Here is a 576,716-nt window from a genome sequence, read left to right on the forward strand (position 1 = left end):
ATGAGGTTTCCAGTACAGGGTCTGGGAAGAGTGGGTGCTTTGAAGGAGGCTTCAAAGAGTCTACAAGTTAGATATGGAGCCGCATGACTTAGTCATAAGAAATACTGAGCCTCTCTGGAGGGTGCCTCACCATCAGCCTGCGCTAGTGGAAAGGAGCATCATCTACCTGGCACAGACTCAGTGTCATGCTGGGGGGGCTGTAAGTGTCATCCCCTCTCTGACCTCTCACCAGGGCCTCCCACCACAGCAGACACGGCTCTGCTGTCTGCTTCCTTCGCTGCGGCTGCATCTGGCATGGCCTCTCCCTTGAGAGCTGTTCCCAGAGACAGAAAAATAACTAATGGAGAGAGAAAGCATCCCCTGAACTGGAAAACCTGACTAGAACAGTCAAAGCTGTCTCCTTTGTTGGGCCCGGAGGTGGGGGTAATGTGCTGTGGGTATATAACATGGTTGGTAAAGAACCAGTGCAAACACCAAGGACCTTGAATTTATAGGCTTTGGGAGGACAGCTGGGGTTTTCTCAGGCTTCCTCGGTGGGTGCTGGTGCTTGGAAAGCAGCTGGTTACAGGAGCGCTGGCACCCAGACTGGACGTGGTGCCCACACAGCTGCGAAAATGCGGGACATCAAAGGCGGTGCATGTAGGGTTGGGTACTTGTCCACCCCTTGGAGAAGGACAGGCAGCCGAGTTAGCCTGGTCCCGGGCGGGTTAAAGAATGGATCAGCTCCTTACAGGAGCATTAGGAAAACTTCTGGAAGAGAAAAGCAATAAACCTCATTGAAGCAGGCTGACTTGGAGGCCTTTTAAAGAGTGACTCAGCCAGCATCTAGCGATTCTGGGTAAGACTCCATGCTATAAAGAGCTCCTAAGTGGAGGTGCTGAGTGATTGCTTTATTGTTTCTTACAGACCTTGCTGTGAAATCCCTGTAAATATGTTTATGAGCTTGTTGGGGCGGCTTCCCCACTGCTGACTGTACTGTAAATAAACATGCGTGCCTTTGATTCACGGAAGTTCGTCTTCTGGACTCCATTATGGTCCCTGGCTCTGCTTCCAGTTCAGATGTGGGGCCCCTCCTGCCCCGGTTCACAAGGAATACGACATTTCTGCTCTCCAGCGAGTAACTAGAGGAATCAGTGCACATGTTTGAGATTATACATCCCCATATGGCAGCCTTGCTTGCCTCCCCCACCCTTCTACTTTCCCCCAGAAAAGCTCTGTGAACGTCCCCAGGTCTGAAAAAGCAGCCTGTGAAAAGGCCACCAGGTCTGGAGACAGCTTGCATGCACTGTCCTCCTTCCTCCTACACAGCGAGGAGATTTGGACATGACCCTCTGAGCTTGGGTGGGCAATGCAAGATTTGGGGTATGGATGTTGCCTGCAGCCAAGGTAGATGTTTGCAAGCATGTGGTGCATCTACATTTGAGGGCAACCTCAAAAAACTTCATGTATTTTGGCTTCCACCCTGCAGTTTGCTTGGAGCAACCTATGCCAAAGCAGTGTGACCGAGGCCAGCTGATGAGGCCAGCTGACAAGTCTGCCGTCTCATGCCATCTTGCACAGTTAAGTCGCCTCTGTAACATCACAGCCTTGTGCTCAAAGCAAGCTGAATTTGCTGCTGTTTTACCCTAAAAGCCAGGATTTTGTGATGCCGGGGATGTTCAGGCACTGCCGGGTGAGCAGCAAAGAGCTCTGTTCAAAGGGGGTTCAACACAGGGAGGGACAAAGCCATCCCACTGCAAGCTGTCCAGCTCTCAGGGAAGGATTCTCCAAATCTCAACACAACACTGAAGACGGGTAGTTTTTACACATACTTGTGAGTTTCCTGCCATTCTGATGCGTCCGTACAAAGGAATGGTCCCAGCACACTGGACATACCCATGAACTTCAGTGAAACCTCCAGTGAAACAGGCATCCTCCTGTCTCTAACCAAACCAGCCCCCAGCCAGGTCCTCTTCAATATGAGATGGTGTGGCACTAAACGTGGATTCCTAACCACAATATAAAAAAAAAAAACCTTAAGCTGAAGAAAACATCTCAGAAATGCAACAGCAGCAAAGGGAGATTTTATCAGTTTCTCTGTTTCCACCCACTCTCCTATTATGGAGTTAAAATATGGGGTTGATCCAGGAAACAATATACATCAAAATAAAAGAACCAGGATATTTGCCCATCAGTATGAACCAAATGAGAGACACACCAAACGTCACAAAGAATCCTGAAAGCAAGGAAACATCTCGTGCACTCAGCGAGCAAAAAGCTCCTATTTTATGTAATGTCTTGCAGCCCAACTGTGATCTGAAATGTTTGAAGCATAACTTAATAAATTGTCATAGGCACAAACAGGAGACCAGGGAGATACTTCTTAGCTGGCTTTTGAAATTAAACAGAATCAGTGCTGCAGGACAGCAGCTCCAAAGGACGAAACACTGAACAGAAGTTTCTCACAGGGAAAAAAAAGGACCTGCTTGTAAGCGAGGACCTTGAGGAGGTTTAGTATTGTAAGGGGCTGAAGCCAAGTAGAGGTGAAAGGTTTAAGCGATATGCACCTGCGTATCAGCATGCCTGTGTCTGAGCGTCTGTGGCATCGAGTTTGTGTACACAGAGAAGTGGGTCTTAACCAAACAGCAGACAGTGACCCTGTAATTAGGGCACTGGGCCAGGACTCTGTAGTCTAGCTCAGGTCAGGGCATATTTCGGCACATTATTTTCTATAACACCTAGGCACCGAATTTCCACACATGCCAGTGGGTAATCAGGTGTTGGTTTCCAAGTGGGAATGTGGGTCTCCAGCTTTCTGAGTCCTCCCAGTCATTTGGATGCTTTGTATTCATCTTGTGGGTCTCCCTTCCCTGTCTATAAGACAGGAATAACAGTCTCCCAGTTTTGCCTGCCTTGGCTACTTAGGTTGCTGCTGTCACTGGGTGGAGATTGTCTCCTACTACAGGTTCCTATTCAAACCACACAGTAGTAGGATAAACTGAGGACCCAGGAGTATTGTGCCAGACACCCCCATAGCTGCCAGACCCCTTCTTGGCCCAGGCAGGGAGAAAACTAATCAGGATACCACTCTGGTACCAATAGCAGCTGGATCTCATTTGGACCACCTACACATTGCAAGGATAAGGAAACTGTCTCCAATTATTTTCCAAAAAAAAATCAGAAGAAACCTATCAACAGATCTCCCTAATTTCTGTCTCTGCAAAAATGTCTATTTTCTGCCTCTTTTTTTTTTTCAATCTCTATTTTTCATTTGTGGTTTTCAACTAAACATCAAGCATAATCAAGTAAGATGAGTGATGAAGAGGAAAGGTCTGGTGCTCGATGATTTAGTTTAATGGTTTGACCGTGGTGTCTCAGACTGATATCTACAACACAAAAAGTTCCCTTTTATTCCCAGCTGTCTGTGAAGACCTCCAGGGAGGAACAGAGTAGGAGGGGAACTCCCAAGGAAAATGAAAATCTGATGGGGCATTTCTGAGATATGTTTGCAGGGACATCCAGGGAAACCAGCAGGATTTGTCCAGTCTGGCACTTTGCAGTGCCAATGAACGTTTTCCCAAAGCAGGCACCCAGAATATTTTTCCTGATATGTTCACAACTTACATGTCTGGCTCAGCCTGCCTCCAAACACTCACATTTTTTGGAGGAACTCAGATCCTACTCTGAACTGTCTGGTGTAGTCCCATCTTCAATTTTAACTTCTAGTTATCTGGACTATGCAACTTTAGTGAAAGGGGAATTAAGAGGATTTCCCTCTCCCAGCATGTGGTGGTCAATTGATCCCAGAAACAATTCAAATTTACTGCTCCCATTTGATGGCTCATGGGAAAGGAATTGGCTCCATAGCAGTAAGTCAAAGATGGAAGAGACAGTTGCCTGAGCAATGTGACTGATGGCCACAGACAGAAATACTTTCCTCACTGTTTTGCAGGTCAATTGCTGCACCTTAGACCTTAGACAAACATATGGTGACTGACCTTAGGATGCTGATCTGGAGCCTCGCCTTTCATCCCTCTCCACCGTTCAAGTTTTCCTCTCTCTATTCTCATCCAAGCCACTGCAAATATTCCTCTTTTCTTTTTCTCCTCCCTTTGCTTTGGCTCAGCCAGGGCCAGAAGACTCAAGACAGAAATCATTCAGGGTAATTCTACACCCTGTGCTGTGCAGATAGTCAAGTGAATGATCTAGTGGTCCCTTCTGGCTTGAAAATCTCTTCAGGTTAACTCCGTAACGGTAATGCTAATGTAGACATTTTGCAGATGCTTATTTCAGGACACGCATTTTTGCAATTCGCTTTGTTCGGTATCTAGGAATAATTCAGTTCCCAAACCAGCACCGGCAGCCATGTTTGTTAATTTATTGGCAATCACTTCATTCAGTTTAAAACAAACTTAGAAATTCTTGTCCATTTTATTTTAATATGTATTATTTATTCATGCAGGCCCTAGAAACAGGACCTTCGGACAAGCACATTGCATTACTTAGAATATCTGAACATCAGCTTTGAAATAAGTTGGTTAAAGCATATTAGCTAGTGAGGAAATTTTTAGTCCTTCTCCCCTAGTCTACAGGACTTGAGTGTCAAAAGAAGACAGACCACTACTTCTAACCAATACGAAATGTACCTCAAAAAAACTATAAATCAGATAGCTCTTCCAACTAGGCAAGACATTTTGTCATGATGTTAAGTTCTTGCAAATGTTATTTGTTCCAGAAGATGGTCATCCAGAATCAGATCTAAAATAGTCTAATTTTGAGTGCCCTTTCTCAGCTCAACAGGATTACGTGCCTTGAAGGATTTGCTCTGATTGTAAAAATGAAGCTTGAAGTAGGTTATGAATTTACGTGATTCACAGCTCCTTTAAGTGGAGGTGATTCGTCCCCCATCTGCCAAAAACATCTCCAAAGGACTGGAGCCAGGCCATCCTCATAACTGGACACAAAATCAACCCCCAAAAAAGAGGGAGCGTGGAAGGAGAGATAAATGTCCAGTTAATCCAAACACTGCTTTATCCCTCAATCCAGATGCTTAAAAGATTTAACAAGGGGAGAGCTGCCATGTAGCCTGCACATATGTGCTAGAGAATGGTTAATGTGCCCTAAAGTTTGATAATCAGAATAAAAATGGATTTGAGAAATTGATTTGGATTAACGTGATCTGCTTTTTAGTGAAAAGATTTGGAATCCTAAACAAGCAGCTTAGCCATGGTTAACTCATTTAAACACTTTCACAGCTAAATGTATTCCCAATGCACCAAGCTGTAGGAGCTTTACCCTTTGGAGATTAAGCTGAACTTCATCTGGGGGTTCTCCTGCCCTTCTCCTCCATGTCTGCTCACTCTGCAGATGGCTTCTCATCACATCACCTCTTTCCTTCATTTCACTGTAAGGGGTTGGAGAAATCGAGACGTGGGAATTTCTCCCCATCCATTCCCATCCGGTTGCGATTTCCTCCGCTTTGTCTGGTGGTAAAAAAGATGATCCAAGTCACACTCGATTTGCCAGGTCACTGAAGAAGCCCAACGATGGAGAGTCAGCCATGCGGCTGCTGCCTTAGACTGACATGCAAGTCCTTCGAGGGGAAGGGGGGCCCGGGTCCACCTCTCTGCTTAGAGACTACCCAGTAATAAAAATTAGTCCTTGAATTATATATGAACACCCAGAGCAGTTCTGCTGCTTTCTCCTTGCCTCTGGACCTGTCAGGACTCATTGTCTATGCCTACACTGGTAAACTAAGTGAAATGAGGACGTGGGCCCAAAAAGCGTCACTCAGCCATCCACACTGTTCCATTATTTGCATTCCCCTTGGCTCTGGCCAGACCTAGGCCAACTTGCAGTGCACAGGCACGACTCGCAGGTTAGCACAGGGCCATCCTGGTTTGGGGATTAGAGGGATTAATACAAACATAAATTGCACAAATTGGCCTCAGAGCCAAAGGCAGCTCCTCGCCCATTTTATTTGCTAGTATAGATGGAGCTGCTAACGGCAAGCTAAGGATACAACAGGCCAGTTCAGGAGTTTCTCAAGGCAACAGAGATGCTGAGGAGGGGACAGCGGTGTGGCTGGGGGGCAGTCAGCACTGCTGGGAAGACGGGGCAAGGTGATTCACCTCCCTGTTCGCCACAAAGAAAGGATCTGCCTGCAAAAAGCTCCTTTTACACCATAGGATGCAGTGCATGCTGCTTGTTTTGGGATAAGGAGCAAGGCTACTTGCTCACAGGTAACTCAGGAGAAGCTAACACTGAGAGCCAAGAAGTCCTCCAAAGGTGAAATATTTTCTGTCCATTAGATAAAATGAGCTATGTTCAGTACCAGAGCTCATCAGAAATAGTCACTTTTTCCCATAACTTTTTTTTTTTTTTTTAATAAAAGACTGCGATTTTTTTAATCTCCACAGGAATGTTCTGGGGTTTTGTTTTGTCTTGTTTTGTTTCTTTCCCAAAGGAGGAGGAAGATCTGTTTTCAGGACTAAAAGCACCTGGAAATAAAATGCATGATTTATACTAGACCTTAAAAAATTTATGCTTTGGCTCTTCACATTTCTTGAGGCTTACTGGTGAAAACTGGCATTTTGTGTCCAGACGCAACCTATTACAAGGCAGATGTCTAACCTTAAACTGCTTCTCAGTGCAGACACAAAAGCTGTGCTTTCTCATCCAGACACTTTTGCTTTAATTCTTTTTTGGCTTTACTGCTTTTTTTACAGCTTTGTTTCATTTTTTTAAATTAAAAAAAAAAAAACACCAAAAACATTTTTTAAAATCAAAAACATAAAAGATGAACCAAAACAAAGTTTTATGAAGAGAGCATAGTCTGAGCCTCTCTGGCAGGATTAAGCTGCCTTTAGCACTAAATGGCAGTCTTGCTCCAAAAGCCCAGGCAAGAGGAGGTACAGAGAAAACCAAATGTAATTAGAAATGTAGCTTCATTTAGTCAAAATGAATTATGTCACTTAAGTAGAAACTCCACGTTGCTACACCAGCCTGGTGATTCAGTGCAAAAACTATGAAGCTTTTTCTCTCTTTCATTTGCTAAAATATTAATGTAAATGCAACATTTGCCAAAGGCATTGGATTCACTGTCCTCTGCGGTAACGTTACAAAATGTGATGTAAAGGGGGTCTAAGGCTACAGAGACAAGTAGGTTCCTACCCTGAACATTTAACTCTGCTGCAGTCCTCAGGATCCACCAAGGCTCTCTCCAAATCACCTCCATCCGAAGTTCTGCAGAGCCTGAAATTTCTCTCACCAGCCCTAAGCAAAACCACTGAGACATCACATCACCTTCCAGGACTTGGATCAGGGGCAAACCAGACCTTGAAGTCTCTGAAGCCCATAGGTCCAAAAGAGACATTCCCTTACTCATTCTTGGTGCCACCATGGAGCACACATAGGAAACACATTGCTCCAGACCCCACAGGCCAGAGGGATAAAGTCTCAGATTATAAAGATGGGAAAAGGCACGAGTGTCGCCTGATAGCTGGTACTATCCTTGTCCTTGTGTCAGCTACACTGTGCCACTGTTTATGAGCAAAGATGTGTAAGAAGAGCAGAATATTACACCCCACTAGTTTAGGATATGGACCTTGGATGTAGGGGTGGAGGGGTGTCTGATTATCAAAGCTACGAGAGAATAAGCATGGATATATGGGCAGAAGACCTTACATGAGAAGACCTCGAGACACTTGCCTTAGAGCACCCTACAGTACCCAGGATCTCCCTTCTGTGTGAACAGACTCACAACCAGGCCAAGGGAGAACTGGAAAAATGTTCCTATATCAAGGATGAATACTTTAACTACCAATGTCTTCTTGGACAGACTTGAGCCAAAGCTGCACATGTTCTGTCACAGAGTCTGGCTACAAGATCAGCCCTGATGGCCAATAGCCTTATTGCTGCAGGCCTCGGGATGTAGTCATGGGCAGCATCAACGTTTAGGTAACTTGCCTCCTATATCCCTCTATGACAACCCAGCAAAGGATCTTGATGGTGCCCAGAAAAGCCCTCAGAGAACAACTAATCTGTTCTGCCTTAGGTACTTATCTCAGGATGATTTGAATCACCTTCCAGAGGTTCTGACTTCTATATGTTGAAGGAGCCAGCAAAGACTAACTCACACTTAAATGTCTTATTCTTGGCCTAACTTAGGGCAGATGGGTTCCACCCATAGGTGTGCCATGTCTAATAGTTAGACATTTTCTTCACAACACTCTGCTGATCTTCAGTTACACTTGGATGATATATCCAAAGACCACAGTGCCTATTGTTCTCCCAAAATACACACATACGACCGCCTTTGTCCCAACATCTCCAAGATGCCCGGAGCCCCACCTCTTGCCTGAAACCCAACAACAGCTTTAACCTTGCATTTCCTTATTTTATCAGTGGAACCTGAGTCAGAGTATTTTCTGAGCTTACCTACCACATTGGGCCTCCTATAAAAACCAGCCCAAGGCAGTAGCTAATTTTGCCTGGTACCTGCATACCTATCCACAAGATGGGGGGGTCTGTTTTCAAAGCCTCATTCTGCTTGCTTGGGAGTGGTATCTCAGTTGTCCACATCTCTTAGGCCACCTCATACAGTGGTCTCACGACAGCTAGTTGTGTCTAGTAGCGCCTTGTAATTGTTCTTATGTGGTTGGCACACATATAAACAGCATGGTGCAAGAGGGAAAGGACCACAGCAGCTAACTTCTTTTGAGGCCTTGCTGGATGGTGCCACAGTCTGCCCCACACCAAACGTTAAGCAGGCAATCAGCCAGTCCTCAGAGTATATAAATATTGTTTTGAACATGGAGTCCTAGAGCAAGTAAGAGATGAGGAGGCAATGCCACAGATGGGTATTTTATCAGAGACCTAGACTTCTACTCAAGGCTGTGAATTTGCCTAGGTTATATGTTAGCTGAGAGTTAGGCATTGCAATGCCTAAAACACGTTACGGGCGCATCTTCTAGACCCTTCACAAGAGGGGAGTGGGAAAAACAATGAAAACTTTCCAACACACTGCTCCAAGCCAAAGCTTAATCCTGACGTACTCTGACTGACTAGCTAGAGTAAGAGTAACTCTGTGGTAAATTATTTTCCCTGCACCAGCTCAATTTCAAGGTTATTATTCAGAGCACTTCACTTCTTTCAGCCTAAACAAAAGCACTGATCTCTTTACTAGTGCCCATGATTCCTTAGTTCTGTTTCTACGCTTCTGCTTTTAAAAGATTTTTTTTTTGCCCCAGAGCTCAAGATGAACATTACAAATTGCTTGCTGCACGAAAGGAAATGCGTACCAAGTTGTGTACATGGCTTTGCCTTTGGAAAAGCGGAACAGATTTTATGAGAAAACTCTCAGGAAACCAGCCTACTTAATGATGGCTGTGCCATGTTTTTCTGGTTATGATTAACACCGGAGAGCTGACATTGCTTAGCTCAAATGGTGTTTTCAGCGCAGATCTGGGAAGGTTCCAAAGCTTCTTTTTGTTAATTTGTCAGAGTGGATTAATTTTTCAGCAGCCCATTACTGGAATGCAGCCTGCCCAGCTTCAAGCTCCATTGTGAGAAGCCAGTGATACTGAGCTGACAGCAGTTGTGGGCAGACAGAGCCCAGATGTGGTACAGAGCTGCAGGAACGTACCGATGACATCTGGAGATCAGCTTGCTGCTTATGAGTAAGACTTGGAGGATGTATTTCAGCCGGAGCCTTTCTACAACCAAACAATCAGTTTCCGAACAAATCGGTCCCAGAATCACAACTGCTGTTTCTTGGAAATTATCTCTCCTTGCCTTGCAGCTCCGATGAGACACCAGGAAAGGCAATACACAGCACAATTGTTATTTCAAGCACTTCATACCAACCCTGAAATATCCCACTAAACAGTCTCCTGTTTAGCACTGGTGCTCTCACTTAACACTAGGAAGAAGTGCTAATGAGGATCCAGTCCCAGGAACTACAGGTGACCAAGGAGAAGTTTGGTCTGAATCTAAACTTTGCACCACTGAGATAGTGAAGGACAGAGGTATCAAAATAAATGGTTGTTATGAGCAGGTCTAAGACTTTTACAAGCAGACACATGCTCTCTCACCCCATGTTCTGAATTAGCCAGCTCTGTCCCACAACGCAGAACTGTAGCACAAAAGCATCAAATCGCTGTCTCTGCATGACTTTTTAGCTCAAGGACAGCACAGGAGAAATGGTCTCAATTCCCAGCCAAAAGGTATGGGAAGCATGTGTTTGCCTGTCAAACACTCTGCAAACGTATCTCCAGCTGCACAAGGGGTGCTATAGTCACAGACCATCGTCCTCCAGTTGTACACATTGGTGATGTCCCCATTTATTGGCTACCTTGTCTCTTGTACGACCTAAATCAGCATAACTCTACTGAAGCCAGTGTTATTTCATCTTATAATGGACCAAAGTAGAATCTTCTCTATAGTTCATTTGTTTTTAATTAACGAATCAATTGCAAGGACCGTCTTCACCTCTTATGTATACATTCACAAAACAGATGAAACATCAACCACTAAAAATAATCTGAAGTAAAAAAAGCAGCATGAAGTGAAAATCAGTCCCTTTGCCATCTGTTCTCCTAGTTGTTCTTTATTCAAAAGAAAGATCTACTGCATACACATCTGCTTTACCTGAATGAAAAATCGTTTGCATACATCAGCATGCATGTTGGGAGGGTTATGCCCGAAATTCATGAGCAAATGACAATGGCAATTGAATGAACAATGACAAAAGAGTCATTGGGAAGACTGCAATGTTAAATATGGGGGCAGACGGCTCACAGAGACGAGCAGTCAAGCCCTGATTTGGATATACCTTTTATTTCTATAAATGCAGGGTCACATTATCAAAAGCTGCAGCTTTATGTGGCCAAAAACTGCTCCTTACAAACCTCAAGCCTGTGAGAGAAGAGAGTTGTTTGCTGATGCCCCAAAGGGTGCTGAGGCATACAGTCCTGCTCCACCAGAATTCCCCTTCCCAAAATAACTGTTGCTCTCGAGTTCTGGTGCTGAACTCTTCCTTGCTAAACTTTGCAGCTTTCCAGCCCTGAATACAAAATCTTTAAGCACAATTTATATAGAAATGGAAAAAAGCTCACAAATTCTTTGAGGTGGATCCCCATAAAGTAAAATTAAGATATTATTGTTGTTGAATGCACAGTGCCCATTTTCCAAAGGAGTGCCTAATCATCAGGATATAGGTCTGAGTGTGTTCATTTGCGTGTGTTTGTGTGTACATATGTATACACATACATGCATCTTAATGTGCTTCCAGTTTTGCAGCTAAGGTTTTCCTTTCTGCATGGATAACAAAGTACTCTCTGGGCCAGAAACCAGGAGTGACCTTGAAAATGTTTCTTAGTTCTGTGAATGAAAGGCTCAAGCAGTTTTAGCAAGAGCTGGGTTGTGCTCTTCAGACCCCTACAACTTCAATAATAATAAATCACCTCATCTCTCACTCAGAAAAGGAAAAGCAACCACCAGACTGTTGGCACTAGCAAAGGCTGGCCTGCATTTGAGATACTGAACACCAGTGCTAGAAAGATTCGTATGCAAAAAGACAGGAGTAACTTCTATAGAGGCGATCAAGGTGAGGACTTTGGAGATGAAAGGCACTGAAAAACTTTCTTAATTCTCAGGGAGATCTTTCTAACATAAGTCACAAAATAATTTGTAGGCTGCAAAATCATGGACACTCATTAGGACACCATTTCAAGGCATGGTGCGCCGTTGCACTGTGTACTGCGTCATGTTTATAAAGGATCTTTGCCACAGGCCCAATGATTGTTCAAAACACACACACCACCATTAAGCTATTTTGCCTCTGCAGTTATAAGGCAACGAGGGACAATGTGCCCTTTGAAACAGAATGAATACATTGATAGAAGGTCAGCAAGGAAATTATTTTTATTGCTACAGCCATGTTATGAACAAAACCAAAGATAAAATACAACACTAGAACCACATGGCATAGAATTGAGGCTGAAAGATGAAAAAATTCACAACCAAGGCAACCTTGCCTTCAGAAATTTGCAATTATAAATAATATTGCAAAGGTTTCTCTCTCAGAAGAGGTAGTTGGTTCTGAGACAAATGACTTTAAAGCAATATTTAGTATCCTGCATTGAGCTCATCAATGCAAGTCTCTTCCCAGACCTTGAGTTCATCAAAAGATCATACATGAAAAATGGAAGTTCTACCAGCTTTTTAAACTGTTTTGCCCTAAGTCATTTTATTTTACACAAGAGTGCACCTTTGCTTCTGTTTTTCCCATAGGGTCAGCAACAGATTCAGATCTCTGCTTAGAAATCAAAACCATCATCCATCCACATCATCAATACATTCAGGAAAGAGCTCACACCCATCATAAGGGGAATTTGGTTAGAGTCTTCTTGAAATCTGCAGATTTCTTCCTATCTGAGCAGTAGACAATGCTTTTCCACACAAGCAAAATTAGGAAAAACATCTCCATGATGAAACATATAAAGACCATGTTTAGATGGCCTAAAAGGGACCTATCTTAAGCCTCATGGTTGCTCCAGTCCACTGACTTTAATCTAAGTATCTCACTACCCTCTTGTATTTAGACACTTTTGTAGCTTGGACATCTAAAGGAGTGTTGTGATACCACAGAGATCTGAATTTGGTCCTTTGCTGCTATCAGTGGTTAACTAGACTAAGAGCAGAGCTAAAACAACCCATATCTGCTTTCTCCAAGTCAAATGTCCCAACCATTGTATTATTTTGAATGAGCACAACATCTTCATTGTATTGGCTATGCAGTGAGTATACTTAGTACAGCAGATCTCATAGGGCATTTAGATGCAGAGAATTTCTGCAGAGTTATTCACAGAGTCTAATCTTAAATATCTTATATTGGCTATAGTTATATGCTCAAAAGAGATTTAAGCACCTCTGAAGGAATATTCAGAACACATAAATAGGAAATCCAAGTCCTACTGACCCACCTCCCACCTACATGCTAAAGCTGGCTGTCATTTGTTATCCCCCTGCACACCTGAATTGCTTTTGTGTATGTTTCTATATTTGTCTTGTCTGCTGAACTAGGCAGATATCCAAAGATGGTCAACCTCTTTGGATGGTGGTCAAGCACTAAACACAATACCATTGCATGATGCATGACCAAAGGTAAAGACATATTTTTTTTACCTTTTTTTCCCCTGCTTTTTACCTCCAGCTCTGAAATGGTCATGCTCATTAAAACATCACGCTTTTGTCCTCACAGGCACGTTGTGAAGGTACTCTTTGCAAAGCACCCCAACACTCCCATGACTCTGCAAAGAGGGAGGAGGAGTCATTGCAAGCCATGATAGAGTTTTATAGGTGGTTGGCACACGGCTCCGGGAAATGAAGCCTGAGAGAGCAGTATCTGCAAAGAAATACCTCATTATTACCCATTGCAGTCATGAAACCAGAGCATGTAACCATGTAATTAATGATATCGTTCACTGAGATACTTGAAGGTGGCTGTCAACCTTCATTCCGGCTTTTGTTTCTGAGTGCCTCATCCCAACAGCCCAGAGGGCTTTCGCGGATGTTGGAGGAGAGGGGACACGGCCTCACTAACAACCTACCTCTGCCACACCATGAGTCTTCATGGGAGAAGAATGGCTGGAGAGTCCTTAACCTCTGAGTGGTGGCAGAGAAAGCACCCCCCACACACCAGCTTCTCCCTCCTTCCTCTCTCTCAGCCCCAAGATGTGCTTTGAATACAAAACGTCATTTTTCCTCTCCGTGCTATGTAAATGCTGTCTGTAAACACTGGCAAGCGCTTGCCAGACTGATGGGACCCAGGGCCCATCAGGGGCCCCCAGTGGGCACATCAGCATGATGCCAAGAAAGTGAACCCAGGACTTTCAGCTCCTCAACCACTGAAATAAAAGGAAAATCTCCAGTGACTACTTCTATAACAAGCCAGTTTCCCTTCATTGGGCCAGCTACTGCTCAGGGACAAAAGTCTCACCCCATGGGCAGGATCACCAGCTAGAAGAGGGTGTTGAATAGCTTTATGCCATTGCTGGGTTGCTCTACTACCAGTATGTGGGCCATAGCAGACCCCTGCATTTTGCTGAAGTCAGTGTATTGCCTGTGGGAGAGGGTCTCAGAGCCATACATTATATGGTTGGCAGGAGCTGTTCAAACCATCTAATACCACTTCCGTATCACATATGTCAACGCCTTCTCTGAATTTCCATCTGATCCAGAAGGAAGTATGTCATTCAGTAATCCCCTACTCTGATCAAAAAATTCCCATCACATAGAAACCATCACATGCTAATTTCTTCCAATCCTAAATTATTGCTGTTACTTTAAAAGTCTGCTTTATGTCCAGCCTGACTTTAGCTTCGGCTTCATTGGCTCTTGGTTAGTAGAATTAGCTGAAAGGTTTTCAGCAAAACATTTCTTTGTTTAAAAAAAAAAAAAGACAGATTTGTGGAAAAGGGTTAGTTCGGGTTTCTCAACTCATCCCTGTTAGGCAATTTTTAATTGAAACATTCCAGATTACCAGTCAAAACCTATGGTTTTTTCTGGCACTTTAATAACTCGATATGAACTAGAAATGGTCCAAATCAAAATGACACATTCAGAAATTATTTACTCCTTCATTCTTTCACTGGAAGAGGTCTGTGTGGGTGTATGAGACATAAACATTGACTGCTGTCACTGCTGGTTTTGCTTTTGAATGGCAATTTACAATAAGGAAGTAAATATAATTAGTTCACATTCATATGGCACTTTTCCATCCTGGAAAACTGAGTATATTTTATAGCCAGTGTATAAATATGCCTGTGGTAAATCACATCCCACCAGTGAACTGAATTGGCCACACAGCACCAGCCACGCCAAGCTGTTTACAAGAAGAAATGAGGTATTTCTTTTGTGGAAGATAGAGAGGATTTATTCCGCACCAGAAAAAGTTTTCACCGCTGAAAGCGGGTCATGTTCTGTAAATAAAACTTTTAAGGCTTGGGCTTTCATCCAAAAGGACCACGTAGCCTACTGGAGACTGTCCTCCAGGCAAACCAGCCCCCAGAAGGACTACAGCTGGGATGGATTTTGGAAGGCCATGATGTTGGGGAGAGGGACCCGGGAAGTGGGGTGCTGAGAGTCAAGGGACTCTCTGTTTCCCAAACCTCTTGTTCCTGATGCCTTCTCCTCTCCTCTCCTCAGGAGCCCCAGATGACGACCACATCTACATCCCCCCAGCCTTCCCACGCTGCTGCCTGTCTCCTGGCTGCCCTTTTCGTCCCTCCGCGGCCCCCCCGTGCAGGGAAAGTCGTGATCCTGCCGCCAGGGAGGAGGCAGGGCTGGAGGTGGGAAGGCAATCTCAGAGGGAGCAGGAGGTTTGCTCTCCTGGCTGCCCCACATGTGTGGGGCACAGAGGGGCATAGGGTGCGTAGACAAATGTGTTTGGAGCAGAAGGGGGTCACCGAGGAGCAGTAGCCCATTCCCTGGTGGATCCCAGCCTTCAGCAAGCAGCCTGGGAAGAGGCTCATCTCCACCAGCCTCATCCCTTCTTGTGCTAGTGGTGTTAGTCCTCCCCTGGTCCACAAAGCAATCTGCTCAGGGATCCAGCATCACTGGTACCATAAACCCTGACATAGATCCAGAGAGGGAAGCCTGCTGAGATGCTGCTATAGCACAGGAAGAATATCCGAGGAGTCTCAAGAGTACACCGAGATTGTGGGTGGCAGCTTTCAGGGTCTTGTCAGACAGCATTCGATCTTCCCTCCCAGGAAAAGCATCCTCTGGAAGTGCGGTCTGGTGAGCTCCTTAGTCTTCAGGCTGTATCATTAGCAATCACTTTTTCTTGTTTTTCAGTCAGTTCTCAGAAGCAAACTTGTCATTGCCAGATCACTTCCAGTTCCAGGAGAAAAATCCTGCGTTGGTTTTGGATGCGAAGTCACCATTTCTGACTCACATTGGTTTCTCGAGCCCTCTCGAACTTTTTCTCTTAAATTGTCTTTTTTAAAGATGCCAGAAATACACAGATGCTTTACTGGTACTGTAATCACATTGGGAACTTGGACACCTAGGACAGCTATGGGCTGAAAGAGCAACGCTCACAGATATGGCTGGGTCTGTTACTTTGGAGCAGCACAGTGCTATTTCGAGAAAGGAAAGCAATTCATGCAAAGAACAGTTTAGAAAAAGCATTGGATGTCTCTGAGCTCTGCTGTTCCTGGGTGGTCTAGAGGCTCCAAAAACACAGGAGCTGGAGGAAGGAGAACTACTTCTGTCCCTTCAAAACAATTCATCCATTTAAACAAAAGTCCCCTTACACCAAGAATGAGGCAAGGATCATTCCACATAAAAGGGGCCTTTAAAGACCTTTGCAAGAAATGTAATGTACAAATTACTGCCTTTTTGAAAGCCAAAGGATGTTTTTCCAGCATGGCACCACATCCCCAGCAAAGTGCTGCGGGGAGCTTATGTTTCACTCACGGTACAGAGTAACATCAGACTCCAAACACAACCAGAAAATAAACAAGCCAAGTCAATACTCTGCCAGAAACTGTAAAGAAAGATACCTTTGCACTTAGATGTCCCATTTCAGGGTTTTTAAACGCCACTTTCCATCACATCATTATAGCTTATATTTCTTCATGAAGTCATAATGGAAAGGGAAAGGTGTTTTCTCATAGCTCAAAGAAAGAAATTAGACTTTGTTCCTATCTGCTGTCACTATTTGTCCTCAGAAAGTGTTTGCTCCAAAAACATAAGCTTATTATGCAGGAGAAATGATTGAAGTTCTCAGGAGGTGCCAAAGTGGCAATGTTTGTATTTGGCAAAGGATGCAAAGCCTTGGCAGAAATAGGTCCCCCTCAAGACTGCATTTGCCCTATTCAAGCTCAACCTCAACAAGAGGATTTGCTTTCCTTTGCAGTCACCCAGCTTTGCTCAGAACAATGTCCTTCAACAGAAAAAAAAAAAAAATCCAAAACCAGGTTTTGGTTTTTCCCTTCCACCCCCCAAACCACATGTTGTTCAACAGAAAAATGGCAGATGAACCAATGAAAGCCAAGATCCATTCCAGTGCCATGAAAAAAAGGGTTTCCTTAGCAGTTAAGTGGAAAAGAGGTAGCAGAGATCCACAACCAGCTAGGAGAAACAGAGAAGGAGGAGAGATCAACCACAGGAATGTGGTCTGCCGCAATTTACAGTCCTAGCCATAGTTGGGCAATCTAGGAGTGAAAGGGGAGGAGGGCTTTAAAAGGTTACTCAGCAAAGGAGTAACGTAGGAGGAGTTGGGACATCTCAGAGAAAAATGCTTCCAAAGAATGATGGATTGGGCATTAGCACAATGTCATACTCCCCTCCATTCATTAGAAGTTCCTCTAGAAGGATAGCTGATAAGAAAATGGGACATACTCTTTGGAGAACTTACTTTTTAATTTAATTTCTTTAAGACAAAACAAAACAAAATCCCCAACTGAGTATTTTTGCAAAGCACTTTAGACTCCTTTATTGTAGAATGAAAAAATAAAACCTGCTTGGATTTGCTTAAGTCTTGGGAGGGGGTGCTGCAGCTTTAGTTTTACCAATTAATTTTGTCATTGGGATGGAAGGGAAAAAGAGAAAGCAGGTGGAACAAAGCATAAAATCAGGCGGTCATTTTCTTGAATTAAAAATTACATCCATATTTTTAAATGTTTCTGGATGATTCTGACGGTACGGAGTGGTTTGGAAAGCAACCATGTATTTGCAAGCACACAAGTGCACTGTGAAGCCATCACTGACGCATGTAGATGGGTAACTTACTTACCACCAGTCTACTCCCACACCCCAAATCAGTGACTTCTCTGGCACTGAAAAATGAGACTGTCCCTCAGGTCCCTCAGGAACTGGTCCCAGAAGAGCAGGCCAGCAAATTGTGCCATTTTTGACAGGTTGTATTAATAGCGATGGAGATCACGGATGCCTGGCCATGCTCATGGTCTTGACCACAGTGCCCTAGGACTACGTCAACAGCCTTTTGCCAGAAGAGGGTGGCTCCATTCCCTTGGTTCTTATTGAAGATGCAGCACTAGGAAACCTTGTTTGGTGATTAGAGGCCTGGCAGCAAGAGTCCCTTGTCACCCGTTCCCAACCTGCTAAAGGCTCTGATCAGAGATTTGTTGTGGAGCACATTGGTCCAGCACCTCGTCTCCTTCTGGGGACCTTCCTGAGCTGCCCACTGGTGATCAGAGAGAGGGAAAAGAGAATCAGTGTCGACATCATCAAACCTGCCTCTGGAGTTGTTCTGGCTGTATTTCGAGGCATTCAACCAAGGAATGTATCTCATACCTCCTCTCAGCAAGCAGACACCTCCCAGGGGAAATCATGGGCCAGTTGCACTCTTCTAGCTTTGAGGACAAAGCCAAGTCCACCTATCCTTCTGGAGAGTCCCACATGGGAACTGGTAGGCTTTCACGATATGAGCAAGTGTCCGCCAGAATGCACTTCCCAGAGCATCCATCGCACACACACCTCTGAGCAGCCTTCAGGTGGTCATGGTTCAGCCAACACATAACTTCCAGTGACATTGCACCAGTGACCCAGGGCTCCCTGATGCTATACTCCAAATGGTGACAATTACATCAGCGTTGCTGGAATAGGTCCATTCAGTGGTGGGTAACTGAAAATCCCCGAATCAACTCATTTGCTTAAATACTACTAAATCACCGCATCCACTCAAAGTGAGCACCTTCAGACCAGGGGTGTAGCAAATGCACACATACTGCTACATAATGGTGAGCTGCAGTGTAATGAACCAAAACCATTACTGCATTTTTTGTGAATTATGCTTAACTGACAGGCCATGAGACAACCACAAAAACAGACTAACAGACAAAGGGAAAAGTGAGGAAATTACATGAAGGGGCAAGCTGCACCCATTCTAATGAGTGGACAAGGCAAGGCAAGCAACACTGAGAATTTTTTTGGGGGGTATCTAAGGACACTAGAAGCTCAGATCCGATTATTAAAACTTCACTATGACGGAGACCTCAGTAATGATTGTGAGCAGAAGGATTTCTGGGCCAGTCTAAGATGATTAATTGCTTGTGATGCCTCCAGAAACTCAAGAGAGTGCATGCAGCACAAGAGGAAATTCAGATTCCCCACAGCACTACGAGCATATGCTTTACATCCCAGCAGTACAACGACCAAATGAGCTCGCTTTATTTGTGTAGCCCCTGGGGTGCTGGGAAAGATGGCAGGCAAGGGGTTAAGTAGTGGTACTGCGGTTTCTGGAAGGGAAAGGCACGCCTCATTAACTGGCTGGAATTCATCGAGGATATGAACACCAGGGTGGACATGGGAAAGGCAGCAAACACCATATTACCAAGATTTTCAGGGTACATTGAACACAGGTCCGCAAAAGAGGTCAGTGCCGATGGACCGGATGATAGCAGGAGGTGAAAACAGCCCTGAGAAGTCAAGGGCGATGGGGAGCGAATGGGAGAGCATAGTGGGTATCTAACTGGAACAGCCTACCTCTCTGCAGTCTCTCCACACACAACTGTGACTTCTTCTGTAACCGGCCCCAGCTATCCCACCAGACAGGAGGATGACGAATGTGCGGTTGACTCTTCGAAAGTCTGAGCCATCATTTCCACGTGTTCGGCCTCTCCCAGGAGTATGACCCTTAACTTTCCAACCCATCACATTCATTTACAAAGCTAATTTGGTACGAGTTATCGAACTGTAATTAAAAGACTCTGTGGTTACTAATCCAAGTATCCTGTAATTTGTAGAAGCGTGAAAGTGTCAGGGTACGTAGCACAGGCACTTCACTTCCCGAGGCTCACCTGCCATAAGCCTGCAGCCCAGCAGACAGTACATGGCAACTGCCATGCTATCTCCTTTAAATACAGTATCATGTGCTTCTCCCTATTACCAACTGGCCAAGCAACTCAGAGTCCAGGATTGCTCTGTTAGCCTCTGTTATAAAATTATAAAGGCAAACTGAGGCATAAAGAATAGATTCACATGGAAAATGGCCTCAGCATCTTTTTATCCAAAAGGTCACTTATTAGGAAATTCATTCATGAAACACGAAAAGTTGATTTCAACTCCTTTATCTGTCTTGGGGAATTTGAACAGTGTTATTCTGGAAACAATATTTCACTTTAATGTAAAAAATTAAATAAACATGGAAGTAAGAGAGCAGAGCTATGCATAACCTCCTACAAGAGGGATGCACATTAGGCTGGTGGAAAAGCATTTATCCTCTCTTCCCGGGCTCTACGAGTGTTTAAATGTTTCGTATGACATGGTGAGTACAACACAAAAGATTGAAACCAGACAAGTCCAAAGCTCTGTGTGCGTAAGATACTCTTCTGTGGGGTGAGAAATATGGATTTGGCGCCCTCCCACAGTGAATCCAGCTCTTCTATACTCCAGGTGAGTGGTTTTGCTCCGTTAGTTGATAAAGGAAAACCACCAACTCCTGCCCCACGAATCTTGATTGTGTTTTTTTCCTCCAGACAAACTATTCAGCACTTGGGGGAGAAATCCAGAAATAGTTACAGAATGACTTGAAGTCTTTTACTTACGGTAGCTCAAAGGATTGTATTTTTTCTTTTTCTTTAGTCAAAGCCTTTTTAGAAATGCATGGTCCTGAGACAAAAGGAGCTAGAAGGTATGTAAAAGTATTGCATGTGCTGTGAAGACAGTGAGTCTACTTTTGTTACATCTTCTTACCTAGGGCAAGGCTGAGCTGGGCTTGTCTGTTCAACTCTGAAAAGCAACGTGTGCAACCTGCTCCTTTGTATTGCAAGCTTCGGCTGGAAGATTTACAACAGTACTAGCAATGCTAAGGGAGCATTGTTCATCCATTTGTAACTTGGGTTCAGTTGTGATTTACATTTGAAGCAGATATTTTAATCCCTCAGTTGCATATGAGACACACTCAGACTTACTGCACTTGCTCTTTCCTCTGGTCAAAAAAATTCATTTGGGAAAATCGTATACATAAATCCATTCATTTATAGCATTTTTAAAATCAGTTTTGCAAGCTATGTCCCAGGACACAACGTTCTAAATCTGAAAATTTGCTGTCCCTTAATCACCAGGGTTGAGGGACTGTATCTTGTTATAGGGGAAAACACATGGCCAACAAAACTGATCCCGCTGACCTCATTCTGTCATTTCCCTCCTCAACACCCTCAGCAGAGCGCATTCGACATTCCAGCTAAAGCAGAGCACCTGGCGATGCATCCAGGGTTTGGGACCTGCCTCCTGCTTTATTTCTAAGTATCAGCTGCAAAATTACATCCAAGGTCAATACTGAGTCTTTCCAGTTAAACCTTCATGGGACCGGGACTGGGACCAGGACTCACCCTGCAGTACTAGCATTGCCTTCGCAGGCGAAGCCACCTCTCTTCAGCCAGCCTTACCTCTGACGTTGCCAGTACCACCAGTTGCAGTTACTCAACTTTGCTCTCACCCTGCAAAAGCCAAGTTGTCGGCACTTCAGATGCCGCTTTCGTCACCCAGAGAAGGAGCCCCACCGTGACTACAAAGAGTGCCAAGAAGGCCCTTGGTGTCGGGGTCTGTCCCACCATGCAGCTGTTTGGCACAGCACATGAACCCTTGCAATCCCACTCTAACATCCTCAGTCATCTTGTGGGCAGGTCCACCCATCTTCATCTCTCTGAGGCTAGGGAAAAGCTCTGGGCATTCAGAGCTTTTGGTCATTATCTGCTTTGCTGGCATTTTGTGAACTCTTAAGTCACAAGCACGCCTAAGAGGAGCACATCCCAAAGCCCTGCAGGCTGCAGCAGCGTCATACAGACTTGAAAAACACCAAGTTTTATGACTGAAGTGATGTGAACTGGTGCCTGGGAGTGAGTAGGTGGTGATATCCCATTGAACCCTCCATGGGACAACTGAAGGAGCACTAAAATATACTTCAACTTTTTTCCATGTATTTTTTCATTCATTTAACATTTGCTTCTGGCCCAGGTACGACTTGGGTCTGGGGGACAGACTCAAAGCATCACGAAATCACTGGGACTCCTTCCCTTGGTGCAGGTAGGCTTTGGGCTGGCCCCCTGAGAACCAACACATTGCTCTGCTGCTCCTGCCCATGTGCAACACAGAAGTAGACCGATGGGCTGCAGCCTAAGGACAAAGTGCCTCCAGCTTCCTGCAGGCAGAAGTTGCCAACCTTGATTGCTTGCAGAGGTGTGCTAGTCTTCCAAAGCATCTCCCTCGAGCAACACCTATGCCAAAAGTAAGGATGCAAATTCAAATGTATTGAAGCAAGCCAGAGTTTATTTAGCATTCATTACCCATTCTGTTGTCATATGTGGCTTCTTCTGTCTCCATTTTCCTCTGGTAAACATATACCTTTTATTTTTTTTATTTTTTTAATAAAATATATAAAACATTGTGCATTGCTATCCATAGGAAAACTGTAGTTTAACAACAACAAAAAAAGAATAAGGCACATTCCTGTGCAGCATCTTCAAATATATATATATATATATATTTAAAACAAAACAAAAAGAAAACCCTTTTCAACCTCTTTGAGGTTGTTAACTTCTCACCAGTCACTGACACATCTCTTATATTACCATAATTTCACTGTTGGAGGTGGGTTGGGTTGTGTTTGGCAGGGGCCAGCAGGGAGAGCAGACTCAAAAAAATAATAGGATTTTATCCCTGAGGTGTCAGTAAAAAAAAAAAATAAATGTTCCCATTGAAAAGGAAGATGAAAAGACAGCCATAAATAACTGAATACACTATGGCAAACATCCAAGCACCGAGATGATTTCACGATGGAAGAATCCCCCTCCCCCCCATCCCCCAGTTCTTAACAAGTCATATTTGCCGTTGGGTTTTAATTAGGTTAATCTCGTGGCTTCTGAAGTCACAAGACAATCGGTCAGGATGCACCTCCCCCTCCCTTCCCAAATCATCTTTCCAGATTTGTCGTTTTGTTCACGATTCTCCCACAGTCCTCAGGAAAGGGAAACCAAAAAACCTTAAATGAACACCAAAACCTAGACGACTTCTTTCTCCAGCCAAGAGAGGAGCACTCGTACCGCAGCACGCCAAACTCCACGTCGCACGTGGGAGGACTGTTATTGTCACCTTCCCGCCTGCTACTAAGAAATGAAGTTGGCAACCGCCGCTGTTGAAACCAGAAAGTGTCCGTGAAGAGGGGCGATAGCAATATGTCAGGGAGAAGGAGACGGGGAAAGCTTTATTGCTGTCCATCCACACTGCTCCAGGTAGCACGCCTGGAAGGAAAAGGGGAGACACCCACGTAATATTCCTTCCCACCCTCTCCTCTATCACGTGTGGAGAAGCCCCGGGGTGCAGGGCAGGACGGTTGGACTCCCCATCGCTTAGTAGTAGCAGTTGAGGCTCCTGGTCCCTGGGATGTCCGGCTGGCCGTTCATCCAGATCTCCCGGATGATGCGCTCCCGCTCCTCCAGCCGCTGAGCCCGCTCCAGCTCCTCCGCCGAAGTGAAGACGTTCATGTTCAAAGTCCTCTCGAACCTGCGGTGCCTGCGGGCCGACAGGTCCGAAGTGGTGTCCGAATCGTCATCGCTGTCGCTGCTGTCGCTATCGCTCTCCCGCTCCCGAGGAGGTTTTTTGGCGGAGGAGTGTTTGCAGTCAGTTCGGCAGGACACCCTTAGCACCAGGGCCAGCAGGGTCAAGACGAGTCCAATGCACACTCCGGAGACAAAATACAGAGCAGCCCGCTCGGGGTTTTCTGAAACGGGAAAGAAAATTACTGTCAAGAACAACCCTTAAAAGAGCAAAACACACGCAGCTCCTCTGTGCACATACCAACCACGGTCTCTGGAGGGGCACAGTTTCTAATGGTTGCTTTACTTCCATGCACTCCTTCGCCTCCTCCCCCCAGGGAAATCAGGAAGGGGAATTTAAGCGGTGCGTTTGCTGCCAAGGCATTTGCTCACATGCAGAACGTGGGTTCACTGCAGCCGTGTCTTGGAGCTGTCTGGAAGGAGGAGGAGCAGCCTGCAGAATTAAATGCTAATTCCTGTGGCTGCACGAGCGGGGTTGACACCGGGGTGCTGCACACCCAGCAGCAGCTAAGTGCATCTTGCTGTCGCATCCATTATCATCGCACCAGGAATAAAGATGGTTACAAAGCTTTATATGCTCTCTGTGCTGTGGCCCAGCTGAAATGGGAAGCCTCGCAGTATGGAAAATGCATACTATTTATTCATAGGTTTCATTTGCTTATCTAAGGCAAGTGTGCTGGCTTTCCGCCCAGACCACCAAACTGTATACTTGTGCTACGCAAGCATAGCTGGAGTCAGTGCACTAACAGGATGAATCTTGCATAGCCACATTTCAGAGGTGATACAACAAGACTCCAAAGTATCCACAATGCCTTTTAAACTAGGTCATCTTGTTTATTTACTACCTTTTATTTTTTTTTTTTTTTTGGTTCATGGGACTACTTAGAAGCATAATTATGATAAATGTTGTTACTGCAATTCCCCCAGGCTGAATCATCTCCGTTTATAGGTACGCTGAATGGGTGAAGGTGAACCAAGCAGAAGTGTCAAGGCCAGCTCTACTCTGCTGTGTCTGTTGGGAGTCCTGAGTTCAAGGACGGAGTCACTTCCTCAGATGAGTCTTATTCCCTTGAATTCAGTGATGGAGCTGTAACAGTTCCCACCAGCTGAGAGCCTGACATTCGGCCCCAAAAGATCTCTGTAACTAAAAGGCTCTGCTCTACCTTCACTTCCCCCCACTGTGCTTTTAGAAACTGCCCTCTCCAGCTGATTTCCTTAAAACAAAGTCTGCAGAAGATGAATGGGAAACCATTTGGAGATATTCAAAACCCAACAGGACAAGACCTTGCTCTAACTTCAAAGCTGAATCTAAATTTGAAGTAGGGGGTTGGAGCAAGTGACCCCTGGAGACCCCTTCCAGCCTAATTTATTCCCCGATTCTGTGGTGAGAGCCCAAACACTGACGTGTGCACAGTTCAAGGCAATGCATAGTTCAATGCCTGGAGGTGCTCATGGAACAGTTATAGGGACAAAACACTTTTATGCTCTTCACTTCTCTCCTACCAAACAAATCTCAAAGATGACTGACAAGCCAAGGTAGAGGAAGATGTCATGGTAGCCTGAAACCCGGCTAATAAAACAGGAGGCTGTTGCTAGAGTGGTTGGTGTGGATGGCACAGGGGAAAAAAACAGGCTGAAGAGCGACTACAAAAACAGAGAAGAAAACTGCAGCAGATGCATTCAACAAGTCCAAAACAAGAAAGAGGAGAGAAATGCAGCGGTAGCTGGAAAGTCAAGTGAGACCAAAGCCAGAGGTTTTAAGCTAAGACATTTTGACAAAAGTGAGACAGCAAAAATCCAAAGGTAAAAGAGAAGATACCAGGGCAGACATGAAGGATGTGCCAATGGCTCTTGTAGCAGTCTGGCTGAGTGAAGGCCTGGCTCCGATGAAGTTAGTGGCAATTCTGAACTCAAGTGACAGAACTCAAATTAAAACTGCAGTCCTGCTCGTGCAGTAGCAAAGCTGCTGCCCACCTGGTACTGTGTGAACGGTAAAGAAGTGGCCTAAATTCCAGAGATTTGAAAACCCCGGGAAAAGTGGAATCACAGCCCGACATGGCTTCTCCATGTGCAGTACAACTCAGGACAGTAACTGCAAAGCTTTCTTTGCAAGTAGCCCTAAGGAGGACACACAGGGTGTGGGAAGAACGAACGAGCAGGACTGATCTGTTCGTCCTGGAAGACGCTTGGTGCAGTCTGCCTCCGCTCTGCCTGGCTGACACGGTGCCAGGCACACTTTCCTGAGCACCACGCTCCTGCACACACATGGGCTTGATTTGGTTGCATTAGTTCCACTGTTTGCTCTTTTAAAGCAACTCATTAAAAAAACCATAGATTGGAGCCTGAGACGCAGACACATGTGGTTTCTCTTCCCCCGCTTTTGTCCGTGTCCTGCTTTTTCTTTCTCCTCCACACTCCTTTTTCCATGCTACTGTATCAGCTCATGAGCAAGCTGCACCTCAATTGCTACCTAAGCAACCATTTTTCATCCCCTGCTTGTGCTTGTATGTATAGCCCTTCATGCAGTGCAATGGCTGTAATTGAATCTTTGGGCTCCAGTGGCATTTATGAGCTCCTACAGCTACTCTGTCAACATCTGAGACACTGTCTGGACTTCCTCACTGAGCTGTAACCCTACGTTCAACTGCAGTCTTGACATTTATCATATGTACAATCCACTCGCACAGCAACATCTCTTTTTTTCACAGCAGAAAGAGCAACTTAAGCTAAAAAACATGGGCTCTGCTTTTTCTCAGTTGAAGTAGCCAAATCAGCAATAGCCTAGATTTGGGGGTTTGACAGTTGATTTTGAGAGCCTCCCCCATTGCGTGTTCTATTTGCAAAGACTAAAAAGGGGCATTCTCTTCAGCAAATGGATGCTCAGCATCTTCCAAAAACTTGACAGTGGTTCAGATTCATCATGCCAACACTGAAGCTCCTCAAAACACTCATTATATTTGAAAAAAACTCTTTAAAAGTGTATGGACATCAGTAGCAGGAGTTAACATAATTTTGATACGCATTTGTGTGTGTGTGTACACCTGCTAAGACATGGATTTTGACCGGTGCAGCTTTTTCTTCCACTGCTGTGGATGACAGCTCAGAGCTATGTTTTTCTCCTAAACTCCTAGCAAGACCCAGTTGCTGTCAATCTCTGTAGCTGGGGTTACCTTTCCCCTTCCTGGTATTTCTCTTTGTGGACTGAAAGCATTGATGAAAATGTCACTGATTCAAGCCTGAATTTAATCCATGCAGACAAAAGATATATGCTCTTTATTACCCTCTATACAAAAGCCACCATTTTCTAGGCGCTCAAACTGCCCAAAAATTAGAAACACATTTTATTGTGTTTTTCCAACCAAACCAGCAGCAATTACGGAGCCTGTTTCCTGAGGGCTAACAATCTGCTGGGAGCATCAGCCCAGACTGCCATTAATTCCCCAGGAAATGCCCCAGGCCAAGGTTGTTATTGCTATTATAATAAATTGTTTCAATAAATAAAAACCAATCTAGGCATTAACGCTGCTGGCTTCCTGTGATAGCTTCATGCATTCAGAAACCTCAGTGGGGAGGAAAATTTCAGAGGCCCCCAGTAAAAGCTTCAGCATTAAGCATGGCCAGACAAACAGTAGGAGCAATATCTTCTAGGGAATTTACAGTTAGCCCCACAGGCTGCCGAAATCCCCTGGTAGAACAGAGGAAGCTCTCCAGGAGCCCCTTATTAATAAGGCTCAGGCCAAGCAGTCTAAAAGTTGGAATGATCTCCCCTGGGTTGTTTTTTGGAAGCCCCTTGTTAATAACTTGGCAGCAAAGCTTTGCTTGTGAAAGAAGAATAAAACACAGCCTGAATGCAACGACAAAACTGGAATAAGTCCCTTGTCCAAAGGGAAGCATTGGAAGTGCTCTGATACAATTTGAACGTGTAATATTTATATAACCATGAGGGACAGTTCTGGTCTTGCTGGTAGACTGTGACTGCAAAGACAGTTCCAGCTGTCACAGAGACTGGTGAAGTCTTTCCAAACACTCAGACAGGTCTTGGAACAGGTCCTTCACAAATAACAGGTCTGAGGTTTGCGGGCAAAGATTGCATATAATTAAAAACCTAATTCTATAAAGAAAATTAGCTTTTGAATTAAGGGCATCCCTAAGTCTTTTGCAGGACCATGACTTACTTGCTTGATCAGCTGATAAATCCACTCCTCATTGACATTGTTCACTCTTTCTCCTTGCTTCTGAAGAAATGTTGGTTTTAAGGTTCTGGAAGCTGGGATAAGGCTAACACCTAACTGGCTTTGATACTCATAACCATGATGATAGCTGCAAACAGATTTGATGGTGAAAACCAACAATCCTGCAAGGAGGTTTGCTTCCTGCTGTGCTGTGATTTTTCATTGCCTGGTTGTCAATAGGAACATTCCCAACTTTTATATGGGAACATCAGTCAAAAAGGTCATGGAAGTGAGCACAGAGGCTTTCGCTGATATTGGCACTTCTCCCCTCTGTGCACAGCAAGACTGTGCATGTGTGAGTGACCGAGGCTGCAGACTTCACCTGCAGCCGCCCACCCAAACCTGCCATTTTGTGCCGAAAATATGAACGCCATCGAGCTCAGAGGGGACCCCACTGATTTGTGGGTGCTCTCCTCAGGCTAAGAGACACCCCACTGCCAGGAGGCAGGAAAAGTAGTAGAATGGATCGTCCTCTCGAGCACGCACTTTACCCATAAAATACCAAGTGCCTGTAGCTTCTTTTTCCTAGAGTGGGTCTGAGGATATACACTACCCTCTGCCCCAAGAGAAAAAACATCTTTATACGTTGCCCCTGCCTATTTACAATTTTCTCCTGCAAAGTCCTGTTTTGAGCTGACTCATCAGCACAGGGAAGCCCTGAATACAGCACTTTCAGTCTGCAGAGCTTACCTGAGGGACGTTTTTAGTGTTATGAAACAGAACAGTTCTTGCACTAATGTTTTCCTTTGGCACGGAGGCTGCGGTCAGGAGCAGTGGGAAGATGTGTAAACCATCACCAGCCCTCCCCGGCCACCCGATACCCTGCCTTTACCGAGCCGCTATAATGGCTCCTCTATGGACATCAGCAGCTGCTGTGGCTTAAGCCGCCTTCAAGGCCCCAAACTCAGGCGAGCACAAAAATTTCCAAATGTTCTACTGCTCAAAATCTGCAATATGAAGGGGTGTGGCTTTGCAGTGCTCTAGTTTTATGCAGATGATATTTGTGCCCTGTGACACAGCTTGTCTTTGAACTCATAATCTAAAACCTCTCCGTATTCACATATAACAAAATAATCATGCCAAATCCATCTTCTCTGCTAAAAGCAGAGGCCTAAATTACATGCAGCAGATAAAGATGGTTTAGGGCATCTGCTGTTTCAATCCATGGGGCAGCCATCAATTATTTTTGTAATAAATAACAAACTGGACATATATATCATTGAGACTAAAACTCGTCTAACAGCCATGGTTAGGTGCACTGAAAAACATGAGCAACAAACTCCTGAACTCATCACTGGAAACCAAAGTCATAAGGTCTGTTTTACCTATTTGACATCCAGTGGATGTGAACACATCACAAGGAGACCACATCACGAGAGGGCAAGCAAACCCCACAGTAACAAGACAGTTAAAGCCGTCCTTATTTATTATTTGTACTACAGTAAAATCTAGAGGCTCCTGCCAAGACTGACACCTTGTGAAGGGGATGAATTGAGGCCTTGTGCCCTACAAAACCAATGCAGGGTCAAAGAGTTCCACTGTGGTAAATGGAAGCAAAGTCCATGGGGCATCAGCAGCAGCCCTGAATCCTAGTCCCAACTGTCCCCAACTATAAATCCTACAACCTTCTGCTGCTCATTACTGTTCAGATGGGGAAAATAATGTTAACAGCATTTTATTTTACAGTAAGGTTGGGAATGCAGGCACTTTCACGTTAAAAAATGGGCAGCTGTAGGTAAGAGGGGGGAGAAGTGTGACAGACAGGAGATTCACTTAAAGTTTGCTTGTTCTAAGCTTTTGTTAGAGAAGCCCACGCAAGAAAAAACATATCCTACTCGGCTATCTTTTGTGAAGAACACTACTAATTCCACTTAGGCTGACTGCTTCTTAAAGGTGTCACAGAAATACGGATCCTGATTCCACTATTGGATGTGTAGAATGGCAGAACTTTGGGCTCACCATTCATGGTCCTTTTAGAAGGACCCTCCGCTAAATGTGCAGAAACACTCTTACTAATCTACTTAGTGATTCCAAAATGCAAAGCCCAAGTTAGCTGTTTCACACATCAAAAGAAGCATGGCTAGCATGTTGAGGGAGGTGATTCTCCTCCTCTACTCTGTTCACCTGAGACCCCACCTGGAGTACTGCATCCAGCTTTGGGGTCCCCAGCAAAAGACAGACATGGACCTGTTGGAGCGGGTCCAGAGGAGGGCTGTGAAAATGGTCAGAGGGCTGGAACACCTCTGCTATGAAGACAGGCTGAGAGAGTTGGGGTTGTTCAACCTGGAGAAGAGAAGGCTCCAGAGAAACCTTATTGCGGCCTTTCAGTACTTAAAGGGGGCTTATAAGAAAGAGGGGGACAAACTTTTTAGCAGGGCCTATTGCAATAGGACAAGGGGTAATGGTTTTAAACTGAAAGGGGGTAGATTTAGACTAGATATAAGGAAGACATTTTTTACAATGAGAGTGGTGAAACACTGGCACAGGTTGCCCAGAGAGGTGGTCGATGCCCCATCCCTGCAAACATTCAAGGCCAGGTTGGATGGGGCTCTGAGCAACCTGATCTAGTCAAAGACGTCCCTGCCCATGGCAGGGGGGGTTTGACTAGATGACCTTTAAATGTCCTTTCCAACCCAAACTATTCTATGATTCTATGAAATCCAAATACTTGTCTATAGCAGCATGGTGGTATCTCAGCAAGGGCAAGAGCACATGCGTTGTTAGTGTTTAATGAATTAGCAAGACTGAATGGCTCACAGACATGAAAAACTAGCACACAAATATTGGAGTTTTAGTTATATAGACCTCAATGCTCCAGAATAGCATAATTGCATTACAGTGGTGCTAGCAGACTGGCTGCAGTACACAGAATTATTAACTGCATATAGTAAAAGAGCAACACATTAATATTACTAGCAAGGTAATATTGCTTGGCAATAAGCATTGCAAGGTAATAAGCATACAAACCTTTCATTAAACAGAAGGAGAACACCCATACAAAAAAAGTGACCACAAACAGTATGTCCTGCCTCGGGAGGCTAGTTACACAGAAACCAAAGCCCTCCTTCTGGGGAAAACAGCAGATATTGGCCTAAAATATGCTGAATTAGTGCATCCGATGCTATTCAGCCAGTGCTCCTCCTGTTTTGGGGTTAGGTCCTCCAACTCTGTAGGCAACCCCTACTGATGACAAGGTACCTCATGCAGTTGTGGGATGGGAAATATTTGCACTATACCACCGGCCTCTGCTGTACTTTTTGCTATCAATGGTATTGACCCCAAGCACTCAGTAGGGTACACAATCTTCATTTCAACTTTTAAAGTGAATCTTATTAGAAGACCGCTCCTCTGCTACTTGAAAGATGCATGTGGGTGAAAGATAAACTGTGATCCAGGGAAACCTTACTCTAAACTAGATTTAAATACACAATTAAGCAGACTCTCAAGTTACTTCATCTTCACACTTCTACTGAAGATAAGCCAAATTCTCTTAAGCAGGGTAATGATCTGAGTGCTGCTTATTTTCCAAATTACAGGACAACAAGCTTGCCTCCCTAATGAGCCAGGCTTTGATCTTCAGGAAAATGGAGCATTAGAAATAATACCACATGTAAGATTACATTGTATTTAACTTCAGATGAGAGCAAATCCAGAGGAAAGCAGAGCACAATAAACCCTGTTATATACTGTCTGCTAGAGCTGCCCTCGTCAGGTCTTTCAAGGGAGAAGTTGCTGAGAGACGAATGAAAAATATAAACGGTTCAAAGAGGCAGATTTAGCCCTAGGTGACTGTGAAATGTAGGCTCAATTGAGGGTCCACAAAGAGCTTGTGAGAGCCCAGAGAAATGGCAGCCGCAAAACCTACCTGTGATAAAGGCATACGCTGCTAGGATGTTGCTGAGCAGTGCCATCTCTGTGCTAACGCCCACGGGCTCCATGCTGCTGTTGAGCGCCGGCGGTTGTGTCTCATCCACGGGAAGCAAGAAGGGGGTGTTGTCTAGAGGGTAGAACGTGGCCGATCTCCCTTTCTTCTTCTCTGCTTTGAAACAGAAAGGGAATGAGGAACGAGGCACGTGCCCCAGCCCGACCCTGCCCTATCCCCACCAGGTCGGCATCTGCGTTCAGAAATCTGGAGCCGCTCGACAGCAAGCCACCCAAATTTGCCCCTTTTTGGGGGGCAACTAAACCTTCTCAGGTAGCTTCAGCTGAGCACATACCCTGTCTGCATCCAGGCAGCATCTTCTCTCCCCGTCTCCTGCTCTTTCATGTCACCACTTAGACACACCCACCTACGCTACAGCAAATATATAATCAGGTTTCTTTTCTCTTATGTAAATCAAAGGAGCCTTTATCAACAGTGGGTTCAGCTAAGCTTGTAATAAGGACTGGAAAACACAGACAGAGCCGGCAAAACTCTGCTGGTGTTGCGCCGTAGTGATCCATCCACACCTGGCAAACAGACGTGCTTTCTCTCCAGCCTTTGCGGGGAAGGGCAGACCTGAGTTTACAACTTCCTTCAGAAGCCCACTCGTATTGTGTTTCACCCAGACACCATTTCCCCTTTGGAGAGGTGAGTGAACATGGGTTAATGATTTGATTTTATTTGTTGAAGACCGGAGCTAAGGAGGCAGCTAATTCCAGGAGGCTCAAAGAGACCCTTTCAGAGCTTATCAGCTCGCTGCTGAGTGCTCCCTGCACCTTGATCTGCAGACAGACACCCCCACTAGTCACAAAACACTAATTGTTTTAAACGCACGAAAAAGTCAGTGCACAAGATCCAGCTCCATCATCCGTGTGATTGTGATTGTTTAACTGTAGCTATTACAATTTTTCAGGCTCCCTTCCCTGGGTGTCTAGTTCTGGCCAAAAGCAAGCATCACACTGCAAAATCAGACTTGCACCTGGCTTCCACTTATCTGCAGGTATTAAATTCAGGAAACTGTCAGCTCCGTCTCCGATAATGCCATCAGTGCCACGCAAGCAAAGGCACTCTGACAGCAGCCGCGACACGAGATGGTCTGTGTTCACTAGCTGCCTGATCCGTCTCCTTTCCCTGCAAACCCGGCAGCGTGAGATGTCACGTTCCCCTTCCCACTGTGCGTGCCAAGAAGCGGCTCAGCCCAGAGAAGCAGTAACAGAAACTGAGGGGTGTCAAAGAGAACAGGTAATACTGGATGGAGAGGGACTGAGTGCGTGAACGTGCATGCAGTGATGCCAACTCCTAATCTGCCTCGGAGGAGAAGCAGCGGGGATGGATGTCCAGGCGTTGCTGTAAGGGATCAGCCCCAAGGAATGCGGGCGCAGTTGTATCTCTGCCACTGAATAGCTGCATGGCCTTGGGAAAGCCACATGTTACAAGCTACCAAGGTGTTAATGACTGGCCCTGAAGCAAAGGTTTTAAACTTGGGTGCCTGGGTGGCAGATCCAAAAGGGAAAAATATCCCAAGAACCTCTTGCTCTAGGAGAATAGAGATCACCAAAGATCAGCTGTACAAATGGAGGCACTGGGGCACACAGGGTCAACGGCACATTCAGCAGGAAACCATTAGCAAAGTTGCGGAAAATCCTTTAATTCGGATGTAGGCACCAACATGCACTTTAATCTTTCCTTTATTCTCCCTGTTTGGTAAATCTATGTCTGTATAAGTGGTTGGATTTTTCTCTACCACTGTTCCTGCAAAGAAATCCATAGAAGCAGGGTAAATTTTTCATTTCTAAAAACTGAACCCTTCAGAGCATCTCAAGTAGCACTACGCATCTAAACTGAGGCAACTGAATCCTGCTACTCGTTGACAGATCCTAGGGAGTCATTCAGATCTCCCCGTAGCAGACACTTCAAGCTTGATGTACTTACTCATACACAGATGTCTAAGACACCCAGGGTCAGGAGGACATCCACGCAGAGATGGCAGGTATGAGAAGGGATGTAGGGGAAACTCTCAGCCTTCTAGGGCAGCATCTAGAAGCCAGGTGAACACCCCAGGTCATCTCAAATGAGAGGTCTGACTCTGAACTAGTTAATCTAAAAATCCCTTTACAATCAATGAAAATGAAGGGCATCGCCAGGCTATAATCTCATATGTATTTCATAACCATCTATCTCATCATAAAGAGGATTGCTGAGTTAGGTGGCTCCAGGTTCCTGCTAGGTCTCTGAGAGTTTTCTGCAACTCTGCGTTAAAGTCCAGTTAACGTGGCTGTACTGCAGGTGCACAGAGCTGGTAGGATGTGAACCTGAGACCTCAGTGCCATGCTCTCTCACACGTCCCGTTCTGGGTTAGTGACAACCCACCTGCCCCTCACTGTTGATACATTCACGGGATCTCACTAGGACTAAGGTTTAAATTATACTTGCAGGGAGGGCTTCTGTGTGCACGTGCTAGATCTGCCAGGAAAGGCTCAGATGGACACCGCTTCTGTTGGGTATGGGGCATCCCTTGTAAACCACGTTGTGCAATAATGGTATATTTAGGAGAGAGAGTAAGGCATAACTCCTCTCATGTGAGATGTAAGAAGAATCTTTTTTTTTTTTTTTTTTTACTTCTGACTTGTGCAAAGAACAGATGCAATCAAACAAGTTTTTAAATGAATACTCGTCTGCATACACTATACTCCAGCAAAGAGCACCACAAAACCACAGAACTGGTTTTGTCATCTGCAGGATTGTACAAGCACAGACAGGGAAGATAGCAAATGACTGGAGTTGTGCAGGAGGGAAAAAACAAACAAACACAATTTCACAAGGCCATGTGTTGCTACGTTATGTGGTTCCCTGGTCCGCCATTCATTCCAGAATCATACTAAAAGACATCCCCTTTCCTCCTTGCTAGCTTTGAAGACCTTGTCTATGCCTAATCAGCTCACCTACTACTGGTTTTCTCTTCACCACCCTTTCTTAGCTGTTCCCAGTCACTCGAACTGTTTCCCTGTGACTTTACACCAAAGCCAAGCAAAATTATTTCAGCTAGCAGTAAATTTGCCCAACACCACAGTATAAGCATAGGAGAGGTTATTCATATCAGGCTGACTTTAGCAAATAGTTTTAATAAAAGAAATAAAACAGGAAGAGAGATTACAGAAATGTCCAAATATTTCCTTTTGCTATTTTTGAAACATTCTTTTAGCTTTTCATTTCAAAATGACATCTTTGTTTGAAAAGTGGTGCATATTTTAAAAATTAATGAATAAACAATGTGAAAACTAAACAAAAGGTGCCATTTGTAGAAGTGAAATGTTTAGATAAATGAAAATGAGCTCGGGAGGGGGTGGTTCTTGCTTAAAAGAATCAGCAGGATCACAAAATTTATTTTGGGCTAACTCAAAATTCTTTTCCTTGACAATTTTTCAGTAAGGCCTCCAAACTGGCAAATCTGTTATTGCTGACTCTTAATTATCTGTGGATTGTATCCAAGCTATGGATTAACTCTGCCAGGATTGTAGACAGAGACAAGGTATTTCTGCCCATACACACCCTAGAGCTGAATCTCTGGGAGTACAGCCTGGGAATTTCAGAAGTAATGTCATATACCATCTTCTGCGTGTTGGGAAATACAACGCAAAACGACCGACTAGCCCAATACGTGCTCACATGTACTTTTCCTTTATTCATACACCATCCCTTCCTCCTACTCACCTATCCCTATAGATAGCTAAGATTTTATTTCATTCATATCTCTTGGCTTTGCATTTTATGAAAATAGCATCATATTTTAAAGCTCAGTTGAAAACTTCTCTGTCCCCTGCGAGCCAGACCTACTGTCTTTGCCCTGTTGTTTTTTCTTTGCCACTGTATTAGACAGGTCTGCAAAGTATTTCTGTGATGAGTTTTGACATGCATGGCCATGACTGCTATTTCAAGAAACCTGGTGTGAGTTTCACCGTTCACTTTAGTCTGTCGCTGGTTGCGCCTTGAAGTTTCTCTTTCTGACTGTGACGTGGATGGGGTTTTGGGAACAATACAGAAACCCAGAGACGAGGAGATAGAAGGGAACAGTTACCACAACACAGTTAGGTTTGGCCCAACATCGCAATAGTCATAGCTACCTGGGAGAGCTCGCCCTATGTTGGAAGGAGAGACATCAGAAAGGAACACGCCGTCCCCTATAACATTGGGATCAAACACTCTTGGCCACAGTGGAAAATGTGGCTTCTGAAATCCTTGGTAATTGGTTGGTCTTGGCTGGGTTTCATGCAGAAGCTTCTTGGGAACTGAAAGAGAGGAGTACGAAGAGCACAGTTGTTAGAGCAAGTTATTTCAGCTGGTCAGAACGAGAATTATCACATTATGCTATGGGCTCAGCTTATACTTAATTATACCATGTGCAGACCAAACAGACACTCATTTACCACTACGATGAATGCTCTCCAAATGCCAGCACAGGGACATTCAATGAGAGAACGCTGGAAACTATAAAGTGATTAAGATATTGTTTATTTACAATTAAGCTTTGAGACTAGACTAAGGATCAGATTCGGACTTCTTATTTAGACACCCATCTTAGAAACTAAAATGCCTAGTAAGCCAGGCTTTGGCCTCAGCCCTAAGCTTCAGAGTACTCCAGCTAGACGCCTCTGTTCCTACCACGATCGCGGGCTGGGCAGGATGCCCCACAACAGTGGGGACTATAGGGTACGCCTGAATCGCTGCCTCTTCCAGCCATCAAGTTGCTCAAGACTGCACATCAGAATTTTCTGTCCACTCTGGATTCACAAAGCCAGCCTTTGGAGGGTGCTGTTCACATCGAATCACAATGTTTAAATGATCCACCACGGCAGTAAGAAACCCCACCTGCAAGAAACCCTCCCTACCCTGTGAGATCCAAAATACACTGTTCCCCATTTGGCTTTAGGCTTTCAGTAAGCTGGGAAAGGCTTATTCTCCATTCCCACCATCCTGAGAAGGAGGGTGAAGACTCAGCTAATCCCTACTGCTCTCCATGTTTCATCAGCCACAGTGTTAGCAATATGCAGGTGACGTAGGTTAATATGTGACAGTTTGTCAGGAGATCTATGGTCTCTTTCTTCTGTGGACCAAAGCATGCCTTAGTAAGAAGAGTACTTTCTCCTCCTTGTGAGGCCAGCTCTTCAGCTGTACATCCAGGTGAAGAAATCAAAGTCGGTGTAGCTACTTCAGTGTACACCCACTGAAGGTGAATCCACTAGGTAAATTCACTAATTTGCCCTGTAAGGACAAAGCAGCATGTCATTTACAGAGCTGAACCAGTTCTCTGCCTCAGCCATGGACAACACCTGAGGCTATTTCAGAGCAAAGTGCTTTTCCATACAAAGAGAAGACAACATATACAGGCTGTTCTGCTCAGAAATTAGAGGAAGAGTGATGAAAGACAAAAATAAAGAAATTAAAATTTCCAGAGGAGAAAGATGTATTTTCCCCGTCAGTGACTGTATACTAACATATACATAAAAGCACCATTTTGTCCCTGCAGACAACCAAGACTTTAGTGTGTTAAAGACACAGACTGGTGAGAACTAGGCACAAGTTCACTAGACCCACAGAAACCCTAAAAGAAGATTTCTGGGATGCTCAGCTCTCCTTTCTCCAAGTCTAACGGCAACAGCCTCTCTCGTCCCAAGCAGGCTGCCACCTCCTAGTGCCTCAGTTTCCCCACTGCTCCGCTGCCGATCGTGCTATCTCCCATCTCCACTCTTCACAGGGGTGTGAAGAAGCGTAATTAAAAATGCAAAACACTTTGAGATCCTTGGCACAAGCATGAAGGAGGACTTGGAAGGAGTGCAACCCTGGAACAGAAAGGAAATTCCTGCCTGCCCCCTGCAGCTAATCAGCTGCCAAGCTGGAGCATGAGATTCAATCACGCCCATTAAATTTGCCTGCATAACTACAAATATTACTGGTGGGGGAAGTGATCCAACCACCTTGTTTACATTGTGTTCAACTTACTGTCTTTGCTGAGGCAAAGAAAATTGTAACTATATTTACTGACTGACCTCCTACATTAGTCTGCCAAGATATCAGCACTGAAGTTCTTGAATTATTAGTAGAGTCATGCTAGGTCAGGAAACAGACATAAAACCCAACAGCTTCTGAATATCAAAGAGCTGGCACAGCAGTTTCTAGTGAAACCTGAATTGGCAACTATCCTCTGATGGGAAGGCAGCAAAAGAAACACATCCCCTGTTAGGAACTAGACAGAAGCAAGGGGGATACCTGTGCCAGAGAAATATCAGAAAGTCTGGGGAGGAGGTGTGTAGAACAGAGATTATCCTGCAAACCACACAGTCAGGGAGAATTGCAATTCTGGGCGCCTAATCTGAGGCACCCAAAGGGACCCGATATTCAGAGGGCATAGGGCTCAGCACCCTCCAAAAATAAAGATCCCTTTTGCTCTATCTCAGGCTGAGGACCTGAAAGGCCTTTAAAAGACACAAGTCAGTTTTCCTTTACGCACTTTTCATTCAAACTGCATCCCAGTAACCTGTTGATATGCATCCAATGAAGAAAACAAAGCAAAAGGAACACAGAGACAATTTCTTAGCAGATTATGACTGGTCTTTCATGTTTCAGACTGACTCTTCTTCATAAGCATCTCCTTTCACCTCCCAGTATTCATAGCCATCTCTGGGGCACAACACAGGCTGGGTGGACCTGCACCTTTCTCCAAAAAGGTGACACCACCAGACATTTAAGCATTTGAGCCAAGTGGGGGAAAGAAACACCATCTTTTCCTACACACACCCAGGGAATTGAGCTATGGCTTTTCCACCTTGGCATCTGTGCCACCACCACCACAAATGCTACCTATGGGACTGGGAGAGGAGTCAGGATAAAGCAAAACATTGCTAAATCAGTCAGCAACTGGTCGACAGCATCCCAAGGAAAAGTAGGGATGGAGAAGTACTCAGAGGGAAGCATTCATACAGACTGTTTATTGTCACAGCACCTTAATGGGGTAGGGTTGTGCTGTTATCCCTTTGGGATGGCTGAGGAAGTAAGATGACTACCAAGTAGGCATTTGGTGCCTAGAAACACAGGTGGCTATGAAGAGAGATTCCCAAAAGCAGACGTGCGCTTAACGTCCATGATTAACATGCACTTTGGTACTTCCAAAAATCCCAAGCGGTGCTTGTCTTCCCTTCAGCAACTAAAACGCTTTAAAATTCTGGAAGCAACTTAGTGCAACACAGGATGTCTACAGCACATGAACCTAGGACTTTTCCATTTCAAGGGACCATTTTTTTCTGTGGACTCCATAAGCTTCTTGAGGACATTTTGCCAGGAAAGGCCTATCTTGGCAAAGAGTAAATAGAGTGACAGCAAGGAGCAAGTCTGTTCTTTTTCTAGTTTATATGATGCTAAACCAATACACAGCTTAGATAGCTTGCTTTAGAAAGACAGTAAAATGGAAAGGCTTTCTCAAGTGCAAAACACCTCACAATTTCCAGTTAGCTTCTGTGTGGCAGCCAACTCCACAAGAAAGATTAAACATCTGGTTCCTTGGAAATACCCTCCTTAAATTCTCCAGAGAGGAGTGCATATCACACAAAGCATGGCATGAACTGCAGCAAGGTGTCAAGAAAATTTATTTATGATTAAAACCACCAGAAAAGAGTACCTGGGATTTTAGTCTTATCTCAGCATTAAGCACAGAAATCCTGGCAGGGAAGGCTTGGCACTTGGCCTGCTCCATTCAATCAAGCAAAGAAGTTAATGCAACTCAGTCAGCAGAACAAGTGATGTGTGTGGACAAGAGGGGAAGAAACAGGGCCTTCAATCAAAGCGTTAACACGCCTGATAGTCAGGAACACCTGCACCTTAAAATGCACATGAGAAATGAGCTGGGATCATCTGGAAGAGTTGTTCTGGGGACCTTTAGTCTGTTGGGGATAGCAGTCAGCATTGAAACGTGGTGTTTATCCAAATGATAAAATTCTCTGGTAACTTGGGCTGGGCAGCTGAGCAGCGCAGGCAGAGGTGTAACTTTCTGGATGGCGAGTCGTGTTCTGCCACCCACCCCAGGGTCCAACTCGGGCATCACCGCGTGGACTCCGCATCAGCCAGGCAGCACTCGATCTGGAGAGCAAAGTGTCACCATCGCTGTGACACTCCGTGAAGGCACTTGCAGAAGGTGGTTCTAGGTTATAAACCTGCAAGGGAGCTTTTGGATCAGCAGGTTCATTCCTCGGCCATTACAGGCTTGCAAGTCTTTATATAATCTCCCTGTGTCTGTTTTAAAAGCAGTCCTAGCTACCAGCTCCCACGGCTCACCTGTCTGAATCAACATCATGCTAGCAATAATTTATACCAGTTCCCAACCCAAGACCTGCGTTACCCATTTGCAATGAATTAATGGTATCAATCCCACAACAAAACCTCACCGCCACTGCTTGGCAGCTTCTCCCCTGCAGCAACAGGGGCAAAGGAAAATCCAAGCTGGAGTGTGCTCTCACTGGCAGAGCAGACCCATCAGATTCGGGTACAAGCAACTGACAGGACAGTGTGAAAAGGCACATGCTGGTGCTGCTGACAGTATCCTTATTTGTACTTGGTGGAGACTCCTTCTGCTGGGATTTTCACACAAGCACTCTCTTGTGTGGCCAGAAAACTGAGGGCTGATGAAAAGAAAAAGTTACTGTGCCTACAAGCAGCAAAATTCTGAATTACAGTGCTAAGAGATGGAAAAGGCCAGCCGATACCTCACCTCTGTTCATCAAGATAATTTGCTGTGTTTTCTACTATTTTGATCTATCTAGTTTTAAGCACTCCAGTCCTGGGGGTTCGGCCAATTGCCATAAGAGATTATTTTGCAGCAGAATATTGCTCTTTCTGAGGAATTCTTTTCCAATATGCTGCTGAGTGTTTCAATTTAAGCACATATATTACTCCCCCTAATCAAAACATTTAACTGCTACAGCCCCCAAATTTTACAGATGGGGAATTGGCTTAGGGACAGAGTCTTGAAAGTGTTCAAATATCAAAATTTGTCCAATCTCGCAGAGGGAGCCTGTGCCAAAGAAAGGAAACAAGCTCAGGCTCCCTATATTTCAGCCTTGCACTCAAACCATCCCCTCTCTTTGCTAATTTGATCATTTGGTGTTTCCTGATGCTTGCTCAGTCCAAAACATGCTTAAAGACTTCCACTCCCAGGAAGCAATTATCCCCTGACCTCCATCTTCACTGTATATACAGATCAGTCAACTGGATGGGAGATCAATGAAAGCTCAGTCTTAAAAACATACAGACAGGGAGTTTGTCATTCTCCAGTCCTCTGCTATATATTTGCTTGTGCATTTCCAGACCATAAGGTTTACTCTGAAAGCTCAGTATGATTAAAGCAGATCAGGACCTTCAGCAAATCCTCCTGTGAATGCTTGAAGCAGAGTGCAATTTGAACAAAACATGACTCCCTCACCAATGAAAATTACAACCAAGCCTTTTATCTGGGCAGGTTGGGGCCAGAAATTGTTGATGCTCAACATATTTTTAAAATAATTAAAAAAAATCCTACTGTGAGTAAACACCCACTATAAACTACTGCAGGTTTTTGGAGGTAGCAGCTCTGAAGGATTTTTGTTTGAGACAAAATGCACAGCATCCAACCAGAAATGGGATCATTCATGTTTCTGAACTATTACAAGAAAGCAATTTCTTAGCATATATGTAAGGTATATGGCGCTCTCAGATTGCAGAATTAAAAGTGTTTTATGTGCTGCAAAACCTAAACTCACTAAGCAGTCAGTCAACAATATCTATTAAAATAATGGATTTTGGCTGTGTCAGACCACAAAATATCACAATATAATCACAGAGCAAGACTGAAAAATCCCATATGTAAGAAGACTCTGCACCTGGTGACAACAGTAACGCCACTGTATGCCTGGAAACATGGGGGTGGAAGATGATAATTTGATCAACAAAAGTAAATTGAGGCACAGCCTACCCCCTTGGCTTTTTCCCAAGGGTCTCAGACATGGCCGAGGAGCAAGTTGAAACCTTTTCCAGCTGCCTGTGCCCCATCTACCTCAGTGCTGGATGTGCCCCTTTCAAGTGAATAAAACCCCATTTGCATCACATGGCAAGAGGTTTTACCTCTTCTTGTGGGCACATGTGTCATATCAGACATCCAAAGCCTACCTTCAATTCCTGCCCTGCCACCAGGCATTCCCCCTTCATCTGACAAGGGAGTTTTTTGGTCAGATATTGGTGTAACCACGTGACAGGAGACCATCCGATCCTACAGCTCTCAATGTCTCCATGAGCAGCTAGATGGCCTGGGCATCCCCATGTAAAAGGCTAAGTGCACTGGACATCAACTCCATGCCTTGGCTGCAAAGCCATATCGTACCTCTGGGCAGCCTATAGCATATTTAGAGTAAAAGTATAGGACAGTTTACACAGAAAGTGTAAAGTCTCCTAGGAGACAGTAGGAGACGTGAAGGGACTTTGCGCAACAGAACATGTCTGAAAGCTGGGATTTGATCTGGCTGCCATGTAAAATCTTCACTCTCACAAAAAAAAACCCCAAAAAAAAAAAAAAAAAAAAACAAAAAAACAACAGAGCAGAGGCTTAATGAACACAAGTGGTCCAGACTTTCCATCTCCTTCAGTCATTTTTGAAAGGGAATTTTTTCACCCAGCATTGATATAGTCTACAATCCTGAAACTGAATGCAAAACCCAAGAGAAAAAGGGAGTTACTCAGCCTGCTGCAGGCGTGTTTTCCGTGCGCAGTAGTTCCAAACCACCGATAACAAGGAAGTGACTCATGCCAATTACAGTAAGTCCACTTCCAAGCACCACGCGGAAATCAAGTGAGACCGTCTGGGAAAATAGCCCTGTCATAACCCAAGCCACCTACACCTCCCCGAGCCCACAGCCTGCGCCAGGGCCCTCCTCCTCTGCCCCTCCCTTCAGACGCTGCCCGAAGCAGAAATCCGTCTCTTCTGCTCGTGATTTTGGGGCTGGTGGGAAGCGGTACGAGCTGGAATGCCTGACACAACTCATACAAATACTCTGCCAAGACTACTCCTGAGGAAGCCCAAATGCTTCACCCTTTACTGCATCTTCTGACAGCAGCTAACTACAGAAAGATTGCGCAATAAGAATATAAATATAACACAGACAACCTTTTATCTTGTTTGCCTTCCACAGAAAAGGAGATGTTCATTCTTTTCTCACGCAGCTGCACTCAGAGAAGTGACTTCAGAAGTGGAAGCGATTCCAGTCCAGAAACAAAGCCCATCTAACACAAATTATCTCTGTCTCACCGTTCCTCCCAGTGAAATCTCTCGCAGGTATATGGCCCTGTGATGGGAGAGGCTTTAGGAGATGAAGGAGATTAAGGAAATGGTGCACCTCCAACCGAGACTCCATGGGCCAGAGACGGACACAAGCACTGCTCCCTGCCAGCCTCTCCCCTTCTTGCACAGGGCTGCAGAACACCTTCCCCTGATTCCTCCTATTTCTGCCTGTCCAGAAGTGCAATAACCTTATTGTAAAACCCAGTTCACCTAATCTGGGAATTCAATCCATGCATGCCCTGTACGTGCCTAATAAAGAAGTCCTCCTTAAATAAGGTATGTTCCTAAGCTCCCTGTATCGTCAACAGTGAAAGGTGGGCGCCTTTGAAAGCCTTCGGGGGAGATTCTGTCTTCTTAAATTTAGGAGCCTAATTAAGGATAGTTAATGAATCATAATGTTACCTTTGGATTTATTCTCCTGAGTGTATCTGAGTTAAAATCTTATGAACTGCTTCACATCTTTTACTCAGATATTTTTCTTCTATCTTGAACTTTTCAAATCAGGATTTGAAGCTACAAACACCTTAATTTCTATCCAATGATGCATGTGCTTGATCTATCCACAGGCAGTTTTCCTCCTGCTTTCATAGCCATGAAAGTCAGTTGTTCTTCTTTCATCATCTTAAATGTAATAACAGAATATGAAGCATCTATTGCCAGCAACTCATAAATCTCCTGCTTGATGTGGCTTTTGGTCTCCAAAGGGCACAGTGGAAAGCATCACATGCACCAGTCTGTTCCCTACATGTTCTATTTGGAAAGAAAAATGGATCAAAAGAAAGCAAGCCTTGTAAGAGATACCTGCAGATACGAAGAGTTACTTTCATCTGGTAGATTTCTGCCTGCTCCCAAAGTCAGGAGAGTTCTGCATTTTCAGAAGATAATGCATCTTTAGGAGGATGAGACGCGAGCTGAGGCTTGTCCAAATTCCAGCACGCTCAGCTACACCCCCCCAAACCCAGCATGGGTCCTTCTGCCCACCATAGCTGTAGGACCTCTCTGGCAGTCCAGCTGCATCCGATCTCCACCAGGCCCAGAGACTACGACAGTAACTTTATACACCCGAGCAGCAGTAGTGTATTTTAGGGAATTGAGATGGGGCTAGATCAAACCATTAATGTCACCTCCAGGTGCCACCGCTAGAAGCATGGGTAACTACTATCAGCAAAGTCGCTGCAGGAACAGAAATCTGACTTGGCACTCACATATGGGGTGAGTTCAACTCTGCCGAGTTAAGCAACTTTCCGTTCATTTACATGTTGAGCACGGTCAGAACCTGACCTTCCAATTACGTAGCCTCAATTCCAGAAGTAGCAGCAGGCAGGGGAGAAAACACCTCTAATATTTACGAGGGTGCTAAGCGAGGACCGACAGCACCTGGGAGAAGCTGCCAGTCTCCCAGACTAGGAAGGGTACAGCAGGAGAGTCCGAGAGTCAGTTTTGGGTTTCCTTTTTCTGCAGCACACAAGGATGTCTGAATCAGGTGCCTGGGCCCTTTATCAGTGAAGAGGAAGACACAATACAGAGGATGGCACAAAAAGGAGAATAAGATTAACAAGGAAATCAGACTCGTTCTTCCAGTCTTCCCTGTTGCCCCTATTTGGACTGCATCTATCACATACTTGCATTGGTACTTTGCAAACCAGCCCGCTCATGTATGGATTACATAAGCATTATACAGAATACCAGTTTGTTGGTCTCTTCGGAGGAGACTTTTATTACAGACTTTTATTTTATGCAATGCTCTAAGTATATCCACTCCACTTTGGACCAAAGCAGAGCAATGCTAAATTTCAGATTTTGACACAATTCCTATTTTTTCTCATCATGTTCAGTCATTTTAATCAAACATTTAACACTGCAAGACTTTACTATTTTAAATTACTTTTATAGTACGGAACTGTTGCCCTTGACTTATTTAGGCTATAGAGCTTGGCAGAAAGTCTTTTGTGCAGCTCATCTATTTTTCAGGAAAATATGTGACACAATATGTGGCTCCCAGGAGGATGCTGACGGAGCAGTAAGCATTGTGTGTTCAAGTGTGGCTGATCCAGAGCCAGGGCATTGCTCATGCAGAGAATTGCTCGCCAGCAAGGGAGGAGAGTCTCTGTGCTCAGGATGCCAACACACACCCAAGTGGTTGCAGCCCTGCAAGTTACCAGGAATCAGCTGAGTCACAGCAACTGATTCTGTAAAACTCAGGGCAAAAGAGACTCCCTTAAATTTCAGTGAAAGGTATATAAGCCCTGCCAGTGAAAGAGGACCTTAGAGGTCTTCGCTATTACATACCTGAAGGCAGTGGCTGGGTGAGTACTAGGTATCACTGTGAGACACGTAAATGATAGCCAGGGCAAGGATATCCAAAATAAAGTAAGGAGAAAGGGATGGAATAAAGGGCCAGAGGCTCTGAAACACTCTGGAGCTGATGGAAGCCATGCCAACCTCCACCAGGGACGGGAGAGGGATGGCAGAGAAGCAGGAGCCCAGGCAGGAAAGGAAGGTACCAGGGAAAGAAAGCAAGAACATCCACAGCTACACTGCACTGCTCAAATATTTGAATAAAGAGTTAGAAGCCTGATGCTTCAGCATCTGAGCCAACAACTAGCCCAATACGATTCAACCATTATACTCCAAGAGTTAGGAATATAATTTCTCCTCCGAGACTACTGACCGAGATGGGAATTTAGGGGATTTGCTGTGCCCATCTCCGAAGCAATGTCACACATCCTGTAGTCCACAGACAACTGGTGACCTCTAAGGCATCAGAAAAGTGGTCCAGAAAAAAACTAATTCAAAGAAAAACCAAAACCAGCATATCCCTGGGTGTTCCCCCATGGTTTGTCTCAGTGTCTGCTGGCAGGCACAGCCAGGAGATGCTTCCCGTCTGCTCTCCTTGCCTAATAAAAATGTTTGTGACTACAGCAGTAAAACTATGCTCTGTAAAAAAATGTTTTCTTTTTATCTAAGTGCTACTTATCCAACAGTGCATGCTAGTTCTTTATCAGTCCATCAGCTTTTCCCCTCAGTAACCGAACAGCAGAGAACTAGGCAAGGGGCTAGAATTTTTTTCCAAAAAGATAGCGGTGCCTTGATAACAGGAGCTGAGGAATGTCATCAGAAAGCAGCCAGCAACCTCTGCCATTAAATGAAGTGACTTTGTCTGGTCACGTGGTTGAGTTAGTGTGGCAATTCGCAGGATCCCATGAGATGCCCAAACTGGAAACCCTGCACAAGGAAAGGTTATCAATAGCATTGGAATAAAGACTAGGAGTGAACAAAACCATATAAGGTAGCTACAATGCTAAATGCCTTTCTGTTACATACAGACAAATGCAGATTAATATTTAGTGAACAAAAATACAATTTAGTTCAAGATCCAGAACTTGATGCGGAGATCGTTGGCTCCTGTTGTTCAGGACTTGGCTTATATGAGAAGCCAAGCTACACTAACAAACTTGCAAGCCAAGGGTATATGAACAAAGTGGCAAAACTGTTTTCAATATAAATCCTTCTATTCACATGGTCATAACCTGTGAGACATCCTCCTTTGGGGCTGAGACTTCCTGAGCACAGTGGAAAGTTTGAGGGAAAATCCTGTAGATGTTTTTGAATTATGAGAATATTAAACCTCCCCTGTTTTTTTAAAGAAGTACATTTAACTGGCAGAACCTCTCTAACACACAGCATCAGCCTTAAATTATCTGGCTTGTAGACTGTGAAAAGTTCTTTGCATGGTTTATGTATTTTTTTTTTCTAGCAGAAAAACACGTAGCATGCATCATCTTGCTTCCATGCATATCCTGAGGGAGCAGTAAGGACTGCGAGCTCAAGTGTTACTACAATTGCTACTGCGAGTAGCTGCCAGTTTTGGGGAACAGCAAATTATAGTCACTTTCCTGACGCCACATAAAAGCAGATACACACCATGGAAAACAATGCCAGGGTTTTGTTTTAGCCCAGCCAGGATGTTACTGAGCACCTACCCTACGCTCTTATGCAACTTGCCCTGCAGCTACTTCCACCAGCGCAGTCTGGGAGCACGGGAAAAAACTGTGGGAATACTCGGTGCTGGATGCTTGTGGCAGCTTTCCAGTACTTAATAACGACTTCTTTTTAAGAGAACACAAGGTTTTTAAAGCTAAATGTTTGTTTCTATTAGGCTTCATGAAATGTTCAGCAAGGACAATATTTCAGGCACGCTAGCCTGCACTTTTCCACTCTTCACATATGTAATTAAGATTCATTTATATGAATATCCCTATCTCAAATGATGCCTGGATTCACACCACCTAATTGAAGGCACTTTACTGGGACAGGAGGTGGCTAATTCATCCCTCCATTAATTTTACAGATAGGCTGACTAATCTCTTGGTTTAACCACTTCAGTTAAATACCTGCATTAGTGCAAGTAAGGCTTTGCAAGACTGAGCTGCAAGTATGCAAGTTATATATACAGGGATGTAGGATATTGCTGGGAAAAAGGCTTATCTCATTTATTCCAAAGTTAATGGAGCTAAGTGATCCTGAATCAAATCCTACCCACCAATTAGTGCAGAAATTATTCTAGGACTACTTGGGACTCCCTTGAGACCTCTCTAACAGACCAGCAGGTCTCTGACACATCCTAGCCACTCTTGATTCATCAGGTTGCCACCCAAGCCAAGCCCCGGTGTGGTCATTCTGGGAAGGTCTGCAACGCTCCCTTTCTAGTGGCCATTGCCAAGCATGGTCCATTTTCTGCCTGTTGGGGTAGCAAGGCCTGTCAACTGCCATCTCTCCTACCTCACCTTTCAAAATGACTGAATTCAATCAGTTAAAAAGTGTGAATAGAGACACATCTTAATCTGCCATGTGTTTAAAATTGTTTCTTATTACATATTCCCTAGGAAATGCAGGTTGCTATCTCTATTTTTAGGCTTCCTTTTTGGGACTCTTAAGAAAAAAAAAATCAAGACCTTAATGCATACCTTTGCTGCTAGTAACTTGAATCCAGTGCAGATCCTTTACCTGGCATGCACTCAATTTAAGTTGCCACTTCTTTCAAGTGGAATATAATGCTCTGTATTGCAGTATTTGTTCCCTCTATTGGATATCTTGAGCCCACCAACCCTGATATCTTATCATCAGATGAAAGGATTAATCCAAGACAAAGAGGCTGTGAACGTCTTTTGAACAAGTAAACCTTTAACAAAAAAATTTCCAGCAGGCTGTATAGACAGGGATGGTTTACGAGACCCTGAAAACAGCAAGGAAACTCATAAATACAGTCCTTCAAAGTATTTCTGTCCCATGCTGGGATGAGCCCTGTCCATACCAATGGAGAAACTGCCCATCTCTGTAAAGACATGTGCTGCAGAATTTGCTCGACTCACAAATAAGAGTGGCCGGTCCCCTAAAGGAAAATGAATCCTTATCAATGCAACTGCACAGGATAAAATCTACCTCACAACCTGCTTGTGTTATAGTGACAAGGTGTTATTAATTGCAGTTCCAATAACCATCCACGTTACTTAAAATCTGAAGTAATCCACCTTAATTACCTTAACTCTAATAACTGCATGGGATCATAACAGTTAGAGGAGAAAAATAGTTGTTAACTTGTTGACTGCCAGATGCAGACTGCTGATAGGAGATATATCAGATACTAAAGTATTAAAACTGACCTCAGCCTGGCGGGAGAGGGCTGTGATTCATGCCCATGACTCCTAGGCACAGTGGGAGTACAAACAAATAATTGAAAAAAGATCAAAGTATTAGCTGTTCCAGTGGAATAAGGCAGGAGATTAATCTCTCAATTACTCTCAGGTAAACCTCCTTCCTAACTTTCTCCCAGTTCAGCAGGAACTTCAGCAAGTCCAGTGTAGAAATCTGTTACATCGCCACCTTGTTTATACCTCTACCATCCCGTTAAAATTATTGTTATGGTGGAGGGTGAGAACTGGCCCACTATTCTGCTTAGTCAGAGCTTTCCATCTTTGAGTTGATTCGGACTTTTCTCTGTGAAAAATAAAGAACCTATCTGAAAAATCTGTGTTTTAAAAAAAACTTGCATGAAAACTACTTTCTTCACCCTTGAGCAAATAATTCACTTCCAATTATGTCCCAGGTAATGGAAAGTCTAAGACAAATAGAGTTCAAAGTAAGGCACATTGTGAAAGAGGCACACTCTAATTAAAAACGCAGTATGTAGAAGAAATGTCATCTTTATGCTTGTACAACAGTCGGTGCAAAGAACTGCCTGCCCAATTTCCCAAGAGCAATAAAAGTTTTGGAGGCACCGAAGTACAGATTTGCAGCCAAGTTTCACAGAGCTGGAAATTGAAACCTATCATCAGTCTAGTCTCCATATAGCTGGCTGGTAAAAGCAGTGAAATGGCTATGACATTATTCAAACTCAGGCATCTAATGAAACATATGAGCACTGACTCTGATATATTACCCGTAAACAGCTTCCCAGACCCTTTCAAGGGGAATCACAGCAGTTTCCAAAGCAGGGTCTTGCACCGGTCCTCACGCAGCTTGTACCACCCTGTAAATCTACTGTCACGGGACTGAAAGGACAGAGGTGAGACGAATGGTCAGACTGGACCTTCCTGGCGCTGGACTCTGAGCCCCAGACTGCCTGCTTCCCTGCGGGCCAACCAGGCAATGAAGTGGTTGGTGCCACTTGCTGTGCATGAAGACGATGTCTACCCTCAGATTTTGTATTTCCACTGATCATCTTCAGAGGCAGAAAGGATTCGTCTTCCTCAGCGGGGGCCTGATGTCATCTGAGGATGTTTTGTTTTGTTTACCTTCTTCTGAAAGGTTGGAGACTAAATATACGGTATCCACAGCTATCTGCAGGCAACGAGCACCTAGCCGTAGAGGAGGAGGGAGGCTGTGATCTGGAAACAAACCCAGGCGTAGGAGGGATGACCCTAGCCTCGTCAGCAGACCCTGACCTTCACTCAAAGGGTGCCTGAAGTGATGAGGAAACCTGGGAAGGGAAATGCGTGTGGTCCTTCCAGTGTTCTGTTTAGACCCATGAAGATTTTGTGATAGATAAAGATCATCTGATCTTTGGAACCGTTACAAAGACACAAGGAGCATCAGCCTCCACTATTACACGTCCTGGAAGAAGTAAACTGTGGTTGGTGTGATGCAAGGAAATTAAACACACCATTCACCTGGTACAGTATGACAACCTTCATGCCATTAAACTCTCTTAGCATTCAAAACAGCGTGGCTCCATCAGAAATGCCTGCTGGGAGTAGTGTGTGGCCCATGCTAACTTCTAAGCCACGTCAGGACCATGCAACACCAAATATCATTTCTGCAACTTAGCAGGACGGTCCATTGAGTTCCAGTGTCAGGAGCTCCTGGGCTTTGGCACTATTTTGTTCATCAGTACAGACATACTCAGTTAAGTCCAGAGGTCAAACGCCGAAGACTGAGCAGCTGCCCTAGCTTGGGAGGTCAGCACTGCTCCTCAGGGCTCAAAGCATCTGGGACGTGAAATCACAGGTCTGTAGCAGCACAACAGACGTGGGACCCAATGACTTGGAGACGTGTCAGGCCAAGAAAAGAGCTGGATCTGCTGCCTGTCTGCAGCAAAGGAAGCTGGGATAGCCCTGTGGGACAGCACCCAGACACAGGGCTGTGACACATATTCAGCTCAGAGATGTTATCAGCTCTGTGTTATACGAATGGACAGCCCTTTAGAAACACTGAATGCTGAAATGCTCCACGGGGAAAGACGACGACTGAAAAAATTTGCCTGGCCTCTCCTGAACTGTCCCTGCACACATGTCCCAGCCATGCCTGTAACAAAAAAACTGATTTATACGGAGGTACCTGCCTCCAACGGACCATCTGTGATGCACCATCTGCCCCGTGGAGCACTACACGTCCCCTTGACTTGTCAGAGCTGCACGGAGAGCAGCGCTCAGCCTCCACCGAGAATGGAAAGAGACTGAACTCAGCCAGCCCGAGCTGAACACTCTTATCAAACTGCTTTATTAGCACAGCGTAGAGCTGCTACTGCCCAGAAACAGGAAGGAAACATGTTACCATATCTTTCCGTAGTGCTCCTCCTTTCCCTTTAAACACAAAGAACAAAAAGGTTGTGTTAGAGAGTCCAGCAGGCTCATGTGATTGTAAAAGGATATTATACTGGGCACCTCATCCATCAAAGAGACCAGCAGGGTTTAAGGGAGAGATGGTGGGATCACATAGTCTCCTGGGCCAAATTCAAGCCATAAATGTTTCTCCTTTTTATGTTTAAGGGAAGTCTTTGACTTTTAATCTTTCCATATTTCAATTAAATGATGCAAATAACAGAGAGCTAAAATAGATGATAGATGCACAGCTAACCTCCCCCATGTTCTTCGGTTCTAAGATTTCTCTCTTAAATACCATTACAACCACTCTGTAAAATTACAGTGGAACTTATTCTTAAGCCATGCTCGTATCAATCATTTGATTTAACGAGCTATCCAAAGACTGTTTCCTATCGGTGCTAGAACCAACTGCAGAGATAAAAGATAACTTCCTATGTGGAAACTCTCATCCCTTATCCACTCCCATCTAGGCAAGGCTTTAGAGCCACACTTGTACACAATTAATCATTATTAAACTTTTGCAAAAATGTAATGCTATCATCTGATATTAAAACTCCTTTTCCCTTTCAATTTGATTGACTAAAAACAAAAGTCCATTTTCTGATGGAGCTCCCTCAGACCAATACCACCAGCTGTTTAGAGAAGAACATCTCTTACAGACATGTTTTGCATTTATTTATTTTCTTGTTCTTCTATTGGTATTTATCAGGGGTTTTCCAGCAAGGAAGACCCTGATTGCACTATCAGAAAAACCAACAGGATAAACAGTCCTAGAGAAATAAGTCTAGATGAGCACTGAGCATGTGGAGCCAGAGACACAGCTCTGGCAAGCCGATCACCCACGAGCGGGTTGAACTGCATCTCCCCACTTCCACAACAGCCACAGATTTACAAGCACTCCAGCTCTCGAGACAGAAAACTTCCACCCAGCCTAAATACAAGTATTTCCCTTCCCTGGGTGACAAGCTTACCAGGGCTGTGCTCCCAGGTCCAGCTCCAACTCTGGAGAGCACAAACTCCTCCTAGACATAATTATTAATGGAAGTCTTGCCCTGAGACACCTTGACATAGACCTCAATAGGAGGTCTTACACTGGCTTCTGCTGGTGCTGGCACATGCACACAGATGGACACAAGCCACCATGAAAGATAAACTGTCAGGAGAGGGATTAAAAGCTGGCTGTGCAACTAGTCCTGAACCCAGCCGCCTTCTACCTCCTTTGTTCCGTGCTCCAGCTTTAACACTAATTGCAGCAAAGAGCTGCAAAAACGCTGCCGATAAATGTGGGGCTTAATCAAACAAAGTATTCATAATTATTTGATTAAGAATCATTTTCTTTTTACAAATAAAGAGAAAATTCAAACCAGTTGTGCCCTTCTGCATTCATAGTGTGGAAGGAGCTACTGTGGAATTTGAACAGAGTTAGCTGAGGTTTCTGACTGCCAGGCCAGTGTGAGCCAGACCATGTCCTGGCCTCTTGGGAGGAATGTCTGGACAGAGGAATTGCTCTTTTCCCTGGGTGAACACAACCAATCAGCTGGCCATACAACAGGCATCAACAGATTGGGATTCAAGCACTGCACAGATGTCAGTCAAAAATTATGCAGACAAGGCAAAAGATGATGTCTGAGTGATGAATTATGTGAAATGAATGTGCTACCCTTGTTCCAGTAGTCAGTAGGAAAAGTCATAATTACAAACAACGCTAATGGGAAGACTTGTTGGCTGTCATAGTTTACATGCCAAAGACATAACGAATGATACCTCTACCCTGGGACAGCATGACTCCCATATCCAGAGGTGGTCCTTCCAAAACGAGCTCGTGACAGGCAGGTGATGCGTGCAGGAAGCTTACATGGCTGAGCCTGCATCATTTCTGCAGATAACCAGAGCACATCCACCCCAGGCTACAGAGCTGCCAGCTTCACCACCCTCATCAGTCCCCACTTGTAAGCCAAATGCTGAAGGCAATAAACTGTTTAGAGACCGGTCCTATGTGTCTGCCTGCAACAGAACTGAAGAGTATAGCAGAGGATATAACCCAGTGACCATAAAAACCAAAGTAAATTTGATTTGCATATTAGATTCAAATATTCCAGTGCCATACAAGTATAACCATCAAACCTGATTGAATGAAAGCAATCTTTTGTCAAGAAGAAAACATTTCTTTTTAAAGTCTTCAAACAGCCTTGGTCCGTAGCTGACAATTACCATCTGTTTCTCCTCAAAAATGAACCCAACCGAAACGTTTCCCAAGCAGCACAGTACATTAAGTACATGGGCACGTTCAGCCCAGCCACCAGGCCTGAGGGCTGCACTGGGCTCACACCACAAGCACTGCCAGCTCTCAGAGCAAACACGACTCAAGGGGAGATGGGGTTAGAGCTGGCACCCAGCCTGTCTGGGTGCTCCAAACCGAGTGGCTGGATATCTGGTCAAAGCCCCGGGAGCACTGCAGGGAGATTTTGTCAGGAGTTTAGAAGAAGGTTTGAACATCAGATTTCTAGTGTGAGTCACTAATTGCTGCATCAGTACAGGCTTCACCTGGGTGACAGTGCTGTCACCCCAGGATGGAACTCCAGAGCATCCTACAGAGCTCAGCTGCATGGTCCTCCCAGCACTGAGCTCCCTGGTCTGCTGGCCCTGCTGCTGTAGGTCCATGAGCTACACTTCTTGCAGACTAAGGAGGCCCAGGGCATTGGTCCAAGCACTAGCAAATGATCATTTGAACTCTTTAAATGTTCACATAGTCCTCAACAGAAACTTGGCCCATGCCAACTAGCGCTCTCCACAGTCGTAGCTGGCCATAGCCTGGATCATTGCCCTCAGGCAGTTGGGATACGTGTGACTGCCCTGTTTTGAAGGCATAACATCTGGCTAGATGGAAGTCCTGCTGTGCCACTCGCCCCCAAGACCAGAAAGGCTTTGGCATATTTTATTTCCCAGCACAGGTGCAGCCCCTGTGCTCTGAACAGTGCCCTTTCATCACCATTCATTAACACCTAACTCAAGAAGTTTTGGTAAGGAGTAAGACCCCCAGCACACATGCTTATACCTTCCCATTTGCACAAGAGAAAGCAAGCCAGAGTCTGAGCTGATTTAAATTGTCCTGAGAAATCTGGCTGGGAGTCCTGTGCTGTAGAGTGAAGCCAGCTGGAAAGTAAGGCTTTCCACTCCACGCTCTGTGTACACAGCCAAAAATCACATGTGGGTAGCGTCGCCAAAAACCAAACACCTTCTCCTGTCCTGCCTCAAGTTCTGTGTGAAAACAAATGACTGCCTTCATGGCTGGAAAACTCATATTTCAAGGTAGAGTTTTGTGCTTCAGGAAAAAATATCCCAAAGTGAAAGAGCAGCGCTAGCTTCTGGCACTGCCAAAGAGAAGCCCAAGGAGAGATCTACTGGCAAATAGTCAGAGGAGAAGCACAGCAAATCCTGGCCCTATGAACAACACACTACGTGGTTTTAGTCAAGTCACTAGATCAATCTGAGGCAACTGCAAAATGAAGTTGAGTGTCACAGAGTAATAGGGCTGAAAAAGACTTTGCAGGGTCATCTAGTCTACCCCTCTGGTCCCATAGCAGGATCCAATCCAGCTTGCTTTTAAAGACCCCAGATGACGTAGACCCCACGATTACCATGCAGATTCTTCCAGAACTTCCTTCTTTTCACCACTATAATATTTTTTTAATATAGAACTCAAATTTCCTTTGTTACAATTTATGTTCTTATCCTCTCCAGCAAGGCAGTTAAGAATAGGCAGAACTCCCCATCTCTGCCACAGCCTTTTATGTATCTGAAAACTAACAAGCTACTCTCTTTCCAGTCTTTTCTTTTTAGGCTAAACGACTTCAAATTACGATTCATATTACAGTTGTACCCAAAGGCAAAAACAAGGCTGAGGTCCTCCCTGGAACCACACAAATGTAGTTTAATAGTGTCCCTGCTCCAAATGCTTATAATCATCACAGAAAGGAAAGGGAAAATGAAAGTAAAATGATCAAAGAGATTATTCCGATTTTAAAGGTAGGAACTTGGTACAGATAGACACATTTAGTCTTTTCAAGAACTCCCATAGCTGCAAAGGAGTTTACAGAAGGCTTAGTACCTAACAAAATTATTACGTTTGAAAATGTGGTTATTTGTGCTTCTACTGAGCTGCTAGATAAACTATTTTTAAATACAACCTGAAGATGTATGAATGTTTGTGACAGAGCTCGGAAACACAAACCAGATCCTCCAAGTCCCCCTCCAAAGCCCTAATCTCAAAACCATTCTTCCTTGTAGGGGAAGCAGTGATGATTAATGTTATTTTTCAAAGCTCTCCGAAGATCATATTTTTTCTGCAGGAGCTTGAGACAAAATGATCATTACTTGCTTGAAACAATCACATGCACCCTCCCTTGCAGGGCAAACCATCACAATGAATACAAGTTTAAAGGATTCTGCACATCAAATTTACTGTACATGCAAATTTCCTTCAGACAGAACCATTATTAATTGTCTGAATGGTCAAATTTAGGATTTTATAAAAATGCCTTCTGAGTTTGTATGTGCATTCCTTATCATCCATATGCTTCACTGAGCAATCACTCACCATTTTAATTCATTTCTTTTGACATTAGCGCACACATAAATTCCCTGCTTGTTGCGATTTTATGCTTTAGCAACATTTTGCATGCCCTGCACTGCCATAGTTTCAAATTTAAAATAACTCACACAGTAGAGGCGAGCATAGTTCCAGCATATCCACAGAATATCAGACAGTTAATGCCAATCTGGAGGACTACAATATTAGAAAATTAGCAGACACTGAATATATTGTAATAAACACAAAGTTAATGCTAATGAACTAAAAAAAAAAAAAACCAGGGAAAAGAATGCCTCTAAATAGATGTAAACACTACATAGTTTGATTTTGTGTCAGGGTAGGAAGTTGCATGTGAGGATGGAGTTAGACAAACAATTTGATGAAAAAATCTGGTCCTAAAAGAACCTCGGGGGAAGCAATAAATCTTGAATTGTTCAGATATAAAACATATCTTCCAACTGGAAAATCTGTTTGAGGGCAGTTAGCCACAGAGCGTGCTTGGGTTGGTGACCTCAGACTGTTCATGCCCAAATAACTATGGCAGCAAACCATCACTCAGCACAGGAGCAGGACAGAAGTCAAGTCAAATTGTACTTAACGGATGGAGGAGCTGTAGTATATTGGGAACAGCACCACTGGAAAAACACACAAAGGTCACAGTGGATAAAGAATACACAGTGCAATGCTCTGACTGTGGCACGTTACTTGAAGACATAAAAGGGAGGAGTATTTTAGGGACAGGACGTGTTACCTCTGCTACGTGGCATGGGTGAGACTGAAACTGGAACATCATGTATAATTCAGGCAGTCCATTTGTTTTAACTTGAAAAAAAGATGAAAGAAGAAGCAGAATGAGGCTGTGGTGTGATTTAAGACCTGAAAAAATGCTTTATGCTGGAAAATGGAAAGAGCATGATGTTTAGTGTATCAACATGGAGCCTGTGAAAGATGACTTGACTTGATGTATTAAGAGAAGGAAACTACCGGCTTCCAGTGAACACTTCAGTCTAGCAGAGGGAGTCGTAACAAGAACCACTAGCTGGACACATCCCAGATTAGAGACACAGTGCAAGTCTTGAACAGTCAGGATCACTGATCTTTACTGTCACTGCCACGGGTGACTTGTCCTTCTTATGGGTTCTCCAAATCAGGCCCGAACCCCAAGATGGGATGTGTTTATTGTACTGAGCTTAGTATAAAAGCAACTGGATAAGATGTAATAACACGTATTAGATCATGTTGCATGATCCCATGGTGCCTTCTGGCTTTTAAATGCTATGAATGAATCTATGACCTTTACAAAACACTGGCTGCACTGGAGAAGATATTTAAATGTATGCGTAATGAGTTTTCCGTTATGCTAAAACATGCATCTTCAACTCTGTTTCTAAGAACACTTAACCTCATGTTTTTCCAAACATGGCCTATACTCCTGTACTATCAACTCCTGCATTACTATTACTATTTATTTGCACACTAAGGTAGTATTTCCTGTGATCTCAGCACCACCAGACTCTTCTGCCAAAATTGTTTGGTCCCCTCCCAGCTCTTCCCCACGTACTTGTGCAGCCAAAACTCTTCCTTATCCTGTTTCCCTTAACTGGTGGTGTCCCTCTTGCTGTCCCACCCTGCTGCCTCTAAGGAACCCCCCAAATTAGACATCACTTCTTAAATACTCTGTCTTGCTTTGGGCCAGTCCTCCAGGAGCCAGCTTTCTCCCAGCACACAGACACATGCCCCTTCCCTTTGTCCTGTTTTCCAACATTCTATATGCTACCTCCTGTAAAACCCCAGGCAACCCAATCTGCCCTCATAGCTGATCCAGCTTTGAGCAGGAGGTAGGACTAGAGCCCTTCAGAGCTCCCTCCCAACCTGAATTATCCTATGCCCTACAGTCTTATGATCCTATTTCATTGCCTATCTGTGATGGCGTTCTACCTGGGGCTCCCTGCAAGAATCATGGTTTATTTTACCTGGTTTGGCTCTGGGTATGGTACTGCTCTTAACACTGTAGATCACACACTTGGGGGGGGGGGGGGGGGGGGGGGAAAAAAAAAAAAAGTAAATGAGAAAAAAAGGCAGGCAGGTCTACCTGACCATAAATAGTATATTAAGGAGGCAATGGAGTCTTTCACGCATAATCCTCTCTCTAAGACTAGCTAATAAGACCCTTTAACCTAAATAAAGGCATTTTGCATGTGTTTATTTCATGCTGATGCTCTTTTCTCATGTCCTGACTCCTGAAGCCTACATACAACCTTTCTGCACTTCCATTTGTCCCGTGGAGACAACATGTAAGTTAGCGCGTCTTACCCCACCGCCTTTGAAAATCAGCACGCAGCCCCACAGACGCCGAGCCCCTCTTTGTTTACTGCCTTGTTATTTTCATTCACTCTCGCTTGCACTTGCAAAGCGAATTGTTAATGGCAATCACATGTGCATAGGGCGTCACACCCCAACACATGCCTGTCTGTGATTTATCACCCTCCACTTCCTGGCACACGAGGCAGCCCAGCATCTGGTCGTGACTAGTGCCCCGTTTTGGTTTGAGGTTCCTTTTCTCCCAGGGTGTCTGAAAGCACTGAGAACCAAAAATGATACAGGGAGCAAACCAGCCCACCCTGCACTGGAGTAGGGCTTGAGTCTCGCCATAAGAGCAAGTGGGCAGCAACCCTCAGCAATGTGCATCTACAAAACACAGTATGTTTAATTCCTGTTTACAGTGTTATATGACCACACACACCCCTATGTCCTGCTGACACTCGAGATGTGGTTTGCAAACTACTCAGAAGTGGCTTGTTAAAGAAAACTCATTTTTATCCCCTTCACCTTTAACAATTTGAGGAGCTTCCCAGTTTGCTTTCATAGCATGCAGATGGCTTGAAAAACAGTAACTTACGTGATGGAGTGTTAGATCACATTGCTCACTCTCACTGTCCAACTCAGGCATCCTAATTATCATGAAATCTAAATTCAAGATGATGATGAGCAATTCAGAGAACTGCCAAAGGCTCAGAGCTTGGCTTATAACACCATCAACAAAGAAATATAATCATTGATTCTATGCTGCAAACTTGTAACAGTCAGACCCCATAACTGCCAATCAATCAGAAGTGTGAAAAAAATCAACCCTTAATAAACATCCCGGAGCTGGTAAATCTTGAGGGTAGACCAATTCCTGCTGGAGCTATTAAGGACATTGCAGAAGATTTGTCTATAGGCAATGATCAAAGTGGGGACTTGAGAGACCTGTCTGAACTTTTAGAAGTATCCTGTGGAAAAAAAACAAATATCGCAGTACACTTCTATTTTGTTCCATTATGTAATTACCATGGGAGTTTATATGCCTCGTTAAAGGTGCTGGTATGACATAGCAGGTCCTGGTACATAGGGCCATTTCAGGACTGTTATGTACACAATGTCAGAAGAAAAGCAGTATCACCACTAGTCTGGAGACCTGAAATGGCCTCCCAAGGCAAGAACTGACAGACAACCCCGAAAGCTCAGGTACAATAAGTGATAGCCTGGGAACAGCAGGCCAGTGGCTAAGGTTACCATTAATGTACCTGAACTCCAAACAGAAACCACCCTTCTGATGAAATGTTTCCCACTGAGGAATCCTTTATAGCTCAGGGTGGGTTATTCTTTATTTCACATTTTGGCTTTGCATGTTTTCCCAGACCGTCTTCCTGACCTAAGAGAGACACTTAAGAACAACAAGCCTTAAATCGACAAAAGAGAATTGCAAAGAGATGTAGAGTACAAAATAAACTGAAAACCAGCCTTGAGACATGTTAACAGGAGTCCAAATCATAGAATCATAGAATGGTTTGGGTTGGGCGGGACGTTAAAGATCATCTAGTTCCAACCCCCCTGCCATGGGCAGGGACATCTTCAACTAGACCAGGTCGCTCAAAGCCCCATCCAGCCTGGCCTTGAGCACTTCCAGGGAAGGGGCAGACACAATGTCCAATTTTCATCCACCAGTATCCCCAAGCCCTTCTCCACAGGGCTGCTCTCAATCCATTCACCCTCCATTCCATATTGAAACTGGGGATTGCCCAGGTGCAGGACTTTGCACTTGGCCTTGTTAAACTTCATGAGGTACACACGGGCCCTCTCCTCAAGGCTGTCAAGGTCCCTCTGGATGGCATCCCTTCTCTCAAGCTAATCAATTGCATCACTCATCTTGGTGTCATCTGCAACGTTGCTGACACGAATGAGGCACAACATCAAACACGGCTGGCGTGGAAGTATGTGGTGACCAATGGATTTTAGCATCAAGAAACACTTCTGCTAATCACTTTTTATATCATTCAAGATACCAAATATTAGTTCCACTAACAGAAGGAAGAGAAACTTTGATTGAGACTAAGCATACAGGAATGTCTCACTTCATCTTTATCTTGACTTTTTAATGTTGAAGCGTCAGTCCTGCTCACATGTTGATAATGTTACATGTACTGGTCCAACATCATGCTTCACCTAACATCAGGCCTAGTCTAAAATTTAAGAGATTAGTTTAAACTAGATGATGAAATTCCCTGTGTCACTAACAGGTGGAGACAATCACCTTCCCAAGGCAATTCAGCCCATCGTAAAATAGGTGTCCTGGATTCTTGGACTGACCTGTTCTTTGAAGTCATCCACCTCTCTCCATCAGCTCAAAAAGCAAGATTTCAGCAAACAGCTAGGCCAAATTAAGAGTCTATGGCTGCCAAGAAGGGGAGGTTTTAGGTTCCCTCCCTTCTTCCCTGTTTTTCTCTCCTTCTGACCCTGATTCCCCTTCTTTCTCTACTTTTAGCTATCCCCATACCCACACCCTGCAACTTGATCTCTCCCCCCTTGCCCAGTCAAAAGTAAGCCGATTTTACTTACAAATCCAAACAGTCACTTTTTTGCTTTTTTATTTTTCTGCCATTTCAGTAAATTGAATGAACCGATTTATCAAACAATCGGTGGGAGCAAGCAGCCAGGTTTGCCCTGCTTTGGTGTTAAAGAGCTTATAATTCAGCTCAAGTCATGTCATGAACCATATGTGTAAGTATCCTTGCACCCAGAGTTACTCATCTGCTCACAGAATAAAGCTAATGAGTCAAAAATCTAAACAACAAACTTTCCTTTCTCCTCCTCCACACCATAAATTAGGTATTAATAACACTCAGGAAAAAAACTATTTTGAAGACAAACCCACAGCTCATGAACTGCTAAGCCTCAAGCACAAAAGAACCTTTGTCCAAACAAATTCAGACACATGTGAATGGCAATAAAACTCACCTATGTGAAAGTATTAACATCTGGACTTAAAAAGAACCCTGGTGGATGCACAAAGGGAAGGAGACCTTTCAAATAATTGAAAACGTATATCTAAGTATTTTGTACCTTTTCTTACAATTGCAAGGGTGCTGCAGTCGCTATGTCTATGTTTCTAAATAAGACAGGTCAAGGCTCGTTCTCTGACCCTCGGGACAATACGCACAGCACAGCTTGTGTCCATATGGCTAAACTTTCTCCCTCGCACTCTCCCACACAGCATGGCTTCATTCAGACTACTCACTGGGCAGAGCCACTGGCCCATGCTAGCTCCCAAACCATGCCCGGACGAGGGCTAGTTGGCAGGCAGCAAAGCCAGGGCAGAGAGCACGGGAACAATTACCCAGTTTGGATGATGCAGGGCAGTGCCTGAGCCCACACCTTGGACCTGTGCCGTTTGCTAGTATGGATGCAGCCGGTGAGAGTCGTCAGAGACGCAGGCAAAAAGTAATGTGTCCGTATAGTAATGTGTCCGCATATTTAATATAAACAGAGTTTGATCAGAGGTAAGCTAAAATCATAATCTGTGATGCAAACACCGTAGAAAGAAAATTAATTTTGCCTTCCGCCCAGGTAATGCAGTTGCACTATCCTAACAGCATATTCCTACTTAGCACCTATTTATATGCAGTATCATATATTCTTCTTGGCAGGATCTCACTTATTATTGTTGATAAGTAATCTGACTCCTATGTTTGAATCTACAAAAATGTCATCACAAACTAGGACTTACCAATTCCGCAAATAAAATCTATTTTCCAGGCAAGGCTGGCTTCCTACTGTGCAGCTATTCAGAAAGGTGTGGGAACACCAACACTCATTCTACACAGTATTCTCCTGTCCTGGGAAAGGTGTTTTGGAGAGGGAAGTCTTCATGTGCCTCTAGTACGAAAGTCAAAATTAAATATTCTGAAAGATGCCCTGTTTGCCCTGCAGCATTAGAGTCAAATGCTGTGTGGTCTTGAGAAACAGAGCTGTGCTGCTTCTCAGAAAATGAAGAAAGAAAAATGAGCAGTAGCCTCCAGTGTGACCACTGTGTGTTCTAGCATTTCATTTATGGTTTGCCTTCACCAGAGAATTAATTTGCTGTTAATCTGAACCCTCCCTATTCAGAGACTCCACATCAGCAGTGTCTTGGAAACAACAGTGTCTCTCAGGACCATCTCATAATCAAACTACAGAAACATGGTGTGCTATTAGGGTAGGAACTAAACTAGCTGGAAAAGTGTTTAGAGTGTAGTTATCAATGATTCATTTTTCACAGTGAAAGGATACATCAAGTGGGGTTTTGCAGAGGTCAGTCCTAGATCCGGTTCTAATGAAAATATTTTCATTTTCCTGAACACAGAGTACCTGGATGATGACCAGGATGCTGGAATATAGATAATGTTTATTACATTTGCAGATGATACCAAGCTAGGAAGGACTGCAATAAAGGGAGAGAATTCAACATGATCTTGAGAGGCTGGAGATACAGACAAGTCCAAGATACCAAAGTCAGCCAGGAACAATCCACTAGGCAAATACAGGATGAAAATCAGCTTTCCACATAGCAGTCCTGCAGATCACAAGGGTGAACATCAATCAGTGATGTCAAGTGGCTGATGGACCTCAGACCAGATCTAAACCCTTTCCTTTTGCTCAACAGTAGTAAGATCTCAGCTGGAGTACTGTGCCTGGTCTGGGGCTCTTGGTTACAAGTGAAACGTGGACCTCCAGGAGAGAGTGCAGAGGAAAGAAAAAGAACAATCACTAATTTAGGCAATACTGATACTGTCACCATAAACAGCATAAGACTAAGGAACCTGGGAGATGTGAAAACAGGCTTCAAAAATAGAAGTGTTGCTAGACAGCAGAAAGAAATAATCTGTTTCCTATGCTCATTTGGACACATGAGAAGTAATGGGCTAAAGAAATTGCATCAGGAAAATTTTGGTTAGTCACTAGGAAAACACTCCTAATGGAAAGGAAAGCATGAAAGTGCATTGCCAGAAGAGTCTCGCCTGACCGAATATCTGTCAGGAGTGGTCAGTGTCCATCCTGCTTGGTGACTAATGAGCTCTTGAAAGGAGCTTACAGTTGCATGACTCAAGAGTGAAGCAGTTACCTCTCCTGTGTAAAAGAAGTTCCTGACAAAGCCAACCTGCGTTAGCAACTTTAAATTGCCTGCTAGCCATAGACACAGTACTATTACAAATCATTCTTGGTTTCCCAATTGCTTTCCCCAAACCTCCAAAGAAGGCTCTTTCCAGACTTAATCCAGACTCATCGAGTCCCAGTTGTTTGCTCAGTCATCAAATCCCCTTACCTGGATACGACAACTGAGCTTTGCTTCATCTCTGTCCTCCAAGGTGGCAGTGATAAGGTCTATATTAAGTCACCGAGGCATTATGTTGCCAGCTGACCAGGAGCTCTCACCAAAATACTTGATAACTTTATAAGGATGGCAGAAAAGCATGTAAGTTAGGGAAGCAGATAGAAAACCCAAAGCTGTCCAGCAGGAGCTAAATAAAAGGTGAACCTTTAGATCATCTATGCAGGTTGGCTACACAAGCCAGAGATCCAGTGAGCAAAGGACTGGGTTTTTTAAGTCCTTACAGACATGACAAACTGTGTACTAGAAATTTAGTCCAAATGGATTTCCTTCACCCTCCCCCATCCAGCCAACCATTACCAGCAAAGAGATGTTTCAAATCTACAGCATGACAGAAAAACAAGCAAGAAAGACCAGAAGCACTCTCCAAGTATTACTGGGGATTTTGGGGGTGCGCATGTGGAGAGGATTGTAGGAAATGCCTTCCCGTGCCCCAAAACACACCTCAGCAGGATCAGACCTCCCAGCCCCTGAACATGAAGAAGGCAAAGCATCCAAGAGTCACCTCTGCATTATTACAAGTCCGGTCCCCTCTCTTCCATAAATTATCTAGGACTGTGATCAGAAAACTTCTCATTAGCATCTCTTACTTGTGAGACAGTTAAGTGTTTGATTACTATTTTCAAGCAGTATAAAAGCCACCAGTCAGCGGGCTGACAGATTTCATCCTCAAAGGAAGAAGGTATTTCTATTTACTGTTTGCACTTCTGCCTTGGAAAAACGAACTGTAATTTCTTCATAACAGGATTAAATGACCCCACCACCTGTCTCCACACCCTCACTCTGTGTCTTTGGAGCTGCTCAAACTGTATTTCCTTTCCTTTCTTGCTTTTTGTTTCAGAGAAGCACATCTGTGCATTTATTGAAGGATGTATCCTGCCTTGTCTCACGCTTGCCCAAACCCATCCAATGCATTTTATAAAGCAGAGCATGATTTGAATGGGAGCTTCCACAATGCGATGTTTGTAAATCATCACCTAAGTGTTGCAGAGTGCCAAAGCCTGAAATAACCAAGCATTCGGTGAGTGACCAGCAGTGACCTGATTCTGGCAGTTGGCGGTGTTGTTCTAGCAGTGGATGTTGCTTGACACCTAACCCAAACAAATGCATCATCCTGGCAAAGCAAAGCAAAAAAGAAAAGACGCAGACAAGGTAGCCTTTCTCTGCAGTCACTACAACAGATAGAGGAGAGCGCCAGAGCTGTGACCACTGGCATGAAGGATTTTGCTGGTGTTACCACAACAGCCACAGCAAAGAAAAAGCCGTAAGGTTGGTCCCAGCTGTACAGGAGAAGGAAAACCTTGGAGCAGAAGCTTGGGCTCTGCCTGCTTTTTCCTTGCACTCATTTTATTTCTCACTCTGGGCATACCGCTTAATGTAGGATTCATGACACAGCAATCAGGCACACGAATTTCACTTCAGGTAAGTGCTTAACACTAACAAAATGAGTCACAAAAAAAATATACTGATTTCCTGCCCAAGCACCTCACTAAATTTCTTCACACCTAGACTTACTTTGACATCTAAGGTTGGCATCTGCTGCGCATGCCCTGGAACGGCACCGGCTCGGCTAAGCACCCCTGAAGGACCCATCTCCTCCAGCGGTCTCTTGTCTCGCTGACAGCACCGGCTTCGACACAAAGCCCAGCAGTCACAGCCACTCTCCATCAAAAAAGCGCACACAACGGCCACCTTCCGCAACCTTCTCGGTGGAGCTCAGGAAACAAGAGATGCACTTCCAAACCCCAGCGCAGCCTCGGGAGGGCTTAACGATTTCCACATCCTGACGGGACCAGAGAGCCCCGCTGAAGGAGTTGCCTTCTCCTCCTGGGGAAGCTCAGCAGCGGCACAGCCCTGAGCCCAAAAGCCACAGGGCAGAGCCTTGCTGTGAACTCTCACCACCACACCGGCGGATTTGAGTTTGGCAACCCGGGTGAGGAAGGGCTGTGTCCCCTACAGCAGCCCTGGTGGTCCATACTGCTGCTCTTCTGTCCGCAGCAACCGTAACAAAAGCCTGGCCAGCCCAGCTGTCCAGGTAAAGACGACCACAAACGTTCCCTTGCTTCGGTCATCAGCCACCCAAGGCAAATACCTACTGGGTGCCTCGAGTGGGCCCCGGTCACAGAGGCAGAAAAATTGCTGGCAGCATGGCGTTTGGCTCCTGCAGCCTTCAAGCCGGGACTGGGAGAACTGGTGTCTGGTCCCGATTCCTGCCTGATGCACACAAGCAGCTAAGTGCTCGTGCGGATCATGGTGTACATCCCTCCTGGCCTCGGCTCTCCATACGGCATCTCCCAGCACCCTGCGGGGTACGGAAGGCTGACACCAAGCTTTTGGGTGACAGTGAGTGGGACCTGCAAGTCGCTCTCATAGGCAGGTACAGCCTTTTCCATTGCAGGCACTACAAGAGGAAATGAGTAAAAACACATCCACATTCCCTCGGACTTCAAAAAGAACCAAATCTCAATCCAACCTCTTTAGCGAAGGTTACAAGCTGGAGGACTCTTCATAGCAAGAGTCAAAAAGCGTCCTAAGAAAAGAGGAACTACAGCTCCTACCGCCCTGTCACGCTCTCAGGACTGTGTCATTCTTTCACTGGCCCCCAGTACAGTGTTTTTATGGTTTTCTTGCTTTCCTTTCTGCTCTCTTTCGTGGTCACCCAGCGTTTCAATCAAAGTTGCATTTCCCTGCTTCTCGTTCTCCCCAGCCCCTTGCATTCCTGGAAGGAAAACAAGGACAGACGGAGCTGGCTGCCCATAAAAAGCTGTTCTCGCAACGAAAGCAGCGCTTTCCAATAAAACTTAAGCAGTCTGGCTGCACTGCCTGTGCCTTGCTTCCCTGCTTTAGGGCACATCTGCAGAGATACAGCAGCCTCAGATGGGTGACATAAATAATAAAGAATCATTCTTAATAATCAAGCAACTTCAGCCTTGCCAAAAAAGTAGCCGATACACCCATTCCAGCTACTGCGCACTTATAAATATGTAGATCTCTGGAGGCCCCCTCCCCCCAGAGCTGGTGACTGAACCAATCACAGGTTTGATTTTTCTCTTAGTTGACTTGTTTATTGCCAAATTAAAAAAAAAAAAAAAAAAAAAAAAAAGGCACTTTTCAAATGTGATTTATGAAGTGCCTCTAAGTAAGTGCATGCACGCACACATAAAAACACACAGGGCTGTGGTTCCAGCTGCATGGGAAAAGCAGCAACAGGAACTCTCACTGCATAATAAACACTACCTGAGCAAGCCCTTTTCTTTGTCTGCGGAGGCTTGGGGCCAGATCTTTGGGGGGGAAGCATAACTGCATCACTTCATTAGCTTCCTTTGGGTTGTGAAATGATGGGGGTTTTGTTTCATTTTGAAAAACTTCTCTTAAACACAGACACACACACACGAAAGGCAACTATCAGCCCTTGGTCAGTTCAAACTAGGCCATCCCCGCGTGTCCAAATAGTTTAACAGCCCTAGCTTTAAGCCTTTACAAGCATCTCTTCCTGTCATCAAAGAGGAAGGCTGCTTAATTTTCATTTTAAAGGGCAGAAGAAAAGCATATTCATCTTCAACCCATCTTTGGTTAACGAGAGTGCTGTGTACTCTGTCCCAAAGCAGCAGTCATCACCCAAGATGCTCTCACAGCTATTTGCAGAGCAGAGGCTCTTGCATCACTCTTGTAAACTCAATATGTAAGTCGCTGAGTAGTAAAACAGGGTTTTCAGCAAGAACAGAGGTCATTTGCTGTAACTTGCATGCTCTGAGTGGCTAAATGTGAGCAAAGCATTCTGAGCCCCAAGACATGCTCCGCAGTAAAGCCTGGTCCAACAAAGGTGGTATGTGCAGGGTGACGGGGACCTGCAGCCCCTGCTCAGTTCTGCAAAGGAGCTCAAAATTGCACCTCTGGAGGTCCATGCTCTGAGCTTTACCCTGACTCCTGCTCTCCTCTCCAGGCCTGTGGAAGTTCAGATATTTTTAGCTGTTTGCCATGAGTGAAGGAATGTCTTTTCCTAAGTTACCTCATTCATAAGGGCAGCTCTGCCAAGACAAACAGGTCCTAAGTGTGATTACACCAACTCCAGCCAAGGGAGAGAGCTCACACCACATTAACGTGCATGCTCAAATCATAAGTACCTGGAATTATTAGTATTTATGGTGCATGAAATTACGTTCCTGACTTCCTCACCTGGCCACACAGATAGGAGCGGGAGGGAATTTCAGATCCTTCCTGCCCTTATGTAGCTGAGCACCTCTGAAAGTGAGTGAGCAGTCCTGAAAGCACCAAGATGAACGTGGGGTCATCATGGGGTGCTCCTTGAACTGGGGTCTTTTCAGGAATACATGCCAAAAGAAAAGCCAGCGGCCAACAGTGGCTCAATTTCTTGCCTGGGGAAATCTGTTCTACCCCAGGCTTGCTTTGTTAATCACACACTCACCTCCATATGCCTTTACTCTCATCAGAGCCATCCCATAACCAGAGAGCAATTAACACCCTCCTGAGCAAAGAGACCAAGGACTTGATGAATAATCCCTATATAAAACTATTGTGCCTCAAACGCCAACTAATTAACTCTCAAAAACACCACCTATGTTGTAAAACCAGCATAGCATTTACCTTTCACAAGCGAGAAAGCTAAACCATGGACGTTAATTGACTTGCCCAAGGCCACCAAGGCAAGTCAGTGTCAGAGTAAACTAAAGACTAAAGCTGCTTCCTTGCTCTGCCCCACAACTGCCTATGTGATCCCAGGCTCTGCTTCACAGGGCTTTCAACAAACCCATTCAAGGTGTTCAGACACAATTTTACCTGCGGATACCACATAAGCACTGATGGTAACTACTTGGAGGTCTGGGCTTAGGCACTTCAGCCGTGCCGGGGAGGGATGTAGATACTAAAAACTCTATCTAACTAACACTTTATCTATCTATCTATCTAAAAAAAATTAGCAGACCCCCAGAGCCATAAGAAAAGCTAGTTCACTGCACAGACAGAACTTTTCTCATGTTATCCACCACTAGCAAATATATATTGAATGGAGGTGCCTGATCCATAGGGAATTAGTATACAAACAGGCTTAAGGTAGGAAAACACTGATATGCAGCCCCTCAAAGTCCTGCTTTATCCATTTTGGACACTGCCTCAGAACTACCAAGCAGCCCTCTGCCACAACCTCAGAGCTGCTCTGCACTGCACAGGTTGTTGCACTATGAGCACTTGCTGGCTTTTCATTAACTTAAATTGTAATATACGTGATGAGAGGCAAAGAGACAATTACATCCATCCTCTCAAAGGGGCGTGCATTTGTCGTGGTGTGTCTTGTGCATAGCATTTATCATCCTCTCAGCAGCAACAAACTTGGGACCAACAAAAACAACAACAACAAAAAGGCTTAATCCCTTTCCAGGGAGTTCTTGTCTGAAAAATCCTCCTTATGAAAGACAGATGTGAACCTGCCAGTCCAGTCAGATGCAGAAAGCCCTGGTAAATGCAGGAATGAACGTTCTCGCACACAGAATTGCCAAGAAATAACGGGGAGATTCAAACAATGAAAGAAGTAAATCATTTCAATATGACAGGCTGGATTTGAGAACGATTTCAGGCCATGGACATAGAAATCAAAGACCATCATCTCCAGCAATCCCAAAGGAAAACAAACCTTTCCTTTCCCCAGAAAGTAAAGTTATAAGCCAAGGTGAAGCGAATTGAGGCTGAGGAAGGGAATGATCCCTATTCAGTGAGGCACATTGCAATAATCAGAGCACACACGTTACCGGAGACATAATTTAAAGCAGAGATCAAATTCTACAAAGCAAGACAAAAAAGAAAAGTAATAGTGAAGGAATGCTATGAGCAACAGGAAACCCCAGCACTGACAGGGCCTTGCTGAACACTACACAAACCATACAGCACAAGCCACACCTGAGAGGACCTTTCATATTGCACAAATATTCAATCCCCCTGCCAGACTGCGTGCATGATTTTTCTTTGCTTTTTATTAGCCAAGATCAAAATCCAGCATCTAATGAAAGCTCTAAGTCTCTCTAACCAGCAGGAATAAGAAAGATGCCAGCCTAATTTCCTGGATTAAGACGAAACAACAGGAAAGTCTGGGAGGTCTGAGTCTTACCTTGGACTCCCGGCAGCAAAGTGTGGCAGCACCACATCTGCTTCCCCCATCAAAGAAAATGCCGAAGCTCACGTTTAGGGTGATGTCAACAGCAGCTTCCCGAATTAAAAAAATCACCATTGTTCAGAAATCCAGAATACCTGGCTAAAATCAGCAAGGTGACAGATGGCAGCTCAGCAAAGCTCAGCACACTGCTGGATGCCACGGATGTCACATAGATGCACTGACCCCCCAGATCGCTCACTGATGGACGGGAAACTTCCCACTCTCAAAAATGCATGTGCAGGTGGTGACAAGCCTGAAAAATGAAGCAGGATGAAGAACTCCAAGCCCAAAGCCATGCTGTCTTCATCTGCCAAATGTCACATCCCTGCTCACCAGCTCTGCAAAGATAGGAGATGCTGGCTCTATTAATTCTCAGCTTTCATGTCTTATCTCTTTTTTTTTTAATCAATTTGAAATCATATCTCAATTATCCCCTCATTACTTCAATTACTTTCTTGTAAGCTTCTTTCATTTCATGTTAAAATGTTCCCAAACTTTCTTTCTAATCAAGATAATAGCAATTAATTCAGAAAGCTTGATTCGTAGGTGAGTTAGGTCCATTTACCCCTCTCCGGCCTGCAAACCAACCACCTTTAACTCTTACAACCCCTTGGGAAATCAGGATGACATTTTAGGGAGGGATACTGCGATTAAGAAAATACAGAAAATATATCGCATTGTTTGCTATTCATTCACCACCTCAAAGCCATTTCAGGGTAATGTGGCAGTTCTACACTTGCCTCCTTTGTGTCAACTTTCACCGCTGAGGGCGTATAATTTCTTCTGTCTTCCAGTTGCTTTTCTCCCCAGAAAGATGCCAAACCTTTTTTGCAAGCTACGGGGATGATCTCACAAGTTTCTAATCACAAATGTTTCTGCTGTGGGTGACTGCAAGTGATGATTCAAACTATGCGAGTCCTGTTCCAATACAAGAGCGTAAATATGCAGCCGCTGCTGCTTGGAACGTGGCCACTGCTTAGCAGAGCAGAAACACACCGCATGTTCCTGGGAAAAGCAAGAGGGAGTCATTTGTGTAGCATGTGAAAGGTTAGGTAAAGCTGGGGGATTTGTACAGACATAGGAGACATGGCAATTCCAGCACCATCGGTTTGGGCATCAGTGCAATACTGACTCATGCAATGACCCCCTGCAGCCCTTCCCTAATACCCTCTGCCTCCTTTAACCCCTACGCATCCCACTGTTGAGGCAAAAAATCCAGGAGGTGACTTGCTGCAACACTAGAGGCTCTAAGTATAGTGTAAAGTTGCCTTTTTCCAGCCAAGACCATACATAAAAACAATACCTGTCCTCCCTCTTCAATCCAGGGGAGTCCCATACACGCCTGCAGGTTGCCACTAGCTAAGGAGAAAAACACGGGGAGTTTCACATAGCTCCTCTCCTTCCGTAGTTCTTGTTCATCTGCTATCAGTCTCCCATATTTATCACTGTGAAATCAAGTTATGTATTTGAAAATATATATCAACTGTCTGACATTTGAAAATCTATTTACAGCGCTTGTCTTCTCATTACCCTGTTTACTTTACAACCTTGATTTTATTGAAATGCCATTTTAGAATATTGATTTCACTCGAATTGCAAAAAAAAAGGGCTTTCTTGAAGAAAATGAAATATATATTTCATAGTCAACGGAGAGGAAAATCTCTCTGAGTCACTCTTGCATAGAGAAATAATTGGCCCATTTAAGAGGGATATGTAATGTTGCATAATTCAGACGACCGAGGGCTAAGTGCTGGTGTGCTGGGGAGATTGGGGGGTTCAAAACCTGCTCACAGTCCAGCATCATCAGACCCTTTATTCAGACTGTGTTTCTACTTTCCCCGGTTGTGACAATGAAAACCTCTGCAGCTAAACTTGGCATTTAACTCTTTATGTTCTCTACTGCATCTATCACCATGCCACCAGCTCTGCGGGTCTCTCCACTAAGCTTTTGGTAAAAGGTGGGTGAGTGGGACTGGACCTTCTCCAGCAGATGGAGAAGGTAAGCAACATTGGCTCATTTTGTATATAAACATTTTGCCAGTAATGCTTTGTCAATGACATGTGTGAAAAATCACACACTTGACATGGCTATGCAAACAGTACCTCATGCTGGGGCCAGGAACTCTATTTGCTGCTTAGTTTCTCCTTCCAAGCAATAGAGTTAAACTACATGAGAGAAAAAACTTTTTGGCAGAGACTAGCTATGTCTTTACTAGGAAATTTATTAATAGAGTTTGGCTGACAGAGTTGTAAATCCAGGTAAGTAAAGCAACCCCTTATTTGAGGAGGAAGAAAAAAGGCATCATTACAAAGGATATAGACTGTGTTCATTGCAGGGCTGTGAACAGTCACGGGAGATGGATCCACCTTTCTACCAGAGAGAAGCCCTAAAATCCTCTGTGTGACATGGTCCAAGTGCCTTCCCAGCCCATCACTTATCCTGAGTACTAAACCCTGCGTATCACTCATTGCCTTACCACAGGGGGAAGTGTCAATGCGTTCAAAGAAAAGACCTTTGCAAGCCCTTATGGGGCTCCATATATGGAGACTCCAGCTGTGAATCTTCATACCAACTAAAAGGACTGGAGGCATGTTGAACCAAGATACACAACCAAAAATATTTCAAGTGAAACAAAGATCTAGTGAGGTGGGAACTCCCCTGCAAAGCTTCTCCCTGAAGGAGATAATTATCAGCCGCTGAGCTGCCTCTGATAAGGGCTGTTTCTGCAGCGTTAGCAGCCGCTCATTGCTCGCTGGTTATTACTGTTGGCCAGTAAAACTGACAGATTGGGGTTTCTCATGGGGAGAATTACTAATTATTCAGTTATAGTAGACAGAACATGGAGTGGGAATGTACCGACCCACAGACCACTGGAAATATCTGCAGGTGGATGCAGAAAGACTGTTCCTCTACCGTGGATGACAAGATCCTTCTACCACACTGCCTTAATTAAGCAAAGCAACCAGATTGCTTTACAGACCGTTAATCCTGCAAACACACCTCTCGTACATTCTGACCAACCATCTTCAGTTCAGTTGCAAAACAGGAGTGCCACAAGACTATGCAGCACTTTAGGCTGAGGAGGCAAGCATGGGTGCAAGCCCTAATCCACTGCCCATGCATGTTGGTAATCACCTAACCCGGAGAGGAGCATCCTCCTAGACCTTCTGCAATGAGCCAGTGAGGACAAATCTTAGTCTGAAGCCACCTGTAACATAACTAGACCTGCATGCTTCTTCCCAGGAGCCAAGGAGATAAGTCTCCCTTCATCCAAGCATCACAGCTCAGTCTATCCCAGCACATGCTTCCCAGCACCATTCGGGAGAAGACGACCTCCTCGGGCAGGCGTCATCCTCAGCCATGTCGCAGAGCTGTTACCTGCCTCCTCCTAGCCAGAGTGCATGCCCAGACAGAGTCACGGCAGAATGTCTGCACAGAGACAGAAGGCACTCTTGGCCAAAGCTCAGGCCTCAACAGTAACGCACAAGATAAGCAGAGCAAGGGTGGCTGCGTCAGCTGCTTCTCCTCCGTGTCTTGGCTCCCGGCAAGAGAGACTTCTCACAGATGTGCAAGAATTTTCTCTTTGGAGTCTCTGCTGAAACTAGCATGAGACGCCGTTTAATGCGAGTTGTGAGGATGTACTTAAAGCAGCTGCCATCTACTGCAGTGCCCAAACAACTCGCCAGCTCCAAAACACTACTCTTCATAACCTCGTGCTGAAGCAGGACACTGCTCTGAGTCTCATTTCACAAAACCCCATCAGAGATGCTCACCCACATTGCCAGTCTATGGCAGTCCAGAGACCTCGACATGTATCACCAACAGGGCAGACACCACCAAGGAGGTACAATTGGAAAGAGCATTCCCATGCAGACTTTTGCTTAGGGAAAAAAAAAAAAATCCATCAGAACTGTTGCAGAAAGAAACAACGTTGGAAACCTTAAGGCCAGAGTTTCAGACTCAGGGGAGTCTTCTATGTCTGAGAAAATGGGACAACTGGAAATATGGAAGCAACCCAAACTTGCCACAAAGTGGTCTCTGCAACTTGCTGCAAAGCTGACAGACGTCTGTATTTCTTTATGCTACTCCTGTGATTAACAATAAAAATAAATAAATAGCTTTAGTTAGCTGTGTCCTGAAAGAACAGCCACATCACATGGCAAGTCCCCCAAGGTGTCAGGACTGAAATGGGGCCCTGGAGAGCCCGAAAGGGCACAACTTCACCACTTGGGCTGAAGAACAAGCAGTCCCTTTCGGTCCCACAAGCAGAGCTTCTCCGTGGGGCACAGGGCTGCAGTGACAAAACGGCTTTAGCAGAGCCAACGTGTGCGCAGTCAGCCCAGCACGGCTAAACTCACAGCTGCAGGGTCAATTCCCAGGGGATGAGATGGCATGTGCTAAGATAGTATAGCCCTGTTAGACCTTATGGAATTACATCTGGCCCCTACAGCAAGTGGACTGGAGCTAACGACTCCAGCCAGATCTCCAGCTCAATGTCTTATTAAAGTAAATCCCTACAAAACACTACTGACTCGTTATGGCAGATGCCATTTGCTGCTTACAAGAGAGGCAAATGAAGCTTCTGGGTAGGAGGGACCTCCAGATGCACAACTTGGTGGTAAGGAGTGATGTCCCACTGTTTCGAGAGCACACACGTTACTCAATGGGCCAAACACCAAGAGGAGAATTCTGAACTTTTTGAAGCAGTTCTTAATGTCACCATTGAACTTACCAACAGCTACTAGAAAGACATTTAAGACAAATTCCCTCTTAAATTTACTCTAAGAAACAACACCTATTAGCCAAAGCTGCCTTTCCAGTGACAGCTAGGGTATATACATGAATCTCGATCTATACAACAGGGGGATCAGGAAACAGGTAGCCTGTACTGTAGATACTTGCCTTAAAAATGCTGTCATTGCAATGTTCACATTTGCTCCTAATTCATCTGCAGGAAACCTCCAAATACAAAAAGTTATTAAATCCAGAAACAATAAATTATCTACAAGGAAAAGGGAGAAGAGGCAGCTCCTTTAATCTCCCAATAAAGAAGCAAAGGAAATTGCATCATACCCAGATGGGAGACCGATGTGGCTGGCCAGACAGACAGAGGGATCGGTGCGTTGGCATTAATGGCATTGCTTCCAGAGATCCAGACAGACAGACACTAGCTATAGAGAAGAGGGCCAAAATGAGTGTCTAGATCCAACTCTCTCTTGGCCGTCCAAGAGTCTTGACGCAATTTTTGTATCTGGTTACTATTTCTCATATAAGGCGCGTCAAACCCCTGGCCCTAATGCATGGAGGGGAGTGAACTTTGCCACTCACACACCTTTCTGATGCAGTTCTCCAACAACGTGGGAAAGGAAACTTAGAATTCTCTTTCGCCAAGTGTAAAACCCACCAACTCTACAAAGTGAGGCTGAGCTGAAAAACTACACTTGTCTTAATTTTCAGGGCAATGTAAGAAGAAATGAGAAACAGCTTTTTGATTGAGTTTTCTGGGGTTTTTTAGCACTGCAACCTTTTGGTTTTTTCTGATCCATTATCTTGTCAGTAGCAACACAGTTTATCTTCTGGCCTCCTTCCACAAGCTCTCTCAGTCAGATAGTGGTATTTGTTTTAATGTAACAAATATGGTCGTTAACCAAAAAGAGGCAGATGTCTATCCCCAGAATGTTCCCTGCCCGATCCCAACCCCCCTTTCACCAAGATTACTTCTGAATTAAGTGCATTTAAAAACCTGTCTGAAGTAACTACTCCAGAGACCAACAAATAACTGTTACTTAGCGGAGAATGATATTCTCTGGCTTTTGTTCCCTCTGACCGTGCCCCTTACCATTTACACCTCCCCAAAGCAAAGTACTGCCAAATCAGAGGAGGCCAATTTCAGACTTGCTCTCACCCTCTTATTGCTGGGTAAGGGGTTTTTCTATGCATCAGCACCCCTGAAGACTTAATGTACGGAGCCCCAGTACACCGTTAGCCTTGACCCAGCTGGAGTGACTCTCCAAAAAAAGGAAAGGCAGAGCAGAAATCAACAGGAAGCCACTTTCACAGCCAACTAAATGAAGGCAGATGATCTGCCACTGCCTGAGACCAAGCTGACAGCCAGTTACTACAGAGCCACCGAGAAGCAGTAACTGTGGTTCATCTCTGAGCCCTGCAAAGCCCTGATACACCATTTGCTTTCGCTCCATCGTACATCCTAACTGCAGTTTCGTGCTCGCCGGGGAGCATCCTACAGCACAGGCAGCCGAGGCGATGCTGCTCACTCTGTTGATACAAGATCCAGTTTAAGGGAGCAGTTCCTCACTTTGCCTAAATTGGCCATTCCTAAGGATCTGCTGGAAAGCTGGGTGCGAGGTCCCAGCCAAATGTAGATCTAACCCTGGAGAAGCAGAACAGGCAATAAGAGCAGTGACAGGGGGCTCCAAATTTCTGCAGGGCCCTCAACACCTACCTATCAGCCTGAATGACTTGGCATGGCAGAGGTTAACTCAAAGGGCCACAGAAGGGGGAAAAACATTTTAAATTAGAGGCAGGAATACTTATCGGCTAAAAGAAAAACCTCCCTTTCCATTGGGATCTGCCTTGGTAAACACAGAAGACACAAATCAACCTGATGGCCCAGCCAACCCCTCACCCCACATGCAGCCAGGGTGCAGAGCCGGTCCCCTTTGCTCTCGCCGGCAGGACACTCCGCAGCTTTCCTTCTCTGAAGTTTGCTTACATTACTGGCTGCCTTTGCTGACATTGGCAGCTTGCTCAAGCCTTTGTAAAACTATTTTTTCTTGGATATACTTAATCTATCTTATTTTTATCCCATCTGTGAGAAAAAACAGCCACAGCGCAAACTGATGTGCTTAGCAATGCTGCCAGCTACGCGGATCCCATGACCTCCTAGTTAGGTTGCTGCAATGTTTTCTGTTTATCTGGTGCTGCTCTTGTGCGCTCACCCGTGTCCTATCCCTAAGGCAGCATGCATTTGCAAGTTCTCTTAAAGGCCTCTTTCAAGGTGAATTAACTGAGTCTCATGCATACTATATTGCTGAGTGTGGACTTTCAGACCTTTCTTTTTCCATATAAAGTTTTAAATAGGTTTAGATTGAAAATCGTCCTGAGGGATCTGACATGTTTTTCATACACAGGTCCTGCAAATGAAGTTGGACGCACTCCCTGAGAGAATCTGCTGCAGCTCAGGGTGTCCAAAACAAGGACATATGGACCACTAATGTCACATACGCTGCTTCAGAGGGATCCAGGACCAAAGAGACAGCAACGGCTGTACCCATATACGTCAGCTGCCGCAGTGGTGGAATTACCACTGCCAAGGATGGTACCACTTGAAAAAGAAAGATGGAATGCCTGCTGTAATTGCCATGGAAGTCAATTCAAGGGAAGTGTATGGCTGCTGCTATCCAGGAAGATGGACTGAATGGTCTCACCAGTCCTTTTTCACCTTTTATTTAGGTACCTATGAAAACAGCTGGGTTGGCCTGCTTTGTGAGGTGGTGGCCAGAAGAATGCGAGACAGTGGCCAGCGACGACTGCTCCACGCAGGCCCATGCTGGCTTGCCAAGTGCTGGAAAAGTCTCCAGGACACAGGGAAGGTAAGAGTGTTTCTCTCCTTCTGCCATTCCAGGTAGCACTGCGTTGGTATTAAGCCTATGGTTTGGAGACACGAATATGTCATTATCCCAAGGAGATCTGCAAAACCACTTCAAGCAACTGTTTGTAAATCCATGTGTGTTTGTAAGTCGAAACATTTGTAAATCCATCCCCACCAACTAGAAATACATGAGTCAGTGACTATGACAGGCATATATCCACCGTTTTTACAGGAAGGCAGAAAGACATAATCCTTTTTTTAGATCAATATTTTTAACCAAAATTTCCTGAAGTAAATGAGTAAAGCAAAGATTTTTTTAAAGGTACCTTCTTAAGTACTTAACTGTGCCTTTCACTCTCCCCACTTCCGAATGAAGGAGCAGGACACAAGATGGTCCTTCTATTAGCAAGGACTGACAGGTCAAGCTCTACTCTTATATCACTTCACCTTCTTATAAAAAAACATCCATGGCCCAGCTTGCAACAGTAGAAAAATTATTTTCATTTATACATAATTTAAAAATTGGCTAAACTTTGAATATTTACCTCTTACGTTTATTTTCCCCATTTTCTTTGCTGGCTCACTGGCCAGCATGGAAATGTACAGGTATGGGTCTTCTTCATTTGTTTGCAGACTGCCTCAGACTTATAGTTGAAGGAGTGCTGCTCCAGACGATGCTACTGGGGAGTGCCCTCCTTGGCATGTCAAGGAGGTGCGAGTCTTCTCAAGATACCAAGAACCTTGTGCTTCCTCCATCTCTGGAGACACTGTAACTCCACAGTGCGCAGTAGCACAGCACAGTCCTTAATGCTGAATTAATTCAAAAGAACAGGAGTACATGGAGTTCTTAGGGAGAGGGATGTAATTACTGCATTTTCAGTTCTCCTGGAAAAATGTAAAAGTGGCATTTTTCTGGAGTTAATGTCTTTTCCTGCTGCTCATTCTGGCAGGAGGCATCCTCCTGTTTTTCCTGACTAGCATTCATCTGTTCCTTTCTGAAACAGAGGAGATAAAGGAGATGCCTCCTGTGAGATTGGGTGGGGAAGGAGTCGTGGTCCACAGGTGAAGCAGGGAAACACGGAAGATCTGGAATGCTCATTTTCCTAAGGATTTCACTTAATCAAATTATCACCAAACTGCAAGCCACTTCTAACCACTAATCACCCACTGCCTGGAAACTATTTTGAACAAATGTAAATGTACAAAATCTCGTTGATGAAAGCCTTGAAATGTAGATCCCGGGAAGTTTGTGAACTCTAACAACTGTGGAGAAACAAACCACAGTTTCTTTTCATAACTTTGATCCTATTCTAGGGGCAATACACAGGCATATGTAACAGATCTTTCCTTCCTCTCTATTTTCTTGCCAAGGATGCCATTTAAATTCTTTGGAAACAGCACTATAGCTACTCCATGCTGTCTATCCTCCAGAATATATCAGATGTTATTTAAATAAATGCACGCTAGAATTTTTCTACAATGCCTCCTGGTAAATAGCAGCCATAATGAGCCTACGTTCAGACTAAAAGAGCAAAAAAAGCTGAACTGAAGTCAAACGGAACAATTTGGTATCGTCCTACAGTACCAGACTCTGCATAGTGATATAACGGATTAAATACTTAGAAGAAGGAACGAGGGATCACAGATGTTCCCCCACAAAAACTGCAACCTGCCCTAGCACTGACTTCTTCTCTTTGTCCTTTGAACCTTACAGGAAAGACTTGTCACTGTATGTTGCACCACGGCAGCGCAACAGCTGAATCAACTACCCAGCCATGGACAAGGGGGAAACAACCCCACAGATACCCTCAAGCAGTCCATGTTTCCTCCTGAGGACTTCTGAGCAGGTTGACTTCATACTTCTCTAAGTCTCATAGTTCAATGGCAATAACAAGGTAGAACTAATTCTCTTAAAATCCATGGAGATTTTATGTTAAGTTTTCCTCTACTATGAGTTTTTAATCTGTAGCTCCTTATGGCCCAAAGTTATTTGGCAGATTGAAATATCAGGTTGTTTTCTGCAGACCAAAGTTCAAACCCTGATGGAGGTTCACATTTTCCCTGTAGTAATCTAGTCCCTACAGTCCCCATCACAAAATTTGTGCTCAAAAGCAAGACCCCAAGCTCAGAAATTCAGTGAAAAAGAGGATGGAAGAGATGACGTGGCTCTTCAGCTGCCTACCTTGCAGCCAGCTCTTGAAACTATAATTGCCCAGAAATAAAATGCATGCAAATTCAGAAGATAAACAGAACAAAACCACAACACAGGCAAGCCGCATCCATTCATCAATAAAGCAAGAGCAAATATTGATGAAACAGGAGATTTTTTTTCTGAGACCCTGTTTGGAATCTGCTTTTTCTTCCAGGGTCAATAAAACCTCCGGTTTCAAACTTTTGCATATGCACTTTGAGAATTAGCATGCTGTGAGGTCCCGCCACGGACAGCATGTCTTTTCTTAAGCAACATGTACAACAGAAAGTCATGGGGATTTTTCCCAACCTTCCCTCCTTAATAACACAAAGCAGGCACATAGAGCTTTCCGTTTTTCCAGCATGTTGCAAGCACGAATGAATGAAACCTCTCACAAGATGGCTTTGAGGTAGCACTCCCATTTTGCAATTGGATAAGATGATCTTCCTACTGTCATGAATGTTGGACTGGTGGAGGACACAGGCTTCTTACATCTTCCAGTTGCACTTAGTCTCTGCCTCAGATCCATAGCAGTCCTACGGGGCACATTAGGTCCCAAAGAGCCACTGCAATAGGGCTATAATTTAGGGCGCCTGCTTCAAGCTGTGCTTTTGTGAAATAACTCTAGGCTGTCCAGGAGACATGGAAAGGCAAGTTAGAAGTTTTATGTCCACCCCTCAAGGTTGCTTCTCTCAAGCGGGTGGTTTTCTTCATATCTTTGCCTGCATTCCTGTATTTCCCAGAAAACACCTTTATTCCTTCCTCCCTAGTTCAGGTTGTCTTTTGCTCTTTGCTATATGCTTTCACTTTACCTCTGACCTGATTCAAAATATGTGACCTCTGCCATGAAATGAAAGAATCAAAGGTCAAGAAAGCTCTTACGCTATTTCTATAGTGGTGAATTCTACGGTAGTGAATTTCTATAGTAGTGAACAGTTCAGGACACAAGCATTGGTGCTGAAACTTGACTGTGTATGCTATTACACAGCTATCTCACATGCTTTTAGTCCAACCCAACTGGTATCCACCCAGATAAGGCTCAGGAACCTGCATGCACCAAGTGCACGGGAAAGATGAACCACTGGAGCACGCGGTGTCCGCAGACACAGGTGCCTCAACCTTCTTAAAATTTCCCTCCAACATCCATTGTGGCCATCAGACAACAGCACTTTGTCCTAAGCATCTGTCTCAGAGGGATAGGTGACAACTCACAGTTTGGTATCCACCTCCCCACAAATGTTTGCAAAACTTACTCACTTCGGAGCAGGGAACCTATTTTTCTGATTCTGGAATCCACTTGTACTACTTTGATGACACCATTTACATTTGCTTTAAGGGTATTTTATATACTCAGGAGGGGGAAAAAGCAGCTTAGTGTACCTGAGAATTGGTCCCACCAAATCTCCACCTTTCCTTTAACTGCTATTATTACACATAATAGGAACGGCAAGCGTTTCAGAGCAGAAACCCTACCGGTTCAGGGCAAATGGGTGCAGAGGCTTTATCATTGTTGCAATGCCAGGGAAATGAACAAATTTGCCCCCTGGGTTGAAGCTAAAGGAACAAAATTCTTGAGCCCTGCCTAAAATCACATGGGTCCACTTGGCTCGGCTGTTGTTGTTCCATGGTGATTCACAAGCACTTCTCTGCCTTGCTTTCTGCTCTGCTGTGTGATGCTTGGCAGTGAGCTGCACAGTTAAAGCTGTGCAGAGAGCAAACTAGGGCCCTGGATGGATACATTTTTTTTAATTTTTTTTTTTGCAAGCAAGCTCCTGCCTCAGAGGCAGCTCTAGAAAATTACAGAACAGGCAAGGTCTGGACAGAATCAGCGAGTATTTAGTGTTGTTGGAAAATAAAGTCAGATTGCATGGTGTGATAGCCATGTGATCCTCTTCCTAACATGCATAATTTCTCTTAGCAACAACAACAGGCGGTGCCTTGCATACCGCTTTGCAAATACTGATTTAAGGCCAACAATACTTCTCCAGATTGTAGCCTGTCCTTTGCACCTGCAAAAGCCGAGCTATGGAAAGTTGACTTCGGGCCACGTTTAATAAAAGCCTTACCTTGGTGTCACAATAACAATCCCGTAGACATCCCGCCCAGCAGCGTGACCCAGAGCACCTATCTTAAGTGTTCAGGCATTCAACACAGGCAAAAGGAGAGCACTGAATTTCTGAGGAGTGACTCAGAACCTGTAAGCCTACACGTAGGGTCCAGGCAGACAGGGTGTCTGTGCAGGGCAATTAGGTGTTCCTGTGTGCCAAGTGAGAAACTGCTGAGAGCCAGCCAGCTGGAAACACCAAGCACAGGGCTAATACCTGAATAGGCACCTACCTCCTGGCTTGGTCCTCTCAGAAGCTGGTTGACATGGCAGAGAAGCCTTTCCTAAATACCAGCTGGATGTTCTCAATAGCCGTGCATGAGATGTTCACCACCTGACGCAGTATCCACCTGGAGGAGAGGTGATGCAGACCCATGCAGGAAGGCACAAGCAGAAGTTGGAGGTTGACTTGACTACTGCCACGGTGCCCGTGGTGTACTCCTTCCTCTCCGGGAAGGGTTTCTGCTGCCACTGTTGCTCTCACTACATGCAACCCATTTTAAAGCAGTTTGTCAGGAAGAGTTAGCATGCCTGGCAGGTTTCCCTAGCCCAGGGTTCTTCAAGTAAGCAAACAAACAGGAGGGAATTCCCAATTTTGCATTTGTTTGGCTTTCAAACAATAAGACTCAATACCGAGAGCTATTTAGACTCTGGCTGACCAAATCTCATACCCAGATCTTCCATACATGCCAACGGTTGCAAGTGTGGGACTGAGAAGAGAGGTGACAATTTTTTGGACACAAAACTCAGGAGGAGAGGGTAACCCTCCTTGCAGGCTTGATGCTGTTCAAGCCTCCTTAGCTGGCTGAAGAGCACCCTTCTCACTTCTAAATTGCAGCAGAGAACAGAAAACACTTAAAGACGACTTCAAGAAAAAAAAAGGAAGCAAGGACTGTCACCAGCAGTTGATCGCTCCCTTCTTCCAACTCCTGCTTGTGGAAGAGAGATAAGGGAGCTTCCCTGTACTTTGGGCAGATCTCTACTCCTTCATTCCTGTGCACACCTGGTACCTGGCAGCACACACTGCTGTGTCATTCGTGGCATCATTGCTCTCAGCAGAGCTTTTTGGACTTGTTCTGTAATCAGCTCTAAATCTGCTAAATATATTAATCTGATTGTAACCATTGAATCAAGTGGAGGAAAAGAAATAAGAAATTTAAGCTCACAATCTGCCAACTATTCCAAAAAACAGAGCATTGTGGATAGTAAATAGAGAGAAAAAACAAAACAAGGGTCAGAGGAATTTGAGTCTTTCATGGTCACTGATGTAGTAAATCAGCACTGCAGTTTAACACAGCCAAATGTAGTGTAAAGTAATATGTCTGAGGGAAAGGACTGAGCTTGAAAGCACATATTTAAATGTGACATTCATGCACTACACTAGCCAGGAAAAGGAGGCTGATTTCATTAAAGAAAAATAAATCTCTGAAGACTATACAGTCCATGTATGCATTAATAAAGAAGAAGAAAAAAAAAGAAATACAAGCATAATTTCGGCTATGTCGGGGGGGAATCACAGTCACCAGTAAAATAAAAGGAGCACAAGATGTATATTATTAAGCTAGTGAAATTAAGTCCATCTGGGAAACTCCACAAGAGTATCTTGCAGGTAGTGTGCCAGGTGCCAATGAGAATGAGATACCAGCTTCAGCTGTTGTTATCTCTATCCTTAGTACAGTGACTGATGACCAAGAAGCAAACTCAGATTTAATTAGCAAGCTCTCTCTATATATTTAAGTTAAGGTAGCACCTGCATATTTGAATTATGGCAGCTTCAGATGTTCTCAGCTTTCCACTGCGCCGGTCCCTGTAGAAACAACCCCCACTTGAAAGACAGTCAAAGAGGAGAGAGCAGGGAGTGGTGGTCTTTCCATTGCCAATGGTCAGTGGAGGAGGAGAACTTTGAAATGTCATGGTCACAGAGGAAATCAGAGGGACAGATCTGTATTTTCTTTCATAACCACGGAAAGCCTCTGAGAACACTCTCCAAACTGCAGGTAGAAAGATGTGTTTGCTCCAGTGAAAACCAGCTGCCGCTGGTGTGGAAGGGGACAGGCTGCTCTGTGCTCCTCAGGGTAAGAGCAAACTAACTCTGGCCAAGGACACTGGAGGAAAACCCCTTGTTTTTAGCAATGCTGTGGTCCTGCAATGGTGCAAATGGCCTGGGGTGCATTCAGAGAGACTCATCCCAGGATACTGCTGGGAACTTGCATCAGGAAGATGAGGTCTGAGCAGCTCGAGCTGGAATTCCCACCAGTGGCTCTGCGGAAATCAGGTATCTCAGGGTGAACATCCCAACGCTGACCTTCCTCAGAGGCCAAGTTTATTCTCAGCGGGGAAAGAAAACCTTTCACAGTTACCAGATTAAGCTGATCAAGAACTAACAAGAACTGGAGAAGCAACAGGAGTGGCCTCCTCCACTCTGCCTCCAGAGAAAAATCTGGCTTTTATTACAAAATTCCAGCCTCAAGCTTCCTCCCACAGGATAGACCAAGGAGGCCCAGACTTGTACGAATTAACCAAAAATAACACTTCCAGGGAGGGAGAGGATGACTGAGGGGATTGCTGATGGGAGACAAAGGCCTCTCACCTCCTTCTCACCAGTTCAACTCCAGAAGTCGTCAGGAGTAAGGAGGAAAAGCCTCTGGCTTTGAGCTGTTTGGTGCCCTTCGCTGATTTACTGGGAAGCAAGCGACTCTGCCACAACCACCAACACGTCTGGCAGCCCCAAGCCAGTGGACAGAAGAACAAAAACTGTCCTTCCAGCCTCAGCATTAATCCATTTTAAACAGCTGTGAGTCGCATGGTGGCAAGGCTCAGACTGATAGCAAGCTTCAGTCTCCAGCAGCAAATATGTTTAAAAATAGCCAAAGCAAACAGGATACTGTTTGGAGAGGGAAGGAGGCATGCACCTTTTCGGCTATATTTGGCCAGCAGCGGGGATATCATCTGGTTGATCCTGACCATCTCCGCTACACATCCTTACTGCTACGGCAATGTCCTCTAAACAGAGCAGGGATCAACAGCTCCCTGGAGCAAGGAGGCAAGGACTATCCCCAGGTAGTGGCATTGCATTAGAAGAAGGAAAACAAGAGATTTGTGCAGGCGAGCTGAAGACTCACTAGAGCATGTAAATGTTACCTTAATTTGTGCATCAGCACTCAAATACCGCAAGAGCTGGAGCTAAACAAGAGCAAAGTGGATGAACACGGTGTGTCTGATTCAGCCTGGGGAGACAGCCAGGACAGAGCCAGGAAGCACCCACAAGTGTTAACGGGCCAAAGCTACCCCAAACGCTGCTGCTCTTCCCCGGGTGAACCCCGTCAGAACCTGAAGCAGATGGCTGGGCAGCAGCAGAGCATCCTTGGAGCAACCTCAGGCAGGACAGGGAGCACCACAGCAAGCTCAAGCACTGAAGCAGGGAAAAGCAGCTCAGAGGAAAGGACCACTAGAGCCGTAAGAAGCCACCAGCGATGAGAGATCTCTCCTGGAGATCTCGGTGGCCACCGTGGGCTTGTGGAGCAGCAAAGGGTCTGGCTCAGGGACTAGAAGTAGCACAGACCCGCTGTTACAAAATAAGACTTGTTCACCCTGCCCTTGTGCAAGACGGAGAAAGGGGGAAGGGAACCACGTGCTCACTCCACCTTCTTGCAGAGTCTTCACAACCTGCGGCCTCTTACAATACTGGTTCCCCCGCTGCAGTGAAGTGGCCATGAAGAGAGACTTTACTCAAGGTAGTACTTTGGTGAGGTAATTTAAGACAACAGGATTAAACTGAAACAGACAATTTATGTTGTGCAACAGGAAATATTTCAAGACAGTAAAGTCTGTTGAGCTCCAGAGCGCTTTCCCAAGGTAAGCAGCAGAACTGGAATCTCCATCCCTTGACTCATCTGTCAAGGCTACATGAGCGCTGAAAGTGTGGTGTGGAGAACACGCGCGCACAAGGAGAGAGGCGGGACAGGGACCCTGGTCTTTGCTTTTACAGCAGTTCTGTGTAGAACAAGGTTCCATTAACAGAACAAAACCCTAAGATTTTGGGCAAGCAGGAAAGCCAAAAAAGCCAGAAAGGTCTTGGTGGTAATCAAGACCCTTCAGTTCCCATCATGATCTCACCCTGAGTGGGTTTCTCTTGTTTTGCTTTCTCCTTTGCAAGTTGCAGAAAAAAGCAGACATGAAGGGACTGATTCTTATCTGTCCCCAACTGCTGTAAATCGGGAATAACTTCACTGAAATCAGTGGAGCGATGTCAGCTTAAAATGAAGTGGGTTCAGATTTAGAGCTGAAATAATTAAGGATTAAATTATGTTCATCTCCCACTATAGCACCCATAGGTAAAGTTTTAGCATAGTTTAGAAACAGACTCCCAAAACCTGCATTTTAGACAGAGGCTCATGTCTCAACACCTATATATATGGATGGATTTCTAAAGGGCTTCAGGTCCTATCCACCCTTCAAGTACCCAAAAGCAGCACCTGAAGCGCGGTTAGCCCCCCCAGTCACCTTGCATAGGCGATGATTCAATTCACCTCAGAGGTGAGCTGCCTGTTGGACCCCTGAAAAATGTCAGTCTGTCACTCCATTTCCTTTCATATCAAGAAACAGAGAGCACAGTTCCAGGTAAATACTGTTTCTTCAGCTCCTTAGAGGTGCTGGGAGTGACTGCTGCTACAGCTTTCCTCCTCCCGCTGTTACATGAGCTCATTAGCCTCTTGGCTACGTCTCTGCTAGTAAACTAAACCGTGCCAGAGCCCTTTCTTCAGCCCTGAAGCCAACTGGCACAGCCTAACGCCTACATATTATTAAACTCTGTTACGCTCTGAAACAAGGTGACCGCATCCAAACTGCCTTTCTGCCATCCTAACTCCCAGCAACACCCGGGAGTTGTCCCAGAACAGCCCATGTGTATCACCGGTGTGGTAGCACAGACCGTCGAGACCAGCTCACTAACACAGGTGTAAGCTAGCTGTGGGGAATGCTGAAAGTGAAGAATACTTTTTGAAAAATCAGTAAGGAGTAGCACAGTACTGAGAAAGAGTTCAGGAGATGGGAAGACCCAAAAAAGCGTTTCCTACTCAGCACGATTTTTTTAAAAGCGCGCCTTTCGTATAGGAGCTGTGAAGCAAACTTTGAGCTTTTACCTAGAAACCGACTCCAGGCAAAGCTATCAGCAACGTCTCCTGGGTCCCCCATTGCTAATGGCAGCAAGACAAGGGATGCCAAGGCTGGGCAGGGAGCTTGAACTTTCCCCGGCCATGGGAGGTGACGTGCCTCGGCTGGAGTCCAGTGCGAAGGAGTGACGTGCTCAGGGTGCGCCCCGAGCCCCCTTCCCACGTTCCCCATCCTGTACCTTCCTCCGCTGCATTCCCGTCCTGGGGATGGGGGGCCAGGGAGGACTCTACTGCAAAGCTAACGTAAAACGAGGAGAGAGCTGAGGGAGCAACAGGAATCAAGCAATGACTTGGAGGTAAACACACTGCACACAAAGCCTTAGGATCATTTTTCCCAGGGCTTACTCGAAGGCTTTTTTCCCCCACTTCTAATTAGCTGGTAAATACTGTACATATAATTGACCTTTCTAAATGCTGCTGAATAGCTGGAGGTGTGAGGAGCTAATCCTGCCTGTGAAGACCCTGGGGTTGTGCAGCACTGACTCTATCTGCTGGTGTATAATGCTCTGCAACTGCTTTTTTCCCCTCACTTACTGACACATTGAAATTTACTGCCCTGTGTCAGTGAGTTCAAGAAAGCCTTTTAACTCTGAAAGCTCCGGGAACCGGCTCCAGCACATGCCTCAGGATTTCTCTGTCAGTTTGTTACGCCTTGTTTGTCCAAGAAACAGTCAAGACTGAACGAGTCGGGAATGACAGAAATAGTACATGAAGTCACAGTCGCTCCACTTTAAAGCACAAACATTTGTGTCATTTTCCTACCAAATAAATAAATATATGTGCGTTTAGCGAGCAAATAAGGAAATGTCAGAGGAAAGGCATTACAGGCAGGTTTTTACAGATGCCAGCTGATTTGTGCCCGCTCCTCCAAGCGAGTGTAATACAGACTCCTGCAAGTATCGGTCCTTTCTGGTCCGAAAAGCAATCACCGGGACCATACACCCCCACAAACCCCTTGAACACTACCGCAAGCAAGCCCTAGGAAAAACCCGTGAGCCCTAGACTGAAGCTTAAAGACAACCACGTACGTGAAAATGCTGAGCACCCCCTGCTCTCTCCCTCACCTCCCTTCCCTGCTTTCCTGGCTTCTGTACAGCCCCACGCTCGTTTCTCCCTCCCGTAAATAGCTCTTTTTTTTCCCATCAGTCACATCAAGCCACCAGCGTCCGCAAAACAGCATCAATGCCAGCCCTCGCAGATGCTGACCTCTCTCCTACGGAGCGAGACCCACGCCGGGCTCCCGACCGACCGGCAGGACCACACCGCAGCCCCTCGCCCACCCACCACCCAAACACGCGGCACCGGCATCCCGCAGCCACCTCGCTCCCCACCACCCGCGTGGACGGGACCACGACCACCGGCGGCGAAGTTTGCCAGGGACTAGGACGTTTTTTGCTCCCGCTGCCTTAGGTTCGCGGCAGCCTGGGAAGAACAGCTGAGCCGCTTGGAGAGAAGAAAGTTGTTTTACCGTTCGGTTCTTCGGCGTTGCCGGCAGCGGGCTGGGAGCGGAGGCCGTGGGGAAGGCGAGAGCAGGAATGCGGCGTGACAGGCGAGAGCGTGAGGTATGCCCCTGCCCTCTCACGTCCTCCCCAAAATCCGCCAGTTGGGAGGGCGGACGCCTTGTGCGTCTGCGGGAGGAGAGGAGAGGGGAGCGGAGCGCGGGAGCGAGTGTCGAGGAGGGCAGCAACAGGAAATGACACAGAAACTTCACCGGGCTCCAATCCAAACTTGGCCCCCGGCATGAAAGAAAGGGGAGGCAATTGGGGTGGGGGGGGGGCGGCAGGGGGGGAGATGAGAAATTTTTCCCCCTCATTAACCAGCCTAAAAATCTGCTGACTGGAGAAAAAAAAAAAAAAACAACAACACTGTGACAAGTTTTATTAAAGCAAGGAATGAATGGGCAGGGGCGGGGGGGTGGGGGGGATTCCCGTCAGAGTTTATTTATTTGAGCAGGAGTGGTGTGATGATGTTAGACACTCAGAGCAAAATGCCGTTTTCAGCAGCTTTCTGGCTTTTCTAAACTCCTCGAATGCTCCGGCTTGTGCCCGAGGGCAGCAGGCAAAGCGACGTCCCCCCTTGCACCCCGTGGGTGAGCTGCTGCCTGCGAAAGGCCGGCTAATTCTGCCCGGGGTTGCAGGCAGTCACTCTGAAACGCAGCGCTGCCCGCAGCTCCCGGTGCTTGGGGACGGCGGAGGAGACGGTCCAGGGCTGCTGGGGCTGTGTGCCCGGCCCGGAGAGGAGCACACGGCTCCACGCGCCGCAGGGACAAGGCAGGCGGCAGCCCAGGCGCCGGCGAGGCACGGCAACGGCATGACCCACAGAAGCAGAAGATCGCACTGGGAGAGTGGTCAAACCTCTGCCTTGGTGGATGCAAGATACTGCCTTAACTGAACAAAGTTGGATGGATGTCTTCCAGCAAGGCAAATCCTCTGAACGTCTCTCTACACGCTGGGTGCAAGGGGACGACGACTACTGAAGTGGGTGGCAGTTTTTAAAGCATCCTTTAGACCTAACGTCGGGTACGCACGTGTCCTTGCAGGCAGCCCAGACCTAGCTTGACTTTAGGCTCTCTGCAAACCCCACCTGCCTTTGCAGTAGGCAGTGCCATAAACCCTTTGGTAGTAGCCCATGGGACCTTCTAAGGGGTTCCTCTCGTCTTCCCAATTTGGGACCCACACCACCACTGTAGGGTGGATGAGATGTCCACACAACAGGTCACTATAGACTGAGGAGCAGGTCAAATGGAAACTTTTCACTTGGAAGGAGGTGAATCGCCCCTTATCCTGCTTAAAGATGTCCCACCAGATACAGTAAGCTCTAGGGACAGTTGAAACCCAGGTCTAAGCTCAGATTCAACTCTTTCCTGGAAAGAAAATATAAACATAGTCATTCTGGCCACAAATTTGAAAGTGGTGGGAGATATTTTTTTTCTTTAAAATTGAGTTTTCTCAGGCTAAAGATGGCCTCACTGAGACCCCCCCACTCCCCAATCAGTTTAATAGGAATGTGATATTCCTATTAAAATAAGAATTTTTAAATATTCGTATTTAATAGAGATGGCTTAAGGCTAGGTGAGATCACTCATTTGATCATTTCAATCACCTGCTCTGATTGCCTGCATAGCTGAAGCCACAGAGTGGTGTCCCAAACCAGCACCAGAACCACCACCAATTATGGCACATCTTTCAAGGAGACATCCCACCCTGAATCAGAGACTTCCAGTGAAGGACAATCTACCCCAGATAAGTTATTTCAGTGGCTATCACCCTGTCAAGAAGAAGGGCTGCCTGTTTTAATCTGTATTTGTCTGGCCTCACTCTCCACCCTCAACCCTGGCCATCACTCATCAATCCACTCCAGGAAGCTACAGATCAGGCACGGACAGAGAAGGGCTGCAGCCCACCAAGGTACAGCTCAACCTCAGTTTACCCTCAGCACAGCAGGAATATTTCAAGCCCAGGCATAGCTGGGATTCCTCCAGTATTTGGGTTGAAAGCACCCAGGCCATGCAGCTCCGAGTGGAAACTGGAGCCTGCTGTTCCCTCACCACATAGGCTCGACCTTACAAAACCACAGACAAGTTATCTCGTAACCTTGTCCTGAATAAATAAAATTAGCTGAGCTTTTTTAATCTCTCACGGTAAGGTAGACTTTATGGACAGACCACAAATCGTGCCTGTCACTCTTTCGAGATCCATTTCCATTGCATTAAAGTCCTTTTTGAAATGTGCCTACCAGAACTGGATGTGGTATTACAGTAATGATCTCACCTGTGCTGTAAATTTTTAACACACTTAGACTGGTATCCAGTTGCTCCATCAGAAGCATCATTCTCTTTGCTGTGCCTTTGTGAATGTGGTAGCGTGTTAACAAGCCGAATTAGGGATTTATTGTTATAGTATCGTTTTACTCCAAACTTCAACCTTAAATACAAAACACTTTAAGATTTGGCATTTATACAGTGTTTAACATATGCTTTGATCCAAACAAGGGCTTTGACCTGCCTAACCTCTGGTGTATTTTTTTCGCTCTTGTGAATGACCTGAGCACGATCTTAAGGTATCGGTTGTCACTCCCTTAACAAGAGGTTATTTTCAATTAATCAAAGAAATATAAACAGAGGCTTGTATTGAGTTCAAATAAGCCCAGAACAGTTATGCCCTTAAAACAGATGTCTAAGGCTGTGTCTCCTTTCAGATCAGAGCTGGTGTACTGTCAAGAAGAGGTCTTGCAGAACTGTTTGCCCAACCAGCTCAAAAAACTACTATCAGCTCCAAACCCTGACGTACTCCAGTGTGGCCCATTGAAGTCAGCAAATGGGGCAGCCCATGATGCAGATTAGTGTATCCAGGCCAAAATCAGATTTGCAAGGTCTTTATAGATTAGAGAGAACAGCAGAAGGGAATTAGATAGCACCATATTATTTCAAAGTAAGGATAGCCCTGTATCAAGCCCAGCATACTATACCTGTTTCCCCATGGTTCTGATCCTGACAAGGTAAAATAATAAAAACAGAAGATGAAGAGACTGTAAGAGACTGTTGGTGCACCTTGTAGTGAACTAAACAGTGTCGGGGCTGCTCTTTGGCCCTGGGGCCAGCAGGAACAGTCCAGCCACACACACGCTGGAGGCTAAATGCCCTTAACCTCCAAAAAAGAATGGCCCTATCCAGACCACTTGTTGGGAGCAAGTTCTGGCCAATGCTGATGTTCAAGCCATGCCAGAGAGCTGCCGCTGGACTGGGATAAACAAGGACCATGATATAATTCAACACCAGCGATAAAAGTTTTCCAATGCCAGGGCCCTGGCGCTATTTAATTAACTTAACCAATTAACTAAAATATAGCTAGTCTCAGAATGACAAGTTATCCTAAAGCCCCACAAGATTTTTCTTCATCCCAAAGCCTTGGATAAATGCAAGCTTGCCCCTGTGAGTCTCCGACTTTTCTACACAGCTTTAACATCCTTATTTCTTGCACTTCAGACACTGTGATTTTTGTCCATAAGCTGTCCAAGGCAAGGAGCGCATCTACCCCTAGAGTTTTGCCCTTGCAGTTCAAAGCACAAGTATGGCTCCCTAAATCCGTGGGGTGGGAGGTATCTCCACGCAGCTTAGCCATTTCAAAGGTAGATCTGAACTAAATACCTGTGCTGTCTCTCTGTAGTTAATAAAGAGAGACTGACACTTGTGGAGGATAAGTTGTCTTATCCAAACATAGTTTAAAACAGGTGAGATGAATCACTTCTGGAGCCTAGCTAATTCTTTCAAACTCTGCACCTAATTTTTCGGTGTCTAACATGGGGGACAAAAGCAAGACATGTGTTTGCCTGGCATAACAGAGCACAGATTATTTCATATCTATAAAATAAATATGATGATAGCGTCATCATGCCTTTTGATGCCAGAAACAAGTAGTCTTGTATAGCCTCTGAATGAGGTAGACTCTGATTAGGCCATTAGGTTTCATGCAGTTACTGCTGGAGCTCGATAAACTGTGTGGCACTAAAGTGTATCTTCTCAGAAGGGCATCCACTCTGGATTACAAGGCGTCAAGAGAGGGGAGAAGCCACCGTATCTTTCATTAGCTCATTATCATGAGAGTAATACATGAGTTTTCAATGTGAATTAATCTGATGTAGCTTCCTGTACTTGGTTTCGTTGTACATTTATGTATATAATTAAATATCTCTTTGCTAGGTGCCATTTTCTCTGTCTAAGAACACTTAGTATAATCAGTCAGCTTTTTTGAAAGTTTGTTCTGATAAACTAAGCTCACTCACAAATAGCACCTGCAGCAATACCTGGAAAAGGTATGGGCAACACATTTGAGAGTAGTCACTTTGCAATTAGCTTCCCTGACAATGAACATCACATTTCCATTTTTACCTAAAAATAAGACTAGTGACAGGGAAAAGGTGTGTTTCAAAAGGACAGGTTTTGCCTGTTTATTTGTGAGGATGTGCAACATGCGATCCCTTTCTGATAGTCATTCACCTGTGAGATGTTCAGGTCTACAAGGTTTAGCTGTCCTATCCAGACAAGCAACTAATGAGATTCTAGAGAGAAGTAACAGACTTTTGCATTTGGGTGTTATATAAAGGGAATGAACAACAGCTTTGTTTTACTTGTTTGGGGGGTTTTGTCTTGCTTTGTTTTTCCTTTTTTTTTTTTTTTTTTTAAATGAGAACTGTCCAGAGCTTAGTTTGAAATCCAGTGGCATCTTGGTCCACGATGGAAGGCAGTGGGACCTGTAGATGAACAACCCACACTACCCTGGATAGGACTAGAAGAGGGGAACCAATCTTTTTTATCCTATTGGTAAATCTGTAACTAAAACCACAATGCTAACCATGTGCCAGAACATTGTTTTTATTAGCTATACTCTCACCTTGTTTTATCATTCAGGGGAAACTACATCTATTTGAAAGACTATCTTAAACCACTTACAGCAGGAGGATTAAGGTCTGGTGAATTCAAAGAGAAGGAAGAGTCTTACATACAATTTCTTTGTTCAAAACCTTTCATTTCATGCTAGAACGTCTGAATCCTACAAGCAAAACTATAATGCCACAGAGATGAAGCCTTTTCTGGCTTTTGCGGTTTCATAGAGATCACTGCAGTTTTCATACATTAACATCAGATTACCTGCTATTTTATTAAAAATATTCCTATACCTTTCCAGGCATGCCTGCTCCTTCCCATATTATTTTTGGTATTTATGAAGCCAGCTACACAGACTTCACAGGCAAATGACCTTTAAAACTTAATGAAGATCTGTAACATTTACATCCTATGTATTTTACAGCAGAGAAAAGCTGGTTTCAGCTTCTCCCCTCTCCCTCTTCCTCCTCCCCCCCCCCCAACAAATAAGAATTGTTTCTCTCAAGTCCGTCCCTCTCCAGAAAAATCTGACCTACAAATGGCTTTCTCATAACTCAGCAGACTAGTTTAGTCCTCAGATGGATTTATCATTAACCACATAAGCACATGTTGTCCATTCTGTCCAGCCTAATGAATGTGCTATAAATAAAATATCTCTAAAAGCAGGTTTCACCATACTTACCCAAGCTGTTGCTCCAAGTCCTTGTAACTCCCAAACCCACTTATGTTAGAAACATTAATCACTTGATTATAATTCAAAGCATCAGCTCTCTACAGCTGAAACTCCCTAGCACTTGACTTTGGCTAGACCTCTAACCTCAACTTATCACTTTCAGGCGTACTCCACATTTTCTTCTCCAATCTGTCACTAATGTAGAAAAGACGTGGGAAGTCACTTTTGAAAGGTATTTTTAACCTAGGAGTGTCTCATTAAAAGGAGAACTTAGTATGGAAACTCTAAAATAAAACCTTTCCCACTTTACTTGGTGTAGCAATCTGAAAATATCAGAGGTGTATTTCACCACAACTCATGTCATTGAAAACCAAAGCAATGTAAAGAAAAAGGAAATTCTTTTAGAAAAGACACCGTGAGTGTAATTCCTACCTAGCCCACAAACATTTTATATGATCATAGGATTATCTGTAGAGCTTTGTATTGTCCAACTTGAATGAAGGAAGTTGAATCAAGCCATCTATTAATTTTGACTTGCCTGGTCATTCATTAAGAGTGTACATGGACAGTTTGGGTTGTTTTCTACTTATTTCAGCTGACAATATACAGATCATATTCCATCTTGAGCAAAGTTTTTAAAAGCCCAGAGAAACAAAAGATTAATTGTAGGAAATTATTTTTAAACATCATATGGTTTAGTCTGGAAATAGAAAGACAAAGATAAAACTCCCAGAAGGACAGCCACAGCTAATGAGAGCCTGAGAGGAAATGATCACACATTCTCAGTTCTTCTGATGGATGTTCTTCTAGCCTTATTAATCAGAAGTTTGTGATGTCAATAAATCACCAAAGTATGATAACAGATGAAGGTGAGTTTGGACGTAAAATGATCCATGGTGAAGGATTACAATAAAGGAGGAAAAGGAGGGGGAGCCAAATACAGTTTTATAAACTGCATCCTCAGCTTGTGAGGACTTGTAGATAATAAATGTCATTCCTTTTCCACATTATCTAGGAGATTAAGAATGTTTCTCAATGTATAACTGCTGGGAAGCCTCTGTAGCACCTTCTCCAGTTACTCCAGGAGGTTTACATTACATCAATTGCTTTATTTTTCCATCAATTATGATTTCATTTACAAAGAGGAACTTAAAAGTACCTTTCTTCTTTTAACCTCTTTTGGAGGAAGTAGGCTCCAGCCGCAGAAAAGGAAAATCCAGGCAAAACACCAAAGTTTTTGACCTTCCAAGGTTTTTCAAAGATTCTGCAAGTTTTTTTAGTATGACCTTATCCTGCCTGAATGATCCTATGTCACAGAGGTGTCAGCAAGGTCTCTATGCTTCCAATTAGTCTATATACAGAGCTGTTGGTTTCTATATTCAGCGAAACCACCCAGCTATCAATCTACATGTATCGCAGTTTGCGGTTTTCAAGGAAAGCATTTCCCAGAGCACTTCAGAAGTAAATAAATGCATTTGAGATGCTATTGCTGATGAATCAGTTCCATTCTCTGCCTTCTACTAGTGGTTTTTATGCTGCAGAATACAGCCCTGGTCATCTGAAGCAAACCAAAGCCATGCTTATATACTGCAAATTCAAAATGGAAGGTTATTAAAACGAGGCATTTTACCAATAAGGCAAAATTTGCCTTGAGCAATGAAAGCCAGAGGCATACCAGACACCTAGGAGAGAAAGGACAGAAGTGCAATGGATGCTTTTGGGGATGCTTTCAACTGAAATACAGATTTGGATGCTTCCCATGTAGGTTTCAATCAGTTTTGCCACAACACAAAGAGATCTCCAAGCTGACAATGTTACCTTACGCTGCAGGACAGCACTTGGTAGGTAAATGCATCAGCTTGGTGCAGATGCAGTGAAACTATGCAAGGGACATTGCTTCTTGAACTGATAAGCCCTACCAACAGAGCACATTAGCTTGCATGCAGTGTGGTTATTGTCTTATTCTGTGTGGAGCCAGCCCAAACACCTCCATACTGTACTGTATTCTGGAGTAATATAAATTAGGGATTATAGTTGTGTTTCACTATAGTCCTCGGAGCTTCCCTTGCTGGGACTACAGCTGAGATATCTCTGGCACCATCTACCCAAACGCTTCGAATTCTAGGTTGCAGCAGCTAACAAGGGGATAGATCAGCTGGGCAGTCAAAGGGACAGCCTTTGAACTGATGAGATATTCTTGTAGAAAATAAGGACAATTTATCCCTGAAATGACCGCTTTGTACTCCATGGAATAGTGGGGACAGCATTTCTGTTATTTCTGTTCTTGCCAAGGTTTCTCTGTGTAGCTATATTTAAAGGGAAGTACTGAAAATACACATGAATGGACATTAAATTACAGAATTTTCCTCCAGGCTTTCTAAGCCATCATGAGCAAGAACAGGAGACAAGTACATGTTAACATAAATTCTAAGCTGAGATGTGTAATTTTACCTATATAGAAACTGAAAGAGTGGAGAAAAGGGAAAATTAAGAGAAAAAGACAATGAGAAAAAAAAGAGGGGAAGGTAAAAAAAAAAGCAAGCCCTCTAAACAAGCTCTAGCATCTGAGAAAAAGAAAGCAGAATACCTGGTGTCCAGTGTTGCAATTTGAGGTCTGCTGTGAATGGATGCATGAATCTGTGGCATGGAAATGAGTCAGAATTACTGTCCCAGGGAACACACTCCACTGGAGAAGTCTAACTCATCTCAGGGGGATACGTAAGACTTACAGATCTGATTCTTGCCATATGATTCTTCCCAGATGTCTGGCTATAGACAACTGATCACTAGCAGACCATCTTAAGATAGTCTTCAGCTGAGGCACACCACTTCCACCCCAAGAGCACTTAATTCTTAAAATGCAAAGATTTGAGTGCGTGCAATCAGCACATATAAGAATAACCTTAAATTACACCTTCATGCTACAAAGCCTCTGCACTTGAAATATGGAGGCAGCTCAAAGAAATAAAGGGGTATCCAGGCCCTCTTTCCATTGCTCTTGAATGAAGTATGGTATAGATTTCTAGCTCTGGATTCAGGCCTGGAAGCACATCTGGAAGTGTCTATCCTTGCATACATTAGACTTGTGCTACAGTAAAGAAATCTTGACTTCCACAAATATCATAGATGATGAAGAAAATTCCTGGCCTTATTATTGTTTATTAAGTTACATTGAGACTGACTCCTTAAAAGATGCTGATACTAAAGCCATGAAGTGTCAGCTGCAGAGCCTCGGACTGCCATAGCAATGTTCCTGTGAAGTCAACTGTTTGAAAATCCACCCCTGAGCTAAGACATCAAAATCTTCCCAAACCTCATGGTTGGTCTGCATTTGGCACAAGCACAAAAAAATTACACGTATCAACCAGGAGTCACCTCACTGCAATACTCAACCAGTATCCCTTAGCTGCAGAAGGGAAGGAATTGCAACCCAAGAAAAGGAGGAGTCTTTAGCAACACACTCTGAGACAAAAGAACAAACACAGCCCTTCTCAGCAAGCTCACCTGGCACAGTAGGCGTGGGTAAAACACTACTGGCTTCCAGCGCCAGTGTTGTGATGATCATGAAGAAACCTTCTCCTTCATGGCATGGCATTTATTGAATTGAATAGCTAGAAAGACTTTTAAAATTGGAGGTGGAGCTATCCCTGGTCACAGGAACAGCCACGTCTCCAGCAGCAGCACTGCTGCTAGGAAGCATTACATAAATGAGTTCATGTCAGGTCACAGTCAGAAGATGGTCAGAGGCAGAAACACTCCAGTGGGCATTATTTTTCCACAGCACAGCCAAAAGCAGGCAATTTTTTAAAAACAGTAAACACCACTGTGGTTGCAGACACCATTTATTAATAGCAGGATGGCTTTGCAATAAGATTGCACCACTGACACCAACACCATCTTTGCTGTGCTAAGTTGGTGAAAGTGACATAAATTTTCAGTGAACAGTTATTTAAATTAAGGTGCACAACTCACTGGGAGACCTTCTGTGGAAACCTCCATGTCCTTGAGGCCAAATATCTGTTCCCAAATCCAAATCCACTCAGTAGCTACTTATCGATAAGCATGTCCCATGTGCTCGAGAAGAAAACGTGAGATCAAGGATCCTGTTCTTAAAAATTAAAAAGGTAATAATACACAGAGGAACGATGAAAACCTTCATCCCACTTGCGTAGCACTGCTGATGCTTTCTCATTTCTAACAGAGATTACAGAGGAGACAGAAACAGAGAGTCCCATGAAAGTACAGACTTCGTGACTCAAGGGGCTCAGCAAGGAGAGTGTTTGCTCTGTTGTGAACCCACAGGGCAGGAGCAGGGGTTCCCAAACTAGGCTGCATCCCAAGCCCAGAACTGGAAATGCTCATGGTCCTGGAAGTACACAGGAAAACTGTACCATGGCACCAAAAAGGGCTTCACAAACAGGGAAGTTTGTGGGAACACTTTGGGAACTGCTGCTCTTAAGGGTTTTAGTTAGATGCTTCTAGTCATGTCTTGCTAAGGGTTAATTGTATTCAATATCTCCGACTTGCATTTCTGCCCTTAGGAAGGTGATGAGGTTTACCATATAAGCAAGCTGTCAGAAAAAACAGGACAAATAAAACCTATCTATCTGACCTCCCTGAAGCTTATAAACTCTGCCCAACTTGTCATCAGGTGGCAAACCCTTCTCAGTAACTACAGCATGCAGCGAAACTGGTCATTGCAAAAAAGCATGGTCATGGTCTGTGAGAAATAACATGTATCTCTCTATTTATAACACAGCTCTTTTTGGTTTTTAGCCACTAACCGTTGGCCCATTTGTATATCCAGAATTCAGCTTTGCCAACATGTTCTGGACTCTGAGCTAAGATTCCTGAGTCAAACATCCCTTCTTCCTCACTTGTGCCATGGTAACATTTCAACCTGAAATCCCCAGTGCCTCAGAGAAGGAATCTTTCTTTCCAATATGCAGTAGTACAGCTGACTATGAATGCCGATTCTAAGCTCCCATATACTGCTATTTTTGAGTAATGCCTTTCAGGTTGGGCTGGCTAGATGAATACAACTATGGGACAGATATGGGCATGGAGATACCATGATACAAGACACTCAGCCAGCTGAGAACATCACTGCAGGTCAAATTTCTCCTCCACCATCTAGTCCAGCTTCCTGAAGAACTTTGAAATTACTTCTGTGCTCTGATCCTCATCTTTGTCGTCTAGAGCCAGAACATCTCCAAGACATACTAAAGGTCCAGAAGAAGAAAATGCTAAACAACTATAATCCTCTGGCTCAATGGAAAGAGGAAAAAAGGTCTCATCAAAACGGTGGAATTAATTCCTTTAGGAACTGCACACTACTTCAAATCTCATCCCTTTTCACTAAAAGTACATGGTGCATGTAGTTTAGCATCTCCTATGTGAAATAAAAGTGTGGCTACTGCTGTAAAGACAATAAAAAATGTTTCTATAAATACATTAGCAACAAAAGGAGGGCTAAGGAGAATCTCAGTCCTTTATTGGATGTGGGGGGGAAACACAGTGACAAAGGCTGAGGAAAAGGCTGAGGTACTTAATGCCTACTTTGCCTCAGTCTTTAATAGTAAGACCAGTTGTTCTCAGGGTACCCAGCCCCTGAGCGGGAAGACAGGGATGGGGAGCAGACCGAAGCCCCCATAATCCAAGGGGAAACGGTTAGCAACCTGCTACACCACTGAGATACACACAGGTCTATGGGGCTGGATGGGATCCACCCAGGGGTACTGAGGGAGCTGGTGGAAGTGCTCACCAAGCCACTTTCCATCATTTATCAGCAGTCCTCCCTAATCAGGCAGGTCCCATTTGACCGGAGGTTAGCAAATGTGATGCCCATCTACAAGAAGGGCCGGGAGGAGGATTCGGGGAACTAAAGGCCTCTCACCCTGACCTCGGTGCTGGGGAAGGTCATGGAGCAGATCACCTTGAGTGCCATCCCACGGCACGTACAGGACAACCAGGTGATCAGGCCCAGCCAGCATTGGTTTATGAAAGGCAGGTCCTCTTGACTAACCTGATCTCCTTCTATCTCCTGATCTCCTTCTATGACAAGGTGACCCGCTTAGTGGATGAGGGAAAGGCTGTGGATGTCGTCTACCTAGACCTTAGTAAAGCCTTTGACACCATTTCCCACAGCATTCTCCTGGAGAAACTGGCTGCTCATGGCTTGGATGGGCGTACTCTTTGCTGGGGAAAAAACTGTCTGGATGGCTGGGCCCAAAGAGTTGTGGTGAATGGAGTGAAATCCAGTCGGTGACCGGTCACAAGTGGTGTTCCCCAGGGCTCGGTGTTGGGGCCAGTTCTGCTTAATATCTTTTATCAATGATCTGGATGAGGGGATTGAGTGCACCCTCAGTAAGTTCACAGCGGACACCAAGTTGGGCGGGAGTGTTGATCTGCTGGAGGGTAGGGAGGTTCTGCAGAGGGATCTGGACAGGCTGGATCGATGGGCTGAGGCCAATTGTATGAGGTTCAACAAGGCCAAGTGCTGGGTCCTGCACCTGGGTCACAACAACCCCATGTAACGCTACAGGCTTGGGGAAGAGCGGCTGGAAAGCTGCCCGGCAGAAAAGGACCTGGGGGTGCTGGTGGACAGCCGGTGGAATATGAGCCAGCAGTGTGTTCAGGTGGCCAAGAAGGCCAACAGCATCCTGGCCTGTATCAGAAATAGTGTGGCCAGCAGGAGCAGGGAGGCGATCGTCCCCCTGTACTCGGCACTGGTGAGGCCGCACCTCGAGTGCTGTGTTCGGTTTTGGGCCCCTCACTCCAGGAAAGACATGGAGGTGCTGGAGCGTGTCCAGAGAAGGGCAACGAAGCTGGTGAAGGGTCCAGAGCACAAGTCTGTGAGGAGCGGCTGAGGGAACTGGGGATGTTCAGTCTGGAGAAGAGGAGGCTGAGGGGAGACCTGATCACTCTCTACAACTACCTGAAAGGAGGTTGTAGCCAGGTGGGGGTCGGTCCCTTCTCCCAAGTTAACAAGGGATAGGACAAGAGGAAATGGCCCCAAGTTGCACCAGGGGAGGTTTAGTTTGGATATTAGGAAAAATTTCTTCAGCGAAAGGGTTGTCAAGCATTGGAAAAGGCTGCCCAGGGAAGTGGTTGAGTCACCATCCCTGGAGGCGTTTAAAACTTGTAGATGTGGCACATGGTTTAGGGACATGGTTTAGTGGTGGCATTGACAGTGCTAGGTTAACGGTTGGACTCGATGATCTTAAAGGTCTTTTCTAACCTAAATGATTCTATGATTCTAAAATACATAAGAGGGTACACATTTCACAAAAATCAAACTGCCTTAAAATCCTATTGAAATAATATGCTGCACTTCAAACACTCCTCCCCAGAGGGGAGGTTGTGAAAACAATAGTTGAAAGATGTATAATCATTTTGCTTAATGCACTACTGGAAGATGTTCAAATGCTTGTCTGATGAGTGCAGGAATAGAACAGAAAATAAAATAATTCAGTTCAGGCCAGGTTAGGTGATCTTCCCAAAGATTCTTCCTGCCCGTTTTCTGAAGAAGCACATACCTGAGAGATTCTGTATGCAAACTGCTACTCAGAAGGGAGTAAGATACAATAATACAAACCAACAGACACATCTAGAATAATATTAAAAATTAAAAGCCCTTAGCAAAATGCAGTAGCTGCTTGTATGTATGCCCCCAGCTCACTGCAACACAACACTTTTCTGTAACATCTGGAAGTTCATTTTAGAAGGTGGTAACTAAGTTGATGCTCTCCATACACCACATACATTAAAAAGGGGTAAATAGGCCTATCATCATTGGCTTGTCTGCTGCACATCAATCCCAGGCAAAAACACAGAATAGCTGTGATACAAATAAATAATTACTGTCCATCACCAATGTGCAATTGAAAAGGAATCTTGTTAAATTAATCCAGTCTCACATTTTGATGAGCCTACAAATGAGGTCGATAAAAGTAATAGGGTTGATGTAATAGGCTTCTGAAAAGCACCAGACTTGAATTATTGAGTAATAATCTTGACTGGTTTAAAATCAACATAGTACAGTGCAGATGAATTGGAGACCAGCTAACTGATACCTTTCCAAATTAAATAGTAAATGGCAAATGTTCACTCAGCAAGTGAACTTTTGGTCCCATATAGATCCTGGCTTACCAGTTGCCATTTAATATTTTTATTGCTGACATGGAAGAAAAAGTTAAATCATTACTTAGTAAGTTTGTGAAATTTTGGGAAGTGGTATGGAATAAAGAGGACAATAAAGCAAAGCAATCCAGAAAGCAATCCAGTAAACTGCACACAAGCGAACAGTATGAATTTCAGTACAGACATATGCAAAGCCTTGAATGTGAAATTAAACACTGGAGATCTTGCTTCTCAGACAGGAGAAAGGAGGCCAGAAGCAAACTGGAAAAACCCTAGCAAGTTATAGAATCTAATTGGTTTAATATGGACTACCAGTCTGACATCTTCAGCAGGGTAATGCATGTATTAGAGATGTCACATCTAGTAGAAGAAGCAAAAAAATTATATATCATCCCAATCTGGCATTGGTTCAACTGCTGCTGATATTCAGAGCCTATTTCAGAGACTGCAGATACTAGGAAATGGGAAAATCACAGACTATAAGTATTTAAAGAGAGAATAAGAATTAGCTAACGAGGTTTCTTTAGCCTTAAGAGTAAAAGATCTAGCAATGGCCAATAGCTAGAAGTTAAATCTAGACATTCAGAACAGAAACAAATCCAGTTTCTCTGACAATTTTGCAAGGGTTGTTGGATACTTACAGTCACTGGGAATCTTCAAACCAACAATTTTAAAGTTTCACTCCAGTTCAAACAGCAATTAATTGAGGGAGGTCTTATGGCCTCCAGGTCTCAGTAACCTATCAGTTAAGTGACAGGGCTTCAAATGCTTCTGTGGGAGGCTATTTTACAACCTAATAAATGTCATCTTTAGGAAAAGCTTCATGGGATTCTGCTTTTTTCTTTAACACACTACTAATGGACCACTAATGAGTAACTAATTCCCTTGTTTTCTGTTCTTATCAAAGGACAATTAAAATAATGATCTTTCAGCAGTAATAGATAATAACACCTTTTCTAATACTTGTAAAGAATGATCAGAGAATGAATCAAGCAATTAATTCTTACTTCTTAGTCATTCCTCCTACTCAAGTCCCAAACCAATGTTCAATTAGGCATAAGAGTAGGTGATGAATGTTCCCTCCTGGAGAAGGAGAAGAAGGAAATTTGGCATTTGTGACCCTCAGACTGCCATATTTTATGGAATCTCTACCCAAACCAGAAGACTCCACAGAGAAAACCGAGATTCTTGCAGGGGCTGAAATAAATGTGCTCCTGTTGGTTAACCTTGCTCTCTCTCTCCATCCTCACCTGCTTTTTGGCTGTATCTTGTCCCTTTTGTCACTCACGCTTTAATTTGCCTCCTAACCTTAGTCCTGCTATTCAGTGTCTAAGCACTGTGCATGTTTCCTTAACACCACAAAGAAGCAACCCCATTGTGTAAACGAAACCCATTAAGACATTCTCTGTGCCAGGGAGTTTGCAACACAGAATGTAAACCAGCCTTGACAAACTGGTGGCCTGCAAACTGAATCCAGCACTGACAATCCCACCGTATTTCTTCCTGAGCCTTGAAGGACACACTCAGGGTGATGTAGCACCCCTGGGGCAGCGCGGCAATACCTAATGGGTGAATAACTTCTACTGAGCCTTACAACTAGTGACGGACAGTGCCAACAAACCCATTGCGAAATGATAGCAAAATCGCTCTGCATTTCGCTCTCTCCCTGCCCCTCTTTCCAGATATGGGATGGGGTTACCCGTCCAGCTTCTTTTGCCCAGATGTGTGCAGCAAGGCAAGCTGCGTTGCCCCATCCCTTTTCCCAGCCAGCACCGTGCCCTTTTCTCCTCAGCAGGACTGCTGAACACCCACAAGCAAAGTCAAGAGGTGACAGATGACCCAGGGGACTGAATCTCCATTCTCAAATCAATGATGATAGTCCCCAAAGGACAGTCTTGAAGTGCAACTTTCACTGAGTAAACCCCTGGCCTCTGGAAACACGCTGGGGAACAGTAAATTCAGTAAGGAAACAGACACCCTACAACTTCCTATTGCTTCACCAGCCCTCTGTCTGAAATGTTTAATAGTATCAAGATACTTGCTAGAATCACAATAGATGTTCAAATACCAGTACAATGAAACAGCTTGTTTATGGGGTCAGCCAGGAGGCTCTGGTATGGAGACTCCAGTGTGAACAAAGTTGGACAAACATTAGATAAATAAGTGGGAGAGGCTGAATCGTAGTGGAAACCAAGAGAACTTCGGTTTGCTCTAAACGGTCGACCTCATGGACCTGGGTTTCAAAGTGAAGCATCTACAGACAGGTGCATTCACTAGGACTCCAGGTAGGGGCCCCAGACTGAACTTCTTGGCACTGTTTTCTGTGATTCTGATTTATCCAGAATTTCCCAGATCAAAAGTTGTTAGTATTAGTGCTTTGAAGAGCATGATCTCTCCCAAGATGAGCACCATCCCAGCACTGAGCTTACATCATAGCCAACCCTCCTTCCAAATCATTAATAAGGATCTTAAGCAAAAACAGTTTAACATTGTTCCCTACTGCTCCCCTGAGGTATCTCCCACCAAGTGTTGGCATTTATTCATCACTATGTGTTTCTGGTCCCTCCAGCCTGTTTTCAGTCTGTTTTATAATCTTCATCTCCAGTCAATCTAAATTAATTTTTCAGCTCAGTCTTCATGAAACAATACATTAATTGCCTCAGTACATGAACAGACATCTTATTTACACAGATTAAATGACCACATTCTTTTCATCTACTTGGTCTGCAGTTGGATCAAACTAAGTGATTAAGTTACGTCTGGATTTGCTTCTTAAAAATCTATGCGTGTGTCACTCATGTTCCTTTTCAATGGTAAAGTTAACTTGTGTAGAGGGTCTGCATTACTTCCTACGTGCCACTAAAGGAATTGAATTAATAACTAAAGTGTGCTCTGAGTCACACAGAAAACTCAATAAACTCTTCTTTACCAGAGATGAGGTTTGCTTTAACTGCTTACAGATTTACTTTGTTTAGTATTTTCTCCATTATTCAGTTATGACAAAATTTACCCCTTTCTTTTTCCATCATTTACATTCTGTTTTGGCAACTGTCCTAAGGGTTAGCTAACATACACATGGCTCCATGTGAATGCATGGCACAGCAAATTCTGCTTCTTTCCTTATTTAGACCATTTTACTAGAGATGGAAGACAAAGTTATTGGATAGTTACTAGCTCTTTTAATTGCTGCTTATTCGTAAAGATCAATACAACATATTTTCCTCTGTCCTCTGGTTCTTGTTTGATTCTTCTGTTTTTCAGAGACAACTATGTAAGCCAGCTCCTTGACTAATTGCAATAAAAACATAGCAGGCAGATCTGGTTTCCCAAGTTTCATTTCTAAGATTTTCCTGTTTCCCATATCCCTGAAACTCATCTCACAGAGGTTGTATTCTGTCCCATTCCCAATGTATTCAGTTAATGTTAGTGTCAAGAGATAGCACAGAGATGCGGTAAATCCAGCAGTACTGACTTCAAGTTCTCATTCTGTGGGGCTTCCTAATGCTGTTAGACAGCTTGAGGTCTAAAATGGGATGAAAGGAGACAAGGCGAGGTAAATATGTCACTTCCACTCACAGCCCTGTTTATGGATGTTTCCCAACTTGGTGAAAGTCAGCTAACCCACAGGAACAGCAGTAAGGTATATTGGCACGTGAAAAAGTTAGTGCCTAGAGCAACTCTTTGCAGAGATCAGACCTCTTTTTTCCACCACATATAATGGGGGTCACCCCAGTAATACAGGATTCTGGATCAGTTTAATATCTGAACCATCAACTTTTTGTGATTAAAGGGGAGGATCAAGGTCGTAAAGAAAGAGCTCTTGGTTTCTTTATGTCATTCCACTAAACATAAATGTGAATTTCCATCAGCAGAAATGAAATAGCTGTTTCAACAGAGTTCCTGAGGTTTAGAGACACACACACACCCCAAAAAAGCCAAACATCTGAGCAGGAAAATGACATAAATTGAAGAAAATTAAGCGTCCTCTACAAGGGGCCCTACCCTTTAAAGCAGACAGACTTCTCCAAAGACTGATGAAGAGAACAGCTTGTTCCAGCTGCCCTGTGACTCAAACTGGCATAAATGTAATAACTGGCCAGGGCAGTTCTGGGACAGCAAAGTAGGGAGAAAAATAAAGGCCAAACACTGCCTTGGTTCAGAAGATGTGAAACTTTCAAGTAACTGAACACCAAGCTATTGAACATCTCTGGCTCCCTACTATGTCCCACCGGTCAACATATCTACTGTACACATATGCAAGTGAAGCTCAAGCACAGAGAGGATGGTAGACAAGTAGCAGACTAATGGTCACAACCATATCTAAAATACTTATATCTGAAAACCTCATCACTTACTTGGGTTCTGAAAAGAGAACTGAACACATCTGAAGATATGGTGAAGATATTCAAAATGACCAGTCCTTTAGGGAGCTTCAGGCTTGGGCTGTGGATCCTAAGAGAGGATCTCAGAGAGACCCAATTATGGAGTCCAGCAGTGATTGATGAGACAAGAAAAGCAAGACAAAAAAGATCAATATGGACCAGGTAAGTCTCTTGATATCAGCATCTGTGACTCTTTTGCTATCAGCATTGTGACACTGAATTATTTGCCTCTGTTGTCTTGACTAAGGCCTATTGAAATGAGAAACAGCACATCTCAAGCAATTTGTTAAAATCACTTCCAGTCTGAGTGATGTTAATCACCACCGACTGAGGGTGGAGTGCAGCAAGGTGAGTGGCATGATGAATGGCAGATGACAAACATCCACCTTTCTAATGAACTTCCAGCTGTACACTTCCATGGAGTCTCAATACACCTCATCACGTCCTACTCTTTCTTTACTTACCTTCATTACTCTCCTGGGAAGTATCCTCATATTTGTTTTTTTAAATACAGAGCTGAAGCAGAGAGTGAATAAATCTAAGGTCACTCAGGTCTGCCCAGGTATCCAGCAGTGGTGCAGGCAGAGACCTCCATCACTTGCCCTTCTGGAGCTGCAGACAAATCTTACCGCTGGTTGGTCCTTAAGGAGGTGCTCAGAGCTCTGCTGCTCCCTCCCCTCATCACAGCCTCTACATCACCAGACACTGCAAAGCCTGTCACGAGGAGGCAGAACAGTTAAGGGCGTAAGTACCAACGTCAGACCTTGTGAAGGTGCTTCAGGTTTGGTGTATGTGCTCTAGGAGCTGCCAAATTTAAAGACACTCAAGAAGATTTCCGCAGAAGTATTCACAGAGACAGCCTGTCTCCACATGTCTATCAATAATGCTCAAGTGTCAACACTTCCAGGCTAGGATCTTAAGATGCCCTCACCTGCTGTATGGTTGCTAATGGCCATTATACCTGCTTCATAAATGGGGAAAGTCAGGCACACAACAATAAAAGAATTCTTTTGCAGTAACTCACAGATCAGAACTGGAATAATAATAATAATAAAAAAAAAAAAAAATTGAAATCCTGGTTCCGGTATCCTGTATTACATACAAAGTGATCAAATCACTCCTCTCAGAGTGTTCTCTTCCATTCCCTCTCCGTCAGCCCCACCTCCCTCCGATTGCCAATCATTTCTTTCTTTGTTATTGTCATTTCCCTTCCTACAGCCTTTCCCGCTGTCCCTCTCCCAGCAATGATCCCTTCCTCCCAGTTCTGCAGCTTTGCCTCAGGTCTTTCCCTAAATTTCATTGCATCAGGCCATCTCCCTCGGACCAGACCTGCCTCTCAGGAGGGGAACATGCAGCTGTTGGTGGCTGGAAAGTAGCCAGCAGACTCCCCATTGCCCCAGGCTGTGCTGCAGGAGGATGCTGAGTGGCAGTGTCAGCAGAGAGAGCAGTAAGAGGCCTTGGCTGCCTGTTCTATGCCCTGGAAGCAGCCCCTAGTCACTGGAAAAGGGAGCTGAAGGAGAAAGGTTGCTCCCTCTGGCCTCACCCAAATGATATTTCATCCGGCATGGAGGAGATGTTGACAGAAGGGCCTGTGTGTCACCACAGATGAGAGATTCTTGGCTGGTAGGGATGTGCCTCCACCAGCCACCTCCACTCCAGCGAGGGCAGACAACTGTGCGAGGCTCCCGCTCGCCCACAGCCAGAGGTTGAACTCACAGTATTTCAGTCTGCTCACAAAAAGGGCTGTCAGGCAGAGCAGAGGGACGGCACAGGCAGGACAGTGAGCTCCCTTGCGTTATGTGGAAGGAACAAGGCTGAGGAGCGGATTTATTTCTGGCACTGCTGCTCTGATTTGAGCACACAGGGGTTTGAAAGTGTACAGTTTTCATGTTAATTTATTTTTAAACTCAGGAGGAAGGGTTGGACTTACTACTTGTAAGCATATTGCTGACCTGCTCCTTGGGTCTATTAATCTATGACATCTTCCTCCAGTGCATCTCTCTCAGGATATACTTCATTAGCTAAACCTAACTACGCACAATTTGCTCTCAGGATGCACAATGGTCAAATAATGGGACTAGTATGGTATGCAACCACAGGGAAATGTGTTTGAGCAGAGCACAGGTACTCTCCAAGCCTGCCTTCCCAAGCAGTGTGTCTCCAATTGATGAAATGCCATGCTATCAAATATCATGACAGAAAGCACGAATAAATAAAACATGAGGGTGCCTCTTAAAAATAAATGTTTCTCCGTGATCTTTTTCCCAGGAGAATGAAGTTTCCAGTGTGCTAGCTCTCTCTGCGTGTGGTATCACATACTGCATGGTCTGTTCCCTATAAGCTCTCAACATATGCTACGAATCTGCCTCTGCAGTACAAGTATTCTAAATCAGATGCTTATGCCTTCTTCTGATCTTTTGCAGTCACACGTACATACATCGGATTTTGCCACAGGCTATTCAACATTTCTCCCTTTCCAGCATCTGAAACGCATGACCTACAATTTGGTTTTATGTATGTTTTACTGCAGTTTCCACATAATCACACAGGAAACTTTAATTCTCACCTTATGAGGCCAAGCACAAACACCTAACACTGGACACAGGCTGCAGTTCTAATCCTTGTCTTTCAGAAGTGTCATGACTGTATCTCTGATCGCCGACAGGCTGTATTTCTCACAACTGATGGAAAAATATCTGAATTAAATTCCATTGCAAGCAAAGCCTTACCCTTCATGATCAGTTGTTTACCTGCATCATTTTCCACCTCCTACCCCAAAGTAACACTTAAAGTCATTAGGCAATTGCTGCCCTCTGCCTCTGAGCTCTCCTCGTTTCAGCTGTGGATGAAGCACAGTGGTGGTGCACGAGGTGGGCCTTTTCCATCACTGTAGCGCAGACAGCTCTGCAAAGGCTTGCAGCACCCTGTAATGACCCACGGCACGCTGCGAGCTTGTCTTGCACCGGGCCAGGGTTGGGGATGAATCAACAGATTCTCCGCATACAATATTTTAGGCAAAAAGACCAACCTCTAACACAGGTCAGAATACAGTGATGAAATAGGTGCAGAATTCCCGCGGGCATCAAGGGGAAGCAGCCCCGTCCGCTGCTGACCCATCGTGTCTCAAGGCTGTGACTTGCCCCTCTCGTTCCTCCCTCTCATCCCCTTCTACTCAGTCACCAGGAATTCACCATGCCTGGCCCCTTCCCCACGCCAACCAGCGAGCAGCAGACACAGCTGGTCGGCATCATCCACCTTCCAGCTGCCTCTGTTTAAGGCCACAAAAAGGAAAAGAGGCTGTGGGTCACCCCAGCCCCTGGCTTACTGCAACCACCTACCAGCTGTACAAACCCTCCTGCCTCAAGGACTGATGTAATTTGGCACAGCGCTCACCAGAACGGTGCTCTCTGTACACACGCATGTTTAATACCTCACCAAGTGATCCTGACTCAAGTAGGGCTCACCCACCACCATCTGACATCGTGTTACATGTGCCTCATCCTCTCCGATGGCACATTTCTGTTTACGGTCAGGGAACATGATTCTTCCAGGAGGGCATATCCCAGGCACGGGGAGATTTCTAGTGGGGATATGCCCTCACTGGTTGGATGCAAGAAGGTGGGGAATTTTTTAGCTCTCTGGAAGGGGACTAGCTGGGAAGTGGTGACAGGGAAATGGTCTTAAGAAATAACTGCCCTGTGCATAGAGCGGATGGCACAGAGGCATCAGAGAAGCCCTGTAAACAACCAGCTGAGCTTTAGCCACAAGCTGTTTCATCTGCTTTGAATATAGGCTCTATCACCTTCCAGCTGGGGCTGGAAAACATCAGGTCTGCTCTGCCTGCAGGGCTCTGTGAATTTGTATGTTCTGAACTATTGCCAGGAGTAACTTTGGTGCTGGAGGGATCAATGCTGGGCCCTGCGCAGCGCATCAGTAAGGCAGTGACTTATCCTTAGAGGAGGGAAGCTGGGGAAATTCCCTCCCACTCTAAACTATTTCTTGGCTCTTTACATTAGTTATCAGCCCTTGGGAATGTATTTTCCTCTCTCCATACTTTTCTGTGGTCTGCATTATCATTTGCTAAATATTAGCGCGTGCTATTTATCATGAGGTCCGCAACCCTCGTCCACTCCAGGGAGTTTGCAACTAAGTCACAGCAATAAATTTTCTGATATTCTATGGGCTTTATAGCACTAAGAGGCACACAGCTGAAATTATTATCTCGGAGCCTTCAACCCCTAATCTCACAGTGAAATGTTAGTCACCAAAGGCAGGCAGGATGCACACGAACACAGGTTGTTTATACTCACACCAGATTCAGACTCAGGCTCCAAGTCTGCTTACTAATAATGATGATTATTTTGGCTCCACTGGTTTTATAACATGTTTGAAATGCTCAGGGGAACCACATTATCTGCAACTCCCTTTCAACAGCATGTTTGGTTCATAAGAGCTGCTAAGCAAGCAAAGGAAACAGGGTGTGTTTGCGGACTGGGAATCAGTTATAATACCATCATAGTGATCAAAATGAACACCATGGTCTACAATTACTGCTGTTCCTCTATGTTTATTGCAGAACAGAATCATCTGAGACCTCACTCAAAACCTGTTGACTCCACTGATTTTGCAGCAGGTCCTAGGACCCTCTCAGACCAGACATCATCTCTTACTGACCTGCTCTGCCCAGCGTGTTCGAGGAGTTTGGACTTTCTCCCTGCAATAGCTGTTGTCTAAGAAGGGATTCAAACCTTGAGTAGAAAGGTTACTCCAACGCCTCCACATTTCTGAGCCCCAAAGCCCCTTTCAGACTCATTCTTGGTTAATGACTAGAAATGCTCCAGCTTCTCCTGGCTACAGGATATGATCCCAAGCACCTTCAAAGCATATCAGAGTTCAGACTGAACTGGCAACATTTAATAAAGAGTATTAGGGTGTTTTTATATTAAAGACATAAATTAAATGCTACTTGAATGTACATGTCCAAAAGAAACACTGGTCTGAGAAGTCTGTACTTTTCAAAGTTATCAAATTAGCCCAGCTTGGTTTCCTACTGCCAATCTAAATAATGATGGATGTTGTCCAACAACTACTTTTTCCTTCCAGACAGGCTGGGAAACCATGGGCAAAGCCATTAGTATCAGAGAGGAGACATCCTCCTGCCCTGAATGTACCAGATAATGGTACATGGTGCAGCTCCTGCTCTCTGAGAAAGGGAGCCTAGGAAAAGGAGGAAACTTGATGAGCAGCTGAGTGGCCATGTCCCGTGTGCGGAGGGAACAACCGGCATTAGCAGGTTTTGCTCTGCAACGTTATGGCAACAAAAACAAGAGAAAGAACTGAACAAAAATGTTTGAGAACAGCCTAAGAGCAAAAGATGGGGTGGCTTCCCCTGCAGTGGCAGGGCACAGCCCTCTCCTCTATCCCTCTCTTGCTCTCCCGCTATGACGGGAGCCAAGGCAGAAAACGTTCCCGAGTTCAGGGTTTGCTGGCCATTCCCTGGCCAATGCAAGACTCGGTCTCCAGCACACAAGGACCAGACTGTCTCAACATTTCCCCTGTAAGAGATTGCTCTGCACTGCCATAGCCCTTTCTGGCAGGAAATCTGTCCTGATCTGGAGCGGGGAAGTTTCTAAGTATGCCAAGCTGTTGAATGCAGTAGCCTGTTATCCCAGAAAGGCTGAAGAATAAACAAAGAGGGTCTGGAAGAATAATGATCAATAAACTTCCTTGATCTGAAGGTCAAATCCAGGGCATATCTATATTAATAAACTAAAGGGCTTGAGCACTGGCTTGCAATTGTACACATGTTGTAACTAACAAAATTTCCAGATATTTTGGCCTGCGTCCACTCAAACAGCACCCTGGCATGGTCCAGGGGAAAGCGCAGCCAGGGGACTTTTTACTGCACACAGTTTGGTTATAAAGAGTTCCTCTCTTCAAAGGTGAGCCATGCCATGCCACTTGCCCTTAGGGCCAGAGAACATTTTTACTGCACGAGTGTAGCCCACAGGGACTCTCTCCTAAACACAATTAAATGTCCAAACTGGCACAGAGCAGTGGCTGCCATGGTGTGTAGGGGATGCCTGGCAGGTTGTAGCTGCCTCCCTCATGTATTCAAACTCATCCCCTGCCCGCTCTGCTGCCTGGGAGACACAAAGGGAGCCAAAGATGCTGGGGGCTGCAGGTTGGGGGGATTCCCCCTGGCACGGGGATTTCCTACTGGTGGGCATTGAACCAACACCAGTAGCTCCCAGGACGCCTCCATGGTGCAGGGACAGTGAAGTCGCCAAGCCGTGGCACGCTGCAACATGTCCGCTGGCAGATGGTGCCTACAGGCTCAGAGCCAGCTGGAAGGGGCTCTAACTAGGCTGTGTTGGCTTCTGCCAAGATCAGGGCTGGGTAGTCCCTGGAGAGCCTCCCAGGCTGTGGGGTCTAGCTGGAAGCTGCATGTGCTAAATGCTCTGCTTCGCTGGAGAGAAGAGATCTTCCCTGTGTTACTGGGAGCGTTCACTCCACCGGAGGGGCCCTGGTCCTTTCTCTGGGTGACACAGGTTGTCAAAGCAAGCAGCTCCTTGTCCAGCCAGAACACGTCCTCCAAATCAGGCAGGACGACCCATGCTTGAATCAGGCTGTCGGGGCAACACACCTCCAGGCACGTGAGGCCACGCTGTGGTCAGCTGCACCCCGGCAGCACAGGGTGCAGACAGGACAGCCCGGCAGGCAGAAGGCAGGAGGCTTACGGAGGTGCTCACAGCTCTGCTGGCGTTACCCCAGCTGCTTTCACGTGGACAAACATCCCACAGAGCCGGTGCGCAAAATGTGGACCTGCCAGAGCACCCTGCATTACTACAGAGTGTAAGAGTCACCAGGAGCTTTTGACTGCGGAGTGTTGTTGTTCTTGGGTTGGTACAAAGCATTTCTGGTTGCAATTTATCACGTTTTCCATGCTATAGACTCTAGCCCAACTCCTTGCTTCTGAGCTGGGTAAGTTTCCACTGAAATAAAAAGAATGGGAAAGTTTTTCTTTTATTGCTAACTGGGAAAAGGAAATGTCCTTTGGAAGGACATGGATTCCTTTGATGTCTCAAAATAGAGAAGAGGCTCTTTGCTCTTCTGTGCCATAAGAAGGATAACACTGCCATGTCCATTTTGGGATGTGTTGTTTTCAAAGATGCCTAAAACCAAGAAATAAATAGCAACACTAGCCTTCTCTCTCTTGCATTCTTGCTGAACTCCAGAGGGACAGCTGCCAGAGCAATGAAACTATATTAGGACCACTGCATCCCTTAGAAAAAGATAAACCATTCCCAGGGTTTCAACTTTGCTCAGTGGCAAGAAGTAGAGGAGTCCGCACTGGATTCAGACACCTATATTTCAGTGTCTGCAATGTAAATGTCCACATGGGTATTAGGTGTGTAAGTTCCCTTTATTATCAGCACTGATCTGGTCGATCTGGTCTTCACAGTCTGAGAATAATTCAGCTGGTCAAATACCCATGATCCAGTTAAACATGAGTGTCCAGTGGTTTTGAAAGGCCGTAGGCTGAAATATCAAAGACAGAGCGTGCAAATATTAGGCAGGACCTATAAATAAAACAAATTGTCTACAATATCATTACGTGTGTATATACGGGTAACTCAGCTCTAGGTTATCTAGTCAGTACAAAACCAAGTTTCCTTGGCTCACTGGCTACAGTAGGAGCTTTGATATCTCATTTACCTCTAGACAGCTACGTTCACTATCAGAATCAAAACCTGAATCCCATCCTGCAAAACTGGATACAAACCCACTGAAGAATAAGAACCCTTCAGAAGAGACATTATTTCCCCAAAGCAGATATTATTGAACTATATATCTAATTTTTGTCTTTTCTGGTAATAAGATATGAAACTGTCAAAGACTAGTAAGTTTAAAAAGAAGAAGATTTGAAGCAACTTAGTAAACTTATGATCAACAAGGTGCTAGAACTTCATTTAAACATCATGAGGTTTGAAGACTCAGGGAAGTAATGACAAATAGTTGTTGAAAATATGTAATTTTGTAGAAAACACATTCAAGGTGAGAATTATCTGACTTAACTTCAGATGTCAACAATGCAGATATTCACACTTGGTCTAGTCACCATAGGTTCCTTTAAAAACAGAAGAGAGAAATAAGCACTTGTAAGGTACCTGAGATATCTACTTGAAAATGAGATGAACTGCAACCTAGAAATGCCTATTTCTTTTCATAAACTGACTACAAAGGGAGGCCAGCATATCTAGTCCATATGTAGCTGATTATACTGTAGACGGCTACATCTGGTCAGCATTAGAGTGCGTTTAATAACATACCTATTTGCAACTGCATTCCTATTCAGATCAATATGTCTATGCACTCAGTACTCCATCCCTCTACTTACACTCAAGATTGCATCCACTGCTAGTCCAAACCTTTAGTCTTGAACTTCAAAAGCATCTGTAGGCTGGACCCGGCTACACTGAGATCTATGACTCACTGAGTAAGGTCCCTCTGGAAAACACAACTCACCAAGCCAGGACAAGACACCTGAGACGCAGCTAGAGACACGGCATTCCCTCCAAGACGGCTGCAGAGAAGCACTTACAGAGAAACGGAGAGGAATCATTACAAGTCCCTTCACTTAGGAACATATTTTCACCCTAACCAAAATGTCAGTGCTAATGATTAAATACATTTCCTTGAATAAAACCTATCTGCTCAAGACTTCAGGAAACACATTTATGAAGAGCCAGCATGCCAAAAAGTAAAGCAGTTCATATGATCCCGAATTCAAGAGCAAGCCAGCCTCGCAGATGTAAAGAGCTGGTGAACCTTTTTGCAGTCTGTGGCAGGTAAATCATTTCTTACACCAGTCTAGCTTGAAAGTCAAAAAGCCTGGCTCAGCCATGAGTGTGTCGGCATCCCAGGGTATGGGGCGCAGTTTCTTGGCCAGCTGCAAAAGGAAGGTAAGTTAGTCATCCAGATCTATAAAGCAGCAACTTGCACTGTTATTAGAAGCCTGCCTCACCATCTGGAAATTAAATGCAAACATATGCATATGCCTAAGTGTTGCTTAAGAGAAAATCACTACCCTGACAACGCTGCACGGGAACAGGAAGGAAAGAAAAACAAAAAATACAAACCAATATCTGTGCCTTCCCCATTTAATTTTCTTTACTGTCAGAGGCACTCTCATATTTAATTAACTACAACGTAGGGGAAAAAGAATGATGAGGTGAGGAAGGAAAGAAAATCCATTTGTTTGTTGATACTGTAAAAGGCTAAGAAATATCTGACAGAAAATTTACATTACACACGTTCCAACTCCAATTTACTAGGTGGCTCAATCCTCTCAAAAGAGAGCCACAACACAGCACCAACATCCTATACTTCATTCTTCACCGGTATCCAAGGCATCTGCAGAAGGTTTTGATAATCTCTAATAGCACAGAGGAGAAAATTTGCCTTTCTTACTTGTGGGAATCAGGTACAGCTTTCACACAGCAGAAGTCAGACCCTTTGATCAATATACAGCACGTTAAAAAATGTGTGTTAGTATGTAATCCTGGGATAAATCCTGGATGGTTTGGTTTTTTCACTGAAAAAACATAGGGGAGAAGAGAATTTAATATTAGTTATTTTTCATAATAATAAGAATTATAACAATACTTAAGAAGAAACAAAAAAAAAAAAAGAGACATGTGAGACAGTCATTGAATTCATGACTGAGTGAATTATCGTGACAACAACGGATATGTCAGGCAGGAGCTTAACACCTGATCTTTCCAAAGCTTCATGTCAATAATATTCAACAGCAACTGTAGGCACTGAAATCAGAGACTCATCACATCTGTGTGATCATGTCTGCACTAGATGCATAAACTGAAACCCCAAGGGAGGTGGTGAGGCTGCTGTTCTCCCGTGCCAGATGTTGAGCAAACAGCCCTAGGACATACAGCCTAACCACAAAAGGCAGGAGGAAGCCAAGTGACTGCCCAGTACCAAAAAGCTGGTGACAAATCAGGGTTAAGAAGAAAGCCTCTTGGCCTCAGGCCAGTGCCCATCCACTGGGCCATGCTAACTACCATGCCTGTCCAAAAATAAAGAGGCAGCACTTGTTGATAAGGAGGAGGGGGGAGAAATGTGGTAGGGTTTTGCCCTTTTATGAGCTGATCAATTTTCTTTCTAATTTTTCATGTACCCTTGTAAAAAAAAAGCATTTCTTGTCTATTCCAAGAGCTGTTTTTGTCTTCTAATACTACAAGAATTTCATCAAAGTTTGAAGCAAGTAAATATGATCTAGGGACTAGATAGTGCAAGTCCCATCTACAGACTGGTCCTTGATATATACTCCCTGCGTCACTGCGAGCTATAAGCACCAGGCTGAGGCAACTTTTGACCAGCTAGGGAACCAGTCTGTTGGACTCCAGATGGAGCTGCGTACCAGGTATTTTCATCTCCCTGAGGCTTTGGCTCAGACTGAAATGGAGTGACACCCATTCAAAAAAGAGACCTCCAAGTCTCTGCCCTCCCTCCTTTACTCCTTCCCCTGAAGGCACGGACACCAAGGGTCCATCTGCTTGGATTAACCAGCCTGCAGAGTCTTTGCAGGCAGCTGTGAGATGCCTTTCAAAGATAAGAGGTGGCCCAGGGTGGCCTCATGGGTTAGGAATTTAGTTAAATATCTTCTAAAGGGATTTAGTAGGATTTGCTTCATTGTTTATATTATCCACTATCAGTCATCCTTAAGGCCCCAGGCCTTCGTATTAGCAAGGCTGGGAACACAACCAGCCACCAAGGGTTGCTGATACTGTCCCCCATGATCCTGTTTTCCCCATGCAGAAATGCCTCCCTACTCTGACATTCAGCAATTGCTACTTTCTTTGGCTCAGTTCACCTAAATGAGGGAAAATAAGTGAAATACTGAGCAGCAGGATACTTGGGACTGAAACTCCAGAGAGAGAGTCAGCTTTTCTTCCCAGGTAGTGGTGCTGGTACTGCCCAATGCTGAAACAACAGCCATTGCTAATATATGGCAAAGAAATTGTAAGTCTCTGTTGGCCCCCCGGGGAAAAATAATCATAAACCTGCTCAGTGTTTGTTAAAAGATATAGGTAATTGTGGAAAAGAGCAACAAAAAGACAATTGAGTGACTGGACAGGTTGATTTATGAGGAAAGATTAAAGGAGCTGAACATGAATGACTTAGCTAAACAATGACTAAAACAGGACATGAAAAGTAGCCACTGTCAACAGTATTTGAAGTGTCTGTCTGAAGGGGCATTAACCATTTGGGTGCGTCCACTTTGAATAAATGGAGCTCATGAAATGGAGGTAGGAAAAGTAGATGCCAGATTAATGTTTAGGAACGTTTCTTGAAGAACAGGACTGCTGGGGTGTAGCTCCCATGGCAATCTCCTCCCCACTGTAAGGTGGGGTGCCCCCCAAAAGGTCATCTGCACTGAGCAGACATTACCTAAGGAACTTTTGGGAGGTCTCTACTCTTAAATGCCTCACTGGCATCCCCATCTCTATCTAAGCACCAGTGCAGAGATGACCAGACACCAAGACTGTAAAAGCCCATTCCAAAACCTGCATACAATCATAAGTTAAAATATCCGTGCCTTGGGCCTCAGAGATAAAGCAGGAATGCAAGAAAATGTCCAAAGTAGGGGAAAAGAGTGGTTCTCTGGAAAAGAGTGGTTCTCTGGAATTCTCTTACACCACTGAAGGATGAAATGGGGCTGGGCATGTTCCCGGGTAGTGGGAAGACATAGAAATGTCAGCCTTTATGCCCTACCATCACTTTGCCTCTCCCAGCTGAGAACTTGAACTGGAACAACAGAAAGGCTCTTTAGTGACACGTGGCTAAAGAGACCCAGGTTGGCCATCATTCAGCCATTATAAATCACATCAGTCCTATAAGGCACAGCATCCTCCTCCCTGCCTAGTCCATGTAGGGCAGGGGATGTTAACAGCTGCCTGCTATGGAGCTCCCTCCCTAGTTGGTTTGCCCATGGAGAGCCACAGCTCAGGTTCAAAACAGGAAAAAAACAGAAATTATCTTGCCACATCCTGCTGCTTTCTTTTCATCTCATGTAAGAAAGGACTAGGCAGGAAATACTGCACGGTGAAAAGTCCATCTGGAGAACAAAGCATGGATATACTCATCTAACAAAGTCACCACAGAATACACATCAGTAAGCTATTAGGTAGGGAGAAGGCATGCACAGGTAAGGCATTGTGTTGATAGATCTTAGGTTCAGCTCCTATGACACAAACCCTTGTGTAAATATTGTCTTCATGTGTAAAATGAGACTAATACTTTCTCCCAAAGTCTGCCTGGCCTTGCCTATGTAACCACTAAATTAGTCATGGCAGGGACTGCTTCTTAATAAGTGAGTGCATTGCACAACAGGACAGTCCTTGCTGAGGCCTGTAGGCATGGCAACATTGTGTAAATCGTTAGCGCACTTCCCAGGGATTAAATACACATTTGATGCCCATGTACCTTTCATCAATGGGCTATAGACACCCCTGAGGGGCTGTTACTGTTACTCTATTTCAGCAGCAGCTCACAAACCCCAATTGTACCAAGAGACCGCATCACGGAGGTCGCATATATTTGCATCTTCGGTGGCTTTCACAAAATTGCTATTTATTTCCCCTCTCCGTCCCACTCTTCCAGTTCTCTTTTCATGGTCAGGAACAAGGATTTTCCAAATCCCAGAGAATTTCCTGTTTGCTTCGCATTAGAGTGGAGAAAGAGAAGAGAGGGCAGCTAGAAAACAGCAGGGCAGTGGTACGTGCACAGCAGAGAAATGTGCACGTGCTCGCAGAAAGACACCAGCTGTGAATCCTTCTATAAATGGTGCAAGGAAATGGCATTGTCTTGATATATTTTCAAAAAGGGAAGGCAAATATATATGTGATCCATGCAGATATATCTTAACTGGTCATGGTGTCAAATGCTCCCCTTAAATTTAATCTAATGAGTGTTTCACTGAGCTGTCAGCAGTCTCCAGTAGCCTCCAGGCACTAATGAGTTACATCAAGGTGTCAATGCTTTTGGCATTAACCTCAATTAGGAGGAGTTAGGGTGATCACTGAATGAAGGGTCAGCCATTCATTGCTGAGACATTCCTCTGGCTACAGCCTGCAGTCTCCTGCATGAGAGGGGCTGGCAGACTGGCTGCCTACCGCCTTCTCAGTAAAGAAGGCTCATATGTGGCAACATTACTGATAATTACTATATTTGAAACCTGGGCAGGTCTTGACAAGCATGGAGAATCAACAGTAACCCTATTTAATGAGGCTATTCAATGGCATTCCCAGGTAAAAAAAGTAGCCTGTGACAATAAACTGGTAAATAGCTACCACTTATTCATGGTCAGAATTTTTAAAAGAATACCGTTAAGGCAGTCAGTATGTCAAAGAATAGAAAGTCTGTACAGCTGGGTTATGCTTACAGAAAAAAAAATCACCTCATAGATAACCCACGTAACTGGTTCTGCTCCACCTATATCTCTCCAGACTTCCCAAAAGATTTCCTTTAGATATATTACATTCAGATGTCATCTTGCACAATCAGTCTCAGGTAGATTTGCTTTTCTGGGGTGAAATCATGGATGGATCACAATTGCTTTCAAGGTGTGCCCTCCTTATTCAAGCACGGAGGTCTCCGGGACAGCCAGGCAGACCACCCGGATCCACGCCCAGCCTGAAGTCAGTTCTCTAGTTGGCAGATTGCTCTTCAGCCCCAAGGCCATGTGCGTATTTATGCCAGAGGAGATCATTCAATGAGCAAATCTGCTTAGAAACCTGAAAGGTTTGTCAGCTACCATAAAGTCTTGGTTATGTTACAGTTTAGCATTACAGTTATTACAATAGAAACTCTGGGTCCATTCTAAAACATTTCTTAAATTTCTAAATTTCTAAAATATATGGATAATACGAGAATGAAAAAATGTCCCACCTGCCTCCTTCCCATCCTTGCCATCACCCACTCCACCACGGCAGTCCGACCGCCCTTCCCTGCAGCCAGCCGTGACTGCGACTCCTGCATCCCCTAGCCAGAAGCAGCATGGACTCCGCGGAAAATGACCTGCAGCAGCCCCTTACGCTCAACAGGAACCACGCAGTGAGCCCCTGATGCACTCCCCTGTGACTTTTAGACCACGGTCCTTATCAACTAAAACCAAACCCCAAAAAATAGAGATAAAATGAATAGAGGCCTCAGGTGCACACACCTTGTGAACAGTGCAGGTCAGGGGTTGCAGAGTACTTTAGCTAACTCTTTATGGGAGTCTCCTTTTTTCCCCGTAGTAGAAGGTCTCTGTGTTTCCTAGTAATGGCAGAGATGGAGGACCACAGCAGCAGGCTTGCAAAGCTTGCCTAATTGTAAGGCGGCACTTGTCTTACAGCTCATTCTGCTTAGGATCATTGTAAAAATTGTCCTTTGAACTCCCTCTCTGCTTCCTCCAGCCCCATCTTCCTTCCTCCTCATCCCCAAGGCAATGATTTTTATCTCCATCTCTCCATCTCTTCTCTGCAAGAATCAAAGGGCTTTCAAGCCTTTCCCTTGAGGTGACAGCATTACCTGCTCCTCCTCCACCTGAGATGCAGAGCTCTGCTTCCTCAGAATATTTATTTACCCTAACCTATGTCAGACCAGGGCTCGTTCTGCCCTGGTAATGAAGAGTTGCTGTGTCTGGGCCAGCCACGCCAGACATGTTTGGACTCTTCTGGATGTGTGATTCAGATCAAGCTACAGTGAGCTGTACAGTAAGCAAAGACAAACAGGAGCAGCATAAAGACAGCTTCTGATTACCTAATTTACCAAGATTCATCTTAAAACTAATCAGGCTGTCTGTGCCATGTCACTCACGTTTCACTTTCTTGTGCAATCACTAACATTAAACCTATACAGTTCTTTGCCTCTATAGCCTATTCCTCCCTGATGTAGGATGGCAGAGCTACTATAGTCTGTTATTAGCAGGTACCTCCAAGACCATTAGTAAAGCACGTGTCCCACTCATTTTAGCACTGGTCAGCAAAAGAGATAGCATCTTGCCTTTGCCCTCAGGTAATCCATGATCTCCAACAGATCTGTGCCATGAATCCAAATACAAGAGCCTTGCTAACTAAGGAGTTTCCTTCTTTGCCTCTCTCTAAGACCCAGGAAACCGCATCCACAAAAATTATTAAGACAACATCACCAAAGATGACAAAGTCACAGCCTCAGAAGTTGGAAAACATCAGCCTTGAGCTTTGTGCTCACCCGTCATGGTGCAGTCTTTAGTTACACTGCCACGTGCTTTTTTAACAGTTTCTGTGAAGTATAAGTATTTCTGAAAGTGAGGTCTAAGTTTCTGAAAGGAGAAACAAGATCCTTGCCTATCGTTCCCCTGGATGGAAATGTGTAAAAGGCTGGAAGGAGGTTCAACAAGTCTATTCACTTGCAGGAACAGGCAAGAGATGTAACATCACCTACTAAAACCTACTCTGCCCCCTCTCCCACACCACCAGCCACAGTCCCTGACAGTCTACAACAAATCTGACCTTGGGAACAAAAGACCAAAAGAATAAAAACCTGAAAGCCAGTCAAAGAAGACAGCAAAGTTATCGACCCCATCCTAGCTGCTAGAAACATCAAGGGAATTTATGAAGGTCAAATGTACAAAGTGGACCTCAATCCTATACAAATCCAGTTAAGAAGAAAATCCTTCTCCAAACCCAATATGGAGACTGATATAACCTTGAACTGAGGTGCAAGACATCAAGCCGTTATTTGAGAACTTTTTCGGCACTAGCATTCCTGTCTGGCTACAGGTAATTTCTCAAGGTTCAGAGGAAGAAATCCCCCTTAAGAGCTTAAATAAGCATCACATTTGTCTCTTCCTTGGATAAATCTATGATAATTGGAGATCCAGTCAAACAGTGGGAGTGGAAGCCAATAAATGTAAGGAGAAAACACTGACATTATCATTATCATTATCATTATGTGGCAATGATAATTTTGACCAAAAGGAGCATTTGCGTAAGAACACAGTGGTTGAAAGCCATCTAACCAGATGTAGATATCTGCATTGTAGAGGTCCTACATGTAGATAACAATATATCAGCTAAGCACCAGAAGCTCCCTTTATAGTCAGTACAGGAGAACTGTCACTTCAAAAATGCAGTTCATCTCTTTCAGGCACCTACTTTAGGATGAGATGATTTGTGCCTCAAAAGCAGCTGTTTCTCTCCATTACCTGTAAAAGGAATTTTTCTCAGAAGGGAATGTCTACACTATAAATCTCTATGGCTTATGTGTCTACACTTGGTCAGATGAATCCCACTTCATGAATTTTTCATTATTTGCAGTCATTATATGAGGACTGGATAGCTTTTTAAAAAATACACTATAGCTTGAAGAGAAGCATGGGCTTGATACAAAAATAACTGGAGAAACTTCTATTATCTTAGGAAAATAAGACAGAGGATTTGAACAGATGTCCTAAACCATCTCTGAACCCAGTGTCTTGACATTGAAAGTAGCCACATAATGGAATTACATCATTATTCTGTTCTTTATTTATTTGTTAGGTCAAACTACATGGGCGTGAATTTAAAATCTACATGTCTGTGAGTTCTGCTTTACAGTATGATGCAAGAATCCCAGTTAAACAGACATTATCAGACATTATACATTCAGTGTAACATCCCTAGAGCTGGGTTGCCTAAAATGTTTACTTGTTTGTAAACATCAATTTTATCTCAACTTTTGAAGAAAGGGTGCATTATACATCCTGTGTCTATCTTTCTCTAGCAAGACCCTGTCTGCATTGCCCTGTTTCAAAAGGGTGTAAAAGGCTTTTGCTTTTTCTTGGAAGTCTGGAATTGCTCCTTTTCTATTTTTTGCAGATCTTGGACATTGCTTTTTATAGCAACAGAAAGTGGTTTTGCAGTGATAAAAATACATTTTCTACATTCATGAATTCATTAATTTTAAGAGCAAAAGGGACCATTACATTCATCCAGTCTGAGGCATTGATAGATTTACTGCACAGGAGCTAATGGACTAGAGCACAGTCCCTTTGAGATGACAGGAGAGAATTTGTGCAGCTCTTTAGCCTCCCTCCTCATCACCATCACGAAAACGACCACCTCAGAGCTCTGTTGTCTAACACAGACCCTGCCTCCAGTCCAACTTGATAGAATATTTATGTAAACACAACATTCTGGCGAATGCCAGACTACTTTCCCAGGTACCCAGAGAAAGCAAACGTCAGCACACCCCCATCGCCCAGAGCATCTCCACCACCTCTCATTGACCCCGTTCGGTCTCCCAGCGGCACCAGACACTGCAAAACAACAGTAGCTGCTGTCCCTGCGCTCACGCTTTATCCTTTACCTGCCCGGTTCTCTCATCGGGATGTGAAGCGCTTGGCCTCTGGGACTCAGCTTATTGCCTCATAAAGCAGGATGGCAGGATTATTAATGTGGCAGAACTGCAGGATTTTCCAAGCAATTTATGAGTTACCATGGCAGTTCATTAGCTCTCAGCCCAATGACCCCTTTCTATCGAGCATGAATCAAGCAGGAGGCACACACACATCTAAATGCACAATGGATATTCACATCAAAAATACATCCAAGGCCACATTTCCTCCATTTTGTCTAACATATGTCTAACAAAGGCACTAAAAAGTCACCAGTTATCAGAACCGGTAGCCAACCCACTGAAACACGCCTAGACACAAAGAAATTCACAATCCTCACCTTTTTTTTTTTTTTTTTTTTCCTCATCAGGTCATTTCTGACCGATACCTGTATTTAAAGAATAGCAGGTACTTAGCAGAGGGTTTACATTTACAGCCTCCATTGGCTGCACAGGGAGACAGGTCTGGTGGTCAGGACAGTAGGCGCTCTGGATTGCTCCCTTGACTTTCAGTGCTAAGAATAAGGTTTCTCTTTACACACAGACAAGCCCCTCATCCCCACTCAGGGAAGCATTTGAGAAAATATTTAACTTTCATGTTATTTATTCATAGGCCTTAAGAAAAAGCACACACTCAAACACTTCCTTCAATCTAAGTGGCATTATGGGCATGAAAAAATTCAACATGATTTAATACATTGCTGAGTTAGGACTTCAGCAGAGGCCAAAAAAACAGGTCTAGCATACTAGAGAGGAGAGAGATCTAGAAATTAAAGGGAGTCTTTGAAGGTAATAAGTGGACAGTTAAGAAAAAGGAAAAGGTGAGGAGCACTTTTATCAGTAAGTACAAAACCACTAGCAAGCTACCCACAGATATTACAAATACAATGCTTTATACCAAAGAAAGACAGAAAAAAGACAGAGAGACAGGGAGATGGGGAGGTGTGGGGCGGAAGAGAAAGAAAGAGAGAAAGACTTCTATTAAGCCTTTATTGCACTATTTTTCTCAGTTGCATTAATACTCCTTTATTTGCTGTTACTCTCTAAGACTTTTAGGGTATTTTAAAGAAAAGGCAGATCTAAAATTTTTATATCTCCCTCTAGTTACAGCTGCCACACTCAGAAAGCAACCTCACCATGTGTTATATGCTTTCCCAGAATTAACTTGCCTTTTCCTTTTAAAAAAATAATTAATGTATTTATTAATTCAGTAATGGGACTCACATACTGGAAAATCCCACCTTCCACACCATCCCATTAATTAAATCTGGCTTTGGGCCAAAATTTAGTATTTCAGCTTCTGCCAAGGTTCAGGTTTGGAATGTTTTCACATTGGAGGATTTTCCATCTGTTTCCTTGGCTGGGCTAACGGGACCCTAATGCACACGAGAGATCGCTATCGTGCTGGGCTGCCACTTACTTGCTTGTTTCAATCATCTTGTACATACACGTTAACTTGTAGCATTTCCCTCTCAGCTAAGTGATGGCAATATGTGTTTAATACAACAGTCAAAGGGATATAATATGATACGGAGAACCGCTGACTTGAGACTCCCACTGGCCAGGGTAATGACAACGATTCAAAAAAATACAGCTGGGCAAAAAGTTAGATGACACCTTTACTTAAAACCAGATTCACCAACACAATTGTGTATGTCTGGCAGGAATTCTCATGTCCAATAAAACATGGAGGCTGAAGGAATGGACCTCCAAGAAATTTGGACGTGGCTTAAAGAAAGCAAAGCTGTTGCCTCATCCATTTACCTCTTGGAAATCCAGGATAGGGTTCAGCTCCTGCTGTCAAGCCAGAGAAGAACAGTCTGTAAGTTCTGACCTGAGAGATGCTTGCAGATGTTCTCCTGCCAGCACTGGGAGATAAGTCACCTCACTAGCTCTTCACTACTCATTGGTCTACGCAGCCAACACCAGCATTAATGTTTGTCACAAAGTCTACCTCAGCAAAAGTGCCATGATTTCTGCTAACAGCACATGAGCTTTCAGTTAAGACTACCTTTTGTCACCTCATACGTTACTCCCTCAACAGATTTTTTTTTTCACTAATTGCTATCAGAAGATGACATATCTTTCTCTTTCCAACCCTCCCCATGCTTTAGCACCAAGGGCAGTGTTCAGCTGCCCTGTCCCCGTAATTACTGAAATTTCTCCCACGTAAAATGTCTTCACGAAGGCCCTCCCACCCACACTGCCACATCCATCAGTATGTTTGCTCTCACCATCTCTTCCAAAGCAGCACAGTGGGTCGGTAACAGTGGCCAAGGACACATTGCAGTTTTTCTCCCAGGTAAGACCAGTGACATAGCCCAAACCTCTCAACCATGGCAGGACATTTCTGCCATAACCTGGCAGCCGGGGAGTGACAGAGAAGAGCAGACTGACTGCACTGCTTGATCTCAGAGAGTTCGCCTACTTGAAGCAGCAACAAGAAAGGCTGAAGTGATGCTCAGAGAAACCCATTTTGTACACCCATCACGTTTCCCAAGCTATGCCAGGGTCCCCCTGCATCTTTCACTGCTCTCCAGTGAACAGCAGCAAAGCCGCATGCTGCGCGCCAGGGATCAAGGGTTTCCAACTGCAAGAGGTGGCAAACAGGGATATGTATCTAGATACGGGTCACGGGAAAGTGCAGTCACTTTTGTCAATGAAAGCCTGTCCCCCTTCACTCCCACAGGATTTGTGAAAGTAGGACAACACCACACCAGGAGCAATAATGCATGCAGCTTTATGGAAACCTGGAAAGAAATATCCAACAGGAGGTTTTCTACACTGCAATTGTTCTCTACATCATAAGAATATCAAATTGCTTGGTTTTATCATTTCTTTTAAAAGAATGCCAGGATTTACTTCTGTTCAGCACAAGTATATGGGATTGGAATTTGATTTCTTGTTTATTTGGTTTTCACATTTTGAAGGATTTTGCCATTTGAGGGGAGAAATATGTGTCTGATGATCACAAAATCCAGCTCAGAGACATGTCTGAGATCATGGTTTTGAAAAAGAGCCACAGCCACGTTCAAAGGATGAGGCAGATTTCACCCACTAAAAAGCAAAACATGCCATTTTGTGCTCTCAAGCGTGACTCATTTCCCGATGCAGTTAGGCTATGACTAGGAAAGTTAAGGTCAGATTAAGAGATCATTCATGCCTTTTGTAGTGGACTTTGAGACCAGGACCACAATGCCAGAATAAGGCTGTGGAGGCCTGTGAAGGAGATATCCTCTTGGAAATACATCATGGAGCTCTGTTTGGTTTGTCCCTGGATTTTTGAGTTATGGAGCTCCTGTTTTGCTGCATTGCCTTCATTTCTGTCAAATCCCCATGAGGATAAACTTCTCTCCAGTCTCTTTACGAGAAAACTGATATAAAAACATCACCTTCCTGGCTAGAAAATTCACAGGGCTTTGCATAGATAGCCTTGCTACTTCTTGCTACACCACTGCAAACAAAAACCAGGAAGCCAAGAGAAAAAAAATAATTCAACCTTCCTGCCACTCCTGCCAAATGAAACAACAGCCAGACAGGAGCTCAGAGCCTGATGCTCCTGCATCAATCTCTATGCTCTTCAAGGTGCTGTACATCCACCATGCTATAGCAACTATACAAAACGCTATAGTGACTCCATCTCAAATACTATCTATCAGGTTCAGCATGCTGCAGTTACACACAGAGATTGGCCCACAGACCCACTGTTGTCTGAGGACACAGCCAGCACCTCCTCTACTACATGCTCCACCATCTGCTCAGCAGATTCAAAATAGCACCAGAATTTCCTCTTCCAGGTGGATGTAGAAAGGCACAGAGAGAGAGACTGAGCTGGTCCTAGCAACAACTACATAAGCAAAACCCTGAAGCAAATATTTTCAAATATATCAGCTACAAATGACCAAAATGTCATCACTGGAATAAGACAGACCTGATGTTGCTTTCATACCACAGAGCTCAGACTGGAGCAATTTTTTCTCTGTTACAAAATAAGATGACTAGTCAAGTAGTAGTGTCTGCTCAACACTATGACTTCAGCTCCCAACTGAGAGCTCCAGCTGTTTTTTTTTTTTCAAGTAACAGTATTTTGTTAGGAAAATGTTGCAATGTTCACCTGAAGATTTTGCGAGTGATTTTTCTACTAATGCCGTGGATGAGCATGGATTGGTGACTGTCTCATTCTACTCTACAAAATGGAATACAGAACAAAGTAATAAGGATCCTACTGATAACCACAACTTTGCTGCAGTCAAATGAAACAGCAGGAGGCTAACATTCAGGATGTAAACATCCACTGGGTGGATTGATTCCACTGCCAGATTTTCCTGCCTTCCAGAGGCAGTGTTGAATGGGTTAACAAAATATCACTTCCATGTTTTCTGCTTTTTCTGTCAAGCCATTGAGTAGAAAAAGAGACAGAATTAAACCACTCAAGTGATCCACAGAGCTTTCCCTTGTTGACCAAGTAAGAATCATCATAAAGAATCACCATAAACCAACTGGAAGTTCAACAACTTTTTATGTACTATTACGAGTCTTGTCGTTCTTCACACATCACTGTTCATCAAACACATACCCCAATGAGAGTTAAAGTAAGAGAATTTCATGGCTCACCACAGGTGTAGATGACATTGAGATGCTTTCGGATGCCTGGGTAACAAGGATCTCCAAATTCATAGGTGCTAGCATATATGCTGCAGCTTCTTTTCCCATGACAGCGCTTGATCATGAGTTGGAGAGCAGTAGCTGACTGACACTCTAAAAGGGAAAAAGGATACCTATTTGTGAATATTTGTCCATTCACATCAGAAATTGCCTAAAAAAAATTACGAGATGCAGACTGTGAGAGCACATATATATGAGCTTTCCATGAATATTTAAAAATCTTTTTGTTTACATGGGAAGGTGTATCTGACGCTCAAACACCTCTAATAAATTGTAAATTGATGAAAGGAAATTACCAAAAAGAACAGTGATGAATCAGAAACACCTATACATCTGTAGAAAGAAGGTTCCAAATAAAAGATGGCTTGTTTTTAAAGGGAAAAGGCTATCCGTAATAAAAATAATTCCTTCTCACCTGGCATTTATTCTACAAGGGTCTGAAAGGACTCTAAGACAGGTATCAGTATCTTCATTTTAAGAGATGGAGAAACAGAGTCATAGAAAATTAAAAAGACTAACAACAGCAAATCAGTGCAGAGCATAGAAAAAGACTCAGACCTTTGGAGTCTCACTCCAATGTATTTCTCCAGAAACACTACAAACTTCCCTATAAACTAAGAGACTGTCATAGGAACAGAAAATACATTAATACAACAGTTATAATATTAATATGGAATTCCTGTGGATTTATTTAGCTGTCTGATAATGCAACTGATAACAGTAACATGCAATGTTATTAGCAAATTCCCACCTCACAGGTGTAAGGGAGATGAACATTGTGATCTTTTTGAGGGAAGGGTAAAACTGATTTGATTTGGGTGTGTTGATTTTTTCCAGGTTTTGCTTGTGTGGTGGGTTGACTGTGGCTGGATGCCAGGTGCCCACCAAAGCCGCTCTATCACTCACCTCCTCAGCTGGACAGGGGAGAGAAAATATAACGAAAGGCTCGTGGGTTGAGATAAAGGCGGGGAGAGATCACTCACCAATTACCGTCACAGGTAAAACAGACTCAACTTGGGGAAAAAAATTAATTTAATTTATTACCAATCAAATCAGAGTAGGATAATGAGAAGTAAAACCAAATCTTAAAACACCTTCCTCCCCACCCCTCCCTTCTTCCCAGGCTTAACTTTACTCCCAGTTTTCTCTACCTCCTCCCCACCAGCAGCACAGTGGGACGGGGAATGGGGGTTGGGGTCAGTTCATCACACGCTGTCTCTGCCGCTCCTTCCTCCTCAGCGGGAGGACTCCTCACTCGTCCCCTGCTCCAGCGTGGGGTCCCTCCCACGGGAGACAGTCCTCCATGAACTCCTCCGGTGTGAGTCCTTCCCACAGGCTGCAGTTCTTCATGAACTGCTCCAGCGTGGGTCCCTTCCACGGGCTGCAGTCCCTCAGGCACAGACTGCTCCAGCGTGGGTCCCCCGCGGGGTCACAAGTCCTGCCAGAAAACCTGCTCCAGCGTGGGCTCCTCTCTCCGTGGGGCCACAGGTCCTGCCAGGAGCCTGCTCCAGTGTGGACCTCCCTGGGCTGCAGGGGGACAGCCTGCCTCACCATGGTCTTCATCACCGGCTGCGGGGGAATCTCTGCTCCGGCGCCTGGAGCATCTCCTCCCCTCCTTCTGCACTGACCTGGGCTCTGCAGGGCTGGGGCTCTCACATGTTCTCACTCCTCTCTCTGACTGCAGCTTGTTGTGCATGGTTTTTTCCCCTTCTTAAATACATTATCCCAGAGGCACTACCACTGTCACTGATGGCTCAGCCTTGGCCAGCAGCGGGTCCGACTTGTAGCCGGCCGGCATCAGCTCTGTCGGACATGGGGGAAGCTTCTAGCAGCTTCTCACAGAAGCCACCCCTGCAGCTCCCTGCTACCAAAACCTTGCCACAGAAACCCAATACAGCTTGTTTCGTTTTGAGGGGAAGAGATAGGGAGATTGGGTTGGCTTTTGGAGCCTTTGTTATGTCCAAGAGAGTTGTCTCAAGTCACCATCTCTGGCCCCCTTCTGCAGACAGAGGTGATCAGTGTCCCTGTCTGCTCCTAGAAGACCTCTATTTCTAAGTCTAATGAGGTTACTATGAGGTCAAAAAGTTGTAACGTTACCATGTACCATCTAAGTAGAAATGTTCTGTTAAGCATGTTTATTCCATGCAAGCAGAAATGTTTGTCATATCAGGAATTTAGTGTATGGAAAGCTCCAAAAGTAAATATTTTCCCAAGTATTATTTTCTATCACATGATTTGTGCCTGTTTTCTCAGCTACGGCGAAAATTATTTCTACAGATGATCTCTCAGACTTTTAGGTGCTAGACTGGTAGTTTGCTTTCACTGTCCAGCCAGGGCCAAGCACAAGGGGAAGCTGGCAAGAAGATATTTCTTCAACATTAAGCTGTTGCTAAAAGCAACAGGAAAGCTACAGAGAAAAGAATACAAACCCCTTTTGGTCACTAATCAGAAGGCAGGGAAAGGGAAAATGGACCCCAAAAGGTATTGAATGCTAGAACCAGCACAACAACAAAAGCCACGAGAGACAGGGGAAAGCCACAGAAAACTAAGCTTAGAGGGCAACATCTCTTTTTTCTCAAATCAAAGGCAGCATTTTATTTCACATGCTGTAAATGACAAAAGAACAGGGCCCCATGTGAGCATTTTCATACTGAACCACCCAAACTTCCTTAGGGGATTTTTGATCCAACGAGTGTCAGAGGTTCCAGTGGAAACATGTGGCATGCAGCAATCCTGCTTTATTGTCTTTTTGTCAAATGTCCAGTTAGAGAAACTCATCAAATCTAAGCACTGCACAGGATTTCATGGAGGGCAACTATTCTTTTAATTTGTTATTGTTCTCATGCAAAACAGACAGCATCCCACAGCTGTCTGCACAAAGGCCTCACCCCCCGGCACAGGAGCACACTACCTCCGTGGGAGGGTGGGGAATTACCCATTACTGGTCCTGTGAGAGGCACGACAAATCTTTTGCATAGGTTGCCATCAGAGATGGTCAGCCTTTGGGATGCTCCTCTTGTAGGAATGAGCTGTAACAAACAAGACTCCGCTCTCCACCTTAACAAACTGGACTGACTCTTCAGGTGCCAGATCTGTAGATTCAGTACATCGAAAACACTTCTAGGAGTTTTATCTGTCAGGTACCCTCACAGTAACATCACCAGCTTTTCTAGCCACCACCAGTCATGTCTTGGTATTGATGACCTCCTTCCTCCCATGCAGCTGTGAGCAGGCTATAGTCTCCATCTGTACTGACCTCAGCAGCAGCATCTGCACTAGGAAACCAAAGAGGGCTCAAATCCGGACACGCCATTATCCCCCTTGTTTAAGTGCTACCCTGTTCCTTAGAATGATTTTGCCAACTAGCATTACCCCAAACAGGTAATATAGTCTGAGATATAACAGGGCTCATCCCAGCTGTCAATTTGCAGAAGCCCCCCCAGATATTTTGGATGGAAAGCAGAGAAGCAGAAGTACGCGGTAGTGGGTTTAGTGGCATGGACACGAGGTCAGCCAGCCACAGGGCCAGGCAGCAGGCTCTTTCTCACTGTATTCGGTACAGAGTAGCTGATGTGTACGTAGCAGGTGAGCACAAACCCGATGCTACCTTTATCAGGTAGTAGCTGCATTTTTTTTCCCCAGGAGAGGACAGCCTTGCCCATGCTACCCACTGAAAACAACACGCAATATGGCCCACAGGCATCTGTGGGACCCCGCTCTAGCCCCTTCACCAGCCCCACTACAAATGCAGATGTAGCTTGAGTTATAAGAGCCTCTTCTATGTAGTTCCATCTGCCACAGCAGGTCCTAACACTGCAATCTCTACTTGTATTTTAACGGTGCCCAGGTCCAGCCTACGCTGGCTACACGTTCCTGGTAAATGAAAACTTACCCTGGCCCATTCCCTGGCCTGGAGGCCAACTGTGGTGGAACAATCCACATCCATGCTGCTAAACACTCTTACCCTCCAAAACAGAGTGGTGATACCCAGTACCTGTCCTATAACCAACCCCAAACCATCTTCTGGACTGCCTAGGAGAGTGTTAGCTGGGCCCAGGCGACAAACCATGCCATGGGCCATGTTACAGTTTCACAGTACAGAAGATCTATTTCCAGTATCTCTGCCCAGGCCCTGGTACTGCTAGTTTACCAGCATACACGTAGCCCTAGATACTCAGGTTCTTTGGGCACAGACCAGGCCTCCATATTCACAAATAGCAGTAGTGAAATCCTCAACTCTCCAATTGCCAGGCTGCTCCAGCTCAACTTGCACGAGCCAAAACGAGCAGAAAAGCAGAAGAGACTCAATACGCTTCAATTACAGATGGCGATGAAATTCCCTAGCATAGAAATTAAGGCACCGATATTTTTAAAGCCTCTTTTACATGGACTTTTTGCAAACCTTAATATTGAAAAAATATCCAGGAAAAAAGTCATCTATTGGGACTACAGCACATAAACCATACAATAATTTAGTTGAAAGCAATATCTGGAGCCTATCCAGTCCAACCTCCCGCTCAAGGCACAGCCAGCTTTGATGTTGCATCAGGTTGCTCAGGAATTTGCCCAGGCAAGTTTTGAAAAATCTCCTCAGATAAATATTCCCCAAACTCCTGGGCACCTGTTCCAGGGCTAAACCACTCTCCAGGTGAAGAATGTTTTCCTTGTATCTAATCAAATTTCCATTGCTGCAACTTGTGTTCATTGCTTCTGGTGTTTGCTTGTTTTTTTTCCTGTGTGTTTCCAAGAACAGTCTTCTGTAGAGCCACCTATTAGGTAGTAGAAAACAGCGATAAGATCCCACCCTGAGCTTTCTCTTCTGGAGACTGAACAAACCCGGGTTCCTCAGCATTTCCCTACACGCTGTGTGCTCCAGCCCCTCCGGTTCACTGGACTTGCTCCAATTTTTCAACATATCTCTTTATCTGGGGAGCCCCAAACTGGACACTCCAGTACTCCAGTTAAGTGGAATGCCAAATAGAGTGAATTAACCCTCTCCTGGATGTGCTTACTATATTCTTACTAATAAAGTCCAGTATCCACTTAGTCACTATTGCCACAAGAGCACACCACTGACTCACGTTCAACTTCTTGTCCCCCAAGACCCATTGGTCCTTTTTCTGCAGAGCTGCTTTCTAGCCAGCTGGTCCCTAGCCTGTGCTGTTGCAGAGGGTTATTCAGGTGCAGAACTTTGCACTTGCCTTTGTTGAACTTTAGAAGGTTTCATGAGATTTCTCCAGCTCACTGAGGTTCCTCAAGGTCCCTACCTCCTGCTGTAACAACTGTCCTGTCCGTTTGGTACCACCTACAAACTCCATCCCATTATCCAGGTCATTACTAAAGATGTTAAGCAATATTGATTTCTGACTGCTTTTAAGTGGCTGCCAGTTTGACTTCAACATAGTGTTGTGGAGGTTTCTTGTAGCACTCCATTTCCTTGGCTCTTGTAGCAAACAAACAGCCACAATTTAGGCAAGTCTTTACTGTTGCCACTGACCTCCAAACTCTACTGAGCACCAAAATCTGTTGAATGCAGGAGTGGCAGAAAGTCATCTGAGGTACCCATGTTACAAGACCCAGTGAAACTCTACTGACAACACCAGGCTCCCACATGGTAAATCCAAATACTCTTCTCATTTTCCCCATGGCCTGAGACATTCTCTTGGAATCAGTCATATTGTTCCAGCCCTGAAAAAAAGAAATGGACTCTATGGACAAAATTTGACAAAGTATTCACTTCAAAGACTTCCCTTTGGTCACAACAGGGAATTTTCCCCGTTTTTCCCTCCACACAATTTCTAAGCACAAATGCCTTGTGCATTCCCATAAATGCCAGGGCAAACAGCCAGCAGTACTTTGAGGGAGGACTACACTGATACTGAAATTAGCTTCATCTCCCCTCTTTTTGGGGAGATCTTTTTTTGATCTGTCAATGTGTTCATCCTCCCCATAAGACACTGAACTGAAAAATGTAAAAGCAGTGATCAAAACCTCCAAATGGGACCATCTCCCTTATACATTTCAAAGGATTTGTGGTAAGGAGGTCGTTTAGCTGGATGCCAAAATGTCATATTCAAGCATCTTTATTCCCTCACTAACTAGCACTGAAGATGTCAATAATATATCTGAGAGATGGCCGAGTGACAGATGAGGCTACAGCACACTCATAAATCACAGTCACCACCATGTCATTCAGAGCTCTAGAAGTGACAACATGGTATTTTCTTACACCCCCATGTCTCAGGAGTATAAAAACACTCAACATCACTCCTGTTGGCTGTTATGAAGTGCATGTAGGTAATTTAACTTCCAAATGTAAACAAGTCCTTAGGGAGCTGGATTGAAGCGAGATCTCCAAGTATATTAGTACCTCTTCAGGAGGTGATTCCAGGCTAGAAGTCTTCAATTCCAGGTGCCCATTCCCAGAGCTCAGAGAGGCAAGGAAACAGAGGCTCCCTTATCCATAAATCATGTGGTTAGCCTCTCAAAAAGATGCAGGGAAGCCAAGTCCAGCAATGTGGTAGAGCAGAGTTGGGCTATGATCCCCTTCAGCTGGCCAAATTCACATTTTCCAGGTCTTCAGAAGTGGGAGACTAGATGTGACACCCCTATTGCACCAGATGGCATGCTCATTCGGGCAACATCTCCTTTTTTGTGCTGCTTGTCTGCTTGCTAAATGCAAGCTGCGGATGTTATATGAAATACTATCCTGACATCAGTGACAAACACGTGATCCCATGTGTCAGGGATATAGAAAGGACACTCACAAATGCCAACACCATATCGGTAAGTCTGAGGTAAGTACTACTAAGCAGAGCCAGGCCCCTGCGAAGAACCTTTTAAAGCCCACAAAGCTCAAATCCCCCAGCAGAGCAATAAAAACTGCTTTAAGACCTCATAGATGACAAGAGAGCCCACTTACACAGGTTGGGCCAGAGTTACCCTCAGCTTTCATTAGTCTTGGATTGCTTCAGTACACTGCCGAAGAGCAAATACAAACCCTGCCTACGGTGAAACTTCCACATGTGAAAGTGATTAAAGATATCAGCTGTGCTTTTGGAATACAGTATTTTAAACTACAGTTTGGGTTTAGGGGAGAGTGGGATCAGTTCACTTTATCCTCTTTACTCCTGGCCCCGCTTTCTAGCATTTGCACGTCCCTCCAGTGTTGCTTCTGGTACAAGGCGAATTCCCTTTCGCAGGATCACTCCACAAATGCAGACTGCTGGCCACTTTCATTTCACAACTCTTACCCTAAGCCCTCAGTAGGTAATTCATCGTACCAGTTGCGTTTAGTATGATAATACTCCCTGATGTACTATCTTTACCAGCCCAACCTCTGACAGGGTAAAAACCCAAATCAGATGGCAACAAAGCCACGCTGGAAGATTTTACCAGCTGCAGCTTGCAGCCAGCATTGGCTTTAAAACTGGAATCAGTCTCAGTGATGTAATGTCCATATCATCAAGCTCACCACAGTGAATGGGTTTTAGTCAGTTTAAGGCTGCTTCCCAGCATGACTATTTCTTTATTACCTCTTCCTGGTGAAAAAAAGAAATTGGGGCCAATGCCTGTTAATCACATCCGTTACTTTGGTTACTCACTGTTACTTGTTTTTCTCCAATAAGGGTGACACATCCAAGTCTGAAATCCAAGCCATACGTTGCTGCTTTTGATTGCAAAACCTATCTGGGTTTGAAAGAATGTTTCCAAACAGTTTAATTTTTGCATTACAGTAACTGTTAGATGCTCTGGTGGAGACTGGAGCCTCTTCCAAGGCAGCAGTCATCACAGATGGATCCAGAAACAGATTTAGACACCTAGTTTTGAGATGGGTGACTAATCCCACAGTGAAGCTGGGCATATGTCAGATGCTCAAGAACATCCGTGTATCTGTTAACTGCATGATCAGACTCACCTGCCACATTGTATTGGTTTTGCTGGCAAGGTTTTGGTAGCTGGGGGGGTTACAGGGGTGGCTTCTGTGAGAAGCTGCTCGAAGCTTCCCCTGTGTTCGAGAGAGAGCCAATACCAGCCGGCTTAAGATGGACCCGCCGCCGGCCAAGGCCGAGCCAATCAGCGATAGCGGTAACGCCTCTGTGATAACATTTTTAAGAAGGAAAAAAAGTTGGGATAGGCAGATTCGGCAGCCGGAGAGAGGAGTGAGAACATGTAAGAGAAACAACTCTGCGGACACCAAGGTCAGTGAAGAAGGAGGGGAGGAGGTGCTCCAGGCGCCGGAGCAGAGATTCCCCTGCGGCCCGTGGTGAAGACCATGGTGAGGCAGGCTGTCCCCCTGCAGCCCAGGGAGGTCCACGGGGGAGCAGATATCTACCTGTAGCCCGTGGAGGACCCCACGCCGGAGCAGGTGGGTTTCCCGAAGGAGGCTGTGACCCCGTGGGAACCCTGCGCTGGAGCAGGTTCCTGGCAGGACCTGCGGATCTGTGGAGAGAGGAGCCCACGGAGCAGGTTTTCTGGCAGGACTTGTGACCCCGTGGGGGACCCACGCTGGAGCAGTGTGCTCCTGAAGGACTGCACACCGTGGAAGGGACCCATGCTGGAGCAGTTCGTGAAGAACTGCAGCCCATGGGAAGGGCCCACGTTGGAGAAGTTCGTGGAGGACTGTCTCCCGTGGGTGGGACCCCACGTTGGAGCAGGGAAGAGTGTGATGAGTCCTCCCCCTGAGGAGGATGAAGCGGCAGAAAACAACGTGTGATGAACTGACCATAAACCCCATCCCCGTCCCCCTGTGCCGCTGTGGGGGGTTGGTAGAGAAGCCGGGAGTGAAGTTGTGCCCGGGAAGAAGGGAGGGGTGGAGGGAAGGTGTTCTGAGATTCGGTTTTATTTCTCATTACCCTACTCTGGTTGATTTGTAATAAAGTGAGTTAATTTCCCCAAGTTGAGTCTGTTTTGCCCGTGACGGTAAGTGATGAGTGATATCTCTCCTGTCCTTATCTCAACCCACAAGCTCTTTGTTATATTTTCTCTCCCCTGTCCAGCTGAGGAGGGGGAGTGATAGAACGGCTTTGGTGGGCACCTGGCAACCAGCCAGGGTCAACCCATCACACACATCCATGTTGAGCCTGCAAAGGCAGGTTCCTGTACAGATGAGGCAGGCTGTCCAGACCAAGCAGGACCAGGTACACCTGAACTTGTGAATACATTAGCATGCTGTAAGGCTGTCAGGTAGTGGTTTTCCACAGGCTGTCCGTGGATCTGGAAAGGCAGCAGGGCATGGAGCACACCCCAATATCAACATATGTGCACTTAAAAAAAAAGAAAAATAGAACCCGAGAAGAAAATTCCACCCACTCGTCAGAGGATGCACTTTGAGTCCATGAATTTAGCAAAAAAAATTGGAGCACTCATTCTATTTTTTCAACCAACAAAGTATAAGACCTTGAAGTATCAAAAGGACCAAATGATTGGCTGTAATTAAAGGCTTCAGAAAGAGAATCACTGCCTAAAATACCATTTCCAGCAGTGCATGTGAGGTAAGTGATGAGGAACAGGAACAGGACTGGTGGTACCTGATCAAGAGATTAATTCTATGGCACACTTTGGCTCAGTGTAAAGGCATGAGGAGCAGACCTACTTCTCAAATTAAAACAGTCAGCAGAACCCTAGCTTTCCTTGCTATCTTTTGAGGAGCAGGTGAAAGGAACAACCTAAGGTAAATATTCCCTTGAGGGAAGTAATTTACAAACAATTGACAGCTCTAGGAGGAAACTTCTCCCAAGCAGAGGACAAGATTTTTCTCCAAAACATGCAGCACAATTTCTTGCTAGAGAATAAAACAGGAAACGTTACTTGCTGAGAGCTATGAAGCAGGGAGGACAGAATGAAAGATGAAAGACGCAGGAATCAATTAACTAACAGGAGAGAAATTTTGTTCCTGTAAAGAAAGCTGACAGATGCCTGAATCAGCGCTGTGGTTATCTACACGTCTGCCAAAAGAGAAAGCAAACTTTGATGGAATGGCAAAAAGGACGTAAGCAGGAAGAAAGTAACTCCAACCTTGCAGGTGAGGCAGCTGCCTAAATTCCTTCACATTTTACCTAGGAGTGACTCAGAACTGCCTCATTCTGCAAGAGATTCTCTGTCATAAACAGGAGGGAAGGAAGTTCTTGTGCTCTTGGACAGTTTCTCATTTATTTTAAAGATGCTCCATTAGCTGTGGTTGATACAAAGGTCAGCTCCTTCATAAAGTGATAGCAGCTGGAGGTGTCTAAGCCTCTGCTTCAGCTGCTAGATTAGCCAAAATTAGCCATCCTAGCAGCCTGGGAAGGATGTCTTCATAGAGTATTGATGAGCCAGTCTGCATCACGTGCAGTATATCAAATCCCAGGCATTTTCAGCTTAGCCCACATGCATTAAGTTCCATAGTCTTTTTAAAAGCCAGTGCAGAAGACAGACAGTTAAAAACGATGGGCTTTCTCCATTTTCTCTCTACAGTAAGCACCCTGAGGAGTTAATTTCTTCATCAGCGTAGCACCGTCACATGGTTTCAGATGGGAGCAACAGAAATACTGGATTTCTCTTCCTTGCCATGGCACACAAGCCTCTATAGAGGACACGAGAAGTAAGTTGGGGTTAGAACCACAGGGAGTGTGGAAGACAAAAGGGAGAAAACCAAACTACAGATACTCAGCCCTTAAGACCAACCAATGTGAAGACCGACCAACAAAAACAAAAGACCACCCTTAAACAAGAAAAGATGCAGAAGTAGATGTGTAAAGAGGACAGCTCAGGAGCAGAGACCCAAAACAATTAAAAGGCTGATGATTTGGAAGTCAGAACAGAACGGGCTTCAGAAAACCTGCACAGTCCATCTGTTCCAAGCACAAGAAAACCCTCTTCAAGTAGGGAAATAAAAGAAATTAATTCATTAGAAGAGACTGTTAAAGCACTTCGGAGCTGTAAGCATGGGCTTAGGAGATTTTTTGCTTGACAAGCCACTGGGCTGTGGAAAAGGGTTTGCAGTCAGGACTGGTGGGGAAGTATCACTGTGGCTTTAGCCCACACATTAGCTCTGGTTTCCCAGGTCCCTGCTCCCCGGCTGTGGTAAGAGCACTATCTGATGCTGTGCAGAACAGAGTCAGAGAGATGTTCCAACATCTCACGGGTCAATGTTGAGGCCAAGAAGCATCTACCTCCCCCACAACAGCATCAGTCCCAGCATGCTGTTTCTTATTCTGTGAGGTTTTATGTTTGAGGGACTTTCTATTTGGTTTTTGCTTTGGCAGTGTCGGGTACTTTGGTATCATGTCGAGCTCGGTTTCTGATATAAATTGCTACCATCATTATTACAAATAGCAGCGGGGAACTTTGCGTTGGTGCAGCTGGACATAGCATCTATGTCTTGCACAATGTCACTGAAAACAGCTGGTTAAAAAAGAGATCTACATCCAAACATTAGAAGGATGTGCAAAGGCGGCCAGCATTACATTAAAAACTACATTTTAATGAAAGAGAGTGAAAAATTACTCACCACACACTTCATAAAACTTCGGAAACTTCAGCAGTAGGCCAGAAAAGAGAAAATTATCTTAAAAGAAACTTATCACATCTAGAGACTGCAACTGAAGGATCAATTGCAGGTTTAATTACAAATGCTATTGTTACATGTAGAAACACTTGGTTTATTAATGTGAACTCAAATCATCTTATCACCTCTGTATCTGGAACCAGAACTCATATAAAACATATGAGGCTCCAGTTTTGCAGAGACTGATTCAGAGTGTGTAAAGTTGAGTAAATTAATAACATTTTGCAGGTTTGGGGACTAAAGTGAGAATCTGAGGACAACTTCAAACTTGGCTCCAAGAAGTGTCAGAGAACAGAGCAGTTTTGGTCTGGCAATGACAGTAAAATTTGTATTTAATTTGCAGCAGAGTTGATTGTAGGCTGTAAGGCATTCAAGATAAAAAGCAAAGCAGCTAACAGCTTTAGCTTCACTCACTAGAAGATAGGGATGGTGCATTCAGTGTATCTACTGCTTTGTGAAGTCCCTGAGTGCATGTGTCCTTCCTATTCATTACAGCCCAGCAAAAGAATTTTCCTGAACATGGGTATAGCTCAACAAGTGCCTACACCTAGGCTGAAGCAAGGTCTGAACTTTGGAAGCTGTGGGACTGGCCCACTTTTTTTAGGAGGCCACTCAGCTGACACAATCTGCAAGTCACTTCTTGCCCTTGGTTCTTAAAATAAAGCACGGCGTGCTTGCAACCTCACAGGTTTCACATTACCTTTGTTTCTTGGGCTCAGCATTCACCACTGTGGTAATTTTGTACTTTTCTTGAGTGACATCCAAATTATTTTAAGAGGAACTTTATCAGTTCTGAACAAGTTACACTGGTTTTCATTCACAGTAACTCCATGGAAATAAGTTGAGATGCTATAGATTTAAATCTCTTAAATTCTGCCCTTTTATTATTAGGATTATATTTTGGATTTGCTTTCAACTAATAGTGGGGCAATAGGCATTTTTATAAGATCAGCTACTAAAGAAGTTGATACTACTAATACAAATACCCCCTTTACTTCCTCAAATATCATACCAATATCATCACAGAGCCTGCTAGTGCTATTTAAATTACTACTTTCAGAATTTTTATTTACAACCACTGCATGGGGTCATACTCCACTGTAAACAACTTTTTTAAAACCAAGTTGAACCTTGGCTTTGAGAAAGATCTTGCCCAGAAGCAAATTTGAATGGATTTTTTCAGTTTTTTAAAAAATAGCAATTGTGTGCATATAAAAATGACTTCATATAAATCATTTTTTATGACTCTATGGAATCCAACAATAGTTTGAGTTTTCTAGAAACAGCTGTAAAGTGATTTTAATTACCTCCTGGTGTTTTGAGACAAAAAGTGAAACACGCAAAGTATCTAAAATTGAAAAACAACTTTCTGAAAGCAGGCTTTGTCCCACTAACGTAGTGTTCTAATTGGGAATTTCTTTTCAATTTAAATTTAATAAGGTATTATATGTGAATTAAACAGCAACCGATATTTATTTAGCCTTCAAACTTGGATATTTGTGGGGTTTATTACATACAAAGAGATTGGCCTCTAAAAACATGTTCTTAATCATGAGCTATTCACATAATAAAGTAGTTTCTGCACTGAACGTAAATGAAACGTACACAGAGTCACACCTATGGGCAGGGGTGCTCTGGAAGCCTGGTGTGCACAGTAGAGAGGAAAGACGCGCTCTGACTCCCTCCCAGGTCTGCTGCTCATCCCACCAACCCAGCCTGACAGCTACTTTAAAGGCCGTCATCTCCCATACGGTGAAATCAGGACACAGCACGAGAGCATTTCAGCCACAAGCACTCGGATCTCCTAAAGGACGGCCGTGCTACGTGGCATTATCTGATCAGCACAGATTTCAGTAGAGACCCCGTCTCCTCCTGCCACCCTGGTCCCCCACGGCTTCCCCCATCAGTGCCAGACGTTACTACCCCTCACCGCTCCAGCTCCACGCTTTGGAGGCCTTTTATTTTTAAGTATTTCATTTAAGACCAAGATTAGAGCACAGCCATAAACTTGTACTGATGGAAACATAGGATGCAAAATTGTCACGGATAGTGAAGCAGAAGAGAGCCAGAAACGCACAGCTGGAGGGACAGCAGTCTCTTAAAACCAGCTCTTGTGTTGGCAGGAACAGTAACATGTACCACGGAATTTTTTTTCTGCATGTATTTCATACTTATTCACATGCTAGATCTGATCACAGATAAACAAACTAGAAGGGTCCATTATTTATAAGGTGTAATAAATATTTATATGAGGGACTGTGAAGGCTCTGGTTCGAGTCATACATACATCTGCATTAAGAGGAGGAAATCAAAACAAAGTGGGTTGGATCACCTTCTGCCACTGCATTGAAATGAAAAACGCCAGGGAATGAGCACCTAAAGCACAGGCTCCTTTGCTGAACTCATTTCTCTGCTCTTTCGTTATCAGATCCAATGAGTTAGAGAGTGCCACTGACCATCTGCGTTTCCTCAGGGCTTTGTAAACACATCTATTTTCCCCTTACAGAGGCACAGGAGAGAACTTGTACGTTAAGTGACAAGGACATTTTACTTCTCAGCAGACTACTCAGCTTAACCCACACACCACAACCCAAAGCTAGGCTTTGGAGCCAGAGTTCCCACAGTCTTGTGCCGACTCCAAAACCAAGACCAGATTCCTTCTACCCAGGCTGAGGAGTTAAATTGCTGTGGACTGGTTGTATAGGTGGTGGAGAGAGGCAGGGTCCTTGAGAAGGAGACCTGGATCCTGGTGTCAGAGGTCAGTTGAACATGTCCACCTCACTCTCTGTGGTTCAGGGCAGTAGCTACCATAAAAAAGTATATGTGAACGTGTCAGGTGCCCTGAATATGATCAAGGATATTGCTCCACTAAATGATGAAAAGGGTAATTGTTTTACATCCAAGTTCTTCCTCCTTAGTCTCCTAACTAGATCATTATCTTGCTCTCAGATACAAGTAGGAAAAGGCCATTTTTTTAAATTGGCTTCTCTTGGTATAAGCAAGTCACTCAGAGATGCAGGCAGAGACAGCTGTAAACAGCACGATAAAGGGGCAAAGGGCTCACTGGGTTGAAGGGTATTAATGGCTTGTTGCTTGCGAATAACCCTTTCCCCAGAGACCTCCCTGTGCTCTGCGTATTCTCTCTGCACACACTAGCAGCAAAGTAGAGACTTTATTAAGAGAGTTACAAATAAGGTCAAATTCCTTTAGGAGCTTTTCAGAGTTCCCAAGGCATTCAAGGAGGGGTCTAGCTATTTGCAGGGGTTTCCCATTACGGTCAGAGACACAAGTTTCAGCATGTTTCCAGTTAAAAGAGGATCCTGGCAGGTTTCCTCTTTAACATGACAGGGATAGGATGGAGTTCTTCACAATAACTTTCCCTTCACAGATGCTAAGCACATTCGTATAGACATCAGGCAGAGAGAAAGCATGCATCTGGTATGGCATGGTGTGTGAAGTCTGACTTGGGGATCTTACATCACCCAGGAGCAGCACAACGATGGCTGGATTATGTAGGTGTTAAAGGGCTGCAATGTCATGATACCTCAGATCCCTCCACCTGAGCACCTAATGTACCTCATGTCTCTGCGGAATCCAAGAAACTCGCCATTAGTGGACTTTATCTCCTCAACACTCCTGCAGGAGTACAAGGTCTTGTTTTTCAAGGCAGAAACAACACAAATTAAACTATTTGTTCCCTTACCTTATGGCAGAGTCAGAAATATATAGAATATGCTATTAGGCCACCCTCCTCCTCATCTTAGACTTCAGTTCTTTAAAAGCCTCATCTGTATAAGCTGTAGATTTCTAAATTCAACCCAAATGTGCATTTTGTTCACAGAAAAAAATGGAATAAAATTTTCTGAACTGTTTTTCATTAGGAGAGGAAGAAAAGATACCCATCCCCAGCTTTGGGGCAAGTACGAGTTTTTCACTCATCAAGTAACTCATGCTGCCTGGATAAAAATAATCACTGCAAACTTGTCCAGGACCTACTTCCCGGGAAAAAGCCCTTTGCCAATGCTCAGACTTGACACAAATCATCAGTCCTGTGAAATTCAAACAGAATAAATCTTCCATGTGCAGAACATAGCTGGGTTCTGCCTTACGGGAACTGGATGCTGCTGCGAAGTCTGAGTCATACGGTCATATTTGTAAGATCAGCTCGTTGCGAATGTCTGGGATCAAAGGCTGTCACAGAGCAGCCCTCCCCGTATTGCAGGGCTGTGGAAACGTGCAGGGAAATGTTCTCTAGCTAGAGAAAGCTTTGATTTATAAGCCGTGATGTTTTCACCTGCTCCTGAAGGAACAGAGTTGCCTGCTGGGCTAGGCAGGCCCGTGGCAGGAGTACAGCTCCTGGAGCAGGTTGGGGGACTCTGCGAGCTGCTCCCACCATTGCTAGTGGCAGCTGGGAGCACAACCCCCTCGCTTCAGTGCTGTAAATGTAAGCAGGACTATTATTTCTTGCAGCATGCTGTGGGGAAGCATGGTGCGAATATGCTTTTCGCTGATTTGGGTTGTAGATGGATCCTACACCGGTTTCTCCTGTGAGGCCAAGAGAGGAGTGATAACCACAGCCAACTCACCTTCCCTTTCCCGCATCACTAGAGGTCTGTCCTGTTCGTTCCGCTGGCACAAACAGATGAAGGGAAGGTCACGATAAGCAGAGACTACCCGTAGCATTGGCAGCATCACGCTGAGGGGATCAGCCAGCTGTTGCTGAACACGCTAGCAGACCTGGACAAACACTCTCAAATATAGCTGGGATGTGAGGGATGGAGCGTGGTGAGTTGAAAGACCACCTGCTCGCTCACATTTTTTTTAGTTAAGCTCACACACACACACCCCCTCCACTGCAGGGGAACATCAGCATCAACAGCTATACATACTGTTTGTCTTCAAGCCTACACACACAGTGCCCAAATGCCTGGGAAAACCTGGGGAAGGCATTGCTCCTTGGTGAGTGCCTCACCTCTCATCCCCAGCACTGCAGGGCATGCAGCCAGCCCCTGTCCCGGAGACACTTCCCTTTGCTGTTAGGCAGGCAAGACATACCTTCCCCCTCAGCACCCCAGCAGCACCAGGCTGACTTTAACAGATACTTGAGACCCCAGCAACTCCAAATATGCAGATATTTACTCCTGTCCAACAACTCAGTCATTTTTAACATCAGTTCACGGCTTAAAACCTTGCACTGGATTTCAGTGTAAAGCTACCTCAGCTTTCCCACTACTAGCTTGGCATTACATTGTCTTGTACTGAGTCTGCTCTCATAACTGGTTTCATCTAAGAGCTGACACCGGAGGAAAGCCCTGCCTCATCCCAGCAGCAGACTGCATGCTACACTCTAGGATCCGATACTTTATTTCCTTGGGCAAACATCCCAATTTGTAGAGAACACAAGGCCAGTTTGAAAATAACAGGGCATACAAGCGCTATAGAGGGTATGGCACATGCAGCCCTGTTGTCACACCTCACTGCTTGCTCTCTTTGCTACAGCTTTGCTCTCCTAGCTCCACTGCGTCCCGTCCCATTTTCTAGCACCACATACCCTGCTCTCAGCCAGTACAAGTTTCGGAACTTTGCATCTGGGCAAAGAGCAAAACTTTACCTTTTCTGGATTCACATAGAGTTTTGCTTCACACTGACATTCAAGAGCAGGTCCCGGTGCTAGTACCTTGTTACCAGTACGTGTCTGTTTCTGCTCTCTCAGCAAGGACAAAGGAGCGGTGTGCTCAGGTGCACGCTAGAAACCCATTGAGTTTCGATGACTCGGCAAGTTATCACCCAGAAGCTGAACCACCGCAGCAACCAGCGTAAATACTCTTAGCCCATCCCAAACACCACATGAAAGAGGTCTAGGCTAACCTGTTACGCTATCTGTTTTGGCTTCTGCACCCTGGCAGCTGGGGGACAGCAGGAGCACATCCAGGGACATAGGATACCTCAGGAGACAGGAGGTAACTTGTTAAAGGACGGTGACTCTCCTGCCATGCATCTGAACCATGGGACTGGGCAGGAGACCCTGAACTACTCAGCTGTGGGGCAAGTGCTCAGATTTTCACAGCTACACAACTAAGGCACTCACCACATTGCACAAATAACCTGACTGGCCTGATTCCACCTCGTTTCCTACTGACACCCATCATCTGCGTATCATATTTCCAAGCAGTCACTTCACATGCTTCCATTTGAATAGCATTTAACTCCTTAAGGGCACTGGATCAGCAGCTGTGAAGCCAAAGATCCCCAGACACAGCTGAACAGATACCAGCATAGGCAACAGCAGCAGCTCAAGCTTCCCTGTACAGCCTCTTCTGAAGCCTTCCCTCCTCTGGAGGCAATTTCTTTGGGAAACCAGTTAATTCTCTCTCACCTCTGCAGAGAAGGATGATGAGGAATGCTGCCCACAGGATTTTGCACTGCAGGTAGTTTTTCTCTCTGCCACAGCCTAAAATATTCAACATCATTTCACACTGGCTCAAGAACAGACACTTCTAGTGAATGTTTTTGAATTTATTGATCTTTAACACATGAATGTAAGAGACTATGTGATAGCCTGAGAGTAAAGAAGGTACTTGAAGGTACTGTAAGTCAACCGTAACATGATGCAACTTAACAACTTGCTTTTTGAATTTTCACCCCTTGCTTTAACTTCAGTATAAGTTTAAATGCAATGTGAAGGCTTGACTTGGCCACAGTCCATGGTCCATGACATCCACAAGTAATATGCTCCTCCATGTTATAGATAGACATTCAGTGTATAAACCACCAGGAGGACAGAAAATTGAAGAAGAAATTCAAGGACTACCTTCAAGCATATAAGCTGACGAATCTGCTAAAGGTCTGCGGCTTGGTAACTTGGCTAGGGCATCTAGCTGAACCTCAGTTTGGCGCTCATGATGAAGCTCACCACTGGTTAACAAGGTACCACACATCAGGAGCACCACCGTGGCAGGTTGCATGTCCCAGTCCTGCTTTTCCTAATCAGGATCTGTGCCAGCTCTACCATGACGACAGTAAATGAAATCACCCTGCCCAGATCAGTGTTCTCTGTCAAGCCGTTCCGCTGCTTACCAATCATGGGCATCCCTAGGTTTTGGTATGGGCACTCCAGGCTGCCTCCTTGTGTCCTTCCAAAGACAGCAGAGTAAATGGCTATCACCATGCTCTTCTTACAGCTCAGCCTCAGCTTGTCATCTTCACAGGCTACTTTACTCTTGTATTCATCTGGAAGGAAACAAACACTTAATTACTCGGCTGATCCAGAGACGGGCACTCAGCATGGAGGGAGCCCTCTCACCTCCCCATGGTGTGAGCTTGTCAGAGGCAGCAGCGATTCTGGGCATATGCCCAGAGGTGCACATCAGCTGCCAGCACAATCCCAGCCTTACAACTGCATTTGCTAGAGTAGCACTGATCATTTGCATTGTGCATGCTCTCTCTGGCATTATCAGCTCATTTAATGAACACATTTTAACCTAGCACATGTCAGTTCCGGTAAATAGCCAATAATTTCATTTTGCAGACAAATAAGTGAGGCACGGCAATTGAGTGATTTCCACATGGTGATACTAGAAGCCTGTGGCAGGGGAAGGTAAAAGCCCATCTTTAGGCACCTTTCTCATCCACAGATCAGCCCTTTATGTGCCAAGCATTTATTCTACATCACAGCAGCTCAAATGCAAACATAATTATGCTCAATAGCTTTTTTTCACAGCAGCTCTCCCTTTGCAAATTCGATAGGAGCTATACTAAATTTGTTAATGTTGGAAGCTGCTCTTGCCTGTTGCAAATACAGATATGCAAAGCTGCTCCCCAAATCCTTCTTGAAATGGTCAGTCCAAGAATGCAAAATACACTCCTGCTTTTGTAAGGCTGGTGCATACAGAACAGTCACTAAGTTTACATCTGTCAAGGAGACTGGGCAATTATTTCATAAGAAATCACATGTCATTCCCTTCTCTTTACTGTTATTATTTGTATTATGGGAACCTCTAGAGGTCCCAACCTAGAACAGGCCCTCCCCATGTATGTCTGGCAACACACCACAGAAGACAAACACTATTTTGAAGAGCTGGGTCTTTACAGCTAGACATCTACAAGTGTGAAAGAAAGAGACTAAGAAAACTGAAGTGGCATGTCTACAGTCACCCCAGCCAACCCAGGGCACAGCCAGGAATACAACCTCAACCTCCCCAGCCTCTGTAGAGTGACCTTCCACTTGATTATGTTATTTACTGTTAGAAATGTAGCCACAACAGCATCCAAATTGCTTAATGGGAAGGGTCCCTGACCCACGGTAACCTCCCAAGCATGATCAGTCGTTTCTTCTGAAATGCTCCTCGTTGTACCAGGTCAAAATTGTGCCATAGAGCACGCTAACAACCAAACAGTGTAGATGATAAACATCAGCCAGTGCCTGGGGCTGCCCCTGGCCCTGTATTATTTACTAGCATAGACATGACCTTCATCTCTCCCTGTCACTGGTTCTCTATGCCTAATATCACACACACACACACGCACACACACAAGAACTTATGAGAAGTCCATATGCATCAAACTACTCAGTAACTGAGAACACTACTAATAATTACTTCATAGTTTAATACTTAAGTCCTTACACCATGGCAGCTAGCACTTAATGTGACATTTTTGACTGTATTGTAACTATAGCTTCAAGAATCATTTTTCTTTATTCAAGATGGAGAGGAATTTTCCACCAAAGTCGAATTATAGAAGAATTTAGGTTGGAAGACTCCTCAGGAGGTCATCTGGTTGAACCCATGCTCAGAGCAGGGCTAATTTCTACATTAGATTAGATTTTTTTCAGAAGAAACTCCATGGACAAAACACGTATTATACCAAAACAGGCACATGCTGATTTAAAAGAAACATCTGAGAACAAACGACTCCTCATGCTCAACAAGGAAAATAGCCTATTACTCTGTGATCAGAGCATCCTCACAGCCCAGGTGACAATCTTAACCCTAGACACTATTCCAGTACATAATCTTCCTTCTCACTCTGCAGCCTTTTTACAAAAATTTCTGAAAGATCCTAGGTTTTATCCCACTGCAGGGAAACTTTCAAACCTCTAAAATATTTTTTGAATGGGAAAATACTTTCTCATCCATCCCTGTAGATGAAGACAGAATTAAGACCTAACTCATTCATGGGAGAATCTGTGTGAAGAACACGCATCCTTCTTCAGCAATACCTATAGGGACAAACCCACGACCAGCTGAGTGTGTAGAATAGTGTCAGGAATCAGGAATACCAGCTTTTTTCAACATCAGAGTATGCAGGGAGAGAGGAACCTCATACAGCTGTGAAGAATCAATCATTATTTTATCTATGTAGGTATTTCATCCACAATCACCATGAAGGCATCTGAATAATACACTGAACATAAAAAGTGTTATCATCTTCACCTATAATTGTCTCCTATAGGATTTTTGTTTCTTCTGTGAGGGAAATGGGATCAAAGCTTTAACCTGGCTATAGGGTGTAAAGCCTAACAGAGTATAATAGAACTTTATTGACTTAACAGACTTCTTTTCCTTAGGAAAAAAAAACAAACACGTGGATTCAAGCTAAAAGTACAATGGCACAAAACTCTGTAATAGGACAAGCTATACACAGTTACTGTTAAACCAATATCATGGAAAGGGAGAGTACTTGTGACTAGCTGACGTGGTTGAAATATGAAATAATTGATTAACTTTAGAAAAAGATAAATTTTGAAGTCTCTAACGAGTGAGTGCCAGGGTCCTCTGCGAAGGTCTTATTTCTTACAAGGCACTAACCCAATTTCCTCTTCTGATTTGGTTATTATTAGCTACATCTCCCAATTAACAAGTATAACTGATTGCTTAACCACATGTCCTGTGGACCCATTTAAGGTCCTTAGAATATTTATTAAATTCTGTTGACCATTCAAAGTGAGAGCTTGTAATTTGGAAACTTGACTGGGATTTAAACACAGCGAGTGTTGCATTTAGCCTGGAAGACACTGGGATGCACAGGCATTCACATCTCTTCTGAAAGTCAGTCCAGCAGTCATGAGACAGCCAACAACAAAACTCTGCTCTCACATTTGAAGTTCTTACCCTTGTAGCCGCTCTGGGAAGTCGTGTTCAGGGCTTATGGGGGAAGCTGCCTGAGGGACGGCTTGAGATATTAGACCGGGGAGGTGAACCTGAGTGTACACTCCTTGGGAACCAGTGCAGCTTATGGGTGAGGTGCTCCTGGCACACTGCAGTGCGGAGTAAGAGGGCTGTGCCACCTGAAACAGATGCCACCTCACGGTCACTAAATCCTGCCCTAGGAAACACCTATTGGAGCTGCCAGTTCCCAAGGGTCTGGCTGAGTCCAAACTGGTTAGGGCTGCAGTCCCCTGGGCTGGCACAGATAGAAGACACTTCTTTCTTAAAAGGAAGAAAAAAAGAAGAAAAAGAAAAGGATGAAATACGCAGTAGTAGTTCAGACTCCCAAAAGGTTCCCTTAAGCTTGATCACTGGAGAACAGATATTCTTAGTGTTTCTGGGCAACCTGATAGAAATCTGGATAAATAGATAGAAAGTGATGTTACAGGGGACACAAGTCCCTGGAAGTATTTTCTGTTTCATAGCATTGCCACCTTCATCTTAGCCAGGATGAACCAAAGCCAGCTGTCTTTCATCCAGACACTGATGGCTCCCAGGCATTGGATGATGGTAAGGACTGTGACTGATATTAAAAAAAATAGAGCTAAGCATCATCCGTATATTTACTGGTACTTCAACCCATAATAGCCTTATATAAATATTGAAAAGAACTGAGGCAGTGTGAAATAAGAGAGCTGGGACCGGGAACGAATCTGCATTTTTCTCTCTCACTCTCCCAAGAAGAACTGGCCTCCTACAGATCAGTCACAATCTGGTCCTAAGCCTGCTATAACTGTTACAGTCTGGATATAATTCAGTCCAAATGCAAACATTTGTATTAGTGGGTTTCACGTTTCACCCTGAAAAATTAAACATACTTAAATGGCCTAGGAAAGGTGGCAGTGATATTCAGCAAATGGCTTACTCAACTCTAATCCCCCATGCAGTCATTTGTAGGGCAACAGAGATTTACCGTGATTAAGATATTTGCTAAGGATAATATCCCTTTTATTACTGCCTGTTTTCAGAGACACTGGCTTAAATATAACTCAGTAGAGAGAAACCAAGGAAGGAACAGCTGCAGGCTTTTCTAGACACGTTTTTAAAGGTCATTATATGACATGATTATAACATAGCCAGAACAATTAAGGGAAAACAATTATAAATGTTTCTAATGGAAAAATTGGCTCTCTCAAACAGTAAAGCGAACAAGAAGACCCTTTATAATTACAGGATGTGTACAAGAATATTAAAGTGTTTACCTGTAGTAAATACATTTACCCAGTGTCTTAATAACATTTTGTCCTATGGTCCGTGACAATTTTCTGAATGATCTTGATTGGGAAGCTCAAAACTAAATGTCAGTTGGCTCAATCTCTGCAAGACCTTAGAGACAGAAGCTCCTAAAAAGATTTTGTGTCTAACAAAAGTGATGGAATGCATTAATGCCAGAGGTCTACCTTGCCTAAAACTACATTTTTCAACAGAACTTGTGGAAAAATTTATGAAATTTTGCTAATTAAAATATGCATGCTTCACATAATCAGTGCATAATAGTTGAACCTATTTCCCAGATCAAAGAGCTGGAAATACATGTAAAGATAAATCTGTCTTCCTCACAAAATCCTAAAGGATTTAAATCTTAGAATCAGGGATCTGAGCAAAGAAAGATATCTTGTAGGAAACAGATGGGTTGGCCCACTTCCTTATCAGGTCAGGATTGTTTCCAATAGAAGACTATCTTACCTAGTTTCTAACTCCTAAATTAATGAGACTGCACCCAAGATGCCACTTCAGAACTGAACTGCACTCTATGTTAGCCAGTAACTTCTCTTTAGCCCAATTTTTGCCTTGCTCACCTTCATCTCAGCTTTGTTAGCATTTCCACTGCATACCACCCAAAACAAAGAACATTTCTTGCCTTGAAATTCTTAACTTTTCCTTACATCCAGCCATTCCACCTCACCTATTTTCCTTTAACTGATAAATGAATGTGTTTAACTATTGGGTGGTGGTTAGTGTTGGTCTGTGAAAAAGGGCATTGGGACAACTCCCTTTCTCACTCAGCCGCTTTCTCCAGAAGAACTGTGTTAATGGTAGATACATCTCCAATGCTCCGTGTCACTCTCCCTACCTACATCTCCTACTGCATCTATCAGATAGGGATTGGTTGCAATATTGAACAGCTGAGATGCACACTGGGCCAGATGGCACAAGTGGAATATGCAACCTTTTTGTCACAAGTTAAAATTCAACAAACTTTTATGGACACTGGAAGTCATCACATGTGGTGAGATTTTGCTCATTTCAGCACACGTCTAGGCAGAATACTTACATTGCAAAAGTCACCACTTAGCAATTTTTTGTGTCAGCCTAAAGACAAGAGTCAAAATAGGGGTTAATGGATATTTTAACTCTTTACTGTGATTGTAGTCACTTCAGACCATCATTCACAGAGTCACAGAGGACAGAAGACACCTCTGGAGACTGTCTAGGCTCCATGTTCATACCAGAGTCAACTAGACCAGCAGGTTGCTGAGGGCCGTGTTCATTCAAGTTTTTAACACCTCCAAGGATTGAGACTCCACGGCTTGCTTGGGCAACCTGTTCCAGTGATCCTGTTAATCATGCGAGAGATGAGTATAGTGAGTACCTGTTACTATCTCTTCTGGGGGAACTAGGAAGATGAGTCTCCAAGACAGGAAAACTATTAAACACTAGGACAGACACCTCTAAGCAGCATCCTTGAACAACAGTGCCTGTGCAACAGGACTGCCCATGAACAGCTCATCTTGGAGATACCCATCCAGTACCCTTCCTTGTAACCTGTGACCCTCATTTTTACATACCTTTATTTTCCCCCATAATCAGCTAATTCCCAGTACATTCTGTAAGATATAGAGAATTTTTTGGAGTGCATGTAGATCTAAGTACATCTCAAAGCAGACAGATTAAAGGTGCCTTGAACAGCTTTCACTGACTCCTACAGTCTTCTGTGAAGAAGGTAATTGGACTAAAAGGATATTTTCCAGCCGGTGCTCCGCTTCAAACCTTTTCCCCACACTCCTATTTCTATGTTCATGTATTTACTTACTTTTCATTTCAAGCAAGCATTTCTTATCTGAGTTTTGCATCCTCTTTTACACTTTGGAAGATATAAGCAGATTCTGGCCTCCAAGTCCCTCAATGCAAATAAGTCAACATAGATCAGAAATTCCCCACAGTGGCAAATGCCTACTCTTTAGACCAGTGCCCTTGCTATGGCTCCTTGCCTTTTGTTTTCTTCCAATTTCCTTTCACTTATGACATGCACCTCATATCCTGAGTTCCAGAGCTTCCTCCTCATCCGCGTGAACCTGCTACTAAAGAGAACTTTCCGTTCATCTCAGGATTTGAATAAATCCATATCAATCAAGTCAGCATTCCCTTAGGCAGGATTGGGTGGAGGAAACCTTTCCAGGACAGCAAAGGTCTCCAGAGTCCTCAAGTACAGCTTATCCTCTGACTCCCCCACAAGCACTTAAGCTGTGGGCTACCTGGTCATGCCCTCATTTCAACAGCCAGGATTGTCTCCTTTAATTTGGAGCATTAAAAAGTGAGAATGTCACAAATTCATACATTTGCACAGAAATATCTTTCAACATTATTTCAGTTCCATTTTCCCTTGAGAAACTTTCTGTGAAGATGCTGTGATTTAACTTTTAAAAATTGAAGTTTGCTACCCTCGATGGCATGGAGCACACTGCTTACTTCTGCAGAAGCTAATCCGAAACTCTGAAAGATACAGCTCTGATGACAGTCCAGAGCTATATCAAAGAGGCAGTTTGCCAACTTCAGAAGTACCCTGAAAACTCAAGAGTGCCAACTTTTGGAGGACTGAAACAATTTCAACAAGTAAGAAGATTGTTCTTTGCAAACGACCTTGTCAGATTCCTTTAAAATTACGCTCCTGATGCACCCATACAATTTGCAATGTTTAAAAGGCGCCTTTCCCCACTGTCACTTTCATTAGTCTGAAGTAGTTGTCTTTTTCTATTCTGCTGTGAAAAGGCTGGCAGTGCTGCAAATTAACTGCTACATTTCATTTCCAAAGTAGAGTTCAGATGCACCTAGCTGCACTTTCCTGTTGGGCAAACAGGTATATGGTTATCTAAAGAGGAAAAAGGGAACAATATTGAAGTATCTATGTTAGACTGTGAGATGAGAGTTAAACAAAACACTTGGGAGCCCTGGATAAATTTAATTCTCATCTTACTTCTTCCATTAATGAATTTGGGCTGATCTTCTGAAGCAGCTGTTATTTACTGGTGTTCTGCTGCCGGAGCCTCTGCCTCACCATTTATTAGTCCTCCTTCCAAGGACCTGAGAACCTGCTGGCTAAATTTCAGTGAAATTTGTCAGAAATGTTGAGATGACAAATGTAGTTAAGTCCCTATACATTTTTTAAGAACTGGTAGCCAATTACAGAAGAAAGCCAAATCAGTGCCAAAGCTGGTTGTAATTGTTGCACTGTCCCACCGACCAACCAGCACGGATGTAATATCTGGCCGATTAGCATGGATATAAATATGGACTAGCTACACCATAGGAGGCAACATAGGAAGCATGGTGAAAACCTTTGTTACTGCAATAAAATGATGGGAGGGATGCACTAAGGAAAAAATTACTTGAATATGTAAGGAAAAAGACTTCATTAGTACCACTGCTCATGGCACTTTTTTTCTTCTCTTCCAGTGATGGTGTAAATCTGGAGTAATGCTACTTAAAGTTATTATTAAAATAGCTGAAAAAGAGAATTTAGTCTTATATCATTAAAACGGTCCTCTTCAAATGTTAAAATAATGGCAATGATAATTCTGACACAGGAACATTAAAAGGATACCTGATTGATATTTTTACATATAATCCATGGGGCTGCCTAGAGCATAAAATATGGGAAAATGAGGCCTACTAGATTAAAAGCTCGTTCACTACTGTCCTAAATAATTAAACACACAGTATTCCCTCAATGGCTTTGCCTGAGAAGAAAAAATGTAGCTCGGAGAAATATAGTTACGAAATCTCCCAAATTCATCACAGATGCTTTGGAAGTCACAGTTCCCAGAGACGTGATTAGGTGACAACTTCCAGTGCCTTTTAAGTAGTCAGAAAAATAAGTGTGTAACCGAGAAGATCTTGATGCACCATTAGTATGATGAAAAGCTGAAAATACCAGGAGATACCTGTTTTAAAAATGTACAATTAATTTGAAAACCAAATGTTGGAGTGATATTGAAAAAATATGGAAGAAATCCACAGTATTGGAAAGAGTTCATTACCATACCTCTACCCCAGAGAAGATTTACTCTTCGCTGGTTTTTTTCCAAGAGACATTTATTGAGGAGAGCAATTGATCTATATTTTCTGTCTTGAATACATCCATATACAGGACCTCCTGCAGAAGTACTGTATAAATTTACTTCCCTGTTCTGTGATGCCTACACGCATGGTTTAAACTGTGGATTCAATATAACAGATCCAAACTTTCACAAAAGTAAACCTTTGCAGCATCTCAATTTGGTTTACAAGCATATTGTTTCTGCGACATGCTTTTCCTCTCATGGTTCTTCACCAGTATGCCAGAAAACCTTGAAATCTATCATTCAGAGCTTGCAAACCTCTACCACAGTAGGACTGTGCTGAGATTTAGATTTATGGGTTTCATTTTTAAAAACTTGTTTTCCTTGTGTTTATTCTGGTTAACTGCCCCAGGGATACCCCCTTGCTCTTCTGGGGAGAAGGCTCCCGGATCACTTTGTCTCTGGCAGCAGCCAAAGCCGTTCACGACACCTGAAGCACCATCCACAACGCAGCCTTCAGCAGCAGCACAGAAAGGTACCACAGCTGCCCACAATGCCTGAGGATGGGCTGGATCTCCTGAAGTATGTGAGGGCAAAGGCTCCCAGTTCCTTCTGGCAATGCTATTGACTCCCCTGTCCCAGCACAGAAAGACTGCGGTGTATCCTTTCCTTGTCCTTCGCTAAAAATTCGTGGCTTAAACTGGTTTTTTTTACCCTTGGTTTTTTCCTAGGACCCCACAGAAAACTTAAATGCCAATGGACAAAGGGGATCTATAAAAGCCACAGCTCTATGATTTATACAATTTAGGCAGATTTGAGAATTTGTCTTTTTTAATAGTTCACATCTGGATACTGGAGACCTGATCCAGGAAAGGGAATCTTTCCACCTACATCAATAGGAAGCACCCTGGTCTTCCCTGGCTCCTTATTATGCCAGTCAGGGCTGACTGACGAGGTTTGAAAGAAAACCGGGATTTTTTTTTTTTTTTATTATTACTTTTTTTTAAACTCTCCCGGGTCAGCAGCAGTTTCTTTCTCCATGGGGGCAGGGGCTGACAATAATCTCTGCATTCGCTGACAATGAAATCACGCGTTCCTCTTAATCCTGCTCCTGACAGTCAAGTGATTAGTGTGCTACAGAGATAGGGCTATTTGACAGCACCTGAAAATCTCTGTGCATCAACGGCTTAAAACAATATTAATTGTTAGCATTAAAGCTTCTCTGACCCCGATTGTAGGCTGATGGATCTGTCCTCTGTTATTTATAACGTTCCTTTATTTACACCTTTTCATCACCACAGCATTTGCTGCCTGTGGTTTTATTGCCCTTATAAATTTCCACTCCCTGAATCACCTTAACAGTTTTGAAATAATACAGATAAGCAAGAGCAAGCTGATGAATGCAGGAGGTAGAAGGTTTATTCTGTTGCCTCGGTGGCTGGGCCAGAAGGATGTGCCCATTAAACAGCCCTCACTCCATCGCGCTGCTTTGGAAAGCCTGGCCCACCAAAAAGCAATGTGGTGAACAATACAGTGAACTTCTCCTGCCACCAATAAACCTGTCTTACAAAGGAGATTAATGCTTTTCTGAAAGGGTTGATAACTACTGAATTACCAATCTATCCCAGCACTAAAATCAATCATCAGTGTTAAAGGGACCAGGAATACATTTAGGTCCCTCTTTGCTCTCATCTGAAATTTCTACAAAAACTCTGTTCTCTCCATAGCCCTCCACTCTTGCTCACAGCATTTTGCAAATTCTGCCTAGGGAGTGAAAGCCTTGAGGATGTGTGATGAGACCAGGCTTTTCAGGCTACATTCACTGAATTTAACAGAAAAGGTGTAATCCTCAGCCCAGCAAATTCAATGGCAAAGCCCATACTAGATTCAACATTGAAGGAATTGATTGTAAGGAAATTAAAAGGTGAACAAGATGCATTCACTGCAAGCCTAAGCAGTCCTTCCAAAATGTCCTTTCCATAATTTTCAGCCAACCCAACTGAAATCTGGTGAGCAGATCTGTCCAACTCCCCAAGAGACATAAGACAGCTTCACATTCACCAGCAGCTGGGAACCGCCAACACAGAGGATGACTCCGCGGTTCTTTGATAGCTGGGAAAGCTCTGCCACAAGTAATGGTATTCTGCTGGTTTTACAGGTTTTGAAGTACCACTGGCAAAAAAAAAAATCACACATCCTCACCAAAAGGCAGACACTCCTGGGACACAGCATGGCAGCTCCATCACTAATCTGACAGAAAGTGCAAATTTTAAGATGCCTTTTTTATCAGAAGATGATCTAATTGGAATTAATTCTTAATTAATTTTAAATTCAGTTGCTCTCTAATTAAAATTACCTAGGGCTGTTAAGAAAAATAAAGTTACCTGAGTAAGATTTTGGCAGGGACATCAGGACGGGCATTCCCATGTTTGAAAAAAAGTCTTTGACATTTCACAAGAATTAACTGGGCCTCTTAGATTAGAATTAAATCTATGGTGGAGAGAATGACTGCCTGCTCTCTTCAAAACATGTATCCGGGTTGATTCTCAGCACAAAGTTTTCCCGTAAATCAAAGCTACAGGTTCTGAACTAGAACAAAGTGACGTCCCCCACCCTCCTTCCCCCTTCTACTCCCACACAAACTTTTGGCACTTCACCCTTTGCCAACAAATGCAAGTTTCCTTCCCAGATGCATTTCTCGGAGTCTTGATCTGCCTTTCACAAATAAGTTTTTGTATTGTTACAGAGGGATTTGAGCTGCAATTGGAGCCCAGGTCACAATCCAGGCTTTCTGAAACTTCAAAGGTTTTAGGCTTACGTTTGTGAATAGAAGGGAGAGCAGCAAAGTTTGGATTTACACTTTGTTACATCGCTGCAATGATTAATACAGGGAGACTTCACACCTGCCAGCCTCCAATTATCACATCCAACTGTTCCACCCCATGTTTTAAAATTACATAAAAATAATAATAATTAAAAAAAAAAAAAAAACACTGTATGGAGATTCTCTCTCCCAGAATCCTTGAAGTCCTAAGCTAAATTAGCAACTGCCTGACAGGAAAGAGGGAAAATATCACTATAGCATTACAGGAGGCTGCAGCTCAGGGTATTCAGAGCTGAGAAGGGGACAGTGCATCCAGAACAGCATGGCAATGGCAGAGGAGGAGACAAGAGAAAGGCACTACATGGGGGACTCGTGGATGAAGCCACATAATCAAGGTAGGAACCCTCTCCTTTCTCGGCAACACTGCCAGTGAATGCCCACTCAGGAAACACATCTCATCCTAAGTAATCCCTTCGCAGAGACAGGCAAGCAGTTACGTCCCCATTTTGTTCAGGAGCATTGGCACTTTTGAAATAACAAAGCCAAACAAATAACCAAACAACCAAAAAGTCGCCATGGGTGAACAGGCGCTGGTATTGCTGGGGTGCAGAGGTGAAGTTATTTCTTCAGCATGATTTGGGCAGCCCCACAGATCCTGTTCCCAGCCAGGATTAGACTTTGCAGCCCCTCAGGAAAGTCTGGCACACAGAGCAAATATTTCCTAGCTTACAATAACACACGATCTTACACGGTTCTCTGTCTCTGAAGTAAGGGGGATGAACAAACACTGAATTGTTTGAATAACATTGGTGAATCCATATTTCAGTTAGAGGGAATTCATGTTAGACCAATTAAATAGTATGTCAATTCCCTCTAATTATATGTTCCTGCAGCCTACCCAGTAATTATACTTAATAGGTCTAAATCAAATCAGCATGTTACCAGAGAAATAATTGGATTTGTGTGCAATTTTTTAATGTTCCTGAAAGGTACCCCAGAGATTGAAGTTCTCTGTGTGTTCAGGGCTTGATCCTAGGGTTCAGTGTGCTTTGAGTGTGGATCTCAGGCTACACTGGCCCTGATAAATTAAATGTGCCAGTTCTCTGGTGCTGAGGCCAACTAGCAAGGGACAGCCCACAGCCATTCTCATCAACTTTTTTAGCCTCTAAGACGGGGTGGCCATATCCAGACTTCCCACTGGAAACCATCCCCAGCCAGTACTAAATGCCAGTCTACATCTACACTAGCAGAGAACAACTTCAGGTTTCAGTCCCAACCTTGATGTGCAACAACCTTGTGGGGACTCTCTACTCAGACTGCAAATAGCAGCATGATTTACTGAGGCACCTCCAAGTTTAGGAGCACAAGTCATAGCTGTGCTCTGCTGAGACCTGTACTGTGCTTTTGAACATCTGCCCAAAGGTTGGTGCATATTAGAAACTAAGACCCACATGCTATGGGCAAATAAAATAAAAGTTAAACCTCTATACACTTTGATGAACCTTGGCCCTCAAATCACATAGCAGCAATAATAAGTCTCACTTGCCCCAAACTGAGACAGAATAGAGCATTTTATTGATTATTTCTGATCTCCTTAAACACCCTGTACCTTAAAATTAGATGTACACACATACATAATGTATTTATTTACAGGCACAGAGAATATTCAGGACTGCCAAACATCTGACATTTAAAAGCAGTCCCATGAACATATCTGAGCCCTGTACATGCAAGATGAGTGTCCACTAGACCCCAGATCCATCCATTGGATCAGAGGGGACCATGATTAGCACAAGACAAAAAACACACAAGCCATTGAATTTCTCACTGCTTCTAGTTAAGCACGCACTTCTCTGAACTATTTCTTTGAATTTCTAGAGGAGGTGAACCACAACACCTCTGCACGAGTCTTCCCTGCTTCCAGCGAAAGCAGCCTCAGAGCAATTGGTGCAGTAGAGATCCTCCCCATTACCCTGCTCCCCCAAGCCCCACCATTTGGAAAATCTGGGCCTTTCAGTTTCAACATGATTTACTGTCCTCCATCTCCTTGAAATTCTGCCCACGAGAAACCAAAATAGCACCTTGCCTTGTGAGTGAACCCCATACAGCCAGCGAGCATCGAAACCACTAGATTTCAAATGCAACATAATGTCAGAGAGGCATAACTGCAGTGACAGTGGCTGGAGGGGATGACTGCACCATCTAGTTATTCTTCAGCAAAGGTACAAGTAAATGCCACTAACTTCAGTTTTGCTTTCTTTCAAGGAAGTCTTTCTTTTTAGATAACTACCTCTAGTTAGGGGCCTTTTGAGGCTCCAGCATGACTCTGAGAGTGGGAAGGCTTGGCCATCCTTATTTTATGTTAAAGATGTCCTGTCCAAACTCTGCAGGCCGCTTCCCAAAGCGCCTCTCATACCCATATACAGGAAAACTGACATTCATTCTACCTAGGCAGGCACTTAACCAAGGCACCTACTTCAGTAGCATGGTCACATCGGGCTCCCTCAATAAGCAAAGGAAAGAAATAGATGTCTCTAGAGGACAATTCAGACCTTAAATAGCTTCTTATTAAAGTAATTCTGTCATGTCTACTGTTAAGAAGGACAAATTCAGGAACAGAACCCAAAATTTGCATTTGTCTTTTGATAAAGTTATGGATCAAACCATGTGCCAGGCAGTGAGCTCTCGACAAGGACTCTCTGGTGCTCTTCAGTTACAATTATGTGTGCTCAGACTTTCTGGAGCAGGTCAACACTTCATAGGACCACAGCTTTTGGAATTAGCTCTTAAACATATATTCATTTACAGCTCATAAGCAATACTCAAATACTCAATAACCCAAAAAGCCCACCAAAATTTATCATGGTCCTGCATTTTGCATTCTATGGATCCATCTTTCTTCAGTCCCCCCATTAAACTTCTCCCTACAGAAAGGTGGAAAGGCTTATCAAACTCACACAAGCACGAGATTCTGTTTGTGAAACTCAAAATTAACATTTTGAATCATCAAGGAGAGGTTGACCATGTCCCGGTATCTCTGTTCAGAGCTAATCCTCACGTATTTCAAATCTTGCTATTAATCCAGTGGGTTCTTATTAAAAGTTTGCCCAGTGACTAAGAAACAATAATTTGTGTCAGGTTACCCTGTTTCACCCTGCAAAATTGGAGCTGCCTGAAAAATGTCTTGGGGAAATGTTTTCAAGCAGCTTCCCCTGCTCTCTTTCAGGAAAATCACCTACCCAGCACACATGCAAACTTCTTCTTTTCTAGCATATCTGTAATTAGCAAAGAATGCCAAGCCATAAATATTTATGCACAGATGGGATCCTGAAGTACCTTCAGAAGTTCAGCACGGGCCTCAATAGTTAGATTTTTCAAGCAAGCTTTGATGCAAAACCTGCAGGTTCAGAAGGATCTGTCAGAACACCCGGCTAATCACCCCTCGGAGATGCATTTCTCACCCAACAAGGGAAGTTACAACCACTCGCGAAAACCCCACAACAGATGCAGGTGCTTCATTACCTCCTTTTCACTTGAATTCCTCACAGATCTTGCCAGATCCCTTCACTTCATTAGCACAGGTCTCTGTGTGCTGGGGCAAAAAGTCGTCTTCTGTGCTGCTGACAGAGTCTGAACATTTCTGCTTCTGTTGCAAAACTTTTCTGAAATCAGATATGTTTTTCTTCCCTGTGCAAACTTTTTTTTTAATTCTTCCCCCAAAATTTTGCTGATGTGATGCTGGAACCATGTCAGTTATGTCATCTAAAGAGCTTGGGATTAGGATGGTCTGATATGCCATGTCCAGACTATTAATTCAAATAAGAGTCAGGTCCTGTTCTCAGGCTGAAATCAGTTAGCACAGTTTGGCCACCATCAAACCCTATCCATCTCCAAACTAGTGTCTGTTTCCAAAGCACTGATGGAGAACAGTGCGAGGCTGTGCTAACTACCCCAGTGGGGCCAGGAATTGGCCAAGAGGGTGTTGGTTGTCCCGGGCCAAAGCCGCACCAGGCTCACTCCTCTGCAGCATGCATGATTGCACTCCCCAGTATCCAGGCGCCAGCCCCATTTAATTTAAACACAGCTAATGAGATCACGCAAAACACAGGTTAACATTTCCCAGCCTGATCTGGAAGCCATTAAAAACTGGCTTATGGCACGGCGTGGGCAGGTGAGCTTCCCGTTGCACCACCGTCTTCAGTGCCTGCCTTAGGCACCCAGGTCTGAAGTCTTTGCCCACGCAAAGAGCTCCCGCTCCCTCTGGAGGGGCAGGCAGAGCGGGGACAAGTCCCACTAGCCCCCCGGGACAGGAGGGCAGCTGCAGATGGGAGCAGAAGCAGCCCACCCACCGCCGACAGCGTGAGCTCAGCATTGGCAAAGGCTTTCGCTGGCACCTGCAAAAACAATCTGCAACTTGGGCTGCCGGCGAGGAGGAAGGAGATGGAGCGGTAGCATCCCAGCAAGGCAGCAAGCGAGGGGGAGAGGGGAAATGCTCCACACCCAGGGGGTTATGTAACGCCGAAAATAAAGGTAGAAGGGGACAAAGAGTCCTAGGAGGCCTCTCTGATGAGCACTAAGGACGAAAACGCTTTGGTCTCGCCAGAGCAAACAGATTCGATAGCGAGATACTTACTTGGCCTGCACTTGTACCATACAATGAGGTACTTGCCGGTTCCAGGGCATGGATCTGCACCAAACAGCCGGTTATTGACGAGAAACTGGCAGCTCCGCCTGTCCTGGCACTCGTCCAGCATCTTCTGCAGCCAGGAATGCACACAAGAAACAGAGAGACAAAAGCACTTCAGTATCTCCACCAAGGGGATCGTCAAACAGAGACAAGCTGGAGAACAGCAAAGGCCATCGTTGCCTCCTCAACTGGCGCTGGCACGAGGCAGGCAATGGGGCTCAATGCAGTGGGTACCGCAGGAGCCGTGGACTAGGAGAGGACTAAACCTTGCACTGTTTTAAGGAGCATGTCTTTCTCTTTCATGCATGCAAAAGGAGGGATTTGCACTGGGACGGTCACGGAGATTTTGAAACGTTTGCATGCAATTTAATCGTACTATAAGGCAGTACTGTCCCAGGAAAAGCAGCTTTGAGGACATGGATCAGCCTTGACAGTTAAAACCAGAGACCCAAACTCTGCCACCGCCATTCTGCTTTAGATTTCTCTCAAGATGCACAATTTCAGTCACAGTTTTCAAGAGAGCTTGTCTCAGTTATATAAAAGCTTTGGCAATTACTGGTATTCCAATAATTAGTAGTTGTGGTGGGAATGCTGTTACACAGCCAACTTAGTCTGTTTTTAATAGGGCTCACTCCTCTTCCCCCATGACTATTGCATTCCTTTTAGCTAAACTCAGCAAGGGCCTGCGAGTCGGGGGGTCCTCCCACTGCCGGCATTTTGGGTCCTATGCCCTTTTCTGCACTGCTTTTCCTCTAGCGCTTGCTCCTCACTTCCCCATTCATAACACTCATAAAAACTCCATCTCAGAATCCACAGGGGCAAGACATTCTGTCTCCTGCTAGAAAATAGCTTCATTAAGGAAGATTAATGATTTCTTTTAACCCTATGATCCTCTAAAGCAGTAGTGGGGGGAGAATATTATTAAGTGGGGCAGTAATTAAGTTTTAAATTCAGCTGGATGGCTTAGGTGGTATTTATGTACTCCTGTAGAGCCCTTAAAGCACTAAAATTACCATAATGTTTGCCTGACACACATGAACCTGTCAGAGCATTTTGAGACCACAGAGCGAAGTAATCCACCAGCCTTGCTAAGTCCCTGCGATACAGAGCTGCGAATTCCAGTCCCAAAACAATTAATTTTCACTTGCAAGGAGGCGCTGGAAAATCCTTTCTCAGAAATTCTCCTAGACTCCCCTGGTCTCTTTTGTCTTCTCCCTGTTCCCTTTTCTTACACCCACCACGACATCTGGGCTTTCCCACAATCTTATCCCCGTGCCATTAACATAAAGGCTGTTCCTTTTCTACCACGTACCATCCAAACCAATTTTCTCTCTGCCTCAGTGACTACTCTCTATTTTTGAGTTCTCCCTGAACATAATATATATAATCTTTAGCATTAAAACTCTGAATGTCACCCTCTGAACACCAGGAACAACAGCTGTTCCAGTTTCAAGTGCAATCTGAAACTGCTTCATTTGCGGTTGCTCATAACTTCCTAAAGCTTTCACCTTTTGGGCTGACACATGCAAGAATTCGTGCCTGCCTCAAGTCTGACCTTTATTTTAAAGTTCAAACCAAGACAATTCAGGCCTTTTCTAGTGAGCAGAGAACATATGCTGTTGTTTTCCACTTACAAAGGTAATAAAATGCAGTCATCTCATTTCAAAATACAGAGCTTAGGATGGAAAGGCTGAAAGGTGAACACTGAAGGAGGTGCCTGGGAGCATTAGCCCCAGTTTGACCGTCACATTAAAATGCATAGAAACAGCATATTCTTTCCTTTAGGCTCATAAGGGTTGACTGCTCACTCAGCATGTGAAATTTAATTTAATGCAAAATCCAATGAGTTGCAAAGGAATTTAAGTGAGGCCTCTACACAGACACCTCTTTTGATCTCAAAAGGCAAAGAACAACTGGCACAACTCTTGAGTGCTTCACATACGGAGAGAAACCCTCTCCAAATCACTGCAGACCTGAAAGGATTTGCTGGTACTGGACAGCCACGGCTGTGTTTACACCCAAGCAGTGCTAAGAATATGGAGCAGAGAAAGAAGCAGCACCCCACATGTTTTCTTTCCCACAAGGGAAGCTTTCTCCCCTCAGAGGCAGCAGACTTGGGTTGTTGGTCAACAAACCTGTTCATAGCAGATGGGTGGGATTTTCAAAAGCCTTCAGCACTGCATAATAGGTGCTATTAAAACCAGTGGGAAAACCACCCTGGGTTTCAGCAGAGACTGGGTTAGGCCAACATGAAGCCTCTTCGAAAACCTCAGCTTGCATGCCTAAGCAGCACTTGTTCACCTGTCCTTAGGCTCAGCACCAGGAGCGAAGGCAATTACCAGCCTCAGAGAACCACGAACACGGGCAGCCGTAACATATTGCCACTTTGTCTTGCTCTGCTCTAACTCTTGGCAGCTCTTGCTTACTCCCTGTATTCCACATAAGTAAAACCTCCTGAGTTTACTTCCTGCAGTATGCAAAGTAACACAGAGCCCTAGGGAGAAGTCTGTACCTAAATTAAGGAGCAAAAGTCATCTATGCCATTGTGAGACTGCAGAAAAAGGGAAGAGTTCTTGAGGCTGAATGTGCCTTTTACTAATTGGTTTTAGTGTTTAGCTACAGTTTCAAATTAATTTGATAATAGCCATGACTCTGAGAAGTTATTTCATGGGGGAAGAGAAATCAATATTTACTTTTCATTCACGTAATTCTAATGTGCCTCCCCCTGAAGGGCAACGATTTTCCTGAAAATATAAAAAAACATTAAGATTTCTGATTTCCTGCAGACTGCTTGAGTAAAGTCTTAGGCGTAATGAAATACATCCATAAAGAGTAAAATAAAAAAAATATGTTCAATGCTCAGCGAAATACATGAGGAAAAATGCAAAGAAAATTAGCAATGGTTGACTGTGTCATGTTCTTGATTAAAAATAATGAACAAAGATGCTGAACCAGCCCTAATGTTAACTTAAAAACTTGCACATACAGTTTTTACCTATCCTTGCCACAGAAACCTCCTTCCCCACTGCTTACATCAGTATGTGCTATATACCAGCATCTTCTTAAGCACTGTGCAACACAGCGACTCTACAGAACATGTATGACAAGATGACCCACTACAGGTACACTTCCCCTGCACGTCCAGTACATCTGGCATTTACAGGGGCCCTTACAAACCAAGACTTTGGCTTTCTGGTCTTACTCTCAAAAATCATACTTCTAGGCAGTATCAGAGCTCTGGCAGACGTTAAGTGTCATTTCTGAACTCTTTGCAGATGATCCGCTAGATTGACACCAGGAAGGCTGTGAGTTTACTTGGTAGTGAGGGAACGTCCTGAGCTCACATGGCTTTTGCTTAATGGCTGGAAAAAACTAGGCAATTCATTCTACGCTTGCCTTGTTTTTCTGGCTGTCAATATCAGCTGTAAAGGTGGGAAGACACAAACACAAAACCAAACAAAAAGAGGCCCACAAACAACCTGAACTTGCACAGAAATAGTAGTAGACATGCAGAACCATCCCTAACCGAGATATACAATCAGCTGTTTATGTCATTGCCATCTGGTAGACCACTGACTAATGCAAAATAAAGTCGCATTGGATTAGATTATATTATAAAAATCACTCCAACTGAAGAAGTTGGAGGAGGAATTCCTGTCTGGCATGAAAGGGGAGGGAAGACACATTAATTGCGTTGTGCCATTTTATAATTGCGTTCCAGTGGTAAATCAAGCCTGAGGGCTGACAGCCAGTGCTCAGGAGGGAAGTTGTGGCTGTTTAAACCCATTCCATTCTCTGGTTCATGATTGAGCTAAGAAGCTGCAAGATTTAGAGGAGATAAGAGAGCAAGAAATGTGAATTCAAGTAAAACAAAATCTAACCCCTGTGATTTATGTGCTGGATTAATCTCACTGTGGTGACCCGAGTCTTAAAGCAAGGGCAGCCTCAAGCTCAAAACCATGTCTTTCTAGTAAGCATTGCAGATGAAACACATTTCTCGTGCTCATTTTGTTGTGCTCATTAGCTAAGTAATTGCTTGTGCTCATTAGATAACAAACTTTTAAATCTGGAACTGGATACGAGCTCTGCAAGAAGGCTGTCCTCAGCCATTCCCAAGGGTGCATTCATTTTTATTCTGTCTCTTCAAATCACTCTTCAAGAAGAGCTTCCCCTGCACGCTTAAAATAAACCACAACTGAGCTTAACACCCAAGGCAATTAAACTTATCTATCTCAGTTCTTAGTCCCTTGTAGTTCATCAATTCAACACACTTACGGTGAAACTTTGGACCCATAGAAGCCAATGGTGAAACTCAAAGGGAACTAGGATTTTGCCACAGGGCTGCTCTCTGTACAGCCTCCATCATCAAAGGAACATAAGGATGACTGCAGGGCACGTCAGTCAGGCATGAAATTACACAGAGGAACCCCACTAAATAATTTCCCAAATTGTATGTTGCTGAGGAGAATAACTCAGAGAGCAAACGGCATGAATGGATCAGAGCTGTGTGCAGTCAAATGAAGATGGGTAGAGATTTGTACTAAGAATTTTACACAAGAAGATACCAGTAATTTAAAAAAATACGATCAAGCATTTTTAGGTCAAATTCAGTCCAGGTACAGTCATTGTGGTGGATTTACACCAACACTTATATTGGTGCACCTCCATGAGTTTTGCAATGGGAAGAAGTAAATACAACAAACAAGGCAGCATGAATTCTCCCTACAAAGCCACACAGCACAATGCATTTATAATGGCTTCATGTCACATTTCGTTTGACTTTTGATATTCTTTTATATACCCTTGAATGTTGGTACTAGTTTAAAACGCACTGTAAACTTAGTACTTTCAAGTTGCAAACTTATTTACAGGTCCTTTTTCCAATTATGTGAAGATTGCGTGTTTATCTCTATTCTTTCACGCAAATTACCAAAGACCATGGAGCAAGATTTTCCAAGAATCAGCAACAGGGAAGGACAGATGACATGAGAAAGTGAAATTCATGTTCATGAGATACAGGCCACCTGCCTATGGCTTCATCAAGCAACTTTCCCAGGCTGCTCCACTAGAAAGTAATGCAGCTTTGCCCAAATTGCCGCATTCAATCTCTGCATTGCATGAACAAGAGATCAAAGGCCCTGAATCCTAACCACTGATCTATGGCAGGTTTTAGTACTCTACTAGCTACCTCTTATCACTCTCCCATGGACCTTGCAATGCTCACAGCGGAGTCAGCAGGAGGGAACTATGCCCATATGTTTGGTGACTCACATTAACACGCCAGACTTTGAAATATAGAGCTGAAAACCGGGCACACAGTCCCTTTCATCAGCTCTGCTATGGGAGTAATAACCACCAGTAGGGCAGGCAGCAGTGGGCTGGAATGTTAAAACACAACAGCAAGATTCACCAGAGCTCCCTCTGGCAGAGCCTTGTGTCCTGAATTTGGCTGGGATAGAGTTAATTTTCTTCCTAGTAGCTGGTATAGTGTTATGTTTTGGATTTAGTATGAGAAGAATGTTGATAACACACTGATGTTTTCAGTTGTTGCTAAGTAATGTTTATACTAAGTCAAGGATTTTTCACCTTCTTATGCCCACCCAGCAAGAAGGCTGGAGGGGCACAAGAAGTTGGGAGGGGACACAGCCAGGGCAGCTGACCCAAACTGGCCAAAAGGGATATTCCATACCATATGATGTCATGCCCAGTATATAAACTGGGGGGGAGTTGGCTGGGGAAGGCAGATCGCTGCTCGGGAACTAACTGGGCATAGGTCAGCGAGTGGTGAGCAATTGTGTTGTGCATCACTTGTTTTGTAAATTCCAGTTATTTTATTATTATTATTGTCATATTATTATTATCATTATCATTATTCATTTCTTCCTTCCTGTCCTATTAAACTGTCTTCATCTAAACCCACGAGTTTTACTTTTTTTCCAATTCTCTCCCCCATCCCACTAGGTGGGGGGCAAGTGAGCGAGCGGCTGTGTGGTGCTTAGTTGCTGGCTGGGGTTAAACCACGACACCTTGAAAGAGCCCAGAGACAGCGATTCACAAAAGCAGGAACATGCTCAGCAAATAGAAGGACCCGATAAAAGCTGCATTACAAATATCACCTAATTAACCATTACCTACATTTCCTAACAGTAGGAAACTTAATCTGTATGCGGGGTCAACTTCAAAGGGAGAGGAGGTCTAGGCTGAAGAAATACAAAAGGATGCATAACCAAAAGCCATGGGATTAAAGAAAGGGAAAGGTTAAAACACAAAGTGGAAAAAAAATCATTGAGAGCAAACCATTACACTGTCAAGCGGGGTCTTAGTGGCAATGATGGAAGCCCCATGACTTGGAAAGTTTAAATTTAGAGTAAACAAAGCATTAGGAGGCTTACACCCCAGGGAGCAGTCTTGCCTCATCAGGGAGACAGCCTGCACCAGCCACCTCTGCCTCTAGTGTCTCCTCTTCTTCAGTACATAATCACACTGCTCTGATGAGCTATTTCAGTCAAGCCAAATATTTCAAAGATACAGCAATTTAGAGATTATCTATGACCTCTGCATCAAGCAGTTCTTCTACTTGCAAATAATTAGCTGGGGAAACTGCTTGCCAGAGAGTTATATTTCAGCCTGGGCAAGATCCATGAATGAAGCTGCACTGGTTCTGTGATTTTTAAGAGCAAATTTGGCACGGCAGTAACCTCTTCTGGACCCTGAGGTCACTGCTCACCATGCTCTGCAAAGTAATTAATGTAGTCTGACAAAGAGTTGCCAGAACTGCTCTTTAATTCACTGACATTCTGAGACTGAAACTTTCCTTGTTCAAACTGTCTGTAAACCGTGGGGATCTTCTAATACGCTATATGACAAATGGTGGGTTCTCCTCCCAGTGGTACTGATGACCCATATTCTTCCTTTCTATCATTTTCCTCCCTCTTTACCCTTGACCATCATAATCTTATAGATGTTCAGAGTCATGAGAAAGGGCCCTTTCTCATTCCTGTTGAGGCCACTTAATGCTGTTACATCAGTGGGACCATGCAATATCCTGCGACTAGGCATGGCAGTAGCCACTCTCCCTGGCCTACCAAGAAAGCTAAAGCAGTTGGATCATTTTCTTCTACTTTGTATTTTACTCTACCACAGTGTTAATCCAGAATACTTGGGGAAAATAAAACCCTCTTCAGAAACAGTAACACACAGACCCACCTTCCAGCCCCATCATTTTGTGATCAACAGCTGGCCCATGCTTTGAGAGTCATGCAGCTACTAGAAAGTTTATCTCATCTTTCACCAAAGAGGTCAGCTCCCCTTTGCTTTCTATCACAGAAACCTTCCTGGTAGGTGCAAATAAGAAGTGGGGAAGAAAGGCTCAGGCAATCCTGTTGTTAGCATGCAAGGAATCAGCTCCCTTCTGTACCGATGCTGGAGCGACAGCGGGAGAGGTGGCAGCAAAGGTGTCCTATATCTCACTTAAAGGACAAAAGGAAATACCACATCAGCAGCACTAGTGATTCTCGTCACCAAGGCCTGGTTGTCCCGGAGAGTGCTGAAAGAGACCCAGGCCACAGGCCATGCCTACTCTCCCTCCCCAAACTAGTTAATCTTTCTGAGGAGAGGCATGACTGGGGTCCAGAGCACCTTCTAAGCACAGCTCCTTTTGGGGAAAACAAGTCACACGGTAAAACATTGCCCTCTGAAGTGGTTTCATGCTGATTTCAGTACGTGCATATATGAAGACAGAAGTTAGCCTACAATGTCTTTTATAAATATCTGGGAGCAGAAACACAATGGATAAGTGCCTCTCCAGGGCTTTCTATTTTCATTCTAAACAAGCTTTGCTTCAGGGCTCTCTGTTTTCCTTCCAAATAAGCTGTGGTTTTACTTCTCTGTCAATTTACCAAAATGAGAATATTGCAGGTAATCTGCTGTGAAGTATAATCTAGTTTTCTGGTACTAAGTAATAATTTTAGGCCAACCATTAAACATTCTTCCATAGAGACCTTGAGTAGTTTATTGCTGAAAACTAGTGACATCAGGAATACTGATCCAGGAATGAGCAGCTGCGGAAAGCTTTATAAACAAGCTACTCCAAACCTCTTCCTCTTCAGCTCAGCAGCTTCCTTCAAATATAAATGTGCCTCCATGTATTTTTGCAGGCACAAGTTGGGCATTGTGAGCTTGGCTAGGATTGACTAGGTTTCTTACTAAACTTAAAGGGATTCACTTATCAGGAGGCACTTATCATTAGGCAATGCAGAACACTTAACACTCCTATTTCTCCTTTGTCCTCTGTGCCAGCATTTATTTGTTCATCTGAATAAACATACAATGCTGCTGTATCTGTTTATCAGCTTCCTTATTTCCCCAGAGGCAAGTTCTCATGAGATGTCCCCATGGCAGGGAAATGCAAATGTATGCAGTAGTGTGACAGGTGAGAGAACCACAGCTAAAGCAGATGAGGATGGTCCCCAGCAGATCTCCTTGGAATAAAAGGTTTCTCCAGATGTTCCCGTGTCACCCCCTGCTGTGCAGAAATGTAATTTAGCTTCTTCTCCATACACTTACACTACAAAAATCAGACATTGGGCGGATTAAAAATAGGCTTGACCAACCCTATCTGGGTGACATGGGACAGAGCAAGAGAAAAACGCCACTGTGAAAGCACAACGCACAGACCTAACAAAAATCTTCAAGCTCTCAAAATTGTTAGGTTGCATGCTCAGACCAACTGCACCTGCACAATTGCTCCAAAGGGGTAAAGGTAAGTGGGAGTTACAGGTCATCACAAAGACACCAACACGCACAGGACCATGCTAACACAGCTCTGCTCTTCAGGACCCAAACTAACCTCTTTGCATGACCTTGCCTTGACAATACAGACTTTCTAGTGGGCATACAACTCAGCACTCTGCATAAATTATGCAGTGTGGGTAAACACCCTCTTACCTACTGAAAATTACATGATTTCAATATGCTTTAATCACCCTTAGTATTCAAGGATTTACTTTTCTGGGTGAAAGATGAATAGATTTTGGTCCTGGAAGCTGCTTTTCCTGACCTACAAGCAAGAAAAAGGATGGTTCAGGCACCACAAAGCTCCTCCTCACAGACCTCCTCTGCCACGGCAGGACAGTTTGCACTGCATGGGTCCCTTTTACCAGAGCCATCAAGGCTCCACGTGTTCCTCTTCTCTGTCCCCCATCCATACCTCCTGGCTGGGACAAGGACATTGCTCTCATTACTTCGCAGTCAGGAATACCCTCTGCAGGACACCACAAGGAAAGTACAGAAGAGATAATACCAGACCAGACTGTTAATTAACAGCACTAGTCCCCCAAATTAGCTTCTATTATTAAAGGATGAGTGGGAATTTTCTACATTTTCATCTTCAAAATATCTCAGAGACGCTTCATGAATACAGCACAAATCTCTCTTTCCTTCCTGCCATATATCTCATGTGACTTGTGCTAACTCTGGGCTCCCCTGTTAAACTGAGTGAAGTGGGGAGAGCTGGGGGGGGCTATTTAAAAAGCAAACGTCTGGCTTTCAACACAACTTTATTCTGTTGTTCTGATCTCTCCATATTCATGTGACTTGATCTAAAATTTAACAAGAGACCAACCACATCAAAACTGAAATCCCAGTCTAAATGTCCAAGTTCTTTGTGCGTTTGGTAATCTCCCACTGAATCCGACATTACGGTGTTAGAACAACAGAAACGTGTAGTTTGGGGTCACTGCCTTAATGTCTTGGACACGCTCTCCCAAGTGGTCTGCATTTCATTTCAAGCAAAAACAAGTGAGTAAAGCAAGGGATCCTGGCAGCCAACCACATAAGGCTGGATTAGGGTGGTTGTCTCAGTGTAATAACCCTTTCTTTTCCCTTTTTAACATAGAAACAATGTCTGAACTGGACATTTGCAAGGGAGAGAGCTTCTAAATGGGAATTAACTGTTATTCACAGGTAGCGTTTGCAACGAACAGTATTAATAAGTGCCCCTCACACTCCCTCCAGGCCACTCTCCGAAGAAGCAGCAAGTTTATACAGTCATGGGTTTGATTAGACACAGTGATTTTATATACTTAATTTTGCAGGGTTTGGTTTGGCTGACTTTTTAAATTACTGACAATCAGAATATACACACAATTGGTTCTGCCTGTAGCAGCCATATAGCTAAGTTTCAAAACCACAAAAATACACACAATTTCCTTGTCTACAGCTTTCCAATTTTCCTATATACATGCATTTCCTACCAGCAAGCTGCAGGCAGCTTGCCATTCAGCTCGTGGAGTTTCTGGCTTACCCTTCAGGGAGGCCTCACCCCCTCCAGGACTGAGAAAGAAGACAAGATTCATCTCTGGCATTCGGACTCAACCTACCCTGGCCAAGCACAGCACATTGAGGTATCAAAGGCACATTCTGGGGCACCAAAGAGGCACTGCAGATCTCCTCCAAAAAGACTCAGGAACTTGCCCAAGGTCCCTCAAGAAATTTGTGGCAGAACAGAGAATGTCAGCTACTTCCCTAGGACATCTGCATCCCCAAAAATGGGTGGAGTGTTCTGTTCTCAGTCATGTAACAAATGTACTGTACAAGAGATCTGCTGCAAGACTACCTACAGAGAACATAATTCTCGCTCTGATAAATAGGGGAGCTGTAATTACAAGCAGGGTAAGTGTTGGAGGCAAAGCTAATGGGTAACAGCTCTGAGGACATAAGGAGCTAAGTCAGGCAGGTAAGGATTTCTTTTAAATCCCTCCTGCACATAAAACCATGGCATGGAAAGCCAAAGGCTACATATTCCCTATTCTCAAGTTCTTCCAGATGCCTTAAGTGGGCCACTCACCCACAAGGGATGAGGCTACGCACATAGCTATCAATCCCACTGGTAAATGAAGTGTTTCAAGTAAATTTTGCAGTAAATCAATAAAAGGAAGAAGGGAAGGCTAGCCTCTGCCAAAGTCTTCAGTCCATGTTCTCCCACCCTAAACAACACAACTGCCTCTTGTCTGTTGTATTACGAACTTTCGTTATCGTATCTGGGAAAACCTTCCACTGATAAGGACCATGTCCTCCCATACTACAACTCAGTCATTTGTTGTGCAGTGGAAGTGTTATGAGGGCAACTGCAAATCTCTCAGCTTAAGGGTTACACTACAGGTAAACATCAAACCTGTGCAATTTCTTGAAAATTTACCACTCACATTTGGAAGCCAAAGCACTCATATAATAAAAAAAAAAAAAATGCTATAAATTCCTCTTAAAAACCCTGGATGCAAGAGTGAGAAGTGATGTGGGAAACTCTGGCCTTTAGCCAAATTATAAAAGAAATTATTCACTAGCCCTGTAGGTTCATTAATCCAGTTCTGCTATAAATTTTTATTACAAGTTATTATTGATTCATAGCCATAAACACAGTGGATGCTTGAGATCTTTGCCCAAAAGTTTTCACAGTTGCAAATCCTGCACTTGGAAAGACTTGTGCTTACTTCAATATCCAGGAGCAGACCCCATTCATCTCAACATCAGCCAACTCATGTTTGTAATTTTAGTTGTTCCTACTGACAGTTGAGTAACACTGGCACCTTCCAAATAATCCTTTGATTTGCTGACATCGCATGTGCTCTTGGGAGGATACGTATAGTCAACATCCCCTATACAAATGGACAGAGCTGATTGATTAACTACTGATGCTTGGGACATTACAAGCTCAAGTGATGTATGATCACGTTCAGTGGCCTAAGAGCCAAATGGGTCAGAAGAAGTAAAGCGAAGGATTCTCTCTGGGTTTCAAGTTACCAAAGTAAAAGCCTTTTGAAACAGGATCAGTTCTGAAGTAAAAAGAATGCCACAGCAACTTCTGAATGTGTTGAAAAAGCTAACCATTGGGAAGGAAAACTATAAAAAAAAAAAAAGATCTTTGAGTGCAGTCAAACATAATGTGGTCTTGCAGTATAATTCTGTTTCAACTACATTCCTGAACTGTTACTGACTAGAGTTGCAGCAAAATTAAGAAATTCATCAGCAAAATCTAACTCAGTTCTGTCTAAACTACAAAGATGAATTACCCACTAAGCTGTGTGAGATGTCAGTGCTCCCATGCTGGGTAGCACTGCTTAATACAGGTCTATGCAGCACCAGCACAGAAAGCTGCTGCCTGGCCAAGGAAAGATGAAGTCCAAAATTAACAGATCCGGTTTAACACGCAATACCTGAAGGGAAGTGCCAACTGAACAGGCAACATCTTCTTTAATTAAAGTTGCATAGGAGTGGGGATAGCGAGAAGGACACATCTGATGACTTGGTACAATTCGGCCATAAAAAGAAGACTGGATGCTGATGGTGGTTCTGTGAGGACACCTCAGGGAGACATATTCTCCATCGCAGGCATGATCAGTGTAATTCTTTAGTACTTGTGATATGTAACCTGCAAAAACCATGACAAAAACCATCATTAGTGAAAGGTAGTTAATATTTAGGTGATTTACAGCAGTGCAGTCTAACAAATACACAACTAACAAGCAATGAGGGATGCAGATTTTATTAGTCATCTCACACATGTGCAAAGGAGAGAGACTGTGACATGGCGGGGGGGGGCTTGGTGATTTGGCCTCCAGCCGTGTTATGTATCCTCAGTGGAAGCAATATTCAGATGCTCCAAACTCTTAGTCCAATCATACCCCTTATTTACATTGGTGTATCTGTCAAGTTTACAGGAGATGCAGCTGAGCCAGACTCAACATTTAGACCACACCTAGATACTGCATCCAATTTTTAGCCCACTAATACAAGACAAACTTCAATAAACTGGAGTGAGTTCAACAGAAGGCCAGGGAGATGGTTGAGAGCTGGAGCACTTGCCCTGTAAGAAATGGCTTGTTCAGCCTGGAGAAGAGACAGCTTTGCGGGAAACTAATAGCAGCCTGCCAGTATCTACAGGGAGGTTATCACGGAGATGGAGCCAGGCTCTTCACAATGGTGCATGGTAGGAGAATGAGAGATAACAGGCACAAGATGGAACAACAGAGTTTCAGACCAGGTATGTGGAGCAACTTTTTCACTGTGAGGGCAGTCAAGCAGTGGAGCAGGTTGCCCAGAGAAGTTGTGCAGTCTACATCCTTGGAGGTTTTCAAGACCTTGCTGGATAAAGCCCTGAGCAACCTGGCCTGACCTTCTAGTTGACCCTGTTTTGAGCAGGAGGTTCAACTAGAGAACTGAAGTCCCTTCCAACCTCACTTTTCCTGTGAACTTACGATCACGGGCAAGAAAGGCCCAGACACAGAGCCACTAAGGGGAAAGTTGGGGTTACAGTTGGTTGTATGAGGTCCTATTCCATCATGACACACCACTCACATCTTTGATCTCCCTTCACAATACACCATTTTAATTCTTCTGGTTGCCCCTTCTGTTCTAGGCCTTTGACACAAAAGCTTTGCTTTCTCTCCAATTCTGCAAAGTTTCAATCTTTTTAGAAGGAAAACAGTATGCAGAACCAAATCTCTCCTTGTTTGTTAGAGGATGACATTATCCACAATAATAAAGTTGTTAACAAGAATAAAGCCTGGGATCAAAACCTCATAAAAGTTACACCAAGTTAAAAGGGCTGATTACAGTCAGGTTGCCATGGCAACTGCCAAACAAATCCTGACTTTGCCACACTCACGCATGAGGAGACACCACTGTGGTGCTGATATAGAGGCATCTGTGCAAGGAACTCTATAGCATGACCCATGTCAGCATCAGCCATGGTCCCATTCCACCCTACAAACTTCCTCTCTGTAATGAGTTTGGAAGTCACCTTCCCACTACTGGTCACCCACACAAGTCTATCAGCAGCAAACCCACAATGCCCTGTCCCTGTCTACCTCTTAAGAAAAGGTAGACTCGTTTCTTAAGAGGTAGAGTAGAGAGAAAAGACAAAACCGTTAAGAGAAACAAGTAATTCCTGGACAAATTCCTAAAAGGGCACCTGATGTATATCTTGGACTTGTTTTTAAAAAATGGCTAAAATGTGATTATTCTCTTGCTGGCCCATAATCATAGAACAATTTAGGCTGGTACCTCTGCAAGTCATCTAGTCCAACCTTCTGCTCAAAGAAGGGCCAGCTTAGACCAGGTTTCCCAGGGCCTTGCCCACTTCTGAATATCTCCAAGGATGGGGCCTCCATAACCTCCCTGGGCAACCTGTGCCAATGCTTAACAACTTTCTCAGTGAAAAATTTTTTCATTACTTGCAATTGGAATTTCTCATGCTATGACTTTTTTTTGCTCCCTCTGGTTCTTTTATCGTACATTTCAGAGAAAAGACTGGTTCCATTTCCTCTATACCTTTAGGTAGTGTAAAACAGTAATTATACCCCACTCTCCTTATTCTTTACTTCTGCTAGAGGAACAGAGCAGCTCCCTCAGTCTGTTATTATTTATCATATGTTCCAGTACCCTTGCCTTCTTGGCAGCCAAAGGGACTCTCACCAGATCCTCAACATCTTTGCTGTACTGAGGGGCCAGCTTGGTATGCAGTTAGCTTTCATTACTGCAAGGTGCACTGCTTCCTCATGTTCATCATCCTGTCCTCCAAGACATGACAATACACACAGGGAAGCACAACTCATGTGATTTGAGAGAATTCATGTGGCTTGCTCAGAATAATTCAACATCAGCTCTAGCTATCCTTGTAGACACATCTGTAGGGTATATTTACTCCACTAAGTTAAACACTCCTAGGACCACTTCTCTATCCCTAAGGCCATACCCAGCAACTTCCTCTTACTCTCCAAAATAGTACGGCCTACATCCAGAGCTTTTACTGGGAATAGTTCTTCTTCCATACCAACACTGAAACCTAGCTCAGGAGCTGTGTGAAAGAATACTGGTCTGAACAAATTTTGAGGTGCCTAAAACAACTATAATCATTGTTCTTAGAGATAACCAACCCACGGTAATTTAGCTTCAGCATTCAAGCTGCCACTATGAGGGCTCTATTCTCCGATTTCTCTAAATTTTAGCCCGTAGCTCTTATTTAGCAGTTCTGTTGCTACAGTGCCTCAAGGTGTGTGCCAAATAGATATTTACTCAAATCAACATATTAATTGCCAAGTCCCCAGGGCAGCATTTGCTTATAAGAGAAAGGCTGAGACACAGCCCCAATAATTAGAGTAAGTGACAGGGCTGCATCAGATCAGGGAACAGCAGTGTTTAATTTAGTGCCTTTATCTCACTTGTTCAAGGAAGCGCTCTGGGGATAAAATGAACTACTGGAGTGCATCTCCTTTCCCAGTAAGTAGAATACATGCTTTGTGTGATGCTGTACACCTAGTCCTGGAGTCAGATCAGCTCTTCTCCCTCAAAAGTGAGGCAACCATACAAGATGGGCATCAGGAAAAGCAAACTACAAACAAAACCAGAACATAACACAAAACATTAAACCCCACTTTCCACACTGTTACTCCAGTGCATTAGGACTTTTCCCTGAGGCTGACCTATTAGGAAGCCAGAGAAATACAACCAAAGTGCAGTCAAGACTCTACTGGCTCCTCTGAATATTCAATTATTCTGTCAGAACAGCCACCTTAGAGCATGCCTTTCATATTACTAATTCAGGATCAGGGAAGGTTTCAACCCCTGCAATTAGTGCAGATCACTTGTTGAAACAACTCCTCCCTCTCGTCTTCCATCAGCAATCTCAAAATAGCTTGAGTTCGTTCAAGCTCAAGATATTGAAGGGATTGAATGCTTTGATGGTGACTGGCTAATAATAAATAAAGCACAATGTCTAAAACATCTGGCACTGACCACTGTCAGAGAGAAGATATTGGATTAGGCAGGGGCATGATCAGGGATAACATGATGTTCTTCAAAGAGCAAAAGTGGCTGTAGAGAATTAGTTCCCTTTTTTTTTTTTTTCCTCTTTAAGTGTGCCAAATTTGCACTATGTTCATTGGTAGTCCTTTTGAAAGCGTTGGCATTTTGTTACCCATTGATTCATGGTCCAGTAACCCAAAATCAGAATTGTTTTCGGCATCCTTGCTGAATTTTCAGTAGCAAGTCTCCAATGACCTTTTTTAGCACTACATGTGGTACCAGGGAGGGAACTACTGGGATGCTCTTTATCAAATGAAATGCACAAACATGTAGGCAATGGCAGGTGTTTGAGGACTTCGATGGCACTTGTATACCAAGGTAAGAACCACTTCATAAGTGTACAAGGAATAGCTTACAGAACTCTCTGACTCTTTCCTGCCAAGCATGAAACAATCTCTTTTGGATGGCTGCAAGAAACTATTTTAGTTTAGTACAATGATACAGCAGATCACCAATCAGCTATTCATAGACCACAGAATATGTCAGTCAAGAAACTGAGATGATAAACATTATCAAATTATTTTATCACTCCCCATTGAGTATATTTCTCTGCATTATTATCTGGGATACAAGCTACAGCCTTACAAGTGTCCACTCCAAACAAAGATAAGGCAGGCTGTTATTAAAGATGGCCAAAGACATTTGCCACTCCTTTTTTCACCCTCAAATTCTGGGATGTGAAATCACCATTGTCAGATCCAGGAACTGAAGGCAAGCAATTATTTGAGGAAAACATCCTAGCTGTACTGCCCCAGTCAAATCTACTCTATTTTGTCATGGTTCATCTTGGAGTGGAAGTGACATAAATTCTCATGATTTTATCAGGAAATTTTTTGGTGGTTCACTTATTAGCCTGTCTAGGGAAGACAATGTTAGAGTAGGTGGTAATTTGACCTTTTCTTTAAAAATATATATTTCATTTGAAAGTATGGTAAAAGCATAAAAGAAATCTAAAGCATTAAGCCCTCCAAAACTTTTCTAAATGCTACATATTTTGAAAATCTGGGATAAAAAAAACCCAATCTTAGAATCCTTTGGGTTTAGTGCTTCTCTTTTTTTGAGGATTGTGTTGAGGACATGGAATCTTTGCTGGTGGGCATTCATACTCCCAAATTAAATCAATGTATAGAAGTGAAGTGCGAAACATCAACTTAATTCAAAAGACCAATGTCACTACCAAAGCAGGGATTTACACTCTGAAGACAGAATAAACAACCAAAAGTAGTGCATCACAAAAACGATAGATCATTTTTTCCCTCTAACAAGAAGGAAGTGTTCCTTTCAAACACCACTTGCCATTTATTTTTCCAAAGTCCAGAGTTTGACGCCTATCAGTCATCAGCAATTACTCTCCACTACTTACCAAACACAGCGCTTAATGCTGACCGTAACTCTATCCCACTGTCGTGGTTTAACCCCAGCCAGCAACTAAGCCCCACACAGCCGCTCGCTCACTCCCCCCCGGTGGGATGAGGGAGAGAATCAGAAGAGTAAAAATGAGAAAACTCGTGGGTTGAGATAAAGACAGTTTAATAGGTAAAGCAAAAGCTGCACACGCAAGCAAAGCAAAACAAGGAATTCATTCCCCACTTCCCATGGGCAGGCAGGTGTTCAGCCATCTCCAGGAAAGCAGGGCTCCATCACACCTAATGGTGACTTGGGAAGACAAACGCCATCACTCCAAACATCCCCCCCCTTCCTTCTTCTTCTCCCCCCAGCTTTCTATGCTGAGCATGACACCATATGGTCTGGGATATGCCTTTGGTCAGTTGGGGTCAGCTGTCCCAGCTGTGTCCCCTCCCAGCTCCTTGTGTCCCCCCAGCCTGCTCGCTGGTGGGGCAGTAAGGAGCAGAAAAGGCCTCGGCTCTGTGTGAGCACTGCTCAGCAGTAACGGAAACATCTCTGCGTTATCAACACTGTTTTCAGTACAAATCCAAAACATAGCCCCATACTAGCTACTGTGAAGAAAATTAACTCTATCCCAGCCCAAACCAGCACACCCACCTAGCAACAACAGTTCCCAAGAACCGTTTTCACCATTGCCTCTGCAGGGAACTGTTGCTCAGTTCTCATCCAACAGCCAGTTCTAACCCTCAACACACATGTGGACTAGAGAAAAATAACAGTTTCATACAGAATATTATAATTTTACAGGTACTGTAAATCTAAACATCATCCTTTACTTACTCTCATAGAGCTACAACCCTGCCTTTTTGAAACTAAAGCAACTGATGGAGTGGTTCACAAAAGCACAGATGATGCAAGAGCTTCCATCCCATCCAGATGTAGGATAATAGTAGAGTATACAAACACTCATTCATATATCCTATTTAACCATTGTTATCTAAAAGCAGTAAGCCCTCTTCTCCTACTTCCACTAAATACAGTTCTAGTTTTGCTTGACAAGGCACATAGCAACACACCAGCTCGCCAGTCATCAGAAGCCAAATTTCATCTTTCACCAGGAAACATCTCTGTGGGTGTGTGCTGGAGGAACAGAGACAATCACAATAAAACTCTTTGTACAGTTTGGATATGATCTGAAACTTCTAATAAATTACAAGGAAACTCAAAAGTATTTTAACAGTTAATGAACTACTACACATAATTCAAGCCAGAGCTTCATTAATATCTGCATTGAACTCTATCAAAGCTATAGTAATGTCTTCTTAAAATATCCCATTTTGAGCTTTTGTTGTTACAAATATAGAAGTGTATACATATTATAGAGAAAAATCAACATAATGAGAAAAGAACATTATACTTAGAAATAAGCCATTTCCCATTATCTGAAACTCATGAAGTCAGTGCAATTAACTGTGTTAGTGAACAAAACATTGCCTTGTTCCTGGTTGACACAGATTCTTTTATTTTTAATCCTCTTATTTTCCAAACCTGTATTGTTTTTTCAGTATTTACTGTTATTCTTTTCTAGTTTCCTCAGCTTCCTTGCAGATGTTTTTGAAACTCTGAATGTGAAACAGAACATTCTTCCAGGAGAGACCTTAATCAGATACTTTCTGAAGCTCAGACTACCCCTATACCACACTATTTTTCAGATAGGCTATGGACTTCAGAATTTCAGCTTATTCTTTATACGCAGAACACCAATACTCATAACATCTCACAGAAACAGTGCTAAGCCTGTGGAATAGAATAACACGCTACGAGAACAGGCAAACAGGGCTGAAATGTGACCCCAGGCAAGGCTTGAAGCCAGAGCAAGTAACTCAATGAATGCATTTCATACCAGGCATTACTGATAATCCTGTGGTTGCAGTAGTAAAAGCAGCTCTCTCAAATCACAGAGCAGCCTAGTACAGACAAGTAGCGTTTGTTATGCTTTGTTACTAATGCTGGAGATTAAAACTTGCTATTACAAACCTCCTACAGAAAGATTTACTTTCACTTCAGCTACTCCCCAACCCTTTCACCCTTCAGATACCATACAGCACTGGAAAAACTTGAACATCTTGTAAGCATACTTAGGAAAATATTTTTATTTTAAGTCAACAGTTCCTTGCCCACTATCTGATCTTCTGTACCACAGTTGAGGCTCCAAACAGTATCCAGTGTTAACTTAGAAAAACGTCTTTGAAACAAGAGTGAATTTAGAACTGCAGCTGAGTGCCAGCATTTCAAGGCTAAACAAGGTAACGTTTTCTAAATTCTGAACAGTATTTCATAGGTCTCCTGGGTTTGTGTAAGAATGAGAAGGTAGTGGAAATTGAACTGCTGAAGGCTAGGGGTGACAGGAATAAAAACATGGTGGTTTTCAACTCTGCAGGCTTGAATCTAACTCAGATACTACTGAGGATTATGGCTAATTATTCCCTTAAATTTCCTAACTGTAAACTCCTCTAGAATTTAATAAAACACTACAGCCCTAGCACAGAGTGTTGGAATAACTCTGGAGAATTTAATAAGCAACTCCAACTGCAAGGACTTTGGGTCTAGAACTTTAAAGAATTGCTCTAAAAATTCAATACAAAAAATCTTGTTTGCTATTTGAACATCATTTTCATCATTTTCTTTGTATGTCCCATAAGTCTATGGTTTCTTGAGAACTTACTTTTTTCTAAGATAAGTTTTTAAAGCGCTTATGGCTATGGAGCTTATTTTTTTCCTGATCTTTTGCATTTTGAAAGGGCAAATGAACAGAGTTTAAAAATTACCTTTTTTTTTTTTAAGTTTATCTTTCTAGAATCAGGGAAATTTAGCCTGGAAGGGCCTCCTGGAGTTCATCTAGTCCAAACTAGATGCTGCTCAGAGTTGGGCCAATATCAAAGTGAGATCAAGCTGCTGAGCACCTTGTTCAGCCCTTGCTCAGGACTGCCAAGGACAGGGATTCCCCAGCCTCTGAAGTACCCATGCCAGTGCTTCACCACCCTTCTGATTAAAATTTTGTTCAAATAAGTGCTCAGAATCTCCCCTGTCACAACTCATGTCTGTTGCCTCTTGCCTTTTTATTTTGCACCTGTGAGAGGAGCCTAGCTTTGGTTTATTTATAACTATTTTTAGGAAGTAGAAGGAAGCATCTGGATATCCCCTCAGCCTTCTCTTCTCTAGCCTCCCCTCCTACGCCATGTGCTCCAGCCCCAAACTACCATACTGGCCCTCCACTGGACTCCCTCCAGTTTGCCAGGGTTTCTGTTAGAATCTTACACCAGTATCATGACCTGTAATTCAAGGGGTTGACCATCCAGTTCCTCTGGATTTAAGGAATTTTTTTAAAACTTGTTTCCCTAGCTGTACGGTTGCAGACAGCCACGATGGTGAAGGAAACTTGACAGTACAGAGAATTTGGCTCGAAGAAGCCACACCAAGACTTCACCAACCTGCAGCCCTCTCTCCAGCTGTTTATTCCTGCTCCCCTATTTCAGATCAAAGCCTCTTCCATTGATCTGTGTGCATGTGTGTGTATGGGGGTCTCAGTGACAGCAACCAGAGTGGGACCACAGGTCAGAGGGTCCATGTGTGTGTCCTGCCAGCAACCGGAGCAAGTGAGGGTGTGCATATTGTGTGGGTTATGTATGTCCATCTGTGATCACCGGTGACTATCAAGCTGGACTAGCTGGCATGTAGAATAAGAGCTTTGGGATCCAGGTATGAAAGCGTCCTCAAGTGTAGGTCAGATACTGGAGAGACCAGACAGCCTCTGAGTCGGCTACAGGAGAGACCAGGAGGTCCAGGCCACCCATGGGAAGACCAGAGGTCAGGGAGTCAACTGAGAGACCCATCTGCATGCACACGTCTGTGTGTGAGCTCACTGGAGATGAGAGCACCCATGAGCCAGCTATTGCATGGACTGCCCAAGGCCAGTTACTGAGGGATCCACACTGCATGTATTCATGCATGTTTTCTACTCACAGGCTTTCATCCTGATCAACGAGAGAAGGGAACAGGATGAGGCCACTGGTGCTGTTTGTGTTTGTGTGAATGCTGAGTGTTTCTCCCTGTGTTGATCTGAGCAGCCTTAGGCAGCTCAGCATCACTGCTGCCTGCACCTGGGAACACAGGGCTGCTGCTGACTTGCCTCTATCAGGCTACCAGATTTGGCAACTCTGAACACTTCCCACTAAAAATTCTGTGTGTGGGTGTGTACATATGTGTATATATATAATGTATTTATATGCAGACATGCACACACACACAGAGACACGTGTTAAAAAAACAAAACCCAACCAACTTTGCAGAATATTTTACCTAGTTTAAGTTGCAGGAGAAGCCTGAACCCCACTATAACTGTGGTGTTCATTTTTTGCAGTGCTAAATTTCTTAGAACACTTTGTTACAATAGTGTTATAGCATTATAAACATTAATACATTATATAATTAATGTTAGTGTTACAGCATTATAAACATTAATGTCTTACTCTAATCATAAAAAGTGTAACTTAGCATGCATTAGTATGTATTATGTGTCAGTTATATGAAGTATATTGCACATAGCACAATCATATTTATAAAATATATCTTATAGCATAACCTAAAGACAATTACCAGGTCACCTTGGGAAGCCTTACAGGGTTTGTTCAGTACTCAGAGAATGAGAGCTGTAATTTTGACAGAGATTTAGTGTATACTTCTCACAGCCCACAAAGGTCAATTCCACGCACTATAGACAAGCCAGGCGCTATTTCATTCTAGAGATACAGCTGCAGTTAGTGTTAAGGTCATCACTTTATAGCTGAAGGAACCACATAAGTGACACTTCCTGAGCTCTTTCTCCTTGGCTCTCAACCAAGTCCTTGCCAAAACACAGTCATCACACAAATAAATCACAGCACTACTCACTGTGGCCTTGCTATTACATTCTAAGTAGTGATCAAGAGCTCACACCACTGGGGGTCACGTAGCTCTTATACATTGAGTTATAACAGGTTATTTTATCGAGAGGACAGTTTTTCTCTAGATGGCTTACACACCAGAGATTTTTCACAGCAAAACTACAGTGATATAGTTAGGCTGCCATAATGATACCCATATAATTTTCCGTAGTAAACGTAGTCACATGGGGACACACTTGCATAACTACCAATGCACCTTTGCTGGTAAACTTCCTCATGGAGACAAGTTTTAGCGGTGTTCATTTTGACTTTCAGTTCCACAAAAAAGTCCTTTTGATCCCACCCCTTCCTGTGACAATTCTTACGGAAAACAAATTTGACCGTGGAAATCAACATCATTACAAATCTAGCATCCAGATGGAAAGACCCTAGCTAAGAAAAAACAATCCCAAAGCTTGATGTCTCCCTGCAGCCATAGGCAGCACTGCCTGCCACAAATTTTAAGAGCTCAAACAGGATCTGTCCCCACATTCAGCCTGCTCCCAGGGCATGCTGATGCTCAACCTTTCCTACAAGCATCACCGGGTCTTATGCCAAGAGACTGACAGCCCTTCTGCACCTTCTGGTCCAGTCACTAAAATGGCTGAAATCAAATTTGTGCCATTTCTTAAGGGCCAGGGACCAACTTATTCATGTGTCGCTAAAGCGATTTTAATCTTATGTAACAGGGAAAGGAGTCAGGAGCTGGATTCATGCACCTCCCTCAGGACATGCTCTGAGCTTACTGAACGTCTCACTACGTATTCAAGAGGCCAAGAACATTTTATGGTGATGAACATCTTTGTCCACCTCCACCTAACCCATGATATAGAATAGCATAGCATAGCATTTGCACTTCCATGGCTTGTGTGGTCAATCTGCAAACAATCACTGTCACACTTTCTCCACTCCCAAAAGAGAAGCACCCTATAAGCCTCTGCAAGGCACCTCTTTATCTCCATCAAATCCCTTCTTGGGCCCTCCTTAGCCATATCACCCACAGAGAAGTCAATGCTGGTGAGCACAGTGCCCAACAGCAGTCTTCTGGTGCACCCTGATGCCCAAATAATGCACCTTTTGGGTTTTCCTCCAGTATTTTGAAAGCACGGGTTTACCACATACCAAAGAAAATTCAGTCCCAAATCTTCTCTGCAAATAGGAAATATTTGGCATCTGTCATGAAAGCACCTGCTGTATATCAGGTCTTTGGTAAGGTCTGTGACAGCTCCTTCGTGTCCCTATGCAGCACGACAGTGAGAGATAGAGCACCAACCTGGGAAGGTTGGGGACTGTCCAATTTGACCAAAACATACTTTCACTATTGCAAACACATGGGGAAGGGTTTGTTTTTGTATTAGAAGCATGCAGCAAGGGAAATATACATCAGCCTTGCTATAACCATGCACCTCTGCAGAGCTACAGCAGAAGTGCCTAAAAGCAGCCTGGCCTTTGCCCACAGCTTTACTGGGAGTGACAGGGAAGTATCCTGTTACCACCCAAATTAAAAGAAAGCTTTTGCACAGCATATCACACTGGGACAAAGAAAACAGTTATTTGACCACACAAGTGACAGACAAGATTTTATGTGCACTGACCAACTCTTTAAGCAAATCAAGAACTAAGCCATGACAATCTGACAAGGGCTAAAAAACACCAGCACTAAATAAACAGGTTTCTGCCTATTCGGGAGAACTTATTCTGACAAGATTATGAGTACAGAGAGATGGCAGCTTTGTTTAGACTAGGCAAACGGCAGGAGTGAAGGCAAAGTGCATAACCCTGCAGGGGCTGCTGCTAAAGCCATCACAAGCAGATGCAAGTGCTTCACACACAGTGCCAGAAGCCAGCTCTGGGGCGCTCAGAGTGACCTACACATCCCTGAAAAAAGTAGATTTCAAGTGGCAGGTCAAAATGTTGAACAACTCCTGTGATACCAGGGAGCAGATCTGAAATCCTGTTACCCTGCATGAAATAATACAGCGTGACTTACATGTGCAAATATCATCTTGGCAGGGAAAAGTTCTCCTACAGAAAAATATTTCCAATCAGGTTGTAGTCTCTCTCACTGATTTTAACAGGCACTTCAATGCTCCAATGGTCATTTTTATTAGAAACTTTTTTGTATTGCAAACTGTGAAACTGAAGACCTCCCTCATTTGATGTTGTGTAATAAGCATAGGGGATGATAGGCAATTTTCATGCCCAAGTAGGTCAAATCACTCTGGATTGCTTTGCTACCTAGCAATTTTTTCCACTGAAGAAGCAGGAAACTTTGGGGGACAGCGAAAAATTGCTGTCTGTGGTGGGAATGGCAGCTACTGCTTACAGACATACAGTGTGAGCTCTGCGGAGACACTGCAGAGAATCCACACTTGCGGTTCCCCTCCGGACTAGAGACCTTGTGCTTAATTCTCCCAGAATTCACCTCCCAAGAAAATTCAAAAATTAGGCAAAAGCTTGTTTCCAACACTGGGATTTTAACATCTCCCTTTTCCTTCTGCTTTAAATTCCATATTTTATTTATTTATTCTTATTCAGCGTAGATTTGACAAATTTAATGAAAGCAACAGCTCCAGAATGAACCTGCATCCTTTTCCCCAGGACCTGCAATAAGAACTATGATGCTGCCCTCTGCATAACCTTTGCCTGTGAAATGCATATTTCTCTTTGCTTTGGCCAGACCTTGGCAGCTTTATGAATCCCAAGAGAGGAAAGAAAATGAGGAGAGACTGAGACAAGATAGAAAAGGCTAAACAGTGAAAGGAAGAAGCAGAGTAGGGGGAAAAGAAGGAAATGAAAAAGGGAAAACAAAAGGAGGCACAGGGTAGAGTAGGCATGTAAAAAGAAATTCTCTTTCTCATTTGCCAGTTAGAAGTGTGGTCCCAGGAACTTATCCTGCCAGCAAGAATCAGCTGGAAGCATCGTGGAGGCTGGGTCACTTGAAACTGGAGAAACAGAGAGCAGCCTTATAATACTAAAAAGGAGAAAAAAGAAAGATTTTGAGCAAGAATATCCATTTGTAAGTGACCTCTCTTTATGTTCCTAAGTGGTCAAGCTCAAAATCATATCTGCTTGCAGAAAGGACTGTGTTACCCAGAGATAAAAGTTATCCAGGAGAAAAGGGAGCTCAGACTGGCTGTAAAAAGAGAAAAAATAAGAAGATAAAAAAGTAAGTTTGCATGAGTCTCCTCTAATTTCTGATATGCCCTATCTCTGATTACTTGGTTACAAACCTCAAATATTGCCTTAACAGAACGTGCAGTGTGTTGCATATGCAACAACCAGGCAAAACTGCCAGATGAGCATCTTCTGTTTAAGCCATTGACTTCAGCCAAGAGGTATTTTATTATTCACCAGTAACTGGACAACTTAAAGCAATGATAAATGTTGTCAGGGTAGCAGGAATGATGATTTCACAGGTAAATTGGGTTTTTTTATTGTTTGATATAAACAATACTAACAAGAGACAGGCATCCTGAGCATCACTGGTTCGAGCTGTCAGGCTGCCCAAGCAGCCTGAAGCTAGCTAACCTCAACTTCCCACACGCTCCTCCTGGAAAAGACATCGCAGGAATGAGCAGGAAATTAGCGCTTGGGAGTAAAGGCAAGATGGTCTCTGTACCTTGGGCTGAAGATCAAGCTTTAATGCAGAAGCTTCCTTTCTGCCTGTTAAACAACCTATACCTTCCCGGTGCTCAAGTGAAAGCCTTGCCTCTCTCAAAATATCTCACCAATTTAACTGTAGTTTTATTTTTCCTGAAGAATCACATCACTCGATCACAGAACTTGTAGTATTCTGTTGGGGCTTTAAAAATTACTGGCTAAATTAGCTTATCCTAGTTTAGGCTTCATTATCTAGACCTATTAGACCCCTGTCCTCAGATTTTTTCTTTTTTTGCATTGGTGGGAAGGTAGCTTTGTTTCCTAGCTAAGCAAAGCCATAGCGTGGAGGAGAACTTTGGCTTAGAAGACTGCCCCTTCCAGCCCACCACTCATGGTGTTCAGCTACCATTTGAGCTCTCTGCATAGAGTCAGTAGAAAGAAGAAAGCACTGTCAGGCGTGAAACATTTTATTCTAAAGTAGATGTCTAACTGAGAAAAGGAGTAGAGGTCAGACAAGCCATGTCTGAAACTGGTTTACACCTCTCTGCTGACTGTAAAGGGAGCCCCACATAACTAGCTCAAACATAATTTCATTATAGGCATCAAAAGAAAGATGAGCTGAACTGCTCATTGTGTATCATAGTATTGAGCAATGGCTTCACGACCTTCTTCTGATAAGGGTTTCTCAAGGTGAAGCTCACTTTGGGTAAGGAAGGTCAGTACTGCGGCAGCTCACTGCCCTGACCCCTCTGGGATCCCACACATGAATGAGGGTTTATGGTACAGCAACACAGTGGTTGCTGGTGCTAGAACACAGTCTTTGGAGAGGCTCTGGTGTTCTTCAGCCTCTGCTATTCCTGCTGCCACCATAACTTTTGTCTTTAGTACCTTAAATCACATTAAAGCAATTCCTATGTAAAACAAAAGAAAAACTGCATTTATATAAATAAATAAAACAAGCCCAGGCTCAATCCATAGCCCTGAGGGAGAAGGATGAAACACCACTAGCATGACTGATAAGCTAAAATGACTACATTCTTCTCCTTGCCCCCAAAACAAGGTGAAGTTTTCTGTTTGGACAGCCTGCGCTCTCCCCTGAGCCATGCCCTGACAATGACTGGGAAACTGCTAGTTAGTGAAGGTCCAAATAGTGACCTTAAGCGTGCAAAAACTTGAACAGGACAATTGTGTGGCAGCTGTTAGCACTTCCCTCTGATGCTTTTTAGTTTACTAGTATAAAGATTTAACCATACTAGTTTAGCTTCTCAGGACCAAAAGGCCATTCACAGGCAGCTTCTACCTCCTCCCTGATGCCATCAAGAACGCCCAGCTCTGGCTGCCAGCCGCAGGGCCAGAGAAGAGTTCCCAGCACACTTCATCTGTGATCAGTTTCATCTGCACCTCAGTTTCCCAAATACCAGCTGAAGATGACCCCATTTCTGCATCTATGGGCAGGCTAGGAAAAAATAAGGACCTGTGAATGGGAAGTAACAGGGGCCACAGAAATACTGGGGATAAAGAGATATAAATGCATACTGATTTTTAATCAGGAACACTCACTAGCACTTCAGGACATGACAAAGGGAATGAAAGGATACACAAAGAGAGGGAACTGCTTAATCTGGAATATAAGTTAATAATAATAATAATGAAGACAACTGACTAACAGAGAAAAGACAGAACAGCCCCATTCTACCACATCACCCCAATCATCTCTTTAAAGGCATTAAGAGAAAACACAAAAGGTATTTTTCCACAGACTCCCTTTTCTCCCTCACCTCTCACTGAGGCCATTCCCCATATTTGCAGCTTCTTTCAAGGACAGAAATAATATTTGGCTTCCTTGGCAACGAAGAACAAAGAGACAATAGAAATCCAACAGTGGAATTTATTAAGCCGCATACTACACTAACCCCTTGTATAGGGACAGCAATCAGGCAGAGCAGAATGGCCCCAGTGTAACAGCAGTTAGAAAAGCTTTTTGGCTAAAAGCTATTTGCGCTGCTTTGACACAGAGCAGTTGTTTTGACTAATAGGCTAGAGAAGGGGATTTCTTTTGCAGAGTAACACTTTGAAGGGCTCTGCCTCACAGCTGTAACAGCAACGACATCCACAACACACGTTTTCCTCCTACCTATTGTATTACATACCAAAACACATCACAGGCCAAAACAGTTTCAGGGTCGGCTGCTGCTATACTTGGTGAGAACTGTGCTCATATATGGGCAGCATTACAGCTAAAGGCTGTGATTAAACTACAAGACCTGGGAGCATTTCCCAGTCTTTGGATCTGAGTGCACATCCCAGCTGTATCCCAACCCCATACTGGAAGCAGACACATCATCCCTCCCCAGAAAAGGCGATATTTTTTTTTTTAATTTTTTTTATCTTCAAACAGCTTAGATTGATGAATATCCCCTCCTACATTATTTTGGTTTGGGACAGGACAGGGAACTGCACCTAGTTATTCTGCTGGTGAGTCTAATGTTATGCTTTTCTGTTACACTAAGGAACACTTCTGAAGCTGTGTATGTCATCTGCGTATTTTGCAGATGATACAGAACTGGAAGAAGCAGTTGATAGACCAGGTTCCATCATTCAGAGGGACCTAACAATCTGCAGAAATGAGCAAACAGGAATCTCATGAATTTTAACTAAGGGAAAACGCCAAGTCCTGCTCATGGGGAAGAGTATCCCCATGCCCCATGCTGGGGACCAACAGGCTGGAAAGCAGCTTTGTACAAAAGGATTAGGGCGTCCTGGTGGGTGCCAAGTTGACCACGAGCCAGTAATGTGCCCTCACAGCAAAGGCAGCCATTGGTAGGAGTATCACCAGCAGGTCAAGAGAGGTAAGCCCACCCCTCAGCACTGGTGAGACCCATCTGGAGTGTGGTGTCCAATTCTGGATTCCCCAGTACGAGAGAGACATGAGCATACTGGTGCAAGTCCAGCAAAGGGCCACAAAGCAGATCAAGGGACTGGAATATCTGTCATAGGAGGAGAAGCTGGGACTGCTTAGACTGGAGATGAGAAGGTTCAGGGGGATCTTGTCAATGTGTATAAATAACTGACATGGGGGCGAGTAAAGAAGACAGAGCCAGGATCTTCTCAGTGGTATCTAGTGAATGAACAAGAGGCAATGGGCACAAACTGAAATACAGGAAATTCCATTTAAACATATATGTATAACTGTGAGGGTGGTCAAACACTGTAATGGGTTGCCCAGAGAAGTTGTGGAGTATCCCACCTGCCAGATATTCAAAATCCAATTAGACATGGCCCCGAACAACCTGCTGTAGGTGACCCTGCTCTAAGCAGATAGGTTGGACTAGACAATCTCAAGAGTACCTTCCAACCTCAGCCATTCTGTGATATCACATCACTTCTCAGCATGCATTGACAACCCCCAGTCTCCTTTAAAACACCCTGGAAGAAAAACTTTATTCAAAGTTGGAGTTCTGTTTGTCATGACCCCAGGTGGCATTTCAGCATCATTTCAGCTTTGTTCACATAGAGACGCTTATTAGTTAGACTCAGACTGTCCTGCAACAAAGTTCAGGAAAGTAAGAAATGGCTTTCCCAGGTACATCTCCTGGACAAGCAGCACCACTGACCTTTATAAATGACATTATCGTTCAAGCAAACTGCTGCTCCAGACAATGGAAATGGCACTTGGGACTCTGCTGAGTAAGCACTGTAACAAGATTACCTTTCAGGATTTGTTTAGTCTTGTCTATGAATTAGACTTACTCTGATGCAACCATGGAGAGTGCTACAGGAACACAGTTTTAGATAATGAAATTTGAATAATTTGTTATTAATTTTACGTAATGACTTAGCGCCCAGATTTTACACAACCCATAGCATTCCCTTGTTGCCTGCTTGATTACTCCTTCTGAAGTTTGTTCTCCAAATCTCAACAAATGCCTTCCCAAATCATCACAAGCAATCTCTCAGCAAAGAGGAGAAAATCACCTGGCAGGTGAAGAGATGATGAGACATAGTCTCTGGAAACCAGGTGCTGCTCCCACCAGAAACACCAACCTCCACAGAGAGAGATGCTTTCCCTGTCCAAGAGAAAAGGCCATGCCAGGGGTGCTACAGAAAATGTACCAGCAGATGCCTGCCACTTTGACCTCTGTTTTTCCGCAGGACTTGCGAGCACGTGCTGTGCTGGCAGCAAACTCAGCGCTTTGAGGTCTATCTTCATGCATTGTCTGGCAAAAGGGCTCCACAGGTGAGTGACACGTTCAACCTGCCCTTAGTGAAGGGAAGCAGGCATTTCTGTAACGTTTTATGCTAAAGCATACATCCAACCCAGGTCTGAAGTGTCACACACTGAAAGTACTGCAGAGTGTACTGCAGGGTGAACAGCAGAAAGATCGCCTGACACTGAGAAGTGTGGTGATAAGTCACAGATAAAAGTCAAGGTAAATAAATGCAAAGTAACACATGATAGAGGTTTTGGAGTAGTAACAGTTCTGTGAAAATATAAAAATCAATATTCAGTAATAACCAGGAAAAAAAAATACTAGGAATTGTTAGGAAGCAAAAGAAAGCAATCCAGAAACAACCATGGCATCACTGTATAACCATTCAAGGACTCATATTCAGAAGACTATCTGCATTCCTGGGTCCTCCCCGCCCACCTCCGTCCCCGCTCAGAAATCATGCAGTGGACTTAGAGACGGTTAAGAGAAAGGTGTTAAGTTGCAAGTAGCCCTCTTCTACCTGAGGACAGACAACCGAGAGGTGCAACAGACCACACAGAAACTGGAAGAGAGGTAAGGGGACTGAAAGTTTTGTTAATTTCAATGAAAAAAAAAAGGTTGGTGTAGGGGGTAATGAGGTAAATGAGGTAAACAAAAGGAGGTATTTCCTTACCTTCTGCAAAGCTGAGCTGTTGCACTTACTGCCACTGCCCTTCTGCAGGTCTCAAACATTTACATGGAGTAAAAACACCACAACATCAATGAATGGAAGAAAAATCCACCAAGAACCAGTGAACTCACACAGAACTCTTAAATAAGAGCTGTGAGGGTGATCAGACACTAGAAGAGGTTGTCCAGAGTGGTTACGGGTGGCCCCTTGGTTCAACCTGGTATAGCTGCTCTTCCATGATGTTTAAAGTGCCTGTACAGGGAGCCAAGGATGAGTATCTCAGATACAGAAATCTGCACGGTAGACTCAGAAGAAGTTAGGACAGAGTAATCCCAGCTCTACTTTGCACTGGGTTTTGCTCTCAAGCTACCCAATCTATCAGAAGGTAAAAGAGCGATGATAATAATAATAATAATAATAATAATTCAACTGTTATTATTATTACCTGGAAATAAGCTGTAGCATATTAGGTAACATGTCAGTACAGCAGAAAAGTCAGTAGGCTGCTCTTATTAGCAGATAAAGAAATAGTGGAAGGGAACATGTCTGTCAAAGTCACATGAAGATTGGCTTTTGCAGAGAGCATAGCCTTCAGCACTGGGTGGCATGTTTATTAACTGAGTCTATCAATCTGCTTACAGTATCTGTCCCTGTTTCCATAGCCTGGAGCTGTGGTACTGAGGTGGATTGTTTTAAGCAGAGTTAAAGACAAAGGAGGGAGAAAAGTGAAACAGGAGAATGCTGGAGAGCATGGAGATGAAAGACACACAGGAAGGCATTGGATTAATGGACAAGCATTTATGCTGTGATCAGCTAATGCACAGAGATTAGCATGCAAGGTATTTTCTGGAAAAAAAAAAAAAAAAAAGTCCTGTCAGCCACAAAGTGATGTACAAAAGATGAAACAGCCAAATGTCTAGGAAGCTGTAACTCCATCTTCCCTTCACTGTCTCTCACCCTCGGGGTGGGAGGGGGGTAAGCCACGAGAAAGGTCAGGGGATAAAAACAACAGTGGGGGAATTGGCAGAATGCCTCGGGTTCTGCAGAGCAGAACTGTACCTCCCAGAGGATAAACCAAGGGCACAAGTCTTGGGTTTCCACAACCTGCACCTTACCAAGGAGAGAAACTTCTTGGATACAATTTCAGCGTAGACTTCCTCTGCATTGAGAAACAACAGAACTGTTATATCTTGGCTAAGCAGTGGGAAACAGCATCAAAACCCTCCTACATATTGTTTTAAAAGTCATATGGGTCAAGCAGAATTATTCTCCAAAGAAAAACAGAGCATTTAGGTGGGATGGAAACCTTCATTAGGACTGGAAAGAGTAGGACAGCAAGGAATAATTAAAAAACAAACTAACTATTCCAAAGCAGCTTTCAGAGCTTAGTGCCTCTAAGATCTCATGAGACTGAAATAATTCCTTCCAGCACTTCTTGTTCCCCACAGGAAAAGGCAAAAATAGGAGGCTTCTGGGTTCCTTAACTCAGCAGATCCATCCGGGACCAACAGCTAAAAGAGACTGATCTGCTACTTAGACTCCCACATACAGCTCATTGATCCAGGGATTTCCAAAATCAACAGTAATTTGAAGAGCCTTTCAACAACCTGTCCAACCCCAGGCAGAAGGGCTGGTTGGAAGAATTTTTACATCTGTTTCTTTCTGTCAAGCCACTAGACCTAACAACAGTGCAATGGAATTATACTTTGTGCTTGACTCAGCCTGGGTATCAAGATGTTTTTCAGGTGGGACAGGATCATTAACATTTGGGTACAAGTAGCCCTCAGCAGTCTCAGCATAGCTCACGCACAGACAGGACACATGGCTGTCATCAGGTTCTCATAGTCATCCCAATCCCTTACCTAGTTCTCAACCAAAATCACAAGGGAAGATTGAAGGGCACATTCTTCCCAAAGAGTGCTGGAGGTAGGTGATCCACAGCAACCCTTGCAAAGGTAGAAGGAAGGCTTGTGCTGGCTGGAACTCTTTGAAGTGCTTAACTAATACACTCATGGCTGAAAAGAGTAACATTGACTCTTTTTCCACCAGAACCAATGAGAACAAAGGGAAAGAGAGATGGATCAGGCATTAAGAAAATCCCCATTCTTAACATAGAGTGGGCTTGATTGTATTGATATTTCAGATCCCTGAGCTCCTGATGTGAGTTGGGGGAAATCTCATTGAAACACCTGGCTTCAGAGGGACAAAAGCAACAGCACGATATAGTAGTGGTTTTCATCCCAAAAACCACCATATGGCAAAACCAGCAAAAAAATTCCTTTTTCAACATCTGCTGTGTTCAAGGAAGAACATTTAACCTCTATGATTAAAATGGCACCAAAAGAGAGCTGTCTCCCTGAGGAGTGTCTCTTCTAACAAAATCAGTGGCCCAAAACTTTGACCAACCAGTCTGCTCAAAACAGTGTAGCTGTCTTTTTGCTCTCTTTACCCTAAATTCAACACAGAAGCTGGAAGAGTTTTATAACTCAAACCCAGTTTGGTGTTTCCAGGTGACCCTGAGCTTTAAAAAACACAAAAATCCCCCTATACCAGCACCATGTCACACTCCTTAAAATCCCCTCTGAAAAAGTTTCAGTCAGCTGGCAAAACATCCATACATCTGAAAACTGGTGTTCTCCAGAGTAAATACAGGAAATGGGAATTTACCCAGTTCTAATGTGGGTGATAAACAGTTTACCCAGCTCTCCCTTCCCTACCTTGAATACTAAACAAATTTACCACTATAGTACCCATACAACATCCTCATTCAAACCCAAACTCCCACACCACTGAGCAGCTGAGAGCATAACTGCTCTATCCCGTTCACACCTGACTGGCCACCCACCCCTACAGAAGCAGATCTAAGCTGATACAGACTATTTGTGTAAGGATGTATCAGGTAGGCATCCACCTGATATTAGGGCATTTAAATTAACATCAAAATCTGAGCTACCGACACTTGCATCTCTTTAAAGTCAATAGTGAGAAACAAGCACCTCCCAGGACAATTTGTGGGCTGCCCCAGATCCTTTGAAGATGACATTGTGTAATCTCTGTTCTTGGCGATACTCAAAACTCAGCTGAACAAGACCCTGAGGAGCAACTTCAAAACTGTTATGGTCATAACTTTGTTCCAGCTCCAGGAAAGCACTCAGAGATACTTTAAGCATGCACTGAAATCCTCCTCACTTCAGCAGCCAAGAGACTGATGACTCCTCTCTACCCAGTAATCATGAAGATTCCAGTAAAACAGAGACATTGAGAAACTGGAAGGAGTTCACCAAGAGGGCCACCAAGATGATTAGGGGGCTGGAGCACATAACATATAAGGCTAATGAAAGTATGTTTTTTTTAGCCTGGCAAAGACTAAGGGGAGGACCTAACTGCAGGCGTACACTTCCTGTTGGGGATGGTTATTGAAAAGAAAGCCATATCCTTCTCAGAAGCGCACAGAGAGAGGACAAGAAGCAAAGGTCACAAATTGCAACAAGGGAAAACCCAACCAAACTTAACAAAACAATCTTTCACCACCAGAGAGGTTAAGTCCTGGAACAGGTTGCCCAGAGAGCCTGTGGAAGCTCCATCCTTGGGATATTTTCAGGGTCAATTGGGCAAGGTCACAAGCAAACTAACACAACTTTCGAGGTCCACCTTGCTTTAAGGAAAGGTTTGAACTAGAAGACTTCCAATGGTCCCTTCCACCCTAAATCCATTTGATTCTGTGACTGAGTTCCAGTCCCTTGGTGTTCTCTGAAAGTGTTTAATTTTCTAGTACAGGCATAGCCACATAGTACAACTGCTATCCACAGGAGAGGTATGATTTCCTGAGTCAGGGACCTGTTTCTTTACCTTCTCTTCCCTCGACCAATTTTAATCAAAGTTTCTCTTGCCAAAAGAGAGAACGTTTTATTAAATGTGTTTTGAATAATTTGGAGAATTAAAGCTTGTAATACTAGACTAATTTCTCCATCCTACACAATGTAACATTCTGTCTCCTGCTCATCTTCAGGCAGCTCATAAAACTTTCATAATTATCATAGTCTGCTCTGTTGAACTGCTGAGAATTAGTTTTAATCTATAATCTTTAAAATTGTATTTCATATTGCACCTTGCACTTCTTTGAGGAAGGAGGCATATAGCATGTTACAATGGAACTGGCTTAGTGGCAACAATAGGCGCTTTTGTACCGGGGAATGGCATGTTGCCTGGGAATGGGCCAGAACAACAAATTGATACGACAGGCTTTGCCTGCTGTGGAAGTATTAAATCTCAGGTGATAGCGGAACTATCACCTTTCTCTGAAAAGCACCATGATCTGAGGCACGCTGTCCCTTAACCATAAAATGTAAATGACCCATGGACACAAGGAGAGACTGGTGTAAGTCCCATTCAGCCCGGAGGCTCAGAAAGGGCATTTCCTAGACAGCTCTGAAAATTAAACATAACTATATGCAGCTCTGCCAGTCCCCGAGACAAGTGGGTCTCTGGAGCAGTGAAGCACAGAGGATTATATTCAGAAACATGGGTCCTCTCAAGAAGCCTTTGTTTGCACATCAGTACATAGAAGTCAATTCCCTCATTAAAGCTAATGCCAGGACTCCCTCACTTTAGGGCAGTCAACCTCTACCAATGCACACTTTGCAGAGGAGCAAGGGCTGGTCGATTTAGCTAGAGTAGCAAAAGCCAGTAATCTAGAAAGTCCTCAAGGATACCAAAGCCAGTGTTATTTGGGTCCCTCTCTTTTCACTCAGCTGAGCTATTTGGATTAGTTCAGGCTCTGGACACATCCTGATGCCCACACTTGGTCGCCCGGCATGAGGCAGCTTGGCAGCAAGGGGCAGCAGTGGCAATCCCAGCCTAGAAAGTACTGCCTTTTCCTCTGTGAGCAACTCAGGGGAATGGGTCCTTCAGCCACAGCCCAGAGGACCCACTAGCCCCAAACTACGCAATCTAGGACTTAATGCTCACTTTAGGTTAAGGAGAGGCACTTTTTAGGCTTTTGTATAACATCTCTAAAAACAGCACCGCAGTCCTGACCAGGCTATAGCAAATGCATTCAGGGTCACCCACCTAATATCGCCAATTTACTGAGCTATGTAGGAGTTCCATCACCCCAGGATACCTCTGCCATCCATGGAGACGGAGGGGCACTTCAGCAGGGCAATTCAGCCAGCCTGGGATACAAACCGGACTCAAGGTGCCTGGGTCCCTCCACGCATCACAGGGTGTGCCCAGGCCACATACATTCATTCCTAACATAGACATCGCTTTTACGTATAGGAGTACAGCAGGTTACTTCTCTTAGTGCTGTTTAAACCTTTGACAGATGTGAATCCCTCTAAAGAAAAGAAACAACATCTTGTTAGTGTCTGAATAACAGCTTTACAGATCTGAGCTGTGACTGTTTTAAATCCCACTCAATTATTCCTAAGCAGCTGCCACTGATCTAAGACCTAGTTTGGGACAAGCCACCATGTCCCTGCTCCTCGGAGCTGTGTGGTGAACTAGGGTGAGGGGTGGCTCATGGATGAGGAGAAACAATTACCAAACAACTCTGTCACAAGGCATGGGGAATCCCAAAGCATGGACAAAGCTTCAGAAAGATGATACCAGACCCTTGACACTTCATCAGAAGTGCACAGTGAAAAGAAGATTGATCCAGTTTGGGATTTTTAAAAAAGATATTAAAAAAAAAAAAGAATACCAGCAACACTGTCAAAACACACATTCAAGGTTCATTTATCTCCTAACTCTTTGTCTTTAATCCTTTTTCAGAAGTCATCCAAGCTAATTAGTCCAAAGGTTTATGAAGGAAGCAAGTAAAAGAGACTACTCCTTAAATCCAGAGAGATAACAGGGAAGTTTCACTTAGCATTAGACCATAAATTTCCCCAAACCATCCTCTCTTCGTTTTATTGCTGAGACTAGCAAGTTCCCTGGAGTTCTTGGTTACAACGGGAACAAAGTAATTAGCACATGCACTGCCTCTAATTAGCATATCTATTCAAAGAAAGATGCTCACCTACTAAGTCATCATGATAAATAATTGTCCTTTTCGCCCTGGGCTAAGTGGCAGAGAAAGGAGAAGGCCACAGCAGAGGAAGAGTGGGCAGTACCTGTACCACTCACTGCAGTCTTTCACCCAGACCCTTCCCAGAGTGAAAACTGGAACAGCAAACAGAGACGAGAACTAAGAGGTAAAGGAGGGATGTGAGAAGACAGAGCAAACTGATTCATTTGTTTGGAAAAAAAAAAAAAAAAAAGCCGTAAGTTTCATCAGCAATGAGCAGATTGACTATCCACTGTAGGCAAAGGACAAGAACATCTAATTTTCTCTCTAATATCTCTCTCCCCTCCCCATGAAGACGAAGTAGAATTCATGGCTGAAATTTCCACCTTTTTTAACTCCCATGTATGCCTGAGACATGCAGCCCCATGAATTACAGTTCAGAGAGGCTAACTCAGTGCCCTGACTATGGGGTCATCTACAGTCAAGAGCATGAGGAGCTGATCTGGGCAGTCAGGCTCTGGTTCCTTGCACAGACAACACAGAGAAGTAGAGCCCATCACCCAAATCATCAGAACCAAGTGCCAAATGTATCAGTTATGGCAACTTCTCTCCATTGGCTAAAAGAGGCAGCAATGACAAGTGATCCCAGCGCACCCCCTCATATCCACCACTGTCAGTCAACAAAGCAGAAAAGGCAGTGGGAGCTGTTTCAGGGAAAAGCTTCTCCCAGAAAATGGCCAGCTTGCATGAGAGGCAAGAAATTAGGCTTCTATCAATAATGGAGGAGAAGAGACTTGTGCCTGCAGCACTAGAGCTCTTCTTCCAGTTTGTTTCGCACATTAATAACCCCACCCACACGTTAAGGGGTTTGTGGCTTCAGAGATTCGCTATCGTTGTATTATATCACACTGCAGATACAACTTTTACAGGCTTTAGGAAAATTCACCCTAACAGCAGCACTGGTCTTTTTGGAAGCTCTCACCAATAAGGGAGCCTCACAAAGACTCTTAGGAAGGGGGATTTGCAGGGGATTAGGATTAAGCCAGTTTCAGTTACTGAAAAGTGAACTTCTGCCCAAGGAATTAGGGCTGGGATAGCTAATTATTTGGCTTTCTTTTGCTCATACCTTTCACTACCACACTTCAGAGCACGCTACAGAGACAGAAGTAAGAAGCCAGACATTCTGCAGCCAACAGGGCCACACACTGCCTGAATGAGTGTAACATGGGTGGAAAACAAAAACCCCCTCTGGGAGTGTCTCCATGCAGCCATCTAGGCAGGAATCCAAGGGGCCGGGAATGGATCTGGGTCACTCCCAGGGCAAGAACATTTTGAGGCTGAGGGAGAAATGGAGATTGACCTCCACCACTTGTGTGCAAAGATCTGCACAGGGTGCCTTGAACATGGTCAAAGAAAACTATTAGGCAGGTTTTGGAGAATACATGAGTTAGGGGAGTCACCCAGAGAAATCCAGTCTCTCACTATCCATCCACTCTTTGCTGGAATTCTGTGCCAGGCATTGCCTTCTTAGCAAAGGCCTTATGGCCAGGGAAAAAAAATAAATTCCTAGTTCAATTCCCAAGTCCAACAAAGAAGTCTCTTGGTTTCAATAAACTTCCCCTGCTTTTCTACGCAGCTACCCACTGTTTGTCTTTGATTTGCTCACTTCCAAGACTTTCTTTCAAAACCTCAAAGATGGTGTCTTCTGCTGTAGGTACAGTGAAAAGGGCCTATTTAGTTGAAATTAACCTCAGAGTAATTCATTGCACTCTCGTAAAACAGCTTATCATCACAAAGTGAAAGCTTAACCCAGAAAGGCTTCTAACCTCATAAACCACAAGCTTCTAACAAGGGAAGAATCAAGAGACTTTTATAATCCAGCTCTTTGCAAGAACAGCCACCGGAGTACATCAGGCCCCTTGAGTCACCCTGGGAGAACAAAACCACAGCAGAGCAGTTTGAGGATCTACAACTTAGAACTATTCACTTCCAGAGCCATACAAATACTAATTGCTGGACTAAAGGGACATTCAAAGATTGATCAAGTGTTAAGTTCAAGACCTGGTGTCGTTCCTGACATTGGACACTATCTCAGTCAGGACGTAGTGCAGTTAGGTCATTTCAGTCTTAATCCAGCCAATATTTTATGTATTTGACCTTCAACTCAGGCAAGATACATGGAAATGTTAACCCACTTCTAAAAACTGAGCATGCATTCACTCATGTGTCTTGGTAGACTAGGGCCTTGGTCTATGCAGATTTGGGACATTAAATCACTCTCTTTGCCATGATAAGCAAGGTGAACTCTGCTGCTTCTACTACCCAAAGAGGGGTCTGTGCAGATGTATCTGCTACCTGTGTCAATGTAAGAATAGTCATGCATGACACCAGCATTTTAATGCCACAAGAGTGAAACTAACCACCACCACCACACAAAGGTGTAACCTTCTAACCACCTCCTTAGTACTAATACTACACATAATTTTATAACAAAAAAGTTCAGGAGCTCAGCTCCAGAACCTGCTCTTCAGCAAAAAATGCCACTGCTTTATTACAAGATTGGCAAAGTTTTCCATAGCCAAACATAACTGCACCGCAGCATCTTCTTCCATGCAAATTTCACACTAACATCATCTGACTGATGGCACTCACAGGCCCACACATGGCAGGATACCCCTACTGTTCCATCTTCCCTCTCTGCATTCCACAGTGAGGAGTTCAAGGCTACCTGGGGAGACTGTGGAACTGGACCAAGAGGGAGAAAGAAGGGAAAAAGACAGTAGGATTTTATCAAACAAATCCACAAACCATCCTAGGCACAGACCAACAGGGAACGTGCACCTGCTCCCGTGATTAGACTTAGGGCATGAGGTTGTTTCAGTCTTCTGCTAATTAGAAGTGTATTCAAAACTGGGGTGTGAAATAGGATAAACACCAGACAGCTAATATGCTGATTATTCATTTCCATGTATGAAGAAGAGGAAACTCAGCACAGCTGTCTTGCTTATCATACCACACAGCTAAAATCTCCCTGACTGAATCTCAGCAGTCCCTCCCCATACTGGCCTCCTTCAGTATTTACTCCCACCTCCGGGCTCTGTGTTTTGTCTAGCAGAGAGCAGGTGAGATTGGCTGTGTGGTCTCATAAAGCAGAGTAATCTTTAGCCCAAACTTGCCTGCTTGATCCTTCTGCCTAACAAAAAGAAACAACTCAGCTTTCAGCCTTGTTTACATGGGCACATAGAAGCATCTCCGTTCAGACAGCAGCAGCCCAAGTCCCCCTCGCAAGCAGGGTGAAAGATGTGCTGCCCTAACTGCCACAAAACATGGGCTCTGGTCCAATCTAACTGGGGAGCCAGTCACATGCAGCCCTTCAGCTGTTCTCTTGTTTCACCATAGTCTTCCACATAGGCTCAAGAGCAGCCACAGCGTAGGGCACATGCAAAATGTGGGGATATTTTATATGGGAGGCCCGCCTACCTATGGGCTGAAAGACCTATAACAAATCTGAAAAGAACAAAGCTATTTCTGTGGGTAAGGATCCAAAGAAAAATGCAGTATTTCCCCACTTCCAAGCTCATCTTACTCTGATGGGGATGTTTCCTGACTCCCAAAGCAAGACATTAGAGCAGCTACAGGACAGATCAATGAGCTGATATGGAAGTCCCTGGGCTGTCCTACATGGGACAGGTTCTTGTCCATGAATTCTCTATCTTGGGCAACTGCCATAACTACTGCACTCTTATAGTGAAGATCAGCTAACATCTCATTCACCAAAGGAATATAGCAGAGGACAGAAGATCTTCAACTGGGGGGATTCAAAGAGAAATGGACTCTATAGACTGGGCCTTCAGGCACTTGAATGTGGCTCTCCCAGCTATCAGGTGAGTATCCAAAAAGAAAGTGTATTCTAGAAAAAGGAGCAAGGGGAAAGAGTTAGCATCTCTGATTATGAAAAATGCCTAAGGATCTTCAAACGCAAAAACCTCAAAACATTTCATGACATACAGATTCGTTTTCTGTCCATCCCTATCCAAGAGGTCTGAATACCCCAGATCCCCCATGTTTCCTTTGAAATAGCAGCCTTAACTTACATGAGCCACTGTTTTCCATTTATCAGATTAAGTCAGGATAATTAACTGAAGAACAGTGAATAAATACTTGCTTAGATTAATATTGTTCTTTTCCTCACACAGAGAGGCCAGGATAGCCTAATGTGAATGACCCCATCTACCACTAGCAAGTTGTTTCACATTTACTGAAGACTCAACCACGGGTGACTAAGTGGCTTGTTCAAAATGGGGATGGCATTGATTTGTAAGTGGAGGAAGGATCAGAGACCTCCATTAGTATTCCCCCTGCCTGGCTGCACTGATTCCCAACCAAAAGGGAAGGAGGATTTTCTCTGTTTTTTTCACACCCCTGTCACAACAACAGTTTTAACTAGACTTCAAGTAATGTTTGGATGCAAAACAGATGTCACTTCCTCCTTGCACACCCCTGAAGGAATTTGGTGCTGTTTCATGTGTGCTGTCTCCCAGGATCCTGGGGATATCCAATTTCCCATTCAAACACAGGCAATAGAAAAAGCTGAAAGGCAGATTTTTGTGGATTTCTCTTCTGTCCCATGCCTGAACCTGTAACATGAATGAGGCTTTTGGTAGCTTTGTCCTTCCTTTTTAATAACTACTTCATTTACCACTTACAAAAGCCAGTCTTCTTTCCTTGTTGCAACCTCCTAATAAGATTCCCCCCACATCACTGAAGCCCAATTGTGCCCAGAGGCTGGGTTATTCAGGAAACAAGGAAGTTTGGATTACACAGCTATTCCTGCTGGCATTCAAAGCCACTGCACCCCTCCCCACGCAGCTCAGCTCTTCAGCAGGGAGAGATTCTCCAGCCAGTGCCACTTCCAGAGCAGTGGGACAGGCTGAACAGCTACGTGCTTTCCCTCCCTGCCCAGTTTACATCTTTTAGGTCTGTGGTAGGAAAGAGAAATCTCTTAGGTGAGAAGCTAAAGTTCTGCCAGGCCAATACAACCCTTCTCTGTTGGCTTATCCCCACTGTCACATTGAATCTCACAGCTGACAACCACTCTGTGGAGGTGCCGAGTCCCCTTGTATCGCAGTCAGGCCTGGGGTGCTTCCATAGGGAAAAGGGGTCTGCTGCATACGTGGTTTCTGATACACCATCATCTGAGGACTTCACTGTAATTCTGGAGTTTCATCTCACCACAAGCTGCGTTGCATTAGGAAGTGACGTGGTAAGCGCATCCTTCGTGCGAGTTGGTCAACAGCAGCAACAAGGGGTTCGAGCTGCTCTGAGCAACTTTTAAGAGACTAATAAATCCCTGTCCCTCCTAGATCTTCGAGGTGCTAAGAATGTCATCCTGGCACAAGTTCTTCTTTGCAAGCAGTTTGCACATGAAGCTAGAAAACCGTAGCATTGCTTATCTGGATCCATCCTCCCCCCCCCAATCACTTTGCAAATAAACCAGGATCTCTGAGTACAGCAAAGGTCCCTTAACCTACCCATTCAATGATCCCACCATGCAGCCGTCAATGGGCGCTTCAACCCCAGAGCCTGAGGAACTTGGAGCAGGCCCATTTCTTTGAAAAATGTTGTCTTTCCCCTTCTGTTCTGGGTTCCCTCTCAAGCCACAGAGTCACTTTAGCTGTTTTGAGTAGCAGCTGAAAACCTGCACCTTTTATTTTTTAAGTGTTGTTCACACACACACACTTTTTTTTTTTTTTTAAGGAAAGATGCCTCCTTTTTCCCCATCCAGATGCATTAGATAAACAAAATAGACGGATTTATTACCCCTGTAAGTACAGGGTCTAATTCAGTCCTATCATCTGACTCAGAGCAGATGATAGAGGCAAAGGAAGAGAGGAAGAAGAGACACACAGAGACATGAAACGACTTACCGAGTCACACTGCAATTCTGTGAAAGTACCGGGGAACAGAAGCCCAGCCTTGTGCCCTACTGACACTGCTCTACTCATCTAACTATTAGACCAAGAAGTCACCCTTTTTACATGGCTGAGAAAAGTCTGAGGGCTCTAAGCAGTAATAACACTGTGAGAATAATCTATTTGAGTATCCTAATTACAAACTTTATCTTGGGCTTCTTACTGCAATGGTATAGCTGTGCTGGGTCACAGTGTTTCTGACAGTGTCACACATGGAGGTTAGTAATAACAAGCTCACTTCAAGCCACTTCCATCAGCTCTGATGTGTTCTTACCCCAAAAAATTAATCGAGGTGAGGAGAGCAGCGTTTGGCTACTCAGCTTTTTGGCTGCTTTGAATCTTACTGCTCAGTGCAACCCTGACAGCTTTATTATAAGCACAGCAAATGTTTTGGAATGACAAGCAGGACTTGCAGTCATTTACTTGGTCTGGGACTGTTTGATTTCCATTTATCACACTCACACAAAGCAAGGTGTGTAGACAATATAGGGAAAGGAGACAACTTCAGAGCAAATTGCTCTCTGCAACGGAGCATGGGATTCCCTCAGAAAGGAGCTGTTCCACTTGTCAGGCCAATTAGCAGCAGCTCTGCCACTTTGGTGGGAAGTAGGGGGAGAGGGTCTGCTGGGGAGACAAATGAAACCCCTGCATGATTCATTGAACCACCCCTGAAATATCTTTGGGAAATTTGCATGCAGAAACATCTCCTATTTCCTGCAGACATAGTCTGCACACGTAAGGAGGCTGCCAAGAAACACTAGGTGCATAGAAAGCCCAGTTTTTCACCCCACATTGACAAGCAGAGAGGGACCTGCATGCTCGTCTAGAATTTGCCATGGGAAATCAGGGAGAAAGGCAATGCACTTCAACTGTTTTTTTCCAGACCCCAAGCCTTTGATAGTTCTCCCCAATATTAAACAATGTGGACCAGTGAGTCACAAGAAGCCAAGCACTAGCACACTAAACTAGAAGAGGCAAAGCAAACCATCCTCTTGCCAACCATTAAAACAGCAGAAGTAACACCTGGTACTTGCAAGTATTTACACCACAGGACTAGGGATAGCAACTATTAGGACCTCTGACCCTCTAGAGACGCCTGCTCCACGCTTTTGTGTGGGACCAAGTTGTTTCCTAAGCAGTCTGGCTAAGTGACACTCTCAGGGGACATTTCCTCCCCAGGCTGCCCTTAGATCATGAAAGAACGGCCAGAGGCACTGTTCCTCCTTCCAGAAAGGACAAGCCCATCAGAGCTGAAGGCTACATAAAGCTAACCCAAGCCCTCAGCTCCTGAAGAGAACATCTTAGTGGTCATTAATAGGATATTAACGTCTGCATGCATACTGTTACGCAAGGGCAGCCTTGCTGCTGTGCTTGAGGCCAAATGTGAGGCTCTCCACAGAACTTCACCCTCTGCAATGGCAGTACCAGAGAAGCTGGTGATGTTCAAGGCAGCTCCAAGAGTATCCTAAATTTTAGATCATGCTCAAGACCACATTTATCTTGCAACTTTTTCACTTCTGTCCTTCTATCCCATTTGGTTTTGCTGTAATGCTATATGACTGATACTGCCTGAAGACCTTCCTAAAAGGGACCTATCACTGCCTCCTGCAAGACCTGGTGAGATCCACAGTCACCATGATTTCAGCACATCCGCCACAGAATCATATACTCCAGGTGCCATACGTACCATGCAGTTGCCCAGCTTGGGTATATATGGGCCATACGAGCAACTCCATCATCTTCAGCTGACCCAGATGATCTCCTACCCTCTTTGGGCTTCACACGTCTTGTCATATGACAAGAAGGGATGCCCTGATCACCCATTTTTCTTAAAAAAACCTTTTACACCCTTAAAAAAACCTTGTACACTCTTAAAAATAATAACTAGTGGTAGGTCTCCTCTTGCCCTGAGACAACTGGCATGGCCTGGCCTTGGCTCTATGGTTAATCCCTCGTATCCTCCAAACCAGTACTGCTGGACCCCACGTGTCCATCCCTAACTCCAGAAACTGCACACAAACTGTTCAGAAAAGTGCCGGGGGACCAGTCTGACAGTACGACAGACTATCAAAACACACTGGCACTACAGTCACAATCCATGATTTCTTCTATAAATCACAAGGAAAAAGAAGCCAGAGAGAGGATATAGCCTATACCAAAACTATGGCACAGCAGGAACCTCTCAGGCACACTCTTCAGTTGCTACTGTACCTCATGCAGAGCCTAAAAGTGATGGGAGCATATCATTCCCAAAAATCTATGGCAAATAATAAAATCCAGGGAGAGTTACAGCTTACAAAGACAGAACTCAGCACTTCAAAGCATGACTGCACGCTAAAGCATTCCCACATGTGAGAAAATAACATTAAAATCCAGTGATATTGGCACTCACAAAAGCAGGTCTCTCTTTCTTTGTCTGAAAGGACATCTTGATTTCTGTATTACTCATCTTCAGAAAAAGAGCTCTGAGCATTTCCAACAACATGAAGCTGTGTGTTAATTTGATTTCATCCCCTAAATGGACTATTAGTGGGGTAGGTGTTTGGTCTAAACTCATAAAAACAAATTCAGGGCTCCAGCTGGGTATATATGAACATTTCTGCCTACACAAGTGACAGGTATTTTTCAGGCTGAAGTGCCATCTTTTATAATCTTCACTATTGATTTTTGTGTTGGTTAAAAAACTCCTAAAACACTTTAAAAAAAACATTGTGACCAAAGGCCCCTACCTGTCTTAGATTATTAAAAATAAAAGAAATTAAAAAATACAACTGTGTACTTCACTATCAATCTTTCTCTTGTTATCATTTTCCTCCCAAATTAAAAAAAAAAGGCTTTTTGAGCAAAAGTTTTTGGGTTGTTTTGTCTTTGAAAATTCTCATCTTATTTGGAATTTTCAGGTTCAAAAACTGGGAAAATAATCTCATAGATAAAAGAACTTGTAGAACCTGTTTTCATTTTTATTTAAAATAAAAACTGTGACTGTTACTTGGCATTATGTTTTAAAGTGAGGTGTTTTTGCACCACCACAATAATAATTGACACTTTTGACTAGCCATTTGCTAAATAGCTTTGAACTATTTGGTAGCCTGTTAGGGATGAGGTGAAGTCATGGTCCCTCTTAAGAAGCAAAAATTTTCATTAATCCATTTGCAAAGAAATCCAGCGCTGAATAGGCTGAATTTCTTCCCATCAAACCTCAGCCCAGGATCCACTATACGGCATACGTGCACAGCCAGCTCCCCTCAGGAAGGGGAGCACTTTCCAGGAAAATCCCTGCTTTCCCAAAGACAGCAGGAGAGCATGTCCAGGCCAACCAGTGAGGGAGAAGCAGCAGCCAAGGCAGGGGGAACAGCGGGGCGCGAGGGCTCTGGATCAGGGTTTTCACCTCTTTCAGGACTTTCTTTTGAAAGCTGTCAGAGCCAAAAGAGAGCGGTCTATTCAAGTTCCAAATGCATAGGGTCTCTTTGGTATAAATTTTCTTAATCAGTAAAGACCAAATCCTAGCCTCACATCCCTGTGTGCAACCCAATTACTGAGATTTCAAAGCCAAGCAGCACTATTAAGCGTGTTTAGCCAGACCTCCACCATAACACAGGTCTTAGGTGTTCACACGACAAACCTTTCACTAAAGCTCAATAACTTCAAAAAGAAGTATTCACTGAGTAAACCCCTGCATTTTGGATTGAAAAGCTCCAAGCAAGCAAAAATCTGTGGCATATCTTCATAAGCTACACTAATAGTTAATTACCCTCCTTGTTAAATGCTCAAGTCTTGTTTCCAGCAAGCATTACTCACAACTGGATACAGGCCCAGGCTCTCTCCAGCTGAGGTAAATGAGTGTATTTTTCTCATCTCAGTTCCTTTCACTACACTCCTGGAATACAAAATGAGATTCAGTAATGGTAATTGAGCTGTTGACAAGTCTTCCCAGCCAGGGACATAGAATTAGTGTTGCTAACCTTCATAATTTAAATTACAAACCCAACAGTAATTAGTGTTTTTCTTGGAGCTCCATCTCCTGGAGACAGGTGATTGTGGGAGAATCCCTACTTTTCTTACTTTAAAAGTACATTGTAGACACTGTGGAAAAATCTAGAAGTGCCTTGACTACCCCTAGCAGATGTATGGGTACAACCAAAGACAGACTGAATTAACTCTAACTTTACTCATTTCTCATTAAAATTAATTATTATTGTTGTAGCAGATGTCATGATTTGCAACTGTTGAATGTTTGGAAGGAGACAGACTGCAGAGTTATCTCTGAGACAAGTAGAGGCTGAGAATATTAAAAGAAACCAGAAAGTCCTTCTTCTGGGGCTGAGAGAAAAAGAGATGACCACAAGAGTTTTGAGTTTGGGGCAGTCACCACCAGCAGAAATTATGCAGGAACCAAGGGAGCTCACATCAGCTTTGCTGCTAACTTTGGGAGATTGAGTATCAACTCTCATCACTGGAAAAGTCCTAAGTTTGCTTTGGCAATGGAAATCTCTGGCCAAGACCACCTACAAAGATACCGATATGCAATATCAGCTGAGACACAGAAAAATAAGCATGTTCCTGATCTGAACACATCAAGGTAGATGTACCTCCTGCAGTTGTCAGATATAAAAAAAAAAAAAAAGTGTTGGCCCAGAAGACGCAAGTCCTACGCAGCAACTGAGAAATTACGACTACTATAAACTATCGCTGCTACTACTACTTAGTGATGATCCATTAATTGAAGATGACTTGTGTTATTCTATTATTTGAATTTATTATTTGAATTGAACTAGTAAGTTTAACTGAAGACAAGAGAGATCTAATTGAAGTTTCCCTGCAGGCTGGTCCCTGTGTATTCTGAAAACCAAGACAAACATCTTTCACAACAACACAGAGTGACCTCCTTGATTTAATAAAAGGCAGCACCACACTAATCTGCAAGAGCATACAGGATGTTCAGCTTTCACATTCCCCACGTTTTTCTTCTTCTGAATCTGCACTGTCAATGTTTGTCTCCAAGTTAAATTTGCCTTAAGGGTAATCTAACGGTCCCCAGGTTCTCACACTGCACAGGGTTAAGTCAGGCTAATTCAATCCGTCTCCCACTGAGCTCAGACAAACAAGGCCACATAACCCTCCTAAGGCAGGGGGAAACCCTCTACTCTGAGAACGACTCCACAATATTAGTAGCAGTTGAGACCCTCTTCTATCAAGAAAATGACATTTTCTAGTATCTGCAGTAAATATGGAAGGCATTTTCTCCAGGAAGTCAGCCTCCCATGCTCAGCTGGAGAAAGATCTTAGTTCATAAATAGCAAATTTCTGCTTTATTTTTGACTATTCAATGAAAATTTCTATTCATTCAAGGGCTGGTAAACAGATTATTGGGTGCTGTTTTACTGGAATTAGTGCTCTGCAGAAGACCATTTGATAGATTAGCTCTTCCTTAGATGTGGTCCCCAGGAGACAATTCAGGACATCTTCTCCGAGTAAAATGCTGCTGTTCCGTACTGTAAACGCTTAACCCTTTTTGTTTGTTTTTGCTTTCAGTGTGCAGTAGCCAGGACGATAATCCCACAGCTGGGTTGCAGTGCATAATCTCACTATGTATTTATGCGATTCCCCATTTACCTATGTGCTGTACAAAGGCCCACTTTACCTGCCCAAACCTCATCATACCCTGAAACCCAGCAGCATTTCCCCAGTGACTCTTCACTCAGCTGACAATCTCTTTGATAAACCTTGGTATTCAGAGAGCATAGTCTAAAATATGTATCCTATAAAAGCTTTAATTGTCCCTAATTTATTAACTCTGATTTCCCTTTATTTCAAAACACAGTGCAGGTGAAAAATAACTAACTCCCTCCTATGGTGCTACTTCAGCAATGGCATCAAATAAGTCTGCAATAAATCTCTAACTTACAAGTACATTTTAAAAGCTCCACTTAATCCTGTTAGAAGTTTAAAAAGAAGTTAATATTTAACTTTACATGTTTTAAAAGTTTATTCTACTTTGGCTTTTTGTTCCAAAAGTGATTTTTTTGTGTGAAAGTTTAACAAAAAATCCTTTCAAAGACGGGAATCCAATTTGATTTAGCTGAGCTACTGCTCTGTTCTTCTTAAAATTATAGTCCTTTAAAAAAAAAAAAAAAAACCAGGTACACACCAAAATAGGACATTTCCAGATAATCATTAAATATTTTTTTGAGTCTCGGTCTCCTTTACAATGGCAATGGACACTATAAATACCCCAAAATAGACAGAAAGATAAATAAGGAATCCAGGATTACTTTTACAAGTAGAGTAAAATGAACATATCTTCATCGTAGAACTGTCAGATGCTATCAACATCTGGGTACATCTGCATGGGTTTGTAAATGGGAAATGATAGTGCAGAATGACAATCTCTAGCTGCACCTGATCAAGATGGCATTTTAAACTGTGACAGCTAAAAACACAGTAAAATTGATGGGAAAGACAACCTTTAAAAAGGCATGTGCAGAAGCATTAAGCACCTGTTTGCTTTATTGACAGGGCAGGCTTTGTTTAAGAAGAATAGCAAGCATATTTAATCTTCATGTCAAAAGACACAGTGGCATTAAAGGGTAGAGAGTTACCTCAGGGACAAAACTACAGTCTTTAATCATCCCGATCTTCATTGTTTTGGACACTGGAGCTTGATTCAATAACTTCACCCTCGCGTTCTTACTCCCCACTACCAGTGCGGTGACTTCGAAAGATCTGGGACTCTAGCCCTTGTTTTAAAGGTGGCAATTACACAAAACTGGCAACATCAACAGATTCTGGTTCCAGGTCAAGTAACACCAGAGAATAAGAAGGAGATATTAATTATAGAGAGTGGATAATTGCTTCCTTACCAGCTAATCCTCCCATTTATCCACCCAAAAGGTCAGATCCAGAAACCCAACACCCTTTCAAAGTACAGTGAATAATCTGTCCTTGTGGCCCTACGCCAGAACTCTTGGCTATGCACTAATCTGGACTACTTAGGGGCAAAGAGCCTGCGTCAGCCTTTTAAAGAAAATGTAAACATTCATCTTTCTTGCTGGCCACTTGAAATAGGCACCTTAAACCTATCAGAAACAGGCACAAATGCAATTCATCACAGCCAATTTCTGTTGTTTAGCCAAGACAAGCAATACTTTGGTGTCTCATAATGCAAAGACAAGGCAAAACACGAGAGCTGTGAGTCTGTCTTCACATAAACTGGTGTGCAACATGACTATGTCTAAGTAAAGATCTGCTGGGTTAGGCACTAAGGTGCTCTTCTCCTTCCCCATGGGGAAAGAACGTAGCTTTTATCAGACCTGCCAATACCGAGCACACAACCAGCACTGCCAACGCATACCACCTCTGAGCAGACAGGCTCCCGCTCTCCCAGTCGAAGCCATTTGAGGTCAGACAGCCAAGTGAATAGTCTGGCAGCAGATCAGTGGCCTCTGACTAATCAGACCAAACAAAACAGTAAAGTTAACATTATTTTCCTATAATGAATCCTATTGATCAACCACCTTAGACATATGACATGTGCAGAAAGTCACGGTGAGGTCTTTCAAGTAAAATATTCCTAGTCTTTCATTACTCTTTGAAGAGCTCCCAGCACCCATCAAGCGAGCAGACGCTTGCCCCACTATCTCTAGCTCTCACCTCCAAACCATCTGCTCTGTTTTATTTTGGTCAGACTATTCTTACACCCCCATACATCGGCCTTTTCACATGGCAAGCAGAGTGACAGCAAGGCAAGTGGTGGGGGAAAAGCCATGTGCCAGGCAACAGCTGGAAATCTGCTCTCTGCTAAAGCCCCTTCCACAACTCCTGTACGCGTTTTCCCCATCCCGACTGCAGAACAAGACCACGCTTCTGAATGAATATAAAATTAAACCCATCAAACTCTGTTTTAACAACTTTGAACCAGCAGAGGAAGTTCTTGCATTACAGTGCTGCAGCATTTTTGATTGCAAAAGCCCTAAAGCTAGATTTCCTTTTTGGTAAGATTAGACTCCCACAGTGAAGTTTTGTTCCATTAGTTATTCCAAAGGAAAACCATCCAGTGACTTTAAGTGACATGGGCTCAGACCCAGATTCAATACAAGATTTAGCTCGAGTCCTGCTTAAAATCCTTACTTCTCACCAAAAACCAACCAAGAAGCCAGGAATCTGAGCAGCAGAAAAGATCCTACTTAGTTAAGATCCTACATAAGTCATGGTGTTTCAAAGACCATTTGAAGGGACTGACTTCTGGAGCTGCATCTCCCTCCCTGTTGCCCACTAAGGGAACTGTAACAACACTGAAGGTGAAAGGAGCTAAATTCTAGTCTCCCAAGTAAGGAAAGCAAGCTTTTCACACAAGCAACCACCTCAGACCAGGGCAGAGCAAGGCATTTTGCTTTATTTCCTGTAATATCTAGACAACTCAAATAAGCCTCAATAGCTTCTTTTACAAAACTAGAGAAACAAAATAATGGTTCTCGTGCAAAAGAACTGAATAAATGCATCAGGCAGATGATGGGATTCTCTCCATGAGATTTAAAAATGAGGTAATAACTTTTATTTAACGTGTCATCAACCAGTCTCATTTGTTTTCTTTCTTAATAGCACTTTTTGCTCCCCACACAGAGCCAAATCTTACTTTGTTACAGGACAACAGAAACTTTTTGCTTTTGATACTTAGTATCAGCAATTTGTTTGGCACACATAGGGAGTATTTTAAGGTCATATTTCCCAGTCATTGCTCTGCTTACTGATCAGAAAATGACTCTGGAGAGCTGGGAAAAGCCAGTGCCTCAGCAGCAGCCAGCAGAGATACAGCCTGTACTTCCCTCTTCAGTTACGTCTATGCTGCCTTAGAAAGAAGGAGCACGAGAGAGACCTTCACAGCCTCAGATTTGGGCAGAATTTGATCTTCCCTTCAACACATGAAAGACCATATAATCAAACTCTGTAAAATCAAATCAAAGTCAGTTTTGAGCTACAAACCTGTGGCAAAGGCTCCATTATCTGAAGAGTGCCAACTTTGTGTTTGAACTACACATCTGGTTTTTTTCCCCCTGGTTTGGGGCTTTTTAAAATTCCTTTTCCCCCACCCTGCTTGTGAGTCAGTCTCTGCCTGCAACATTCCTCGGTGAAATGCCTTTGTTGCCTTTCCTGTTAGGAAAATGCCTGCCGTACAGCGGGCACCGTCACAGCCTAGTAAGTTGGCACTTTGTTATGCTTTTCCACTCCAACAGCTCTCTGCAGCCATCAGCTGTAAAGCAACATACAGAGGCTGCCAATTAATTTACTGGGCCATTAATCAATGTATTCTATACCGGTAACTTTCAAACAGATAAAAGCCATGCAGCACCAGAGCAGAGATGCCAGATTGCCCATGCTTGGCTGAGCTGTACTTGGTTCAGCTTCTCCTCTGTGTAAGGGCAGAAAGGGAGAGAAGAGGTTGGAAAGAGGCTGGGAGGGCTCCGACAGACATATGGCCGGACATTAAAATCAGATGGTTGAAGCTGTTTTCATGCCTCCTGTCCTTTGATGGAAACATCCAATTCACACAGAAGTTGGCTCCTGAACTGCCAGTTCTTACTTTGGCGAGTTGAAGAAGTGCCCAGTCTTTGGCTAGGGCAAGTCACGCAGGCCCGTCGTTTCAAACAGCTTTACAATAGGAGCACAAACCAGATGCAGGACAGGGCATGGAAGTCATATCTGACTCCAAATACCCATGTTTTGCCATGTATCTACATGTGACAGAGGCATTTGTGTTTGTATCATATGGCGGCCGGACAAGTACCCATCACATCACATGGGAGGCACGGAGTCCCTCTGAAAGACTGCGACAGGGAGCAGGTCACCATGACGGTTCAGGTGGCCAGAAGCTATTCCCTGTCCACATGTTGGGGGGACTCAGGAAAGGACACCTGGGAGCAGAGGTCAATTTTTCTGGCGGAGACCTCCACCGTTCAAGACACCCCTAAATGACTGTCCTCCTGACTGCGGGTCCCCAGACACACAGTATATTTACATCTCATTTCCAGCTGAACCATCGGGGCTGGCAAAACCTTACGCTGGGTCCTTGGGGTACCTGCGGCACAGAGCTGGCAATGAAGTGCAGAAACGCTCTTCTGCCCAGGGTCTGCACCATGCTCGGTCTGCGAGGGTGCAGGGATATGTGCAGCAGTGCACTGCTTCAGGCATAATTTCAAGCACATGCTGGCAACAACCACCACCCTCCAACACATCCCATCCGTTCAGTGGGGGAACCAAGGCGCTGAACACCATCATCCCTGGACCACCAATGTAACACTTATGGAGGCTAACTCCAGTTAATGTTTATGTGGGGTTTTAACCCGCCCACTTGCTCTCAGGCTTTTACTACCAGCCCAATCTGAATTTCCACTGTTCATTGACACAAACGTTACCAGAGAGAGGAGAATTGAATGTCTCCAAGCCCATTTACCCTCCACCTCACAAGGTACAGGGGTGGGTCCTGTATAAACAGGTTTTTTTGTTTGAGGGCTCCTGACAAAGCAGAGCCTGACCTTTCCCCTTCAGGGGAACAGCAGGCTTCAATTAAATGTTGCTGAGGGTTGGGGCTATTTTCCCCTCTCGCGGGTCAGGGTGATGCTTGAACTCTCCTTGCCTGAGCTCTCCCACCCACCCCATCAATCTCTCCTCTGCCCTGCCTGACAGCCTGGGCCACTGTGATTTATAACGGCCTCCCCCACAGCTGCATCTCTTTGGGGACTTTCCCTGCCACTGCTAAGTGCCTCCGCTCGCTGGACTGCCTGGCAGTCAGGTCCCCTTACAGCAGCAGAACCTAGACCCTTTGCAGGAGGAGGAGGAGGTCACTTGCCAGATTAACGTTTTCCACATTGAATTCTACTTCCAGCACAGCTCTTAGGAAGACATTAGTTTGGAACTGAGTCGTATGTTGGTTTTGTATGGTGTTGGTTTTGATCCGTGATAATGTAAATAGGACTCAAGATGGGGGCTAAGAAACTAGAGCCCACATTACTCTGTGGGGATGGTAAAGGATCCAAGGAGAATGGTCCAGCTATGTTTAACCTGATCTGTATAAAACCTGAGAGTAGCTCATTATCACTGCAGCATCGCTGCTGTCAGACCCATGTTATGGTACACTTGCTGACAATCCAGCCCATGGAGTTTTCATAATACCAAACACACTAAACCACTACAAAAAAGTTCCTCCTTTCCCTTCTGCCAGGAGATACAGAGTGCTGACGGGCTGCATCCCAGTTACAAGTACATTTTTCAATAAGGCTTCTTATCATAAATACACTCTTCATTATTTCACAGCCAGATGAAGTCTGGCTACTATTCTGGACACTGCTTTAAAGACTAAGAGTTTTTATCCGGCTGTTCCAAGCTTGGGCACTCATCAGTAGAGCTGCCGCAATGGCCCAGAGCCCAGGACAAGATTTGCCTGCGCTGAGTGCTCACTAAAAGAAAATAGCACCAGGGTGCTGCCAGGTAAGGTTGCGAGAGTGTACAATTGGATTTCCTCAGCTCTTGTTTTAGGCAATACAGCCAAGCTTGGCAAAGCCTGCTTATTGTTTGTTTCCTGGAAAAATGTTGGTGTGGGTAGGTGACAGAGGTAAGGAATGAGTGCTTGTATTGAACATGGAGCAAAGCAGAAAGGAGTAGGACTATATCCAACTTCTTCCCACTTACCTTTGGGGTATCTCTTGGGCCACAACCCTGCACAGAGACTCAGGATGGGAAGTGCCTCAGCGTGTGCTGATGCCTTAGTGTGTGCTGGTGTCAAGCACGCTAAAAATGGATGGAAATGAAAGGAACCAGCAGGTCCTCTGTGAAAGCAGTATCTGGTGACAGTATCTCAGGTTGAGCCAAGCCAAAACAGAGGTGTTCCTATCTCACAGGTCACTCTTGCAAACTGCAATATTTTTTTGGCCTCTATTTTTTAGCCCCCAAACATCTATTTCTTGCCTACTTCAGTGGGGATGAAAGGACTGATCCCAGAAAATGAAGAGTTGAGCCCAAAGTGTTATGCTGAAGAAGCCTACAATCTCACCCCAAAAACAAATATCAGGATTTCTGACTCTTAAGTCTTACATATTTGTGGATAAGGGGACACCATAAACACAACCTTCCCTACAGAACAAAGATATTTAAATTATGAGCCCCTTCCAAAAGAATGAGATGTCAGGATTATTTCTTCTTGCTAAGCCACTGGTCATACAAGCACAGCAATATACTGCCAGTGCCTCATTAACTTTTGCTGGAGGCCTGTCTCTTAGTGCCCAAAACTGGCCAAAAAAGGCCAAAAAAAAAAGACAGCAGGCCTCGATGAATCCCACAGGCCTGCACACAACTGAGACATCACAAAAACAGGTTTTTAGCTCAGAGAAATCACATGCCGCCTTTTGCTTCAGCTTTTGTTCTTCAAAGATACCATTGACTCTCCTTCCTTCCAAATTAGTGGAACCACTACGTCAGGCCATCTGGTGCATCAAAATTTATCTTCAGATTTCATTATCCAACCCACTGACCCCAGTGTTTCCTCCCATTGACTAATGAGATTAGCCCATCACCTCCTAATTGCAGCATTTATACCTAGTCTGCTTTACAACACCCAAGAAAACAAATCCCCATGTTGTTTCAGAGTGAATGAATGTCATTCTGCTTTTAGAACAAGCACAGCATTTCTAAGAATAGGAGATGACACATACATCAAAACAATTAATGAATATCCTTAGGCTGGAAAGTGAAAAACAGAAAACACAAACACACTAATCTCAAACCACTGAGGCCAATCTCCTCGCTCCTTGGGCTTGTTTAGCCCTATCAGAGCAGTACAAGGAGTGTTACGTAGCATTCCTCATGGTAAGGGAGCAACTACAAGGCTAGCAATCCAGTACATAGACACTACTTGTAAGGACACTAAGAGAGGGTGGTATTCCAGTTCCATACCTCACCACCCTAATAGGAATTTTCCTGCAAAAAGTGTCCTAAAAAGACAGAAAGGAGTTACAGAATCACCTTATATCCTTTGCATATCAGCAAAGTGCCAAGAACTAAAACAGGCACAGGAGATGGGCTAGAAGTCAGGTTGTCAGCTTTACTGCTCTCTACTTTAGTGATTTTGAGCAGGATCCTTCTAGTCTAAGCTAGCTGTCTGGACCTTCTTTGGGTCATTGGAGAGGAACAAGCAATCATGGGATGCCAGTCATCTCTAGATGTAGATGTAATGCAAGTCAGATGATGCATCCCCTAGAAGTCCAAAGGAACAGCTTAGGTAAGATGAAGGTGTCTTTGGAAGAGTTAAGGAAAATGGAATCCTACTGCTGATGGTACAATCTGTGCCTCAGTTCCTCCACCTGCAAGATAGTGCTATCGATATTTATGCTCTACAGCAAAATGCTTCTACAGCCACGAATGATCCATGCTACGTAACTGTGAATTACTCTTGATAGATTTATTGAGTGTACTCAAACATGTTAGTTGGAGACCTGGTGGAAATTCAGAACTAGAGGAAAAAGAGGGTGGAAACATTACAACTTTCAAGTAAAACTAGAAAATTTAGAGTTAAGTCACAAACAAAAAGCACCTGGCCTGTCTTGCCTTGGAGTCACACCAAGCCTCCAAGGTGTTTAACCTGCAGCCTTACCTTACTACTACAGGTTTTAAAGTTTCCAGAGCAGTCCTAAAAGCTTCATTAGAAACACCAATAATGATTTATCACTGAAGCACTAGCATGAACAAGCCATCAGATTGAGAATAAAATGGCCTTCATCAGAGCATTCAAAATACACCAAGCTTTGCTCATGCCTGGGCATCAGAAGGGCTGGATCCTCCCCTCACATGGTCAGGCAAGATTAAGATAGACAACAGCCTGGGAGAGTAAATTTCCACCTCTGTCCACCAATTCCCTGCATGCTCAATCTCTGGTTAAATACACCATTAGATGAACATTTCCCTACCCCTCTGCACCACGTTTTTGTGATAAGTGTGCCTTCCACATGTCTAATGTCTAAGAAAACTTCTTACCCTCATTGCACATCCCACAGGGGCTGGAGCACAGCTGAGCTGTTATCACATGAGCCAGACACCATTTATATGACAGCTTTTCTACAATGCAAATCAGGCTCATTATCACCAGTGGGAAAAGGCCTAAATGAAAAGTTATTGCCCCTTGATAGCCACTGCTTCAAGAGCAGAAAAGGGTGTTGACCTCACTCTTGCCCCACCACCACCAGGCCAAGTGTTCAGGGAAAAGCCTCATCTCCCTCCGCATACATCAGTACTGCCATTAAGCCAATGACACACAGCTGGGATGGAAGCAGCTCTGATCTCCTCCAGAAAACTATGCTAGGAAATGGGCCAGAAAGACCCTGAAACAAGGGATCAAGCATCTAGCCAGCCTCCCTCCCCATCCAGCATTTTGTAGCTTGGGCTGCTTTGGCCAGCAGACACAGAAATGCAGCTCTGTACTAATCCCCCAACACTGACAAGGCTCAGAGGGACTTTAAAAGGCAATTCTGCATCCAACAGGTATGGATACTATAGTAATATCTCACTCATGATACTGACAGCGTCCTGCAGCCCTCACTAACACCACAGCAGAAAAGTAGTTTTCAAACTGCAGAAGATTTTTGCACAAAGGGACAGGTCTGAGTTTAAAGACAATTCTGAAATCTCTTATGATCATAGAATCACAGAATGGTTTTGGTTGGAAGGGACCTTTAAAGATCACCTAGTCCAATCCCCCCAACATCTTTCACTACATCAGGTTGCTCAAAGCCCCATGCAACCTGGCTTTGAACACTTCCAGGAATGGAGCATCCACAGCTTCTCTGGGCAACATGTTCCAGTGTCTCACTACCCTCATCATAAAAAATTTCTTCCTTCTGTCTAAGTCTAAATCTACCCTCTTTGAATTCAAAACCATTGCCCCTTGTCCTATCACTACAGGCCTTGGTAAAAAGTCTCTCTCTGTCTTTCTTATAAGTCCCCTTTAAGTATTGAAAGGCTGCAGTAAGGTCTCGCCTGGAGATCAAGGTAGGTCAGGCTGATTTGGTCCTTTGTAAAACAACATGTAAAGTTTGGACCAAGACAATTCTGATACTGGACCAGGGAGCAGCAGGGGCACAGCTGGACTACAGCCCTAGTGGTGAAAAAAGCAGTAGAAGTGTTTCATTCTTTACCACCTTTGCAAGAAAGTCATGGGGACAGTGGAGAAGGTATATCAGAGCCTGCCATTGTCAGGCCAAGCTGGCAAAGAAAACACTCCCACCAGCCAAAGCTGCACCTTTACCTTACTCCAGGTGTGCTGCATGGTATAGGCAGGCAGCCACCATAAGTCTTATAGGCTAGCAACTTGCTGAAGCAGCGTCTTGCCAAAAGCATTTGCTGGCAAACTTCACAGATGTGGGTAAACCCTCTATATGCTACTTTTGAGCCTACTTCCATGATTTGGGCTGCAGAAGTGCAAACAAAGGCATCCTTTCCAGAGTAACTTCATCTAACTAGTCAGAGGCAGGATCAAGTAAAAACATTCATTTGAAAGCAGCAGATAGACAGGACTATCTATCTAACCAGCTGCTTGGTTATCTACTTTGGGAGACCTTTCTGTATCAGAAAGTCTTCAGAGAGGCAGCACTATTAATGGGGCAGTACACATACCCTTCAACTTCCCAGCCCCAAAACTATTTAGAAGTCACTACAATCCAGGTAACTATGGGATCTGGGCTCCAAAAAAACCAGCAAGGAATCAAGCTACAGTAGAAGATAAACGGAGACACTCAGGAAACATAATCAAAAGGGTCAGGCAGGGAAACAGAGGCTGAGTCCCATGGCCTCTCGCAGTGAGCTTCAGGGCTGCGTAGGCAGGACACACAGGAGGTCTGTGACAGTCTCTTTAATCACAGGGTCCCCTCACAATTGAGCCAGGCTTGGTGCTACAGCCTCAGACTCCAGCACACCCAAGGACTGTGGTTCCAATTGGCTTGACGATATTTCATTTCACTGAATGCGATTTCTTTCCCATGTGCCTCATTCTCCCCTGTGCACATAAAGGATGGAAGCCTTTGAAAAAGCACTGAGAGAAATTCAGGGTGGGCATTAGTTACTATTTTTGACAGCACTAAAACAACATATGAAAAGGGTTTCTTTGTTGCTATCATTTTTTTTTTTTTCCCTGAGTTGCAGCTTAGAGGGGGAAAACAGAAGACAATGTCCCATCCGATGCCTGCCTGATAGAGCAACAGAGGCTGGCTCTGTCACAGCACTGCAGAAGTTGTGCTTTTGGGGGAGTACTGTTTTTATTTCAGGAGAAAAAAAGGAAATGAGCAATCCCAGATGGAAAGGGTCTGAATGCTTGCTCAGCCTGGGCCATGAAGAAAAGAGATTGGTATTGTCAAAGGGTGTTTCATTGTTCTGCTCTTTCTGAGAAACCTTAAAATATATCCAGAAATGTAACAAGAACAGAAAACAGATCTGTTTCTTCAGCTGCCTGTTTGCAACCTGGCTGGCAACAGATAGACTATAGCTTAGCAGTGTTAATTACCCTGGTTAACCCTTGCTCTTGCTAATGACATTTATTTAAAAAAACACTTCATATCCATCAGAAGTGGGCATAAAGAGAAGCCAAGTCTCCCTCATGTGAATAGCCCCGCTGCTTTATATTGAATTACTCACCAAGTCAGGACTCCTCACCACTTAAGCATTAGCCTCCAGGCTAATCAATAGCAACAAATTACTACAATAACCAGCCAGGCTCATTCTTTCATTGGTGCCACTTTCAAACACTGTCCACAGTCTGCCCTCCCTGCCAGACTGCTTCAACCATGAACTTCCAGCCAGGAGTCAAGCTCCAGGCAATACTTCCAAGATCAGTCAGAGAAGTAGGACATAGGAGAGATGCATGGGCACAAGGATTTCCTTAAGGATCAGAAAATGGCTCTTAACCCAGGAAGCGATGGGATTCACCCCTCTTAGCATCCTTAGTGTGGCTCCATCTCATGGAAGCAGCTGGAATCAGCCAGGGCTGTACCTCTAATCTCCCAGAGCTGAGGGACCTCAGAAAGAGGAAAAAATGCAGATAATACAAATCAGATAGATAGATAGATAAGGTGGATTCTAAAAGCAGAACACGAGGATGCAAAGGGAAGAAAGCAAACAATAGACAACAGCAGCACGTACAACACCAGCACTGAGCTAGGACGAGCACGGACATCCACATGAGCATCTCCAGAAGCAGCACCCCCACAGCTCAGCATTGCTCCTAAGCCACAACTTCTCCCTGAGAGCCTGCTGCAGGCACAGGCATGCCGCTCTCTTGCTGGCACTGGTGTGCACAGACCCAGCTCAAAGCTCTCGGTCCCAATTGCTTGATAAAGCAGCTTGGACAGTCCACATGCAACCCAGCAAGAGCCAACAACCGTCACCAAGAAGGACATACAGAACCAACGCCGGTCACTGGTGAAAAGGTTTGTCTGTCTTTTCCGCAAAAAAGAGCTTCCTGTGTCCAGACATCGGAGAGGTTGGTGTGAATAGGTCCAGGTTTTCTGATCTGTAGAAGAGAGTAATGCTGAGAGGCAGAAAAGGATAGTCTTCTGTCTCACAGGTCAAACCAGTGAAGAGGGGCCCTTAATCTCCAATACCCTGCAATAGGCATCGTAATCAGTCTTGTACTCCAATGACTTAAATCAAAGGAAACATTTAAAAAACAATTTATCATTCATATTGTGATGTCACACTGGCCAATCAACTTCCTTTTCACCCTCCAACAGGCTTTTCTTGAGCAGAAATAATCACCACCAGCTCCAACACACAGATGGATAAGCGATGGGAAAATGCAGAGGAGGCTGGAGTGAACAAAAGGCACTTCAGGCCTGCTGGGGTCAGAATGCGTATCTGTACGGTAGGTTGGACTCTTCACTAATCCAGCTCTGTTTCTAATGAGATTGGTTCCCATTACAGCAAAAGGAGGTCCATGGCTTAATTTGCTAAGGGGACCATTGTCATGCAGCTTAGAGAAGCAAAATAATCTTATCAGTTTGAACTTGAACCCTGCCCTGCAATTATATGGACAATGTTTAAGAAAAGAGAGATAAAGAAAAAGTGATTTTCATTTATCCAGCAAGAAAAATGGATTGTCTAACACCAAGCATTCAGCTTTCTGCAGCTGCTGATAGAGCTTTACACTCCAGCCACCAGCTATACCATTGCCAAAATGCACTAACTACTATCTGTGCATGCTAACTCTGAACCAAAACCAAGCCAAATGGCACCAACCGCATTTACAGTGCAACTTACTGGTATAGCGGAGCCTCTACTCTTGCAGTATAGCCAAATAGAAAGCCTGGGGCTGTCAGCTGAAGACAAACAAACCCACAGAGCAGGAAGAATCAGAAGATTTTTTCACCCCTTCTTGCTGAACCTCTGTCTCTGCCTCCCTATTCAATCCATCAGCTCCCCTTGGCTGCTATAGAAGAGAGACCATCCTCTTCTGGGAGTTCTGCATCCCACACAACGCAACTAAAACAAAGAACATTTTGGCAAGTAACAGAGAGGCTTCATCTATTCTTTTTTCTATACAATTCATTCCTTGAAAGTTGTTTAGCTGAACAAAAACCAGTGCTATCCTTTATTGTAAGACTAACAATAAACTAACATGTGAGCACAGCGTGGGTCACAGATGCATGCGCTTCACCATCAGCTGTAGAGCCACTTCCTTGCTCAACTCACTTTTATAAAGCTTTAACCTCTTTGAGCTGGAATTCAGCTTGAGCACATAAACCAGGAAGCAAACAGTGTTAACAAACAGAAGCGGCCCCTGTGCAAAAGATACATGAAGAGACGGATGTGCTTTGGAAAGAGTCAGATTGCCAACCTAAGTTTCCAAGGGGTTACCCACATTAAAAAAATCTAGAGAGAAACTAAACTGTACAAATCCCCAGGGCTCTAGTTTTTAGTGATATCGCTTGCACCAGAGGATCTTTATTTGTGCCTTTGAATAGGCACTTTTATATTTTTTTTTCTCCTACGAAGGGACAGAAACAAACAAAAATTGGAGGGGCAATGTCTTCAAAACTCATTTTTAAAGGTCTCTTGGAATACAGTCCAAGGACCAACCCCCAGTTTGTAACCCGATTTTAAATACTCTTATCTCATCCCAAATAAAGTAACCCTCAAAGCATGACTGCTCTAAGACAAAAACCTATGCAAAACCAGACCCTTCCTACAACTGCACTTTATGGGTCATATCGGCCAACTGAAAGCTTGCCATCATATCCAGCTCTAGCTCATATTACATACAAAATACAGGTGTAATGTTGCCCTTTCCTTAGTGTAATGAGTCTGACTGTGACGGAGTTAATTTTCTTCATAGCTGCTTGTATAGTGCTGTGCTTTGGATCTGTGACAAAAACAGTATTGATAACCTATTAATGTTTTAGCAATTGCTGAACAGTGTTTGCACAGCATCAACGCTTTCTCTGTTTCTCAGGCTGCCCCCCCAGTGAATAGATTGGGGGGTGCACAAGAGGTTGAGAGGGCACACAACCAGGCAGATGACCCCAACTAACCAAAGAGGTATTCCATGCCATATAACATCACGTTCAGCAATAAAACGGAGTGGAGTGGGGTTTAGGTAAGTCAGCCATCTTTTGCTTGGGAACTGGCTGGGCATCGGTCTACCTGTGAAAGGTGGTGAGTGATCGCATCACTTGTTTTCTTTCTTTTTTCTTCCACTTCTCCTTCACTTATGAAACTATTTTTATCTTGACCCACGAGTTTTGCTTGTACTCTTCCTTTCCTCTTCCCCTGTTCTACTGGGAGTGGGAAGGGGAGCCGAGCAAGCGGCTATGTGGTGCTTAGCTGCCTACGGGGGTTAACCCACAGCACTTAGCTACGTGCCCTTGACTTTGCAACTGTAATGCCCATTTTAAGCCATGCAGTCCTTTTGCATATATGTGTTACAGTATTGGAGAATGAATTGTGTATCGAGTACCACATATTTCTTCCTGCCTATCACAGCTTGAGAGAATGGGTAAGGGGCTACTCCTGGAGAAAAAGGTAGATACTGAACAATCTCTGAAATATCAGGCAATTACAGCTCCTGATGCTAATCTCTCTGCCTTGGATCCTCATCTGTGCAATGCAGGTAACACTCCAGACTCTCCTTCCAGAAGGGTAAGTACATCCCTGTTTGTAGAATACTCACAACAAGCAGAATAGGGTTTAAATAACACATGGTAAATAAGGCCCTAGGGCCATAAGGAACCAGAAGGATAAAGAAAACAAATATGAGGCAGCTGTCCTGTGCACTGGACAATACAGGAGTCCTGAGGAGGTGAAGAAAAAGCAGTATGTTCTCAGTAAAGAGTAACTCATAATGTAAAAACCCAAATGGCTAGTTTTGAGTAGGTAAAACTACCTTAATTTTAACTTCCACATGTTTGATTTGCAACCTTAATGCTGTTCTTTGAATGTTCCACACAAAAGCCAAAATTTTTCAAAACCAAAGCGCAGATTTTTGTCCCATAGCATCTTATGGGACATCACCAGGGCCACAGCAGCACTGCATGTACAGGCCCCACACAGACCACAGAGGTAAGAGATTTCCCAAAGACTGAGGCCCAAAATTGAACATAATCCAGCTACAGCAGCTCAAGTTACCACCTATCACTCTAATTGCATTAAGTGTCTGCACTCTTGGCCCAACACAGCTTTAAGTAAAAACGCATGAGCCAAAAGCCTTTGCAAAATACAGCAAACATGGGAAATGAATGCCAGGAATAGCACCTGCCATAGATCAACCTTAATATCAATGCAGAGGAGCAAACGATAAAGGATCACAGCTGAGTCCACAGGTCCTAGGCACAGGATGCAGGTCACCCCAGTCCACAGTGTGATACAAAAATCACAGAGGAAAAATTAGCAGAAAATCCCCCCACTGCTGAGTTTGTTTTTATATTTACTTGTTGGAGTAAAAGCCCATTTTAAACCCTTGAGGCTAATACAACACATGTCGATAATATCATAGCAGCAAAACCACAGGCATCTGATAGTAGATGAAAATAAAATAACACAATCAGATAGGGGGTCTCAGAGTAGGTGGTCTGAATGGTCCAACTCTAATGAAGATTTAGTATAACTTACCTGAAGACAGCCCTCACTCACCCTGGTGATTCTGGTGCTTTTATGAGCTGCTGGAGGAGAGAAAAGTGTCTCTGCTGGCAACTAGTGTTGATACCAAGTCAAAAGATGGTGCACAAAAGTACATAGTGAAGTTCTTTGATCATAAGTGGCTGACAAAACTTCTCATAGTCTGGGTCTCTAGGCCATTCTCTTAATGTAACATTAAAAAAAGGAAATACATTTTTTTTTTTTTGCATCTTTCTTCCTCTGTTGTTAATGACATGGGATACTTTGCCAGCAGGTAGATGTAACCTCCCCTGCCCACCATAACTAAAGTGCTTGGACAACATCTACTGCAAATTCTTCAGCAGTATGCTACATCCATCTGTTAATTCAAATACACTTCTGAAACCTGACCACTCGGAGAGTTTGCCCAAACTGCAGGTCCCGCACACGCCACTTCAACTTTGTGCAAGGACCCAGATGGACCCAAGAGTAATTATTGCATAGCAAGCCTTAACATCCAAAGGAGCCCCATCAGCACTGACACCACAGCATCTACCAACATGGTTCAAGAGCACTGGGTATATTTGAAGAGACTCAGCCAAGATTTATTTTACTGCGCAACTCAGAACTGCCAAACCATCATTGTCTCTCTGACATGAAAAAGACACACACTGGGTTCCAGGCAGCCAAGCATTAAGCATCCCCGAAAGAGCAGACATACATACTTGAATTACTACGAATGAGCTCATATCCACAGTTAGTGAGCTGAGCTGGGCATACTTGGATCAGCCCAAACCCAGGCTGAGAGACAGAACTCACCATCTTCCTTCAGGCAAAAGGAGCAGCTAGGTAAATAAATAAATAAATAAATGGTAACCCAAGTAGTTCTCTTAAACATATTCACAATTATTACTTCTATATCAGATTTAATCAGCAAGAAGATGAGTTGGGATTAACTTCTGTGCTTCTGTACATCCTGCAAAGCTCTTGGCAAGTCAGCAAAGCTGACTCACAGCTGAGCTGAATTTGGCCTTTGCCTGTCTCTTGGAAAGAGCACAAAAATTCCAGACAACAGCAGTACCGGATCAGTGAGGCACAGCGCTTGCAAGGACACAAGGAACATTGTAGTATTGCACCAAACCAACCTGACCAAAAATCCTCTGAACTACTTTTAGCAGCACATTGGGTCTGCTCCTGCAGGCAGCCACATACCTTTCAAGGGACAGAAACAGACGGAGTCTGTGAAGGTCTTGGGTATCAGGATAAAAAGGAATCACAAGAGCACAAAAAAACCCCAGGGGTAGTTGCTTCAAATGGTCCCCCACAGGGACTGGGATTGCTATCTTGGAACAGAAAGCAGAAAGTTCAATCTAGACACGCACAAACACGCCAAGCACAAGCAGCCAATCTCAAATAAGACATGTAAACAGTCCTGGTGTTGGCCACCTAAATCACTGCACACCCACCTAAACACAACATAGTCCAATTTTCAGTTCTGAACACCAAGCACTTTGGGAGATCAGGCCATGTTTAAATTAGCATCAACAAAAGAATCAGCAAAAGTGCCAAGTGTAAATACATAGGGGTTTTCCCCCCCCTGCAGAGATTAAGCTTATTCTAAAAAACCCCAACTTAAATGATTATTTTAGCTTCTAAGTATCTTGGTTGAGAAAGGATACATTAAAATGCCTGCCTTTTTTTTTTTTTTTTTTTTTTTTCCCCGAATTGACCAAACTATTTGTGTTATATAAAATCTGCTTTCACAGAGTCTTAAATCAGGGAACAATTTTTACCTGAGGACATAAACAGTTGCTTTCTTTAATTCTGCAGCATTTGTATCCCTAACAACACACAGACATAGGAAGAATGCTGCAAGGACATTTTCCTCAAATAGACTGTGCATCTAGTGGGTACTGATAACCTGGGATACTTTGAAGTGATTAAAATTACCACCACAGATTTTTTTTTTTTTAATAATACTAATTAAATAAATTGTTCCTGGTACTGACAAAAGTCCACATCAGCAGATCCGTTTCTGGGCCACCGCAATTAGTAGGTACTATATAAACATTGCCAATCATCACACAGACATTGGGATCCCTGGGGTCTCTTGGCTCTTGCTGACAGCTCTGATGGCTAAAACAGTGGATTTCCACACGACGTGAGCCAGATGCATAAATATGGCTGTTGAGCTTGAAGTTATTGCCTACATGAGGCTTCACACAGACCCCTCACGAGACATCCTGGCACCCACAGCAACCCCATCCATCCCTCCCCGACAGTGCCTCCTTTCCCTGGCACCACAAATACAGACCTGCAGCTGCTTTTCTGCAGCAGTAACAGCAGCACTTCTGGTCACAGCCCAGGACCACAAACACACGGAATTGGAAACACGTGTTTCTCTTTCCTGAAGCTCAGTTTGGTCCCCGCAGCTGTCAGTAAAAGTAAACTCTGAACATATTAAGAGTCAGCAAGCGCCGAGTCCTCCCTCACAGCGTTATCATCACAACTGTTGGGAAATCCACAGTGTTCTCTGGAGCAGGCCTCAGGACAGGAGCACACCGACACTTGTATTTTTGCTTAACGTGGTCTATTGATGCCCAGAAAGCTGCATCCCTGCTGACAAACCAGAACTGCTCTCCAAGGCATCAAAATAGCCCCAGCTTCTGCGCTTCTTCTCCTCCTTTCCTAAAAGCAGCAGAACTGGCACTTGACAGCCCCACCCCCCCAAAAAAATGATTTCCTCCTCCAATACCTCTCAGCTCTCTGAGGCCTTTAGACTGCTTCCCACTGACAGACAGACATAGGTGACACAAAACCAACTGCACCTTCCCCTTGTGAGAACCGCTCAGCCACGGCTGCCAGAGCCAGCCACCCCCTTCAGCTCCCCAGACCCATCCCCTGCAGCTCACCGTGCAGCCGCAGCTCCAGAACATTACCAGAAGAGGCCAACAGTGGTTTTTAACTGGCTTTGATGAGGTTTTGGATTTTGTCACCTTTGCAAAGGAGAGTTTCTCTACCCCAGCACAGACCTCCCCCAGTAAGCCAAACTGCAGCCTACACAGCTGTGATGGATGGGTTGGCACATATGACCTCCAGCTGAGGAGGAACACATCACCTGGGGCAAGGACTTCTTCAAGCAGCAGCCTGAGGTCCATCCAACCTCATCACTCAGAGCCCTTCACCAAGAGAAGGTACGGAGGTGGCCTGGGTTTGGCCCAGTCTTTAAATGAAGTCTAAAGCATGTCTGTTTGCCCCTGGGGTCAAAAGCACAAACCTCATTACTGAGTCACACCACACACTGGGAAAGAAATTGTATCTGCCTTTCTCTTGAAACCCCCCTTTCACAGCCTGCAGCTTTCAACACATGGAAATCCTGGACCCCCCTTGACACCATTGACCCATTCAGGGCTCCAAAACCAATATCAAAGTCTGACTAAAGCCATTCAGAAGCTGTTAGCATGTAGATTTTGGTGATAATTTGGTGAATGGACTTGTCAAACAAATTGCCTTTATTATGGACTGATTAAATGCAATCAGGGAGAAGTGCTTTTCCCCTCCCAGCTCCAGCCCTCATCAGCTCAAACAAACATACTGAGCCAATTAGCAGGGAGGTGGCAAAAGCAGCTTTCACTTGAAACCTGCCATTCTTGGGGAAAAGAAAAAAAAAAAAAAAAACAATAATCTTCGTGCTTTCAAAGCCAGGAAGAGCCTCCAGGGAGAGATCCGGAAAGCTACCCAGGGCTCACCTGCAGGGTGTGGATGGGAGTTAGCAGCATTCATCTGGCTCGATGCCGGATCAGCTCCCTTAAGCAAAGTGCTGCTCACATCCAGCTTGTGCCAAATATAATGCAAAGAACATAAATATTAAAGCAGGCCCAGGGGGAGCAGCGCTACTGGGGCTGTTATTCCTACAGCTTTATGTCCTGCAGCTGGGTTCTCCTGTGTCAGAAAAGGCATGAGCTCCCATCAAAGCTATTTCCATGCCTAGAAAACTAAGGTTTTGGCTTGGATCCCCACAGTGGATTCTCTGATGTCTGCAAATGGTTGAGCTCACAGCACAGCTTTTTCTGTACTGCAGCAGTAGTGAAGGGATCTGCCTCTGCTAACATGAAACTTACCACAATTGCATAGATCTGATGCCACTACTTTTCTGTCCAACATGCCTGAAATTAGCTAATGAATGGGAAACTTATTGAGGAGAATTGGAGCACAGCATCATAATCACATAAGCCCAATTCCCTGCAGGTATGCAGCTGGAAGTTAAATGGTCACCTTGGCTGGCACTGGGTAGAGCAGAATTCAACATGTGTTTGCACAAATTAGCTTCAGAGACAGGAATCCCATGGCTGGAGCTAGAGACAGCACACGGGGTATGAGCAATAGCTGTTAACCAAGCTTTCAACTAAGTTTTCAACACCTGCATTTTAAGTTAGCACCAAAGACTAATTTTGGCCCCATTTTCATTAACCTAGTCCCTCTGTGCACTGCACATGGATCGCTGCCTCCCAGAGCCTACACAGAGGAGCTATGGCATAGCTTCTTCTGGCAGGGCAAGGACATTGCTATGTCTTGGACTCCCACCACAAATAGAAAAGGGCTAAAACAAAGGTGACATTTTATCAACTAGCAGGGATTTCGGAGAGTTCATTTCTGGGACTGAGATTAGTATTAAGGGTTTATAGTTAAAGCACTGAAATTCAAAAGACCAGCCTCTTACCCCACACCTCATCACAGTCTTCAAGTGTCACCTTGAACATAAGGGGTATGTGACACATCACAACAGTGGGTCCTAAGCCTTCAAACAGTCCCAAGCACAAGAACTGATCACAGAATGAGATTAGATCAAGAGCCCCTACTACAAGCAGCCACACAGAAAAAGTCCAGGCCTTCTTAACAAGTGGCTGCAAAGTGCCTGATAACTCCACTCTTTCCCAAAGGACCTGCTTCCTACCCCCACAACCTCCTGCAAACATCAATGTTTTAAGAACTATTAAAGAAAACAACTTCAAAACTCTTCACATAGTTCAAATACTTCACTTAAAAGGAATTTTAATTCTTACATCCCAGATTGCACCAGTCCCCAGCAGGACATGCAGTCATCACGTTCACGTTGTGACATTTCAGCTGTTCAAACAGGAGAGATGGAGCCACAATGTGAGACCATGTGCCCAGAGGCCTGGGAGCCGAGGTGATGGAGATCCCCACCAGCTCTCCCTGTGCTTTCCCGTGAGTGCCACCCTGGGCCTCTCCTTACTCTCTCAGGGTGCCTTCCCATGACCTATGTAAAGAAGAAATCTTCTGCAGCCAAGAGACACACACCTTGAAGACCCAGCCAGTGGGAGAGTATTGGGAGCAGAGGGACATGGGTGGGTGCACAATTCTTGGTAAGTCTTTTGGTCAGTTGCATAGCTGCAGTGTGTAAGTCAGATCAGTGCTGCTTGTGATCTGCTTAGCGCTCAAGACTGGCCATCCCTAAACTGTTTCCTTCCAGGGCTGGATCTATGCGCTCTGTCTGGCCCATCACGAAAAGGCCATGACCTATTACTAACAGCAGCACCTCCCTGGTAGTGCTGAGTCGAACCAAGCTGAGAAGCCAGAGAAGCTTTGTTGCCAAACAAGGTCTACAGGATTGAGTTTAAAAAAACATTTTTCTCCAAAGAGCATCAGTTGCTCTCTCTGGATAGTACTGCTACTTGCAACCCGGAAAAGCCCTTACATCCCAATGGGCTGCATGTGGACAGAAGCTGAACTGCTGCAGAAACCTCTCATAGGATCAGAGCAAGCCTTGTACTCCTCAGCAGCAATAGCCAATGCAAATCCATTCATCTCCTTGGGATGCAGACAATTTATGGTTTGGATGCACCACCTCTAGGTGGGATAGCATATGGTAAAGCTATAAGACTTCCCCAAAGACGTTCACCTGCTCAATTCCAGCCATGCCAGAGAAGAACCCAGAAGACGCCAAAGTATAGAAAAAGTATGTAAGTGGCCAGAAACCTTTATGGTCAAATTATGTTAAAAGGCTACACCCCTTCCATTCCTCATGCCAGCTGACAATTCATATATAAGGGTAACAGTAACAAACAAGGTGCTCCATCAGGTAGGAAGAGTTATCTGGGCCACTGCTCCTTCAGAGAGGCACACGGTACATGCCCTCAAGCATTGGAGGGAGACGAATGGGGTCTTTGCAAAATGTATTGGGGAAGCATAAAGTGTGATTTGGGAAATGCTGTACCTTTCCCACCCCCTTTCATCTTTCGGCTACCCAGCTCCCGAACTTAGAAAGCCGTATTCAAGCTGCTACACACTGGGTACAGCCCTTTCCTGCAGCAAATCATGTTTCCTGTCCCGCAAGCTACAGTCAGTCCAACAAGACTGCGGACGTTTGCCAAGCCTGCTATCAGGAAACATAGCTTAGATCTGGCAGAACATTTCAACAGTTGTGGAAACACACAGGAGGTTGCAGACCCTGCTTCAGAGTACAGCCTTGCCATGCACGTACACAGGGTTTTAAGCCACCCCTCTTCTCCCAAAGTGTGACAGTACAGTTGGATGTTGCAGAAAATTTGATTTTGTTATCAGCAATCTTCTTATCCATTTTTTAAAAGGAGAGCATCTGACTCCCTGCCAGCATCACCAAAGCCTATCGAATTTGTTTCCATTGTTCTATCAATGTTGTGTCCACACAATGTAAAGTACCCTTGTTCTGGGACACTTTTGCACATTTTAATGCTTAGCAATTTGGCCTGGCTGGGACAAACTTTATTTGTATTTCAGAAGGACCAGTACTTTCCCTGTTGCAGCTTTAGCTCCTGTCATGCCCACTCCATGCACCCCTTCCACATTAACATGCTTGCAAGGAGGAGCACAGAGCAAGCTCAATGCCAAGAAAGATAAAAACACACTAGAAACAGGGAAATGCCTCGGTCCTTTCCATTCAGAGGCAGATCTGCCTTGAATGGCAGCCCCCAGGACTGATCTGCCTCCAATGGAGACTGAATCACAAGCAAGTCAGCCCCCTTCAATTCACATTAAGACTTCAAGCTACTGTACATATTGTCTCCCCCTCCACCACAAGCTCCTCCTTTTTAACACAAATCTCTCACAGCACACAGACACATGCACTCCCAGAAAGCAAGTAGCAGCGTTGTGATGTGTTGAAACCAGAGTTCAGTGAGATTCAGCTCTTGCTAATGGCACTTTTTCATCAGCAAACTGTAATTGGCAGCTCTTATCCACTATAAGAGTTTTGCAACACACACCTAAAGAATATGCCAGACTAGATCTTCACACGAAGACCCAAAATTAGAACCGATATCCCAAAAGCAGTGACCCTCATTAGCCATTCCCAAGCAAACTAATCAACCTTGCTCAACTGTAAAGTAAGATCTGTTATATTTTCTCTGATCCACATGCGCATCCACAAAGAACAGAAGCAGAAAGGTAATTTTAAAGTGACTGATGCAGCTGTACATAGTTATAAAACTTACACAGGACTCCATACCTTCAAAGTGCTGTGTGCAACTCAAAACAAGTGCTATGAACATTTTTAGAAATTATTTAGATTTAGAAATGAGACACTTTTTCTCCTGGCTTAAGCAAACATAGGCTCAGAGTATAATTCATTCTGTGCATGTAACATCTCCTTTATCTCAGCTCAGGGGGCTTTTGCAACAATCGGGAGCTGTATGTTAAGAGGAGGGGAACGTGGCCCATTACAAAATACTTGGATCTTGCTATGTTAGCTTTAACTTATGTCCTAGACCTTCCCAGTCTCCTAACCTAGCTCTTTCCACTCCTCAGAGAAACAGCACAAAACCTGCTACAAACTTACACAAGTTAACACTATTCCCTTCCTTGGTCCCAAAGTTACTCAGACTAACTCTGCTGAAATAGTTTTGCTTGAGAAAGGCTTTTAACAAACTCAAAATCTTCTTACGGAAGATCCTTTTCATCGGCTTATTTTAAAAAGATTAAAATTACTCCCCGCATAACTATCCCAGATCTGCTCACATCCACTTTCCCTGAGCCGCTCCTGAGCACTGTAACAAGAGCTCCCATCCATAAGCAGCCACCCAGCCTATGAAAGGATCGGTGCTTCTCCCCTACCTGAGAAGTCTGCAGAAGTCTTAGCAAAGTTGCTGAAAGCTGTCAAGCACATGAGTCCTATGAGGAAGGCGGAGGTGGGAGACACATCTGGGCAGCACATCCTTAGGTATCCTCACGGCTTGTTTTCTTCCAGAGAAAAGGAAAGCGCTTGCTGCCCGAATCCAGTACTCCTCATTGCCCGGAGAACAGCGTTAGTCCCATTGCTTGGGAGGATCACAGCCAGCAGCAGCGGGGAAGGAAAAGCACTGAGCACACACACGCACACACTCACACACACTCACACACATCCCTGGGAGTGAATGAATCCCGGCTGAGTGAGGCTGACGAATGAGACAGACCTACCTGAGCCTTGGCGGAGGTCCCAGGGTCCTAAAAGCCATCGCTTCCCCCAAATTTGCTGCAGACTATTAGTGTGCAGCTGTCCAGCAGCGGCACTGCAAGCTGCTAGCGGGGAGGGTCGGGGGGGGGGGGGGGGGAATGTGCCCTGGGGGGCTGGTTTGGAGAAGCCCGGTTGCTCTTGGGTTAGATACCCAGGCATCTTGTCTCTCCCGTGCAGACAGACAGACAGACAGACAGAAGGATAGACAGTATTTTCAAAGGAGGGAGCCCAAAACAAAGCACCTGAATTCACACGGATTTTTGGAGTGACGGGTATTTGTAGCTGCTGCTGAAACCAGTGTGAGCAGTGCTGTCCCGCCAGACTGGTGACAGGGCAATTCTTCAGCTGTGTCCGCTGTTGAGAGAGATCCTACAATGGAGGAGACTTTGCACAGGCCCAGGGATCAAACCTTTCTGGATCTCATTGCAGGACTGGGACTGGTGTCAGCCCACATATCCAAAATCCTCCTTCCTGTTGACAGCAGCCAGCCATGCCAGGCTCCCTCTATCCCACTGGACCCCTCTCCCCTCCATCAAAATCAACAGAGGATTTTCATGCAGATCCTAACCTGAGATGTTCAGACACAGGAGACCTGTCTCCTTCCATAGCAATTACTTTAACCTCCAACTAGCATGGCCTTAGCTGCTAACGTGAGCACTACTTACCCTGCAGGGTTAAAAGAAGGCTCCAGCACACCTGGAAGTACATCCAGTACTTGATCCTGCCTGATCTTCATCCATATCCCGGCAGCATCAAGCCAGCCATGCTAACTTGGAAGAGCTGAGCTGAGCTCTGGGGACACAGAGGTGGACTGGACTGGCAGACCCTGTTCTCCCTGGGTACGGGAAGGAGATCCCGGGCTTCAGTCATCAGCATTAGCTGCAGCTCAGGCATAGGTCTGCATATAAATAATGAACATAACCAATATATCTAGGCTAGAGCAGAGGCTGAGTGTCAGTGCAGAGAGTGGGGGATAGTTTTCATAGGCAAAGCCAACACCAGCCATTTAGCAGCCTGTATGTATACACAAACCTATGGAGCAGCACTGTGTGGGGCTGCCAGGGAAGGGGAGATGGAGCCAGGCACACGCACAGCTGCTGAACAAAGCTGCAGCTTCTATCCAGCAAAAATAACCTGAGTGGGAACATCCAAGGAAAACCACAACTGGTTTTTACTCCTGTTTCCTGTTCATCACATGGAATTAAGCGAAACTTTCCAAAACATTCACGTTAGAGCTGAAAAGAAGAGTAACAGACTTCAGCCCAAAGGGCTCTGGGTTTTTTTCAGAGCTGAGTGCACTTGTAAAGAGTTTCTTATGCTGAAATTTCTAACAATGTTTCAGCTGTTCTCAGACGAAAATCAGACTGGCTGTCAGATTATATGTGAAAGACATTTTCAAGAGTGCTTCCATGAATACCACAGTCATTGTTTCCACCAGAAATCTGTCCTGGGATGATCTGTGTCCTAGAAGCAGACCTCAAGGGGAGCTGTAAGTCCTGTGGCCCCATTTGCTTTCTGTCCATATTGCCACTTGCTCAAGCTCCAATCAGCGACGCTGAGGATGAGGGTAGTGTGGAAAATCTTGAGTTTGAGCTTGAATCCTGCCCATGACCCATCCACCCAGACCATGTGAACAAGAGGCTGGTCCAGCCTGAATTGCACCCAAGCAACCCTCCTTCCCAAAAACAGGTCTTCACACACTGAGGATCTACAGTGAAGGTGCAGATGGGTCACCTCTCAAGGACAGTGGCGGCTCTGGGTTGACCTGACAGCACAGACATACCCTGAGGCCCAGCAGGCTCTACAATCCAGTCCCAGTCCCTCCTCTCTGCAGACAATCCTGCCACCTTACCTTTTTGCAGAGGGCTGCTTAAGCAAGATCAAAGACCAGGAACTTCTCTGGGCTGCCTTACTCTTTATTTCACTTGAGACTTTAATCCCACATGCCAGACCTCTCTGACCCATACTTTCCAGGGTTGACCTAAGTTTTAAAGGGAAAAGATCAGGACATTGGCTCCTAGCATCTATGTATAATTCTTGTCTCACCTAGTTCTGCTGCCCTTGCCAAGAGGAAGATTCACCACTCTTGCCTTATAGGCATGAGATAACCATACCAGATTATCAGTCAAAGCTCCTTATCAGCAGGACAAAGAAACAATAGGGCCCCTAGAAATTTATCAGTGCTTTGGAAAAGGGAAGCACTATTTGCTGAAAAGAGCCCACCCTGTTAGCAGGTGTTGATTTTAGTGATTAAAGGGTAATTAGGTTTGGCTGACTCAGTATATGGAGAAGAAAAAAAACTCTGGTGACAAAGGGTTTAAGGCTAAACATGGGAAGTGTGCTTGAGCAGCCCTTTAGATTATTGTTAATAAAGTCAAACCAGAGGGGAGGAAGTTTACAGCCATGTCATGTGAGGGCTTTGTTTTTAAGCAAGTTTGTAAAGATGTGTTCAAAAGGAAAGCAGAAAGCAGCTCTTGCTAAAAAAAAAAAAAAAAAAAAAAAAAAAAGCTATATTGGCCTTTGAGAAACAGACAATTCAGTTAAAGCCCATCTCCATAATGCCCTTATTCCTTAGGGCTTGTGTGTTTCAAACGGAAAGAGGCCACCTGTCCCAACAGCAGCACAAACAAAAGATGGTTTCTCTGTCATGGACAGTCTCATGGGGTAAACATGAATCAAGGGGACACCAATATGGACCTTTATTCTTGGGAGTAACAGTCCTTGAAATACAGCCATGCCTTCAAATATGTCTCCTGGGGATAGATAATAATACATATGATGATACACAATCTCTTGGATGCCTTGTCCCCAAAGCCACCCAGAAGCAGGAACAGGCCAGTACTGATGCAGTTCAGCATTACATCTTAGCTTGGAGGAATGATTATTTGGTCTCTTTCTCTCCACAGAGTAACTATGAAGAATGACTGCTTTTTTTAGATAACAGCATTTGGGTATACGTAAAAACACTTCTTCCCCCTAGAAGACACAGAGCCTTGTGTCCGAGCTGGGTTTTAATACCTTCCTGATCATGGCAAAAAGCACATAGGGTCTTTGTGCCCAGCTTAAGAAGTGAAGAAGTCCATAGCACCTAGTTACATCCACAGCGCCTAGGCCTGAGATCAGCACCTCTCAGCTTCCCCTGCAGTAATCGGTGCTGTAGCCACTCAGCACTGGGACACAGACACACAAACCAGTTCCACCTCCTGGGGTGCTTCTCCAGCCAGAGCTAAACCATGAGCTAGGCACCTGAATCCTACCATGGCTTTAGTCCAGGATGGTTAACAACTGTACCTCAGTCCTCCTTTTTGACTATGATACTTAAGTACATTGTTCTTTCTCCTCCCATACTCTTCTCTCTTGCAGACCTCTCCTTCTCCTGCTACATAGAAAACTGTAATATCTGAAATATGCATGCAAATTCCCAAAGTGCTTTAAAAGCAGTTAAGCACAACTGCAACTGGGGAAACTGAGGCACTGAGAAGTGAAGCAATTTGTCATCCAATTTTGTCACTCCAACATCATCCAGTTTATAAATGGGAATCAGGAATAGACCCAGTTAGGATGGTTCCCAGTTTAATGCTGTATGCGTTGATCTTGCTTCCTTCTAGAGCTGATTTTTGGTAATGCTTTCCTGTTTTTCACTGGTCCTGCACCACTAACCTCTACCTTGCTGACTAAACCACCAACAGCTGAAGGAAGGGCTGGTCAGTAGAAGAGCCAGACCAGGAATAGCTTTCAGCTAGGGAACCATATGTAGGGTTGAAGCCATGTTTGTTTCCACAGTCACAAGCAGATTTATTTGTACAAATGTGCTAGCACTAGTCTTGCTTTCTGAACCCTAGTAACATTACTTACTTCTTACTGTGTTTTCCCTAAGGTCTCAAAACACTCTCCAAAAGACCACCATTGCATTCTGCCATTTCACGCATGGACGAAGCACAGTGATATGTTTGAGGTCACTACTTCTTCGAGGTCACTACTTCTTCAAGGTTGGCCAGGGGAAACTGTCAGAGATGAGAGAAGATTAAATACTTTTAATCTTTAAGTCCAGTTAGAGCTCTTTCCAGTTGGACATATTGCCTCCTTGTAAATGAATGTATATTAACGACAAAGAATATGTGCATTTATACCTATAGAAATACATATAAACTGGGTGGACAGAGCATCAAATATAAAATAGCAAAGCTCTTTGTTGTTTTTTGGTTTTTTTTTTAACTTTCCCCTAAGAGTGTCTTACGAAAACAGATGGGGTTACTCATGGAAGTAAGTGCTGTTTGCTTTCATCAATTTGAAAGCACAGGACTTCACATAATGCAGTTTTGCAATACAACACCAAGTATCTCACAAGTAAAATCCTCCTGTCTCCATACTCAATGTTAAACAACAGCTGTGCAGAATATTCAAACTAGTAAGCCTTTGAAGTTTTCACATTTTGTGTCACTTAATCACCCCAGTTTACAAAATGCATATAAAACCTGGGGAACTTTGCTCCATACTGGGACATAATTCTGTGTAGAGAAAAGATCCCAAGTGATGCACTTATCTCAGTAAAACATTGGGAAATGTTGTGCAGAGTGATGCAAAATCCTCCAATGCATGAAAATGTCAAAAATAAAGTATTTGGAGACTATAAAGTAATCCACAACAAAGCTAAAAACCTTCTCCTCTTGTCTGCACCAAGTAATTGACGTTGAAACCTCTCTCAGCTGACATTCTCCTTAGTATAGTGATGCCATGTTCTATGTTATGTTATGTATGATACTGTACCGTCTGGTACTTTATCTGGGACCAGCATATCTGACTGGGTTTAGTTGGTGCCTTGTGTACAAGATGTTCTTGGGTTAATCACTAGAACTACAGGGATTTGAAGTCATCTTCATACTTCATCTTTGTACTCCACTGCAAGTCACATAAAGATTTTGAGAGACAAGGATTTCAAGGATCAGAGTTCCTCAGCTGTGAATTGGATCCTTCCTTTTCCCTGTGTTTCATCTGTCCTCCCTGTTTGGATGTTGTCCCCTAAGATTTTTTGTTATGTGGGCATACAGCACCCAGCTGAGACCCTGACGTTCACTGAGACCTTCAGGACTTCCACTGTCTTCTTATAGCTGTAATGTGAAACTATTCTCCCACTTGACCTGACTCATTAGTCCTCTCCTAACAGTTTTCCTGGGAAGATTTCTCCATCAATTTGATGATGGTATGTACTGGCTTTTTTTGCCACTGTTACCTTTCCTTTAGTATACTCTACTGCTCTCTGGGAGTCCTTGTTAGATAAAAGGCTGAATTTTACACCTGAAGATATCTGTCTCTGACCTAGATGGTCTTTGCTTTGAAAAGCAGAGACATCCCAGCTGGTTCAATGTGAGTAGCAATATGTTTTTTTCTATTATCTCACCTATGGTAACCAAGGGAGAATTGTCTCTATCCTGCTGCTACAAAGGTGTGAGTCACTTCAGGTTGCAGATCCCTTTTAATCTTGAAGTCTGCTATATTTTTCCCTTTTGTTTCCTGTTTTACTACCAACCCTCACAGATAACTTACATTGTTGTTCATTTCCACAGGAACCAGAATTCTTCCTCAGATTTACTTGTCTGGAAGTTCTCTGCTTGCCCTGTGGAAGAAACATGCCCTGATGCAATTTGATACAAACTGGGAATCATCTCAACAGTCATACTTAAAATGATACCACAGGCACCTATCCCAAACCTCACGAGTACTGTGGACTCCACCTTGAGGGCATGCAAGTGCAGTAGCATGAAGGACAACAAAAGAGTCCTTCTGCGCTGCCCCAGATCCTCCTGTCCCTCACGGGCACACATCCTCTACACACAATCACACCCCATTCTTATTGCAACTACTGTTATAACTTACATTGGACACTTATGTTGGGAAAGCCATTTTCATTGCCAGAGACCACCTTTCCCACAAAAGTGTTTCCAAGCATAGTCATGAAGCCTTTGCATAACATCCACATCTATAGTAATAAGCTGAACCAAGCAAGGGTCTGGACACAAGCACTGCAACTCCTCTGGTTACAATTACCTGTTTGACTAGTCCTTGGCACACTTTTAACCCAGGCCACCTGGCACCCAGACAATTCCTGAGCATGGCTTGGGAGTTGGCAGGAACTTCGGCCATTCCCAACAGGCAGGAAGGAATCCTGCTTTGGAATTTGATAGCATGAACATGGCCAGATGATGTGTGCTAAAAGACTCACCAGTGCTTCAGAAGTTCTTGATGGCCATAGTGAAGACACAGTGGCATGGGCTAAGAACTGAATAAATAACCCTGGACCCAGGGCAGACTGGTACTGTCTGCCAGTGCTACAGCATCTTCTCCACCTTGCTACCTAGGCAAGCCTAATTAGAGCTGCCCAGGTATGACAGTGCATCTTGCAGTCCCACCTCCAGACTTCAGCACAGCTACAGCCCAGGCTGCTACCTGCCGTGCCCTCACCTATTTACAGTGGTTAGCAGGATAGACCGTTCCTACAGGGCTGTTCAGCATAGACTGCGCTCATGTTTGAGCTGGTGAAGTCAACGAAAAACATTTTACTGGCTTCCCTTGTTCAGGGTCAGGACTGTCTTCTCCTGTGAGAGTGAACCAACAACACATCTCCCTAAGTCCCTCCCATCCTCATGTCTTTGATCATGGATGGATTTGAACAATTCTAGATTGCAGGGATGCAATTTCACTAAAGCGTAACACTTTCTAATGTTCTTCTTATTAAAGGACAGGTCTAATGGAATGCAGAGTTGAAGAACATGTGAGCAACATACAGTGAACAAATCTCTATCCAGCATAACTCGGACAGATAAGCTTTCGCCTCAGGCTTATCATTGCCTAGGGGCACCGGGTATTTCCCTCTTTTTTGTACAGACAGCATATTACACAAAAAAATCTCTGGCTCACAGATCACAAACTGGTAAGAAATCAAAGGGAGTCAGAGGAAATGCCTTCTTGCTGAATGGCTAAAATTAATCCCAAGTGTAATTTCACTGGCATCAGTGCAAATTCAACAATGGACTAGGTCTGCCATTTGCAAGAAGAACAGGTTTATGTTTTCCTTTCACCTGTGCTTAAAAATACATTTTCTTTTCCTTTTTTTAATCTCTTCTATTTGAAAGGACTGTTTCAAGAGTAACTGTATGCTTCCACATGCATTTAAGCACTCAGTACAATAATATCACCAGTTATTTGTTTTACAATTGTCTCAAGAGATTATGCAGTGACAAAGTCCAGGTGTGCTGGGCACTGCAGACAGTCCTGGACTATGTCATCTAAAACAGTCTAAGGAACTTACAATGGCATTGAAGTTCAAGTCATTCAAACTTTTGCACTCTGTAGCCACAACAGTAGCATTAGGGAACTCCAGTTAACTTGCTTCTAGGGCAAGAGACACTTCCCACTGCAGAAAGCTCATACTGAAATTTTACAGCATTCATTGTCTCTGGGCACCTGGCCCGAAGACACATTGCTGATACCTAATGCAGTAAAGTTACTTACTGGACCAGCTACAAAGAACACAGAGGAAGGAAGGAGACTATACAGTGGCTTACAAGAGATTTGCCAATGTCTGAGTTCACCAGGCTAGGCACTGTCTGGACTGACAGCAGTGTTACGTGCAGAGCTGTGTGTGTATGCTAATTGTTAGCTTAGCTGTTGCAAGCAACGGGGAACTGCATAAGACTAGCATAAAAGGTGGCATTTCTATACACAAGTAACGTGCCTCAGAAACACCTCAGCTGAGGTAAAAAGGGACTAGAGCCCACCCAGCTTCCAACCCCTTTTCGATTTTTGCTGGACCAGCCCTTTGTGATTGACAAGCCAGCATCACCCTCCCAGCCTTCCCCCACCCGCCACTCTGGTGCTTGTTCTCTGCCCTGTTCTGCAGTTATCCCCTGGGTGCTATTTCATGCACAGCCCTTCCCTAGTCATTCTCAACCTGAGATGCTCTTGCCCATGGAGAATCTTTTCTATTTATTACTACACCATTGATAATTTCTTGCTTCACTTGCTAACCCCATCTTGGACATACATAACTAGCCAAACCACCTTCTCCTTTCCTGCCGTGACAGGTAAAATCATTTCTTTTCAGCTCACTGAATCGACCCCGACACAGCACAGCAGCTAGCCTCCACATAACCCTCCCTTTGCAAAATGTACCTTCCGACATTAAAGGAAAAGCAGCTGTGTTCATTAAAAGGAGTCCCCGTCCTAAGTGCTGATTTGAGGCAGTTTGGTCTTCACCAAAAGAAGATAGCCACAAATGGTGTTATGAATACCTAGGAGAGTTGAGGGCTTCTTCAGCTGGTTTAGGAAGCAGTGTCCATAGCTGCTGCTGCTTCCGTGGAGGAGGAGGCAGAGACACAAAGCTTGTAAAGCCCAGTTCTCAGGGGAAAGCCCTGCTGTGAATCCAGGGGAAGCTAAGTGAGACATAAAATGAAGCGGCAGTTTCTCTCTCCCACCTATCTTCATGCAATATTACTGCACGCAGTTGAACCAGTGTAGTGGAAAATAATGTTATGATTTCTAAAGGGATTTTGCAAAACAAAGGACATTGAATCACATTTTCTTCTCAGTTTAGTACTGTTCGCACAGTAATGAAGAGCAGAAGTTGGCTTGCTTTGTTTAAAATGAGAAGCTGTGACTTTGAGCAATTTGATCATAAATTTTTGTCTTGCTTTTTCTCCTGCATGAGCAGGTTGTGATAGTAGATATAATTTACTATGACAAACCACTAGCATTAATGCATTAATCAAGAAAAACAAATGGTCCCCCTTTGAAATCTCCTGCCCACCTAGAGAGAGTAATGGGGTTATAAATGGAGAAAGAACAAATATTGACTCTATGAAATGTAAAGGTACCTGGGAGTTCACCCATCAGTCTTTAGATTACACTTGCCTTTCAAGATGAATGGGATTTCTTTCATAATCCATTTTGATTATTTTTTTTTAAGTATCTCAGGAAACAGGATGGGGACATTCAACTCAGTGCTCTCTTTAGGTTTTCAAGATGTTCCAGACTGTTTCTGAAGGACAGTATCTCTGATTTCTGGAATGAGGTAGATGCTCCCAACCCAAGAGTTGTCTTTCAGTTTGACATAAGTACTGAAGGAGCTGCCTGGACTGGTCAATGAGTTATTTGTTTGATGGTGTTTCTGGTGCAGCTTTCTGCAAGAGGGCTCCAGGGACTCACCCTCCATCACTTACACTGTGGAAACTCGGGGACACAGACACCTCTTGGCATCTGGACCCATACAGGACTCAAGAGGACCCAAGAATTTACTGCCTAAGGGAAAGGCCTCTGGCATCAATTACTGAACTTAATCTTACTTTGTCACACGCTTTTCATCCCCCTCCAAACTCATAATGTCTCGCTCATTTAACCTCTGAAGCAATGCTATACCTGTCTTCTACACCAACTGTTGGAGTCTACTTTAGATTTATTTCAACATTGGCTTCCACATTAGATTCAACTCCTCTTAAAAATGTCTTACTGAATCTGAAAATTAGGAGAATCGAGTGTTTCATGAATGCTGAGATAAGTCAGTGTTGCTGTCCCTTCTGTAACCTTTAAGGATGCCAGGCATCCCATAGGGAACTCAGTACAGAGTGGGGGCACAACCAAGAGCCAAAACCTCAAGAGAAGCTGCAAAGCCAGTCACATCTTAAATTCTCGATGATCTGAAAACACCACAGATTCCAAGAGGAATTTAAAAACACTTCTGACTCTGAACACAGGGCCACTGTCTACCGAGGCACTGGCATAGCTGCCAAGAGACCAGCTCGTATTTCATATATCACCTGCACCCTGATAGAAATCATTGGCACCTGGTTTTTTTCCTTCTCCCATAAAGGTTATACAATAACAATTTATCCTTCAGGGCTGGAATGCCACAAAGGGAAAAGGAAACGGAAGAAAATAGGTGTGCATGAACACACTGGTGATGTGCCATGGAAGCTATGCCCATTGCCAGACGCCCTCCAGGAGCCTCGGGCTCAGGGGAGCAGATGTGATCACTTCTCCAGCAACTGCATGCAAAGGGGAGAACATGCAGTTGGTCTGGCAGGGTTAACCACGCGTGGCTCCAACAGGATGTATGCTCCAAAACGACCAAGGCCTGGGGGTGTTTTGACAGAATGAGCTGAAGATTTTCCAGTCCATCGCTTTTCCAAGTTCAGTGCTAGGATGCTGTGTCTGAAGAATAGTTCTCCCTCTCCCCTTCGCTTGCTCTACAGTAAGGTAAAAAAATGCAATTGTGGATGCTTGATGGCTACCTTAACGAACAGCTGTTCAAGCCAGAAGGGTCTGGCACCTTAGGTTATTTTAAGCAACATTTTGGGATATCTCCAATTATTAAGTTTCAGCAAGGTCAACTCACCTTAAGCTAACCAACAACTCATGTCTCATTAAAGGGAAGCTTCCAGAAAGACTAGAGCTGCCATCACATTGTTTAAATAGTCTAATAAAATCCACTATACTCAAACCTTTCTAGAGTAGTTTACAGTGCTGTTTTGTTACCTGGGATAAACAGGACACAGAGGAATCCAGGCACTGCCTTGTGCCCACACTGACATGGTTTTGCAAGAGAGCCTGGAGGACTCAGATACTCCTGGACTGTGTGACATACATGGCCCCGCAGTCCAAAGGGAGCTATGTTTTCTCCACCAGCCGCTGGTAAGGCTACAGCAACTGTGAATAACTTGACAGTTACTCTGTAGAGGGCAGGATTTAGCTGGGACAAAAGCAGACTCTGGGCTGCTTTTCTCAGGAAGATGTCACCATGCAGTGGAGCTACTCCGCACCACGGAGTCTGTCCTCATCCTTCCAGTTAGCTTCCTTGGGTCTCCATTTCTCTACTGGAAAAGCAGCTCAGGAGAGCCTCAGAAGTGCCAGATATCAGCCCAACATTGCCTAGCAATAAGGGCATAGTGAATGCTTGAGGGGATTCACTCTTTAACCTTTCTTCCTCACACTCTGACATTTGGGTGATGCCTCTGTGAGCAGGGATCACTTCCAGGCTCTGTACCTGATGTTATGACTGTAGAAATCAATTAAACACAGAGGAGAGGACAGGAGAAGCATTTGTGCCACACTGTTGCGTAAATGTCAGGGGAAGGAGCTTCACTCCTGAGGTAACAGATGCCAAAGTAAGGTTTTAAAAATGAATTATCAAAAGCAATGTTTCCACTTTCAAATCCAACTGAAACCAAACTGTGCCAAGTCCTGAGGTCTGTATTGAGCCAGTGCTCATTCCTGTTTCTGAAGGAGATGACCACAGATGTTTTCTGCACACCCAGAGAGGATGAGGTGGGGAAGGCCCTTCAGGAGCCAGCCCCATTTCTTTTGGAATCTGGGGACATCTGACTGCCTCTTCTTTAGAATAGAATAGAATAGAATAGAATAGAATAGAATAGAATATTTCAGTTGGAAGGGACCTACAATGATCATCGAGTCCAACTGCCTGACCACTTCAGGGCTGACCAAAATTTAAAGCATGTTATTTAGGGCATTGTCCAAATGCCTCTTAAACACTGACAGGCTTGGGGCATCGACCACCTCTCTAGGAAGCCTGTTCCAGTGCTTGACCACCCTCTCAGTAAAGAAAGGCTTCCTAACGTCCAGTCTGAATCTCCCCTGGTGCAGCTTTGAAGGTTTAGGTCTTCTCAACCCCAAATGCACAACAGACCACATCTCCAGAGCAGCTCAGCCCCTTGTGGACATCTCTTTCTGTCTAGAGACAGAATAACAATAACAGCAGGTGTTACCACCTTTTGCTGTGTTTCTTCTAAAAAGACATCCAAGTTCCCTTGGGCAACATGCAAATTCACTCCCTTCTTCACACCCTCTGACACTCCACAGACAGCTGTGTTGGGGCTGCTGCAACATGGCCTCGGGTGTTTAGAAGAAATCTCTGTGATTTCAGACTGCAACACAGCCTGTTTCAGAAGCTGATATGGACAGCCCTCATCCTGGTGCTGCAGAAATTGATGCACGTATCTATGCTGGGACCGAAGCACCACGTCCCTGGCCTCATGGGGACATGAATGGGTTAAATCCAGACAGCATGTGTTAGATGCAGGGAGGCAGGTCTGCTTGAGCCAGGAAGCAGCCTGCCCATGTTCACACCACTCAGAGTAAGAGCCCTGCCCCAATGCTTGTAACAAGTTTTGGGGGTTTCTTAATTCACACTCAGAGTCATATAAATCCAGAAGTGTCCTAGACCTCAAGTAGCTATCTCTGAACTTGTTCTGAGCCAACACTGGTACAGCCTGTTGGGCACCTCCACATCAGAAACGTATAACCCTTCCCTATCTGGCCAAAAGCTGCATGCAGTCTGAGAGGGTCAGTTCTTTGGGTTTTCATGCTTACAATAAAGTTGAGCTAAAGCACAGAAAACAGAAATGAAAATGGCTCAGAGTCACAAAGAACGGGTGGAGCAAAACACAAGGAAGGTCTCCTTCATCCCAGGGTAATCCCTAAACATCGGCCTTTTTTCCTCTAATGAATAGAACCATCATTCAGTAAAATCTTTAGCAAGGAAGTGTGTTTCTACAGAAGTCCAAGAGGGATCAGTTATACTGGTGACCTGAGAGCGAGAATATGTTGTCCTTATTGATACATCTGCAAGGACACAAACATCATGGGAGGAAGACAGTTCACCGAAACACCCATGCCAAAAGAGCTTTGGTTTTGAAATAGGCTGGAGGTGGAAGCATGTCCAGCTGGATAATTGAGTGAACCCGACCTCTCAATGCAATGTTGTGGCCACAAGGCCTACCTCAGTACTGCATATAAACACAGCTGAAGACTGTGAGCTATCGTATCTCTGTATTTGAGATGACTGTGAGCACTACTGAACTGCCGTGTTCAGTTTTGAAACAAACAGTTCAAGAAGGATATTGAAATACCGGAAGAGACTTCGAAGACAGTAACATGAAGGACGATACTTAATCGAAGACCTTGGCCACATCCTACTTCCATAGAAGAGAGGGGATCAGGCTAAGCACTATTTTCTACCTGTCTGGATTTTCTTCCCAAGGAAACTCAGATGATCAGACAGGGAATTGCAGTGCATTTTGGTGGGAACAAAAAAGAGCTGCAGGGCACAGCATCCCTAGATCAAGTCATAGCTGCCTAGGCATTGTGAAAACACACCTACAGGGTGCTCCATGGGACATCCCTGCTCCTCCAGGGTAGATTCGGCTAAAACTTCTTATCAAAAAGGACTTAAAGAGTGACGTGACCATGACTACCTGAGAGGAAGACACACACTTACTAACAGGGGGCCATAATTCAAGCTGGGCAAGCAGTCACAAATAAATTTTGTATAGTAGCAGTAAGGAACCACAGGTAAGCTTCCCAAGGACCTGACAGAAGGGACTAGAAATATGCTCTACTCAAACAGAATTAATTCAGAGAAGTCCCAAAGTCTGTTTAATCTTTGCCAGATCGCCTGAGAACAGTGCTGCGTTTAATTTATGAATCTCACCCTACTCCTAGAAGCCTTTTACAAGAAGTGAACTTACGTGATTGCAAAGTGATCCATATTTTCACAGATATTTTTTTATAGGTAAGAAAAGTAGGAAGGCAGCTGTTCCTCTCCTATATCTGAACCTGCTCAGCAAAGAAACTGAAGGCAAGTCCCTAGTACTAGTATTTCAAACTTGAGAAAGCTGCCCTGAAAACACAGCCAAGAACAGGACCCCCCCCACACAAGTAAGATGTTTACACAGCACAAGTTATTGGAATTACCCCTATATGCTCAGTTCCTCATCCCCCTGAGATATATTATTCTGCCTCTTTAACAGTGCTTAGGCAGTGCTAAGAACTTGAAAAAAAATCTTGCAAAGAGATCTTTGCTTCAAGGGGTGTACTCGGTGCTGGTGGAGATTTTTTTGTATTTTAAGGGTCAGAGTGCCCTCTTCTGTCCCATCCGTGTCCCGATTATTAACTCACATCTGTGTTAGATCAGCAGATTATTGAGAAATACTGTGACTTGTCTTCTGCACACCCCATCATCATCTGAACAACAGTTAAGAAACCAAACAGCTGATCACAAACTAGAAAATAACTCTCATTATTGTGGAGGTTCAGGCTACAAAGTCAGCTGCCACCAATAAAAGGGGCTGGGGCAACATCACAGGCAACATGATTCATCTAATCAGTTGATGGGGTCAGGCATATTTTGAAATGAACCTCTGCAAAGTTTAAACAGTGGGGTATTATTTATAGGTCCACACTCTGCATTTAAACTTTGCCTCTCTCCTGCCTGAGTAGCCACTAATTGTATCCAGACTGTAGTTGACACCTGAGGAAATCTGACTAAAACAAACACATTAAAAGTAGCTCAATAATACCAAAGTATATAATAACTTCTGAACTAATCATGGTGAAAACTCTGGGACTGCAGTTTAGCTGAATTATGGATAGAGCTAACAATGGCCCAGAAAAGATTATTAGCTGAGCCTTTCTACCATGAAAACACAGAGGAGCGTGTTTCTGGAAACCATAGTCACGCAAACCACTTTCACGCAGCAAAGCCAGCACTAATAAACTGCGGAGGGTCCCCTCGATGTCCCAAGGAGCTTTTAGGAGCGTTCCTGGCCTGTATTCCCCAGTGACACCCTGGGAGCCCCAGCTTGGCACCCAGTGCCACAGCCCCTGCCCCCCTCCCCTTCCAGGTCAGCTCTAGGGCCGGGGCTGCTCTCTGCTCCTCCTTTTGGGTCCTTCTCCCCCACCCGGCTTGTCCCTGAGGGTTTGGGGGGTGACAGGAGCCATTTTGTCTCCTCCCACCCTCGGAGGGACGCTTGGCTCCAGCTCCAACCCCCCACCCTGTGAGGAGGCGGCAGACTGCCATGGGCCCGGGGCCCGTCCACCGCGGCAGGGACCGGCCGCGGCCCCACCGACCCTCCAGCAGGGCAGGCCGGGGTCCTTCACCTCACGTCTGAACCGGGCGGCCCCCCAGGAGCCGAGGCGGGCCCCGTCTCTCCTCCCCGCAGGCGCGGGAAGGCAGGGCCGCCGGCCACCGCTCCGCTTCGCCCTCGGCGCTGGTTTGTCCCGCTGCGCTGACCGTAGCGGCGCTGCGCCTGCGCGCGCGCGCGCGCCGGCAGGCCGGAAGCGGCCGGAAGCGGCCGCAGTCGCCATGGCAGCCGCCTGCGGGAGGCTGTTGCCGCGGAGTGCCGCCGCGGGGCTGGCGGGCCTCACCCTCACCGCCGCCCGGCCAGCCTTGCCCGGCAGTGAGGACCGCCCGTACCCCTTATCTCCTGCCTGCCCGGCGCCCTCCTCCTTGCCCGCGGCCGGGGAGCGGCTGCCCGCGGCCTGCTCCTGTCCCTCCGGGCGCCGCGGGGTGTTTGCCCAGAGAGCGGGGGCGGGTGGGGGTACCCCCAGTGAGGGGGGGGGGCACCGGGCCGGCCTGGCGGGGGTTGGAACTCGAACCCCGACTGTTGGGGGGCAGTTCAACTTGAAAACACGGGTTTTAAAAAAATGTTTTCTTTTTATAGGGTGCTTTTCTTCCTCAAGCTGTCGAATTAGCAGCGATGGAAAGCCAGCAAAATTTCAGCCGCCTCCAAAGCCCGTCATTATTGACAGGCAGAAGCAGAGAGAGGAGAGGAGGTAGGGTGTCCTGGCATTTCTCACGGGGGCCTGTGTTCAGGTCTGCTGTCAGGCTGGTAATTGTGTGAGCGTCGCCTTAAAGTTCCGAGGCATTATTACACAAAAAGTATTTGCAAAGTTCCACCAAAAGGAATTTGTGTTGAAATATGCTTAAAAAAAACCTTCAAATACTGCATTTTAGAGTTCCTGAAAGCAGTGAAACAGGAAAAAAAATGCATAGCAGTAAAGATTTTTGCAAATTTGTGGTTGTGTGCGGTTTTCATCTGTTAAAGGCATGCATCTCAGCATGCCACAAGATGACAGGGACGTGGGTCCTGTGTCTGCCTTTGACTTGAACCTTGAGATCAACTCTAAGTGCCTACATTACTGTTTGTGAAATGGAGCTGCAAAATGCTTTTGGTTTACACTTTTTAAAGTTTGGATTTTCTTACAGGTTCTTGAGCCCTGAATTTATACCTCCCAGAGGGCGAACAGATCCTCTTAAATTTTATATAGAAAGAAAGGATATGATACAGAGACGGAAAGTCTTCAACATCCCAGAGTTCTATGTTGGTCAGTAACAGCGCTATAACTTTCACAATTTCATCAATATTTTTTGTAGAGTGGGATGGTAAAAGGTGTGGTTTCATGTTGTAGAATATCATAGAACATCACAGCATCAGGTATGTTAGATCAACTAGTATGTGCTTTTATACATACTACTTCATATTTTAATTTCGTATTTATATCCAGTTTCCATTAAAAGTATAATACTAGCGTGTTTCTTACGTGTATTTTAAATCCTGGCACTTTAGCATATGGTTGAAGGTGTAAAGGTGAAAAAGCTTCATAGTTAACCTGTAGAATCACTTTTAACATATATTAATTCAGGGCACATTAGAAGTTTATTCTATTTCTGGCAGTTTTCATGGAAAATAAAATGTTTTCAAAATGTATCTAAACGCATGTGCTTTGTCTGACTCTGTTCCCACGTTTTGGTACATATTTACTTGAACAGTCTATTTATTTTAAATTTTTTTTTTTTTGGCAGGCAGTGTACTTGCCGTTACTACTGCAGATCCATATGCCAATGAGAAAGCCAACCGGTTTGTAGGCATCTGCATTCAAAGAGGAGGGAAAGGACTTGGCGCTACCTTTGTCCTTCGGAATGTTATAGAAGGCCAAGGTGGGTTTTTAACTGTGGTAATTATGCTAGAAATGTTAAGCAAAAAAATGTTGAAGTTGTATGTGAAGGGATATCTGGTGTAGAAACTTAGTCTGCAGAGAGGATGCCAATAGATTAAAGTGAAATTGTGCGTCTACCTACTGGGGGATACTGCAGGTTTAAAACTGTATACACAGAGATGCTGATGTGCCATATAGTTGAAGACATGGAACTGCTTAGTAATTTTTTTTCTATATACTTAGTGATTTTTAGATCTGTATTCTGAGGAAACTGAATGTGATCCACTATGGTTGTGCTTATATTTGAGCCTGGGCAGTCTACTGCTAGCCCTGTAAATACTACCCCATTTTGAACGCTGTGTATTTGCATGAGATGTTTAACAAGCAACAGATCAGCAGAGTTTTATAATAGGCTCATATTCTGGTTTATGGCAAAATGGGGGGAGATGCAAATACTGGTGTTCTGAGAGCAAATATGAAAGAGATGGGTGTCTCTTTATATACACTGCACATACAGTGAGATAGATAGTAACAGCCATTGTAACCAAAAGGGAGTAAAGTGTAAAACCCAAGCCCTTCTTCCTTAAATTCAAGCCATTCAACGTCTCTCAAGCTGTTATCAAAGACTTAACTTACAAAAGAAATCTGAATTTGCCTGTACTGACACAATGCACGTGTACAATCACATGTGCACACAGCACTGTATATTGTAGTTCCCTGTATAAGTAAAAAGCAGTTCTTAAGTAATACAGGAATGTATAATACTGAGGAAATACTAATTCGGTGTTAGTATTTCTAACTAATTTGATTCATTAAACCAGACTTTCTCTCTCTAAGGTGTTGAAATATGTTATGAACTGTACAGTCCTCGAGTCCAGGCCATCGAGGTTCTGAAGCTAGAAAAGAGGCTGGATGACAACCTGATGTACCTGCGAGATGCCCTCCCTGAATATAGTACTTTTGATGTGAATATGAAACCTGTGTCTCATTTAGACCATGAAGAAATTCCTGTAAACAAGGTAGGAGCTACATGTTTCAGAGGGAAACTAGAGGATCATTTAGGTAGCTTTCATATCTGACCGATATGCTGGAAGGTGGTTAAACACCTCTTTGCTACATCAGTTACCAGGGTGATGAAAGGCTACAAAATAAGGCAAGTCTTTATGCTATTTCTGTAGTGAAAGAATGTTGAGACTGTAAATACCTACCATCCTTAGTGGTTAATTTTGAAGATATGCAAGGAGCGGTGGCCTCCACACACCGCTATGTAACACCGCGCAGAGAGAAAAGCTTTTCTTACAGGAGTGTTATTGTTAACATGGTTACTGATTTGGGAGTGGTAGGCATCAGGAAAGAAGGTAATATTCTCTGCATGTCAGAGAAGATCCAGAAACTAGCAGATGTGTCAAAGTGTTATCTAGTAACTAGGTAACTTAGTGATCATTTCTCCTTTTCCCTATCATGCTGCTTTTCTTTTTCCTTAATAAGGAACAGGAGTGGAACTACAAAAGATGAGTTAACTTCACTTTATATGTCAATTTAAGGACTGTGTAATAAATCAAGACAGCGTTAATTAAAAAGTTTTACAAGATACTACGACAACAGTCATGTGGACACAAAATATTCCTTTTCTCCTAACAGTGTGAAGTAGTAGTTTCTTAACATACTGACAAATTGGTCTGTTTTCTCGTACTTTCCTTGTGTTAGAAAAGCAGCTGTCTCACCTTTTGCTAAGCCCACAATCAAAATTCTGGTTACTTAATTTTTTTTTTTTTTTTTTTTTTTTTTTTAAATCTTTCACCCTAGCTGCAGGTACGAATGAAACCTAAACCATGGTCAAAACGGTGGGAAAGGCCAAAATACAATATAAAAGGAATAAAGTTTGAGCTACCTGAAAAAAAAATGAAAGAAGCACAGAAGTGGAGCCAGCCATGGCTAGAGTTTGATATGCTGCGAGAATATGATACTTCAAAAATAGAGGAAAAAATTTGGAAAGAAGTGAATGAAGAGCTTAAAAAATAATAATCGTTTTTAGAATTACTGAAAAAATTAACATTTACTGTTAATTTACTGTATAGACTATCAGTTGTCAGGTTTTGTATATACATAAGCAAAATAAACAATAAAGTTAACCTTTCCAGAACTGTAAAAACTTTTGTGGCTGAACACTAACTTTCTGTTCCTGAAAACAGCCACTCCTTGTTGAGGACTGTAATGCTGTGTTCACTCCTCCAGAAAGGAGAAGCCTCCTTTTTTGTTAACAAGGGGGGGTTTGTAGCACCTAGTCAAGTTAGTTGTCATTTCCAAACACTTCTGTTACTTCTCTCTTTACAGACTAGGTAGTGGCCAGTTGTAGAACTGCTTGACTCTCAACTTCAGAAACAGGCTATAGCAGGGAAGTAGACACGTCTGAGCCAACCATACACTCTCAGAGTAAGCGCTGTTTAGTTTTCACATTAAAAAAACCAAACCTGTTTCTGATAGAGCAGTAATACTGATCTGCCAACAGAGCAGCAAACACAGTTTTGAAGAACTGAGCCAGTTTGTTTAAGCCAAATCATGTGAATTAGTGTAAGGTTCCTGATGAAGGGCTCCCGAAGTGTCAGAGTAGGTTCTCGATACTGGGACAGCTGGCTTTATGAAACTGTATTTCCATAGTAGAAGCACACAGGGGCTCTGAGCTCGAGCATTAACTGCCTTCCCATGCTTATAAGTCATTACAAACAATCTTTCTTCCAGAAAGAAAGATCTACAGTTCTAAACTGTGATAGAACATCTGTTATGTTTTTATAATAGCACAAGGGTGGTTGCTTCAGGGGAGAGCTTTAGCTAGGATGAGACAAAGGAGAACAAGAGAAAAGCAATGAGATCATGAGCTTGTGGTGATTGATCAGCTATCACATTTTTGTTGGCATTCTCAGAGGAAAAGCAGCAGAAATTCACCATTATTAGAAAGCAGGATTTGCAACATAACTCCTGAAGGTAACAAAGGCTAACAGTGTCTGAGTTTTTTCATACTTCTAATAACATTTGTGTCACATGTTAAAAATTGAACTGTACCAGTCTCATTAACACAGCAAAATATTTTTATTTTCAAAGTAAACAAAATTATTTTAAAAGTCCCCTTTTGTCTGTAACACTGATCAAAGCTATTTACAATTATTTTACAAAAATATCTTTTTAACTTAAAAAAATATAAAAGAAATCATAGGGATTAAGTCTGCAAGAGTTAAATTCTAGTCCCAGAAGATTTTGGAGAAATACAGTCACAAGTAAACATACAGAGTCTGTGATGCCCTACAGCTTCTACAATAAAGTATCCTTGTTATTCTATAGCTATTAATTGCAAACACACAAAGTTATAAAACGTTAGAAATCTAATAAGGGTATGATAAAGTAAGGTTCGGTAGATCTTACTGGGAAGCAAATTCCTAGAGTTTCAGTTACTGGAAGGTAACTGAAGTTGTTCTTGTGCTTCTCATCATCAAGATGTCTGTTATTAAAAGCCTGACAAAGCAGGATGTGTGACAACTCCAGCTCTGCACACAAGTTCAGTCGTATCACTCAAGTACAAGACTATGCACATCAGACACTACGTGTTCACTCTTCCCCAGATGTTCTCCTGTGCAACTTCTTACCTCACTGAACCCACATTTACCATCAGTAAATGTTCATCCGTCAAACTCCAGATCTGCACACTGACTTCCCTTGTTCCTGTACCAGCGTCAAAACCCCTGTGACATTATGAATTCTTTTTCACTAGGGATGGCTTAACAATAACCCTACCAAAAAGCACTGTGGACCACAAGTTAGAAGAGCTCAATGACTGCTAAGTCAGAGCGATATTTAGCAATTAATACTGAAAATAGCTTGTAAAGTCATCTACTGGCTAGCAGTGGTAAGTTTTACAGGCACTTTCTCTCTTTCCAGGAATCCTTCTAAAAAAGGATAAAGCATTGTCATACATTTTAGAATGCCTGAACCATCGCTTTGACAACTGTAACTTCTAAAGACTCCTTAACCTAGAGGAGTAGGTGGCAGAAGATGACATTCAGAAAAAAAAACCTCAACTAGTTAACAGCAAGACAGTGATTACCACTACACCTTTGAGTAGGCAGGATCCACTAATTAAATTTCATACTAGTACTGCTTTAGTGTGAACAGCAGGCTTGTTTCAGTAATACAAGTGTTGCTTCAAAAATTTCTATTTCCCGATCATCGATTTAAGGTGTTCAAGTTTGTACTCTTCAATGAACTCTTCAACAATACGCAGAGCTTTGACTTTCACCAGCAGGAGAAGAAATTCTTTTGTTTCATCACTATTAAAAAAAAAAAAAACAAAACAAAAAACAACTTAGATAGCAGCACTTTTATATACCTGACTTAAGTACACTTTATGTTTATTAATTTTAAGAAGAGTCAGGTATCTCTTCTGGGGCAATTGTCAGCAGGTGACCTTGGCTACACCCATCACTAACAGTACCCAACATCTAGCGCCTCAAACTATCACGTTAAACTAGAACTGCAGAAGTGCTCCTTTACATTATGGCCTCCATCTTTTATGTACGTATGTGATGGGAACATCCTTCAAAGTGTCAAAAATATAAGACTTAAGGAACTTAAGAAACATTTAACACAAAGCGTTCGAGAAAGTGCTTGAATCCCAAGGAAAGCCTTATCTATTACCTGTGGTTATTCTTGTGTAGCATATGGGCACACTGCAGCAAGTGCTGGCAGAAGTTCAGTAACTCAGGGAGAGTTGATCCACTTTTCAGATCGTGGAACCATCTTTCTGGGAGGCATGCAACCACCTGTTCACACAAAAAATATTTGTAAAAAGTTTAAAAAGAAAAGTCTTTCAATATAACCAAGTCACATCGCTTCTGACAGCAACTTTTTGGCAGGTTCAGTCAGTAGTAGTAGTAGTGTGTTTTTAATTTGAAACCAAGATTGATTATCCCTACAAGTAGTTATTCTTAAGAACCTATGGACCAATATTTGTTCTAAAATGCTTTTATGCACCAAGGTCATCAAAAAAATTAAATTTAAAACCAAATCTTAAATGTTTTAATTTTAAATTTTTTAAATATTCCATCTTCAGTTTTGACCCCTCTACATTGAAAAAAAAAAAAAAAAAAAAAAAAAAAAAGCTTTTAGCATACACCCTCTTTCAATGCCAATGTACATGTTATCTTTTACCTTAGTACACTTTTCTATATTATCTGGTCCTAGTGGTGTATTTAAGAGGTTCAGAAGAAGGTAACGATTCAGCAACTTGCTCAGTCCCAAATCACGGACCGTATCTTCTTGTACAATCCCATCCCAAAGAAGAACATTGGAGAGCAGCTGCATTAATGAAGAAACAGAGAATATGTATACCTGATGGCTGGAAGTGTGCTAAAACACAATATTACAAGTTTTATGTAAGATAAAGATTAAAAGATAATATTATGTCTATCCGATTTAAGTACTCAAAACCCAGGATTCACACTGTCCAAACTTACTGTCATTTAACCACTAATAAGCTGCATATAGTAAATAACCTTATTAAGTAGGATAATTAATTTTACATCTGAATATGAACTGTACCCTAATACGTGTATATATGACCTCCTGTATTGGGTTTCTGGGGCAAGGTTTTGGTAGCAGGGAGCTGCAGGGGTGGCTTCTGTGAGAAGCTGCTCGAAGCTTCCCCCATGTCCGACAGAGCCGATGCCGGCCGGCTACAAGTCGGACCCGCCGCTGGCCAAGGCCGAGCCCATCAGTGACGGTGGTAGTGCCTCTGGGAGAACAGATTTAAGGAGGGAGGAGAAAACCTGCACAACAGAAACTGCAGCCGGAGAAGAAAGGAGTGAGAACATGTGAGAGCCCCAGCCCTGCAGACCCCAGGTCAGTGCAGAAGGAGAGGGAAGAGGAGCTCCAGGTGCCGGAGCAGAGATTCCCCTGCAGCCCGTGGGGAAGACCATGGTGAGGCAGGCTGTCCCCCTGCAGCCCAGAGAGGTCCACGGGGGAGCAGATCTCCACCTGCAGCCCGGGGAGGACCCCACGCCGGAGCAGGTGGGTGCCTGAAGGAGGCTGTGACCCCATGCGAAGCCCGTGCTGGAGCAGGCTCCTGGCAGGACCTGTGGCCCCACGGAGAGAGGAGCCTGCACTGGAGCAGGGGAAGAGTGTGAGGAGTCCTGAGGAGGAAGGAGCGACAGAGACAACGTGTGATGAACTGACCCCAAACCCCATTTCCCATCCCCCTGCACTGCTGGGGGGAGGAGGTGGAGAAGTTGAGAGTTGAGCCCAGGAAGAAAGCAGGTGTGGGGGAAGGTGTTTTTAAGATTTGGTTTTATTTCTCACTATCCTATTCTGATTTGATTGGCAACAAATTAAATTATTTTTTTCCCCCAAGTCGAGTCTGTTTTGCCTGTGATGGTAACTGGTGAGTGATCTCTCCCTGCCCTTATCTCGACCCACCAGCCTTTTGTTATGGTTTCTCTCCCCTGTCCAGCTGAGGAGGTGAGTGTTAGAGCAGCTTTGGTAGGCACCTGGCATCCAACCAGGGTCAACCCACCACACCTCCAAAGCTGGGCAGAACATTTTACCCTTCTAATAGCTTAACAATTTGCTAAGGCCCAAGTAGAGAAAATGACTGTGCTTTACACAGAAGAGCTAGCAGTCAAATCTGAAAGCATGAAACAAGGAAAGAGTATTAAGACACTCCCCCTACAAGAAATAGGGACCAAAACCAAGTGACATCCGATTCTAAGCAAACCATCAGAGAATCCAAGACAGAAGTAAAAAAAAAGTTCCTACATCTGCTCAGGGTAAGACTACACACAGTCCCTCATAACATAGCTGTTAACCTCAAGGTATTTCACCCTCACAGACACAGCCTGCTGCCTTTGCAGTCACCAGTCAAAAAGTACTCAAAAACCCACCACCTTTTGCCCTTTTCTCTGGAGTATCCGATGAGACACTTCCATCTAACTGCATGAGCGACTAAAACATAGATCAAAGAAAAAGGAGTGCTTCCACTGGCCAGCATTAATCAGGAAAGTACACAGCATAGTAAACAAAGAGCATGTTTTCAGCTACACGCTATATCTACACTAGGCAAGTTAGGCAATACCAGGGTACAAACACTGAACTTCCATCACCTGTACTTTTACATTAGAAGAGTTCCTGGCTCACTTCTCACCCAAGCCACTTAGTATTCCTCCATACAGTTTCTGGGCATGGTTTAGAGGCCATTCCTAATAAGCATTGTGAAGATGGCAACCCGTATTAAGAGACGGAGCTTAATAGCATGAGTGGGGGGCTGCACAATGGCAGTGGGTCTCAGTGCCACAGAGCAGTCTCAAGCACAGATGCGTTACACTAGCCGAAGTATTAAGTAGGTCCCAAGAGTTTAACACAGATGAGATGCAGTACTATTTACCCTGGGATGACTGAATTCATACCTCCACTCCAGAAAAAATGATGTGACAACTATTCAACAGATATACAGAGCAAGAACACTTTAAACTACTCTCCATTATCACCCCTTCAAAGACAACCACTGTGACAGTGAAGAAGAAATCAAAAACTAAAAGGAGAAAACTTCAGTCTGCAGAGGAAAGCACCCAGGTCTGACTTCCAGGAAAACACAACACACAGTCCTAAAAGCTGGGATCAGAATCCCAAGTCTGCCTTGGTTTTTGCTAGGTGTCCTAACCCCTGGGGATTAAGCTCCCTCTTGCTTTCTCTTCATGTGTCCATGAAAGATTCCTGCACAGCAGCTCACCCCAGGAGCAGAAGTGGCAAGTCTTTTGCTAAGCAGACCTCGACACATCCAACTTCCCAAGCTTTTCAACAGAAAGGAAGTTCTGCATCATGACAACGGGAAGACTATGCAGGGCTAGGCATCATGAATAGCTGGGGAACTGCAGTACTGGATAGGATTTTAATGGGGTTTTATGCATTTAAGTCTCATCTTTAGTAAGAATCCAAATCTATTCCTAGAGGAAACACATCTTAAGTAGGAACTGAATCACAGGCATTCAGAAATCCCCAACTCAGCACCCCCAAATAAAACTACACTGATGTGCTTATATGAACACACAGTAATTATATTCTACAATAATGGTTAGCATAACTAATGCCATCTTATAAGGCAAACAGCCATTCTCTGTGACCGAGCTGGTCACATATTAGTCCCCTTTCTCCTCATTACCAGACCGTGAAGGTCCTGTGCACCAAGTAGACGAACCAGATAGATTTCTTCTTCCCCTCCCTGTCAGCCTCAAAATTCCTGAGAGCCAGGCTGACTACTCGCCTCCTTACCAGCCCTGAAGGCACCAGGCACCTGGCCAACTTTGTGGTGGTGATGACCCCATCACAGAACAGGGAAAAAGAACAGCACACAGAGCACTGTCTATGAAATCAAGCAGTTACAAGTCCTAAGGGGAACTTACACCAGAACTGCTGCTGCATAGTGAGACCCATAAGCCCCCCTGGGTGGCCAGGGACACCTCTACTGTCCTCTGCTTCCTCCGCAGATGGAGTGACTCATATTCTTTTACATGTTATGACTGTTGTATTATTGATACTACAAGCCAAATGTTAAGATTTGACCTGATCTGCAGAGGGTCCAGGTGATTAGGAACCATAAGCTAAGCTGTGCTATAAATTGTGCTATGCTACTTATAAAATTGTGCTGCACTGATTATAAAAATCCTATGCTACTCAGATCATAAAATACTGTGCTATGCTGATCATAAAATTCTGTTAAAAAAAAAAAACAATAAAGTGCCATCATCATGCTGCCCAGGATCCCCGAAAGAACCTGTCTGTCCCCATAGCGTTGGGTGACGGTGACTAACTAGTATGATGTAAGGCCAACAGGCCTGGCTGACCCACTCAAGGAAAAAAAATGAACCAGCAAGAACAGATGGTCAGACCAAAGTATCTTGCAGAACATGTACCAGCTGGGTAAACAGAAAAAAAGCGTTCATTTATAGTTCATTCTTCTTAAATCATCACATGCAGGTTGCACAGAGAACACATCCTTCACCGAGAAAAATGGTTATCCATACTAATAAAAATGTATTAATCTCCCAGGACTAAGACTTGCCTGAATATGTATTTCCTGACTGACTGCAAAGTATTTTTTCACTAAAAGGAATTTCAAATAAAAAATAGGTATATTTTCTCTACCTTAACAGCTGACCAAAACCGTCTTTCTTGAAATTTAGAACATAGTGATGATTTGTCTTCCACAGCACTGGTCATGGAAAGAAGAAAAAAGGTAAAATAAGGATTTATTTTTTGTTTGCTCTTAAAAGAAGATAAACTGACAATTTATCTCTTAGATACTGATGAATGTTAATTCTGACATTCTTTCAGCAGTGACAGCCACAATCAGAATAAAGGCCTAGGGAAACAGCTATTGATTTGAACCCATTATAATACAACTACTATGAAATAAGTTTCAATAAAATTAGCAGTTGGAAACACCTGTGTCCACATATCATGGATTCATAACAAACCAGCACTGCTTAGACCTAAACATCCTACACCAGCTTTAGCAAAGCTTCTCTCCTAGCTATATCTTAACGCCACATCTCCCAGACTCCTACTCAATCCCACCTTTGAAATAGTGCCCAGGAATAAGCATCAATATAAACCCTATTTTAGGAATGACAGGAGGAATCAGGGGACACACAGACGTGACACCAGACCACCTAAACTAACACAGGCCCTCAGATATAAGTTGCTATGCCAAAACCAGACTGTGGACCTCGTATACTGGAAAGCTTTTGGTTACAGAAGCAAAAAAGCATTGAGTTACCCTTACTAGAAAGACTTCATAAACAGGAACGTTTCCTTCATAACCTTTCCTATAATAAAACAGTAGAATCATAGAATGGTTCGGGTCAGAACGGACCTCAAAGATCATCTAGTTCCAACCCCCCTGCCGTGGGCAGGGACACCTTCCACTAGACCAGGTTGCTCAAAGCCCCATCCAACCTGGCCTTGGACACTGCCAGGGATGGGGCAGCCACAGCTTCTCTGGGCAACCTGTTCCAGTGCCTCACCTCCCTCACAGTGAAGAACTTCCTTACACCTAATCTAAATCTATCCTCTTTTAATTTAAAGCCATTACCCTTACCCCTTGTCCTATCACTACATGCCTTTGTAAAAAATCCCTCTCCAGCTTTCTTGTAGACCCCCTTTAGGTACTGAAAGGCTGCTATAAAGTCTTTCTGAAGCCTTCTCCTCTCCAGGATAAACAACCTCAACTCTCTCAGCCTCTCTTCACAGCAGAGGTGCTCCAGCCCTCTGATCATCTTCATGGTCCTCCTCTGGACTCGCTCCAACAGGTCCATGTCCTTCCTGTGTTGGGGGCCCCAGAGCTGAATGCAGTACTCCAGGTGGGGTCTCACGAGAGTGGAAGGCATGCTTATTCCATTAGCTGTTAATGGATGTCTACAATATTTCATCTACATCTGTGGGGAAGAGGGGTACGGGAATTTAAAAAAAAAGAAAAAAGCTTAAAAAAGTGCGAGTCAGCTTACCTTTTAGGATACAGAGGAATAAAGACATCTTCCTCTACAGATTTCTTCATTCTTAGGACAACCATGTTCATCAAATCCTGTTTAAAAAGAATTATTAATGTGTCCTCTGAAGAAAGACTTCATCTTCCATTTATAACAACTTCAATGGTTAATTTGCTCATCTAAAACCACAAAATGCTAATTAGAGCTAAGTACAGTTGCCACTTGTATACAATACACACTGAGACCAGGACTACATTAAAAACAGTAGACAAATCACAGCTGTAATTATCTATAGAGTTAATCTAAAGGATTTTTTTTTTTAAAGATAAAGTTATTTCCCCGAGACCTTTCTTTGCATATTACTTTGCAAGGCAGCAGGAAAAATGTATAGATTAACAACAAAATAAGTTATGCACATAGGATCTCCATAAAAAGCTATGAAATTCTATGTAAAAAAAATAAATAAATAAATCACCATAGCTAGGGTAGCATGTGTTTTTAGGCAACATGCTTTTAGGTGCCATAGATTACCACCTAGCTTTTTCTATTTTTTTTTTTTTTTTTTTTTTTTTTTTTTTTTAAGCCTTTTTATTTATTTATTTAAAGTTCTGGTTTACTTTACTTTCTGTACAAACGGTATCTTGGCTAAGGTCAGTTGTACCACTCGACTTCAAGGCGTGGTTTCAGATCAGCAACCTTTGGAAGGCTCAGTTGGAAGGCATAAACATTTTCTTAAAAATATTTCTTTTGATACTCAGGGCCTAAACATCCATCCCATTTCACCAGTTTTATACTAGATAAGCCTCCAGATTTACATCAGAATAAAACCACAATCAGGCTGAAGAAGGGCATGCTGGAGTGACTATGTGTATAAAAGTAATTATTAAAAGATCGCTAAGATTACAAAGTAGTTTTTCTCCTAGCCAATTAATTAACCTTTGGGGATTTTCATGTTTTAAAATTCTAGATCTACTTTATAAATAAAAGCTTAAGGAGTTGACTACTGGAGCATTATCACCATTTAAAGCTCAAATTTTGAAAGATAACTAAATGCAAATCTAAAATTCTAACCATTGTTATTGCAGTGAAGCAAGATTAGACCTACAGTCAGATTCTTGATAGGTACAGGCAGAATTTTTCTAGGAACAGGAGCTAATTTCTGCCTCAAGAGTGTCCCATCTCCCATCATCTTTAATAACGAGAGCATCAAAGAGCTCTAAGTTTAACTGTTAAATCTTCTTAATATGAAGTGACAAAACAAACAAGTAATCAGAACCGAACAACTTCAGGGCGATGTTCTAAGCGCCCATAGGAGCACACACAGAAAGCACACACGGTGGATGAAGTTCCCCCTTCCCCAATACCACAGGAGCTTTTACCTTTTTTGCTTGAGTGCATTCACGTTTGGAAAGGACTTGTTTTTCAAAGATGTTATTGCAAAGCTGTACAAGGTTCTTTGTCTGTGAAGTAGATAAAGGATCCCACACACTCTTTACAAATGCTGAAAAAAAAAAAATAGGAATTTATTGCATTCACAGTGTGCAAGTAGCTATCCACTCTAGTTTCAAGGCCTTACAATGTAACAGAAATAAACATACAAAAAGCTAAGCCTCTCACAATAATCTTAAAAAGAGGCTACCTTAGCTTCACTCAGTGAAACCATGTAATCACTACATCTTGGAGCACCATTATATAACTAACATTATTTGATAGCTATCACTTTTATTTAAGGTTTCGTTGCCTAGTTGCACATTTTCAAGACAATCTTACTATACCTGTAATTTTTGGAAGAATAGTTTTTTCAATCACTCTAGGCAAAACTTCTTGATCAGTATCATCATCCCTTTTTGATTCAGATACATTTTTGGCATCACTGAATTCTTCTATAGCTCTGAACCAGGGCATCTCTTCCAACTCTGTAAAATTCTGCTGAAAGATCATTCCTGTTAGTTGTTCAGCTGGTCAGGATTAAAAGAGCTCCATCCAATGATACCACAGATTCCCACTTAATTTCAGATCCACCTTCACCACTGAACAGGCCAAACGAGCAAATCACAAAAACTAGATTTAAAGCTGTAATTTAAAAGGTGGGATTGTTAAAGTGTCTTCAAGGAACTCAGGAGAAGAATTGTTTTTACAGGGGGTGTTGGAAAAGGGCCTGGAGGTAGGGGGAAAGGAGAAAGGTAACAAGATTCCAACCACATGCTTCAAGTTCTGAGACCAATACAGTATCTTTCTATTCATTTCTAATGCACTGTGCTATGCATAGAAAAAATATCTCATTTTTCATATTAATACATAATATACCACACATACAATTTTTGAAGAAAACAAAGTCAGCTGATGCACCTACCTCAAGAGGAGTCCAATTTATTAACTGAACTCTGATCAATGGATTTAATAGCTTAGGCAGGCAGAAACTGATATAAGCATCACAGTAAGAGTCAGGAAACTTCTCTTTCCATTCCTGGAATTTCAACAGGATTTTTCTGATGTCACAAAAATCTGCATGTACATCTTCAAAGACTTTCCTACTATCCTCTAAAAGGTTATCTATGGATAATATTCATTGGGAATAAAAAGAAACAATCACAGAACTTATTGAGGCATAAGCTGAAGAGTTTATGTATCTATAGGACATAAGAAATATCTATATGATAATGGCATTTGTCATTTATCTTTGACACACCTGACACTGAAATGGGTTTTAAAATTGGCTCCCTGGAAAACCCAGTTTCAGAAAAAAATACTGTCAGAAGACCAAAAAAGGCAAGTTTCCTCATGGTCTATTCCACAGTTTTATACAACCACTGTTTCAAACTTTATACCACAGTGATAAAATTTCAGACATGAAAACCCTGCTGCTGTTATCTGGAGAAAAGGTATTATGCATTTCCCTGCTCCTCTTCATCCATTCATTCAAGATAATTAAAACGCCAGCCTTTAATTCACTCTATCTTTAGAAAACAATGATTATATAAAACACGTTGTAGCATTGGATTGAGTACTGTCAGATCAGCTTTGGCATAATCTAAAAGAAGTTTTAAAACTTCTAGTTGAAACAGTCATGCGTAATGCCACCACCACATAATTCATACCAAAAGAAATCTACAACCATACACCTATTCTTCCCAACTCATTAGTCAGAATTGTCTGAATGCATCTTGTCTACAGTGTGTAACTAAGAATATGTAAGTCAAATGAAGTATTTCTTCACCTTTCCTAAAAAAAAAAAAAAAAAAAAAAAATCATTTAAAAATATCAGAAAGAGTTTTTTTCTAGGACATCACAGTAAGACTGTCACCAACCTTTGCTCTTCTGGAACTCGGTCACCTCTGACGGAGTCAGCTCATCGTCACTTGACATGCCTTCATGGTGATCAGCCTCTCCTGAACACTCTCTCATTTGCCGTCTGCAAGTCCTGTATTTTGTAATGAACTCAGATGAGTTATCCTCTCCCATGTATGCAGAAAGCTTAATGAAAAATAATCTGACTTCAAAAAACGTACTTAAAGCAAGTTGCGAGAGCAACAGCCTAAGGAAAGGCAATGAGGGAGCAATAGTAATTATGTAACTAAAAGCACACAAACTGTGAAAGGAGAGGGAGATTTGGGAAATGACATAAAAGAGGTTAGAGCGCCATCTCTATCTCCCCTATGAACCATGTAGTAACCTTCACTTCACCTCATTCCCACTGATGAGGCTAATAACTCATCCCACGTGGAACACTGAACATCTAGCACAGCACTGGATGCTGTCTCTGACAGTTTTAGTGTATAGTAAACTACTGAGCTCTCAGCCTTTGTCATCTCAGTTCAGGAGTACTTGTGCAACAACCCACATAAAAAATTGTGATAGCACCCAAGTGCCAGTTGGGCTCAAAAAACTATTGCCATGACACCAAGAATCATAACAGACTGCAAAATCAATAGCTTGCATCTATGCCACAGGAAAACGATATATGATATGAAAGTGATATTGCATAAATACATTTGTATGGTTATTTACATCAATTAGCATTAAAGGTTAACTGCTTCAAGTGGAAGTTCTTCTTATACAGTTTTTCATTTAAATTCCAAGGTTCTTGCTGCTTCAAAGTACAGTTATGAGTTAAGGCACTAATGCAACTGTAAAACTTTCAAAGCTCCCAATAACTTAAAAAAAAAAAAACCACAAACGGTACCAATCTCTGAACACTATAATATCCAAATATCCAAAATGTAGTATCTGTCTGACCTACATTGATAGCAGAGTAGGGGTAGATGTTGCTTTGCTTCACTCACCACCACTCCCTCAGCAGCAACAATACCACCTATTTTTGCCATCTATACAATAATACAAAAATATATTTCTGTTCAAGGTCATAGTATTATTTATTAAAACAGGAGGGAAAAAGCTCCCCTCATACAGTTTTGCTTCACTTAAGACTTGTTAATTTAAAATAACAAGACCTATTAGCATTCAGATTCAAATCAACATGAAGAGAATGACATTAACAAATAATGGTTTCCAAGTACTTCAGGTTTTGGAAAGCAAATACATATTTCTTGTGTAATCTCATTTAGTAATCCTACAGGCTTACATTCGTCACTGCATAAATGACAGGAAGTCAGTACAAAGTACGTTAGTTAAGTGCACCTGTATGTAATAGTTACCTTCGATGTTCACACATTTCCAGAAGCTGTGCCTTATCATCATCTTCCAATCCACCATTAGCTGGTTTGTCATTCCCACCTATCAGAAGACAGAAAGAGTCAAAAATAAAATGGTATGATTTTAAAGTTCCTATTTTTTCAAACAGGAAACACACATTCTCCTTCTACTGTTCTTCATTTGTAAAACAGCCAAAGAAAAATCAAACCTCCTAATCAAAACTCTAACAGTCTCCAGAGTAATGCACAGTAAATATTACTTGTTAACTGCATATAGTCAGATGTGGTTGTTCCCTTATAGCAGTTGATGAAAAGGTGAGTTTGATGACATTCCAGCGACTGTGTCCTAATCCTGGAAAAGGAACTTGAGGCCTGCCACAGCAGGTTCTTAGCAGTGTGAAAGGCAAGCACAGGGACCTAACTTTGTCCTGTATATCAAAAATGAAACCATGTAATAAATTAGAATAACTTTTGAGGTTTGGTTCCAACATTGTAGTGGAAGTTAAATCCCTAATTTACACTAGTCAAAATCATTGCATTTCAATTTCAAGACTAGTCAGCTCCCCACTGCCTCCTGTTATCTGAGTGGTCACCGACTGTGTGCCCACAATTACCCCTACTTTGAATCTTGAGTCCAACACAGAAGTAGAAACTAGAAGGATTTTCTAGTTGGGCCATTCATGTGTAGTACTATTAGCTGTCTGATATGTGCACAACATGCCTAAAAAAGTGTACTACTACTTAAGTACTATCATGTAAGAAATAACAGCCTTTCCACTATATTAAATACAACTAGGAACATAAAAAACAATTAAAAGTGCTGTTAAACATGCAAGTACAGTCCCCTTTGTAATGAGCTAGAAGTAAAATCATTTCAATGGCAACTATTATTATGGCATTACCCTTTTCTTAACACCTGCTGTCAATCTGCTACACCATTTTACAAAAATCATAGAGGCTGCTAGCTTTCTCTAATCAGCAGTTTATCCTGTGCAGTGAGAAGACTGAACCCATATGATTAGTAGTTACCAGAAACTGGTGCATCTGGCCTCCATCTGGTCCCAGCAGCTCCAAGCGTATTGCTCTTAGCGTTGCCTAAACAGTTTTAAAGGGTTTGGTTTCGGAGGTTGGGTTTCTTTTAAAGAGCAGCAGCTAAAGATTCACACAGCATACAAACAATACATTGGTGTGGGAAAAAAAATATGAAACGAGAAAGTCGTAATACTTTTTCCTACACGGACAAAAAAATAAATTGTTTTTGATAAACCCTTACACAAAGATGTTTCTTTCTTCATGCCCTTCCCTTCACGTGTCACCTCCTAGTTTGAAATCTCCCTTCGGAGCGCACACGCAGCCTTAAAGACTCTCATGTAAGCACGATGTTGCCAAGTAAACACACTGCTTTTTCATATATTCACAGAATCACAGAATCCTACATCGCAAGCTTTCTCCCACTTAAGACCTACTAGAACACCAACTACACATTTATTTTTAAATATTGATGGGAAATGGCTGACTTGAATAACTCAAAATTAACAAAGTATTTGATCATGTTATGTTCACTATTAAATCAGAGAAAAATAATATCATGGACCTTACTGAGGTGAGGATTCCAACTGAGGTATAGTAGAACATGGCTACTGACAAAAGGGGAAAGGAGGTCAAAGGTGAGAATAAAATGCTTCACCCAAAAAAAGTAATAGTATATTTCTGCTCAAAAAGTGAATGTTTCAATAAGAAAATAACTTTTAACTTCATACTAACTTGTCAGATGCTGAATATAAGCAGATTCATTTTTCAGCTCATCTTGCCTTCGTTTCAATACCATCATAGCTCGTTTCTGAAGAAGTACATGTACAGCCAATTCTAGCTCATTAATGTATTTCAACTGAAATATAATAAACAGCAACCAGATTTTCAATCAAATAAAATGCAAAAAGAACAAACAAAAAACAGTTTTCAGTACTTGGTTAGAACCAAAGTATTACAGACTGAAAAGTACGTTTGGAGTCATTGAAATTTTTCAGACTGTTTTGTAAGACTGAAAAACACAAACTAAATGCCAGTTGCTCATCATGGGACTACCCCAAGACTTCATACAAAAGTGTTCAATCAGACACTATTGGTGTACTTAATTAGCTTTCAGTTTGCTCTTGAGCCACTAGCCATTGAAGAAAATCTATTCATTAATTCTCCTTAAAGTTACATAAAGAGGTGTAATGGGTACAAGTTACCCCTGGGGAGATTGCAGTTGGACACAAGAGGAAAGTTTTTCACAGTGAGAACAATCAGCCATTGGAATAATCTCCCCAAGGAAGTGGTGGATTCCCCAACATTGGACACTTTTAAGATTCAGCTGGACAAGGTGCTGGGCCATCTTGTCTAGACCATGCTTTTGCCAAGAACGGTTGGACCACATGATCCTTGAGGTCCCTTCCAACCTGGTATTCTACAATTGATTCTATGAACTGCAATACAATCAAGTGACATAAATTAGATTTCACAGCACTATCTATAGAGGACAACAGCAGTTTACTTTCACTGAGGCCAAACTTTAGGCAGCTCCTCCCCTTCTTTAAATACACAATGTTTGCAGTTCGGGAAACATGCAGCCGCTAACAGACAAATTCTCACACAGCTCTGCTAACTCAATCTCAGCTCAAACTTAACGTGAAATCCTTACTACCTCTGTTATATGACCTTAAGTAAAGACGTTTAGAGAGATCTCAAAAGTGAATTTAAGCGCCATCTCTCATGCAACTTCAACACACTCTAGTTACTAGACCTCCAGAAAACTCCCTCCAATAACATTTTGTTTTCATCCAACAGAACCTAGTGAGACCATAGCTTAAGTTGGTGCACCTATACCAGCTCGATCATCGCTTTAGGTCACAGTGAGGGTTGATTTGTTTTCCCTATATTTTGTTTCTTGTTACGTTAAAATTTCTGATAGAACTGATTTTTAACTGAGTGGTTTCCCTCATCATTTCCAAACAAAAAACCCTAATCTTTTGTTGACAGAATGCACCTTTATCATAAAAAAAAAAAAAAAAAAAAAAAAAAGGAGGAGGAAGATATACATACCTTTTCATTCAAACAGTTTATCAAGTTTTCTGCATATGTTTTCATGGCTCTGTAGAATTTGTAATTCAGAGCTGCATCCGAAGACTTCTCTAACTCCTGGACAGTCATTTTTGAACTTTCAATGTCCTCTATGTATTTTTCATACTCCCTCTGGTGGGCACGGTGTACATCCTGTAATGACGTTATCCTAAAAAAGAGAAACCCAGTCAACTAAAACTATTGCTGTTGTGGTTTAACCCCAGCTAGCCACTAGGCACCATGCAGCCACTCACTCACTCTTCCCCCCCAACCCCACCCAGTGGGATGGGGGAGAGAATCAGAAGGAAAAAGGTAAAACTCATGGGTTGAGATAAGAACAGTTTAACAGAACAGAAAGAAAAAAAACTAATAATGATAATAATAACAATAATAAAGTTACAGTAACAATAATAAAAGGATTGGAACATACAAAACAAGTGATGCACAATGCAATTGCTCACCACTCACTGACCAATGCCCAGTTAGTTCCCGAGCAGCGATTTGCCTCTCCCAGCCAACTCCCCCCAGTTTATACACTGGGCCTGATGTCACATGGTATGGAATACCCCTTTGGCCAGTTTGGATCAGCTGCCCTGGCTCTGACCCACCCCCCCCAGCTTCTTGTGCCCCTCCAGCCTTCTTGCTGGCTGGGCATGAGAAGCTGAAAAACCCTTGACTTGGTATAAACACTACTTAGCAACACTAAAAATATCAGTGTGTTATCAACATTCTTCTCATACTAAATCCAAAACATAACACTATACCAGCTACTAGAAAGAAAATTAACGCTATCCCAGCCAAAACCAGGACAGTTGCCAAAATAGCAGTTGACACATTCCAAAACATTTTTCCCACTATAATCACATACAAAATCTTTGCCTGTGCTAATAATAGCATTTGCATTTCAGCTAATAAGTGTTGAAACATTTATCCATGCCAACATTTGCAGAAGTAAGGGGCGTGGACAAGCATCATGCTTTGGAGACTCAAATGTCACTTACGGTGCTAGTTTTGAAAGCACCACTAACAATTTACCTAGATCTCTCAATACACCATGCTTCCCAAAAACGTAAAAAGCCAAATTTTGTGATATCACATTAAATGGATTCTACCCAACACGATCTGGATAAAACTTCAGCTCACGTCAGTATGTCCATACCAGTTTAAGTTGCATGGATAGGAGCAACTATAAGCATTCAACATGTGTTCACTACTAAATACAAACCAACTAAGGACTCTTGCTGCTAGTAGGTGATAAAACCCAGGAACCTATGTCTATAGCTGTCACTATTAGGGAGGTAGCACAGTAACATTTACATATATTACAACTCTGCTTCCTCTTTTTTTTCCCCCCTTCCTTCCTTACATATCCCAAGTGATTGCTCAGCTTGAGCAAGCCTGTAACAGAACCAAGGAACAGACTTACTTCACCTCCCTGAAGAAGGAAATGCTTCCCAATGAAAATAATTGAACTAAGCTATTGGTATCTACTCTGCTAGAAGTTAAAAAAAGAGCTCTTTCAGCATTTAGCATGTTAACCACATCTATAAAGTTTACATCAACCAGGGTCCCCCTCCCCTTCTTGCTATTTTCCAGGTAGGTTTCCCACTTTTGATAGCTTTATTCTCATCCTTCTTCTTTGATTCTGTACGTAAATTCCTACTTCATTTAACTCATTCCTTTCAGGTGATTATGGCAAAGAAAGCATACAATTCCACAAAAATATTTAATCCTATTTAGTTGCAATTCTCTAAACAAGCAGGTCAATGATGGCCTGTACAAAGCAAAGCATATACAGAGAGAGCTCGGTACAAGCCCATAGCACATATTTATGTTTCAGCTGTATAATGTTACTTGTCTAAACTTATCTGAACAGCTGCGTCCCAGTGGTCTGAGAGATGACAGGGGATGGCTTACCTTAGGATGCCTGACCCCAGCTGTCCTTCTCACACACCCTCTTGGAGGTTCCCACCTCCATGCCAGGACACTTCAGCTGCCCATACGACAGCTGGTGAACTGCTAAAGAAAAGTCACAGCCTGGCACACAACTAAAGAAAAAAAACAAGGCAGGTTCTAGTTTGCCTAAACAGGCTGTAGAGAATTTACTCCTGCTTTAGGAAATACTGAGCTATTTTTGCAGCTGGTATAAGAACCACAGTAAGAGGGCTAGGATTGCCAGCTCCATCTGCCTCAACTGAAGTTTTGCTTGCTGGGCAAACGTAACACTGAACCAATGCTCCTGCCAAAAACTACCAAGCATAAAAAGCTGCTGCCATTTAAATGAACTTTCTAAAGTTCTACTTGATAAAACACTCTTGAAAAGTCCAAATGCTCCCCTACAACAAAGCATTGCCAAGTAAAGAAAAAATCTGTAGTACTCTACTAGACATCATAACAGGCACATTACACATAAAATAACAAGCCAAAAATCCTCCAACACTCCGGAAAAAAAGAATAAGACTTCAAAGCTGTCATCTCTCATTCTGTGACAAAAAACTCAGACAACTCAAACATTTAAGTTCATAAGAGCAGGATTTACCTTTCAGTTAGTCGCTTCTTCACAATTTCCAAGTTCACAGAGGGTAGAGAAACAGAGGGATCAAACTTTGGTTTAGCTGGTTGAGATTTATGCAGGGAAGCATCATCATAAGTTTCCTGCAAGAATTTTAAGTTTTAATTTTTAATACACCAGTTACACAAGTTTTCCCTCTGCAGCTCTATAGATCAACAAGATACGCCTTGTATATTCGAATGATACATGATATAAAGATATGTTTTTTAATCACCAAATTAAGTACAGAAAACGTTGTACAGAAAAAGACAAAAGCAAGGAAAACTGAAAGTATAAAAAACTGCGTACATATGTTGTATAAAAACATATAGTGCATACACATATAAACAGCACAAAGTAGTCCGTAACTTAGGGTACACTTAAATTGCTGTCTTGGCCTGAAAATATTAATAGCTTTCAGTAACGCATAATGCTTCTATACTAACAGCTGAGACTTTGCTAGTATCAAGATTCTAAATATAAAATGTAGAAATAAACTACAGCCAAGTGGTGATGATAATACCTGTTTTTACTCATATCTTGCTTTTTTAAAACTATTTGAATATATTTATGATAAATTGTTTGCCATCTATTAGTTATTTAATATTCTATTTTCTCATAGTAAACTTTCTGATTTCACACACACACCCCCCAATAAATATGAATGCTACCTTCTGACAAAGCCAGTGGCCAAGACAGGTTTTTCACTCTGACAACTCAGCTTAACTGTAATCGTAACTAAAAAAGGATTCCACTGAGTTTTAACTTATAAATTAAAAGACACTTTGTATTCTAAAGCAGTAGAAGTTTGTATATTAAAATCTAGCCAAAACACAATCAGTTGAAGCAGACCTTATTAGTCGTGGGCTTGATTGCTACTAAAAATTGTTGCAGTTCCCTGAACAGCAGAAATTAATATTTTCCAGAAACAAGTAGAATATGAGGACCTAAGAACACCACTCATACTGGATTTGAAATTCAGCAGCAGAAAGATGTAACTTTCTCCCAGTCCTCTACCTACTCCTGTTTAATGGGCAAAAATTTCTACAATTGTCTATTCTGACATAAAGAACTGGTTATTCAGATTTCCCTAGTCTGATCCAGAGTAGGTGATTCAAGCCAGAAACAAAACTTCTGGCTCCTCAGAAAATACACCATTTATTTTTGCCAATTATTTACCAGGAAAAAAAAAAAGACAGCATTCTGCTGAACTGTGAAAAGAGCTCTCAGATTGCCACCCAACAGAAGTTTAGCATGATAAAAGAATAATTTTTACTTTGCAACTTTTTAACATTTGTATTATTTACATGCTCTTGCTTTCAAGATCCCTTGCACAGCAGCAAAGAAATCAGAGTTCAGAATTTTATTCTCTGCTTTTCACAGTCTTCCATCACATACAGGTATCTGCCTTTGAGGTAGACAACCATACCCTGTTTCTGAACAGCTAGACAGATGTTACAGGTTTTCATTATCATCTTCCCATACTTCTAATCATCTTTTTCCTGAAGAATCAGGGTATAACTTCCTAAAATGCTCTCTAATGAGAGGGCAGAAAAGAGATATGACAGTACTCCAGACAAGCTCTCTTGCCTATGAGCAAAAAGCAACTTCCAGTGGTTAGTAAAGCATATGTCACCTGAGAGAGTTTAACGGCTTTCTTTATTTGCTGTTCTTCCCACTTAATTTGTGCTTCCTCTTCACTTGATTCATCAGACACTGGAAGTTAAAACAATCGTTATTAGATGCAATTACATCCTTTATTTTTCCCCTCTCATGTTGTTCTCCCTCTAAAGCAACAATGGTTCTCCCGAACATTACTTGGAAGCGATACACACAAAAAAATAGCAATGAAAAATCTGCAGATGGAGAACTTCCAAACTGAAAGACAAGAAAGGCTTGGAAATGGCTAGTGGGATTTGAACAATTCACACCAATATTAATTTTCCCAACCTACTGTTTCTCAGACAATTACTACTGCAGTACGAGGAGCACAAACATCTCCTTTTATGTCTCAGTGCAAAGCTGTGTATAATACATGTAAATAAGAGTGTAAGTAAAGACTGTAACACAGTGAGTGACATTATACACAGCAAATCCTTGAATGTTCCAAAACACACACTCTACTATAGATACAAAAATATCTCATTTGAATTAATCAGAATTGCAGAATCAGCTCGTAGTTATGCATTCCTTATAACCCTTACTCAAATAAAGTAAACCAGTGTTTCATAAAACAAACTATAAGCAGCTATAGGAGGATAAAAGCAAAGGAAAAGCCAGATATGCTTTGTATGCAATAGGTTTTTTTACTTCTGAAGGGCTGTGTTGTTGGGTTTTTTTCTCCTTTTTCAAGAACAGTCATAACGTCAATGCAGGGAGAGCACTTGGAAGACCGGACCAGAGGCAGGAGGCAGGATTTACAGCAACTTTATTCACATTAAATACTGTGCCTCCAACAAGGCAATTTTTTGTAGTCAATAAGGCCAAAAATAATTTTTTAAATGTTTCTCAAAGCATCCTGCACCACCACATCTGCGAGACCTAAACCAGGTTAATGTCCCATATAAACCTCAAGCACTAGCTGTACAGCCTTTTGCCAAGACCCCTGAGAAGCAAAGCCTCGCGCTGCACTCACTCTTCACTGGACAAGTCCCACATTGTTCCAGACATCAGTAAAATAAAGCCACAACCACTGGGAGAAATGGCACAAACTCACCCATGTGTTCAGTCATCCTCTCCCTAACAGTTCTCATTTTAGGAACAAAATTGAGATTCTTCATATCAGACTCATCTTCACTCTCTAAATCACTGCTTTCTCTTCTCTGAGAGACCTGATGACTATTTGAAACATCCAGGGGAAGATAATCGGCCCGTGACCTGGCTAAGTGACGTTTCCTCCGAGCAGCCTCAATACAAGCTGCACTGGGGATACTACCTGCATTGAAGGGAAAGAAAATTTAAACAAAGGACTAAAAGCAACACTCTGTATCACTCCTAATGTCAATAATCACCACTGTTCAGGATCACTGTACAATTCTGAATATAGGACACAAGACGTTTTTCTACTATGCTTACTATGTTGAATATAAGGGGATGGAAAAGCATCCTTTAAAAGCAGCCCTCAGTCTAAAAACAAAGCTCAGACTTTTTTCTTTTAAAGAAATCGCTGTTAGCCCATCCTCCTTTTTTCCGTCTCCCCACAAGATCAGTGTTACTAAACTTAGTGAGTTTACAAAGGAATCCAAAGTTTACAAATCAGCACAAGTGAGGTTATATTTTAATCTCATGAAGGGAATTACACATCATTAAACAGGAATTTTTTGCTGCCTTTCTTCCGAAACCAATGGTCATAATTTCTGATCCATTTCCAAAATGAACACAGAAATACAACAAACATCTGCAACCAAAAATATTGTGGAACCATCACTATTCTTTCAGAAGGGTAACCCTGACTCACCACAAACAAGATGCCTACACATTATGTGATTTAAGCTGAGTGGGATTCATCTCACCTATCTTGTCACGTACTTGAAAGACTGTGGTAAAATAACTTCCTTTAAAAAAAACAATCCAGGAAACTAACCTGGTGATAAATCCTTCCTCCTTTGTGGAGAGCTGGATTCATTTTCAGCGTCTGAGCTGTTGTAGTCCTCACTTAGTGAAGAATAACTTTCATCCTCCTTCTCCTCCTCTTCTTCACGAGTGCCTTTGGTGTTGACAGTTCTAGGCACCAACTGACAGATTTCTGTATTAGGGGAAAAAAAAAAAAGTAAGATTTGTGATTTTAGTTTCAGCAGTTGGAATCTGATGTGCCATAACTGGTAACTATTTACACCTTGCTGCAGCAAAGACTGGTCACTTCTTTATCGCCACCTGTCCTCATCAAAACACATAAAATTTTCTGACACTCCAAGACAGTGAATTACAAGCCAGTTCTTGTCTCGAATCAAAGCATCTGTGATAGTCCTTAAACTAGTATGTCCTTCTGAGACACAGAGCACATTTACATGCACAAAAGCAATGACACAAGCTCCCGGATGACAACAGATTAATATCCTGATAGTTCACAGCATGTTTGGATTCATCTCCCTTGACTTTATAAACTGTATTTACAAAGCCCTTTGGTTTTTTTTAAGCATTAACAATGAGGGAGTCCTTATTTAAACTATAAAGGTTTATGTAGGTCTTGTCTCCGATTATCTTCGAATTCTTTAAAAACATTGATTTCTCTTCACCTGCCACTACATCTTCAGTAAATCATCAGATTACTGAACAAAAGAATGTGCCACCTGTTATAAGAATATGAGGTATACTTTTATAAGAAGTTACTAAGAAATTTGACCATCTCATCCTAATCACAATCTCAAAGGGAAATATTTCTCAATCTGATTTATTTTTATCTAACAGTAGCAATTAGGGTATACCTGTGAATTGACAGAGGCGTCAAAGGGAATAGAGGGGAAGAGAACTTTTAGACATACTGTTTGTAAAACACACAAACCCCAAATAACCCAATAGGAAACCTACTATAGTTCAATAAGACTAGGAATACTACAAGAACAATCAAGGCTATTGACTGTATTCAATTAAAATATTCAAATGCTGTAATAGCACACAGTTTAATAACACAAAGTTTGAGGTTTACATTAGACTTTATCAAACAAAATCCTACTAAGCTCACATTTTCTCTCAATGCAAACACTCAGATCAAACTGCAATCTGATAGCAATAAGCAGTGGATCGTTGCGACACAGTTTGAAAGGTATGATGCTGAGGTATGAATTTATCGTAAGTGTATTAATTCTGATGTACTACTGGGGTTCCACATACCCAAGTCTTCTCAAGAACAGCCTCCAAGTTCTGGTACTGTTTTGCCAAGGTCATATGGAAAATAATTTCAGTACAAATACATTAAAATTATAAACCTGTAACGTAACATTATAAGTATAATCCCGGGTTCAATTAACAAGTAAAAAACTTCTAATGGCAGTATTTATACATCACTCTTCATTTACTGATTTTGTGATATATTTTCATGCAAGTATTCCACAAAACATTTAAATGAAAAAAGTACTTACTTTTGCTTTCTTCAGTTTCTGCCTGTGCAGGCAGCAGGCTTTCCTTCTTTTGAATTCTAAAGGTGACTTCATTGAAGGATGGTTTTTTGATTTTAAAAAATTCCTCATCACCTATCCAGATAAAACAAAATGATTCTAAGTAACAAAGACAGCAGTATATATGCATATATATATATTACCTATAAAGTGCACGTAACCCCTGTGTGTGCGCAGCATATTTTTTGAAGTTCTAGCCGCATTAAGTCTACCTAGTTCTATGGCTTTATCACTCAAGATCCATCACCTCTTAATATAAAACCGTGCAGCTCAGCCTCCTCAATACAGCAACACTGCACTGTTGAAACGTACCGTTTCTCTGCAGTCTTTGTCCATCACAAAGTGACTCCTGTCAGCTGCCCTGACCCATCTTGTGTCATCAGCCACAAAAGCGACAGCCCAGGAAGAGTTAATTAAACATCTAAGATTCAGTTATTTAAGCCTAGTTAGCCATGGAAACACAGACAGTTTTCTCTGCCCTAAGAAGCTTTCAGAAGCTTCCCAGCCAAAAGCACACGGACATGTATCATCTTCAAAGTGCTTTTATACGCCTTTCTGCTACAAACCCTCACAACAGCCCCATCCATGACACGGTATTCCTATTTTTGGTCACAAAGAGCCATAAAGGTGACCTGTGGCCCCCCAGGTCACCAGCCCGGGGCTCAGGCAGGCAGGACCCCCCCCCACCACCCCCGCCACCGTGCGCGGGGTGCGGAGGAGCGGCCTGTTCCTCCCGGAGCCCCCGGCGCTGGCAGGGTACCGGCTGCCACCCCGGGGCGGGTGAGGCTCCGCCGGAGCCGGGGGACGCCGCCGAACCCCTTACCTTCCCGCTCCTCCTCACTACCGAAGCTCAGCAGCACTTTTCCCCCCCCGCGCCGGCCCCGTTCCGGCGAGGCGCGGCCCTCGGCCGGTGGCTGCCCTTCCGCTCTCCTCCCGGTCCCCGGGGCTGCCCACCGGCTCCTCTGGGGGCCGCGGCCCCTCCGCGGCGGCGGCGGCGGCGGCCGCCCCGGCCCCCTCAGGGGACGCGGCGGCGCTGCCGGGATCCCCCCCCTCGCCCTCCTCAGGCTCCGCTTCCCGCTCGGAGCCGGGGCCGGGGGCTGCCGGCGGAGAGGAGCGGGGGGCGGCGGCGGCAACGACCGGCTCCGGCTCCGGCTCCTCGTCGCTGCTGCCGCTGGAGGCGGCGCGCCGCCGGCCGCGGAAGTTGCGCGGGGGACGCCGGGACATTCCGCGGGGCGAAAGGGCCGCGCAGCGCCCGCGCACACCGCCTCACCAGCGCGCATGCGCGACGACGCCGAAACTCCGCCTCCGCCCCGCGCAAACCCCGCCCCGCGGCGCAGACCCGCCTCTCCTCGCCTCGTCCCGCCCGGAGGCGGGGCGGGGCAGGGGGAACAGCTGTCCAATGAGGGCGAGGGGGCGTGTCCCGCGTGTAACCGTCGGGGAGCCGGCGGGTGGGCGGGAGCGGGTGCTGTGAGGGGCTGAGGGGAGCGGGGGACGTGTCCCGGAGGTGGGAAGTAGAAGGCATTTTGCTGGTAATTAATTGATCGCTGACGCGTGAAAATGAAATTTCTTTGAAGGGCCGTGGGCCTGTTTGTGGCAGGGGCTGCCGCGGTGGGCTCTTCCCCTGCTTGGTGCTAGGGCGTCAAAAACTTACCCGGTTTTGTTATTACATGTAAAATTTGTGATAATTTATAAATAACTTAAGATAAATTGCAAATAATGTCCAGTAATAATAACCATATATTTAATAATGAATATTCATACATAAACATTTTTATAATTATACGTTATGTAAATTAATATATGAATATATAGTTAACTAATGCATAATTATTCATAAATAAAATAGCTATTTCAGCATTATTAAGAATACAAACTAATAATAAATATACTTTATAATAATACATTGTTATGAATATGAAGTTTATTCCGTAAGTTGTCAAGAACTAATCGCACGTTTTTATTCCTTTCTCTAGGTTTAGCTCACTGAAGGAGTCAGGCAGGTGCCAGCACTGGTGCGAGGGGACGGGAACATATGGCTGGGAACAGAAGGAAGGTGGGTTTGTGGCAAGCGATGACTTAAATTGCTTTGCATGTTGAAGTGTTGTGCTGTAGCTTGTACCAGGCTTTCATTTCTGCGGTGCTGGCTTGAGCTATGTGTGGTGGGCTATGTGGAAACAAAGCACATCCAGCTTCAAATGAAACCATGACAGCTACACAGAGCAAGTCCTTCAAGTAAGGCCTTTGTGCCTCTCGAGAAATAACAAAAAATAGCGGATGTTTGAAATGTTCTTGCTTAAATTGGTCCACCTTTCTGTCCTTCATTTGTAAGATGAAGATACTAATATTAACATGCCTCAGGAATCTTGTGAAGAGAAAGCTGCATTTGTGAAGCACCCATGACAGTAAGAACAACATAAAAACCCAAGAGAAAAATAACTAAAATATATTTCTACTCAGTAGTGGTTCTGAATGGTGTGTATTAAATAAAGCCCAAGGCTATACAATGAACAGTGAGGATTATAAAAACTTTAAAGTAACAATTCAATAAGCACCATTCATCTTGCAAGCATTATTCATCTTCCGCACTGAAAAAGGTTGGGGGTCTGGTGAGAAGATAAAGTAGTTCTGCAAGCACTGGAACTAAACTTTTCTGTGGATTTGTGCCTTAAATTGACTCATTGCGAGGTCTGATTCAAAGCTGCTTTATTGCTGTGGAATTTATATGTGCTTTCCCTGTGTAGTTTCTCTGACGGAGGGATGAAGTCAAGGAGGATAGCCTGGGGATGCAGGGGTATATTAAGTTTCTCCATTGTAACCTGGACAATGCAGAGTTTGATTGACGTGGAATAATGCCAGTGAAGTTACTTGTTTCTTGTTTACCACTCCAGGACTGATGAAGACTTCATGATGCTAAACAAAGATCTTGTGAGTTTTACCAGGAACCTATTGTTATTCTGACATCCTTATAACAGTGACAAAGCTCCTTTCCTTTGCTGCGACACTGTGTTAGTTTCCTCTCTTTCATCTGATTTTAAATCCTCTCAGTCTAGTGAGTGCTACTTAGGCAGGACTGAGCTGGGTCCTTGTAAGACAAAATGGTCCAGGATTTCAGTGTGGCAGAGACATGGGACACAACTGTTGTACACTTGGTATATCTAGCAGGTTGAAACTACCATGTCTGCAGCTGTCACTCCAGTTAATATGCACGCTAAGTGCCAAGATACTCATCTGGGCAGTGACATCCAATCAAGATGATCCCAGTGCAGAAGAGGAAAAGCAAATTCGACTGCAGCAATGCAGCATAGTATCTCTTTGGAAGGACTGCCAGTGCCAAGTGCCAATGGATTTTTTTTTTATTAGGCAGTAAAAGCCCCTTTCCTGACATTGCTGACATAGGACAAAAAGATAATTTTGCCTTTGTAGGGAACACCGTTCGGAAGATCTCGCGATGTCACGGAAAGGTAGAAGGCTAGTCGTCGCCTCCCTATGACATATCAGTAATCCCACCTACCGTTGTTAGTATAAAAGGAATTAACTGCGCAATAAAGGACGGAGTTGGCACTCACACCATGTGTGTTATCTGTCTCTTCCCTGGTCCAGGCCGACCAGTGATCTAATCGCGGCACCTTGATATGTAGCACTGCTACATAGTGGTGACCCCGACGTGATCGGCCGCACAGGCGACGATGGGGCTTGCGCAAGCGATTAAGGTATTAAAGGTGTTAGCTTATGAGGTGGGTGCCCGCGGTTCGATTAGGAGGGGCCCCACGGGCGAATGCATCCAATGGATGCTGCGCCGGGGGGACATTGAGTTTCCTAGATAAGTTTTGAGCCCCCCAAATTGGGGAGAGATTCGGGAGTCCTTGCTCCGATCCGAGCGCGGAGCCGCTGAACGATCGCAGAGTTGGGGGAAGGTGGAGCAGGTGGTCGCGGCGGGACGGGAGGCTGAGGCGTGCTGGCTGGCGGCGCGAGCTGCTGCGTCTGCGGGTGCAGCGTCGCCTCGGGAGCAGCGGGGACAGCGCCCTCGGGGACAGCGGGGACAGCGCCCTCGGGGACAGTGAGTCAGACTCAGACGGAGCGGGCGGCCGTGGAGCGGGGCTCGCAGAGTGGTCCGTCCTTAATTGCGGACATGGGCACGGAGGGTGCGGCGGAGACGGAGGTTTTTCCTGCAGAGGCGGCACCAGCAGGACCTGATGCGCCCCCCCCCCCGCCACTATCCATGAGAGGAGTTGCGGCGGGTGGTTCGGCAGCTCATGGGGAGGGACAGTTTGCAACGCCTCAGGCACAGGCACAGGGCATACGCGGGCGTGACTTTACGGCACTTGCAACAACTGCCTTGGCCGCACTTGGGCGTCTCGCGGCCATGGATAGAGCGGACCCCCCTTGGGTGAAAGTTCGGCAGGGGATTGCCGAGAGGTTTACTGCCTTTTTAGATCGGCTTCAGCTTGCTGTGTAGGCGGCAAACCTCCCGGAGGCGGCTAAAGAGGCGATTGTGCTTGAATGTGCTAGGGCTCAAGCTAACCCACAGAGCGCAGCGCTTGTCTCTCATTTGCCAGCGGGTTCGTCCCTAGGTAACATGATACGCCATGTACTGGAGAGAGAGCAACACCGGGAAGCGCGTTCGATAGTGGCGGCCTTGCAACAAGTTTTGCAGGCGGGTACAGCCTGATACTGCTTTTGAGGAGGCAGTCTGTAAGCAGGCCGCTAATGAGCAGGATTCTGATTCTGATAATAATTCTTTTGTATCAGGCAGGGTGGACTCTGAAAAAGAGCCGGAATTATATCCCTCATTACCTCCACCGCTGCCTCCCACGGCCGTCCCGCCGCTGCCTCCCGCGGCCTCTGCGCGGCCGGGACCGCTGCCGTGCCGCCGCCGTCCCCCACCCCCCCACCCCAATCGCCTGGTACTCCCTCTGCAGGGTCTGCAGAACTTAGAACGGAACCTGGCTTTGCTGCACTGCCTGTATCTACTTTTCCTGCTAATCCCTCTAACTCTGTGCCTCTGTCTAATCCATGACGATTCACTTAATGATTTGGGAAAAAATACACATAGTTTGATGCAATGCTGTCGAGGAAAAGCTCTACAGCAAGGAGATACCATGTTTACTTTTCCTGTTGTATGCACACCTGCCTCAAGAAATGCAAGAACCTCAAGAGTTAGAGTTCTTAGGATCAGTCATCATGAATCCCTGTGTGATGTTTAATTACACCCATAACACCACTCAAAAGGGTCAGAATGTAAATGCTATTTTGCCTGTATATAGAAATGCTACAGCTTGGTGTAACTATATCTATTCCAGAATATCACACTCTTTTTTCTATTCCAGCTGCTTTACCTACGCGGATGTTTTTAATCTGTGGGAATAGAGCGTGGGAGAGGAATTCCATCGAAACTTAACAGGAGGCCATGTAGCCTCGGACGACTTACGTTACTAACACCCAATATTAATATGATTCACAGTAAAAGGCTCACAATAACTGACACAGGTTTAACTGGATGGCTAACAATTTTGGGAATTACGGGATGATTAAAAGATTTGCTTATGCATGGCTTAGTTATTTTAATCGTAATATTAGCAGTTGTAATGATTGTACTACGTATCATAAAATAGTTGAACGTATGATTGCAAAAGCATTTCATGTAACTTGGCTTGCATAAAAATAATTAAAAAAAAAAGAGAGAGAGAGAGGAAGAGACAGAAAGAAAAAAAAATTAATGAAAACAAACAGCTGGAGAGGGGGAAGAGAGATGCGGTTGCAGAACACACAGACATGGCAGCTGAAGAGTGAGAACATCTAAGACAAATAACCCTGCAGACACCAAGGTCAGTGCAGAAGGAGGGGGAGGAGATGCTCCAGGCACCGGAGCAGAGATTCCCCTGCAGCCCGTGGTGAAGACCATGGTGAGACGGGTCGTTCCCCTGCGGTCTGTGGAGGTCCACGCTGGAGCAGTGTGCTCCTGAAGGACTGCACGCTGTGGAGGGGACCCATGCTGAAGATCTTCGTGGAGGACTGTCTCCCGTGGGAGAGATCCCACACTGGAACAGGGGAAGAGTGTGATGAGTGCTGCCACTGAGGAGGATGAAGTGACAGAGATAATGTGTGATGAACTAACCGCAAAACCTCATTTCCCGTTCCCCTGTCCAGCTGTGGAGGAGAGAGTGATAGGATAGCTATGGTAGGTAACTGGTGTTCAGCCAGGATCAACCCATCACATAGACAAAATGCATTATAAAATAGAATGAAATTACATTGCAATTGGGAATTTCAAAAACAAGGACTCTGTGTAACTCCTTTACAAGGGAATGAAAGTGTATGTGATTGGAATTAGGTGAAGGCACATTTGCAAGGTGCATTTGCTACTAATATTGCAGGAGAGACCTAAGACCTTGCACAGATATTACAAGATCAAATGGGAAATATACGAAATTAGCAGAATAAGGTGTTTTTCAAAGAATTGTCTAATACTGTTGAATGCTTAAATCCAAAAACATGATTTGAAGGTTTAAATTTGTATATCTGAATTTATATTGCTATTGGAGAATTATTAATCATTTGTGTGTTTGCAGCGATCAGAATCACCTGAGGAGCAGTACGAGGATTGCGTCAGTTCGAAGCTAGAGTCCTCGCTGCCTTCCTCGTGAATCTGATGTTCCTAAACAAAAAAGGGGGCGATGTGGGAGCAGCTCGGAACACCTGGCATTTGTTTTCAAGAGTGACTGTTAGAAATTGTTGTGCTGCATGTTTGCCAAGCCTTGAAGAACTAGTTTTACAAGGTCAGGTTGGAGGATGGCCTTGTGCAGGCCTGGGAAGATGTGGCTGAAGACAGTCACGAGTATGTCTATGGAATGTTTTTATCTTTAACTGTTCTGAGGACTGGCAAACATCCCAGCTGGGTCAGATATGCCCTCCTGTGCTAGTAGTATTGGCTGTGAGTCGTTAGTACTTTCTGGATCTTTGTTGAAACATATATAAGTTGGATTCTTTTGTGAAATAAAGGGAATCTTGCATGGAAAAAAAAAAAAAAAAGGGAAATTGTGGGAGATTTCATAGAAAATGGGGGAACATTTCTTTGAGCCTGATTATTTAGAGTTAGCATAAGTAGCCCGCAGTCAACATGAGTGGACCGGAGTACGCTCCCTTTAAGCCACTACAGTATTTGCATGTTACCGTAGACACCTATAGTAAATATATTCTCGCTACAGCGCACAGGAAGCAGAATAGCTTGGCGGTTGTACAACACTGGCGTGCTTGCATAGCCCAGCTGGGGATTCCACGACAGATCAAGATGGATAATGGTACAGCTTATACTGCGGAAAAGGTGAAACGATTTTGTGCAATCTGGGGTATAGCCCTTGTACATGGCATTCCTTATAACAGCACCGGCCAGACCATTGTAGAACGAGCACATCGAACCTTAAAGACCCTGCTAGATTGTCTTAGGGAGGGGGACCAGGCGGAGCCCTCCTGCTTACGGGATAATTCACCTGTTCTCCGTGCACAGCGTCTCCTGTTAACTGCGTTAACTTCATTAAATCAGACAATTCGGGGGACCTGGACCAGACGACGGTGCAACGACATTTTACGACTACGGAAGAGAAAGACCCCTACCCGTTGGTCCGTGTGCGTGATCCCCAGACATGCCAATGGGACGGACCGTTTGAGCTGCGTTGCCTCAGGCGGGGGTACGCCTGTGTACAGACACCTGAAGGGCTACTGAAATGGGTCCCTAGTCGCATGGTTCGTCCTGTCCTAACCTCATAGTGTTTTGAGTGTTTTTTCTTTACAGATTGCTGTTATCCTTTCCTGGCTTGTGATGTCTTGGGTATCTGCTACGAATTTCTGACGCTGGAGCAATTAATAAACAAGATAACAGAACTGCAGAAGCAAGAAGGCGCTGCAAGACCTTTATAGCAATTAAGAAAACTGTCATTTCGGCTTAGAACATTTAGCTGCGGGATGGGGACTTAGGAGTTGGTTTGTATCTTTGTTAAAAATCGGGGTTTCTTTTATTCTTGTGTATTTTATTAGGTATAATGTTGCTTTTACTGTGTTTAATTAATTGTGTTCATATATCTTGTAGGTCACCTTAGCCAACATAACAGGTCAAGATTCTCTGTGCACTGCAACCACATCACAAAGCCCGTGAACCAATAGACAGGATGGCTATGACTCGTGCGGCACGTCTGGCCAGCGACCGCATGTGCCATAGGCTCCCTATGTTTCAACTGAGGCAAATTTTAGCACCCGCTGGCCACGTGTGCTGAAATCTGTTCCTCTGCAAATGTACAAATACCGGGATTTTCCGAAGAGCATCGGGCTGGTGTACAGCAAGGCCATCGTTGCCTCTGTGGGGACGCCCACGTAAAGCTGGCACCTACCGATTGCTGGGCTGAGTTCGCGGATGGTGGTGACTAGATCTGCTAATACTCTTCTAATAGAAAAAGGGAGGGGGAATTGTTGTGGGAACATATTTAGCTAACGGTCACAAGAGCATTCCAGACGCCTTTAGAAGGCCTTGAACAGAATAAACAAGAAGACAAAAATAAGAAAGATACCAATTAGAAAAACACAGGTGCATATTCCACGATAAAGAGAACTTGGCACAAACAACCTCAATTTGGCAGTTTATCTTGACCAATTAGACTGAGATAAGTCTCGTATGTTTAGTTAGTATGACCAATTATATTTTATGTTTATGCGCGTGTGCAGTGTTGATGCAGCCAATCATTGAGTGCAACTGGACGCGTGGACAGTGCATGAATAGTGTGTGTAACCAATGGGAGCTAGTTGGACATGAGGAGGGGGAGATGTAGGGAACACCGTTCGGAAGATCTCGCGATGTCACGGAAAGGTAGAAGGCTAGTCGTCGCCTCCCTATGACATATCAGTAATCCCACCTACCGTTGTTAGTATAAAAGGAATTAACTGCGCAATAAAGGACGGAGTTGGCACTCACACCATGTGTGTTATCTGTCTCTTCCCTGGTCCAGGCCGACCAGTGATCTAATCGCGGCACCTTGATATGTAGCACTGCTACAGCCTTAAACTATTTAGAGTTGAAGGTTAAAGATAACAGACAGACAGGTGAGGATTATTGGACAGAAATATTAGAATCATTAGACAACTGATGCAGTTTTAGTGACTCTGCAGTAGATCAGCAAATTGTTGTAGGTTTCCCTTACCAAAGCAAGAAGCAGCATGAAAGCAAGACAAACCTTGCATGAAAATTCAGGTGAAGCTTTAATGGCTGATAGTATGGTCTCTTTTCATAGTCGATTGATTTCGGCTCAGGCTTGAACTCTGTTAAACTTTAATGTGACTTGCTCTGAAAGACTAACCACTCTTCAAAAATAACTTTCAAGTGCAGAAAAACCCTAGATCTAAAAGGTCAACTCAGTTTTGGTGAAAGACTGCAAAACTAGACCCCACCCCCTGAATGCAACAACTTCAAGCCACTGATTGGAGGTACAGCACAATGTTGTTACTTGCAGCAGCTGGGCGAAGAGTTTGTCTTTGCTTCTGTTGCCTCTGATGGAAAAATCCGGCAGAATGTCAGGCAGAGGGGGGCAGTAGCGCCTCAAACTGTCAGCATTGCATATGTGGAGAGAGAGTCACAGTCAGGGGAAACTTCCGTGTTTCATCAACACAGAGCTTTCGTGTAAACTTCCATAAACCTGCTTAAAACCAGAGTGATCTGTTTGCTCTGCCAACGAATCCCTGATTTTATTAATTATGTTATTAATCATATGTTTACTTTACTCTCTTATACTGTTTTTCCTGTCTTTATCATAGTACTTAATTCCTCTATAGCATGCCTGTGTCCTTCCAGAAATGTCTGAATCTGAAAAACTTTCCTTTTCACGGCAGCTCACAAAATGTTCTGAAAGATCTGAGAAGATTAATTTCAAAGTTGATTGTTATATCATTCAACCCTTAAAAGCAACATGTAATTCCAGAGAACCTCACAAAATTTGGGTAAGAGGTACACTATGAGGTATGCTATTTAAGAGTGGCGCTGGTTCCTGGATTCCAGTCTCACCAGTTGCTGGCATCTGAACGTATGATCCCCCAAGGCCCCTCTATTTCCCACACTTGTTTCTCCCCAAATCACCTAAATCTCTGTCTTTCCCCACCTTTGGTTCCTCTCCTAAACATTCCGTAATAAATCCTGTGCAATCCTAAAATGCTCTTTGCCTGCATCCTATAAAGTGCAGCACACCCCCAAGGCAGTAACCCCCATAGTCCCGGAGGGCTGCTCCCAAGACACACCTTGATGCGTTTCGCGCCTGGCCCCTGGGGCTGATGGCTCTGCTGGGACTGCCCTGGGAAAGGCCCCAGTCTTTGATGGGCTGGTGGCCCCAGTGATAAGTAGCTGGGCTGGGTATTATTTGCTCTTCCCCACCATTGTCTCCCTGTTGGCATGCACATGAGCTGTTATCACATAACCTAACAACACGTACCCAATGACATGTTTCTAGCACCTAAAATTGAAAGCTTTGGGAAAAAATGCATTTATAACAAATGCAGTAGGGATACCAGCCTATTGGGATTTGACTGGCTTCTTGGCTTGCATTAAAACATGAGTGTGGAGAAACAAATGCATCTGAAATGAACTTGCAGCTCTGGTTTACCAAGGTATTATTTACTAATTACAGCATAAGGATTGCAAATTGCAACAAATAACCTTGCTTAATGCTACTACTCTGTTACTGTCAGCACTTGAAACTTATGAAATTCATGTGTACTTGAATGTTTCTGCCTGCCTGCGCTGCAGTTAGGTTTTGCAAGTAAAACTCTTGTGTCTGCTCAGCAGTTGGCAGAATATTATTTGCCATAATTCAGTCTGCATGAGTCAGCACTGCCTTCCTTCACAACACATTCTGGCCTGTCCGGAAATCTATTTTCTCTATGGTTACATAGATGTTCTATAAATCTCAGAATAATTTCAGTATGGTTAGCCAAACGAGCCTTTGCCACTCTTCAAACAAATGCAGTCCAGCTCGCCATCCCCTACAAAATAATATCTGTGCTTGGCAGGGACAAACTTGGGAGACAAATATTTTATTTTATACAACTATTAAGTAGCAGAAAATCCTGCAAATGAATACAGTAGCATGCACCATTTGTTCTTTTAAGAACTGTGTGGGTTTCTGGTTAAGAATCTAAACCAGCATCTCCAGAAGTACTATTTTTGATGCAGTGTGTGCTTTGTGCCTTCTATGCCTTTTTGATAAATTATCACTCAGAATCAACATCAGAAATGCACCACCCCTGTTGTGTTAGGTGTGGAAAGTAAATGTTAACTCGTCCCTTTGTTTATCCCATTGTGTTTTGTGCTTCCAGGTTTAAATAAAGACCTAGGCTAAAGACAGTATCTAGCCTTTGCTCAAAAGGAAGAAAATGGTTGAATACTGATGTAAAAATGAAACCTGGCAGCATCATTGCTTCTGTATTAGCTGAAGGAAAAAGAGGATGCACAAAAGGAAATTTAGCATGAATAATAGAGTTGAATCTAATAAAGGGGTCAGAGCTGTCACTCATCACATAGGTGTGGCTGTTTCTAAGTAGTTCTTTATAGCTGGGACAACAAACTGGACTCTCCAGATGAGGAAATGCCTCTCATTAGCAAGAAAAATTAAACAGGACACCACATGAGGAACCTGTGCAGATCACTATGCTGCAATTACTGCTTTTTGACCATTCAGAAATAGTTGTTGCTTTACTTCACATTCCTTGATCCCTGAACTGTACACAAAGCATGACTTATTCTTGGCAGTAATTGAGTTCTGGTGTTCATTTATGTCCTGGCTTAACTTTATATGATTTAAACATACCCTCGCAGAAACATGTCTGTCAACAAGCTTAGACACTGCCTGGTCAGAGGGCTTGGATAGGGAGAATAAAGCATTCACTTCTGATGTGTTTTCCTGCAGCACAGCAGAGAAAATAGGCAATATTATGGAGTAAACTGAGAGCAGGGAAGAAGTCATATTACCTACTGTCACTCAGTTCAGGCTAAGCAACTTTATTCATGATCTCTTGCTATCAGTGGAGATCTTCCCTTGTTGCTCTAAAGATAGCAAAATTGCCTGTAGCAGGAAATCGAGGACAGAGTACAGGTAATGATTAAAAAGTAAAGCCTTAATGTGAAAATTGAGTTGCTTTTAATATTTATAATTTCTCCATCTTCATTATATCTTGTTAGCTTTTGCTGTTGTATGTTGGTTTTGGCTAAGATATGACAAGGATGTGCAGGATAGTAAATGATAACGTAGTAATACTAGAGGATGAGACATTGCTTATAGTAAATCCTTTTCTGCTTCTCCCACGCATTTCATCTTAATTGGTCTCTTCTGGGTAGCTGCTGTGCTGCAACCCTGCCCCTATATCTGGAACAAGTCTCTATGCTATCATACCATCGGTTTCTTCTCCTTTCAGCTGTCTTTTCTATTATTCATCAGTTATTATTGAGTAATTTCCCTTACCTTAATGGCTTTCTGAGACAAACAAATTAATTCCTGCAGTTTTAAGTTGCTTTGCCACTGTCTACTCCTTGCTAGAAGGGTACTAACTGCCACTAAGAGGGGCCTTCTGTTTCACCTGGTGCTTGACATCAGCCCCCAAAACTGCGTGCTGAAGCTTGCAAAAAGCTCTCTCCCCAAACCCCAAGATGCCCAAAGGCAGCATCTGCAACAGTGCCTTTAGAAACTCCACCTTCATAAAAGTAGAATGTTTTTCTTTTGAACCTACTTCAAGCAGTAGTCAAACTCTGAATGGAAACAAATTTCATTCTAGCAAACAGAGGACATAATTCTTCATTTTAAAGAAATGGTAATGCAGTTACTAATTAAAACAAAAAATTTAGATACAGTAGATGTAACACTAGTTTGTGCCTCAGACATAACTAAAAAAACATCTTTGTAAGGGTCTGCTCAGGTTGGGTAAGAGTTAGTTCAGCTTCACTTTAAGGATGCATTTTTTATAGCTCTCACTAAACTTTGGATGTCTACATGCTCCAGTTCCAAGGAAGAGTGAGTGAGTGACTGAGGGGCTGCTGTATTCAAATGTGTCTTCACAGCAGCCTGTGAGTCCTGCTCCTCTTCCTGCTAATTAATTAATCTTACAGATATTTATTGTTCTAATATCTCTGATTAGCTCTGGTTGTTTGTGGTAATGCAGATGAAACAGCATTCAGTTTGTCTAGAATAAGAATACATAAAGCTTTGATACGTTAATTTTTTACACAAGGTTTTCTCTCTAGGGAATGAGCTGAATTTTGCATTCTCTCCAACTTCTCCCTTCCCGGGCAACAAAGCTCGCAGTATTGCCGGTTTTCCTGGCTTTGGTTTTGTATCAAAGGAGGTATTAGGCAACATCTGTAGTTATCTCAAAATGAGGTACATTGCTGCTTTTCTATAGCGATCTCACATAACATTACTAACACAGATGGGTCCTTCACCGTACATATTTACAGAATCAAGTATCCCAATGTCCTTTATACACTTCCTGCTTTGTGCACTTTGTCACCTCAAAGGCAATGGTTAAGCACTATGTTTGGTTGTCATTTTTTTAAAGTAAGTTCAATAACTTATCTTCAGATGGCAGCATGTTTTCAGGCAGGAGTAGAGAAGCAATTCGGGATTTTTTTCAGTGTCATATAAGGGGTCTCATTCCCAGTAGTGAAAAAGGCATATGTATCTCCTTTCATATGCACAGACTGGCAAATCTGCATATTAAAAAAAAAGCCACTATTGACTTTATTTAGCATATGAATTATCTAGTGGGGGGGGAGAGGAATGTTTAACAGTAAGAACACAAAATATATCAAAATATGTAATTAATTGTTGTAAATATTGTTAGGGTACAAAGTTGCATGTACTGTTCTAAGGTGGTATTCAAAGTTAAGATGTTACAGCTTCCAGGTATCTCCCTTGTTTCTGCGGAAGTTTGCAACAGAGGCAATGGAGGCAGCAAAGCAGGTGATGAGAGTCACTAAAGGTCATATTCTAGCCTAGCCATAGGTTTAAGTAGTTGCAGAACTGTATATAAAATTAAAATCAACTAAACATACATTAAAACTCAGCCCCTGTATGATTCATCTTCCCTTCAATCATGTGCACAAAACGCATGCTGTACCACATACCTGGCCGCCAGCACCACTTCCCAACTCTCCCCACCTCAGTTTTCCGCATGGCCTTTTGGCCAGTGGGACGAATGTCATACAGTACATGGCCCAAGTCCGTTTGCTTGGTGGGACCTGGTGGTAACATCAATTATGGAAGAAAAGAGCCAAGAGGTTCCTTGAGAAGACACCTAGTTCAATGTTCAAGGCAGGATCAGCTGTATTTACCGCACTCCTCACAGGTATCTGTCTAACCTGTTCTTAGAGACTTTTATTGACAGATTTTTCCACCGCCCTTCCCAGTACTTAACTACTGCAATCAGTAACCTGATCTTTTTTCTTCCTATGAGAAGTAACATGTTTATCTGGTTTATTGTTATCTCGATCCGATCCTCACTACAATAGCCTTTATGAACCTGTAGACTGTTATGTCTGATGCAAGCACTTATCTTCAATCCCAAGCAGGCTGTAGGTGTTGCCTACACAACAAAGTCACATTTAGAACTATGCTATATCACTATAATGTGTACTAAATGTATTAAAGACTGCGTTTTAAGAGACATTAGAAAGTAATTAAAATGAAAAATGTCAGATGAGAGACTTTTTAACTGGCCTCCAGAGGAGTCTGTTCTTGACCCAGGGCTGCTCTGTTATCTCAGTCAATTATTTGGAATTAAATGAAGCACTGCTCATGAAATCTGCAGATGCCTTCAAAACAGCCGAAGGCCACCTGGGCTGGGGGCCACTGAGTGATTTAAATCACAAAGTCAGCAAGTGTCCCTTGAACAACATGTGTTTTAATCCACCTACATGGCAAATATCTATGCATCAAAGACGAAGTAGCTGGCTGTGCATGGGAACAAAAATACAAAGCATGCTTTTGGGCTGGGAGCAAGGAATGAAAATAGTGTCTTCAAAAGCATTGGATCAGATGAGGGCTGAGGAGATCACGAGGGATAAATGCATGAATACAAGCTGCCAACGCAATGTGGCAGCTGTAACAGCAAATGCAAACGTTAAATGTCTAAGCAAAAATACTGAAGAGTAGTATGTGCTAGTATGTGGCTATGACCATTACATGGCACAGTAACGTGACTATTCTGGAGTCACGATGAATGATAAAAGGTGTAACAAACTGGAAAGGCTCATTAAGAACCCAGAAGAACGAGTCGGTGGAAAAATCTGCTCTGTATGAAGGTGGTATGTAATTATCTACACAGCAAAAACATAGCAGAAAGGCGCTGTAGTCTTCTGTACATAGCAAGATCCACTCACTGAAGAAGGAAAATGTTTAATGTTTAAAAATGATGGCATTTTTCATGCCTTTCCCTTCTCTAGGACTCTTTAATTTTTGAAAACGTAAATCCCTGAAACCCTACATATTTCACTATGCTGAGCAGTGCCTGGCGTGAGACGAATTTAGTTCCCCGTGCCAGCCGCCTCCTGCCCGGTGCCGCCGGTGGAACACGCTTACCACTGAGGAGCACCAGCAGGCACTCCCAAGGGTACCATCATCCCTCTCCCAGGGGTGCCCAGCGTGGAAAAATTAGCTTAATCTGGGCGTCCTGCCTGCGCAGAACGGTCAAAGCAGTGGCATTAGCTTTTCAGCTTCCACAAGGAACTAACAGTCGAGATAGGACTGAGATTAGAGTTTGTTACCCTTTTTTTCTAAACATACAGCTAGAAAACTAAAGAAGTAGTAATTTATGGAGCAGATGGGGAGGCAGCGGTTGGAATCAACAGTGAGAAAAATTTCAGTAAGGATGTGGTGAATTTTCTGTCAGTTAAGGTCTTTAAACGGCAGCTTACTACTTGGCAGGAATCATCCTGCAGAGCACACGGCACCGACCGGCGCTTGCAGCGGGGCTCGCTGCGTGGGATCCCGGCGTGCTGTGCCGCAAAGGTCAGGCCGGGCGCCGGTAACAGGTCTGTCTTTCCCACCTCCGGGTCCCAGCACTACTCCTTGGCTAGCTTGGGCCAGACCCGGGAGGCGGCACCCCCGGGCAAGGCGACCCTTCACTGAGGCGCCGGCCTTGCGCCCCAAGCGCTGATGCCCCCCTCGCCCGGGGCTGCCCGCCCGCCCGCCCGCCCGTTCCCCCCTGCCCGCCCGTTCCCCCCTCGGGATGCGGTCGTGCTCCGCCAAGCGACCGCCGCCGCCCCCACGCCCTCGCCCCGCGACTGCCGGGCGCGGCGCCGGCACCCAGCGGCGCCCTCGGCCCGTGCCCGCCGGCCCCGGCTCCCTCCCCCGCTCTTCCTTCCCGGGCGGCCCCCGCCTCCGCCGCCATGTTGTGGGGCTGACGCCGCCGCGGGAGGCGGAGGAGGAGGAGGCAGCGGCGGCGGCAGCCCTTGCGGAGCCGGCGCTGACGGGCAGCGCAACAGGTACAAGCGGCGGGGCGGCGTGCGGCTCCTCCGCGCCCGCAGGAGCGGGGCCACCTCCCGACCGGACCCGACCCGACCGGACCCGACCGGCGGGGCGGCCCCGTCCCCAGGGTGCGGGGGGCGGCCGAGGGAAGGGAGGTGCGGGGTGTGTGTGGGGGGGCGAGCTCCGGCGGCGCGGAGCTGTCAGCCCGGCCGCCCCGCGGGGCCTCGCTGCGGGCCCGGGGCGGCGGGGCACGGCCGGCCTGGGCGCTGCCGGGCGGGGAAGCGCCTGCCCCTGCCGTCCTGTAAGCACAGCAGCCGCCCGGGCGGGGGGCGGGCGTGGGGAGGAACAGGCGAGGTTTCTATTGCGCCAAGCCGCTTTATTTATATTCCGCGCCCCCCCCCCCCCGCCTTTGAGGGTGGTGGGGTTTGGGGTTTTTCTTTCCTCTTAAAAATAGCGTTTTGCGTAGGTTTCGCCCTCCCGGAGAGCAGCTGACTTGCCCGACTCCCCGGCGAGGCCGTGAGTCCCCCCCCCGGCGGCGGCGGGGCCGGGCGCTGTCAGGGAGCCGGGGCTGGGCAGCGGCTCCCCCGCGCTCCCCGCCGCAGTCCCGTTCCCGGCGTTTCTATGGGAACTGCTCTTCCCGGGAGCTGGCTCCATCGCCGGGCCGTAAAGTTTGGCCGCTGAGCTCCGCTGCTTGTCTGCGGGGCGGGGGGGAGGCGGCGGTCCGGGCGGAGCTGGCGGTAGCGCCTGCTGCTAGCGCTGCTGCTCGCCTTGGCTCTATCGCTGCTCTGCGAGGGGAAGAAACACCGGTGTCGGTGCCCAAACAGCTCACTGTCTACCCAAGGGAGCGCCCTGGCGAGGTGAGGTGACTCGGACGTGTTAAGGGACCCCGGGTGGTTGTGGGGATGGCGATTTTGTTTCTTGTAGTTACTGTGCAAGCCTAGAGTTTGGAGAAATTGAAGTGGTTTCTGCAGTTGAAGTTTGTGAACTGCTTTGTCGGTAAATAGACTGGCTTTCCTTGGTCTCGGCTTCGTGCTGCGGCATGTCGTAGCTCAGAAAATAAAATGGGGCTGAGATAACGTGATTCGGTTCCCTAAACATTAAAATACTATTTTGAGTACCTTAAATGGTTTTCGTAGCAGTTGACGCTTTGACATCTGTCACATAGCAGAACTTGAAAGTAGATGGTGCTTTAGATAGCACCTATGATCTTTAACCTACGCTCATAGCGGTTCTCTTAAACATCAGTTGGAAATTCCCCATCTAAAACACTGGAATGAGAAGTTACAAGCTGCTTGCCCTTGTGTTCAGGCTGCCCTAGCGTTTGCGTCTCTCTTTTGGGAACATGATGTTTTTTAAACTTGTTTTTGTTCATGCTTGCCTGTGATGGCAGCAGCTCCCACGCTTGAATGTGCACAGGAAAACATAAAAAGCATGTGAAGCAGTACAGCTTTGGCGTGGTGTGGATAACATCGGTGGTACGCAAAATGCAGCTTGCTTTCAAGAGTTTTAAATTGTTCATCTGAAATTAGGTTGTAATTCAAAGACTGTAGCTGTAACAAACATCTATGGCCACTGATGCGACGGTGATGTTTAGAAATAATGAGTATTAGGAACTAATGGGATAAATAGCTAGCTGGGCTTCATTTTTCTACTAAACCTTGTTCATTTTTGTTCTCATGTTTCCACTCTACCTTCCCTGTTTGGTTTGTCTGTATTTTTTTTATTCTGACTAAGCTGGGAGGAGCGTTCACACCACCATACCTCTGGATATTAAGAGAAACCTTAGTTCAGACTCTAGGCTCCGTATAATGTTAAGAGAACCGCATGCATCCCTGCAAACATGGATTGAGACTGCTCCATGCTCTCTGTTACACAGAAATTGTGGTCAGATTAGCATCCTAACTCAGGTACCTAAGTTAGATCAAGTGAATATGCTTCTCCATTTAATTACTATCCTGAGGGAATTGCATTTATGTTTTTTCTCCTCTGTCTATACAGGATGTAGCGTATGGGATGTATCCCTCACTGAGCTGTTAGCTGCTACTGTAATATAAACAAAGAGTATGTTCCTGTAGCACTAACAATAACAAAAATGCTGTACCTGTGGCTTGTTTGTGCTAATCGCCATATGGGGTTATCTACTGTAGGTGGTTCTGCTATTAGAGCTATCTGCTGCTTATTTTTTTCACCATTCTTGTTGTGGACAGAGTAAGGTAGGTTAAGGCAGAAGTGACCCGTGAATGATTTTGAACTGTGTTGTTGAGAAGGCTTTATTTATTGAGTTTCAGGTATTATAGTGACTGGGACCACGACAGTTCTTACAGTAGGTTTATTTACAGATATTTCTGTTGGGGTCTTTAATATTGAAAAGTGAATTAATTTCATGCCATAGCAAAGTAGCAGCTATGAAAAATGAAGCTAAGTTCTGTAGGTGATAGTAATTCTTCATTGAGCTACTCATCTGGAGCTGGTGGGGAAAAGGGACAGGATTTTGAAAGTGAAAGGTAATCTATGTCTTTTGCATGGGGCATTATCAAAAAGCTTCACACCTCTCGAAAAGAGGCGTCTGTCAGGAAGAGACCTTGTGATTAGCTCCTGAAGAGGAGTGTAGTCCAGGTCATTAGTTCCTATTGCAAATTGAGACAGAGGTCTCTGGCCTGAGAGATACCTCATTAATTAACAGTCTACAAGTAAATTCTCTGCTCTTACCTCAAAAGATTAAGTTTGATCAGCATGTAAAATTTGAGAAGAGACCATTTCATGAGATTTTCTTTTTAAGTCCAGAGTAGTTCTCTCTCCCTTTTTAAAACTGGTTCAAAAGTTGGACATGTTTCCTTTCAAGTGAAAATAGGCCAGAAATGAACATTAAAAATAAAGATCTCCAGTATCTCAGTTTTTAAAATAGCTTTTAACTGCTTCCATTTGCTTTTATTTACCTAAAATGTAGTCATAGAATAATTTAGTTTGGAAGGGACTTCTGGAGATAACTGGTCCAACTCTCACTAAAAGCACAGCCAGCTTAGAGCAGGTTGCTCAGAGCCATGTCTGGTTGTGTTTGGACTACCTCCAGGGGTGGAGATCCCACAACCTCTCTGAGTAGCCCTCTCCAGTTTGGCATCCAGACTTGGTCAGAGTGCATCCCATCTCGTTGCCCAGATTGTCAGCGAAGACACTAAACAGTATTGGCTGTGGTATCAACCCCTGAGGAACATCATTAGTTCCAACCAGATGGATTTTGGACTCCTGATCACAGCCCTTTGAGTCCACTGGTCAAGCTAGTTTTCCACTCAGTTTACAGTCAACCTATTAAAACTGTATTTCACCATTTTGGCTCTAAAGATACTGTGGGAAATGTTGTTGAAAGCCTTCGTAAAGTCACAACAAGCTGCTCTGCCCTCGTCCGCAGAGCAGGTCATCTCAACACAGAAAGCTATGAGATGTGTCAGGTGTGGTTAGTCCTGGGTAGGTGCATGCTGGCAGTTTCCCATTATCTTCTTGTTCTTTAAGCATCTGTAGGTGGTTCCCAGGAGGATTTGCTCCATAATCTTTCCAGGGACTAAAGTCAGACTTAGCAGCCTTCGGTTTTGTTGAACTGTCCCTCTTGCCCTTCCAGAAGATGGGTGTGATGTTTGCCTTTTTCCAGTTGTCAGGATCCCTGACCAGTCACCAAGACCTTCCAAAAACCATAGAGCTTGGTCTTGCAATGACATCAGCCAGTGTTCCTGGCAGCGCTGGTGCTGTGACTTGTTCCATATATGTGTATGCAACTGCTACATTTCCTTGTTTTCAAGTTACTTTATTTTGACTTCCAAAAGCTGCTTTCAGTTCAGTGTAATGCCACATCTCTTGGCAAGGTATATTAGATGACGGATCCTGCTATGTTTTTAAGTTTTGGGGGGAAGCTTGACATAAACATAGTCCTTTTGTGAAAATTGTGAGAGGAGTATAGGTTGTTGACTTTGTGAATTTGTGGTGTTGCTTTTGGATTGGAGGGCTCATTTCATGTGGCTGAATGATGTGGGAAAGTCAGTGACCTTTCTTTACCTTTCTCATCTTAAGTGATGACTGGTGATTATAAAGATAACAAAAGATAATGTAGAACTAATTAGAGAATTCTCTTTTTTTATGACTGACCTATTTCAAGCACTATCATTTGTCAGTAAAACACTTAACACAAAGTGTACTTTGAGGTTCAGAGATTGACCCTAGGTATGGGGTGAAATAGGGTACTTACTGTATTCTTTTTAGCTTTAAAAACACATTATCACCCTTGAACTTCACCTTCTAAAATTGCATGTTCCTTGTGTACCCTGCTTGGTGAAGGATGATGCAACGGACTATTTTGGAGGGAAGCACTCTTGTTAGAGTGCCTGGTCAGATTTTTGGAAGTGCTAAGCAGCTGTTTTAAGTGATCCCACAATTTTCAAATGCTTAGTTGCAAATGTTGCGGGTGCCTGAATTACCTCTGGAAATCTGTTTCTGAATCCTGATCAGTATAGAACTGGGAGGCTTATCTCTACATGTTGGTTCAAGTTCCTTTCAGTGACCAACCAATGTAAGCTGAAATTTTAAGCCAGCTGTGAGCAGTGCCACTGGTGAAGCCTTGTTTTCTGTGGTGTTGGCTGTCTGAATCTAATCAGATGTAAGCTTTTGTTGAAGTTTTTCTCGTGGGCAGTATGTTTAGAACATCTTTCAGCCATGTAGATTCTCTGGTGTCTAATATTGGTATGCAAATGTACAGCAGTCTTTCTCATTAATGGGGGCACTAAATTTGGTAGTGTCTTCTCTGTTTGGTTGCCTATTTTCATGAATCTTGTAGGCAGTTAAGATCTTTGCAAAGTCCACCCTTCTGTTAAGTTTGGTTCATGTTGGATGATGGGATTCATCAAAGTACGTATTAACTACTCGTGCCTCATACCCTTAGAAAGCCAAGCTAAGAATTTAAGCATGCTGGTTACTTGGTTACTAGGATGTTACTCCTTTCATTGAAGATCTTGTCCATCAGGATTTTTTTTTTATTCTGAGATTTATTTAAGTCTTTCTCTAGAAAACAAGATAGGTAATTTTATTTCATGAGGCGTCTTTGATTCTTCTTACATCCACACATACTTTGTTTTATTGCGTATTGCAAGACTGACTATACAGAGACTGTAGTAACTTGTTTTTCTGGTACTGTTGTGGCATTAGCACCAAACATTCAAAAGGTGAGGAATAGGTCACATAAAAATCATAAAGTAAAAGTGGAGCTGATGAAATGTCATTTTCTTCAAATTCAGAATGTTTAAGACTTCGTAAGTATAGGAACACAGCCTGGCCAGGTTGGTTACTTGGATCCTAGAGTTAAAGTAATGAGTTGAACATTAATATATAGATGAGCACAGTGTTGTGTAACTCTTATTTTCGGAACACCACATGAAATTCAAATGATGTAACATGATGACAGTAGCAGCGCAACACATTGGAGTTACCTACTAAAGGACAATTACCTGAGTACTATTTTTAAACATTTTTGCAGTTACAGATAGTTGAAAAAACATGGTTGATCCAGATAAGTCACAGCTGCTTTGGGACTGCGATTCTGAGAGCAGCCAGTTTGACTTGAGACATTTGATATGGGATGTTGTTGCTTCAGCTTCAGAAGTAGCAGATAATAATTCTGAGCTGGGTCTTCTAGTGAAAATTTTCAAGGCTGATGCAAGTGGAGCTTGTGAAATGCTGTGGCATCAGTTGTGAGTGATATCTGCAGCTAGTGATTCAACAGCATACACATGAAGTAAGGGAAGAACAGGAAATGGGAGTTATTCTTCTTTGTTTCTAAAAATACTACAACTGGAATGCAGAAAAATGACCTATTATGGCTATACTAATAAGTGTATCAAAAATCAGAGCTGACTTAAATAATACTTTTAGCCTTATCTTTCAAAGGTCAAGAATTTTACTAATCAAAATCTAAAACTCCCTTGCTTTTTCCACTACACTCTTAGTGTAGTCATAATATTATGAATTTCTTAAGGTAGGACAAGTGTCTTTCTAACTAAGATACACTTCTGCTTATAGGGACTTCACATGACATTGAGATATGTGTCTAACCCAGGTATAATTGGTTCCCTAAGTTCATGAAATTCATTTGCAGTGGTCAAAACATGATTACTGTATGCTGTTAGAGCCCAGTGTTGAAGGTTAAGAGACCAAATTTCAACTGGATGCTTTGAAGAACTGTTCTTGGTAATATAGCGTGGACAGGACTTGTGGCTGAGAGCGTGGTCAGAGCAGGAGGCTTCAGCTGGGGCAGGTAAGAGGTGCTGTGGCTACGCTGCCTGGGTCCTGGGTCCAGCTCAGGACCAGCATGCCTCCTGGGGCTCCTGTACTGGGTGGGATCTCTTGGACCTCCATTACACCCACGGTTTTCTATCTTGCTTTGGGGAATGCATTTTGACCCATCTGTTGCCCATCCAAAATAATGCTACCTAGTTAATTTTTCTTGTTTTGACTGCCAAAGCTGATTTGCTTTTTCTCCCATGAGGTTTTCTTGGTTTTTGTTTCATCAAAAATAAACTACATTTCTTTGCTTTAAAGGCCTCTTGTGGCCTGTCTCCTCTCTGCTTGTCATCTCATTCAATTTTGAGAAGTTAAGCCTGTGATGGTTTTGTGCACCTGCCCAGCTTGAAAGCAGATACCTAAAATGTAAATCCAAGTCTCACTGAATGTTTTACCTTCATTAGTTTTACAAATAGTGAAATACTGGTCTCTGCTGTGTGTAGAAGATTGGCCACATATTCTGTATCTTTTGTTTTATTCTTAGCTATAGCAGTCCATTAGATGTTCTGTATGTTTTGCATTGTTATCTGGGACTGAAAGCTGAGCAACAAGTTAAGTAGCAGCTCCTGTATCATAAGGAGAAGATAATCTAAGAATTCTTCTGTTAGGTGGGGTTTTTTTTCTCTGTTAGGAGGCAGATTTCACTTGTGCTTCTGATGGAAGGACAGGAGGGGGCTCAAAAATTTCCTCTAAGATGGCAAGACTTCGAATGGGTAAGCTCTTAAGTAATATGCTCTGAATGTTTCCAGTCATGGTTGAAGTCAGAAAATAATGGAAAGAAGAGAAAACTCATCAAAGATTTATGTTTCATCTAAGTTCACGTTGATGTAAATTAGGAGTTGCAGTGTGGAAGTGGAGAACTGTAGGTTTCAAGGTGTGTGGACCTCACCAAACAGCATCTTGGGGCTCTTGCACAGTGCTTGCAAATAATTAGATGTGAGAATTGATGTGTCTCAAAACAGGATCTAGAAAAAACAGCATATGGAGTGGGGAGTCATGTAAATTAGAAAGTAGGAAGCAAAAAAGACAAGAGTGTATTTTAAGTTACCACCCATTCAGGAGCAAGTGTATCTCACTCAGCTCTCTGGAAAGGTTATGATATGCAGAAAGGTTATGATATGCAGCCTGGAGTTCCTTCTCGAAGGTAGAAGCTCAGAGCCCCTTAAAAAAAGAATCTTATAAATAATCCACCCCGTGTTTTTTTCTTTTTTTCTTTTCCTTTTTAAGCAAAGCAAGCAGAGGTGGTGATGTCTGCCAGTGTCTGGGATCAGGTTAGTGAATGTATTCTTCCAGGGCGTGACAGAACTGGGTTCAACTCCCATCTTTTCCTGAGGAAGTTCATGTATGCATCTCCTGGGAGAAGGGCCAGGGATTTAAATAGTGGGCTTCCTGAAGTGGCATTCTCATTCCCTCCTTCAGAATTTTTTCTTCTTTGCAAAGAAGAATCAAAGCTGGAGGGGCATGGACAGAGAGGGACCTGCGGCTGTCTGGCTCAGTGGAAGAGAATTTCATGTAGGAGGTTGAAGTCCTGAGTTGACGTTACTATTCCAAACACTGTGCATGGGTTTCCTTAAACAACTGTGCAATAAAATGTGGGAAAGCCTTCTCCTAGGAGGAAGGAAAGATCTGTTTCAATCTCCAGCGACAGAGGAGAGTTGAACTGGGTCTTGATATTTTGAATGGGTGCTTTCACAGCTGAGCAGCTGTGTAAGAAACAGAGTAAACCCATCAATACTGACCACACAATTATGTTTTTTAAAAAGAAACAGAGATTCTTGTATTTTGTGTGGCATCCATTTTGCATGGTCAGTATATTCAGAAAGCCTGTTAGTCGGGCAAGGTGGGCAGAAGGGTATTTGTCAGAAAAAAATATTTTTTGTGTTCTGTCTTAATCACTGTTTGGAAGCAGGTTGCTCTGTAACAGTGAGCAAGGAGGGGACTTTGTACCATAGGGTTAAGAAGAAAAATATTTAACGCTTTTTTTTTTTTCTTGAAATGTCAAAATATTAGCTTGCAGTACTCTTATCCACAGTAACAGAGGGGAGCAGGAAGAGCTAGCGATCTGCTAGCTACCCGGGACTGACTTCTTCATTTTGTTACTGATGTCATTCATTTGTTATCAGAGTGGGTGGACTTTGTGAAGCTGGCCACAGTACATTTTGAAAAGGCCATGTCACTGTGTATAGCTCCACTGTATAAAGGAGATAAATTCTTGGCCTGCCAAAATGTGTTGGTTTTCTTTTATTGTTTTTAATCGGTAAACTTTTCTACCGATATGTCTTGAACAAAGAGAAGTTGTAGTCTGTGCTGCTTTATAATGCCTTACTAATGCTTGCTATTCTCCGATTTTCAAGAGGATAATCCAAAAAAAGCACAGAACAACTACATGGGCTGTTATGCTGTTACTGTTTGATTTGCAAATACTGAGTAGTCTTTGTGTGTCCAGATCCACAGGTGTTGCAAAGAGTAAATCGGTCAACTAGTACTGCAATCTCTGTCCTTGCTAATTGGTTCTTACAGCAAAAATCTGCAATGTATCTTCTTTCTGTCCTTGAGAAAAGGAAAAGACTAGTAGTGTGTCCACACAGGCTGCTTCTGCGGTATTTGCTTTATTCCAGTTAAAACTGGTAGGACAGACCCTGATGCACCAGACCTTCATTCCTACTAAAACTGTGTGGCTGTGTTTTTTTTTCTGAGAAATATTTTGAAAAAAATTGATTAAAGTATAAATATTAGCAAAGATTGTGGTAAGACTGTTCTTCAGAAAATGGCAATATGCCTATGATGGAAAAGAAAGTTTTTCTTTTCCCTTTCTCCTGCAGTCTGCCCAGCTCTAATGTTTTCTAATGCTTTCAGCATGGTTGTAAGGTTCCCCCTCCTTCTTGCAATCTTGTCATTTCTTTCTCAACTTGTATCAACTGTAAGGAACACTGAGAGAGGGAGCAGAAGTTGCAGTTTGGCAGGTCAGTTTGTGAAAACAATTAGTGCTTTAAACATTGGGACTGCTCAGATGGTTTGTTTACAAGAACTTGCCGTTCTGCTATTTAAACCTAACATCCAAGTTTTCCTGTTTTCACCCTAAATGGCATCAGGGCTTAATGTAGTCTACAGCGTTCACCAGGATGTTTGATCCTGTTTTGTTACAATGTGGATCTCCTGCTGTGGATGCCACAGTTTCTTGCAACGGGTAACTGGGTTCACCAAGCACCTCTCCTAGAACATTTTGCAGAGACAAATCCTTTTCTGTGAGATATTCTAGTTGTGATGGCCATTTTTCCATCTATATCTTCTGTTTGGGATACTAGTTATAGTCTTTTCTTGATTTTTTTTTTTCTTCAGTAAATTTTTTTATATGGCATTGGGTTTCTCTGTAGTATTGTGTAATAAGGTTCTTTGGAAATTTACAGCTTTCACCTCGATTAATGATTGAAAGTTATCAGAGTTGTTCTAAAAAAATGTAAGTTTGGCCTAAAGCAAGAATATTTTGCTGAGATTTCCCTTGGTAAATAAATAGTGCACACCTGTGTCCTAAAGGTGCAAGGTACTTTTGCAGATGGCAACTAGAGCAACTTTATTTGGAGTTTGTGAAAATAAGCTGCTTTTAACGTTGATTTGTGCATAATATCCAAGCCTTTGGGGTGTGCTGTGGCAACGTAGATGACGGAATACTTGTTGAGGGCAAGCTGCATTCTTTGGGAGGGATTGTTTCCACAGATCTTTGAAAAATATGTGTAGACTTTGAGTTTACTGGACTGTTTCCTCCTTCCCTAAAAAATTGAATGAGGGGAAATTATGTTGCAACGATGCTTTTATTTTTGCTTTTTTTACCTCTCGGTGCAGCTTTGGAATTTGTCACCAGAGAAGCATGTGTGCTTGGTGTAACCCTGGTGTCTGGATGAAACGGATCTGTCCAAAGGGATACAGTGGGGTCTCAGTGCTGGTGTGATATGAAAACTTGTAAAAACCGCATTTATGATTCCTGGTTGCTCCTGTAAGGTCGTAGTTTTCAGTATTATTTGTGGGGGTTAATGTAGGAGGTTTTTGGTGCCCTTCAGGTCTAGTATTTTAAAATATGACAAGATCTGCCTATAGACATAATAATGAGATGGCAGAGCTAAATCATGATTTAATCACATCACATTGGTGTAATGTACTCTTAGTACAGATCTGTTGGGCAGTTCCCTCTTGGTTTTGGACCTAAGGTTGGTACATCTACATGGCAGTGCCTGGTGCAGACTTATGAGGCTTGGTCAGCCCAGGCTTGGGAAATTTAGGGAATTTTCAGGTATGCTGAAAAAACCTGTGTTGATAATTTGGGCCGAGCTGGTCATTATTTTTGAGAGTGCTGCACTGGAACAGAGTATCAGTGTAGTATTAGAAACATCTGATCTCTGACTCCTTCTTTTGAGAGGACAGATAATGGTATGGATGATAACTTGGGTGTGCTGTATTCAGTGTCTGACTATGGTTTCTAATTCTGCTTGATGTGAGCTATGAAACTTCTGTTACCACAGAATCATAGAATGGTTTGGGTTGGAAGGGGCCTTTAAAGATCATCTAGTCCAACCCCCCTGCCATGGGCAGGGACACCTTCCACTAGACCAGTTTGCTCAAAGCCCCATCCAACCTGGCCTTGAACACTTCCAATGATGGGGCATCCACAACTTCTCTGGGCAACCTGTTCCAGTGTCTCACTATCCTATTCATAAAAAAAATTTTCTCCTTGTGTCCAACCTAAATCTACCTTCTTTTAGTTTAAAACCAGTGCCCCTTGTTCTGTCCCCACAGGCCCTGGGTAAAAGTCTCTCTCCATCTTTCTTATAAGCCCCCTCCAAGTATTGCAATAAGGTTTCCCTGGAGCCTTCTCTCCTCTCGGCTGAACAACCCCAACTCTCCCAACCTTTCCTCACAGGAGAGGTGCTCCAGCCCTCTGACCATTTTCACAGCCCTCCTCTGGACCTGCTCCAACAGGTCCATGTCTGCCTTGCACTGGGGACCCCAGAGCTGGATGCAGCACTCCAGGTGGGGTCTCACAAGAGCAGAGAGGGAGAATCACCTCCCTCGACCTGCTGGCCACGCTTCTTTTGATGCAGCCCAGGATAGAGAACAGTTGTCTTACAGATTAGTGAAGGATAGTTGCCTGTATATGTAGCTGTCGGTAACAGTGGGCTGGAGTTACCCCAGCTGATGAATACGAACAAGGAACACGTGTGCTCCGTAGACGCAGAGCTTTCATAAATAGGAAGGACCCTCACCAAGCTAACATGAGGGCTCTGACCTCAAATTTTTTCAGTTGAAATTGATTTTAAAATACGGTATAGTTGAGACTCTAGGGACATAAAAATAAGGGAGGGGGGGTTTACACATTTTGTGTGCGTTCAGCTGCCTGGGTTACTTCTCCCACTCACGTGGTCAGCAGTTGGAAGTTCAGAAAGCTCAATCTACATGAGCCATTTCAGCAAAACCAAAGAAGACAGTCTGACTTTATAGCTGTAAGTTGTGTAAAGTATTTTAAAAATAGATCTTAAGATTTTGGGCTATAAGAGTTAATCAGTTTATTATCAGACTTGTATTGTCTGATAATTATCTGACTTGTATTGTGAGGCCTCACCTTGAGTACTGCGTGCAGTTTTGGGCTCCACAATGTAAGAAGGATATAAAAATACCAGAATGTGTCCAAAGGAGGGCAACAAAGATGGTGAAAGGACTAGAGGGCAAGACTTCTGAGGAGCAGCTGAGGTTTGTTGAGCTTAGAGAAGGAGAGACCGAGGGGTGACCTCATTGCTCTACAGCTTCCTCATGAGGGGGAGCGTCGAGGGAGGTCCTGGTCCCTTCTCTGGTGATAGGACGTGAGGGAACGGCTTAAAGCTGCGTCAGGGGAGGTTAAGATTGGATATTAGGAGAAAGTTCTCCACTGAGAGGGTGGTCATGCACTGGAACAAGCTCCCCAGGGAAGTGGTCATGGCCCCAAGCCAGCTGGTGTTCGTGAAGTGTTTGGACAATGTTTTAACTTTCGGGTTGTCCTGTGTGGGGTCTGAAGTTGGACTCGATGATCCTCATGGGTCTCTTCCAACTTGGGGTATTCTGTGGTTCTGTGATTCTACTGTAATTACTCATTTAAAAAACCCTAAAAGAGATCTGAAAATAAGAGAAAAAAAAAATACATTGGAGGAAAGATCAAATGTGTAGCCTTTATCCAGTAAGGCTGTAAATGTAGCACAAGTCACATGCAGGTGGAAATCTCTGTCAACGCAGAGCTCTGCTGAGCTTTGCTCTGTGGATTCTGGGGATGTTCTCCAGCATCCCGCCTCTGTGTCATGGTTTCAGGTTCTCTTCTAGCCCCCCTTGACAGAACAGCTTTTGCAGAGAAATGTGCTGTAGAAATGTTCAACAACATTGGAAGTAGTTTTTGGGAAGGCTATATATAGATTTCAGGTGTCTTTTGGTAGGTTGCTGGTAAGGCCTAGGAAGAGGTGCTGGAAGCAACCTAAAAATACTCCAGTTTGTTTTAGAATTCATGTCTTGGAATAGATCCATGCTTCCTTTTTTTCATCTTTCTGCAACTGATACCTAATATCACCCTGAGAGATCATTTGGACTTGCTAATCATTCAATTTACTCTTTTTTATAGATATGTGTGTGTTTGTGTATACACTAATGTATGTATAATGTATATAAAAAACCGTGGAATGTCAAATGTCTTAATGACACTGGTCTGTAATGTGTCAGATTTAAAAAAAAAAAAAAAAATTGTTCATTCCTTACTGGACAGTTATATAAGCAACATAGAGCAAGATAACTTCAGATAAAATACTGTTCTTCATTCATTTGGGGGGGACCAGGTACGCACATGGCTGAGGTGTACAAATGACCCAGTGAGAATGAATGATTTGTGGCCTATTACAATAGCATGATTTTAGCTGTTATTTATAGGATATGTAAATAATAATACAAATAATATATAAACATATAAATAAATATATATAGTAATAATAATGATGTAAAATATGTAGAGAGGATTGTTAACAACTGATCCCAGACATTTTTATTTTCATTGCAGAAATGTGCAATAGATATAAAAAATGCTCTTCTGTCTACATGTGAAACCAGAGTGCTTTCTGTTTGTGTGATTTTTGTGATGAGATGTGCAGGAGTTTCCTTGGAGGGGGAGGGAGTATGGGGGATGTGATATTTCTGTACTTAATATTAAAATCTGTGGTTGTATTGAGATGTGAAGGGTTTTTTTGGTGCGGGGAGAAGGTTTGGTATCTAAAGGGGGCATGACAGAGGGATATGAGATGTGATTTTTTTTTTTTTTTTTTAAAATTAAAATCAAAATTTCATTTTTGTAGCTTCATCCTGAACAATAGTTTCTCCATGTAAAGCACAGGATAATGATGTATAAATTTTAGTATTTAACTAAAATTATCTCATCCAAAGCAAAAGCTCACTGCATTGTCTTAGTTCTATGTAAAGCCATGCTTATGCTTATCCCTCAGATAAGTATTAGTGAATACTTTGCAGTTCTAAAGAATTAATAACAATACAGGTACTCTTGAAAGGATACATACTAGAAAAACAAAGTAAGTCTTAGTACTCTGATATTTATTATGAAAATAAATTATATTGAGACCCCTTTAAATCCTGCTTTTGAGTCTATGCAATAGCTCAAGAGAAGGAATAACTTCATTGTGTTGGTTACAGAAAACTGGCTGACTACAAATTTTTATTAGGACAAGGCATTTTTTCGGAATACATCATGTAAGAGTGTTTTCTTTGTAAATACTGCGTGGAGTAGTGGAATGGATGAATTCCAGTAATGATTATTCTTCCACTTTTCTCAGCAGAAGCATTCAGTTACGGAGCTGTGCATTGCACTTTTTTTATGATATGCATAAATATTTACCAGGGATAGCTGGAAAAGATCTGCTAGGACCCTGAGTCTGTCCTCCTGCCAGGAGAGGGCTGTTCTCCACGCCATATGCTCTGACATGTTGTCAACTGTTTGTGTACATTATGCAGCAGTTGCTAAACAGTTGGTACTGTTTTCCTTTAAGAATGTGCCATTAGGTTCAGGACTGCACTGCATACCCTATAAAAAAAATAGAAAAAAAAATTCCCCCACCCCCTCCCAAATGTAAATTCAGCTTGTTCAGCAGCAGCCTGAAGCCCAGCATTGTTTGCTATCGGAAGTGTGAGCTAAAGGGGACAGACATTCCCCCTGCTCAGCGGGAGCGTAGAGCTACGTTTTGCCCTTGTTGCATTATTAATGGCACAATGTTTTTATGTTGCAGATGGCTAAGAGCTAGCAAGGCATATTCAAGACCATGATGGCTCAGTTTCCCACAGCCATGAATGGTGAGTAGCTCGGGTTGGTTTGTTTAGGTAGGGGTGGGAGCATTTGTCTTTATTATTTCATTTATTTATTTATTTATTTAAATGCTCGTTTTACTACCTGCAGCAGCATTATGGTCAGTTTGCTGCAGATTGCTTCCTGTAGCCTAATTTGTACTGTAAAATTGGGAAAAATTCAGTAGAAGTGTTACTGCAGTATAATTTAGAGTACAGATAGGCCTGGAGCATCTAGTAATCTCAGGTCATTTAAAGGGTTGAGGAATGTGTGACTTGTAGTGTGAATACTGTCTGACTTCACGTGGGGAATATGCTAAGTAATAGTTGGTTAAACTTGCATACCTTTTCTGTTACGTAATTCAGCACAAAATGTGTTTCATTATAATATATTATGCTATTTATTTTAAACCAAAACATTTGAATGTGTTAAGCAATTTGCTACATTGATGAAAATAATCAGTCTTTCTCAAAAAAAATGTTAAGAATTTTCCTCTGGATTCTATGCCCCATCTACTATAGAAACTTTTTTATTTGTTTCTTGGTGATTTCCTTTCAAAGACATACAGGAGTTGAAACCTTAAAATCGTTTGTTCATGTATGTGTGTGTTGAAGCTCTTTATTTCTAGAGCAAGCTTATTTGTGAAGACACAATTTGCAAATATCTGCTGAGAAATTTGATGTTTACAATTTGTTGTCTACAGAGCTGGCCAAAATGAAAAGACAAGTATAGGAACAATGCTTTGCACTTCAAATATTCCAGATAGGGAGTATTTCTCCTGATAAAAATAGGGAAATAGATATCAGAAGAAGTATCTTATCTCATTTATCTGTGAAGGTTACTGCAGGACTGGGAGGTCTTTATTTAACTAATTTAGAAAATCATCACTTCTGAAATAAACTGGGTGAGTAAGCGGAAGTGTTTTTTTGCAGAACAACAACATTCAGATTTCAGATTAAACCTCTGGTTTATGCATATGTTTCATACGTGCATAAAATATTTTGTGAAAAAATAATCAGTGTGATCAACACCTTTTTTTTTATATACTGTCAGCTGCAGTTTGTTCCAGACTTTGTTTCACAGACTTAACAATAAGAGAAGTAAAGGGAGTCAATATATTGTATATAATAGGGAAAAACCTAAATATTAGTTGGGTTTTTTTTCCACTTTCTTGGACATAATGAAAAAGCATTTTTTTTTTTTAATTGTCACATGCTTTTTGCTGCTCAATTTAAAAAAAACAAACAGAAGCTCTCTTCAGGGAGGATACAGATTTATGTTCTTGGCTGTCTCCATGGTTGCTTTATGCATAAACTATTTGGTGTATTTTGGGTTTGGCTTTTTACTCCTAGGTTCTGTTGGAGGATTGCCAGTGTATTGACAACACTGAGCACATACATGACTTGATCTCAGAAGTCTTAGTTTGGGAGAGCGATCCTTTCCTTGATCTGAAATCCCTTGGGCAGTACTGTCCACCACTCTCAAACGGAACAGTGCCATGAGGTGCAGCCTTTCCCCTTGCAGAGTTTTACTGTGTTGAAAAACATAGTGAGAGAGATGCCAGGCAATAGTTAAACTATTGCTCCTCACAGAATATTTGAATGACTGTGTGTAGTTTTACCGTCCTATTTCTTATCAGAAGTGATTCAATTTCAAAAAAGTCAGGTGGGAAAAAAGAGTAGTTTTAATGTCATTTCTGGATAAATACTGACCAACCTTTTCTGTTGAAATTGTTCTTCTCTAACCTGTGCTTCATCCCTGCTACTTAACTACCGCTGTTGTTTGCATTCAAAGTAGATCACCTGCATTTACCACTCATTGCTCAGTGGAAACCTCTAATTACGTTGTTAGACCTTGGTAGTGACTTCAAGCATGAGATGAAGAATGAGGTACATGTGAGGCAACTAAAACCATTAGGAATTGCTGCAGCCTAATTGCCACTGGCCGCCTGCCACGCCTTTATATTAGCGGAGTGTTGACCCTTTCCTTTTGTATCTTACTAGGGGAAATGGCGTTTTTCTTCTGGGGAAAAAACCTCTTATTCTTATCAAGGTACAATATACTTAGCTTTTAGTTCATTAGTAGTGTAAGGCATGAAGTAGTTTCTGTTTCAGGATTATTTTTGGTATTCGGTGTTACAGGAAAGTGAGTGGATAGCGTGGAGTAGATGGGTGTACAAGTGTGTGATTATATGACACAGGGTGACAACGAATTTGAGAACTGCAGGGTTCAGATGACAAAGCACAATACTCACATAGTCTCAAACGAATACAAGTAGAAGATGCTACAACACGTTATTTACGAACCTAGGCAGAGAAAGGGAAGTCTGCGCAGGACCTCAGGAAGGAAGCGGAGCCGAGTCGTGTGCTTGAGTTCCGGCTGAGAGACTCAACTTCATTGAGGGCACCTTGAGCTGTTACTCAGCATATACCTCCACCAGAGCAGGTTCCCAAGATTGTCTGTCCAGCTTCAGTGTGTGGCTGATGGCCGAACTGCATGTTATACCGAGAACTGGCATATTCTTTAATTATATGGCCACATGTAAACTTCAGTTTGCTGAGCTGGTGTGTACTCTAGGGGCACATGATCTTGCTAGACTGCTTACCTTTCTTCTCTAAAGTCATGAAAGGACACAGTGAACAGAAAGGAGTTCCCTTTGACTCTCCAGTTCTGTCCAAGGTGACCTTTGTAGGTGCCTTACTAACAGGTTGGAAATTCAAAGAGGAAAAGCAGGACTTAAAGAGTACATGTTGGGTTTTCTGGAACTCGGGGCAGACCTGCCAGTTTTTACAAATTTATCTCCTGTGCAAAATGTAAAGGTTGTGGTGACATTTTATATGAACAGGCAAGGCTGAGTAACATGTTTCTTCTTATGTAGAAAGGCTGCCAATTACAAAATATACATACAGCACCAGATGGATAACAGACATTTATCTCTGTGGAGTCTGGTTCTATCAAAGAGCCACTCCAGGCATATCCATCTCCCCAGTCCGCAAACGAGATGAAGGATTCCCTACTAAAGATTTAGTTTTATCCTGTAACTGTCTGAATATTGATCACTATCTCTGTGAAAATGATAAAACAAACCCAGTTTCTGGTAGTTTATTCTCTGTACAGTTCTCCATCTGGACAAAGCTTTCTTAGGAATTCATCCTAAGTCTTGCAAAAGCTTTTGGAAGTGGCATTTAGTTACACTAAATAACAAATACTTTCAACGATTGTATTTCTAAAGAAGGAGTTAATATACTAACCACAAACAACAGTTAAAAGGATAAAGGCTTTAATAGGTTAAAATGTAGTTCCACTTAATTTGTCTGTGTGATTGCTGCCTTTATCACAGAGCAGGAAGAAGTGGCCTTCACTGCCATGGTATGCCATCTTTAGAGCTGGAGAGCAGCTGCAAGATGTTGCTGTTCTCCTAACTCCCCTTCTTCTGTAGGCTAGATTTTTTTCAGGGTTTAATATCCATGCTGATGCTGGATCTTGGTTTGGGGAGATTTAATCTTGATGGTCCAGCCGGAACAAGGAAAGCAGTATTTGCCGATCAGTATCCTTCACATTGTTTCCTTAAGTACCATTGGAATTTTTGGGCTGTGCTTTTTTTTGTTTATGTTTTTATTTGTCCTTCCTCTTCCCTCCTACCACCTGTTTCCTTTTATTATAATTTTTTGTGGTCCAGCAGGAAGATACCTCTGATAAAATGAGGTGCAAAAAGTAATACTCGTAACTCATTTCACATGCTTCTCTACCTTCATAAGTCAAACTGGATGTTATGCTACTGTGAATAGAATTTAGTTTTGTGTCCCTGCACTTAGGTGTGTTGGAGACTAGGGTAGACATAAAAGGGTTGAGTGAGGTCCTGGTTCCACTGACGTCAAGGGTAAAACACTCACTGATGCTAAGTTCTGTTCCATCTTCTCTATTAATAAAGTCTGTCTCAAGATCTGTGGTCTGAATTTGTTTGAATTAGGAGGAGCCCTGGTCACCACAGTTCCAATTAAAAACTACTTGAATGCAATCTGACTCTTAACCTTGTGTGCACTGTAGATATGGAAACTGTAGACTTGGAAATCAACAAGTGTAGATAAAGGTACTAAGCTGAATTAGACTTTGCAAAGAAAATATCAGAACTTGTTCTCCCATCTAAAAGAAGGAAAAGGAAAGAAATTCTAAGACAAGGACAAATACTTTTCTGTGTCCTTACTTATAAATTAATCCTTCCTCTCACTTTTCAGTGAGGACAGTGGTGTCAGCTGATATGGAGCAAAATTCATATGCTCAAGTCAGAGGGGCGTATATCTTCCACTATCACACCCTGCAAAAAATTAGATTTCCAATTGTGTGTGCCGTATTATATGTTTTCTTTAATCGTAACAAGTCAGAAATAGCACTATAGGATTGCGGAATACGAAGCGTCTTATTCATGTTTAATTATGAGGATAATATGATTCACACGGAACATGTAAGAGGAAATCTTGGAAGGAAGAAATAATTGGACATGGAGGTAAATGTTAAAGGGAATAAATGGAACTAGGTTTTAACAAAGGAAGGTTGCACCTTATGCCTTCTTCAGTAACTGAATTTTGTAGACAAAGTCTAACAGATCCGTGTTTGGACTTAGTTAGAGAAATAACTAAGAGGGAGAGAAAATGCAAACTTTAAATTAGGATGTTGTAATAATGATATTCTTCACTGATATTTATCTTGAGACCAGTCTTAGTTGTTATTATTTATGTCAACATCATCAGTAAAAAGCAAATGTATGCTGGTTAAATTGTTTGATGACACAAACTTAGGGGTCATTTTCCAGCCAGAATTATACAGTATGAACTGCACATCATTGGTTAAGTTTCATCACATTTCTGTTGTGCTGTCTTCAAATAGCTTTTTAGTCATACTATTATGGGCTAGAAAAATTTTTGCTGTATGCTGGGAACTTAGCAGTTGGCTGTGACTAAGGAGGAGGACAACCGGATGTATTAGATGATCATGTAATAATTACATGATTGAGGGAAAGGAAATGCATCCTAAAATGTGGTGGGTGAAATAAGGAGTACTGTGTGCTATTGCATAAGGCACTGGTGAGACATCTTGTGGGATATAGGGTAGAATTTGGGTTATCTGCTTAGGAGGGAAGATAACCCAGGAAGTGTAAGAGATGCAGAGTTAGGCTTCAGTGTTATCCTGGAGAAATTAATTAAATGTTGAGCAGGACTAAAGAGATTGGCTTTGTTAACCTACCAAAATAAAAGCTTACTTTTATTTCATTGTATTTACTTTACAGTAAATAAATTTGCTCTTTATTTTTTTGTATTAGGAAGATAAACATTAAGGAGGGAAAATAACTTTAAGTACAATGTTAGCACAAGGTTAGATAGAGATGAATCAGCTGTTGGTGCAGTTGGTCTGGGAATGGGAACAGTTCTGTCAGCAGTGACATTCTGGACTATGGTCAAGGAAAAAGTCTGATCACCTTATGGCAGAGCTCGCATTTTAGGAAGGAATTAATGTATTAAGAGTTTCTTGGAGTAGCAGCAGTCTGGACATGGTGGCCTTGGAAGTCCCTTCCAATCCTATGCTCCTAAAATGTAAAAAATGAACTAAATAAAATAATTAGATCATAACCTAGTGAAGATTAGTGTTAGATCTTCGTCCATTAAATTACTTTAAGCCTATAGCTGCTTTGTCTTGCTAAGATTTTATTTTGTTAGTGTCATGTGTTAGCTTTTATAGGGTAACATTACACTGAGTGGGGAACCCAGGACAGTTTTTATCTGTAATAATAATACTGTAATGCAAGCTGCTTTATTTGTTTTGGATGTCAGTGAGACTTCCTGATGGTTTTTCTTCAAAGAGTATAAAAACCTAAACAAAACAACACAAGAAGATCTACAAATACTTCCCCAAAATGGAGCCAGAGGACTGAAAGCTTAGGTGAAGGGGTTCAGAAACATAAATCTATCCCATGGCTGAGCTTCAAAGGGCTTTGACTGTTAAAATTTTCATTTCCTTGAAGGTTTAGCTCAAAAGTCTGGGAAATGTACTACTCTGATAAACCACTTCATGTGGTTGTTGCAGTTTAGGGTTGATGGCCATCATGTGAAGTGGTACTATCTTAACATCTACTAAATTCCATGTCATCTGTGATCATTGTGGCCACTTTGAACAGGCCATAGATGATATTAATTGGTATTGGCAGAATGAGTTCAGGTTTAGCCCACTAATTATAATGGCAAGAATAAACACATTTTTAGACATTGTGGTCTGTCAAATATATTTATATAATGCTGTGTTACTTTAATTAGGAATCTTGTATGTTCAGGCTTTTCAATATACTGCATCGGTTCTTCAGGACATCTGTTGTTTTTCCTACAATGGAATAATAACCTTAAATCATAATTGAGATAGCTAGAAGGGGTGAAACCCTGGAAAGCTGAAAGAATATCAGTGTTCATGGGACTAGCATTCTTATCAGGTACCTTCAGAGAAGATATTTTAATAACTTAAAAACGTCTGTGGTTTAGTTGGATGTGAAGTTCTCTGTGTGCGAGTCTCAAGAACAGGTAAGAAACTGAATATCAAGAGCTGTCTTAATGCTGTTTATTGAGGGAATTTGTTTAAAAGTTATATATATATTTTTTTAATAATAGTTGGTACACTTTAAAGCATGTACCAACATTTTCCCCTGCATTTCTTCTCATAACCCTAGTTTTGTGTTTAACTGTGATCTCTGCGGTACAGTTTTTGTTTCTTTAGGAAACACATATTTCCTGAAAGTCATGGTTTCATTATTATCGAAGAACTCTGCACTTGTTATAGTGTGTGTTGATACTTGCATAACAGTATGGAAAAGAGTACGCTTATATTTTCTTAAGAACTACAGGTAAAATTTGCTGTGCAACAAATGATAGTGCTTTTGTAACACTGTATTTCACAAGAAGTCTTCAAGCTTGGGGCAGGGGGGGGCGGAAATACAGGTGCGAGTTAATGTATAAACTGTTTCTGATATAGATGATGTGGGTTGGAAGGCCAGCAGTATTGCTTGTCTTATTTCTCATGTTCTCTATATTCAGATTGGATTGAGAAATACATGGACAGTACTTTTTAACCTAACCTGAAAATAACTCAACATCTGCTAGGCTCACCTTTCTGGAAATTATCCACTCTGCTATTGCCAGGATCTGTTACACTCGAGGCTATGGAAAGACCTAGAATTAGACACAGAGTAAGGATACCAAGGAAAAAGATGGCCAAAGAGAGAACGTGGCTCCTGTGTTAAGGGAGACTAAATGGATTAGAGCTGTTTAGTTTAGAGATGAGACAGCTGAGTTGAGGATATGATAGAAATCTGTAAAGCCATATTAGTATAGAAAAGGCTAACAAGGGAAAGAATAGTCACTGTTTTTTCGTAACTGAAAAGGAAAGCAATACCTAGTGAAATTACTGAGCTTAAGGCAGACAGAAGAAAATGGGTTTGTTGGTTGGTTGGTTTGTTTCACGTAATGAACAACCCAGTTTTGGGACTCACTGTTCCAAGATGCTTTGGAACCAAAAGTTCCAAGTACAGGGAATTAAAACTTGGGGAGGAAAGATCTATGCCATGGCTTTTAAATGCTTTTTTTTTGTTGTTTGGTTTTTGGTGCTTTTTTGGCTCAAGAAGTCTGCCGAATTGCTGATTTCTGACAGTTGAGAAACTGTAATACCCAGGGAAGAAGTCCGTTCCTAATTCTATTCCCTAAGTGGCCCTATGAGCCACTGTGGAGGCAGAATTAGGGACTATGGTATAAATTGATACCAAAGGTCTTATGAACATTAGATAATTTTTAATTTAGTATATTTAAAATCAAACTCCCTAGTGCACTGGGAAAGTAGTATTGTATATGTACTGGTTATAGTTGGCAGGTTCTGCTAATTGGTAATTTACCATTATAAGGAGTACTGTTTAAGCAAACTCTCTTATTCTTGCTTTTGTTACCTTTGTGTTTTCTTCCAGCTTCTCCTACATGTTTCCCTTCTGTCAGGACTAGAAATTACAAAGAGGAGGGTAACAAGAATGATCAAAGATACAGAACAGCTTCCATATGAGGAATAATTACATTGACTAGGACATTTCAGCTTGGAAAAGAAACGGTGGGGATGGTCGGTATAGTAGATGTCACCTTCTCAAGGTCATTCGTCATTTTGTAGGCAAGGGAATAGTAATTAATTTCTGATAACACAAGAATTAACCAGTATCGAATGAAAATACCACTGGCAGATACCAAACAGAGCACTTTGCACAGTGTCAAATAAACAGTGAAAGCCGTAGGAAGCTGTGAATGCCAAAAGGGTACTTGGATTCCTTAAGTGATTAGAGATGGGTGGATTTTCCTTCTGTTGATGAGGTACCACCTCTGGTTCAGGAGCGCCACTACGAGCTGAGAAGACATCCTGGGGAAGTACCACTACGTGCTTGCCTCAGCCTGTCATTCTGTGCCAGGAGCTTAGCTAGGTGAATATTTGGTCTGTGCTGGCAGGGTTGTTACTGTTTTGTTTCCTAAATTATCTCCTAATTTAATTTTATTCCACAGATCATTTGTGAAATGCCTCTTTATTTTCCTTCTCTCCCACCCTTCCTGTGTAAATTTTTTTTTTTTAATTTGGTGGTTCTTCTCTTTTCCTCTTTCCTTTCAAGTCTGTATCCCAATTTTCCATTGTAAAATATAGCCCATCAGCCTTCCTCCTGGTCCCAGACTTCCTCCTCAAGTCTGAGAACCCAGAGATGCCATTTTTACTCTAATGGCCAGATAATGATGAGAACTACAAAAATTACTATAAAGGGTCTAATATTCCTTGAACAGAGTTCTGTTCTGATTTTATGTCAGGGTATGTTTTTGTAGGAGAATCATTTCCTTTACTCCACCTAATTTCAAGGTTCATTTTGCATCCTTTTGCCTGGTATTTTTATTGCCTGCATTTCTGCCAGTGTGGAAAGATTTACTAGCTGCCACAGATGGAAACTCACCTGAATCTTATTAGTTTTGCCACACTCCACAGAGATTTGCTAGACAATAATTAAACAAATTATCCTTTTGTAAATTTTTAGTTAAGTTCTAGTGGGTTTTTTGTGAATGCTGGTGAGCAATAGCAGTACAAAAAGTATGTTTTCAGAATTAGAAAAGTTCATTCTAAGCTCTGGTGGCCTTTTTCCTCAAACATGGTGACTAGAAACTTTCATTTTCCTCACTGAAGACTTCGATGCTATGCACGTTGACAGGAGTTTACTCAGAAAAGCTTCTGACTTGTCCTAAACCGAAGGGTAAGCGTATCTTCCATCTTCTGTGTCATGCTGGGAAGGAAGGCTATGGAGTCTGTCAGCTGGAAGTATGCTTACCTTAACAACAAATGGAGGCAGGTCTTGCAGCTGGTAGGGGAGAATTTGGCAAAGTATGCTTACTTTATGCCTTGATAATATTGCTTACTTTGAACTTTTCATGCCTTCCACTGGAAAGATTCTTGTTGGTGTGACTTTTTTCTTCTCTCTTTTTTTCTGCATCTAAAATTAATCTGAAAGTATTAATTGCAGGACTAGGGAAGTCATCGTCCCCCTGTACTCGGCACTGGTGAGACCGCACCTCGAGTGCTGTGTTCGGTTTTGGGCCCCTCACTACAGGAAAGACATGGAGGTGCTGGAGCGTGTCCAGAGAAGGGCAACGAAGCTGGTGAGGGGCCTGGAGCACAAGTCTATGAGGACCAGCTGGGGGAACTGGGGATGTTCAGCCTGGAGAAAAGGAGGCTGAGGGGAGACCTGATCGCTCTCTACAACTGCCTGAAAGGAGGTTGTAGCCAGGTGGGGGTCGGTCCCTTCTCCCAAGTAACAAGCAATAGGAGGAGGTGGATAGGATAGAGGAGGTGGCCCCAAGTTGCGCCGGGGAGGTTTAGATTGGTTGTTAGGAAAAATGCCTTCACTGAAAGGGTTGTACTGAAAGGGTTGTCAAGCATTGGAAAAGGCTGCCCGGGGAAGTGGTGGAGTCACCATCCCTGGAGGTGTTTAAAAGACATGTAGATGTGGTGCTTAGGGCCATGGTTTAGTGGTGGCCTTGGCAGTGCTAGGTTAACGGTTGGACTTGATGATCTTAAAGGGCTTTTCCATCCTAAACGATTCTATGATTCTGGGCAAAGACGTGGCTATGTCATTGGGTAGAAGAATGGGCTTGTTTCATATGCTGCATCAGTGTTAGTAACTCAGTAACTACAGGTGATTTCAAAGGCATTGTTTTTCCAGAATTAGGCAGAAAATACTTTTATATTTATTGTTACTATTGAATGTAGATATGGGGAAGGCTTAGGTTAAGCCAAGTCCGTGTGCCAACTTTTTCCTGTAAGAAAAGGAAAAATTAAATTAGTTTTTAAGACTAAAGTATGAGTTTACCAACAGCGTAGGTTACAGTAATTGCACTTTTTGATGAGTAGAAAACTTGTTTCATTAAAACTTCAGAAAATACTACTGAATGAGTTGTCACAAATTGTACAGAAAACTAGTGTAAAAGGTAGCATGCTAATATGCAGTTGAGAGTACTGTCATGTTTATACACTTTTCCTAATGCGCTTTTTACATTAGTGGAGCTCTAACAGAACTTTAAAAAGAGATTATTTTGTTTGCACATCTTCAAGTAAAATTGCTGTAAATTACTGTGTTTTCTTTTTTTTTTTTTTTTTTAGTATTTTGCTTGATGTGTTGCTTTATGTTTCAGTGAAGCTTGGCAAAAATTTAATTAAATGGGAACTGCTGGAAATGGATAGCCATAATGAGCTAAATGATTCTGTGATTTTTATAAAGTATAGAAATACTATCCTGTTATTATAAACTGATAGTTTAAGTGCTTTGGAATCGTCAATTTGTGCTGTAAAATTCAGAAAACAAGTGGATCTTTAATGTTAGCATGGACTAGACTATTAGGTATCTCTAAATTGTTTTAGGCATTATACTCATTCTAAAAGCAAGGATTATGTTTCTACATTGAGATCATTGCATGGCACAGAAATTTTAATGTTCTTCCTTTACAGATAGATTTTGTGTGTCCAAATGGGGGGATGCCAGTGACCATATTGTCAGGCAAAATACTGCATCATATGGAGTGCTGCTTCTGGTTTGTAGGAGCTGGTGGTTAGTTTAAACGAGCCCAATAGTTGATTTTAGTGAACTGCTGAACCTGAGGATTCCCAGTACACCAAAATATCTAGAAATCCTGTACATAATGTAGACAATATGAACTGTACCCTAAAATACAATATGTCTGCTGCTGCAGAAATATGTCCATATTTCTGTAGGCATGCTCTTCAATTAAGCAAGCATTTCTTGGCCAAATCTGTGTACCTCTGCACTTGTCTGACTCTATTTAACAGCTTGTCTGCAGATAACTTATTTTTGGATAGCACATCAGAGACACTTGAAAATCTTCAAAAATTCTCTTGGCTTCAATGGGCACAATTCTTGTAATGTTAGTGAAAATACAAAATTGAAGAAGAAACATGTTTCCCCTTTTTTAACATGCTTTAGCTACAGGTGTTTCCTTTTAACTGTGTATAAAGAAGCTGCCGAAAATGTTGTTAAGCATAGACATATCCTTTTCCTCTGGCAGTTGCTGCAGTGTTGCTTAATATGCTGAGAGCCTCTGTGAAGCATTTCTGGTAGGACAAGTAGCAGCGGGAGTAATGTATGTGTTGTGAAAGGAGGTTGCATGTGGCTCCTGCTGTGGCCCAAGAACATGGGAGCTGGGAATAGGAGGTGCGTTCCTGAAGGAAGAGCAAGGTGGTACTTTGGGATGGACCCAAAGCCACAGTAACACATTTGCACACCTAAATAAGAATAAATGCTTATCATCGGTCAGCATTTTCTCCTATGTTTTATATATAAAGAATCAACAACAAGGGAGGGAAGCAAATACTGAAAATAGCAATAACACTGATAAGGAATCTAGAAATCCAGACTAATGGTAAAATGTTCTGTATATTTTCAGACTCCTGGAGTATTTACTCACCACTGAGGGAAAAATTAGAAGTGTGATTCAACATCTCAGTTGGGAGCATTAAATCTAATAAATAATTCTGTGGTGAACTTATCTAGAAACACAGACAGAGAAAGACTGGGATTATTAGATTTATCCCAACATGTCTTATACCAAACAACTCTCTCAAGGCTCCTAATGGGAGACAGTAATGTAATTGCTGGTTGCATTAAGGAACACCCCATGTTGTACAGCTTGAGGCATGCTGCTGCATGTCTGTATTGAAATTTCCCTGTCTTTAAACATGGGGATAAATATTTATTTAGCGTCATTATGAAGCTTAATACTAGTTTTTTTGATGGTTAAAAAGGTAGTGGTATAATCACTCATCCTCGTGACTTATGTGTACAAGGAATGCTCTTTCAATTTAGGTTTATTATCTCTGTGGAGTTAATTAGCTTTGTAGGTCGTAGGAGCATAGTTTTTATTAGAGAAAAACAAGCAACGCCTATCAGTGAAAAACACACACAGTTCTTTGGAGAATGTGAGAAATGTCTTACAATTTTCCACAAGTAAGAAGTTGCCTTTATCCTCTTCACTAATAGCAGTGCTCTTGGTACAACTACCTTTTGCCTACAAGTATTACTAACCAGTGGCAGAGGTCTTTACAGAGCATTTTCAAGTCTATTTACTTTTCTTCTAGGATTGCACTTTCTTTTCTCCCCTCTTTTTCAATGGCAGCTTACTGTTTTAAGAAAAGAACAGTGTTTCCGTTTCTGATGTTGGCAGCCCATCAAAGCAAGTCCTTTATTTTCTTCAGAAGATTATCTGTCTGATGCAGTGTTGTAAAGACATTTCTGGAGCTGTCCTACTAAATGCTGTGATCCTGCCATAAGCAGACCCTCATACTCTCTCGTAGAAAGATATTTTTTATTTAGAATGAGTTTAAAGGAACAGAAAAAGTTGTTTAATCCCCAGCGTAGTCACTTGTTTCCAACACTATAAAATTGTGAGTGCTACCACATTGAATTACATGTTAATACCTGTTACATGAAGGTGAAGTTGGTATGTACTTTGTCATCTTTAGAGAAGTCTTGAAGGTACATTAAAATGATGTTTAGCACCGGGTTGTTTGCGTGGGTCTTTGTCATTCCGTACGGACTTTCTATGTGGGTAGAATCCACATGCTACTTTGAACTCTTGAACGTGTTGTAGAGCTGTGGAGTGGGCAGGTAAAGGAGCTGCCTCTGTTGGTTTTCTGATCTGGTATAAGGAATCCACTGAGACGCTTCTGGACCTTGAGTGCAGGTTTCCCACGTTGGATCTCAAGAACACTTCCTAGTCCTGATGTTTATCCAGAGTCTTCTCTGAAAGTACCAACCTTCTCTAGAAAAGAAAGATAGTTTGACATCTGTGTTCCAAAAGTGTTACTAATATAGAAATATGTTCTTTTTTTTCATAAACAGAAAAAGCAAGTGAAGGCAATAGTTACTCTATTCTGGGGAAAATCTTTGTCGGGAAAGTCTCCCAGGTTCAGCATTTCTTGAGTTTTGATTCCTAAAAATGCAGTGTAGTCAAATACAGTGTTAGCTTCATCCAGGTGGGTCTTGCTTCATGTATGAAGTTGTGAGATTGCAAAGTAACCTCTTTTGAAGAATAATTATTTTATGAGATATCTTCATGTCAGAGAGACTGTTCTTTTTTTCTTCCCCTCCAAAATCGTACCATCTACAGTTGGGAAAAAATTATTTCTCTCTAGAAAATTTCCAGGAAATTTAGGCTAAGTCAGAAAAGTAGTAATGTGCTATTCATTGGCTGCAGCAAAGCCTGTCATGAGAGCATGTAGTGGCAACTGTATTTTGATTTCTGATGCTGAACTGATTTGTAAAAGTATTGTAGTTCACTGCTACTTGGTGCCAGCTGAGAATCTCTGGAGAGCCAAAGGTTCACCACGGCTCTATCAAGGAGATGCATGCCTGTTGCTCCATCCTGTGATCAGAGGTGTTTGTGAAGAGGAGATGCCTGCAGTTTGGTTTTGTGATTTGCGTATGTCTTGCCATGAGTAAGGGCTGGGGCTGTGAGGAAGGAAGAAGAACAATGATGTCTCTGGGCAAAATTAATTGTTCCCTTTAGCTGCATCTGGCTTATGGGCAAGACGTTTCTCAGCCCTGGGATTGAAGGCATTAGTGCAAAAAAATATTGAGCTAAGCTAGATAAGTTTAGGTGATATGTCTTGGATGGCAGATGTTTCTGTTTGACCCTTCCTGCAGCTTTGTCCTTCCAAGAAAAGGAGTAGTCTTCCCTTTGTCACAGTTCAGCATGCCCAAAACTTGGTTGTTTGTAAACCAGGCAGTGTAATTTTTCTCAGCAGTAATGCTGAGTGGCCAGTTTTACCACTGGTGGTAGCTTTGGGAAGCAGCCACATTATTTGTGAGGATTGTAGCATGTTTTTATGGTGATTGCACAGGAGAACTGAGTTTCAAACTAATTTTGTCTGTGGTAAGTCTTTATTGTGATGGTCTCGGTTGTACTATAAGTAATCATGGCAATTACTTTGAAGAATGGTTTCATGACGTGCTTTGTGGAATTGCCAAGACCTTGTGATCCCCATTGTTCAAAGTGTTAATTTCAGATAGACCAATGTGGTATTTATGCTTGGTATTTTGAGGAATCTTAATTTAAATGACACTTTCTGTACATAGATTTTCTTTTCTTATTTGTATCACCAAATGGTAACATCAAAAGAGACATGAGCACCTGGTTAAGCTAAAAATAAGCGCTTGCAATGCTTTAAACTCTCCTCTTGTGCTATGCTCTTTATTTTGTTTCTGTTGCATATTGGGGTAGGAGTTGGAAAAAACAGTGAATCCTTTAAATAAGAAATGCTGGATGGGGCTTGAATGCCCACACTGTGGATCCCTATTATAAGTATTGAGGTCTTTACATTTTTTTTTTTTTCCTTCTAAACAAATTATTTCATTGTCCAATGGTTATTAACCTGTATTCATAAAATAATGACCTGTTATAGTTCAGGCTGAAAATGGCAGACACTCTCTCTTAAGTGATGTTAGGTTAAAATTTAGTTTTCTGGGACTTTGTTCAGTTATAGACAAGCACAAAAAATCTCACTGTCAGACTGGGAGAGCTGTGCTGACTTGAAGGTACATTGTTCTCTAGATCCTAATTCCTGCTAAAAAAAGCCCACATTACTTTCTTGGCTTGGCTTGTAAGGAATCACAGCTTTGGAAAGACTTTGGATACCACTTTGCTTCCCCTGCCCCTCCCCCCAACCATTTCTGGTTGGAATTTAATACACGTTTTCATTCAACTTTCTAAATTAAAAGATGCTGTGATATCTCCTTTTAAACATCTTAAATTTCAAGGTATTACTGAATGTTGATAGGTGTTGAGAGAGATGTGGCTAAAATTGTCTGAACTGAATATGTTTTCTTTGAATTTATATTTACAAAGAATGTATATTTTTATATATTTACTTCTAAGTAAAACAGTCAAATTATGAGGGAGGAGGTCTGCTTTGGATTTAAAGACTTACTACATTATTTTCTTCCATGCCTATAAAAAACCCAGTGGAGAGCATATCTTTATGGAATTTGTCACCAGAAAAAAAGATTTTCAGTCTCTGTCCTCAGGGATAGGGAAAATCCAAAATTCTTCTTACCTTTGAAAATAAATTATTAGCAGGTTGGTCTTTTCAGGATATATATTAATTCTCCTGAAACATTCACACTATGTACTTTGATGACATGTGTGTTCATAGTTATTACTTTGCTGTGACAGTAGCTGCTTGCACTGACTTGCTAGGACTATGCTAGAAGCACTTGTTGCTATAATAATGTGGGTTGTAGCCAAAGATATCTTTCTTAAATGAAATTTATACTTGCAAGAAACCTGTCATGGAGATGGTTGCTGAAAAAATGCTTTTGCATGTTTAGTTTGGGAACGAATAAACCATGCTAACAGCAATCACAGTCCTTTGAGCAAAAGTGCGCAAAATATTTAGTGTGCAAAAAATAGTGAGATTCTTGGGGAGTGTTTATGAAGGCAAAAATGAGAATGAAGGGTGAATGCTGATCTTGAAACACTTCTTGAATGAGATGTTAACCATCATACAGCTACCGGTGTGAATCTGGTGATTCGTTGAACTGCAGAATTTTAACACATTTGAGACAATGCCATGTAGAACTTGGAATTTCATAGTTGAAGAGGAAACATAATTTACCAGATTGTATTTAAAGACATGTTTTGCTGAAATGTACTAGAAGAGTTTCAAGATTGATTGCCATTTTCTTGCTTACTTTGTGACGTATAAATAGCAAATTGTGCATTTCACTGTATGTTTAAACAGAAGTTCCCCTACAATGTAAATTGAATTCTTTAGAGAAACTATGGTGGTGGCGGTAACTCCGGCCAAGGAGTTGTTACTGTATTTTTAGCACTTTGCAGCCACTGACATGTGAATATATTGTGGGGGTCTTAATCTTTGTCATTGATTATAAAAAGCTGAGGAGTGTTGTAGCTACCTGCTTCAAAAGATGATCAAAATGCGGTATTTTATATAAGGAAAATGTGATGTTGCTAATATTTTATTTTCCATAAATGAAGTTGCTGCTGACAGCTTTAGGAGGACTTCTTTATTTTGTCCACATAATTTCTATAAGCATTAACCACATTATGCACTTCCCATTCATATCTTAAAATTATCATTTTAAAAAGATTTAAGTGCCGCTGTTAATTTTTGCCACTGGATGTAAGTTGTCCTCATTTGTGTATTACAGCAATGCTCACACTGCCCATCAATTACTAGATTTAGATCTGATTTAGATCTATTTAGATTTATTATCAGTATATAATCTAGATTTATTTAGACTAATTTAATCAGAAGAAAGAAGGGGGAGGGTTCTTGAAGTGCAGTTTTGCATGCAGCCTGCAAGAAGACCCTTTCATTGAGGCCACTCTAAAAAAAAAAATTGGTATATCCTTAAAAGAGGGAAGCAGAACTCCAAATTCAGGTGCATAGAGGTTGTATCCCAATGCCCCCCCACTCTTTCTGTCATACATATCCCCAGTGAGTTTCTGTTTTGTTTCAGTTTAGTTTTTTTAACTATTTGTATTTCCCTATTAAGCAGCATGGGTGAAGAATTAAATTTGTACACATGTGAGGAGAATGACAGTCTTAACAGGAGCTTCTTAAGAGGAGACATTAAGTCTTTTTGGAAAATGTGTTTGCATATATGGATAAACACAGATGAGAGATGATTAACATCACTAACGTGTCTATATTGGCATGTACATCAGTTTGCAGTCCCTTTGCTTTGTTATTATTCTCTGAAAAACTGAAAAAAAACCTGTTGAATTTTTGTAGATTCAAAGCTTTGAAACTAAGTTTATGTAGGAAAAGAGGAAGCATTTTATAGTAACTTTCTTTAAAAGTGCTGTGGTTTTTAAAGCAACTTGTTAATATCTTATTTGAAGGATTATTATTCACTTGACTGTCTTCTAGTGAGCAATACAAATACCTGAAGAACAGATTTAACAGTTCTTTGGAAGTAGTAATGCTCAATAGAATGTATTTTCAAAGGTCAGGTTTTTTTAAGTAATAACTTTTTCATGCTGTTTTGGGGGTTTCCATTCAGAATTTTGGCTAATTCTTGCATTCATTGATTTGAAAAATTAGATATTTGTCAAGAACTTCCCAACTAAAACTTCTTCCTACTTAAAAAACAAACCCAAACCCAATTATTTCTGGCAAACGGCTTTTCCTGCAAAGGATGCACACCCCAACCTTTAGAGAGCAGGTAGGAGTTTTTCTGAAAGTCACTCTGTTTCTACCTGGTATATCAGCACAGCTCTGTAAATATGATTATTACCTGCAATTTCTCTTTGTTACTTTGAGGCTATAATATTTTATACTTTTTTTTTTTTTAAAAGCATTGAAAAACAGGAAATTGAAATTGTATGCTGTTTAAAAAAAACAAAACAACCTGGAATGTTACTGTTTTGTCAGACAAAACCAACATATTTTTGTTAGCAGTCCCAATTATTTTTTTTAGAGTATTGGCAAGGTGAAGCATGAGTCTTTTTCGCAGCGGTACGGTGTTAGCCCTCTGTATGAGAACCTTTAAGTGGCGTTGAACGCCATTTGTTTATCGGTGAAGCAGAGGAGTATTTGGTTCACACAGGGTATGGTGAGCAGCGTGCGTCCTGCCTGGGCTGCACACAGTCAGCAGCGACGGGAAACTGCTTTGCACCGGCTTTGAAGGACGGCAGACCTTGTTTGAAAGCCCAGTGTAAAGCAATCGAGCTGAGGAATTGTCTCAGCTAGCGCTTGCACATCTGGGAAGCAGGTTTGTGTTTCGTAACGTCCTTGCCAAACTGGTAGGAGCTGGGTGTGTCTAGATCTGACTTTGTCTCTTGAGAAGCCAAGCTTTTATTTTGCAAGTGACGTGTTTTATTCGGTGTTTTGTTTGGGTTTTTTTTTTTTTTTTTAGGAGGTCCAAACATATGGGCCATCACCTCTGAAGAGCGGGCCAAGCATGACAAGCAGTTTGATAGCCTTAAACCCACAGGAGGCTACATTACAGGTCGGTCTGAGATTCTGCATTACATGTTAACTTCTGTGTGCACATAAGCGTCCTTGTAAAACAGTTTGAAAACTGCATCCTATTTCTCGCCCTTTGTTGTGTGACTAATAACCATACTCTTTGGGCAAACAGCCATGTGTTATTATTAAACTTCTACAAGCTTTGGGCTAAAGTCTGGCACAGGAACGCTCTTTTATTAACCCTGTCACTTCCGCAGCTAGTGGTTATGTGCTGTCATTCTGTCTAGTTTCAAAAACCAAAGAGTATCAGGCGAAATCTGTGCTTAGTTGGGAGGCTGCCAAGGAGCACTTAACAGTAGCTATTGTGGCAAGTGACGCCAGAGACACCAGAAGTGGCTCTCCTCTGTCTGAACAGTGTTAGAGAATACTGTGCTGTTAGATATCTTTGTTTCGGGGAGGAGGCAGGGAGAGAGATGCTGACAGCTTGTCCTTGTTAATGACCGCTTGAAATTTATTACCCCTTGGGCCTTCAGCAAGTTCTGGATAGGCTAATGGCATTTTGGAATGGCCTGCTGTCAGTTCCAGTTGCGTTCAGCTGCTTCTCCTCTGAAACAATTGGGTCATGTTGCTGCGCACCTCAGAATTTGCAGTTTTTAAATTTAAGAATCTGCTTGTGACATCAAGAAAAGGCTCGATTTCACTGGCAAAGATGACTTAATTTAAGAATGCCCCATTCTTTGTGTGCAGGTGGGCACTAAAGACCAGCCCCAATCTCTCCTACCCTCCTAACTACCTATCTGGTGACACTGCCCCCGCTTTTCCTCATTTTGGTCCAAAAAAGGCTGAGGAAAGAGTGGGGAAGTTGTCTGTTTGGAACACACACATCTTCTGGCTAAGTGACAGGTAACTCGTGCTTTGGCCAAACAGCTCTGGGAGGCTGGTGTTTACTTTACCACCAGCTGAAAAGTATGCAGTCCCAGGGACTTGACTACCTTTAGGCCACATCTGGGCTCTTACCTGCACGTACGTCTGTAGACTTCATTATTTATTTGGCAAGTGCTTGAAATGAAAGGCTGCGTATGAATATAAAGGAAGAAAGCTGAAAGAATAACTTGAAGTCTTAGCTTTAAGCATCTGTAATTCACTCACAGGTAAGCATCAACACCACTATCTGTGTTTTATTACAAGTTTGTTTAACAGCACAGTCAGTACCAGTTGATGTGGAACTTGATATGGGATTGCACAACAGTTCCCATTCCCTTCCCAAAATACTGAAATAGCGGATGTTCTCTGACGGAACGGGATATTAGTTAGGACATGAAATTTTTCCAGTTTTTCTAGAGAGGCAGTACTGGCTAAAGTTAGATTGAATGAAGGAGAAGGAAAGAAATAGCATGCACATCCTTTCCTGTAAAAGTAATTGGGTCAGGTCTAAATTTTCAGTCATTTTTACTTCTTTAAATCTTGCATCTATTAAACTGTTGGCAGCTGTTATTTGTGACCTGTTAAAGCTTTTTATAGCTATTTGAAATCACTTCTCAGAGCAGGGATTCAGGATTACAGAATACATGGGTATCTGATGATTGCAGTCACCAGGGAAGGAGTTAGGTGGTACGAAACTGGAAAGCTTGGCATCTAGCGTGCTGGTTCCTTTTGAAAATCTGGTCCCATAAGAGAGTGCTGAGGTCTTCTGAAAAACTATCCTCTAGTGTAAAAGTCTGTCTGTCTTTCTTGTTTATCATAGGTGATCAAGCACGTACCTTTTTTTTGCAATCAGGTCTACCAGCTTCAATCCTTGCTGAAATATGGTAAGGTATTATTTACTTTTTTTTTCTTTTTTTAAGATAGGAGATACATAGCATTCAAATACTACCTTTGGTATGTTGTGTTGTCTCAAACAGGCTTTCAGCAGTCAAAGTACGAGTGTTGTCTGAATCATTGTTTTAATTTTCTTAAATTTAGAGGAAGGATTGAGCCCATATGTGTACCAACAATTAATTAAAAAGCAGTATCTTTTAAAATCTTTCTTATGATGTTAATTCAAATTGGATGATATTGAACACAGCCTTTTTAAACTATAGTAAGTGCTTGAAACAAAAACTGATGATAAATTGCAAGGCTTTCATAGAGGGAAGTGCCTGTTGGATTGCCACAAAGATAATTGTTAAGCCTTGTCTTTATATTTTAAATAATAATATGGAAAAAGAGGTAAAAAATAACACTTTAAATAATAATATGGAAAAAGAGGTAAATAATGGGTTAATGAATTGCAGGAGATACCAAATTGAATGATGTTTGAAATACTAGTAACCACTAAAAAATGGCAATAAGATTAAGTGTGGGAAAAATTGTATGCTACTAAACTGGGAGTGGAAAATACACTGAAAGTAGAAGATGGGAAAAAAAAAATCTAAAGCCACAGAAAATGTTATAACACAGTTGTAATACACTGTAAGATACCAACCAATGCTGTAATACAGGAACTGGAAGAAGTGCTGTTCTTTGCAGCATATATGTGATGATTGCGACACTTGAAACAGACATTTTTTTCTTTGTAACTCCTCGGTCTTCACTAGAATACTGTTCATTTTGGGGTACTTGGTTGTTATCAAGATGTACATGTGCTAAAAGACACAAAGTGGAGGCTCATAATAATTAAGAACTCACTTGTGAAAGAATATTAGAGAAACTAACTAACTGCAAAGTTAATTTCTTCTTCAGACACTTAAAGTGCCTAGAAAAGAGCTGTAAAGAAATTTTTGTGTTGGGCCTTGGAGTTTTATACTGAATAGTAACAGAATGAAATTGAAAATGTAGCTTAATATTAAGTCTGATTTTTTTTTTTTCTCCTAATTATATTTACATTCCTGTGCCTGGTCCTCGCATGTTTAAGTACCAGTAAGATTTCATATTTTCTGTCTGACCAGAAATTTTGTCTGTTTATGTATGCACTGTTGCATATATTTCCTGTTGTGTTTGAGTTCCTTTGACACTTTTCCAAATAAAGATAGTGTGGCTGTCAGGCTTAAAAAACCCACAACACTGTGAATTAATGGAGTTTTCATAGTGGTATATAGTGCCTTTAGCAGGTTTCTGCATCCTCCCGTTTTCAGATTCTTGTATTAATTCCTTACATTACCAGACATTAATTTAAAATAATTAGTCTGGCTAGTAGCATAGAAAAAAGCATAGCAGAGGCATGCAGCAGAGGCAACAAGTGTATCCACTGAGCAGGAGACTACTGCTTTTCCTAGTGTCTTCCTACTTTCTCAGGTGTTAAGTATTTAATATATAGCAACTTTAAAACTGAACTCTGCAGAAGACTACCAAGGGGGTAGTCAAACTTCTCCAACTTCTGAGGGTTTGAATGTTGTCAAAAGTAGAAAATCTACAAATGGTTGCAATAAGTTTCTTGTTTTCTTGTACAAAACCAGTAAATAAATCTGATAGAAAAGCTTCTCGTTAAGTCAAAAAGTTAAATTTGCATTTCTTCCTTGTGGGCTTTTCTAATTTTATTTTATTTTGTTTGTAAGGACACTATCGGACCTGAACAAGGATGGAAAAATGGATCAGCAGGAGTTCTCTATAGCCATGAAACTCATCAAGCTGAAATTGCAAGGACAGCACTTGCCTGCGGTTCTCCCTCCTGTCATGAAACAAACTCCAGTATTTTCGCCGCTAATGTCAGCTCGCTTTGGTACTTATGAATATATAATTACTTAGTGTTCGGAGGTAAAAAACCACAGTTAATTGCAGCCAAATACAAGCATTAATCTGACCATGACAGTTGAGTGAATCAGTGAAAAAGACCCAAGGATATTCTGATTTAGGAAATTCACAAAGTCACTTTCTTGACATTTTTTATAATTTCATGCTTTGAAGACACTTAATAATAAAGGAAAACCTTCTATTGAATTTTGACGAGGTGCAAGAAGGCCATTCACATCTGTCATCTGACTTTCAGGCTGTCATCTCGTACTGGTGGTCTTTTTTTGTCTCCCTCCTACTCATTCACCTGTTTGTACTTGGGGTTTGTAAAGTTAAACTTAGTAAAGGTCAAAGTTTTGGTAGAACACTTATTTTAAATATTTTTTCAAAATTAATCAGGTTGTCTATTTTGGTTATACGATCAATTGAATAGAATTATTTTAACTTTTTTTTCCTTTCTGATGGTGTTTTGGGATTCAGTGCATGCCTGTTGCTGTTTTGTTGTTTTGTGGAACAAAATATATGTAATGACTTCAGCTGCATTACAAAATTAGTGCATAATTCTATGCTGAAATTAAATACATGCATATATTAATTACATACACGATTTAAAATGTCTGCCCATTGCTAAATCTTGTGTGTTTGCATACAAGTGTATGCATTTATAGATAGCTATGGTTGGCATACAATTACTTCCTATTAACCTTCCATCATCTCATCTGCATGCTGTTGTCTTCCACGAGATTCAGCCAGTAATTCAAGTGCCCTTATTTGCTTCAGGCAACTGCCTTAAAGAAACCATTTGCTAGGCATGGGTCCCAAAGTATGGACTTTTCACCTGTATGGATTCTTCCAAGGCTGACACTTGCAAGAGACTTGATTCAGAAACAGTATCAGCTTCTCCCTGTAGAGGATTGTCACAACTTTTGAGTTGCATTGTAATTCTGTCTCAGGGGCCAGACGTGGAAAGGCTTCTTGAAGAACTAGTTATAACTGCAATTATAGAAAACTAGATCTTATTCTTTGGTGAAATACTAGCTAAATCTACCTTGAGAATGAATTGCTTGTAAGGATTTTTTTTTTTTTTTAGTTCATGTTCTTCAGTATATTTTCTTCTGTGAGCTGTCTTGTCTAAACTTCAGAGAAAAAGTAAAAATTATACACAAGCATCTATTTTAACTCATTGTATCTCTGGACACAGGTTGCTTTATGTATTTTCTCCCTAGCATAATGGACCCAATTTCTTGCTGGAGCCTCTGCAATATTAAATAATGAATTGTTGGATTTTGCTCTAGGAATGGGTAGTATGCCAAATCTGTCCATGCCAACGTCTATGTCTACGGTCACACCATTAGCTCCCATGTCTCTGACCTCCATGACTTCCATTCCTCCTTTGGTTATCTCTGCTCCCCTGGTGCCTTCTGTCAGTACCTCCTCGTTGCCAAATGGAACATCCAGCCTTCTGCAGCCTTTGTCCATACCTTTCTCTTCAAGTAAGTATAGTACAGTCCAGTACTTGCTTTCAGAATTGTGAATCCTATTTTCTCTGGCTAATTCCAGACAGGAATGCTAATTCTTGCATGCAAGTTAAAAAAAACCCAAAACTATATTTTTTCCAAAGTTCACATTTGTCAAATCAGTTCTAACTAGTTAATCTTAACAACAAGGCACTGATTAGCTTTTCTTACTTCTCTCAAAGCCTTGAGTGTTTATTAGAAAGCATTACGTTATACCCAGTTGCTTTACAGTTTTTGGTTTTGTTTTTTTGTTTGTTTGTTTGTTTCAGCGCTGCCTCATACTGGTTCTTTAGGTCCCATGGCAGGAGGGTTTGGTGGTACTAGTATACAGAAGGCACAGTCACTAATCGATTTAGGATCTAGCAGGTATGAAAGTTAAGTTTAAAATGGTTATATCTTAAACTTAAGTAGTATACCTTCCAAAACTTATAGAGCATTTCTATTTTCAAAGTATATTCATTAAAAATTAGTCCATCTAATATGACCTACCAAGTCTGTAAACAGATTGTTTTGATATGCACAATAAATAATATTTTCAGTAAATCTGACAAAACTATCCGAAGTAGGTGAGGAGTTCAAATGAGAGAAAGTGGTGCCAAAAAGAAGGGAAAGTACCTCATTAGGAAGTAGAAGTGAAACTTACCAAGTGGTTTTAAAAGCAGTGTTTATGGATTGATGTGCTCATTCATTATAGAGGGCACCATGTAATTAGCAGGCATGTAAGGACAGTATTTGTTATAAATATTTATGTTTGAATTTGATTTATGAATAATAGAAGATTATCAATCCTTGTAATCAGCTGCTGTGTTTCACTGATTTTAGAGATTTGCCATAGACAAAGTGAGGGACTAGGCTTATCTATCAATTGGGCATCCAGGGAACAGCCTCCCAAATGACAATCCAGAGAGCATCACAGCCCCAGCTCAGTTCCAGAAGGTGACTCAGAAGTACCTGTACCTCTTTGCTGCTGATACAAGGCGTCTAGAATGAACGCGTGTCTAACTTTGGGCTCCTCATACAGACAGACACCTGATACTAGCAGATGTTCAATAAGATGATTGTAGGCATCGTGTGTGCCTGTAATCATCTTATGTTTTTTTTCTTCTCTTTTAATTAGAAAGCTTTCTTTTGCTGGTGTTGTAGTGTTGCAAAGTAGCTCTTCTTCAGTGTTACTGTTGACAGCATTTTCACCATCATGTTACCTAATTCCATGCAAAGGATGTCTATCCAGCATCATGCCCCAAAGGCTTTGTTTATATCAGCATTCTTTACTTTATTGCCGTGGATAACACTGCAAATAGTTTTTTACTTGGCAGAGTAGGGGATTACCTTAAACAAGGCAGGCTGGATGCACCTGGTTTTGTCTGATCTTCAAAGATGGGACACTATGAAAATGCTGGGAGTTGCAGGTGGAAGTTTTATAGGTGTAACTAAACGCTCCATCAAGTGCTATTCTGCAGAAACTGAATGAGTGGGAAAAACTCCATTCAGCCTGTCATTGTCACTAATAAAAAGAATAGGTAGAAGTGGAATATAATGGCTTTAGCAGCTTTAGAAGCTGATTTTAGTTGTGAATTTTTCAGATAAATTTATATGCTCATGGTTATTCATTTACATACCTCTTAAAGTTACTTAGACATCGCCTAATGCTTCACAGCCCTTGTAAACATTCTTGGAAAGTTGAGATCTTTTTCTATGGTTTCCAATAGTATGGCGTTGCAGTGGTGGACCGATGAATTATGTGGTCTAAGTGTCTGTGATACCAAGAGAACAGGATCTTGAATTCAAGAGTTTCCTTTTAGATACGTGTCCTTACTTTCACAGTAAAATTCCATATTAGTGATGAAAATATTTGTAGCAAGTTAGCAGAGGAAAAACTTTGTGGAAGTTGTTTCATGTTACCGGAAGATATTACATATCTTCTGTTCCAATGCCTGTTTATTATTAAGCCAAGTAACTTTGAGTTCTCTCTCTCTCTCTCTCTCTCATTGTATTACAGTTCAAATTCTTCCTCTAGTGCTTCACTAGCTGGTAATTCACCAAAGATTGCATCCTCAGACTGGGCAGTTCCTCAGGCCTCCAGATTAAAATACAGACAGAAATTTAACAGTCTTGATAAAAGTATGAGTGGCTATTTATCAGGTGAGTGTGGCATTTGCTATGGCGGGGGAAAACCAGCAGTGTTTTCTGCCTCTGGAATGTTGCAGGCTGAGGGGTGGAATCCCAGTTTGGGATTTGACTTCCATATGAAATAAAAGATGAAATTGTTGACATTCAGACCTATGCAGGAGAGAGTGAGTTTCGACTACTGGTTCCAGTCAGCTGAGAAATGGAAATAGCTATCAGTTTATTGGCTTGGGCTCTGTGTTAGACCTGGAGGGGCCTGAGGAGGCAGCAGTCTCCCCAGGTAGACTGGGGAAGCTACAGCAGCAGTCGAGGGGAAGAAGAGTGGCAGTAGTGGGATCTAACTAGAAGAGCCTGAGAACCATAAGGCTGGGGAAGTTAGCTCCATCAAGTCAGCAGTCATTCTCTAAACGTAACTCTTTGGACTGAAACTCTTTCTTATGACTTGTAAACTGGGGGACATCTCACGACCATTTTTGTGCCATGTACTGCTATGTATATGTATTCGTAATTGCTTAGATATTTGGGCTTTATCTTTTCAAAGAAAACAATTCAGGAAAGACACTGCAGCCATTGATGGGAATTTTTCAAAAGTAATTTAAGGGAGTCATTCCTTGTTGACTTTCAGTGACATTTGTGCTGTGCCATGGCATTATGGTGGTTTCGAAAGACTTCACACAAAGTTAATAAGAGTTTTATGAAAGTTCTTATAAAACTGGATTACTCACTGTAATGCAGCGAGTAGAGTGCTGGTCAAACAGTTAGTAGATGTAAAGTCAGTATGTATGTCTGTAGCTGACTATGTTTCCCATTTTCAATAAGCACTTGCCAAGCCTCTGCCTCAGTTTCCTAGCCTACAAAAAGGGAGGCTAGTTCTCCCTTTCAAGAAAGGGACTCAATGCTTTTTATCTTCTTCAGTTGATTTTGGGCTGAAGGTTTCATTGACCTGCCTGGAAAGGTATACAGTTCTGTGCTATCAAAGGAAAGCTGGCAGCTTTCCAGCATGCTAGCTCAAGCTTTAGGTAGACAGTCAGCTGTGCTTTCATAACAACTGTGGGGATTACCATAAATATCCATTTTTCATGTCAGTTTTTCTGTTAGGTGCTCCAAGTGAAAAAAAGTACACAAGAATACTTACATCTTTGTTGTGTTCAGGTTGTAATGCCTGTTGTTAAGCTGAGAAGTAAAGCCACTGTCAGCCACTGATGAAAATGGATTAGATAATATTAAAAATAAACATGCCCCAGTTCATGACCTATTTTTTTGCTACATGTGTGTCTTTGTTCAAAGTATTTATTTTTATTAAAATCTTTTTCACTAAGGATTTCAAGCAAGGAATGCCCTTCTGCAGTCAAACCTTTCACAGACTCAGCTGGCTACTATTTGGTAAGTTTAGTTACTGATTATGAATTCAGCACATTTGTGGTGTTAAGAGAGGAAATAGACTTTATTTAATAAGAAATGATGAAGGGACACCGTAGATCTAAAATCATAAACTGAAACTAAGCTACTTCTTAAACGAGTTTGTTCATTAGTACATTTTCAAAAGGCACCTTGAAATAATATAGTTCATTTTTTCACTCCTTGTGTGTGTTAAAGTCCATATAATAGTACAGATATTAATTTCAATTTCTTATTCAGTGATGCACTAGTTTAGCTGAGATGAGGATTTGTTAATTTTAAAAGTAGGATTCTGACATCAAGCTTGTTAGTTTTAAAATATAGAGAAAGATTAAAAATAAAGTAACCCTTCAGATTTTTAGAGTTTTACTGCAGTTCCCATAAAGGTATCTGCATATTACACGTTTGTTAAGACTTGCTTTTACTGTGGTGATGGAAATGGTTACAGCTGTCTGAAGGCTTGAATAATCTGCCCTGCTAGATATGGTAGTTTGAATTACGCCTTCAGACATAACTCAGATGTAAAATATAAAATATACTGGCCCTACAGAATTCACAATGACTTGGTGCTTTGCATTTCTTTCTGAGTTCCCTTTCTTCTTCGTCTTTATCCCAGGGCAGTTATTTGTTTGTCTCTAGCAGCAGCAAGCTGAAATATTCCTTATTATTCATTCATCTTGTTTGGTTGCACGCTGTGAGGGTAAAAAAGGGAGCGTTGGGTTGTATTCCTCCACTCTGGAGTATGGGGAAATAAAGCAGGTATATAGTGACTGTTTTCCTCCTGGGTGCCTAGCCTGAATATGTCAGTAGCCAATGTGAAGAGGTCTCTGTACCCATGTAGAGGATTAAGAGCCCAAATTTCAGTTCTGTCCAAAGTGAGGAATTACAAATATTTCTACCAGGGTACCATATTCATGGTAATTACTGTAATAATGGTACTGTTATGTGTGAATATTCCTGGTCTTTGAACATAATAAAAACCTTGTTTCATCATCTCCTGCTTTTGTTTTTCACTGTGGTGTGTGTGTGGGTGATGGGGTATTTTTGTTTGTTTTGTTGTTTCCCTTTTGGTTTTAAGTAGCTGGGTTTTTTAACTGACTTTTTTTTTTTTTTATCAAGCAGTTATTTTGTTAAGCATTTCACTTAAGTGCAGTCTAAGGACACACTCTTACAATTGTATCCACATAGATAGTTCTTTGAGAAAGGTTCCTGCTTTCTTGCCTGCATCTCTGGAAACATTTCACTGGTTTCCCACCCACACCACCACCCTGGTTGTGTGGGAAACATTTTGTAGGCTAATGTTATGATTGTGTAGTTTGTCTTCTCCTTAGAGGGGGTAGGTGATCCTTTTCCTACCCATTGCAAGGTACTCTGGGGCAGCTCACATCTTCCCTGCACTGTTGAGGAGACACAAGGGGAAAAAAGATTTCTATGCAAAGGTTCCTGTTGTAGAATTTGATGTAATTATATATAATGTTTTCTTTTGCTTTAAAAATATTGGAGAAAGTGGTTTCTAGCATTTTGAGCTGGTTAAGAACAGTCCTGGATTCTCTTCCCAGCTCTTCTCTTGGTGATACAATAAATCAAGAGATGTCTCTTAACCTTTCCTGTCCTTTTTGCTGTATTTTACGAAAACATCTGAATAGCAGTATATTATTAAACAAAATAATATCTCCCTTCATCAGCTGTTCATGTTATTAATTGTAATTATTTTTACCAGAACATTTCCCAGGAATTCTCTATTTTAAAAATTATTTTTACAGTAAATTGTTTCAGCTGTCATTTGTGAGTGATTGTGATATTTGGTTCTAATTATTATTGCTGTTAAAACTGTGCAGGTCACTAGCTGATATTGATGGAGATGGACAGCTGAAAGCTGACGAGTTTGTGTTAGCCATGCACCTAACTGATATGGCCAAAGCTGGACAACCTCTGCCACTAACTCTGCCTCTTGAACTGGTACCACCTTCTTTCAGGTATATCACTGAGGGCAGTGAAACATAATATATTTTCAACGGAAGTGTTTTATACAAAGAAAATAACTGTGTTATTTCTCTAACAATGGTGGGGTTTTTTTCCCTCCAGGAGTGGAAAATGTACTGAAAATATAAATGGAACTCTGCCATCTTACCAGCCTGTGCAAGAGGAAGAGCCACAGAAAAAACAGCCAGGTAAAACAGGGTTCACATTCTTAATGTATAGGGCTGTCTTTGAAGGGCACTGAAACCTTTAGAAAGTGGAAGACATAATCAAATCCCTAGGGAGCTTCATTTCAGGAGCTAGATCCTTTTTAACTTGTTAAAGGTTGTTAAGTGGATGTTGTCAGTGTATTACATCTAATAGAATTGAGAAGGCAGAGATAGGGGCTATTTTTAGCTGTAGGAAAGGAAAAGTGTGCTGATTAATAATGTATTTTGGAAAAGAAATCCTTCATGGCCAAATACTGCCATGCTACTGCAAATCTTTTTTCAGTTGAAAGTTCCTGGCATTACTTTGTTCTGGACATTTTGGAAGCAAGGAGTTCCAGTGTAGCTTAATTCTCTGAAAACTAGATGCAGTCTGCACATAACGTAGATTCTACTATTGACTCTCTGATGCTACCAGCAAAGGTCTCTTACATGCAGGCTGCGAGACATGACTTGCCTCTCTTTTTGTAAGAGTGGTTGCTGGGAGCCTAAACCATTCCTTTGTATCTCTTTTTATCCTATACTGCAATAATTGAGCTTGATCCTGTTTTGTTTTCTGCTATTTTTAATTATAGGAGCTCATATAGGGAACACCCTTAAAAACTAAGCTCTTTCTCTGTGTGTTAATGTTTCTTGCACACTGGGAAATCTTTTTAACAGAAGATAGTCTTCTCCTAGCTTATAAAAGCTGTTCTTTTATGTTTCTGCTAAAATTCAAGTCATTTTCGTGGTCGGTTTTAAATTACAACTTTTTTTTTTTTTTTTTTTTTTTTTTTGCAATTGGAGTAGACTTAGGAAAATTTAAAGGAAAATAAAAATAATACTTTAACAAATGCAAGATGCTTATATCATCCATGACCCAACAACCTGAGCTTGCCAAAAAGAAAGTATCTATCTTTAGTGGCATAACTGAGGTACTTGTTTGAGAGCAGTGTTTTGCACAGGACAGAAATAACTACCTTTCCTTATTTTAGTGACATTTGAGGACAAAAGGAAAGCCAACTATGAGAGAGGAAATATGGAGCTGGAAAAACGCCGTCAGGTCCTGTTGGAGCAGCAGCAGAGAGAGGCTGAACGTAAGGCTCAGAAAGAAAGAGAAGAACAAGAGCGAAGAGAGAGGGAACGTCAGGAACAGGAACGGAAAAAACAACTCGAAATGGAAAGGCAGCTGGAGAGACAAAGAGAGTTGGAAAGACAAAGGGAAGAAGAAAGGAGGAAAGAAATAGAAAGGCGGGAGGTTGTTTTCTTTATTTTTTTAATGCTTTAAGGAATATGTACATGCATACAGTATCCACTTGACAGAGCATTCAGGATTTGAGTGCTGGCTTTGGGTCTGTCTCCTCGCATGGCTATTGGCAAGTTGTCTTGGAGATGGAACATCATTTCTGTCTGAAAACATCGTGTCTGTTATAAATTAATCAACTGTTGGTATAGGCTGAAGATTTTCAGATACTTCATAGGACAGATGAGATTTTCTTGGACAGATTTCTTGGATTTATACAAGATTGTACTGAATGCATAACTGATAATATTTTGACAGCTGAACTGGAGACAAATTTGCTTCTACTTGGTGTCTCAGCGCATGCATAAGACTTGCATATTTTATCTACTTCTGTGAAATACTCAAAGAAGGTTATGAGCAATATCAGTCAATGTGCTCATTTATGGGCAGTATTCCAAGCTAAACAGACTTTCTCTCTGAATTATAGCTTTTCTTCATCCAGAGTTAGGAGCATGGTATGAAGAATCTTATAGGATCACTTCCTCCATTCTTTGATGCTGAAGTATATAAGAGCACTTTACAAAAATCATTACGTTGTGTTCCTGTTACGCTACTTAGAAATAGAGCACATTATAGTAAATTATGGTCTCTGAGTTCTGCATCTCCATTGTAATTTAAGGTAATGTAACTTTTCTGCAGGCAGCAAAGCAAGAACTTGAGCGCCAGCGACGATTGGAATGGGAGAGAATTCGTCGCCAAGAACTTCTTAATCAACGTAACAGGGAACAAGAAGAAATAGTCAAGTTGACCTCTAAAAAGAAGAGCCTTAATCTTGAATTAGAAGCCCTGGTAAGACAGAAATTTCACTACACATCTTGAAATACAGTATTTTGAAGTACGCAAATCTTAGAATCTACATTAATGACCCACTAGGAGTTTCACTCTGTTGGATGAGAAATCTAAAGCAGACACTTTGGGTTGTTTTAAAGAATTGATCATGAACTAATCTGCCCACAGATTTAGCGGAGAAGCGATTTTTGCCCTACGTGGTATAATTTGTCTTTGATTTCTTTCTAGACGGACAAACATCAGCAAATCTCAGGCAGATTGCAAGACATTCGAAGCAAAAAGCAAATTCGAAAAACTGAACTGGAGGCTTTAGATAAGAAATATGACCAAGGAATCACGGAAGTCAAGCAACTACAACAACAGCTTCAGGTTTGGAACTTTTGTTAAGCTTGTAGTTTGCCTTTACTTCCTATTCTGTGTTTCTGTAATGCTGTTGATAATAGATACATCCCCATAGGATGTGGAGAGAGGAAATGGGCAAGGCCATCAACATTGCAGAGGTTTTTAGTTTTATTTGTGGTGTTAAATGATTATAGGTACTACAAAAAGCTGATAGTTGAATGAGGACAGCTGTTAATACCTCAGCTGTTCTTTTGTGAACTGATAATAGTGACTTCTCTTTAACAATGAATTCTTTTATGGCTCCAGACTCAAGTTTTTCTGAGGACTGTTTTCCTGTATGCAGAGCAAGTTGGTCTTCAGGCTGAATTACTTGCTGCTCTTTTTTCTTTTTTTTCTCTCTTTGAATAGCAAGACATGAATTATTTCAAATCAGTTGATTACCATAAATCATCCTCTACTATATTTTTATGTAATTCTCCTGCACATCAGGGAAACTTCTTTTCATGTTCCTGTTTGTCACAGAAAGTTATTGGTTTGTTAGGCTTGGGGCAGTCAACTTAAATGTTCTCATGATAATATTTACACATTTAGCATGTCTGTTAATTTTTTTTTCCAGCTGTGTTAATGTTTTTGGGTCAAAAAGCATTAAATTTTAATAGTATTTATATTGAGAGTATAGAAGTAATTTTTCCCCTACCTCATAATGGTAACTTGCATCCACATTTCATTAACATGAGTTGAAGTTATGTTTGAAAATTCACCCATTTTTACTTACTGATTTATAAACAATATTAAAAATTTGTTATGTTCTCTTCAATATCTACAGGAGTATCAGAATAAACTAATCTATTTAGTTCCTGAAAAGCAGTTGTTAAGTGAAAGAATTAAAAATGCTCAACTTGAAAACACTCAGAGTAAGTGCCTGCAAATGAATTCTCTTCTGTTTGCATTGCTGGCTTTTCATCACTTCTAAAAAAGGCTGAAGGATACAGAGGTGTTAATCGCATGTTCACTTTTGTATCTCTTCAGTTAGTGCCATCTTAGCATTGTTTTATCTGCATTTCATTATTTCCTTCTTGTTCTAAATAAGGGGCAAACAAACACGTTTTTGCGAGAGAGTGCAGATTTTGCTTGAAACTTTATTTATACGGGGTATACAGTCCACAGATATTATTACACCTTGTCTTTTTTTAGTAGTGTAAACTTAAGGGAGTTCGTTTATGTAAAATTTACACTGGTCTTTACATCAAATCACACTAGAAGTCCCTGTCTAGAGAAGCTTGCTGTGAATTGGCCTGATCTTAGAAAAAACAACTTGCAAATTATTCTGTATATATTACATGTAATGCCTGCACGTCTCGGGCGTTGGGGCCATTTCTTTGTGCTGTATACAAATAGGAAGGTAAATCAAGGAATTTTTGTGAGGAAAGAGATTGGGAATGTGTGTATATTAGGAAAATAATAAAATAATGAGTGAAAACAGAAGTCCTTGTAAAATTACTTGTCTTTCCTTATGCAGGTACAGGAATCAGTTCAGTGCACAAGAAATCCCTAGAAAAGGAAGAATTGTGCCAAAGACTTAAGGAACAACTAGATGCCCTTGAGAAAGAAACTGCTTCTAAACTTGCTGAAATGGATGCGTTTAACAGTCAGCTTAAGGTACATGCATTATCTAAATACTTAAGTCTTACACCAGTAAGCAGTATCTTTATTTCTCCATCGAGTCAAAGATTGGTGGCACTTCTACCAGGCTTCCAAAAAGCTTTCCCCAACTTCCAATGTCAAATAAGAATTACCAAAAGTCTTGGAGTAATGATGCAATAAAAATGCACTTAAAACTATTTCTAACATACTAAAATATGGATCTCTTGCTAACCATTGCTTTGCATGAATCCACTGTTGCTCACTCTCAACTTTTGCCTTCTAGAATTTGTTTTGATTTAGAATTGAAGTTTTTCAGGCCCTTGCAAATTCTGTTCTTGCAGTACTGAGGTTATATTGGCTACTATTTTTGAACTGAGGAATGAACATTTAACTTTTATTGAAAGAAGCACATGGTTTCATAGTACATTGTACAAGATCTAGTAGGAGACTTAGGTATTGTTCTAAAAGTAAGCATAGGCCACTTACCTGTGTAGAAGTTAAGAAATATTGACCACTGGCTCTGAAGGCTTTTTTGTTTCAGAGGCAACTCTTGACTTGCCTAAAAACGCATGCAACTCTCAGGCATGGTAGCATGCATCCACTTTATTTACCAACTTACTCCTAGCGGCACTGATGTGAACTTGATTCTTAATTGATGGATTTATGCTGGGCCAGTGTGAGGGCTCTGCACTCTCCAATAAAAAGAACACAAAAATTTGTAAAGATTTAAGGAGTTTCTTTTCTTTTTAAAAAATAGCTACATACAACATGTATTTTTAGTTACTTGTTTATTGCATGGCTTGCTGTGTTCAGTGGCTGCATCTAATAGTCAGTCTTCCCTAAAATACGTTTTTCAAAATACAGTGCAAAGAGTAATTGGCTTTTTATCTGCCTTATCTTACAGTGTGAGAATATGGATGATTCTGTTCTTCAGTGCCTTTTGTCTCTGCTAAGCTGTCTCAACAACCTCTTCCTCTTACTTAAGGTTATTTTCTAATCTTTGGCTCTTTTGGTTTTTAATTATTTCGCAGTTTTTCTCTGCTTACTCTTTCTGTTTGGATGTACAACTTCTATTAAATAAACTTTCCTAAAAGACAATCGATAAGCTCTTTTTCTTTCTGCTAGCTTTTACATCCTTTTAAAGACTTAACGTTTTCTCACCTGCTTAGAAATCCAAACTGCAAAATACTGATAGACATTTTATTTCTTTATAGACTATGTTCACTAAGTTGTTTTACCCAGATATTTTTATTTTTAGTTAAGGTAACATCAACCAAAAAAATACTGTCTTAGATGGAAATAGAGTCTTCTCCCACTTTTCCATCTGTTGCTCTCTACCTGTATCGATACATCTTAAGCTGTGAGTCAGGTATATGAATTCTCATCCAAGTTTAAAAGTCTAGAAGTAGCATCAATATCCAGGGTATGACATATGACATGGCAAATGCAATGCTATTAAACCTGCAGATTAACCCAGTACTAAAACCTACTTGCTGTTTTTCCGCAACACTGCTTTTGTCTGCTGGGGTCAGAAATCTGATTTTGAGAATAATTTATGAGGGAAAAAAAAATCAGAATTACTTAACTAACGTTCCCATTTTACATAAGGATTATTCTGTCCTTAAATCAAAGGTATAAGAGTTTTTATAATGCAAGTATGTTTCCACAGTGATCCTCAATTTCTATGCAAAATGAGAAGAAAAAGTATTCTCAGCTGAATATGTTTGGGGAAAAATTGTAGTCAATTGCTTGATTTAGTTTATTGCTACAGAGACTTTCACTAACACAGAAATCTTGTTACCTTGCCCTTTTCATAGAAATTTTACAGTATCTCTTAGGTGACATGATTATTGGTAGAGGTGCATATTGTAGTGGTCATAGGTCATTCTTAATTGCTTTATGTGCATTTATGAGATCTAATATGAAAAGTCAGGGTATACCTGTTGCATTGCTCAGTGTGTATAAATAGGATTCCTAATTAAAAATACTGTAGTATCTTACAGATGCTTTGTAACATGGTGAAGTACAATCTAAAGTAATTCTATTATTGTTGATTTTTTTTCTTCTGTAAATTTAATTATCCTAAAGATTCATGCTGATTTTCTGCTGTGAAAAAGTTTGTTACCAGAGGGAGATGGCATAGGAATCAAAGGATGTGTTTGAAAGAAAAAGAGTAAAATTGTATTTAAAAAATACAGGAAAACTCCAGTCTGAGTTAGTGTCTTTAGGCTATGGCTTCCCACAGTGGTAAGCTTGCTGGATATTTTATGAAGTTTTTCTGCTTCAAATATGGGACTGATCATTCAGAAAGCATTGCAAAGGCGAGCACCCTACTGGAGGGATGCATTCTCAGGTTTATGGTATTGTGTTGGCTTTCAGTTGAAGTCTGCCTCCTTGTCGTTATTTAAAATATGCTTCATTGCCTTCTGTGTCCTTAGATAATGTTGTGTTTGAACACTGGGTTTTATATCTTCCCTTCTCCTCTGTCGTATTTGCCATTTCCAGCAGGTGTATGACTGGAAGGGCTCTTTGAAAGCCTAAGTTACGTCAAAGCCTTTGCAAACCTGCCATTTACTTTTATACTTCTGTTTATTTGACTTTCTTTACAGTGACCTCCAAGGACTATTAATAACTTAATATTACTTTGCCCATTTGTATTAAAACTTGGTTCACAAAGCATTAAAATGCCTGGATGCTTTTCTTGAAAGATTGGCTTTGTTCCTTGTGATGTACTTAATTGCGTTTCCTCCTTAGGACCTGAGAGAAAGTTACAGCACACAGCAATTAGCCTTGGAGCAGCTCCACAGGATCAAACAGGACAAAATAAGAGAGGTAGAAAAAAGAAGAGCTGAACTTGCACAGAAAAAGCGACTAGAAGATGAGGCTGCAAGGTACCATGTCTCAATGTATCAGCGTAGCAGTTTTTAAAGTAGAATAATGCTGTGGTGACTTTTAAGACACTGATTGTATTAAATGGGAGGTCTAATCAGTAAAAATACATCCTATTGAGTTGCCTTAGAGGAAACATTTTATATGGGGTACCACTGGTATAAGATGGTTTGAATTTCCTCCTTCCAATCTGTTTTATCTTCTTTTTAAAAAAACCCCTTATAATTCAGATTTGATGCATAAATAAACCAAGTAGTCACTTTTGCTATTAAGATTTTTAGCTCCTGTAATAGATAATCCTCACACATTTAAAATTCCTCATGTATTCTGCATTGTTTTACTGGCCTCAAAACTTCTGACCTATATCCTTAAAAGCACTTCTGACTGAGCAGTTACTAGGATTTTTTGTCACGTGTGCAGACAGTTGTGAGATTGATACTTAAGACAATAGGAAGGGCATGGACTGCTTAATTCCTATGTTACTCTTGAAAGCTGGATTAGTGAGCAAGCTTTGAGTTTTAAACATGGTTCCTTTTTTAGGAGGACAATGAGAAAATTCATATATATGTCTGAGAGGATCATCCCTTCACGTATATGGTCCTGGTTTTGCTCAGCCCAGCCTTGTATCAAGCACTCAAACTTTTACTGTCCTCAGCTCTTGGTTTCTCATGGTCTTGTTCCCAGCTAGTTTTGTTTTCTTTTGTTTCACTGATCAAGAAACCTTAGTTTCTAGGGTTTGATTGTGGCTGTATTAAGATGCTACTCTGTTTTTCCTCTCTCCAGACCTTCTGCTATCAGCTATCTATTTTGTGCTTAGCAGCCCTGGATTGAAACAGTGCCAGCGAGAGGGTGGATGGGTGCTCTAGGTGGGCAGTCCTCAGCTCTGGAATTGCTTTGGTCTACTAGTTTGGGCTTCACATTCAGAGAATTGCTGTGTTTTGTCTTTTTAATTTGAGAGACGTTTTCAGTGATTCATATTTGCTTTGACTGTTTTTAATGAACAGAGCTAGTGACCTTGTAGTATGTGTGGTCTTAACTCATGGTCTTAACTCATGACAGCATTTTTTCTACAACAGTGTGTTGGAGTTTCATAACATTTGTGACAGTCCCTTTAAGAGAACCATATGCCATATATATGGTGATATCTGTTAATTTTTCTGTTGAACATAGCTATATGATAAGAGTAACAACATTACTGCACAGCTCCTACTAGATCCTGTCATGTGCTTGAAAACACAGTAAAATGACCATCAGATGAGTGGACCTCGCACAGTGATTTGATGAAGCAGTCTCCCCTAGGCATGGTCCCTCTTCAACAACCTCTTCAGAAGGTGGCCCAAAGGGTTAGGTCCGCTCTTTTCAGAAGAAAGGTCTTGACAGCTAAAATACAATGATTTTTAAGAGCGTTGAATTGGATAATAACTTCTTTGGAGAGATGAGACACAGGATAAAATCTGAGTAATTTCAGAGAATACAGTCAGATTTCCAGATTCTGTCTGCTGAAGAGCGTGGCAGTGGCAGGGATAATCATATTGAATAGATTACAACTGCTGAAGGCAAAAAACTCAAGCAGCGAAGATCAGTATGCAAAGGCTTTTTTTATGTATGTACCAGAGTGAAATTTTGTTAATCTGTTTGGAAATCTTGGTTTCCAATCATGACATTTGGATACTACCTTGGTGGACAGCTTAAAAGCACCTTTGTTCAATTAACAGATCACTTCTTGCTCATCAGGATGTGGGTGAGCAGAAGTGCTTGTGGAGGCCCTCCACAAGTAACCACATGGCAGTGTTTCTATACCAAGAATTTTAATCTATTTGTTATTTATATATGAAATATACTGGCACTTATGTTAAGGCAAAGCATGGTCTCCTGTGGGAGAGCTTATTGACCAGAGAGGAGAGTGATCAATGTCATAGACTCAGTTTACTGACAAGTGCAGTCGATTACTCTATGAACACAATCTTTTTCATTTTTATATGAATGTCCTCCTATGTCTCTCTCATTCCTTTCTTTCAGGAAAGCAAAACGGGAGAAGGAGAACCGATGGCAGGAAAATATCCGAAGGGAAGAAGAAGAGAAAAAGAAGCGATTGGAGGAAGAACGAATGCAGGAAAAAGTTCAAGAAAAGCTGAAAGCTGAAGAAGCAGTTGCTCTGATGAGAGAAAGGGAAAATAACCAACAGCTTCATGCAGAGCAGGAGAAAAATAGGCAAGCCACAATCTTGAGGGAGACAGAACAACAAAGGCAGAGGCAACTGGAAGAAGATAAAAGAAAGCAAGAACAAATTGCAAAAGAAGCTGAGGAGAGGCATAAGCAGAATGAAGAAATAAGGAAGATAAAAGAAGTGACCAACTCTCAAGAGGTGGAGAAACGCACTTCCAAATTAAACATAAATGAGAAGTTTGCAGATCTGTTGAAACCAACAGAGGGTAAAAGTCTTAAGCCACCCTGGAAGAATGAAGGTAATCTTAGTCTGTTAGATTTTTTGCTTTAATGGTCTTACTTTCCTGAGTGTTATTTCATTCTTTAAATGTATTATTGTTAATGTGACACTATGGCAGGCTTATTGTGTAAAATACTATTTAAAAAAAAAACAAAACCAACCAGCAATGTTTCATGTCTTTAGTTCATTATAAATCATCCTATTAACTTAGGTTAATTCTATCAGTTTTCAGCACCAATGACTCTGATGACAAATCTTCCAGTGATCATGGTCAACAAATCACAAATGCTGGAAACAGTAATATTTTTAGCTTTTTCCTAAGGCCTGCTCTTTCTGTCATTTAAAGTGGAATGCTAATACGGAGGAGTTTTGTTCAGTGATGAGTGGATGGGCAGGTAATGCTCAGCGAGGTGATTTATTAACATTGAAATCTAGCTTATTTCTGCATTACTCAGTGCCTCTCATTAAAAAACAAAGAACAGAATGACTAAATGTAACTCTAGTTACGGGATTTTGAAAAGTACTGGTTTAACAATATTTTCGCTACAGGCAGTTTTGATTACTTCCATCCTTCATTAGTTCTTGTCAGTTTTTATTAGCCATTTTTATCAGTGAGTTCAGCAAGAATCAAATTAGAACAGTGCTGAAAGATAGTCGCAAACCTCAGCGATACCTTGTAAAACATTCACTGTTAGCAACATCAGTCACAGACTTGGAGAACAGAGACGCAAAGAAAATAGAAATGATGATATTTTGCTATTTTAGGTTTCTAGGTAAAATCTTCCCCCATGCTGCTAAACACTTATTGTGCAACAGTGGTATCTTTTCAACTTGGAAAATTATAATTGTGTTAAACGAGACTATATTAAAGCACTGGCTTAGCCAGAGCAGTTTGACAAGGAAAGATGAGAAGATAAAGATATCATTTTTTTGCTTCAGAAGACAATGCATTTTATTGTCTGTGTTACATTTACTATGACTGGCATGTTAAACGCTTGCATTGTATGCATCCCATCAGCCTGCTGTAGCTGGTGATCTCCTTTGATACTTGCATGGTGTCTGGGGCAAGAGCTGTTCTCTTATGTTCATACGTGTTGCTTAGAATGATGGGGCTCCAACTAAGTGCATGTCTTTGAGCTGTATCAAAATGGTAACTTGTTTTCTTATCCTTTCAGGCAATGCAGTTAGTGTCTCAGAGTCTAGGAATTCAGTTGCCTTGGTAAATTACAGAGCTTTATATCCATTTGAAGCAAGGAATCATGATGAGATGAGCTTTAATACGGGGGATGTAATTCAGGTAAGATTTGCCGTTCACATTTAACTTGCAAAAATCACTGCCCTCCCTTCCCCAGCCTTGAGATACACAAGGTCTTAAATGTCAAAAGCATTACGCTGATATGTTTTAAGGCTTACTCAAGATTTAAATTGGATTGCCTTTTTTTTTTTTTTAAACAGGTGGCATTAGGAGTAGTTCCCTCAGGCAGATATCTATAGTAGTTTATTCTTTCTAGCACTTTTCTGGATTCAGCTGAATATGCTGTCTTTAATATTACAGCAGGACCATAAGATTGGAAATGTCTTCTGGCATCTCAGTTGAAATGTGTGTTATTTCATGTAATTGTATCACTTGTCAGCATACATGTTTTTGAAAGCATGTGCGTTCAGGTGGACTTGTGAAAACTGATTTAAAACTGTGGTAATACAATTAGTATATATGTATCTAATGTATAAGTACGTATGGTTCCTCCTCATTCAGACTGTAAGTGATATAGGTAGGTGACAAGGGAGAATTTACAAAGGAATGCGGTACAAAATATTAAAACAAATATTAGCGTTCAGTTTGTTAGTGTTAAGTCATTATTTGCATTTTCATACCAATGAAGCATGGAAGAGGGAACAAGAGAAGTAGGTTTTGTTTTGGCTTCTGTCTCAGATATAATTAACTGTGTCATTTAACTAATGATAACTTATTTTAGAAATAGCCTAACAGCTGCTGCCTCCTCCTCTTATACCCCAAACCTCAACTAAGCTAACTAGCTGATAGTATTTGATGAGCTGCTAATTTTTAGCTAATTTTGACTGATTTGCTAATTTGCAGCATAATGGAGGCTTCAGCATTGCTATGAATAAGGATGGTCTATACTTAATCATATAGGAAATAACAGAATTTTTGCACGTGTTTTGGATGCAGTCAAATGACACAATTATATCTGGAAGCAGAACTGCAGCAGTTGTTTTCGTGTGCTGCTAGGCTCACCAGCCGCTGCCTCTCGGCTGCATGTTCGGCAAAATACAACAGTGCACCGTAATTTTTGGCAAGCCAGAGTGGCTCCAGGTATAGTACGTGATCCCCAATGTGCATGTTCGGGGCCCATTTGAAGGAATGTAATGTCTTTGAGGCCTGTCTCTACCTGTGTCTAAAACCAGGGCAATTGCATCATAACCCTTGGTTCTTGAACAGAGCAAAATCAGCTCAGTTCTGAAAGGGAAGAGAATGAAAATGCTGATCCCTGTATGAGTGCTGCTCACACTGCTCAATTCAGAGTGCCAGCCGGTGCTGACGCACTAGATACGTGGTAGATACCCTGTTTGTTTCACACTGCTAATTGTGTTTTCTTTGTATTTATCCTCCTGTCCATAGGTTGATGAAAAAACTGTGGGAGAGCCTGGTTGGCTTTATGGGAGTTTTCAAGGACATTTCGGTTGGTTTCCATGCAATTATGTAGAAAAAATACCAGAAAGAGAAAAATCTGTATCTCCTAAGAAGGCCTTACTTCCTCCTACAGTATCTTTATCTACTACCTCAGCTGCTTCAGAGTGAGTTTTTGTTACGTTTGTGTCAAAATTGCTTTTTCTAAATTTAGCTAACACATAATGTGCTGTATAGTTTCATTTGGTGTTTGTTTTTAAAATGTAAATGCACAAAACTTACTGAAGAACCTGCCTGAAAGTCTTAGTTTGGAAATTTTAAGTATTTGATAGTCTGTTTCACATTGTATAGAATATCTGTTTTGTATATGTTTTTCTTAAAAAAAAAAAAAAAAAAAGTTATTCTGCTTGAGGTACTTTTTAAATAAAAATTGTAATGTGTTAAATGTGCCTGTATTCAATTTGCAGACCACTTTCACCAAGTAGATCTGCAGAACAACCTGATCACCAAAACACACCTTTTTCTAGCCTGAATGTTAATACAGCATGGCAACAGAAATCAGCTTTTACTCGCACTGTGTCCCCTGGATCTGTTTCACCCATTCATGGACAGGTATATTGTGTGAGAGTGGAGAACATGCTGTATTTTAGATTGATGTTAATGAAACTGATTTAAAGAAAAACCAAAACACAACTTTTCTAATACTGGGTGCACTGAACAGGCTAGAAGATAAAGCAGCTAGTCTGAATGCTCCACTAGTGTGCATTGACATAATTCCATATGTTTCCAGGGACCCCTGAGCAAGAAGACTCATGCAGTATGTTTCATAACTCTAAAATAATTTTCACCTGTAATTAGACACACAAGATATTTCTAACAAATAAGAAACAGAGTTGAGAGATTGATCCTCAGTTAACAGCTTGTATACATCAACGTAGAAAAAAAAAATTATTCAGCCATCACTTAGGAATGAAGTTGCTTAAACTTCAATAAAAGATACATCAATGTTTGTTTGTTTGTTTGTTTTTAACACTTGGCACCAGTTTGGGGAGTGTGGTCGATCAACATCTCCACTTCTGTCTTAACAGGGGCAGCCTGTCGAGAACTTAAAAGCACAAGCACTTTGCTCTTGGACTGCAAAAAAAGAGAACCACTTGAATTTTTCAAAAAATGATATCATTACTGTCCTGGAGCAGCAGGAAAACTGGTGGTTTGGAGAGGTACATGGAGGAAGGGGTTGGTTTCCAAAATCATATGTTAAGCTCTTACCTGGGAGCGAAATCAAGAAAGAGGAGTAAGTGCGACTTTTATTTTTGTTTTATTCAACAGTTTACAAAAAGAGGTGGTTTAGAGTGTAAAATTCTTGCAGTGCTTTAAAGTGCAGAATATAAATACCATTTACAATTTACACCATGCCATTTTAGGCTTTTATTATTTCATTCTGGCAAGCCAAGTAATGTTGGGCTTACTACTGTGTAAATAGACAGTCTTCCAAGGCTGAGTGCTGTGAAAAATCAGTTTGATTATTCATCAAGTGCCAGACTGTGTTTTGGTTCATTACTGAGTCAGCTCTCTTGCAGTGTATTTGTGTTCTGCCTTCGAAGGTGCCAATTTCTAAGTGACCTACAAATAATTGTAAGCTTGTAAGGCACATCTTGCAGAAGTAGCGTATTTTTCTTTACTTGAAAGATCATTATGTCTATTCTAATGCTGCAAGGTAACTGTTCAGGTAATAATTCAAAGTCTGGTTACTGCTGGGATGGCTGCACCATTGTGTGTGAATTGTTCTTTCCATGCATTATGATAAAAGTTCTTAGAAATTCTCTAGAATGAGAGAATTTAGACAAAATATTTAATTTGTACTTCTTTTGGATAGCATAATTTGCAAATATATCTTCTCGTCTATCATCACATTACATTTCTTTTTTTGAAGTGGTGTGCTCTTGGACACCATTCATATCTTAAATATCAGTAATACCTGCCACTGTTTGACAGTCAAGAAAGTCTTTGCAATTAATTCAGAGGCAATACCAACTTTGAGATAACCAAAGTGAGCTTAGTCTCATCCTAATAAAGAGATTTGTTCTTGATCAGCCTTCTAGTTACACAAACCCTTTTTTCTTTCTGCAGACCAGAAGCTATTTATGCAGCTGTAAACAAAAAGCCTAATACACAGTCTTACGCAGCAGGAGAGGGTAAGACAGCATGAAATGCGCTACTTAATGATACAGTCTGTTTCTGCTTAATGGCATGTGAATAAGCTTAAATATGTGAAGAGTTTCTGAGCAGGCCTTTTAATGCTTGTCCAAAAGACACAGTGCAAAAGTTGAGCTACTGATACGAGAATTCCAAAACAGGAACTTAAGTAAAGCTTATAACTAATTCAGGTTCAGCATAAGCCTGGGTTTTTGTTTTGTTTTTAAGACTTTTGTTCAAGCATTAATTTATTTCTGAAAACTTAAATATGTCTCATACCCATAAGCCAAGTTTTCTTCCTGCTGTTCTCTACTGTATTATGCTATACTGTAGAGACATGAGAAGGGATTTTCAGTCTCCTGAGTGTGGATCATTCTCTTTTAATCGGTAGGGAGTAGAGAAAACAAGTATTACTGGAGAAAAATTTGTGGGAAGCACTTTCTAAGCCTTTTCATCTAGTGTATCTCCATGCTTCCCCAATTATACTTTAATTCCACTTGTGTTTTTCATTTTTGCTGTGTTAGATAAGAATGGTTTTAATCAGGTTTAGGTGTGGAATATACATGCTTGCTGTTGAAACACAGAAGTAGGGTGGAATATTTAATGCAAGAGATGAGTTTTTCAAGCTTGTATACCTGTAATTCACAGTTGTAAGCACAAGGCGAGATGTGATTACAATCAAGAAGGTAGGTAGTTTGATTCACAAACTTGTAAAGACATGATCTGTGTTATGAACACACCGAGGAACACTGATACCAAAGATACCTTTACCTGCATCTGATATACTTCTATCCTCCTATCTGAAACTATTGTCTCCTTCTTTATGCGCTGCTTGCACAGAGTATGTTGCGCTCTATTCATACTCAAGCTCTGAGCCTGGTGACTTGACTTTCACGGAAGGTGAGGAAATCCTAGTGACCCAGAAGGAAGGGGAATGGTGGACCGGGAGCATTGATGGCAGAACTGGAATCTTCCCCTCCAATTACGTCAGACCAAAGGATCAAGAAGTGAGTTCATATTCTAAGAATTAATGCACAATGCTTTCTCTCAATTTTATTGTATATACTGGTATTGATACCTAGCTCTTAGACAGTGATTTTAAGCAGAGCTTAATGTGCTTGACAGAAAAGAAAAGCCTAGGTAGCTTGAGTGCTAAATCAGTGCTCTAGCCACAGTGTCACATTGTCTCTCTCCATACATGATGGTATTTTGTTAAATATGGGCTCAAAATTAAAATCTCCACGTGCTTTTTTGTCTACATGCTTAAAGTTGGTGTAAACTCTACTGTTTTTATTGCACACTAAAAGATGATTTTTGTGTCTTTGTAGGCTTCTAGTAATGCTGGCAAAACTGGAACAATAAATAAGAAACCCGGTAAGTGTGTGATAAATTTTTAACATTTAGGACTGTTTCTTAAGTGACTATGAGCATTTAGGTTCATAGCAGTGTTTAAGCTAACATGCTTAGCTGCAAGATACGTACCAGGATATTTCTGTGGATCTAGCTCTTCCTGTAATGAAAAAATAACAAATGCAATTAATACATTATCTTTTCAGAAATTGCTCAGGTTACTACTGCCTATGCTGCATCAGGAACTGAACAGCTTAGTCTTGCTCCTGGACAGCTAATACTTATTCTGAAGAAAAATGCTAGTGGATGGTGGCAAGGAGAGTTGCAGGTAGTTATTGAAGAAGAAATAATTGTGACTTCATGAACAGCAAGGAGGTGGTCTTGGGTTTAATTCAAGAAAACAACCAAGTATAGTGTTCTAAAAGCTGGCTAGAAAGTTATTTTCATCTTATATAAACCATATTTGGGGGGAAAAAAGTTTTTAATTAAACCTTGGGTTGCTGCTGGGGGGTTTTGTTTGTTTTTTGATTTGGGGGGGGTGGTGGTCACAGAAAATACTAAAACTGTCAATGAACATATGCATGGGAGGGGGAAGAGGGATGTTGACAGTTAATAAATTAGTTAGGATTTAATTGGTAAAACACTGTAAAATTATTCTAATGAAAGAACAGGAATTCTTGGAAGTTGGAGTTGGAAGCTAGTTTATTGTGAAGGTTGCTATTCCCATTTTTCTCCTTTCCCCACCTAGTGATGAATTTCTATTCCCAGGGGTTGAGGGTACTGTTACATGACATTCTTCTTAAATCATAGTTGATATTTTGACTTTTGGAGCCCTGAGGATCTTGTCCATAATAGCCTTTACCTTTGCAACCAATGCAAAAAGTTAAACCATGACCTTATAATGTCTCTTTGTTACCCTTTTCTTTAGCTGACTTTTAGCTGAATCTGCAGTGTTAGCCTGAATTTGGACATGTTACTTCCAATGCTGAATGCTATTTCCAATGTTGGGATTGAACAGCACAATAGAAAGTTCCATCCTCTTAATATCACTTAATTGCCCTTTCCCAAGGTATTCTACAGCCGCACGCACTGTTTTGAGTGAATACTCTTGTTAACACCCATCTTCCCCCTCCAACAGTTAGAACAGGGCTGATCTAACTATTCAGCATCTGTTTTTAAAACCAGCCTGCTTTACAGATACAGGGAGAGAGATCACAGTGAGCAAGTTGAGAAATGGCTGCACTGAGTTTCTGTGAATTAACAGCAGTGGAAAATTCATTGACAGTATGTGCAAAAAAGATAAATAAACACAGAAAGCAATGAATAGTTTGTATTTGAAGGAAAGTAGTCCCAGTGCTGGTTCAGAAGAAGCTTCAAAGAATTTAAAAAAAAAAAAAAAAAAAAGAGAGAGAGAGAAAGTGGGGGAATGGAAGCTAAGATACATAATTGTCAGTTCTTGCTAGTTTTAATTTCTTTTTTTGTTGTAATAGAGCTCAGTCTGCAGTTACTGCTTTCTAAAATCTATGCTCACTTTTACATCCTGACTTTTTTGTGCACTCTGAAGTATATTTGTTTCTTCAGTGTGTGCAGGGATCATCTTTACCTGTGGGACTAAAAATGCAAAAGACTAAAAAATGAGAAAATCCTTTTCAAACTCTCACATGCTGTACTAGGTAGGAAATGATATCAAATACTTAGGTCAGGATTTTCAAAAGTAGCTTATGGTAATTGTTACCTCTGTTCTGGGTATCTTATTAGAGACTCCTTGTATGATGTGTAAGTGGAATGTTCATAGAGTGAATTTTCAGCCCTGCAATTAAATTGTGCACTGAGATAATAAGCTGCACTTTAAAATTTTGGATTAATACATTTGCCAGAACGTATTAGGGTGCAGCTTTATTTGAATTGGGTTTTTTCATCCTTTAGCCAGATTTTTTCCTTTTAAGATCTGTTTAGTTGGTGTTTGGAAGCCTGGCTTTTTGTCTTTTGTTGGCAAAACTGTGTGACATATTCGTTGCATTTTTTCCAGTCTATAGACTATTTGGTTTCTTAATTTTGTAATACCCATTTTAAACATTTACAGGCAAGAGGGAAAAAGAGACAGAAAGGATGGTTCCCTGCCAGCCATGTGAAATTACTGGGTCCAAGCAGTGAAAGAACCACATCTGCTGCTCCCTCAGGTGAAAAAAAATGACTTTATATTTCATTTAGAGTATTTTATGTAACTGCTTCAATTGTTCGGATACTAGTCTGAATTACATAACTAGTGTAATGTTATGTTTAATGGCCCTATCTGATTGTGGTATCGCTGTGGAAGGTAAAGTCCTAGTCAGAATCCGGGTCTTTTGACAGACTTGTCCATTCAGCTCTTATCTCTGTCCAAGAAAGGTAAAATCTCCCAACTTCTTTATCAAAACAGTTCTTCATAGGGTCCCTCCCTAGCATATACAATCCTCTACATACCTTACAACGGAAAGCCTCAGTCATACAAAGATGTTTATATCCAGAAATCTGTGAGAATCAGCAGTCCATCTTCTATGGCAAGAGCTTTTTAATTTTGCTGAATGCACTGAAGAGCCACACTCTTCTCATTTGGAAACTCCATGTTTCCAAACGCTAGCAAAAATCTTACAGAAAACTAGCAATCATTGACAAACACCTTGGAATTACATGCACTGCTCCTTAAAAGGAGGGAGACTAAGCAGCAAATTTCCACTAGATTTTTCCATTTGATTGGCCAGGTACAAATTAGATTATTTCACATAAAAGGAGGTTTTTTGGTTCTGCATGCTTAAATTGTGCAGTTCTCCACAGCTATGATTTGCTTATACAACAGCTTCCTGGTTATTACTGGAAAAAACTTCCGTTTGGCTAAACTGGCAGTTCTTGATTAGCTAATGCACACTTCCTCTGCCTTTGCCATGTTTTTCTCACAAGTGTCAGCTATAAGATAATCAAACTATCTTTCTTTTTCAAGCCAGTAAAAGAGACAGAAGCATACTTGATTATATTTTAAAATGTTTAGAAGGTCAATAGATGCTATACTAACTGAATCAATTCACTGTGTAAGTGCGTAGATATATAAGGTGGAAATAAATACTACTGCCTGGCCCAATTAAAAAAAAGTAAAAGAAAAGGGAGGACAGTTCCATATCAAGATAAGATCATGTGGCATTTTTCTTATGTAACAGTGTACGTGAAATTGTTGTTTCTTTCCTGTGGTTATGTAAAACACTCAAAAACAGTCTCAATACTTGTGTAACAGTGTTCTACTATATTTGGGTTTTCTTCATAGTGTGTCAAGTGATAGCGATGTATGATTACATGGCAAACAATGAAGATGAGCTCAGTTTCTCCAAAGGGCAGCTTATTAATGTACTGAGCAAAGATGATGCTGACTGGTGGCAAGGAGAAATCAGTGGTGTGACAGGTCTCTTCCCCTCAAACTACGTGAAGATGACCACGGATTCTGATCCAAGTCAGCAGTGTAAGCAACTTTTATTTTTTATTAGTTTTGTTACTTTATTTCAAAGGTGCATTGCTATTCTTTTGCTTTGTGTTTGGAATTTGGAGTTCCAGGCATCAGCTGAATTTATTGGTACTTTAAATACTTTACAATAGTACTAAGTACTTTAAATACTTTTCTGTTTAACCTACAAACAACCAGCACGTTACCAACCAGCCAGTGCATGATAGTATGAGTGCTAGGGTGACCTAAAAATATTAGATTTGGTAGTTGTTCCCCTTCCATTAAAGATGCTGATGTTTGATAACCGACACGGACTGGGAGTCAGTGCAGGCAAACTGTGCTTGATTATAGAACTTGCTCGACTTTTATAAAATACGAAAAAATGTCTGCTGTAGTCATCTTTAACTTGTATTTAAACTATTTATCAGTTAAGTAAAAATAACCATAGAAAGGAGAGGAAAAAGATTCTAGCATTAGCAAGTGATCTATCCTATGGTAAATACATGTGTCCTGGCTCCCAGCAATCCAGCTCTCATCCAATTCTGAGAAACAAGAAATATATCAAAACATGTTAAGCTGAAAATTATCAGCAGCAGGCTGAGAACTGAATGCTAGAATATACACCTATCTGACAGTCAAAATTTTCTCTGCTGTTTTTTTGCATGTAAACACAGTAAAGGTTTCTGGTATTGTGTCCCCTGCTCCCCCCCCCCCCCCTTTTTTTTGGCCCCTCTCCCCAGAGAAATTTACCAGCATTTTTATTCCCTCAGCTTTTCATCCTGCGGCACTGTGATTAAACCAACTTTTATATCAACCCATGCCATCAGTGGGTTTGGGAATCTATCTTGATGTCAGAGTTGTTCCTTTGACAAAACAAGCCTTGTCCCTTCACTTCCTGTTTTTTCCCTAGGCGTCATTTGTAGTTTTCTCAGTATAAAGATATGCATCCAGAAGTCTGGTTGAGGTTCACTCTTAATAGCCTATAGCTAGTGTGTAGGACCAGTGCGCACTTAAGATTTGATCAACATAGTTCTGTTCTTACAGAACAATTCACAAACTCGATAATGAAGGTGCAGCTTAGATTGGAAAGTTAAAATATTTTCCCTGGTTAACTTGTTATGGTACCTGGGCAAAATAGAGTATGCACTGTTCTTGAGGTTGTTTGTTTGTTGGGTTTTTTTGTTTGTTTGTTTGTTTTTTTTTTAGCTAAATTACATCTGTGCTCACATTTTTGGTAATGCATTGGTTTTTTTTTTTTCTTTTTTTTTTTTTTTTTAATTTTTTTAAATGCCTCTGGCCGGTGTGGCTGTGATGTTGAAAACTTCAGCATTTAGATTGAACTTAACATTCTTTTGATTAGGCATATCTAAATCATTAAAATGATCCTTTGAAAGTCGTTGGGTTTTTTGTTTGTTTACATAATCTCAGTTTTGAAGAAATAGTATAGACTAAATCCAGATGGGCTATAAAATTAAGACACTGGCTGAGTATTAAAACTTTCTGAATTTTCAAAAATTATAGAGATACTAGCTTGTCACACCAGGTGTGTTGCCATTTAGAATTATGTGGCTGAATGTGATAAGTGCAAGGTGATAACATCTACCACTAATTTCCAACAAAAGCAATGCTAAGACCAAGTTGTAATTGGAAACTTTCGATATGATGATTAAGTTTTTCTCATTGTTTGCTGATACATCATTAGGCTTTTTCTCAGATTTCAATGTTGTGGAGTAAAAATATTTCTATCCACATCAAACTGTGGCTGTGTGAACAGAATTTTCCTTTGAAAGTGTATAGACAAAGGTCAGCCAGTGGCAGTCAGATGAGCAAATGTGCACATGAGCAGATGTGCACCAGGTCATCTGTACTTGGTCGTTAAACTTTTGTCCAAGAAGTAGTCTGTTTGCTATGAAGCAGATCTACTGGTGCTCAATGAACAAAATCCACCTATTGGTGAATGAAGAGTATGTTGAATTTTTTTTTTTTTTTTTTTTTTTCTTTTAGTACTCTGAGTATTTCAAATAAGCTAACTTGTATATCACTTCTGTGCTGGAATTTGCCACTCTTTTGTGATATTAAAACATATGCATTTGGAAAATTCAGGAAAAATCCTGCTTAAAGTCCAGAGCCTGCTCAAAACCAGCATGGCTTGTTAAGCTCAAGCGCAACATTGTGCAAATATCGTTACACCGATTTCAGCTGGGCTACTTTCGTATGGTGTGAAATCTGAGCTAGTAAGTTGTGTTAGCAGTAAGCTAGTGCTGTACCATTCTTCTGTAACCAGAGAAATATTTAAATATGTACTGACTGAACTTTCAAACTTCCTTGGATTTCCTTAAAATTTTTTTTGCTCTTATTTAAATATAGCGCAGAAACTGTCACTAGTATTTTTGAGAAATGCATTGTTACATTTTAAAGAATTATTAATCTGAGTATTGTAATGTTTCTATTGAAGAATAGCAGTTTCTCCCACTGTCTTTTCTAGATGGTCAAATGTAATGCTATTTGAAAGGGAGCAGGCAGATTTGGTTTACTCAAATAGGTTTGCGGCTTAGGAAAATTCTGCTTTTCCCTCAAATTTAAACTCTGTTATATGGACCACCTTTGTATCCAGAGTCTTTTCTGGGACTTACTAGTTATGGCTGTAATGGCAAACTTCCCTAGCAAAGGAGGAACTTAGGTCAGTGAGATGTTTCTTAGGTTGCTGAAATAGCTCTTTGAGCAGAATAAGCTGTGCTGACAAGATCACTTTTCCTGTTGGCGTAGCTGCACATCCTGGCATAGGGTCTCTGCAAGGAAAAAAAATCAATGAAGCATGTCATAGGTCTCTCAACAGGTCTCTTAAATACAGCTGAGTCCTGGTGATTGCAGAACACAAAATACTTGAGTCTTGTGCTCTCAGTGACCTTGGTGATGGTTAGACTTACTCATGTTTTAATGACATTTTAATAGCCCTTATTCTAATGTTTGCACAGAAGTCATAAAGGATAAACAAGATACACAGAAGGTTTCAAAATATAAATAGGTGCAGATTTAAAGTAAAGGAATATGTATAATCTTCTGTTCTTTGTTGAGTGCTTGCTCAACCATTCAGGGTCAGATCTTTTGTGTATTGCCAGTACCTGTCTAAGACACGTCTACCAGGTTTTCTTCCTGTTCTTCGCAAGGGATGTGTAAGGCGGGGTAGGCAGGGTGTACTTACCACTTTACAGTTCTTCCCGTTGGCCTGGTCTGGAGATAATTTTGTCATTTCAGCCAGTCTTTGTCTGCCTTAAACATTTGCTCTTAGAAACTTGTTCTCTCCTTATGTGTTAGCTTTTTCAGTGAGACACCTTTTTTCAGTTTGTCTTCTTATCCATGGGACCAGTCTGAGCCTCTCCTTACATTTTCTTTAGTTGAGATTTTCTCCCCTCATGTACCTCAGATGGAGGCAAGGTGGATGGATGCTCCAGCTACATCTGCATACTTGGTTGCTGGATGTCTCTTCGTGTTAGAGATCTGTTCACCTTTCGGAGACATTCTTGCCGAGAGCTGGACAACTCAGCCAGGTGAACGTACCTATGCTCAGTGTGCAGAGGCTTCTTGTTCACCTTATCTGAGGTATCTCATCTCCTGTTGTGAGACTGGTCTTTCATAGAGCTGAATATTGTACCAGTTCTTTCTACTCTAATGTATATATATAGTTATTGTTTCTGTTCACTCTTTTTTCTTTTCATAGCCCAGCATTGCTGCAGTTCCTCAGGCATCTAAGTTACTCCTTCATGTGCTCTGACGTGAGCTCCGGGTAGTCCCCATAGCCTGATAAGCGCCTCCTTCCTCTAAACCTGCCTTCTCTGCCTTCTGCCAGTGCAATGGCAAAAGTTGGTTAGACTGGGAACAGATCCTTTCTCCATAGACTGTTCTTAACATGTGTACGACAACGGTGTGCATTTCCTTAGGTACAAACTTGATGTTTATAGTAATACCAGTAGATCTACCTTTTTTTTTTCCTCCCCAACCTTACTTGTAGATGCAACACGTTAGAGACATAAGGCAAGTCCTGTCCTTTCAACACAAGGATCTGTGTTTCCAGAAGTTTATCTCCATGCACAAAAGATCATTAGTAATTCCTGTTCACCACTGTCTAATGAATGAAGCTGACCAATTTTCAAGGGTGTTCATAGTGAAAAGACAACTTCTGAACTGACATGCTCATGGCAGATGCATTTCTATGTCTATATATGGACCACACATTTTGAAGTTCTCTATTATTGCCAAGTAACTTCTCTTCATGATTGTGGAGTAAGAGTTCATGGTATCAGTGGCTTTGAGGTGTTGCAGGTCCACACTCATTTTTTAACACATGAAGATTAATAAGGTGAAGGTTTTACTCAACAGCTCCAGAATTTTATCCCTTTTACCTAGGATCAAATACGGAATCAATCCCTTAGTTCATAGTGACATAGTCATTTTGTATTTCTAAAACTATTTGGTGAATGTCAGTCAGGCTTGATAAAGCTTCCAGGTTGAAATCCTGGAGACCGGAATAGTCTCTGGATTGCCCACAAGGTGTGTGCAGCTGCAGCCCACGTCATACATCTGCCTTTAACCTGACTTTGCAGTGCCTCTTCTAGACTGTGTAGACCTTGGTTTCTGATGGGTATATTGAGTGATGTGGTACATGCTACTTCATGGGCACATATTACTAGAGACAAGGTTTTCATTTCTTTCAGGCTTTGAACAGTTGAACATGTTAATTTTTATGTGCCAATATGAATAAATTCCAGTGAGGCTTTTCTTTACAAATTTACTTTTTATCTGATTTTCTAATGCCTCATTACAAGTTTCTCAGGAGAAATCCTGGCTTTGTTGAAATCTCAGGGAATTTTGCCATTGCCTTTAAAAAAAACGCTAGGGCTTCACCTTGTGTTGTTGAGTCTACATAACAGAAGTCTTCCTTGGGAAGAAACTTTCTTCTTCAAATGAATCAGCTACAAGTGTTTTTCAGAGTCAGTGATGGCTGGTCACAAGTACTTAAAACTGTATGTGTTTATAAATATGAAATTTCAAGAGTAGAAGCTTATTATGTCTGTTTTCAGAAAGTTGAATGTTAGTCATTCCTTTCTGGTCTTTTTGGTGTTGTTCTGTCTTTGTCCATAGAACTCATATGTTTCACTCTTCAAATTTATGTTCATTTTATCCTTCATTTTTTTTTTTGTTTTTTTTTTTAGGACCCAATGTTGTCTTCCAGTGTGAAAGCACCTCAGAGACCCACTATCCAAGTTTGACTGTAGCGTGGAGGCAGGGTGGCCAGCCCTGCTCACATATCTCTGACACAATCCTTTTGCTTCGTTTGAACATTAGATCCAGTCAAGAAATTAGTTTTTTGTGGGTTTTCTTATAATCTACAGTTACAGTTGATTTGTAAAAGCAGAAAGGATAGTGGGTCTTTGTGTGGCTTTCACTGCTGTTCATTCTTGTTTCCTTTAGTATTTTTCTTTGGTATTGATAATTGTAGATCATTAGCATGCATATCAAGTTATCGTTTGCATGGTGGGATTGCAGACACACAAAGACCCACTATTTGCACAGTTTATCTGAGCTGTTTTGAATGGGCAGTTGTGTTCTTTTAATGTTGTAATGTACATACTTTGCAGAATTAAAATGTTCGCTGATGACTGTTCTAATGGACTTGATGTAATCTCTTGTATATTGAGCTCTTAAAATTGGCAGCCTGCAAGGCTCATCCAGGAAACAAACCCTACCTGTCTCTGCTGCTGATAGTCACTGTGACTACAAACATGCTACAAGATCTAAGATTTAGATCTGGCGCAGTCCATCCAGCCTTTTAATGCCCTTTTTATCTGGGGAAAGAACTATTAAGCATAGAGTGGAGGATATTTTAATTTTTTTCTCCCTTCACAGTAGTACTATAGCAGGAATTCAGGTTGTTTTGGCTCGATATATCCTATCCCTAAACAACCTCCTTCCTTTAAATACTTTATTCCAATAATTCGTATTTGCTTTCAGTTTTAGCAAACAGCAAACATGTACTAGTTACTGCAGTAAGTACTTATACGGCCTCTGTGCTACTAGACCCTTTCCCTGCCCCTTTTCTTCATTAAATATTTAACGGTACTGAATAGTGTTTTTATCTGGCTATGGTCTGCAGTGACTTAAAGTAAGTACTATCTGAAAGCTGCAGCCTAATACATGGGTAACCTCAAGAAAGATATGTTGCCAGAAAAGAAACACTAACAGACACCTGGAGCTGAAGGCAGAGCATTTGGGTTTAGAAATGGAACTACACTCCTCAGCTCAAAAGTGGTCCTTAAAGGTGCAGTTATGGCATGTCAGCAGTATGGTGCAGTAAAGGCGCCCACATTTTATTAGTTTGGGGCGAGGGAAGGAGAGACCAGGACTTCAGGACTGTAACCCTGATACCCCTTTAAATAAAAGGATTAATTTAATAGCAGACTTCTTGTCTAATTAAATAGTGCTGTGCTCCTGTAACAACAGGAGAGAACTAGTAGACACGGTATTTAATTTAGTTGGTTTCCTGAAGTTGGTTACGAAACAGCAAAGGTCACTTATGCAATCAGAAATGTTTACAAAACACTGCTTGTTTACTATATACATATATATATATATATATGAATGTTGTGAAGGTACTATCAGGAAAAGGTTAGTCCAATTGCAGAGATTTAAAAGCCTTTCTCCAAAACTTCTATGTTATGTATTTAATATACTTGATCAAATAATGTATATGTGCCCTTTAGTTCAGAGAGATATCTTTTGTGCAATACGGACTACAGCAATGTGCCTACATAAAACTACAAATGGGTTTTTATTCTGGATGTATTTTATCTAAACCAATATTTTGTTATAAAATGAAATCATGTTATTGTAGGCAAGTAATGTGCTAGATATTTCCTCAAGTATTCTAGCTGACTTGATTTCCTTATGAAACTACATTTTAAGTATTTCTGCTAAAATATGCTAATCACCCTGAATTGCCTTCTCTCAATTTCTGACTTTGAAAGCCTGTTTAATACAGGTGCAAGTGTGTTGTGCTACACCAGTGGCATTGAGCAGTCACTTACTGTAGTCTAATAATTTATCTTATAAATTATCCCATTTCTAAAAGGCACTGTTAACCTGTGGGATTTGAGCCAAACTGACTTCCCAATGTTCAGCGACAGTTTTCCTTGAATGCCAAATTGCTACTAATTGTCTTTGAAAAACTAAAACCAACTTCACATCCTATCTAGGATGTTCTAGGAAATAGTTACATGGCATTTTCCAAAAACAACTGGCATTCTACCCATTTTTTAACTGATACAATTGGAGATGAGGGTAGTATTAGGTAGAGTTTCACACAAGTGGCCCTATTATTGGGTATGTAGTTGAGCATTGATAATTATTGAAACAGCTGCCCCTCATTTTGAACTGATGAGTATCAAAATGAAGCATTTTGGGCTTTCACAGTTACCTTTTCATGTTTCAGTATTACCTGAGTATGCCTCAAATTCTCTAACTGTAATAACAAAGATAATAATACACCTTAATAATGCTGATTGAAAGAGCGTAGTCCCTGCCTTCCATATTTATCTCTACTGCAAAGGTCTGCCTAACACAGCTCAAGCACAATCACCTGAGAGCTCTGCTCTCTTGTTGCACACTGGGGCAGAAAGAATTGAATACATGCATCAGATCATCAATGGGAGAGACTATCCTGAGGATGTATTTAAGGCAAGATTATTTTAAAATAAAGTTCTGTATCAATGAAGAGGTGTAGCTAATAGACGCTGGGCTTAAATCAGACTTTTTCTTTCAAAAATGTTACTTTTTCTCTGGTTGTGTGCAATCCACTCTCTTGATACAAGTCCATAGAGCTGAGTTCAGCTGTCGTCCCAGCCAGCCAAGTAAAACTAGCGTTGAAGTGTACATCCCTTATTTGGGTGAAAAAGGTTGGCTTTGGAACTAAGGACAAGGTGGAAAATAGAGGGGTTTTGTTGAACTGATGGTCCCCAGTCAAGAACTGAGAGTCTAAATGTTGCTCAGAGCCACACAAGGTTAACAGTTAAAACTGAAGCCAACCAGGAAAGCAAAATATGATGTTACCTGCAGCATAATACTTGCTTAATATTGTTCCTGTGGGCCAGCAGAGAATAGGGGCCATGGTGCAATTGGGGGTAAGACTGTAAACGATGCTGTAAATGCACAAGAACAGGTACTGAAACGCTTCCTAATTTTTTAACTGTCTAGTTTGCATAATGGACTAACAACCTACAAAAGTGTAGTTTTACAAAAGCTTAGTTTACAGAGCTGAGTTCCTGATCCAGCAGTTGGATCCATGCAGGAAAGTCTTGTGCCACCACCAAGACCCGGTTGCAGGGCTGGGGTGTGCGCGTCGTCAGTGATGGTGAAGGGCTGTGAAAGCATACAAAGCGCTATCTTAATGTCAGTGTTAATAGCGTTACAGTTAGGAGTGCAGAAGGCATAAAGCTCCATCAAAAAACTCACGCGCTAATAATTGAAACGTCTCCTACCAGTCACTGAATATTTATGCCATCTTGATGCTCTGTCAGATTGTATCCCTGTGTGACTTTCTTGAGTCGGGTTGAAAACACCTGTAAATAAGTCTGCTCGTAGGAATGCTGACAGACCTTGGCCTGTAGTAGTGTTGGGAGCTGCTACAGGGTCATGCTGCTTTAATGTAATGAACTAGTAAAACTGCTACGTAATGGTGTGTGCTGCCTTAAAATCTCTTTTGTTGTTCTTTTCAAGCTAGAGTATTCATGTTTGGGGATGATTGTTAAGACGTGCAAATGCAGGCTGTTCTTAGCATGAGGCAATTGTTCATCTTTGGTTTTAAACACCATTGTAAGGTAACTATGCAAATGTATTTTATTAAAGGGACACGTAAAAGGATCTAGTTTGTCTGTTGTGGTTTTTTTTGTCCATTTGGGGAGGATTTTTTCCCATCTGAATAGCTTGGTATGAGCATTAAGTTACCTGGCTCTGTGATGGAGTGACTTAATTTTGCTTTTTACTTCTTGAAAATTGAATCATAAATTTCTTCTGTTGTAGCAAAGAGAGTATACTGCATTTACTGATTAGGGGAGATTGGATGAAAGTTTTTATTATGTTTCCCAGCGCCTGATGGAAACCAACCTTTCCGCGGTGGCAAATTTCTTAGATTAGTTCTTTTCACAGGTTTCAGTAGGTCCAAGAGGCTGCTGATAGCTACAGGCAGTGACAGGGGTTCATTGCAAGTGAATTAGCCTTATGTGCACCAGCAGAGATTGTAAAATGGCTATGGGTGATGTCCCATGGTACCATCAGTCTGTTCTCTGGCTGTAATAAAGGGACTATTTTAATGCCAGCCCATGGTACTTAAGGTGAGATGTAGTCTTTCTATGGTAGCCTGGGAAAATAGAGGCAGGCTAATACAGGCAAAAAAACCCCTCTTACCTGCTTTTTCCAGCCATATTAACTGGCTTGAGCTAAAGAAAGAAAAAAAATTTTTAAAAGACCCAAACAACACAACCAACACAACCAACTTCCCCCCCCCCCCCCCCCCGCCCAAAAAAACCCAACAAACCACAAACCCAACCACCCCACACCCCTGGACAAACCAAGCTGTTTCCTTACAAATGCAGTTTATATAGGCCACCTCTATCCCTAAATAGTCTTCACTGGTGACCCAAAGCAGTGATGCCTCTGGTGTAGATAGATCCTACAGGGCAAGTGCCTGAGCTCATGTTTGAGGCTTAAGATGTCTTTCTAGAGCTGTCATTTTTAATATGTTTTTTCATTGTTCATTGAGTGGCAAAGTTCATTGGGGAAGGGGACAAAGCACTCGGTGCCCAACCAGATCTGGGCATCTTTGAAAGCCTTTTATCCACCTGTTTTTTACCTGAATTCTCTGGAATTGGCTTTTAAGTGAGGAATTTTAATTCATTCCCCCTTTTTTAATAAAGAAAAAAATGGATTTTTTTTTTTTTTTTTGAGATGGTATTAGGTCTCATTCATCTTTCTTTCACTGGAGGAATTCTTCTCTTCAGAAAGTGTCATTCCTCCCCTTGAATGTACTCAAATCCAAAATATGTCAGTAATTGGAAAGGTTTTCTCCCCCAGCACCCCATGTTTTTCAGACATTTGAATTTTCTGCAGAGGAGAACATCTTTTGACTGTGAAACTCGGTAGCTTTTCATGCAGGGTTAGTTATGTTAGTAGGGAGAAAGTATTTCTTGTTCAGGTATATTTGGAGAGGGAGGTATAATTTTAAACACAACTTTAGAGACTGGGATTTCCTGTTTATAAACTCTCCAGCTTGTTTTACCCTGCCCCTGCGAGACAGCTGCTTCCTCGTCTTGGAGAGCAGGATTTATCACAAAAGGTACCACAGCTGTAGTGGGCATCGCTCTCTTGCCGTGCCCTAAGTTTCAAGGGTAGCAGACACCCGCTGCTTGCTCCGTTCTATGTTGGTTTTGGGAGGGAGCTAGGCAGATCATGCCCCGGATTGTCTGAACGGGCTGGCTTGCCCTGCAAAGGTGATGTAAACCTCTTCTCTAGTCACCAGAGGGAGGTGAGCCCCCAGCGTGGGCAGCCGAGATTCCCCTCTGCAGGCGCTCCCAAAAATCTCACTGCTTTTCATTAGCCGTATGGGGAGCTTGGGATGCAGCTTCACAAGACAGAAGCCAAACCAACAGCTTTCTGCTGCCAAAAAAGGCAGTTTCACTGCTTCCACGCACATTCCTGGCTGCTAAACTAGCAGAAAACTACTGTTTTCTTTTTCCCTCTCGGGATTCATTTGCTGCCAGGGTGTGAGCTGGGAGTCAGATAAGTGCCAGAACTGATGCAAGGGAAGGAGGGAACAGGAATGTGGGAGGAGAATGGGTAGAGATGCAGGTCCACCCTTTCCATACCAGCGAGCCCATGGGTTGCTGTGGCCACTTTCGAAAAACATTGGCAAACGCACTAGGTAGGTTGTTTTATTCTCTGTCTCGTTCGCCTTTCTTCCCTTCAGATCCAAATGTCTGAATTCACCCTCTAAAATCAGATGTGAGGACTGTGTACTGTGTTATTATGCCAGTATCATCAGACCCATCAAAATTTGGAGTGGTTTCGCTAGTGCTTATTTAAATATAAAATAGCACTCGTCCATTCATCCCAAAGGCCGACAGTCCAAATACAAGCTTAGTGCAGAAGCCAGTTAATTTAACTGCATTTTTGTATCTGATAATGAGCTTATAAACCAAGTCTATTTTAGGTGCACATAAACAGGCCTGGTTTCCTTCCAGTGTTTGCTTCAACTTTAAGCAGATGGCATGAGAGAGACACAAATCGAGCGTGTGGGTTGTTCTAACAGCTGTGATACAAGCAAACAGCAAGAGGAGCTTCAGTCCGTCCCTGCTCTTGTTGCAGGAGCGTACCTTGCAGTAGAAAAGAACCACGTGGTCAAAGCTGAGACTTCCAAATCTGAGAAATAAAGTCTGGTTACTGTGCAAGCCCTTGATTATCCTAAAATTTCATGTATTAGGAACCAGGTGGGCTTAAACTCAGTCCTGTATGGACTAGAGAATGACACTAGAATCCAGAAGTAGCATATATTGGCCACAGTCCATTTTGATGGACTGAGATACCAAACTTCACAGGAATCACTTTGGTCTGTAACTTTACTCCTTTTTCTCATCTGATTTTGGCCTGATTGTAACTTTGGGAATAACTAAGGCCAGAAGCGGCATTCTGCACGATCGAAAGAGCTGCAATCCCAGATCTCTTTGTAAAAAGTGGCATTTTTTCAAATCTTATCAGAAAGCTTAAGATCTGTGATCCTCCTTAGGGGTACAAATCAGAACTGAAAAGTCCTGATTTAAACCTAGCTATTGCATTTACTGTTTTACTTCTTTGTGTTGTTCAAAGGGTTTCCCTAGTAAAATACTTCGAATGGTATCATAAAAGTTCATTTGACAAGTGTTCCTTTTTAGCTGAAGGTTGCTGCTCCTTCAGAGCAGCTTGATGCTTGTGCAGCAGGGAGCGCACAAGCCTGGGAGGTTCCCATTAGGCCACTGTCACATCAAGTTTAGCGAAATGTTTAGTGTTTCTTGTTGTTTTTCCCCTCAAATTTAATACCAACTCATTTTAATTTCATTATTTAGAGCAGCCTTCCCATAAACAGATCTATACATTGGCAGTGAATAGAATAAAGTCACATTCTAGTGTCCTAGATGTGTTAGGGTGACAAGGGAGACGCAGCCTTTTGTGCTGTAGGTCACGCTGCCTTCCACGACACCTGAAAACTTTCGGAAAGTATCATTCCTCTGGAAATGTCGGATCTAAATGAGGCCCTGCGATGTCCTTCCTGCTATTCTGCAAAATCCACAGTTCACGTTGTTGTAAAATCTGATGCTGTCACATCAAGCAATAGCTGCATGTTCTCAAACGCTCTGTAATTGTTTCTCTTTTTATTTTCCCCCACCCTGCTACTTTGCAGTACTCTGCTAGCATGTGATCAGAGGGATCAGAGTTTGACTTTGTATGCTCTCCTTTACTCATCTAAAAATATTCACCACTTTGTTTTTACCAGTTTTCAATTCAGTTACTAAATTTCAAATGTTGTCATGCTTACTAACATGTATACAGTAGAGAAAAAGCAGTGTGAAGCTGTAGGGTCTGCATGGTATTACAGAAAACTTGGGGTTCATGTCATTGACTGTCTGTGTGTTCCTGTGCATGATTTTGATTATTCACACTTGATGCATAAAAATAATTCAACATACTTCAGGCTCATTTTGTTTCTAAAGGAGAAGAAAAGTTGTGCAACTGCCAAATTACGCAACTATAACATTATGCATTATAACTTTACAAATTTGTACTTGTGGTTTGCATCATAAATTAATAAACAAGGCAGAGTACTTTAGAAATGTGGTGGAGATTAAAGGTGCAATGTCCTAAGTCAGAACCAGACACATTTTAGATGACTTCATCTCACAAAAGACATTGCATAAGGTGAGAGAAAATCACAATTTTGAAACAGTAGGGCAGAAAACGAGAAGAGATGAGAAAAACCATGAGACAAATGGAGTGGCAGGGAGTCAGGAATTCTTATTCTGCATCACAATACAAGAAGAAGGGATGCTAGAAGAAATAAAAAGGTGACAGACTGAAAAATGACATAAAGTGGGGAGGGGATTGACCTCTACATCAGTCAATTTTGAAACCTGCTGCTGCTGTGGACAGGGTTTTACCACTGTGTATATAGTCTGAACCGTGGGCTGGTGTATGTTGGTGCAATTTTGTTAATTCATCAGATCTGATAGCCTGAGTGGAATCTAAACTACTGGCTTACTTCTTGTAGGGTGTGCTGACCTCCAAAGCCTTGACACTATGCAACCGATGGAAAGGAAAAGGCAGGGCTACATTCACGAACTCATTCAGACAGAAGAAAGGTATATGGACGATCTTCAGCTCGTCTTAGAGGTGAGATGTCTTGGATATGAAAATGCATTTCGAGAACACCTCTGTCCTACTGAATAATGATAAAGGGATTCTTACAAACTGTGAAATGCTAGAGGAAGAAAGGTGTGTGAGCACCTCCCGTTCTAGTGAATGTTACGTGGTTGTCCACCAGGCAGAAACATCACATTGGGAAAGCCATTGTCTTAAAGGACCTTCCAGTTTTCCAAATCCTGTTCTGAGGTGTTTGGGCTCAGTGTAAAGATGATGGGCTGGGCTGGGCTGGGGTGTCTAGCAAAGCTGCACAGGCTCGTGACAGAAGCTGTATAAGCACCATAAAAGTTTATCGTCTGCCTTCATCTCCAATTTTATTTCTGGAAGCAAGACCCCCGCACCAGGCAGGGCAGGAACTGGCCAGCATTAGGTGGTCTTGGGCGTCTGACTTGACCTCTCTATATAAAACAACTGTGTGATGAAGTGTTAAAGATGTTAAATAGACTGAGTTACACAGGTGTTCTGCTCTCCAGAGGTCTTGTGCCGAGAGCCCCTGAAAAGCTGGAGCTCTGCACACAGGTTGACTATGAGTGCTCTGGGTATGGGGACAGGTGTGATGCGTAAGTGTAATTTGCGTAGCAATTGACTCTGAAATCATGGGAATGCTCGTCTGCTGAACAGTCAGCCTGCAGGTGCCAGTGCTTGCCCCTGCTTTGCAAATGGCAATGCTGGTGTCAGAATGAGGTCACGTGCTTAGGAAAAATAGTGACAGCTGTCACAAGTGCTCGTAAGGAATTGCTTTTAACTTCTAAGATATTGGACACTGAGCATTCAAAAAAAGCAAAATCACTGCTAAGCTGAACAAGAGGCTGAGGTGCTTTTGTTTCTGAAGAATTGCTCACCTTTCTGATCTTTTGACTGCAGGTTTTCCAAAAACCGATGGCTGATTCAGGCTGTCTCACAGAAGGAGAAATGGGGCTGATCTTTGTTAACTGGAAGGAACTCATCATGTCAAATACAAAGTTACTGAAGTGAGTACTTACTTGCATTTTTATGTTTTCCTCTTCATCTTTATTCTCTTGTTCCTTTCCCCAGGAAGTTTTCTGGTTTTACAGTAAATATTTCTGTCCTCGCTCATTATTTCCTGTGCATGTGTGCATTCAGAACAGCTAAATGCATTCAGACTACCTCACAAAGAAGGAGTTGTTGCAAAAGAGAGGGGGCGAATAAACAGCAAGAACAGATGTACCTTAGAAATAGAGCCTACACAAAAGCATGTGCACGGGAGGCGTTCTTCCCAGTTTTCTGCAAAGCAACCTTCTATTCTCTAAAAGTAAACTTTGGAGAGACAAAGTGCTAATAATTCATTGAAATGGGATGCTGATTGAATGTAGAGATTGATGCCGATTGTCCCACAAACCTCAAAGGAGAGTCTCAGTCCCACAGACCCCATCAGGCAGATCGTTCAGCTCAGCGTGTTGTGCTGGTGACTTCCTGGGGGTTCAGGCTGGACCCTGAGCCGCCTGGAACCCCCGTGCTTTGTAAAGAGAATTCACCTCGCAGACTTGCGTCCTTTCAGGGACGGATGTTGTAAGGATCTTGATTTAGGCCTCGCAGACTTGGCAGCAAAGTTGAATGGTTTTTTTCCTCTTCAGAGCCTTGCGAGTGCGTAAGAAAACGGGAGGAGAAAAAATGCCAGTGCAGATGATTGGGGACATCTTAGCAGCAGAGCTCTCTCACATGCAGGCCTACATTCGGTTCTGCAGCTGCCAGCTTAACGGAGCTTCGTTGCTGCAGCAGAAAACTGATGAAGATGCTGATTTCAAAGACTACTTAAAGGTACCTTATTCAGTAGCTTTTGTGCCGCCTTCTTTCCTCAACGACAGGAGCCCGTCTAACCAGATCGACTAGATAACGCGGAAGAGTAAAATCTTGCAAAAATAGCTAAGAACCTTCCAAGGTGTATTTATATGATGACCATGGTTAACACTGTGTGTGCCTTTTATTTATATACCTGTCTTTCTCTCTAGCTAATTTATTACTCCATTTCCCACCTCAGTGTAGCGCTAACCTCACAAAGCTATGGTGCTGGTGTCTGCACCTTCCCAAAAATTCATGCTGTCAGAAGGGGTAAGAGTCTGTGGAGTGGAAATAAAAAAGCTGTTGTTCTGAACGCGCTTGGAATTCAGTGGGGTGTGCAGTGTGTCTGAGCAGTGGGGTTGCAGCCAGGGCCAGAGGTGTGCCGAGAGCGTCACAGGCAGGCACACTGTGAATGAATAAGGAATTGCTGCCATACTGCAGCTGATGCGATGGCTTTGAGGCCATGAAAGGAGAAATGCCAGAACTGTTGACATCAGGCGTTTGTTTCTTTCAGTGCTTTGTTTTTTTCAACCTGAGTGGAGCCTGTAATGTCAAAATAAAAGCTGGAACGGTTTTGAATGTAAGGATTCTGCGTGAACAATGATCCTATGGCTTATGCTGGCAAAGCATCTGGGTACAATGACAGCACCGGCTTTCCTGTTTGTTCTAGATACAAGTATTGTTTGTTTACCAAAAAAATCTAACATTTCTTGGAATGCCTGGAAAAATGAATCTGATCAGACAGTTTTCAGTGCAGTGAGGCAGCTGTTTCTTGATGAGTAATGCAATGTCTCTGTTAAATCTCTGGGTTGCACCACAGAAACTTGCCTTGGACCCTCGCTGCAAAGGAATGCCCCTCTCCAGTTTCCTCCTGAAACCTATGCAAAGAATAACCCGCTACCCTCTGCTCATAAAGAGTGTGAGTACCCTAAGTGAGGTTTTGCAGGTGAATGCTTTTGAGTTTGCTCTCAATAGCAAAAGCAAAAAAAGGCCTTGTCCCTTTATGGGGATTTCTCTGAGAGTGTGGAGCAGTACCTGTGCTTACCTCTGATTTTATCTCATTTTGTTCCCTTTTTGATCCGTACCAGATTCTAGAGAACACTCCAGAAAATCACCCTGATCACAGTAACCTCAAGCTTGCCTTGGAGCGTGCGGAGGAGCTGTGCTCTCAAGTTAACGAAGGGGTGCGTGAGAAGGAGAACTCGGACAGGCTGGAATGGATACAGTCCCACGTCCAGTGCGAAGGTCTTGCTGAGGTAGCCACATTGATACGCTGTACGGCAGAGGCTTTTCCGTGTCATTTCAGAAAGGCTGGGGGAAGGAATGGGAGTCCTTGCTCACATCCGTTCTTGGAACGTGATCCACTGCTGAGCTTTTGGCAAAGAAGCTTTTATTAAATTCTGCTCACAGCCATCATGTGATGAGCCCTTGTTTTTGCATGATTTTGGCAGTGGAGAAATCTTGATTTATCAGCTTAAAACTGATATCATTTAAACCGTTAAACGAACAGAAGTAACTCTTTATCTCTGAAGTTCTGCTTGTGCTGCCACTGGGCTAAGTCAGGTGTTACTATGTGGAATTGCACTTAGTGTGTGTTTCCCAGGGTTTTCCTTCATGCAGAAAGGGCACAGAAGCCCTCAGTGTCAGATCCTCAACGATATGTGGGGTTCGGGCTCCTGTACCTTTCAGGACAGCCTTCAAAACGAGGTGTTGTGACAGTTTGCCTTTGGCTGTGTAAGGAACCAGGGCTTGACAGGCCCGGAAGGTCTGTCCTATTTCCATCACCTAATCGTGCACCCATAAGAGATGACCTGGCTGCAGACTCTGCAGGCTCTTCTTAAACACAGCTTCTGGACAACAGAAAAGTGGCCATGAGTTAAATGCCTTCATCCAGTCAGACCCCTGCATGTGTTGTTGGTGAAGCTTAGATCTACTTTGAGTTGGGAGTAGTGCTGATACCACGGCAGATCATAAAACAGTTTCCCTTCTCTTCATTTGTAACTAAATTCATTAAACAAAACAGAAGAGCTTTTTAAGTAGTTTCAGCAATCCCCACTGTGAAAAGGAGCAGGAACTGATGTCTGCGTTAACTTGCTGCTGCTAATAAGTTTTGTCTCTCCTAGCAACCTGTGTTCAACTCCCTCACGAACTGCTTGGGACCACGGAAACTCCTGCACAGTGGCAAGCTGTACAAGGCCAAGAGCAATAAGGAGCTGTACGGCTTCCTTTTCAATGACTTCCTCCTGCTCACCTACATGGTTAAACAGTTTGTATCTTCTGGCTCCGATAAACTCTTCAGCCCCAAATCCAACTCACAGTTCAAAATGTACAAAATGGTGAGTGAATCGAGGTGCCCCGTGGTCATGTTGATACAGTGGGACATGGCTTTTGATGAGGAATGCCGTTCTCCCTGCTGGGGTTAGCCGTCTGGCCCCGTCTGACCGTTTGCTGTCATACGGGCACGTACTGGCAGCCAACACGCACGAGTGCTGCTGGCTTAGTCCCCAGAAAAGGACAGGCTTCTGTGTCTTGGTTTAATAAACACTTCTGTCCACTTTGGAGTGAAAGGGCAGAAATAGCATCGTGCCTGAGCAGCTGAGTGGGATGTTCAGAAGCAGGAGCCTTGACTTAAGTTTGCACAAGTTCCTGCATCCACAAGAAAATACCCGTCCTTTAGAAAACAGTAAGAGGTGCAAAACTTAGTCTCTGTGTCCACACAGTGTGTGTTCTCAAGATTCTGGAGCTGGGGGATAAGGTTAAGTATCAGGGCTGCTTTCCGGCAGGGAACCTGAGAGATTCCCAGGGTTTCCAAGCTCCACACTGTAGCTGTGCTTATGCAGTCCTGCCCCTTTCACAAAGCTCTTCATCTAGGAGGGCAGAATGGGGTGTATCGCCGGAGTAGTTTCTCTCTCAGTCCTTTCTCACATCCTTTACATGGTGATCTGATTGTTCGTCCTGTGTCCTACGACTTTCATTTTCCCTACAGTAAAGCAATGTCTTTAAACATCCTTGTAAAGTTTTTGCTTATTGTCAGGGTGATGCTGCCACAGTGATGTTTGCTTTTCTTTCAGCCTGTTTTCCTTAATGAAGTCCTAGTGAAATTGCCCACAGACCCTTCAAGTGATGAGCCAGTTTTCCACATATCACACATTGACAGAGTTTACACGCTTAAAACTGACAACATTAATGAGCGGTGAGTAGTGAAAATGTAGATCTGAGCTTACACTTGTTGATCCTGGCTGTAGGCTGTGTTTCCAGTGAGCAGACATGGGCGTCTCTGAGTTCAAGAACAGGGCTTAGTCTCTTGGTCAGGAAATAAACTCATTTGACTCTCATTTGAATTACAAGTTTTCTCTGGTTTTGTTATGCTTGCATGGCAGCTCTTGCAGTGGAATCCAGTCACATCTATGCGGAGACTCAATTAAGCGCTCAGACTCTCTGTGCAAGATTCCCTTTATTTCACAAAAGAGTCCAACTTATATATGTTTCAACAAAGATCCAGAAAGTACTAACGGCTCACAGCCAATACTACTAGCACAGGAGGGCATATCTGGCCCAGCTGGGATGTTTGCCAGTCCTCAGAACAGTTAAAGATAAAAACATTCCATAGACATACTCGTGACTGTCTTCAGCCACATCTTCCCAGGCCTACACAAGGCCATCCTCCAACCTGACCTTGTGAAACTACTTCTTCAAGGCTTGGCAAACACGCAGCACAACAAATTCTAACGGTCACTCTTGAAAACAAATGCCAGGTGTTCCGAGCTGCTCCCACAGTCTGCTGCTCCTCAGTGTTACAGTTGTGTAGAAGAATAGTTTGGGGCTGCAAAGTCCAGCATCCCATAGGATTCTTCCCCAGTCCTGGTCGGTCTTTAAGGTGACCCAGCAGTCCTTAATAAAACAGCAGCCCCACTTTCATTTATTGAGGCTGGTGTGGAAATGGGGCATAAGATTAAATCCAAAAACTCCATCGCTTTAGTCCTTGAACTAACTCAATTCGTGATGCCTCTGAAACCCAGTGGCAGGGGGGGGGGGGGGGGGGGGAAGCAAAAGAGATTGGGGCAGAGTCACTGATAGTGAAGAATTTCCTGCCTGTGGTATGACCCTGACTATAGGGATTGCTCTTTGCAGTACTGCCTGGGTCCAGAAAATCAAAGCAGCATCAGAGCAGTACATTGAAACTGAGAAGAAGAAACGTGAAAAGGCTTATCAAGGTACCTACCGAGTTCTGTATTTCCCTCTCATCCATGTGGACACGTGCGCAGGGCCTTTTCTAGAGGATGCCACGGTGTCTATGTAGGATCTCCCTCGTCAGATCTATTGCCAGTTTTTACGGTTACAACCAATCCATTTATTTCTGACTTCTTCACAGCTCGCTCACAGAAAACCTCGGGAATAGGGCGCTTGATGGTGCATGTGATTGAAGCAACAGAACTAAAAGCCTGCAAGCCCAATGGTAAGTGAAGGAAATAGTGTCAAATCACTTTTATTCCTGTGACGTTTGCTGAGAGGAGTTTGGTGATTTGGGAAGCATTGTGGTTTCAGCTACAGCTTCTGAATGAATTCACCATTATTTAGCTTCAGAGGACTGAGCAAAGAACCAGCTTTGTGCTGCTCTAGGATATAGGGATTGCCTGACCCACATCTTCTGGACAGCAGCATTGATGTGTGGCCAAGCAGCCTCCAGACAGGGAGGGAGGCTTCTGCACTGCAGAGGTGTTTCACTGCTTGTTCTGTCTTTAGGGAAGAGCAACCCATATTGTGAAATCAGCATGGGCTCTCAGAGCTACACTACAAGGACCCTGCAGGACACCTTGAACCCCAAGTGGAACTTCAACTGCCAGTTCTTCATAAAGGACCTGTATCAGGATGTCCTGTGTATCACCATGTTTGACAGGGATCAGTTCTCACCCGATGGTAAGCGTGAACATTTGTTTTAGGAAAAGAATGCTTTCTTGTGACTTGGGGTACACAGTTCCTCACCAGCAGTTCCAAGAGCCTGTAGGTATGATTGCTTCCTGAGAAATGTTCTGTAAAAAACAATGCCTCCTTACTCCAGAGGTTCAATAGCCTTTTGGAGCCAACAGCTCTGGGCAGTCAGGTTTGATCCCACTCTGGCTTTTTTATCAGACACAGAGTTACTTTTTTGTCAGACGGAGAGACAGAGAAGTTGAAAGCATAAGTTTTTCTCTCTTACTATACGTGCCTGAAAATAAGGTGCTAGGTTATATTTGCACAGCAACAGCTTGATAAGCTTTCTTTTTTTCCTTGGAAACTGAGCACGTTTTTGGCAGTCAGTTGCTTCTAGTACTCTTTAAAAAGTTAAGTGTTTTTTCAGGGCTCTGACATACAGTTGATTACTGCAGATTTGCAAAGTACTGCCCTGACCTGAGTTGCCCTATGTGTAACTATAGCTCGGTCTTTTCTCCCGTGAGGTAACATGACTTTGCTAGGCTTCTGCTCGCAGTTGGACACACATACACACAGACATAGACACACACACACAGACATAGACACAGAGACACAGACACACCCCCCTAATTAAAAGTTGGCTGAGTCAAAATAGTTGAATTTTTTTTGTGGCACCACAACTGACTGGTAAACAGGTTCCATCACTTAACTCTGACCTTCCAGCTCTAAGACAGGAGAACATTTGAAATTGTGTTTCTGAAAGGGAACTGTATTTTTAAAGCCCTTGGATCAAACTGTGACATAAAGGCATATTTCCCATCCTAATTCCATAGCATTTTTTAGAAGACAAAAGACCCTTATTTGTCACTGCTGGCTGATTTACACAGGGCTGAGGTCTAGTCAAACAGGAAGCTTGGGAGCAGTGCTCTGGAACTGAATACATACTATGCAGCATTCCTGCTTAACCTGACACTTTCAGATTTTTGAAGCTTAACGTCTTTGCTTAATGAAATTTCTTACTCACTTGCCCAACAGATTTTTTGGGTCGCACTGAAGTTCCAGTAGCAAAAATCAGAACAGAACAAGAAAGCAAAGGCCCCACAACGAAGCACTTACTGCTACATGAAGTTCCAACAGGTGAAGTCTGGGTCCGTTTTGACCTGCAACTCTTTGATCAGAAAACACTCCTCTAAGAACACTTTTTTTAATTTATGAAGGACAACTGAAGCTGACAGCCTGAACATTTTTTTTGTAAAAGATTCCTTGCCCCACACTGGTTATTAAGCAAGAGTTCCTGCTGCTTCCATATTTCCTCATAGTTACTGGTTGTGTTTAGTTCCTTGCAGCATTCAAAGTTGTCGTTGATCTATGCAAACACAAATGTTACTGTATATACAGTACTATAGCTCAGTGCCTTTTTGTTATGTTGGAATATCTTGGTTTTGGATGCCAATGTTTCCATTTTCAGGGCCATAAAAAGTATTAAGTAGAAATGTGGCATCAAGATGTATGTGCATTTTACCACTTAGTCTAACGTATAGACTGAGGAATGGTTTAAGCTCAGCACTAGAATCATTCCATTTGAAATCTGAAAAAAGTGATATCCACTGGAATCTTCCCATCTCAGGATGATAGTTTTAAAGATTAAATGCTGAAGAAGCCTTAGCACTGGAGAATTCTCCGATATATTGTATATTCTTTAAGAATCAAGTGTAGTTCTTTACTTGACTTAGTTCTGCACTGAAATCAGTAACTGCTACTTGATTTTTCTTTCTGCTTCAGTTTGATTCATCATTCTCTGCTGAGACAATGTGGTTGTGAAGAATAACTAGAAAAAAATATTTTAAATACTGTGACCCACAATACTGTGGAAAAATACTCTTCAGCTTTTGTTTTTTTCCTAAATGTAAGTTATTTGTGTACATTTCTTTGGTCTTACAGACCTCCCTGTGAATCTTGAAGCTTTGATATTGCCAACATGTATATAGAGAGTAAAATATAAGTTTATTAATGTAATTTGTCTACAGATGTTTATTGATGCATAGTGATTTTTTAAAAGTATATTTTATTGTACAGGGGAATGTGAAATAATGAGAAAAACAGGATTAAATTCAAGAAAAGTTTATTACAAGTTTAAAAGGTTTGCTCCAGGGAACTCTCCCCCCAACACGAATCTGTAAAATGAGATTGGTTGAAAGCAAAAACTTTCTCTTGGCACTAAAATCAGGGATGGTTAAAAAAAAAAAGTTTGTTTATAAAAGGTTTGATACATTGTAACCATTTTACTGCCTCCTTAAACTGCTTTGTTGAAAAAGCACAGCATGCAATTCTGAGCAGCGCCTGCCCTTGTTTTCCATGGGCGCAGCAATACCTCCTGGTGTCTGACAGTTTCACACCCGATTGCCATCTGTGTACCCTCCTGTTACAGGGCTGAGTCAACCTCTGTTAATTTTAACAGTTTTCTGTGGTTCAGTATTTCTAATCCTAAATAAAACTAAATCTTGGCAACTCTTGAGAGATTGTGTTTGTACAGTGGGAGTTTGGAGCCTCTTGAAAAAGCACTGCGAAAACTGCTTTCTGGCTTTGACGCCGGAGCTGCTGTGCAGGCACACTAGCACGGAGACAGAGACCATGCTGGAACAAGAGAGAAGCTGAGCTGTAGGGCACTGACAGCATTTGTTGCTCAGCACTGACCCTCTGAAAAGTACTAGACATCTCCTCTCCCCTAATTATGTCCTGCCTTCTCAGAACACTCAATATGCATGTTAAAGTTTGATTCACTGCTTTGTACAGTGCCCCCAGGAGAAAGTCCTTTGAAACCTTGGTAGTACCCTAAACATTATTTTGCAAATAATATTTTGCAAGACATTCACTATGGGAGTTCTAATGAAGATTTGAACAACCAAAACCAAATAATTGTTTCCTTATCAGTGCTTTCTAAGCCACTCCTGTGTACACATCTGCCAACCACACACATAGCCAGGAGCACCTCCTTCTCCTCCTCATTCAAAGGGAGGCTTTGTTCTTAAATCTCAAGGTGACCTCCTTCAGCTTCATGCAAAATTGCAACAGCTGTAGCTAAAGTTTTGCAAGCTTTGCCATTCCCTCTGCCCACTGCTAACTTTCCTACTCCTTGTAACATGTAATACAGCGGACTCAGAGCTGTAGCTGTTGCCAGACCAGTAGATAACACACAGATCCTGCACTGTGTAGAAGAGGGGCCTACCAGACTTCTTGAACTTCTCTCACCAGTTCATGTCCATTAATACAATGATTCCCTCACGCTCTAAACCAGACAACATCAGCACTGTCTTTGTGGGGCTGAGCCTACGTTAAACCTCCTAAAATAGTAGGGTTTGGCCTGCAGAGCATGGCCTGGAGCTGGAAAGAGCAGTAGCATCTCAAACATTTCTTTGGCTGCTGGGTTAGCTACTTCAGAACCACATGTTTAAGACAGTTTATTGCAGTTCGCCAGAAGACCTGGCCTGTTATCACTGGCTTTGGCAGACGATGTAACATATTTTGCAAATGGTACCTTCTGATGGTTGTGCTTGCTGCTGCAGTCAGCTGGAGGACAGGTAACATCATCGGCTCTCGACATCTTTGTGGCGGCTGATGACTTTCTGCCTTTAAACAGAAGTAAAAACTATTGCCAGTCCATGCAACACAAAGGCTGCTGTTGCCCAGCACAGCTTCTTGCACTAGCTCTTTCCCACACTGAGTCACTCCAGGAAATGTTTGTCTTTATGACCATTTTTTAATTCTAGAATGTGCCATTATTCCGTAACTGCTCTAAGCATACTGGAGTAAAGCCTTGGGCCAGTAAGAGGTATAAAACTCTAGGGCAGGGGCTGTGGGGGGAGAAAGCGGGCCAGGTTCAGGAGGACATCAGGCTCCCAGTTCAGCTTTGATGTTTTTGTCACTGGGGAGCAGGAGTTCCCTTAAGTGTTGTGTACTGCAGTGGCAGAACCAGAGAGCTTTCAAAAGGGGTGAATCAGAGCACTGGGACTTTAAAACAAAAAACAACGTAATTAAAAAAAAAAAAAAAAAAAACCACTCTTCACTGATCCCAAATGCTTCTCTATCAGGGCAGGCCAGCTGGGGCTCTCTAGTGTTCTCAGCTTAGGCAGCTGCATCACTGCTCCAGTTCAGTTCACCATTAGTGACCTCTACTGTATTTTGAGTCCAACCAACCTCTATGCCAAAAAAACCCCGTTACAAAGTTTAGCTGTAGGATGCACTTTCTGGAGTGGTGTGTAGCTCCCTCAGTGCAGGCCGCTCCTTTACAGGACCAGCCTGATGGCTTGAGCCAGGACACACACCATATCTCATCCCTCAGTGGAAGGACACTGGCTGAGCGAACATGAGGCAAGGCCAAGAGAGCTGGGACAGTTTAGCCAAGAGAAGAGAAGGCACAGGGAATCTCATCAGTGTGTACACATACCTGAAGGGGAGGGTACAAAGAGGACGGAGCCAGGCTCTTTTCAGTGGAGCAGTGAGAGGACCAGAGGCGATGGGCACACACCAAAACACAGGAGGTGCCGTCTGAACATCAGGAAACACTTTCCTACTGTGAAGGTGACAGAGCACTTGCACAGACTGCCCAGAGAGGTTGTGGAATCTCCATCCTTGGAGATATTCAAAAACCGTCCAGACATGGTCCTGGGCAACTGGCTCTAGGTGTCCCTGCTTGAGCAGGGGGTTGGACAAGATAACTTCCACAGTTCCCTTCCAACCTCAACCAGTCTGTGATACAAGTATGACCTCACTCTGCTCCCAAAATATAGAAACTAATAGCAAAAAAAACCCCAAAACCCAAAGCAAGTATGAACAGTAAATCCTTTCATATCTTCCAGTAAAGCACCCAGGAGGTATTCCATGGCTTGACCTGTAGGGCTGGCTGCCAGGCTGCATGCAGAAAATGCATGAAACTCCCCTCCAAAAGCCACTTTATTTCAAGGCTCAGCTTGACCATCAATGCTCTGCTTTAATACATCCTGCTGCCCACTCCATAGCTGAAGGCTTTCCCTTCACCAACGCTCCTTTCTCAGGAGAAATACACAATAAAGTAGAATTCACCATTAAATTTAAGTTTTAGCAAATACTGTGCTATGGGGCCAAGAAGGAGAGCCTTCATCCACTGTAGCTGTTGTGCTGCCTCCCAATAAACAGCACATTAGCTCTTACCTCTTTGTCTGGTGGACCTCACTAGCAATGTAGGCGTGTGGTATCTTCAGCCACTCAACTGCATCCATACGTTGCCGGCTCAAAGGAAGCAGTGGCAGTTCTGCTTTACTGAGTTGGTTCAGCTCTCTGGTAGAAGACGGTCTTCCTGGCAGGAAAGTTACAAGTGCTTCATGTGAACATCTACTGTCACAAGTAAGGATGGCCCCCCAATATGAAACACTCCCAAGGGATACCAATTGTTTAAAATACCTGTCTCACACTGCTTGATAATGCCTGTCTCAATAAACTTTCTTTGAATGTCTTTTAATAGAGGATCCTGTAAAGTTGGTATTGAAACCTGTGACAGAGACAGTTATTTCATGCTTACGCACCAACACAAGCACTTTGTGAGAGAGTCTCAAAAGACCAAAGTAAGTCAGAGGTAAATGTCAAGGTACCATTGATTAGCAGGGAAGGAGCATCAACCTCATTTTTTATGAATAAAAACATGAGGCACAGACCTGAGTGCCCTGAGAAACACTGAGCATCTCAGCTCCTAATGCAGGGCATAATGCATTCAACAACTCTGCTACAAAGTTTGAACATAGACATGAGATCTGATCTCCTGGAGGCAGCCGATCTTGATGAACCCTGTGTGGCACATCGCAGTGAAGTATCAGCTCAGTCCCTGTAGCTGCTGAGGGCTCACAGCATCCAGAAGGGACTTTGAGAATTGCACTTCATGGATTTGTGTCAGAGTCCCACCTAACTCTTCTATTAGGTACCCAAGTCTTTGGTGCGTTTGAGCGAGCTTCTGTAAAGATCATCTGAACTGTCGGATTATTTCCTTCTACAGGGCACACACCCAGCTTGCCTGGGAACTCACCAACCCTCGTTAGACAGTACACTTCCCACACTGCCACAGTGAATTTGAGATGAGGAAAACAAACCTCCCTCCCCACCATTGCCTACTGTGCCTCCAAATCTGGGCTTAGTATGGATCAAAACCATATTCCCGGTGAAAACCATTTTCAAACATTCTTGGGCTTAAATGCAGTAGGAGCTGGGACCCATATTTGTTCAGTTAATAAAACTACAATGTGTTGCTCTACACCAGTCCTGTAGCAGCACATCAGTGACACTCTCTGCCTCCTCTCTAACCATTAACTTCGTGCCAGTCAAATGGTCCCTGTAAACCTCACAGCATAAATAACCATCACACCTTCCAGCAGTCTGTACACGTCTTCAGGAAGAACGGATCGTACTCTGATGGGTCGTAAGCTTCCAAAGCCACATAGCCCTGCAGGAGAAGAAGGTAGCGGGTCAGGTCTCAGAAGCTAATGGTGATAGAACAGTGAGAGAGCAGCCAGCGTAGGTATTACACAGCCAGGCATGGTATGAACACAGGACCAGAGGTGATGGAGGAAAGGACTCCTGAATTTTCACACACTGCACCTCAAAAGGAAGGTGACTGAAGTGTAACAGGAAAATTCCTCCATCCATTTTAATTTACCATAGGCATAAATAAAAAATAAATGATTTCATGAAGCATCCAGAAATAATTACAGGCTAAAATGCTAATCACAACTAGGGCAGTCAAGAAAATGGAAATTTCATTCAAGAAAAAATGTTTTGACCAAGAAAGAAACAGATATTAGAAAGAAAAGGAAAAAAGAAGTGACTGAGCTCTCACCAGCCATAGGCCTAGGCAAGTTACCAGTCTGTGAGATGCGAGCTCCAAGTCTAGGTCATGAGCATGCTTTTCTGTCTATATAGAGGGGTAAAGACCTACCTGAACCATACCTAATGGTCCAGACCACAGCTCCATCTCATCAAGAACTCTGCCTGCAACAAACTTCAGATTCTGCAGTTCAAGTTCCCTATGACCAGAGTTAGCTGGGGAACAGCACGTACCACCACTTGGCATTCACTATTGATTGCAAGACCAAAGAACACCAGATCAAACAGGCTATCAAGAAGCTGAACGGAGACTGAGGTCGACACACTGATCAAGACTGATGCTGAGAAAGGTGAATTACAGTCATTTATCTCGAAATTATAATGTACTGTACTGTATCCGATAAGCCAGGATTTACATCAAATTGCATCAAATAAGAGCTGTACAGATGACAAAACAAAATGTATAAGTAAAAAAAAAAAAAAAAAAAAACAGAGGCCACAAGTGATGCCCTAAGAATAGTAAGAACAGGGCAACCATATAAAATAAAATACTTCTCCTTACTACTCCCAGTCATTCTTCCAAAACCTTGCAAATGAAGTTTTTCAGCTTTCTTGTGCAGATGATTCTCCAGGGGTCCCATGAAGAAAAGGGAGCATTCAGGCCACGGCCCTCTAGGTCTCAGTCCTACACAGTTCTTTTTGGCTATCTGTGGATGCGATTTCAAGTTGAGAGTTGGAAAAACCATACTTTAACATGAACAGTTCAGGAGTGCTGCAAGATGAGTCCAAACCCAAAAAAGTGGGATCTGCAGTAGGTTTAAGAGGTCACTGTGTTGAAGGTGCTCACGTGAGCGAGTGAGCCAGGCCCCAAGGGCCTGTGCTGTTCCCAGGCTCTCAGCAGGCAGCTGGGCAGCTCCGTGGGGCTTGAGCTACTGCTGAGCATGAACATTGCTGCCTCTGCAGGGGCCTCTGCTCCCCAGGATCTGACAACTGCCCAGAGAGCAACCAGCAGCCACACTCACCATCTCCCGTTTCTGTCCATGGAAAGCTGTAAGCCCTAACATGTCTCAATTTGCAGAGTTTTAGTGCCACCCCTTGGTTTATTATTACATATCACCCCATTACAATATGTGCAGAGACCTCAGTTGATTATGCTAGGTGCTGTGCAGCACACCCATGTTTGATCCCTTCATGCAGTCGATGTGTTATCACTCACACATCCCTTGGCAGAAAGAGCAATAGCCTGCTCTTAAAAACAAGTCGCAAGGTTCTCTCACTCTGCAGCATTTCAGCATACAATGCCTACAATATCCTGGACTACCAGAAGCTGAGTTGTGGCTAAGACAGCGGCAACCCAGGCTGGGGAAACTTCCCCCTCCTTGCAGGCTGCAGCATGGCACTTCTGCTGATGCTAGAAGAAAAGTACAGCTGCTGCCATCTTCATGCTATGACCAACCATCTCACTATACATCTGCAGTCCATGTCCCTGGGACTGGGGGTAAGGAGGAGGTGAGAATGGGGGTGACAAGGAGGCAGATTTAAGGAAAAAAACCCCACAGATGAGCAGGTCACTGGAACAACAGAGAGTCAAGGAAGGGAGGTAAAGGAGGAATGCTCAGATGGCGTGAAAAAGGAGGCAGAAAAGTGAGCTGACAGAAAGATTGAGATGAAGGAACATGGAAGGACAGTGAGGAGAGAGTTAGAGGGGAGGAGTAAAATGGAGGAAAGGAGGAGAAGGCAGCTTTGGAAAGCAAATGACAGTGAAGAACTTGGAGGAATCATCAGAAGCAACAAGGAGAGGGAAACACAGCACTGGGGAGTCTGACAGAAGAAAGAGGGGCAAGACAGTGAGAGACTTGGGGATGGAGTAAAAGGGTTGCCTGGAGAGAGAAAGAGAGCAATAGCAGAGCCTAGAGGAAGAAGAATAGATATGGAAAGGGGGAGTGGATCAGTGACAGAGACAGGAAGGTGAGGAGATGTAGGGAACAGGACAGGGAGAAGCCTAATAGCAGGGAAGAGAGCATGAGAAAATGGACAAAAAGGAGAGAGAGGAGAGAAAAAAGCACAGCCAGAAGTCAGTATATTAACCAATCCACAGAACTGTCTTAAGTTCTGCAAAATCTATCATATGCTGCCAGGATTAATGCAAACCTAGCAAATTAATTGTCCTATTACTCTGATGAGCTTCAGCCTGCTTTTCAGACATGCTGATGATAGAGCTGACAACACAGAGCAAGGAGAAAAGGTGGAGGCTAATCAGTGGTGCTGTGCTTGTTCAGGGAGAAGGAGACATCCCAGTACGCCAGCCATTGCTTTTGGAGGACACCCAGCAAAGTCCTGACCTGACACAGAAGCTTGCAAGATGGACTGATGCAGACCCAGATATGTACAGTACACCCAACATATCCTAAATGCCAGGACTTCAGCAGTAGGACTGGTTCAGCTCTTTGTCGTTATGTGCAGTTTAAATGCATGCGTCTTTCACATCAGACCTTTGGAAAAGAGATCATTTGCTCTCATTAAAACAACACAGCTCCGGTGACATTTTCATTTCTGGGTGGGAAGCTTGTTTACAGTCTCATAACTCCAGTGTGCAGTGGTTTCCACTGACAACAAAACCCTGCTCTATATAAAATACTATTCTATTTCTGGCAGATGATGTAACTGCTCTTATTGCTCTATATATCCACTCCTGAGATGCAGAAAGTTGAGTCATGGGATCTGATACTCAACAGTGGTGTGAAATTCAGAGCAAAACCAACAAAACCAACACGTATTTCCTACAGTGACTGCAATTTTTGAGTACTGAAACACACAGATCTACAGAATCCATGAGTTGGGTCTATTCACCTGCATGCAGACTTAAGAAAAATGTTGGTGTCTCCCTGTTCCCACCTTTTTTTCTTCTATAAAGCTTGATCAGTAGAATCCAAGGCCACGAACACGTTTCACTCATGCTCTGCCAACATAGTGCAGTACTGCTCTAGCTGAACTCCTGAGACATGAGACTGCAGTCCACTCCCTGGTCACAGGCTCAGCCTTTGGCTTCAGCTGACAGAGCTCAAGGTTCTCCCTCTAAATGGTCCAGCTCACAGAGGGAAACCCACCACAATATGTCTCACTCTTTTCAGACCCCAGCACGTGCTCACTGCACCAAACAGCTGTAATGACGTATGTCACCATGACAGAAGTCCTTGGGAAGAACATGTTACAGGTAGGGCATATCTGAACTCCAGGCTACTCAGCTGAACAGCAAGTAACAACTAAACCCCTGATCTTGTCCACAACTCTTTGTAGGCAACCCTCTCCATGACATAAATTTACTTCTCATTGTTACCTTCTTTTTACAGTAGTTTAAATAGAGAGAGAGTTGTTCTTCTTTCCTTTTCTGTATTTCTTTGCTTGACTGGCTGTCCATTTTGTCCTCAATTTTCTGCAGCAGTGGCTCTGAAACATCCTCAAGCCATTTCTTGTAAAGGATCTCCTTCTTTCTCAGATTTAAGAAATCATTGTGGCTTAAATATCTGTCCAACTCCTAAGAAATGGAAAATAAAAAACATACAACCTTGTCATGGTTTAACCCCAGCCAGCAACTAAGCACCACACAGCGGCTCACTCACTTGCCCCCCACCCAGTGGGGTGGGGGAGAGAATTAGAAAAAAAGTAAAACTTGTGGGTTGAGATAAGAACAGTTTAATAGAACAGAAAGGAAGAAAATTATAATAATAGCAATAATAAAATGACAATAATAATAATAATAAAATAACTGGAATTTACAAAACAAGTGATGCACAACACAATTGCTCACCACTCGCCAACCGATGCCCAGTTAGTTCCCGAGCAGCAATCTGCCTTCCCCAGCCAACTCCCCCCAGTTTATATACTGGGCATGACGTCATATGGTATGGAATACCCTTTTGGCCAGTTTGGGTCAGCTGCCCTGGCTGTGTCCCCTCCCAACTTCTTGTGCCCCTCCAGCCTTCTTGCTTGCTGGGCATGAGAAGCTGAAAAATCCTTGACTTGGTATAAACTACTGAGCAACAACTGAAAACATCAGTGTGTTATCAACATTCCTCTCATATTGAACCCAAAACACAGCACTATACCAGCTACTAGAAAGAAAATTAACTCTATCCCAGCTGAAACCAGGACAAACCCATTGGCCAACCACATTAAAGATTCCACAGGTGGGGCTACGCAGCTCGGCTGACCTGATCTGACTGGTCACTGCTGCAAGGGCCCTGTTTTCCAGCCCTTCCTTCTGCTCCTCCCTCTCTCCACTTCCCACCACTTGTTTCCAAGCTCTCCCTTCCACAAGCTCTGGCATTCAGACTCTAATTTTTTAAGCAGTAGTGCAAGAATGGCAGAAAATCATTCACTTTCTCCCGCCAGGTTAGTGAGCTGAAATCACCTCAGAGCACGGGTCTGACAAGCACCAGACTGTGCAAGACAGGCAGCAGGAGAAGGACATTTTCCCTGCAGCAGCGGCAACCTACTAGATCAGATCAGCCCTCCTGCCCTTTATTCACAGGCCCACCATCACCATCTAATCACATCCACAGAACAAAAGTTAGGTGCAAACAGGCAAGTCACTAAAGACAGATGATTCCTAAACTCATATTTAGTTACCACTTCAGCCCTATCCTGAGAAGAATGAGAAGGCCATAAGTTTGTACTTCTAAATTTAGTTTTTCAAGAGTACAGACAATTGACATTTTCTCATGAATCACTGAGGGAGAGAAAAAACATTGACATGCAGGAAAGTGCACAGCAAATGAGAAGAAGAGATACCACTTCTTACCCTCACAAAATAATTTTCTCTGTCCAAGATGCACTGAGCAGAAGCAATGACATCTTGACTTTCATCAGGTGCTGCCTAACAAAACATAAAAAAAACCACATGAAGTAAAAGCAGGACTTACAGTACGAGTTAGAATTACTTTTGAATTCAAAATAATTACTTGTGCTGTTATTAAAGACACATTATACCATAACCCAGCTGGCAGAATAGCACAGGCAGGCAAATCCTTGAGACACTTGCTCTGAACAGTTAGGTTAAATGTAGCAACAGAAGAGTGTGGGAAGAACTGCAATGTGCATGTTCAGCGGGACCAAACCATACACCTCCCTGGCCACTCCTCACCGCAACCGCACCACCACTTGCTCCTTGCCACCGTTGCTCACATACGCCTGATGAAGGCAGCAAGAGGCATCTCTCTGCACCTTCATTTTCAGTACAGATACAGCCACGCTATACAAATAGCAATCAAACAAATCAAAACTGTGATGAGGTATTACATCACGGAATTCATAAAAGTATAAAAGAAAAATAGAGGAAAACAGTGAAGTGTAAGAGGAAAGATAATGAGAAAAACCCCTCCAAAGCAGGAAACTGCCTCGCTGCTGCATCTGCTCATGAATTTGTCTGCATTTTAAATCTCAGTCACTGTTGTGACATCAGCCAAGTTCTCCTCTGGCATCATCCTCATCTTACTCTTTCTGAAGATCAGAACAGGGAGAAATTGTTCCCTGAATCATGAATATCAGGACGCTAAAACATGATTTAAGAACAACAGCCCTTGCGATGCACTGCTGTTGTTGATTTGTTTTTTAAACAGGCAATTCCTTGCAACATGTGCCTTATTAACTGCAACTCCTGCAGTCCAACCAAGGAGCACAAGCCACACAGGCTAAATTCATCTATCATTTGGGGATGGAGTCCCTCCAGGCAAGATTAGAGCACACGCGCAATGGGGGTATCTCCCCTATGATCAGGCAGCACCAACTCTGTGGGTTAACCAGAGGGATCTTGTCTTTATGAGTCAATCAGCAGCTTTTATAAGCAACAAGTTCACAAGGAATTTTAATTCCATGGCAAAATTATCTTGAAGAATCCGCTATAAAAAAAATTACCAGCTTTTCAGCATTATGCTAAAAATTCAGGCGGTAAGTTGCAATGCAGGAAACTAAAAGACAACCTGTATTAGACAGACCATCTCAGTTAAGCTAAAACAAATTTAAAATCTGGGATTAAGCTTTCCAGGACTAACCCTCTGTTCAAACACTGATGGGAACTTGCTTCACTTGTACCAGCTTAGCCTAAGAGAACAGGCATGCAACTGAGTTCCTACAGCTTAACAAAAGACCACATTAGCTGCTTTGGTGTATATGGCACGCTCACAGCCTGTCCTAACCGAGAAATAAGGCTCAGCTAGTGTGTCGTTATGATTGCCATCACTTTCAAGTTTGCATTTTTCAAGAGTTGCACAGATGCTAATACCAGCTTAGGTATCACTAAAAGTTTAAATCTGTTTCAGTACATCCATACTAAATATTTCTACCAACACAAGTTAATCCTCAAGTGACCTGATTTTACTTAGATGGAAGACAGAGGCAGGGCTGAAACATTCACGTTTCATCTGTTTGACCTGCTGCCTAGGTCCTGTGGTTTCCATAGATGAATTCAGAGTCATCCCTGCTGTGACCTTCTTGTGCCATTTAAAAGCTGAGCTACAGCCATTGCATTTTTGCACAAGCCTACCATGCCAGTGGCAGCGCAAGACTCAAGGAATGCATCTGATGCACAGAATGGAAAGTTAGCCTGCTACTCCCTGTGCTTTGTATTAATTTTTAATCCCAATAAATAGTGTAGTTTCCAGTCATGTCTGCCTTGATCTCATTGACCAGCTCCACACTCCAACAGGCTTCATATCCTGAGATGAGCACGACATCAGACATCTGAGAAAGCAGGGAGGAGACAAGCAGTATAAAAAACAAACAAAAACAAATGAGAAAGGAGAAATCTAAATTTCTGGCGTGTTTAAGACCCTTTCATCCTACTATTTGAAACAACTGGCATGTTGCATTACACCTGACAGATCTACTTCACATAATCACAGAACCTTTCTAAAACTAGTACCTTAACAGCACCAGCGAGACATGGCCATCTCTCCTGCTGAAAAGAACCACTAGCAGAACGTACTCAGAACACACATTGGTGAACAGGTGAGAAGTTTTCCTTCAGGATGATACATGTCTGAAGAATCCTTACAGACCAAATCAGTTAGGTCTCCTTCAACTGAAGGAGTTAGGTTTCTTCTCCCTGGAGAAGACAAGGCTCAGGGGGAACCTTATCACAGTGTGCCAGTACTGAAAGGATGGCTACAAAGAGGACGGAGGCTCTCTCTTCGCAAGGAGCCACACGGAGAAGACAAGGGGCAACGGGTACAAGTTGCATTGGGAGAGGTTTCATCTCAATATAAGAAAGAAATTTTTTACAGTGAGATCAATCATTCTCCTGGAACAACCTTCATTCTCATGGAACAACCTCCCCAAGGATGTGGTGGAGTCCCCATCACCAGAGGTTTTCAAGATGCAATTGGACAGGGTGCTAGATACTCTCATCCAGTGTCACTTTTCCATGAAAGGTTGGACCAAATGATATTTCAATGTCCCTTCCAGCCTGGGCTGTTCTATGAGTCTATGCTTCTAACTAGTCACAAGCTTGTTTAAGGTTTTATAGGAAACTTTTCCACATACCTAATTGCATGGAACTCAATAAAGCTGCCTCAAAAGGATGCAAGGGCTCGATAAAACCCATTGAATTGCTATTTCGAGTTCTTTGTTCCCCTTTCCAATAACAAACATATCTCAGGTTTTACAGGACTTTGCAAATAACCATTTTTCATTCTTCCCCTCATACCTTCCATTCTACTTCATTCCTCCACTCATACCTTCACACGACAGAAGTCTTACTGTGTTAGCCAATCTTTGGTACTATTTTTCTTCCCAAAATGTCTACTGCAGTCGAAAGTATTTGCTGCACCACTCTTTGCTGGTGCTGAGGAGAACCTCTGGTAAATGTAAAAAAAGGGTCTGCATAAAATGCCAACCTGCTTTACAAAGATCAGGTTCTCATCTAGGTTCCACAATCAAGCTATAAACTGGGATAGAATGGTAAGAAGTTCACCTAACACCTTCACACCGTGCTGCCTTGCAAACCTTGTTATTTCTGTGCAGGAAGTACAACAAAGCATTCTTGTAGCAGTTCTCAGGAATACTTCCGGATAGGAGGTGGAGAACATTTCACACAGATGAAACAGAAACAATGGGCATTGGGATATCCCAATTTAAAGCCATGATTTTAATGATTTGGGCACTCTTCTTTGAAGAAAAATATACATATAGGTCCAATTCTACCCACTCACAGTTTAAACACCTATTGTAATATCAGACCACTGCTTACTGAGTCAGAAGCCTACTCATGCATACCTAAGACAGGCTGTGATATAATTTCTGAATGTACTAACACTGCTGACCAGCATTAACTTTTGGGATTCCTCTGGAAGATTCATGCAATACTTGAACACTAGACAGATTCAACCTACAACAAGCTGACAGGAAGGACAGAGCACACACATCTTCCTGTAATACACATTTCTGAGCATGCCTACGAGGGACGGAGTAAAGCACAACGTTCGTGCTGAGGAGGACTCACAAATGAATTCAGGCACATGCCAGGGATGGCGTCCTGGAGCACAGACAGACCAACCAGATCACTGTTCGGAACTTCAGTGGTATTAGGTGGCCAGTTCCAAGACAGGAGCTCAACTACACCCAAATATCCTGGGATGCCAGTTATAGATACTGGTTTCATGTGTCCTGAACTTTGCTACTTCACAGTAGAATCTACAGCTGAAGGAAGGAATGTTGAGAGTCACTCACCTGCCAAGGCCTCTGCTGAGTGTGTTCCCTCACAGGTCTCGGACACGTAAATCTTAGTAGCCAGGGAGTCTCTGAGCTATTCACACTACGCATTTTTGGACTAGTCTGGGAGAAACATTAAAACATTCAAAAACATATAAAACTATTGTATAAACAGCAACAACCTAGTTTTCTCACAATTCCCACCAAACAACGAAACAAATCTCTAAAGGAATTCTAACTGCTGATACCAGCAGCATTTTCCTATCACAGTTAAGTTAAACAGAGAGATAAAGTATCAGGTGTATAGTCAGACACTCCCTCTGATAGTAACTGTCTGTCCTCATCTCCATAAGCAATGGAGAGTACATTTTGTTTCAAAGAACACAGTGATTCACAAATTATTCCAGAATGCTTGTCAGCTTTGAAAACATTTCAGAGTTATCAAATTCCACCTCCTGACTTTTATTTCTTTCTTTTGTGCCTTTTTCAGTTACATAAAAGTCAGTTTCAAATTACTGCTACATTCCACCCTAGGGATGGTTGCATTTTAGTGGTTTTTAAAGATAGTTCTACCAGATGAACCTCATGCTGAAGCACTAAGTGAGCTCCAGCCAGAAAATTCCATCTCCTCTTGTTGTGGTTTAACGCCAGCAAGCAACTAAGCACCATGCAGCCACTCACTCACTCCTCCCACCTCCCAGTGGGATGGGGAGGAGAATTGGGAAAAAGAAGTAAACTTGTGGGTTGAGATAAGAACGGTTTAATGACTAACATAAAATAAAATATAATAATAACACTAATAATAATATAATAGTAATGAAAAGGAATATCACAAAAAAAAAAACCAAGAGAGAGAAATTAGACCCAAGAAAAGACAAGGGATGCACAATGCAAGTGCTCACCACCCACTGATGGATGCCCAAGCAGTGATCTGGGCCTTCCAGCCAACTCCCCCCAGTTTATATACTGAGCATGACGTCCTATGGTATGGAGTATCCCTTTGGGATAGTTGGGGTCAGCTGTCCTGGCCACACTCCCTCCCAGCTTCTTGTGCACCTGCTCGTTTGCAGAGCACGGGAAACTGAAAAATCCTTAACTTAGGATAAGCGCTACTTAGCAACAACTAAAACATCAGTGTGTTATCAACATTATTGTCACACTAAATCCAAAACACACTGTACCAGCTACTAAAAAGAAAATTAACTGTATCCCAGCCAAAACCAGGACACCTCTATTGTACGTGCACCAGTACATTTGGATCAATTTATAATAGAGACAGTAGAACCACAGAGGCAAAATGCTCTTTACATCAACCTCTATTTATTTCAGATTCACTGGAGACACACTGCTTCCAGGAAACAATGTGTTCACAAAATTACTTGGGTAAAGATCGGACCAAAAGAAAAGCTTACTTCTGCAGAGATACTGACCTCCACACTCTTCAGCCAGATGTTTCAGCTATGAAAAAAAATCTGTTCTTCAATTATTTTTGTCAACACCTAGTTAAAAAAAAAAAAAAAATCTACAAAGACTCTCTGAATCGGGTATTTGTACAAGATAACAACACTTTTTTGTACAAGACAACTTTTAAGAGTTTATTCTGTCCAACCCAGCACTTCAGTGATACTATGACTCCCAACTGACCTCTCTAGACTGCAGATTCAAATCTCTTACCATTGGTTCAAGGTGAAGTCTTTAATCTACACTTTATTTGTTTCTTTTCATATTCCCCGCTCTTATGCACTGATAGACACATCTGCCTGGGTATTCCTTCCTCCTCACAGAAATGCTTTCCTGTCTCTTCTGACTGAAAGAGTCAGAAGGCACAGGAAAACATAGGTCGGAAAGGACCTCTGGAGGTCATCTGGTCCCACTGCCTGCTTGAAGAACAGCTAACCTCATAAACAAGATTGCTCATGACCTCGCCCAGTCAAGTTTTGAAAATTTCCTTCCTCAAATTTGCAAGCTCCTATTTTTCACTCCAACTGCATCTATAAAAGAAAAATACTCACTTCTGCCATGTAATCCAGGACAAACCAAAGCAAGGAAAAAAGCCAATGTAATGCACATGGTATCAACGACTTTCCTTCCCTTCTGCATAACTTTGCAAGATGTCTATTCTTTCATCATGCACAAGGAAAAATAAACGATTTGCAGTGGAATAGGTGACAACATCCCAATCCTCTACTGTATTTTTTTCAGCCCTTGTAAGACAGCTTCCAAACCCAGAAATACATACTAGCCTTAGCATTGTGGCAGGCTAGCGGGCACTTCCTCTAACATGATTTCCTGCCTTCTCTGTACAGAGGAGACAAAAGACAGAGTAAAATAGTGGCTTACAATTAGGACACTACTACATGATTTGGAAAGCAGGTACCCTGGCTATCTCCATCTGGAAATGAAGATTTTTTTTGTCTACATGTGCCTGTGGTTTCTGCAGTGTTGTGCCTGCCATGGAGGCTGGTATTCCCTGTGAGAAGTCCCCTGCTCTGAAAACGATCTCCCCTTTTTCCAGACAGCCCAAGTCTACTAAGTTTCAGGGAACACTGCAAAGCATATCTGACCTCATGGTCTCTGAGGAGCAGGGGAACGACCCTCACAGTTTATTCTTCATCCTGCAATGACCGATTAAAGGAGGCTGTGCGCTGCATTACCTACATGGATAAATAACAGCAAGAACACCCTGATTAGCACTGAACTAATTTCTGATAGAAAATAAACAGGCAAACAGTGAGGACTGAAGAACATCTGGATACTTGAGGTGCTACAAACTTGGTATTAGACAAGTCAACACACTTTTCTATGAGCAGTATATCCTACCTACCTGCAAAGCTGCCACAGGCTCCTGCTTCAGGCCATCTTTTGCAGATTTCCTTCCACTCAAAGCAGTTTTGTTCTTCTGAGATAGGGATGCTGTAAATCCCTAGACAAGCTTAAGATGAAGAAAATACATATTTGTATAGTTTTTAAGTTTACAGGACAAACAAACAAAAACCTCCACTAGCCTCCTTTCCACCTGTTTTCAGTAACTAGTATTAAGACTCCATCCATCTTACAAAGAAAGACTGAGCCCTTCTGTGAGCACAAAGCAAAGGAGATGTTTGCTGTCATCACAGAGGACTGGGAACCCAGGAGAGACAAAACAGAGCAAACATAAAAAATCTGCCTGCTGTAACAATCTGCTTTAAAGAAATCACATGTGGTAACATCTCTAGCTGCAGATTTTTTTTTTCCCCCTATCTTAATAACTAAAGCTGCCACTTAATCTTAATCCTTTCTTTTTCCATTTTGTTTGGACTCTTGCTATAAGATGCCAACTTTCCACGGTTGGCAGAGGCAGGGGCCCACTTATATGAGATACCAGCTGTTTTGCCAGTCTTAAAACTAAGTTTAATCGTGTGTTGGGACAGAAACACAGTACGGGACTTCCAAAGTTTGAACAGATAAAACAAGATTTGAAGTTAATCTCACAGTTGTGTCCGCAAATGCTAAACCCCACGAGCAGGTTGGCTGTTCTGTATTAGGACATTTGTTTTACTATGATCAAACCTGAGAATAACCCTGCCTAAAATTTCTTGCTAGATGTACCTGCATCCTGCTTTGCTGTCAGCAGTACAGCTTTGTATCAGTAATTTTTTTAAAGACAGGTTTCTCTTGCTTCATGAGTCCTGATCAGTACAGCAGAACATTTTCCCCCAACCACCCATCTGCTAAAATTCACACACAGTCTCTGTCCAAACAGGAGTCTTTGCAGTAGCTTTGAGAAGACAAATTTTAATCATTTCTGTGACAAAAAGTAAGCATCCTCACACGTGCCTCAGTCCTCTCAAAAGCCCCTTTCTGACAAAAGCCTTTATGCAGGCCACGCCTGTAGCCTCACATGTCACCGTCTCCTCAGCATACGTGGATGTCACCCTTTGCAAGTACGGCTGGCTGCCTTTACCGGTGGCTTGGTCCCAGTTGATTCCCTCAGGTGCCGGGACAGAGTACAAGGAGAGAACCAGCCTCTAGGGCAAACAGGGCAGCCCTATGAACAGAACCTTGCAGTTTGTAAATGCTAAGCTAACAGATAACGTGCACCCGCCCAGAGGGCCCACAGGCATGGCCCTGGCCCCTCCACCTCGGAGGCAGCGATGGGGCCAACACCGGTGAGAGGGAAAGGCCGGCCCCCCCTCAGGGCCGCAGGGGCCCAGCCTGCCCCGCACCCTGCCCAGCCCCGAGGCACGACCCACAGGCCCGAGGGGAGGCGAGGGCAGGCAGCAGAGCCCCGCACTCCCCCCGCCCGCCACACTCCCGTGCAGGGATGCCCTCACCGGCTCCAACGAGGCTCCGGGAGGCCCCAGGGGAGGCGGGAAGCGGCCGCACGGCGAAGCCCAGCCGCGGGGAAGATGGCGGCGCCCCCCTCCCCAGGCACCTCGCATCGACTCGCACCGCCCCTCCGTGTCCTTCCGCCGGAGAAAATAGTCCCCATCCCTCCCACCCCCCCCAGCCTCTCGGGAAGAGGAGGGGTCGCCCGTGGGGACAGCGATCCGTCTCCCCGGCTGCAGGGCCAGCACCCACTGGCGGCCGTCCCGGGCGGAGGCGGGAGGGAGGGCACGGCCGGATCCCTCCGCGCCCGGCCGCCCAGCGTCCCTCGCTGCCGTGGCAACCCGAACCTGAGCGCCCTCCCTCGGGCTCCGTCGCCCTGGGTAGGCCTTCCCACCAATCAGAAAGGGAGCGCCTTGGTGAGTGAGCCAATCAGGAGCGAGGACAGCCGGCCTCCAGGGCAGGTGAGAGGCGGCGCCGCCGCCAGCTCCGAGCCCGAAACGAAGGGCAGTGCCGAGCCGAGCCGAGCCGAGCAGAGCGGAGCCGAGCCGAGCCGAGCCGAACGGGGCCGAGCGCCTTCCCCCGTCCGTGAGGTAGAGGCCGGGAGACTACAACTCCCAGCATCCCCGGCAGCGCGCGGGGCATGCTGGGAAGCGCAGCGGGGAGGCGGGCGGCGCGCAGGCGCAGTCGTGCTCCCGGGGGCGCGGGTTGCCTCGGAGACGCCTCAGCCGGCGCCGGTGAGCGGAGGCGGCTCTGGGCGCCGGCGGCGGAGCGGGCCGGGCCGGGCCGGGCCGGGGGCTGCTCGTACGGGCAACGGCGCTGCCTCGGCCCGTGGCCGCGATGTGTGGCCCGGGAACCGCCTGGCTGGGGGCAGAAGGCGGAGGGCAGCCCGGGTGCGCGGCCTCGGCCCCGGCCCCGGCCGCCTCCTGTCAGCCCGAAGGGGAAGGCTGCCAGCCGCGGCCACCGGGCCCAGCCCCGCCGCGCCGAGCCCTGCGGCCGTCTGCCAGGCTTCTTGTAGCGCTTGGCATCCGGCCACGAACCCCTAACCGGCATGCCTCTCATTCCGTCTTGGTTTAGAATTCTAATACACCCTCATTGCTCAGGAGTTAATAATAAATGCTCTAGCTTGATGTCTTTATGACAGGCCGTTTGCTACGCCGCCTGATAAGCCTGATTGCTTTATTTACTTGCGATATTAATGTCATTTCCAATACCCTCGTGTAAAATAAACCCTTCCACGTTATGTAGCAATAAAGCCACAAGCTTTATCCAGAGTTAGTTTACTAAATTCTATTACAAGATTTCATACATTATCCTGTAATACTGACTTCATGAAACTCGAATTGAAATTTAAGTACGATGTATGATATGGCTGTACTCTAGTGATAAGGAAATACCAGTTTTCTAATTAATTATGATTTGAGCACAATGGCACGAACAGAACTGTCGGCCTGCAGTTTTTGCCAGCACCTAGCAGCTGGCCAGGATTGAAGTAAACAAGATGCCTATTGGCAATTCTCTGAAGATTTAACCGGCATTTAACTTCTCTTGTTGCTGCTGATGCAGACAGCCAGAGATACCATCACATGAGAGAAATGTAGGATTTCTCCCCAAGCAGCAACCCAGTAATGCCGCACTGACCCAGAGGTCTAACAACAACCATGTTAGTGCCGACTATTTAAAAAGAAAATCATTTTTGCTTTGGGCCAAGCCTGGCCCAGAAACCAACACCCACTCCCCCCACCCCAATTTCTGCTCTGATCTGTTGGTTGTAGCAAGTTTTATCTCATTTCTCAGTGTTTTCACTGTGGACTGTTTCCTCAGTGAGAGGAAAATTAAATGCCAGGAAAAAAAGAACCCAGAAATACTTACACTATAAAAATGTAACTGGACTTTTATGGCCTTCCTGATAAAGGTAACTGTCTTCCTGCTGGTCTGTTCTGCTGCTCTGTTGTTTTTAGGATTTTTATTTTGTTACATTGCTTATCCGAGGCCTAGCATTACTTCTGCTGAAACTCCTAAATCCCACTTGGAGGAGGATCTGGTTTCCAATAGAAAGGGAAGGGGAATGAACACTTATATATCTATTTCTTTTTACAGAACAGTAGGAAAATGAACCAACTCCAGGCTTTGCTGAATGACAGTCTTATCAGAACAAAGCATGTGGAAAACGCAGCTATCATCAACATAAAGGAAAGAAAAGTCTGTGCATCAACCTTTGGCTTTAATGTAAGAGATCAAAGAGTGTACTAGGAAGTGAGAGCAGAGGTGGAAACTCCAGGAATGTAGAGCACAAAGTAGTGATAACAGCAGGGAGCACAGCGCTCTACTAAATACACTTGCTTCTTTCAACGTCGGAGACGGAGTTACAGGGGTACAGCCTAGCTGCTGTGTTGAGAGGCTAACTTGCAAAGTTGATTGCTAAATTCACATCTTCGATTTTTGGAAGAAAGATACCATTTAACTGGCATTTTCAAGGAGTCCTTTTTAACCACTTAGCACTCAATGATTCCACCAGTAAAGCAGATGTAGGAAGGTCCATTCTCTGGCACTGAGACCTGCTGGTATGGAACGTGGCATGCCCATACTATAACCCCAAAACAGAGTGGCTGTACCAGGTTGCCTATGGGGAGCAGTCCTGGGCCATTCTAATATTGTAAAATGTGCCTTGGAATTGTTTGGGAAAGTGCTTGCTGGCCCAGGCCAAAACTCTACCTGAACTGGTCTGACAGTACTCAGAACTGCTCCCTGGCACCTGAAATTTGCTGGTATAGATGTAGCTTATCTATTTTCATTGTCTGTCAGCTGATAAACAGTGCTGAGTAACAGCACTTCTGATCATATTATATGGTAAAACTAATATGCACTCCCTGACACAGTCTGTGAACTTTCTAGTTCAGAAATGCTCCCCACACCACAGTCATCCCTATGTTGTTGGAAGGTACCACTTCCTCTCCTAATCCCCATGATACCAGCTCTCAAACGTTTCCAGGCAGTTTTTCCAGGGGTACATATTGCTATGCTTGGCATGCTCAGAAGAATGTGTTCAGAAGATGAAGCTTTTGTTAAGATAGCCCCAACCCTGGGGACAGATTCTCAGCAGAGAGAGTCATCAGTCCACTAGTGACATCGTCTTTAACATGTAAATGATCTTTAATATAAACCACAGTTTTTAGAGATGCCAGCCTGCTGGCTCTTTGGCAAGGCAGATGATTATGTGCTGAGGTCCAGAGCAAAGTCCTCAGCCAGTGTAAATTACCACCAGCTCCACTGACTTGAAAGAATTTCAGGCCAGAAGGGATCATTGGATCATCTCATCCAACCAGCTGAATATAAATCTGCCAAACCAGTGACCCAGTTACACATACGCTGAGCCCAAGAGCTCATTGACTTGACCAGATTTGTGACCTGTGTAGACTGCTCCATCGAGGTGTGATGATCTGGTGTGGACTTGCTAAAAGTTACACTTTCCCATTGAAGACTAAGAATATTTGAAATTGGCATCCTTGGTTGAGCTCTGCACAAGCCCAGGGAAGGCTGTATTCTACCCTATATTGCCTTTCAACAGAAGGGTCCAGTCACCACAGGGCACATTGCCTACCTAGAGAAGTGTCACTGAGTAATGGAACTACACAGATGGTAATCATGAACTAAGCAGATTGTATCAAATGAGACTTTAAAAATATAGTGGACTGTACAGAAACTAGGTCTAGTTTCAAAGCCAGGCAGATATTTTTTTGTAATTTTTTTTTACATCATAATTTTAAGTGAACTATCAAAGACAGTAGGAGGGTGGAAAGCAGTTCATCATTGCAAAGACATGCATTTTTGGTCCATAACACTGTGTTGTATCACAAAGGTGCCACCAGAGAATGCTTTAAACCTTATCTACACTTTCTACGAGAACTTACTGCAAGTTAGAAGGGGAGGACTCTACTTCAAGGAGAAGTACTATAAATGTGTCCGCGCAGATGAGCATTCCATCTATCTTCAAAACGTATGTTGACAAGAGCTGTGGCTATCCTGAGAAATCTGGAGACTTCCCACTTCCTTCCCTCGCTGCGTGGTTACATGAATACCGTAACACGAGCAGAAAGCCTTCACATGCTTCTTTCTTTCTTTCTCTCCATATCACCTTCCCAGCAGGTGTGGAACGAAATCGGTGCAGAATACAAAAAAGTGTCAGCTGTATAATACAAATTTGATGGGTAACACCATTCATTTCCCTAACAACAGCTGTAGGGCTTGTCATGTTCTTCTTCAAATCAGTTCATCTCCCTAAGCCGAGAAAAAACTACCACTTCATTTTTTTTCTGGGTTGGTTTCTTGCCTCATTAATTAATTAATCAGGTAATAGAAGGGCCTGGCAAGCCCACAGCCAAAATAAGGTAGCAGGACCAGGTAACTGGGTCAGGGGAGAGAAGAGACATGGGTGAGCAGGACCTTGTTTGACAGCTTACTCAGCCTGTGGGACTCCAGCCTCAGTAATTCACCTATGAAATTCAGAAACAGAAACTGAGGACATGGCTGCATGCAGCCATGATCGAGATGGCAGAATTTTGTTACTACTGCCAAGTCACACATTCTGAAGTAAATACATCCAACTGGGTATTACTGAGGTCTTCTTAATTCTTCCCCTCCCCAGTAAATCCATCCTGAAATGAGCTAAGCAACTTGCAGAAGAAGCTGAGCAGCTCTTAAATTTGGATCCTGTTTCAGAAAAATGCAGTACTTTACAATGTCTTTTTCCATTCCTTATTACACATTGGTGAGGCAGAGTTTGGGAGGCAGGGTTCATAAAATACTGGGCATGCTTTCATGTAAATGCTAGTTATTTTATTTGCGTTTATCAGTGCTTTTGCATATGACGTTGAGCACTAGGATAACACTTCTTCAAAATGCTGTGCAATAATACATTAATCAATGGAAGTAAGAACAGGCAATATAATAAAGCATTTGACTGACTTGCTTTAATAGTCAGCAGTCTTCAGAACATTCACTGTCACTGTTTGTCTGCATCCTGGCTTAGACTTTAAGACAGTATTTGCCTTCCCCCCCCAAAAAAAACCCCAGGGATATTGGCAAAGAAAATGCCTGTAATTGGCCCACACTGTCAGGCAATATATATACCTATGTATTTTTTTAGAACCTTGTAACCTTACACCAATTTTCTGTATTATCTAGCCAGATGGAGGCCTGATCATTGTGAAGACAAAGACTTTCATCCTGGTTGCTACTTACAGAGTAGGCATGTATCCCAGTGTGTGTGTGGAAGCTGTGGAGAAACTAGGTAAGAGAAATGACTGTACCTGTGTTCCTGTATGCCGGCATCTCACTGATTAGCTCTGCCCTTACAGCTTCAAAAATCAATCTGACAAACTACCAAATCCTGAAAATCTGGGAAACTGAGCACAGACATGGTTATGGCTCCAAGCTAAACCCTCTCCAGACATCACATCCCACTGCGCTCCAAAGCCTCCATGGGCATGAACAGGTTGCCGAACTCTCTTTCCTTGGCTGTTCTGGCACACGTTTTCTGATAGTTACCCTTCAACAAAACGGGACCTGGCAGTCACATTTTCTTGACCTCATACGCCTAATGCTGAGGTCTTAAACACACTTTTGTAGAGCACCAGCTTTGATACTCTGTCTCACAGCCCACTTCTTCAAAGACACATGAGTTCTCTAAGGGTTTCAAACTTTCTCTCTCTGCCTAGTCGCTAGGAGAAAGCTGGAGTCTCTTTTCCTACATGTGAATCTTGAGACATCATGAAGCTAGTTTCCTTGCCTCACAGTAACAAAGCACCTCTTGTCTAACAGAAGTGCCCATTTCTTTTCCTCTCCTACTCAAGCTCCCTTTGTGTGAGTCCTCTTAAGTTCCTTTCTCTTGGGCTCAGTGTTTTAGAGACTTAGTGTTAACATCTAGCTCTTTGTTCCCCATTCGGGAATATTGCAAAACCCAGCCCTTCGCAGACCAGCTGCAGAACCCCGGTTGCATCTCAAATGTAGCTTTCCCTTTGTGTGGAGGTGCTGACGAGGATTAACCACTCTTCATTAACTTTTGTCTGGGAGATAAATAACAGAGTTACACATCTTATTGATGTAATATATGGCTGACTCCATATCAAGGATACACTCATTTTATCACATCATCCAAATGGATAAAATGCACAAGAGCAGATTCCCAAAATAGCCTTGATTTTCACGGTAGGGGTAATTGTAAGGAATTTTGAAGGAATTTCAAGGGCGTTTCTAAGGAATATTTTGTAGAGCAATAAGATTCAACTTCATCTATAGATATGCCCATCTCCTTTCACTGAAAAGGAATAAAATTGTAGGCCCACTGTGCTCCTAGCTTTTGTTCCTCATTTAGGTGCCTAAAAGTAAGTAGAATGAATTTGTGTTTTGGGCCTTAAGCTGTTTCGTCTGGAATGAGCTACAAGACTCTCAGTAACAAATCCTTCATCAAACCTTTTTCAAAAGGCTTTTACAATTCAAAAAGCTATGATCAAGAACAGGATTTTTGGAGGCTGTAATGCAGGTTTTAGAACAATCTTGCCTGCTGGACCTTCAGAAAACTGGTTCTTGGCTGGTGGGTCTGTGCTTGGTGCCAGGCTGGCGGAGACTGGCCTCCACTGCAGCCTCTCCACTTCTTCACACTTCACAGCCCCTGCACTGTGTTTAACCAAAATGCATCTCACTGCAGACAGCCCAGGAGAAGAGGGAAGTGGATTGCCCATGGTTTTTGGATCTTTCCTATGTTCATTTCAGCCTCAACTATCAGAGCAACCTCAGGCTGCTTTACGTTATGTTCTGCTTTCTCTAGTTCTTGGCCATTGTTTTTGTCAGTGTCTCGTAGCAGGTTGAGCACAAACCCACTGTACCAGCACTGCACTGCCTAGAGAGCCTCAATTTTCTTGTGCTCCAGACATGATTCTGCCTCATCCTTGTCATAATTAGCAGCTGTGATGGCTCTGTTAGGGATAGGTATTAAAGATCGTTTTCACTGACATGCATGGCCAGCACATTAACTTCAAATGATACGAATTTTGGGGGACATTTACGTGCTGGGCTATGAACTGAGGAACAGACAGATTTCCCACCCTGGTAGCATTAATAGGAGTTTTTAATCACTGGGTCAAAACAGGTATGAAATACTACCAAACCAGAATGGTCCTTCCAGGTACGGAGTGTTTTCAAGGGATTGCTTCCATCTAGGGCAGCATTAATGAGACTTTAAAAATCTAAGCATTGGGCCTTATATTTTAAGCTAACTTAGACTAGCTCTATCCTAGTCTTTTCCTGCAGTACTACAAATGGAGCTCAAGCAGATCCAAAAGGTGCCATTGTGTTATTTAGCCCCAAGTCTGTCCAGCTGCCTCAGTAATAAATTCAGGAGCCACATCACAGTTGATACCAGCTGCTTTGCTGCCAGGGGAGGAAGGCAGAAAGTGTAAAGTTGGGAGACTGCAAAAAGTGTCAACACTTGCAAAATCCTGTAACCATTTGCACACAAGTTATCTGGTCTTGCAAATAGTCACATTGTCCGTAACTGGCCACTGTTCCGGAGTAAAGTCTAAGGTCTAAGTGTTTCCAGTGCCAGATTTGCAGCAGTTTTGAAAATGTGTATTTTCTGGGGTTTATTCTTGCTGTTCTGGGTGATTTCTTTGCAAAAAGAAAACAAAGTAGCTTTTCTCAGCATGTTACAAGAGATTTCTAAAAATGATTTAAAGTGTTCAGTGTTTATTCTTTAAAACAGATAATACCTCATGAATATAGGTATTACTATTTTCAATTTTCAGCTAGAAATACAGCTGTCTTCTTTTGAGTACAGTATAGTCTGAGGTGGATTTGAACTTGAAAAAAAGCATCTTCATTAAAGCAATCCTGTATATGATTTTTATCATTGTTGATTTTTCAATTTTTTTTATTTATTTCCTTGTATCATAGCGGACTACTTTAGAGAAAAAGGTAGCTGAATGAGTAGAAATCTTGAACTTCATCAACCTCTGAAGGACTGCTCATGAGGAAATAAAGTGTAGAAGTTTGAAGCACTATCCAGTTTAAGCAAGAAACTACTGCTTTACAACATTCCAGCTGCTGAGATTCCTTCTGTTTTTTCAAGAACGCTTGAGGACTGATAGCTCATAAGAGGACTACCCTATGCGTCTATCATCTAAGTTTCTTAACTGAATTGAAAGTAATGTCTTCAGGATTTGGTTTAAGATGCTCTGCTTAATCTTTCTAATGTTGTCTTTTAGCCTGCTTGCAGATAAGAAAATTATTAATCTCCCTAAGCAAAGAAACTTCTCTCACAGCATTAAAGCTATGCTAGCATCACAGACCCAAGGGATGAAGGAAATTGTTACATTAACATATTTTCAGATTGTCCCGTACATCTTTCAGTATTACAAATAAAACATTTTTAACATGTCCATTTGAATTATAATTGATTAAATTGTAGTGGATTGCAAAGTTCTGTGAGGACTGGGGAGGAGGGATAACGTCACTACCAGGCTTGAATCAGACTGTGTGTACTGTAAGACATCAAAGAATCCACATTTGAGTGAACTCATTACTGCACAGGGGACAGCTGAAGCTCTGCCTACACCACCAGCTAAAGAGCAGTCTCAAGAAGACCAGACTCCTTGATCTTTTTATCTGCAGAAACAAACTGTTAACTCTTTTGAGTCATTTGAGAACAAAAGAATTTTTAGCTACATGTGATTCTAAATTAGTTTAGTTTCAAAGAAGAGTTTAAAAGCCTGAATCCCAAACCCTCAAAATCAATAGGAAAAAAATCCACAGAAGAGTCCCACACATGGACAGACATATGATTTATAATTTTTAAATACTTGGAAGTGCCAGTTTTATTCCCTGACAACTCTCAAATACTCAAGAGCTGTCGACTAGGACATGGGAAAAGGCATGATCTGATCCTTCTCCCTCTGGGGGAAACAGCAAAGCTCAACAAAGAGGTGCAATCAGGCAGCTAAAACATCAGGTAGAAACGCAGCGGGCTGACGGACGTGAACCAGTAAACTTTGAACATTGACATCTCATGGGAACAAGAGCACAATAAAGCCTCCTCAGGTGGATGTATAGCATAAGGACTGTCACAGCTCACATGCCCTTAATGCAACTTCAATAAATCTCGTCTGCACTACTCAGAGTTCAGAAATGAAAGCACGGGTTCAGTGCTCTGCCCGAGAACACGTAAATACGCACGGATCCGGCGGATCCCCACAGCAGAGGCATTAGACCAAACCTCCCTGTGTGCTGGGGGAGAGCAGCAGATCTCTACCTCAATGGCAAAGGGGAAAGTAGATTTCTGCCTCAATCCGTGGAATAAACCAGGTCCGTGGGTAGAAATAATGGTGAGATGTACTAATATTTCTGACTCTGCTCATGTCTGTCCCTCCAAAGTAAAACACAACCTCATCCTGTTCCACCCCTTGACTTGCTGGGGAATGGCTGATAGCGAGGGCAGAGCTGGGAAAGGAGGAACTGGGATCAGACTGTTCGCAAGGAGAGGCTGGGTTCGTTCCTGGTGCAGAGAACATCCTCCCTTCTTTACAGGAAAAAGGTGAGTCTCAAATTGTGCTCAGAAACCACATAGCTTCTTTAAATTGTTGTTTTGAGCCAGTGCTGGCAGATCTGACAGTCTGAAGTTGTTGCACTTGGTTTTAAATTCCTGCAGTTTTCTGTGCATTTGAAAGCAATGTAGATATTCGGATCCTCACTGTATTTTTAAATTTATTTTTGTGGGTCTGCTTCTAGCAACAAAGACAAGCATTTATAAAAATGCAGGTTAGTAAACTGTGTTGGAAGAGGGACAAAAGCTTCTTTTGCATCTTATTTTTAATTGACTAAACTTGGACACAGTTAAGAGAGCAGAAGCATCTGTTACAGGGTGGTTTCTGGGTGAGCTTCCCATGAAATTTTTGTGCTAATACAGACAAATTTTGTTGGACTGGATTAAATGGTTCAGCTGAAAACAACAAATAGACCGCCAGCCTCTGAAAGAAAAGCCTTTGAGTTACATTTTATACGAATAATTGGAAGTGTTTATTCACTGTAAAACAGCCACAGAGCACCACCCCGTGGGGATTTACATTCGTGGGGTTTCAAGGTGTTTATCATTCCGCATTTGCAGTCTTATCACAAATAATTAAATATGCACTTAGCTTTTCCTGTGCAGATACCATAATGCAAGTGATTTTTACAGAGGGCATGGTGGTCTATCACACAATGCTGTTTCCTTGAAGAGGCTCTGGCTTGCAGCCCACCCTGTGCACACCTGTGGGTGGCAGCCCTATACTGTGTTCCGTATAGTACCAGCTCTTGGGAAGTAACACAGTCATTCCCGTTGTGATTCCTTCTTCTTCTCATCTCCTTCCACCCAGCACCCAGGGGACAGAGGGAAGACTGCTCCAGATTTGATTTTGCCAAGCGGGAGGAGGCTTGACATCTTGGCCCATCTCAACAACTGCTGGTGCCAAAAGCAAGGAACTGTATCTGAGGAGTTACTTGAAAGACTCTGGCAGCAGTGGGACCCTCTACCAGAGCAAATCAGGCACACAGGAATCACCTGCTGAGGCAAGGGAAATAAATAGGAATTTTTAAAACCATTTGTTATCTTTCATTTGCGCTAGGTCACCATTGTGCCTTTGTGTATCTTCAAGTTGTCATCCATGAGCTGAATCATAAAGCAGCACTACTTACGTGGTTTTAGATGTGTCAAATAAAGGCTCTTTATGCTGAGGGTTTTAAAATCCCATTTGTGTCTAGTACTTTAAGAGCCTGTCTCCTTTAGTCAGTTGAGCACTGGGGCCCTAACCATGCAGAAGTTGAGAGCAAAGGATGTTACTTTCCTTTGTGTGTTAATTTTACAGTTAAGGTGGGTGGATGGTCAGGGCTGCTCTATCCACTCACAGCTCTGTGCAGGGTTAAGACCTATGACGATGCAAGGTGACCTTCATGGTTTGTCAAATGGCTTTTGCAACGATATGTTGTGTCCCAATGTTGATGTATTTCACTGCATTATAACTCCTCCGCTTTCTCGGGCGGCCGTCCCCTCTTCTGCCTTCGACCTGTGTCACAGTTTGCATTGTCCGTCTGCAGAGTGGAGTCTGTGGAGCTGTGGTTACTGATTACTGAGATTTTCCAGCTGCACCTAAGTGTGCCTGCATTCATGCCAGGTTTTTTGGTTTTGCTGGGTTTTTTTCAGAGAAAATGTTGGCAGCCTACTTTGATTGCCCAGGAGGCCCAGAAAATCTCTATGTGAAAGAAGTGATGAAACCACACCCAGGAGAAGGAGAAGTTCTTGTGAAGGTCTCTGCCAGTGCTCTGAATAGGGCTGATTTACTCCAGGTATGTCTATGTTAAGCAGATTTATGCACCTGAAAACTATACCAAATTTTCAAGCCCCTACCTGAAGTCTTGACAAATCTGAAGAGTTAAGAGGTTGGGCCTGGTCAGCATTTGGGTGGGGGACTTCAAAGGGAATGTTCATAGGGCTGAAAGAAGAGATGTCTGTTGATTCAGCAGATAAATGTTTTTGTCTGGGTCACTGCAATGCTGGGGTGGCATGGAAAGGTAGCTGCCTTTCAAGAAAAGATGTAAAACCAAAGCTCTGGTCTTTCTAGATGCTTAGACCATTCTCTGGGCATTTGAGATGAACATGAAACGTTCCACTGGCCCAATTACAGCGTGGGAAAATCACATTCAAATTGTTAAGTCTGAGCTGCTTTAATCTGAGCTGCAAGCCATGCTTTGCAACTGGAGACCGTAATACCTCCCCAGCATGGATTGGCCTGGACAAAGGGGACTCGCAACAAATTGAATTTGCACACAGAGCTTTAAGAATAAAACTTACTTAGGAAACAAGAGGTATTGCCAGAGGATAGAATATCCTCAAATTACTGGAACATTTACACAGTGCAAAATTAGGATTAAATAAATAGGAATTTAGGTTGGAGGCATGTGAACAAAATATCACAGATCATTACACTCATTGATGTGTGGCTTTTCCTTCCTTGCCCTCTCTCTTCTTTTATTTTAGAGGAGAGGGAAGTACCCTCCCCCCAAAGGAGCAAGTGATATTTTAGGCTTAGAAGCAGCTGGGAGTGTGGCTGGGCTCGGACCTGGCTGCAAGGGCCGGTGGAAGATTGGCGATGCAGTGATGGCTCTGCTCTCCGGAGGTGGCCAAGCAGAATACGTTACAGTACCCGAAGGCTACTTGATGCCAATTCCCAATGATATGACTTTTATTCAGGCTGCAGCCATTCCCGAAGCCTGGTTAACAGCCTTTCAGCTGCTGCATTTTGTAGGTGAGAGGCATATTTGCAACTCTATCCCACCGAAACAGCCTGTTTTCCTTTCTGTTATGAAACCTCTTTCTTGTCTCCATCTGAATGCTGTTTGCCTTTGAAGAACCTTTTCTCTGTCACCTCATTCACATGGGTCAGAATCCAGTGCGCCAGACCCAAAACCTGGAATCTTGACCACATCTCCCCAGTCACAACTTACTCTGCTGATTGCATATTTACAAGGAAGGATATGGAAAGATGGTCAATTTTTCTTTTTGTCTACATTTCTCAGCTTGAATGGCAATTTCGATTAAGCCTAAACCCTGGAATAACTTACATGTTCTCCAAATAACTGAAAACACATCTTACTTCTAAAGATTTGACTTGCTGCAAGCATGACCATATCATGAACTTTCCCACTAATTGCCTGTGGATCTACAGTAGACAATATCTTCTTGTACCTTGTTTCACGGAGACATTAATTGTTGGTAAAATCTCCTCTGAGCTGATTTAAAACAGACATAAGTTCACACCCTGTTTTGAAAACGTGCTATAGAGGCACTAACAGTAGCACTTGCCAGGGTTTTCCTCATTGACAAATAGCCGCCTTCTACCCTCTTCAGCAGTAGCATCTAAAAGCTCCACTAAAGAACAGGAGTTACAAACAAGCAACTTTCCTCACTACCTGAAATGCAGACTCACTTCAAGGAGTGTTGCTTCCTGGGGGTCTGTGGTCAATTAGGACCACGTCTCCAGGACTACTCAGTGCCTCACTTCCAGTAGCAATCAGTGGAACACAAACAAATGCGTTAGGGCAACCGGTAGATGGTAAAATGATAGGTAGCACTGGTCTTTAAAGTTACCCAGTGCTTCTTATGTTTCTCCATTGTTGAGTGCCTGATTTCTCAGTATTAACATCCTCCGAGTGTGTTTCCTGTTGGCGGCAGGGGATGGTCCTGGTATGAAAAGGCTGACTGCACTCACCTAAACAGCTTGGTCACAGATGCCCAGAACTGGACAGGGCCAAGCTAAAGTCATTCCACTGAACTGGTGAAATAGAGCTCCTGTCAGTACACTGTGAGCTGCATTAGTGCTGAATTTGTTTCTTTTATGAAAGATATGAAGATGTAAACAAAGCCCACTCAAGGGCATCTCCTTCAGCTTCCTCTTCAGTATTTTACACCCTGATCATGTTTTAATCCAAAGGTGATGCCAAAAGGGTAACCATTTCACTTATGCCCTCCTTCAGGTAAAGTACAGAAGGGCGAAAGAGTGCTGATCCACGCTGGAGCTAGTGGAGTTGGTATGGCAGCCATTCAGCTGGTGAGACTGGCAAAAGCTATTCCCATAGTGACAGCAGGAACTCAAGAGAAACTGAAAGCAACAACAAACGCAGGAGCAGCTGTGGGGTTCAACTACAAGAATGAAGATTTTAGTGAAAAGGTCTTGGCATTCACCCAAGGTAAGAACTTCTATATGAAAGACGCTGTTACAGTTGAGGAGGAGTGTGTACCTCCTAACGTGTATGCACATACACTCAGTTTCAACTGTCACCTTAGTCGGTGAAGGAGCAGACAGTCCTGACCCTGTTAGCCAGCCTAGCATCCTGTTCAGCCCAAGAATGTATCTTTCCTTAGTTTGACTGCGCTCTCTTTTCTGCGTGGACTCTCGTTGGTTTCGTGTTCATTTGGGGCATAAGTATTGTGCCTGTGTTATTGTTGCCTCCACAAGGAACTGTGGGACCAAATCCTTGCACTTGTCTTTGTAAGTGTTTGAATATGGGAACAAAACTTAGTTCTCTTACTGTTAGAAAAATTTAGTTTTTCTAAGCATTTGGGATGGTTTATGACAGAATCTGCATCTGGATATCTATAATGATTCTTTTTTTGTGCCTGATTCTAGAATTCCTTAGAAATCATTGTGCCAATTCCTAATTTTGGTAGAAAGATGTAAATAACTGCAGGATTGGCTCTGTACCTACAAAGAACAAGGTTTTAGTTTTTCCTGAAATTATCCTACCTTTAATGCAGCTCAACTACATTGCTGAAATCTTTTCTGTTTCTACTTGAGGTTCTGGAGTAGATCTTATTTTAGACTGTGTTGGTGGCTCATACTGGGAGAAGAATCTCAACTGTCTGAGTACTGATGGCCGGTGGATTATTTATGGACTACTGAGTGGAGGTGAAGTACATGGAGATTTGCTTGCAAGGCTGCTTTCCAAAAGAGCGAGCATCCATACAAGCCTATTACGATCACGAGACAAGGAGGCAAGTAATGGCTATGAACAGTGTATACAGTTTGATCTTAAAATCAATGATAGTTTGAGAGCTTTCTTTGGATACCAGTGTTAAACCAGAATCTAACACATCATTACCAAAAAAGCACCACCTTGAACTGTTACTACATACTCTGGAAAACACTGCAAAATTAAGTTACAATTTCCCTTTTTTTATCAAATGCCTCCCTTTTAGAACTACTGAATCAGAGGAATGATACCCAGGACTTCTTAACGTACTTAACGAGTGCCATAATTTAAAGATTTGGCCTAAGAAGGAACAAAACTCAAGTGATCAGGCAGCCTGATCGAGGCGGGGCGGGGTGGGGGTGGGGGAGAAAAACTTCTATTAGATCATTTTTCAAGGTAGAGACCAAGGCCATTTGAATGCCCAGAAATTACCAGGAAAAATCACTTTATGTGGAAAGTTCTCAAGATATTACAGTAAAAAACAGCAGTGCAGAGCCCTAGGATACATTCCATCCATGGTCTAATATATAACATTCTCAAGAGCTTTCATCAGTTTGAGTTTAGATGGTTCTGCACTGAGCTTGTACCACTTGTTTTGGAGAATTTAATTCAATTAAAATATAATAAATCTACAAGTTTTCTTCTTGTTTGTAATTTACACCTGTCAGATGTTTGCATGTCCATCTCGCTATAAAAATATCAGGAAGCGTCTCCTTGAGAACTGTGCACGTTTTGGATGCAGTGCTTAGAGGTACCTCTGTGAATGAAATGATTGGAAATGATCGTCAAAATGCTTTTTTTCTTCAGTATAAGGAACGCCTGGTGAAAGCCTTCACAGAACACGCACTACCGTATTTTTCTGGAGGAACCTCCGCTCGTCTCCAACCACTTCTCGACAGCGTTTACCCTCTGGAGGAGATTGCAGAGGCGCACAGGATCATGGAAGAAAACAAGAATATTGGCAAAATTGTCATCGAAATGCCTGCTTCATCTTAAAGAAAGGCCTACTGCTGTAGTTGTTTGGGGGACAGAATCGTTAGGGCTGTTTGACAAGCAGAGAATCTGCCCCTTTCTGCTTCCAAATCTGGAATGATTTGCTGTGGGAGGAAGCCAAAAAGGAGGCGTAAAGCAAAGCCTGACAGCACACGTTTAATAAAAAGGTTCAGGCTGCAGCTACGGCATCGTGTCTCGATCGCGTCAACAAAACGCCGGCGAACGCTCCTCCACGTAGGAGGAAACTGCCGGGCCCGCCCGCCCCGGCGCCGCGCTCTCCCGCTCTCCGCCCTCCCTTCACCGCGCCCGCAGCCCCGCCCGCTTCACCTCACGCCAACCTCCGCGCGCCGGCCGCGCTCCCCCCCCCGCAGCGCCTGCTCCTGAGGCGCTGAGGCGCCGGCTGCGGCGGGGGGGGGGGGTGCTGCCGCTGCCGGCAGACGCCGCGGGGCGCCCTCTCCGCCGGGGCTGGGGGACGCGGCGGTTGACCCGGGACCGGCCCCCCCCCCCCGCCGCTTCCGCGTCCCGGGGCCGGGGCGGGCGGGCTGGGCCGGGGGGGTGGGGGGGGGCGCGGAGCAGTCCCGCAGGTCACGTGCCCCCCCGCCCGTTGGCGGAAGGGCCGCGAGACTGGCGGGCTGCGGTCCCCGGCGCGGTGCAGGCTGGGATAGCATCCGGGTCCTCCGCTGAGGCGAGCGGCGGGCGGCGGCCGCGGCCCGTTCCCTGCCGGTGTTTCTCTCCCAGGCGGCAGCCCCCTCTCTCCGGCCGGCGCCATGGCGATGCAAGCGGCCAAGCGAGCCAACGTGAGTGCTCTCCCCTGCTCCCTCCCCTCCCGGGCAGCCTGGAGGGGTGCGAGGCGAGGAGGAGTCCTGCGGCCCGCCCGGTCTGGGCTCCTTCCGCGTCCCAGGCCGAGGGAGTCCGTCCTCCTCCAGGCAGGGCTCTTGGTTGACAAGAGCGCGTCGAGTTTGTGGCTGTGGCGGGTTAAAAAAGGACCAGCGAAGCGCGCGGAGTCTGTCAGTGGTGTTAGCCCCAAGATTTAGCACGCAGGCTGCCGCTTTTAAGGTTTGAAGTGAGCGCTCTAGGTCTAACACGCCGTATGTTGTTTCTCTATCAGATCCGGCTGCCTCCAGAAGTCAATCGGATCCTCTATATTAGGAACCTGCCATATAAAATCACAGCGGAGGAAATGTACGATATTTTTGGGAAGTACGGGCCCATTCGACAAATCAGAGTGTAAGTACTTTAGTTTTCCTTGAAAAGTTAAGGATTTTATGTGCTTTAGTATATGCGTTATATGTCAGTATTCCTATTGCAGTAGGTAGCAACTGGCTTTCACTGCTGAAAAAGTTAAACGCACTTTAGCAGTGTCCCTGTGTGCCAAAGATGGATGTGATGATATTTCTCATATGTGTGAATTCGTTAGAAAATAACAGTGCCGGTAGGTAGGGTGAAGAAGCTTAAATTTGATGTGAACTGAAGGTAAGTGGGTAAAAATATGACTTACTCTCTTCAGGAAATCTTAAATTTTACCTTAACTGAAGGTAAAAATAAGAAAGGCAGAAGTTGAATACAACCAGTTTTCATATTTAATGAGTATTAGATACTTAACTAATGGGAAAATCGAGATAATACTATTGCTGCTAGACCTGTCAACCAGAAACAAATACCAGAAACCAACTCCCTGTGTGTCAGGTACAGCTTGTCCCCGAGCCATGTAGTCCGTGGATGATGGCGCTCTGACTGTAACTGTTTTAAAAGCACTGAGGTTATACACGTCTGCAGCAAATCTGAGGTTCTTCTCTTAGTTACTTCAAATACTGAAGACCTGAGCTCTGATGTTTCTTGTCCTGAGTACTGTTCAAATGCTGTGGATTAAACCACAATTTCATCTGGTTAGTACTATGTTCCGGTAAGTTCCCAGTGGAAAGAGTTGGCTGAAGCTGGAATTCAGGAAGAGCTTTTAAGAACCATAGTAAGGCTGGTTGGAGATTGACACTCATACAAAAGGATTTTTTTTTTTTCCCTTTCTGAAAAATATTTAGGAAGGGGAGGGGGAGGAAACAACACTTGGTGTTTGATACTTAAAAAGAAAACATTTTAAGTCACATTTCAATAGATGTACAAAAAGAAAGGAAATGCAGTTTATATTTGATATGAGTCTTTTTGTACTGCTTTTATCTGGATGGTGGCAAAATAACCTGCAGCATCTCTGAGTTCTCGACTAGGTTACTGATTGGATTAGAGCAGAATGTATCCTTGTCACTTATAGCACTCTCCATTTCCCCATGCTCTGCAACTGGGATGGGTAACTAATCCACAATACATTTCATTGTTTTGACTATGCAGGACATACGTATGTAAACAGTTAAACAGACTGAACTTTACTACCCCAAGTAGAAGTGCTCATTCCAGAGCCGTACTGATTAAAAATGATTATTCAGCGTATAGAATAAAGTCAGTCTTACGTATAGAATTGCTTTCAGTAAACAAACAAGGACAGGGGGGATGTATTGCTGATGCTGTGTTGGAACGTGTAGCTAGTGAGATCCTTCTCGTCCAGGGAAGGGCAACAAAAGTGACTGGAGAAGTGGCTAAAGGAAAAAGGGACAGCATAAACTTGCTGCTTGGCTAAACAGGTGGAATTCTTCACTAATAAGCATAAAGGAGAGCTAATATTTAAGGTTTCTGAAAACATGTAGGTTGGAACAGCATGACAGTGGGACATAAAGTATTATGACATATCAGGGGAGCTTTCTATTGGAGCGACGTGCTGGCCTATGCGTCCAGCAGGGAACTAACTGCAGGCACCCTCCCTGCTGATCATTCAGAACTACTGATTCGCATTGTTCTCCACAGAAATCCTAACATTGTCACGAGACAAGGCGTAACGTGGAACTCCCTTTGTAATGACTTTTGTGCTTTGTGCAGTTTTTATCCCATTCTTCTCTTCATTTTTGTACGCATCCCGGTGTGGATATGTGCGATGTCCTTTGTCTTTGGGAGTTCTCTTCATAGAAGCAAGCACCTTAGAGAGAGTTCTTCTGATTATTAAGTTCGCTATAATTATCTTTTAGCTGAGATCTTTTGGATTTGTAAACTCTGCCATCTCTCCGGGCTAGTTAGCATTATGTGCCCAGACGTGTCTCCTGTCCCTTCGGCAAAGGAAATGGAATTGATGGTCTGATAGGTGATGGCTGTGTGCCTGAAGTGGCCTTGCACTAGGGGGGCTGTTTTGACTGTTCTAAATTGACTTTGTGAGGTGCCAAGAGCTGTATTCCATTCTAGGGAGACATCTGATCCAGACAGCCATTAACTGGCAGCCTGGTCTTGTAATATTAAATAAAACAAGCTAATCGCTGTAATAAAAACTTGGAAGTATTTCCAGAAATATGACAACCATTGACAGCAACAGCCTCTGATAGTTGTGGTGGCGAGGCGAGTTTCCCTTAAGGAGCACAATGCAGCACATGCCTCTGTCATGTTTTCCTGTTGTCTCTGACTCTGAACTGTACGTGGAGGTGGGCGTGGAAAGCAGGGAGGTATTTTAATATCTACAAAAAAATAACAAGAAATTGGTTTTTAATGAAGTTGCATTAGTTAATCTAATCTCAGCCACTGCTAAAGATGTAACAGAACTATTTCCTGTTCATTTTGTTTAACATCAAAACTGATATTGCTCTGCAGTGGAAACACTCCTGAAACTAGAGGAACAGCCTACGTGGTCTATGAAGACATCTTTGATGCCAAAAACGCTTGTGATCACCTGTCGGGATTCAACGTGTGCAACAGATACCTTGTTGTTTTGTACTATAATGCAAACCGGGTATGTACGCTTGGGGGTTTTTTTAAGTTACCTGTGAACGTAGCTAGCACAAAAGAAAATTCAGTTTGAAAAGACAGTTTCTTGGATATTTTTAAGAAATAAATCCAAACTGGTAGAGGGAATGGATCAGGTCAATTGTCAGGATTTCATCTGTACTTGGCGATTTGTGTGCAAGAAAAGGGCCTCTGGACCAAGGGTGTGAAAAACATGTTTCTGGTGAGTGTATTTTGGAGAGGAGGAAGCAGGGGCCTTGAAACTGCACAGTTGCAACAAGATGTGAGATCTCGTTTACAGGTGAAATGTCTCTAGTTCTTGATGTTCTGCCTGTTACTGACAGCACCCAGGGTACTGTGGCATTCTCCGAGGTCGAGAATTAAGCAGCACTGTTTGTGTGTGATGTTGGTGTAGTTTGCAGTGATGTTGGTTGTGGTTACTGGGAAATAACATGTCACCAGATGAGATTTTTTTTTTTTTTTTTTTTTTTCCTTCTCACATCTTCTACTTTCCTAATTACAGGCATTCCAAAAGATGGACACAAAGAAGAAAGAGGAACAGCTTAAGCTTCTCAAGGAAAAATACGGAATTAATACAGACCCACCAAAATAAACTGATCTTTTTGGAAAACTGTTCTCAAGCTCTGCCGTCAAGTTCAACTGTTTTCAAGCTCTGCCGCTGAGTTCTTGAACTAAATATAGAATTCTCAATGAGTATAACTTTTTTTTTAAATTTGATAAGCTGTCATTTGAATCTTCAGATGTTCACATTAGGATTAAATAAATGTAGAACACCGGAAGATCTGCTTTAAGATTAAACCCCCCTAAATGGACATGGCTCCTCTGTGTTGCCTGGGTGACCTGACAAATGCTGCATAACCACAGCCCTGTTTCTAGCAGGACCTTTCGAGCTGGGACGGAGCAGGTTGAGCGTTTCACGCCTCCCAAAGTTCTGCCCAGACTCCAGGGCAGATTTTAAGCCTGGCAGCCAGTGACGCCAAAAAGCTCAAGGGGCTCTGTGTGAGCTGCTTGTGCGGAGGTAAACTTCACTTGCCACTTCCTGAAAATGGAGTATTGCAACTAGTCTCCCTGCCACAGGGATTTTTGTGCTTTTTAAAAAAAGAAATAAGTATGGCTTAATACTTCATCACACCTGTGTATTGTACACAAATTATTGCGCCTTTCTCCTGCCAGGAATGTTTGAAGGAGCCTAACTCCATTACGTGATCCTTAGGCTGCTTCTTACTAGAAACAAAGCAAGCCCAAATCCATGCTGGTAACAAAGTTTCTTTTACAAACTATAGAAAATGAATGGCCTTTTAAAAGAATCCAACTGCTTAGGTGACTTCAGTCAAAATATCTTGTTCCCAGTAACTGAGACAAAACTGTTGAGCTGCAGTAAAACAATCTTGCTCTAATAGTGCATTGCTGCAGGGCTGACTTAATGGTATATGAGATCTTGATTACGTGTACCAGGTTTGCGCTGAGGTTAGTAGGAGCGACAGGAATACAATTCACGCCTTTTAAGTAGAGAACACCCGACCAAAACAAGACAGTAGATGATGGTGGTAATTTTAGATACCTGTAGCGCGATTGTTTTCTACTTGGTGTGTTTGGACTGTAATATATTTCATGTACATAAATTTTAGATGTAGTATCTGGTGGAGGAAAAACATTTAAGTTTTTTGGCTCTTTTTTTCAGTACTCACATCCTATGAACAAAAATCAGTGTGATACAGAGTATGCATAACCAGTATGTTTTCGAGGTGGAAAAGAATAACCTCTGCCTCTGTTCTGAACCAGCTGGAAGTTGCGTGAATGTTGGTAGTATCTTGCCTGGGGAGGATTTATTTGCTTGGATGTGATGTTTAACTCCCTGACCAGACGGCTTGCAGCCCGTGCAGAACGTGGGCCGATAACAAACGTACTTTGCCAGAGGATTTGTAATTTAAGTCAGGTTTTTTCAGTGCATTATACTGTCATAAGGGAATGTTTCCATTTTCTTACTGTTAGATTTTTGTTGAAATCTGTCACTTCAAAGAACCATGCTGGTTTTGTGTCCATGTAGTAAAAAAAATAAATGTGTGTCTACATAGTTTTGCTTTTTTTCACCCAGGCTTGCATTATGCTTGCTACTTCTGCATGTAACCTTTCCTTTTAGAAAGGAAGTCATTTGTCACCTGCATGTTTGCGATACAGGTAAGAATTCGCAGAGCATCTGTCCCCGTACGTACGTGAATGTTCACGCGTGTTCAGCACCTGAGTGACGGGGGAGGATGCCCGGCTGCGGGTACCAAGGCCCAGCTCTCAAAGGGAGGAGGTCCCTTGCAGTTGCCATCTGCTGTGGACCTCGTTCCTCAGCTGGGAGGAGCGGGCAGGCTGGCGGTGACGCTCCTGGCCGGCTGTTTCACCCCTGAGCAGCAGGGAGGAGGCAGCTGAAAGGGCTCGGGTGTGATTTCAGCGTTGGGTGGGTGCTCGAAATCCCATCCTGTGCCTGACTGGGGAGCGTCCTGCTGGGACGGGTCTCCCTTCCCTTCTGTTGCAGACGGGCACGTGGGACGCGAGCAAGAGCTGCGTTTAGTGTGGGCGGTAAAAAGCCTTGTCCTTACGCTGCGGCTCTTCCGTACCCGTGTCTTTCCCGTAAAATTGATGCCGCTTTTTGCAGCGAGAAGCCGTGCAGGGCCCAGTGAGCCGTCCCTGAGGTCGGGAACAGGCCATGGGAGACTCAGAGCTCGTTAGCAGCTGGGGCCGGAAGGACAAAGCGCTGCTGTGATGTCATTGCCAGCTTTCCCAGTTGCCCAGCCCTGCACCGCTTCTCCTGTCGGGTGCAGCTGTGACGCAGGTACGTTAGGCGCAAAGCCAGCTGTGACCTGCTGTCCTTGTTCTTAGGTGAGCAGTTAGTTACTGCTCCTGCCCCAGGTCGGTTTTCAGGTCTTGCCCATCGGGTTAATACAAACCCAAGTTTCTCAGGCAAAAACCAGCTTGCCTTAAAAATGTTTAAACAAATGAAATCCTATTGGAGGGCTTGCTTCTATGTGAACATCCATGCCTTTTTAAAGGTTACAAACTGCTCCCCCCCCCCCCCATACATACAGGCCTTTTTATATATATATATATATATATATATGTATGTCACGTATATAGACACACACACATACATGTGCCAAACACTAGGGTGACTGGGGCCATTTACACCAGTTGCTGGGCGTTTAGAAGGGCCCTCGCTGTAACAGGAACTGGAGGTGCTTGTTACCATGCTGGATTTATGCTTTTAATTAATAATAATAAATACTGATAATAAAATACCAGAGTGCTAATAACGGTGCCACATGCTGCCAGCCTTGTTTAAAATCATATGCAAATACCGCGTTGCTTCTGTCAATAGCAGAGAGCATGGTGCTTGCACTACAGTGTCTGTTTTGATGAGGATTTGATGCTGTTTGAAAAACATATATAAAAAGCAATTCTTTAGGGTAATAAGATTAATAAAAATTCCTTCAATGAATCCTCAAGATCAGCAGCTTTTGATTTCTCTGAGAGCTCAGCTGCTGCCTTTCATTAAATATTCCATTTCATACTTTTTCTTCTAGTGCCTGTTCAGGGCTTTCAATGTCCCTGCACATGTAAAATGAAATAATAATTTGTACCTGCAAGACAGGGGGAATGGAAATCGAATGCCCGGAGGACTGTTTTGATGAGGTCTGCTCAAGATTTTGTTTGAAATGTAATATCAAAGGACAGGGAAATGAGTTCAGTTATATGAATGGCAGAGGGGGCAGCAAATAAGGCAGATGTTACCAGCCTCGTATTCTGCATCTGCGCTGGTTTTTGTGTGTGCTCACTTCCCATTTAATTTTTCAGGAAGTAGGGCATGAAATTAAGCCTGGAAGGTCATTTTTTTCCATCGATGCTGTTTAGAAATTAGTAACAAGAGCATATCTGATTACACAGGCAATGACAGTAAATTTTTTCCAATCCATTATATAGTGGTAATAATTATATGTACTGTGTTGATCGATGATACAATTAAATAAATTAACGCATTTGCAGTCAAATAAAGAGCTGAAGATTACATTTCCTTGAAGACTTAATTTCCCTAAGTATCACAAAGCACAATTAGTTTTCCTTTCAGATTTTTTTTTAATGAAATTGGCATGAAAAATGTAATAATCTCTGCTTCCAACAAAGGTCTCTGCAGAGAAAGGGTGATGAGGAGCGAGCTTCATCAACCAGCTGTAATAAGGATTTTACAGACTCGGTAATGGCCGGGTTGTACTGCTGAGGGCAAAAGGAAAGTGCACAGCAGCTCTGCAGATAGAGACGATAAGACTGAGTATGATCAGCTCTTAAAGCCCAGCAGGAACACGTTTGTCACTGATAAGAAACCTAGCAGAAGGGGAAGCGCAGAGCAATGCCCTGCCTATTGCTTTAGACGCAGCAGAAGCTTGTCCACAGCAGGACCAAGAGACAATGGAGGGAACATGGGACCGTTCCAGGTACGCCGCCGATCCGATCCTTCACTTCACTGTTCACTTTCAAGGCATTCAGAAAAGGTCCCAAACCAGATACATTTATGTTTTTCTCTTTTTTTTTTTAACGAGCAACTTAACTTAAACGGGGCCATCAGTAGGAGCAGCTTTAGACCAATGTGCTGAATCGACCTGTGTTTGACAGGCACGACAGGGCTACGTTACATTTAACCAAGACATTGACAGGAGCTCACATCTGCAACTGCTGCAACACAACCTGCAATCTGTAACCCAGTGCTGAAATCAAGACCAGCGACAGAGGCTGGGGCAGTGGCAAAGGAGGCCGGGACCTTTATAAAGAACTTGGGAGAGCTAGTGGGCATCACGCTGGCAGGTCTAATTCTCTATTTATTAACAGGAAATTAGCCTGTCCTAAATAAAAGAACTATTAGTGAAATGTGGATGTGTAACCTCGCTGCTGCAGTGATCCTAGATTTCCACCAAAAAAAGGGATCCTGGAAGGCCTTTTGTTTCTTTACAGAGAGGGGAGCAAGAAAAAATTTTACTCCACCAACCCTCGGTGAATAACAGCCTGTAAGAGATGGGTTTTATGGGCTTATTAATTAACAAACTTAAATGCAGCTTTGTGGGTAAAATGAACATCTAGAGAAAGAAGAGTGTGAGCTGTACTCACCGGCCAGATTGCCAGTCTTGCTTCTATGTGCTCCTTTTCTCTCTCATCTCCAGGAGGTAGCACCTGGAGGTGCCTACGTAGCTTTGCAGTCTGTCTGCTCGTGCTAGCTGTGTTCTCCTTGCACAGACTCACAGAAGGAAATAGCTTACCACCTGCTCGAAATCCTTCCATCAAAAAATCCATTAGTGCAAACTATGCAAATAGTTTATAGTCAAGTTAAATAAAAATAACACTGTGACCCAATGATGCTCTTTTTTTCTAGAGCAGAGGGGAGCAATCAACTTTAGGCAAAGCAGAATAACAGCAAAGAGGCAGCTTTGCTGATCAGGTCCTGCTCCTAAAACCAGGTAAATGACAGTCTATGCATCTTCCCGTCTCCAGAGGAGGAACCAGCATTTTGTGAATTCATATAACCATCAAATGAAATAAATATTGGTCAGCCTCGAGTGCCAGGAGCCCAGTGCACAAAGTAAGTTTGCAGGCTACGTGAACAGCATCAGAAGATGCAGCCTAAAAAAACCCGTTGTGTTCAGTGCCCACATCATCCCACGGTTCAGATTTGTTTTGTAAGGTGGATGCACATAATTCTGCTCTTCTCTAGCCTTTCTCAGCTCCAGTAGAAAATTTTACACTAGTTTTACTGTTGTAAAGGCACAGAACTGGACCAGCACTGCATGTCTTTGAGAAGCATCACTTCCCATCTCTTCAGCTGCTAAATTTTGGCCAGAGTTGAAGGGCCACCAGCAGGGCAGGGGAGACGGAGAGTCACGAAACCTCTCTGTCCCGGCAGCCCTTACTCACACGTTCCTGGTACCTCTGGTCCCGCAGAGATCTTCCACTGTGCCATCTGTAACAGAAGCAGTGCGTGGTATTACGTGTATTTCATATAAGAAGGGAAATAATTAACAAAAAATGGGTTGATGATTGTTTGAAGAACTTCTTAGACACCAAAAAGAATTCCAGTGGCCAGAGGAAAAAAACAGGAAATAGAAACTGTAAAGTATCAAGATTTTATTGTTTTATATATATACTTTTAATTCTTAAATGAGACTATTTTTTAAAACAGCAGCAAGCAGAACGTACAAGTTGAGAAAAGTGGCAGCGCAGGTAACTCTGTTTGGCTAATGCCCGTTCATGTACAAGGCGTACATTGGATTTTTTTTTTTTTTGAGCACCTTTTGTATTTTTCTTTTCTTGGTTTAAGTGTACAGTAAGGCAGTGGTTTTTCAATAAGGAATATATATATATTTATATTTATATATATTTTCAATCATCACTGTGAATTCTTCTCACATGCAAGTTAAATAAAATGTACAACTTGAAAATGTTACAATGGTAGACATTTTTCCCAAAGCAAAGCTTCTAATAAAAGGCAAATACGGACACCACAAAGTTAAAAAAGAGAAGGAAGGCGTAAGAAACCGAACGGCAGGCGCTATTGACAGGACAGCTTGAGCAGGGAAGATGGGGATTCCAGTGAAGATTCCTCCCACTGCCGGCAAGGCAAGAAAGAATGGATGGTTATTAACAGATGTCTCCAGCCAACTCCCTCGAGAAGATTCACTCTAACCTGAGAAGCTCCACGTCAAAGAGGAGAGTAGCATTGGGAGGGATGACCCCAGGGTGGCCTGTGGCTCCATAGGCCATCTCAGGTGTGCAGGTCAACTTTGCTCTTTGTCCTAAGCTCATCTGGGTTTTGGATGTTGGAGAAAGGAAAAGAGAAGACAAAAAAACAGCATTAGGAGGAAAACAACGAACAAATCACTGTGTGGCACATTTACAGAATTGAGGAGAGTTGGGACCATTGGATTCATCTTTCAGCTTCAAGCTGAAGCTGCCACAAACAGCTCAGACATAGGTCTCCTAACTCCTCTGACTTCTCACAGTAGTTATTTAAATTGTGAGAACCAGTCTGGGAGTCACACAAAGGCTTTTTAATGCAGTTTGGTCCATCCTGCCTACACGGGAGCCAGCTGTAGGAGGTGCGAGTTCCTTCTGTGGCGCGCAGAGTACATGTAACACCATCAGTGGGTGTTAGGAAAAGGCTCTCAGTAACAGATAGGACCGGAGCTTTGTATTCATGAGAGATCAGTGCCGAAATGCAGTTAGGTTCGGCTTCTGAAAAGCATTCAGCAACATTTTTCCTTCTTCAGCCACCCCCAGGGACAACTTCAAAACCATTGCTCAAACGCTAATGCTGTAGGCACCCAACTTTCTGCTGTTGGGCAGGTGCAAAGCAAACACTAATGCAATCCTACTTAAAACAGGTACTTATTTCCTTAAACTCAGCCCAAGCCAGAGGGCAGACATCTCACCTCAGGTGCTGCTTATTCTGGCAGAACCCTTGTCCCTGGGATGGACAGAAATGCTGATTTCTCTCACTCCAGACTAGCTCTGGAGGTAAGAGTGCTCACTGAGATTTGGGCTATCAAGATTCAAATCCCTGCTCTTCCAACAGAGTATTTTGGGGTGGAGCACCATGCACTGGTAATTGAATATTCATTGGCCAAGAAACAATCCCTGATTTAAAGCAGTGATTTTAACTCAGACCTCTCTCCCAAGATCGGGCACATCACTGCACTACAGATTACATGGTATCTCCTGTTAAATTTTTTTCAGGTTCTATAAAATATGCCAAAGCTAGAGCTTTGATCACTTTGGGTAGAAGAAAAATGTGAACATGAACTTCTCCACATTCCGGGAGTATTCATACCATGGGGCTGAGGCTATAAGAGCAGATGAGCTCCCCTAGTCCCTGCAGGGATTTGCGTGGGGCAGGCTGTCTGCTGCTCTGATGGGTCCCTGCAAGCCAGACAGCTAGTAAGTCATGCACGGGTTTTAGGCATGGGGCAACCTTGAATTGTCAGAAGTTGAGCAGAGAAATGCAGATGCTGCTGACATCTGACAGTCCTTAAACCAAGGTTTGAAAAATCTACATGCTAGACACAGTGAACTGCCTTTTTCCAAGTGCCTTGTGTAAATCACACTCCCTAAACCCCTCGAAACCCTGGGGTGGAAGGAGACAGGCACAAGCTCGAGTTCAGACAGCGATCCACTAGGAGGAGCAGGAGGGCAGCGTGTTGCTACACTGATTACTGGAATGGCTTTTGGCCACTTATTAATTAAGGGACAGGAGTCAGGGAGCAAGCGCGGTCAAGGAAGGGATAAACTGATTCACTCAGCGCTTGTTGCCACTGCTTCATCTGAACTGGCTTCTGGTTTCTACAGCGCACTGGGGTCCTGAGCTCCTCTTAGGCCTTACTGCAAAGCAAATAATAAAGAGTCCAACTCAAATCCTTGAGAGGAAAGTGGGTATTTTTCAGAGAGTCTAGGATTCCTCAGATGGACTTCTACTTCTCTGGCTGGAGAGAAGGGAATGCTTGCATTGCTTTCTCCATAGGGCTGGAAACCATTTTCTCTTCCCTCCCTCCCTCTCTGGAAAAGCATGGTTGCATCATTCCTCAGTGGATTGTTTCTCATTTTGCATTCTTCCCTTTTCTCTATTTAAGCATAAGAAGTTGTCCCTATAATAATATTCGAGCAGTTTCCTCCTACACTGAGCTCTAGGAGCCCAAAACAGGGAGTCACAAGGAATATGCACCCTGATCTCATTCACTCTTGCACTTGAGCAGCCTGATCCTGATCGCACTCCTCACTTAGTGGGCCCTGACAGCACTGCAGACAAAAAGCAAGAGTTGGCAATGAATTGCATTGTGTGGCTCTTCTAGGGTTTTACTGTGTTGGCACTCAAACTGTAATTAATGGAAGGCAGTTTCCTTTTTCTCTACGAACGTAGAGTTGGTCAGTGAATGTTAAGTTTTGTAGCCGGGAGCCTGGAGTCATAAAAATTTAACAGTGCAGTTTGGTACCTTGTTCAGTAAGGGTCAAAATCTGCAGCTCGGTCATGGATGTCATCAAAACCAGCAGCTTGGACTTTTATGGAGTAGCTGAAAAGAGGCCACTCCATAAAACGCTGCCATCTGGAACATTTTAGAGGCCACTGTTGCCTATTTGTGGAGCTGCCCATGGGAAAGGGATGGGCTTATGTGGCACACTGGCAACTGGGGAGGGGACTTCACCTCTCCCCTCCCAAACACATACCACGTGGAACTGAGTAGGGGATGTCCCTGGATCGATGGAGGAGAACTACAGGAAATACTGTGCTCGAATGGACCATGCTTTTAGAAAACCACTCTGTACCCTACGCTGTGATTTCCACTTGGTCTTGTCACCATTGCACTGGATATTGCTGTGCTCACACACCCTTCAGCCGGCTTGAAGTTCGGCCAGAATAATTTCTTTGTACCTGTGTAACACCTTCTTCAAATCCTTTAATGACTTCTTGTCTGCCAATCTTGAACCTGAAAGGCTTGTTTCTGTCTCTGGAGGAATCAAACTTCTTTCCATTCTGTAGCATTCCTGCCAAAACAAGACACAGAGTTTCAATCTGAGCTACATCTAAATTTAAGTGGTGGGGGAGAGGGAATGAGTGAAAAATTAATGTCTTGGTCACATCAGCTGCTCATTTCCATTTTCACTTTGAAGCCTCATCCAAAACAGATAAGGCAGGGGAGTCAAACGCAGTGGTACCATATTGTTACCTTTGCCTTCTTTAGGCTCTAAAATAGAAATATATTATTCTTACTATTCTTAATGCAATAGGTTATAAGTTGCACAGACATACAGAAGAGCTGTTGCTCACACAGTGGAGCTTCCCAGCTAAGTAGATAAAAAGCAGGCAAGGAACAACTGGGAAGCAGCAGAAGAGAGAATCCCAAAGCAGGTGCCTGATTCAGGCCTGCTCCTGAACACAAAAAAGCTCCCTAAAACAAGTCTACAGATAAAGAAACCAAATTTAAGACAAATTTGACTAGGTTTACTTCTCGTTAAATACTTACAATTTATTTTAAGGTATTTTTTTAACAGCGTAACGAAATAAAGGAAATAGTCCCTGACGAATATGTAACGGGGCTGTTCCTACGTGTGGCCCAAAGCTCACCACACTCAACAGGAGCTTTCCACCCACTTCAAAGGGTAGGGATGTAGATTCAGGTCTGGGAAGTCTTGAGCCAAATTTGCTGCCAGTTGAACATCTGCAAGTACAGAGCAGCTCCTTTGACTTGTTCCCGCAAATTTATACCAGAATACCTAGAAGGAATATTTGGTACCTTGGACTGTTTACCTTCCCTACCTGATTTACTCAGGAGTACTAGAATAACGTGCATTACACAAACGTGGCCATTCCACACCATGCATGTGCATGTGAAACTTCTACACAACATTACAACTGCATGTGTCTCCTCCTGCATTCAAAAATATGAAAATAGCAAGGACATTTATATGAATACTCTACTACCCTCATTCTTTATATTTTCATTGAGCTACAAGAGACAGTCACAGGAGCACCTTACTCATTCCTTTTGATGGACACAACACTGTCTCAACCTATATATTATGAACACATACCCAGATTCTACAGCAAATGGATAAACCGTCACAGAGGGCTACATGATTAGGTATTGTCGTTCTCTTTTCAATCAGTGGATAATTATGGTAGCTTTCAACTTAAAAGTACCTGGTAATTGCTCTTTCAAAATGCTATACTCTGGATATTGCAAGGTTGGGCTGATAATAAATCCTTTCTTTGTAATGCTGTAGTGACAGTTTTCTGGGCATATACCATGACTCTCCTGTGCAAGGTGCTGTACAAAGAAAAGTTTATTAATAAGCAAATATCTGAGAAAGTTTCTGGTTGAAAACAACATTATCAAGCACAGCTTTGACAGAAACTGCTGAGAAATACTGCCTTTATGATCCAACATGAAAAATACAGTATTGCTAGTTTCTTTTCATTAAAGCAGTTGTACTAATAGACCAGCTTGATGCACAAGTTTTATTTTTCAGTGAAAACCATCAGTTATTGTCCAAACAACAACAAAAGGCATATTTTGCTTGCTTAAAAAGTCTGTGTTATGAATCAAAGGTAAATATAAAGGCATGTGCCAGGATGAAAAACAAAGACTAAAAGGGTAGGATTCGTCTTACCAACCTTTATGCTTCTTAAGATGTAGTCAGCTACTTTTGAGCTAATTACTCTGCTTCCCTCTATAATCAAGTCAGAGAAAAATGCACTTTCAGTGAGCAATTCATCTAACCAAATCTAGGGATCTCCATTAGGACATAATGAATTGCATCCTAGCAGTGCCTATTTCTTTGCAATGAATATAAGGATAGTCCAAACAACTAGCTCAGACATAGATGTCTCCAAATTCATTAGTAGTTATATCAGTGGTGATGGCATTCTGGACTTGCAGTAATGAGTACACAGTATTTGATTGTTCCAGTGGGGTTCTGTGTCTAGATATTTTACATCAATATTAAAACCAAATGACATATTAAAGCAAATCAGCTGTTGACCAAGTCCAACATTTGTCAAAGTTGGTACTTCAGAGACGTGCGCGCACGTGTGTGTGTGTGTGTGTGTAAGGCCTTAGGAGGAAAATTATGGAATAACCTGCCCATAAGGTATGCTTCATAACCTTCACCATTAGTACTCGTCATATTCCTTAAGTTTTTCACAGTATAATAGCGAAGTATTTTATGTATGCTCCAATGCAAGTACATACACATATTATGCAATATATCGGCTTAGTGATATCCCTAAACCCCTTCCACACAGGCTGGCAAGTCGCAGCAGCTGCCTGCACAAAGCTTTCTAGTTACAGACAAACATGGGTTCATTTGTAATGTAGAAAACCAAGCCTGCATATGGAGGAGGGCAGGCAGAGAGAAGCAGCTCGGGGGGGAACTCTTAGGCGTATCATATAATCCTTTTTGAAGTATTTGATCTTAAATTTAAATGGCAGTCCTTCCTTACAGCAATTTTATTTTTAAACACATCATAAAACCTTATGATTCTGTGAAGTGGAAGGAGACTATTGCAGAATCCCAATATTTAATAGTTTTAATATTAAAACTTAGTACTGTCATTACAGTCTGCATGCTCAAAGCAGTATGCAAACATTAATTATTCTTCACAGCAGCCCAAGGAGGTAGAAGAAGATATTTATTATAAAATAGCCTGTCTGGAAGTTCCGATTCAGATGCAAAGTTCCACAACACTTTAGTATGCTTTCACTTCATCTTGTAACTAAATCCTATTAAAACACTTAGCTAAAAGGTCTGATGGTAAATACCACGCATCTAACTGGCAGCAGAACCAGAATTAACTCTTCAGAGATCCTGACAACAGCTACTGGACAATGTTTCCCATTTAAAAAAATGTTTTTACCTGGCCATGAGCTTGCTAGTTTAATATAAGCTCAACATGACCCAGCAATGTGCACTTGCAGCCCAGAAAGCCAACCGTATCCTGGGCTGCATCAAAAGAAGTGTGACCAGCAGATCAAGGGAGGTGATTCTTCCCCTCTACTCCACTCTCATGAGACCCCACCTGCAGTACTGCGTTCAGCTCTGGGGTCCCCAACATGAGACGGACATGGACCTGTTGGAATGAGTCCAGAAGAGGGCCATGGAGATGATCAGAGGGCTGGAACACCTCTCCTATGAAGACAGGCTGAGAGAGTTGGGGTTGTTCAGCCTGGAAAAGAGAAGGCTCCGGGGAGACCTTACAGCAGCCTTCCAGTACCTGAAGGAGGCCAACAAGAAAGCTGGAGAGGGACTTTATACAAAGGCAGGTAGTGACAGGACAAGAGGTAATGGCTTTAAACTGAAAGAGGGTAGATTTAGATTAGATGTAAGGAAGAAGTTCTTCACTGTGAGGGGAGGTGAGGCACTGGAACAGGTTGCCCAGAGAAGCTGTGGATGCCCCATCCCTGGCAGTGTCCGAGGCCAGGTTGGATGGGGCTTTGAGCAACCTGGTCTAGTGGAAGGTGTCCCTGCCCATGGCAGGGGGGTTGGAACTAGATAATCTTTAAGGTCCCAAACCATTCTATGATTCTATGATTCTATAATACATCATATAAAAACTGACTTCCATTTCACCATCGAAAGCCTATAGAAGATTTTTGTGTTAGGCCTTGTAGAAGAAAACAGGCTGCTTTTCCTATGTTTACAGCAACAACCTATTTTCAGCAACGGCTGAACATTCATCAAGTGATGAATTCAGAAATGCAACCTCCTCTGTCATCACCCCACCTTACTGGTTTTGGAGGACAAACTGGGACGCAGAGTCAGATAGATGTGTCCATATTCACTGAAGCTCTGGCGGGAGGGTCAATTTTTATATGACTGCCCTTTAAATGCACATCCAGTTTAGAAATGAGTCAGAGTCCCCATGAGCCCTGCAGAAGTTCTGATCCGGATTTAGATCTGAACTTTAGATCTTTTTTATCCCTCTATTTCTGAAAGTTAGAGTCAACTATTCAGGCTCCTGGGAGCTAAAACAGCATAATGCTTTATTTTCTGTCTTGCTAATGCATCAATTGATTTTCTTTTTGTGAAAAAATTGATTTGGCTAATATTCTTCAACAAGGACGGATGCCCATCTTTGGCCTGCTGGCACCTTTATTTATCTAGCTAACAACAAGGAGAAAAAACCCCACAATCTGGGACTGAACAACGACATTGTTTTGCAAAGTCAGAACAATCAATAAGAGTTTTGACTGAGCAAGGACATCTAGATGCCTATATGCTTACTTGTTATAATAACCTTACATTTGATTCTGAAAGGTAAGAATCATTGTATTAAAATCATTAATTGTACAAACTCAGTTGTCAGAATATTGTGCGGATTTGAAACCATTCTGACCTACAAGGTGTCGTAATTAATAACTAGGTTTTAAAAATTAGGTGGCTGTAGAAAAGGAGATGTTTCAGATTGTGGGTCCTGCTGAATCACTGAAGTTCAGCTCATTGAAACTGAAGATCAAAGAGTAGATAAATCATTTTGTTAAGGAACATGACTAGGGATCCATCTAAACTGCCAAAAATACAATGGCATTTGGGCTGAAACAGCAGTGAAAACAAAACTTTAGTCTAGGTTTAACACAAGCTATTACTTCTTATTAAAACAGGTGTGTCTGCACTACTCTTTTAACATGAATTATCTAACTGAGGTCAGACAACCTCAGCTAAGATCACATCATTTAAGTCTGCTTCCAAAGGGGAGAGGGCTAATGATACTGTCTGTACTTGCCCAATAACTTTTGAATCTTTTAGCCAATTTCAACCAAGTTTGATGGAGGAGTAGGGTTCCTACTGACATAAAGATCCTATGCATATAATGAAAAGATAACTGTGTAGGAAGAAGATCCTGTACGTGCTTCTACCAAGAGAAAGGCTCAATCTTTATTCATTACCAGAGAACCTGTATTACTGAGGAGAGGTCAGGAATGGAAAGACATGAATGCTGCAGCTGGACCACAGTCTTAAGTTTCTTTTTACCAGAGGGTTCCTTCATCTGAGAATGATTCAGCTGAGAATTCAACAAACCACATAACACAAAGCCACAGAGCCAGCCCACCTATTTAGACACCTAACTTACACCTATGGTCCCAACAAACCATGCCCCAAACCAGGCCCAAGCCATTATCTATACAAAAGATGGATGGAGAGAGAGAACACCAAAGGCCCTCCACAGATAGCCTAAGTTTATGTGCCTGAATCTGGAAAATTCATGTGTAAAATTCCACTGCTAACATTAGCCATCCCAAAGGTAGAAACTGCATCTCAACCTGTCATCTAGGCTACTTCTACAGTTAATGGAGAAAGAAAGGTATCTCCAAGAATTATTCATACCACCTAGATTTCGATGTTAGGACTGCAATAACCTCCCGGAATTGTTTATCATTCTCAGTCAACTAACTCACAAAAGTTAAAAAAGTTAACAACATTAACTTTAAACGCTAGACTGCCAGCTTTTTATAGGGCCCTAGTGAGGAGGTATTAACTCATCCATCCATACCTAAATGAAGTAGACCAAATTGCATCCCAGGCTTCACTGGCTCCAGTGTTTACTGAATTATTTGCCTTTGCAGTGTTGACACATTCTGGGAATCAGAAGATGGAGATCCTAATCCAGGACAAATCCCTTGGTTTCAGTAGCTGCTCTCCTTTTATCCTATACAATGGGATTCATTTACCTCACAAGTATTAAGGGGATAAATTGAATAGGTGACCTTCAAAAAACAGTAACATTCATCTACAAAGTACTCGATTACCTTATTTTTTCAAACTGTAGTTACCTACAGAATGTAAAGGCAATACATACACTTGAAGACAGCTACTTTCTGAACCTATGTTGGCAGCAGAAAGAGGGGCAGATATTCAGAAGGTGTTTCTAGGACACTGTCCTGTTTGATTTTATGTAGACTAGAGGTTCTTCAGGACAGGGACTATATTTTGATGCCCTTTAATGCAATCACCTTTCCAATTATGCCTTGTAATAAATCTGTGCTGTTAAAAGCTTGTCATTTGGTTTGGTTCCTAGGACTCCCAGAGGCAGCATTTGCTGCAGTTAGTGTTCCTGTGGGTTAAGAATTTTTGATCTCAAGTGTTTCTTTTTTTCCTTAAAAGATATTGTTTCTATGTCAAAATATGTCAATGTTCTGTTGAGAGAATATCACAAAGGCTGGAAATTCTAATTCCCCCCCCATTTACAACCTGTAACTATTACTAATATACACTTTTAGTCTGGAAAATATGTAATTGGCAAGTTTTTAGAAACTGTACAAAAGTCTTTGTGTCAAGATTGACACCTTCACAGTGTATAGAGGAAGACACAGCTCAGCAGAGCACAGGAGTTCAGCATAATCGCATAGGCATGGTGGGAGAAAAACATCCATAAAGTCACAAATCACATCCCAGGTTGGTTTACACCAGCAGAACTCCACTGATTTCAGTGGTGTTATTCACATTTTACATTAAAATAGATCAGTTCTCTTCAGGACTCAGTCCTGACATACTGTGGTAAAGCAGGACAACTCCTCCACATTCAGTGGCATTCCCCCCTAGCTCATAGCTGAGTCTCATGCTAACACACCTGAAAATCTTGTGGTTTCCCATCAGGAACAAGAACAGTTCCCACGTGTGTCAGTGTTAAATGGAGAGATCTGGGCAACACTTTTCTAGGCAAATACAGTTGGTGCCTTGTGTTTCTGCTTTCCAGTGAAATGCCTTGAGGACCTAACATGCCTCAGCTCTCCAGCTCATTCCATCAGAACCCAGATCTGCATAAGCTGGACATCTCACACCTCTTACATCTTAATTTGCTGGTTCATTATTACCTCAAAAGGCAGTTCACAGTTTTACACCTTTTCATCATAACAACAGCTCCCAGTAATCTGTAGTTATACCTGGTCATATGCCTCCTTCCAAACAACCACACAGTAAGTAGTGTATACTTCTGATTTCCTTGATATGACTTCCAAAGCAAACTCTTTTCTGGACCAATTTGGCATCTCATCAATTTTACTGATGAAAATGACTGTTGTAATGGAAATAAAGAAAGAGTGTTGAAAGTGAGCTGGAGGATGCTTTCATTTCCTATGCTATGTTTGAATAGTGGGCCATCTTACTATGTCCTGCACAGGGACTTTGGCAACTGAACTGAGAAGGGAAGCATGGCTTTTCAAGGGAACGGTTCAACAACAGAGGTTTAGTACCACCGTAAACACAAACTCAGTTTTTCCCTGCTAATATTTCCTCTGCTTAATGTAAACAAAGCCTTATGAGGAAAAAAGGATTTGCTGGCTTAGACTGTATTTTCCTGACAGTTTACAGCCACTTAAGAAAAAATGATTAATCTTTTTAAGGGAATTTTCAGTCTAGAAGGATAATAGTTGAAGTGACTGGGGGGGTGCATCTCTGCAGCATATCAGCTCTTCACCACAATTTTGTTGTTGTTGTTTAAAAAGGCAACAGCAATGATTTGAATGTGCCATTTGTTGCCATGACAAACAATCACTGACTCAAAGTATAGAAATGGGAAATGGATAGCGGTGGTGGTCACTTCTTAGTTCCTGTTACCGCAGCACACTTCAGTAACGGTTGATCTTTTCAACGCAGGCAGCCTTGCTGCTTCATTTTCTTCATGTATTATATACTCATATATCTTTAATGTGGAGTAAGAGCAACACAATCAATTATTTATTATGCAGCTGACAGCATGCAATGAAGACACAACAGACAACTATTCAATAATGCATTACCATGCACTATATATCAGTGTTGCGTACAACTACAAGACAATATGAAAGAGCCTTGCACTTAGCTTGACTTCACAGCCAAGAAAATTACATGCAATTGTCTAGTTCACTCTACTGAAAGGCATTATTCTGTCCTAACGGCTTTATAGATTTGCATATTTTTAAAGGAGAAGAAAAAGTAGATTTACCCTCAAGGCAGATATGAGGCTGAATAAGCATATTCTACATGAATTGAAGGAGACCAAAACAGTTCCTCTGGTATCCTGTTGTCTTAAAACAGTCATTTTATTTTAGGGTTTGATTCTGTTACCATTACAAAGTTCAGCTGTAAAATATACATGCTCTGCAGCATAAGGCAAATTTCATTTGAATAAGCATGGCAGAATCAGGTCAATCTGGGTATGCTAATGAGTAGGACAATAGATGTCTAAAGCAACATTTTAGAGATAATACATTACTATAGAAATACTTTGCATCTCTTGCACCTCTACTCCTAAATACCACTTCCTGTAACACAGGTTCTGGAGGGAGAGGGAACATTCCTGACTGGGCTAGGTCCTTCTGTCCCTGCCCTCGGGTACCAGCCAAGAAACACAAAGAGCAGTTCAAGAGCACGACTGTAATACAAAGAAGACATTTTGCAAGATTTCCCACCTGAACACATGCAGCAGAGCTTGGCCAAAGAATTCTAGCCATCTAGTGCACCAAGATAATAGGACAATACAATTAATCTCTTTTTTCTTCTTGGTTTCATTCTCAGTCTTATCCTATGCCACAATGCACACATGTATTTCTTTCCCCACCATTTTTGTTTAATGGTTGCTTACACGATGGTGGTATGGATTTGATATTTTAGCCTGCAGCACATATATGAGTGTGCAGATGACCTTCCACTGGGAAGTTACGCACTTCAGTAGCGGGTTAAATCTCACTGAAATAGATGAACAAGACAGCCACCTGTCTTTCAGTGTATGGCACACGAAGGGCCCAAGCTAGGTCACCAAAGCTTCCGAATACAGATCTGGGTGCAGGGAGCGTGGAAAAACACCACAGAAAGCAGAAAAGGATCTTCAGACTTTTCTTGGGAAAGCTCTGAGCGTGGCTCTGAGATCACATGACAGAGGGGGTTTGGGAGAAAAGAACCAGCTTCCCTACTAGTTAATTCCTCCTCTGCCCAGAGAAAGGGGATATTGAATGATCTGCCAGAAGAAACACCTTCCCAACACAACATAACAATACTGCATCAGCAGTTAGGTGTGCTTTAATGATGAGCTGTTCCCAGACTGGGCATCCTTTGATTTTCAACTGTCTAGCCTTCCAGCATGTGCCTCCATTTCCTTCTGAATAAAATCCGTGCTGAAATCTTAATTTATCAGTGCAACACTTCTGATTCCCTTGGCTTAAGCTAGCAACAGTCTAGTGACAAATCTATCCATCTTTAGTAGGGCATTGGATTAAGAGGCTGTGCATACCCAGAGACAATAAATTTGAGCATGAAAAAGTATATTCTTAATGTGTTACCACTTAACACCAAGATGCTAAAAAGGTATGTTGGCCTTTGGGGCATTTGGAACTGAAAAATAACGTTTCTCCCCACATCCCTTGTGAATGAATGCTCTTTCTCTCTCACAGGCGCCTCTTTACCTGGTTCTTTATCACATCCAAGTTTCTTAACGCATAGCATGGCTACACCTCCTTCACAGAGGAGTGTTTATAAAAATGGGTGTTGACTGAGCCATGTAAGAAGGCACAGTCAATATGCCAAGATTACATATACTCTAAATAAGTCAGAGGCAGACACTGCCATTCCATCATGATCTCATATGTACATAAAACATATATAATGCAGAAGTTAAGTGCTTTTTATCCAGGGTATCCAACTTTTTGATCCAGACTGGTCAGACATCCCTGTAATAGGTTTTATTTTAGAGATGTGGTATGACCTTCCTGGCTGGCATTATGCAATATCCCCTCCCTTCACAAGCGTTCAGAGAATTCCTGCAGAATCGTCTCCTCCCGCCTGCGATTCCACACGGGAAAATGAGACATGACTTCATTGGCACCAATTTGGGGCCACCATGGGGCCTCACTTCAGCATAACACACACAGTTTCCAGGGTAATCAGGTGAAACACACTGCTGTTTCACTCAAGGAACGAATCCCTTGCTGAAGAATGGAGAAGGATGGGTATCTAGATGCTGCACTCTCTCCATTGACATGGACAGACCACAGACTTCTAGGTAGCTAAAGACAGTTGAGATTAATTCCACCCAAAACAACTTGATCACAGTCAAGATTAGTGAAAAAATGCAGTTTAAAACCCAGTTGCTTTTGATTTGTGTACCAAACGCCTTCCTGTGGATTATGTTGCCTAAGGTCCTTTAGACCCCGTCACCACAGATCTACCTAGATCTACTTAGTCACTTACTGTATAGTAATATATACAGTAAACATGCTGTAGAAATAACAGAAAGTAAAAGCCACTTCTAGTCTTTGAATGAACTCTGAGAAGGGTTTATTAACAAGTTATGTACTGGGCAGCCCTCATTATGTTGTCAGAAGTTCAGCCTACCATTAAGATCAGATAAAACCAGCATTTTGCTAAGCAGCCTTTATCATTTGCAACACTCCAGTGGAAAAATGTCTTATTCAGATACCATTATTTTTCTAGGCTGTCTTTTTAAAAGATACATGAGATACACTCATCAAAGGAACAAATCTTTCTATAGATGTATAGTTTGTTCTTCTCACCTACTAGGAACGCACCTGCTTTCACAAAAAAGAGCATTTTTGCAGTATTGTTTTCAATATAAACAGTGTTTTACGTGCTCCAAGGCAGACCCTAGCAGTGTCATAAATATCACTCTGCCTGTAAACTCTGAGAGTGTGTTCTGAAATAATACAAGCTATGAAATTCTTCTTTTGCCACATTTGTTTCCTACTTTTGTTCATTGTTCCTGGTGTTGCAGATTCTCATTGGTGCAAACTGGCACAGTTCCCCTGATATTAATGAAAGTACAAAATATATGTAGCAGTTTAAGACCTGGATCATTGTAATTTAAAACTAAGTGGAATGATGCACTCGGGACTATTCTCCATAGCAGAATCCTGCAAGAATATGGAAGAGTGTAGATTTGTGATCAGAACAAAAAGCTGGATGTCAAAAAGAACAGGTTCTGTCACTAGACAGCTGTGTAAGTGTAACTCACCTTCATTTTATTCCCTGTGAAACAAGGACTGTAGTTTCACCAAGGTCAGAAAGACAGTCACTAGCATATCCAGCAATAATATTATTAATTAATATACTTTGCCTTAGGTATCTTGAAAGGCTTCATTCAGTAAGCCTTTAAAGTATCTTCAGAGCCACAGTGGAAAGGAGCTATTAACAGCGCAGTTTGTTATTATAAATAGGTGTTTTCCATCTCTAAGTTTTGATCTTGGTGATCTTATAAACGAACTATGGAAAAAGTGGCAGCTGTTATCTTGACAGATGGGTCTCAGGCATTGCTCTGCTGGGCATTAGACAGTCGTCTCTCTGGAGAACAATAGGAATTTCCAAGTGCCTGTATCTATTTTCATCTACTTAACAAGCCACTCATGTCTTGGACTAGTGAAGGGAAGAAGCAAGGAGAATGCAAAATAAATGTTTTAGGGGAAACATCTCAGAGCAAGGGGTGAGAATCAGAGCAGTATCACCTATTAGTGACTTCCTCCTTGAGTTTTATTGAAGTGACAGACAGAAAAAGAATCAGAAGTTTCTTATAGGGGCAATGGAGATAAACAGGCACTTCCAGAAGGTGAGATACAAAAAGCCTGTGCACTGAGTGAAGTGCAGCCTGTAGTCAGCTAGCTGGACACAGTAGCTACAAGGACGCGTCTCAATTTTCAGCTCTTCCTAGAATTTAGCATCATCATCCATTTTGGTTGTAGAGCTTTAAATCTAATTTTAAGGACAGACACAAGCCTTAGAAAGGTTCATCCTTTTTAAAGTGTTGTTGGTAGAGAGGGTGCTGCTGCCCACATTTTCTATCATAACACTTGCCAAGAGCACAAGTTCAACTCCACCTCAAGCCTGAATTTAAACACGTCCTTCACCTTTTCTGATAGTATTCTCATCATCGGACAACCAAACACTCAATGGGATCAGCCTCTATGCTCCCCGCCTTGAGTCTGTATGGTAGCTGGAAATGGAGAATGATGAAGTTAGGAGAAAACTAAGCAAGTAGTAATTAGGGAGGTCAGTGGGATGGCCAGAGACCTGGATCCCAATCCTTGCTCCCAGGACTTGTTAGATCAGCTGTGCCTGATGTTGTGTAGGATTTGTCCCTGCATCGTTCTCATTGACTTTAGCAGGAATTTGAGGATAGACTGCACAGACCGTAATGTTTTTTCCAAAAGCAAAAGTATTTTCACACTCAAGACTGCTGCAAACAAAACACATTGTAAATTAAGCCAGTTTAGATACTACAAACAGAAATAGTAGTCAGTCCACAGACACAAACAACAAAGATAAACATTGCAAAAAATACAATAGCACAACAGAGTGGAAAACAACACAAGTTGAGAGCAGACCAAACAGTGAAGCATTACATAAACAAATCTATTATTACTCCAGCAATGAAAAGCCAGAAGATTTCAGACTCTGCAGCGATATGTGTAATATTATCATCTGTAAAAGCAAAGACAGAGACAGTGAATACATTGCATAACTCACAGGAATTGCTGTAGACCAGACAGCTCTCTATCACAGGTCACACAATCTTTTATTATCCCAGTAAGTAAAACTGAAAAAGTAGCATCCCATATGAGTAACTTACTATAGGAAGTCAGTAACAATCTGTTCCTAACAATCAAATGGCAAAACCATACAAATCACAGTAACAAAGGATGTTTTTCTGCAGAAAAATAATGAATGTCCTGTTCAATTTTATCCAAAACTCCAAAGAAAATACAATTCAGGGTTGAATGGAAAGAAACATTTTGCTTTAGAATATTAAAAAAAAAAAAAGAAGGCTTATGTTCATCTGAAAAATACATTGCTTTGTTTTCAGATGACTAATATGAACTATTTAAATTCAGCTTTGATGAGGTCTAGGGAGCTCTTGAACACCACCACCTTTCCAATTATTTAACACCAAGTATTGTTTAGCTACATCCAAGCTAAAAGACAGAGGAGCTATTAAGGAGAAAACATAAAAGGAAAAGAGAAAAGTTAAAATTCATAAGGAACATGCTGAAGGGGAGGCATATCAGATAAAATTCAAGTATCCAGACAGCCAAACCAGACAAAAGAAAGGCAGAACTGACCTAAAATTTGGATCAAAGAAGCTGAGAATTATGTGAGAGGGATACATCTGGTCTAAAATAATCATTCACCCAGACACTCAGAGGTATTCTACCTCACTTTTAAAAATAATTGAATGGATCTTCCCTGATCAGGTAACGTGGCTTACTCTGTAATCCATAATATGTAATGTTACGGAACATGTAAAAGCTCAATTCATTTAGGCTGCTGCTGCTTCCATTTTCCCATTTTGCACAGCAAAGAAAAAGGTTTGTAGGAGTTAATTTATCTCAGTTTTGTGTACCATTTTAATGCTTAAACACCTATCTGCAGATTTACTGGCTGCCTGCATAGGGAGTTTCAGTGATCCCGCTCACAAGGGCAGCAATCACCCAGGCTACTGAGTCTTTGGAAATAATTAATCAGAATTGTAAGTATTCTGGCTGTTAATGTTATCAAACAGTTGCCAGGAAAAAAGAAATAAAATGGAAAATTACACAAAACTAATGAATTTAAGTAATCTAAGTTTCAAATATATTAAAAAAACCCTTGCTGATTCAACTCAAAACTGACATGGGTACAAATCTCTCTCCTGGGAAAACAAGTTGTTTTTTTTTTTCAAGAAAAAGGATGCAGAGAATTTAAATTTCTTGGTATATCTAATCTGTGTTCCCTAACACAACTGAATATCTGTGAGCTTCTGCCTGCTCACGTGACCAAAGATCACTAAGGACACAGCCAGGCACGCTTAAGCCATAACTCTATTTTAACAGGAACGAACCACATGAAAGCATGTTCTGCATCTCATTTCGCATCTCACGTGTTCTGCACAGTCTGTGGGCTCAGGCAGTATCCTAGAGACACAGAGCACCATATATTGCATTCCTATTTTGTCTGTTATAAGCATCCATCTAGTACAATAAATATTACTGTGTAGTAAAACCACTGTTTTCACCAAATCGACCTACCATTTTTTGCATCTTTTTATGGCTTTCAACTTATTAATCTGCCCTGAAGACAGGACGCTTTGATTCCTGAGAACCGCCTCGTCATCAGTACTTGGTCTTTATCCACACGTAATTCGGATGATGACTTCTCCTGCATGTCCACAGCCTTGGCTAATTCTCCAAATAAACCTGTGCTTTATAGCTTATGATGTGCTTGCAGATGATGGCTTTCAGATTTTTTGAGTCTTTCTTTGATACAGGAATCTCTGCCGAGATCATTCATCAGCTGCATTTTCTTGTTCATAAGCTGAAAGCTGAGTTTTGGTTTTGTCTTTTTTCGTATCAGTGGTTCCTCTCTCTTGTAGACATCATGGCGTGATGAGGGTGCTCAGGCAGTACCTGTGGCTTTTCCTGACCGTGGGCTTTGCAACAATACCACCGCGCAAGCTATCTCGCTGCTGCCTTGTGCAGCTGCTTCACTCTTCCATCACACCCCGTATGTTTGGGAAAGCTCCATTTCTGCTACGAGCAAGGTTTTCAATTCCGAAAATGCTCAGTGGAGAAATTCATGTCAGGCACATTGCAGCATGTAATCATGTATTCTGTTTCTGAGCTCCTTCTGCCCTACCATACAGGTTTCATGGATGGAGCGCAAGACCACTATCTCTGCAGGCTTGCAATATTCGCCTCTTCTCTGCCTTCAGTAAAGTATGGTAAGTCACTAATGGACAGATACCTGATCTTATATATAGGGCACTGCTGCTTGTATCACATCCTGAATGTCAGCCTGAATACTTGGCGAAGGAGAGATATCTAAAGCTATCATATTATTTGCTGGATGAAAAGTCTAAGCCAGCCATAACAATTCTGGTAATTCAATTCTTGATCTATGCATATTTCTTTAATTTCTGTGTAAAAAGGCTTTGCCTTTTTAAGTCAAAACATCATCTCCCTTCCTTGTGCACTGTGTGCCCTAGTGTTTACCTTCTAGGAAGAGGATTATATACTGCCTTCTGTCATACCAAACTTCAAATTTTTTACTTGCTGTTCATGGCCTTCTTAGAGACGTGGTCACATGTTTCAAAGCCAAGTATGGTTGGAATTTAGCAGGCAATTCTCAAGGCAAAACCACTGCATATAAATTTTTGCACAGCTTGCGAATGAACCAGCAAGCCCTTCAGTGATCTGCCCTTAGTACTAAGGTGGCTTCCATAATGTAAACAGCCTTTTCTGCAAAGATCTGAACACCTGACTGTGGGGAATATGACACCAGACTCCTAGACAGCAAATCTCAAATTAACATTTTGCTAAATAGTTTCAGAAATATGTCTTTCATCAGTGCTTTCCGAAGGGTTTAAAAGAAAGTGGTGTGATTTAAAAAAAAAGTGATTTATAAACCAGCTGCATTTGGATTGCAACATTGCATTAAGCAGAGAAGTAATTTTTGGAGCAAATATAACAGCCTGCTTCTGTTTAGGTGTAATATTTTTTCTACTTATGTTACACCAAATTATGTGGATAATAAAGGCGCAGTGCACCTTGCAAGGAGCCAGAACTCAAACAGTGTTTAGTTGCATGTCTTTGAATGGAATTGCTTTATAGGACCATGAAACCTAAATATTGGTGCATTGCAGATTGTCATTTTTAGCTGCTGCAATACGACGTCTTGTTTTGGTGCCTACTGCCAGATGACATCATCTTGTAGCAACTTTTTCAGTGGAGCAGCCAAAGCTGCTTCTCCCAGGATATTGTTGACTAGAAATCCAACAATACTGTATTTTCTTTTTTTTTTTAGTCTTCCTGCTGCAAGTAAGACTGGAAGGATGGGAAGAAAGAAGAAATTATAGAATCATATTGGCAAGGAAGATCACAGTGGCCCTGGGAAAGGCAGTGATGCAGATACTGTTGTAGTACAGCCTAAAGGTGGACCGTATCTACACCCAATAAACACATAAGCAACATCAATTCTTCAGAACTGGTGCATGCATGGATACATACAACTCTATTTTCTCACATTAGCTTGAACTCTATCAGGTTCTCTATCCAGTAATCTAATAATGGCTAGAGGTGAAGCTGCAGCAGTGAAAAAAGAACCAGAAAATCCTTGTTTGCCATGCTGCAAGGATGATTTCTGCTGCAAGAATGATTTCTGCTACAAGGATGATTTCTGCTACAAATGCTTTACAGGCTAAGAGCATGACATCAGGCTGTCATGTAACATAGACTGCAGGTCCAGGCTGCATGTCTGAATATATTTGTCTTGGCTTCCATGTCAAGTTCGAATTTTAGAGATGCACTGTGCATGTTCAAATCAAATACCAAACTTCCTCTGGGTGTGCTCCAAGACTTGTGTTGACTCTTGGTATTGCTTAATAAAGAGGGGAGGCCAATTTAAACTACAGATTTTTGCCAATTTTTTGAGATGATATAATGTTTTGCATAGCCATAAAAATTATACCGATTTTCACACATGACATGAAGTTGACAGTGAGCATTACTAGCTATGGCACAATGTATGTTTTTACTCTAAGGCAGACAGACTTTCTCCCAGTGAGCGGGAGGACATGTTATCTGATCCCTAATTTGTTTAACAGTCCATAGAACCTTTTTAGGCTGGTGCCCAGATACGATCTTTATTTCTGTCTTTGTCATGACAGTGCTACCAGACTAAGTGCATTGGACCATGTCTCAGTTTGGTTGCTTATATTTCAATCGTTTAAGCTCTCAGAAGAGAACACAAATCAGCATCACCTGTATTTTTAAGGTTACAAGAACTTCTAAACCTTGTTCCAATCTCATTCAGAGCAACTTCAACATCCTGCTTGCTCTGCTGAAGTGTTAAAGAATGCAAAGCAGGAGCGCTACCTTTTTATCTGCTTCAGAAGCCTCTATGGAGATTAGGAAGTGTTGCTCTGATCTCTCCCAGTCCTATGCCACCTTTCTATCTGGACATGAAAGGTCAGATTTTAAGCTGGGGTAAATCAGTTGAACCTCAAAAAGGTCAACAGAGCAATGCTAGCTTTTTCCAGCCGAGGAGAAATTCTCACTGAGCCACTTCAGAGATATGAGACTTGGGATACAGGGTTTTTCCCACCACACGCTTCCCTATAACCATTTTCGACTTGCCTATGCACAGTTTCTCTAGCTCCCTAGATATTCTGTTCAATTTCTTGCCTTTTTTTTCTCCTCACTCTCTGTATTTAAAAACAATTTGCCTTCCTGGAAGCCAGAAAATTAATATGTTCTAATCTTTGCACCAGTCACTTTTTCTAACGTGGATTTATTCTGTTGGACCCAGGACTAATAAAGCTTGGTAGGATCACAAAAGATACAGTGAGAATATTTACTCTCAACTTCTTATTCTTAACAGTAATAAACAGCACACCTAGATCCAAACTCTTTCTTCATTTGTCCTTGCATCAAGAGCTTTCTGAGAGGGTATAAAGGACAAATGATACAGCCTCTCTCAGTGTCCTTGCATATAGACTTTGAAAGGACCAGAATTCAAGAGAGGTCTTCTTGGTTTAAATTGTGTGAATAAAAAAAAAAAAGACCTGTGTATGAGACATGAAAATAGTTAGGTTTCAACACTCTTCACTGCAAAAGCAGAACATCTGATGCTAGATGGTCATATCAGTGGGGAACTGCAAGAATAAAGGAGGACCTTGTACAAAATTTCCCACCACAGACATAAAGACTAGTGTGTTGGCTGAGCACAGAATGAAATGAGTAAGTTTCATTATCTTAAGATAATGATTGTTTTGGGCTTGGGGTTTGTTGTTTGTTTTTTGGTTTTTTTTCACACAAATTCAAAGCAAACTGAGCCAGGTTTAGTTTGGCTGGTTTTGCTGCATTGATGTGACTTTGCTAAAAATAGGCAAATCAAACCAGAGCTCCCTACTCAAGTTTGACCCTATATTAATAGAAATATGCATGACCCTGAGACACTCCTACATTAAACAATCTGAGTCAGGGCGTCTGCCCTGACTCATCCAAATTGCTTTTCTCATTTTGGGTAACTTGGAAATAACAGTGGCATAGATGTCGCAGGAGGGGCAGTAAGCGATACTTGTATTAACACCTTCATTTTTGGAAATTTGGTGTGCCTGCTATAGACAGCTAGAGGAAGGAAGGAAAAAAATAAATAAATCAAACTCTGGCTTGTACACAGAGACAGCCATCCTTCCCTATGAGTGGGGAAAGTGCCAAGGAACAAATTGGATAGTGAGTACAAAAGGAAGAAAAAACCCTCTGTCCTGCTGTTTACTTGCACCGGTGCATGCTATTAAATGCGTATGCCTTGGGGGAGTGCCAACCTACCCCCAGGAAATTCCGGCCCATCTTGAAGAGAGTCATCGTTTACTACTGAAAAAAAAGAATTAGCAGGGGCAGTAAGAGGCTAAGATGATTGGGTTTAACTTTCACTGGCCCAAAGCCAAATATGCAAGCAAAGGCTTAAGAGAACTTTCTTCTGATGCCTCTGTGCCAACAATAGATGTGGACAGGACAAATATTTACAGACCTAAAGTGGAGGAAGACTAAAAGGGGGGAGCCAGACTCTGCCTGAAGTGCTTATTATAATGATTAGCCCGTGGCAGCTTTATGGCCCTGAAGTGACTGCTCCCCACAGCCGGAGACAGGATGGAATGACTCAATGACGATGCCACCAGCACAAGATGTCTTTTCACACATACTGTACCATGCCGTCCTCCCTTTCCCTGGGGGTGTATTAATAGCAGTGCAGGCATACTGTACATACTACAGTATAACTACCTCTCTCTGAAGTGAGCACAGGCAAAGCTGCCAGTGGGCTAAAACACATACAAACCAAACAAAATTATCTTGGAGACCTGCTGGAGGTGTTGACTCTTGTGCTCCATGCCCTGAATGCTCTCTTTCTCTCTGAGCATCTCTCTGAGGCCACCTCCCTCTGTAAGTGTCTCTCCTCAATACCCAAACGTGTCCTAACATTACAGAAAAATGAGTTATTAAATGATTTGGCTGAGAGATGTCTCTTACTTTATTTACCTTTGAAAATAGAAGGTAAATAGTAATATATATGTATATAGTAATATATATGTGTGTATCTGACTGTGTCCTGTCCTCCTCTGTTCTTTGTTGTTCACCTTCCTTAGCTGTCTGAGAATGAGAGTTTCTCTTAATCTGTTTTTTGCACAGTTAAGCACAATGGAGCTCTTGAATGATGCTATGATACAAACATAATCAAATTCTCTTTTCTCTGTTCCTGGAAACAATGACAATGCTATAAAAAAAAATAATGGTGGGAACATCTATAGTAGGGGGGAGTGTTTGAGAGCAGAACTTTGTCCAAAAGCACCTGCATTGAACACAACCAAAGGATTATTAAAATAGTTGTTTAGTTGTGATAACTAGCTAGCTCATTCCTTACTTTTCCAGAGCTGAACTTGTCACTCCACCCTTAAAATTGCTGTGGATAAATTTGATCTGAAGATCTCCCCAGCTTTGCCTTCCTGAATATTTATGTCTGAAGCCCAAGAACTGCTGCTGGTTGATCACTGCAGGATAGATCTTTAGCAAAAAGGACCTTGAAATGAATAGCCACATCCTGTAGCATCTGCTTACAGGCATTTAATTGCATTATTTTCAACCATTTAAAAAGCAATTATTCCCCTTCTTCCTACACACCCTTGTTTACTAGAAAAACTGCAAACAGTCAGAGATGTGTGGGAAAATTAGAGAAATTTTCTGAAAAAGCAGTTATGTAATAAAGAATTAAACACATCTCCTCAGTGGGAGGTTAATTAATGGAGTATCTTCTGTTTCTCAGTCACCTTGAGCTTTAATACAGGAGTCCTGACATCCAGTGCATGCCAGGGTGTGCAAATGAATAATTTTCTATTTACCTTTTCTCCTAAGGAAATAAAATCAATAATGTAACCCCACAAACCTCACAAACTGTAGCAACACGCAGCCTTCAAGAGGTAGAGAAACAGTCTTCCTATGTAGCCCTAAGGAGACCCATAAAGCAAACACAACCCTATGTCCTCATAGATAAAACACTGTTTACCTTGTGTGACTCTCACATTACATTGCAGAGTACCAGGAGGGTGTTCTTTGCTACTACTCTACAGTGCCCATTAAATGCCTTGCTTTCTCTCCTTCTGGCTGCTACATGCAAGAAATTAGATGGGCATGTCCTGACCATCTGCAGAAGCTAAATCATGCATTGGACGTTCTTGTCATCAGGCTCTTGGTCTGTCCAAAGTAAGCGTAAATAAAAGAAGCGATAAACCGCCCAGTGAGGCCAGCAGCAAGCTCTGTGGTTGGCTCCAGAGCCACGCTTAGATTTGCAAGTCGAGCGAATGCTCTGATACACAACCTGGATGCTGCTCCATGAGCGTTTTAGGCTGTGTGGTCAGAAAGCAGCTCCCAAACGCTGAATGCGTGTGGCATTGCTACTGCCAAGACAAACGTAATCGTTCTCAGTCTAATCCTAAAACCTTTCATTCTTTTCCTTCTGTTTTGAGCCCTGCTTCTGTTCCCCAGTCAGAAATCTCTAAGCAGGAGCTGACCTGTCTGATCCCAGCTGGGGTCTGAGCCAACATGGATTATCACCAGTGGAGAGCTACAAAATCATGGCCAGGGCATGTTGAGGTCATGGATGTTTCCTCAGCTGAAATTGCTCTCTCTCTTTCCTTCATAGCCGTGTATCTTCTACCTAACTTTCCAGCTTAGAGAGCTGGCTATGCTCTGAGACTATGGGTATTTCCACATTGCGTGCTGGGGTCATCCAAAGGCTGCCCTCTGGATCAGACTTACTCTATATTCAGACAGCAAAACTACAAGTGCAACCCCAGGCACAGCCCAAGGGACTCTATGTCTAAGCCTGTCTGGCAGTTTAATATTCTGCCAGGCACCTTAGCAGACCCAAACAGGCAGTCTGCAGAGTGCCTGCAGGGCAAGCCTGTGATCAGAAGTGGTGGCTCACACAGTCGTCCTGCTCCCAGCCCTTGTCAGCTATAATGTAGACATGGCCTGGGGTGGTGTTCAAGAACGAGAACGTGTTTGTCTCCAACACAGCAGATCCTCTCGAGCTAGAAGCTGAATGTGCGACATCTCCTAAGCCTGTGAATCACACACATATATGTAATAAAAGGCAGTCAAAATCTTTATTAAATAAACTAATAAGTACTTAAAATTGCAAGCCAAATGGGACCAATCTTCATTTAATGTGGCCAGAAATGTTTTATACTCCCGTCTCTATGACTCATAACATCAAAAGCCCAGTAAAAGCCAAGAAACACTCAGTGCCTGCTATAGAGCAGCACACGATCTTCTTTTAACTGCAAATGTATACAAAATGCAGTATATATTAATCAGATTAAAAATGTCATGCCTACCAGGATAGAAGAATGTAATGTCTGCTCTCACACACGCTTCCTATCATAGAAAAATGTTGGTTGAAGATACAAGTTTCTCTCAATACCTCTGCAATTCTCACATCATATATATCAACACATTCATGCCAGAAAACACAACACTAGCTACAAATGGCACAGTTTTTGCATGTAAACGCAGCATAAAGGGCAGATATTTGAAGATAATTAGGTGTCTAAAGACGCAGTAGTCATACTGTGGCCACTTCAAATGCATCTGGTTATCTATCATCTCCTTTGATTTCAACTAAATTATTTTAAAACCTTTTCAATTCTAAATATTTTCTTAAGTTTCCCCAGACATAAAGTGTAACTATTGCAAAGCTACAGTAATTACCATCACTCCAAAGCCTAAACATCTCATTTAAAAAGTTCAACTTCCTAAGCTGCAATGCTGTATGAAAACATGCATGACATTTATCACTTAAACCCCCCTAACACTTAAAAGTGAGGAAATGGACAGGCAAGAACATTGCAAAGTTTATCATGTCCACATAGTACAAAACATGCATTTTTATTATCTGGTATGAAGAACACATACTGCATCACAGCACACAGCCACAATTCTGATGTGATGATATTTGAAGTATTGTTCTTCTCAACTTCGGTGCACACATATTTTAAAAAATACTGGGTAGTGGAAAAATATCAGTTAATATGTGTATTAATAAATCATTTATCATTATTCATGCTTACATTTTGATAGAGTATTCATAAATACTAATTCTGAGTCAGCTTTGACCTGGCAATTCCCATGGAACAGACTGAGGTCCTACTTGGCTGAACTTGCTCACAAGGCACATCCGTCGTTTTAAACCTAAATTTATTTCTGCCCTTGTCAACCTGCTATCTCATTATCTCACTATCCACTGACAAAAGAAATGATGAATCATGAACACTGGGGTACAAGGGAACCAAATACACTCAGTAAAATTAACCTCATTATGTCAGTTGTGTGTAGCATGATGAAACCCTCCAGTGGGACCTCTAGGGGTTACTGTAACACAAGTAAAGAATAGTTGCATTGTAATGAAAACAATGATGAATATATACTTCAAGAATAAAATTCATATCATGACTGGTGCATGGCAAAATCAGAGTTACATGTGGATTTGCATTTGAGAGTTATTGCTGTGTGACATTCACAGAGAAGAGAATTTTAATATCTCTCACAAAGATTTTGTTGTGTATTTGGTTTGATCACTAGGCAACTCCCTCCAGAAAATACACAAAGTAGGTATCATTTTCTACTTAGAACAAAACTATAACAAAATGAAGTGAAAAGTCTTACACCCAAACCATCTATGGGATGAGGCTGTATTTTATCAAAACATAGGCTGCAAGGCTATCCCTGCATCTATTATTTCATGTAATATCTATGACACAGGCCTACGTTGGGAAAGACATCAAGGTGCTCAGTATCGTCATACACAGACTGCACCACTTGCCACTTGCACTGACCGAGGAGGCTGTGCAGGTGATCCCAGGCTCCTGGTGTGTCCTCACAGCCTCCAGCCACGTTGTGGCTCCATCTACCTCTGCCTGCACCTTTCAGTGTAGTCATACCACAGGTCCTCCGGTGGCCCCAGGATTTGTCCCCAAACCACCTCCAGTGTTAGCAAGACTTTAAAATCAAGGTGAACTTCTGTGCTAGGTACACATCATATTTTTAGATGGGATCATTTTATTTTACAGTCACTCTCTAGAGAATTTTTCCATGTGCTTTCCAGTGTGGCTATTATTATTTTTACCATACGCAGATGCCCTTTATGCTTAAAGCACAAACTGTTAACGCTGTTTGCCAACGTGGGGTTTTCTCGTAACGCGATACAGTTCTGATGCACATGCAACATACAGAACCGTACAACCGCGCGCCCTGCGAGTGGGAGCACGCAGCAGAACGAGAGTCAAGCAGTCCTGCTGTAGAACAGGGCAGAGCTGAAGGTGGGACAGGGCTTCAAATGGCCAGCCTTAGCTCCTGAAAATAGCTGCTGCAGAAACTTGCTTTGCTTGTACTAAATGGATAATGCAGGGTTTTCCAGAATACTCAGTCACATAAAGTTTTTAGAGAAAAGCAAACTAGTGGGATGTCAGTTAAATGAGACGCGATGACTGCAAGGGGATTTATGCAAACAGCTTTTGTTACCCTGAACAGCATGCTGGCTTGTCAATCTTTCTGAGCTGCAAACATTTCTGTGCATTGCAGATCATGACAGAAAGCCTCCCTTCTCATAGATACCGCTGTCTTCTTCTAGGGATTTCTAATACTCACCTATTTTTATAGAATACTCACCTATTTTTATAGAAAGAGCTATTACAGCTATCTGGTCAGATTCACAGCACAGATCAAAGGTTTCTGCCCAGTAATCCCCACATCAAAGACATACCTTGACGTCAAATAGCCATCCATTTTAATGCAACTACTTTGTTTTTCATATACAAGAAGCACTATCTAATAAAAATCATATCAACCAAAGTGGTGTAAAAACATAATTAAGGCCTCTGGCTAAGTATGGAAAATGACTTTGAGTGAAACGTGATATTACGTTCCATAATTGATTAGTCATTTTGCTAATCGCCTTTTAATATGCTCCAATTACTTTTTAGAGAAGTGACCAATTCTAAGGATGCCCAATGCAAGCTGGTAATCAGAATGCAAGTGGAGATAAATGGTTCCAGAGCTCTATACCAGCTCATTTTTCACGATACAGAGCATCTCCTACAAAATGCTGACTGTCCTCTGATGTCAGTGAATTCCACCCGTGGCAGAGCATTTATTTGACCATCATAAATCCCAAAGGCTGAAAAAGCAGATAACATTTTGATCAACTCCATTTTGTAGTTTTCATCCATATCTATACAGGAAAACATATCAAAGATATGGACACACAAAAAATGAAATGCAAAAGAAAAAGAATAATTGACATGATTAAACCTAGGGAAGCAAATGAGTTGAAGTTCAAACGCTAGTATTCAGGGAGTCAGACTAATTGCCATCCCAGCCCTAAAAGCTATGAATCTAGGAAAGATCTGAAGCCTCCAGGACTAATCTACAAGAGGAAAAGACCACTGAACAAGAATGCAACCAAAGCTTCCAAAATACATGACAAAACTATTAATTAATGCACTTATATGTCAGAAGTGATCCTTGCAATCTCTTCATCTGACTTCCTACTTTAATGCAGGCTGTAGGATTTGCACTAAATAATTCCTGTTTGAATTAGAGCTGATTTAAAGATTTCTCAGGGCGATGAACTGACTGCAATTATTGATTGGTGTTCAATTATAAACCAGTATTTCCAGTTCAAATGTATTCCTTATTTTAAGGTGAACTTGTAAAATTTCACTTTCCAGCTATGATATCTTAATGTATCTTGGTGAACTGATAGAACAATTCAGTTGTCCTATCAATTTTTTGTTCCCCATGTAAGTGCCAAACCATCCCTTAACCTCTTCTGAATAAATAAAGCATTTCATGTTCAGGAAGGTTTCCCAGAACTTCTACCACCCTCATGTCTCTTTCCAGCATTGTAGACTACAAAACTGAGCACGCTATTTTTGAAACAGCCATAGCAGTGTGAGGCCCCTGGACCTCCTCCCTTTTCCTCAGTGCTCCTGTTTATATGTTCATGGATTGCAGTCAGCTTTTTGGCTAAAGAATGGCTCCGGAACTTGTGTTCAGTTGATAATCAACCACCACTCCCCAAGTCTTTTTCAAAGTCACTGCTTGGCATGACAAAGTCCTCTTATCTATAAGCACAGGCTTCTTTCTTTGTTCTTCCACCTACGACTTTGTAAAGGGTTTTATAGAAATTGAAATGTATTATTGACTTGTGACCATTTTACATATTGATCCCTATTACTCTGTATGAATGACCTATGGGATGAGACCCTTTGTTTAGGATATATTTGTTAATTTTTATCACCTTGGTATCTTTCTCCATTGATAAAAACGTCACTTACAGTGGGGCTAACACCAGTCCATTTTAAGGCCTACTGGAAAGTCCTCTACTCAAAAAGCCAATTTTATATCTACTTGCATGTTTATCTTGTATCTTTTTTAGTTTCTTATTGAAAGTATCATGAATTCCTTGCAGATCATGATGGAAAACCTTATGACCGTCTGGAAACATTGTCCAGTCATCCATATACCTACTCCTGGAGAGCCTGCTTCACAACATTTGCTATCCGTAACACCAAAATTGCCTGTCAGCATTTAAGAGGCATTTGGACAATGCCCTTAATAACATGCTTTAACTTTTGGTCAGCCCTGAAGTAGTCAGGAAGTTGGACTAGATGATTGTTGTAGGTCCCTTCCAACTGAAATAGTAATTTCTATTTCTATTTCTATTTCCATTTCTATTTCTATTTCTGTTTCTGTTTCTATTTCTGTTCTATTCCATTCCATTCCATCCTATCCTATCCTATCCCATCCTATCCTAAATCAGAATTTTGCTACTATTACTGACCAAAAAAAAAGATGAGAAAGACTGGATGAACAAGGTACGATATAACATAATAAATTTCAGAACTCCAATACTGAGTAAAAACAAGAATCAGAATTGATTTTAGAATGTTTTGAATACAAAAAAAACCCCACTCGCTTTGACCTGAAGTTTTTAACATTATGATCTGAGATCTTTATACTTCAAGAGTACACGTGCACAACACACACCTGTATTAGACATGTCTTACTCAAGTAAATCCAAAAGCAGGAAAACAAATTGTAAAAATCCACACTAATCTACCTTAAGTATATAAATGTTGATCCCATAGTTAAGCTAATACAATATTCTGTTGTATAGGATACACATCACAGTTTAAAAATATTTGGTATGCTGTCCTAGTTTCAGCTGGGACTGTCTTCCTAGTAGCTGGTACGGTGCTATGTTTTGAGTTCAGTATGTGAAGAATGTTGATAACACTGATGTTTTCAGTTGTTGCTAGTAGTGTTTAGACTAATGTCAAGGATTTTTCAGCTTCTCATGCCCAGCCAGCGAGAAAGCTGGAGGGGCACAAGAAGTTGGCACAGGACACAGCCAGGGCACCTGACCCAAACTGGCCAACGGGGTATTCCATACCATGGGACGTCCCATCCAGTATAGGAACTGGGAAGTGGGGGTGGGGAATTACCGCTCGGGGACTTGCTGGGTGCCAGTCGGCGGGTGGTGAGCAATTGCGCTGCACATCATTTGTACATTCCAATCCTTTCATTATTGCTGTTGTCATTTTATTAGTGTTATCATTATCATTATTAGTTTCTTCTTTTCTGTTCTATTAAACCGTTCTTATCTCAACCCGTGGGTTTTGCTTCTTTTTCCCGATTTTCTCCCCCATCCCACTGCGGGGGGGGGGGAGTGAGTGAGCGACATATGCTGATTTCATTTTTTAAAAAGTTGTCTCCCCAGCTCTTTGGCAAACAGCGGATACAAGACCGTGCATGAGTTGTGGCTTCTCGCTATAAAAAAGTCCTAAGAAGTATCTATCTTCCTCATATGCAGGAGCAGTCATCGAGTCCATCCTCATTCAGCTCAGCCAAAAGAAGCATTTCTAAATTAGCAAATACTGCTTCATGAGGAGCAGAAAAAGAAAGGTTCAGCAAAACAGAGTTTCTTGACTTTGAAATCCAAGAGCCATGAATCTTTTTTTTTGGGGGGGGGAGAAGTAGGCAAATCGTCTTGTGCAGAATTGCCACTATTTTGTGGTAAGGTGGGGGTCTTTAAATACTTCACCCTGGTAGGGCTTGTCACATCCAAGTTGTTACCATTCCTTGATCAGGAACAAATGCAGTTCCAATGAATCCTGCTCAGTGATATATTTATGCAAGTCATGTTCAGAAGTTACCTTGGCTAGTGACATTGATTTATTTTCTGATAAGAAGCTAATTATAAAGGCTTGAAATTTGCAATCGCTCAGTAGAAGGGCAACAATACTTCCTTTAAACAAAGTAATGTACACTGTATTAATAAACATATTAATAACAATAATTCTTTCCCCATGTATAGACACCTTGTCTGCCTATTCAAGGTAAAATGCCGTCATTGTGAACCATAACCTCAGCCCCGAAATCATTGTCCACCCACCCACTAAACAACTGTGCACCAAAAATGTGCTTTAGTCCAGAGATTCAAGTAGGAAATTTTTTGTCTTCTTTTTTTGGGGGAAAAAGAAGTCAAACAAATTTATTCTCAGATCACTTATATAAACAAATAACAGCACCACTAAATAGCCCCCACCACAGCAGCATTAAATATATGAAGCATGCTGAAGAGAGAAATTTCTCCCAGTACATTATTGCAATAGAGAGATGGAGTGTGCTATGGGATGGTCCCCAAACTGTACACTACTGGGAAATTTGACAGGTCAGAAATGTGAGAAGGAAACAGAAATAAGTATTTCCCCTCGTTCCCACAGGCAAGTTGTCTTCTCTCTTCTCTACAACCACTCTAGCGCCTTGGTTGCCCACACCACTGTAAAACTCTGGACCTGCAGCAGTGCTGGACTACAAGCGTTCCTGTTGCTCTTTCCATCACGCTGCATTTCCATCCTGTTGTCCCGCTGTCCTTCACAACCACTTCTTCCCTCCTTCCCCAACTTGTTTTTCATTCATGCCAGATTTTCAGCCCAGTGCACAGTGCTGGCATGGCAACATTTCTACGCACAGGATGGAGTGGTGCAAAGGTAGGAGAAAATAGCTGGGGACATTCCTGCACCCCCTGTTTCAGCCCTACCTGTTCATGTCATAGCACCTTTGGTGCCTAAGACAAGCAAGTTATGCTGCAGAACAAGAAACATTTTCAAATGCAGGCTGCGCTCACGTGTTCTTTTGGATGTGTTAAAACTCTTCACTGCTTTATCCTCTGAGGATGCAATCAGAAAACAAGGCCCATCATTTAATGCACTGCTAGAACATAATTAGAAGCTGCATGATGAATAACACTGAAAACTTAATAAAACTTGCATGTGACTAAACAGACTAGAAAGTTTTTCTAGGAGTCTATTACAACTTGTTGAAATATTGAAGAAAAACTAGAAGAAGGGTGGTCCTACACAGAGTAAGAGCGTAACAGGAGCGTGCAGTGGAAGGGCCCATTGGGGATATTCATTCATTCATGCTGCTGCCAGACAACGTCCGGTTTCTCTCGGATGGCAGGCTCTTTGACATCAAATCCAGAGAACACTTCACATTTGTCTGGCTTTTATCAGCTGACACCCTCTTGGCCTCTATTGTACATCAGTTTCTCAAGGGAAAAAGAAGAGCTAAGATAACTATTGCCCTAGTACCCCCTGCTTTTTCAACACAGCTACTTGTCCACAAAATGTACAGAGGTGTCCGAAATCTAAAGTAAATGTGGCAAGCACTGAAGACTGGAAGCTATTCTTATCTCGCTGCCCTCTATAAACACAATGGCTAACTATGTCCCTTACCGCCTAATACAGCTGTCATCATTTAAATGCTTTGTAGTCTACAAATGGGCCAGTCCTACGGTGACAGACTGAATAATAGAATGATTACAGGTTGTATAACTCCATTACAGTATGGAGGAATTTTGCAGTCAGTCAACATTTCTTCCCACACTCATGCAGGGAAAAATCCCAGCCCAAGATTTCATTGCTCTTTTTCTGCAAGGCAAGTAATTTCTCAGCTCTCCATCACCTCTGGCGCCTGTGTTTATAGCTACAAGCTCTCTTAGGTCCAGCCTACTTTGTTTGATACCATTTTCCCAAACGCTTTAGAAACTTCTGCATCTGAATAGGAGCTTTGAATGTGCTATGATAGCAAGTCTTAGGAAAGCACTTCAAAAATGGCTCTGCAGTTTTAGTGAATCAATGTATTGCAAGCTTTAGTTACTTCATTGAAATAAAGTGAATCATTACAATCAAATCCCCTATTCTTTACAGCAACAAAGGATTGAGCCCTTAATCTGTTTACAATGCTTATATAACCAATCAAATCAGGATTGGTTAGAGAAAGACAGAAAACCTAATAAAAACTAAGGTACTTTGTGATTTTCCACCATTCATCTTAATTTAAATAGTTTGTTCTCAAAAGTTAAACACTTCCGAGGTCTGGAAAAAAAGAAACAGCTCTTCCACAGAGTTGATACAGCCTATGTATATACAATATATAGACTGGTAATGTAATAGATAAACAGATAGGTAAATATAATAGATAAGGATTTTAAAAGCACATTAATTTCTATGCCCAGCTTTATCAGAAGCTTGCTGTGTTCCCTGGATGAATCATTTCCCCTCTGAATTTCCCTGTCTTGTAAAGGGGAGTAAACAATGCTTTTCCCTTTCCAAAGGGGTTTATGAATGAAGGGTGTAGCACTTTAATCAGATTCAACTTTTCAAGTTTTCCACAGAGGATTAATGATGGCAGTTCCTCATGACTGTATCAAACCTGAATTGCATTTGACTCATAAGTGCTCAAAACTCCTACACTCCTAGCCAGGAATTTGAATAAATGTTGAAAAGGAGATGAGCTATATAAATGGTTTCACATAGAACAAGTCTTAATGGCACAGGTAAGGATCATTTTTTAATGAGGCATTTTGATCCTGTTCCAATGTCTTTTCAACACCTCTTCTTATAGCTACAGGCTCTGGAAGTCCCTAGTGTTCAGATATAAAAGGTCATGACTTTTGAGTTCCAGCCAGGAAAAGGTAGGACATGACAAAAAGGGCTCAACCCACGTTAGATGATAGCCCTCAGCTGTGCTGTGCAGAAGCACTGCTGACTGACCTAAGAAGAGCTGTGAACCTGTCCCTGCTATTTATTTGACTGAAGACAAGGTGCAAATGACAGCAGAAGAAAATTCAAAGGAAAGCATAAAACAAAAGCTATCGATGGGGCTGTCCGCGCACTCCAGAAACTCCCCTGGCAGGGTGGCACAGGCACAGCCATAGCTTTTCCAGAGTTGTTGCAAGCTGGCCACTGTGGGACACAGAGGGTGCAGGGAGCTAGTCACCCAGGCAGCATGACAGAGGAGCATCTCTTGCTCTCGTCAGTGGAGAGAGACCCTTCCAGAGAGTGATGTCAAGCCCAAGCCAAGGTCAGGTGTTTCAGCATGACACTGCAGAAAAGATTGTTCCTCTCCATGAATGACAGATGTCATTGAAGACGACGCCTCCCCCATGGTTAAAGTTAGTCTTTGTGATTACCATTCCAACTTCTTCCAGAAAAAAGGAGAACAGTTTCAGAATGAGAGAAGATTACATGTAATTCTGCTTTTACTCTGTAATTCAAGTGTGTGTGGGCAGCGGTCAGGCACAGAGGTACTGCAAACTATGCTTGGATGCTCCTAATGTGGCTGCACGTGTGTAGTAGGGTGATCGTCATGTAGTATAACTTTCAAGCAAAAAAGACAAGAAAGGGTTACAGCAGGGTCAGACAGAACAACCTTCTAACAAGAAAAAAATAATTTTGCCTTACAATGAATATGAGCAGAAACCATGTAAGACTAATTCAGATTACAACTGAAGATAAGCCTGAGCTGTAAAATTCAGATTCACAACTTTAAATACTGCCACAAATTTTGGTTAGTATACAGTACTTTAGGTCAGACCAATATGACTAACCTGATGGCCTTCTACAATGGAATGACTGCATTGCTGGATAAAGGAAGAGCAACTGATGTCATCTATCTTGACTTCTGTAAGGCCTTTGACACAGTCCCACACAACATCCTTGTCGCTAAATTGGAGAGGTATGGATTTGATGGATGGACTATTCGATGGATAAGGAATTGGCTGAATCCAGATGGTCACATCCAAAGAGACGCAGTCAATGGCTTGATGTCCAAATGGAGATCAGTAACAAGCGGTGTCCCTCAAGGGTCCACATTGGGACCAGTACTGTTCAATATCTTTATTAATGACATAGACAGAGGGATTGAGTGCACCACGAGCAAGTTTGCAAATGACACCAAGCTGTGTGGTGCAGTCGACATGCTGGAGGGAAGGGATGCCATCCAGAGGGACCTTGACAGGCTTGAGGAGTGGGCCCATGCAAACCTCGTGAAGTTCAACAAGGCCAAGTGCAAGGTCCTTCACATGGGTCAGGGCAATCCCCAATATCAATAGACTGGGAAATGAATGGATTGAGAGGTGCCCTACAGAGTAGGACTTGGAGATACTGGTGGATGAAAAATTGTACATGAGCCAACAATGTGTGCTTGCAGCCCAGAAAGCCAATTGAACTCTGGGCTGCATCAAAAGAAGCAGGTCGAGGGAGGTGATTCTCCCTCTCTACTCTGCTCTCATGAGGTCCCCACCTGGATGGAGTACTGCATCCAGTTCTGGGGTCCCCAGTATAGGAAAGACATGGACCTGTTAGAGCGGGTCCAGAGGAGGGCCATGAAAATGGTCAGAGGGCTGGAACACCTCTCCTATGAGGAAAGTCTGAGAGAGCTGGGGTTGTTCAGCCTGGAGAAGGCTCCAAGGAGACCTTATTGCAGAGTTTCAATACTTAAAGGGGGCTTATAAGAAAGATGGAGAGAGACTTTTTACCAAGGCCTGTAGTGACAAGACAAGGGGCAACAGTTTTAAACTGAAAGAGGGTAGGTTTATAAGGAAGGATATAAGGTAGGATATAAGGAAGAAATTCTTTACAATGAGGGTGGTGAGATACTGGAACAGGTTGCCCAGAGAAGTTGGATGCCCCATCATTGGAAGTGTTCAGGGCCAGGTTGGATGGGGCTTTTAGCAACCTGATCTAGTGAAAGATGTCCCTGTCCATGGCAGGGGGGTGGACTGGCTGATCTTTAAATGTACCTTCCAACTCAAACCATTCTGTGATTCTATGATACAGAGTTGGCAGTTAGCCTACGAATTTCAGTCTCAGATCCTCAACCTTCAAAATAAAATTTGTGGGAAAGGCTTTTCCACCAAAATTACAGCTTTCACAACAACAAAAATTTACTTCAATTCTTCAGGCTGAAAATTGTACATTCCAGTCTGGAAATGGCAACACTTCATGGCAATGCCTCAGGAACTTGTCCACTGTGTGACTCATCTTTTATTTTCTTTTATGTGTCCTAGATAAGGCTAGATTTCACCTTCCCAAGTACAAGGCCCTCCTCTCTTCCTGGAAATCCCTGCTTATAGCATAAACAGAAATTTATCCACAGAGGAGAATGAAAATATATGTTCCCGTAACTACAATCCCTATATAGCATTATAGTGTAATTTCTAAACAACCACTTGTTTGTTTTGTGGTTTGGTTTTGGTTTTTTTTTCCTAATGCAGGGTAAAGAATTTCAACAGAAAGCTGCTAGTTTTAATGTTGCAACACCAGCAACTTCAATAGGTTTGGAAGTAGCAAAATAGCATTATCACTTCAGTCATTTAAAACTAGACAGAACCAATGCATCAGGGAGTGTATTGTTTGTAGCAATTACAGATTGGACAATGAACTAATTAAGTGTAACGTCTTTTCCTCTGTCCAGGAGGAAACCACCCTTACCAAACCAAAAGTCTTCAATTTCTCACTGAGAACGGAATAAAAGAAGACAATCATCTCGCTAAATCAAGGTAGTTGCATCATTAAGTGTGCACAGGGAAGTGATTTAGAGCAGCAAGAGACAACTAAGAACCAATGACTACGCAGGATTAGATGGAAAAGATCTGGAAGGGGAAACCAGACTTGGGATACCATAAGCACAGAGGGAGAGCTACAAATCAAATGTGCCTCACAACCACTCTTTTAACACTGAGTTTTAGAAGACCCAGTATGTTGGATGGGAGATAAAGGACGATGCTGCCTGGCTGCATGGATCTGCTGCTGTCTCAACTACAAAGATCCACTGGCTCTGCCTGATAACACCATGGCTACAACATTTAAGATCCCTCGCACTGAGTGATGTGCAAGGGAGTACAAACTTCTGCAGCCAGCAGTCCTGTGAAAAAAAATTAAGTAAGATTTACAATGCCCTTGAGTAACTAAAGCTACATAATATATCTCAATTGAGAGATGTTGCTTTCAATATAAAGCCCCCTAGCAGCCCCCTGGCGCTGGTTCAGCAAGACTCAGCAGAACTCATGCCAACGCCGAATCACTGCTTCCCACAGCAGTATGCGTTTCCTCCGAGGCTGCCCGTTCAATTGCTTACCAGTGCCAAAAGACAGGCATTGTATGGCTCCTTGGCAATGGTCCTCCCTGGGGATCTCCCACACGCATCACTGCAGTACTAGGACCAACCCACTGAGCCCTGAAGATCACAAGCCTGCAGAGATCTCCGGCCACACAGCAACGGCTCAGGTAATACACCTGAAATGTGGCTGCGATGTGTCCACTGCAGAGCGATGACACCGCATGTTGTCTAATTAAGAAAATATTATCCCTTCCACAAACTCTCCCTAGCTGAGTTGCCTGACTTAGGAACCATTTTAAGCTCTTTATCTAATCAAGAGAGAGAGGTGTATCCAAAGGCTAACTACTTAGGTAGCCTAAGGTAACTAAGCTCTCAATTTAGACTTCTTAATTCGGTAAATACGGTGATGTCAGTTCTATTTTGTCAATAAAGGGAGACAAGCCTATCACTGGTGAGTAGTATCTGTTTGTACATTTTACACTAACAAATACTATCCACTGCACAGTTGTTTCAGCAATTCTTTGATTTGGGGCAACATAAATTATTAGAAAACGATGTCATTCTTGTGAGCACCTGGAATTCTAATGATCAAGAATTGCAGGTCCTAGTCCTTAAATAACATATGAGCTGTAAGTAGGCAGAGTGGCACACTGGGATCATTGAAAATAAGTGCAAAGAGGACCCAGCAAAAATATTTTGTTTGAAAACAGCAATCTAATTTTCTAAAAGATGGCACTCTTTTGGATCAGTTGTGAGCTTTTAAAAACTTGATGAACAGAGGCTATTAATTCTCTGGTACTTTACTTAATCTGCTTTGTGAACTTTTTAAAAATATCTTGAAATCCTTTTCTTCAAGTCTTTTGTGAGATAGGGGTAGGAGGTTTAATTATTTGCTAGCGGTTTCATTTCTATGCACAATAGGAAGGGAGCATGATGATACAATCCCTCCGTGAAAGGAAATCCTGTAGAGGTTAGTAGGTGCTCCAAAATTGAAGCTAGCAGTCACCGAATCATTCAGCGTGTTTCATGCTGACAGAGAAGTCTCTGTCAGGGGAGAAAGTGCCTATGTATGTTATCTTGAAGAAATCTCTTTATAATCTTCTTTACTCTGCAAGAAAGAAACTCGTCCTGTCTTTTTCCTAAATGAACATAAGACAGTGTTTAGAGGCAATCCCGAAGTCTTCCATTTCTTTGCACAAAGCATATTAGCAGCTGTCCAAATAACACCTCAATGCTATGGGGACCACCTTTAAGGGGAGAGACTTCCAATTCTTAGTCAAACCATCACTTCTCAGCTGCGGTTGCCAATAAGAATGCTGTCGGATAATTTCAAGCTCCTTTTTTGTTTCACTTATCCACATTAAATAGCATCTAATACCACAAGTAATTTCGGTGAAACCAATGGGCACGGTACACAGCAATGCAGTGTTCAGTGCAAAGGAGGAGCAACTGGGAAACTTGAGGCTACAGTTTATTATTATGATCCTTTTCCATCAGGCAACAATCTGGTATGTTCAATTTAAACTCACTAATTCAGCCGCTGAAGCTGCTACATTTTTTCTTACAAATCCCTGAACCTTTTTTATTCATCAAATCATTTTTTCACATTAATAGCCGCTTCTTACAGCAAGTGTCACAGTACTTGCAAACATTAATTTAATGACAATTTTGAGAGGTACAGCCCCCTTTTCTGTCAAATTTAAAAAATGAAAGAGCAAGTAATATACCTGAAATCAGTGACTAAGCTGGCAGCAAAATGTGTAGGAGAAATCTCTTCTCCTCAAACTTTTGCTTCTGGACTCTGATCACTATCAGGCTGAAGTCACCGCTAAAATATTTCCAAAGGTAACCAATCTACATTAAATAAGAAAAGATGAGAATTTTACTCCCTTTATTGAGAGAGTTTTAAGACTTGCAAATCATTTCTGAGGGGCAGCAAAAGACCACGTTCTTCACTGAGGACTAAAACAACTTTTTGCAGTTATGATTCACCAAAGAAAAAGGATGCCTGTAAGTGCTTAGCTGCCACCAAGATCTCTGCAGAAGTAAAAGGCTTTCATCCTTTCAAACCAGGGCAATTTGAAGAGATTACTTTAAGTAAAAAAATACAGAAAATTGGCAGGCCCCAAAAGACGGACAGACATCACACTCTCCTGGTATAATATATCCTGGGAACATGCTCGATAAAACAATTAAGTTCCTTCTAGGTAAGCAAGATTTAGCTGGCTATAATTCAAGGCTCAATTATAATGTCTTTTACAATACAATTCTTATTAACGATAACTCTAATTGCAGTGTTCACTATCGTCTTCCAAACCCAGCTAGACAGCTTCCTGGAGACAAAGAATTTTGATTAAATTCTTTCCTTAGTTCAATTTTCCTCTCAGATACACATGCACAGCTCCCACTGAAGTGGTATAGATGTTTCTGAAAGTGGGACCAGAGAAATAACATACTCCTGTACTCACCTGGCACAAAGTGCTTTCACATGAAGCTAATGTACATCCAGTCATGCAGATACTGAGGCTCATCGACAAATATATGACACTCTGCAAAGTTGTTCTGAATTTATGTTAGCCTTTTTGAGAGTATGTCAGTACAGACAAATCTCTGGCTATTACTACATACGCTTAAGACTGGGTTGATTTTGATCCAAGAAAAATAGGCAGATCTGTTCTCTTTTTGGCAAGAGTTATTTCAAGGGAATTGCATTATATTTGTATTGTGTTAAATGGAAAATGCTTTTTAAAATCATGATAAATCAAGCATATTCTATAAATTACTGTTAATCTGCATCTATGCAGTATGGTTTTGTTATTAAAAAAAGGTAAAAAAAAGAAAGGCTTTCAACTTCACAGACACAACCATAACTCTCAACACTACACCACTGCCAAAGCTAAAGAAACAATATAAAGTAATTTTGGTAATATATGGGAAAAGAAGATGATACGAGTTTGTCCTCAGATCACTAGGAAAAGAACAATTAATCATTTGTTCTGCTTTAAATAAAGGCCTGCTTCCTAAAAAAGAATTAATTTCTACAGCTCAGCTGAAATAAATGGAGTAGTATTCATTTATTTCACTAGGGAATTTCACTTCAAGCATTTAAAAAAAATTAAAAATCAACTTCTCAGTATTGAAATATTGAAGTGGAGAGGGAGGTGCTGATCTCTTCTCCCTGGGATCCAGTGACAGGATGCATGGGAATGGTTCAAAGCTGCGCCAGCGGGGGTTTGGATTGGACATTAGGAAGCATTTCTTTACCGAGAGGGTGGTCAAACACTGGAACAGGCTTCCTAGAGAGGCGGTCGATGCCCCAAGCCTGTCACTGTTTAAGAGGCATTTGGAAAATACTCTTAACAACATGCTTTAACTTTTGGTCAGCCCTGACGTGGTCAGGTAGTTGGACTCGATGATCATTGTAGGACCCTTCCAACTGAAATATTCTATTCTATTCTATTCTACTCTATTCTACTCTACTCTATTCAAAATGTATTTGGTGCAATTTTATGGCCCTTGCCCTAGCCTAAAAAGTCTATGGAAAATCTTCTCTGATAGAAGTCCAGTTTAATAAGTAATTAATGATTTAATGTGCCTTTATAGTCTCACTCAAACAAGTCTGTTCCAGCACACTACGAATACTGAATATCATCAGTTCCTTAAAAAGGGTAATTGCATTATTATCACAGATTTACAGGCGGTCAAGGAGAAAGATGAAGAGGTTAAGAATTCAGCTCTGCCACAAGCTATATGGGACAACACAAGAGAATGTCAGCTCCAAATAACTTGGAAAAAAAGCTGCCCTCTCACTATTAAGAGCAGATTTGGGACCAGTATACACAAAGCTTGTTTGAGGGCACACCATCATCCAGCGGGAGGGCCACGAATGGGATTCAGCTTCCCAGACTGCAGGTTTTACCCCAGTCTCTAGACAGAGCATTCACAACCTCAGCAAAGGTTTTGTTTAGGGCCATTTCTAACTGAAAGTCACGTTTTGTATTATCACCTTCTAAATCTTTGAAAATTCTGCACTGCTAATTCCTGTTGCCAGAGTTAACAAATTTAAATCACAAGAAACAAAACTGCAGAAAATGCCTCAATTCTGTTGATACACTCCAGGACTAATGACACTGTAATTTGTTTACTTGTATTACTATCAGTACTACAATGTAACCTGAAGACCCAATCAAGACTTGGACGCCATTATGTTAGGCATGAAGAAGGAGGCAGTTCGTATCTCAAATTGCTTGCAATTTATCTACACGAGGCAGACAAAGTACAACTATCATTTTGCAGATGGAAAACAGAAGGAGTAAGCAGATTGCCAAAGGCTTCCAGAAGCTTGCTCAATGAAATCTCTGACAAAAACATGACACAAACCGTTGCTGCTGGAAATGCATTTTGGTGCCAACGCACTACCTTATCTATTAATCCCATTACTTCAATATTGTGTCAGGTAACTTTTGAGACACAACATAGATGCTGGATGATACGAAGAAATTATTATATCTGTTATATTTCTTAACAAAGATAAAACATATGGGAATTTGACCACATTCTTCCACCATATACTAAGACCGGGACTTGGTTTCATGTTCTATCGCAGTCCTCCTATCTAATCTTCTGCAATGATCTGGAGCATCTATTTGTGTACCTAACTCAGGCTGTGCAAAGCTGAAAAATTAGCAGGTGATTTACAGTACCAAAGTTAGGCACTAAGGCGTCTTATGTAGTCAGAAAGGGCAACTAGGTACTTCTGAAGGGTAATCCAAAAATCCTGCTCTAATTGTAAAGCAGCCAAGAACTATTCCTTAGGGGAGGAAAAAAAAAAAAAGAAAAAGATTTGCTTAAACTAAGAAGTTCCTTCTAAACTGTTCCCTAGTGAAGTTGCACCTTAACTCCTGCTGCCACTGGAACTTAGGTCTGTCCATTAAGGCATCACAGTGCATTCGGGAATGCAGAAAGTCTGCTCCTGAGATTATGCATCTAGTTGCACAAGGAGAGAACAAGGCAAAGCTGCCACATATAACAGCCTAATAGCTGGAGCGCTGACAGCAGAAGTGTAAAACTCAGTCACAGTTCTCCTTCATCTTGAGGAGATTCCAGTTCACACTTCCCACTTCTCCAGAACATGTAGGGTCGTCAGACTAGAAACTACCCTGCTGAATCCCTACCTTGGCAATGCATGAATCATAAGACCCTGGAGGATGAGCAGACAGGACTCTATAGTTCTGCCAAATAGGGTACCAGCCTTTGGTCCTCTCTGGACTTTTTCTGCATGGACTGCCAAGACAACTCATGCAGACAACTTCCTCCTAAAAACCTTTTTCCCAAAGATGCTTCAGAAGCAATCTACAGGCCTGTTACTCCTGTAGTGCCAGCAGTCCCCTCCTGTCCATGCTCTCTGCCATCACTCCCCATCACATGGCAAATGCACATCTATGAGACTCCTGGAGAGAGAAGGGAAGATGAGGAAGTAGGACAAAATAGAGTCCACAGCCCACTCCTCGTTTGAGTATCCTTAAAAATTTGTAACTTGCTCTGGCAGAAGCAAGCCCCTTCTAGTCTCCTCCTCCATGCTGGAAACTCTCAAGACATGAATAATTAGTGGACAGGCAATGATTTTCTATGCATGCGCAAAAAACCTAGCCATTCAGGGAATCATGGAGCCAACCATGTTTGTGCTAAGGAGCTGTATTGCCACATAGTGTGTGCATTGGTATGAGAGCGGAAGGGCCACTGCAAGAAGTTACATGGCATACCAAGCTGTCAAAACTAGGCACCACTGTATGGGAAAATCACTGGATTAAAAACCCAAAAAAGTACAAAATTAATCCCTGAAGACAGGGACTGGAATACAACTCCTTCAATACTCCTGCATGAGTGCCTGAACCAATTACTTACCCTCTTGCCCGCTTCTTTTCTTGCCCATGGCTCTTGCATTCCTCACTGCTGAACGTCCCAAGCTAAACTGGAGGGAGCAGGAAATTTCAGCTTTCTCCTCCCCAAGAATGTAATGGCTGCAGTTAAGGATGTGGCAAATAGAGCTATGACCCTCTTCTGTTGGAAAAGGCAACTGAGCATAGGTGTGCCATGTCTGAAACAACTGTTCGATTATTATATATAAAGTGGGCTCCCACAGGCCATGTTTTTGACTGAAACTGGCTGTCTCTGCTGTGCTTGATGCTGGATTCAGAGCTGTGCTCGGAGCACTCCAGTGAGGTTTGGCTTTTCTGGGGATCCAAATGATCTCTAGATCTTGGTGGAGTCCAGTCAGTGCATGGTTCCCTCACCTCCCAGACTACAATGCATCCCTACAGGTATCTGTGCCTAGTTCCACAGCAACACGTAGGCTGAACATGGAGACAACTTGTGAGCTTGACATGCTCCCAATACTAAGCAGCTCTGGAAAGCAGGAATTCTGGATCATTCCCTTGCACTTAGGTGTCTTATTTTTTCCTAACTCCAATTTTAGGTGACAAGACAGATGTTCTGGGTATCTCTGTGGACATCTCTGTAACTTAGCTACCCACTTCCTAAAGCAGTACTTACTGGAGTGTGGCGAGGATAAGCATTAAGTACAGTGAGGCCTAATAAGATCACATAAATAAGACAGAGATCATTTCAAGATGAATCCCAGACATATCCAGAACTGCATCAGTATAAAAAGAAGTTATATTGTATTCAGATAAAATAGTTTTAAATTAAAACTTGACATTCATATGTCAGCTTTCCCAGATGCTTTACAGACCACTGGAAGAAAACACTTTATCCACTAACCATGGGCTCCCTTTAAAAATATTACCACCAAAGACTGCTTAGACATTGCAACAGCACTGGAACTGAGATGATGAGCTTTTTCTGATACCTGTTCTAATCTGGAAGTTAGAGAGGTTGCATAGTACCAACAGCAAGATATATGGAGGAAGCACAGTTTACGCTGGAGATTGATTTAATGAGTTTTCATAAAGTCTTTTATGTCAAAGCTAGCTTATGACAGCCTCATCTAAGATGGTATCTAATATCAGTAAGAGTATGCAGCATCTTTTTATCTTTCTGCATTTACCATTCACACTTTCTCTGAAGTTATCCAGGAAAGTTGTGCTTTGTGGGAGCCACCGGCCTCAAATTTTTTTGCCTGTTTCAGCTCTGACATTTAAATTTATCTTGAACTAACTGGTGGTGGGAGGTGACAATTTTATTTCATAAAAACTTTTTAAGTTTGGACCGGAACAGAAACATATCTTTCAGCATCTTCACAAAAACAGTTTCTAAACATCTATTTTCAGATCTAAGTTACAGAGGAACGTCTGTAAGAGCTGAGGCTGACATGGGAGACCCATGTGTTTAACTTCCTCTAATTCAAACTAGAAATCCTCATCACATCAAAATACTCTGAATATACAAATGCATAGGAGCTCAAATCCAGACATCCTATATCCCAAGTCAGTGCACTAACTCACATATAACCTTCCAAAGAGCGATATTACTGAAACTATACCAAAAAGCTTCTTGAAAATACAAATAAGTTTGCTTCATTAGTTGCATTTACCAGAAAAAGTTCCAACCTTGCTCCAGCTGCAAGCTACAGAAGCAAGTACAAAACTGAAAGAAAGCAACAGTTACCAGTGAGAACTTTCCTATAATACTGAAGACTAGAGGAAAACATTACCTCACAGATCTAGGCCCAGATCAGTAGCTGTCAATCCCCACCTCAACTACATTTTGCCTTCTTAAGGAAAAGACTACATAAAATGGCAGCTCTTGCTGTGAACTTCCCAGCTGGGGACTCTGACCACAGAGGTCTTTGCACTCTTCTGACAATTTACATAACTATATACAAAACATAACATTACAAGCTGATTTAAAGAACATTTTCCCTCTGCGCAAAGGTGCAGCATAAACAGCTCCATTAACCAACTTGCCACTTAAGATTCATACAAGTCCATAAAGCAGATGTTAAATAGACCTTGTATTGATCTCTTCAATCTGGAATGAATTTTACTGCCAATACGTAGACACATGCTCTTAAGATATATACAATCATTAATTATCTGTATCGAGATCAGAGGCTGGAAAAATATGAACCCAGCATTTTCACTGTTTCATGCTTGATTTCATTAGCTAGTGTAATGGCTTAAAGAATCAGGTCCACAGCTTCATCTGTTAACCTCTCACCATTGAATGCTACACTTGGCAAATCTACTAGCATGCACATCTGGATACTGTAGCCTGAGCTGCTCAGCTAGAAGTGAAGTATTCAGGAACCCCCTCAGAATATAATAAATGGATTATGAATGACAGAAGAAAGCAAAAAATACAACAAACACATTTGAAATGGCAAATCACTCTTGAATGCAAGGCAGTTGGTATTGAGAGAATATTCAGAACATGCCTTACCTGTGTAGTGCACCACACACGTCTGACCCTTCTTTGGAAATGTCCGTCCTGTTAAAATTATAAAAGGTTATGCTTTTATTTTCTCTGATTAATCTGTGTGGCTAGGCAGGTTTATCTTTTAAGATGAAAATGCCAGACTGAGATTTGAGTTAACTATGCTTTACCAAATCTCTAATATGCAAGACAGGAATGGATATGGTTTGGGGTAGAAGGTCCCAGCTTGGCTCCTATTTAGTTGCTAGACCAAATAATATTTTCCTTATGTAATTTCCCTATATAGGTGGGCATTATATATGCATTTACACTCTGTAAGTGCAAATGGACTGTCAAAACTTCATGGATTACAACCTTAAAATTCTCAGAATGTCTTTATTATAATTTTTCAGATAAAGTCTTAGTTTGACATTGTAAAAAAATTCCATTTGTATTCACATTTCTAATGCCTTTCACTCAAGACAGCTATAACAAGGGCATCTTTAATTAGCCGGGAAGGGTTTTAAAAAAATGTTCACATACAAAGGCAGTTTAATTTTGTAGCATCGGGCAACGGTAAAGCAGTAACACACTGAGTTCTTGTAAGAGCCTCCTAATATTTTCATACTGAAAGGAAAGGAAGGCTTAAACAATTTTCTTGCCACTGGAAAATGAAATTACCATTTCCATTTTACCTGTTCTAGGTACTATCAAAGACACTTCCAGGCTCAATTAGGTGCCAATGGCATATTAAAACAGCTAACCTTGGTTTTTCAAGTTATGTTGGCCAGGGGAGGGCCCAGGCTCAGAAGAACTTAAAAGTATGAACGAGACCAATCATTAAGGAACATCCTTGCCACAAAGCTAGAAACTGGGGATTCAGATAGAAACTGAGGCTCATATCTTAGTTGCCTTTCTGGTCTCTTTAGTCTGAATTAACATGATAACGTATGCATCACAGGGTGCATCGCAGGGTATAAAACATCAAGTAACACATAAGCTATGTAATTAGGGCTTATATGCCAGCACCACCACGAGCAGTAAATGGCAGGAGGGCAGGCTAGTATGATGAACCGAGATTTATAACATGAAATTGAGAAGATGGTGCTTCCAAGCGTCATCTGAACAGCCTTGTTCATCAGCTTGTATTTGGCTGCAGTATCTCTAGCTGCGGGTTGCACAAAGCACAGTACAATAGGTATTTGGTCAGGGCACCACTGTAACCCTAAAGTAGGATTCATCTAATTTAACTTTAGCCATCTAAAACACCAGCAACTATCATATGCCAGTCTCCTGGGCTTCCCCTATTGACAGTGGAGAATTAGCAGTGCTTTGAGAGAAACCCAGCCTATCCAGAGAGAGGCAAGATGAATTATTCTCTGGAGATGACTACAGAAAAAACCTAGAAGACTGCTTTAGGCTAGCTGCCTAACCTGAGAAAAGTTATGCGAGATGAATCCTAGCCTTGGTAAAACGGGTATTATTCAAATGATGTGCTATTATAGAGAGATCTGAGAAAAGGAGTATCAGACCTTACTGACACATATTCTGCTGTGTTATACTAACGCCAGCAAAGTCAGTGAAGCTACATAAATTCACATCAAAGCTGAATTAAAAGCAGAGATTCTCAAGACCACTGACTAGCTGTGGTTTTAAGACAGTGTTTAAAGTCAGCTGATTTTGATTAAGACTTGCAACCGAGCGAACTAATCCATATAACCTTATTTGGAATAGCATATTGCTTACAAAGACAGCCTTGATGTATTTAATAGCTAGAAAGTACTAGTACGAGGTTAAGTTCCACCCTTCCTTCTACTCTCCACCCAGCAACGTTACTTATACCCACGTAAGTATTCTGCTTTTACATCTGTGCAACCAAGAGAAGAATTTGACCCCCAGAGCTAAACAGCAGAGAGGGAGAAGCCAATTTAAAAGCATACACAAAGAAAGAAAAGATACTGGGCCAAGAAAGTTAAGCCGAGATCAACTTGAACAAATTATTTACGGTTGGGTATCAGCCAAGGATGAATCTGGCCTATGATATAGATACATATGGCTGTATGTTAGAAATGACGTCCTCTTAAAAAAAACCAACCCCGAACCCTTATGAAATGATGTTGTAACGCCACAGAAGCGCAGAACAGCGCGAACTGGCTCTGGCAAGGAGTGCCTGCGCCAAGCAGAGGTGATTGCCACCCGGGCTGCACCTCAGCCCTCACCCGCATCGCACGTTTGACCGGGAGGAGGCAGCCGGCCCGGCCGGAGCGCCGCCGCCACGCCGGGAGGGATGCTGACACAAATGGCCGGTGCCCGCCGGCGAGGCTGGGCGAGGAACCGGGGAAAGTTTGCGGCGGGGCGCGCTCCCCACCGAGCGCCGCGGCCCGGGGACGCGCCCGGCCCCGCCGCTGCCCCCCGCGCCCGGCCGGCCGCACCGCGCGCGGGTTTGTGCAGCTGTCAGCGGATGCCAGAGAAAAATCCCCAGCCCCCTCGCCGCCCCTGCTGCCGCCGCTGCCGCCGGGAGCCGCGGCGCTGCCGCCCGGGGAGCCGCCGGCTCTCCCCCCGCCGCCGCCGCCGCCGCCGGGACCCCGGGCGGCCGCCTCGCCTCGCCCCGCTCCCCCTCTCCCGCACCAAGGGGTACGTGCCCGCGGGGGGGTGGGGGGTGCGGGGGCGGCCGTGCCTTTCCTCCTGCGCCCCGCCGCCTCCCCGCAGCGGGGCCCCGCGCTCCCTCCTCTGCCCGGCGGCGGGGACGGCGGCTGCAGCCCGGTCTCGGAGCCCCGCGCGGACACCCGCCGGGTCGGGTCGCGGGTCGGACCCGGGCTCCCCCGCCCCCATGCCGCAGGGCTGCTCCCCCCCCCCGGTCCCGTACCGTCTCCCGGAGAGATGGTCTCGATCTCTACGCCCATGGCGGCACTGGCGCGGCTGGGCTCGGTTCAGCACCCCTTGGCACGGCACGGCACGGCTCGGCTCGGCTCGGCTCGGCTCGGCCCCGCTCCCCGGCGCGGCCGGACCCCCAGTGCAGGCATGCCCCTCCGCGGCCGGCTGACAGGGGCCTCCCCAGCTGCCCGTCAGCCGCCCGCAGCCAATGCGGGGCAGGGGCGGGGAGGCCGGGGAGGGGAGGGGAGGGGGCTGCCCGCCCCCGCCCGGAGCGCCCGGGGGCCGCCGCGGCTGAGGGGCACCCACCGGCGGCGGCGGCGGCAGGTCCGCCCGCCGGCATCCCCGCCCCGGGCCGTGCGGGGGATGCTGCTGCTGCTGCTGCTGCCGCCGCCGCCGCCGCCGGCGCTGCTGCCCTCCGCCGGGCAGGGCTCGCTTTAGCGGGGGGCCCCCGCCGGCTCCCCGCGCGGTGGTGCCCGGTGGAGCGCTTCCCCGGGGGTCTTGCCACCGTTTCCCCTCCCCGCGTCCGACCGTACCCGCCGCGGAGTCTGAGCGGCGGGAGGGCTTAGGGCGTGTGCGGGAGTTGGGGGTACCGGCGGGGCGCTCCCGAGCCCGCTGCCGAGCGCAGGCACGCCGGGCAGGCGGGGGAGCCGGGCAGCGCGCTCCAAAAACCGGCCAGGCACCGGGACGGGTCTGAACGCGGGTGCGAGGTTACAAACAGCCGTGGAGGAAAGCATCCATACTTGCACATTATGTGCGCATACTGAAGTGAATGTATACCCGTTCCTGCTGGGGGGCAGCAGTAGGGGCGGTGGTACCCATCGCTGGTCCCCCCGCCCCCGACATGAGCAGCAGCGGCAGGTTTCCAGCAAGCCACTCTGAGGTACCTTGAGTCTCAATGCGCAACACAGTTTATAACTTCCTGTCCTAATCCGTGTTTTAAGTAAGAAAATCTATGTATGTATGTACTGCTCAGGTGCTCCCGTGAGGTGAGATTAGGAATTCAAAAGACTGTGCAAGAGCTATAACTACTTCTGACGAGTGTACCCAAAACAGATGAAAAATACTATTTCCTCATAAACTTACTGGGTACATGAATCTCACAGTTTCCACTGACTCTAAAGGAATAGTTCTGTTTACAGTTCTGCGTGTTCTGGGTTAAAAATTAAAAATGGAACCTCAACATCATCAGTTTTCCAACTGAAAGTGCTACCCATCTAATTCTAACCTGCACTTCTCTGACATTGCTTTTTCAGGATCTTTATCTGTTACAAACTAGATTCCATTCAGGAAAAAAGATCTTCATCTACACAGAGCAGTTGTCAGGATGATCGAACTGGGGAATTACTGTGTTGTTTTGTAACTGTGATAATGTGGCCCTTGCATCTACGCTCTGAACTATACTGATCATCTCCACGCTGCTTTTCACACTACTCTGATCAGGCTGTCTGTTTACTCACATGCTTTATTGTATGTAAGTTTTATTGTGAGTCAGACACTCCAAAAATTACTGAGGCTGGCTGGCCGATGCTCCCCCAAAAGTGGGCAAGTGAGGAAAAAGCATGAGTTCACACGAGTTCAGAAGCAGCAATGAGCACTGGACAGGGATTTCTTTAGCCTGCCTCCCATCCCAGTTAATACTGCGTCTGTATGTAGCATATATAGAATAAACAGGCACTTACTTCAGTTCATCAGAACAGGCCTGTAACAGTGCAAATTCTGAAAAGGGATTTTTTTCAGTGCCAATCTCAGAATGTCATTTGATTTCTGATCAGTAAAAAGGTACTAAAAATGCATTTGAGAAATAGGAAAATGCCAGGTAGGAGATAACTGGCACAGAAGTATTAAGAAGACATGAACATTGCTAATTCCAGATATGTCTCAGAGTCATTACAGAGCAACAAGGATGGCACAGCAAATGCTGAGCATATAAGGGGAGTTACAAAGTGAAATTCTAGGTACACGGTGTCCTAGTAGGGCCCTTGACTTTACAAGAAAGGGCTGCTTTCATCCAGGCTCCAAGTAGATGTCTATGTCCTCTCAGACAATCAGAATATCAGAAGGCATAACTCTGATGAATAAAAGCAATTTATACTTTGCTGGGTTCCCTTTAGCCTTTATAAGTACATGCTTCCTTTGATCAGAGCTACACATCTCTCCATGATGGTGGAAGAATAGCTGTTCCCGAGTCGCGTCTTGTGACAGGAGGAGATTGGACTCAATCACATAATAGATATAGTTCAGAAGGGACCACAGAATATCTACTCCAAGTGTCACCACAAATAACAGGCCTTAAACACAGATCCCAGCATCCTCAGGCAGACTTACAATCATAATAAAAAAGCAAAATCCACCAACAGCAAAATGCACAAGCCACAGGAATGGATTAGGAGGGACCAAGCAGTGATCTGGGTTTAAACCTACTGCATTTATAAGCATCCTATGCCACGGCCTCTTGCCCCATGCTGGGTCCCTAAACACAGACATAGAGCTTCTTCTGGGCATGAGCTAATTAGATCCCCTACACTCGTATTACCAAGCACATGGAAAGAAAGGTGAGACCAAATTCTAAGAGAGAAAAAAGGATCTGTTGAGGGTATCTCAAAATTGTTGGGTGAGTATTTTTTAAAATCTGTGTCACCACAGATATTGAACAACAAATAATGTTATTTTTCATCTTACCGTACTCACTGGAGGCATCGAGGTCCTCAAAGACACTGTTGTTAACAAGTACACAGCATATGAAGATCTTGGAAGAGACAACTGAAACAGGGAATGTCCCATATCTTCAGGAAAGCCCCTGAAATACAAGGGAAAGTGGTTTAGGACTGGCAGAGAACTGGAGGAGAGGCAAACAGGACAAAGGGGCTAAGAGGGAAAGCCCATGACCAAGGAAAATGCTAAAACCAAATTATCGAAGCAGGCCAGGAGATCAGTGTTTTAAAGAATGCTCTTTGAGAGCTATTGCACGACATCCACCTCCTCCCCCTTTGGGATCCAGCATATCTGTATAAAGGATAAAGTCCATTAGTCTCAGCTTTCAAGGCCCTGTAGAGCTCACCTTCCTCAACAGCAGTTTACCACAAGACCTTCCCACAGCACTTCTTTCTGTCCTGGCAACAAAAACAGCAGCCTGGAAAAGCGAGAGGTTCTCTGAACCCTCCTTCCCAAATGTTAAGATGAAACCACATGACTCCAATGTCTAAGATTCTTCAGTGGTCACAAAGAGGACAAGTTGATCACAGTCATTATGAGGTTTTGCAGAAACCCAAACCCTCAAAGTTTAGCAGCTGAGTATCTAATTTTCTTTAGTTAAAACCCATACAGCCTGCACTGTTTACACACTATTTATGCATTTCCACTTTTAGGAAGACAAACGGTTTTCAAATTTTTAGGACTTTTAGTTTAGTTCATAGTTCCTATACTGTGAAATCCCATTCTTCACTGTTTTTAAAATCTACAGAGGATCTACAAATCATGTGTAATAGATTCCATATGCACACGAAGAACACCCCTGGAAGGCCAAAGCACTAAATTGCCCATAAATGGAAAGCACAAATTCTGCAAACGTATAAATTCATGCAGGGCACAAAAACCCCCAGACAATACACATTTCCCTCACCAGCATCCATTGAGAAGGACTCAGCATTACTTTGAAACCCAACCACTGTTCTATGAACAAATAATGAAAGCAAACTAAAAATGTTTTACAAATACTGACCTTTCTACTCACTGAACCAACATGCACCATCAAGTAATTTTAATCCAAAAGTGTACAGGACATGCAAAACCAGCACCACACCAGAAAAAACGCGAGCAAAATAAACACCAGCGTGCACAGCTCAGCAGGTCATGTCACTGCGAATGTTCCTGTGCATCACTAGCCTTGATTAAAAAAAAACAGAGAGTCGGGCCAGAATCAGTGATTTCCCTCAAAGCAGATGCCCAGGGCAATTCTGATAGCATACCTGCAGTGACAGCCATTTGATGAACGGATCAAAATATACCAAAAATCTCAATGTGCCTGTCACAGGAGGGCTGTCTTGCTTCCCACCACTGCTGGTTACTACAGGTCTGCAGCACAGTCACCTCCTCCCAACTGATACTTGTTCCAAATGCTCCCAAACAGAATAAAGCTTCCTCCTGAAGCAATTATTCTGAATCTTCACCTTCCTCTTGGAACTCCTCATCCACATCTGTATCCATAGTTTCCTCTTGCAGCTGTAGCTATGAGCGTAAAACTGCAGCTGGAATTTTTCAGTAGCACTAAAACTGACTTGAAAGCTGCCACTTCTCTCTGGCATTCTCTTCTGCCTCACCAGGCTCTTCCCAACTCAGATATTCACTTATTCTCCATCACAGCACTTACATGTGAGTCATTATGAAGGTCTTTGTCCTGATGTTCAAAGCCTTTTACAGGACTAGGTGAGGTCACCTCAGGTAAGCACAGGGAAGAGCTCCAGCTCATCACGATATACACCACCAGCTGCTAGAGCCATGAAATTGGTAGCTTATGCTCCGGAATGGAGACAAAAAATCCACAAGACCAGGACCTAACTAATGGAGCTCACTTCCAGAAGACATCAATGCAATTAAGAGGACTTTACACTAAAGTTGCTGGAGGAGGGGAACCTCAGTCCATCCCACTTCTACCAGTTTGATCCCAGTGCCAGCAGTAGATGCCCAGAGCCTGGAGAGGGATCACAGGTCAGCAGGAGAGCACCTGAAGAGCAGCACAAAGGAATTCCAGCCACTCCAGCCAGTAAGTCAGCTTCATCGGGGGCCCAACTTAAATGCCTCTATGCAAACGCACGTAGCATGGCGAATAAACACGAGGAGTTAGAGACGTGCGCACGGCTGCAGGGCTATGATCTTATCGGCATCATGGAGACGTGGTGGGATGGCTCCTGTGACTGGAGTGTTGGAATGGAAGGATACAGGCTCTTTAGGAAGGACAGGCAGGGGAGACGAGGAGGGGGTGTCACCCCCTATGTCAATGACCAGGTGGAGCACATAGAGCTCTGCCTGGGGATGGATGAGGAGCCGACCGAGAGCTTATGGGTCAGGATTAAAGGGAGGGCAGGCACAGGTGACATTATAGTGGGGGTCTGCTACAGGCCACCTGGCCAGGAAGACCGAGTGGGTGAGACCCTCTATAGACAGAGAGGAGCAGCCTCATGTTCACAAGCCCTGGTCCTCATGGGGGACTTCAGCCACCCCAATATCTGTTGGAGGGACAACATGGCAGGGCATAAGCAATCCAGGAGGTTCCTGGAATGTGTTGATGATAACTTCCTTCTCCAAGTGATGGAGGAGCCAACAAGGAGAGGTGCTGTGCTGGACCCTGTTCTCACCAACAAGGAGGGGCTGGTGGGGAATGTGAAGCTCAAGGGCAGCCTTGGCTGCAGTGACCATGAAACAGTGGAGTTCAAGATCCTTAGGGCAGCGAGGAGGGCACACAGCAAGCTCGCTACCCTGGACTTGAGGAGAGCAGACTTTGGCCTCTTCAGGGATCTGCTTGGTGGAGTACCATGGGATAAAGCCCTGGAGGGAAGAGGGGTCCAAGAAAGCTGGTTAATATTCAAGGATCACCTCCTCCAAGCTCAGGAGCGATGCATCCCAGCAAAGAGGCAGTCAGGCAAAAATGCCAGGAGGCCTGCATGGATGAATAAGGTGCTCCTGGACAAACTCAAACACAGAAAGGAAGCCTACAGAGGGTGGAAGCAAGGACAGGTAGTGTGGGACAAATACAGAGAAATTGTTCGAGCAGCCAGAGATTAGGTTAGGAAAGCTAATAGAATAAATCTGGCCAGGGACATCAAGGGCAACAAGAAAAGCTTCTATAGGTACATCAGTGATGAAAGGAAGACTGGGGAAAATGTGGTCCCTCTTTGGAAGGAAACAGGAGACCTGGTTACCAGGGATATGGAGAAGGCTGAGATATTCAATGACTTTTTTGCCTCAGCCTTCACTGGAAAGTGCTCCAGCCACACCGCCCAAGTCGCAGAAGGCAAAGGCAGGGACTGGGACAATGAAGAACTGCCCACTGTAGGAGAAGAGAAGGAGTTCGAGACCATCTAAGGAACCTGAAGGTGCACAAGTCCATGGGACCTGATGAAATGCATCCGCGGATCCTGAGGGAACTGGTGGATGAAGTGGTTAAGCCACTATCCATCATATTTGGGAAGTTGTGGCAGTCCAGGGAAGTTCCCACTGACTGGAAAAGGGGAAACATAGCCCCCATTTTTAAAAAGGGAAAAAAGGAAGACCCAGGAACTACAGGCCAGTCAGTCTCACCTCTGTGCCCAGCAAGATCATGGAGCAGATCCCTCTGGAAACTATGCTAAGGCACATGGAAAATAAGGAGGTGATCAGTGACAGCCAACACGGCTTCACTAAGGGTAAAAAGTGCCTGACAAATTTGGTGGCTTCCTACAATGGAGTTACAGCGTTGGTGGATAAAGGAATAACAACTGATGTCACCTACCTTGACTTGTGCAAAGCATTTGACACTGTCTCGCACAATATCCTTGTCTCTAAATTGGAGAGACATGGATTTGACGGATGGACCACTAAGTGGATAAGGAATTGGCTGGATCGTCGCACTGAAAAAGTTGCAGTCAACAACTCAATGTCCAAGTGGAGACCAGTGACGAGTGGCGTTTCTCAAGGGTCAGTATTGGGACCGGCACTATTTAACATCTTTGTCGGTGACATGGACAGTGGGATTGAGTGCACCCTCAGCAAGTTTGCTGATGACATCAAGCTGTGTGGTGTGGTCGACACGCTGGAGGGAAGGGATGTCATCCAGAGGGACCTTGACAGGCTTGAGAGGTGGGCCTGTGTGAACCTCGTGAAGTTCAACAAGGCCAAGTGCAAGGTCCTGCACATGGGTTGGGGCAATCCCAAGCACAAATACAGACTAAGTGGAGAATGGATTGAGAGCAGCCCTGTGGAGAAGGACTTGAGGGTGTTGGTTGACAAGAAGCTCAACATGACCTGGCAATGTGTGCTTGCAGCCCAGAAAGCCAACCGTATCCTGGGCTGCATCAAAAGAAGCGTGACCAGCAGATCAAGGGAGGTGATTCTCCCCTCTACTCCACTCTCATGAGACCCCACCTGCAGTACTGCATTCAGCTCTGAGGCCCCCAACATGAGAAGGACATGGGGCTGTTGGAGCAGGTCCATAGGAGGGCCATGAAGATGATCAGAGGGCTGGAACACCTCTCCTATGAAGGCTCCAGGCTGAGAGAATTGAGGTTGTTCAGCCTGGAGAAAAGAAGGCTCCGGGGAGACCTTAGTGCAGCCTTCCAGTACCTGAAGGAGGCCAACAAGAAAGCTGGAGAGGGACTTTTTACAAGGGCATGTAGTGATAGGACAAGGGGTAATGGCTTGAAACTGAAAGAGGGTAGATTTAGGTTAGATGTAAGGAAGAAGTTCTTTACTGTGAGAGTGGTGAGGCACTGGAACATGTTGCCCAGAGAGGCTGTGGCTGCCCCATCCCTGGCAGTGTTCAAGGCCAGGTTGGATGGGGCTTTGAGCAACCTGGTCTAGTGGAAGGTGTCCCTGCCCATGGCAGTGGGGTTGGAACTAGATGACCTTTGAGGTCCCTTCCAACCCAAACCATTCTATAATTCTATGAATTTACCACTTCCAAAAAACCGTGGGTTTAGATTAATGTCTTCAGATGGACTCACGCTCTCACAGGCTTCTGTCTGCCCAGTACAAGAAAAGACATGGACATACTGGAGCAAGTTCAACCAGTTCAATGTGGTTAGTGGCTGGAGAGTGTGGAGAGGTTTGGAGACCTGGGTTTGTTCAGCCTGCAGAAGACAAAGCTAAGGAAGGATCTCAGTTGCTGTCTACAACTACCTAATGGGTGGTAGAAAGGATGATGCCACACTCTTCTCAGAGATGCCCAACAGAAGGACAAGAAGCAATGGACGCAAGTCACAGCAAGGGAAATTCTGCTAAATATAGGGAAAAAAGTCTTCATAAGATGAGTTATCAAACAAAGCCTTGAGGAACCTGATCAAACTTTGAAATCAGCCCTGTTTCAAGCAAACAGTTGGACCATATGGCCTCCAAAGATTCTTTCCCCTAAATTGCTTTATGAGTCTGTAATATTTTTCCTACAGAATGAAGAAGAGAAGGAAATAAAGAAGTGGTAGTGAGGTTAACCACAGTTCTGAAATTGACTGCATGACCCTAAATCACGTTGGTTCTGTTCGCAATGCATAATGCTCCAAAGTGGCTAATACATCTACTGGGCACTGCACAACAGTATGTGTAAAAACTAGCTAGCATCACAGATGCAATATAAATATGAAATTGCAGCATCCATCCAGGCTAATTAGCATGCATGCAGATTGCTGCACTGATATTGGTTCACTGCCTACCATTTTGAAGCCAGCTTGCTGAACTGAAGATATGCTCTGAATTGCTCTGTGCCTCAGTATTTCATTTATGTAATGAGAATGATCATTCTGCCTTGTCTGTTTAGATTGCAAACAATTCAGGGGCAGAGGTCCTCTTTTATTATAAATAAATGTAACACCTTGGGACCCAGAGCCTAAACTCAGGGTCATGCAGTGTGGTCTCACAAATAAAATTTCCAATAATAACAATATCATAAGCAGACAGCCCAAGAGGATTAGATTTTCTCTTCCATCCAATCTTTCATAGCAAAAAATGGATTAAAAAATGTAAGTAAGACTATCTTTCAAACTGAACAGAACAGTACTGGAATCACATCTATAAACAGTAAACTAATTATTCTAGCTCCATCATTTCCTTGCTGTGGAAGTTCCAGAAGGAAGTCAGTGACTTTGAGAAACTTTGTATTTAGAGTGCAACACATTTGCTGCTTTCTCCAGTAAAACTCTTTTCTCTATAGTTTTGGTATTTATTCTGCTTGGTGAAGAAATGTCACTGGCAAGACATATTGGAAGCAGTTCAAACAACAGGAGAAAACCAAACAAACCGCAAATATTAGCTACAAGCTTCTGATTAGTCTTTTGATGATTTTGGAAAATGTAACTGTGGAAAAGAAATTAACTGGCATTCTCAATCCTCCAGATAAATGAATCAAGGGAGCTGGGTAATGGATTCAGAAAATTAAGGCTGTATTTGTTTTCCTTCATTCTGCATGTGCAATTATAACACTATTTAATGAGTTTCTAGAACATCCCAACCAAAATGATCTGAAGTTACAACTAAAAGATCAGCAGGCAGACAGGCAGGTTGTACACATACCAGGACAGCTACGAGTAGGACAGCACAGAAAGATTGTAAAAAGTTGGGGGTTTTTTTGCATGACACTCCAGGGACAGCTTTAACTCTAGGTAAGTGTCAACAGATCGACAACAGCCACTAAAAATCTCAGGCTTTTTACATTCATCTCTAGGACAAAGACAAACACTAATCTTTCTGGTATTCTGCTCTTCATCAGGGTTGACCCAGCATTTGGCCTTTAGCTCTCTTACAGAAAGGCAGGGCTGAGTCAGCTGTTCTGGGTTTTCCATCTATGGAGTCAAGGTGGCTGAATCCTGGAGAACAGGTATTTAGGCTTAAACGGACCCTCAAGTGGAAAAATTTCTAATCCTTCCTGCTAGTGAAGTAGGACAGTATTTTTATTTTTTTTCATCCCCAAAGTAGAACAGCTCTACCAGTGACAGCAACAGCAAAACTCTACATGTAACCTGGCCATCAGAAGTGTTATCATCATACACACTCCATACATCAAGCAAAATTAGATTCAGAGAGAGACCCCACGATCTTTCTCAATCAATATTCTCAGCCATGGTTTAACTGCTTGAATAGGTACTAGAATCCATGTGATGCAGAAGCAGCTGATTTTGATATACTTTATGAAATTTGCTTTCTACTGCACTTTCCAAAACAGGTGTTAAGAGTTTGACTGTCTACACTGTTAACCAACCAGTTTCAATACAGGGTTATATCCAGCTCATACTGTCCTGAGTTCCTTTACAATAATAAATTATTTTCCCAGTGCAGACAGAGCTTAAGTGACCTTTACAAATTATTAAGCTGGGATAAATATATATCTGCTAAAAATATTACTATCCTTTGTTCTTCAAGTCACAACGGGCTTTCAAATGAGAGTGATCTAACTAAGCATGCACACTGTAGCAAACAGTGTTTAGCCATGCAAGAAGTTCCTAAGTTATCTGATGTGTTTGGTGCAAATGATAAAAATACCACTTCAAAAGTATAAATTTACCTCATCATGTAAAAAAGAAGGTACTAATAAGAGATGTCTTCAAAAACAAATACATTTACTATGAAAGAAAAAGGCTGGCATAATTTGGAAGCTGAATGTTGACTTACAGATGGAAAGACCTATTAGATCATTCATTCCCTCTCTGCCAAGACAAGAATGTTTCCTAAAGAACATTTCATACTCTTCTGCCTAGTCTAATTTTCATAACGTAAGTACTGGAGTTTCTATCACTTTCCTTAAGATTCTATTCCACACAAACCCAGCTCAAGCTCAGGAAATACTCCTTTTTAAGAACACCATTGAAAACTTGATTGCTTTATAAAGCAAGCACAAGAGACTGGCATATACCTATGGGAGTATTAAGTCACAAAATAGTGGTTTGAGACACAGAGGGCATTCAGCAGTGGGAAGGATGTAGGTAGGAAGCATGCAGCTCTAGAAAGGGCTATCAGTGGGCTGATCATTGATAAATGTACTAGTTATAACAGACGTGCCTGTAATGACTACGCAACCATTCCTTGGCATTCATCTGTCCATAACTATGTCCTATCTGAGCACTTCAGCTAGACTCATAAAGCAAGAGTCATTTATCTATTTTAGGTACTTTAGGATGGAATGAATCATGCCCTAAAAGTATCTATTTCTCACCGCTGACTTTTAAGCAAATCAGTAAGCAGGGTCTGACTTAGACAACTATAGTGTGTATGTCTAGAGATATGTTAGAGAGCTGAGGTTCAACTCTGTTGCCGAATGGGAGCTTGGGTACTACTTTCATGTAGGCAGCCATACGTATACACCTCAACATAAAAATGTTAATTTGTGAGATGAATCCCATCCCTACAACTAAATGAGAAATGAGTCTCATTCTCTGTGACCATGCTTGCATAACCACCCTTTTGTGCTTTCCTTCCTAATTCCTCACCTATTTTGCTTTAGCATTGTGAAAGCTAGAAAAACATCGAGCCCAGTCTTGCTTGGGCCTTCTGAAAAGATCTGGTTCTCTTCCCCCCACCCCAATGAACCACAAGAGTCTCACTCTAAACCACAAAAGGGAAGGCTTGGGAGACTAACAGATGCTCCGCCAACTCTACTCCCCCAAACTTGCTGGACTACTATGTTAGAATTGCATGATATTTGCCTTTCTATTACAAAAGAGAGTGAATTCCAAGAACCACAGAGGACTGTTGACAACACTCCTGCAAGACTGATGGATTGCTCAGGTTGGAACAATATGATGGAGCACCTCTGAAGGCTTCCCTGAGATCCAGGGGGATTTCAGAGAATTGGAGGTCACATGTCAGAGGACTCGCTGCAGTCAGTCATATACTTACTACATTTGGAAAGCTGCCATCTAGCAGCATATCACTGAGTGTGGAAGTGAGTTTACTGAATTTGAGAACTTTTACAAGAAGCTGCAAAACTTTTGTCTGTACTCTAGCAGTGTCTCCTCCATCATTTGTGTCCCCGTTCTAGATGCCTCTATTTAGCAGATGACAGATCAAGCTAGCCTGTTACATTTGGCCCAGGCAGTCACTCCAGAAGTGTAAGACCATGGCACTGCAAGTATAAAAGAAATAGTTTTAGAAAGAAGCTGTGACTTTCCTGCCTGAAGTCTCTTTAGTTTGAATATAGCCTGCATAGAAAAGATCAGGGCCCTTCCTTTACATATTTGCATATAATTTGCATAAGATTTTTTTAATTAAACAAACTTGTTAACAGTTTTCTTAGATATATTTATGTAAAAAATACAATTTTCCATTAGGTCTTTCCCACTTTATGTGACATACCTATAAAAACATGCTAGCTAGCGGGTTAAATCCCATTCTGAGAGCAGTAACAGCAGAGACACATATCACTGTCAAAAGAATGCTGATTTACATAGTGTGATCACTAGATCTGCTCTGACAGATTACGTATTTTGTATCTTTATTAACTATGCATCATTTTTACATTCTGTTCCAGTTAGCTTGTGACAGATAACTATTTTTTAAAATCAGATCTTGAGGCAAAGAAATGTCAATGTGGAAAAATAAATACATTACTCAAGCTTCTTGAAAGTATTGAACCAAATGACACATCAACTTAAAGTGGTGAAATCATGGTGAGTAGCTTTAAATAGAAATATTTTTGAAGTAAAAATACCACAAAGCATTAGACATTTTATAAAGCTGAGTTAAATTAGTATTAGAAAAATTATTACTCTTACGTTTTTATTACATATTGAGCTGGATCTGTCTTCCTCTGAAGTCACCAGGAATATTAACATCAATTTAATTAACTTGAAGCAAGATTTAGCCTGGAAAGAGTTATTTTACCATGAATAAAGGAGAAAATAAGTCTGAATCTCAGCTTTTCCAGCAAGGCACTGAAATCAGATCCACAGACATATTTAGATACCTATCTCCCACTGGACAAGAAATAGACAGGTAAATATATTTAAAACCTGGAACTCATTAGCTCTGATCCATATTGAACACAAAATGTATTCACCATTTCCCAAGACAGGTGAAAAGTAAGTATAGCAATGTGGGCAAACAGCAATATAAAATCAGTATTATAAAAAAGGGTAGCTCAACCTCTGCAATGATGAGGGCTGGATTAATTTTCCAACATTCCTTATGAACCATGGGAACTCATGGCAACTAACTAACAGCTATGTGCAGCTCGGTGGGTGGTGTTCAGTTTTGGTCTTTGTATGCTACTTCTAACAACCACCTCCTCCAAAGCAACAGAGACTGGCTGGCTGGAATCACTCTGCAGGACAGAGCCAGCCAAGGTTCCACCAGCTGAAACACCTTGTTTAAACCACAGGTGACATTCTGATCTGAGTTATACCAAAGTTAATCAGAGGCACACAGGTGCTAATAGGATCAGAATCTAGCTCAGTGTCAGTGTAAAGACTGTAGTCACTCATTGGAGTGTCTCAGATTACTAACAGATTACTCTCTGCATTACTTTCTTGAGTCTCAAAGGAAAACTGTAGTATTGCCAGGACAGTTTTCAATTACCAGCCTTTATTTTGAGTGTGCACTATATAGATCTATGCATGCCAAGGTGACACAGAAAAATTATTTAATTTTTTTCTTCTGGAAAAATACACTAACTGAATGAGGGGAACTTGTTTTTTCCCCTCTATTTTTATCCTGTTTTTAAAAAATAACGCTGTGCCAAATGAAAGTTTATTGTCTCTTTCATTCACCTTGTGCCTGCATCTGGAATTTGCTTTGATCCCGAGTATAACTTGTTTACATTCTGGAATCATGGCATAACTTATGTTTTTTTTTCCCTTTGTATATTTTAAAAGTCTTCCATTATTTACATAGGTTTTTAAAGATACACTCTGAAAAGTAATCTTATCTCAAATCAGTTTTGTCGTATATGGTGTTTATGGAGGTACTAGATGATTCTGTTCTCACAGAAGTTTCTTGCCCACATTATTCTCTCCCACTGAAAAAAACGCCACAGAATGAACCATGGGAGGAAATTTTCCTTGAGATCCTCAAATGTTATCCCAAATGGAGCCTGAGTTTCAAACTCAATTGCTACAGAATAGGCCTTGTGGTGTGTCCAAACCCTGCAGATTTCAAGGAACACTGAGCGCTAGAGATTTTTAAAAAGGCCACAGCAAACTCATAAAAGGTTTTGTGTCTGTCCATGAGTCTGGTTTCTTGGTGGGCCTGATCTCACATTCACTGAACTTGTATCACAAACATTCCTTGTAGTCAGAGACCTCTGAACATCCTTTGCTTTAAATGAACTACGTAACTCCTTATCTGCTACCACCTTTATTGATTGGCTTCAGACTTTCTGGAAAAATTCTACCACAGGATGTAAAGATGTGATGTGATAGGAAACAGGAGGTGAATTATCCTGGTGAACTAAAGGTGCTAGAGTTTGGAGGAAAAAAGATCCTAACACTGGACAAAGCAGTAATCAGCTGCGAATATATCATGCCTCACTACATTACCACCTCATCACCATGCCTGTAGAACTTTGTAGATGTTGTAATTTTTATATCTATCTTAGCGAATTAACTAGAAATAAACATAAGTACATCAGATAAAGTCCTATTTCCCAATGCTTTCAGAGATAGATGAAAACCTCACTGTGGCTCTGCTACAAAAATTTTTCAAGACCCCAGTGTTTGTGAGACATCCTTAACTCCAAAATTGAGGATGATTCTGTTACTGGCAAATCTCATAGATTCAGCCTTGTACCGCCCTCTGATAATGTCACAGACACTGCTGAAGAGCAGATGCATGCTATGAGAGCTTATGAAATGAAAAAAAAACCAGCAAAGAAAGTCCAGTCTTCCACACAATTAGTCCATGATCTCAAGATGTCTGCATAGCTGGCAGAACACAAATCATCCTTAGTGAAACATCTTCTGAGCATTTCAGTCATACTGAGGCAGAAGTTTCTGCATCCAAAACACATTTTAGGTTGCTAGAATCCAGCTGCAACATAGTTTTGTTATGATATTTAAAGCACCATTCAGAACGTAGATGAGATGGCTGTGCTAAAGAATAGCTTTATCAGTTTCAGTAAAATACATCCAGAAGATAGCAAAGCAGCAAAGAAGCATTATTTTAAAGCAAAACAAAAATATCTTATACAGACTCTGCAAATTTGTGGAGCTGCTGGGACTGTGTTCTAATGTAATCTATTCATTATAACTACTATGGGTAAAAAGCTACCACTAATATATGACACAATAATCCTGCCACCACTTTGGGGAAGTACAGAATAGTCAGAGCTCCTAGTGAAACAGGTATGGCAGTGTGGCATCTTAAGCATAGCCTGGGCATCTGTGTCAGCAATGGGTAAGGTAAAGTCATTAAAAGTCATGGTTTCACTGCAAGCACAGACAGGGACCAAAACTTTAGGAGTCTTGCATAAAAAGGGATCTTCCAACCTGTGTATCTAACTTTTAAATTTTTACCTATTCCAGTCATCACTGCTGGCTTGTCCTTGATGAATATAAAAAAGTCTTGATTTTGAATGTAATCTTCATGAAATAATCTACAAAAACCCAGTAGCTGTGAATAAGAATATGATATGATTACTTTACATAAATTTGGGAGTTCTTTAGTGGTACTCACCGTCCTCAGTAAATACACCTGGAAAAAGGATACTAAAAAAATTCTTAGAACAGAGGTCCAACTGCCTTCAACAAGAGGTGTGTTTTTCTCAGGTAGCACTATAAAAATATATAAAGTATAAATCAGCCCAAGATGCAGAACGTGTATAGTTAAGTCTTACATCTTCAACCATAGTGATTATATTGATAATTTGTAAACCTCTGCCCAGGTCTAATTTATTCACATTATTTTTTTTATGCAAACAGCAAGCGACACAAGTTACATCAAAGCAGAAAGGAGCTGCTGGCAAAACAAGAACTACAAAAAGATGCTGAGGATGGGATTCAGTTACCTGTACATAAGCTTCTAATGCCATCTTAGACAGTCTAGGGACTATCTAGGGATCATCTCTTTGTTGCCAGCTGCCACTCCAGAATGGCACTACTTTTCTGTAAGTCCTATGCCGTGTCTGCCAGCCCAGTGTGGCTGTCTCAGATATCCTAGGGCGTTGAAAATAGTAATGATTGCTTATATTTAAGTAATGAATCCCACCCTGACAATTTATGTTCAGCGATATGCGAGCTCTGTCCAAGCTAACCCCAGAAAAGGATGCGCTGAGGAGGCAAGAATGGAGACACCCAAGGTAGTCCATCTGAACCAGCTCTGGTCCTGAAACAATACAGCCGAACCAAACTGGCGTATCCTCACACAGCCCCACTGTGTTACATGAGTTTATTGGTTGGGTCTTTGTCAACTCAAGGATCTTTGCATGATGCTATGTTACATATTGTAGAAACTGCAGAGTTTAGGGAAGCGGGAAAACTTTGGCTTCCTCTTCGCATTTTGGCTATAAGATGAGGGAGCAGTACTTAGATACAGGTGGCTGGGAAGACAAAGAAAGAAATCAATATATATTTGTAGCTATGAAATCTGTCCCAGTAAAATGAACACTAATCAGCTGTCTTTGTTTCTGAAATATTTTGCTTTTTTTAAAATCTAACATTTCTTCATTCTCTTGTAACTACTAACAGAACAGAGCATGATTTCCCTTTTCTACTTTCCTTTCAGAGACACTTAGGATCTTGTATCTTTGAAAGATGCTGTCCATCAGAGATTGCAATCTGCCTTGTACAGTCCTCAGGTATGTTTAAATCTTCTTTTATCCTTCAAAGGCTGGCTGAAAGAAGTGTCAGGTCATTATTTCAGGCTGTAGCTTAATACTTAGGCTTAATAGTGTGTGATCTCTCCCCAGCCTTCACCAAAGACCTTCATTCAGTGAAGGTCAAGGTATTAGAGTGTTATTTTTAAATATACTCCCAGCAGTGAAGAGTTAAAAATAGACTTCTACGAAAACGCACAGTAATTGGTTAAACCTTGTTAGCCATCACATGAAGATGATAACTCCTCCCAGGAAAAGACATAGCAAAAGCAGCTTTGACATGGATTTATACTTAGTGGAGCAGCTGCAGGCTTACTGGGAAGGAGTTCACAATATAGGCTCTTGGATTATTAGCAGAAAAACCAGCTTGATTCTGGAAAGGAAGGGAAGGAGATACAAAAAAAAATTTTCCTCACTGTGATCTGCAAGTGAATTCCATGGATTCTCTAGTTTGGAACAACCACCAGTAGACAGAAAGCTTAAAAAGATGGAGCTGGGAAAGGCAAAGCTGCTGAGGACCGGCCTCAATGCTTTATATCAGGCCATCCACCCTGTGCATGGAATTGCCTGGACAGATGGGAAGCAAGTGATACTGACTGCTTTATACTATCATAATGGAGAGCTAAAGTTCGGAGACTCAAGTGTTGTTGGTCAATTTGAACATGTTCATGGGCTTTACTGGGGCCCATGTTGCTCTACAGACACCCCAGCTCTGCTTGCTGTTCAGCATAAAAAGCATGTTAGTGTTTGGCAGCTGGGCTACAGCACTGCGGAGAAGAACAAACCCTTGATTTCTCAGACCTGTGAGGTTGGTGAGCCATTTCCACTGCTTTCTCAGGGCTGTGTCTGGCATCCAAAGAAGGAGGTCTTGGCTGTGCTTACAAAAAGAGATGCTTCAGTCTTGCATGCTGTTCGTACTGACAATACTAGAGTTAAGGCAGATATCAAAAGCAGTGGGCTTATCCACTGTGCCTGCTGGACTAAGGATGGTAATCGTTTAGTAGTTGCTATAGGCAGTGCCCTGCATTCCTACATATGGGATGATGCTCAGAAAACTCTAAATACCTGCTCCTTTTGCCCAGTCTTTGACGTGGGAGGTTATATCTGTGCTATAGAAGCCACGCTGGATTTCCAAATTGCTGTAGCTACTGAGCTTCCTTTAGATAATATCTGTGGTTTGAATGCGGGCATTGCATTTGATATGCCATCTGGTACAGAAACTGGTTCTTTAATCTCACAGTCTCCTCTGGTGCTTGGTGATGAGGAATACTCCATGGACCGGCGAAGAAAGTCCACAGATTCAGATAGATCCGGTGTTGATTCAGTTGCTTCTTCTTCGTCAGGTCCTGTGGATTTAACCCATATCCTTGCAAACCACCGTCAGTCTGATCCCGGTCCTCTTATTACTCTGAAACGCAAAGACTCTGCAGCAACAAATGGTCAAGATTCTTCTCACATGATTTTGGTGACTTTTGAGAGGAAGGTAACCACCACCAGAAAAGTCACCATCCCAGGTATTCTGGTTCCTGATATAATGGCTTTTGACCTTAGAGCTCAGATTGTGGCAGTAGCCTCTAATACTTCTAACATTGTTTTGGTGTATTCAGTAACCTCTTCCTGCATGCCTCATATTCAACAAATCCAGCTGGAAAAGAATGAAAGACCAAAGGGCCTATGCTTTTTGACAGCTAAACTCCTATTGATTCTGATTGGCAAGCAAAAGTTCCCTGAGCCTAGTCTCATTCCATCTTCAAGTTCAGACAGGTATGTAATGCGTCTGATGATCAAAGAATTGATGCTGGAAGAAGATCCCTCAGCATTGCCCGAGACTAAGCAGAATAAGTTTTATAACTTTGAATCCTCTGTTAATATACCTGGAAAAAGAAAGTTCTTTGAAAATCTTGCTACAGAAGACCAAGCTCAAAGCAAGGAGCTGTTAATACCAAGAAGCACAGTTATTCAATCTCCTAGTGGCAGAAGAAGACTCATCGAAGAAGTAAAGAGCCCTAGTTATGAGCAGAGCTCTTCATCAAGTGTGAGTGACCTGGATGAAAAAAGGCTCCCAGGTGACCCCTCGGTGGCCTTGGAAACATTGGATGCTGAACCTACCAATCGTTCAGTGTCTCTTCTTGGTTTTGGAACACCTGCCAGGCTTTCCAGCAGACCAACTTCCCCTAAAGTGCAGTTCAATGTGATCCAAGAAACATCAAATTCTCCTAAAAACAACAATTTGCCAAGTGAAAGAGGAATGAGTCACATATCTAGAAATTTAGAGAGACTTTGTGGCAGCTTCAATGAGTTACAATTGAGTCTTTCTGAAATAACGGACTTCGCTAAAAATGGGAGGAGGATATCTTTAGCCTATCCATGCTCACAGGAACCACCTGTCGTTCATATCACTTACCAGGTAACTTTTTTGTCAGCTTAAAAATATTGTGATAGGACACTGAATTTTTAAAAAATCTTGTATTTATTTAGCTTTAAATCAAGAGGGTGCAGTTTAATCTTATCAACCCATGAGAAATGTAACCTGAGTTTGGCATCAAGCTTAATCTAAAATGGTATTATAATTTGTCACTGAAACAATAACTCAGGATGATGTGGGTAACTTAGAGGATACTTCATGTGGGAGATTTGTGTCTGTTCGTTCTTTGATTATGCACAACTGTCTTGGATACTAGCTGATTTTGCGTGTATCTATCAAAGACAGAGAACAGAGCCAAACAGTTGTTAATGTACAAAAGGTTTATATGTTAGTTTAGTGTAAGGATGAGCCTATGAGTACAGTGGTACTGTAACCCACCAGAAACATAATCAATTCAAACCCATGGTCAAATCCAAAGTTTGAAGATAGACTCTCATGAAGACTGAAACAAAGTATTGAATCTCAGTTTATGGAAAATTCAGATAGGCATGACATGAAGTTGGCTTATTTCTACTTTAATTTCTCATCACTAATCTTCACAGAGCTGGACAAACTCAATTTATGAAACATATTACCACTTCAAATTTTCTGAAGAAAAAAAAAATTTAAAAAAATCTGTCAATATGTAATTATCATTTCATTAAATAAATAGATGAATGTCAAATCATCATGTTCCTATCCCACCCTTGTTTTGGCAAAATTCGTACTGGCTTCAACAAGAATTTCAGCTAAGGAAGGTAGGTTGTGTAATTATTTCTGGCTATTATTCTTAGTATTATTCATAGTAAAACTAACATTATACTGATAATATTTTTGGTCATGCTGATGCTAGTGGTATTGCTGCTAAAACTGGGGTCCCTTTCAGGATGTAGATGGCAATTGTAAATGCATTCGTATCTACTGCAACATAAGCAGCATTATAGCAAAGTAATACATTACACTGTGATGATGCTGAAGTATGTACTTCTCAAACAAATTTGACTTCCTTTTACTTTAAAGGAATCCATACAGACATCAAAGTACCCCCCCCCTTAAACACTCATTAAGGGAATGGTGACTCAATTCAATCATATTCATTACTTTTTAGCAATTGTTTACTTGGCATTTAAGCAGATTCTAGTATGTTAGGTACTCTGGATCAAAGCAAAGCTTTCAATCTGTATTAGTCAATTTAACTTGACGATGTTATACAAATTCTGGTGAAAAAAGCAACATGTCTCTTTTAAATAATTTAGGATTTTATTTGCCAAGAAGAAAGCCCTTCTGTTCTCCAGCAAATTAATTCTGATTTCTTAACATAAATCAACTTATTTATTTAGCAAGCAGCCCTATCTCTTGGATTCGATTGGATTAACCTTTCTAAAGAGAAGTTTTGTTTGTGACATGTAACATTAATCTAAGATCTGAAGTCACTGTGCATGTTTGCTTGCACAAGCAGCAAGAATTAATTATCCCGTTTTTTCCTTTGGAAGCAAAAAAAATATTAGTGCTTCTAAAATACTGCTAGACTAACTAACTACATTTAGAAAGGAAGACTCTTATTTATATGAACAGGTTAGTTTCACATTGAACCAGCAGAACGCACCGCCAGTACTGCATTATAATGACTCAGAAAAAGTGCCACTTCATGTCTTTCTGACACACATAGCTTTTTTGTGTAAGTCTCAGCTAATGCCTTGCATAGTTCAGCCCCTCTTCTGAAACCTAACAGGATCACAGCATGATGCCAAAAAATAATGAAAAATAGACTGATGGCAAAAAGGCCTCCAGACAGACAGGGAAATATTTGCTTCATAGGCAGCTAATAATTTTCTCAGAAAATAGTTGTTTTGATTAGTTTGGATTCAGACATCTGAACTTTGTTCCTCCTTCAGGAGTTGATTAGCACTCTGTGAGCTCAGAGACCAGCTGGGCTGTGTGTTCCAGCCAGGCTCTGTGTTCACAGTGCGAAAAGGCAGGAAATAGCTTTATTGCCTTATGATATAAATATCAGCCTGTGGAAAACATTCTAAGCTTTAGGAACACTGCAGTCCAGTCAATAATATGGCCATTACCTTTCAGCTTTTTGTGTCAAGTGCATGTCTTCTTAAGTGTTTGTATAATCCCCAGCACAGCAGAGGCTCAATCTTGATTGAGAAATCTATTGTACTATAAAATATCATGATCAGTACTGCATAATCATATTTATGCATTAAAAACATGAGAGGAAAGTTTAAAACATAGTAGATAAAAATGTAGCAATAATTATGGCCAATTACACTGTTGTGCAGAAGCATTATTGACATTTATGTATGTTTCCAGGTCTGCTCAGAAAACCGTAATATAAACCAGAATGTGTATTACTTAATAATTCATAATGTCTGCTCACTAAATAGTCTTCAAAATCTTTGTTTATTCTGTTAGTGCTTGCCTACCTATAACTCCTCTGAAGTCACATCCATGCAGTACTACCAGCATTTATATTCTTTGTAGCTCATAGCCATAAAAGAAAAACATGATCACTCACACTTTGGAAATGTCACTGCACTATCACTTGTGTAATAGCATTCAGCCACCAGAGGTGACTTGATCATTCAACCCTGAAAAGCAAATATTATTGCTCTTTCATCACATACAGACTTGTGATTCAGGATAGTGTGGGAGGGCAGACAGGCAAATGCAATAAGAGGATATTATTTAAAAAGAAAAAAAAAAAAGAAGAGATGAGGATCTGTCACAGATTTGTTTCTGTTTCATTTTGCAAAAAGATACTTTTATCACCCTTTTCCCCCAGAAAAGAAACAGCTGCAGAATATTTAAACTAGCCTCATTCAAAAGCTAATTACAGTGGAAATAAAGCCAATCTGGATTTGAAATTAATGGCATTTAGGCAAACCTCTCCAGGAGAATAAGATTCATCTTAATCTGAGGAATATCTTAAAACTCCTGCATCTTGCTCACAAGCAGTATTATGTCAAAAGTGTATATAACTGAGAGCATATATTGCATAACTAAACAGGAAATAAATATCTTTTCAGCAATTAGTCATGATGATTTCCTTTTCTTAGCGCTCACCAATAATTATATACAAGTCAATTTGTACTTTTATAGCATCTTCATACAATTTACTACGGGAAACTTTATTGCCAAGGTCAGCTATAAAATAAACATTTTTTTACACAGAGCTGAGAGATTAATAGAAAGGATCCAAACATATGGCAATAAAGTTCTTCTGATAGAAATACATGAAGTAGAGATAAAGAAGCGGGGTATAAGGGTGGCACAGTAAAATGAGCAAAGACCAGGCTGCAATGATCAGCCGTAATAAGACCATGAACCTTTCTGAAATCCAAAGGGCAATTGTGACTCGGGTTGAGCAATAGAGAGAAAGTCATGAAAATGATGGAAGAGGAAGGTGATATGACTGCTCCCTGGAGTAAGAAACTAGTCAGCCATCCTGAAGTTTAGAAGGAAGAGATTTAGGATGACTGTAAAAGACAGACCTGCAGTAGTCAAGAGAAGGTGTGATTAATGCATGGATAACGTTTTGAGCAAAGGTTGAGGAATTCGTTAAGAACAAATTCTGACAACAATGTTCTGAAACTGATCAATAGCAGACAAGCAGGGTTTGTAGAGGAGACACAATATCTTTTATTAGAACAGATGATTTGTTTGTTGGATACATAGACGCAACAGAAAAGGAATATGTAATGTTAAAAACAAATCCAAGTTTTCGTACTGTGCAAAGAAAGTAAAGATCTGAGTTAAAAAAAAACCTCACTCAAAACATAAAGATCATGGAAGCACAAGCATGAGGACAAAGGGTGTATCTTAGATGACAATATACCTGAAACAGTGGTTGCAGAACTATTGACAGGGAGCCAAGAGTAGAGAAATGCTAGCATCATATCATCTGAAATGCTGATGTGCACTATAAATGCAAACTGCACTGGGATTTAAGCACCCCTGAGCGACTCAGATCTCTTCCAACATAAACATTTTACAGGCTTATACTTCTCTGACAGGTTAATTAGGGTCACAATTGGAATGTCCCACATAAGGGCAAGAAAGATATTAAGATCTCCACCAAAATAAAATCAGGATCCATCAAAAATCAAACAGGAATCACAGCAACAGTAGAAATCATGACAGGAAGGGGGAGCAGTGCAGGCAGCCAAACCTCATTAATACTACCTGTGGCAATGCTGCACAAGGCTTAATGAGACACAGTACTTTGAATGTCAAAAATCATAGTTCTCATTCCTCTTCAGTGCTCTTCCTTAGCCATCTAACTCTTTTCATTGTCTTCTGGGCCAGAATGCCCATGTCTATTTAATGTACTATTTTGTTCTCATCCCACACAGTGAATGTGGGGGCAAGGCAAAAGCAAGCTGAGTAATGGGTACTAAGGTATCAAAACTGAAATTACCACTGAAGCACAACACTAAGAGCTGAAATCAAGGGTTTAAGAAAAAGAAAACCAATTTCCAGGCAACTACAGCACTATTCATCTTACAACACAGAGATGTGACTGACTAACCTGATACCTTTCCTTTATAAAAGAACAGATTATCAACACAAAGGATATGAAGAATATTTAAAATACCTGTAATTCAGTACAGTACTTGAAATCATGCCACAGGGGAAATTATTTGTTCAGCAGCAGAGAATAGGGATTAATAGAAGAAATTTAAGATGGTTAAGGAATTAGCTGGAAGGAAGTTAGTAAATGCTTATAGTAATATAAAAGAAAATGGAAGAAATTTACTAGTGGATTTTCTCATGATTGATCTTCAGGCTAATCTAAAAGTTTCATTAATGATCTGATGAGATATGCTAATAAAATCTGCATATGGCATAAAGTCAGTAGTATTTTCAATAGAGGATCAGGATTTTGCATCTGTAATTTGATGACCTTAGCATCTAGAATAAAAAAAATGGATTGAAATGAACTAATATGAAAGGCACAGTGATACATTCCAGGATTAACAGAAGGAATTTCTGCTAAAAACTGAATATTCCTTAGCTGGGAACAACCAAGGATGACAAAAGCTTGCACATGTTAAGTGACTACAAGATGACTATGAATCAAAAATGTGATACATTTATGAAAGGAGCAAAGGCAGTTTGTGGGTCCATTAGTGAGGTACATCCAGTAAGTAATGCAATACTGGGCAACACAGCTGTGAGGCCTCATCTGGAAAACATTTTACATTTCTAGACATCCATGTGCAAGAAAGACACATTCAGACTGCAATCAATCACTACCCAGTGTTAGTAAAAACAATTCTGATTGGTAGCATATTCTTATTTACCTCACTGTTTCATCAGTCATTGAATTCAAGTTCATGAAGATGATCTTAGCGTCCAGGCAAGTGTAAGCAGTGCATTAGGAAATACAAGATCAATAGTGGAAAAGGTCAAGAGGCAGAACTAGCTGACTGCTCAGTGGGGTTTAAAAAAGTGGTAAAAGACGCATTTATTTTTTGTGCAGACATACAGTGTATAACATCTAATCCAGGAACCCTTTTTGCCTTAGTAAATTATTTTCTTCTTGGGGATATTTGCATTCCAAAACATGAGTTTTGAAAAACAGTTTGGCAACGCTGTGATGGGCTGGCTGCTGCCCAGAAGACCCTTTATAGGCTATAAAATCTGATCAAGGGGCAGGCTGACACAGATGAAGGAAAACAATTCTTGAATTGATGGTTTCTTTCTGTTGGATTTTTGTTGAGGGAGAGTTGGACTTGACATACTACAGGAAGTTGGCTAAAGAAACTTAATCTGAAAATATCCACTCATGTATGTGGAAATATATTTGTTTTTTCTGTGATTAATATGTTCTTAGCCTACCAATGAACTTTGGTTTAGGATAAAACAACTAACATTCAGGGATTTTAATCTGAGAATTGCAAGTTCTTTGGCTTCTGTTGGAGATAAATAGCAGCACAGCTGAACCAGATAGATACAAATTTTGGGAAGCGGTGGATTAAATCTAGATATGACTAGAAAATTGTCTTTATGTTAAGGCATGAAAATGGGAAGTACTAAGGTGAGATTTTAGTTGTATTTCTAACTCTGTCAGAAATTACTTCCATGACCTTGAGTAAATCTCTTTTAATCTTCCTGTGTAATGGTTTGATCATCTATAAAAAGGGAATACTAACAGTTACCTACCTCTCAAGAAGGCATGCGATTAAATCAGTTAATCTATGATATGACGTCTGTGACCATATTCCTCAAAGATAAGGCATGTTATCATCACTTAAGCTAACCATTAAACAAAAAAGGCTAAATAACTGGAAGCTTAAAACAGAGAAAGATTCTTGACCTGACAGAATTTGCCAGCAGACAAAAATGAATGTAAAGATGATTAAGTTTATCATTATAAACAGAAGTATATGACAAAGACAGAATAGCTAATACAAATGCTCACAAATGATGAAAGACAAACAACTCTGAAACTTAAGCTTTGAGGTCTGTACTTGAAAAACTGGTTAGGATACAAAATAGATGCCATGTAGTTTTGTATATACAAAAATGTCTTCCACTTCCAATGGCTGTTCCAATAATAACTTGCAAGACTAAGGAGGAAACATACTGGAACGAAGTCATCCTTAGTATACATTTCCATTCAGCTGATTTCAAGTCAACAGAGGCAGAGCTAGATTGTTTTCTGATTATTCTTGAGTTGAAGCATATCTACATGAAAAAATGAACCACTCGGGTCAAGGCAATGTGCCTGTCTCATCTACAGTCCACCTTTTTCTGTAATTCATTAACTGAAGTACAAGTTTGAATAAACTCTGCTATTTCAACCTGAATGCAGGAAAACGAAGTAGTTCTTAGATGTGCTAATCCACAATACGCAGCAATGAAAAGCTTTCCACAAATACCTGTACAGGCAAATAGCATCTCTGCAATGTAAATGCAAAGCACATGCTCACTGCTGAACATTCAGCCCATTGAGTTTTAAGTGTATTTAGGTTCAATAGAACATAGTATTATATAATTTGAAGAGACCTAAAAATGACAAAGAAGTTGTGTTATATAGTTATAGCTGTAATAAAAAGTTACTATAGGTTTATGACTAAGAAAATGATACTTTGATGCATTCCTTAGGTATTTCCCTTTTAATTACAAAGCAACAAATTTCTGGCTGTTTTGAATGGGGAAGGAGATGAAAAGACCTCTGAAAGTTGGAAAGTTTAGGTTTTAACAGAAAGATATTTTTACAGTTCTTACATCTTCAATCAATCATAATACATAAATAAATAGCCATCAGCCACAGACTATCTGCATAGCCAATTTATGATAGAGTGGGGAAAAAATACTTCTGCAACAGTTGGTAGACATTCTGATTTACAGAATCCAATGTGGTTGCATGACAGCATACATACTATGTACAGAAAAATGAAAATGATTGAGTTAGAAAGAGTGTTACAGAGCAAAAAAAGCACATGTTCACTGAGAGAGCGACTGAGTCAAAAGACAGCACAATTAGAAATGAAGACAAGCATTAAAAGAGACGTTTGTTTAGTCAAAGGTTAGATTACTATGCACAGAAATAGAAGACGCAGTTGTGAATTCATTCAACTGTAAGTTTCATATTAGCAAGAAAGAGTCAAGGGTATGAAGTAGACACTGACAGGGTAGGACTAGAACAGGAGTTATGATACATGACATCTTTTCAACCCATTCTAAAATGTTAACTTGGATCCCTTCTGAATGTACAAACCAGAAAGGTCTAGCAAATGGGATACATAGACTGGTTCATTCAAATATGTTAAATCTGGGGGTATTGCAAACATAAGGGATGCCAAAAGAAAAAAAACACACCATAACACATGGGAACTACACAGGTGGAAAGTATGGAGAGGGAAGAAGAAAATTAAATTCACAGGACAAAGTATAGCAAGATTATTTAGAAGAAAATGTCCAATTCACCTATATTTTTTAATAGCATTGAGTCACTGGAAAATTTTTAATGTTAAAATGACTTTCAAATGATAGCAGATAGGAAAATGTAAATGCAAATATATATCCACTCCATAACCATATTAGCTCAACTATTTTGCGGCCCTTGCACTTTGCAGTAATCAGAATGATGGAACACAAAGGTGTCGATTCTCAAGGCCAGCTAAACTTCATGAAGCACGAATATGCCACCTTTATATTCAGGTGTGTTCTTTTAGCGAATGCCAGAGCAAATTCCAGGGCTGTAAACCCATACATTCCCTCTCTCTCAAAGAAAGTCACAGGATTCCCAAGCTACCTTGCTACAACAGCTTTTCAGAGAGACTGTTGCTATGTCCAACTGTCTGCAATTCTCTCTGTGCCAGAACTGAGGTCATTTTACTGGGGTGGAATAGCTGACCAATGACTATCAAAACCACCCACGCGTACAACTGAAACTGAGCACAGTACTCATTTGCTCTGGTAGCATCTTGGACAACTTTATTCCAGGCATGATATATTCCCTTCCACTGAATTGACTCTTCAGGCAGAAAGGCCCAACGGACACATATACACATGACCTAATACATGATATATACAGGGCTGACGCAGTTTTGCGCTGCATAAGCACACAAAACAAAAAGCAAAGATGCATATTCCTCTTCACATGGGACTATGAGATTGTGCTTAGAATTGCACTGCTTGATGGTGTCATCTATAAATTGTAGCAAAGACAGACAAAGAAAAAGCAAAATGACTAAAGAACTGAAAGGAGTAAGAGCAGAGGAACAGTTAAAAGAACCCAGGCACAATGTATAAACCTTTAACAAGATCTTTTCTTTTACATGTATGTATTTGAAGAGAAGTTTTTCAAATGGAGCAGTTACTGAAGAAACAAAAGATGTTCTCCTCTGCGATGGCAAGATCCATTTGAATTTAGTCCAGCAGCTGTTTGATCTGCCTGTTATTGAAATGAAACACGGTATGTTCTTTTTATTTCTGGTATCTGGTTTCACCTGAGATTTTTAGCATAAAAGAGGCATTTGTGGTAGAATAATTACCCCACTGCGGTAAACTGAGAGAGCTAACTTCTTTCGATAAGTATGTGTTTTCCTTTGTTTGAAACACAGCAGAGTGTCTGTTGAAATCACTTAAATGCTAAGTAACTGCAGAACTACCTATCACCAGAGTAATATGTTAGATGTCTCTACAGAGGAAGGCTGAGAAAATAATCAGTACCTGGAAATAGAAGTGCTTCCTTGAGACCTTTTGGCATTTTGCTTTGCCCATCTTTACAAGCATGTCCCAGACTTGACAATAGAGAGTAGGCTGGAGAAAAAGTCATTCTCAGAATATGATATATATATGTATCATGTAGCATTTGGGATTATTTTAATGTAAGATAAACAATGAAGCTCAATGTTCTAATTTGCCAGTCTCACATTTCTACCACCCACCACTGATTAACTTGTAAGGACAGAAGCAGCTAGGGAAATCCTAGCCCCAGGCTGGTCTCTGAATTACCTTGTCCCTGCCTGTTTCTGTATGCTACCTTCTCAGCAACATACATACCATTATTTTTTAGCCATTTCTCTATAATGCTTCTGATGGCTTTTCTCTTCACAGTCTAAGTATATTATGATCTTAAAGTACACAGTAGTTGGCTATAATTATGATCTCCTTGCATGGTTTCCACACTGACAGATCCATAAATTACTCTCTGTCTTACCCCTTGTCTTAGCCCCTGACAGGCTGAGACATATTGGCTTAATCGGTATACTCTGCTTTATGAGAAATTAATTCAACTGTTGGTGAAATTAAAAAGAAAAGGAAAGTACTAATGTGAACTATAGCTTTCTAAATAATGATGGTTACATACCAGACTGCTATATAATAGGCTTATCAATGAAAAAGTAACCAGGCCTGGGGTGTTACTGGTGCTGGCACCAAGGACAGTGCGAAAAAGAGATGTAAAATATGCACCATGCTGCCATTCATATTCTGCTTATCCCCTTGTTGTTGATGAGACCACGAGAATGAAGAAAAGGGGCTACAAATACAACACAGACCATTGGACCACTTCCTTTTTCCCCTGGCTTACAGCAGTTTCTGAAAGCTGTTCCAGAAGATAAGGATATGCAGGTTTCATATTTTTGTCAGCAATCTCACTTGACTGTGCAGTGCAGTGGAGGCGTATATGAAAAAACTCTACTTACTGTTGAGGCCCGAGCTATTTCCCAGCAGGCTTCTGCAATAACACAATGCAACTTTGCAGGGCAAGGAGGATACCTTTTTTGGCCTGTACTTTCAGCTCTTGATTTTGGAAACAAATGCCCATAATGAAAAAAGAGGTTTAGAATTCAGTATGAAAATAATAAATAAGGGGCCTGAGAAAACTATTTTCAGCTCTATAGAACAGTTGAATATTTAATATTTAATTAGCGGAACACCAGTCCTCAATTTCATGCATTAGACTTCAGAGATATCAAAAAGACAATGTCTTAGAATCATCCTAACGTGTCCCTCTTTCTGTCCAATGTGGTGCTCAGCTTTTCTGAAACTGAGTCTGTTTCTTAACAGCAAAAAGAACAACAGAAACAAGAATCTTTCTAAAACTCACCAAAATCCTGCAAAATTATCAGGTTTGGGGCAGAAGTAGTTATGTAGCTCTTTATTCAGTTCTGACCAGTACAGGTTTATATTCCTAAATCTTTCCTTTCCCACAAGGCATGAATATTAAACGTGATTAAAAATATCACTCCCATCCTTTAATACTATATAATTAAAGGGGATGTAATGAAGAGTGTGTTTGTATTACAGTGACAGCCTGGCATTTTTTACTATGAATAAACACTTAAACTTGAATATATTGGTGGAAAAAAGTTCACAGCTGTAGGCCAAATGCACAACCACGGCAAGGCTATTAAGATCATCAGAGTTAGACTAGCAATGGACTTCGCCTCATCGTTTGCACTTTAAGCCCAGGACTGTAATATCATTACCTGTACTAAATATAGCCTGTCATATCGTGCCCTGGTATTAGCACACAGAAGTCTCTCTTTTCAGCAGGTCATCATCGTAATAATTGTGCACAAGGTTTTTCCACCATGGAAATATTTTGTGGGATACGCTTCAAAGCAAGTGTTATCAATGACACAGAGAATTTCAAACATTTCAATGGATGAAAATAAAAAGTCCCAAGAGTTTGACAGAAGAGTATGCTTTATCAATTTGACCAACAACATAACTATTGATTTGGACAGCAGAATTTCCACTTTCAGGCTCACTGCTTATGGAATCTGAAGTCTGTCCAGAATTAGAAAGAAAGTATTAAGAGTAGAAGATTAAAGATTCATGGTTTGGAATGACAATCTTCTTATGATGTAACAGGTGACATGACAACGTGCAATAGTGTAGCAGCCTGGAAAAGTACTTTGTTAATAGTATAAGGAAAGGAGGGGACATTTGCCTTGTCCAGGAACATGCTTCATTATGACTGACAAAAATTAAGCATGGTTCTTCTGGATTTTCTACACTTCCTTTTTTCACTTCCTTTTCAAAACACAGTTTTATCTGCCAAAATTAAAAATACCAACAACAGAACATAACAGGGCTTTCTCTACCTCAGAACCCAGCTAATGCCCCTGGTCAGTAATGACAGGATATATACTCTAAGAAAAACATGTGATACAAGGGCTCCCACAATGCTTTTTAGTTGCCACAGATTTTTTTGCTTTTTCATAAAATGTCAAACTGAAAAAAAGACAAATAGAGAATTCACTATTTTCTATAAGAACTGCAATAACCAGTCCAAAAGGAAACAGATTAATCACTAGAAAACATATATATGGTATACATAGCTTCAATGTCAAGCTGATTTGCAAAGGGAAGTAAACAGCAAAGAGGAGGTAGGTTTATTTTCTGCTTCTATGCAATACAGAAAGTGAACCTGAACAATTTTGATCTTTGTTTTTTAATCTTGCCTCTTTTTTTTTTCCAGAAAAAAAAAAAAGGATTAAAAATGTCATTCAGATTTTGTTCATTCTCTTCTTTATGAGAAGATTTGATAAATAATTAAAGGACAAGAAATTTTATTATATCAGCTTTTGTAAATCATCTCTTGTAAATCATGGTATCTTTTGTAAATCATCTTCAAGGTGTAACTTCCTTCCATTTGCTATACAAATTTGAAAACATACTGAACAATCTTGGTTTGACAGTAAAGGAGATGGAAACCCCTACTTCCTTCTAGAACAAATACAGCACAATCATTTTCTGTGCCAACTTTTTCAGTTTTTATGATCTCTTCATCATTTGGGTAGAGCAGATGAGCAAAAAGGATAAGCAGAAGTAGATGTCACTAGAACAAAAGTCAGCATGGAAAGGCTGCCTGAGCTTTCAGAAAATGGAGATACTTAGAGTTTATCAGAACTAGAAAAGATGCACCTTGTTTTTCAACTTAATTTAAATAAGGGACAAAATGCCTCAAACCTTTCCAGACCTTTCTTTTAGCCCCCCTTCGCATTTACACAAAGGTGTGTTTAGCATGGATTGTCAGACCTTAATATCATTAGCGTAATAAGGCTTTAGTGCACAAAAAGAAAACCTGCTCTGCTCGCATGCTGGCTGACTTTTTAAAATGTGCTTGTACATTTTACATAACCAGAGCAGTACACTCATTTTCTTTTTTTCCTTAATTTTTGTAGGCTCTTCTTGGATTGTGCTCACTGCAGACAAGGACGGCTTTGTGCCATTAATATTCAGAGCAACACAAGAGATAATCATAAGGGATGGAAGTGACAGTTCAGAAGTCTGTGGAGGTCACTCCTACAAAAAAAGCATTTCAATGCGACCACCAAGCAGAGTGACATAATTTCTAAACAAAGAACGCTAATGATCTTCTTTTCTAATACAATACAGAGACATTCTGCAGTGTCAGAAACTGAGTGACTAGAAAGCTGTCTTCACTACTTTCAATGTATTTTAACTGTAAAATCTGTGGCAAGGTTACACTATAGCTAAATCCTAGGGTTGGCTGGACCCTCATGATTTCTTCTGAAGGATCAGACCTAGAGAGAAGTTTACCACAGCTGTTGTTATTAATGGCTGCCAGTGGACTGGAGCAGAGAGACTAGCCTCTACTTTAACTGTGGTCAGGATGTTCTTGGAGAAACAATATTATGCTAAAAATCATGCAGTAACAACAAATCTAGCTAATACAGGTGTACAGTCCACACAAAAGCTGAAAAAAAACCCAACCAAAGCACTTTCATATTCATTAAGGAAAACTGGGAAGGGAAAAAAAAAGAAAACTGCTTCAGGCTCTCTTTGCTGTTCCAGTTGGATCCCATGGAAACCTGCAACATTTTCAGAAATGCTTGATTTTTATATGAAAATGTTCAATTACTAAAAAGGCTGCATCACTGTCTCCTGTCAGTGTCTTACACAGAACGTAGATTTATACATGCATACAGAAGAGAAAGAAAAAACCTTGGAAGGTAAATTAAGGATCAGAGACATTGAATGTAAACTTCATTTGGCTAAATGCAGGTGTCTACACTGAACTTGTCATCTAGACTCCTGTATGATCAGTCAAAAAAAGAAAAGCACTTCTACAGCAGATTATTCATGCCCTAACACAGATTTCTAAAACTGATCGTGGTGAACCATCCCTATTAAGTAAGTAAATAAGTGCCTATTCCTTTCCACTAACTGTAAAAGCATGCTAGGGGACTAGTTTAAATACAAACATTTACATTGAGTCAGATGAACCTCACCCTGAGAGACAAGAGGCAATATAGATATATCTGAGAAGCAGGCAGACAGATTCATGGAAGTTAAATTATCATGATTATGGTGAAAAAAATAGGCATAAGGGAAGAACTGAATAAACTCCCTAACTTTTCTTCCTCTAAATGCAAAGAGGTGGGTAAAGTGTAACGAGTAGCCACGTTTTGTGAGGCCTAGCATTTTGTACTGCTGGACAGGCCCCAGCAGAAACCATGGAAAGGCGTGCCCGCTTCTCGCTGTACATTCAGGGAAACATAAAAGGGATGAGACTTATTTAAGCTACTGTTAAGACTTATTTTTCACACTGTGCATTTTGGGTCTTGTTAATACTCCTAGAGAGTCTTTTTTCCCTGCCTGGGAACCACAGCAAGCCTGTTTATAGGGCACAGATACACTAAAATCCAGTTACAATACTTCACCCCATACTAAGGCTGGATCGAGAAGGTAGACCTATGGTCTGAAGACACTTAATGGGTTTGGAAGTTTGGCATTAGTACCATTCCAGTGATGCAGCCAGAAGTCGCATGAGGAACAGTTTCAATTCCTGAAATAAGGAAACAGTTTCAATTCCTTGAATTAAATAATGTCCTTCTCATGCAAGTATCCTCCCAGAGGCAAAGGAATCATAATTCTAAATCACCTATAACCACAGGTGTGCAACATAGCTGGGTATATTTGTACTACCTTGTTTGCAAAGATAATTTTAAGCAGCCTCGAGAAGCATTCCTGTTTGGGAAAAAAAAAATAAATCTGACCATTTAACCATTAAACACATCTATGAGTTTACAGTTACTTGGTTCATTGGATTGCCTGCTACTTTGCATTAAAATTGTGTTCAAAAAGGTATTTGTATTACTACTGCTTTAAAAATTTGGGTGAAGTTGTGCTTTCCTTCACTGAAATCAGCCCAAATCATTGAAATCAAGTAACACAAACGTTCACAGACATAGTATGGTAAGGGAAGACTTTATCAGGTTTCTAAACGACAGCGCATTTCGAAGCAGCAGGTGTTTCTAATCCTGCAAATACACCTGAACAACATTCTTGTGTCTCACAACAGTATCTGGTATTCACAACACCTATGCTATGGCCAAGTAAAATAAAACTTAATTATAACTAACTAGAATGATAGGAGGATATATTTTAGAGGACTGCTTAGGCTCAACTAAAGGAAGAACTAAAAGGGAATTCTTCTCACAAATATTATCTTCTATGGATGGTAGTCCCATAGTTTGGTCCACTTGAAATGAGGCTAATGAAACACAAAAAATATGTTAAATGGAACAGTCCTGCACTCTAAACATATGAACTTGAGGAAAAATGGGATTGCGCCTATCAGGTTGATAACACACCAAGACTTTTGTTTGTACTGTACAGTTTCTTTAAGTTCATTATATACATTATTCACAAAGACTTCCTTGTTGCTAGAGAAATACTCACATTCCACCTTTTGTCATCTTCATGCCTTAGCGCTGTTGCAAGAGCCAGAAGGGGAATTCTGAGAAGGTGAAAATCTTAACTAGCAGAGATCAGTGAGTATCTAGGCACCAAAGATGCCTCAGAACTCAGAATTATCACTAGATATTTCCTTGTCAGTCTGTCATGCTACCATTTTAATTTTTCATGTATTAGTCTTCTATAAGGAGCTTCTTTGAATTGCTATCGAAGTTTGGTTTGGTTTTATTTGGTTTGGTTTGGTTTCATGGTGATAAAGAGAGGCAAATAAACTTTTAGATGACAAAACAATTAGTTTCAGGGAATAACTGGCTGTAAAATTAAAAAAATTAGTTCTGTGATGCTTAATGAACTTCTGGACTTGTTATGTTTTGGTGACATTGTTTTCCCCTGCTGTGTGATTCAAGGATTGTTGAATCTGAGTAGGAACTAATCTACCTGAAGGTGCTATCATCATCCAGGACAATTAGTCTGGTAACAAATAAGGACCCCAGTTCATCTTGTTGGACAGTTACAATATTATAGGAAGGCTTAGGAAAGATATATCAACTAAAATTGTATAATATTAAAGAATAGCACTGCCCCCTCCCATTTATGAACACACTATTATGTACACATATTTGAAAATAAGTGTTTAAATCATATACATGCACTTAAACATGGAAAACAATTGAATGAGGAAATATTTGTTTTCAGGTAATGATTTAGGGGTGCAGTGCAGTGCAGAACTATCTTATATAGTGTCTATCACAGGGCTGTTAAGTTAAAATTGAAAGTAATAAAAGCACTAGAAGAAGTGCTGAAGAGATTTATGCAAAGCAGAGGATAAATTTTCAGCTTTGGTTTGGATGGAGAACAGATGGAGAATCAGTGAAGTAGAGAGATGTAAGATGACTCTTCTATTAAGCACAAGCTGTACAGAAGATTTTTGCACAAACTGATAAAGGCATGTGGAAGGATAGAAAGAGTTTGTACTAAATGAGTTGAGCAGACAGTAGGCTGTGAAAAGGAGAAAAGCATAGACTGAGAAGCGTTCACTGTCCTCCAGAAGTGCTATTTTATGGGGCCAAAATTGATCAATTTAGAAAAAGGGAAGTTGTTTGGATCACCTAAATTTCATGAAGGTGGTAACCCCCTGTTTTAGGCTCCTTATTTCACCAGCAGAAAGGACAGGCTCCTCTGGAAGAATAATGAGACTACTGGTGCTAGGTTCCTGTCCAGAGTCACCCAGTAGGGGAGTCTGTCTTCTGTAATTAAAACCGAGGAAAGCTAGGAAGACTAGGAGCTTAAATTAGAAGTCAAAGCAGAATGACTACACTCAGTATGCCATACTAGTGGTGCTCAAAAGACTAAATGGTGTACCAGCTTCTCCAAAACATTTCCCCTGTGGGAAATAAACAACATACCAGAAAGTCTAAATTTCCATTTTAATTACTCTACATCTTTATCCAGCACATTTATATGCATTCTTATCTATTTTTAGGAGTTGGTATATCTTTACTTAAAAGTACAATCTGCTTCAAAGTAAAGTTGAAACTTACCTTACATTTTCCATAACTTTCCTGCTAAGCATGCAGCAGTCTGCTTTACTCTTCACAGTTTCTTGTATTGACCCACTACTTGGGAAAATGCTAACAACAGGAGTTCTATATGCCAGACACTCTTTTTCGTTTTTGATTTTGAAAACAATTTTGTGAGAACAATAATAAAACAATATAAAAATTAAATGCAACAAAATCAAAGTCAGCTGAAATTCTGCTGGCCAATCTATGATGCTGACTTTGCACAATGAAATATTACTTTGATATTCTTCATAATAGCTAAAAAGTGAGAGATCAATGCAGGAAGTGTATAAAGTAGGCCCTGCATGACCCTCAACTAGTTCTTCCCTTTTTTCCTCTACTACTCCAGAATAGTATTATCTATACTTATGTGAAAAATCTTAAGTATCAGTTTTCTTTAATACATTTTCAATGACTGAAATAGTATAAATAGTATCATCAAGCAAGCCTAACTTCCTTTCCCCTGATTCTCATTTTTATGTGTTTTCTCAGCTTCGACAATGAACAGATTTTTAGCCATTTTTACTTTTAGGTTTTCCTGTCTTAACAGAAAACCACAAGCATTGAACCATTTTCCCCATCCAATATATAGCTGAAGAGTCCTCTCTAACCCAAGACAGTGCCAATTATTCTTAAGTAACTCCTGACAGATGTTTGTCTAACTTGTTTATAAAAAAACGAACATATAGTACCAGATTGCAGTTATGAAACCAGCCCTTTAGACCTGATCTCACCTGACCTAACTTTAAGTATGTGAAGTCAGGCAAGGTAGATGCTAGGGGTTTTGCAATTTCACACATGAAAGTATGAATTTATTTTCCATTGTCCCACACAACAGAAATTAACTTATGTATTAGTGGTTTATATGTTAATTGTAATTTTATATGGTTTCATATATGTTAATCAGTCAGTATTACGGCTTCATTTTTCTAACAGACTGAAGCAATTTCACAATCTTTTTGTTAAATGCAAACTCACTTTGCTGAGATTCAGTACTTCCCTGCTGGTGCTATTATCTAATGGACAAGCAGAGGACTGCCATTATCTCCCAGCTAATGACATTTGGGTACCTCTCATATAAGTTTCCAAAGTGCTCAGTGCAATCCAGTCTCTGCTTGCAGAGGAGCCAATACCATGCTTGAACCTTATGCTTCCCTTTCCTCCACTATTATTTGACACACATGTGTGAGCAGCCAGGTGTGATCAAATGTTTGGAGGCACGTGGTGCCAAAGTTCAGTACTGGCACAGAAAGTCTTCCTGCACAGGAGGTGACATTTGCAGTGTTATACAGACTTGCCAGTTAAAAACATTAGTACTTGACAACCTCTGTCCTTTGGCAAGGATCCATCTCACTTGTCAGCAAGGCACCATGATATCTTAACAGACAAGGGAGTATGCAGCCAGGAGAGCAGTACATCTAAACACCACAGTGTAATACTAGAGACAAAAATGAACCAAAACAGACAAATGTAAACCATTAGTTCACTTCAGAGGCAACAGTCACTTCCTTCAAATTAAACATACTCATACATTTCAAAAATATTAAAGGCAGTGCAGAAAGACACAGTCCACAAACATTATTTAAAAAATTAGTACAAAATTCACAATAATGTACTAATTTCAGCAATCAAAAAATAAACTTTTGCCATGTAGGAAAAGCTCTAGTGTCCTAACTGAAATTTAGCTGTGGGATGCTGAGGTGAAGTTTTCCAAAGCAGCGATACTGGCAAAAGGCCTTCTCAGTCTCCATTGGACCCCTGTTCATTCATCCTGCAGTCACAGGGTGGAAATGTATGGACCCCAAAATTTATATGGCTAAAAAGACCTACCAAAACACTTTTAAATTGGATCAGTTTCTCAATCGAACCCACAGCTCAGCTGCACAGTTGTGCCAGCATAGTGGAGAAGGCATCGTGATTCTTAAGTCACACCAATGAATTACTAACATGGCCATTGCTATCATACCTTATACCTTTTACCTATCAGTGAATTCTGTGTCTCTGTAATTATAAATAAATTTCTTTTTAACATTTCAGTGCATTTTACAATGAGGCTGATTGCATTTCTTTACATTTTACCTATCATAGATAGCATAACCAACACTTAACGAACTAGTCACAATTTGTAAGTATGATGCTAATTGTTTCCTGTGTTATCCTTCCCTCAGAAACTTAGTTCACCTAAAAAGAAGTCAAATCAGTCAAAAAAAGTGTAAGTCAAAATACTGGCTCCACTGCAAATTACTGTAAAAATTTCCCTTCAACTTCAAACAAGTCACAACTTCACACTCAGTTTGTAAATATTCTTATGCTCATGTAACTTGTATACAGCTGTCATCTCCGTTTCCATGTCTATCTTTCCTTATTAACATTTTTTTTTGGATATCAGTGATATTGTTATCAACACAAAATGTAGCTACACTGATCTTCATTGATACACTGTTATCTCAAAACACCTGTACCTGTTAATAGCATAAAAGAAAACTGTGCATGATAACAGTGTGCCTGCAATGCAGGATTAACCTAAGAAGTAGCAAAGATGAAAGTAGTGCTTTTGCAATTAGTTACATAAAAGAAAAATAGAAAATGTAACAGTAGGAGAGGGAAGTATCTAGGACTGAATTGTTTACTGCCAAAAGAAAGGGTTCTCACAGCAAGATTTATAAAGAAGCAGAAAAGCTGTCTATATATGGTGAAGCAAGTAAAAGGGAACTCCAGGTGCCTACTAGAAAGATTAAGATTTGAACAATCTCTCTTGCACACTATTGTTAAGTATCTGTAAGGATGTGATTTGTATATTAGCTTGGTTCTGGACTAACCACAGTTACAAGGATGTGTAATTTAAAAGAAGATATTATTTGTTCTGAAGAGGTATGCCTGAAAATGTCCTTGGAAAGATTATTCCAAAGTAACACCGTCATACCAAAAATCCTTATTTACAACATAATTGTTTTACCCAAATCAATTTTAAACCATAAAGACTCTCAAAAGGCTATCTCATTTTTAATATATGTGATGTCATTTTGGTTTTACATGTTATTTATGGCACACAACAAACTGTGTGACTAGTCAGGAGACTAATTTTTACTTCCTAGCACTTTCACAGCAGTGCAAGTACATTAGTTTGACGTAGAGCTTTATGCTAGTAGACTGGAAGGTCCATTTTCCTGCCCCAAGGCAGAGATTTTGACTATTCACGGTTTATATCCTTTGTCTTTTTCAGCTGTCTCTTAAATACTTGAAAACTGTTATGTCCATTACATCTCCCTTTAGTCTTCTCTCTAAGCAATACCACTCCTTCAGTTTCTCTCATAGGCATCCACCCTGGACCTCTCGTTACTCTGCCCTACGCTAGCATTCAGTATCTCTCTTAATCCGCAGCAGAGCTAGTAGAATTTAGTTGAAGGCCTGTTTCCGACATAGAATAAGCACTGGTGTAGGTTTTTACATGCAGAAAAAGTAGGCTGTAACAGCATGAACAACTGCAGGGGGTGACAAAACATTCCTGTATGAGTTCTCTATGTTGCCCATGCCTTCTTCCCAGTGTAGATAACAATCAGCTGTTTGAAAACTAATTTAGACAACAGCCTGCGTCTACTTTGCCTCTACACAAAACAACAAAGTGTTGGACCTGCTGAAGTACAACCTGCTAAGGCAGGTTTCAGGAGATGTGGAGTGGTAGCTGCTTTAGGAGATGAGGCGTGGTAGCTACTGCTGCAGAGAAAAGCAGTAATCTGGAGAGAAAAGCAGTAATTCCCACTCACTTTGTCGCTGTCCTAATGCCCAAAATTTTCACTGATCCTCTCCGTTCCCCAAAGCCTGGAGCCACAAGGAACCCTCTGCAAGACTTTGTGCTACAGAGCACAAAATTCAGTTTGCCTGCACTATGGAAATACTGTGACCCCTTCTGGCTTTACTCAGCCAAGGAGAACTGACAAGATACTCATGTGTCTCGCACACAATGATCCTGTTCACACATCTGACAACGATGTCTGCCTTCTTGTAACAGCATGATACTGACTCCGGTCTAGGTAATTTTCTGCAAAATTGCTCATTTTATATTATCTTTATTACTAATCACCCCCCAAAATTAAGAAGAAACATTTTTAATCTAATAACAAAAAGCTCATAAACCATCTGTACCTTTTAGCTACTGATCTTAGGCTTTACCACGTCATATTTTAGGGGTCTAAATTACATGATAGTGCCTCATTAAGTTTTTCCATTAAGAGATATGATGATGAGATCAACTTGCTCATTCAATAGTGTCCATAACCTAGATTGAATATGTTTTTAAAAACATGAGGCTTATGAAGTTAACAGGAAGTATCTTCAAATTATTCATTTCCCTTATAACATTATGTTCTTTGAATGTGTACATATTCAATAAGAGCAAAGAAAAAAATCTACAGAGTGCATAAGTAATAACTCTACAGCATGTCTCCCCATCACATCCATTTCACCTTTTTTCCCTGCCATTCTTTCCTTCTAACAGGTATTCATAACTCTTCTTTCTCAGACTGTCCTATATTCTTACTAATGTTGTGTTTCAAACTAATTTGAAAAGCAGATGCCCAAATGATACAACAAATTAAGTTATGAGAACACATATCTGTTCTCAGTGCAAGGACTGAGAACAGATTTGTGAGACTGTTCAGCGTCTAAGGATAAGCCTGACTCAATGTAAGCACATATTTTTAAAAGACAAAATGTGTGCTTTAAATAAGCATGACCATAGGAAATGATTTCTGTAATTTCTGCTTTTTAAACACTTTTCCTTGCATAATTTCATTGCCCCACTTTCTACCTTATATACATCTCCTAAGGGGTTCTGCATCATTTAAATCCCTGAAGTAACAGACGCATCACATATATCAGCAGTAAACAGCTTGAAAAGTCTGGAAAGAAAAGAAAGAAAACAAGAGATGTTTATTTGCATTACAGCTACTGAGAAATAGCAGCTGTGGCTATGCACTCGTGGCTGTGTGAGTAGCCATGGCTAGTGGCTGCTGGCCAAGTAGCCTACAGCAATTTTCATGCTGTTCTACATCGTGAAATAACCAGCCTGTGGTTACGCAAATAAGATACACACTGTTGGGCATGGAAATAAACACCTAGGTGTAATAATAACTACCTACACACCATCCTAGCACTCTGGTAGTCCGAGACAATTCCATTTCAATCAAAATATTATAGAACTGACCATATTTTACGGATTTGCAAATAACTACGAGTTTTGGTGATATTTTTGGTTCATTTGTAGAACTCAGCATTTATACATATAATAGCACTTAGATGATGAAAATAAAAGTCTTTTAAAATACTTGTATAATTATAGGCATAGGAAACAAAAATAAACATTTAATGTGAAAATATCTTCTGAGACATTCTTAAATTGTGGCCTCTCCACCTGATAAAACTATTTTAAAATGTTTATTTCTGTATATTAATATGGATGGTCAATTTAAGTTTATATGAAAAGACAAAAATGTGAAATCGTTACTGTTGAACAAGATCCTTTCCGAGATTACAGGAACAGAATTATACTCAGCAACCTGTTACTGTCTAGCAAGGCTCCCTGATGGCTCAGGTTCACAGGCACCTGGTAAAAACGCTGCACAGTCAACCTCACTGCGGAAACACATCCCCAAAAGTTTTCTAATTTATAGATGGCTTGGCAGCACTTTCGAACCACATCACCATCAATGTAAAAAAATCGCAGGGCGTATCATTAGTGCCTTAGGAGGTGTATTTTTTGGTCACTCTTATTTGTTACCCAGAGGGAGGATGAGATGAATGAAAGCACAGGCTCCGTCTTACCCTCTGCAAGGCACAGGACCAAGCACCCCAGGCACCTTCTATGCCAGTAACTGATGTAATACAGCACTGAGTGTTCAAGCATATGCAGTCTTGCAGAGAGAAGGGAGCTGAACTGGAGAACTGGAAAACAACCCTTACCAACCCACCAGGTGAGACACAGGCGCAGGCAAGAGAGAGCAGAAATTCCTAGTGCTGTTCCATTCTTAGAACTGTGCTAAGTGTGTACTTCCCAGAGCTAAAGGAACGAGAGCAAATAAAATGATCCTCATTGCTGCCTCTCAAGCAGAGCTCATCTCTGCTCACCTCTCCGAGAGCTGTAATATACTAAGGCCCTAACCCTGAGAGTATATTAACATATATTGTGAACATAAGAGTAGGTTCCTACAGGAAATTTTTCAGATTTCCTTTTCAGTTCTGGGCTAGTTTTGGATTATCCACTCTACAGTTGGACCCTGTCTGTTGTTAATGACAGAGAAAAAGGAAAATAGAGAGGAGAAACCAAAACTGTGTTTGTTCATTTTCTCATAAATTCTCATGCACCTGAGAGTATGTATTTGTGGAGCAACACAGAAAAGCTGGCATTTGGGTCCACTGCTTATCTTTCTAAACTAAAAAAGTAATCTTGGAAATCTATTAATTATCTCAAATCTGTTTATTTATTTACTCCAACTCGCAGCATCAAGTGCCTGAAGCTGGCAGAAAGACTCTCTTTCATTTCGAAAATACAACAATTCAAACAAATTCTATTCTCCAGCTCTAGCCATCTCTGTCTCTATCCCATGGCCACTTCTCCTTTGCTAAATAAGCCTCCAAAGGAACCTGGAAACTAACTTCTTTCAATTTGAATGGCAGGAATTTCTCTTCCACAAACCTTTTCCAGCATAATCACATAAAAGAAGAGTTCTTACTCCTTGCAGTCTTCTCAAACACACCAACCTATCTTTCAGCATCTTGCAGGTGCCCTGTCAGGTACAAAACAGTCAAATTATGTTGAGCTTTTTTGCATAGAGACAGTACATGGAATTTTACCTTGTATCCCACAGATACATAGATATCCTCACCTATCGTGCATTGCAGGCCATTGAATTGAATGTAAAATCCATTTATTGAGCTCAGAAATTTGTCTGTGACTGAGGCAAAATCTGCGTTTAAGTATGTCCCTGAAAGTCACCAAGTTTTAACTTGAAGATGCACGTATAGGATCTCCTCTGTTGGTAGTTTGTTCCCGTGACTGCAAACTCACAGCTGTGTCTTACATATTTGAATTCATCCATGGCTCTCGTTAAACCTTCCTTCACTAACTTAAAGAACTCTGTAGTTCTGATTTTTTTTCCGTCTGTAAAGGCACTCATGCAACATAGCCAAGTCACCACCTAGTGTTCTTTCGCTAAGTTTGAGCTACTTACATATTTGACCTTGCAACCATTTCAAGCATTTTTTTCACACCTTTGGCAGCTCTTTAAGGCACCTTTTCCAGTGCTTCAACATCCTGTCAGAAGTATGGGTTTCAAAAACCATACGACGATCAGACTGCTCTGCAGTACTAAGTAGTGACAAAGTGGCACAGTCTTGCAATATAATTAACCTTAAAAAGGCCTCAGAGACTTGTAAGAAGTTATGACTGATGCAATAAATCGGGACCAAAGTAGTACTGGAGTATTGGAGTAGCTCTGTATCACATTTATATGCTTTCTTCACTTAAATGTGACCTCCCAAGGAAAAAAAAAAAACCAACCAAACACAAAACAAAGCAGGCACATATCTCATTTTGCATCTTTATCTTGTGCGGAAGGATCCAAATAACACCTGAAACTTGCAGGCCTCACATTCAGACCAGTGTCGGGTCTTAGGAGCTCTCTCTCTTACCACCCTCCGGCCCCGGGTGGCGGGGGGGGGGGTGAACCGACCCCTGGCAGCGAGGCCAGCCCAGTCACACTGCTGATGTCCGAACCGCCGGGCACCCCTCACGCGAGGGGACACTGCGCTGGGGACCCGACGTCCTCCCGCCTGCGGCGTCTCCTCTCTCCTTCGGTTCCTTCTCAGGCCTCACCCAGAGCCGCACGGATGCGGCCACGCCAGCGGGTCGGACGTGTGAGACGGTACGTGACGCCCCTCGGCGCGTCCCCGTCCCGTCGCCCGCGGCCCCCTCAGCGGCGCCGGCGCCTGAGGCGCCCTGAGGAGACGGCTCGCGCCACGCGCGGGACCCATGACGGGGAAAGGAGGCGGGGCGGGGCGCACGCGGGGGGGGGGGTCACGTCACCGCCCCGCCCCACCGCCTCCTGGGAGCTGTAGTCCTAGCGCCCGCTCCCTCGTAGCCGCCGCCTGCCGGCTCATAGAGTTCAGTCCTCCCCGGCTAGAGCGCCGCTGCCCGCCCCCCGCGGCCGGGCGGTGCGGGGCCGGGCCGGGGAGGCGGGGTCGGGCGCCGGGCCGGGCGGTGCCCGGCACAGCCAAGCGCCGCGCTCCGCTGCACGGCCGCGGGGACGGACTCACCGGAGCCGGGCTGCGCCGCCGGGCGGGTGAGGCTGCTGGCCGTGGCGGGGAGGAGAGGGAGAGGGGGCGGGCGGGCCGCCGGGGGAGGTGGGGAATATCGGTGCGGGCGGGCCCGCGCAGGGAGCGGCGGGTTGCTGGTGCGGGCGGGCGGGCGGCGGCGCGGGCAAAGCGGCGCGGGCGGGCGGGCGGGTCCGGGCGCTCTCTCTTGCCCCCTGCCCCGGCCGCCCGGTGCCCCGCGGCGGCGGCTGCCGGAGGATCCCCCGCAGCGTCCCCTCGGCGCCCCGCCGGCCGCCCGGAGGGGCTGGGGGACGGGCGCCGCGTTTCACCCAGCATCCCGGCCCGCCCGCCCGCCCGCGGCAGTAGCGTGACAGCGGCCCCGGGGGAGCTCGGCCTCCGCCGGGCCGGGGAGGGTGCGAGGGCGTGAGGCGAGGCCCGGGGCGGCCGCGGAGCGAGGGGCCGGTTGGCGGGAGCCTCGCCGGCGGCGGCACGCCTCGTCGGCCCCAGGGCCGCGGGCTGGGCGGGAGCGCGATGGCCAGCGGGTGTCTTGCTCCTTTGCTGTTGCAGGCCCGGTGGGGACGGCGTGAGGCGACTCTTGTGTCACGGGAACGCGTCCAGATGGGCCAGGAGGCTTAGTACCTCAGCGTCTCCTGCGAGGCACGTTACCGTCCCCCTGCCGTCAGTAAGTATGGCCCAGAGCGCTGGGGAACGAACAACTGACGATTTGGTTTTCCCGCGAGTGGCGGTCGCTGAACGAGGTTGGGGTCGGTCGTACCGGAGTTTAGAGGGGAGAAGTTGGTTGGGAAGGATCTCGAGTGCTCTCCTACCGTGAGGCAGGGCCCGGTGTGCTTAAACTTATCCCTGACAGACATTGACTTAATTGGCTCATACAGATTATGAAATTCAGGGGGTGCCTTCTCCCCGCCTCCAAGGTAAGCTGCTTCAATGCTTAGCTATCATTTATGGTTAGAATTTTTCCTTAATAGCTGACCTAAATCTCCTTGGTTAAAACTAAGCTGATTATTATCTTGCACTATCCAGAGTAGACCTGGAGAACAATGGATCAGTGTTCTCTTGTCAGCAGAGTGGTGGGTGTCTGCAAGTTTCCACTCACAATCTTCTCCAAACTGAGTGAACCCAGTTCTCGTGTTTCTCTGGTCCCTGAGCTCTGTTGGGCATTTCCATCATCCTTGGACTGTTAAACCCAGAGCTAGGTGCAGTACTCCGGTGGAGATACTGTTAGCTCTGAGGAAGTGGAGTAATTATCTCCCTTGTGTATGGCATCCCTCTTAAAAACATTCCAGAATGATGCTGTCTTATTTGGCAACATTCTCGCATTACTGAAATAATTCAGTTTGTGATCCACTGTAAACCAGATCCTTTTTCGCTATACTGCTACCCAGGGAATTACTCCTGAAGAGGTATCCATGTTTGGGGTTTTTTCATTACTATGTATATTATTTTGCACTTGTTATTAGGTTGAGAAGAAGTTATCTTGATCATCATAACGTGACTTTTTCTGTCTAATTTTAGTCTCTGAAATCCGCTCTTCCAGTCCCTTTCCTCCAAGTTTGCCGTCGTCCACAAATAGTTAATTAAAATACTGAGTAGTGCCAGGCCCTGCACATTGTGATAAAACCTTACAGTTTGACAGCTTCACTTTTCTCAGACACTTTCTTCTTGTTTTTCATGTTTCTTACTAAAGCTGCAACTCATTCTGTGCCATGGCTTTGTAGCTGAGCCAAGTCCTACGGAGAATCTTAAGTGAGGAAACAATCAGTTCCTTTGAATTGGCTTCTGTGCATAGAGTAGGGATTCCTTGCAGCTCAGAAACTAGAAATATATGTAAAATTCTGAACCCTTCTGAAGTTCTGGTGCCTTGCATATGGCTTCTGGATGTCCCAGACACCTGGCTACAGATTACAGAGAATAATGATTGCTGGCAGTTTCCCATTCTCACTCTTTAAGCCATTATGCTATGCAGAGAGAACTGAAAAGGCTTCTTTTGAGACATCAGGCAAATCATGTAATCCATTTTTCAAAAATTGTGGAATGAAGGTTTTCTGTGGTTTTATTTCCTACAGTAATTTCTATCTTGCAGGACACTGTGAAAATAAGTAGTCCTAAAGCAATATCCAAATGATAAAAATATCCCCAGAATTACTGCAGATATTAAAAAAAACCCAAAAACCAAAAGGCATTTAAAAATGTATGTATATTTTTGTATGGATATTCAGGTATGTGGAAATACCAGTCCGCAGGCATAGTCAGCTGCCTATTGCTTTCATCCCTTCTACCCAAGGCACAGTAGTGAGCTACAAGGTGGTTTGCGAACTTTGACAAAAAGGTGCTGAATCACTTAGGAAAAGAAAAAAAAAAAAATCACTGCATTAGAGGATGTTCAAGACTGTGAGTCATTCATATGCTATCATAGTATGGCTCGTGCCTGAGGTAGATGAGTCTGTCCCCCTCCTGTGTTCTTTCTTTTAAATTCTTTCCTCATTCATTTCCTCAGAAAAATCTGCTTTGATCCTAACTTTCTTCAAAATTGCATTTGCTTTTTTAGAGAGCTTTCTGGAATAACCATACAAATGCCTTGTTCTCACCCACTTAATACAGGATCAGATTTATAGATAATACATTAATGCTTGGTTATACTTATAAGGGATTACTTTATCTGATCACAAATGGTCCATGAAGTTGAGAGCGAGAGGCGATATTTTGAAAATTTTTAATACTGAAGTCATTCGAAAATGTTCTGAGCAGCAGCAACCTGTCGATTAGAATGAAAGGACTGGTCTAGTGATGAAAATGCAGCGGACTAAGCCTATGTAAACAGCAAAGTTTCTTTCTCTTAAAATTGCACTTCACTGTGGAAACATCATAAACAAAAAATTCTAGGGTTGGGGATTAAGCATAGATGAACATTATGTGTATATTGACTTCACTGGAAGGAAGAGTCCGGCATTGGCAGGGTCATAAGCTAAATAATCGTACAGCTATTTTCCTCTATCCTCTACAATAAACTTTTTTTTCTTTTCATTCTAATTTGTTTAGATGTCTCACATTAAAAATCATGGAGCTAGGAAAGGCGAAGCTTCTGAGAACTGGCCTTAATGCCTTATACCAAGCAATTCACCCTGTGCACGGTATTGCCTGGACAGATGGGAAACAGGTGATACTAACTTCTTTACACCTTCATAATGGAGAACCAAAATTTGGTGACTCAAGTGTTGTCGGTCAGTTTGAACATGTCCATGGACTCTACTGGGGCCCGTGTCCCCCTGATGCCCCAGCTCTGCTCGCTGTTCAACATAAAAAGCATATCACCATTTGGCAGCTCTGTTTTAATGTTACAGAAAGAAATAAGCTCTTAGTTTCTCAGATATGTGACATCAGCGAGCCGTTTCCAGTGCTCCCCCAAGGCTGCGTGTGGCATCCAAAGAAGGAGATCTTGGCTGTGCTAACTACACGGGATGCCTCTGTTTTACACTCTGTTCATCTCAACAACTCCAGAATTAAAGCAGATATTAAAGGCAGCGGTCTCATCCACTGCGCTTGTTGGACAAAGGAAGGCAATCGCTTAGTAGTGGGAGTAGGCAGTGCCCTTCATTCTTATATTTGGGATGATGGTCAGAAAACACTGAATGCTTGTTCTTTTTGCCCGATCTTTGATGTGGGAGGCTACATCTGTGCTGTGGAAGCTACTCTGAACTTCCAAGTTGCTGTTGCCACTGAGCTTCCTCTAGACAAGATCTGTGGCTTAAATGCTGGTGTTGCATTTGAAGTTCCAGCGAGCATTGAAACAGAGTCCTTTCCCTCGCAGTCCAGCTTATGCGGTGAGGAAGAGTATTCCATGGATGGGGGGAAAAAGTCACTGGACTCTGAGAAGCCCTTGCCTGTTGTTACATCTCCTGTGGATCTAACTCACATACTTTCTAGCAAGCAGGGTGCTGATTCCAGTCCTCTCCTTCATCTGAGGCCAAAGGACTACCTAACGGGAAGTGGCCAAGATTCTTCACATCTCATCTTGGTGACTTTTGAAAGAAAGGTTACCTCTACCAAAAAAGTTAGCATCCCAGGCATTCTGGTTCCTGATATAATGGCTTTTGACCCCAAAACTCAAACTGTATCGGTCGCCTCCAATACTTGTAACGTTATTTTAGTCTATTCACTGACTTCATCCAATTTACCCAATATTCAACAAATTCAGCTAGAGAAAAATGAAAAACCAAAGGGTTTGTGCTTCTTGACCAATAAATTGTTACTGATACTGGTTGGAAGACAAAAATTCACTGACCCTGCATTTCTTCCCTCTTCAAGATCAGACAAATATATGATCCGATTGATGATTAAGGAACTAATATTTGAAATGGATCCTTCAACACCTGCATCGGTTAATGGGAGCTCCAATTCGAACCTTTCAAACATACCTCATGATCTCTCTACAGATGTTCACCCTCTCAGCCGTGGACTCTTGATACCAGATCGTGCTGCCATTCAGTCCCCTACTAGCAGAAGGAAACTCATTGAAGAAATTAAGAGTCCTGTTTATGAACAAAGCTTGTTCTTGAACATGAGTGACCTCAAAGATAAAAAGATTTCCATGAATTTTCCTCCAGCTGTTGAGCCTCTCGATGCCGAACCAGTTAATCGGACTGTGGCACTGTCTGCCGCATCGCTGGCCTTTCCTAACAAGCCAGCATCTCCAAAAAGGCAGGCAGATGCAGCTTCCAAAATACCAAATTCTTACAAGAATAACCTATTAAGTGAAAAGGAGGCGAGTTACTTTTTGAAAAATGTAGAAAAACTGTCCGGTAACTTCACAGAATTGCAGCATCATCTCTGTGAATTAACTGAGCTGCTAAAATCTGGGAAGAGAAATCTTCCAGTGTACCCATCTTCTCACGAGCCCTCTTTTATTAACATCACCTGCCAGGTAATTTTAATATTGGAAGCCTTAATAATAAAATCTGTTTATGGATGTATGTTCTTTGTATGGATTTAAAACACAAACTCTGGCAGATTATGCGCAGGAAGGATGACATCCTATGAATGTTTAGTACATGCAAATTCGGTACATGTGAATGATCTTGCTGCATGCGGGTGAATCCGATAGGAGTCTTATTTAGACTTACTTAGGCTTTACGTAAGCCTGGCTCTTTTTTGTTGTCCTTCTTCCCTACTCTTCCTGTAATTGCATCTCAGTCCCTATTTACAGTTCTTCTAAAACTACGTATTTATATTTTTCTCTGATGGGAGATAGAATGAGGGAAATATTTCAGGTAACTTTTTAAACTAAACTTAAACTAACATGTCTAAAATTATTGCCATTTCAAATGGATGCTGTAGTAGTGCTTTCCTTCTTGCAGAGCTATCTGTACCAGTGGTAAAAACAGAGCATTTCTGGAAAAAGACCATTATCATGTAATGGTCAATAGGATTAGATTTCCATCCTGTTCCTGTAGGTGGGACTAATGTTACAAGTCCCATTACTCTGCAGGCTTTCAGTGTTTTTAAAGTGATGTAATATTTGGGAATGTGCAGCTCGCGCTGGCCTGAGCTCATTGGCTCTGACCCAGGCAGGCGTACCTTCTCCTTCTGCACGGAGGCTGGTGGGACTCCAGAGAACCCACGTGTGACAGTTCAGTTGCAGAGTTAAAGACTTGTCATGAAGTTCTAGGAAGGAAATGTTTTTCATAGGCAACTTCTGAAGCTTTCTGTTTAGAAATTTAGACAAGTGAAAATTTCCATGTGTCGGAATTGGTATCAATCTCCCGTCCTCCTGTGAGGACAGCTAAAATAATGGAGACTGAAACAAAAAAAGAAAAATGCTTTGGCTCTGAAACTGAAGTGTTGCTAATGAGTATTGAGAGCACCATCTGAAAAGGAGAGAGACCCTTAGGGACACAACAGATAATTCCATTAACATAGCTTAAAAATAGATGTAAAATCAAATTTCATGTGAAAGACACTTTCCTTGGCTGAAAGAAGGCACTTCCAAATCTCATGCTTGAAAGTGTAAGTTACCTGATTATCAAAACATGGCACAAATCTACAGGTCTCTTCTAGAATTCAGATTAATAAACCTTAGTCAATATTCAAAGTCATTTAAACTGCCATTTTCCTTTCAATAAGCTCTTATTTTTCAGCTTCATTATTGTGAAATTTATTATTCTTGAGTTTTCTAGCATTGAACTCTTAGGTCCTAGATCATATTCCCTCACTCTCTTCACTGTTTTCCATTGTAAACATTTAATAATTGTAATAACTCTAATTTTTCTAGCTCTCAAATCTTAATTATATATGGGGCATTATTCTCAAAAGTGAAAGTTTCCCTCAGCAAGTCTGGTGTCTCATTTATCTGAGGTGTTTCTTTAGAAGCCTACTTTAATTTGAGGTAGCACAATTTTTTGTTACATTTTTATATTCAGCTCTCTTTTTACATACAGTTTGAAACTGAGTTAGTATCAGCCTGTGTTGGTGTTCCTAGAGCTAGATTAGCTACACTTGCATGCGGGTGCTTCGCAAGTTAAAGTAATACTACAGTTTTACCTACGTATTTTGATCACTGATGATTTGTGGCAGGAAAAGCATTTCACTTCTGAATTACAAGTGACATTGGAAAGTCTGGCAGAAAATGCCGTGTTTTAAGTTTAGTCAGAGTATATTTGATTCAGAAATGGTTAACAGGCAAACAGGGATCCTCACCTCATGTGCTGAGCCCTGATCGTTTCTCTACTGCCCAAGTTATTAGCTGTATTTTACAAAATGTTGAGGAAACACAAAATGTCCCAAATAAGCAGTGTCTGAGAGGGCAGAGTTTATCAGTGCAGGGGGCAAAGAGGATGTGTGTGTCTCCGACCTTCCCTCTACCATATGTCCTCCTTGTGGATGGATGGGTCCGTCCACAGCACGGAAAAGGAGTCAGAATTTACTTTTATCATGTTTTTGTCATGACCCAGAGATGTTACCAAGGCTTCCCTGGGAAGTGACGTGGTTGTGTGAATTTTATACTACGCAAAGACAGAGACTGTAGTTTTGGTAACAACTGATCTTTTTCAGATTTTAAAAATGCTTTGTTCTGGCTGTGAGGGATATTCTTTGAAGACGCTTTTTGGATTTTAAGGCTTGGCGCAGTGATGGTCAGAGGTGAGACAAGCCCTTCTGACTTGTTAGTCTGTTCCTCACCCCAAACCTTCAGGGGCAGGAGTTCTCACCTCTTCTTAAGTTGTGGATCAGGGAGCAGGGAGGATGGAAAACCTGCAGCTTTACGGACTCCCCAGGAAAATGTCCCTCACAGGTGGTAGGATGAGGGTCAGGATTGTGCTGTGGATGAAGCTCATGGTTTCTTCACCAGCAGTGTGTGATTTTCTCTCCTGTTGTTCTGACAGCTAATTCTGCTGACTTAGCACAGTTACTTGCTGCTATCGCTCACAGATCATCTACTTGAGAGCTGAGACTTTAAAGTATGAATCTTGCAAATGGGTCTGAATGAATGTAGCATTTGACTTTCTGTAAATTATGTAGTTGAAGGCATGTTTGTGATCCTGTTTTCATTAATGCTGTTTTGACCTCTCTGCTTAAATACACATCATGATATCTAATGATTCTTTCTTGAATTTACAGAAGCAGCTTTCCAGAAGTGATTCAGATGAAAGACGAGCTGTTATTCTTTGTAGTGGTAAACTCCGTCTAAATATAGTCCAGCAGATATTCAATCTCTCTCTTGTAGAAATGCAACATGGTATGTTGTAATTATCCAATAATACAAACACTTTAAACACATGCGACATTCTCAGTGAGCAGCAGCAATGTGCATAATCCCATCTGGAAAAAAAAAACCAAGGAATAAATAATCCAAGATTATTAATAAAAGTTTGCTCATTTGTTTTATAACATAAAGATTCTTCTCTAGGCTTTTACTGAGAAGAATCTTTATATTATAAATAAAAAAAAGCAAACTTTTACCTATTGATACCCCCTTATCAAGTAGCTAGTTATACAGGAAAATTACTGTCACCCAGTATTTTATTTATGTTTTCCGCTATTCTAAATAGAGAAGTCTGAGTAATGAGGAGGTTGGAGTTGACTGGTAGTTTTGGAGTACAGTTTTCTATATTTCAATCTGTAGTTCCACCATCTGGTCTCCTTTAAGAAATCCTATATTTTTTTAATGAGCACAAAAGTAGCTCTATAGATTTTAGCAGTGCCTTTCACTTTGGTTTTTGCTGCGAAGAAAACTACCTTTCTTATTGTTGTGGTCTTCTCTGCTGTTACCTGTTCATGCCACGCACATCTTGTATGTCTGTGTACGTGTCAATTCTAAGTCTCTTACTTTTGGCAAAGGTAGGAAGCAGACTTTGGGGATATGATCTCTCACAACTACAGATATTCTCTGTACTGTATTCCAACTATTTGCCTACCATGTCTGCTGTTTGCCTACTTGTGGATTACTGAGCAGCTATCCCAAAGCCTTAAGGCTGCTCTTCTTACCATTGTGCAAGTTTTATTTTTCCTTAAGTAGTTGCTGGAATATGTTTAGTATTCCAATACCTAGATAAAACTGTAGTCAGATAATTCACTAGCAATTGAATCTTGAAAAGATTCTTGCCACTATCTTACAGTAGTTTAGTAGTTTTCCTATTGCAGGATCAGTTACCTGCATTGAAACACAGCGACTATTTTAATAATGTTGTGGCACAACCCAGAAATGTGTGATATACCCAGTGATAACAGTAGGCAGTTTTGTAGATACTGATCTCTTAATTTTTCAGACTGGGATTTTATTTTGAGCTATAAAACTTGAATCACTTCTCTTTCTGGCAAGAAAAATGTCCCCTTTACCTGTGTTAGTTTCAACTTCTCATTTTTAGCTTAAAAATGTAAACTTAACAGAATTGGTTGCCCAGGAATGAGTAATCGTCATGCATATGACTAACTTTACTAGATAAATTTTAAAAGCAAACAGTGTTACTGTAGGTTTCTTTATTAATTTTACAAATATTACTAGATACATGGGCAAAGTAGGAATAGTATTTTCAAATTCCTGAAATGTATTGATTTTAAAGTTTGGTCCAAAAGAGATATTAAGCCAAAAGATTAAAGGGTTGCGTGCTTTTAAGCTACAATCTTCTCATGACCTTACTTGTGACATGAAGTTACATAATGTAAATTTACAAACAGCTGGAAATGTTTCTCTGAATTCCCTCGCCCCCCGCGAGCTCTATTTTATTCCTTCATCAGCTTAATGGATACAAGTATGAACATTTTCTGGTTTATATGAATTGGTAGAAGTCAGTGTTTCAGATTCAGTAAAAGATTTCAAATTGTAAAAATAATGCTAATGATGATGTGAAGTCGAATAGCAAATGGACCAGAGACATGAGGTTTGTACAGTATAGTACAGTATTTCTTCCTTGTATTTATTGGAATTAATTATATTGAAATTACATAATAGAAGCAGTTTCTAAATTATTTTTATGATATTAATTTGTCATTTAATAAATTTCTGCTTTTTACAGTATCTGCACAGCTTAAGCACTGTGAAGTAGCTTATGAATACCTAATTAAAAAGAAGTCTGGATGCTTATGAATTCTGTTTGAATTTCATTCCTCCTCCTTATTTGAAGCATGCATTTATTAAAGTCTCATCTCTTAGTTGAAAAATTGGTCAGAAAGCTGTTTCGCATAGTTCTTAACTGTCCTTTATTTTTGAGATCATACAACCTGTATCTCCCCATACTTTTTTTTTTGGCTAGAAAAACTGTAAACATGCAGAAGCATTTAACTTTAATTTTAGAAGAAATATGTTTTATACCTTAAACATACCTAATTACAGGAAAGCTTACAAACAGACATTTACGTGTCTTCACAGGTTCATCTTGGATTGTTCTCACAGCGGACAGCGAGGGCTTTGTTCCGTTAACGTTTACATCCACGCAGGAGATAGTCGTAAGAGATGCCAGTATGAAAGGCTACAGTGCCCGTTCTTCCAAAACTTTGGACATCATCAGTTCTACAGAAGGGTGCAGACCCGCTTCTTCTGAAGGTCTGGATATCACGAGTTCTTTGGAAGTCCTCAGAGACTGCTCCTCCAAGGCCTTAGACAGCAGCAGTCCTTCAGAACAGCCCAGCAGTAAAATGTAATTTTTGACAGTGATTTTGTAATGTCTGTCTTATAATGGGAGACTTTTAAATTTACTGTATAGGGCTGCAAATTCTAAACAACAGTCTGTCTCAAATCTCTGTTGGATTTCTGTAATTTTTTTGTTGCATATAACTGTAAATTATTTATTTGATGCTTGGAAACATTAACTTTTCTTTTTGTACTGAGCAGTGTTTTTTAAATATGCCTTTTGCAGTATAGACCAGGTCTTTGTATCAGTGGTTGAAAACACGTGTTCCTACAAGCTTCTGAGCTAAAGTTTCCATCTTGGTCTTTAATATGTTGGTGTTTTTAGATGATAGTAAACTTGCATAATAAAGAAACCCTTGAAAACGCTCCATTGCCCCCCATTTCCTCACTTCTGCCAAAGCCTGAAATGTTACACTATTATTTAGAAATAGCACCTGCAGAGGTGCATGCGTGTTTGCACTGGTGTTACTAAGGGTGTAAGCACTAGTTCAGGTATATGGAGTTTGGGGCAAAGTATGATCATGTCGAATATCCGTAATGTGTGGAAGCAAGACCCTTTTCCCCTCTTGTGCCCACCAGTAATGCCTCTCTGTGCTTGCTTCTCTGTGTGGGTTTGGGGAAGTGGCTGTCACGTGTGTCATCTTCTGTGGGGGGTTGAGCCCAGGTGGCAGCTGAGCCCCCACCCAGCCACTCACTCACTCACTCCTCTGTGCAGGACAGGGGAGGATTGGAAGGGCAAAAGCAAGAACAACCCGTGGGTTGAGATAAAGATAGTTTAATAGGTAAAACAAGCTGTGTTTGCAAGTCACGCGAAATAAGGAGTTTGCACAGTACGTCCCATCGACAGGCGGCTGTTCAGCAGCTTGTGGGGAAGCAAGGCTTCGGCATGTATAACGGTTACTTGGGGTTTGAGTGCCGTAACTCTGACCGCCCTCTCCTTTCTTGCAACTTCATGTGCTGAGCACAATGTCACATGGTCTGGGATATGCCTTTGGTCAGTGGGGGTCAGATGTCCCAGCTGTGTCCCCTCCCAGCTCCTTGTGCCCCCCCTGAGCCTGCTCGCTGGTGGGGCAGAGCTGGAAAAAGAGAAGGCCCCGATGCTGTGCAAGTGCTGCTCAGCAACAGCCAAAACATCGGTGGGTCATCAACACTGTCGTGGTCACAGATCCAAAGCACTGTACAGGCTGCTATGAAGAAAGCTAACTCCGTCCCAGCCAGACCCAGTACATCGTTATAGGCATAAAGTGACTTCAGTTACATTTGAATAACAACATTTGCCAGTTAATATTTCTAAACATCTCTTCATATTGAAATTTTTCCCTTTGAAACAATATTGTTAATATTAACAACATTGCCTTCAATGCATCTCTTTTAATTTTCATAGCTAATATGTGCTGAACAGGCAGAAGGGAAGTCCGATAACCCATCACCTTGAGAACATCCAATTTAAAGGCTGACAGAAGAAAATGTTCTATGGGCTTTTGTAGTGAGAGAGAGAAAATGCAAAGGTGAAATTTGGAAAACAGCACAAGTTTTTGTAGTATGGATTGCAGCACTGAAGAAAAGAGTAATCCAAGATTGCTACGCATAAAATTAAAGCATGATAACATTAAGCAGTTTATCAGGCTTTCACAGTGGCGCTTACTGCGTGAGAAGGAATCAAGTGATGAGATTATAGAATTGGAGCTGCTGTCTCAGGACTAATATAATCTCTTTTTTTATTGCCTATTTGGAAATTTAGCCACTGTCAAAAAATCATCTGTCCACAAAATCCAATACTAAAGATACAACATCAGCAAAAGCTGCAAAGAGCACTCAGTGTTGGGTGGTGCAACTAGAAGTTAACAGCTTTTGTTGCACAGGGGAGGAGGAAAACAGGTGAAATAATTTGGCAATTGTGGGCTTCATCTTGTACATAACAAGCATCTGTTCTCAGTAATTGTCACTGTTTAATCCAGAGGCAGTCCACAATCACCATTACTCTAACCAAAAGCCACAAAGCCCAGTGGCAACCACCACATAGACCAGTAGATGACAAATCATTTTGTCCAAAGATCCTTGGCTTTTCCATTTGGCAGGATGCTAGAACACAGCACCAAGTAAATGGCTTCTCACAACCAGGCATCAAAGACATAAAAAAAAATAAATCAAAGCTTCTTGAAGCCAGAAACCTTAAAAATCAAGTATAGCTTCTGCTGCCAAAGTCCCACCATGTTCCATTGCGTCATCCCCAGTGGGAGTGTTACACTTCAGGTGCAAATCAAATCATTCATCCTCAGCTACCAGCTGTGAGTTTTCCAAATGAAACAAGTGAAGAGGAGAAGTGGAGAGGTACAGGAACAAGTTGGAAAGCGAGGGTTTTTTTCCTCCATCCTGTTTCTTCTAACGTGGGCAGGTGCTGTGCTCCCTTTACCCCTAGCAGCTCCTTTTTTTTTTTTTTTTTTTTTTTGCATAGTGTGGGTTCCAACCCCAGCTGGTGGTGGGAAGAATCATCTTCCAGTAGCAGTCTATGCTTAACACAAAATGGGTTTGATGAATTAAACCTGTTGCCTACTCTGTCTCCAGTTTGTCCCATGAGATCCAAATCCCTCTTTCCTATTAGTCTTTATTACTTCTCCAGGGACATCTGGCTCTCCGGGGACCCTGAGCAACCACCCAAGCAGGGGCCACAGGCACACCAGTGTTAACCAAGTGCCACCACTGACTACTCCAAAACTATGTCCAGTTTCAATTAATTTCTGGATTAACTCAGCCTGCCCTGCAATATGTCTTAGTCCTGGATTTATCGTACGGTTTCCTTGCTCAGATCCACCCTGTAGGCAACAAGTACAATACTGTCTGCTGGCAAACAGGGAGGACATGGTGGGGTCTGAAAAGAAAGGTGAAGGAAAAGAAAGATTGAACTCTGGTACCCTTTGTGTATCTTGCGTGAGTTCCTTGTGCATTACACCCTGCACTTGCCTACTGGTTCTCCTCATTTAGAGCGGGTCTATCAGGCACTTCCTAATTGGCTTTTTACCGTCTGCAGACACCAAGCCTGCAATCAGTACTCACAGTGCTAGGACCAAAACACATTCCCTTCTGTGCTATGACATGGGAAAGGCTGACATCCCAGCATGTTTTCTAACTGTGCCCTCTGTCAAGCTCCTCATTATTTCAGTTGCACAGCCAGAATAATTAAGATACATCCTTCTTAGCTTTTATAGCATTGCTTCTGCTGACTGTCCAGTTCCTGGGAATCCTCCAGCACTGAAATTCCGCCCTGTTTGCTGCAGTCTCTGATCATCTCTTGAGTCAAGTTGCTGTTTTTTTCCATTGATCTGCTTTTCTATGAACACGGGCTCAGGCAGGGAATCAGGGAGGGACAAGCTGAGTGCATGAATATCTGGTAACCAGAAAGTGTTAACTGATGCTCTGCATGTGGCATTTTGGTCTCCACATCCAACATCTTTCCCCCCGGTCATTGATGTCAATCCAAGAGCCCTTAGGAGAGGACTGCAGGGTGGGTTTAGGGAGCTTTCTTCTCTAATGGCTCTTCTTTCACCCCTACAAGTCACTTTGGGAATTCTGGAGTTGCCCATTCTCTCTGCCTGGCCAGCTCAGCACAGCTGAGGCTTTGCCAGGGGTCTGGAGGTGGCTACAGTTCTGCATTCATCCCACACCGATGTCGGCGGGTACGTCTATGCACTCAGACTCACAATCTGACACGGCTAGCACTGGCAGAATTGATCAAGCTGGATGTGGCAAATGTGCAGCTTCTTCTCGATGACTTTGAAGGTGACCAAGGGGTGAGTTTGTTCTGGAAACACAAGGGAAATACTTCCTCATGGGCTGCAGCCAATTTGGACAGAAATTTCTCAGCCGGTGTAAACCTGGTTCCATCACCATGATGACAAGCTGGCGGCCTGTGTTGGGCCTAGGCAGGTGAAAAAATCCTCCAGGTAAAACAGAAATGGAAGTCCATGATGGAGAATACTAAGGTGTAAAGGAAATCCTTTTGATCCTTTGCTGAATATAGATGATTCCACATACATCAGCAAAGATGAGCGGGCAGGGGATGGGTGCTGGGTCTCCAAAGCGTACCTCCATCGATGAAGCTGAGCAAATGACCGTCAGTTCCATAGGGCCTGAGCAATCCTTCCTCACCATCTACAGCAGAGTCCAGCAAAAAGGAGGATAGAAAGCTGAAGGGCGTAGTTGAAGTTCATAGTCTTGTCTAACATCATTCAGGACAAGAAATAGATCAGGAAATACGATTTATTTCTGCTTCCACACTTCTAGAGCAAACATTCATGTTTCCCTACCATCCAACAGCACTGCTGCTCTCCAGTTAAGGTTAAAGACTGCTGCTCTGTAATCATCTCTGAAATGATGTTGAGGACCCAACTTTTCTGCAGAGTGCCATGGCTCTAGCACCATTCTCCCTCTGTTTTGTTCAGCTCTGTGTCGTGCCAGTTTGTGTCTTCGGAGACTGTATATTCTCAGGTGCAACATAGCAAAAAGTCTCCTCCTGTGCCTCAGGGACAGCGACACATGCTGCTACTGTGTCTTTTGAATGAAGCTTCCCAGGGAGATAGCATCTGTTTTATGCAGCAGATTTGGTGCTTAATGATGTGAAAGCCATCTGATTTCATACTTTAAGCCTATAACATATACACATTTTTGTAACCATAATACTCAGCACTCTTGCCAGGTATCTGAGCCATGGTCTTGCAGAGAGTTAAGGTGAAAAAAAAGCATTCAGTGCAGTACAAGGAACTTCTGATCTCTGAAACTGCAGGAAAACAGACAACTCCTTCCCTCACCTGCTAGTTGTATGAATCTAACTGATGTTTCCATCAGTCTAGAAGTTTTCTGAAGGGAAAGACTCTATTGTAGCACTTTGAGACTGTTTTTTACCTAACTATGACATGAAATTCATACAAGGTATGTGATTGACCCCTATACACTAGATTGCTACTGGCTGTACCCTACTGCATGAGACTTTGAACTAACTTGCCCTCTCCATCTTCAAAGAGCTGGACAACAAATACCAGGTCTTAAATGACCTGAGTTTCCCTCAAGGAAACTCCTCTTCTCAAGAAGATTGATTTAAGTCTGAGTTTTCTATCTACAGCCCAGAAAGGCAAATAGAAAAGGAGATGAACAAGTGATATTTGGCAACAAACTATGAACACAAAAAAGCAGGGTTTGGCTTTAAACATTGTCCACTTCAACTATGTTACTTGGAATGCAGAAGGTGAATAGAGATGAGAGGATGCAGCAGGGATTGAATCTAGCAGCAATGCTTATAAGGTGCAGAAGTGACTTAAGGAATTAGTTCTCAAATCTACAGAGCCCTTCCTGAAAAACCAGTGACCTGAAACCGAAGGTCCCGGCCTTCAAGGACTCCCCGGAGACAGACACCCGAGGTGGTATTCACCTATTAAAATGGGGGACTCAGCACAAGCGATCTAATCCACCTAAGCCGTGGCAGGTCAGCAGGCTCAGGGACAGACAGGGTGCAGCAGGGCCGGAGAACACGGTTGCAGGAGACACGGCTGGTAGCGGTGGCGGTGGCTAACAGCAACCCCCTCCTTCAGTGCCTGGTGGGGAACGGCGGCTTGCCTACGCGGTTAGCTGTGACCCACGGTTAGACTGACCACCAGCAGTAATGCTCAGGAAGCCCATATAACCTTGGAAGGTTTCAACATTATTTTTAGGCAGAAACTACAAGGGCGATGAAGCTGGAAGAGATGACTAGTGACTAGCTCAGCTACCGACTATACCAGCAATCAGCCCAGTATAGAAGATTTGGGCTGTCATCACTATACTTCAGCAAGGGCAAGGAATGGGCATGGCTTGCTTTATGGGGGACTACCCAGTGACACGTAACTCCGTTATCCTTTTCTTCCTCTATTTGTGTAAATCCATTTGTTGGAACTGCTTGCATGCAGGTGGGGAAGTGCTGTCCATTACGCACCCAGCTGGCTTAACCCAATCTCTCCCATATTCTTACAACTGTATTTGGGTGTTACTTGGATGAGAGCCCCTGGGGATTGAACCTGGCCCTGGTTACTGCCAGTCAGTGCAAGGCAGGAGGCTTACATTAGATTAGCGTTTAATCTGAATGGTTGCCAATATAAGAACCTGCTTCTTTCAGTCACATGTTCCGAACATACTTAAGGCATACACATCATTTAAAACTGACAAGGAGACGTACAAAAGTTCATTCATTTTACAGCACCAACACTGAGCCCTAAAAAAAAGAAAATTACAAAAAAAAAAAAAATCTTACCCTGCACTTACTCTTCCATTCTTTCTACTTACAAAAATACATTCATTTTCTTAACAAAAGTACAACTCTGATAATCAAATAAAATAATGAGATTTTCAAAATATAAAAATACGCTGCCACATTTCATCTACAGAAGCTGTCTATTTGATTTTGGCAGTTCCCTTTATTACTATCATATGCAAAGCAAGGACTGAATGCATCTGTTAGGTAAATATCACATTGTCTCTCTGGAAAGAGGAAAACAGTTTATAATCAACTAAGTTTACCTTGCAAGAGAGTGAATTCAGATTCAGTGTTGTGCAATTTAGAGGCAGCTGCACAACTGATCTAGAAATAATATCTTAAGCCACATTCAAATTACTCCAATCAACCACAGCCAGCAGTTTCTGCAACCCTTTTATCACTGGGCTAAGTATTCGGCTTATGTAAACTGACACGGATCCACTGCCTTGTAGCTACAGATTTATAACAACTGAAAACATAACCCATTAAAAAACACTAACGGCCTTTACTGGGACTTCTGGTTGTTTTTAAAGACGACTATTCAGAAATATGCAAATATCACAGAATAAATCAACCCCCCAAAACTGTTTTCTATGATGTTTTGGAGCTATGTGATATTACTACATAACTTACCTACTTCAAAGTGCAGTAAATCTACTATTTCAAATTCCATCAGGCTCAAAATTGGGTTTTTTTTGTTGTAAACACATATGCCCCAGGCATACATATCTTGATTTGTCCAAGAACTGAAACAAAAAATCCCCAGCCTTAGGTGTCAATTCAACAGAAGTCTTAAACACAGTTAACTCTTACCTACACACATTCAAAATATCCCTAAAAGCTCACTCATGATTAAGTGTTTTGCTGAATTAGGACAGTTCATTAGGCCTTAGACTTCAAACTTTCCTGAAAAGGTTTCAGTATTAAACTTGATGAGATACTCAATGGATGCACTGATTTTACTTCACAATGTCTTTCAGTAAAAGCTTTCCTAGTTTCCCAGCACTGGAGTCACTTCCCAGATGGCCCTGAGCAAATTACTTGTAGTCACTGCCTCCAGTGACACCTACGGCGAGTGCTCCCTAACAGTGGCAAGCCAGTCCTCCAAAGGCACTTCCAGTATAAAATAAAGGCACCCTCCCACATATTCATGCGGTGAAGTCAGTGGGCTGTGTCTTGTCTTGCATTGTGCTAATTTCTTCAAGGTGAACAAGCCTTCAACTCTGGGATTCATCACTCTCCCCTCCAGATTTAGGTATGTCTTCGGAGTCCAGTCATTTTAGCTTAAGCTTGGAGCCAGCCTCTGGAGGTCTCTGTATCTCCACTGACTACAGAAGCAGCCCAGAATGACCAGGTCTGAACTTAAGTGCTCCAGAAACTGCCTGAGGTTAGGTGTGTCTTTCACCTACAAAATGAGTTCAGCACTGTCAATCTATAGTAGAAATGAGGTTTCAGTTAATGTATCTAAATCATGATGACACATCCCTGACTGAAAAAAAATCACCATTTAAAAGTCAGGTGTAGCCTCATTATTATAAAACACTGTGTGCAAGCTGAGATTAACACACATGCCATGGTGTTTTGTGAGGCAGAGAGCCTACACCACATGAGAAATGGGTGAGTATCATGATTAAAGGCCAAAATTTACAGAAATTTGAATGGCATAGTCTAATTTTTGGAAGGGACTACTGATTTGGGGTATCCTGAGTGGAGATTATGTTTTTGAAAATGTTAAGTACTCATTCTCTGACAAAGATGAGTTTACAGGTGTCAGAAGCAAGGAACTCCAGTAATGAGAAATGTAAAGGTCTGTTTCATATAAAAAACTATGAAGTTAAATTACATCAAAATCTCTTTCAGAAAAAACTCTGTGTGAGAAAATCCTCAAAACATGCCTGCATGAACGATTTGCTTCATTTCAAAACAAAGTAAATTCTAACTTCGCATAGCATACTTCAGGATTCCCAAGTGCTTACCAGACACAACAGTGTGCAATTTATAGGTAGACTTTTTGTTCAAAATCCACCCCAGGCTCTAAGGGTGAAATACATCACATGAGTTAAAGTTTGGGTTGTGCATCACATTTACACTTTTTTCCCTTGATCTACAAGTCCCTAGAATCTCCTGTTGCATTGAAATCACAGCCTTCTGTTAATCATTGAAAAACGAACAAAAAACCCCCAACCCTTCAATAGCTTATGTTCCTGAACATTTGTAATGTCTTTTTTAGCACAGTGCATGGAGTTCGATATATATTTTGCATGGTGGTGTCCTCTCTTGATTTCATTACTGACTATGTGAGAATGATCCTTTATCCTTTTTGATAAAATGTGAGCAGAGAAATGTCCCAGAAGACTCTCACAGAGTTTGTGTATAGGATGCAAGACTGTATTTGGAAAGTCCCTGTATTCAGAGCTTTCAGACAGAAGTGTCCTCTTTATGGTCATCCAGGTTCTCTGTGCTTTGATGGCTCCTTCTGTTAAAAGCAGAACAAATGATACATGAACAGACTTCTGGCTTTTATTGCTAACTAATCAAGCTACGGTTTGGCAATCTCAAACAACTGAGAACCACCAGCAAGGTGTAGTTGTTATGGACAGTGACTAAAGTACCTACACAGGAGGACCAGTCCCATTTTAGACTGTTTAGCCTGTCCCCTCCGGTCTGCAGCTGCCACTCAAGAAAGCAGCTGGTGCACGAGAGGCCTGTGCCATATCTGCCAACCCCATGCAGGTATCTTGGATACCTTAGGGCAATGAAGTGGTCCCAGATACTCACCCTGAGGGCCTGGAATCGATCCCTTGACAGGGAAATCAGTTTCCAACTCCATTAACTTGGGATAATAAAACCAAGATGGAGTAACAATATATGTCGATATTTAATCCATCAATCTAGGATAGACTGTTCTTACATATGTCCTCAGTATACCAAGGCTTCATTTGACAGAGGTGGATAATTTTGAGCTAGGCAACATTTTCTTTGGAGAGGGAGGAAAGGGGAAGAAGGGAGAGTGATAGGGTAAAAAAAGGGAAAGAACAGCTCAAAGCTATCCTTTCTTTTTGTCCCACAATCTTTCCTGCCTACGCCTCTGAATGGTTTGGATGTTTTTCGTATGCCATAAACACCAAGAATGCAGTCAAGAATGCCATTTTCTTCCATATACAAGTAAATTGTAACTATTGACATTTTCTCCAGAAATTTAATCTATGTAGAATATTCTTCATTTCTGGCTTGAAACACTGCCCTGCAATACTGCTTTGTGCACCACCCCAGAGAAAAAGTAAAATATAGCAGCCAATATATCTGATAAATGGTCCTCTAAGCAGGTAGTACTACACTACAAAAATAAGATACCGGAGCATGTAATGGTACCATTCAGTTAATAATTCAGCTAATAGACTGTTGTTTTGTTTTGTTGTAAGGAATATAGAGGTGTATGTTGGTAGCTAATAATTTTTGCCCAGTATGACTAAGAGCTGCTGCGGTGATGTTACTGCTGTTTGCTGCCAGTTCAAACCTACCTTAACACTTCAAGTGCAAGCTTTGTTTCCTTCCGACTTTCTTCAGTGATTGGGTAGAAAAGAAGTATAAATAAACCTACAAGGATGAGGATAGCAGGGACCGCTCCAATGAGGATTTTCAGTGTGAGGATCACATCGTTGGATTGTCTGCACATCCCTGGCTTGTATCCAGTAAACCTAAACAAATGGAAATAACAGTGGTGTGTGTATGTCCAAAGCTAAAAGGCAGTTGTTCATCTGAAGGCCCCCTTCCTGGGTCACTCCTTTCCCCCCAAACTTTTTCCTTCCCCTCATTACATGTTTCAAATCTTGTTTTTCAAATCTCATCTTTGTGCTCGATTTACAGATAACTGCATTAACCTCTGCATTTTCTCATTATTATTATTATGTAACATTTAACTATTAAGAGGAGCATGGAATCCCATGTAACGAAATTGATCTGTTACGTGTTTCCTGATAATATTCAGCCAAGTATTTAGGCTCTGCTTTAAAAGTGTGCAAGTAATCTGACCAATTTCAACAGCAATAATTAACTTTAATTTAAACACACACTTAAGCACTCTTCTCAAGATAGACAAATTTACTCAAGTGCTTAGAGTTAGGTACACACTTACAGCTCATTGATTCAGGTCTTTCATTCAGTCCCACAACTGCTGATATACTCAAATTTCCATTCCCAATTTGTGGAAAGATTTTATTTTCCTCTGAACATACACCTATCAAAGCTTAAGCTCATTTGGCATCACTGTCTTCTGTGTTCTTCCACAAACATCTGCCTTGGCAAATTGCTGGGAGCTAACTGGAATGCAATTGAAAAGGGGCTAATTGGTGAACAGCGATTTGTTTGAGGGTGTGTGCTGCTTTTGGCTGGGATAGAGTAAATTTTCTTCATAGTAGCTAGTATGGGACTATGTTTTGGATTTGTGCTGAAAACAGTGTTGATAATACAGTAACCGTTACGCGTGATGGAGCCCTGCTTTCCTGGAGATGGCTGGACACCTGCCTGCTGATGGGAAGTAGTGAATGCATTCTTGTTTTGCTTTGCTTGCGTGCACGGCTTTTGCTTTACCTATTAAACTGTCTTTATCTCAACCCACGAGTTTTCTCACTTTTACCCTTCTGATTCTCTTCCCCATCCCACTGGGGGGGAGCGCACGACCGGCAGAGTGGTGCTTAGTTGCCAGCTGGGTTTAAACCACGACAGGGTGTTAGCAGTAAGCATCTAAAATTCCTAAGCTTGAAATGTTCAGCCAAGCACTGCCTGTTAGTTAGCAGTTTCGGCTGAAGGCCCTGAAGCAAAACACTCTAGTTACCAAAACCTAACTTGGAGCCAAGGGCTAGATAGTATTTCAGGCAAGTTCCCTTCTAAGCGTTTATTGTGTGTTTGTGCGCTGTATGTATACTGAAACCTAGCAGCTGCAGGCAAAGGCCCTTTCTGCTAGGTCATGCACAAAAGCAGGGCAGGAGATGGCTGACCACTTTCTCAACCTGACTGTCCAGTCAGAACAGACAAGGCAAAAGTAGAAGGAGAACACAAAGCATCTTCCAAACTGACATGGTCTAGGTGATGGGCAGAGCTGTAAGAAAGACTCTGTTCCTGACTCCGATCAGTGTCCAGTTCCCTAAAACCATGCAGGAATCAGTGATCCTTTTATGCTGAACAGGCCACTAGGCACTCCTGAAATCCCTCCAATCCATGTAAAGACTTACAAGATCATATACAGAGTCCAACCCAGATGCAACAGGGAATGCACAAAGCAGCTGTATCAGTTGTGGGGGACCTTCATCTGCTGAGCTTTCATGTTTAGTTCTTTATTCATATAAGCCACTAAAATTTACATGAGTAATTTGGAAAAAGGAAAATCTAAAGGGAACTCAGGTCCTTCTGAACTGAAACATGTTAGGGCAGGCAACTTAATGCTCAGTGGTCTGGCTTAGATGATAACAATCCTGTCTTTAGTGGTTAGACATCTGGAGCTGCTGGCACTTTCAGGCTCAGGGCAAAAAGGCAATTAACTCTACAGGGTAAAGGCAGAGTAACCTCAGAATGCTTTCAGAGTAGATCCACTAAATGGAAACACAGTGTTACTTACTCCAGGCCTGCTGCAGAAATTCCTAAGCCAATTCCTGCTGACATCTTGGTAAAGAAAACATAAGAAGAATAGAAAATGGTTTCATGTCCTTTTCCATGAGGATTCTGCAGGCGAAAGTTATCAACAACATCAGGCAGCATTGACCTAGAGATGAGCAACATACAAGAAAAAAATCAAGCCAAAATCTCTTCTCAAAGTCCAAACTTTCTGAAAGAGTATAACCCTCCTTCCTTCTTAAGATCTTTTTGAGGTAGTCATGCACATGAAAGAATCCAGTTCAAAAAGTTCTACTGCTGGACAGGAGGGCAAAAATCCATGTAAGAAACACATGGCCACATATTATGAAGTAGAAAACCAGCTGAAAAACTATCAAACACCTGCTGGGAGGTGACAGAATTCTTTAGACTGACTGTCATTCCAATCAGAAGTTGTGATACTAAAAAAAGAACAACAAAAAACATGTTTCTTAAGATTTCAAGGGACTCTGAATCTCTGAATAGTTTCACTCTGAAATAACTCTTTTGACAAGCTAACAAAATTTTCAGAAACCAATGAGGCCTATTCTCTCTCTATTTCAAAGAGAATGAATTTGGTAATAGGGAATCAGAATGGAAGCTTCTCAAATATCAACTGTGAATTGACATTTTATTTCCAATATATGTCATGATTTACTGTTAGAAAAAGGGCTTCTCGCCCTCTGTGCAGAAAAGCTTATGTAGTCTGACAGCTTATTTCAAACTATGTTTCCATGATCTCTTGGAGTTTTCAGGGCATTGTACAAATGAGTAATGCAAAACAGCTCTCAGCAGCGGTCTTGCTTTCTGGTCAGTTTGATTGAATAATAATTACTCCCTTCCGAGAGAAAATGTCCCACCCTGCTCACCCTTGAGTAGTTTTTTTTACCCACATGTTTTCAGTCCTCAAGAGAAAAGGACCTTGAATTCTCAATTTCTTTTAATCATATTTTTGTATTATTTAATCTATAACAGAGGACTGCTCAATCAGGGATATATAGCTTGGCTTACGTTTCCTCTGCTACGTTCTTAATTGCTCACCATTAATTGATTTATCTAACTTCATCATTCCTGTAGTTCTGTTAGAAACCAAACCTAGGCAACCGATTTACTGTTATCACAAGTTGTATAGCTACTTAGATTATTGATTCATCTACATACTCTTATGTACAAAGACCAGCTACAGTTACAGTAGACGTAATCTGTTAATAACAGGGCAACCAAAGTCAGGTCATTGCAAACAGCCTCTATTATAAAAGCAGAAAAAGATTCTTGGAAGAAGTGACCCTTGCCAAACTCTGCCTCTTTCAGAGGCAAATTCCATGCAGTAGTACGTACGTGCAGACATATACCCCTTCCCCAACTCAGATGTAAAATTCTCCTACCATGGCAACAGAAGAGATGCTGCAATGCTCAGACCAGAGACGAATGCCACTAAGTAAGCCAGGATCAGGTTTGGAATGGTCACTAGCATGACTGCAAAAGGAATCATCCACTGAAGACGAAGAAAAACAATACATTTAACTTACATTACGCACTGCTCAATTGTATATAGACAGTTCCCTTCAAAATATAAGATTGTGTTACAAAACAGTTCATGCACAGCAACACCTAATACTTCAGTATTTTGATGAAATGACATTTCCAAAGGGCCCTGAGCCAATCTCTATTTACCTATCCAGAAGAATCAGAAAAAAATAGGACAAGCAATGTTAGTGCCTTCACTGTTAGCAGTATTAGGGCTATAACTGCACTAGTAAATTGAACAGTACCAAGACCCTATTTATCAGTCATGAGGCCAGCTGGCAGACCCTGCCCACGTTCATACTCCTAAATATTCACAGTCTCCAAAAGAAGTGTGGCCATATAAACACTTTTTGTGAAGAGCCCTTAAGTGGGCTAGTTCCCAAACTGTGCTCAGATATTTCTTGGGAGATTGCTAATCAGCTTGTGCTAAGATTTTTCTGCCAGTTTAGTAATAGTGATGACCGACCACTGGTTTCTGTCCTAGGCCAGTGGAACTATTTAATTCACTGAGACAAAACATTGAAACATCATCCCACTGAATTTCAAGGGGAGGGGCAGGGGTTCAACAGTCATTTTAAACTGTAAATATCCTATTTCACAGATCATCTTGAGTCTTGAATAAAGAAGAGTTTGCTTACACCTTAATTTCCAATGACCACTTTAAAGCAATCTAGGTACTCTGCAATAACTAAAACCAGGAAGGCAACGTGGTTTGCGCCCATTCCACGCAGCCAGATAGGCTCATGACACTGCACAAGTCACTAAGGCTACCCTCAAAACCAAAGTAATTTGGGATGCTCAGGATTTGTTTTCTGGCAGTACTTAAAACCATCTGATTTCTTCAACTTCCACTTGACGCAATGGGCTTACAGGATTGAAAATCCACTATTTTAAATGCTGATTGAATGCATACAGCCCAGCTGCCCTGTACGCATCACATGCTCCATCTCCCATGCCTGTGAACCATGGGCACAGCACATGTAGAATCCAGAACCGGGGGCTTATCTACAGGCTTTTTAATGATGGGGGATTAGTTTAACATTAAGTGTTTCAATCCTCTATACTTGCAGCTTGGGAGCTGAGGGTATGAGAAGAGCTTTCACAGAGAGTGATTCCCCTAAGCACTGCTATTTACAGTTCTGTATGATAAGTGATTCTGGGAGTCCTGGAGTCTGATCCATTATGTTTATGTTTTAAATGCATTTCCCATCTAAAGCATTTGCTCCTAACCTAAGGAGGCAGAAAATAACCTTTCCTGACTGCAACTTCCCAGCACAGACAGATAATCCTTGCATTAGCCCAATGCTGTGGCAAAATCGTTATTTCACCACAAGAGAGCACTCCAGCAATACAAGATTTTATGTTGCCTATAAGCAATTTCATGACTGCCTTATGCTCCACACGGGGCAACCACTCAGAAAACAAAGCACTAAACAAAATTCTAGATCGATAATAATAATCATTGTAACTGTAATTTTCTACTGAAAGAGAAGCACGACCCGCAGGACTGAGGCTACAATGCCTTAAAGTCTCACACATGCAACGGTAGTGCAATCACAGGGCCAGTGTTCCTGCTGTAATAAACAGCTGATGCATCTCCTTCTTTCCAACTTTAAAGCAAATACTCTGTTATTGGCACCCTGCTCCCTAGTCACAGGGCCTGCTGCCCTCCGAGTCATAAACAATATCCTACCGTTATCACGTGTCTTCCATCCATTCCCGGACAGCACTATCGAAGGCGACCCTGCTGAGATGCTAAAGGTGGTACTGGCCTGTGCAGCAGCACATTATGAAGGGCAAATTAGGAAAAGGTGCAGCTAGGATGCGAGTGGAAATGGGGATGGGAGCGTGGAAAAGGGACTGCACAGCCAGGATTCACCCAAGGGCATGCCTCCATGCTGCACAGTGCTGATAGATGGCAAATAAACAATTGTGTATGTGTGGGGAGGTGAAAAGATTGGAGGCGTTTTTGGATTTGTTTTTATTTTTTACTAAATCCTCCGAAACCTGCAGCCAAAAGCTATTATTAGCTAGGATGGAAGCTAGAGTTGTGAGACCGAGCAATATTCCAGTTTCAAACACCTTGCCAAAACCATGAACCAACAAGCTGCCACACTTAAAATTTCTCATGACGGCTTCAACTCCAGTCACCAGCTGAGAGACTTACTGATGTGCAGTTCAGCGTTTTCCCCATGAGGGCAGAGCAGACAATCTAAATGAACATAGCACGTGGAAGCAGACGCAAATAAACAGAGGAGAATAATTCCTACCTAGTCTGTGTGCCAGCCTGATCACAGGAAGAATGCTATCAAGGATCCTGCTTGGGCATGACCGTATACCTCCAGAAAGTCTAGGCTTTAAACTTCCAGGAAGTTTAGATAATTAGTCAGTACTTAGACTGTTGGCCATCTCTTGTGGAGGAATGAGTAAAAGGGGAGCAATATCAGTGGCAAGAAGCCAAGATTCTTGTTGCTTATCTACCTACCCTGCCTTCTATACTCTTTCAGGGGTCTCTTCGACATAGGACCACTTTAACAGGAAAAATTAGTCTGGAGCAGTGTGAAATTTTTTTCAGGAAACTGAATTTCAAATTACACCTTCACCCTGAAATCTGAGTAAGGTTTTGGAGAAAAAAACTTGTTTTCTCTCCTGTCTCCTTCCCTTCCGGAAGAACATTCCCCAGTGACAAACACAGGAGCCTTAAATGATGTGATTTTATTTCACAGTGAGAGAGAACAGATTAGTTGTACAGATCACACAAGCTGGTAGTATAGGAAGCCTCTGTGATGCATTGCCAGACACAAAATCCATCACTGAGCACACACTGAGTCCCTTGAGAAATGTCTACAAGGTGAAATAAAGAGACGGCTTTTTTCAGTCCAGCCCCCACTTAGACCATAACACAGTCAAGCAACTCAACTGTAAAATTAAGTTAAACCATGTTTACAGAGGTGCTGACAGGCTTTCCAGTCATGTTAAACTAAATTTATAGAGCCAAGTTGGTTGAAGACAGCATTTTTCGTAGCCAAGTAGACAGAGGAGGAGATTTCCTAAGGAGGAAATCTGCATTCCCTGGTCCAGTCAGTGGTCCAGTACTGCTTTTGGCAATTCTCTTTGCTGAAGTGGTAAAAAGAAATGAGGATGGGACTTGGATTCCAGATGCCTACTTCGAAACACATAACCATTCAGCATATTTGGAACTTGGGTTTTAAAGTTACTTCTGATTCTTTGGAAGTCATTCCAACATACAGATTTGAATTCCAAAAATTACTGTTCAATTGTATTCAACAATTGTCACCAGACCTAAACTTTGTTCAGATTTTGACATATAGCCTCAGGCTAGATTTTCCAAGTCCTCATGCTTTGTTGTGCACAAGGCAGACAATTTTTCTTTCCTCTTTCATAAGTAATTGAAGGTAAACAGGGGAAAAATGGGGAGGAATAGGCCTGTACAATGACTCACTGAGGATGATGACAGAAAATTGCTGCTGCCTCCACTAAGTGAAGAACTTAAAATAATCCATCAGAGATGAGGGCAGGCTTGCTGAGCTGGCTTTGCAGAGATGTGTCAAAGTTAAACTAGGCTTCTTTTCTCAGGTAGGTCACCTATTTCTTTACTTTACTAATAACTGTCCATCTCTATTCAGAGGGATGTGGGCAGCCCTGCCTTCTTACGTTTCTAGAGAAGGATGAGTAACAGACTTCTGTTTCCTCCTCTGTGACTGAATTACAGATGCAGTCAACTCAGCACCATATACAAAGACAAAACAAGCCTTGTACAACAGATAACTTGTCAACCTGAAGCAACAGAGATCTGAATTTATAAAATCTCATTGGGGTTCACTTCTGAGAGCAGTCAAATGCAGAGCTTGTGCAGATTCTTAAATAAACTTGGACCTCCCTTCAGCATCAATCCATTTCTCAAAAGTTTCGCTTGGAAACTTGGAATGTGTCTGAAATTTGGTATAACGATTTAAAACGAACCCTAAAACTGAGCAAATTTCATGTAGCTTGAGGTTATAAGCACTTGAAAGAGCTCCTGAAGTGGCTCCAGTTGTCAAATGAAGTGAGCACAAGCAGATCTTTTTCTCAAAGGATTTGCTTACCGAAATCCCACATGCTGCACACTTCTTGCCAAATCGCTGCAGAAACTTCTGCCAGAAGGGAATACTCACAGCTGCTGATACCTACAATTGACAAAAACCCATATCTGTACTGTGCTTACTGCCACTCTCTTCTTCAGCTGTAGAGCTCACAGACATCTTTTTGTCTAGTACATTACAGTCTGATAGGAAGGTGAACTTGCAGATTCCTGTTTCTCCTCATCCTTTGAGTGATTTTTTTTAAATTCAAATATAATGTATTATAAACAAAAGCTATCCATGAGAGAGTTTTCCACAGTCAAATATCAGAAGGCAGTGTCTTAAAAATTCCCTTTCCTAATATAAGCCACAGCAGTTAAAGCTATACATGATACAGTCATTAAAGTTCAAAGATACTGCAAATAGTCATACTTTGCTAATGCCTTTTGCCTCATTATCTAAACCTGAAAAATGATAAGTGAATTAAGCTCCACCCCATCATACAGGAAGAAAGCTGAAGCACAAGATACAGTTATCTTAAGATATACTTAGAGTACATATACCATACTACATGTTTATTCTTAGGAACAACCGATAAGAGAAATAGTCACTTACAGTCAACATTACCATTTCATATACTATAATACTCACCTAGTAACAGGAACAACCACAAGCAACATAGTACCAATGCACCCAGGTATTGCTACTAACGACAGTCTTACGACTGACCTAAATTCAAATGTCATCTCATTGTTAGAGTTATATTCTACTCTTTACTGACTCTACTGCCTGTTGCCTCTTTTCTTGGTGTCCATTGCTCGCAGACCCTTAAGATACCCAGCAGTCATCCCTTGCTCTCCAACATTTTGGTTTTAATAATTGGAAAAGATCTGTCTTATTAATGTGGGAAAGGGAGAATCAAAAAGGGGAGGAAAGGGTGAAAGGGTGGGGTGCTAGGACTAAGAAGTAGAAATGAAGTTCCCCTCAGATGGTTCCACAAAGTCTCTGTGCCAAATGGGTCAGAAATCATGCAACAGCTTCCCTGAAAATGACTGCTGCAGTATTCTATATGGTAGACAAATTCTCTACAAAATATTTCAAATTGCAGTACATGCACATCCCAGTAATTATGCAGCATTAAATGTTCTACTTGTGTTAAAAGGACTTTGGTCAGAAGGATGAAAATGGCAGTTTTCAATTAATATTACTTGTAATCACGAAGTAAATCATGCAATACAGGAGCAGTGTGTAACTGAGTTATAAGTACCACCTAAGCAAGCAGAATTCTACCTCTGCCTGTCAAGAAAAAGATTCTGTAAAAGGATCTTTTTGTCACATTTCCAATTGCTTTAGAGAAGAATCTTCATATCTCTGGATATTTAAAATATTTATCCGTGCAAGCTGCCTAGCCCAGAAGGCTCATGTGTATGAGTACACAAATTAAAGTTGTTTAATTTTCAGCATATTAGACTGGGGAAAGGGAAAAAGGAGCTAAAATTCCAGACCTCATTTCTGGCAGCAGCTTTTGTCCTTTATAGGAGCAGAAAGTGACTTACAGGTAAAAGCAACAAGGAATTAATTAAAGGCTCCAAAACATTAATTTTTTAGAAGTACAGTAGGGAACAACAGCTTTATTTCAAACAGGCAGTGGAAAAGATGGTGTAGCTTCCTAACAGCTCTGTCTAGACACAAAACTCTTCTTGTCTTCTGTTATTTTCTGCCAAAAAACAGTGAGAACCAGCTATCAAATAAAAATATGGGAGAGAAGTGCAACTCACCAAGATGGTCACCACCAAATACTGGAAGTGATTGCGAAGATCAGCAGCATGAGTGCAGAAAAGGACAAAGTTGCTCTGCTCCAGCTGTTGAGTTGAAGACATTTGGTGATCACCAAAAAAAAAAGGAAAATTAAAAAAGACAAAAATGACTTCACACTCCATACTAGCCAAACATATTTGGTGACTGATTTGTTAAATGTAGAATTTGGGAGTCTCATTCTTCCCTCATTTGCAACAATTTAAAGAAGCAATAACTCTCCTGCTATCACTGGAGTAACATGCCAATAATATTGGGGCAAGCAAGAGGTAAACCATGCACCTAATATGGCATAAAAATGACCAAAACAGGAACTGTCTTATGAGAGAATTCTGTTTAAAGACTTTATTCCCGATGTTGCAATTGCCTTGTGTTGTTGTCACAGCTGCAGACTACTGCAAGAAATTGCCCTTCCTTTTCCATAGCAATGCCGTAAATCTTTCACCAGAAGCTCTGACTCCAAAACAAGTTACTCTTCAGCTGCAATTACACTCACGCCAACTTCTTGTAGTAAAGCAGCTAACTGCTGGTTTTGTATACAACCTTGGCTATGGAGTGTAGCTTTGGGTCAGACATCTCCGTAAGTCTGAGTACTCATTGGATGGGAGGATCTAGCTGCACTGTGTTATAATGACAGATGAAGCCACTGCCACCATGCTTTTGCAGAATTCAGGGGGGTTCTGAATACCAGAATATGGTTCAGGCCCAGATCCAGCAATTTTGCAGAAGTGGAACAACAGAGGAGGATTTAATACTCATGCCACAGCAGTATGATCAACTCTTGCTCCTTTGTGTGCTTGTAGATTATAAGTGGCCAATCATCTGTATACAAATTAGGATAAAAGATATATCCTTTCTCCATTGCCACCAAAACCTTCCCTAGCTTGTGTCCCAGTTCACCTGCCTTCATTTTAGATGTAGAATATCATGCTCTGGGATTATGGCCAATGCATCTTTACCTGTCTGTTCCTTTGCTCACCAGTAATCCACTCACTAAATTCCACGAAGTCAGTGGAACAATAGCAAGGGTTGCTCACGCTGGCTGAACTGGAGCAATATAGCTTCCAGCTTCTGCCTCCCCTCACACCTTCCCTTCATTTTGTACAAATAGAAAAATAAAGAGATGTGGACTGACAGAAGTTCTTTTCCTCTCTGGGTGTTGTCAGCAAATAGTTGGCTGCTGCAACCAGATGTGCGCTGTATCCTTACTGACTGAATGGATGCTGGAAGGGTCTGGACCATAAGGGACCTTTCACCTTTCATCTTCTCCCTGTCTCTACTGTTGTTCACAGTGCCTGCAGCTCCCAGATGTAAGCAGAAATGCTTCTGCTATCCCAGCAAGGACTGACAGATGGTGTAAAGGACAGCCTACTAACTGTGCCCAAATCCAGGCCAACAGGAAACTTCAGCGATTCTTTGGCAAACAGACTTTTAAGCAGCCCTTCCAAGGAACTTACTAATTCACCAGGACTGCTGGTGAACACAGTATTTCTCTCTTACATGCCCTGTGCTTGCCCTCTGTCCTGATATTTACTTGATCAATGGCTCATGTGACTAAGAGTCTCTTGACAAAAATGTGAATATTATTTGTTTTTCAAAATAAATCCAACTTCAACTGATATGTACAGGTTCATGTTAAAATAGCAAATTTCTCAAGTCCACCATAGCTCAAAAATCAAGCTTTAAAAAGACTGATGGACTATGGGGAGTAAGGGTTTCTTACTGAGTGGCTTTAAGTTTTTCTACAACTTCTCTCGATGGGAGGACGTATTGCATCTTTTTGAGAGCACCACATTCAACTGCAGGTCCTCATTTGAAAATTAGCTCTATCTAGCTCTGAGAGAGGTAAGACCTCCTGCCTCTGAACATCTTCTTACTCTGACCTAATCCCTTCCATCACAAAAGACTCCATAAGAACCAGTTCAGCCACTATCTGAGAACAGCCACCTATGCAAAGGAAAGGGGCAATGGTTTAAAGCGGCACACACTATAGAGAAGAACAGAGAGAAGAGAAAAAGCATTCTCTAAGCAACTGAAACCACAGGAGACTATAGATGGATAACATATAATGACCCAATCTGGGTCACTAGGACTAGTTCCTCACCTTTTATGAAAAAAAAAAAAAAAAAAAAAAAGAAAAAAAAGCCATCTATAAATGGTCAGGACTTTGGTTTTGCTTCTCGTTTGAAAGAACCATCTCCAACCGCACAGGACCCCAGGCACCAAAAAAAGACTCCGGTTCCCTACTGATTTGTAGGGGAAGGCACCACCCCCTAGATCACCACCTCCAGTCACCAGCCAAAGGTTATTTGCATTTTAGCTGCCGCAGACTAGCCCATGCTGGGACTGGAATGAGGCCAACACACGGACTTAGAGAGTCTGAAGTTACCTGAACTGCTGTCGAGATGAGAAGAAATGAAGCTGTAAGCTTCACATATGGACCATGCTTCATGGTGAGTCCAAGCCCCTTACAAAAAGGAATTGCTCTGTCTGAATTTAAGGCATAAGGATCTAAGAGGAGCAGAATACATAAAATAAGAATATTTTCCATAGATAAATGTGAAATAATTATTATTAAATCTAGGCATATTTAAATATATCTTACCATCTTTTTCCTTTACTCCAAGAAAAAGAATGACAATTCCAAGAAGATACACACCTCCTATGACCCCTGCTGCAATCATATAAACTTTTGCCTTTGAAAAGAAAAAAGACATTTGAAATTGTGACAGGAGAATGACAAGTCATTATGAAAATTTCAGTCTCTTTCTGGTGAGTCATCTGCAAATAAAGAAATGCCCATCTACATACAGCCAACTATCTGTCTTTTACCTCTCTGAAAAATGTTCACTTCTGCAGTTCATATATAAACAACACCTACTTTAAGATAAATCCAGGGCACTTAAGTATTTATTTCTTGGGGGAAAAAAAAAAAAAAAAAAAAAAAAAAAAAAAAAAAAAAAAAAAGAAGCTGTGAACAAAAGGGCTACCGTGTTGGCAACCTGAATGTTTTAAAAATTTGTTTACGTTCAGACTAGCTATAGATATACACAGTCATCTATCAAAAACATGCAGCATCCGTAGAGCGATTCTAATTTTTAGTAAATCCAGTTGATCTAGCTACACAGACTGCAATCTGTATCTTCATGCTGGGTGGGAAAGGCCTCAGTACTGATGTAAACATAATTACTGCATTTATACATAATGATAATTAAAACTTCCTTTAGGCTCTAATGAATTTTAGAAATCACACTTTCATGCCAATGTTTTGAGAATATGTTAGCTTGCATGCTTGTTTTCCCAGTTACTTAGTGAAATACTCAAGCAAATTCAGAAATCTTTGCTTCCTATTAGCTAGGGGAACAAAGCCCCCAAGGATACCTCCCACATCATCAGATCACATTTATTGTATCTAACTCTGATTACACTGACTCTGGAAAAAAGCTTTAAAAAATAATTTTGCTTTAGTATTCTGTAATAATTTATTTTATACTGTGTTATCAAAGATAAAAAAAGTGCTGGTTATAGAGCTTTATGACACAATGATTATTTGATAGGAAAATTGAATTCCAAATTATCAGTTATATGTTGCAAATGAAATGATTATAAATCTAGGAAGCAGCTAGTAAATAAGCATGCAATTACAAGAATATACTCCCAAATATAAAGTCACTTAGTATAGATGCAAAGGTAGTGAGATGAACCGTGTAAGTATAGACACTCTTAAAGACAACAGCTTTTGTTAAGATATTTGCATTTTAGAAGGGGACATGGCGAAATAAAGGAATGCAGGACTATTCTTTATTTGGGATAAAGGTTTGGGGTTTTTTTATATCAGAGCTATAAATTAAGTCACAGGGTACTTTTATGCTATCAGTTATGGCTTGCACAGACTACAGACTACAGTACTGTAAATACCTGAAGCCACTTAAATGAGGTAATTTCAGCCTCAAAAGCAGCCTAGCCAGGAGAGAAGGGGCTGAAAAAAAAGCATAGTAACAGAACTCTGTTATGAATTTTGTATTTTGTGTCTATTTATTTATTAATTTGCTTGAAGCACTTGAATTAAATGCTTTCTTTCACAGGTTATCGTTAAGTGTAATTTGAGCTTAAACTATCAAGGTTATTCATGGTAGGCCAAATAAGATTCTCTGACCCTAAACAAAATTTGTTAGCCCATTTATGAACTATATCAATATCCATCCTTGGTTTCCAGTAGGAAAAATCTGCTCCTAAGCTTACTGTAACAACTTCAGGAGAGCTTAGAAATAACCGTTTCTTCCACTTTCTTTAATAATGAGCAAAATCATATCATTCATTCATTAGGTCTTCTTTTAAGGTAGGTGTGCTCTTGAGCAGCTAAGAATTAGTCCTTGTGACAAAAAGGGTCAGGGTAATACTCCTGAATGGCACTAAAAGAAAGTCAAGATTCGGCCTCTTCTAAAAATTTTCTTTTAGACTCATGGAGGTACTTCAGGTGCATAGACCTTAGTCCTGCCTCAACTTAGAATTCAATGTCCAACTGTCATAGAACCAACATTCAAGATCCGAAATCTCCTGCTGATTGTGCAGCTAGGTGCGTATTCTGTTGTGCATGGTGTGAACAAAAGGCAAGTGCCCTGTCATGCGATACAAGCAGCTCCCCTACCTGGCTCAGTGGCCATGCATGCTCCTATAATCCAACCAAATTGATGCCAGGTTATGTGAATGGCAAAAAATTTTGGTCCTCACAAAACAGGGTAGTGGGGAGTGAGGTGGGTTGCCAGAGCAGTTCATTCAGACTATAGCCTCTGCCCAGGCCTGAGGGCTTTCTGGGAAAAAGAGCAGGAAAGAACAAGGATTGAACAGAACCTCACCCATGGAAAACAGTTGGACACCATAATCCAGACCATTCTCAACCATGGGATACTACTCATCTACAAAACCTGAAAAGGCAACACACAAAACAGTGGCAGAAGGAAAAAACAAACACCAAAACAAATAAAGAGGAAATTCTCACCAAAAATGAACACATGGCTGTTTGTAAACAAGGAAGTTAAATGAGGAAGGTAATTTCTTTTTTTAAATCAACCCATACAGTTGGAAAAAAAAAAAAAAAGGACAAGTTTCCAGTCACACTGCAACTTCTTTAGATCTGAAAAACGTTTGTGTGTCTAAAAGCTTTTCCATTGTTTCCCAGTGTTAGTAGCCAGTTTAATGAAAGATATTACCTTCTACCTGGCTACTTTAGGCTATGTATCTTTGCTAATTTTTCAAAATAAAAAACTACTTGACATTCAACTCATTGTGAAGCTTCTTTCTCCATCTCTCTCCTACCTCAAAAAGGACAGGAAAGCACATGTGGTTAGACAGAAAGGAAATAAGATCATGGGGGTTTTTTTTCCTTGAAAGCCATTTAAGAGATTTGAAAGTAGAAGTTGGTGATTATGGCATAAAGCAGATTCAGACAGGGAATCTGCTGTGCAATGAAATTCAGCTAGCTCCACAACTTTTCAAACTACTCCTCTTGACAATTCACAGAGTTGTAATAGCACAGTAGTTTTCTACATCAAGACATTGTCCTAGAAGCTAAAAAGGAAAACAGGATGATGTGCTGTGTCTTGTTAAAATATACACTAGAAGTTATGTAACAAGCAGCTTCAAAAACACTTTAATCAGCTATAAAATGGTATGGCCACTTACAGAAGCAGCCCAGCTCTCCCCAGGCAGTTTCCCAGAGCAGCTCTCTGAGAAGCCTTACAATGACCTGTGCCAAAAAAACAAGGATCAGCTAGCACAGAGGCAAAGAAGAGCGTCTGGGGGTTGGGGGAGGCAAGGGTTAGTCCCCTTCCTGGACTATCAGTGCTCATGCCAGGGTACGCAAATTCAAAGCATGCATAAAAACATGTCTTTAGCTTGTGATTTTACTGCTGCTGAAGAGTGGTAATAGGAGCTATTCAAGTATAATAAGCAGAGCACGAATACATATATCCTGATTTACACCAAGCACCTGAGATAAGACTCAGGTCAAGGAAGCTTCTTCATGGGGAATTTTATATATCAGTTAGTACATGCACTGACAGAGAAATAGATGAAAATATAAAAAGAGAGACTGAATCTAGGAATTGGTAAAATGGAACCCACAAACTGCTAATTTCACGAGTGACAGAGAAAAAACCACTACACAAGGTAATTGTTTGATTCAGGGCCCGTTTCAAGACTACTGGAAACAACGGAAGACTATCAAATTGTGTTTGGATCAGGTTTTAGGATTTCCCCCCAGATATAAAACCTCCTCTGTTTCTCAAAAAATAGCAAACCGAAGCATGAAGAGATTAAAGTACTTGTGCAGGATTACAGGAAAAATCTGCTGCGGAAAATTAAATAAACAAGCATGGATCTCTAGGTTCATTGCACATGATAACCACTGAGCCCTGCTCCCACTAATTGCCTCTTACCAACCACTTACTTTCAACAGTGATTTGTACCTTCACAAGAATAGAGATTCCAAGCAGGACTTGCAGTTTCATTCACATAACAGCCATTAATCTTTACAGGTGATCCCTAGTGATAACTAATTTGAAGAGTAGTGTTGCTGAACTGAAAGATCTTGCTATAGCCACCATTTTTTCATAGAATCATAGAATTATTTGGCTTGCGTGGGACCTTTAAAGATCATCTAGTTCCAACCCCCCTGCCATGGGCAGGGACACCTTCCACTAGACCAGGTTGCTCAAAGCCCCATCCAACCTGGCCTTGAACACTGCCAGGGATGGGGCAGCCACAACTTCTCTGGGCAACCTGTTCCAGTGCCTCACCTCCCTCACAGTGAAGAACTTCTTCCTTACATCTAACCTAAATCTATCCTCTTTCAGTTTAAAGCCATTATGCCTTGTCCTATTACTACAGGCCTTGGTAAAGTCTTCTTTCATCTTTCTTATAAGCCCCCTTTATATGTTGAAAGGCTGCAATAAGGTCTCCCTGGAATCTTCTCTTCTCCAGGCTGAACAACCCCAACTCTCAGCGATTCTTCATAGAAGAGGTGTTCCAGCCCTCTGACCATTTTCATGGCCCTCCTCTGGACCCGCTCTAACAGGTCCGTGTCTGTCTTGTGCTGGGGATCCCAGAGCTGAATGCAGTATTCCTGGCACAGTAAAGTAAGCTTTTCTTACTAAGCTTCTATTTTAAACTGTAAATCAGACCCTAGTGAAAACAAAGGATGGCCATATACCTCCTAGCTACTTTACAGTTTGGCATCTTCAGCAAAGCTCCTCAGTGTCATTCTGCTGTCATGCTGAGAAATGGTTGCAAAGACAACAGACGGGAAGACTTGTTTGCTATGTTGTCAGTGTTTACTGATTTCAAGGAAGTCATGTTCATGCTCATCCAGCTGGATGATATGATATGGTATTACAGAAACACCCCCACCACTCCGTCTAAGAGATTTTAGTGTGCTCCCACAGACACTTACTTGATGTGACAGGGGATCTGTGGGGTCTGGAAAGCTGGGAGTGTCATGCCAGGTGTCGGTTGTGTTTACTGGGGGATTCACAGTGCAGTGGTGAGACAAATGAGCACTGGCCACAATCTGCCCCTGAAGTGCAGCTCCAATCAAGGTCCCAAGCACTTCCATGGTCATTCCTAAAGAAGGAAGCACAAATGTGCACTGAGAATGAGCACTCAATTCCTCCACTGTCTGCAAGCTTGCTCATTTGTCTCACTGAAGAGAAATCTCATCAAATCATTTTCTTTTACAGGGAACAAGCAGAAAAAGCAATACCAAGAACAGCAGAACTGGAAGATCAGTAATAGAACTGTTTCAAGGAAAGAAAGTTTTGTCATCTATTTTCTGATCAGCTTTTAAAAACCTCCATGGAAAAACCTCTTTTATACAAGCTGCATGATGGATGCAGCTGAGATTAAGAATCACAAGGCGATAACATAGAAACCTTTCATCTCGAGGACCAGAGCAGAACTACAGTTTAAATGCTGAATGCCATTTTTCCAAGGCAGGACTAGGAGCCGTAACATCAGACTTTTCACCTCAAGCTTGACAGTAACTTGTGAAACATTTTTCAAGTCACTTATCTGATCAGACCTTTAGGTTCTCCAACTGTAAAATAAAATTATACGTAAGCTTACATTGGAAATAATACAGCTGCAAAGCTCTTGGAAACAGCAGATGCTGTTCTTAACTGCCTAAGGCCACAGTCAGGCAGAACTAGCTACCTCAGGCTCAGAGAATGATTCAGATCACTAATACTCCAAGTACCATCAGAACAAAGGATCATCTGAAAAAACAACCAAAGTCTCCATTTGGGAAAGCAAAAATCTAACCATGGGCATCCAGCTCATGCCTCATGTACTCAAAAATCAGTCAAAATCAGGCAGCTAGCTGTTACAGCTCCGTCGCAGGTGAGTAATCTGGGTTCTAGACCTTTCTCACCCCAAGGGATTTCAAGCCTACCACTCCTGTTTCCATGCAGTATGGCCACACCCAGCATCCCCATGTCAGGGAGATACACTGAATTCCTGTCCTGGCTCCAGAGACTATGCATTTTGCATAAAGATACATAGGGTTGAATACACGAACAGATTAGGAACAGGGACCAAGATTCCCTGTTTATGAGGGAGTGCTCTTCTCATTGACCGAAACATCAGGCTTTGTTCTACTTTTTCTCTCTCAGTGGCTCCAGGGATCCCACGCTTCTTTCTCAGAAGCACCATGGGGGATTTTGAAGGGCCACTTCCAGAGCAGGTTGTGTCTTGGTGGTTTTCATACTCTCCCTGGAAACAGATAGGTATTTCAAAAGCTCCTGGGTTCAGGTTTATTTAAGTCCCCTGCTCTATAATAGTCCTCCTAGGTGACCTTGGACACATGCCTTTTTGTGTATGCCTGTAAAGGAATAAAAGTACTTCTCCACCTAGTGGGAAGTCAATGCACACACACTTCGAGGTGTTCAGACAGTGCAGTAACGAGGGCTGTACGTAGCTATGGAAGATCAAGTAAGGAAAAGGGAAGAGAGGCTCCTTAGGAGACTTGGATCATTTAAAGCATTGCTAGTATGTTCCCAAACAGAGAATGCTTCTGGATGGAAAATTTGAGGCTTCGCATAACATTAATTTAAACCAATGGGAAGTAAAAAAAAAAAAAAAAAAAAAAAAGCTTCTTCCCCAAACTTCACATCTAATCTTACTAGCAATGTTACAGTTCAGTCCATACACACAAAAATGCTGGCAGATGGTGGAATTCCTAACCTCAACCTGATTTGAAGTATTGGGACAGAAACTAGTCTCAGTTGGGCCTTGCAGAGCTTCCAGACTGTTGGCAACTCAGTGCAAAGGCAATGCACCTGAGTCACACCTTTCATTCAAAACACCACCTACACATTTATAACCTTTATCTAGGGCTCTACATCTGCATTTTACCAGCACTTGTGTAGAATAAAACTCAGAAGCATCATTAGAGGCAACAAAAATACAACCATTATGAAACCTTATTTTCTAAGAAGTAGCAAGAGCTGAGAAACAGGGAAATTTCAAAGTTTTTGTGTGCTTAGAATTTATAATGTATTACTTTCCACCTAAGCCAAGAAAGCTGACCTTTCAGAAAGCAGATCGTACCCTGAAGTAGGTTATGTTTTTCCCAGAACGTAAGTAGGATTTATGTTAAAGCAACTTTGGAATCCAGTATTTCTACCTTGGACTCATAGTAAGGAACAGGACAAAATTTATAATAAGCAGTTCTGCTTGTCTCCAGTAGAGGGTAATGGATCCTCTGACCCCAACGTTTTTTTAAAAGCACACTTCATACTACACAGCTGTTTTTCTTTAAGCAGTTGAAGAAATGCCTGAGCAACTGACTGCATCCAAGAAAGTCTATCAACAAGAAGAATTCTCTATGAAACCCAAAGAAAGGCAAAAGTGTTTAGAGTAAAACACTTGTTAAAAAAAAGAGGGGGGGAGGGAGAGATTCTTACATGATCAAATTACAAAAAAACTTGGCTCCAAACAAATGTAATTTCAAAATATACAAAAATACCAACATTTGAAAAGTCAAAACTATGGTTCACTCTACCACCCTAACTTGGCTTAGGAGAACAGCTGTATACTCGAAAGTTAAACCCTTTCCAAATAATAAAAGGACACTATAAATGTATAACACCTCTCAGCTGTGGAGTTCAACAGCTTTTATGAGCACAAATTTCACATGCCTATGAAGCCTTGCATGGGACTAGCAGATAGGAAAGCACATTTATTTGGATCACAGCCTCTGAAGACATAAAACCAGACAATAGAAAACACTAGGTACATGGATTTAGTTAGTATTTAGGCCAGATGACTCAGAATACAATCAGTGCCAAAGAATATAACACAACTGGAATCTCCTGCTGTTTAGTCCTGTCCTATGACTGCTAGCCCAGACTTTCTCTTGAGCTAGTTGATGATAATGCAAATTACAACTGTTCCATATGGTTGGAAAGGGATTCGGTTTCTCGGGGGATATTGTATCTACGATGTCCGATATGACTTTTTTAGCACTTCTGGCCATTTCGTTGTGCCTCTGTAGTCTAGTTTTCAACATACTCAAGCAAGTATGTTGATGGTTAGAAGGACTAATGGAAAAGGGCTCTTGCCAGGAAGAGAAAACAGACGCAACAAAAAAATTACGAGTTATTCTAAAGCAACACTGAAGGACAAGTTAAGACATAGAAAAGTCTTTCATGTGATACTTGACTCTTTTCTCTTTACCTTGCTTAATGCTGGTGGCCATGAGAGACAGCAATTACATAGTAAAGAAGGTGTGAGAACAGAGCTGGAGAGAGCAGGAAGGGAAAAAACTCTTCTTACATTCAATTTATGATCTGTACAGGAAATCGTGAAAATAATTTCATTGCACTTTTTTTGGTCTGATTGATTTGCTTCAAAGCAAAAACTGTCTGGTATTGATCGTTGAAGAGCCAGAGATATGGTCTAGAAACCCTCATTTTTTTAACTAATACAGTCAGAGCACCAGTTATATTACAGCAAGATCTGTCCTTAAACTACCTGGTATATGTTAGAATTAAATAAACACAGATGAAATAAAAAGAGAGATTTCAGTTGGTGTGAACATGCACACAAAATTACTCTCCTTTTTTGGTAAGGTTAACTGTCTTGGTTCTGAGTTCTAGAATTTATTCAGAGAAAACACATTTGGGATTTGAATTTATAACATGAAACACATAAACCTAAGGAAATCTGAACTAAAAAAAAAGAAAGAAAGAAAGAATGAAAATACTCAAAATTACTTTCACACTTTCTTTAATTGAATGTTAGAGAAGATCAGCACTTTGTTTTTTCCCCTACAAATCACCTTTAAATGAAATCATTATTCCCTACCCTGGCTTGGGTAAGAGTGATTTTTATTTTGTCTGGCTAACAATAAACCAAAAAGAGTTTATAGCTAATCAGACAATTTGAGACAATAAAACATTAATGTCTCCTATTTAGCTAGAAAAAAAAAAATGGAAGCGTTTACAAGACAAAATATTTTTCATCAGATATTAAAAATCTAATATAGAAGTCCAGTTTAGGGACACAAACCATTAGGAACTTCCTATAGATAAAGAATGATTTTAAATAAAACTCAGCCCTAATCCACACAAGAAGGACCAGATCACACTCACGGTATGCTGTTGCAGAATCTCTCTCCTTCTGGTCTGTGCTGAGAAACATGGTGAGGGCAGAATATGGTACTTGGAATAACTATGCAAAGAAAGAACATAACTTAGGAAATGTCAGGGTAAATGCTGTATTCCTGTGATATCCAGGAAAATGGTTTAATGCGACCTTGGAATTAGCTTGATTAGAACACTGTATTTTTTAGCACAATGACCTGTCTTTTCTTTCTGATTTGTAAAGCATATAAAGGGAAAAAAAGTATCTTTCATAATACAAATAATAAATAATAAATTGCCAAGAGGCTTTCCTTTCATGCTGGGCTCCTTCAGCTTCCTTGGGAAAATGTCCTTCATAGCTAGGCTATAAAGCATCTAGTTTTCTTTGCACTAGGAGACTACCATGTTCCTAGCTTGAGCTAACTAGCAGGAAAGCAAAACCATAACACTTTATTCAAGCCAGGAGACTGTATAAATCCCCCCAAATATTTCAAATATTGGTCTTACTATGTAATTCCAGGAGATAATTGTGAAAACTACTTTATCTTCAGCACCATTTTGCCACACTCCTTACTTTGAGTTAAGAATAGGTAGAAACACCCGATTGCTATGTCCATGCACTGACAAAAAGGTAGATGAGGAGTGTTGCTTGTATGTTTTTAAAGCACTCTATCTATCATGCAGTTGATACCTTGCTGTAAAATCTTGGTGGAAACAATGCACTGGTAATATTTATTGCAATACTGGGTAAATGAGCCCCACTTTTACTGCAGGAGAGGCCTTATCTCCAGTAGTACTTCATTGAAAATAACTATTGAACATTAAAGGCTTGACCTTTTGGATGGTCGTGATGTGAGTGGGACCCTGTTCTCATAGCGTTGAGCTACAATAAAAATAACTTCTAAAATCCTGGAACACCATACATGCCAAACTCTCGGAGTATTGTGAAGTGGAAGTGGGATGTGAACCTGCTTGAACAATCAAGTTCTCTGTGACATTTCCACCACCACAGAGATCTGTAGCCAGGCAAACTAAGTCTCGTAATCTGCATCCTACTCCATTCATACAAAATGCATTTCTGTTCACCTCCATCAAACGTGGCAAGTGTATACATTTTCAAAGCTCTGCCATGGAAAAACTGTGGTTTTCCTTCAAAAGAGAGAGGGAAGAAAATTATTTTAAGCCATTATGAATGTCTTCTGCACCATTTTTCTATAGAGGAAACAAAGGACCTAGGGAAACATTTGATCTTAACACAGGAATACAGAATTCCCAGGTCCAATAGATCTGTAAACAGGAGAAAAGCCAAAGTCAAACAAGAAATATAAACATTTTAAATGTCTGGGAACCACTTTTTCACAACATGATCCAGTGAAATTCAATCAGCCAGGATACACTCTGCCAAATTGCAATGTAGCTCTCCTACTTCCAGTCCTACTCTGCCCTGTGATACTGCTTTGCACAGAAGATACCTTGTTTTACTTTGATATTGGCTACAAGGCAAAACAGGGTGATGCAACCCCTACATGTATGGTATAGAATGTGTCAGAGAAGTTCTTTGTGATCTGCTGAAATGATGGCTTCTGCATATATATTGCAAGTTCTGTACTGTATTAAAAAATTCATGAGCTCAAACTCTTCTATCCAGGCAAAAATATCATGATGACTACTATCAGTACTATTTCAGCTCTGGTACCCTGACTTTTCATTGCCTTCTAGCTTGAGTCAAAACACCCAGAACTAGAGCCACAAACCTACTTGGTCTCCTAATCTGCCCCTGAAAATAGAAGTTACGAGAAGTTAGATGTCTAACTGGAATTGGGAATCAAAACGTCTCTGTGGATCTATACAGGAACCAGTTGAATATCTAGGGCACTGCCAATGAAAGTGATTGGAGGTAATCTGTCTGAATTAGCAGGTCATTTGCCAGAGAAAGCATTGGCAGAAACCATCAACCAGCAAAGGGTTTGATAAAAGAACATTTACCTACCCCTTAAACTCACTAGAAGTTTAAATCAAATGTAAAGTTTTGGTAAATCTCAGTGTACTAAATCTGAATGCATTAACATAGATAGAAAACAAGCAAGTTACTGCTGAGAACATCATGACCTGTAATCTACTTACTGTGGTCAGTGCCTGGAAAAGGCAGTAGAAAGTCAGGTACCATGCAACTCTTCCCGATACAAAAGGAGGCAGGTACCACATAAAAAAATAGGACACTACTGTGAAGGGTGTACATGCCAGCATCCTGCAAAGAAGATTAACACATGTCAACAATCTCAACATAATGATAACAAAGCACATTAAATTTTCCTGCTAATAATCATTATAATGCAATTTATGTGCAGTTTTTCTAACTACAATAATGCCATGTTTTTAAGTATTAAACATTAGCGTGCATTAAATACACAGATTCATATAAAATGTATACAAGTACTTCCATAAAATGGAAAAACCCCAGCAAATCTGAAGGAAAAGAGCTATATTTAATATCCCACTCAGACACAATTTCCTTGCACATGCACTGTAACAGCATATCTATATTGCCATTCCTTAGTACATGTCTCAGACTACACATTTATTAGAAAGGACCACTGAAAGCTAAGCTCTATTGTCACACGTCTTCTCATACTTCAGCAATTTTACATAAGCCTACTTATTACCAAGCATTCCCTCTTTCAGTTTTAATGCCTTCAGTTTTCCTCTCAACTTAGCCTCTTCATTGCTACTTCAAGCAAGTGCAAATACGTTGATACACTTAAAAATGCTGAAACCAGCATAAAAGGTAATGAACAGCCCACTGCAAAAGTTCCTACAGTCTGTATCTACTTGGGCATATGATAATTTGCTCCATTTAACTCAACAGCAAAACTCCTAATCACTTCAAACACAAAAGGATCATTTTCTAGCAAGGAAGGTGGCTTTAAAAAAAAGAACCACAGAAACTTAAATTCCAGACATTGCCATTAATTACATTAGTCTAAAAATTATTACAGGCAAACAACACTTGTCAAACTCCTTGATATGGAAGAAGTGGTCAGATGTTATTATTTCCTAAAAGTCTGCATCAGGGCTTTCCTGTATTCTTGTAAATCAGACATTAAACAATGTAATTAGATGACCAAGATCCCAACAAAAAATATGCAAACACATAAAAGAGAAAACAGATTAATCCCTTCACAACAGCACTACTGACATTGGGGGTCAGCTGATTATTTTGCAATCGTGAACTGAAAACCTGGAATACAAAAGAGTAATGTGGGTAAATAGTTTAGTAAAACAATGGCTTTCCCACACTGCTCTTTGGGAGGGGCAGCATCACTGGGAGCTGAGCATTTACACGGAAAGTGCCAGGTTCTGGTATTCTCTGTCCCTCCAGTCCCCAGGCCACAGTTCATCCACAGCTGGTCAGCAATGGAAAACACAAATAAGGGTAAAATCCTAACACATCTCAGGGAATCTACCTTCCTCTCCAAAAGCATGAGCTCTTCCAGACTGGTGTCCAGACAGAGTCACCATAGTAAAATATTTTCATAGTCAATTTTTCATGCAACTTTTCAGCAACAACCTTCTCAGTATTCTTCTCCCCTTCCATCCTCTTTCCACATTTTCCTTTCCTCATTAATGTCAGTGAGTTTTCAGAGCCTTGCTGAAGTTGCTGAATATCTGATTGTCTACAATTATCTCCTTTGACAAAATATTTTACCAGGTTTGTGTATTTCAAGTCAATGTCTGCTTATGCCTTTTAAACACATTACATAAAAGAGATCAATAGTAATTGATGACTTATTATATTGAGTACAGTATTAAGCTATAGTTAAATGTCACCTTCTTTACTAATGTTCTTGCTTTGCTGGCAAGCTTTTCTGACTGAGCCAATTCTATTGCTTCACTATATATACTTAAGAAGTCAGAATAATTTCAAAATACTGAAGTATTTTTAAGCTAACGGAAGACCCATTTTTTGCTTTGTATAAATATGGTCTGACCTCCAAAGTGTAGGAACAAAATTTCCATGAAAAAAATTACCATTTCCAAAAAAACAGATAAAATCCTTCTGGAAAGAAAGCAGCTGTTTGGTGAACACATATTAAAGCTGGGTTAGATAAGCGCTTTTCCTGTAAGAAGTGCAAGTTGTACAGTAGTTGGTTTACAATGCAAAGGGCTGATAAGTTCATGCCTGTGCTAGGATGGGAGTTACTGTAACATTGATTTAACACTAACAATAAACACATGTATTTGCAGTATTTTCAGAGAACTGAAAAAAAAAAGGCATCAGAATATATCTAATTGCATTTGTATAAAAATGTCATCATTTACTTTTTGGATAACTTTGTTACTCAGTTAATTCAGTGCTCATTAAAAAGCACTCCATTTACGTGGCCACAAACCAAATCCTGAAAAGAGAAACAGTAGCAAGTTCCTCTTTTCCCATGAGGCTCTTGACAACAAGCTTAACTTTGACCTGAAGGCCCTGTTCCTACTGGGGCCAAGAGCAGCTGATCTCGGCCTTCTTCCAACATGTACTTGCCTTCTGTCCTTTGTCAGATATAAGCTGCCCATGGACAAGTTTCTGTAGCCCTAAAACCATACGACAGCAAGAGAAGCACCAGCTAAAAAATTGAATTTTTCCATGAAAATTCAACTTCTTTGCTCAGGATACCACATTTAATCTTAGATTTTTGTTGTTAATCAAGTTTGGGGGTTATATTAATTCAAAGTTTGTAATTAATTCAAAATATCTTACAATACATCCTTATAATGCATGAGATAGAACAGTGATGAAAGACTCCCTGTTTCACAAACTACTCAGTCACCCCTTGACTTCCAAAATATAAAAAACCCAACAAATAAATGCCCTATGGCATAGATGAGCTTGGGTTCCTCGAACATGGACCAAACCTTTCCAATTTTCTTGCTTCACACCTGTCAATCTCCTTCCTATATGAGTAACATTAATTCTTCTAACCTCTCCTTATAGCACATGGACAGCACATGCACAAGTGTACTAGCTAGCATGCATACAAGGGAGAAGTATGTCACAGTGAAACATCACACTATCCCTTTAGAAATGCTGATCAAAATGTTACAGCATCTCTTTCGTTATAAAAGTCATGGTGATTTTTTAATTAAGTATTTTTATTACGGGGATGTAAGAGAAGCAGGACCAGAATGACTGCTGTAAGGAAGAATGTAACAGAGTGTCAGGACAGTGCTGGTTGCCCAGCCCTTCAATGCCACGGTGTCACAATCTGTCCCACATGTATGCACACATCCTTTACTGAATTCAAAGGCCTAGACAATTAAAAGTTAACGGAGCTCCTGGAAGGCTCATGTGGGAAGTGAAGGCACACTAGGACACAAGTAGAAACAAGTTCCAACTTTCTGGAGGAGTGAAGCCAAACTAAAGAAATCTAGACAAAGATGAAAATTCAACCACAGATTCAAGAAAGTTTTAGATCTGAGCTTTCAGTTTTGTTAACAATGCAGTGTTTTGGCTTTATTTGTTTGCGTCTCCAGTGGCAGAAAATCTCTTCAGTGTTTTCGTGGGAAACAAGTTAAAGGAAAATAGATGACATGACAATTTTTCTTTTTTATTTTATATATGTAGAATGAATACAATCACTGTTGTCTGGGAAACAGGCAAAGAAAAATGAGTCTAATTCAATGAGGTGACTGTATGATCACAACACTCACACACACAATATTCTTATATATATATGTGTGTGTGTAAATATATGTACACATTTATGCTTACCAAGGCATGAGCCGGCCAACTTTTGTCCATCTACTTTTGCTAATAAAAAAGCCAGCAACAGGATCAGTAACTGCACCTGAGGCTTTGCCAACGAACAGCACCAAAGAGGCATGAAATGGAGTAATCTGAAAGTACAGACAGAATACTGTAAACAAGAGCCATTGTTTGACAATACAATGAAACAGCATAAAGCAACTTTCCAGAAAAAAAACCTCAGTGTTTTAAAGAATAATGATAGTTCATTTACAAAACATGTCTGCTGCTGTCATAGAAATTACTATTGGTTACCTGTAGCAAACAAATGAGACATTGAGACAGGCACCATGCAAGAAGGGATTAGACGGGAAAAGTGCAAGGAAGGAGAGCCTATGAATATGTTTAGAACTAGGAAAATGACTCAGTCAAATAGTAGACTAAAGTCCTTGTTTTAGTCGTAAAACCTGACAGAGTCCCTCTGTAATTACCCCCTCACTTTGTTCCCCACACGGCCCCATTTCCCCATATCTTTATCTTGACCTGATCTAGAAAAAAGTAGAGGGAGCTGTTTACATGCATTCATGCTTTTTTATCTCCTGAGATTACCAACAAGGCTGCCAACTGGGGGCACGTGCCTGTGGAAGAGCTTGTAGCACAGCAGACTTTATTGACTCAGAACTGAACTGCATAAGGCACATCTGTTCGAATCAAAGTTGCCAGCACATGTCCAACAAATCTCACTTGAAAAATGTTCACGGATTACATAAGAATAAAATGGCCAAGTAGAAGAATCTTTGAAGTTAACCCAGGAAGACCATACTTAAGTGCCTATATAGAAATACAGTTTATCCCAGGCAATGTAGTTATTTTTTCACATGTATCTGTACAGATCTTCGGAATTCGTATCACACAAAGGTTTAAAAAAGTGGGTTCTCTTCCAAGTGCTCAGTTCATTCCACTGAAACTATAGGCCTTTAAAATGTCACTGAAATCTATATAAACATGAACATTCCTCAAATCAATTATCAAGAGAGAGAGAGACTGCTGAAACAGCCTATGCGGCTTAAACAGCGGCAGCAGACAAAACCCCTTCATCTATACACCTCTTCATGCTATCAGTGCTCCAACGCGGTGGGAAGCCTGGCGAATGCAGCTGATGCAACACCAAGCTCGAGCTAGTATCCCCTGCTTTTCTGCAGAGCTTATTGCCTCCTAGGCAGCATCACACGGCTTCCAGCTGGGGCAGGTCCCCTGCCTGCAGAATTTGCTGTACGTATTCCCTCAGAGGTGAAAGAAGGAAGCAATAATCTCTGAATTGTCCTGGATGTCCTTTGCAAAAGGCAGATGCTATGCACTTTTGTAATCACACCTGTTAAATTTTAGCCCGAATTAGGTGAAATTGCAAGGGCAGCCAATCTTCCTAACACCACCAGCTCCAAGACACATATTTCAACCTAGAAAGCTTATGAACAGGGAAGGATTGGGAATGGTAGTCTCCAGCAGGTAATGACAGTGGCTCTCCAAGCACCCTGTTGCTGCACTGTAGGACAAGGCTGGGATGAGCATTATGCTGTGTCCCACAGCAGTTTGCTGACGTTCACCTCTTCCACCTTTATTGACTTGTGCCCTCCCACAGCCAAGGCGGCAAGTAGCCCACCAACCCTGAGGCAGACTTGCCATGGGGGCTGCACTGGAACTGCTCAGAAGTCCCTACTGCTTCTCAAGGGACAGGTCAGCCAAAACAAGAACAAAATAGCAGTGAGAAAGATACAGGGGTTGAAATGCTGCAGTTTTGAGGGACATGGACAGAAAACTTCAAATTAGGTGGGTTTTGCATTGGTATTTTGTTCAGATAACTTGAATAGACAGAAAGGAAGTGGATATTAGATAAACAGAGGTGGAAGAAAGCCTTGAGGACAATTAAAACCTCTTTTATGTTAGGAGTGGAGTCTGTGTAGTCACCCTGTCTTCATCATCAGTATGGGCTTATACATCCCTTGGCTGCATTTTCTTAGCCCCTAAATCTAGACAGTGTCTGTCACCACCAGTGCCAGAAACTTCTCAGTGTTAATAAAATACAAAATAAAATATGCTAAATTCACCCATCTCGAAAGGAATAAAGACCAGGATCCTATTATCAGAGGTTTTGGTGTTTTCTAGTAATTTGACTCAAGGATCCTGTGTGGTTTGGAGTTACATTTATATGTCTGTAGTTTATACAGGTAATTTAGATGGAACGTGGAATTCAAATGGGAAAACTGTAAGCTACAGAAAGTGAATGCAAATGTAATTTTCTTAGAAAGGATCCAGATTATGTATGAAAGATTACACCTAGCGAGTTTCACAGTCTCTCAAAGAGCTAAAACAGTTAGGCCCTCTGAGTGGGCAAGAATTAAATCCAGGTAGTGACTATAAAATTACATGCTCTTCCCTGAAAACATGTGGAAAAAAACCACAGGATTTCAGAGCTGTTTATCAGACCTTGAAATAAATCCTGTCCCTGAAGGATTACTTCAGAGAACAAACTAAACCATCAAGGAACAAATAATTAAGCCCCTTAATGAAGTAGTAAGTGTATCACTACAAACATTAAGCAAAATTATTGGGTTTCATTAGGAGTTTGTTAACAAAATAATTACTATTATGTCATTTCTTTAGGTAGCGCCCAAAAATGCAAGAATGGGACCCCAGCTTTCTGGACACTGTACACAAACACATAAAGAAATAAACAGACCCTAGCTTCAAGAATGTTCAATTTCTGTGATAAGCAGAGAGTGGGGAAATTGGCATATTTATAAGAACCCTGGGAAAATTGTATTAGTGTCTTTCTCATTCAGTTCATGCTTCATCATCTCCAGTGACTTGTATTGCCATCCTTGAAATGAGTGTGAAACAGCTGTAGTCAGAGCTGCATCTCCAAGTTACCTGTTCCACCTCCAACTCCTCAGACTCCACACCATCCACTTGACACCTTTGACACTGCTGTCCAAAACTGGCCCCTGTTCTAGATCTTGTGACTTTGATCTGAACAAGACACTCAAGATCTCTGTTTTACATGCCAGTCTTACTGTGTTGCCAGTTTGATTAAATAAGTCACACCTCAGCTTCTGATATCAGACTTTTATAGGAAAACCATAAACCCAATCTTTCAGACACCTCCACTCCCCAAGTCATGATATCCTGTCTTTCTACATCTTAAATAGCAAATGGATAATGATATCTGATCCAGAAGGTCCTGTTCTTTACAGCAAATAAAAACAGTTGTCAGTGCTGAAAGCCACTCATGTAGTTTCAGCTACAGCTGTTCTTGGGGTCCCTGCAATTTGGCCTCATCTCCCTAAAATCCTTTTTTCTATCCTATAATACTTTATCTGTCCCACCTAGGTGCCACACAGACATACAAGACAATCCAAAACAGTAAAAAATGCTTATGGATTGATTTTCTTTGTTTCTCTGCTGTCCTGAAATCTAGCTGGAGCAGCTGAAAGTCAGATGAATAGGATGACTCCTACTGCTTTGTTTTACCAGGTCTGCTTCTGCACCAGAAAGCCACAGACCAGAAGCAAAGAACCTTCAGGAAGGATAACTCAGCTTTCTTTACAAAGAAATTATCCTAGACAAAACCAAATAAAATTTACGTGAAACTATGTTGACTACTGGGTGCAACTGCAGTGATTTTTAACTAAACCAAATGAACAAAACTTCACAACCTCAGACACAGAGAACTGCTTTTTCTTGTGTCTACAAACGTGTGAGCTCTACAGTGCCTAAGGCTCTATTAATGATCCCAAAATAAAAGCGAACAATGGCCACTTCAAGACAGAAAGGAAACTAGTGAAAAAAGAAAAAAAAGTATTTCCAGATAAGTTTATGGAGTTTCCAGGATGCTAAACAGCTAGAGACAATGATAACAAGACAATGATAACAAGGCAATTTAAAAGCTTTTTTAGCTAATTCACCTTTTATCATTCCAGGGACATTGTTGACAACATCAGAGTTGAGGTAAGTCTACAATCTGTAAAGGTTTCTTGTGCTACTTACATGGGCTATATCTAGCAGGTAGATCTGTAGGAAGAAAGCAGCAGCACTCCCTGCCACTTGATTTGGGGCACCTCCTATTGCATAGCATAATTTGCTGCAAATTGAGAGCCTGTATTCCTGTTCAAGATGAAGCAGAACAAATGATGAGAAAAACAAGGTACACAGGTTAAAAGCTACAGAAGTCATGAGGTTAAAGTCTAAGGTTAACACCAAATTCAGGTATTCGCTTCACAGGTGTTCCACTAATAAATCCATATGCCCTCAACCCCTGCCACCAACAGGCATTTGGATGCTCATTGCTTTGATTTTCTATGGTTTCGTCCCTTAATTCAGCCCCTAAAAACAGATTACAGTGTCCCTACAAGGGAAGCTAGACTTACCTACCTGCTTCTCGCAAGCTATTAAAAAGGAAAAAGTCTACAAACAAGCAAGAAGAAGCAAAGAAGTGCACATACTGTTACACTATTTTCTGAGCTTAGTTTTGTCTTTGAATGTTTAATTCAGATTTTTTTAAAGGTTGAAAACATTTTAAAAAAAATTATTTCTTATATCAATCTTTCAGACCATAATAATTGATGTATACTCTCATACCATAGTAATTAGACAACATTCACAGAAGGAAAGTTCCACAGTCAAATGCAGACCGAATAGATCCCAAACATTTGAGCTCCATTCCTTTCTTTCTTTGTCACAAAACACTGGTGTGACCTTGGCAAAGTCACTTGACTTTGTACATCTTCCTTTTGATTTGACTTTCCTATACCTTTTGTGAAAGTTGGCATAATAGGGAAAGTGATTTTAGGGCACAAGTCCTCTTTAGGAAGGACTCTAAGTCATTCTAGGCATGTTCAAAAATTTTTGCAAAACTGTGCTTTCTCATTTGCCTTTTGATGCTTGAAAAAGACTGTAAGCATCCAAGAATATTCTCTAACAGAATTGCCAAATAAGAGTAAGATAAAAGCTGAAAATAAGGTTTCATAACAGTAATTAAAAGACAAAAAATGCAGAGTCTAATAGAAATTCTAATGAAGAACACTGTGTTTTCCAATAGTAGAAGCTCAGAATACTGGAAAGCCTTTAAAAAAATCTTAAGACTTAATTTCATGCCATAAAATTCAAAATACAGGAAGAAAATGACTGTTCATTAATCTTGTATTCCTTTCAAAGGGACAACATATCCAACCTGAATTTAGACTTTTAGGCTTTCAAACCCTCTTTAAAGACTGCTGTCAGCAGGAACCAGGAAACATGAAGGGAAGCAGCAATATTAATCCTGGGTCTGCCCTCTCTCTGAACTGACTACACAAGCCCTTAATTCTTACATTAGATCAGGATAAAAATAGATATATGGTAATGAGACCCACCACAATGATAATATTCTGATACATGGCCTAGCTTCTGAACATTTTTAAACTTACTAAGTACCATCATCTTTACTACCTAACAGAGTTTTGATAAGTTTTAGACTTCTAGACAGAGCCTTTCATCATCTAATAATTTTCCTTTGAACTGTTTTATCTGAGTGGGTGTGGACAAGCAAGCACAAGTATCAGGACTCTTTCCTTTTTGTGTTTCTACAGAGAAGGATGGGGTGGCATCCCATTACTATGGCCAAGTAAAGTGGACAGTGTCAGAGCACGAGCTGCAAAATGGTATTGCCACAGCAGGCCTCACTTGAACTCCGTATTGGCAATTTTCTTCTGTCCAGGAAAAAAAAAAGAGTGGTAAACAGTCCCAAGACAGACTTCATTAGAACAATATACTGTTTAATTTGATAAGAGATTTTAAAAGCAACAAACAGACTATATACATATTTGCTGTACAAAGTAACTCCCCATTTTTCATACATAAGTCCTATTAAATGTGAGCTTTACTAGACTTGTGGGGTCTATAGTATCTTGTTTGCTCGACTCACAACATGGTCCTCTTGAGCTTTGCTCCAGGGGCTGTGTACTTTTAAACTTTATGACACTGTTTTATTTTTTAATCATTCCCTTCTCCTAGCCTCACCTCCATCCTCCCAGAAATTAAATTACTTTAAAAGTTTATTTTCCTTTGATACCTTCCCTTCTGATCTCCAAGCATTGGCAAGATGACTTCCAGCTGAAATCAAGAGACATAAACCACTGCTATGTAAATCCTGTATCCCGCTCCACCCCCAAAACAAGCTAAGAAAACCTTTTAGATCCATAATGCTGCTTTCCCACTTATTTTCCCTAGTAGCTGTCATAGAATCACAGAATGGTTCGGGTTGGAAGGGACCTTTAAAGATCATCTAGTCCAACCCCCCTGCCATTCGCAGGGACACCTTCCACTAGACCAGGTTGCTCAAAGCCCCATCCAACCTGGCCTTGGACACTGCCAGGGATGGGGCAGCCACAACTTCTCTGGGCAACCTGTTCCAGTGCCTCACCACCCTCACAGTGAAGAACTTCTTCCTTACATCCCTCTTGCAGTTTATAACCATTGCCCCTTGTCCTTTCAACAGCTAAGGCCATGATAATACAGAAAAAGTAAATGCCTCTATATAATATTCATGATTCCAAAACATTTTTATAACACAAAGAATGTTAAGTTCTTAAGAGTTAGTCTCATTAAAGTTGTGGTACAGGAAACAGTCAACCAAGATCTAAACTTACAGGCTGTAGGCAGTACCCCTGTCTTTACATCAGTTTCATGGGGAGAAAATTTACAATCTTAATACATTTTTTTAAGAAGTCTTACTGTGATTCCACACACCCCCAGGATGCTGCTCAGCTACTTTCTGAACCACACTCCCAGATCACCTTGAAGCAAAGTTAATAGTTTAGTCACAGCAGTAGTTAAGTTTTCACTAAATTTTGTTTATGAATGTTATTTTCAGAATAAAACAAGCTGTCGGATAGACATCGCATACAGAGATGTCCTGTTCAGTCAGCCACAGAAATGCAGGGAATTGGCAGTTCATGAACTTCCTGAAATGGAGGTTACATCCTGATCACTGTTCAATACCTGTTTTCCTTTTATGCTTAATTACTTTTGGAACTCATTTGTATATTAAGCCATAATACACCATAGCAGTTCTACATGTGAATGACAGGTACAGTGAAAGGAAATGCCACTGCATTCATTGCAGATCTGCTGCCTCGTAATTTCATTGAGTGCCCCTGTGTTTCTCTCTGCTGAGGAATAATCATTCAGAGTCTACATTCTGGTATCTCTTTCCAAAAGCAGCAGTCCATAATCTATTTTGACTCTCCGTATTGAAGTTATATTGTAATCGCTACATTTTCTACCTCAGTATCCTGTGTCACAGTGGTAAAAATGAAGGTACATCTCCGCAACAGTAAAGCTGAAACATTTCCGTCTTTCCAACTTCCTGGGCTTACAGTTTAAGAGTAGAAAAGATACACGTGGCAGCTGTCTGTTACAGTAAGTCCCCCAGCCTTGGTTAGTTTTACATGATATTGCTAATAAATGATACCAGAAACTGTCTTGAGAAGGATAACATCACACTTGTGCAGAGCAGTGTGACCAACAGCAGTACATTGGCTATGAGCAACTAAGAGGGTTTTTCTCTTAAGGCTGGATTTCTCTGCTGCATTGCTTCCTCAAGCAACAGAAACTGCTTGATTTCTGTGAAATCCAATGAAAGCTTTTTCACCTGTGTAAGTTTGTCAGTAAGCTTAAAGAGGACTCAAAAAATTCACTAGAGATGTGAATGTGTAGGCAGTGGTCAAATAATGAACAAAATACAAAGTATTTACAATGAAAATTTTGTTCTGAGACCCCCGTGGTGTAGTTGAATGTCAACATCAAATTGCTTCTACAAGCTTTAGAAGAAATGTGAGAGGATGGGGTGGGAAGTAAGAGAAAGGAAGGTCAAATGAAGTTATAAGGGTTTTTTTTTTTCTCAGATTAACTTGACAATTTTGTACTTACACATGCCCCCATCATATCAGTTAATTGTGTTTCTATGTAAACCAAGAAAGCATAAGAGCTGAGATTTGATTTTTTTCCTTACTCTTCTATTTAAGTTTAAACATTGCTACAGAAAATTAATGCAGCGTGTACACTATAGTTCCTTTATTTTTAATTCTCTTATACGTTAAACCCATACTTTTCATTGCTTGTAAATTTTCCCTTCCCCAACAGAACAGAAGGTGAATACAATGTTTGTAACAGATCATCCTATTTCTAAAGAAAGTATTTAAGCACATTGAAAACAACTCTGCAACTGTGTGAAGATACTGCATGAACACTATGGGCATAGGAAGCAGCCACATTTTCTCCTAAGCTATTCTTTATCAGTTGAGTCCAGAACTGAACCAACAAGTAATTTAAAAGCAGTAAGGAGAGAGAGCAAAACCTGTGACTCAAAGATAAACACTAGTCTAGGTTTATCTGAGAAACAATGAAAATGTAGCTAATGAGGAGCAGCTTTTGGGTCAGCTTTTCTCTCAACGTAGAATTAATACTGGTAACGTTTCTGTTCTGTGAGTGACCATACAACTGTCTCTTAAAAGCATGAGTGCGATAGTCAGAGGTGGCATCCCAGGTCCCTCATACCAAGTATCTCGAGGACTGTTTTCAGGTTTCTTAGTGACATCAGTCCACCCGTGAGTGGAAGAAGTAACAGGAGCAGGGCTTAGGGTGCAGACACCTAGAAAGGGCATACGAACAAGGCAGGATACAGCGGTGCTTTCCCAGGATATTCTTTCAGCTGCCAGCAATGTAGCGCTGAGGGGCTTCGTGAGCCAAAACCGGTGTATCTCTGTTTAATATCTTTAGATTTTTCCCATGAATTCACCCAGATGCTTTCTGAACACAAAAATTCAAGCCAGAACAGCATGTGCCCACAGCGCCCGATGAGCTCCGTGGCTTGAACGCCCTCCACCACGCCGTGAAAGGTTACCTCGGCCCCTCTGTTTCGAAGCTGTCCCTTCCCAGCCCTACCAGATGCTCTCTCCAGAGCCACGGAGCCGGGGGGGGGTCCTCACTCACCTCTTACCTGCCTCTCCACTCCTGCCTCGGCAAGCACCGAGTCCGCAGAGGAAGCATTTAGATACCCTCTCACTCGCACAGCTGGTCTGGAAGTTCGGCGTTGATGAGGCTTCCCGAGGAGGGTGAACCCCTCCCGCCCGCACCTCTCCTGCCACCCATGGTACCCCACCTGCCTTGACCGGAGAGACAGCCCCGGAGGGAAGAGAAAGGGGAAAGGCAACGAGCTTTTTCCTGCCACCGAAGTGGACGGTGAACACCGTACAGTGTACTCGAGGGAAAATACGAGAGTCGCACGGAGCTTCTCGGTGAGAGAGAGGGGAGGGGGAATGGTGGTAAGGGTTGAAGAGCTATTTCAGGTACCCCACCGAGACAGGCTGCGCCGCGCAAGAAACGCCGCACAGAACACGGCAGCAGCAACTTCAGGCTGCCCCAACACCCCCCCCCCCCCCCCGAGAGTGCCCATCCCCTTCCCCGTAACCCCCCGGCAATTCATACAAAAACCCAGCGCGCCGAAGCAGGAGGGCGCGGGCGGCACCGCTCCGCACGCCCGGAACCCCAGCCCCGCTCTCACCCCGGGACTGTGGCCGAGGGGCTCCTCAAGCCCCACGAGGGCCGCCTTTCCCCCTCCCCAGCCCCTTACCTCCTCCTCCGCCGGGCGCTCCGCGGTGTCCTTCGCGGCCCCCGCCATGGCAAAGCGGACAGCCCACCCCCGTCCAACACCTGCGTGCCCGGGGCGGGGCGGCGGAGGGAAGGAGAGGGACAGCGGGTGGCGGCCTCCCTCACCCTCACGCAGCGCCCCGGAGGGGCGAAGGCGCGATCGCCGCCCTCCAGGCTCGGGAGGGGAGATTCCTCGAGAGAGGAGCCCCCTCCGCGCCTCGGGCGAGGGCTGCACAGCCGAGTCCGCCGAGCCCCCTGCGGGCGGCAGGGACCCCCCCTCACCCTCCGTCCCTCCATGCCACTTTCCACTGTGGAGAGGAGCGGGGCAGCTCCCGGCGGCGAGAGCAGCGACGCCGCCGTCGCTCTCTCCTGTGGGGGCTGCCGCGGGAGCCGTCCGTGAGGTAAAACCCAGGCTTTGTTGTACTGGAAGCCCGCTAACCCGCCCGAGCGTCCAGAGAAAGGCCGCCACAGCGCCCGCCCTGCCGGTCCCCTCAGAGGCACGGCGCGCCCCGACGGCCGCTGCTCCCGCCTCGCCCCGCGGTGAAGTGCTTCATGACCGGGGGTAAGGCGGTCAAGCTTTCTGGGGCCGTTTTCATCCAAAGCCTAAAAATACGGGCTCTATCCTTTCGAAGAGATGCACTGGTTTCAGATTTATATGAATTTATAACCACGCCAGCCAGCGATGCTGTTGTCTCCCAACCGGAGATGAGACTACACAAACACCGCGCTTGACCAGGAACCCGCTGCGGGAAGAGCTGCTGCCCTCCAAGGCCCTGGAGCTGCCACCGTTACTTAGGCAGCACAAGTTCACCACCACCACTCTGCCCGCGGGAAAATGGTCTTGCAAGCATGCTCCGCATCAGAGAAAAAAAATAATATTGCATTTTGAAGTATGAATTCTTGCAACAGGGAGACAGCCTGAGAGAAGTGGGTTGAAACAAACCACCGAGGACTCAGTGATCTGCTTGTCTTGGGAAGATGATGACTAATCTATACACACAGGGCTTTGTGGCTCAACTGATTCAGAGTTCTGCTACTGACAGGGTCACTTGGTGGCTATTGGACACCCACTGCAAACTACACCCTGAAGTACTGATATGCAAATCCTGCGCAACCTCATTTGACAAGAATAATTATAACAAACTTGCAAAATTCTGAAAGAACAGGGCATTAAAAAATTTTCTTAAAAACAGACCTTCAATGCAAAACTGAAATTGTGGCCCTAATAGGCCTTGTTGAAACCCCTCTGAAGCTTTTAGGCTCCAAGGTGTCCCTAAAGGCTGAGGCCAGATGGGCTCCAAAATAACAGAGGTGGACCACTCAGTCCCTTAGGCCCGGTACATAATTTGTTCTTAAATACCAAGCCAGATACAAGGCATGCATGTTACATTCAAATTCAACATTTAGGTTCTTTGTTTTCTCTTCACACAACATCCTCTTAACACATTAAATCTGTTACCTGCATTTGCATGTTTCTTCATGAAGGAAGAAACTACAGAAAACATTTCCTTTCTTTGCTCTTTCCTAGGCTATTTCAATTTTGCTGTAAATTATGTTAATGCACAGGCTTTACTCAAAACAGTGAAGGCTTGTGAATAAACAATGAATAACTGATAGTATTCATGTGTTGCACAAACTCAAGCATTGATCAAGCTAGTTTTACTGTTTTTTGACCAATGCACAATAGCTGTCTACAGCGCTGAGCAAGAGATTAGGCTGTCCAGTCACTACAGGTAGCTAACCAGTCTTTACAAATTGACCAAAACCAATTAGATTTAGGAGACCCCTGTATTAATTCCAGAGTTTTTCTCCAAATTAGGAAATAAGTTATCCAATCACAGTTCACTGCCTTTTTTTAAAGGCACTTTCTAGTTTAACATGGGATCAGTGCAGTCAGCATCACTCTTGACTTTTTAAAGATTTGCTCTCATTTTGTAATTAAGATCATGACACTGTCAAACTCCAAATACACACTCAAGTACACCAAAGCTATAGCCAGAAACAGTTGATTTCAGTAAAGCGCAATATATAGCCAGAGAGAATCAAGCTATCCAGTCTCTTAAAATACTGGTAGTAGACATGAATCTATGTTGAAATACTAAATACTTACCGCTCCTTTCCAAAAACATTGTCTTATGATAACAAGCAAAATGGATTTAGCTACCTTAAAATTTTATTCCTCCTCCCCCCTTCAATTTCAATCAACCTTACACTAATTATGTCTTTGAATTTCTATGTTGCAAATGCAGGAATAGTATACCGCTACTTTGACATTTCATGCACCTTTTAGATAAGAACAATTGAGCTTACAATCAAGCATGTGTGGTTTTCTAATACTTGGTTTTACATTAAGACAAATTCAAAAGCACTGATTAATAAAATTCACTGGTCAGGAAACTCTGCAAACTGAGGGTTGGATCTGTGTCTGTAGGTGACTTGTCTCTTCAATGTCACTAGTGGATTTGTCTGCACATTTCTTCCTACTACTAGAGATCTGGTAGGCTTTTCATACAGCAGAGGAGTCAGTGTAAGACCAAAGAAAATTTAGTTGTATTATTTGCTACATAAACATGAATGACACAGTAGCACACCAAGTTTATAGCACTGAAAACAGTTAACTGCATAGTTTTCAGAGATGTGCTGTCTGAATACATTGAATAGATATTTGTGCAGTTGATTTTAATTGCACTGCCCTCAAACATATCAGGAGAGATGCTGAAGCAAAACAGTTCTACATCCCTAGTTTGAAGTAACATGACTTTTAGAGAGATTTCAAGTCACCCCAATTAAGTAATTTTCTATTTAGAACAAAACCAGGAAATCCCAAACCCATCTTTCATTTAACCATGCAAGAGAAGTACAATGCCAACAATCATCCATTTGCACAGGTAGCACAAACTAGTCAGCACTCATTGAAGGCCCCAGGACAAGTCTTACCTAGAGACTCTAGTTCCATTCACAAACCACGTGCTACTTAGCAAAGTAATACAAAATATTTACTCTTTATGTTGATTTCTCCTTTAACAAAACATGGAATAGTTGGCTACAAATTTTATGCCTCAAGTACCTGAATAGCAAAATAAAATATTTGGATGGAAATGGGGCAGAGGAGGGGGAAAGAAACCTAAATTTTCAAATAAGGATTTTCAACATCTTTGAAACTAGGCCAGATGCAATTAGTGTCTCAATCACCTGGGCAGTTCAGCAGAGAGGCAGATATGTAGTACAAAAACAACCATGTCGCTCTAAGCCACTATTCCTGTATGGCAATCTCCAGAAAAGCTGAAGTTTGTGTATGACAAGGCTAAAAGTGGACCTCTATCCTAATGAGCTAGGTAGTTTAACATCACCTTATCCGTAAGACACCCATAGCAGCACAAGAGGGGCAGAAACCACTTCAACCCTTCAACCATTGGTAAAAACAATTCCTTCAGAGCTTACTTTGAGGCACTTCATATGCAGTATGCACCAGACTACCTCATTACTATCTTCTCACACATGCACCTACCACCATGTGAAGACTTCATAGAACATTACACTGCTGATCTTGTGGTAAAAGTGAAATCCTGAAGACACTGATATTGCAGATTTTCAAGTTAGTTAAGAGTTTAAATGTGAGCTTCCCTGCTGCATCTGTTGCCTAAAAGTTACTGTGAGAAGAACGCAAACTGCAGCAGCTTACACTGAAATGTGAGTGAAACCAAAAAGTTCAGTTTCACTTTAGTCCAAAGTGCAAAAATAAATACTATTTTTCCTTAAAAGGTGCTATCAGTAGTAGTTAAGTCTCAGAGAACTGTTCTGCCTAAATACACTCATTAAAGAACTAAGAAGCTTTCTACCTAAGGAAATTCTAAGGATGACCTATTGTATAGTTACCTCTGCTACCTTATATAGCCAGGCTCTGACCACCAAATTTAGTTGAAAATACTTCTATTATAGCAGATGATAGCACAGCACATATTTTTCTCTCTAAGAGCACAGTAAGTGAGGATGAGTGCATCCAGATATTGCTGGTTACATTTTTGGTTTTGTCTAGTTCCACCTGTAGGTAGTTTTTGGCCAGTTAAAAGCTAATTTGATCTTGTATTTTTGATAGCGTTTTTTTGCTCATTCTTCAGCTGTCCATTAGGTGTAGCAGCAGTTTTATAGTCATTGTCAGGTGCTTTTATCACTAAGAGTCTGAAAGGTTCAGTTGTTTTCCGAAGTCTCTGAACCACAACAGCATTTTGCAACTTCGCTTCCTCCAGCGTGAGTGTCTCGTCTCGCAGCTCTCGAACTGGCAGCGAAGTAGTCAGTGTGAAGGGAACGCTTCCCTCTGATCCTTGATACTTTGTTATGAAGTCTCTGACATGGCTTATTCTGAGAAGAAAAAAAGAAAACCCAGCATTAGAGCACTCCAATCCCAACACAGATCATCATGTGCACAAGACACAGAACCACCACAAGAAGAGAATGAGACACCCACTTCATGTAATAGCTGATGGCATAGAAATGGAGGAATATAGATGGTGTGGTATCCTGAAGTGTCTGATCCACTTGGGAAGCAAGGACCAAGGTCTGCATGCTCAGAGAGCAGTCCCAAGGGAAAAAGGATGAGTATCTTACCCTGAGCACTCAAATAGCTCAGATGGTAGTTACACAAGCCTACCATTTCTTAACCAGCTGGTGGAGCTCTTACCTGAGGTTTCTGTAGCCAAGAGCTAGAATAAAATGCCTCCAGTGTGTGGTACAAGCAGCAGAACCAGAATAATAATAATAATAATAATAATAATAATAATAATAATAAAGAAAAAGGGTTTGCAAAAATTGTCTGGATAGCTTATGAGTTAACCAGGTTTATATATAGTGTCCTTCTACCAAAGCAGGTGCAGCAGTGAATTCATTACA

At 42.4% G+C, this 576,716-nt stretch overlaps 12 protein-coding genes across 58 annotated transcripts in view; 6 read left to right on the forward strand and 6 right to left on the reverse strand.

Annotated features, from left to right (window-relative positions):
* Positions 1–22,263: 22,263 nt before the first annotated feature.
* Positions 22,264–235,015, reverse strand: EVA1A (eva-1 homolog A, regulator of programmed cell death). Of its 10 annotated transcripts, none has more exons than XM_030037094.1 (8): positions 234,799–235,015; positions 175,123–175,337; positions 162,857–162,980; positions 146,990–147,142; positions 128,314–128,457; positions 35,843–36,007; positions 31,665–31,835; positions 22,264–23,731 (listed from the first exon to the last, which is right to left on the reverse strand). In XM_030037094.1, exons 1-8 carry the CDS (start codon positions 234,896–234,898, stop codon positions 23,361–23,363), a joined length of 1,443 nt encoding a protein of 480 aa, XP_029892954.1. In that variant the 5' UTR covers positions 234,899–235,015; the 3' UTR covers positions 22,264–23,360. The 10 variants fall into 10 exon arrangements, with proteins under 10 accessions (XP_029892954.1, XP_029892953.1, XP_029892959.1 ...); XM_030037093.1 differs by having other exon boundaries at positions 31,665–31,838; XM_030037099.1 differs by lacking the exons at positions 128,314–128,457; positions 146,990–147,142; positions 162,857–162,980; positions 175,123–175,337; positions 234,799–235,015 and adding an exon at positions 97,256–99,159 and having other exon boundaries at positions 31,665–31,838.
* Positions 235,016–250,296: 15,281 nt separating this feature from the next.
* Positions 250,297–254,100, forward strand: MRPL19 (mitochondrial ribosomal protein L19). Its single transcript, XM_030037104.2, has 6 exons — positions 250,297–250,422; positions 250,687–250,798; positions 251,232–251,350; positions 251,829–251,963; positions 252,800–252,981; positions 253,769–254,100. Exons 1-6 carry the CDS (start codon positions 250,329–250,331, stop codon positions 253,982–253,984), a joined length of 858 nt encoding a protein of 285 aa, XP_029892964.1. The 5' UTR covers positions 250,297–250,328; the 3' UTR covers positions 253,985–254,100.
* A 930-nt stretch (positions 254,101–255,030) lies between these two features.
* GCFC2 (GC-rich sequence DNA-binding factor 2) lies at positions 255,031–279,198 on the reverse strand. 5 transcript variants are annotated; one of them, XM_030037090.2, is made up of 19 exons: positions 278,731–279,198; positions 277,872–277,982; positions 276,377–276,538; positions 275,510–275,728; positions 274,430–274,509; positions 272,782–272,897; positions 270,225–270,411; positions 268,905–269,028; positions 267,144–267,222; positions 265,797–265,909; positions 265,706–265,710; positions 264,842–264,955; positions 264,264–264,417; positions 263,868–263,989; positions 262,507–262,583; positions 261,146–261,212; positions 257,162–257,308; positions 256,649–256,773; positions 255,031–256,281 (listed from the first exon to the last, which is right to left on the reverse strand). In XM_030037090.2, the coding sequence occupies exons 1-19, from the start codon at positions 279,185–279,187 to the stop codon at positions 256,167–256,169; spliced, it is 2,574 nt and encodes an 857-aa protein (XP_029892950.1). In that variant the 5' UTR covers positions 279,188–279,198; the 3' UTR covers positions 255,031–256,166. The 5 variants fall into 5 exon arrangements, 4 of the variants coding, with proteins under 4 accessions (XP_029892950.1, XP_029892949.1, XP_029892948.1 ...); XM_030037089.2 differs by lacking the exon at positions 265,706–265,710 and having other exon boundaries at positions 264,264–264,414; positions 264,842–265,041; XM_030037088.2 differs by lacking the exon at positions 265,706–265,710 and having other exon boundaries at positions 264,842–265,041.
* A 15,087-nt stretch (positions 279,199–294,285) lies between these two features.
* Positions 294,286–380,320, forward strand: ITSN2 (intersectin 2). Of its 6 annotated transcripts, none has more exons than XM_030037843.2 (40): positions 294,286–294,411; positions 309,007–309,070; positions 327,559–327,651; positions 329,356–329,419; positions 331,145–331,308; positions 332,615–332,812; positions 333,106–333,202; positions 334,836–334,978; positions 336,283–336,346; positions 338,200–338,337; positions 338,447–338,532; positions 339,522–339,784; positions 340,469–340,618; positions 340,847–340,987; positions 341,787–341,874; positions 342,480–342,619; positions 343,509–343,589; positions 345,359–345,495; positions 347,513–347,958; positions 349,115–349,236; positions 350,581–350,756; positions 351,057–351,201; positions 351,678–351,883; positions 352,720–352,784; positions 353,626–353,792; positions 354,114–354,159; positions 354,342–354,463; positions 356,219–356,315; positions 357,431–357,622; positions 370,950–371,071; positions 371,966–372,072; positions 372,697–372,880; positions 373,722–373,820; positions 373,990–374,157; positions 375,025–375,237; positions 375,973–376,094; positions 377,033–377,115; positions 377,274–377,357; positions 377,645–377,818; positions 378,848–380,320. In XM_030037843.2, the coding sequence occupies exons 2-40, from the start codon at positions 309,040–309,042 to the stop codon at positions 379,003–379,005; spliced, it is 5,376 nt and encodes a 1,791-aa protein (XP_029893703.1). In that variant the 5' UTR covers positions 294,286–294,411; positions 309,007–309,039; the 3' UTR covers positions 379,006–380,320. The 6 variants fall into 6 exon arrangements, with proteins under 6 accessions (XP_029893703.1, XP_040984831.1, XP_029893707.1 ...); XM_041128897.1 differs by having other exon boundaries at positions 329,389–329,419; XM_030037845.2 differs by lacking the exon at positions 294,286–294,411 and adding an exon at positions 294,430–294,549.
* FAM228B (family with sequence similarity 228 member B) lies at positions 354,277–398,036 on the reverse strand. Of its 10 annotated transcripts, XM_041128902.1 has the most exons (10): positions 396,189–397,660; positions 395,929–396,018; positions 394,795–394,863; positions 393,383–393,487; positions 389,460–389,534; positions 387,996–388,193; positions 384,201–384,278; positions 383,249–383,336; positions 383,000–383,144; positions 379,918–381,439 (listed from the first exon to the last, which is right to left on the reverse strand). In XM_041128902.1, the coding sequence occupies exons 4-10, from the start codon at positions 393,473–393,475 to the stop codon at positions 381,397–381,399; spliced, it is 720 nt and encodes a 239-aa protein (XP_040984836.1). In that variant the 5' UTR covers positions 393,476–393,487; positions 394,795–394,863; positions 395,929–396,018; positions 396,189–397,660; the 3' UTR covers positions 379,918–381,396. The 10 variants fall into 10 exon arrangements, with proteins under 10 accessions (XP_040984833.1, XP_040984836.1, XP_040984841.1 ...); XM_041128899.1 differs by lacking the exons at positions 394,795–394,863; positions 395,929–396,018; positions 396,189–397,660 and adding exons at positions 354,277–354,295; positions 397,678–397,878 and having other exon boundaries at positions 381,348–381,439; XM_041128907.1 differs by lacking the exons at positions 394,795–394,863; positions 395,929–396,018 and adding an exon at positions 398,020–398,036 and having other exon boundaries at positions 396,189–396,296.
* Positions 398,037–398,046: 10 nt separating this feature from the next.
* TP53I3 (tumor protein p53 inducible protein 3) lies at positions 398,047–413,397 on the forward strand. 8 transcript variants are annotated; one of them, XM_041128898.1, is made up of 9 exons: positions 398,165–398,262; positions 399,770–399,898; positions 401,529–401,666; positions 402,854–402,959; positions 408,900–409,042; positions 409,734–410,001; positions 411,230–411,442; positions 412,051–412,247; positions 413,033–413,397. In XM_041128898.1, exons 2-9 carry the CDS (start codon positions 399,782–399,784, stop codon positions 413,219–413,221), a joined length of 1,371 nt encoding a protein of 456 aa, XP_040984832.1. In that variant the 5' UTR covers positions 398,165–398,262; positions 399,770–399,781; the 3' UTR covers positions 413,222–413,397. The 8 variants fall into 8 exon arrangements, with proteins under 8 accessions (XP_029893714.1, XP_029893716.1, XP_029893712.1 ...); XM_030037849.2 differs by lacking the exons at positions 398,165–398,262; positions 399,770–399,898; positions 401,529–401,666; positions 402,854–402,959 and adding exons at positions 406,970–407,255; positions 408,076–408,268; XM_030037856.1 differs by lacking the exons at positions 408,900–409,042; positions 409,734–410,001; positions 411,230–411,442; positions 412,051–412,247; positions 413,033–413,397 and adding an exon at positions 405,620–406,104 and having other exon boundaries at positions 398,134–398,206; positions 398,237–398,262.
* A 438-nt stretch (positions 413,398–413,835) lies between these two features.
* Positions 413,836–419,123, forward strand: SF3B6 (splicing factor 3b subunit 6). Its single transcript, XM_030037857.2, has 4 exons — positions 413,836–414,015; positions 414,327–414,445; positions 416,897–417,035; positions 417,552–419,123. Exons 1-4 carry the CDS (start codon positions 413,986–413,988, stop codon positions 417,639–417,641), a joined length of 378 nt encoding a protein of 125 aa, XP_029893717.1. The 5' UTR covers positions 413,836–413,985; the 3' UTR covers positions 417,642–419,123.
* Positions 419,124–423,187: 4,064 nt separating this feature from the next.
* FKBP1B (FKBP prolyl isomerase 1B) lies at positions 423,188–471,644 on the reverse strand. Of its 2 annotated transcripts, XM_030037863.2 has the most exons (5): positions 471,449–471,644; positions 471,344–471,418; positions 468,505–468,552; positions 426,498–426,610; positions 423,188–423,880 (listed from the first exon to the last, which is right to left on the reverse strand). In XM_030037863.2, exons 2-5 carry the CDS (start codon positions 471,378–471,380, stop codon positions 423,752–423,754), a joined length of 327 nt encoding a protein of 108 aa, XP_029893723.1. In that variant the 5' UTR covers positions 471,381–471,418; positions 471,449–471,644; the 3' UTR covers positions 423,188–423,751. The 2 variants fall into 2 exon arrangements, with proteins under 2 accessions (XP_029893723.1, XP_029893722.1); XM_030037862.2 differs by having other exon boundaries at positions 471,344–471,643.
* A 16,477-nt stretch (positions 471,645–488,121) lies between these two features.
* Positions 488,122–504,828, forward strand: LOC115351237 (WD repeat and coiled coil containing). The gene is made up of 3 exons (XM_030037807.1): positions 488,122–490,238; positions 499,053–499,173; positions 502,898–504,828. Exons 1-3 carry the CDS (start codon positions 488,319–488,321, stop codon positions 503,062–503,064), a joined length of 2,208 nt encoding a protein of 735 aa, XP_029893667.1. The 5' UTR covers positions 488,122–488,318; the 3' UTR covers positions 503,065–504,828.
* Positions 504,829–514,966: 10,138 nt separating this feature from the next.
* On the forward strand, positions 514,967–525,809 carry LOC115351236 (WD repeat and coiled-coil-containing protein). Of its 6 annotated transcripts, none has more exons than XM_030037800.2 (4): positions 514,967–515,395; positions 518,363–520,244; positions 522,935–523,052; positions 525,183–525,809. In XM_030037800.2, the coding sequence occupies exons 1-4, from the start codon at positions 515,025–515,027 to the stop codon at positions 525,452–525,454; spliced, it is 2,643 nt and encodes an 880-aa protein (XP_029893660.1). In that variant the 5' UTR covers positions 514,967–515,024; the 3' UTR covers positions 525,455–525,809. The 6 variants fall into 6 exon arrangements, with proteins under 6 accessions (XP_029893660.1, XP_029893666.1, XP_029893661.1 ...); XM_030037806.2 differs by having other exon boundaries at positions 515,160–515,334; XM_030037801.2 differs by lacking the exon at positions 514,967–515,395 and adding an exon at positions 515,873–515,987.
* Positions 525,810–526,202: 393 nt separating this feature from the next.
* MFSD2B (major facilitator superfamily domain containing 2B) lies at positions 526,203–572,329 on the reverse strand. Of its 7 annotated transcripts, XM_041128918.1 has the most exons (15): positions 571,813–572,264; positions 571,180–571,345; positions 566,190–566,306; positions 562,173–562,297; positions 558,539–558,662; positions 556,424–556,502; positions 552,226–552,395; positions 547,381–547,471; positions 547,165–547,286; positions 544,739–544,822; positions 542,985–543,065; positions 538,737–538,846; positions 537,338–537,481; positions 535,245–535,421; positions 526,203–534,199 (listed from the first exon to the last, which is right to left on the reverse strand). In XM_041128918.1, exons 1-15 carry the CDS (start codon positions 572,124–572,126, stop codon positions 534,142–534,144), a joined length of 1,962 nt encoding a protein of 653 aa, XP_040984852.1. In that variant the 5' UTR covers positions 572,127–572,264; the 3' UTR covers positions 526,203–534,141. The 7 variants fall into 7 exon arrangements, with proteins under 7 accessions (XP_040984852.1, XP_029893668.1, XP_040984854.1 ...); XM_030037808.2 differs by lacking the exon at positions 571,180–571,345 and having other exon boundaries at positions 571,813–572,329; XM_041128920.1 differs by lacking the exons at positions 571,180–571,345; positions 571,813–572,264 and adding an exon at positions 568,252–568,489.
* Positions 572,330–574,357: 2,028 nt separating this feature from the next.
* The window catches only part of UBXN2A (UBX domain protein 2A), an 18,672-nt gene continuing 16,313 nt past the window's right edge, over positions 574,358–576,716 (reverse strand). The window contains exon 7 of the mRNA XM_030037812.2: positions 574,358–576,188. Coding sequence (XP_029893672.1) covers positions 575,900–576,188 — 289 coding nt within the window. The 3' untranslated portion in view covers positions 574,358–575,899. The remainder of the gene's footprint in view (positions 576,189–576,716) is intronic.

Source organism: Aquila chrysaetos, chromosome 15, assembly GCF_900496995.4.
Source record: "Aquila chrysaetos chrysaetos chromosome 15, bAquChr1.4, whole genome shotgun sequence".
NCBI classification, from domain to species: domain Eukaryota; kingdom Metazoa; phylum Chordata; class Aves; order Accipitriformes; family Accipitridae; genus Aquila; species Aquila chrysaetos.

Excerpts from the sequence above, each read along its gene's own strand:
- EVA1A (XM_030037093.1), bottom strand. The coding sequence starts at position 234,898 with ATGTGCTGCCCAGATGTGTCTCCCACCTCCGCCTTCCTCATAGGACTC. Across the intron at positions 128,458-146,989 it reads CCTAGGGATGCCCATGATTG|AGTGTCAGTCAGCTACTGCT; the intron begins GTAAGCAGCGGA and ends TTTCCCTTTTAG. Across the intron at positions 31,839-35,842 it reads CATAGGGCGAGCTCTCCCAG|CAGAGAAGAAGAAAGGGAGA; the intron begins GTAGCTATGACT and ends TCTGTTTCAAAG.
- MRPL19 (XM_030037104.2), top strand. The coding sequence starts at position 250,329 with ATGGCAGCCGCCTGCGGGAGGCTGTTGCCGCGGAGTGCCGCCGCGGGG. Across the intron at positions 250,423-250,686 it reads CCGGCCAGCCTTGCCCGGCA|GGTGCTTTTCTTCCTCAAGC; the intron begins GTGAGGACCGCC and ends TTCTTTTTATAG. Across the intron at positions 251,351-251,828 it reads CATCCCAGAGTTCTATGTTG|GCAGTGTACTTGCCGTTACT; the intron begins GTCAGTAACAGC and ends TTTTTTTGGCAG.
- GCFC2 (XM_030037088.2), bottom strand. The coding sequence starts at position 279,187 with ATGCGCGCTGGTGAGGCGGTGTGCGCGGGCGCTGCGCGGCCCTTTCGC. Across the intron at positions 274,510-275,509 it reads GAGGATGACTGAACACATGG|TGTCTGATGAATCAAGTGAA; the intron begins GTGAGTTTGTGC and ends TTTAACTTCCAG. Across the intron at positions 263,990-264,263 it reads TATTCTTCCAAAAATTACAG|CATTTGTAAAGAGTGTGTGG; the intron begins GTATAGTAAGAT and ends TTTTTTTTTCAG.
- ITSN2 (XM_030037843.2), top strand. The coding sequence starts at position 309,040 with ATGATGGCTCAGTTTCCCACAGCCATGAATG. Across the intron at positions 338,533-339,521 it reads GCCACAGAAAAAACAGCCAG|TGACATTTGAGGACAAAAGG; the intron begins GTAAAACAGGGT and ends TCCTTATTTTAG. Across the intron at positions 345,496-347,512 it reads CTAGAAGATGAGGCTGCAAG|GAAAGCAAAACGGGAGAAGG; the intron begins GTACCATGTCTC and ends CCTTTCTTTCAG.
- FAM228B (XM_041128899.1), bottom strand. The coding sequence starts at position 397,785 with ATGCGAGGTGCCTGGGGAGGGGGGCGCCGCCATCTTCCCCGCGGCTGG. Across the intron at positions 388,194-389,459 it reads GAGAAAATTATTTTGTGAGG|GAGTTGGACAGATATTTAAG; the intron begins GTAAGAAGTGGT and ends TCCATTTCTTAG. Across the intron at positions 383,145-383,248 it reads TATCAAGCAGTGTGAGACAG|GAAGACCGTCTTCTACCAGA; the intron begins GTATTTTAAACA and ends CTTTCCTGCCAG.
- TP53I3 (XM_041128898.1), top strand. The coding sequence starts at position 399,782 with ATGAACCAACTCCAGGCTTTGCTGAATGACAGTCTTATCAGAACAAAG. Across the intron at positions 402,960-408,899 it reads GGAAGCTGTGGAGAAACTAG|AGAAAATGTTGGCAGCCTAC; the intron begins GTAAGAGAAATG and ends GGTTTTTTTCAG. Across the intron at positions 410,002-411,229 it reads TCAGCTGCTGCATTTTGTAG|GTAAAGTACAGAAGGGCGAA; the intron begins GTGAGAGGCATA and ends GCCCTCCTTCAG.
- SF3B6 (XM_030037857.2), top strand. The coding sequence starts at position 413,986 with ATGGCGATGCAAGCGGCCAAGCGAGCCAAC. Across the intron at positions 414,446-416,896 it reads CCCATTCGACAAATCAGAGT|TGGAAACACTCCTGAAACTA; the intron begins GTAAGTACTTTA and ends ATTGCTCTGCAG. Across the intron at positions 417,036-417,551 it reads TGTACTATAATGCAAACCGG|GCATTCCAAAAGATGGACAC; the intron begins GTATGTACGCTT and ends TCCTAATTACAG.
- FKBP1B (XM_030037863.2), bottom strand. The coding sequence starts at position 471,380 with ATGGGCGTAGAGATCGAGACCATCTCTCCGGGAGACG. Across the intron at positions 426,611-468,504 it reads GTGTGTGGTGCACTACACAG|GAATGCTACAGAATGGAAAG; the intron begins GTAAGGCATGTT and ends TTGTTTTGGCAG. Across the intron at positions 423,881-426,497 it reads TTGAAGAAGGTGTTACACAG|ATGAGCTTAGGACAAAGAGC; the intron begins GTACAAAGAAAT and ends TCCAAAACCCAG.
- LOC115351237 (XM_030037807.1), top strand. The coding sequence starts at position 488,319 with ATGGAGCTGGGAAAGGCAAAGCTGCTGAGGACCGGCCTCAATGCTTTA. Across the intron at positions 490,239-499,052 it reads TCGTTCATATCACTTACCAG|AGAAGTTTTTCAAATGGAGC; the intron begins GTAACTTTTTTG and ends ATGTATTTGAAG. Across the intron at positions 499,174-502,897 it reads TGTTATTGAAATGAAACACG|GCTCTTCTTGGATTGTGCTC; the intron begins GTATGTTCTTTT and ends TAATTTTTGTAG.
- LOC115351236 (XM_030037800.2), top strand. The coding sequence starts at position 515,025 with ATGACGGGGAAAGGAGGCGGGGCGGGGCGCACGCGGGGGGGGGGGTCA. Across the intron at positions 515,396-518,362 it reads CGGGCGGGCCGCCGGGGGAG|ATGTCTCACATTAAAAATCA; the intron begins GTGGGGAATATC and ends TAATTTGTTTAG. Across the intron at positions 523,053-525,182 it reads TCTTGTAGAAATGCAACATG|GTTCATCTTGGATTGTTCTC; the intron begins GTATGTTGTAAT and ends GTGTCTTCACAG.
- MFSD2B (XM_041128918.1), bottom strand. The coding sequence starts at position 572,126 with ATGGAGGGACGGAGGGTGAGGGGGGGTCCCTGCCGCCCGCAGGGGGCT. Across the intron at positions 562,298-566,189 it reads ACCTGCTAGATATAGCCCAT|ATTACTCCATTTCATGCCTC; the intron begins GTAAGTAGCACA and ends CTGTACTTTCAG. Across the intron at positions 556,503-558,538 it reads TTTTCCAGGCACTGACCACA|TTATTCCAAGTACCATATTC; the intron begins GTAAGTAGATTA and ends TTCTTTGCATAG.